At 42.2% G+C, this 576,716-nt stretch overlaps 3 protein-coding genes across 3 annotated transcripts in view; 2 read left to right on the forward strand and 1 right to left on the reverse strand.

The window, feature by feature from the left end:
• The first annotated feature begins 34,059 nt into the window (after window positions 1-34,059).
• Window positions 34,060-387,442, forward strand: COL6A6 (collagen type VI alpha 6 chain). The gene is made up of 40 exons (XM_082258062.1): window positions 34,060-34,114; window positions 174,295-174,399; window positions 189,274-189,355; window positions 189,446-190,036; window positions 198,734-198,820; window positions 201,089-201,706; window positions 204,523-205,083; window positions 219,364-219,921; window positions 226,071-226,640; window positions 236,496-237,071; window positions 247,313-247,656; window positions 247,742-247,820; window positions 256,068-256,213; window positions 263,162-263,254; window positions 265,005-265,058; window positions 267,231-267,302; window positions 275,057-275,083; window positions 280,194-280,238; window positions 280,494-280,547; window positions 283,517-283,579; window positions 284,924-284,989; window positions 286,374-286,427; window positions 290,387-290,422; window positions 290,944-291,006; window positions 333,270-333,332; window positions 334,997-335,059; window positions 342,818-342,880; window positions 345,214-345,264; window positions 348,075-348,110; window positions 352,420-352,482; window positions 354,801-354,860; window positions 356,172-356,207; window positions 360,860-360,896; window positions 365,180-365,191; window positions 366,615-367,105; window positions 369,888-369,984; window positions 375,880-376,524; window positions 377,469-377,547; window positions 382,704-382,861; window positions 387,117-387,442. The coding sequence occupies exons 3-40, from the start codon at window positions 189,289-189,291 to the stop codon at window positions 387,134-387,136; spliced, it is 6,798 nt and encodes a 2,265-aa protein (XP_082114188.1). The 5' UTR covers window positions 34,060-34,114; window positions 174,295-174,399; window positions 189,274-189,288; the 3' UTR covers window positions 387,137-387,442.
• Window positions 387,443-423,525: 36,083 nt separating this feature from the next.
• Window positions 423,526-531,302, reverse strand: PIK3R4 (phosphoinositide-3-kinase regulatory subunit 4). Its single transcript, XM_082258059.1, has 20 exons — window positions 531,168-531,302; window positions 524,624-525,385; window positions 522,427-522,560; window positions 517,002-517,584; window positions 503,080-503,214; window positions 496,151-496,372; window positions 492,887-493,060; window positions 476,646-476,791; window positions 473,771-473,974; window positions 469,676-469,877; window positions 463,898-464,085; window positions 461,285-461,495; window positions 459,114-459,279; window positions 457,240-457,404; window positions 455,149-455,360; window positions 449,822-449,968; window positions 439,201-439,301; window positions 434,376-434,464; window positions 425,859-425,970; window positions 423,526-423,979 (listed from the first exon to the last, which is right to left on the reverse strand). Exons 2-20 carry the CDS (start codon window positions 525,336-525,338, stop codon window positions 423,809-423,811), a joined length of 4,077 nt encoding a protein of 1,358 aa, XP_082114185.1. The 5' UTR covers window positions 525,339-525,385; window positions 531,168-531,302; the 3' UTR covers window positions 423,526-423,808.
• Window positions 531,303-543,424: 12,122 nt separating this feature from the next.
• ATP2C1 (ATPase secretory pathway Ca2+ transporting 1) overlaps window positions 543,425-576,716 on the forward strand; it is a 235,461-nt gene continuing 202,169 nt past the window's right edge. The window contains exon 1 of the mRNA XM_082258061.1: window positions 543,425-543,629. Coding sequence (XP_082114187.1) covers window positions 543,543-543,629 — 87 coding nt within the window. The 5' untranslated portion in view covers window positions 543,425-543,542. The remainder of the gene's footprint in view (window positions 543,630-576,716) is intronic.

Raw genomic sequence — 576,716 nt, forward strand, 5'->3', positions numbered from 1 at the left:
CGGAATACAACAACAGTATCCAATGGGTGTATCTCTCAGTAACATATGCAGACTAGGCTACAATTTATTTTTTTTCCCCTAAATGGGTTTTTATTGAAAAGCGGAATACAAAAACAGTATCCAATTGGTGTATCTCACAGTAACATATGCAGACTAGGCCGCAATTTAATTTTTTCCCCCTAAATGGGTTTTTATTGAAAAGCGGAATACAACAACTGTATCCAATGGGTGTATCTCACAGTAACATATGCAGACTAGGCTGCAATTTAATGTTTTTCCCCTAAATGGGTTTTTTTTTTTGAAAAGCGGAATACAACAACAGTATCCAATGGGTGTATCTCTCAGTAACATATGCAGACTAGGCTGCAATTTAATTTCTCCCCCTAAATGGGTTTTTATTGAAAAGCGGAATACAACAACAGTATCCAATTGGTGTATCTCACAGTAACATATGCAGACTAGGCTGCAATTTTATTTTTTTCCCCTAAAAGGGTTTTTATTGAAAAGCAGAATACAACAACAGTATCCAATAGGTGTATCTCACAGTAACATATGCAGACTAGGCCGCAATTTTATTTTTTTCCCCTAAATGGGTTTTTATTGAAAAGCGGAATACAACAACAGTATCCAATGGGTGTATCTCACAGTAACATATGCTGACTAGTGAAAAATAGATTATAACATATATATAATAAGTTATAAAAGTGCGCTTCTAGAAAAAATGAACAAATGTATCATGTTGGTAAATGGTGACAATTAGGAGAGAACACAATATAGAAAACACAATATAAATAACTGTGCAAAAAATGTTCTTGAGAAAAGTCTCTTCCAACTGAAAGTGAGTGAATAACCAATATCGCCCAAATTAACGTGAAAATATTTCAACCGCTGGAATTGCACTGGCATGAGTAAAAGGTGCTCTGGTGGCCTCTTACCAAATAAAAACTCCATTAAGTGTGATGATAAATAAACCAATAGTGCAATAGTGATGGTGACACCCAGTGATAAAGATGGACTCTTACCACAAATTAGGGAGAAAAGAGCCAAAGCTGTGGTGTCAGAGAATCCAGTTTCTGATCAGCCAGGGCTGGTGTGACCCCCAATGGGATGGATAGAACAATCAACTCCTGATCTGCATGGGTCCGGAAAACCTCTGGGAATGGGAATTCAGAGAGAATGTCCACCATGGAAGGAAGGAGGAAACTAATAGTGCATTACCCAAGTAAATTTATAAGAGAATGAAAGGTAAACACTTACAAACATCCGTGGTATGTACAGCAATGCTCAAATAAAAGATCATGTCCGCCTGCAGTACGGTCCGTGACGAGTAGCAGCGCAACTGGCTCCCCCCGACGCGTTTCCACTGAATAGTCGGCTTCTGGGACTGGAGCTGAAGCCGTGCTGCCCTTCTCCCTGCTTAACCACTTGCCGACCGCCGCAAGTAGATTTACTGCGGCGGTCAGCCCCTCACAGGCAAAGTGACGTAAATATACGTCACTAGCCTGTGAGGCTCTGGGAAGCGAGCGCGGCGCGCTCCCGCGCGGTCACGGACCCCCCCGCGCGTGTGACCGGCGGACCCGATGTCCGCTGCTTACTCTGCGATCGGCGGGGGAGAGGGAGAAAGTCAGGCAGCTTGTGTAAACAAGCTGCCTGTCATTCTCCCCTGTGTAGAGACACCGATCATACGGTTCTACTATGTAGGACCGTTGATCAGTGTAACTACAGCTCAACAGACAGCCAATCACAGTTAGAATCACGCCCCTAGGGACACACACAGCCCCTCCCTCTCAAATAAAGTTAACCCCCGTCACTGCCAGTGTATTTTTACAGTAACAATGCATATATATAGCACTGATTACTGTAGAAATGTCACTGGTAACCCCAAAAGTGTCAAAAATGTCAGTCAAGGGTCCGATCTGTCCGCCGCAATGTCGCAGTACCGCAAAAAAAATTGCAGATCGCTGCCATTACGCATTAAAAAAACAACGAAAATGACAAAAATCTTTCCCTTTGTTAGTAAACGCAATAACTTTTGCGCAAACCAATCAAAATACGCTTTTTGCGATTTGTTTTTACCAAACATAGGTAGCATAAAACAAATTGGCCGAAAATGTTAAAACATTTTGATTTTTACTTTTTTTTCGGGGGAATTTCATATAAAAAAATGTGAAAAATATTGTTATTTTTGCAAAATTGACGCTCTTTTTTTGTTTATAGCGCGTGATCAAAAAATCGCACAGGTGATCAAATACCACCAAAAGAAAGCTCTGTTTGTGGGAAAAAAAGGACATCAAATTTGTTTAGGTACAGCGTCGCACGACCGCGCAATTGTCCGTTAAAGTCACGCAGTGCCGAATCGCAAAATACCCCCTGGTCAGGAAGGGGGTAAAATCTTCCCGGGCTTAAGTGGTTAAATAGTTGTGGAATGGAGACTTCCCGGACAGCCGTAGCGGGGACCCGGAAGTGTGATGACGACACTTCCGGTGTTGCAACCAACTAATAGCTCCGGTCATTCCTAGGAAGGGGCATCTGAGCCTAAAAAAATGGTAAACCCATTCAAGTTGCATTACAATCGTGCTGTTTTTGCCCAAAAACGCAATGCAAACTCCCAAACATCAAAAATTTGCATTACAAACACACCCGTTCACATCACACAATGTTGAATCCAGCCTAAATGCTATTATCTTGGCAAATAGTTTAATGTCTACATTAAGTAGAGATATGGGTCTATAATTGGTGTACAACATAGGATCCTTACCCTCTTTAGGTATTACTGATATATATATATATATATATATATGCAGGTAACACCGTAGGACAAATAAAAGAGGTTTGACTAAGAGAATTAAATGCTTTGATAAAGTGGGGAGATAAGACTGGTAAATATTGTTTATAATGATTATGTATTTTTTATAGTTTGGGCCAATTCCAAATGTGTGAATGGTGTATCCAAGAGGGAGGATGTCATGGATGATAGGGAGGGAAGTCCTGACTAGGGATGGGCTTGATGTTCGACTCGAACATCAGCTGTTCATGTGTTCGCTGAACACACAAACAAATGGGGCACTCGGCGGGAAATTTGTCCGCTGCACCTGAAAAATAGAAAAAAAAATGCTCCCGTCTCTTCACACGCCTCCCGCCTAATGAGCTGTTTGAGCTGTGACAGCTCTTTTATAGGAAAGGGGCGGAGACACCCCGTCCCCTTCTGACGTCACTAGTGCCCCATAATGCACTGCACTGGTGCAGTAAATTACTTACTGACGCAAGGGGCGGTGCCACAGGGTGATGTAACTGGGTGTCCCTGCCCCTTTCCCTATAAAAAAGCTGTTACAGCTCAAACAGCTCATTACGCAAAGGCATGTAAAGAGGCGGGAGCGTCTTTGTTTTTTCTTCTGTTTTTCAGGTGCTCGGCGACGTGATGGACAATGGATTTACATCAGGGGACACTATTTTTTTTTTAAAAAGGACTTGTCAAAAACTGTCTTTTTTTTTCTGCACACTTTTTTGGTGAATGGGTAGGGGTACGATGTACCCGATATCCATTCACATGGGTGCCCTCACCCCCCAGGCATGATATTTAAAATAATTTTTCATTTTTATTGTTTCACTTTAAGCATTATTAAAATCACTGCTCCTGAAAAAACAAACATTTTAAATTTTTTTTTTTGCATTGATGCATGTCTCCCAGGGCAGTACCCAGGTCCCCATACACTTTTTATGGCAATACCTTGCATATAAGCCTTTAAAATCAGGACTTTTGATTTTCCATGTTCATCTCCCATAGACTTTAATAGAGTTTGCATGTTCGCTAGAACTTTTTCCCTGTTCGAGATGTTCTGGTGCGAACCGAACATGGGGGTGTTCAGCCCATCACTAGTCCTGACCGAGAAAGATAGTTTTTTTTTTTTTTTTCCAAACAGTGAGTTTATTAAAATCTTAGTGCAGTACAATTGAAGGTAACATAGAAAACAAGCAAACTGAGTAAATGCAGTATTTCAGGCATCAGATATGCAGGGAGAAGAGAGAAAAATAACAACATGGTACATGTATACAAGTTACATCCAGCAAGCACAAAGTGCAGCAATGTGCTATTGGTACAGGGAGTAGGAACAACTGCAATATGTCTATACACTCGTATCCGGGCACTGCACCCAACTGTCCTATATCTTATCAAACTTGGTGGGATACCCTCTGTGTTTGTAAAGCAATTTATAGAAGGGAATAGTGGGATTCACCTCCCGTATCCACATGGCAAAGGTCGGGGGGCTACTCCACATCCAGGTTCTTGCTATTAATTTCCTGGCCGCAAACAGCGTCTCCTGTAAGAATGCAGTCATGAATTTGTTCATGTCTCCATCCTGGTATATACCAAGGAGACACTGCTTAGAGTCCAGTTGCAACGGGGATCCCATTTTGTCATGTAGGAAAGCTACCACCTGTTGCCAGTAACCCCGGAGCTGGGGAAAGCTCCAGAGCAAGTGGAAAAAGGTGCCTCCAGTCGCGTGGCACATCGGACAGCCAGGGTCACGATCAGCGTGATATCTGGCCACCCTGAGAGGCGTGAGGTAAGCCTGATGTGCTATGAACGTCTGGGTAAGTCTGTCGGACAATTTAGATGACACCTTCTGACAAGTTTCGAGCGCCTCCTCCCATTCCCCATCCTCAATAGGTCCCACATCCCAGATCAAGTGGTTCTTAAGCGCATAGACAATCTCAGTGGAGGAGGGCGTGCAGAGTTCAGCATAGAACAGGGAGATTAAGTGTGAGGGTTCCGGACATTTGATGAGTTCTAAAATTAGGACGGGCTCAGGGGTTGGCGGGGCCTCCGAAAACTGAGTGCGGAATGCATGGGCAAATTGAAGGTACCTGTAATACATATGATTTGGGAGAGAGAATTGCTCTTACAGCACCGCATAAGGTTTAAGGGTACCCCCCGTCAGGATATGTTGCAGCAGGAATACTCCTCGTCTGCGAAGTCAGGAAGTGAGCAGAACTCCTGAAGAGACTTGTTATGCCACAAAGGGGTAAGGTCAAGGAGGGGAGGGCCACTCAGTCTATGCATCACCACCTCCCAAACTCAACTGTAGTGATAGAGTAGGGATTTAGGGTCCAGTCTTTCTATCGTCCCCCGTACACCCCGAAGTATAACCGTGAATGGATCTTGGCAATGACAAGCCCACTTGGGGCATAGGAGAGTCAGGAAGCATTCCCTGTCGGTTTTGTCTATATGATACAGTTAGGAAAGCTGTGATGCTAGGTAGTAGAGGTTAAAATCTGGGAGCACTAGGCCACCCAAAGTCGTAGGGTTCTTGAGTTTCCGCCAAGAGATCTTATGTCTACTCGATCCCCAGACAAAGGCTTTAAGAAGGGACTCCAGCTGCTTGAAATGCTTTAGGGCTAGATATAATGGGGAATGCCATACAATATACAGAACTTTGGGAAGGAGAACCATTTTAATCAGATTGACCCTACCCATCACCCCCAAAGGCAATTTGGACCACACCTGAATTTTAGATTTTACCGACGGGAATAGAGGTTGGACATTGTCCGAGGCGTAGTCCACGGACGTCAGGGTGTGCTCTAATGGCAATAGCCAAGGGTTCTGCTGCCAGGGCATAAAGTAGAGGGGACCCCTTTTGGGTGCCTCTAGAGAGGGGGAACTCCGCTGAGGTCCAGCCGTTGGCCAGGACCCACGCTACCGGGGCGTTATAAAGCAACTGTACCCATTGTATAAAGTTGGGTCCAAATCCATATCTCCCGAGACATGCCCACAAGAAGGACCACTCAACCGAGTCAAAGGCTTTGGCCGTGTCCAGAGTAACCACCACCCTCCTACCCAGGTTGTCATGTTCAGCCCGCAGATTCATGAATAATCTACGTAAGTTAAATGAGGCGTTTCTGCCCGGCATGAAACCTGCCTGGTCAGGGTGGATAAGTGATAATATAACTTTATTTAGACGGATGGACAAAATCTTAGCGAGAATTTTAACATCCTCCTGCAGGAGAGAGATGGGGGGGTATGACTCCGGGAGGTGAGGGTCCTTGCCGGGTTTAGGAATTAACACTATCAACATCTCTCTCACAGAGGGAGGCAGAGCTTGATCCTTAAACAGTTGATTAAAGAGGGTGAGCAATTTGGGTAGTAGAAACTCAGAGTATTGGGCATAGAATTCCACCGAAAGTCTGTCAAGACCCAGGGATTTTAATCTGGGAAACCTGAACACAGCCTCTGCGATTTCATCCTCAGCGAGCGGCGCCTCCAACTGCGCGACCTGCTCAGAAGACAATGTAAGGAATTCCATAGTGCGAAAAAAATCATGCATGTCCAAACAGTCAGCCAAAGCCCTAGAGGTATGGAGGTCACTAAAAAAGGAAGGGAACCTGCCTGCGACCACTTGGGGATCAGTCAAAGGGGCACCCAAATCAGTCGTCAGGGAGATCACCACCGGGGGCCGGTTCTCACAATGAACTAGGTAGGCTAGCTCCCAGCTCGTTCCCTGTGTGTGAAAAGCCGCTGCTTTTGAAAAAACAGTTTACTCTTAGCTCGTTCGTAGTCCAATTGGGTCAACACCTTGGAGGTCAGCTTAAACTGGGATTCAGTAGCTTGAGTGGGGTCAGCCGAAAAGGCACGTTCTGCCGTGGCCAGGTTGGTCATTACCTGAGAGTAGGCCTCAGCAGTGTCCGCCCTAATTGCCTTAACGCGGGACTGCAGGGTAGCTCTAGCATGTAATTTAAATGCCTCCCACACAGCCCCCGGAGAGGCGGTGTGTTCGTTATCAGCAAAAAATTGACTCCAGTTGTCATCCAGAGAGTTCCCCTCCACCATCAAGGCCAACCACGCCGGATTGAGCCTCCAAGCCGGAGGCGGCCTACTGTGGGGCAAAGACACAATAACCCAATATCGGCAATGGTCCGACAATGACCCGGGGGAAAATCCCGCGTTGAGCAGTCTAGGAAGCAAGGCCCTGGACAACAGTATTAGGTCTATTCGGGACATAGAGTGATGGGATGCAGAAAAACAGGAGTACGATCTCTGAGAGGGGTATAGAGTTCGCCACGTATCCTGCAGCCCAAAGCTCTCCAACAAGCGGGCAAATCTAGTGCTTGCGGCCCGGAACCGACACCTGGGGAGAAGCACCTAGTCTGTCAAGGGTAGGGTCTAAAACATTATTAAAGTCTCCGATCCAAACAGCCGGTAGGGACGGGTGCTGAGTCATGAAGGCAAACCCCTCTAAAATAACAGAGCTAGAGAAGGGGGGCGGTACATAAAAGGCCAATATGAGCATAGGTTCACCAAATATAGAAACCCGTAAAAACACATATCTACATTGGGGGTCGACGTGAGATCCCAGAAGCTGGAAATGAACGGATTTGGTGACAAGGACGGCTACACCTCTTGAATGGGAAGTGTAAGACGAATGGTATACCCACCCCACCCACAGGCGCTTTAGGGACAGCTGCATACGGCCATCCAGATGAGTCTCTACCAAGACCAAGATGTCCGCACGCAGCTGTTTAAGGACATTGAAGACAACTGTCCGCTTAATTCTGTCCCGCATGCCCCTGACGTTCCACGTCAAAATCTTCAGGGCGGCCATAACCACAATACCAAACATAATGGGGCAGGAGCATCAAGGATCTCAGTCATACCCCCTACACAATGGCTTATGAGGCAGCTGAAAAGGAGCAATATAAGGCACTCAGTAATGTATAGAGATAGTACCTCAATCCCCACAACACAAAAAGTTATTATATACATGCACTTGCACAGAAAAAAACAACTGTGCTGGAGAAAAAACGTCATCCCCCCACCCCGCCCTGCACCACCCCCAACTCGTGCGGGCTTGGATCCCCAAAAAACCAACAAAAGAAAAAGTCCCGGAGACATTCAAAAGGGTGCAAAGAAAAAAGAAGAAAAGGAGGAAAAATGCCAGGGCCAGGCCGCACTCAGGACACAGCACAAAACAATGCCTGGTGTAGGAGTGCGTGGCTGGCCCAGAAGGAGCACATGGAAAAGGGTAGAGCAATTATTCAGGGCACATACACCTGACGCAGCAGGTGCAAGGGGTGAGAAAAAATTAGCTGGGCAGCATAGCTTGTGAGAAGGCTCAAAACCACATGTAGCAAAAACAAAAAAAAGAACAAAAATGGAAAAGAACATAGAAAAAAACAAACAAACGTGGAGTAGCGGTGCTCCGCCGGAACATGCGATTGGAATAAGTCCCACCAGCCATAGTTCAGGAATAGTAGGGATTCACAGTAAGCCTTGGAAAGGAAGCCAGGGGCCTGGGTGCACTGTCTAAAGGGTAGACACAATCCTCAGGAAACAAATGGCATCATGAAAGACAGAGGGTCCCATGAAAACAGAGGGGGAAATGGGGCAGGATAATCCATGTTGGGGTGTCCAACTGAGGGAAGAAGATGGGAAAATGACTAGAAAGTAGTTCCTGGGGGGCAACATAGAAAGGGGTCACCATCCACATCATCCACGCGTCTCAAGATGTTCCAGCCAGGCAATGGTCGACTCCGGCTTGTCGAAAAAGTAGACCGTATCCTCGCCCTCCACCCTGAGGCGGGCCGGGAACAGCATAGCATATTTCATAGGTTTAATCCGTAGTCTGCGCTTGGCTTCCATAAAACTTTTGCGGCGCCTCTGGACCTCCGCAGAAAGGTCTGGGAAGACTGCAATCCTGCCATTTCCGAGCGGGATATTCCCCTTCTCCCTTGCCAACCGCAGAATAGCGTCTCTGTCCTTGTAGTTGAGGAACTTTGCTATAAATGTGCATGGGGTGCACCCTGGGGCGGTGGACGTCTCAACAGGCGATGAGCCCGCTCCACCGCAAAGGTGGGTGAGAAGGAGTCCCTTCCATAGGTTTTAACAAGCAACTCTTCCAGATATGTGGTAGGATCAGCACCTTCCATCCCCTCAGGCAGGCCTATAAAACGCAGGTTGCAGCGTCGCGATCTGTTCTCCATATCATCCTGTTTCTGTAGGATTTGCTGCACCTGTTGTTGTAGCCTGTCTGTGGAGTTCTGTATGGGAGGGAGTCCTCAAACTCACTGATCCGGTGTTCAGTGTCAGTGACACGCTCTCTAATTTTTTGCATGTCCTGCCTTATCAGTGAGATGTCCCCTTTCACCTCCTCTATTTTAGCAGTAAGTGTCGTCTGGCATATGGAAATAATATCCAGCACCCTGGCCGTATCGGGGCCCGCAGCCGTCCCCGCCTCCTGTCCCTGGGCAGCGCCATCTTGAGAGGAGGCCTCCTTCTCCTGGCGGCAGTATTTATCTAATTTCGCCGCCGTTTCAGCAGCTTTCTTGGGCGGTGACATGTTGTCGCAGGTGACCGGAGTGTGTGGGAGAGAGATCAGGGTGTATTGCGGCTGTGGGGCTTCAGGATGATAGGGAAAGGATTACGGTCCGGCGGAGCACACCTTACCCACGTCTCACTGCATGCCGCACCAGGCCACGCCCCCGAAATATAGTTTTTAATACGGTCTTCATCATTCCATGATTGTTGGTTAGGATCTCAAGTTTTTATATTGTAGAGGGAAGAGTAATACTCCCTTAGCAGTTTCTGCTATGTCTATAGAATATATTTTCCTAGAACCATCCAGAGAAGAAATCAGAGGTACAAATTTTTTGACTCTCTGTTTGCGAAAAAGCATTGGACAATGGCCTGCTACATTGATTTTCATTGTCATAAAAATGACGCCTGCATTTAGCAAGAGTGACTTTTACCTTACCCAAAAAGAGGGGTTTGAGATCAGTGCGTAAGCAATAAGTTCTTCCAATTTATCAGGAGTTTGGAGTCTTTTATGAAAATGTCAAATTCACTAGAGTTTGGATATTAGTTCATGAAATGTTTCATTCCTCTTTTTCTTAAGGGCAACCCCTAGCCTAATAAGGAGTCCTTGAATATAGGCCCTATGTGTCTCCCATAACATCTGAGAAGAAATGTCATAAGTATTATTAGAGGTGACATAATTATTTAGATCGGAAGATATATAGTTAATTATGGTTTGGTCTTGAATGAGTGATTCATTTAATCACCAAGACCATGGAGGTGGAGATGGCGTGTTTATGGTCAGAGCAAGATCGATCGGCACGTGGTCTGATAATGTAATATTCCTTATGGTTGATTGTGTGGCAAAAGAAAGTTGATGATGTTTGAACAGGTTACTAACTGGTTGGCACATATACTTTTAATGAAGAGACATCATCCCTCACTATCCTTATAGTCTTTGCGAAACGTCCATTGGGATGTATGAAGAAAAGGAATGAAGAGAATGCTAACTCCTCTTGATTTTTTTTATCTGGTCAGCCTAAATGATAAATATCAGCAAATATTTATCATTTAATCTAGGTAATTTAGAACCTAAGAAATGTGTTTCTAGAAGAAGTGCAACATGGGTTTTTTTCTTGCGCTGTTTGTTAAGAATCATGTGTCTTTTTTTTAGGATGTTTAAGCCTCAAGTATTTAGTGAGGTTATATTTAATTTAGACATTATATCTATATAGAATAAATTATACTAAATAAAAATCGCAGTGTCTACTACCGTATGGAGAAGGGGAAAATATTTTGATTTTCAACCAAAATCTAATATTAAAAAACAGCACTAAAGTGAGCAAAAACAGATATTTTCACTTATATTATTTTGTGACTGAACAAATAAATTAACACACTGACACTGTGTGAAGGATTAATTTCGCCTTTGTTAAAGCAATGCAATTAAAAATATAATTATTGTCAGCTGCTCGAACACAGACAAACTTGCTTTTAGTTTTGCTCCAAAAATTTTTTTTTTCTCTTTGTCACGCAATGCATGGCCTGTGACCATAGAAACTCTTGAACTTGTAAAGATCATTAAAAAATGGATATCTGTCAACTTGAAAGGGGCCAAACATCTTTTTGAATTTTTTTGGACTTCAAAATGTGAGAGCCATAATTTCCAAATAGAAAACACCTGGGACAGTATTGACCAACCTGCCAAAATTTCTGCAAAAGCAAAAAGGATAAATAAGAACTGCAAACTTCTCTTTTCTCTTTGGATATATACTGGACTATGTAGAGTAGTGAGGGAAACAACGATGCACAAAATAGAATGTTAAAGCTCCTGTCTTTTTTGCCAAGAAGCACCTTGATCATCCCCATGTCTTTTGGAAGATTTGCATAACATGGATTCACCTTCTGTCTGGATCAAAGCCTATATAGCATTTTACAGTAAGAACTTCATATCAACAAACATGGTGGTTTTTGATAAGGTATGAATGTCTTCTGGTCTAGGGATTATTTAATTCTGCTTTGTTGAGTTATGGAGCAAGACAATATACCAATTTCAAAATTAAGTCAAGATAAAATGGTAAAATCAATATTTTGGATTCTTGTAGCCAACATCCATAAATAAACCCATTAAGTGCCGGGTCACACTTGTGCGATGCGGGAAGGCTGCGAATTCGCAGCCTGTTCCCGCATCGCACCCGCACATCTGGCAGTTCACACTGCCATATGCGATACGCAGGGGGTGTCAATGAAATGTTAACGACACCCCCAGTTTGATCGCATATCGCAGTGCGATCTGACAGTTCGCACAGGATCGGATCGCACAAGTGTGAACCACTGTGCGATCCGATCCTGATGCGGCTGAAGAAATGCATCATGTGCGACTTTTGTGCAGGTACAGTGCGAATTTAGCCATACAAAGTGTATGGCTGAATTCGCACTGCACATCGCATGTAATGAAGGAGCAGTGCGCTCCGATATTACATGCGATAGCCGCACACGTGGAAGTGTGATCCCGCACTAAAGAAGCTCTAGCAAAAACTGAAATCGAAATATCATGTTAAAAAATCTACCAGGGTTGTTGAATTAAAGCAGTGATTCAAAACTAATAAGGTAAAATTTCTCTACAAAACTTATATGGTAATATTTCTCCACAGCAGCTTGAAGGTTTAGTATTTAGGCAAAGAAACAATTGGCTGGACACTTGTAGCTAAAGAATTAGGTAAAGGCACAAATAAAAGTATTTTTAAACGCTTGCTGCTGCAGCTTTACAGCCACTTGATCACTTTTACAGCACTCAATGAGCTCTAGACCACAGTAAGCAGTAAGGTTGGCTGCCTACAGAGGAAATGGAGGAACAACCTTTCCACAATCTCCTCTGTAACAAATTAAACCAGAAGCGACATATTTTCCCTTCCGGTTTCAGTGCTGTTGTTCTCTGGCTGGTACAGTCAGGAAAGCATCTGATTAAACACAATCTTTACTAGGTGGTCTTCGTGATCTCTGAAGCCATCATTTTGGCTGTTGGAGCCAGCTGTGACTCCTTGCTGTTTCACAGCTGGCTTCCCACTGCGCATCTTTCACTAGTCCAGCAGCCTCCAAGGATGTGTGACACATCCCAGGAAGCTGCGGGCAGAGGAATAGGGTGGGCCAGGGTTATATAATTCTTGCCTAGATGAGAATTGCAAAATTGGGAGTGAGCATCTGTTGCCCCCATTCCTTGCCCTAAGTTACTTTATTGATATTACCTGGTGATCCTGTCATTTACCTGATGCAGATGTTAGTTCTGGGCTCAGGCCAACAACATTATTTAACCATAGTTTAGATGATGATCCCCGATGAATTGTCAGGCTATGGAAACTGCTTCCTCCAATGCACATGTGCTAAGCTTCTACAATGTGCAGTCCACCACTGGCATTACAGCATATAGACCTTTATCCCTCCTCCATCACTCACTAGGCCAGGAAAAACAACTAGGTGGAAACATTGGATAGGGGGGTCACATGACCAAAAATAAAAAATATAAATATATGTTCATTTAAAAACTTATATTCTTTAATACAATGGTTAAAAATGAACTTTTCTTAAAAAAAGGTATATAGATATACACAGTATATACTGTATATGTGTGTGTGTGTGCGCGCGTGTGTGTGTGTTGTTTAGGGACTAGCAGAATCTGGCTTTTTGGAACAATTTAGTTCTTTATTTAACTTATTTGAAGGCTTTTCAAAAGAAAAACAAATGCTCACATACAATAAGTAAGTTCAAAGTAGCAAGCAAAGAAATGTGCCTACTTCAATCAGCACAAAGTCAGTTTAAAAGAGTCCAAACTAGAGATGTAACATTTCCAGATTTTTTGAAGCCATGGGATAAAACTTTTTTTTTTTCAGAAAAAAATAAAACTTTCTGAAAAATTAAAAAAAAAGAAATCATTGTGGAGTAGGTTTACAAATTGAAAGTCATTTTTTTTACACTGAGAAGGTGAAATGCAGTGTACTGTATATAAAAGTATTATGCTTGGAATAAAAGTACAACTTATTCAGTGAATAAACTAAACTTGTCTTTTTAAATGTTATGTTTTATTACAAATTGAATAAGAAAGACCGTATTTTAACTATACATGAAAACAGGCAACCAACCCCCTTTCCATCATAATAATTGAAAAGCTTCCTGCCAATAATCATTTTCAGTTATTGACAAAGCTAAGCCAGAAACATATATTATTCTTGCAAGAGCTTGATGAATATTCTACTGATTTTCAGGTATCATTTTCTCTACAAATTAATGAATTGTGTATTTTGGGGAAGCAGTGACTTGTAACACTTCCTTGCTTGAGGACGCTGATGGTGAAGAAACACTTTGTGATGATCCAGACGCAGCAGAAAGAGTTTTTCTGGAATGAGAACTCTAGAGGGAAGAGCTACATGCACTTTTATTCCTCATTATTTATTTCCATAAAGTATGTTTAATGTCTTTAGGGCACCTCTGGCTTGCCAGGATGCATAGGCATGCGTGAGAGGTGTGCTGGATGCGCCTGGGAACACCCTAATCCAGGGGCAGCTCCAGGGGGGTGCTTGGGTTCACCCCATCTCTACGACCATCTTTGTCCTCACCCTATACTGCTCACTGACTGTCCTCATCCCATACTGCTCACCGACTGTCCTCACCCCACACTGCTCACTGACTGTCCTCACCCTATACTGCTCACTGACTGTCCTCACTGCACACTGCACACTGACTGGCTCCCATCACAGCATACTGCTCCCTGACTGTCCTCACCCCACACTGATCACTGACTGTCCTCACCCTATACTGCTCAATTACTGTCCTCACCCACACTGCTCACTGACTGTCCTCACCCACACTGCTCACTGACTGTCCTCACCCTATACTGCTCACTGACTGTCCTCACCCACACTGCTCACTGACTTTCCTCACCCTATACTGCTCACTGACTGTCCTCACTGCACACTGACTGGCTCCCCTCACTGCATACTGCTCCCTGACTGTCCTCACCCCACACTGATCACTGACTTTCCTCACCCTACACTGATCACTGACTGTCCTCACCCCACACTGATCACTGACTGTCCTCACCCTATACTGCTCACTGACTGTCCTCACCCCACACTGCTCACTGACTAGCTGCCCTCACCACATACTGGTTACTGACTGGCTGCCCTCACCACATACTGCTCACTGACTGTACTCACCCCACACTGCTCACTGACTTTCCTCACCCTATACTGCTCACTGACTGCCCTCACTGCACACTGCACACTGACTGGCTCCCCTCACTGCACACTGCTCACTGACTGTCCTCACCCCACACTGCTCACTAACTGTCCCCACCCTATACTGCTCACTGACTGTCCTCACCCCACACTGCTCATTGACTGTCCTCACCCTATACTGCTCACTGACTGTCCTCACCCCATACTGCTCACTGACTGTCCTCACCCCATACTGCTCACTGATGTCCTCCCCCCACACTGCTCACTGACTTTCCTCACCCTATACTGCTCACTGACTGCCCTCACTGTACACTGCATACTGACTGGCTCCCCTCACTGCATACTGCTCCCTGACTGTCCTCACCCCCCACTGATCACTGACTTTCCACACCCCACACTGATCACTGACTGTCCTCACCCCACACTGATCACTGTCTGTCCTCACCCTATACTGCTCAATTACTGTCCTCACCCACACTGCTCACTGAGTGTCCTCACCCACACTGCTCACTGACTGTCCTCACCCTATACTGCTCACTGACTGTCCTCACCCACACTGCTCACTGACTTTCCTCACCCTATACTGCTCACTGACTGTCCTCACTGCACACTGACTGGCTCCCCTCACTGCATACTGCTCCCTGACTGTCCTCACCCCACACTGATCACTGACTTTCCTCACCCTACACTGATCACTGACTGTCCTCACCCCACACTGATCACTGACTGTCCTCACCCTATACTGCTCACTGACTGTCCTCACCCCACACTGCTCCCTGACTAGCTGCCCTCACCACATACTGGTTACTGACTGGCTGCCCTCACCCCATACTGCTCACTGATGTCCTCCCCCCACACTGCTCACTGACTTTCCTCACCCTATACTGCTCACTGACTGCCCTCACTGCACACTGCATACTGACTGGCTCCCCTCACTGCATACTGCTCCCTGACTGTCCTCACCCCCCACTGATCACTGACTTTCCACACCCCACACTGATCACTGACTGTCCTCACCCCACACTGATCACTGTCTGTCCTCACCCTATACTGCTCACTGACTGTCCTAACCCCACACTGCTCACTGACTAGCTGCCCTAACCACATACTGGTTACTGACTGGCTGACCTCATCACATACTGCTCACTGACTGTCCTCACCCCCCACTGCTCACTGACTGTCCTCACCCACACTGCTCACTGACTGTCTTCACCCTATACTGCTCACTGACTGTCCTCACCCCACACTGATCACTAACTGTCCTCACCCCACACTGCACACTGACTGGTTCCCCTGACCACATACTGCTCCCTGACTGGCTGCCTTAACCACATACTGGTCACTGACTGCCTGCCCTCACCACATACTGGTCACTGACTGTCCTCACGGAACGCTGCTCAGTGACTGTCCTCACCCCACACTTCTCACTGACTGTCCTCACTGCACACTGCACACTGACTGGTTCCCCTGACCACATACTGCTCCCTGACTGGCTGCCCTCACCACATACTGCTCACTGACTGTCCTCACTCCACACTGCTCACTGACTGTCCTCACCCCACACTGCTCACTGACTGTCCTCACCCTATACTGCTCACTGGCTGTCCTCACCCCACACTGCTCACTGACTGTCCTCACCCCATACTGCTCACTGACTGTCCTCACCCCACACTGCTCACTGACTGTCCTCACCCTATACTGCTCACTGACTGTCCTCACCCCACACTGCTCACTGACTTGCTTCCCTCACCACATACTGGTTACTGACTGGCTGCCCTCACCACATACTGGTTACTGACTGGCTGCCCTCACCACATACTGCTCACTGACTGTACTCACCGCACACTGCACACTGGCTGTCCTCACCCCACACTGCTCACTGACTGTCCTCACCCTATACTGCTCACTGACTGTCCTCACCCCACACTGCTCACTGACTGTTCTCACCCTATACTGCTCACTGACTGTTCTCACCCCACAATGCTCACTGACTGTCCTCACCCCATACTGCTCACTGACTGTCCTCACTCCACACTGCTCACTGACTGTCCTCACCCCACACTGCTCACTGACTGTCCTCACCCTATACTGCTCACTGGCTGTCCTCACCCCACACTGCTCACTGACTGTCCTCACCCCATACTGCTCACTGACTGTCCTCGCCCCACACTGCTCACTGACTGTCCTCACCCTATACTGCTCACTGACTGTCCTCACCCCACACTGCTCACTGACTAGCTTCCCTTACCACATACTGGTTACTGACTGGCTGCCCTCACCACATACTGCTCACTGACTGTACTCACCGCACACTGCACACTGGCTGTCCTCACCCCACACTGCTCACTGACTGTTCTCACCCTATACTGCTCACTGACTGTCCTCACCCCACAATGCTCACTGACTGTCCTCACCCCATACTGCTCACTGACTGTCCTCACCCCATACTGCTCACTGACTGTCCTCACCCCACACTGCTCACTGACTGTCCTCACCCACACTGCTCACTGACTGTCCTCACCCTATACTGCTCACTGACCGTCCTCACCCCACACTTCACACTGACTGGTTCCCCTGACCACATGCTGCTCCCTGACTGGCTGCCCTCACCACATACTGCTCATTGACTGGCTGCCCTCACCACATACTGGTCACTGACTGCCTGCCCTCACCACATACTACTCATTGACTGTCCTCACTGCACACTGCTCACTGACTGCCCCCCCAACACTGCTCACTGACTGTTCTCACCCCACACTGCCCACTGACTGGCTGCCCTAACCACATACTGGTCACTGACTGCCTGCCCTCACCACATACTGCTCACTGACTGTCCTCACTGAATGCTGCTCACTGACTGTCCTCACCCCACACTTCTCACTGACTGCCTGCCCTCACCACATACTGCTCAATGGGTGTCCTCACTGCACACTGCTCACTGACTGGCTGCCCTCACCACATACTGCTCAATGACTGTCCTCACTTCACACTGCTCACTGACTGCCTGCCCTCACCACATACTGCTCACTGACTGTCCTCACTGAACGCTGCTCACTGACTGTCCTCACCCCACACTGCTCACTGACTGGCTGTCCTCACCACATACTGCTCACTGACTGTCCTCACCACACACTGCTCACTGACTGTCCTCACCCCACATTTTTTACTGACTGGCTGCCCTCACCACATATTGCTCACTGACTGTCCTCACTCCACACTGCTCACTGACTGGCTGCCCTCACCACATACTGCTCACTGACTGGTTCCCCTCACCACACACTGCTCCCTGACTGTCCTTACCACATTTTTGATAAGTTAAAAAAATGAAAGTGTTTGTTTACATTGATAAGGGTCTATTAAAACAATGTTTTAACCCCCTTCTTGACTAGGCTATTTTTTGCGCAGTCGTGCGATGCTGTACCTAAATAAAATTTATGTACTTTTTCTTCCCACAAATAGAGCTTTCTTTTAGTGGTATTTGATCACCTGTACGTTTTTATGTTTTTTAATTTTAATAACTTTTTGCTATAAAATATATCCAATAAAAAAATAGCAAAAATGAAATTTCTTCTTAAATGTAGGTCGATATGAATTCTACTACATATTTTTGGTAAAAAAAATCCCAACAAGTGTATATTGATTGGTTTGTGCAAAAGTTATAGCATCTACAAACTATGGGATATATTTATGGCATTTTTATTTATTTACTTTTTTTGGTGGCTATCAGTGACTTATGACTGTGATATTGCTGTTGAAAAATCACACACTAAATGACACTTTTGAAACTTTTTGGGAACCAGTGACACTAAGGTCTCATGCACACTGGTTTCTTGTAAATGTTGTTTACCCTGACAGGCGAAAATCAGCGTAATAAACTCACCTAAGCTGCATTTTTTCAAAAGAATTTGGAGTTTGGGAGTTTATTTATTTCATTGGGTAGACATTTTGGTAGATAAATGCTGAAGTGCTAAATGTGCCTAGAGTTTATGTGCATTCATGAGCATGTATGGGTGTTTAAGAGCGTTTAGCATTTTTCAGTGTTCAGCGTGCATGGACACATAGGATAACATAGAGGGAAGTTTCAGGGCTTTTAAAAAACACCAAACTCACAAAAACGGGAGTTTAACAGCAGCAGTGTGCATGAGGCCTAATACAGTGATCAGTGCTAAAAAAATATGCACTGTCACTGGCTGGGAAGGGATTAACATCAGGGGGCGATCAAAGTGTTAACTGTGATGGACATTATACATAATGCTATGTGGTGATGTGAGCACCGTTTGCTTGGCCTCCTACTTGTTACTGTTTTTCTTTATTCTGTAACCAGAAAAATGTTATGTACACATTTTTGTTATATGTACAATAAAAATTGACCCTTTAAAAGAAAAAAAGAGGTAACTGTGTGCCTAGCCTATGTTTGTGTACTGTGTAGGAGGTGCTTTTACTAGAGGAAGGCATGGATCCATGGAACACAGGATCCATGCCTTCCCTACTGATAGAACAGCGATCTGACTTTTTTACATAGGCAGGTCGCCATTCTGGCTCTCTGCCAAACGATTGACGGGTGCCAGCGGACATTGAGTCCATGGTACCCACATATAAGCTCCCGCTGTGTATAATCAGCATGCGCACCCCAGACCTGAAAGTGCAGGATCACATACTAGGTACGTGATCCTGTTTAGCAGACCCACCTTTATATGTAAGTAATGTGGTCGGCAAATGGTTAATACATTTTAAAAAGTTTGTTTATGTATATTTACAAATGTGTGTGTGTGCGTGTATATATATATATATTGTATAAACCCCAAACAGGACTTTTCCCGGCTCTCTCTGGGACACTCTGCTACATATCCCCCCACTTGTTTCAACCCGAGGGTTGGAACACCTGTGGCCCAACAGGAGTGGACACGGGACAGGGCATCTACATTCCCCATCTCAACACCTGGCCTGTGTTTTACAGTGGAGGCGTAATCTTGTAGAGCCAAAAACCACCGGTTCACCTGTCTATTAGTCTCCTTCTTTTGGGCCATCCATTTCAGAGGAGCATGGTCAGTTATCAAATCAAACTGGCGCCCTAACAGATAGTACCTTAGCGCGTCCAAGGCCCACTTTATGGCTAAACATTCCTTTTCAATGACTGCATACTTTCTCTCATGTTCATTAAGCTTTCTGCTTAGGTACACCACAGGGTGTTCTTCCCCATTGTGTACCTGTTAGGAACCTGTCAGGAAGGCTCTGGCAGTGGATGAGTTAAGTCTCACAGGCTATATCAGCTCCACCCCTCTCATCTAGAAAGAGCTCTATTTAAGCTGGATCAGCACACAGGTTCAGTGCTGTCTTGTCTTCAGCTCCTGCCGTTGTTCCTGAACCTGTGACCTGTTTGCTGCTGATTTCCTGTTGACCTTTTGGCTTGTTCCTGACTCTGCTCGTCTGCTGCCCGTCCTGCCCCCGGCTTGTTTGACCATTCTCTCGGATCTCCCTTGTCTGTTTACCCGCCTTCGGACCTTGATCGGTTCACCCCTGGTGGGGCGACCCTGAGGACCGCGACCTGGTATCCACACGCAGCGAACTCCATCCTCACCACTAGAGGCTCTGGCGAAAACCGGTGGATACTTAGACTCCGCACCTCAGGCTAGCCTGTGTCACTTACCTTGGGGGTTCCGTCCAAGCTCCGCCCTCTAGCGGACATCGGGGCCTATCTCTGTCGCCAGGTTACCACCAGCACCCTAACAGTACCTGTGACAATACTGCTCCAATACCTACATCAGACGCATCCGTCTGAACCAAGAAATCCTTTGAGAAATCAGGGGAGTACAAGCACTGACTGTGCACAAAGAGTCTTCTTTAAGACTTGGAAAGACTCCTCTGCTATTGGGGACCATTTCACCATTACTGACTCTTTCCCTTTCGTAAGGTCAGTCCGTGGGGCAGCTAGAGTTGCAAAATTCGGGATAAACCTCCTATAGTACCCTGCAATCCCAAGAAAGGCTCTGACCTGCTTCTTGTTTGCAGGACGTGGCCATTCTTGGATGGCTTCTACTTTGTTTAACTGAGGTTTAATGACTCCACGACCAATAGTGTAGCCCAAATACCTGGCTTCCTCTAAACCAATGGCACATTTTTTTGGGTTCGCTGTAAAACCTTCCTTGAAGAGGGAATCCAGAACAGCCTGTACACGGGGCAAGTGAGACTCCCAGTCAGTGCTATGTACCACTATATCGTCCAGATAGGCAGCTGCATACTGTCAGTGAGGTCTTAGGATCCTGTCCATGGCCCTCTGAAATGTTGCAGGGGTATTTTGCAACCCAAAAGGCATTTTTTGTACTGAAACAAACTCTCTGGGGTAACAAACGCAGTCTTTTATTTGGCGCTACCAGTCAGGGGTATTTGCAATATCCTTTGGTCAAGTCTAAAGTAGTTAGATAGCGGGCTTTGCCAAGTCTGTCTATAAGTTCGTCCACCCTGGGCATTGGGAACGTGTCAAACGTTGTTACTGCATTGAGTTTTCTGAAGTCGTTACAGAACCTCCAAGTACTATCCGGTTTTGGAACTAAAATGATGGGGCTAGACCAGTCACTATTGGATTCCTCAATGACATCTAGCTCCAGCATCCTTTTTACTTCATCACTAATGTCCTTTCTCCTCGCCTCGGGAATTCGGTACGGTTTGAGCTTGACACGGACCCCAGGTTCAATAACAATATCATGCTGAACTGCTGAAGTCGTACCAGGTAACTCTGAAAATTTCTCTCTATTCCTTATCAGGAGCTCTCTAGCTTCTTGTTTTTGGGAATAAGACAGGGTTTCTGGAATCATGACCTCAGGGGCCAGAGGGGACTCACTACCCCCAGGTGTTACAGGGACGGACCTTGCAGTCAAGGCCAGCCTATCCTTCCAGGGCTTTAACAGATTTATATGGTATATCTGCTCTGGCTTCCTTTTACCTGGTTGATGCACTTTATAATTGACCTCCCCAACTCTTTCCAATACTTCGAAGGGTCCCTGCCACTTAGCCAGGAACTTGCTCTCAACAGTGGGAACTAACACCAGGACCCTGTCACCAGGTGAAAAGACATGGAGTCGGGCTCCCCTGTTGTATATTCTCTGTTGGGCTGCCTGGGCCTGCAGTAAGTGTTCCTTTACCATAGGCATGATCGCTGCAATCCTGTCCTGCATTTGAGCGATGTGCTCAATGACACTTTTGTGGGGTGTCTGCTCCCCCTCCTGTGCACATTAAGATCAGCAAACTCCAATGTAGCCTCAGGGTCAGCAGAAGGTTGTCCACCTTGACTGGCTGTGGGAACTTACTCAGGCTCCTCCAGTTCTCCTGCCATAACAGAGAAAGGAAAATCCGGGAGAACCTTGAGAGGAATCCCTTGAACCCATATGGTCAATGCTAGCCAGGAGTTCTGGCTTCGCCAGTGAGTCAGTTACTGCGACCAAGTCGGGACGGTTCCACAGTTCCCAACACTTAGGGAAGTCTCTACCAATGATGGCTTTGTGCACTAAGTGGGGCACAAGTCCGACCGGATGGATCGCCGTACCTAAATCAGTTTCAAAGCTAACAGTAGTAATAGGATACTCCCGAGTATCACCATGTTAACAGATCCCAGCAACTTTTTTTGCATTTAAATTCACATTTTCAACCATTTCTGCTTTAACCAAAGTCACCAGACTTCCCGAGTCCAGCAAGGCTGCAATAGGTTTATTATTAACAGTCATTTGGCACATGTGTTTTCCTAGACTTGGCGCTGCAGCGCATGAAACAGCATCAAACATAGACTGCCTTCTAAGAGACATGTCACACTGCATGGGTTAATCTGTCAATGGACAGTTTGCTGCAACATGTCCCAGTTCCTGGCAACGGAAACACCTGATGTTGCCCCAGTTTGGTTTGCTGACAGGCAATGGCTTCCCTTGTTTGGGACACCAAACTTCAGCTCTGGCACCTAAAATCCTCCCCCCTGTCTCCTTGCCATGCTGACCACCCATTTCCCCTGGAACAGTCTTACCGGTTGCCTGGGGAGACCGTGGCTTTGGGTGGAAAGTCCGTGCAGCTGTAGGGGTGGTGACCAGGTTCTCTGCAGCATAGTACCTCTCAACGAGTTCCACCAGGTTGTCTGCCGACTTGGGGTCTCCTTGACTCACCCACTTCTGCAGAGGAGTTAGTAATGACCTCAGAAACCGGTCCATGACTACACGCTCCACTATTTGTGGCCCAGACAAGGACTCCGGCAGTAGCTATTTTCGTGCCAGGTGGTTTAGGTCAAACATCTGTGATCTTGGGGGCCTCTCATCTCGGAAGGACCAGCTGTTGACCCACTGGGCTTGAACGGCAAAGTTGACACCGAGACGCGCCAGGATTCCCTGCTTGACCTTTTCATACTCTCCTGCATCCACGGACTCCAAATCGTAATAGGCCTTCTGCAATTCCCCAGTAAGTAAGGGAGCGATCAATCCTGCCCACTGGGTTTTGGGCCAGCCTTCCCTCTCAGAGGTTCTCTCAAACGTAACCAGAAAGGCCTCTGGGTCATCATCAGCAGTCATTTTGGACAGGAAGTGACCCACATGGATGGCTGAGGAGCAGTCTCTAACCCCTTCAGTTTTAGCAGCAGACTCCTGTGCAAGTGTCTGCACCACCTCAGCCAACACCTTTCTGTCTGCTTCTGCAGCACTTGCCAGTTTCTCAAGCATCAACTGGGTTTGTTCTTGTACAGCCCCAATCTGTTGTTAAAGCAAAGATTTTGCTTGCTGTTGTGCAGCATCTCTTTGCTGCTGCACAGCGTTTGCTTGCTGCTGTGCAACGTTTGCTTGCTGCTGTGCAGTGTTGGAGAACACCAACTGCTTGAGAATTTCCTCCATGTTCAGTCACCCCAGGTACTGGCCCTTTAAGTAGTAACGTACTACCACTGCCCGCATTCCTCCACCATATGTGAGCTGGGGAACAGGTAGCAAAGCTCCCTGGGATGAGCAGTCTTTCAGGCACAGATACCAAATCCAGTGAGGTAGTGACAAACAGTGCAGTGTTTTTTGGTGCTATATACAAGTCTTTATACAGGTGCTGTACAGTGCTTTAAGGAAAACAAGCAGGAGAAATAATAGCAAAACAAAACAAAAACCTAGCCGTGTCCCGGCGCTTACTACACACAAAGCAGTCCCTCACTAACAGGCTGAACAAGCCTAAAGCTTGTCAGCTTCCAAAGACACAATCTGATAGTTTTACTGACCTTCTGCTCTCATAGACAAGCGCTCTCTGATTTCCCAGGCGGAGAGAGCACTGGCTGTCTGTCTCAGGTGAGTTTAAATTGGCCTGGGGAAGAGGACCAAGATCCGAACTAGATCATGGATCAGAGATCCCTAAAGGTGTATGGGAGGTGCCTGGGGGATGTATAAACACACAAACAGGACTTTTCCTGGCTCTCTCTGGGACGCTATACTACATTATATATGTATATATACATATATATATATATATATATATATATATATATATATATATATATATATATATATATATATATATATGTATGTATATGTATATATATATATATATATATATATATATATATATATATATATATATATATATATATATATACAGTATCTCACAAAAGCGTACACCCCTCTCATTTTTGTAAATATTTTATTATATCCTTTCATGTGTCAACACTGAAGAAATGACACTTTGCTACAATGTAAAGTAGTGAATGTACAGCTTGTATAACAGGGTAAATTTTCTGTCCCCTCAAAATAACTCAAAATGCCAACATGTACTATAACATACTGAAGCAGAGCATGATCCTCTCCCTTCGGAGACTGGGCCACAGGGCAGTATTCCAACATGATAAGGACCCCAAACACACCTCCAAGATGACCACTGCCTTGTTAAAGAAGCTGAGGGTAAAGGTGATGGACTGGCCAAGCATGTCTCCAGACCTAAACAATTTTGATCATCTGTGGGGCATCCTCAAACGGAAGGTGGAAGAGCGCAAGGTCTCTAAGATCCACCAGCTCCGTGATGTCATCATGGAGGAGTAGAAGAGGACTCCACTGGCAACCTGTGAAGCTCTGGTGATCTCCATGACCAAGAGGGTTAAGGCAGTGCTGGAAAATAATGGTGGCCACACAAAATATTGACACTTTGGGCCCAATTTGGACATTTTCATTTAGGGGTGTACTCACTTTTGTTGCCAGCGGTTTAGACATTAATGGCTGTATTTTGAGGGGACAGCAAATTTACACTGTTATACAAGCTGTACACTCACTACTTTACATTGTAGCAAAGTATCATTTCTTCAGTGTTGTCACATGATAAGGTATAATAAAATATTTACAAAAATGTGAGGGGTGTACTCACTTTTGTGAGATTCTGTGTATATATATATATATATATATATATATATATATATATAAATCAAAAAATTATTTTCTGCGCTAAATGAAGAAAATATAATAAAAATATATAGAAGCTGCAAAACACAGACCTGAAGAACACAGACCAAATACAATATATAGACAAATAGTGTTGCGCTAGCAAGTGAAAAAACTATATGGATCATATAATATCATCAATAGTGAAAAACGGGGGTTAATTGAAACCAAAACTGTGAAGGAATAATACAAAATATATATATCGATAAGTAGACTTAAAAGTCTTAATGCAAAAGTCTTTAAATAAAAGGAAGAAAAGGAGAGGTGAATTCCAGATGAAAGGAACCACAAGTCCCATCAGTGATGGTGAGTCTTTACAATGCTTCCGATGAACATCACCTGTGACAAAAGGGGACGAAAAATAGGCTGCTTACAAGATATATATGGTCATCTACTCTCATAGATAGACCACATAAGCATGTAATCTGTGGGGACCAGTTCCAATGGAATCGCAGGATAAACCCTGAATAGCGGATCCACAAAAAGGCTGGAGCAGGTAGAGATGGTATTCCTCACATGTGGAGGTCAAGACCCATGGAGAATAAACCGATAAGAAGAAAGGTGCACATAGCGTGATTCCGTTATATAAAAACAATTTATTTTAAAAGGTTGCACTTACTCCATAAATGTACAAATGCAGGCAAGAAACAATGCTCCGGTACACTTGAATGTAAATAGCAGCGTTCCCCCGGAACCGCCCGACTAGTTTTGTCATAGAATGACGTCTTCCGGGGCGAAACTAGTCGGGCGGTTCCGGATACGTCGCAACCATGCTCCCAACGCCGGCTGGAGAATTTGTAATGATACACGCAGGATGCCGCTATTAACATTCAAGTGTACCGGAGCATTGTTTCTTGCCTGCATTTGTACATTTATGGAGTAAGTGCAACCTTTTTAAATAAATTGTTTTTATATAACGGTATCACGCTATGTGCACCTTTCTTCTTATCAGTTTATTCTCCATGAGTCTTGCCCTCCACATGTGAGGAATACCATCTCTACCTGCTCCAGCCATTTTGTGGATCAGTCTCGGGTGTCTTTTGAAGAATTTTGAAGATCTTGAATAAATGCACTGTTCCTCAAAAATAATGCTAAAGAAAAAAGAGACAGCCAGGTATTCTGAGACCCTATGTGAGCCATCACAGTCCTTTGAGAGCAACCTCTTGCTTCTCTTCCTTGGTGAGCAGTTCTGTACCTGGAGTTTCAGGCAAAAGGCACCCACCTATCCAGCCGAGCTTCCACAGGCAGGTTTTCTTCAGCAAGTTTATTTAACCACTAAAGCCCCGGAAGATTTTACCCCCTTCCTGACCAGGGCCTATTTTGCGATTCGGCACTGCGTGACTTTAACGGACAATTGAGCGGTCGTGCGACGCTGTACCTAAACTAATTTGGCGTCCTTTTTTTCCCACAAACAGAGCTTTCTTTTGGTGGTATTTGATCACCTGTGCATTTTTTTAATCATGCGCTATAAACAAAAAAAAGCGTAAATTTTGCAAATTTAACAATATTTTTCACATTTTTTTTATATGAAATTCCCCCAAAGAAAATGTAAAAATCAAAATTTTTTAACATTTTAGGCCAATTTTTTTTTTTTACCATATGTTTGGTAAAAAAAATTGCAAAAAGCGTATTTTGATTGGTTTGCGCAAAAGTTATTGCGTTTACTAACAAAGGGAAAGATTTTTGTCATTTTTGTTGTTTTTTTTAACGCGTAATGGCGGCGATCTGCGATTTTTTTTGCGGGACTGCGACTTTGGGGCGGACCCTTGATTGACATTTTTGACACTTTTGGGGTTACCAGTGACATTACTACAGTAATCAGTGCTATACATATGCACTGTTACTGTAAAAATGACACTGGCAGTGAAGGGGTTAACTTTTTTTGAGAGGGAGGGGTTAAGTGTGTCCCTAGGGGCGTGTTTCTAACTGTGATTGGCTGTGGCTTGATGTGTAAGAACAGTGATCAACGGTCCTACATAGTAGAACCGTTTGATCACCATTCTAACACAGGGGAGACTGACAGGCGGCTTTGTTTACACTAGCCACCTGCCTTTCTCCCGCTGTCACGGACGATCGCGAGTGCATCGGGTCCGCCGACCGAGCGGGAGCGAGCCTACGGCGGCGCGCGCTTGCTCCCAAAACCCTTACAGGCTAGCGACGTAGACATACGTCGCTTTGCCTGTGAGGGGCTGACTGCCGACGTAAATAGTCGTGCGGCAGCCGGCAAGTGGTTAAGTCCAGCTTCCTTCAGGCCCTTAGCCATTACACTAAAAAAAAACATTAAAGTAGTGCATGCATTAGGATAATGCATTAAGATAAAAACCTTCTGCCTTTACCACTCCTTTAAAGACCATAGGAATTGGACCCTGTTTTGGAATTTTTACACTTGGTGAAACCAGACCATGTTTCAAACTTCCGATATGCCCTGAGGCCATTCACCTGTCTGTTGCTGCTCCATATACAATTACTTCTAATTTCATATGCAGCAATACTTTCATATGCAATTACCTCCAATGATACTGTTGCATAATTTTCCATCTTTTCTTGGAGAGTTCATATCACTCAAAACTCTGTGCATCTTCTGTATGTGTATAAATACTTCTGGGGTAAGGTGAGGTAGGTGGCGCTGCCTATAGGTGATAAATAAATATATATGGAAAGGAATGTGTCTTCGCACTGAACTATGTATAATTTAAAATACTAAAGTGCTGGTGTGCGTATCCAAATGTCAAATAACAGTACAAAAAATTATATATGCAATGGAAACCAATATAGGTGATATAGAAGTAAAAAAAAAAGAATAAATATAAAGTGCAGAAGTGAAAGTGATTCTCTGGTTTATGGGAAAAAAACAGGATTTAATAAAGCTAGGTAAGCCAAAATAAATAATAAAAATCAATAAATAAATAAAAATAAACGTAAATATTATAAATATCAATAAACAGTGTTCCAGTAAGTCCCCGTTCACACTGGGGCGACCTGTGAGGCGACCTGGTCGCCTCACAGGTCACCGTAGGTCGCCTTCCATAGGGAAGCTGCGGACCCGTTCTAATAGGAGCGACACAAGTCGCTCTGACTTAGAAAAAGGGTCCGGAGCTTCTTTGGAGTGACCCGGAGCGGCCGTCATAGACTTCAATGTTATGACGTCCGTGCCGGCCGCTCCGAGGTCGTGGCGCGCTGCTCGCACCGCGACCTCGGAGGTCGCCCCGGGAAGTCGGGGCCTGAATGTATACACATAAAAGGTGCCAAAGTGTGGTGATTTAAAGTGATCACTGAATAATAACAAATATGAGAATCAAATGTAAAAAATATTAGTAGTTAACTATAGGTGATACAGTGAACCTGATATGAAATAAATAGTGATGCAATAAATATATGGTAAAAAGTCCAAAAAGTGCTGGAAAATTGGGAACAGAGCTTCAATAATTCTGATGGGTGATATTCGGGGTGATCCGAGTGCTAGGTGCCAGGTGAAGGAACGGTGCACCCCTCCAATGTATCCCGCACTCACCAGAATTAGGGACCCCTACAGGGGTAATAAGTCTTAGGGTATTGATAAGTATCCTCTATCAGGCGGTTTCTGTGCACTGGACTCGTGGAGAAAGGGATCCCTGGATCATCTCATTCACATAGGCAATATGTATTCAATATGGTTGGTAAAGCCTCATATTCCCATTCATCATATGGTAAGTATATGTCCGAGGTGATATGTAAGAAGAAGGCCTCATATAGTGACGTACCGTTTGAAATACTCTTTATTATTAAAATAAATCAACTTATCCGCTGACTGCTTTGGCGATATTGCCATAATACTTTACAGCTGGATATTTATAGGACATGTTGCAAAAGATAGCATGTGCATTGGAATTCCTATTTTATGTATATATCAAAACAATGATGTACAGTGGATTTGACAATACATTTTACCGCACATTCTTTGACTCTGAGGCTTCAGCTATTAACAAAATTGTAAAGTTACCTAGTTCTGAAACAAGACAACACCTGAAGCTGTAATTATTAGCAAAGTAGTGGTCCTTAAGGGATTCATTTTGGAAAACAGTTTATAATATATTAGTTGTGTGGGACTAGCTTTATTGGATTGATTTAATGGTTTCTGGTGAATAAAATCTACAACAGAATGTGCTTTAACACATCAAGTGATAAATAACTCAAACAGGCTTTCCTCCTCTTTCTTGAACATATTTGAAGCACATATGTGCTTTACTAACCAAAAGGACAGCAATTTCCAAGATTGAAAAATAGTTTTTGGAACTGACTCTAAATATACGGTATATCAATATGTAGTTAATGTCATATGTATACTGTATATTTTAAGAGATAAATATTATAAATTCTGTGGCTTAAATACTTGAAATACTGTATATACACATCTTTATTGTTTGCTATTTGGTACAGTTTGCTGTTTATTGGTAGGGTCTTTCTGATTTTATGATGTTTTTATAGTGTTTTTTTTAGATATCTGAATAAAATAGGTTGTTTTAGTACTCTAATCTGGTGAAAGTTTTTAAGTACCTTTCTGATATATTCCTTGTACAGGTTAGTAGTTTCTATTTAAATAAAATAAGTTATTTTAGTACCACCCAAGCTGCGTAAGAGCCATTTCAAAGGGCCAATTCCTAAGAACAAACGGGAATTGTAAGAAAAAGGAGGATTATCGAATCCAAACAGACATGCTAATACGGAGATTCCTGGAAAAGGGATATAACAAACAACAGTTAGAAAACACTAGGGTACAAGTAGGACAACCTGGATAGAGACTCTTTATTGGTACCAAAAATTAGGCAATCATCAGGGGATCAATTCAACCTAGAGTTCATAACATGTTTTAACCTCCAATGTAGGGAGGTAGAAAAAACAATTTAAAAAATGTGGCCAATGGTATTAAAGATCACACTTTGAGAAAAAGCCTTCCAACCGAACCCATGTTTATCTACAGGAGGACCGCAGGGTTACGCACCATTTTTGCTACAAATGTAACCAAACCCCCCCCAAAAGACGCCCCACCTTTCTGGATCGCACAGGTTTTTACAGATTCAAGAGGTACAAGGCCTGCAAAACAGTTAGAGATAAAGGTAGAAAAACATTTTTCTTCTGTTATCAGGGAGAAGAAATATGAAAAAAGGCAACTTATAACCTGTGACAGCAGATATGTCACCTACCTGTTAATGTGCCCTTGCAACTACCAATACATAGGCTGCACCACTAGAACACTGGCCAAGAGGGTGGGAGAACATATAGACAACATCAAAAAAGGTTACAGACACTATAGTCTTTCTAACCATTTCAGACAGGTGCACAGCCAGGACCTGTCCTTGCTTAGTTTTTAGGGCATAGATAAGGTTTGTCCATATTGGAGAAGTAAAGACATAACCAAGAAGGTCTCCCATATGGAGACCCAATGGATATACAGGCTACAATCATTATATTCCCAGGGTCTAAATATTAACATAGGCTTAAAATGTTTTATTACTGATTTTTGACATTTTCCCTGTTCAAGTTTCTTAGGTAAACTTCAATGGTATATCTTTATATATTTTTTTTTATTTACATATTTTTGTAATGGGCTTACCAAAATATGGGGAGTCCCCCCTTTTTTTGTGGAGATTATTTAGCCCCCTTTTTTTAAACATTTCATCTATCAGATCTAGAATTGTTTATACAATTAATTACTACTCGTGTTATATCATATATAATTTTGGTACCCGAATTGCACCCCCACATATCCACGTATGCTTTAGGAGGATCCCATTCTAGCATCATTTTCAGGGGAGTTATGGCCCTAACAATCTGTATAGGGGTATATTGCCATATATTCCCTGAGAGGTGCAATTTCATAGATCCCCAGTAGAGGGAGTCAATTCATAGGACTCCCCATTTATGGTATGCTCAATCCATTTAACCACTTAGATACAGGGCACTTTACACCGTTCCTGCCCAGGCCAATTTTTAGCTTTCAGCTCTGTCACACTTTGAATGACAATTGTGTGGTCATTCAATTTTTCCACACAAATAGAGCTTTTTTTTTTTTGGTGGTATTAAATCACTGCTGTTTTTTTATTTTTTACAAAATTTCTGTCAGTAAATTTTGTAAATAAGTAATTTTTCTCCTTCACTGATGTGCGCTGATGAGGCGGCACTGATGGGCACTGATAGGCTGCACTAATGGGCACTGAGGAGGTGGCACTTATGGGAATGGATGAGGTGGCACTTATGGGCACTGATAAGGAGGCACTAATATGCTGCACTGATGGGCACTGATAGGTGGCACTGATGGGCACTGATAGGCGCACTGATGGGCACTGATAGACAGCACTGGTGGGCAGTACTGATGGACACTGATGGGCGGCTCTAATGGGCACTGACAGGAAGCACTGATGGGCATGGATGGGCGGTACTGATGGGCAAAGATGAGCAGCACTGATGGGCAGCACAGATGAGCAGGCACTGATGGGCACTGACTGGCATCACTAATGGGCACTGATTAAGGTCACTTATTGGTGTCACTGATAGGCATTGATTGGTGTCAGTGAGGGACATTGGTTGGTGTCACTGATGGGTACAGTTTTTTTACTGTACTGTAGTTTACTGTAATCGGGCACTGATCATCTGTGCCCTGATTACCTGTCCTGGACTTCCCTTTGAGGAGGAGCTGCTGATCGGTTCTCCTTGCCACACACTCTGACAGTGTGAGGTGAGGAGCGCCAATAAACAGCACTTCCTCATTTACATTACCGGCTGTGATTGGACACAGCTGATTACATGGGTAAAGAGCCACATCATTGGCTCTTTACCAAAATCGGGGTCACGCCATGTCCTAGGAACACGGCGCAGCCACGATTGCCCTGCTGCGTGCCCCTACGGGTGCGGAGAGTGGCTGTTTTGGGGTGCTGTCATATGACGTCCTCCCAGAATGCGACCTGCACCACTCTACCATCATTTGAAGGTGGGTGGGCGGCAAATGGTTAAGGATATTTCCAAATTTGTATACCAGACTTGGTTATGAAATAACCTAGCCCCTTTTTTTTTAATGTGTATTGTAATTTTAAGCATATACTGTAACTTTTAACATTTTGGATTTTCAATGCAAAGGAACATGATTGTATACATCTGGGTCTATCCAGCATGTGCGGATGGACATGTTGTGGTTGAGGCAAAGTTCTCACCCAAAGTTTGTCCCCGTCCTCTATTTTGGAGGATTCCAACCAATAGAATCTGTTCTCTCATTATAAATGGAAACCAGAAATGGCACTTTGTCACTTCCTGAAGACGCCAAGTACGGTGAAACGTATGTCAGAGCGGGGATTCGTCACTTCCAGATTCCCATGTGACCCCTATCAAGACCCAGTATTGAGAACGAGGTGTGAAGCCAGCGCTAAACTGAAAGGCCACATCCGCACATGCTGTAGACTCCTAATGCCAGGCTCAGGCACTGATACATGTGAGTGTAATATTTTTTTATGCTTGCTTTTAAACATCAAATAAAACTTACTACACTATAAAGTCCTTCTTTGTGTTTCTGGTGGTGTATTTCCCTACTTCCTAGCTATAACCTGAGCGATCATTGGAGTGGAATGGTGTAAGCTCAAGAACCATTCTGGTTTTCTAAAAGTGCATTTTAGCCTTCTGAAAAAAGGGCTCAAACACCTCTGGTGAGTTGCCATCTACCCTCTGAGCACCCGTCAGTGCCAGGACAAGGTCATCCAGTGCCCAGGGCAAAGATGCCCAAATGCGCCCCCCCCTTTCCCTTAGAGTTAGGGCCAGTGCACCCCCATCCCTGCAATAAACCATTGCTCCCAGGGCAGCCATCAAACTGATGTCATTGACACAAGCCCAAAACCTGTTGACACAGGCCCTAAGTGTAATATTCAGCTTTTAACTATAGTTTTTTTTTTTTGCCAATGTAGAAGCATTACAATCTTCTCATAGAGACTTTTGAATGCTAGTTTACTGTGTGAATACACAGTAAAATGAATGTTGAATAACAGTGAAGAGTATGGAGAATGCCTAAATATGTGCCATACTTTTACAAGTGTAAAACGTGTACCATAGGTAGTATACTCCCTCACTATAGATGACACTGCAGGGCTTGTGAAATCTGGACAAAATTGTCTTATGGGAGAATATACTCATACTATATTCAGCTACCATGGGTATAACCCCTTCGAGCCACCTTGTTTGGGTTTCAGTGTTCATTTTTTTAGAAAAAAACATTCAAACAGGAATCTGGTAGTGTAAGTGAGTGGAATATATGTTCATCTTTGACAATGTTGGTGGAACTTAGGCTGTCCATAGATGGATAGAGTTTTGAAATTGTTAGGAAAAATTTTAGGAAAATTTGTAGGTAAATTCTGAGAACATTCAAATTTAATTTACCATTTGATTTTAGAATGAATGGACTTTACTGAACAAACACCACATACACTGTTAGAAGTTTGTTAGTTTGAGAAAAAACGTATCACTGCGTTCAAAAACGAATGTCTGTTTGACTCACCAACCATTAAAAAAATGAACAAACTTTCTTAGAACCTTATTTTCCTAAGAATTTTCATTCAAGTTCTACCCATCTTTGGCCAGCTTTAGGCTCCTTTCTCATGGAACGGAGCCCGCTCCAATCAGCAGCGGATCTACGAGCAGATCCCCTGCTAATCAGAGCAGAACAGGACAGATGTCCTGTTCAGTGTCTGCCTTTGGAACCTGGTCTGCTTTATTGGTTTCCAGATATAAATAGGTTTCACTGTCCATTTACATCAGGCTACCTCTGCTCCGGTCCACAAAACAGAAAAGGAAGCAGGAGTAAATAAGAGTTCATTGTTAACATTTACATACCCTTTAAATATTACAAATATGATGATGGTGGTACATATATTAGTTTAAGTAATTAGTTCTAACATATATGAATAGGGTATATAACATATTTTACCATACAGAACACCACATATGCACATAACATACTGAAATTCTACTTTGAAATTCCAGAGAATGACATCTTTCAAAATTCATGTCTAGTGGGAGTTTCACTGCAAATGCACTGTACGAAGGGAGGGATCGACTTCCACTTATATAAAACACTTCATCATGTGCTGTAACACTTGCAGGGAACAGTCAGAAACTTCTGAATTTGATTGAATGAGAATATCTTCCTGTACAAAGTAAGTGAATGACTTATGTAACTTGGTTTGGTTTAGTTTTGTTTTGTTGTACATACTTGTTTCAAGATGGGCACAGCAATATGTTTATAGGTGTTAACAGGAAAATGTATTGCATCTTAGACCACAAAATTACAAATTTTTCTTCAGATAGTCACATTTCTGCACAAGAATGAGTGATTATGTGCTCTTGTTAAAATGCTGCCAGTACTTTGATGTAACAGTGATTCCACAAAGTTTCTATATTTTGTTTTTCAAATGCTTGTCCTGGATGCTTATCTTAAAAATATATATATATATATATTGAACGCTAAATGTGAATATTTTTCATTGTACAGAATAATACAAGCACGTCCTATGTTATCATTACTATCATAGAATAGCATATGGTTGTCTTTTATTCTTTTTAAAGTGTAAAATAAAAAATTATTTTTTAATAAAAAAATATTATAGTAATATTTAAAGAAAACAAGATACTATGAGTAATCCTAGATGTATGTTGTTTATACAGTTTTAGAAATAAAAATGTTTTTTTGCACTGTATTTTTTATTTTAATGCTTTTTTTAAAAAAATGTATTAACCAATATTCCTATTCAGCTTTCATGCACAAATGGCTAAATGGAACTTATGTTTTGGTTAATTTTTTGCTTGCTTATATATAGTGTGAGAGTCAGTTTCAAACATAGAGCTTGCAGAAAGCAGTCCAGACATAAGTGCATTTAAAGGCTTCTTGCCTGCTCTCCACAGAAAAAAGAAGCATCAAATGTCAACCCTCACAAGAGCTATCAGAACTCAAAAGAGTGACATAAAGTTTTGCCTCCCATCTGTTCACTGCAGGATTTGGTCAGTTCCCACTCTCATACAGTTTCCAGCACAGACTGAAACCCTGAAGTTAATTTGCTAAAGGCACATTGGTTGTTCACTTTGCAAGGCCATTTCCCCCAGAGTTTAGTGAAAGAGATAAGCTCTACTGACTTCCATCATGCAATTATGTGCATCAAAATTGCAGGTTTCATTTTTTGCTTGCATGATTGAGTTGTATTGGATTGAAATTTCATTACATTAGCCAAGCTCTTGCAAAATTCATTTTCAAATTGCAACTTCCCTTGAAAAATGAACAGTCTATTTACCTTTACTAAATCAACCCCATTCTCTCTAGTCTCTCATCATCAGATGTTCTCAATCAGGTTTCTCAATACACCATAGCCAGACTGTAGAGAACCAATCCCCCATCGGAAAAAACTTAAGATTCTGGATGGCACATAAACTCCATCATAGACCATTCCCCTTTACCAGTTGGGGTTATCTGACCCAATATATAAAAGTAAACTACATCCTCCAAAAACACTCCAATGCTAAATCCACGTTTTTGTTTTTATTTTCTTTCATAATGCTTGAATTCCTGTTTGGGGTGCAGCCCTCCTTAAACTGGGAAATCTTCTATAAACTGCAAAAAAACACACAGGAGGGCGCACAATTCTCGTGCATTACCATAGAAAAGTTTATTAAATCCACCAAGGCATATGGATACTCACAAGCAGATAAAAACTTCTGATGTGCTTCAGCCGAACATGGTGTAACCCATCCAAGATCCAAAATAATTGAATGGCTGATGCTTTTTGCTTCCTCGGAGCTAAACTTTTTTTTTAGTTTAGCTCTGAGGAAGGGGGCTTGTCCCCCGATATGCGTCTGCCATTCAATCATTTTGGTCCTAGGATGGGTTATACCACGTTCAGGCTCAAGTTTTATTCGCTTGTGAGTATCCATTTGTTTTGGTGGATTTAATAAACTTGTCTATGGTAATGTTTGCGCCCTCCTATATTTAAACTGAATAAAAATTATGATTTTGCTTATTTCTATAATGATAACATTAAAGGTAACATACACACCACTTTAAAAAGTTAAATAAAAATATGCGTAACCTCCAAAAGCATTGGGACAGCTAAAAGCCGCTTCGTGTTTCTAGTCAAAGTGTTTTCTTAATTAGTCAATAATTCTGGTAAAAAAGTTGATATAATTTATTTTGAGATAACTAATTTGAAATACATAGAAGACTGACAGCAGAAAAAGACCAAGTGGTCCATAGAATCTTCCACCTTTTGAGTATAGACCAATGTTTATCCCTAGTATGATTAAATTTGCTTACTGTTGATTGATTCACTACCTCTGCTGGAAATATGTTCTAAGCATCTATTCTTTGTTCAGTAAAATATTACATTCCAATGTTACTTTTGAACCTCCCCCCTGCTAGTTTGAAGTCACACCCTCATCCTATAGAGCTTGGCTTCATATTGAACTTACTGTCCTCCTGAGCCCTATTCCCACGCTTGAGGGGTATTTCTAATTAACGTTTTGAAAAAAAAAAAAAAGATAAAAACTCTTCTTAATATAGTTGGGTTTGTAAGAATAAATCAAAAGTATTTGCATCCAAAATGCAAGTTTTTTAGGTCAAATTGTTTTTGTGTCCACTTTCTATTAGGTCTTTACCTAAACCTCAATTTGTCACACAAGCATTTGAAGTGATGTGTATATATAAGCCCTTTAAAAAGAAAAATCTTGCGTTTCTTTAAAGCATATCTGTTCTTTTTGTACTTAATGATGTAAGGCACAGGGTACAACAGCAGTTCCCTTGATTGCAGTTAAAGTATAACTCTGGTTTTTAAGAAAATTTCAAATCAAATCAAATAATACCATATACTGTAGGTAATCTATATGCATTGTAAGAATTTTAGCTAACTTATTTTTAGAGATTTACCACTCTATTCTGAGAAAATGTATGTTTGAATCAGTCCTTTTCATACTGATTTCTGAATTGGAAGGTCAGCCTATAAGAAAACAAAGTTTTGGCAACCCTCTGAAAGCAGATGAACTTTAGGGCTTGTTTACACTTGTAGTTGTGAGAAGTGGGCACATGCAGTTGGTCCACATTTTTGCCGCCCCCCCTTAAGCAGTAATGGAAGCAGACAGGATTGTACACATGTCCCATCTGAAGCAAAGCAGCAAAATGTTTCACCCCTGTCGCTTTCAGCGGGCAGTATGGCTAACTGAACATGACCAATTCAACTAAATGGAGCTGTTCCACAACCACTCCACAACCGTGTGCATTGAATTGGCGCAGTGGTATGCTAATTACAGGGTTAAACAGGCGGTGAGGAGAAGACATATCGCCTCTTTACCACTTATGAAATGCTGCCATAACGCAATCTGCCCGTTGATCACTTTTCAGCGGCGCCAGGGTCTTTGCCATTTGTGTAAACACAGCCTTAAAAAAATAAAATACATTTTCTTTTTTATGTATTTTATGTTAAAGTGGTTATCAGGGCCATCTTTAATATTGATTGGACCCTGGGCAAACATTTTCTTGGGCCCCACCCCCATGCAATTTTGTTCTGCTCTGAGACATACAATAATTTGCAACTAGACTCAAAATCCATGCAGCAGATCAGGCAGCGATTGCAATTAGTTGTCAAAGATTATAGCATATCATCACCGCTCACTGGATGCTAGAGGATACAGCACATCGTTACCGCTCATTGGTTGCTAGAGGATACAGCACATCATTACCGCTCATTTATTGGTTTCTAGAGGTTACTGCACAACATTGCTGCTAACTTATTGGTCGCTAGAGGTTACTTCACATTATTATTGTGCACTGATTGGTATCTAGAGATTACAGCAGATCGCTATTGTTCACTGACTGGTTGCTAGAGGTTACTGCACATTATTACTGCTCACTGATTGGTTGTTATAGGTTACTGGGCATTATTACCACTTACTTATTGGTTGTACTGAACCTAGTACCTCAGTACTGCACCCACGTCCTCCATACTGCACCTACTACCTCTATACTGCACCCACCTCCTCCATACTGCACCTAGTTCCACTATACTGCACCTTGTACCTATAGATTGCACCTAATACTTCAGCACTCAACTGCCACAGAAATAATTTACCTCCCAACGTCTCAGAATCTGCAGCCTCACATGTGCACCGGCAGCACCAAAGTCAGCCACACCTCCTCCCTAAATCTCGACAATGAAAGTGCCTGAACAGAAGCTCCTGGGGGAGGAGGTAGAGGGAGGGATCTGTCCCCGGCAATCAATTTTTTGTTTCTTGTAGGAAGCTCCTGTCATGTCTGCCCTGATGTAACATAGCCAGATCTGTGTACAGGCACTCGTAGCACTGTCCGTCGTTGGTCTGGACAAGGTTGGATCGGGGCAGATTTTTTTAAATCTGTGACAGCGCGGCTTTAAGGGGTAGCTTCTTTGGGCCCAACAGCAATCACTGGGCCCTGGGCAGCTGCCCCATTAGCCCCATGTTAAAAACAGCTCTGATGGTTATAAATCTCTGACATAAAACATTTACCAATTATATCCTTCTATGGCATGTACTTGCCTCAATTCAAAGCACTGAGTGTCATGTCTCTCTCTGCAGTTGGGTTCATATGCTATCTATAGGAGTCATTTCTGACAGCTCAAAGGGATCAAGATTTCCAGCAAATCACTTATGATTGACAGCCTCAGCTGTGCATGTTTCCCAAGCAGACTGCATAAAGGGGATGTGTCCCTTCCTTCCACTCAGCTTTCCTCTCCGAACTGTGCAATGAGTGACATCACATCCCCCCCGCATCTGGAAGCTCATAAAATCTGTGTATATTCTGGACTTAAAACAAATGAGGATAGAAGGTGCAGATAAACAGATACAACTTATGTAGGAGGATTTGTTTTCTCCCTGTATTACCTGACCCTAGTCACTTCACTTGGTGTATGTAAGGGTTTACAATCATTTTAAAGAAAATAGAATGGAAGGTATGGGAACACCCCAGAGTGAGTTGGAACACTCAAATATCCAAAATGGGTAGGAATAGAAGCAGGAACTATGGCACGCTATGGCAAGGACATAAGGGGTCTTTAACATATTTTTTTCATATCATCTCAATTAGCCAACAGTGGAGAGAAGCATGTCATATATATGACATCTATTTCTGTTCTGATCTGACTCAGGCCAGGACTCCCAGCTGACACACAATGAAGAACATCCATGTGAAGGGGGCTTAAAATCACCTAGAGAGTTAAGGAATTACTTATTTAACAGCTCTTTTACTGCTTGTTAAGAATATGTAAATAATTTTATACTAATGAGAAACGTAGATGAAAATTACCTCTGTTCTTGCATTAAAATGAAAATGTGTTTAATAACAAGTATAAGATGGAATATAAAATAAAAATGTAAAAAAAAAGGTATAGTTATGCACTTGCAAGAAAGTTATTTGTGTCTCAGTTCATGTATGTATGTATTTGTCTGTGCAGAAATGTGTGTGTTTGCATGTGTGAAGTTGATGCACATTCCCTCCACCAGAAGCTGCTGAGGTCACATAAGGAGATTGTTTTAGGATGGAAAATGGGGGGCAATAAATATGTCATATTTCATTTCCTGATGAACACAGTAAGTCATTGGTATTGGTAGTTCCTGTGCCCAAACTGTGTTTACTATGCTTCCGTTTGTAAATAAACAGAAAGCCTCAGAGCGCTTCCTATTCATTCATCTCTAGTGCAGCTGAAGCTGCAGAAAAAGGGACTGATGAATCTGTGTCCTCAGTCCTTTTTTCGGTCTCAAATGTGGGACATTAGGTGTCTGTTTAGATCCCTGATATTTCATAAAAGCCCCCAAACAGGACAGTTAACCACCCGCCACATATTTACTGCTGCAGGCTGGCTCGGCTGTGCGAAACAACGTAGCCCCTACATTGGTCTCGCACGTGGTGCTGGGGGGGGGGGGGGCGAGCATGCGCCAGTGGCGATGGCGTGCTCCCACCCACACTAGGCAGCGGGGATGCTGATCCATGGGACCGGCGCCCGCGGTTGCCGCCGGGCACCCGCCATTGCTCCCCACTGAGAGAGGACGGTCAGCTGTTGTTAACACAGCTGGCCGTTATTCTCTCTGAAATGATCACAGAGCGCCTGTGATCCTTCTATATAGGATCACAGGTCTCTCCCCCTTACAGTTAAAAAACACTCCACTAGGGCTCACACTTAACCCTTTGATCACCATTGTGGTAGCCCCTTCCCTGCCAATGTCATTATTACAGTAACAGGGCATATTTTTAGCACCAGTTACTGTGGTAATGTCACTGGCCCCCCCCAAAAGTGTCAAAAATGTCAGTTAGGGGTCCGATCTGTCCGCCGCAATGTCGCAGTCCCGCTAAAAATCGCAGATCGCCGCCATTACTGGTAAAAAAACATAAATAAATAAAAATGACATAAATCTTTCCCCTAGTTTGTAGACGCGATAACTTTTGGGCAAACCAATCAAAATACGCTTATTGCAATTTTTTTTTTATCAAAAATATGTAGCAGAATATAAATTGGCCTAAAAGGATGAAATGTTTTGATTTTGAATTTTTTTCTTTTGGGGAATGTTATATAGCAGATTGTGAAATATATTGCTTTTGCTTTAGAATTGTCGCTCTTTTTTTGTTTATAGTGCAAAAAATAAAAATCGCAGAGGTGATCAAATACCACCAAAAGAAAGCTGTATATGTGTGAAAAAAAAGGACATTCATTTTTTTTTTATCGGTACAGTGTCACATGACCACGCAATTTTACGTTAATGTAACGCAGTGCCGAATTGCAAAACATGGAATGGTCATTAAGGGGACAAATCCTTCAGTTTCAGAACTGGTTAAATCATTGTAAAGAAACGAAAACAAATTAATAATATAATTCTACAAAAAAAAAAAAAAAAAATGTAAAATCCTAAAAAAATAAATAAATAAATAAATAAAAAAGAATAAGGACTTGTTCACATGTGATTAGTTCTCCACAGAAAAATCAGCATTTGGATTGCTTTTCAGAGAGAATTTGACAGGCATTCAGATATATCTGAATACTTAAGTACTGTATGTGTAATATTTCAGTATTTTCTTTATATTAAATGCATAGACATTTCAAAAGTTCTGCTTTAACTTTGTCAGTATGGGGTACTGAGTGTAGATTAATGAGAAAATAATGAATTTAAACAACTGTCTTGTCAGACTGCAACATAACAAAATTGAAAAAAGTTAAAGCTGAGTTCCACCCGTTTTTGTGTTTATAAGGGGTCTGGACATTTTATGACTACACTGTATATGAGCGCTTACATTGTCAGCCCCCTTGTGATAGCAGTAAAATAAAAACATGTGAAAAAGGTTTAAAAATGTAGGTTTACTAAAAAATATAAAAAAACACAACTTCAATACTGGGCACATTCACACCCTTCCCGCCAATTTTCAGCTTTCAGCGCTGTCACACTTTGAATGACAATTGCACGGTCATGCAACACTTTACACAAATAGAGCTTTCTCTTAGTGGTATTTAATCACTGCTGGGATATTTATTTTTTTGCTAAAAAAAATGAAAAAAGCCAGCAAATTTTGAAAAAAAAAAGTTTTTCTTTGTTTCTGTCAGTAAGTTTTGTAAATAAGTCATTTTTCTCCTTCACTGATGTGCGATGATGAGGCGGCACTGATGGGCACTGATAGGCTGCACTGATGGGTACTTATGAGGTGGCACTAAAGGGCACTGCTTAGGTGGCACTGATGAGGAGGCACTAATATGCCACACTGATAGGCGCTGTTGGTGGCACTGATAGGTGGCACTGGTATGCAGCACTGATGAGCACTGATAAGTGGCACTGGTGGGCAATGATAGGCGGCATGGATAGGCGGCAATGATTGGCACTGATGGGCAGAACTTATGAGCAGACACTGAAGGTCACTTAAAGACAGCACTGAGTGGCATTACTAATGGGCACTAAATGGTGTCACTGATAGGCACTAATTGGTGTCACTGATGGGCACTGATTTGTGTCACTGGTGGACACTGCTGGGGCTGTGCTGTAATCAGGGCACTGATGATCAGTGCCCTGATTACCTGTACAGGTCTCCCCTGTGAGCAGATGCCGCTGATTGGCTCTCCTCACCACACACTGTCAGTGTGAGTTGAGGAGAGTCAATAAACAGCACTTCCGCATTTACATGTGATTGGCTGTGATTGGACACATGAGTAAAGAACCATGTCATTGGCTCTTTACTGAGATCGAGGTTGCGCCATGTTCTAGGAACATGGCGCAACGGCGATCCTCATATGACATCATCCCAAAACAAGAGTTCCGCTCCACCGCCATCATTTTACTACACAGCGGGCAGGAAGTGGTTAACCACTTAAATACAGGGCACTTTTACCCCCCTCCTGCCCAGGCCAATTTCCAGCTTTTAGTGTTGTTGCACTTTAAATGACAATTGCGCGTTCATGCAACACTGCTGATGGTATCTAAGCACCACTGGGATTTTTTTTTTTTTGCTACATAAATGAAAAAAGACCGAAAATTTTGAAAAAAAAAAACAAGTTTTTCTTTGTTTCTGTTATAAAATTTTGCAAACGAATAATCTTTCTTTATGAATTTTGGCCAAAATGTATTCTGCGACATTTCTTTAGTAAAAATAACCCAAATCAGTGTATATTATTTAGTCTGTAGGAGAGTATACTGATGGCCTATCTAATTATTTTGTGTGTGTTTTTTAATGAATATACTTGTTTCAGTAGTCTAAATACAACAACAACAAAAAAAACATAAGCACTCAAGTACTATTGAATTCCTAACGTAATAGCATTTAGTTTGCTTAAGCATTGAATATTATAAATAACTGTAATTTTTTGTTTGTTTTGTGTTTTTTTGTTTTCTTACTATACACAAATCTGACTTCATTGTATTTATTGTGATCTTTGAGAATTATGTACTCCACAATATATGCAGCTGCAAAGGTCAGTGGCATTATACTATACATGAAGGAAATCCACACCCACAAAGAAGGAACTCCATTGGAGGACTACTAATCCCAACATCTGAGATGTTTTGCCAAGCGCACATGACTTCTGTTATGGAAGTCTATGGCAGCTGGTGAGTGGGCACCAAGGAGGGGAGCACGGACTGCACCAATGTTTTTTTACAGCATTTGGCACCTCAGCACTTCAAATATGATGCAACTGCAATAATTCTAACAAATATGATGTACTTTTATTGATTTTGATTAGCACTTCTTTTGATTTTCTAACTTTGATATTGTGTGTGTGTGTGTGTATATATATATATATATATATATATATATATATATATATATATATATATATGTATGAGTTTATGCTACCATTTACACATATTAGGTTTTCATAGTGGGATCACCTTTTTTACACATATTATTATTATTATTATATAGGATTTATATAGCGCCGACAGTTTACGCAGCGCTTTACAACTTGAGGGTAGACAGTACAAATACAATACTCTTTAATACAGTAGGAATCAGAGGGCCCTGCTCGTTAGAGCTTACAATCTAAGACATATATTATTTAAAGCGGAATTCCACCCAAATTTATTTTTTTTAACCTAAAAATAGCCCCTGAACAGTCAGGGCTGGTGCAATTAAACAACAATAGCCTCTGAACTGTCCCCTGTTCAGTGTACCTGTAAGAAGAATTACTTGCCTTGTAAAGTTCTTGTCCAGCGCTGCCATCTGTGGTGTGGGCAGCTGAAGCCGCAGTGTCCCTCTTAGTGTCCCTCTTCCTGGATTTCGGAGTCCCAGAATGCTATGCCTCGTCACTTCCGGTGCAAGCGTGTCATCCCACAGCCGGATTCCTTGTCATTACGCATGCCCAGAAGCTGTTCTCGTGCCTGCACTGGAAGTGACAAGGGACACTGGTGCAGGCGCATTGACTCCTGAGATTGATGACACTCATCTCCCAGGAGTCAATGCAAAGCAGGAAATTACATTGGCGGCCGCGGCCGCATAAGGAGGAAGTGGCAGGAAGGTAAGTTAATTTTCATTAAAAATAAGGTAAGTTAAACAAAAATAAATAAATAATTATCCAATTTGTTTTTAGAATGTTTTAATGTTATTGATGGTGTAAAGTTCAAAATTAGGGTGGAACTAAGTCACTACACCTTTTAAAGGAGCTGCAACCTCACCTATAACATTCACTATTTCATGTAGTTTATTTATTATTTCTTACCACATCCAGCGCGGGTATATATATACATGTATGTATATTTATTTACAGTGGATCAAAAACCACCTATCGCTCGATTCTCACAGCTCCCCGAGCAGAGATCTGGTGACTGTCAGTCAGCAGTTTTCCGCTCTGCCCCCTCCTCGTTCACTGGAGCGCTGAGCTGTGGAGGGGGTGGAAGCAGCCGGCTCAGGCTCTCAGCGGCTCACTGAGGTGTCAGTCTATGCACCTGGCAGATCCTGACTTCCATTGTCATGATGACGCAGTGCCTGAACTGACTTCTGTGACTTCAGTAGAGACTGGACATCAGCCTGCTCTCTGCTGAAAACGAGTCACAGGAGTGCAGAATGAATTTCACTCCTGTGATCCAAAGGAGATGTACAACAAAACACGCTTTGGCTGTACATCTCCATTAACCTATCCTTTAAAGCTTATTTAATGCTTCTTTATAATATGTATAAACTTAAGGCTCCATGTACACGGGACGCTGGAAATGGCCGTTTAGGAGCAGTTGGGCGTTTTTTTCAGAAGCCCCTGAACCCATCTACATTTTATCTTATCTGTCCATGTACACCAGGTCGTTTACAGTCATTTGCAGGCAGTTGCGTTCAGGGACTTTTTTTAGAACGCAATTATTTGCGTTCGAACGTGTGTTTCCCGGCGTTTCAAACGCACAAATGCGTCCGAACGTGTCTGAACGCATCCGAACGCGATGACCCGCGTTTAGGGTTCGCGTTTTTCCATTTTAAAGGGGAATAATTTTTTTGACCTCTAGGAACGGTTCTAAATGCAAACTGTGAAAGGAGTAATCAACTTAAATCGATTACCTATAGCGCTTGCTGTGATAAATAGTGAAAAATTTGCATAAAAATTTATAAATCAATAATCCGCGAAAAAATCTATAAACATATAATGAATAAGTTAACAATCAAGTCCATATGTGAAATAAATATGTGCAAAGATGTCAAATAGTCCAATAAATAATGTAAATTCCAAAACAATTAATAGATGGATAAAACGCAAACGCCCCTAAACGCCCCTAAACGCCCGCTAAACGCGGGTACAAACGCGACTGAACGGACGTTTCAAACGTCCTAAAAATTCCAGCATTCAAAGGGACTTTTAACAACGTCCCGTGTACATGGAGCCTTATTGTTCATAGCCTGGTCACAGGTTCAATTTAACTTTTGGGTTTTAAGAGTCATATATATATATATATATATATATATATATATATATATATATATATATATATATATAATTGACATTCCTACCTTGTCAGTGCAGATTCTACATCATACACCTGCTGCTGACATATGTTGATGCAAGAGGACTCACCATAATGTTGTCCAGATGAGAGTCCTGCTGGTGGAATAGACCCCTGCAGTGGCAGATGTGCATTAAGTGTCATGTGGCACTTCATTTATACTTTTGTGGCTACTAGAGCATTGTTTAGACAAAGGATTTAAACCTTTCTGCATGAGAGCTGACATGTTTTTAAATTACTGACTAGATTAGCAACTATAATGTTTTCACTGACTTTTATATGGAAACTTTTTTTTATTTGGTCACTGTTGCCAATCTTTGGTCATTCTTGGAAATTGGTTGGTATATGCCAAACTTCATCTGGAATGATTATGAGTTAACTTGTATTAAATAAAATAGCTAAGGAACATGCAGTCCTTCACGGTAAAATGAAAAAGCTCAACCTAATCCCTATAAACCATGTACTTACCAAATAATGATACCAACAAAGCTCTCTGACTTCAAGGACATAAACTTTTATGTGATAAAACAGAGTGGTACAGCCAAAAGTCAAAGATCATTTTTTCAAATTTGAAGAATTTTGCATAAAAACATTAATGATGCATGGAGGGAAATAAAAACATTTGTGTACATTTCATTTTTATAATAATTGTAATATTAGGGTCTGTAATCATTATTTGGCACTTTCTGATTTCTTTTTTAACTATCTTTTTCATATTGAATGCTTTGTAATAAACAAAGGTCACCTCAGTTAACAGAAAATATTTTTTGTAACTTTTATACTTTACTGAGCACCGATAATCCCAAAGCTCAGCTCAGTTAAATGGATATCTATAATTAGATATTTAAACACAACCAGCTTTAACCACTTAAGGACCGCCCGCTGCAGTTATACTGCAGCAGGCAGCCCCTCCTGCGCAAACCGACGTAGGTATACATCGGTTGCGCGCCTGCAGCTAGGGGGTGAGCACGCGCCGCCGGTAGCGCGCTCCCGCCCCCAGTCGGCAGAGGACTCCGATGCACAAGGGCTGGCAGTTCTGATTGCCACCTGACACCCGCTATCGCTCCCCGCTGAGAGAGAAGAACGGTCAGCTGTTGTAAACACATCTGACCGTTCTTCTTTCTGGAATGATCACAGAGTGCCTGTGATCCTTCTATATCGGATCACAGGTCTCTGTGATCATTTCACAACCCCCGACCACATACAGTTAGAATCACTCCCCTAGGCTCATATTTAACCCCTTGACCACCCACAGGGTTAACCCCTTCCCTGCAAGCATAATTATTACAGTAATAGTGCATATTTTTAGCACTGATTACTGTGTCACTGGTCCCCCCAAAAGTGTCAAAAATGTCAGTTAGGGGTCCAATCTGTCCACCGCAATGTCCCAGTCCCTAAAAAATCGCAGGTCGCCGCCATTACTAGTAAAAAAAAAAACAATAAAAATGAGATAAATCCCTTCCGTAGTTAGTAGACACGCTAACTTTTGTGCAAACCAATCAAAATACGCTTATTGCGATTTTTTTTTTACCAAAAATATGTAGCAAAAAACAAATTGACCTGAAATGTTAAAAAATTTAGATTTTTACATTTTTTGGGGGGGGGAATGTTATATAGTAGAAAGTGAAAATATTGTTTTTTTTTTCAGAATTTTCGCTCTTTTTTTGTTTATAGCGCCAAAAATAAAAATAGCAGAGGTGATTAAATAACACCAAAAGAAAGCTCTATTTGTGAGAAAAAAAGGACATCATCTTTATTTGGGTACAGTGTTGCACGACCGCGCAATTTTCCGTTAAAATAACGCAGTGCCGAATCGCAAAAAAATGGCCTTGTCATTAAGGGGGCAAATCCTTCCGGTCCAGAAGTGGTTAAATACAGTCAATTCTAGTCTATATAAGCCTCATTTATTTTGACTCTTCCCATCATGTACACAGTCATCACAAAGAAAGCAACAAGTGCATGATGCCATGGTCAAATTACATTTTTTCAACACATAAAAATAAATGTTGATATTTGTATAGTCTGCAATGGGCTACAAAGCCATTTCCAAGGTTTTTGTGGCTCCACGGAATCACAATGAGAGCCAACATCTTGAGCTGGAAAACATTTGATCTTTCCCAGGGATGGCCAACATGCCAAATTTCTCCTAAGGCGCAGCATTAAATTCTCCAGAAATCACAAATAATCCAAAAAAAGCATCCAAAAAAACTGCAGACTTCTCTTGTTTAAATTAAGTGCAGTGTTTTTAAATCTCTATTCAAAGAAGGCATTAGAAAAAAATGTGTTTCACTTAAGTGCAGTACTATGGTAACCAAGAATATAAGGCACAACTCCAACCAAGCTCTACTTTATTATGGATAAAGTAGGAAAGAGTTTGAGCCTCTGTTATATTTGTATTGCCATCTGTATCCCTGTTGTGAAGTTTTTTCTCTGCTTCCTGTCAGGGGAGGAAGTTAAGGGAAGTCACTCCAACAGGGACATAGATAAAAAAAAAAATAAAGGGGTAAACTGAGCAAGGGTGACCATTTCTGGCAACGGTTTTATTGCCATCTGTGCTTTTCTGTTCTTCTGACAACCTCATCCCCACCATTTTTGTATGAGCGTCACAGGGACAGGAAATTACGGTAACTCTCTGCAATGGGATTACACAGACAAAAATGAAAATGTGGGAGAAATTGTAACTTTTTCACTAAAGTGCCAATCTTAAAGAATATCTAAAGGGAAACGTATTTTATGATGTTTGATAGAAAACAGTTTAACCCTTTCATTGCCAGTCATTTTTCCACACTGGTTTAAAGAGTATGTTACCCCAAATTTCATATTACTGATATGTATCTGTTGTACCATGCAATTGTGTTAAAACACATTCTGTTTTCTTTGCATTTTACACTGAATGGGTTGTTTAGAAAGGTAAGGGGTCACCTGTCCTTTAAATCAGGGGAGTAACTATACGGTTTGCAGGGGTCACAATTGTGAGTGGCTCCCCTGTCACACTCGGCTCTACACCTGGATAGGAGGGCTGGCTGTATATGCCAGCCCTCCTATCCAGGTTACTTGTCTCCTCACTGCCCCTGGGCCCCTGTGTGCTCTCCTGGTCCCCCCCCCCTCAGCTCTTCTGGCTTCCCCCCTCCCTTCTCCCACCAACTTCGGTGGGGGATGTGTCAGGATGGAGAGTGGGTAAGGGGCCGGTAAATATGTAATTTACTGGCTCTCCCTTTTCTGAATGGACACAGTGAGTGATCGGTACTGATCACTACTGTGTCCATTCATAATAGAAGCATAGTAAACTATGCTTTCATTTGTGAATTAACGAGAGGCTCCGTACAGAGCTGTTCCTGTCCATTCATTCTGCTGAGGTTGCAGAGATGGAGATTGAGAGCTGTGTCCTCAATCTCCTTTCTTTATCTCAAAGGTAAAACATTAGAGGTCTGTTTAGACCCCTGATATTTCACCAAAGCCCCCCAATGGGCTACTAAACAAATTGAAAAAAATATAAAAAATACAATTGTAAAGAAAAAAAAAAGAAAGTTCTTTGTGTCTCACTTCATGTATGTATGTCTTTGTCTGTGCAGAAATGTGTGTGTGCCAAATTGATGTAAATTGCCTTCCCTCCCACCAGAAGTTGCACATGTGCATGACCGACTAATACGTTGAAAGTTGCGGGACTAAATATCTAAGGAATATTGTTAAGCAAATTATTTTATAATGTGTTGGACAACAACATTACAAAAACAAAAAAAATAAGCAAAGCAAAATGGTTGATAAAATATTACTTTTACCAGTCGTAGGAATTGGGCTTTTAAAATGTGACTAAAAAATTTTTTTTAGTACACAAGACGTGTTTAGTATGTCCTATCCTTCTTATTGGCTGCCTACCCCCCCCCCCTCACTTTTTTTAAGCAGTACCTGGCTGTCAAAATTACGGCCTGGAATTGCTGTGTAAATACAGAAGACTGCTGTCAAAATAAACACTTTTATTCGGACACAGGATAAAGAGAAATAAATAACATGGTAATAAGTTGCTTCTGCCAAACAGTGCCTCCTGCCCTCCAGAACCTTACAGCAGACCGAGAGCTAATACCAGCCCTTTTACCCTAAGCATCATACACAGACAAGATGTTGAGGCAAAATCCAAAGGAAAGACTGTTTATTGAACAGAAATACAGGAATTTTTTTTTCACTTTAAAAGTAGGTCAGTCACCACATGAACAATATAACCAAATATTACCCAGAACATCACACAATGGTTTAGATAACGAGGTAGGGTTGACGTAAGGCTAATCCCATCACCTCCAAGAGTTAGCCAACAGACAGGAACAATAGGTGACTCAATCAACTCAATTAACAATGGAAATTCACACTTAGGAGGTACACAAACACATAACAAACACTGATCCCACCCCACCTCAGACTGTCTGGCATCAGTCTACAACAGTCTAGGAGACAAACGTTCAATACAATAAAATATTCCAGTAGTCTGAAAAAAGTGGAATTAATTTACCTAGATTTCTTGAGAGGTATTGCTAATAAATATTTATGTCCCATGTGAAGGAGCCTCTCCAACCCAGTCTGCAGGAGGGACACCATATTTTCTCTGACCATTAACCTGTACAAGATTAATATTACACCTTTCCATCCACTCCAGAAGGGAAGGTTTATTGTCCTTATTCAGAGAAGTAATCTAAGCTTTCCTCTCAGCGTTCATCATGTTGTTGTCCATCATTACAGGATGATCTGCTCTCTTCATAGGCCAATATCAGTGGGTAGGAAGCATGCCCCTAGTCCTTTTTAAAAGCCGTGTGCTGGTTTGGGTCTGTCAAAATGCTCAATTTATAACAAAATGTAAACGTTAAAAAACTAAATTAAATCATAATTATTTCCATTTGAAAAATCCCTAACTGTTCACCTGTGCCCCATGCCCAGCAAGTATGGCCCCTAGAAGTCTATTCAAATCACAATCAGCTATAATAGAACCAAATAGGCTTCTGTTTTTCCCAAAATACACATAATTTCATAATGCAAAACTGCACACTTTATAAAGCAAACCTGTGCTTTCCCAATGCACAGCAATAAAAGGTGTAGTGTAAATAAAACAAAGACAGTTTTTGACAAATCCTTCATAAGCAAAAAAGTCCCATGACATACAGTGCATCTATAATGCCTCCACAATGCTACCTTAGCAACCATAGACAGCTGTAAGCGGTCAGATTTATCCACACCGAACGCCCTAAAAATTCCTCTTTCGGACAAACACCTGAACAGTCAGCGTTTGGTCCAAACTCATGTTCAGATCAAACACTAAGCTTATTCCTAATGAGGAACAAATGTAAAAGCACCAGAGTACAATGCACCAGAAACATTGTAGTATATTTAAAATAGTTACTATGCTTTCAAATTAGGTACTGTTAAAATATTTATATTGGAGGGACAATGAAAAAATCCAGACATGTAAAATGTTATTGAACAGAAATGTGCTAACTGAGGCAAAGAAACTAGTCAACCAGTCAGATTTCTTCCTTTTTCTTTTTTTACTTCTTTTTTCTTGTCTAACATAGTAACATAGCAGTCTTGTGCAAAAATAACATTCATAGAAGTAGATTATTATCATTAGAGAATCTGATATGAGGAATTCATCAATTAATAAATTGATAACTAACAACTCCTTGCTGTCCTTGCTGTCATTTTGACACTTATCCCTCTGGGAGCCACTATTGTCTGTGTACTGACTTTACTGGTCTCTGTAATAATATCTGTCATTTTCAAAGGATAAATAATAGTCAGATCAAAGACAAGTATCTGTGGAGCTGTCAGCAATATATTTCTCAAAACAGCACATCTGCCTACTGCACTGCAGGTTGAAAGGCAGATATCTCTGACATATGCACAATTATAATAATTCATGTATATCCACTTAAAGACCAGACCTATTCTGGCACTTTTTGTTTACAAGTTTAAATCTGTATTTTTTCTGCTAGAAAATTACTTATAACCCCTAAACATTATACATTTTTCCATTTAAATTTTTTATGTCACACGGTATTTGCGCAGCGGTTTTGCAAACGCAACTTTTTGGAACGATCTGTCCACCGCAATATTGAAGTCTCGCCAAAAATTGCTGATTGCCACCATTACTAGTAAAAAATAAAATTACATAAATCTATCCCCTAGTTTGTAGATGTGATACCTTTTGTGCAAACCAATCAATATACACTTATTGAATTTTTTTTTTACCAAAAATATGTAGCAGAATACACATTGGCCTAAATTGTTAGAAACAAATTTTTTATTGGGAATGTTTTATAGCAGAAAGTAAAAAATACAGGTTTTTGTTTTTTTTCAGAATTGCCGCACTTTTTTGTTTATATCGCAAAAAATAAAAACCGCAGAGGTGATCAAATACCACCAAATGAAAGCTCTATTTGTGGGGAAAAAAGGACATCAATCATCTTTGGGTACAGCATCGCATGACCACGCAATTTTCAGTCAAAGTAGGGCAGTGGCGTATCGCAAAAAAATGGCCTGGTCATTAAGGGGGTAAAACCTTTCAGTCCTTAAGTGGTTAAAGACCAGACTTTTTCTGGCACTTTTTTTTTTACAAGCTTAAATCTGTATTTTTTGCTAGAAAATTACTTATAACCCCTAAACATTATACATTTTTTCGTTAAAATTTTTTATGTCACACGGTATTTGTGCAATGGTTTTGCAAATGCAATTATTTTGGAAAAATAAACTTTAATGAATTAAAAATAAAACCCAAAATATACTCTATTTTTTTGTAAAATGTGAAAGATAATGTTATGCTGAGTAAATAGATAGCTAACATGTCACTCTTTAAAATTGGGCATGCTCATGGAATTGCGACAAACTATGGTACTTAAAAATCTCCATAGGCGATGCTTTAAAAATGTTTACAGGTTACCTGTTCAGAGTTACAGAGGAGGTTTAGCACTAGAAATATTGCTTTGCTCTAATATTTGTGGCAATAACTCACATGTGTGATTCGAATACAGTTTACATATGTGTACACGACTTACGTATGTGTTCGAGGGATGAGGGCGCTTTAAACTGTTTTTTTTTTTTTTGTTTATTGAAATTTGTATTTATTTATTTTTTTACACTGTCCCTTTAATTTCTTTTTTTTTTTTTTTAATCACTTTCATTCCTATTAAAAGGAATGTAAACATCCCTTGTAATAGAAAAAAGGATGGCAGGTCCTCTTTATGCAGAGATCTGGGGTCAAAAAGACCCCAAATCTCTCCTTTACCTTTAACCTCCTCCCACCCGGGTAATGCATATAAACAGCAGGATGAGAGCTTCCTCCTTCTGTGTGGATGTTCTTAAACGCGACTACGCGATCTCTGTGTGCCTGTGTCCCCAGGACACAGCGCAACACTGCTCGGCAGGAGGGCTCTGTGATTGGCCCTCCTGATCACATGATAGCTGTGTCCAATCACAGATGTCATGTGATGTCAATACAACTGTTGTCACGGCAATGGGCTCTGCTTCTCCTCACACAGCTGCCAGCTGGGGATCAGTAAGTATTGAGCAGTTTTACTGCTTTTTAGTCACTGATCACCCAGCTAGTGTCCCCAACACACAGTGTCCCCAACACATTGAAAACACCTGTCACACATCTGTCCCAGTAAAAGATATCTGTCTGTGATAATCTGCCACATCTGTCCTTGATAATATGCCACATCTGTTCGTGATAATCTTCCACATCTGTCCGTGATAATCTGCCACACATCATCTGCTACATCTGCCAGTGATCATCTGCCACACCTGTCTGTAATAATCTGCCACACCTGTCTGTAATCATCTGCCACACCTGTCCATGGTAATTTGCCACATCTGTCTGTGATCATCTGCCACATCTGTTCGTGATCATCTGGCACACATCATCTGCCACATCTGCCAGTGATCATCTGCCACAACTGTCTGTAATCATCTGCCACATCTGTCCATGATCATATGTCACATCTGTTTGTGATCATCTGCCACATCTGTCTGTTAACTGCCACATCTGTCCATGATCATCTGGCACACATCATCTGCCACATCTGTCCATGATCATCTGCCACATCTGTCTATGATCATCTGCCACATCTGTCCATGATCTGCCACATCTGTCCGTAATCTGCCACATCTGTCCGTGATCTTCCACATTTGTCCCAGTGAACATCTGCCACATCCCAGGGATCAACATCTGTCACAGGGGCTTCAAAAATGTGATAGGTATTCAGGAAATTAAATGTGTAATTTATGTTCCTAGAACGCCTGACGGTGAAACTTACATGTTGGGCCTCTGTATGTGGTCAGACTGGAGAAAAGACTCACACATGTGGTATTGTCATACTCAGGAGGAGTAGCAGAAGGTATTTTGGGGTGTAATTTCTGCTATGTACATGCTATGTGTTAGAAATATCTTATAAATTGACAACTTTGTGTAAATAAAAAAAATATGGGGTAACTGGGTGAAGGCGTCTAGTTTTTTGAATGGGTGAACACTGTAAAAGACCTGCTGCCCCTTTAAATGTGTGTGTAACTCAAATGAAAAAATGAACAGTACAAAAGTAAATGCTGGTACTAGTGTTCCAATAATTTAATAATGTTGTGATACCGAAACAGTGCACATGCTAGATAAAGTGCTATAACAATTCCTGAATAAGATGCACTTATAATGAAACTAGTGTTTAAAAATAAAATACAAATAACAGTGCTCTACTGATTCCTTAATAGGGGATAAATTATACAAAAGATATATATGCGAGTTTATAATGAATACTGCTGAAATAAATATAAATAAGTGAAAAATGGTGATTCCAAGTGAAAAGTCCGTGTGATAACTCCAACACCGTGTGTTCAAATGAGAATAGTCCACCTCGTGAGCTGTACAGATATTATGCTCACCAGAGATAGGCAGGTCTCAAAAACCTAAAATGCTCACTCGACAGACAGAATGGGGGGTCCCCCTAGGGTGTGGGACTTTAGTGGCAAACACGCTTCCACAAGTAAGTAAAAATGAAATCATTTTATTAACAAAATTATTAAAATAGATCTGACATAGATCTAAAGTGTCACATTGGATGTCTTATACAGAGAATATGTATAGGTGTAATTTCAAGGAGATAGAAAAATTAGTGATGCATATACTCAATGGCATATGTTGACTTCTTGAAGGAAATCCTCCCACCCGACGCGTTTCAGGCATGCAGGCCTTTCATCAGAGGTCTGAAAGTGGGGAGATTTGTGATTTCCTACATAACATAGTAAACAGTATTTATGTTAGTTGCATAAAAGATATATATATTACATTGCAGGTAAATTTCAAACAAAAGTTAGATATTGCATATGTAGATAGAGTTTGGATATTCAGAGATGCATGCCTGTGGGCTACTAGAGGTGTGACAAGAGAGTCACAGCTGATAAAGGAAAAGGAGAAAGGATTCCGCTGTGCTGAATGCCAGTATGGGCGCCACTGGGTCCCTGAGGGTGTGGGTCCTCCCGGATCTGGCTCCAACGAGGATGCCTGAGGGAAGGCCGCACTGACGTCTGTGTAAGCGTATATGCAAGAAAATAGATATGTACAGTGTATTGTACTGAAAGAAATAAATGATCTAGTGTCGAATTGGATAAGAGAGTAAGGAAGGAAATACCTTGTAAAAGGTGTCTCAACACGTATGATTGGGGGGGGGGTGTTTGTTACACTGAAGTTCCAATAAAGGATGGTGTGAATTGGCTGATTCCTCTGAAAAATATATATTCAGGTTGGGTATTGTGGATGGCTATCCCTTTCGCCATGGGGTCCCTGAAATAACATATTCAGGGTTAGATCAGACCAGAATTAATGTTTGTATAGCTGAATGGGAAGGGTCCAGGTGGTCCAGATGGTTACCTTAGAGTAATTCCTTTGTCGAATACAAATACCAACAGATTAAGGTATGAGCAAACACAGACGCCTTGCTAACATTTTGACATATTTTTGATATATAATAGATGCAACCAAAATACCCAACCTGAATATATATTTTTCAGAGGAATCAGCCAATTCACACCACCCTTTATTGGAACACTTCAGTGTAACAGACACCCCCCCAATCATACGTGTTGAGACACCTTTTACAAGGTATTTCCTTCCTTACTCTCTTATCCAATTCAACACTAGATCATTTATTTATACAATACGCTGTACATATCTATTTTCTTGCATATACACTTACACAGACGTCAGTGCGGCCTTCCCTCAGGCATCCTCGTTGGAGCCACATCCGGGAGGACCCACACCCTCAAGGACCCAGTGGCGCCCATACCGGCATTCAGCACAGTGGAATCCTTTCTCCTTTTCCTTTATCAGCTGTGACTCTCTTGTCACACCTCTAGTAGCCCACAGGCATGCATCTCTGAGTATCCAAACTCTATCTACATATGCAATATCTAACTTTTGTTTGAAATTTACCGGCAATGTAATCTATATATCTTTTATGCAACTAACATAAATACTGTTTACTATGTTATGTAGGAAATCACAAATCTCCCCACTTTCAGACCCCTGAAGAAAGGCCTGTGTGCCTGAAAAGCGTCGGGTGGGAGGATTTCCTTCAAGAAGTCAACATATGCCATTGAATATATGCATCACTAATTTTTCTATCTCCTTGAAATTACACCTATACATATTCTCTGTACAAGACATCCAATGTGACACTTTAGATCTATGTCAGATCTATTTTAATAATTTTTATAATAAAATGATTTAATTTTTACTTACTTGTGGAAGCGTGTTTGCCGCTAAAGTCCCACACCCTAGGGGGAACCCCCATTCTGTCTGTTCAGTTTACAGGGATGTTGGCAAACGACTTCCAAGCTTTCATATAGCTAGGGTATACAATTTCTATTTAAAATGCTCACTCAACAATCCAGGCCCCTGTGGATAAACGCTCTCCTCCTCCTCTCTCCTCCAGAAAGGGTCCCCTGGACCATTCACTCAGTATCAAAATATGAATGGGAAACAAGAAGCCAACATAAAGTAATACTGTTTATTTAATAAAAGTGGAGCAAATAAAAGAGGGTGCTTACATAAAACGTGCCCTCCTGGCACAGGAAAGGATCAGAAAAGTTGAGATGTTGTAGCCTCAAGCAGCGAGATATATTCCTCACTTCTCTCTTCTATTAGCCTAGTAGTGTGGCAGCGGTCAGCGTGCGTTCCACCGCTAAAGAGGAAGTGATGTCAGTGGTTTCAGGGTACCCAGGTTAGACCACAATGCATTTTGCGCATTGCTTCATCACTTCCTGATGACGCAATCTGCAAAATGCATTGTGGTCTACTCTTTGATCCCCTGTGGGAGCAGCCGGCCACACCGTTGGATTGTTTCTTGGGCGAGCTGGCAAAAAGTGTAAGCTCGAGAGACACGGCGAGTGGCGGGAGGGGGAGACATCCCCTCCTGCCACTTCTGAAAGCATGATACAAGAGAAATGGCCGCACACCAAGCGATCTTGTATCCTGTTTGCAGTGGCGATCCGAGGTCTTGCACCCATGGCTGGCTGTGAAGTTCCAACTGCCTGAGCGGTGTGCATCTTTTTATCTGCTTCTGAAAGCTCATGACCCGCTTGGTATGCTTTCATGAGAAAGCCAGTCACCGGTTGTAAAAAAAACTATACTGGAGTTATGGCTAATATGCTCAGCCACAACCCCGATAAACCACCTAAAAGCCACAATGTACTGTACATATATGTATTGTGATCTTGATGTGGATATATAAAGTTATTTTTTATTTTAGTTTTGGGTAAAATGTAGAAGGCTTAACTGTTGTCTCTGTCTATACTTAATTGTTGTTCCTGTCCCGGGGGAAATATACGCTCACTATTGCACCTAAGGATCTGACTGTAGTATAGAAATTGGAAGAAAATCCAGCATTTGTGAATTGTCACAGCCATGGGAGGTGAGGGTAAGTCTTTTAAAGAAAGAACCTGTTCTAGTGATACCTGTCTAAGAGGAGATAAATCCCACATTCTGGAGACATCACCACTTACTCCATGCTTCGTCACTGGGACAGCAAGTGAAGGGAAAACCCCTAAAGGGGGTTGCAGGCAGAGAAGGAAAAAACTGTCAGGGGCCTTAGGCCCCTTTCACACGATCTGACGGATCAGGTTCACCTGTCCATTTTATAGGCAGACCTGATCGGGCCACCCATTCTCCTCTATGGAGAGGTGGATGTCAGCGGAGATGTGTCCCCTGACACCAATCTGTCATCCGATCCGACAAGATCCGCTTAAAGCAGACAGATGGCGATACGTTTGCCATCCGTCCAAAGGGTCGGATCGGATTGGTGAGCTTTCATCCGCTTGTAATACTTACCAGCTCTGTGAAGTAGTTTGGCACAGAGCAGCCCAGATCCTCGTCTTCACGGGTCCCTCTTCGGGAAGCTTGCTAAGGGGGCACCCGATTGAACCGCAGCTCTCTTTGTCCATTCAAACACGGAGCTGCGGCCCGGCACCGCCCCCTCTCTCTCCGCATTGGCTCACTGACTTTGATTGATAGCTACAGGAGCCAATAGCACCACGCTGCCATCTCAACCAATGAGGAAGGAGAGTCTCGGGCAGCCGAGACGCTCCTGCAACATTGCTGTATCGAGATGGGCTCAGATAAGTATCAGGGGGCTGAGGGGTGCTGCTGCTGCACACAGAAGGCTTTTTATCTTAATGCATAGAATGTGCTAGGATGAAAAAAACCTTCACAACCACTTTAACTATTCCCTACTTTATGAACCTGCTTGGTTCTTTATATTTTGTTTACAATGGCACCTATGGCTAGCAGGTCTCAGTACAGTAGAAACTACTTTCCACATTAGAGCCAAAGATGAAAAGGTTCTGTATTAGATTTTAACAAAAGCAAAGTGTTGAAACTGTGTTAAATGATGTGAGTGGGTTGTTTACATTGCCAAAAAATCCATTGTGTGTTGTAAGGCCCACTGTCAATGGGTCTGCTCTCGCACACAGCATCTTCACTGAGCCAGGAGCACTGGTGATGTCATAGATTTGGAAGGGGAAGCAGTTATTGGCTATCAGCTAGAGAAATTCTACGACACCGACAAAAGTGTTGGAGGTGAAACAAAATAGCAAAGCAGGATACAGGAAAATGAAATAATAACTTGGCTGGACAACGGGATAATCTGTAAGAAGTTAGTGTCTATTGTATAGAATATTCTGAGTCTTCTATGTGTGCTGTAGTGACTGGTTCAATTAAGCAGACCTCAAAATATTAATTAATACCCTATAGTTATGTAAGGTGTAGTTTGTCAGGATTTAATATAAAAATAGCTAAATGAGCAAGAAATATGTTAAACCAAAAGTATAGAACTGATTACGTTAAAAAGAAACATGTACATTTTTAATAGTTTAATCATTGTAATGTTTATGTGTATTTATGAGCTACTGCAAGTTTATTAGTTATGAGTACACATAAAAAAATGCTAAACAATGATATGATAAAATAACAATTACAGGCAACAAGAAAGAAATATTATTAAATGTCTATTGTTATCACTTAAATTATGCAGCTGCAAAGTCAGGAAGCTCACTCATTAACTTAAAGTGGTTGCAAACCTCAGACATGAAAATGAACAAACCTCATCCCTCTTTAGTGTATACTAGCCTGAAAGCAAACCAGCGAGCTTAGTTTTTCTCTGATCTCTACTGTCTCTGCTATCTTCATGAGTCACTGAAAGAACTCTAAACAGACATAACAGCCTGAAGGGCGACGGCCTGCCCCCCTCCAGCACACATTAGGGGACTCATATCCTCAGCTCTGTAGATTTTTTTCTATGAGCCTGTGTACAGGGAGAGTGGTCCCTTCCCTCCACCCAGCTCTCAAATTACACTACAGCTCTATGCTCTATCTGTGCAGTGTGTGAAACCTCAGATTCCCAATCCGTCCCCCCTGCCCTCCTCAACTTTCTGCTGATGAAAAAAATCCTTTGATCTGTGTGCTGTAGAAGACTCTACAGGGAAAATGGCTGCAAATAACTAGGTACAACTTATGTAGGAGGATTTTATTTCATCTCTATGTATCACCTTCACTGGCTTTATATAAGGGTTTACCAACACTTTAGGTAGTCTACTGTAGCCAGATTTCACAGCGTTCCTCAAAATGGGGGTGAGTGGGTTGGCCTTGTGAATATATTTTGTGCAAGTTTTTGCTCTCCTGAATTTAAAACAAATAGGCTTTCTGGATCATCAGGGTTTCAAGTGTGCTGGACAGATGGACTTTAGCTCTGCCAAGTTGAAAAACTATATCTTTGAGCAGTTATGCTGTGAACTCTGTATTTCAGGGCTTCATTTTCAATGTTATCTGGTGTGTACATTTAACTTTTAAGCCTGATGCACAGAATTTGGTATTTTTTTGAATATCTGTATATATACTTCCCAACCATATGGGCTGTTACATACAGTTTTGGGTTATGAAAATATTTGAACTTATTTTTTTTTCTGTTAAGTCTGCTCAAACAAGGCAGATGTTTTTCAAGACGAATGGTCTTTTCCTGTGCTCTGTATGATGAGATCCTAGCTCTGTGGCTTCATTACAGATCATGCTGTAATGGGCTGGCAGGATCATCACACTTTCAGTGAGGTGAAGGGAATCTAACTCACTCTTTTATTCCCTTTCCTGGATATAACTCAAACAAATAACTTGTAAAAGTTGGAAAGAAGAAACTTCCCTGGAGTCAACAGCCTTCTTCAATTCACTAGAGTAAAAGAGTAAGCGTTGGCATAGATATAAACTTTGCTTCTTAAGCTAAATGCATTGTAGAACTCTAAAGACTTTTAACATATATTACATTTGTAGAGTTTAATAGAAACTGCAAACGAAAACATAGTAACTACATGTTCTGTTTGTAAATTTGTTAATCACTTCCCTTATTATATCATGTACAGTGCTGCATAACATGTTATCATGTTATACTATATATAAATTACTGTAATAAAAAAGAGTTATGTTTGCAGTAACCAGATTTATTAAAAACTACATCAACAACCTGACAGAGATTCTAACCCTACCACGCAATAAAAAATGAAGAAAAAAATGTTTTTGATTAAAATACACTCTAAAGGGTAAGTTCAAAGATCCAAAGGACCCTGTTGCACATAGCAGCTACAGTACCCTGTGCAGTTTGTGTAGCAGTCTGTACACTGCAATACACAGCTCCAGACTGAGTATCCATCATAATGCTTGCAATGGCAAGCACTCATTGGTCAGTACAGCCACAAAACACAATGAGAAGAGCATCTGAGGCTTCTTCTCCTGCTAAGGTGACTGAGAGGGAAGAAGTGCTTATTATTCATCATTTTAATCAAGTGGTTGTGCTAACCGATAAGAGCTTGCCATTGGGAGCACTATGATGGATACCCACTTGGGGGGTTGTTTATTACAGTGTACAATGTGGGGAATGCTAAACGGCCTGCATGGGGCATCATGGGGCTATGTGCAGCAGGGTCCTGAGGGCAGGGGGGCAGGGGTGCAGGAAATTTGTAGCTAGTTCACTGCACCCTTTAGGCTGGGTTCAAACTCGTGCAAATTGGATGCAGGTTTGCCCGTATCCAATTTGCATGTCAGAGACTGTGATCGGCTCTCAATGGAGTCGGTTCACACATCTCCGGGATGACTGCGGAGCAGTTTGCAGAAGGGTCCTGTGCATCTTCTGGTCTGTTTCAGGTCCAAATTCAGCCATAAATTCGGACCGAATTCGGACCTAAACGGTGAACAGAGGCCCACCGGACCCCCTGCTGCCAGCCGCTCCGCACACAGTGTGAACCCAGCCTTAAAGTGTCTATTAATCAATGTTTTCATCCAAGATTCCCTCAACTTCACACCAAGTTTTGCACATTTGTATTTGAATCCTGTTTTTTAGAAAAGTAAATATGTTAATTAAATTTAGGAAATATGGTAGATGGAATTTTGTTGCACATAATTGGATGATTGAAGTGGAAATACCACCTCCTTAGTAGTAGTAGTAGTAGTAGTAGTAGTAGTAGGTAAACAATCATATTGCAAAGTGAATTTAGTACTACCCCTGCAGGAGCTGATGATGAATGGTTCCCCTATCCTGGTACAGCTAAGCAAGTCCATTAGCTTGTTTTTGTTGTTTTATTGAGGAAAACAACTTGGATAGGGTATAGGATTTATGGGATACCCAACTTGACTTAAAGAACAACAGATGAGGACAACTTCCTTCTTATGTACAGAGACAAGATCCTAGATTGATCTGCTTGTTAGAAAAACAGAGTATCTTGGATCAGTTGCAACACCACTGAGCCCCAAAGGAGCTCCCAGCCCCTTTGGAAAGTAGCACAAAATATTGAAAAGCTGCATGCAGGAATATCTCCTCCCTTCTTGTAGAACTTCTCCCAGCTCCACCGCTTGCAGGCACTACCAGCTGCTGCTCTGAAGATCTCACAGGACAAGGGATAAAGGGTTAAGCACAGTGCTGTTCTTTAAAGGCTTGCTACATGTGGCAGTCTCTCCCCTTGTAAATCCTTGGGTGTGCTGATGTACTCACTATGTCCTTCTTGCTTCAACTGCTCTCAGGGAAGAATCCTGTTCAAACTGTGACACTGAATAGATATTTCTAAGCCAGCCCGAGCCCAGCCTGGAGGCAAAGGCCCCCCTAGACCTAGGGAACCCCTCCCAGGCCACTGCCAACCTTTTCAGCAATCCATCTTCCACCCAACTCCCCTGCTGGCATGGCTCCACCATATTTAAGGGCTGACTCAGCCACCCTGCTTGGGGATTGGCCAAGTTCTCCGAAGTATGCAAATCATCCCTCCTGACCTCCATCCACTAACTTCTAATAGTTTCTCCAAACTTCCAGATCCGTGGGGAGGTACCAGAGACCCACCTCTGTGAGTTATTCAGCCTGACCTGCAGTAAACACTGACCCAATTTCAGACACACAAGCTAACTATGAGTCAAACATAAATTTGCCTGCACTACACTAGAGGGTGCTACATGAACATTTCCTACTTCTTTAATAAATTACCAGAACTATTTAAAAAAAAAAAAAAATCACCACACCCTACTGACCACTCGCACTTTTATGCACACTCACAAATTAACACCCCCCATTTGTATCCACGCCATAAAAATCACACCTTCATTGTTAACACACCCTCAAACAATTGATTACAGACTTTGGAATAAGAGACAGACATTCAAGGTATAACAACAAAATAAATGGATTTCTGATAGGAGTTGCCCAACATTTAGTTAGGAGGGACACCTTGAAGGTATCAAAAATTAATACAGAACACCTGGAGATGTGACAAATAAAGTGTAGCTGGCAGCAAGACAGGTTGTAGTTACTTTAATAAAAATGTCAAGTGCTGCTGCCCACACTACAGCAGCTACTATAAATATAAGAGCCAATATAAATAGACTAGACTCATTAAAATAATAAACAGTGTTTGCTGCCCCACTATAACAGCTGTGACAAGTAAAAATTATTCACCAATCCACAAGATTTAATAAAATCACTTACAGATTCTTGACAGCTTAATCACATTGTATTGACCTTGCTCCTGATAGTCTTAGTGTCCTCCCTTCTTCTTCACTTCTCTAAAGTTCAGCCACTCTCCAACCACAGTTTCACACTGCAAGCCTCAATCTCCAAACTGTAAATTCTGTGCCAGGGCACTTTTGCTCCTTCAGTCTCAGTCACAATCACACCTTGGAACACTCATGCACTCCCATTTCTACACATCAGGCCTCAGTGTTGGCCACCAGCTGGGGGTCGTTAGGTTGGTTACCTGCTTATGATCAATGGGTGGATTGCAATCAACAGGTTGCTGACCCCCACTCTAAATGTTGATACTACCTGCCCCCTCGGTACAAGACTATTGTCAGAAACATCTTTGAGGACATTTTTTTGTCTGGAACCCCTTAAAACCCCTTAATTCAGGGACTCCCCAGCAAATAGGGATAAATGGCAATCAGAATATATAATTTATCTGCACAAGGGAGTTGCTGGTGTCTGATTAAAAGGTAGGGAGCAAAACCGCATATTCCAAATTCAATATTACTTGCAAAAAGTGTAGTGTAGTCATTCATGAAGAGAATTAAAAAAACAAGCATAAAATGCATGAGCCAAAAGGTGTCCAACCCATGCATTGGAAAAAAGGTTTCTGTAAAAATCTCCTTTGTTCAAGGGGCTAGGGGAGGAAACTGTAGAGCAATCACCAGTCTCAGAAACGTACCCTATGAATATGTACAACTACTAACTTTCATAAAACAGACTTTATTTTAGATCAATGTACAGTACATCTACTACTACCATCTACTTATCATCCAAGTACAGGTAAATGCCTAGGTACATTTACCTTGTAAAATGCATATACTGTAAAAACTGTTATGGTTCTAGAAAGACACAAATTATTAATAATTATTAATAAAGCAGTATTAAGCCAAAAAACAAAATTGTAACATATTTGCAGCTTACCAATTGGTAGATGTGGTGGCTGCTTTCAATCTCTTTTTAAAATTTCTTTCCTTATTAACACTTGGTGACCTGGCCAGTAAAATACATCCTTTCCTAGGGCGTCAACTTTGGGACAACTTTGGACAGCAGCATTGTTTATCTAGGGGTTGGGGGGGGACGTTATTAGCTGCACTAGCAGATTTAGATAGACTTGACTAATGCTTTTTGAATAAATAAAGGCCTCAGTGGCTGGATCACCAGGTGAACATAAAGAAAAAAAAAAGCCTTAATAAAAAAAAAACGAATGCAGCCATCACATCTAAGGATTGATAGACTGAAATATAATACATTTTGACTTTAGGTTTAATACTGCTTTAACGTTCTCAAATCCCAAGGTTTTTCAAGCAATTTACACTCTTTTCAATAATCGCTGTGCATCCATCCATATAAAGGTAAACTATACCTGTACCAAAAATAAAATATTTTAATTGTTTTAACCTATGAGATGCTTGATCATTACAGTGGCAAAAATAGCATTGTGTAATATATCCGCCTCTTCCAAGTTTGGTGGGTTGATTCTAGTTTGTTTTCCTATGACCAATAATATGGCATTTTTGTTTTCTGTTTATTAGTTATTTCAACTTTTATTAATATTGTGGTAAATAGCTAAGGTGAATAAGTTCCAAAAAAGGACATATGCAGAAATGCCAAACAAATCTCTGTATGCCATTTCTTTATAAATCAGCACTATAGTGTTCAGCTGTGTTCCTACAATTTCTACAAACTACCTGAAAACAGTGTTGACATGTTTTTTAGTCCTTACAGATATACGGTAAATTAATTCCTTTGAAAAAAAGAAGACTAATATGTAACTAAAACTAATACTTTTTCTTTATTCGGTGAGATATTAGATTCTCTGTCATTGCTGTCTGTGTCCCTGTTGGGGAGGTGGATTATCTTTGATTGTCCTAATGATGTCACCAGAAATTAAAGGGAGGGTATATTAAAAAAAAGAAAAAACTTGAGTTGCCACCAGAATAAAAATAAAGGAACACTTTCCATAGGGGATATTTTCCCATGCCTAAGGTGATAGCCCTCACATTGGAAAGATATTAAGTCTACAGTACAGAAAGTGAAAGGCAATCTCCCTAGTAAGACAAAGAGGTGGATTTACTAACGTCAAGTAGACTGTGTGCTGTGCAAGTGCCGTTGCTCCAGAGCTTAGTAAATGAGGTGATGCTTCACTTTGCATAGAATACCCAGCCACATGCATGGAACATAACAAAAAACAGTATTTTTGCTTGCACATGATTGGATGATAGAAGTCAGCAAAGCTTCCGTTAATTTACTAAGCTCTGGAGTAACTGCACTTGCAAAGTTCACAGTGTATTTGCCTTTAGTAAATCCACCCCAAATATAGCAAAAAAGAACCTGACAGCAGTACTACCCTCCTCCACTCTATCCAAAATGAAAAAATGTAAGGCTTTAGATATTATCACAAATAAAATAAATGTAACTATTTTAAAAGGCAAAGATTGAATTTTTTTAAAGTAAAGGTTTTTATTTTATTCTAAGTAAAGTTGGTATTTGGACATTTAGCTATATTATTGTACATTTATTTTCACATATTCCATCATGTCTGCTCTATAATATTGCACTGGTCTGTTGATATAATCCATGAAGGGGGAAAAAAGTCTGGCAAGTCTTTGCTACATTTACTTTAGTCACACAAGATCATAGCTTGGCTCAGCCAGCCATTAACAAAAGTTCCGCCATGTGTGTAGGTACATCCTATTTGGCAATCTCCAGGTCCCTCTTCCATGATTTTGTTTCCAGTAGTATGCCCAGATTTCCATTAGTTGTGCCAGCATATTTCATATACATGTCTATATTGTGCTTGCTAGCCCTTATTTTAAACACATTTTAGGCCTGCTAATTCAATTAGTAGATGTCAGTACATTTGGGATTATTCACATGGCTATGGAAAGAAGTTGATTTTTATACAGCAAGATTAAGTCAAGAATAAAGGCTTAGTTCTTTGAAGTCAGAAACCTGTCAATCATCTTTTTTTCTTTTTTTTTTTGGAAAGGCATATTATAAGAAAGAGCCAAAATGTAACAAAGGTGTCCAATGAAATCATTGCACTGTTGATGTTAAAATTTAGCCCCAACATGGGCCCTAATGGTGTGCAGGGATGTCTAAAAACATTTGGTTTTTATTTAGTTTTGCTGTGTAATAAGATTATAATGTTAACAATATTAAATATATAACTTGTTAAATATATAATGAGAATATAAAGAAATACAGAAAAAAATAACAAAGAATAAGGGTGAATTCATAATGCACATTCTAGGTTTGGATGAAGTTTACAATTTGGCTGCATGTTTTATTACAGCTGTAACTTCAGTTTTGTAATGCCTGACTTATTTAAACCCAGCTTTGTTCCTTGCTACTTTCCAGGGCTATTGATCCTTGGAGAAACTCATTTAGGAGCCAAAAGTACTATAAACTGGCATGTGTGCAAATATGAACTTCTCTACAATGTATAATTCACATGTCATTTATCATATATCATTTACTCTTGGAGGAGCCCTAAGAACCAGTACTATTGCAGATATGAGCTCTAATATTGTTAATGACATATAGTACTTTTTGGAAATGTTCCTATAGTAAAAGATTTATCATAATCAGCACTAACATCACTGCTGTGCTAGAATGTTTGGTAGTTTTTGCATGGGTTTGTGCTAAAATTTAATAATCTTTAGAACACAGATTTATATAATTTTTTGTAAACCTTTATATTACATCCAGTGACATAATTGTCCCCCAGGACCGGTTATTTTTTATGTCCCTCCTCCCTTAAGTGAAGAAATTCCCTTACAATGGTAATAAGTGTAGCGCCTCTTCATATTAGTAGACAGGGAAAACTGTAGTGTACCCTCGCATTGGTAGTTAGTGGAGAATTGCCCCTTTACTTTAATGCCCTGTGCAATTTCCCCCTACATTTACAGTCTGTGAAGAAGCATCCCCTTTTCTTGGAGTTCAAAGGCAAAATACCCCAAATAATGTTGTGCCTATACATTTATGATCAGTGAAGAAGCATCCTTTTACTTGGTGGTCAGTGTAGTGTTTCCTTACTTTAGTAGTCAGTGAAAGAGTCCCTATTACAGACACATAAAAAGATAAAGAGAAAATAAACCACAGAATAGGGTCAGGTTTTTACATTCTGTGTATGTCAACTTTATAAAAATGTGTGCCTACTTTTATGGTCAATGTAGAAATGTCCCCTTATATTTATGTACCATTAAGTAATATCTTACATTGGTGACTAGTGAACATTGACTGTGCCCTGAGACTAGGGGGACCAGTGAGGAAGTACCCTCTTACACAGGTGTTTAATGGAAAAGTGCCTGCTTACATTGGTGGTCAAAGCCCTCTTATTGGCCCTTTTAAGCCTGCTGGCCATAGTTAAACGTTTCAAAAGGATTCAAACCTGCAGGTTTCAACCCAAACCTATGGTAGCAGTCCATAATTGAAATTGAAAATTGAAATTGAAATTGAAATTGAAATTGAAATTGAAATCTCATCCCAATTGAAATAAGGGCCTACCAGATGGTCTTCTGTTACATTTGATGTATAGACTGATACTATATACAGTTATTAGGTAAATATGAAAATTTAAATAAATATATACATTACTGTATATTACACTTAATTCTACCAACATACATTTTGCATGATGCTAGTTTTTAAACTGAAACCTATATACAATGGCTGAAATGTAAAAATATACAAATATGCTAAAGAAAAGGCAAGCACATTAAATTCAGCTGGCTCTGCTCCATTCAAAACAATGAAAATGCTTACAAAGGCAACAGATGTAAAAATATTTAAGAGACATAAAATGTAATTTAACATTTCTGTTTCTGAACCAGAAAATATATATACCCAAGCACCGAAAAAATGTCAACAGAATGGATTATCTCTAGCTCACACATTGAAAAGATTAAAGAGTTATGAAATATACAATGGTGTGGTGATAAATGAATATTACATTTTCTATCAGGCTGAATCACAATACCTTTTCATTTTCCAAGAATACTGATAGGAAAGGGTGACAAAGCAAAAAGAAAGGTGAACCTCAGTAGTATTTGATTTAGGGTATAGGGTTCAGTCTATTTGTAGAGAAAGGATTCATGTGTCTAGCATCAAGCCTTCTTTTAGCTATCAGGTTGCCCTCTTTCCTACACATCAGACCTCCCAACAATAATCTTACAAAGCAGAGAGCATCAATGCAATTCTCTTTTCAGCTTTCTTAGGTCATATAACAGCTTTTTATAAAAACAGATTAAAGGTAACTACACTGACTGAGCGTTAAAATAATGTAATGGTTTTTTTAAAGGTATATATAGGGGAACTAAAGGATGCATATATATTAACCTGCTGCATGTAACACATATTAGTGGCAGCAAAAGAATGGGCTTCAACACATTTTGCACATATGCATCACTGGGCAGCCAATGTTTCTGTTCACTGCGCATTACCAGCAAACAGACCGAGCTGTCAAAAACAGCTCTTAGTCCCCACTAATGATCAGTGGCTGTCAGGACTGGCTGCCAAACATGTGACAACTATGACAGCAAACCTTTCCTGCCCCCCAAGCATGCAGAACTTTTTAAAGGGACCCCAGGGGAGGCGGGAAAGCAGTTTTTCTATAAAGCCTATCATTGGGAACCTTGGACAGTGAAAAAAATAAGTAGGTTGACACTGGTGACCTTTGCTTCTCACAGTGCTAGTTACCTCGCAATCACGCTGATCTAGTGGCTTCAATACTTTCATTTATTGTGCCTAGGCAATGTATATTGTCAACATAATGGCTTGTTCATCTTTCCACTTGCAGAAGGATAAGGTATTGAAGACTAGCCTTAATGAGACCCCCAATTAATCCTTTACTTTCTCTGTTTTAATAATCTCTGCGTTATGAAATCAGTGATTTCATAACTCAGAGAAATGAAACCAGTATGCAAATTACTAAAATCAGAGAGAACTAATCATCTAGCAGAAGAATGTCAGCACTTCACAAGAAAGGGTAGACTTGCACACATCCCCAGGGCAAGCCCTCGTGCAGCGAATCACCATAGTCAGCACTCTTGGAAAGTACAAAAATCAGTCAGATCCACCACAGAATCAGTGCATTTAGGGATGAGGTTCAGGTTTGGCACTACCATGGGATTGAGGTGAATCTGGGAGCTTCGAGATTCATGGTCCACGTGAATATATATGCAGATTTGCCTCAGAAGAAATGAATGCACTGCTCAATATGCTTTCCATCCTATAAGTAAACACATACACTCTTTTTCTTTCTCTTTTGATATACTTTTAAATCAACAAAGATTGATTTTTCGTCTCTCGCATTTGCTATTGGATGCGTGGACATGCACACCCCAGTTTCTAGTTCTTTTAGTACAATTACTTGCCAGTTTTAGAGAGTTTATACATTATAGTAGGGAATTTGTTTAGTAGTAAAACACCTGTCTACACTCATTGGAGTTGGTTTGCTAAAATTGCAGAGTCCAAAATCAGGTGCAGCTGTGCATAGTAGCCAATCAGTTTCTAACTTCAGTTTGTTTAATTAGGCTTTGACAAAAAAAAAGCTGATTTCTATGCAGAGCTGCACAAAATTTTGCACTCTCCAGTTTTAGAAAATCATCCCCTTTGTCTCCCGTACAATTAGCTTATTATCCCTGGTTAAAAGTGTCCTGATACTAACCAATTTTCCACTGTTGTATTCTCTGCATTATTGTAATTCTTGTAGTAAGGCACTAGTCTGTATTCTTTAGGGAATCGCTCTCTCTAGGAAATTTGAACATAGTCATGCTATTTAACCTTGTTCTGTTGCTGGCAATTTTACACTACTGTGTCATCTACAATGTTTTAATTTGTGTAGAAAAACACTTATTTTCTCTACTTTATTTACTCTTACACATTTCAAACAAATCCTCCTTTTTAAAACTTTCCCTGATGCTACCTTTACACTTCCCAATGAGGGCTCACTAGAAATGTGCATGTGGCAGAACAGTTTTGCATCAGCAAGAAGGGAAACACTGCCCAATTCTATCTGCCAAACAAAGTGCGGCCTATTACCGTTTGTTGAAAAAACATGTGTTGTGGTTAAAGTTGCCTGAAAAAAGCCTTTTTTGGAAACTGAAATTAATCACATGTTACTGCTGTATGAAAGCCAGTTGTAAAGGAAAAAAATGATTCTACAAGTATACCAGTGTACGCTGTTGCAAAAACTGTCCAAAAAAAATCATAGTGTTGAGTAACACAACATACAGATTTAAAGCATTTCCCAAGCATGTTATTTAAAAGATTAGTGTATTTTTAGCTTTGTCATCAAAGTTTTTTGAAAAAACCCTCTCTCTTAATATGGTATTTAAGAAAGAATGACAAGAAAAAGGGGCATTTTATATGCCCCTTTTTCTACATGGGAAAATGGCAGGAAAGGACAGGTAATTCTAGTCAGGTTTTGGAGGGAAAATAGTGGTAACAATTTACCTCAGGAATAAAGCGGGACTCTGCTTGGAGATAACTCCAGGAGGTGGGGTTAGGAGCATCCAGGCAGGTGATAGGCTAAGGATAGGGAAACTTCTGGAATATCCAGGAAGCCTATTTAAGGAGGGTGCAGTACCTCAGGGGCTCATTCTCCTGAAGAAAACCACCAGTGTTTGTCTCCCTGTACTGGCTCGCTTAGGATTCCTTTCAGTATGAGCTTACTTCGGCAGCTCATTGAGCGGGCTGGGGAGGCAGGAGGGGATGATTGGGTGAGGCATTGCCTGAGCTTACCCCGTGTCAGCATGTCCGGAGTGGAAGGAGTCGCCGGAGTCTCGGAGGGCCGGTCTGGAGAAGCGGAGCGGAGCGAGCCGCCATTGCTGGATGTCGGAGGACTGCCTGTGCCGGTGACGGAGGTTCCGGGTCACAGTGACATCACTTCCGAAGGTCGGGGAAAACGGAAGAGAACCCCGAGGCGACGTCAGTCCCCATCGCCGGTGCGGTCATGTCCGGTTAAAGGCGCCGGACGTACACCCGTACGCCGGCGTGAAGAACGATCGGCTGCAGCGGTGACCGAAGGAAGAAGTAGCGGTGACCGGCGCGCGGCGAGGCAACAGGACCCCCTTTCCACAGCGGAGGCTCGGCAGACAAGGGGACAGTCGCCCAGCAGCGCAGCAGCGGGTGGCACAGAAGACCGGATGGGAGGTCGCTCCATCCCGGTTCTGGGAGCACCAGGAGGAATCGAGGAGCAGTCCGTGGGACAGGGTGAGTTGAATCTACCTGTCCTGTCCAATATCTTGGAGCTATTAGCTAAACTTAGCAAAGATGTGCAGGAGCTGCAGTCTGATAGACAGCAAGCACAGAGGAGCGTTAGTGATGTGTGGTTGCCATCTTGTGGCAACATTGCAAACTGCAGTTTAGACCAAAGTTCCCCATTCTCTTCTTTTGAAGTTGCTAGGTCACAGAACATCCCCGAAGTGTGTATGAAGGAGGCGTTAGCCTGTGACATTTCCCCTCTAGGTTTCCACCTGCCATTGGCTTTAAAAGAAAAAATCTGGAGGGGGGAGTTTATTGATATCCTTTCTTTGTTACCTTCAGCGAAAGAATTTTTGCTAAAAGGTGACAAGAAAGAGGATAAAGAGGATGATAGGAGAAGGCCTGTGGTAAAAAGTTTTAATAACTGGTTGCAGGCTTTCTGCATATATGCTGCAGTGCTTTGTGAGAAGTCCCCCGAGAAGAGTGCTGGTCTATTCCAGCACGTCGATATCATCCTTGAGGCTTACAAAAATTTTAGCAGCTCTGCTTGGTTCACATATGACGAGGCCTTTCGGCAGAAGTTGTCCATACACAAGCAGCTCAAATGGGGGGTTAAGGACGTCGGTCTGTGGCTGAACTTGTTCCTCCCACAGAAGCCATCCTTTAGTAAGCAGCCTACTGCCTTGACTCAGCAAAACACTACTTCCTTTCGCAAAGGAGTATGTTTTAATTTTAATGAAGGACAATGCAAGTGGGCTGCAGCGTGCAGGTACAAGCACGAATGTGCTTTCTGCGCCGGTACGCACTCCGTGGTCAAGTGCTTTAAAAAGATGGCCAGTGCCAACACACAGCAACCACTGGTTCCAAAAGGCTCAGTCTCCAGTGAGGTTAACAAGCATGCTCCCGTTCCTCCAGTCTTTCCCAGACAGGGAGATAGCTCACATGTTAACTAAGGGTTTTCAGGAAGGTTTCAAGTTGCCGGTTTTCACTGGTCCAGGTTGTACGATTTTTGACAACCTGAAATCTGTGGACCGTTACTTAGGTGTGGTTTTGGAGAAACTTGCGAAGGAGATTAATGAAGGGAGAATTGCAGGTCCTTTTTCAGCCCCCCCTTTTACTAACTTTAGAGTTTCTCCTCTTGGTATTGTCCCTAAGAAAGAACCGGGTACGTTCCGTTTAATCCACCACCTGTCCTTTCCAAAAGGAATGTCTTTAAATGACCAGATATCGGAAGAATTTTGTTCAGTTACATATGCATCCTTTGAAGATGCTTTAACAATCATTAGACGTTTAGGCCCTGGCGCTCTGTTGTCCAAAGCAGACATTCAATCCGCTTTTAGGTTGCTGCCCATTCACCCTGCTAGTTTTAATTCGTTAGGTTTTTGTGTCCAACACCAGTTTTATTTTGATCGCTGTCTACCAATGGGCTGCTCAATTTCGTGCAGGTACTTTGAATCCTTTGCAACTTTCTTACAGTGGGTAGTGGGTCAGGTCACAGGTTGCAATGATCTGATCCACTACCTTGATGACTTTCTGTTCATGGGAAGGAGTGACGGTCCTGGATGTAGGTATCTTTTGGATACTTTTGTACAGATCTGTCAAGATTTTGGGGTCCCACTAGCTAGGGAAAAAACTGTTTGCCCTACCACTTCCCTGGAATTCCTAGGTATCACAATTGATACCGTCGCTATGGAATTCAGATTACCGGCTTTGAAAGTGGAGAGGTTGAGGACGCTGCTGTCAGTCATGCTGCGACGGAAGAAGGTATGCCTGAGGGACATGCAAGCTCTATTGGGTCAATTGGCATTTGCAACACGGGTCATGCCCATAGGTAAGATTTTCTCCCGTAGATTATATGGAGCCATTTCAGGTTTAAAGTCCCCTTCGGCTCATTTGCGAATAACTTCTGAGTTGAAGGCGGACTTATTAGTTTGGTCTCAATTTTTACTCCATTTCAACGGAAGAACTTTGTTCCAAGAAGAATTTATTTTGGACAAGGACTTCTTGTTGTTCACGGACGCAGCAGGCTCGGATGGTTTCGGTGCAATTTGGCGCACGCATTGGTGCATGGGATCCTGGCCGCTTCGCTGGAAGGTTCAAGGTTTTACTAAAAATATTGTACTATTGGAACTTTTTCCAATTTTAGTGGCAGTGGAGATTTGGGGGGCGGAATTTAAGAACAAACGGCTTCTAGTAAGAACAGACAATAAAGGAGTTATGTATGCGCTAAATTGTTTATCTGCTAAGTCTCCGCCCGTCATTGCCCTATTGAGACATTTGATTTTTAAATGCCTGAGTTTAAACATCTGGATTAAAGCTAAGCATATAGCAGGCAAGGACAATGACGTGGCGGATGCTCTTTCTCGTTCGCAGATGGAGAGGTTTTTTGGTCTACTTCCGGAGGCAGATCCAGTTGGCATTCCTTGCCCTGCGACTTTATGGAATCTCATTTGAGCTGTGTCCCTACCTTCATTAAAAATTCAGTTGCCCCCTCCACGTGGGCTGGGTACCGATCGGCCTGGATGTCGTGGTTGGCTTTTCTGAATGAGATCGGAGAAGAGCGGTCTGCTTTTTCCGAGGGTCTTATTTTGCGTTTTTTAGAAAAATTGATGATTGAACGATATTCGGCTGCTCATATTCAAAAAGTGCTGGCGGGTGTTTCTTTCTTTTTCAAGTTAAATGATTTACCGCCTTGTATGTCGTATTTTTCTGTCAGACAAGCAGTAAAGGGGTATAGAAGAAAGAATGTTACAAAAGATACCCGTATGCCGATTACACCTGATATTTTAGGTAGCTTATGTTCGGTGACTAATGAGGTCTGTTTTTCGAAATTTGAGGCGTGCCTTTTTCGGGCAGCATTTTCAATTGCATTTTTTGCTGCGCTGAGGATTTCGGAAGTTGTTAGTATTCGGCGGGAGGGTGTTGTGTATAATCAAAGGGAAGTGAGGATCCTTTTGGATAGTTCGAAAACGGATCAGCTAAGGAGGGGTGCTTGGATCACTTTGAGGGCTCTGAGAAACTCTCCAATTTGTCCGGTCAGTTTGTTGGGCAGTTATATTAGTCATAGACCCATAGGTAGTTTTACCCCCCTTTTTATTCATGAGTCGGGAGCTGGGTTGTCAAAATATCAATTTGACAGAGTCTTTAAACTGTGTATGGAAAAATTGGGTTTGGGTGATAAAAAATTTACATCCCATTCATTTAGGATAGGAGCGGCGACAGAAGCCGCTAGGGCGGGATTGGAGCCAGCAGTCATAAAACAAGTGGGTAGGTGGAAGTCAGACTGCTTCAAATTGTATGTTCGGCCTAACTGTTAATATTTTCTTTTCCAGGTGTGCACAGAGTGGTCTGGATTATTGGCCACTCTTTTGTATATTGGGCGCACCAGAGGGCGAAGCAGAGAGTATATACCCAGAATCTAGGATTGGACGCACAAGAATTTAAAGTTTTTTGGTGCGGTAGAAGAGGTATGGTTTGGGAGGATTTCTGGTCTGAGGTGGGTAGGATGTCACAGGTCTTTCCTGCGCCGGATATTCTGATAGTGCACCTTGGGGGTAACGACATAGGCCAGGTAAAAACTTTGGACCTCATCTTTAGGATTAGGGATGATCTTTTTAATTTTAGGTTAGCATTTCCCAAGTCAATAGTTGTCTTCTCGGAAGTGGTGCAGAGGCTGAGGTGGTTGGTATCACCGTCTCTGCACCCTTTTGAGAAGATGAGGAAAAGGGTTAATAGAGCGGTAGCTAAATTGCTTAAGAAGGTTGGAATTATGTCTTTTAGACACACGGAACTGGAGAATGGATCAGATGGCCTTTATAGATTCGATGGCGTCCACCTTTCTGATATAGGACTGGACATTTTTAATTCTGATCTAGGCTCATGTGTTGAATTGGCCGCGGTGGTGGGGTAGGGACAGAAGAGGTTGGTCCTTTTTTCTCCCTCCCTTTCTTCTGTCGTATGGGGAATTCTTTTAATGGATAGTAAAATAAGTTATTTATTATGCAGCCTGAGCTTCTTATGGCTAGGCTGTCTATGGATGTTTTTAATATTTATTTAAGTCTTTATTATTTATTTATTTATTGCTGTTTGGAAAACCAATAATAAACGGCCGCGGCCAAATTTTTTAAGCCAACACTGAGTCTGTTGTAATTTTTTATAGTTTAAGAGATAAGAGAATCCTAGCCTATTATTCCCATGACAAGAAAAAGGGGCATTTTATATGCCCCTTTTTCTACATGGGAAAATGGCAGGAAAGGACAGGTAATTCTAGTCAGGTTTTGGAGGGAAAATAGTGGTAACAATTTACCTCAGGAATAAAGCGGGACTCTGCTTGGAGATAACTCCAGGAGGTGGGGTTAGGAGCATCCAGGCAGGTGATAGGCTAAGGATAGGGAAACTTCTGGAATATCCAGGAAGCCTATTTAAGGAGGGTGCAGTACCTCAGGGGCTCATTCTCCTGAAGAAAACCACCAGTGTTTGTCTCCCCACCCCCCCCCCCTTATGTCGCGGCTGTTTTTTATGTGGTGTGTCACCCTTGCGAATATGTAAGAGGTGGACTATTGATTGAAAAGAAAGATGTTTTAATAATAAAGACTAATTGGAGTTGGTTAACAGACCGGGCTGTTTATGGCTAGTCTGTTTATTTGCTATGTTTTAAGTTTTCAAGGTGATGATGCAGCCTGTGCTGTTTATGGCTAGGCTGGGGAATTCTTTTAATGGATAGTAAAATAAGTTATTTATTATGCAGCCTGAGCTTCTTATGGCTAGGCTGTCTATGGATGTTTTTAATATTTATTTAAGTCTTTATTATTTATTTATTTATTGCTGTTTGGAAAACCAATAATAAACGGCCGCGGCCAAATTTTTTAAGCCAACACTGAGTCTGTTGTAATTTTTTATAGTTTAAGAGATAAGAGAATCCTAGCCTATTATTCCCATGTATTTTTGCTTTGGTACATGCCTTTCCATGGCAGTGTCCAGCTTCCCATGCCTTTTTTTAACAGAAGTTTGCCTTTTAACCCTAAAATTAGCCAGAATTTACCAACAAGATTTGCCTGCCCCTAGACATTGTGGGATTGGCCACTATCTTCGGCTTCCCTGAAATTTAAATAAGATTGACCAAAACGAGATTCATCCATCACTAAGCAAAAGGGATTTGCATTAGCTTCAAAAATTCCAGAATTGCTTCTGACCCAAAACAAAGAGACTTTTTAATGGAATGATACTTGTCTACACTACAATTTTGCCTTTGGCCAATAATGCTGCCAATGCAAAAGAAAAGATGTTTTTTTGAAACGAATACAAGTTTCACATGTTGATTCTACTGCTAATCTGGTGAGCGATGGTGGTCCCTATATTTGGAGCCCACATATAAAAAGCTACACTGATGTACCAACAGAAGTAACTTATTTCAATATTCTGTGATCAGATTAATGAACTATATTAAAGTACAGGTTACAGAATGCTGCATCTTTGCAAATTTTCTTTGCTCAGTGCAATGCCTTAATAAATTCAAATTTTGTAAATCCAATATTACTGTTGTTATTTCATCATAACCCAAGTCAAATTATCTATTATGTTCCTAGTTATGTTTGATAGCAATTGTAACCATTAGCTTAAAGCGTTTCCATGATTTTGCTTTCATCTATTTTCACAAATGTAATCCCCCAGACCAAACAATATGGAGACTTTTGCCTCGTACACACGTACCGATCGTCGGCCGACCGATCGGCCGTCTTTTGTCCAGGGCTGTCCTGTCTGCTGAAAAGTGCAAAAGACTGCACACGAATTTTGTCCGCCAACTGCAGAAGTGATGTCATGTGATGGTTAACTTTCCCTGTGTTTTTTCTTCTCTGAGCATGCCCAGTCTTGCAAATCTGCTGATTGTCGGCCGAATTCTGTACTGACTGGCGAACAATTGGCCGTTCTGGTGTTTGCCAACAAAAATTTTAATGCTTGCACGACAGATTCTGTTCGGCCGAAAATGCGCTGTCGGCTGTCGGAAGCATCATACTAACAAGCCTACAATCGGCCAATCGGTCGTCGGCCGAATATTTACGGCCGACAATCGGTATGTGGGAGATTGATCACTTGTCATGCAACAATGCAGAGAAACACAAGATGCTTGAGACAGATTATGATTAAGGTTGCAGCTTGTTTCATAAACTCTACTAGGAGTCATCCACTAACAATCCCTGTACTCCCTTGTTTGAAAAGCTCACAACTTTCCAATAAACACATCTAAAGTTTTTTACTCCACGAAGGGGAATGGTGTGAATAAAAAGGGAAAATTGCGAGAATCTAAACCTTGTTAATAGTAGCTGCCGCAATTAACCCAATGTGCTGAAGCAAACAGAAACATAAATGCTAGCAGAAAACAATATGAATGAAAACTCATGCTGCTATCTACATAAATAAAATGTTAAGAAACCACATACATCCGAAGCATAGGTGTATGCTGTGACTTTAAACAATAAAAACAAATAATTCAATAAAGATTGCCAGTGCTCTTAATAAAAAGTGCTTTTGCTCTGATGGACAAAAATAGGTGCTCCATTTCAAGTGCTTCTAGGGTCCCCAATGGACTGACACTTATCATAAGGTAAAAGTACTTATTTAAAGTGTAACTCCCCCCCCCCCTCTGGGTGATCTCTGTACATTACAAGGATTTTAACAAATGTTGTTGCAGATTCCTACCTTTTGTTATTCTGAAGAAATCCTTGTTTGTTCCCCTGTGCCTCTGTGCTGAATGGGTCAAATGGGAGTGGTTTCATCATTATCTGTCAGCTGTGACAGCTGCAGGGCTATAATGAGGTAAGCTGTTGGGCCTACGTCCCTTTAGACGTGTTTCTATTGGGAGTATCTCACCAAAAATTACATTTTTGTTGCAAGGGATGCCAGAAATCTGACTTGTATCTTAGTGCAGACTTCTGGGAAAATTGGAGAACCAATCACACAAGCAGGAAATTATGTTTCTGGGGTGTGGTCAGTACACATTCTGTGTACAGAACAGCTCCAGGTAGCCATATTGCATTGCATTTTCAGAAAATTACAACGGCTGCAGATTGAAAAAGAAAGTTAATTTTTAATAACATTCAATTACAATATGACTTGTGTCACAATTGTATACACTATATTGTTTTTTCTTTATTTGCTATTTTTTCCCCCACGAAAGTGGAGTTACCCTTTAAGTTGCGCTAAAATGATAAACATAAAAGTCCAGAAATATAATGTGATATTCCAATTGAGTGTCATTAACATAAAAAGTCCAACAACACCTTGCAGAAGTGCAGAAAACGTGTCTATGAATGGGGTGATCAGTGTGCAAGATGCTGGCAAGAACCATCAGTGAACGTCGAGCCATGTCCTACATTCCTCACATATTTGACTCTAGCGGCCAGAGATGTGATCTCCCGAAAGACATTTCACACGCATTTAAGGAATTCTACTCCTCACTCTACAATATCCCCTCTGCACTGGACCCCGCAGCCTCGATAGACTCCTACCTGTCTTCTACACAACTTAAACGCCTGTCTCCGTTGGATAGACAAAGTCTTGAAGCCCCATTCTCCACAGAGGAATTACAGTCAGCAATTAACTCTACTAAGGGGGAAAGGCTCCTGGTCCTGATGGTTTCACCATCCAATATTACAAAATTTTCCAACATCTACTGTGCCCTTCTATGTTGAAGGTGTTTAACAATCTGGGACAGTCTGCCCACTTTCATTCAGAAACCTTGCTAGTCCATATCTCTCTTATCCCAAAGCAAGGAAAAGACCCCTCATTATGCAATAATTATAGACCGATCTCTTTACTTAACCCAGATTTGAAACTATTTACCAAACTGATAGCAGCTAGATTACAATCCTTCCTCCCCAATTTGGTCCACTTAGACCAGCTGGGCTTTGTCCCTTCCAGAGAAGTGAGGGACAACACCATCAAGGTCCTTAACTTAGTCCATCTGGCCAGATATAGACGCTCTCCCTGTGTTTTTTTAAGCACTGACGCAGGAAAGCCCTTTGACAGGGTCAACAGGGAATTTATATTCGCGGTTTTGAGGGTCATGGGTTTTGGGGACAGGATGCTCGGGTGGATACGGAGTGTGTACTCCTCCCCAAGGGCAGCTGTAAACGCGAATGGGATTTTCTCTGAACCGTTCGGCATATCAAATGGAACCCGTCAGGGGTGCCTCCTTTCCCCGTTATTGCTTGGGTTATCCCCTGAACCCTTCTTGGTCACCATCAGGGTGAACCCGGACATCTCTGGCATTCAAGTGGGAGATCATAGTTACAAGATCTCTGCTTATGCAGACGACCTCCTTTTCTCCCTACCTAACCCTCATATTTCCCTGTCAAACCTATTGAAGGAATTTGAGCGTTACGGTGAGGTCTGTAACCTTAAAAGAATTTTTTCTAAATCAGAGGTTATGGGGGTTGCCATCCCCTCTCCCATGCGTCCAATGCTTCAACGTAACTTTGCGTTTAAGTTGACGTCGTCTGCATTGAAATATTTGGGCACTTTAATGCCACCTGATCCTGCCATGGTCTTTAAATTAAATTTCCCAAACCCTGGTTAGCAAGGTATGCACCCTTTTGAACAGATGGACCATGGGTTTACATTCTTGGTTCAGACGTTGCAACTTTCTCAAAATGAGCATCTTATCAACGTTTCTAAATCTTTTTCAGACGCTTCCGATTTATATCCCACAACCCTTTTTCAAACAGGTTAATGCCTTATTTACCAATTTCATATGGGCTGGTAAGCGCCCAAGACTCAATAGGCAGCTCTTGACCCTGCCCAAATCTCACGGTGGAGTGGCTGTCCTGGACTCCCTCAGGTACTACCAGGCAGCCCACCTGAACTGGCTGCTAGACTGGTGAAGACACAGTCCCCTGAAATTATGGACGTCTTTAGAACAGTATAATAGCCCCCTGCCGCTACACAGAGGGCCATGGTGCTAGAAAGTCCTTTCGCCCTGTCTCAGGTCACACCCCTTTCTGGGACCCACGCTCCGCATTAGCTATCAGAAGTGTCTAAATCCTGAACTCTCTCCCCCCGTTCCCCTCTTTTCCCTATTCTCGGGAACCCTGCTTTCCCTCTGGGCTGTGAATCAGGGATATTTCGCATTCTCATAACACAGGGCTGTTTTCAAGCCTCTCACTTTTTGGATTCACAATCTTGGACCTCGTGTAACAGCCTGACTGACCACCTGGGGAGATATAAATTGAAACCATGGCAGGCAATTCAACTTCGGCACTTCCTCAACTCCTTGGGTCCTGCATCTTCATTCAGCCGTTCCAAGACAATGTTCGAGGAGTACTGCTCTGGTTCTGACCCCTTCTGCGCAGTCTTTCCAAGTTATACTCCCTCTGCTAGTGGTCCCCTTTGGATGTGACTCAGTAGCGGGCATTCTTAAATGGGAGAGAGCTCTCAACAGACCGTTTACGCCTGCCCAATATCAAAACATTACCCATCTTGCCTTAATATCCTCCATTTGCACGCCAATGCAGGAAACCAACTATAAAGTATTAAATCATTGGTATTATACCCCAACTGTCTTATGCAAATTCTTTCCGAAGGCTTCAGACCTTTGCTGGAGATGCCGGGGACCATACTCCATATTTTCTGGAGCTGCCCCAAGCTTCGCCTTTTTTGGAACGAGGTGAGACGCATATCTCAAAGGTTCACCGAATATTCAATCCCAGAGGATCCTGCCTTCTTTTTGCTTCACTGCACGCAACTCCCTCTCAAGCAATACAAAACCTCAGTCTTACGTCACTTACTAAATGCTGCCAAGACCTGCACTGGCCTGACTTAGAAGAACAGGGAACCCTCCCTCTATCGCTTTGTGGTTTAAAAAAATTTGAAATATTAACGCCCTGGAGGATTTGGTCCTATCCTCGCATGATAAAAGTGACCAATATAGTAAAGCATGGACTGCCTGGGATATCTTTATCTACTTAGATGAGGGTAAAACTCTACAAGGAGACATTCCAGGGCACTAACTTCCATGCCAGGGTAGCTGCTTCTCCCCCCCCCCCTTTTTTTTCTCTCTCTCTTTCCCCCTCCTCTCACTTTTCTTCTTTACTTTCTCTCTAGTTTTATCACACTCCACCTTCAAACACACTTTCTGGAATATATCTTGAAAATTAGATGATGCGTAATCGTGACAATAACTGACAGTTATTAGTTACTTAAATTTTGGCTGGGTAAGGTCTTTGTTCAAAGATCACTTATTGTACCTGCCTACGCTACGTATGGTTTCTTTGTTTATACTCTGTACTTCTTCTGTTTTGGTACACACGATTTAACTGTTTTATACTCCTGTTTAAATAAATGATTTGAAAAAATCTGGATAAGTGTTGCTAACATCCACCACCTTGAAGAGTTATCCCGCGTGTGAACACCGCCACCAATGATTGAAAAACTCCCTTACCAAATTATATGAACCTCATTATAAAACGTCACAAACGCTTGTGGCTCCCTACTCAGCAAGGGCTTTTTGAAACATCAACCAGGGTCTTCCAGCTCTACTCACCACACTCCTCAGCACAGTGTCATGGATGTTTACCCAAAATACAGAAAGCTCCACATAGTGTAAACTTGTAAAATGTTATTGTTCAGATGAAAGTAAATTGCACTTTCAATATGCATGTATAAAAAACTCCTAAAATTGTGTGCGTAGGCTGGCACACACACAACAACCCCTCCTTCCGGGACTCAAGGATATCAGTGAAATCAGCGCATATGGGTAGAGCAACATGCTGACGTCACTGATACCCTCGAGTCACCGAAGGACAGTTTGTTGTGTGTGTGCCGGCCTATGCATACAATTTTAGGCGTTTTTTATACATCCATATTGTAAGTGCAATTTATTTTTATCGCAACTTAAATAAGTATTTTTGTATTGGAACTGTGTTGATATCTCACAGATTAGTTGCTGCTCGCACTTTTGGTTTGTTGTTATTCATTATATGTACCGCTTTTTGATATACTTACCATAAGGTGTTGACCCCCTATTGCTAGACAGGTCACGCTTCACTTTTATTTGAGGTAAAACCCTCATGTATCTTTGTCACCGTTCACACTTCCCCTGATAATCCTCCACATGGAATGTGTCGCCACTCATAAAAGAAGATACCAGTTGAGAAGTCTCATAGTGTAAAACTCTTAGTGTAAAATACTCCACTCACTTGTTAAAGTGCCTATGTGAATGGGCACTAGGTGTATACAGCTTGTGTAAAGAGAGGGAAAATTGCGTACTGTACCTGACATAGAGGCTTGAAAACCACACTTCAACACGTTTCATCCTGAATAGACATCTTCAGGCAGACACAGTGAACAGCCTCCTGACATCATTTTCACATACTTAAACACACTCTGATGCACGAGCACCAAAAAATAATGAATAGATCTATCACATGAGCCTTTTGTGTCCATCATTAATAAATGTCTGACAGTAAAGTATTTATTACAGTACCTGGTGCTGGAACAATGGGAACATTTCAGCACCCAACACCCTGCTGAAGGGTACAGCTTTTTCATGCGGTAGAACCCTTCTTACTGAAACTGTGCCCTAGGCATGTTTCCTCCTGCCTGCAGCAGACTGATGACACCATGCCATCCTTGGCAAAGTCACTTGACAGAAGTTCAGGGACAGTTCTTTATGTATTAAAAGGTACTTTTTTTACAATCTTACCCTTTCTGAATATTTGAACATGCCAAGAATGTATTTACACAAACTTGTAAAGTTAATAAAAAGTAAATGCGTATGTGCGTAAAAAGTAGTTGTGTATGTTTATTGAAAAACAATCTGTTTTGTGCATAATGATAAATGTCATGTAGGTCTTTGCAAAACTGTTCCAGTTCACTGCCCAAAGTTGCAGGGACAAGGGTTGCAAACACAGAAAAAACTGTTGCAAATCCTTTGCTTATATAATATAAATATTTAATATAATTTAAGCTGCTTATATAATGCCTATATAATGCAGTTTAAAATGGTTCTACACTCTTTCTATGCATTAAGGTAAAAACCCTTCTGTGTCAGAGAATTCCATCGCCCTTTGTACTTACCTAAGCCTAATCTCGATCCAGTGTTTTGCCCAAGAACAGTGGCATTGGCTCCCACTGCTGTCAATCAAATTCTGTAAAGGAGGGAGTAAGGGACAGGGCTGAGCCATGCTGTCTGTGTCTTTAGACACAGGTGGCATAGCTATGGACATACAAGGACATACAATATGATTAGAGGAGAAGCTTTTTAACCTCAGGCAACGTGGGGGGTTCTTCACTGTTAGGGCTACAAGACTGTGGAATTCTCTACCACAAGAGGTCGTTTCTGCAGGAAGAGTCAAAAGACTCTTGGACGTACATCTCAAGGATCAGAACATTGAGGGGTATGAGAGATGATTACGGCCACACACACCTACACAGGTTGAACTGGATGGACTGTTGTCTTTATTCAACCGCAACTACTATGTAACTATGTAACTATGGATCGAGCACACACTAGTGTCCCCATAGAAAGCCTCCTTCTATGGAGGCACTTGCTGAAGAGGAGTTAGGAGAACCAGTGAGGGACCCCAGAAAGAGAGGACCCAGGTGCTCAATTACCATTGCACAGAGAAAGTAAGTATGACATGCTTTTAGTTTTAACTGAAAAAAACAGCTTTACAGTCACTTTATTTTGCTTGATAAATCATCCTCAGAATATTTCTACTCCATCTATGTTTAGCAAGTGTTACAAGAATTACAAGTGTGTCTTTTTTTTTTTAAATCTTTGTATAGGTCAAGTGAAGGTGAAAAAAGTAATAGTTGAAAATGATAAATTATTTTGGCTTAAGAAGGAAAAGGGGAAATTCCACTGACAGTTACTGATAAAGTTTCATCATGGAAAAATAAGTCTATTAGAAATCACAAAGGGATTCCATAACCATTTTAATTTAGGATTACAGGGAAGAGGTCAATAAACCTGTACTTTACTTTGATTTACCCCTTGGAGCTATTATTCTTTGTTTTAAACATATTTTAAAGTGTTTTTTCCATTCAGCAGTTAGATCAAAAGGCCATCCTGATGATGATTTCCAAATGCCTGTACCTTCTCTAAGTTCTGGAAAGTGAAAATCAATCAGTGCAGTCACTAATAATACAAACAAAATACCATAAACTATCTGTGACATATAAACCTAATGTACATAAAACACAAGCAAATCAACATGCTCATAAATCTGTGAATTCTTAGTTGCTGCCCAGCACAGTAAGGTGTTTTCACTCCACCCCTGTAAGATATGATGTAAATAATGATGCACCACAACTGAAACAGTGTCTCTTAAATAAATGAGTCCCAAATAATGAAACAAAAAAACTCCTTAATTATGTATGTGTGGCCAACCACTAGTAAATTCCAGATATCCCAGACTTCTCTTCAATAGATCACCCACGTGTCATGTGCAGAACACCCCATGAACCATATGCATTTACCTCCTGGGCTGGACCTAAATCGATAGCCAAGGTCAAATTCACTTTTGCCCCTCAAGGGCTATACTCCAAATGCCTCCTGGCTTCCAGTAGCAATCACAGGCACCGAAACATGGACTGAAGCTTCTATTTGACCTCCTCCTCTCCATGTGACTTGTGCTCATGCAAAAGGAATAAAACCAATAGTGCTCTACATATGTTTTAAAACGATTTATTAAAATTTAAAACGGGACACTCACAAACAAATGCTTTCTCAGTGCTATGTTCTGCACATTAAAAGTAAACTGCCTTCTCACCGCAGGGTCTTTACACCACCCAGTGGTGGCATCAAATGTGCTGATTTGACTCCGTTCCTATACGTGTTACACCTCTAAAGGCTTTTTCAGAAGGAGGTCATCCTCGACTATCTTGCCCCCTGTGTCCCCAAATGGGAAAAATATAGAGAGCCTTCTGGCAGGGCCACCCCAAACCAAGCGGGAAAACTGCCAACATAACAGGCAACCACTTCAATCAACTCCCCAGCGACATCAGATACACAAAAATGCAACTTCCATTTATGTAAAACTCTCCACGTCCCAGGACAGACATGAAATGACATCACAGACCTGATCAACCCAGAAGTGACATGGCCAGTGGCCATCTTGCCCCCTGTGCCCCCATTGGGAACAAACAGGGAATTTCCTTGTAGGGGAGACTTCCACCAGATGGTGAAAATACTAAAAATCGATCAGCTCACCTGCATACACAAACTGTTTACATATAAACACACACATTAATCACAATCAATATACATAGGCAAGACTACTATCTAATAAAATAAAAAAATAAAAATTTAAATTTAATGAATTCATACATATCTATTACGGGCTTATTCGTAATAATATCTTCATAATATATCAGTCATACAGCAAAGAAAATGGCCTCTGCCCCCACCTATTACTGGCCTTCATAGCAAAGAACACATGGAAGGGCAACGCACATGAAACAAACAAAGATAAAATTCCCAGTTCAATTTGCCAACCAGTCTGCTTACCAACCAAATTGGCCTGTCTAACAGTTTGCGTCAATACAGGGGTTTAGTTAGCACACATTTGCAAACGCATGTGAAAGCTGCAGGGCCACGTCAAGGCTCCCTGTTACCTGCAGTCCTAACTCTAATGAATTTTAAAGAGTCTCCACAGTGGGAGCACATGCAAGCTAATGGATAGATAAGGGGCAGGTGAGCCTGGAGGTGGCCCATCCCTCCTGAAAGGTAATTGGGGGCATAATGGAAGCCCAGCTGATAGTATTACAGCAAAGGCACCCAGTATGTCCACTCACCAGTACACATATACAACAAAGAAAATGGCCTCTGCCCCCACCTATTACTGGCCTTCATAGCAAAGAACACATGGAAGGGCAACGCACATGAAACAAACAAAGATAAAATTCCCAGTTCAATTTGCCAACCAGTCTGCTTACCAACCAAATTGGCCTGTCTAACAGTTTGCGTCAATACAGGGGTTTAGTTAGCACACATTTGTAAACGCATGTGAAAGCTGCAGGGCCATGTCAAGGCTCCCTGTTACCTGCAGTCCTAACTCTAATGAATTTTAAAGAGTCTCCACAGTGGGAGCACATGCAAGCTAATGGATAGATAGGGGGCAGGTGAGCCTGCAGGTGGCCCATCCCTCCTGAAAGGTAATTGGGGGCATAATGGAAGCCCAGCTGATAGTATTACAGCAAAGGCACCCAGTATGTCCACTCACCAGTACACATATACAACAAAGAAAATGGGCTCTGCCCCCACCTATTACTGGCCTTCATAGCAAAGAACACATGGAAGGGCAACGCACATGAAACAAACAAAGATAAAATTCCCAGTTCAATTTGCCAACCAGTCTGCTTACCAACCAAATTGGCCTGTCTAACAGTTTGCGTCAATACAGGGGTTTAGTTAGCACACATTTGCAAACGCATGTGAAAGCTGCAGGGCCACGTCAAGGCTCCCTGTTACCTGCAGTCCTAACTCTAATGAATTTTAAAGAGTCTCCACAGTGGGAGCACATGCAAGCTAATGGATAGATAGGGGGCAGGTGAGCCTGGAGGTGCCCCATCCCTCCTGAAAGGTAATTGGGGGCATAATGGAAGCCCAGCTGAAAGATGTAAAACTCACCCCCTGTAAAATTCTTACTATCATTAAGGCATTACTTATAAAACAATTCAGATCAAAGTCTATATTTAATCCATATGGAGATAAGATCTTGGCCTCATATATCCAGTAGGACTTTCTTCTACTCATCTGTCTGATATAGTGCCCGCCCTCCAATGTTTTTCCACCTTCTTAATAGCCCAACATTTTAATCCTGTATAGTGTCTATTGTGGCATTCCCTAAAGTGTTTGGAAACAATATGCTTCTTTTCTTCTCTCCTGATATTGTTGAAATGTTCTCTAATCCTTACTTGAAGGGGTCTAGACGTGCGGCCAACATATTGGTAGCTGCACAAGCATTCTATCATGTGGATGATCCCCTTAATGTCCCATGTCATAAACTCTTTCACAGTGTATTTCTTCCCTGTGGCATTTGATGTAAATTCCTTTGTCTTTTTATTATTCACTTTAGAGCAGTAGTTCTCAACTCCAGTCCTCAGGACCCACTAACAGGCCAGATTTTAAGTATTACCTGGGGGAGATGCAGACTAGAGTACTGCAATCACTGAGCAGCAAATTATATCACCTGTGATGTATTTCAGTTATCTTGCAAACCTGGCCTATTAGTGTGCCCTTAGGACCGGAGTTGAGAACCACTGCTTTAGAGGATCTGCACCCCTTACACTTGCCACAAGCAAAGAAGCCAGTGAGGAATGGCAACAATCTTTTGTTTCTCACATGACACGGGGGTCAATCAGCCCCAGTGCCAATTTATTACGAAGGAGTGGGCCTTCTTATACACAAATTGTGGACATGGAGGGAGAACAGGTCTTAGGACTGTATCTTCCAAAATGGTCCCCCGTTATTTTTTAATAATTCTTTCATTGTCCTTATATTGCGCAATATAATCCAATATTATCCTAAATACATTATTCTCTTTATTCCTACTCACTGTGGCATCCTTATCCTGGATCAATTTTTTCCTCTGCATCCTCCTTACTTTTTCTATCTCTGCCCTAATCATATCCTCCTGATATCCCTTCTGGATAAACTATTTAGCCAACACATTCAACTGTTGGAGGAAATCACTAACTTTGCTGTAATCTCATGAACTGGCCCCCGGGGATATTAAAAGCCAGTTCTTATTATGGCAACTATCTATAGCCATATATCCATTACGGACAGTTTGTTTGAAATACTTTTTTGTAATAAACCTTCCGCATCCCTGATGATGTCCAAATCCAAAAAAGAAATGTGTGTTCCATCCATCTGCCATGACAATATGATATATCTATTATTGTTAATCAACCTCTCCTTAAAGGCATTTAGACTGGATTAATCCCCCTCCCAGACCAGAAACAGGTCATCTATATATCTCCTGTAACATTTTAATTGGTCCATTTATTTTTTTAATACAATGTCTGCCTCCCATTGCGCCATAAAAATACTGGCCACGCTGGGAGCAAACTGTGCTCCTATTGCTACCTAAGTGACTTGCAGATAATACTGCTAGTCATACCAGAAGTAATTATACTTTAGACTGAACTCCAGGCATTCAATTAGAAATATCTTACAGTGGTGATCGAAAGTTTGGGCACCCCAGGTAAAAATTTGTATTAATGTGCATAAAGAAGCCAAGGAAAGATGGAAAAATCTCCAAAAGGCATCAAATTACAGATTAGACATTCTTATAATATGTCAACAAAAGTTAGATTTTATTTCCATCATTGACACTTTCAAAATTACAGAAAACAAAAAAAAAAATGGCGTCTGCAAACGTTTGGGCACCCTGCAGAATTTATAGCATGCACTGCCCCCTTTGCAAGGCTGAGACCTGCCAGTGTCATGGATTGTTCTCAATCATCGTCTGGGAAGACCAGGTGATGTCAATCTCAAAGGTTTTAAATGCCCAGAATCATCTGACCTTGCCCCAGCAATCAGCACCATGGGATCTTCTAAGCAGTTGTCTAGAAAACTGAAACTGAAAATAGTTGACGCTCAGAAAGCTGGAGAAGGCTATAAGAAGATAGCAAAGCGTTTTCAGATGTCAATATCCTCTGTTCGGAATGTAAATAAGAAATGGCAGTCATCAGGAACAGTGTGAGTTAAAGCAAGATCTGGAAGACCAAGATAAATATCAGACAGAACAGCTCGCAGGATTGTGAGAAAAACAATTCAAAACCCACGTTTGACTGCACGATCCCTACAGAAAGATCTGGCAGACACTGGAGTTGTGGTACACTATTCCACTATAAAGAGATACTTGTACAAATATGGTCTTCATGGAAGAGTCATCAGAAGAAAACCTCTTCTACGTCCTCACCACAAAAATCAGCGTTTGAACTTTGCAAATGAACATATAGACAAGCCTGATGCATTTTGGAAACAAGTTCTGTGAACCGATGAGGTTAAAATTGAACTTTTTGGCTGGAATGAGCAAAGGTACGTTTGGAGAAGAAGGGGCACAGAATTTAATGAAAAGAACCTCTGTCCAACTGTTAAGCATGGGGGTGGATCAATCATGCTTTGTGGTTGTGTTGCAGCCAGTGGCACAGGGAACATCTCACGAGTAGAAGGAAAAATTGATTCAATAACATTTCAGCAAATTTTGGATGGTAACCTGACGCTATCTGTGAAAAAGCTGAAGTTAAAGAGAGGATGGCTTCTACAAATGGATAATGATCCTAAACACACCTCGAAATCCACAGGGGATTACATCAAGAGGCGTAAACTGAAGGTTTTGCCATGGCCTTCACAATCTCCTGACCTCATCATTGAAAATCTATGGATAGGCCTTAAAAGAGCAGTGCGTGACAGACAGCCCAGAAATCTCAAAGAACTGGAAGACTTTTGTAAGGAAGAATGGGCAAAGATACCTCAAACAAGAATTGAAAGACTCTTGGCTGGCTACAAAAAGCGTTTACAAGCTGTGATACTTGCCAAAGGGGGCAGTGCAAGATATTAACTCTGCAGGGTGCCCAAACTTTTGCAGACACCATTTTTTTGTTTTCTGTTATTTTGAAAGTGTCAATGATGAAAATAAAATCAAACTTTTGTTGACATATTATAAGAAGAACTAATCTGTAATTTGATGCCTTTTGGAGATTTTTCCATCTTTCCTTGGCTTCTTTATGCACATTAATACAAATTTTTACCTGGGGTGCCCAAACTTTCGATCCCAACTGTATGCTTCCTGGTGAGGTCCAGCACCTGTAAAGTTCATTTAACAGAGGAAATGGCATCCTCATGGGCAATAACTGTATGTAAAGGACTGATACTCACCACTATACCACCTCCTATTATCCGCAAGTTACCGGGGTACCTATGAGAGCACAGTTTGCTCCTAGTGTGGCCAATATTTTTATGGTCCACTCAGAGGCAGAAATTGTATTAAAAAAACAACCAGACAAGTTAACATGTTACAGGAGATATATACACCGATCAGTCATAACATTATGACCACCCACCTAATATTGAATATGGCCCCTTTTTGCTAAAACAGCCCTGACCCATTGAGGCATGGACACCAAAGTAACATCCACATAAATGGCAGGACCCAAGATTTCCAAGAAGAACATTGCCCAAAGCATCACACTGCTTCTGCCGACTTGCCTTCCTTTACTGCATCCTGGTGCTATCTCTTCCTCAGGTAAATAACTTATACGCACCCAATCATCCACATGATGTAAAAGTTTGGTGCCAGCCATGGGTTTTATGCATGTGACACATTGGTGATCCGTTGAAGAGAAGTCTGGGATATCTGGAATTCACTGGTGGTTGACCACACATACATATTTAAGGACTTTTTTTTTGTTTCAACATTTGGGACTCATTTATTCAAGAGACACTGATTGAGTTGCACTACATCATTATTTGCATCATTCTCTAGTCCAGTGATGGCAAACCTTGGCACCCCAGATGTTTTGGAACTACATTTCCCATGATGCTCCACTACACTGCAGAGTGCATAAGCATCATGGGAAATGTAGTTCCAAATCATCTGGGGTGCCAAGGTTTGTCACCACTGCTCTAGTCCTATTAGCAGAGAAAATATGGCTAGAGATAGGAGCAGCATGCAGATAAATATTGGCCTGTAATTAACCACTTGCCGACCAGTCACTGGGACTGTACTACGGCAAAGTGGCTTGATTCCGTCCAGCGACGTAGACCTATGTCGTTGGACTCCTCCCCTTCTGGGCGGCGCTCGCACGCCGCCGGAGGCTCGCTCCCGCTGTGTTCAGTCACAGCATTAGTCGGGCCAGGGGAGGAGCAGCGGCGATCGCCGCCGCTCTTCCCCGATCGTCGGGGAATCGAGTCTGGAGATCCGCCCGCTTGTGTAAACAAAGCAGGCGGATCTCCTAAGTGACAAACAGTGACAGATTGCAGGGTTCGGCATAGCTGAACATGTGATCTGTCCCTGTGTCACTCAGTCACCTCCCCCCACACACGTTAGTAAGCACCAGGCATACATTGACCCCTCCCTCTCCAATAAAATTAACCCCTTCCCTGCCAGTGTCATTGCATATGTATAGCACTGATTACTATAGAAATGTCACTGGTACCCCCAAAAGTGTCAAAAATGTCAGTCAATGGTCCGATCTGTCTGCCGCAATGTCGCAGTCCCGCAAAAAAAATTGCAGATCACCGCCATTACTCGTTAAAAAAAAACACCAAAAATGACAGAAATCTTTCCCTTAGTTAGTAAACGCAATAACTTTTGCGCAAACCAATCAAAATACGCTTATTGTGATTTTTTTTTACCAAAGATAGGTAGCAGAAAACAAATTGGCCAAAATTTTTGATTTTTACATTTTTTTGGGGGGGAATGTCATATAAAAAAATGTGAAAAATATTGTTATTTTCTCAAAATTTACGCTCTTTTTTTGTTTATAGCGCAAAAAGTAAAAATCGCACAGGTGATCAAATACCACCAAAAGAAAGCTCTGTTTGTGGGGAAAAAAGGACGTAAATTTCGTTTGGGTGTAGCGTCACACGACCGCGCAATTGTCAGTTAAAGTCGCACAGTGCCGAATCGCAAAAAGTGGCCTGGGCGTAAGACAGCAAAATCCTCCGGTGGTAAAGTGGTTAAGGAATATAGAATGAAAATAGCAAAATGTAATATATTGCAGGTTACCAGTTTCAAAAATGAGGAGGGGGGCTTCATTTGTTTATTTTTCAGGCTAAGTACATTTCTTGTCATTACAGAAAAATACCTGTTGATCCTGCCAGTGTCCTTGTAAGTTCTATTAAACTGATTTTAAATCTCAAACACTTTCATCTTCCTTCCCAGCTATCTTCTGTAAACTTCCAACCATGTAATGAAAATGAAGAGGGGAGGTTGTGTTTGCAATCCAAATCAAGACAGCAGCTTAAGGTGACAATGTTCTCTGCTATAGATAAAGTGAAGTCAGGGATTGTAGCCTCCCAAGAACAGGAAGTGGGGTGCTGGTAGGATTACTAGGTGAAAAAAGGGTAAAGACCTGAAAAAATTATAACTAATGCAGACACTACCTCTAGGGACTGGCAAGATGAAATATTTTAATTTTTTTTTTTTGATTTGGGGTTTAGATTCTCTTTAAATCAACTTGAACAATTGGACATAAAGCAATTCTCTACTGACGCTGCAAAACGCCCATGTGTGGTGTTTGGATCCTTTTTCTAAGGTTCATAGCAGTCAAGAGAATTAGGCCCGCTTCCAGAGAGCTTTCTTCACAGGCTGCACAATATCTCTGAGCAATAGCAAGCACATCTGTTCTCCATGTCTGCTCATTACCATCTTGCAGCATTTAAAATATTGATTACTGCAAGTGATGCTGCAAATTGGAAGCATTGGTCGAATTTATGAAGCTATTTATATGCAATCCAAGATTACTTACTTTCTGAAAATACTGTTGATGTTGTTGTGGAAAATAATAGTATTAATATCCATCACAAAAGGCTGCTTATCACTATAGCAGCATTTTTTTTAGGGTCAAGGAAAAACTGGTTGCTAGGGGTACTGAAATACAACCCATGCTGATCTTTTTTAGACTAGTGAAGAGGCTTTGTTACTAAAACTGTAAACACTTTTAATGTAAAGAAGCAATTGTTTTTAGATTATTTGCCCTGATGTAGCTTAGCTTCATTCATTTTATACATTTGATTGTCACAGCACAGCTTAGGTGTAAGAGTTATATCTCAAGTTTATACAGTTTTCATGACATCACTTTTAGGGGCTTGAAAACAGTCCCTACAGATTTGTTGGTTACACATTCATGCTATAAAACTAGCTTTTCTTTTTTTGTAAATGTTCTTTAGTCAGTTGAGTCCTGGAGAAAATTCAGGCCATTGATTCACTCCACCCTCATGGTCATGTTTTTAAATTGGTGCTTTATGATATGGTCCATTATCCTAAAGGATATAACATTTGAAAAAGACTGTGGCCACAAAAGGGTGCCCATTTGTGATGGGCCGAACACCCTCCCTGTTTGGTTTGCACCAGAACACCTTGAACAGGGAAAAAGTTCTAGCGAACATGCAAACTCTATTAAAGTCTATAGGATACGAACATGAAAAATCAAAAGTCCTAATTTTAAAGGCTTAAATGCAAGTTATTCCCATAAAAAGTGTATGGGGACCCGGTACTGCCCTAGGGGACATGTATCAATGCAAAAAAAAACTTTTTTTAAAACAACAGTTTTTACAGTAGCAGTGATTTTAATAATGGCTAAAGTGAAACAATAAAAATCAAAAATCCTTTGAATATCGTGTCTGGAGGGTCCCCTTAATGTCTGTACGATTTATGGAGCCTGCTGCAGCAATACTGACATTTCTAAAGGTAAAAATGTAATTTAACCACCTCAATACTGGGCACTTTTACACCCTTCCTTCCCAGACCAATTTTCAACTTTCAGTGCTCTTGCACTTTTAATGACAATTACTCAGTCATGCTACACTGTACCCAAGTAAATTTTTTATCATTTTGTTCACACAAATAGAGCTTTCTTTTGGTGGTGTCTATTCACCACTGGGTTTTTTTATTTTTTACAATATAAGCACCAAGAAATCAAATTTGAAAAAAAAAACAATATTTTCTACTTTCTATTTCAAAAGAAATCCAATAAAATCAAAGTTCATCATAAATTTAGGCCAGAATGTATTCTTCTACATGTCTTTGGTAAAAAAAAAAAATCCTGATAAGTGTATGATAATAGATTTGTGTGAAAGTTATAGGGTCTACAAGCTAGGCTGCGTATCACTGAAAATTGATCAATCCTGATGTACTGACTACATCATTTCTTGAGGCCTTAAAATGTCAGCACAGTACAAATACCCCCCAAATTACCCCTTAGTTTGGGTAATAAAGATTTTTTTTCCACAAAATTGTCATATTACCAAGTTATTTATTACACATGGCATAGAAAACCTTGCAATTACACCCCAAAATATATTCTGCTACTCCTCCTGAGTATGATGATACCACATGTGTGAGACTTTTTCACAGCCTGGCCACATACAGAGGCCCAACATCAATGTAGCACCGTTCTAAAGTACCTTTAACATTTTTGAAAGCCCTGGAGCACCAGGACAATAGAAATGCCCACAAAACTACCCCATTTTGGAAAAAAACACCCCAATGTATATTCTATGAGGCATAATGAGCCTTTTGAACATGTCGTTTTTTTCCACAGCTTTTTGGAAAATGTGGAAAGAAAATGAAAATAAGTTGTCAATTTAAAAGATATTTCTAACACATAGCATGCACATAGCAAAAATTACACCCCAAAATACATTCTGCTACTCCTCCTGAGTAAAGCAATACCACATGTGTGAGACTTTTCCACAGCCTGGTTACATACAGAGGCGTTCTAAAGGCATAAATTACACATTTTATTACCTGAATAACTATCTTATCTATATCATTTTTTAGGGCCCTGTGACAGATGTTGATCACTAAGATGTGGCAGATGTTGACTGGGACAGATGTGGCAGATCACGGACAGATGTGGCACATGATCTTAGACAGATGTGACAGATGATTATGGACAGATGTGGCAGATGATAATAGATAGATGTGGCAGATTATAATGGACAGATGTGGCATATGATGTGCGCCAGATGATCACGGATAGATGTGGCAGATGATGACAGACAGGTGTGGCAGATGATTACAGAAAGGCATGGCAGATGATCACGGACAGATGTAGCAGATCACGGACAGATGTGGCAGATTATCACAAGCACATGGGGCAGATGATCACAGACAGATGCGGCGGATGATCACGGACAGATGCGGCAGATGATCACAGACAGATGTGACAGACGATCACTGTAACAGATTATTTTACTGGGACAGATGTGTGACAGGAGTTTTTACTGTGTTAGGGACACTGTGTTGGGGACGCTAGCTGGTTGATCAGTAAGTAAAAAGTAGTAAAACAGCTTAATACTCACGAAGTACCCGATATCCATTCACATAGGGGGGGGATCTGGGGGCCCCTTTGTTAATGGGGGCTTCCAGATTGCGATAAGCCCCCCACCCACAGACTCCCAGAACCACAGCCCAGGGTTGTCGGGAAGAGGCCCTTGTCCCCATCAACATGGGGACATGGTGCTTTAGGGGGTACTCCTAAGCACCCTCTCCATGTTGAGGGCAAGTGGCCTGGTATGGTTCAGGAGGGGGGCCGCTCGCTCGCCCCCCCCTATCCTGGCCTGCCCGGCTGCATGTTCAGATAAGGGTCTGGTATAGATTTTGGGGGGACCCCACGCCATTTTTTTTTTTTGCCATGGAATTCCCCTTAAAATCTGTACCAGACCCAAAGGGCCTTATATGGATTTTTTTTTTGGGGGAGACCCCACGCCATTTTTTATTTTTTTTTATTTCTGTCATATAGTTGTAAGATTCTGGTACCTTCGGTACCCTTATAGGTCATTTCCTTCTTCATATTGCGTCTCACCTTTTCAGCTAGGTGGAACGCATATACCTTTAAGCCGCATGACGTCATCACTAAGCGCCGCTCTGAGCGGCTATTTCAATCGCCGGCTTCTCTCTCACAAATTGTTCGTTCAAACCGCATGGTATACAGCCTTGTCTTACGCTGCCGGAGCTTCCAGCTATTGCCATACCTGGATACACCGGAACCTCACTATTGATCCCGTATCTCGCTACCCGATCATTCACTCATTACCGGACCCTTCAGCTTACTAATCTAACTAGTGATAAGTACCCCACAGGGGATTCCTTCCTATCAAACTTACACTATCTACTTCTGCATACTAAGGACTGTTACTATCTATGCATTACTATTTCTATCATCTGCACTGTTACATAGATTGCTAGCTCTTGAGTCTACTACCATCTATATCCTTGCACTAAGTTAGCCTCTCTTGTACACTCCATCTGCTGACCCCTACCACCTGTTATTGCACATGATTGCTAACCTATCTACCATCATCTACTACTCTCCTGAACATTACTATTGAGTACTCATCATTGCTATCACAACTCACGCCTGTCCTTTCAGCACATCACCTCTATACTATCATATACAACCTATCACTCCAGGAACATCTTATTGAGTGTTTGTATATTGTATGCTGAAGCAGGCTGGACACAATGATGAGTGTGGAGAGTTGGACATGGTGATTCAACACATCTCTGCACAACTACTGAGTGGAGATTCTGCAGCTGCAAATCCAACTCTCTAAACAAACGCTAGAGCGTTCCAGATTGAACGAACCTTTAAAAAATGGATTCAGCAGAATTAGCCACTCAAGTGATACAATTAACACAAAAGGTAGATGCATTAATCCTTGCTCTTTCTGAAGTAAAAAATGAAAATCAGACTTTAAGACAGCAGATAGCCCGTGTTTCACAACTCACTGCTGCTCAACCTCGTGAGCCTAAAATAAACCCTCCTCTAGTGTTTACAGGTGATCGGAAAAAATTTTGTGAATTTAAAAACGCATGTCAATTGCTTTTTAATTTAAAACCTCGTACTTATACTACAGACCGAATTAAAGTCTGTACTACTATTTCATATTTATCGGGTGATCCACGGGCTTGGGCAGACTCTCTCTTTGAGAAAGAGGACCCTCTTCTCAACTCCTATCCTTTGTTCATAGCGGAACTCGCTAGCTTATATGAAGACCCCAATAGGCAGAGTACTGCTGATAGCCAATTGAGGGCTTTAAAACAAGGAAGGAGACCTGTTGAAGACTTCATAGCAGAGTTCAAAAGATGGACCCTTGATTCTGGGTGGAATGATGCATCTCTGTGAACTCAGTTCAGACTCGGGTTATCAGAAGCCGTTAAAGACGAGCTCGCCCAAGCGGATTTACCTGGCACTTTGGATGCCTTAATACAGCTCAGCATCAATATTGACAGGCGACTGCGAGAAAGAAAGGCTGAGAAGATGGGAATGCCATTGTCCAGTCCTTCTCAGGTTTCGCCCGTTGACCCTACTCCCACCTTTATCGACTACTGAACGAGCCAGGAGAAGATCCGAAAAACCTCTGCATGTACTGCGCCTCCTCGGATCATTTGATAAGCGTCTGTCCCCTTGTCCGCAAAAAAGACGGTGAGTGTTCACATGTCTTGCTGGGGGGTTTAACGACTTCCTTTTCTAATCCCTATCTCTTTATTCATTTGACACTACAGTGGGACCAAATTAGGATCACCACCAAGGCTATGATCGACGCAGGATCTTGTGGGAACTACATCAATACTCGTTTTGTTACCTTAAATAAAATACCTATTATTTCAAAACCTAAACCTGTCTCTGTTAGTTTCATTAACGGTATCCCGTTATCTTCTGGTCCAATCACCAATCAGACACAAGCACTCCTTGTTACTGCTAACGAGTCTCATGCGGAGACAACCACTTTTGATGTATTACCTTCACCACATTTTCCCATTATTTTGGGACTTCCCTGGTTACACATACATCAACCAACCATTGATTGGAAGACACGGACTCTAACCTTCCCTTCTCACTATTGCGAGATCACGTGTAACCTCCAATCATATAAAAAAATCCTGTCTATGGTGTCAGATGAAATTACACCATCACCATGCTACCAGGATCTGTCAGAAGTCTTCCTTGAGAAAAACGCTCAAGTGTTGCCTCCCCATAGGGACTATGATTGTTCTATTGATCTACTCCCTAATAGCAAATTACCTTTCGGTCATGTTTATCCTCTTTCTCAGGATGAACTTTCTCATCTCAAGGAATACTTGGATGAGAATTTAGCGAAAGGGTTCATCAGACCCTCTACTTCTTCCACAGCTGCAGGACTTTTCTTTGTCCGCAATAAGGATTCAAGTCTTAGGCCTATTATTGACTATAGGCAATTAAATACCATTACGATAAAGGATCGCTATCCTTTACCTCTCATTCCTGAACTCATTGAACAAGTGCGCAGAGCTACCTACTTCTCTAAATTGGACCTAAAAGGGGCATACAACCTAATCCGAATCCGTGACGGGGATGAGTGGAAAACAGCATTCAGAACCAGATACGGATTATTCGAATATCTTGTGATGCCTTTAGGGTTGTGTAATGCTCCCGCAGCTTTTTAGCGATTCATAAATTACATCTTCAGAGACTTACTTGATGTTTGTGTTGTGGTATATCTGGATGATATACTCATTTATTCTCAATCTTTGTCTGAACATATAAAACATGTAAGACTTGTGTTGTCCAGATTACTCGCACACAATTTATACGTAAAATTAAAAAAATGCCTATTTCATAAAGAAGAAGTACTATTCCTAGGATACATCATATCTAAGAAAGGAATCAAAATGGATATGAGCAAGATATCGTGTATTCTGGATTGGCCTGTACCAACAACTCGTAAAGCATTACAACGATTCCTTGGATTCTCAAACTTCTATAGGAAGTTCATCAAGAACTTCTCTGCTATTGTGAGACCTCTCACACAACTTACAAGTGTAAAGAAACCATTTAAATGGTCTGAAGAAGCCAATGGAGCTTTCCGCTTGTTAAAATCAAGCTTCACTTCCGCTCCCATACTACGCCATCCAGACCCATCCCTCCAATATATACTGGAGGTAGATGCGTCTAATATGGCAGTAGGAGCAGTTCTCTCCCAACGACCAACAAATACTTCACCACTTCACCCAGTTGCTTTCTTCTCTAAATCATTAAGCAACCCAGAGGTGAATTACCCAGTGGGTGAAAAAGAGTTGCTTGCCATAAAACTGGCACTAGAGAATTGGCGACATCTACTTGAAGGTACTCGATTGCCAATACTCATATATACAGATCATAAAAATCTCCAATACCTTCAGACTAACAAGACCCTTTCCCACCGGCAGGTACGTTGGTCACTATTCTTCCTAAGATTCAACTTCCTAGTGACCTACACGCCTGCAGACAAAAACAAAAAAGCGGATGCGCTATCACGATTAACCGAAGATAACTGCGCCGAAATCCCTTCATTTCCTATAATACCCTATGATCGTATTGTTGGTGTTGTTCGCTCCCTGAAGGAAGAGATTCTGCACAGTATAGGACTGGATTCACCTCTACATACCTCCTAGTATGCGTACCAAGATCTTGGAATTATCACATGACGTACCTATGGCAGGACATATGGGTATGACTAAGACATTTAATTTGCTCACCAGGCAGTTTTGGTGGCCTGATATGAAAACGTCTGTACAAAAGTTTGTTTCCTCATGTGACATCTGTGCAAGGTCCAAAATTGACACTACAAAACCATCTGGTCTACTTTGCAGTCTACCAATACCCCAGGTTCCATGGGAAGTTGTATCCTTGGACTTTATAGTAGAATTACCACCTTCCAGGGGATTTAATACCATTCTAGTGTCAGTGGACCATCTGACAAAGATGGCACATTTAATTTCTATTCGCAGACTACCTTCATCTAAACAAACAGCGGAATTACTAGTGAAACATGTGTTCAAGCTACATGGAATTCCAAAGACTCTTCTATCTGACCGAGGTTCACAGTTCATCTCCAAGTTCTGGCAAGCTCTATGTCATATACTACGTATTGAGCGAAAACTCACTTCTCCTTACCATCCTCAGACCAACGGACAAACTGAAAGAGTCAACCAGTGCATTGAACAATACCTACGTTGCTACACCTCATACCTACAGGATGATTGGGTGGACCTCCTCCCTCTGGCAGAATTTGCTTATAACAATGCAACCCAAAGTACTACTAAGCAGAGTCCGTTCTACTTAAACTATGGGTTTCATCCAACACTTCTTCCACCACGCATCCTTCCATCAAGTAACCCAGTAGCCTCAGATTATCTTACCCAAATAAAAGACTCTCTGGGTTTACTTAACACCACCATCTCGCATGCTCATAGCCAACAAAAAAGGTATTACGACCTTCGTAGAAAACCTTCTCCTCAATACGCTATTGGGGATCTCGTTTGGCTATCTACAAAAAATTTGAGGTTAAAGATACCCAGTAAAAAGCTTGGACCTCTATTTCTCGGACCTTTTCCAATTAAAAAGCTCATTGGAAGAGCTGCAGTGCAACTCACTTTACCGGCAGATCTTAGAATACATCCCATCTTTCACGTGTCGTTACTGAAACCACATGTTCCCAACCAAGGAATAAGGCCTACCATCTCGCCTCCACCTCCAGTACAAGTTGAAGGCGGAGAGGAATTTGAGATTAGGGAGATTTTGGATTCTCGTATCCACAGAGGAAAACTCCAATATCTCATAAGATGGAAGAACTATGGACCCCAAGACGACACCTGGTTGGATACTTCTGACGTTCACGCACCCAGGCTTATACGAAGGTTTCACTCCAAATACCCGGAGAGACCAGTGCTATAGACCTTCCAGAGCCGGCCTTAAGGGGGGGGTACTGTAAGATTCTGGTACCTTCGGTACCCTTATAGGTCATTTCCTTCTTCATATTGCGTCCCACCTTTTCAGCTAGGTGGAACGCATATACCTTTAAGCCACATGACGTCATCACTAAGCGCCGCTCTGAGCGGCTATTTCAATCGCCGGCTTCTCTCTCACAAATTGTTCGTTGAAACCGCATGGTATACAGCCTTGTCTTACGCTGCCGGAGCTTCCAGCTATTGCCATACCTGGATACACCGGAACCTCGCTATTGATCCCGTATCTCACTACCCGATCATTCACTCATTACCGGACCCTTCAGCTTACTAATCTAACTAGTGATAAGTACCCCACAGGGGATTCCTTCCTATCAAACTTACACTATCTACTTCTGCATACTAAGGACTGTTACTATCTATGCATTACTATTTCTATCATCTGCACTGTTACATAGATTGCTAGCTCTTGAGTCTACTACCATCTATATCCTTGCACTAAGTTAGCCTCTCTTGTACACTCCATCTGCTGTCCCCTACCACCTGTTATTGCACATGATTGCTAACCTATCTACCATCATCTACTACTCTCCTGAACATTACTATTGAGTACTCATCATTGCTATCACAACTCACGCCTGTCCTTTCAGCACATCACCTCTATACTATCATATACAACCTATCACTCCAGGAACATCTTATTGAGTGTTTGTATATTGTATGCTGAAGCAGGCTGGCCACAATGATGAGTCTGGAGAGTTGGACATGGTGATTCAACACATCTCTGCACGACTACTGAGTGGAGATTCTGCAGCTGCAAATCCAACTCTCTAAACAAACGCTAGAGCGTTACAATAGTTCCCCTTAACCACTTAAATACAGGGCACTTGCACCCCCTTCCTGCCTAGATCAATTTTCAGCTTTCAGTGCTCCTTGACATCTATGGGAAATATTGGTCAGCTTGGCATTGCACTGCTCCCTGTCTTTAACATGGATGTCTATGGGAAATCTTGGTCAGCTTGGTATTGCACTGCTGACGACCTATAAGTGACAGGGACACAAAACTTGGGGAGCCCCGAGAGGGGACCCAGGACTACAACATATCTTACATTTTAAAAGTGGGGTATGCCTGTACACTACACTGACTGCACTAAAGTGACTCCACACTATCCACTAACTACCTCCCTAATCTTTATTGTCACACACTATACACGGCTGCCGTATAGTGTAGGTTGTGGACTTAGCCCCTGAGCCATGATTGGCCAAAGGCACAGGACATTGTGCTGTGATTGGCCAAAGCATACAGGTCAGGTGCATGCTTTTTGCCAATCACAAGCACTTAATGCACTGCAATCACACAGTACATTATGGGGCGCTCATCGGCGGGCAAACTGCCCGCTGAGCGAGCTGGGTGTTTGTGTGTTCGACACAAACATCAAGCGCATCGCTAGTGCACTTGGTCAAAAACCATACTCAGGTATGTTGTGGCATAAAGATTATGCTCTTTTGGTAGTAAATTCTAATTTATAAAAGAAGCCATTTCGTTTTTTTAAATCTCTTTTTATTACATTTTTTTAACCAACAAGTCATACAAACGTAAAAAAAAAAAAGAATAATCGCAATATCAAAATCTATACTCTATAATAATATAAAAAAGAAAGAAAAAAAAAAGGGGGGAAAAGGTATAATTTCTCAACATCTTAATATAATAACATAGGCTGGTCCGATTGATTAATTTTTGCTATTGCTATTGGAAATGGGTGTTCCCATATGTATCCTAAAGTGTTGATCCGTCAACACTGCATGCATCCATATAATGCCTTAATATAGGCAGAGAATAAGTCAGTGAATCAATTTAAAAAGGAGGATGATTACATTATTCAGGCCTACGAATCCCTTATCTTTAATTTTCCCAAAGTTTGTTCTATTTCTGCCTTTAAATACCAGTCCGTATGTCTGAAAGGTTTCATAAGGTATTGAATATCCTCGTCCGCAAATTCTTGCTCTATAAAGGATTGCCATTTGTCAAAGAACGTTTTTGTGGAGATATAATGTTGTAGAACTGTATCCATACGTTCCTTATGCAATAATGACCGAAGCTCCCTTTTAAGAGCAGATAGAGTAGGTGAATTAGGCTGGATCCATGATTTTAGGATGGTCCTTTTAGCCGCCAAAAAACATAGATGTGTCCACGGAGGGACGGTGGATGATAGGTTTGCCTGAGGGGTATTATTTGGCAAATTGATTCCGAATAGCATGAGATGCGGAGATTTACGTAGGTCGGTATTCATTACTGCGTTGGCATAGTGAACTACTCTATCCCAGAATGGAATCACTCTAGGACAGTGCCAAAATCTGTGGGCCAATGTGGGTCTCATTAACTTACAGAGAGGACATATAGCTTTAGTTCTCTTATCTTTGGTAAAGAGGGCTGGAATATAGGCTTCATGGATACATTTAAATTGAGTCTCTCTCCATATTTCATTCACCGTAAGTGTCCTGGTAAGCCTATAACCCTGAAGTATCAGATGTTAAAACTCTAATCCAGGAAAGTCTATATGCCACTTCTCAAACATTCTATCTGTAGAAGGAGGGAGCAACTCATCTTGTAGTAATTTAAATATTGTAGATATTGAATAGGACCTCTGTTGTATCAGAGTGTCAATCATTGTATGTTGGAAGCCCTTTTGACTGGCTTGGAGCACATGAAGATATATACGAAGTTGCTTGATGGTAGGCCAGGAAGTGAGATTTAGGAAGATCATATTCTGCAGCAAGGTCCTGAAAAGATTTAGATTTGAGTCTGGAGGTCCGGCTTTCCATTTTTATCAGAGAGTATGCTTTCACCAAGCCCTTAGATTTCCAATATTCAAAGGCTAGATGGTCCCTTGCCTGAGGAAACATTGGGTTTCCCATCAATGGTAGATACTTTGAAATGCCTAGTGAAACATGTAGTTTCTTGCGGGTTTCCCTCCAGGCTATAAAATTGTCTCTTAGCAAAACGTGTTGTTGTATAGTTTTTGGTAAAGATGAAAATTTACTATGCAAAATGCCCACCAGACTCAGAGGATGAGCTATTTGCTCCTCCAAAGCATTATTAGCATAACAATTTCCCTTCATAAGCCAATCCAGCCCATACCTCAGCAGACATGCAAGGTTATACAATCCAACATTCGGAAGACCAGCTCTCCCTATGTTCTTCGGGAGATGCAACTTTTCCAGCGAAATTCGCGGGCGTTTGCCTTGCCAAATAAATTTTGAGAAAGCTCTATTCAACATTTAAACATTATTATGCTTCAATAGAAGCGGTATGGTTTGTAGCTGATACAATAGGCATGGGAAGCTGATCATCTTGATCAGGTGGCATCTTCCAAAGAATGACAGGGGTAATTTATGCCACATACACAATTCTTTCTTTATCTTTTCAAACAATGGAGTAAAATTTAACATATACAGTGAAGACAGATCTCTACCAATTTTAATTCCTAAGTATGTAATATATGAGTGAACAAGAGGAAAAGGACAAGATATATCCCAGTGGGATATAGTAGGTGAAGTTAGTGGAAGAACCTCACTCTTGTTATAATTTACTTTAAAACCTGTAAGTTTTTCAAAGTTGTTTAGAATACATTGTATAGGTCTTAAATCGGCCTCGGGGTTAGATGTGAAAATCAACATATCATCTGCAAATAATGCCGTTCTTATTTCTTTGCTCCCTAATTGAATACCCTGTATTGGAGCCAGATCTAGAAAATATCTAGATAAGGGCTCCAGGGCGAGGTTGAAAAGGATCGGGGAGAGCGGGCATCCCTGTCTCGTACCTTTATGTAAGGATATAGAGGCAGACATCCCCGCTGAGGATACAATTCTAGCTGTTGGTTTAGCATACATAGCTCGCAAAAAATCCCAGGCGTATCCCGAGAAACCCAGTCTCTTCAAACTCAGAAACAGCCACTCCAAATTGATGTTATCAAAGGCTTTTTCTGCATCGAGAGAGACTATGGCCATTGATTTCATCGGATTTGCATTTGCATGTTCCATGGCTACTATAACCTTGCAAATGTTTAGTGTGGCTGATCAGCCTTTAACAAAGCCTGATTGTGTCTCATGTATGAGAGATGGTAAAATCTCGGCTATTCTAGTGGCTATCAGCCTAGCCAATATCTTTGCATCTATGTTTAATAACTAATTTGGTCGGTACGATCCAGGCTGTAGAATATCTTTGCCCTTTTTGGGGATCAGTTTAATATATGATTTGTATCCTGTTGGAAGGTAAGTACCTTTCGTCCATTGTTCATTAAACATAGATGTAAGATGAGGTAGCAATACGTCCGACATTTTTTTATAAAATTCATTCGTATAGCCGTCAGGCCCCGTGGCTTTTTCGTTCGCTAATGTTTTAATAATGTTATTTATATCACTTTGAGTTATCGGTGCATTAATCAGTCCTATTTGGTCATCAGAAAGGGAGGGAAGATTTATGGTATTTAATAATTTCACTGCTGCCTCTGAATCTATAGTGCCTTCAGCATATAATTCTGTATAGTATTTCTCCAATATAGCCGTAATGGCTACGGGAGAGTGAGTGACTTGTCCTTGCAGATCATAAAGCGAGGTTATTTGCGTAGTGGAATGGGGCCCCTTTATTAATCTAGACATTAACTTACTGGGTTTGTTCCCAAACCGATGAAGCTTGGCCTCTAAATATGAATGCTTTATTTGTTCTACCCTTTCTGCCCATAGGTCAAAGTTTTGTTTAGCGTTATGCCACTGATTTATATTTCTAGGGTGTTGAGCTGTGTCATGTTCTGTTGGGCTGTTGTTCACTAAGTTGTGTATAGGTCGACATTAAGGTCTTTTTATATCTTGTAGTATAAGATATAATATTGCCCCGCAGAACCGTTTTACTCGCCTCCCATAATAGTATGGGGACAGTACATTCTTTCTCATTAAATAGTAGGAATTCAGCTCAGGAAGTTTGTAGAAAAGAGACAAACTCTTCTCTGCCTGCCAGATAATTTGGAAATCTCCACATTCTAGGCAGATTCTGATTATATGATAATGTTAGAGACATCGATATAGGGGCATGATCAGAGATTACTATATCATATATGCTTGATGATTTTATATGTGGAACCAGATTTTGTGTGCAGAACAAGTAATCCAGCCGAGCCATGGAGTTATGAGGATATGAAAAGAAGGTGCATTCCCTATCAATAGGGTGGCTAAGTCGCCAAAAATCGATTAACTTCAAAGAGTCCATCATATCTCGAAGAAACGTAGTGCGTTCCTCGTAAGGGGTCTGAGCTAAAGGGACGGGAAGTGGGGACCCTGTTTTACAATCCTCTCGCGAGCACATAACTGAATTGAAATCTCCCCCTACTATATAGTATGTAGCTTGGTCCTGGCAGAGCCATGCTGCTGTCTCCTCAAAAAATACCTTGGTGGGATAATAAGGTGCATATATATTTGAGATTTGGATGGAGTGTTCGGGTAATTTGATCACAGCTGATACCTTCCTACCCACTAAGTCTGTATGTACTGAATGTATATTACATGACAGCGTCTTATTTATGAGAATTAAGACGCCTGCCTTTCGATGTATCGCAGATGAACCTATAACTTCCCCTACCCATAACTTTTCATGTAATGGAATGTGTCTGCCCCTAGATGTGTTTCTTGCAAAAGGGCTATATCAGCCTTTAATCGTTTCAAATGTCTAAGAATGCACATTCGTTTATTTGGGGAACGTAACCCCTTCACGTTCCATGATATAATATTTAGGGGGGCCATCTTGACTGACAGTAAGATTCAGTATCCCGGTTCAAATATAAAGTGTAATATAGATACCTCAATCGGGCGTCTGCCATCTCTCTCAAATATTGTCTATATGGTGTGAGAAATATTATGTAAAGTATAACATAAGCAAAACAAAAAAAAAAAAAGAAACAAGAGGTCCCTTGGTAGGGAGAAAAAAAAAAGAAAAAAGAAACAAGAGGTCCCTTGGTAGGGACATTCCTGTATAGTAAAACAATTTTTGACTTCACCTTTTTCTACATGTGGAGGAGTGCGAACCCTAGCGGCTCCTAACCCGTGATATCAAACCATGAGGGTGTCATTTACCTTAAGGCAAAATTATAGCACACAGTCATTACCCATTGTATGGCCGCTTTAGGTCTTTCAAAAGAGACGAAAACTGGCCGTACTTGAAAAGATAAAGAAAAGATGAAAGAAGAGAGAAAAAATCATTAAGCCTTCCCCCTCTCCTTTCCTCTCCCTAAGCCCATTCTCCACTTTGCTTATTCAACACCAGTGTTCCTATTATCTATGTCCAGTGCCGGGGGGGGGGTGAGTTATTGTCTCCTCCGTGTCTATCCGCTTATGCTTTTTACACCTGTTTTGATCTTCTCTTGATATCTCTAGAAAGGTCGGTCCGTGCTTTCCTAGATGGAGCTTCTTTTCTGATTGAAGACGAGCTCTCCTCCACGAGTATATTAATAGAGATAAGATACTTCTCCGCCTCTGCGGGGTTTTTAAACGACATACGTTCACCCTTTGCCGAATTGAGATGCAAAATTGCTGGGTAGGCCAGTGTGAATTTTATCTTGTGATGATATAAAGTTGTACATATTGTGGAGAATGCTTTACCTTTCCTTGATACCTCTGCTGAATGTCTGCAAAGATTAATATTGAGTGACTTTCAATCTGTAGTTTGTGTTGTTTTTTAGACTTCTGAAAAATAAGATTTTTATCTGCATAATTCAGGTATCTTGCTATGACTGGCCTAGAGTTGTTCTTGCCTTCTTTAAGACTGCTGATCCTATGAGCTCGTTCCACTACACAGGTAGTTGTTATTCCTAATGCGTTTGGTATTGTAACAGAGCAGAGATGGATAAGCGACTCAGATTGAAAGGTTTCTGGGGCCCCAATAATTCTGAGGTTGTTCCGTCTAGAACGGTTTTCTAGGTCCTCTATTTTTTCTTGTAGTAGTTGCAGGGCATTGTCGTGTGCAGATATATCTCTACTATTGTCTATAATCTCATCTTCCAAAGAGGAAATTCTCGTCTCTGCTTCCTGTATTTGCTGTTTATGCATTTGCAACTCTTTTTGTATCTGTGTAAGCCCTTGCATTATAGCAGTTTCAACTGTTTGTTTAATTGTGGGTGCCTGCAATGCCTCTGCTATCCGACCACAGGATGATTCCTCTGGGAGGGTTTCAGGAATGTTGGTCTGCGCTTGGGTATCCATTACCACATGTTCTCTCACCTGTCCTCTCACCTCCTCCTGTGTCTTAATGGTAGTTTGAAGCTCAGCTGCTGTATTTGAGTCCTCCTCCAAAGGATAAAATGTAGATGCAGAGATGACCATTTTGGGGACCCCCATCAAACGGGTAGCAGAAGCAGAGGATGCGGTAGATATGGGTACACCAGAAGAATCGTGTACAGCAGGTGAGAGAGATGTAGTGGATAAGGAGGACATGGTAGACATAGTGGTCGTAGTAGGTATAGCTAAGGAGGTAGTCACATTAGAAGACCCATCAAATATCCTGCCTGTATGGGGTGCAGTATGAGGTACCTCTGAGGCGTTGTTACTGCCCTGGAGACTCTGAAGGCTCTGGGTGTGTCAACGCTCCACAAATCGATCCATCTGCTACTGTCTGCTGTAACAGACGTTGTCAGCCTGTGGCAGCCGGTATTATCCCTATAATCCCCGTAATATAAACACAAGCACTGGCGCACAGGTATAATAGAGTGCAGTTTGATGAAGGCAAAGTTTAAGCAGGATTAAGCAAAATTACAAGACTACAGGTAGCTCAGTTTCTCCCCAAGCTCCAGTTATCACTATGATAGCAATAATAGCAGTAATAGTACAGGTGAAGTGGTGCAGTGAAACAGTTCAGTGCGTTATAGAGCAATGTAGGAAGTTAGTTTGTAAGCAAATTGTTGCTGCGGCGGCGGTTGCACCTGCTCTCTCCGCTGCTCCGGCTGCTGGTCTATTTGCAGAGATACAGCACAGTGTTGTCCTGCACGGTGGTGTCCTTCATAGACAGAGCACAGTAGCTCGGTCGGTGCGGTCAGAGGTATGCGGTCGGTATCGGCAGTGCTAGCGGCAGTGTCAGCTGTACAGCTGTTAGGAGGCTGTTAGAGGCTCAGCTATCTCCCGGCACTCACACCGTTACGGGTAGGCTCTGGTGGCTCTGATGGCTCAGATGGCTGAAATCTGTCGGTCCTTCTCCGGTACCTTGGGGCACGGCTTACATCGCTCAGGGTGGCTTTACATACGGCTTCAAAAACACGAGCGGCGCAGGAGCCTAGAACGCTCACTCCTCCCCCATGAGCGCCGGAACTGGAAGTCTAAGAAGAAGCCATTTCCAACACCATTGCATCATCATCAGTCTGAACTGTTCCCACAGGATAGGATGCAATCATGAGTCATATTCAGGAGTTCTGAGTAATCTTGCAGAGAAGGAACTTGATGACAGGCACATTATAGAGATGTGAGCTCAGTGCACCAGGACAGCAGTTACTGGATTAGGGAGACAGACAAGAGAATACTTTATTGCCAGCTGATGTTAAATGGCTGTCACCATGGAACAGGGACTATATTCTTTGTACAACACATATTCTTGGTCATGTAAATATCAGATTTTTGAGATTTTATTCTGATCAGTCATAATAAAACATAGAAAACTGCATGATGACTATAAAAAAATCAAACCTTATACTATTTTTGACCTTTCCTGCTTATTGCAGTTTATAAAACTGTGTTTGTATGTAACAATTCTGAGTAATTAAGTTTGAAACAATGTATAGGGAATTTCGAAAGTTTATGTAATCTTTGACTCAAGCTCCAAGCCAATTCAAATAAAGATGTTAAAAAACGATAGCTTTTTGCATTGTAAGCTGTCAAAAATTGGATCTTAGACAAAAAATATCTTGGGATTTAAGATGCAAGTCTACACAAAGTCTGTAATGAGAACAAAAACGTTTTTGTGAAAATGATTCGGTATCTTCTCTCCCAAGATCATTATGTCTAGGAACACATCCAAACACCTGCTCTATGCGTTTAGAGGATAATTCACAGTTCATAACTTAACCTGAACTCATGTAGTAAAAGAAGGCCGCATTGTCTTTCTAAGTGGCAGATCAGTGGGCACAAATTCAGTTTAAAGTGTAACAATTCATTAGAACAACTAAAAGTAAATATCATATATCTCTGCTGTCTAGACTTGCTGAAACTTGGGAATGTATCAAGATTCTTGACTATATAATGATCTGCACAATTATTTTGCATGTGACTTTTTGCATGTGACATTTTCAAGAATGAGGTAGTATTAAAAAAAAACAAACCAAGCAGCTTGCAGTCAGGACAGTGAAGGTGAAGAATGATTTCTGAATATTTCTGTTTGCTTACCAGATTTTGACTTTTGCACTTCACTTTAAAAATAAGCCTTTTATACTTTTAATGGGAATAATAAATATAAAATGATGATTCATAAATGTGTGACATGGTGTGACATTTTGGGTAGTGCCCAGTAGAAAAATGAATGACACTTCAGGATTATTAGTCCAAATTTTTTTGACATAACAGTATCAAGAAAAACCAATACATTTTAGGAAAACTGCCTTCCCCTTCTTGAGGACTAGTATACAGGAAAACAATACATGATATAAATAATATACACAAAAGCAACCACACAAAAAATTTGTAGAAAACACAAAAATGAAAAATAGACATCATAGTAAATTCATTAGTCAATACTTCAAAAATATATAGACTATTTTAATGTAAAAATCGTTTTGAATTACCCAGGAAAAAATCATATTGAATCTAATGCATATATAAAAAAAACAGCCATAAGACAGTCCCATAAACCAACAATATCTACGGTATATTATATGAGGATAATACCATTTTTAGATTGTTGTGTCTGTTTTTATATGTTTTATGTCTGCCTTTATATATGCACTAGTTCAATAATATTTTTACATTCAAATGATCTAAAGATATTTTAGATTCTTTTTATGCATGTTCTACAAATATTATGGTTGCTTTCATGTAAGCTATTTATATTGTGTTTCGTTTTCCTGTGCACTAGTCATGAACAAGGGGGAGGCCGATCCTGCAAAATGCTTTGGCTTTTTCTTGATATTCTTTATCAATAAAAATCTGGACTAAAACTCTTGAAGCGCCATTAACTTTTCTAACGGACGCGCCCTAACATTCATCCCAAAATTTCACACCAACTGCATGTCCACTTTTAAGGCTAGTGGAAAGGCAGCAGCACAAGACTGGAACAAGGTTTAATTTACACTGCTATTTCAATATTCGTCAGCCCCTTTGAAGGAGGACTCGTTATGGATTAAATCCAAACCTACCATTATCCTGCTTTTATCAGTCCAGCACTATTACACACACAAACCAGCTAAATAATTCCACATGGTAAACCGTAAATACCAAATATATAAAACACAACACCAGCCAACTATTTTCTTTTCTTAATTTATTAAGTAGGATATTGTTATAGGTTTTGCCTAGTTTTGTCTGGAGCTCCACTACAAGTCTACTGACATACAAAAAATAAACTTAGACATACAGAAAAAGCACGTACAAAGAATTGTTGTAACTATTGAGTCATACTTTTAATTACCTAGGGTTATAAGTGTTGCACATGAAAGAGAAAAGGAGGCGCAAAAACCTAGTGCATTACCCTTGGACACCTTTAAAAACTTTATTAAAGTTCCAAAACCATACTCACAGACATGAAGAGCAAAAATCGCATAGAATGAGTCCACCACATGTGGAAATTAACATGTTCCTATAATGGACCACTGACGCGTTTCGGGAGGCACACTCCCTTCCTCAGAGCTCTTAAAGCTTAAAGAAGGGATCTAAGGCATCTCAAAAGCTTATATATTTTAGAACTTAAGGTGTAAGTATGGTCAAAATTTAAAATCATATATTCATTTCCATGTTGTTTTTCACCTAATTCTAGCCTACTCATAATAATCTGAATGATCTTGCTTCCTTGAATTCTGTGACACGTATTCAATATGCCCTGTGAGTAGGCACTTCTGTGTCACACATTTCACAGAGTCTGTCCTCTGAACTACAAAGGTTGCTGAGAGGAGAAGTTTCAGGAGGCAGGGTTTTTACTGGAATCACTGCTTGTATGCAGAAAGGTGCCAAGGCCTCCTCAAGATGTTTCATCCTCTGCTCCCTCTGCGAAGGCAGGATGAGCTCTGCAACTTTACCCTTGTAACGTGGATCAAGAAGGGTTGCCAACCAGTAATTATCCCTCTCCTTGATAGCACAAATCCTCGGGTCCTTTCGCAGGCTTTGCAGAACCAGGGAGTCCATGCAACGTAAGTTGGAGGAGGCATGAGATTCTGAGTCCTCTGGGTCACTAAGGATGACATTGTCAGCAGGAGCAACCTCTCCCCAACCACGTACAACTCCTGGGGTTTCTGGGGAATCAAAACCATCCCGTGAACACTGCTGTATGCTATCCTCTTCCTCTACATCCATGCAGCCGAAATCCTCATCCTCCTCCTCTTCTGAGATCCCTATAGAAAGATCCACAACTGAGCAATGGTTACTATGGCTGATAACTGCAGTGATCTCTATTCCTACAGGTCTGTAATCCATATAGAAAGATCCACAACTGAGCAAAGGTTACTGTGGCTGATATCTGCAGTGATCTCTATTCCTACAGGTATGAGATCCCTATAAAAAGATCCACAACTGAGCAAAGGTTACTGTAGCTGATATCTGCAGTGATCTCTATTCCTAAAGGTCTGAGATCCCTATAGAAAGATCCACAACTGAGCAAAGGTTACTGTGGCTGATATCTGCAGTGATCTCTATTCCTACAGGTCTGAGACCCCTATAGAAAGATCCACAACTGAGCAAAGGTTACTGTGGCTGATATCTGCAGTGATCTCTATTCCTACAGGTCTGAGATCCCTATAGAAAGATCCACAACTGAGCAAAGGTTACTGTGGCTGATATCTGCAGTGATCTCTATTCCTACAGGTCTGAGATCCCTATAAAAAGATCCACAACTGAGCATGTCTGACTCCAAAAAAAACTACTCTCTCCCTGCCTGAATTGCGTGCCTGTCCCTGTCTCATTGCCCGCACAATGACACTACACGCTGCGGCTGCACGGGCAGCCTTTATGTATTGTGGGGCGTGTACTTGGCCCCTAAGCCATGATTGGCTAAAGGCAGCCTGCCTTTAGTCCAATCATGGCAGAAATCATTTTATTGGCCAAAGCATGAGGTCAGGGTGCATGCTTTGGGCAATCACATAGCGGTACGCATGCAGTGCATTATAGGAAACTTGAATTTCCCACGAAGAAGCACATTTGTTCGTCATTCGACGAACGATCTAATTAGCGATGTTCGAGTCAAACTTACCTTTGACTCAAACTCGAAGCTCATCCCTACGTATGACCATGGGAAGCACCCCTGCCCTGGGCTGGCTTATTTAGTATATATCTATGCTTTAGACATCTGAGCTGTAGTAGTTCAGACTTTCCCAAAACCTAGTAGTTGATTGATTATTTCTGCTGCTGTAAAATGGAAAAGAAGGTGTAGCTGGGGAGAAGATAAATTATTGGGAGGACCTGATCAGTTTATTCTCTTCTCCTTTGGCTTCACCCCCCACCTTGGGAGGGGTCATGTATGTGCACAAGAGAAGTTACAACTATAAGACCTCAGCATGTGATATAGGCTATGGGCTGAGGGCCTAAAAAAGACTTGCCTGTGGAAGTTTGGCTGGAGAAGTGGGTGCCTTTCGTCTGAAGGTCCAAGTGAGGAAGTATTTCTTGAGGGTGAGATGCCAGAAGTTGCTGCTGACTATGACTGCTCTCATAGAGCATGAAACATGTCCTGTGGTCTGATGAGACCAAGATAAACTTATTTGGTTCAGATGGTGTCAAGCATGTGTGGCGGCAACCAGGTCAGGAGTACAAAGACAAGTGTATTACCTACAGTCAAGCATGGCGGTGGGAGTGTCATGGTCTGGGGCTGCATGAGTGCTGCTGGCACTGGGGAGCTACAGTTCATTGAGGGTACTTCTTGAGGGTGAGACGCCAGAAGTTGCTGCTGACTATGACTGCTCTTATAGAGTCTCAGATATAGTGGCTGTCCCTTCTTTCTTCAGCATTTTTACATGTCTGTAAATGTATTCCTTCTCAGGTCATCCCTGCTGTGAAGTAAAGAACACTCTTATCTGGCAATTGATTCTTACAGCAATAAAGCTGCAAGGATTCTGACTGCAGTGTAATTTATTTATATGAAACTTTATAATGAAAATCAGAAAAATATTTTAATTATTTTGCATTAGTTTTATTTCCCTCTATCCTGGCATCACATTGAAGTTAATATTCCTACAGTAGATGCTCCCAAGGCTTCTACTTCCGCATATGGTGGTGCTTCTTTAAGACTTCTGAGACACTGTTAAAGACATTTATAACTATATGTGCTACAAAAGCTTAACCACTTGCCTACTGTGCACTTAAACACCCTTCCCATCCAGGCCAATTTTCAGCTTTCAGCGCTGTCACACTTTGACTGACAATTGCGCGGTCATGCTACACTGTACCCATATGAAATCTTTATCATTTTTTTCACACAAATAGAGCTTTCTTTTGGTGGTATGTAATCATCTCTGGCTTTTTTTATTTTTTACAAAAAAAAAGAATAAAGACAGAAAATTTTGAAAAAAAAAAAAAGTTTTTCTTATTTTCTGCGAATAAATTTTGAAAATACATTTTTCTCCTTCACTGATGTGTGCTGATGAGGCGGCACTGATGGGCACTGATAGGCTGCACTGATGGGCACTGATGAGGTGGCACTTATGGGCACTGATGAGGTGGCACTTATGGGCACTGATGAGGAGGTACTAATATGATAGGCAGCATTGATAGGCGGCACTGATAGGCGGCACTGATGAGCACTGATAGGCGGCACTGCTGGGCACTGAGAGGTGGCACTGCTGGGCACTGAGAGGTGGCACTGACGGGCAGCGCTGATGGGCACTGAGAGGCGGCACTGATGGGCACTGGCGGATGGCACTGATGGACACTGACGGGTGGCACTGATGAGCACTGATGGGCGGCACTGATGAGCACTGATGGGCAGCACCATCAGTGCCCACACTCAGTGCCCATAGTGCTGCCAGTCAGTGCTCATCAGTGCCTAGATGAGCAGGCACTGATGGGCACTGACTGGCAGCACTTGAGGCACTGCTTGTGGGCATTGATGGGGGACACTGATGGCGGGCACTGTGGGCACTGTTGGGGGCAATTTGTGTATGTTTTTTTACCTTTTAGTAATCAGGGCACTGATTACATGTCTCTGTGTCCCCGGCGGCTGACAGCTCCCCCTCCTTCCTCACACTGCAGGCTCCGTGTGAGGAAGGAGCGCCGGCGATGAGAGATGATCTCATATGTTTACATATGAGATCATCTCTCATTGGATGATCCGATCACGTGGTGAATGGCCGCTGTGATTGGCCATTCACCACGATCTGTGATCAGCTGTGTCCAAGGGACACGGCCGACACAGATTCTCCCCGATGCACGCTCGCGGGAGCGCGCGGGGAGCCTGCTTCTGGGAGGCCGTTTAAAAACGGCCTCCCGAAAATTCAAGTCCGCGCTGCAGCCGTATATAGGCTGTAGCGCGGATGGGAGGTAGTTAATTACCAGGCATTGGGCTCTCACTGCTTTTACCAGCAATTCCGAGCTCTCAAAAGACAAGCCAGGACTAGCTAAGTAATACAGAAACTAATGAAGGGGCCAGTGGCAAAAACTGAGCTTTTGAACAGTGTTTGTAAATACCAATTAGAAGCATGTTTCAGAAATACAAAGTACATTTATTGTTTCTGTTTCATTCATATGAAGATCTAAGGGGTGAACTTTGATATGCATATAATGTCAGTTAAACCAAACTTGCAAGTTGTTGTTTCTTTTTTATATACAGTTTTTATATACAGTATCTCACAAAAGTGAGTACACTCCTCACATTTTTGTAAATGTTTTTCTTATTATATCTTTTCATGTGGCAGCACTGAAGAAATGACACTATGCTACAATGTAAAGTAGTGAGTGTACAGCTTGTATAACAGTGTAAATCTGCTGTCCCCCCAAAATAACTCAACACACAGCTATTAATATCTAAACCACTGGCAACAAAAGTGAGTACACCCCTAAGTGAAAATGTCCAAATAGGGCCAAATAGCCATTTTCCTTCCCCGTTGTCATGTGACTCGTTAGTCTTACAAGGTCTCAGGTGTGAATGTGGAGCAGGTGTGTTAAATTTGGTGTTATCGCTCTCACTCTCTCATACTGGTCACTGGAAGTTCAAAATCGTCTCTGAGGATCTGAACAAAAAGAATTGCTGCTCCATATAAAGATGACCTACACTATAATAGGATTGCCAAGACCCTGAAACTGAGCAGCAGCACAGTGGCTAAGACCATACAGCAGTTTAACAGGACAGGTTCCACTCAGAACAGGACTCACCATGGTTGATCAAAGAAGTCGAGGGCATGTGCTCAGCGTCATATCCAGAGGTTGTCTTTGGGAAATAGATGCATGAGTGCTGCCAGCATTGCTGCAGAGGTTGAAGGGGTGGGGGTTCAGCCTGTCAGGGCTCAGACCATACACCACACACTGCATCAAATTGGTCAGCATGGCTGTCGTTCCAGAAGGAAGCCTCTTCTAAAGATGATGCACAAGAAATCCCCCAAACAGTTTGCTGAAGACATGCAGACTAAGGACATGGATTACTTGAACCATGTCCTGTGGTCTGCTGAGAAAGTGTGACCGCACTCTGGTTGGTAGTTCTTTCAAATCAAAAAGTGTTTCCTTTATTCTTTAAGTAAAATCAAATGAAGACAGACAGTGTACAAGCAGATATATAGATTGGTTGACGCGTTTCACAACATTCCCAGTCGCTTACTTATAAGCATGGTTATGAGTAAGGGACTGGGAATGTCGTGAAATGCATCAACCAATCTATATATCTGCTTGTACACTGTCTGTCTTCATTTGATTTTACTTGAAGAATAAAGGAAACACTTTTTGATTTGAAAGAACTACCAACCAGAGTGCGGTCACACTTTCTTATACTTTGCATGCTTCTGGATTACGGATCCGACCTGCACCAGGTTCCTGGACACACACCTGAGCGGCTACACCCCTCTGTTTTCTCTGTGGTCTGATGAGACCAAGATAAACTTATTTGGTTCAGATGGTGTAAAGCGTGTGTGGCAGCAACCAGGTGAGGAGTACAAAGACAAGTGTGTCTTGCCTACAGTCAAGCATGGCGGTGGGAGTGTCGTAGTCTGGGGCTGCATGAGTGCTGCTGGCACTGGGGAGCTATAGTTCATTGAGGGAACCATGAATGCCAACATATACTGTGACATTCTGAAGCAGAGCACGATCCCCTCCCTTCGGAGACTGGGCTGCAGGCAGTATTCAATCATGATAGTGACCCCAAACACACCTCCAAGACAACCACTGCCATGCTAAAGAAGCTGAAGGTAAAGGTGATGGACTGGCCAAGCATGTCTCCAGACCTAAACCCTATTGAGCATCTGTGGGGCATCAACAAATGGAAGGTGGAGGTCTCTAACATCCAACAGCTCTGTGATGTCATAATGGAGGAGTGGAAGAGGACTCCAGTGGCAACCTGTGAAGCTCTGGTGAACTCCATGCCCAAGAGGGTTAAGGCAGTGCTGGAAAATAATAGTGGCCACACATAATATTGACACTTTGGGCCCAATTTGGACATTTTGACTTGGGGGTGTACTCACTTTTGTTGCCAGCAGTTTAGACAATAATGGCTGTCTGTTGGGTTATTTTGAGGGGACAGCAAATTTACACTGTTATACAAGTTGTACACTCACTACTTACATTGTAGCAAAGTCTCATTTCTTCAGTGTTAATGAAAAAGGCCAATGCGCTACCAATGGAGTGGATGTGGTGTAGAGGGTAGTCATTAATAGTAATTTAAAAGAATGAAATAAAGATGGAAAAAAGCTGCCAATTTTAAAGTGTCACCACCATAAAAGAAAGCAAAGTAAAGATAAATCAGCGCTAATTTCCAGTGAATCAATATTCACATAAAACCAAAGTGATGTGACAACTAAGCCGCAGGTCGCACACTACACACACCAGTGTGTGATGCAAATCCCAAAAAGGGGGTAAATAAATCAAATGTGAACAACACTGGTGAAATGGAACATCATGATTCACATAATACACAATAAATTAATGTGCAAAATAATGTAGAGATGTAGTAGATGTGCACTTAACTGTAGCAAGTTAATAATAAATAAACATATATTAAATTTCATAAGTGGTAATGCTAGTGCAATAAATAAATATATGATACATGTGCAGATTGCCAATATATATGTTAAATAAAATGTGACAATAATAAATATAAATAGCAATTCATAGATAGTAATGCAAACGCAACAGGGTGCTTAATAGGTGAAAAAGCAATTGCATTAAATGGTGGGTGAAAACTAAAATTTCACAAATAGTTCATGTGCACAAAAAGGGAAAATAGATGTGCTTCAACAAGTGAAATGGGACTCTTGTGACTCTTCACAAATATATAGTGATTCTCCAATGTTGTCAGTAGAGACAGCGTGTCACCAGTTGTGAGCTAATCCTTAAATGGGTGTAATTGCCGCTCACCTCCATATACACTCATGAGAGCGTTTTTGTGATCAATATCACCAAGTTAGGGTAAGATCCATCTACCCTAACAATTTGTTTTTTTTTGTAACAGAATATCAGGCCTCTCACATGGTCGGTTCCTTTGTTTCATCAGTTCAGTCACGTTTTTTTTAAAGAAAAATAGATTCAGTTTACATCAATTTTCATCAGTTTTTCATCAGTTTTACATAAGTAGTTCATCACAGTTCTTGTATCAGTTTTTTTTTTTTTACATCCACTACCAATGCAAAAACAGATGCAAAAACTGACCGTTTGTCCATTTACATACGTTTTTCCTTAGTTCCTTTTTTTTTATCGGAAGAAAAATAGGGCTTTCTTCTGTTTCAAAAAACGGATGTTAACGGGGGGCGGATGCCAGCAGATGATCATCCGCTCACACCTGCTTGCCCATTGAAATACATTGGTATTTGTTTTTCAGTCGTTAATGGATGAAAAATGGACAAATGGAACGCCCGTGTGAAAGGGGCCTTAGATATTGTTATGTTTGTTTGTCGCTGTAATACAATTACATCCACTTTCAATGAGCTTTTAATTAAAAAAAAAGAAAACCTGCCACCAACAGTTTCAGTTGGTTCACGATTTTGATAGAAAGTGTTGATGGTAGGTTGCTTTGATTCATTTGGTCATTGAAATTACCTGGACATCCTCATTTTTATCACCTACTTTAAAATAAATGTGCTTTGGAGATGCAGGACAAATCAATAGGTTCACTTAACTTTTCTGCCTTCCTGCAAGTGTTCAGTTTCAGATATTTAAAGAAGTTAAAGATTTACATAACAAACAATATGCTTTCTTGGCCTGCCAAATAGACTGCTTTGTTCTTCATGTACATATAAATCATTAAAAACATAAAAGTATCTATGTATAGAATTCAGCTGCATAGCTTGTTAACTTTCAACAATGCAAAGTGTAATTGAAAGCTGTGTGTATTAGTCTGCCAGATGTATTGTAATGTAATGTATTCATAACCTGAGACAAATATAAATATAAATGTTGGACAATGATCAGGTATTCCCATTGAGTGGAATATAAAAAATAAAACCTAATAAGTCAAAGAACTCTTTTTGGAACACAATAAGCTACTTTGCCCAGTATTTGTTAATTTAAAAGACAGGGAATCATGCAATATACATTTAAATTTTTGCAATATTTGACCATAGACTCCTGACAAAGAAAAATTAAGAACAGACTGAGAATTTGTTGATTCTTAAAATCTGCTTTATTGGTAATAGATCCTTCCTTAACCATCTGAAGGTTTTACCCCCTTAACCACTTAAGCCCCGGAGGATTTGGCTGCTAAAGGACCAGACCCCTTTTTTCAACTTGGCACTTCGTGACTTTAACTGCTCGGTCATGCAATGCTGTACCTAAACGAAATTTACGTCCTTTTTTTCCCACAAACAGAGCTTTCTTTTGGTGGCATTTGATCACCTCTGCGCTTTTTATTTTTTGCGATATTAATAAAAAAAGAGCGAAAATTTTGCAAAAAAATGACATTTTCAACTTTGTCTTTTAAAAAATATCCAATATACTCAATTTATGTCATTTTTTTTGGCCAAAATATATTTAGCTACATGTCTTTGACAAAAAAAAAATCAATGAGCGTATTTTTATTGGTTTGCGCAAAAGTTATAGCGTCTACAAACTATGGTGTAAATACTGAAATTTACGAAGCTTTAATTTCTGACTGCCTATCTCATTTCATGAAGTGCTAAAATGGCGGGGCAGTACAAAACCCCCCCAAACTACCACTTTTTGGAAAGTAGACATCCTAAGGAATGTTCTGAGAGGCATGTTGAGCTCATTGAATATTTTATTTTTTTGTCACAGGTGTTTGAAAAATGACTAAAAAATTTTTTTTTTTTTTTTTACACAAAGTTGTCATTGAAATGATATATTGCTCACACATGCCATGGGTATATGTGTAATTACACCCCAAAATATATTCTGCTGCTTCTCCTGAGTACAGGGATACCACATATGTGAGACTTTTTGGGAGCGTAGCTGTGTACGGGAGCCGGAAAACAAATCACCACCATCAGAATTTCAAAGGGCGTACATTTTTCATTGCATTTTCTCACTACCTATAACGGTTTAGGAGGCCCTGAAATGTCAAGATACCACAAAACCCCCCCAAATGACCCCATTTTGGAAAGTAGACACCCCAAGCTGTTTGCTGAGAGGCATGGTGAGTCCATGGAATATTTTATATTTTGCCACAAGTTTCGGGAAAATTACAATTTTTTTTTAATTTTTTTTTTTTTACACAACGTTGTCACTAAAAGATAAATTTCTCACACATGACATGGGTATATGTGGAATGACACCCCAAAATACATTCTGCCGCTTCTCCTGAGTATGGGGATGCCCCATGTGTGAGACTTTTTGGGAGCCTAGCTGTGTACAGGACCGCGAAAACCAATCAACACTCTCAGGTTTTCTAATGGCGTAAATTGTTCATGTCACCTCTGCACTACCTGTCGCAGTTTCGGAGGCCCTAAAATTCCAAGATAGCACAAAACCCCCCCAAATGACCCCATTTTGGAAAGTAGACACCCCAAGCTATTTGCTGAGAGGCATGGTGAGTCCATGGAATATTTTATATTTTGCCACAAGTTCCGGGAAATATATATATATATATATATATTTTTTTTTTTTTTACACAAAGCTGTCAGTAAATGATATATTGCTCACACATGCCATGGGTATATGTGAAATGACACCCCAAAATACATTCTGCTGCTTCTCCTGAGTACAGGGATACCCCATGTGTGAGACTTTTTTGCAGTCTAGCCGAGTACAGGCCCCCGAAAACCAACCTCCACTTTCAGGCTTTCCAAAGGCGTAAATTGTTGATTTCACTCCTGACTACCTATCACAGTTTCGGAGGCCCTAAAATTCCAAGATAGCACAAAACCCCCCCCAAATGACCCCATTTTGGAAAGTAGACACCCCAAGCTGTTTGCTGAGAGGCATGGTGAGTCCATGGAATATTTTATATTTTGCCACAAGTTCCGGGAAATATATATATATATATATATTTTGTTTTTTTTTACACAAAGCTGTCAGTAAATGATATATTGCTCACACATGCCATGGGTATATGTGAAATGACACCCCAAAATACATTCTGCTGCTTCTCCTGAGTACAGGGATACCCCATGTGTGAGACTTTTTTGCAGTCTAGCCGAGTACAGGACCCCGAAAACCAACCTCCACTTTCAGGCTTTCCAAGGGCGTAAATTGTTGATTTCACTCCTGACTACCTATCACAGTTTCGGAGGCCCTAAAATTCCAAGATAGCACAAAACCCCCCCCCAAATGACCCCATTTTGGAAAGTAGACACCCCAAGCTGTTTGCTGAGAGGCATGGTGAGTCCATGGAATATTTTATATTTTGCCACAAGTTCCGGGAAATATATATATATATATATTTTTTTTTTTTTTTTACACAAAGCTGTCAGTAAATGATATATTTCTCACACATGCCATGGGCATATGTGAAATGACACCCCAAAATACATTCTGCTGCTTCTCCTGAGTACAGGGATACCCCATGTGTGAGACTTTTTTGCAGTCTAGCCGAGTACAGGACCCCGAAAACCAACCTCCACTTTCAGGCTTTCCAAGGGCGTAAATTGTTGATTTCACTCCTGACTACCTATCACAGTTTCGGAGGCCCTAAAATTCCAAGATAGCACAAAACCCCCCCAAATGACCCCATTTTGGAAAGTAGACACCCTGAGCTATTTGCAGAGAGGCATGTTGAGTGTTTTGCAGATCTCACTTTTTGTCACAAAGTTTTGGAAATTGAAAAAAGAGGAAAAAAAAATGCATTTTCCTGTTTTTTCTTCATTTTCCAAAAAAAATGAGAGCTGCAAAATACTCACCATGCCTCTCAGCAAATAGATTGGAGTGTCTACTTTGCAAAATTGGGTCATTTGGGGGGGTTTTGTGCCATCTTGGCCTTTTATGGACTTCAAAAGTGTGATAGGTAGTAAGGAGTGAGATCAACAATTTACGCCCTTAGAAAGCCAGAAGGTGCAGATTGGTTTTCCGGGTCCTGTACGCGGCTAGACTGGCAAAAAGTCTCACACATGGGGTATCCCTGTACTCAGGAGAAGCAGCAGAATGTATTTTGGGGTGTCATTTCACATATACCCATGGCATGCGTGAGCATTATATCATTTACTGACAACTTTGTGTTAAAAAAAAAAAAAAATGATTTTCCCGAAACTTGTGGCAAAATATAAACTATTCCATGGACTCACCATGCTTCTCAGCCAATAGCTTGGAGTGTCTACTTTGCAAAATGGGGTAATTTGGGGGGGTTTTGTGCTATCTTGAAATTTCAGGGCCTCTGAAACTGTGACGGGTAGTCAGGGGTAAAATCAGCAATTTACGCCATTAGAAAACCTGAAGATGTGGATTGGTTTTCGGGGGCGCGTACACAGCTACGCTGCCAAAAAGTCTCACACATGGGGTATCCCTGTACTCAGGAGAAGCAGCAGAATGTATTTTGGGGTGTCATTTCACATATACACATGGCATGTGTGAGCAATATATCATTTAGTGACAACTTTCTGTAAAAAAACAACAAAAAAAAAAGAAATAATAATTTTCCCGACACTTGTAGCAAAATATAAAATATTCCATGGACTCACCATGCCTCTCAGCAAATAGCTTTGGGTGTCTACTTTTCAAAAAGGGGTCATTTGGGGGGTGTTTGAACTGTCCCGGCATTTTATGCTCAATCTTATCCACACATCACCCACTCTTCTAACCACTTGAAAACCAAGCCTTTTCTGTGCCTTTTTGTTTACATGAAAAAATATTTTTTTTTTACTAGAAAATTACTTTGAACCCCCAAACATTATATATTTCTTTAAAGCAGAGGCCCTATAGAATAAAATGGGGGATGTTGCAAATTTTCTTGTCACACGGTATTTGCGCACAGATTTTCCAAACGCAATTTTTGCGAAAAAAATACATTTTTTTTAAATTTATTGCACAAATACACTATATAATTCCAATTTTTTTGGTAAAATTTAAAAGATGATCTTATGACGAGTTCATAGACACCTGACATGACATGCTTTAAAAATTGCGCACGCCTGCGCAGCGGCAACAACGTACGTACATTTTTAAAAACTTTAAAAGTCTCTACAGGTTACCACTTTAGACTTACAGAGGAGGTCTACTGCAAAAATTACTGCACTCGATCTGGCGATCGCGGCGATACCTCACATGCATGCTGAAATTGCGGTTTACATATGACACTAGACCAACGCTTGCGTGTGCCATTGCGCGCAAGCGCGGGGGGAAAGGGGGGGGCTCAATTTTTTTTTTTTTTGCTTTTTTATGTTATTTTGACACCTTTCCTTTAATTTTTTTTTTTTTTTAAATCATTTTTATTGTTATCACAGTGAATTTAGATATCCCCTATGATAGCAATCGGTAGTGACAGGTACTCTTTTTTAAAAAAATTGGGGTCTTTTATACTCTAGATCTCTCCTCTGACCTTAATGTATCTGACCACGCCAAAATTGGTGTGATAAAATACTTTCCCAATTTCCCAATGGCCCTGTTTATTTCTGGCGAAAAAGAAGTCATGAAATGCTCGTAGCCTCCGGCATCTTAGGCCATAGAGATGATTGGAGCCATTCTAATCTTCAATTAGCTCTATGGTTAGATAACTGAACCACCGGCTGCACTCTCGGGTTAACCGGTGGGACAGGAGAGCCCGAGAAAAACCACGGAAGGCTGCGGAAGGCGGCGGTGGGGGGGGGGAGACCCCTCCCACTGCATGTAAAAGCAGTCTAGCGGCCAATTACCTGCTAGGATTGCTTTTACATGTAAGCCGACCGCTGGCTGTAAAAAACGATACCAAGATGATGCCTAAATCTGCAGGCATCATCCTGGTACAACCACTCAAAGTCCAGCAACGTACCAGTACATTGCTGGTCCTTGTTTGGCATATAGGTTTTTTTTTTCATGCAGCCTGTGGGCTGAACGGAAAAAAAGAGAACCTATCAGAAATCAGCACAGGAATAATGCGTAGTATTACTCATCATTAACCGCCCAAACAACCACCCACTGAATTTAATGATGGGTATACACGACACTATCCACGTATACCAAAATAGGATTTTAACTGCAGTGCTGAAATCAGAAAATCACCACAGCTGCTATCAGCAAAGGTATCCATATATGCTGAGCGCAAACGCTGTTTGTGTCAGAATATATAAAATCAATGCGTGGTAGCCGACAATTACCTGCAAGAGAAACAGGTCACAAAAGAATGAAAAAACAAACAAAGTACATTAAAAAAAAAGTACATTAGGAAGAGTAGGACATATAAAATGACTGACACAACAAAAGTTTTTGGATTCTCATCATTAACCGCCCAAACAACCACCCACTGAATTTAATGATGGGTATACACGGCACTATCCACGTATACCAAAATAAGATTTAAACTGCAGTGCTGAAATCAGAAAATCACCACAGCTGCTATCAGCAAAGGTATCCATATATGCTGAGCGCAAACGCTGTTTGTGTCAGAATATATAAAATCAATGCGTGGTAGCCGACAATTACCTGCAAGAGAAACAGGTCACAAAAGAATGAAAAAACAAACAAAGGACATTGAAAAAAGTATAGTAGGAAGGAGTAGAAGGACATATAAAATTACTGACACCACAACAGTTTTTGGATCCTTTTATTTTACTTTCTAACTGTTCCTTTATTTCTTGATTTGGGAGGGAGTGCGATCTTCTGCGATCTTCTCTTCCAGCTTGGGTCTCTCAAAATGTCGATGGACATCCAACATCCTTCGAGACCCTGTGTTTGTGTGCCCTACACTGTGTCGTGCTGTACCCTACACTAATACTCCACCAGTGTATGGTAGCGCTCAAAACATTCCCCGATGCAGAGACCAGGTTGGTCAGGACATTTGGGACAATAATAACGGGTGTCACGCCTAAATCCGCGCCTGCTACAGACACGACATCGTCTTTGGGGTCGTATTTGGGTAGGGGTACTCGGGAGGGCCTAAGGAAAATGCCTCTCATGCAGCCGGCTCACTGCATCTGGAAGGGGAAGTTGGGCAGGCATGCCTCCTGGGTACAGGTAGGCAAGGATGACCGCTTTCTGGAATTCCCGGAAGGGTCCAGTTCGTCCTGACGCCCTGTATAGGACAAAGGCGTTCAGCATAGCCAATTGGAAAAGGTAAACAGACACTTTTTTGTACCAGCGTCTGGCTTTACGGGCAACTAAATACGGCGCCAAAAGCTGGTCGTTAAGGTCCACCCCTCCCATGTTAAGGTTATATTCGTGGACACAGAGGGGTTTCTCCATAACGCCAGTTGCCGTAGGGATTTGGACTGTCGTGTCTGCGTGAAGGGAGGACAGAACATAAACATCCCGTGTATCCTTCCACTTCACCGCAAGCAATTTGTCCGTTTTCAAGCAGGCTCTCGCCCCCCGACTAAGACGAGAATTTACAAGCCGTTGGGGGAAGCCCCGGCGATTAGGTCGCACGGTGCCACATGCGCCAATTTGTAAATCAAGCAGGTGACTAAATAGTGGCACGCTTGTGTAAAAATTGTCCACGTACAAATGGTACCCCTTTCCGGATAAGGGTGACACCAAGTCCCAAACAATCTTACCGCTGCTCCCTATGTAGTCTGGGCAGTTCGGGGGCTCCACAGTGCTATCTTTTCCCTCATAGACACGGAAATTAACTGTATAGCCTGTGGCCCTGTCACAGAGCTTATACAACTTGACCCCGTATCTGGCACGCTTGCTGGGGAGGTACTGTTTGATAGCAAGACGGCCAGTAAATTTAATCAGGGACTCGTCAATGCAGACAACTTGTTCGGGGGTAAACAAGGCTGCAAACCGCTGATTGAAGTGGTCTATGAGGGGCCGAATTTTGTGGAGCCGATCGTATGCAGGGTCTCCCCGAGGACGACAGATTTCATTGTCGCTGAAATGCATGAATCGCAGAATTTGCTCGTATCTCCCCCTGGACATGGAGGCAGAGTACATGCGCATATGGTGAGCTGGGCTAGTGGACCAATATAGCCGCAATTCACTTTGTTTAGTTATGCCCATGTGGAGGGAAAGGCCCAGAAAGATCTTAAATTCGGAAACCGTTATAGGATTCCAGCCGAATCGTCTGGCAAGGTGCGAATTTGGGTTGGCGGCGATAAATTGTTGAGCATATAAATTTGATTGATCCACAATAGATCTGAAAAGATCTTCCGTGAAGAACAGCTCAAAAAAGTTCAGGGGCGTAAAACCAGCTGTCTCCACGTGGATTCCAGGTTGGGCGGTGAATGGGGGAAGTACTGGCGCTGTAGAATCAGTGGGTTGCCAATTGGGATATGCCAGCGCATCAGGGAGGGCACTATGGGCTCTACGGGCCTGTCTTCGAATACGCGGTGGCTGCGGGCCACTACTTGTGCTAGCCACCGCACCAGCTTCAACTGCACTTAGGGGACTCGCCACGTCACCAGGTCTTACTGCAGTGCTGGTTGTACTAGGTCCAGGTTGTACTAGGCCGCTGGCGCTTGCCAGGTCGCCAGAAAAATGAGCGGCACTAGTAACCACACTCTGCTCCATACGAGCACCCTGCGATTCCTGCATTTCAACAACTCCAGAATGGGGTCGGGTACGCCTGGGTCTAACAGGGACCCATCTGTCGTCGGAGCTATCTGTCAGGGAGCCGCTGCTGTCATCTGGTTCGTATGCTGACCCTGATTCTGCCGGTGAGGCTTCCCCATCGCTCTTACCTGACATGGTCATTATACTGTAAATAGCTTTATCACTGTACGAACGTTTAGACATTTTGGTAACTAAATTTACCCGTACAGTGATGCGACTCACAGGTAATAAAAGCACCTGGTTGTCGAAGACTATTTCAAGCGCTACCAAAAAAACTGCTAATGCTAGCAGGGATCAGGCCTGACTCTGCTAACACAGCGGTTTTGTGTCTTGTGTTTTTTGTAAGTGACAGTAATCTATTGATTACTACACTTACCTGGGTGAAAGGGTTAAACGCAGGTGGTGGCCGGAATCAGTGCTGATTGTGCAAACACCGCGTTTTGGGAACCCTAAACTATGGGGGCGCTAGTATAGCTCTGATCAGATCAGATATTGATCTGTTCAAACACTATACTAGAAATGGAAGTGTATGTGCGTGTGTGCGTGTGTGGCAATCAAGGGGTTACTTCTAAACTATGCGCTGGGGATCTGGGGGGGGGGTGGCGGGGACCCTAAACCTCCTTTGGGAAAGAAACTAGCTAGCTAGCGCAACCTCAAGTCACAATGACACTAATACAAAATACAGTAAAAACAGTATATTATGTGTGTATTAGTGCTAATGTGACAGAGGGTGTAGGGGTTAACGGGATGTGATCAGGGGGGGATCAGGGGTTTAAATCTTTATTGGAAGGGACTGGCGGGTATCCTACGGATAAAAGAAACGGTGGCAAGCGCTAAACCTGGTCACAAGTCACACTTATACGGGTATATAGAAAATGCTATATACTGTATACAGTGTGCGTTGTGGCAGGGGGTGTAGGGGTGATCAGGGGGGGATCAGGGGATTAAATCTTTATTGGGCGGGTGGCGGGGACCCTAAACCTCCTTGGGACACAAACTTAGTCGCCTGCGCTAATTCTGATCACAATCACACTAATACAAAAATACAAAAACACAGTATATTACGTTTGTATTAGTGCTGATGTGACAGAGGGTGTAGGGGTTAACTAGCGGTGATCAGGGGGGGGTCAGGGGAGATCAGGGGCTCAAATCTTTATTAGGGGGGGGTGGCGGGTAATTCAAGTGGAAAAAAGGGGGTCGCAAGCGCTAGACCTGACCACAAATCACACTTATACGGGTAAATAGCAAAATGCTATATACTGTATATGGTGTGTGTTATGGCAGGGGGTGTAGGGGTGATCAGGGGGTGATCAGGGGGGGGTCAGGGGCTTAAATCTTTATTGGGCGGGTGGCGGGGACCCTAAACCTTCTTGGGACAGAAACTTAGTCGCCTGCGCTAATTCTGATCACAATGACACTAATACAAAAATACAATAACACCGTATATTGCGTTTGTATTAGTGCTGATGTGACAGAGGGTGTAGGGGTTAACGGCGGTGATCAGGGGGGGGTCAGGGGAGATCAGTGGGTTAAATCTTTATTAGGGGGGTGTGGGGGGTAATTTGAGTGGAAAAGGGGGGGTCGCAAGTGCTACACCTGTTCACAAATCACACTTATACAGGTATATAGGTATATGCTATATGCTGTATATAGTGTGTGTTGTGTCAGGTGCTGTAGGGGTTAATTGGGGGGGCGATCGGGGGTGAAATGTGCCTATCTAAGTGTGTATGTACGTGCTTGGTGCTGTACTTACAATTAGATGTGCTCTCCTCTCACGCTGGATCCAAAAAGACCGTTGGGAGGGGAGGGCACATCTCCTCTAAGCCTGTGTTTACATTTCACAGGCTTAGAGGGAGATCTGATTGGGCAGGACCGATCAACAGGTCCAGACCAAAAATGATTGGCCTGGACCTGATGACTGATCGGTTCTGACCCCAATCGAGTCATCGGCGGGACCGCGGGTGCGCGTGCGCGCGCACCAGAGCGGCGAAGGCTAGTGACGTACCGCTATTTCACTCTGCCTGGCCGGGGCTGACCGCCGCAGTATATAGTCGTGCGGCGGTCGGCAACCGGTTAATGACCAGGCCATTTTTTGCGATACGGCACTGCGTTACTTTAACTGACAATTGCGGGGTCCTGCACTCAAATAAAATTGATGTCCTTTTTTCCCACAAATAGAGCTTTCTTTTGGTGGTATTTGATTTTTATTTTTTTGGGTTATACAAAAAAAAAGAGCGACAATTCTGAAAAAAAAAATATTTTTTTTTACTTTCTGTTATAAAACATTCCCATAAAAAAAATCAAAAATCAAATGTTTTCATTATTTTAGGCCAATATGTATTTTGCTTTATACTTTTGGTAAAACAAAAACTTAATAAGTGTATATTGATGGGTTTGCACAAAAGTTATCGCGTCTACAAACTTGGGCAAAGATTTATGTCATTTTTATTTATTTATTTATTTATTTTACATGTAATGGCGGCGTTAAGCGATTTTTATCGGGACTGCGACATTGCGGCAGACAGATTGGACACCTAACTGACATTTTTTGGGGGGACCAGTGACATTACTACAGTAATCAGTGCTAAAAATATGCACTGTTACTGTACTAATGACACTGGCAGTGAAGGGGTTAACACCAGGGGAGATCAAAGGGTTAAATGTGTCCCTAGGTGCTGCTTTCTAACTGTGTGGGGATGGACTTGCTGGATGAACACAGAGACCTATGTTCCTAAATAGGAGGAACACAGGATCCCTGTGTTCATCACTGAAAGAACAGCGGTCTGCCGTGTTTACATCAGCAGACCGCCATTCTGTCTCCACAGGAGGGATTGCGGGTGCCCGGCAGACAGCGCGGGTGCCCAGCGGACATCGCGTCCACCGGACCAGCTGATTGTGTCCCCGTGTGGTCAATCGGCACATGCATCCCGATAGCTGTCCAGCGAAACAACGTGCAGGTACGTCGTTTCACGGCACAGAGCTGACCTGCCGCCGTATAAGTGCGGCGGCTGGTCGGCAAGTGGTTAAAGTAGTTGTAAAGCCAGAAGGTTTTTTTTATCTTAATGCATTCTATGCATTTGGATACAAAACCTTCTGTGTGCAGCAGCCCCCTCAGCCCCCCTAATACTTACCTGAGGTCCATCTAGATTAAGCGATGTTGCAGGAGTGTCTTGGCTGCCCAGTACTCCTCTCCTCGTCGGCTGAGATAGCAGTGAGGTGCCATTAGCTCCCGCTGCTGTCAATCAAAGTCAGTCAGCCAATAAGGAGAGAAAGGGAGCTGGGCTGGGTTGCGGCTCTGTGTCTGAATTGACACACAGATCAGGGGCTCAGCCCGGGTGCTCCCATAGCAAGCTGCTTGCTGTGGGGGCACTTAACAGGAGGGAGGGGCCTGGAGCACCGAAGAGGGACCCGGGAAGAGGAGGATCTGGGCTGCTCTGTGTAATACCACTTCAAAGAGCAGGTAAGTATGACATGTTTGTTATTTTTAACGAAAAAAAATGAGACTTTACTATCATTATACTTATGTTACATTGCTGACTTACATCTTATAGTTGTCTTTATTCTAACACTGAATGGAGTTATTTACCACTTCATGTTGTATTACAGTATAATTTTTCTGTGTACCCTATTGTGGGGAGTTAGTGAATTGGAATCCTAAATAAAAAGATTTCAATATAAAAGAAAGGGGATAACATAGGAACTTGGCTTCTGAAACAAAAATAACATATGTTAAAAATGCAGATTGTATGCCTGTACATTACTATACATCTCAAATATTTGGTAGCTGATTTTATTTATTTATTTTTTTGGCTGGACTTCTGATTTAACAGAAGTGGTGAGACATGTGAGGATATAATGAAACAAGGGGTAGTTTGTAATCCACCTAAAATTGGAAAGACCAAGGCCCATTTGGTTGCTTTTGGGCTATCCATACAGCTAAGGTTTAATATGCCATGATTTGAAATAATAAACAACAAATGTAATAATGGTGCTTATGAAATCAGAGACATCATTACCATTGTTTTAAAATTTGTGAAACAATAAAAGATACATTTATATTATCATATATTTTTGTTTTGTCTCATTTCATATTTTTGGAGCAAATTAGATCATGCCCTATAACTGGGTTTTGTCTGCCTCTAGGTTAGCTGTAGGGTTTGAATTCCAAAAAAAGCTAATTTTTTTTTTAACAATATGGATAAAACTTTTTTACGTAACTAGGTTACTGTTTTTTTTTTTAAAGGTTAATTATTAGACAGCAAAGGTAACATTCAGTATCATAACAGTACATAAAAAGATCCATAAGAATTCATTGATACCAAGTATACATTACCTGGAACACAATTTGTACAGGATATACAAGTCATAAGAACCAATTGTACTCACCCGATATTTACTACAGACCAACAATGCACCTCAGATCTCGGTAAGTACCATTTTTTCATTTTTATCCCTACCTCCTAAAAAGGCTACAACAAGCCTTAAAGAGGTTGTAAAGTCAGAAGGTTTTTTATCTTAATGCATTCTATGCATTAGGATAAAAAGCCTTCTGTGTGCAGCAGCCCCCCTAATACTTACCTGAGCCTGATCTTCCTCCAGCGATGTCCACGAGTCCGTCAGCCACCCGGGGCTCTCCCTGATTGGCTGAGACACAGCAGCAGCGCTAATGGCTCCCGCTGGTAATCAAAGTCAGTTAGCCAATCAGGAGAGCGAGGGGGAGGGGCTAAACTGCAGCTCTCTGTCTGAATAGGCACACAGAGCTGCAGCTCGGCTCAGGGGCCCCCATAGCAAGCTGTTTGCTGAGGGGGCACTAGACAGGAGGGAGGGGCCAGGAGCACCAAAGAGGGACCTGAGAAGAGGGGATCCGGGCTGCCCTGTGCAAATCCACTGTACAGAGGAGACAAGTATAACACGTTATTAAAAAAAAAAAAATAGACTTTACAATCACTTTAACATCTACTGTAGGTATATAACAAAAACCTAAAACACAATTGGACAGAAGTAAACAAAATCAACCCCCCCTCCAGGTCTGTCAAGTGTGTAATAATGCACCACAACCAGTACATCACAGGAAGTAGAATCTCATCTCGTCCCTTCTCATAAACTTTCAAATATCCCTCTCCCCCTCTAACGTGTAAGAGAACCCCAGGTTTCATATGTCATTCAGTAGAGAGGAATATCCACGTTAACTAATTTCAACCACATGCCCAAAGTCAAGTTTTCCACATATATCTACCTCCTCGCTATGAGCTTGCGGATATAAAAGAAAAGAAGTCTAAGAACCAATTTTGTATCTGCATCCATCTCCTCATCTTCAATAACTCCCAATAGACATAGTAAGAGGGTGCATATATTGGGGAGACCAAACTTGCCAGCGTTGAACTCATTATGGCCCTTGCAGTCATTATAGACCGCAAGGGCCTTACTTTGGAGCATTCCCACACCATGTGAAGGAAAGTACCTTCACTTAACTGATATTTATGACATAGTGCAGAATCCCCCTTATGCATACAATATAAGCATACAGGGGTATAGTATATCTGATGTAAAAACCGTAATTAGATCATCCATATCCATAGAGGCAATAACAATGGTGAGGTACGTATCAAGCACCTCATTCCACAGCTCATCCGATAACTCAGATGCAATAACGACCTGGTTCATTCTATTAATTTTAAATCCCCGAAACCCAAAGTCATATAATATCTGGACTGGAGATCTGCTTGGCAGGATGAAGTAGAACAGCTTCCAATTTAGTATTTCTGAGTTGGAAAGCCCCACTCCCAAACTGTGCTAATGTAGCATGACGAAGCTGTGTGCATTTAAAAATGCCACATCCTGGGTAACCCAAAATTGATTGTCAAGGGGGGTCAATCTCTAATAAGTAAGTGGACAGGGCAGCCGGACTTGGAGAGGCACGGGACACATACAGATCTTTCTAAAAATGGACAAAGGCAAGAGAGTAACTCACTTCTCCTCCTTGTGGTGAACAAATGGTAGTTGTATGCACAGATACATAGTAGTCTGGGCAGATAGGACAGGACAGAATGGTATTCACGAGTCTCCTGCTGCCACTCCCCTAACTTACTCAGCAAGGGAGGCAGTTGTCTCCTTCTCCGTGGAAGCCAGCTAACATTTAAAGCTGCGCATCTCTGCAATAAAAACCCTCCTCAAAGTAGCCTTAAAGGCTTCCCATTGAAGCAATCGTGACCCACTGGCCCTGTTCTCCACCCAGTAATGATGTATAGCTTATGTGCATGTGATTTTAAAGTACTCTTCCTGTAACAAATTGACCTCCATTCCCCAGTGACGGATACCTCGCTGGACCCCCAAATTAAGATGAAGAGACATAGGTGAGTGATGAGAAAGCACTCTGGACAGATAATGGACCAAATCATCCAGACCCAACCCCTCACCCTGAGCAAGTATGGTGTCTATTCTGGATAACATCTTGTGCGTCTAAGAGTAACAAGAATATTCCCTAAAATCAGGATGTTTATATTTTCAAACGTCCTAAAATCCACAGCGCAAAGGGGACCGGAGAGTCGGGAGATCTCATCCTTCTGTCCACTTACACACTTACACACTTTGATGATCAAAAATAACATAACAACAATATGGGTCCATTTTAACAGCATGTAAAGATATAGGCTGCGCCTTCGTCACCAATGTAGACACCACCCTAGCATAGGAGGAAAAAGTGGCATGATAAGCCCCAATTATATGAGCTCTTTTTAAAGAGAGAGTCCTGGAGCCCTGAAAATGAGTCTCCAGCAAGAGAATTATGTGTGGTTTATACTTTTTGAGATAGTCAACAAGTATTTGAATTTTCAATTTAGTCCCCAGACATTCCAGGACACCAAGCACAGAGTTAACGCCACCTCCTGCAATAGAGGAGAATGCAATAGAGAATCGTTAAAGAACCACAATAAGCACTCTCAGCTTGACAAAGCTCCAGGATCCCACACAATGCATAGGCCCACATCAACATCAGATAGTACATAGCAATGAGTAGAAAGGACATTAAGTGAAGGCAAAACAAAGTCCTAAATCCCCCCCCCCCTCCCTGTACCCAGCTTCAACTTTCCAATTGCTTCATGTCCATAACCAAAAACCTTAAATGGGGAACAGCGTTAAGACCCTGGAGGGAATCCCACAGGCCCTTACAGGCCTACGTCACCAGTTCTGGAAAGTTCAAAACTCCACTAGGGAGCACATAGCGAATTAGTAAAAAGCAAAAAGAAAAGATTTAAGCATGTAAACAGTATCGTACAGAAGTAGAATATACTGAGCAGAAGTCTTAGAGTCTCAAAACCTTTCCAAGTAATCAGGAGCAGAGCACAAAAGAAACAGGTCCTATTAAAATCAACAACCTTTGTCTAGTAGTGACACAAACATTAAACATGGAAGAAAACACCCCCTTTCCATGCCTTCATACAGCAAGAAAGCTAACATCTTCAGAGAGGCCATAGGGAACTACCTCCTCACAGGCTGCCTTGAGCATCTAGCCATCTAGAAGCCTCAGTGGGTGTTGTGAAAAAGGGAGCTATCCCCATCTACCACCCACAGTTTAGCCGGATACAACATGCTGTAGACCATATTGAGATCTCTGAGACACTTCTTCACTTACTGAAAACTGGCCCGCTGCTTCTGCGTAGCAACAGAAAAATCAGAGTAAATTTAGATACAACAGTCATTAAATTCCATCTCAGGACAATTTCTTGCAGCCCCCAGAATGTTTTCTCGGTCCCAATAATGCAGGATCCTAGCAATCAAGGGACGATGGATCGCCGCGGAGGGCGAAGCCCTAGCTGAAATTCGATTGGCCCACTCGATGGCAAACAGGCAGGTAAAGGTAGCAGGTTCCATGTTTGCCTTACCCAACTCTCCAGGAACTCTTCAGGGTGCCGACCTTCGGAACCTTCTGGGAAGCACACTAGTCTTATATTATTTCTGCGCATACAATCTTCCATATCTGCCATTTTCAGAGAATGCTCAGAAAGCCTTTTTAGCAATCTGTACTGCAGTGTCCAGGAGTCTGACCGAATTTTCTAGGGCAAGGATATGAAAACTCTGGCCTTCCAGATTTTGCAGAACTACAAGTCCCATGAGGCATAGCAAGACTCTGACAGCCACAAGCATGAAACCCAGAGGCAGAGGCATGATGGGACTTGTAGTTTTGCAACAGCTGTAGGGCCACAGTTTGCATATAACTATTCTAGTATTGATACGCTGTTCTGCAGCAGCCATTTGCTCTATCACTTTCTGCACATCCTGCTTCAGAAAGGAGAATTCCAGCTTCAGGCATTCTATATGATCTGTCAGTGTAGACTGACAGGGGTGTGCAGCCATTATTTGCTTAAGTTAGGGTTCAGGTTCTGCTTCCCCTTCCTTGCCACTATCAGGGGCTGCATGCTGTGTGGCTGTGTGGCTCCTCATCCGTGGCCTTAAGGCTGCTGGCACCATCTTGGGATCCCCAAGTGAACCTGGCAAGCCAGTCTCCCGGCGGTTCAACAGCCACCTGCCCATATTTTAACATCGCCGCAGTCTCCCTGGCTGTGTCCCTGGTTGTTCACCGAGATGAAGGGAGCAAATATCAGGTGCCCTGCTCACAGGATCTCCCCAGGATCTGAGACTAGCAGATGGAGCTCTCTATCCATGCTGCCCCCCCCCCCCCAACCAAGTAACTGTTTAATTGTACATTTGAGCAACCCTTTCTAAATCTGGCTCCAAGGAACGCCAAGGCTTTTTCAGAGTTTGCTATGGATAGAGTGACATAGAGGTGGATTGGGGTGTTTACTTTGTAAACCTTTCCCGCTGGTTGATACTCTTGGAAGATACTCTGATGTGGTATTATTCCTATGCCCAGAGAGTGGAGAGATTGGACCATAAGGACAAAGTGCATAGCTTGAAGTGCATTCTGACTCTTCTTAGAGTATTTGTCAGCATCTTTATTCGTTTTCACAAGCCCATTTTGCACTTTATTATTGAAATGGATCTATTCAAATAGTAATCAATAAATGTATAATATTTTTTATATTTATTTATTTAATGAGATCACTGTTGTACCTTTTACATTTCACAGTGACTGGCCACCAGTGTAAGGTTGGCCTTGTCCACTGACCATTCATATAAGGGACTGCCTCTATATTGACCAAACATGGAAAGGGTCATTTCTACAATGTTCTTTTCTTCATTGATTACCAATGCAAAGAGGCAATTCTCCACTGACCACCATTGTAAGATGGCACATCTACACTAACCACTGCTGTAAGAGGGAACATTCTCCTCTGACCTGACCACTAAAGTATGGAGAGATTACACTAAGCACCAGTGTAAAAGTTCACTTCACTCCACTGATCACCAGTGTAAAGTGGAATTTCCCCACTGACCACTTGTTTACAGGGACACTACAATGTGCAATGTATATGTTTACCTTCTACCCTTTGTCATAATGTTCCCATTAATGATTATTATTATTAAAAATATATTTGCATCAAAGTGTCAAACAATATTCTTTATTTTGTGCTTACTGATCATGTAATGTACCATGAACTATAGAAATTTCGATTTTTAGCAGGGGTTCTCAATTTTTTTTTACCCTATAGGAATCTTTTAAATATTTTTCTGGTCACAGGGAACCCCTGCTAAGAAAAAGTCATCATATTGTGTATAGCCCTACTCCAAGTTCATTTGTTTATTTCACTCTAACAGAATTCAGGCAACAGAAAAGATGGGACATGATGGAAACATGGGTGTGCTTCATAAAATAAGAATGAAAATGCAGAGTGAGTCATAATACTCGCTCTGCATATATGGGGCCATGGCAGGACAATAATACTGTCCTTCTTGATTGGCCGGTTAAGCATTACATGTTGATTGGTCAGTTAGGAGAAATACAATTAATTGGACAGTTAGAAATACACTTTCCTGTAATTGGTTTAAAAGATAAGATTCTGCCACCTTGAAACAGAGAGGTCCCCTATAAAAATAGGCAAATTCCGTTAGAAGGATCCAGTCAGCGGGAGCAGAGCAAGAAATTTTGCCAAATCTTGCATTGTTATTTGCTTGGGGGAATGTTGGTTTTAAAGTTAAATAATTTGGGTAACTCTGGCTTTAGGGCTGAGTTACATATTGTATATTATTAGTTAATTCAAGCTGAACTAGGTTATATATTTATCAGGGGCGGACTGACAACTCATGGGGCCCCCGGGCAATAGGAGATCATGGGGCCCCCTGTGTCCCCATCCACACTCAAGCCACACCCACACCCCAGCCTGTCCGTACACATCCCCAGCCTGTCAACATACCACCCCAGCCAGTCCGTATACATCCCCAGCCTGTCCGTATACATCCCCAGCCTGTCCGTATACCACCCCAGCCTGTCCGTATACATCCCCAGCCTGTCTGCATACCACCCCAGCCTGTCCGCATACCACCCCAGCCTGTCCGTATACTGTACATCCCCAGCCTGCCCGCATACCACCATAGCCTGTCCGCATACCACCCCAGCCTGTCCGTATACATTCCTAGCCTGTCCGTATACCACCCCACAGCCTGTCCGTATACCACCCCAGCCTGTCCGTATACATCCCCAGCCTGTCCGCATACCTCCCCAGCCTGTCTGTATACATCCCCAGCCTGTTCGTATACCACCCCAGCCTGTCCGTATACATCCCCAGCCTGTCCGTATACATCCCCAGCCTGTCCGTATACCACCCCAGCCTGTCTGCATACCACCCCAGCCTGTCTGTATACATCCCCAGCCTGTCTGTATACATCCCCAGCCTGTCCGTATACATCCCCAGCCTGTCCGTATACCTCCCTAGCTTGTCTGTATACCTGCAGACCACAGCTGGCGTGAGGAAGCCAGCCGGAGTTGCCATTATTTGTCTTCAGTCTGGGCCCAGAAGAGCAGGTGCAGGCCTAGGGACCACGGCTGAAGAAATAGGTAGAGAGGCGCCACAAAAAATCTTCACCCCTGCCACCGTATACATGGGCAGGGAAAAGGGGGTGAAGTCAGGGGCAGAGCCAATGGGGGGCGGCAAAATGTGGTTTCGCCTAGGGTGTCAAGAATCCTTGCACCAGCCCTGGCTGTGTCCTCAATCTTCTTTCTTTCTTATTTTTGCTCCAAGGTGAAAGATTAGAGGTCTGTTTAGAACCCTGGTATATCACCAAAGCCTCCCAACTGGGCTCCTAAAAAAAGTTGTATAAAGTAATAAAAAATAAAATTGTAAAACAAAATAATAAAATAAATTGGTAAAAAAAACGAACAAAAATAAAAGACTACTGACCCCTTCCATTGCCCTACTGGCACCTTCCACTGCCCTACTGACACTGTCCACTGCTCCGACACCGTCCACTGCTCTTCTGACACCGAGTCATAATACTCGCTCTGCATATATGGGGCCATGGCAGGACAATAATACTGTCCTTCTTGATTGGCCGGTTAAGCATTACATGTTGATTGGTCAGTTAGGAGAAATACAATTAATTGGACAGTTAGAAATACACTTTCCTGTAATTGGTTTAAAAGATAAGATTCTGCCACCTTGAAACAGAGAGGTCCCCTATAAAAATAGGCAAATTCCGTTAGAAGGATCCAGTCAGCGGGAGCAGAGCAAGAAATTTTGCCAAATCTTGCATTGTTATTTGCTTGGGGGAATGTTGGTTTTAAAGTTAAATAATTTGGGTAACTCTGGCTTTAGGGCTGAGTTACATATTGTATATTATTAGTTAATTCAAGCTGAACTAGGTTATATATTTATCAGGGGCGGACTGACAACTCATGGGGCCCCCGGGCAATAGGAGATCATGGGGCCCCCTGTGTCCCCATCCACACTCAAGCCACACCCACACCCCAGCCTGTCCGTACACATCCCCAGCCTGTCAACATACCACCCCAGCCAGTCCGTATACATCCCCAGCCTGTCCGTATACATCCCCAGCCTGTCCGTATACCACCCCAGCCTGTCCGTATACATCCCCAGCCTGTCTGCATACCACCCCAGCCTGTCCGCATACCACCCCAGCCTGTCCGTATACTGTACATCCCCAGCCTGCCCGCATACCACCATAGCCTGTCCGCATACCACCCCAGCCTGTCCGTATACATTCCTAGCCTGTCCGTATACCACCCCACAGCCTGTCCGTATACCACCCCAGCCTGTCCGTATACATCCCCAGCCTGTCCGCATACCTCCCCAGCCTGTCTGTATACATCCCCAGCCTGTTCGTATACCACCCCAGCCTGTCCGTATACATCCCCAGCCTGTCCGTATACATCCCCAGCCTGTCCGTATACCACCCCAGCCTGTCTGCATACCACCCCAGCCTGTCTGTATACATCCCCAGCCTGTCTGTATACATCCCCAGCCTGTCCGTATACATCCCCAGCCTGTCCGTATACCTCCCTAGCTTGTCTGTATACCTGCAGACCACAGCTGGCGTGAGGAAGCCAGCCGGAGTTGCCATTATTTGTCTTCAGTCTGGGCCCAGAAGAGCAGGTGCAGGCCTAGGGACCACGGCTGAAGAAATAGGTAGAGAGGCGCCACAAAAAATCTTCACCCCTGCCACCGTATACATGGGCAGGGAAAAGGGGGTGGAGTCAGGGGCAGAGCCAATGGGGGGCGGCAAAATGTGGTTTCGCCTAGGGTGTCAAGAATCCTTGCACCAGCCCTGGCTGTGTCCTCAATCTTCTTTCTTTCTTATTTTTGCTCCAAGGTGAAAGATTAGAGGTCTGTTTAGAACCCTGGTATATCACCAAAGCCTCCCAACTGGGCTCCTAAAAAAAGTTGTATAAAGTAATAAAAAATAAAATTGTAAAACAAAATAATAAAATAAATTGGTAAAAAAAACGAACAAAAATAAAAGACTACTGACCCCTTCCATTGCCCTACTGGCACCTTCCACTGCCCTACTGACACTGTCCACTGCTCCGACACCGTCCACTGCTCTTCTGACACCGTCCAGTGCTCTACTGACACCATCCACTGCCCTACTGACACCATCCACTGCCCTACTGACACCATCCACTGCCCTACTGACAACGTCCACTGCTCTTCTGACACCCTCCACTGCCCTACTGACACCATCCAGTGCTCTACTGACACCGTCAACTGCCCTACTGACACCATCCACTGCCCTACTGACACCATCCACTGCCCTACTGACACCATCCACTGCTCTACTGACATCTTCCACTGCTTTACTAACACCGTCCACTGCCCTACTAACACCGTCCACTGCCCTACTGACTCCATCCACTGCCCTACTGACTCCATCCACTGCTCTTCTGACACCCTCCACTGCCCTACTGACACCATCCAGTGCTCTACTGACACCGTCCACTGCCCTACTGACACCATCCACTGCCCTACTGACACCATCCACTGCCCTACTGACACCTTCCACTGCCCTACTGACACCATCCACTGCTCTACTGACACCTTCCACTGCTTTACTAGCACCGTCCACTGCCCTACTGACTCCATCCACTGCCCTACTGACACCATCCACTGCCCTACTGACACTGTCCCCTGCCCTACTGACACCGTCCACTGCCCTACTGACACTATCCACTGCTCTACTGACACTATCCACTGCCCTACTGACACCGTCCACTGCTCTACTGACACCGTCCACTGCTCTACTGACACTATCCACTGCTCTACTGACACTGTCCACTGCTCTACTGACACCTTCCACTGCCCTACTGACACCGTCCACTGCCCTACTGACACAATCCACTGCTCTACTGACCCTGTCCGTACACTGCTCTACTGATACTATCCACTGTTCTACTGACACTGTCCACTGTTCTACTAACACCATCCACTGCTCAACTGACACCGTCCACTGCTCAACTGACACCATCCACTGCTCTACTGACACCATCCACTGCCCTACTGTCACCGTCCGTACACTGCTTTACTGATACCATCCACTTCTCTACTGACACCATCCACTGTCCTACTGACACCATCCACTGCTCGGTTGACATCGTCCCCTGCCTTACTGACACCATCCACTGCTCTGCTGGCACAGTCCACTGCTCTACTGACACCATCCACTGCTCTGCTGACACCGTCCTCTGCTCTACTGACACCGTCCATCCACTGCTCTACTGATATCATCCACTGCTCTACTAACTCTGTCGTCTGCTCTACTGACACTGTCCACTGCTCTACTGACACTGTCCACTGCTCTACTGACACCTTCCACTGCCCTACTGACACCTTCAACTGCCCTACTGACACCATCCTCTGCCCTACTGACACTGTCCACGGCCTTACTGACACGATCCATTGCCCTACTGACTGACACTACCAGGGTTGCAAAGGTTGCATATGCGACCAGGCTCTGGTGTGTTTTGCTACTGTAGGGGGACCAAAACAGCAGGAAGGAGATCAGCTACAGAACATGTGAAAAGGTCCTGCTGTTGGATTGTAATAAAGAAACCTGAAATGGGAGCAAATGGCCTCAGGGATCAGTGGAAAGGGCCCAGCCTGGGGGTTAGGGGGGCCCCATGGGTTCTTGCACTGGGGCCCTGAAAGTTCTAGTTACGCCTCTGTCAGCAAGCATATGGCAAGTCAGCTTTTTATGCTCAGTGTAAGAAAATCAATGAGCAGAGGCAAGAATTTCACTTTACATATGCTTTAATGCAAAAACAGAGGATAGCAGCAGTGCAGCATTTCCTTGCAGCAGATAAGCAATGGTTAACACTCAGGGCTCTTCCACGGACGTCAGCAAGTCAGAGCAGTCATACAGAGAGCAGAAAGCTTTACCGACTTTCAATTCTACTTCCAGCTTGCTGGTCCATCAAATCTGAAATACTGTCTCTGCACTCCCACATCAGATGTTGTTTTTACTCTCCCATAGCTCAAAGTGTAACACAACCTCGGAGCACAGAGCTGCTGTGTGTTCCTCTGCCCTGTGCCTGCTCCAGCTCACACCAAATAGTCTATCCGTGTTATACTCGGCTTCACTACCATGCTGACAGCTTCCCTGAGTATAGAAAGATGGCGAGCATCATGGGGCCCCCTACTGGCCCCGGGCCCCCGGGCAGTGCCCTATATGCCCGTATGGTCAGTCCGCCCCTGATATTTATTATATATGTAGTGTGTTAAATTTTGAAGTAATAAATGGCCTCGGCCAGTTATACCAATGCAAGCCTGTGAGTCATTAGTGTAAATTATTTATTTATGGAGTTTAAAAATGTATAATTTTATTGGGGTTCCGCCTATGGCACCATATGATTGGGTAATAAAGGGTTGCTTAGTGTTTCATTGCTTTTTTTCATATATTACAGTTTATCAGTTCCTAGATATAGTGGCTGTATAATTGTTTTAGGCTCTTTTTCTTTATTTCCACCTGGTGATCCAACCACTAAGACACTTCCTGTCCTTGGATGACAATATTCACTCACACTGTATCAGGGATATGTTGAGACTGTTGGAATATAACAATAGGCCTATGTTTTAACCACTAAACGACCGCCCGCCGCAGATTTACTGCAGCAGGCAGACGCTCCTGGGCGAAACAATGTAGGTATGCGTCGCTCTCTCTCAGGAGGCTAGGGGGCAAGCGTGCACCGTCAGCGGGGAAGCCAGTGCAGGTGTCAGACAGCTCCCATTGCCGTCTGACACCGGCGATCTCCCCCCGCTGACAGAGAAGGAAGGACGGCTGATGTAAACGCAGCCGTCCGTCCTTCTCCCTGAGATGATCACAGAGACCATGTGATCCTGCTATATAGGATCGCATGTCTCTATGGTCATGTAACAAGCCCAACCCCCCCCCCCCCCCCCACAGTTAGAATCACTCCCCTAGGCTTACATTTAACCCCTTGATCACCAACAATATTAACCCCTTCCCTGCCAATGGCATTATTACAGTAACAGTGCATATTTATAGCACTGATTACTGTAGTAATGTCACTGGTACCCCCAAAAGTGTCAAAAATGTCAGTTAGGGGTCCAATCTGTCCGCCGCAATGTCACAGTCCCGCAAAAAATCGCAGATCGCTGCCATTACTAGTAAAAAAAAAAACAAAACAATAAAAATGACATAAATCTTTCCCGTAGTTAGTGGACGCAATAACTTTTGCGCAAACCAATCAAAATACTCTTATTGCGATTTTTTTTACCAAATTGGCCTAAAATGTTAAAGATTTTGATTTTTACTTTTTTTGGGGGGGGGGGGGGGAATGTTATATAGCAGAATATGAAAAATATTGTTTTTTTTTTTTTTTCAAAATTGTCACTCTTTTTTTGTTTATAGCGCAAAAAATAAAAACTGCACAGGTGATCAAATACCACTCAAAGAAAGCTCTATTTGTGGGGAAAAAAGGACATCAATTTTATTTGGGTACAGCGTTGCTGTCCGTTAAATTAACGCAGTGCCGAATCGCAAAATAGGGCCTGGTTATTAAGCAGGAAAATATTAAAGTGGTTGATGATACTAATGATTCTTTCACATAGTATCACACAAGCTTCCCAGCAGGAGGGGTAAACTCTGCAACACAGACTACAAAACATATCCACCTCTACCTTCTCCATAACATAAAAGGAGGTGTTCTATAGTCCATGGAGAGAACAGGGAGCAATCATAACTGATAACAGTCAAAGGCAGATAACACAGAAAGCAATGGCTCATTCAGTTTCTATTTAGATCAACAGGTATTGTTTGCACTTACTGACCACATATAAATTATATAAAATTATATAAAATTTTAAATAGTTTATTTTTACTAGGAAGCAAATAAAAGGCGTTCATTGTAAGGGTTTAAATAGCCTTCAATTATATATTTACCAATCCAAATGTTAGCAAATAAAAGGGGTCCTTTGTTTAATTCTCTTGAGAACCAATGTAACAGATGCCAGTACCACACATTGCCATATGAGCAAAAACTAAAAGCAAAGGATTCTAAAAGCAAATACCTATGCTAGTGAACTTCGATTCACAAGAAAATAGAATGTGGTAAAATGAGTTCCAATTTCCAGAGATCTAATTTCTTAGGAAGTCATAGTTATCAATGGTTCATACAAGATGTGGCTTTAGCTCTTTACTTGTCACTGGGCACATGTCCATATTTGATTACACTGAAAGTTCGCAGAGCACAACACAAACTTGGCAAAACATTGAATCTGGCTTGCCTTTTCAGTTGTACTAATTGAAAAATTCTTGACTTAAAAGCCCAACCCCAGACAAAACTTTTTATTTTGTTTTGAATAGAATAGGGAAAGGCCGGAGCCTCTGGCAAATGTATATTGCTGTCCGTGTTGGGAAAATTTCCTCTTGTCTCCTCTTAGGACAGAAAAAAATTAAGAGAAACCTGTTTTTTGCTTAACTTTTTTAATATTTCAATAGACAGAAGTATTGCAGTTGTATTGTTCACGTCATGTGTATATATTTTAGCGCATAATGAAACAGAATATCCACCTAAGGACTGACCATTTTCTGACACTTCTGGGTTTTTTGCTAGAAAATTACTTAAAACCTCAAAACATTACATATTTTTTAGCAGAGATCCTAGAGAATAAAATGGCGGTCATTGCAAATTTTTATGTCACACGGTTTTAGTGCAGCGTTTTTTTAAACGCTAATTTTTGGTACTAATAAATCAAAAAACTCAAAAGAAAATACAGTATATACCCCAATTTTTGTATAATATGAAAGATGGCATTATACCGAGTAAATAGATACCTAACATGTCATGCTTTAAAATTTTGCTCGCTCGTAGAATGTGGGCGAACAAAGGTACTTAAAAATCTCTATAGGCAACGCTTTAAACAATGTTTATAGGTTCCTGAGGAGGTCTAATGCTAAAATTGTTGCTCTCGCTCAGCCGTTCACAGCGATACCTCACATGTGTGGTGGGAACACCGTTTACATATGAGGGCGTGACCAGCGTATGCGTTCACTACTGCACCTGAGCACGCGGGAATAGGAGCGCTTTAAAAATGTTTTGTTTTTTATTTTTTTTTTTCAAATATTTTATTTATTGAGAAAGGCAGTACAGTGGGAAAAACAAACAGAAATACAACCGTGATCGAAAAATACCCCAGTCAAATAGGGGAAGCATATTCCATACAAAATAAACAGTCAAGAATGGTAGTACATTAATGCAAGAGAGAACTGGAAAAACAAGTCTCCACATCCAAAAGAGGGGGCGAAACACCCCCCCCTCGGGACTCGTCCGAACTACAGTAGCTCAAGACACCCGGAGAGGGATACAAGATATCAGCAGGGTATCAACAACTCTTCCCAAACTGTCACTACCCAACCTTTTATAGAACGTTGAAAATACAAGATAAGGAAGTGCAGAGCAGGAGTTCCAAGGGAGGGGAAAGAGTGAAGGAAACAGAGGGCCGAAGGCGGAGAAAAAAAAAAAAAAAAAAAAAAAAAAAGGGGGGGGGGGAGAGGGGAGGTGGGGGATAGGTGGGGCGCCCGACACCGACTGCGTCACCCGCCAATCAAGCGCCAGCTCAATCCTCAGCTCTAAGTGCCCAGTAGGGACTTCCCCTTGTCAGTGAAGATGAAAGCGTTCCAGAATCCCCACGTCTTCTCATATCGTTCCCTTCTATTTTGTGCCGTGAGTGTGAGATCCTCCATCCGGTTGATCTCCACTAATTTACGCGTGCAATCCTGTATAGTGGGGGTTTTAGTCGACTTCCAAAGCATCGGAATGCAGGCTTTAGCAGCACAGAGCACGTGTGGGATAATTGACTGTTTACTCTTGGAGATCGGCATGGTGGACAAGTGTAAAAGATAAAACTCCGGGGTGTCGGGGAGGGTTCGCTCTGTGAGTTCTCCCAGAAGCGCCCGCACCTCCTTCCAGAAGGGTGCAATCCGAGGACATGACCAGAAGATATGCAGCATGGTCCCTACACTTTCCCCACAGCGCCAGCAAAGCTCCGACGTGTCCGGGAAGAATTTGTGTAGGAGAGAGGGGACTCTGTACCAACGGGTAAGGATTTTATAATTCAATTCCTGTAATTTCGTACAGGTCGGGGTTTTCAAAGCCAGGGTACAGATCTTTAGTCGTTGAGCCGAGGACAACTGCAGCTGGAGGTCCCGTTCCCACTTCCCCAGACTGGGTATCGCATAGTCATCTGCCGGGGTAATCAACAAACTGTAGGATTTAGAAAGAGGGCTAGGCAGCCCACCCTCCCCTACGCACAGGACTTCGAACGGCGTAAGGTCCCTCGCAAAAAGCGAAGGGTCCGACAAAGAGTGCAAAAAATGATGGAGTTGGACTGCCCGCCAGAACCCCAGGCGAAAGGGGCCCTCCTGTGCCATCAAGTCTTCCATCGAAGGCCAGCAGTCCCCCCGTAGAAAGTGAGAAGCCCGGGTTACACCCCGCGCCTCCAATCCGCGAAGAACCGGATCAAGGATTCCGGGCTCAAATGCCGGATTCCCGATGATGGGATAAAGCGGGGAAGATGGCGTAGAGATCATAGGGTTGGACATAAGCGGGCGTATAGTGGCCAACGTCACCCCCACTGTGGGGTGGGAGCGTATATAGCGGGGGAGGTCCCCCGTAAGCCATGGTGCCCCACCAAGGGGGGCAGCCAGCTGCTGCCACTCTATCTGCACCCACAGCTTGCCCGTAAAGTGCCGTCGCCAATCCAAGACGCGACTAAGATGTACTGCCTGGTGGTATTTCTCCACGTCCGGGAGGGCCAGACCTCCAAATTGTTTAGGCAAAGTCATATGACTACGAGATAGGCGGGGCCGCCCATTAGCCCATATAAACCGGATGAAGATCGTGCGGACCTGTGCAAAGAAAGAGGACGGGATCTTGATAGGAAGAGCCTGTAGGAGATAGAGAATCTTGGGAAGAATCGTCATTTTAAGTAGGTTGCAGCGTCCGAACCAGGAATGTAAGCCCGTGGCCCAGGAGGCCAAGAGCTTACGGATTTGAATCAGCAGAGGAGGAAAGTTCAGTTCATAAATCTGCGACAAATCCGGGGAGATCTGGGTGCCCAGATATGTAATCGCCGAGGTGGTCCAGCGGAATGGCAATGTCGAGGACAGATGGGACAACAGAGACGCCGGTACTTCCACCCCCAGAGCTTCGGACTTGTGAAAATTGATCTTCAAATTAGAGCAGTAACCATACTGCTCTATTTCCCGCAAAAGGTTTGGCGCTGAAACGATAGGATTGGTGAGCGAGAAGAGCAAATCGTCCGCATATGCCGACACTTTGCAGTCCAGGTCCCCTGTCCTAACTCCAGTAATATCCGGATTGGACCGAACCCTACACAGGAGGGGCTCCAGAGAGAGTGCAAAAAGCAGCGGGGAGAGCGGGCACCCCTGCCGAGTACCGTTGGATATCCGGAATGAATCAGATAGTATGCCATTGCACTTTACCTGTGCCGAGGGGCGTGAGTAGACGTGACTAATCCATGACATTAGGGTATCACCCAAACCCATGGAGCGTAAGGTGGACATCATGAAGCGCCAGTTGACCCGATCAAACGCCTTTTCTGCATCTGTATTAAGAAGTACGCACGGCGTCCGAGAGGTCTTGGCTATGTGGATCAGGTTCAATACTTTCGAGGTATTGTCTCTCGCTTCTCTGGAGGGTATGAACCCCACTTGGTCTAGATGGACCAAATGTGGCATATGGGGACTCAAGCGGTTTGCAATAATTTTCGTGAAGATCTTGAGATCCAGGTTAAGGAGCGAGATGGGTCGATAACTACCGCACTGCGAGGGGTCTTTACCCTCCTTCGGAAGCACCGAGATATGAGCCCTAAGTGTATCCACCGGAAAGGAAGATTCCCCCCTACCCAGTTGGTTAAACCATGAAAGTAGGTGTGGGCTCAATTCCGCGAAATAGGTACGGTAGTACGGCAAGGTAAAGCCGTCCGGCCCCGGAGCCTTGCCCACCTTGAATGCACCCAGGGCACCCTGAAGTTCCAATAGGGTAATGGGCGCCTCCAACTCTTCCCTCGCCTCCGACGACAAGGACGGTAACGTAACTGAGGCCAAATAGTCGTCTATTCGGGATTGAGACGCGTCCAAGTCCGGGAGATTGTACAGCGATTCATAGAAGCCCCTGAAGGCATTTGCGATTTGTTTAGGCAAAGTCACAGTAGTACCCGAAGAGGATGCAATATGAGGGACATAGGTTGCCTGTCGTTGCGCCCGCACAGAGGCCGCCAGTAACTTCCCACACTTGTTCCCCTCAACGTAGAATGTGTGTCGGGCTCTCTGTAAGTCCGCTTTCGCCTTGGCAAAGAGTAGGTCCTGTACCTGTCTGCGCAAGGAACCAAGCTCCCGTTCTGCCGTCTTGTCTAGAGTTCTCTTGTGGGAGGACTCCAAGACATGTATGTCCCCCAGCAACTTCGCAAGTTGTTGCGATCGCAGCTTCTTTAGCCTAGCGCCATGCTTAATATAGACCCCCCTAATGACAGCCTTGTGGGCTTCCCACACGATCCCTGGATCACAGTCATCAGTCAAATTTTCCCGAAAATAGTCAGCGAGCGCCCGGGTGACATCCGCCCTGACTTCGGCATTGTGTAAGAGGGAGTCACTCAACCGCCAAAATCGCGACCCCACCCCCACCCCCTCCGTGAGTTGGTATGTAAGCGAGATCGGAGCATGATCCGAATATGTGATTGAGTCGATGGAGGTTGCAAGCACTGCATGGAGTTGGTGGTGAGGAACCAAAAAAAAATCAATTCTGGAGTAGGTTTTGTGAGGCGACGAAAAAAAGGTGTAGTCCCGCTCCCCCCCGTGTTGCAATCTCCATACATCAACAAGTTGGGCTTCATGGAGGACCTGCAAAATCCGCCGTCGAGACCCGTGAGGAAACGAGGAACAGCCCGACGACGTGTCTACAATTGGAGAAAGTGGAACATTAAAGTCCCCACCGAGAATCAGTTGGCCCTCCTGAAAGGCTGCAAGCTTCTTAAGGGCTCGGGCTATGAAAACCTCCTGTCCATCGTTTGGGGCATACACACTAGCTAATGTCACCAAAAAGGTCCCAAGCATGCCTTTAATAAACACAAAGCGACCACCCGGGTCCACCAGGGAGTCCCGGAGCACCCAGGGGACACGAGCCGAAAGGAGGACCGACACACCCTTTGATTTGGCAGCAGCATTAGTGGAATGATAAGACGTGGGGTAGAAACGATTCTTCAAGAGCTGCAGGCGTCCCTGCCTGAAATGGGTCTCCTGGAGAAATGCTACATCGGCTTTTCGGCGACGTAAGTCGTTGAGAAGGACCTTGCGCTTCTCTGGAACGTTAAGTCCCTTAACATTCAAGGATAGGACAGTGAGCACGTCCATGCCGAGGACACCCACCAAGGGAGTGGGAGGGGAGGGGGAGGAGAGGAAGAAAAAAAAAAAAAAAAAAAAAAAAAAGGGGGGGGTAGTAATAAAGGGAGGGGGAGAGGGGGAGAGGGGGAGGAAAAGGGTGAAGATAGATAAGAGAGAAAGAGAACAGACAGGGGAGGCTAAGATCACCCCCTGTACACTAAGGAGCAGCTACGCTGCGGGGCACTAGGGGACCGAGACGTCCACCTAAGCGCAGGCCTATGTGGGGACGCAGGCAGAGTAGGCACGACCAAAACCACCAGCCCCAGCCGCCCCCCCAGCCCAACTACAGTGAAAAGTCAGAAAAGTAGATATATAAGGGAGCAGAAGTTGACAGCGAGGAAAACAAGGGCACAAGAGGAAGGCAAAAGAGTCAGGTAGGCACATCAGCAGCAACCAGGGAGGCCCAACCCCTAGACATCCCAGTAGTAAACATCATATTGACATGGAACAGCATAAACAAACAGTAACATAACCGAGGAGGGACCCGGATCGCCCAGTTAACCCCCCCCCTCGCAAGGATGAGAAAACGGGAGGAAGGAGCCCCGGAAGGGGCAGGTGGGTACTCCACCCCACGCGGAGGCGCGATGAGGGCGACCCCCAGTAGAGGGCGGAGGCCCGGATATCATCACACGGGAACCGAGGAACACCAGGTAAGGCACCAGTACTCCCGGGGATTGGACAACTCGGCAGCTCCCCACCCCACATCACCTCTCGCTACCCACAGGTGGGCGTCCCCGAGATAGGCGATCCAGATCCCCCTCTGCGTACAAACAAGATAACATCTCCTCCCTCCTTAAAGCATCCATGCACACAGCCCTAGGAACACCAGGGAGCCACCGCCCCTCTCTCCACCCTCAGTCACAGCAATCTAAGCCCCGCGCATGTCCCCCCCCCTCGCGGCACATTGCATGTGGAGATACATCCAAGTCAGAAGAATCCGCCACATCCCTGCATATTATACACCTCTCCCAGCCCACCCCCCTCCCCTCAACCATCCCTGAAGGGCCAGGGCCTCCAACCTCCGCCCGCCCGGCACTTGGGCTACACACAGGGCGCGGGAATGCAGGGGTAAACCCTGCGGCAGGGGGCAGCCAAAAGGAGCTCACGTCACCTCCCAACCACAGGGCAGGGGGACCGAGGCACAGTCGCCCACCGCCCGCCACGGCGCCACCGTGCACAGCCACGAACCGGGGCGAGCCACAGGTGCCCCATACCTACCCACCACCACCGGACCCCCAAGCATCTCTCAATGAGTCGTATAAGGGTACACCAGCCTCCCACTACCCCGGGACCCCAGAAGAACAGTCCATCCGTGTCCGAGCAGCACAACAAGCGTAGGATCCGGGAGAGTTCCTCCACCACACCCCTCCCCAGAATGTCAGCCATAGTTCACTCCACGGGTCAGTCAGGGGGGGGGGGCAGCAGGGGCAAACAATGTCAGGGCATGGAGGCAGGGCCCCCCACGTCCATTCGGGGGAGGGAATCCAGCAGTGATGACACCGGGGCAGAAGTGGGCAACAGTACCCGGAAACTCCCGGGAAAACCCATATGGCTGCAAAAGGGGGGCAGAAGCCTGAGGATAATTTATCAACCATATCAGCAGTCAAAGGGGGGCATGGGAGGGCACGAGGAAGCCGTGATCCAAAGACACATTGCATCTTTCTGCGAGACAGCTACAGTACATATGGGAGAGGACGGGGCAAACCGGAGAGGATAGTCAGAGAAGGCAGCAGCTCACCTCAACACCCCCAGGATCGGGCTGTGTACTGATCAGTCCTCTCGTTGAGCTTCCGACACCCCGGATCTGGACCGGCGGCGGGTGCGCTGCGGCCGTGGGGAGGAGGAAGCACCCCCACTCCGGGGTGGTCCATTCCGACGTTCAGCAGGCCGGGGAAGTAGCGTCAGCCAATTCGGCACCTGCACCGGCTGAGTCCCCAGAAACTCGAAGAGGGACAGCAACTCCGCCGGCGACCGGAGGGTGAAGGAAGAGTTGGCCTTCCGGATGGTAACCGTCAGCGGATAGCCCCAGCGGTATGTAGCACCTTCCCTCCGTGCCAGATCCAGGACCGGTCGCAAGAGGGCCCTACGGTACAACGTAGCTCTGGAGAGATCAGGCAGGATCTTAACCTGGGCCCCGTCAAAGTCCACCGGTCCGGTCTCCCAGGCTTTCCTGATCACCAGCTCGCGATGAGTGTACCTGTGGAAGCGGCAAATCACGTCTCGTGGCCGGGCAGGATCTGTGGAGCGGGGGCCAAGGGCCCTGTGGACCCGATCGAATTCCACATTGGCAGGAAGAAGTTCCCCCAGCAGGATGCCCACAATGGCGCTGACGGTGGCGGAGAGGTCTTCTTGACCCGTAGCCTCTGGCAATCCTTTTAGGCGGACATTGTTCCGCCGGCTTCGATCCTCCAGGTCCTCCATGTGAAGCTGCATGGCAACCGTGGCTTCCCGCTGCGCAGCATGTTCCCGTTCCAGAGCCGCTAGTCGCAAGTCCATGGCAGCAAGGTTAGTCTCTCCTGCTGTGACACGATCAGCCACCTTTTCCACCTCTCCCCTCACTTTCTGTACTTCCCGCTGATGTGCCGCTTCCAGTCGGCCCACTATTGCCTCAATGTCTTTAGTACTAGGCAGGGAGCGAATTATCGCTCGAAGTTCCTCATCTACCCCTGTAAAGGTCGTCCCGGGTAAGGAGCTAGGGGTCGGTGGATGAAACGCCGCTGGGGTGCCCAGGAGAGTTCCGGTAGAGGAGGCAGGAGAGGTCGATGGATCGTTCCCGCCAGAAGGCCCTGGACTTTGCATGGCCGCCATGTTGCCAGCCGGGGAGGATGTCTGTGATGCTGGAAAGAACCGGTGTATTTCACCGCTGGATCGCGTCCCGGCAGGGAATCCCACTCCTCCAGATGTACCCTTGGTCTTCCGTTTCTTGCACGACCTCATATCCACGTCCACAGCTAAGGTAAGTCGGGCCGGGTGAGGCAAAGCACGGAGCTCAGCAGGAATGCGACCCTAGCCGACCATGTCCAGACCACGCCCCTTTGTTTTTTATTTTTAACTTTTTTTTTTACATTTTTTTAAAATCTTTACACTGATTTTTTAAAAAAGGATTTTTATCACTTTTATTACTATTGCAAGGAATGCAAACCTCCTTTGCGATAACAATACAGCATGACAGGTCCTCTTTATGGAGAGATCTGGGGTCTAAAACACCCCAAATCCCTCCTCTATCCTTAAACGTCAAAAAAATATATTTTTTGATCTTTTGCTTTAAAAAAAAAAAAGGCCTTGTTTACAAGTGGCCGTAACTGGAAGTGACATCATGACATCACTCCGGTTCTTCTAGGGCATAGAGATGATCCATCTTTCCTTCACTCATCTCTATGCCTAGCCACCGCCAGCACCGGATCAGGTTTCAGACTTCCTGATCCATCAGGTAAGCCCAAAAAACACTGTAAGGAAGCGGCAGAAGGGGGGTGATCCCTCCCGCCACTTCTAAAAGTGACCCAGGGGCGAATCTTCCGGTCAGAGCACTTTTTTTAGAAATACCGGCGCCTGAGGTTAAAAATTATACTTGAGTTATGGAATCTAGCTGCAGCCAAAACCCTGGTATTTAATGTAAAAATAACAATGTATTTTCCTAGTTAGGCAGTCGGCAAGTTGATATTCAAGAAATATTTAATCCCCACTTATGCCTAGTACACATGATCAGAAAACTGGACAAAAAAATACTGCTTTTGGAGCGATAATACGATACGATAATCTGATCATTAGTACACAGTTTACGCGAGAGCCGATCACAGTTCATGCAAAATTATCCGAAGGGACAAACACAAATTTTTTTCTTATTTGATACCAGAACATACAATTTTCATTTAATCAGTACAGTATTTGTCCCCCAAAAAATCGGAAAACCAAGACTACGCATGCTTGGAAACTAAAGAATTCAATAAAATACATTACAACACATTACTTCTTAAGTTATATTCTGTCGTACAAGAACTTTCGTAACTTTAGTAACCTCTTTATTTTCGATGAGACTAGCATGCAAAAAAAAAAAAAAAAAAATGGACAATGATTTGTTCCATATTTTCATCATGTGCTTTACCTTTCTAGCTTCATGAAATATCAGTGATTTATTCTCAAAGATTACAATTCTAACAACCGAATAGTCTAATTCTAACAGCTTTGAAACATCTAGCAGCTCCCATGATCTGCTCTCTTCAGCTTCAATATTTCTTCCATAGTTTCCACCGCAATTCTATGACTGCTGTAAGCAGAAGCCCAGGTGTCTATCCTGCCTCTTCTACTACTACCATAATTATCTCCTCATTTGGATCATAGCTGCTTTGCACCTCTAGTCTATCAGCTTTAGCCATTATGTATATCTTCATGACAGGACTTACGGTCTTACAGTCTGTTGATATGAGAATGACAACATGCTACTGCTGAATGAGAAGAATGTCTAATATCAGTATGCATTCATTATGATACTAGAGAAATTTATTGTGTCATTTTTTGCTCAACAGTATTAAATATTTAATTAGAAGTTGTGTCTTTAGAGGAGCTGATGCTTTGGGGATAATGTAGTTGGTTACGTTGCTGGTTTACCGACCTCCCCACTTCTGAGTGCTTTTAGCAGTCTTCTTATGGCAAGTTAGAGGTTGAGAACCCCGACTTCATCTGTGAATAACTGGAGAATTTGTGCAACTGCAATCTGGACATTGGTTTTTGACAATGTTATCCATGTTAATGGGTCAAAGGTGAAATTGTTTAATATTCATATTTTTGAGTATCTGGATATATTGCATCAATAAAAGGTTTTTCTGTAACAAAATATATTTATTTATTATTATTATTATTATTATTATTATTAGTTATTATTACACTGTGTGGTTTTTAATAGTAACCTTCTCTTTTCACTAGGTTTCTCTTAACCTCTGAGGTTTTTTTCTAATGTAAAATAGTAAGGCTGTACCATATCCATACATATGTATACATATAGACATACATATATACATTACATGTACAAACACATATAAACAAATCCACTATATTGTTAAAAGAAGTGGGACACCTGCCTTTACATGCACAGGAACTTTAATGGCATCCCAGTCTTCGTCCATAGGGTTCAATAGTGAGTTGACCCACTGTTTGCAGTTATAACAGCTTCAACTCTTCTGGGAAGGCTGTCCACAAGGTTCAGGAGTGTGTCTATGGGAATGTTTGACCATTCTTCCAGAAGTGCATTTGTGAGGGCAGACAATGATGTTGGACAAGAAAGCCTGGCTCGCAGTCTCCACTTTAATTTATCCCAAAGGTGTTCTATCGGGTTGAGGTCAGGACTCTCTGCAGGCCAGTCAAGTTCTTCCACCCTAAACTCGCTCATCCATGTCTTTATGGACCCTGCTTTGTGCTCTGGTCCAAATCATTTGGTGGAGGGGGGATTATAGTGTGGGGTTGTTTTTCAGGGGTTGGGTTTGGCCCCTTAGCTCCAGTGAAGGAAACTCTTAAGGCGTCAACAGACCAAGACATTTTGAACAATGTCATGCTCCCAACTTTGTGGGAACAGTTTGGGGATGGCACTGTTCCAAAATGACTGAGCACCAGTGCACAAAGCAAGGTCCATAAAGACATAGATGAGCAAGTTTGGGGTGGAGGAATTTTACTGGCCTGCACAGTGTTCTGACCTCAACCTGATAGAACACCTTTGGCATGAATTAGAGCAGAGACAGCGAGCCAGGCCTTCTCGTCCAACATCAGTGGCTGACCTCACAACGGGTGAGCCAACTCAATATTGAATCCTACGGACGAAGACTGGGATGTCATTAAATTTCATCTGCGTGTAAAGGCAGGTGCCCAATACCTTTGGTAATATAGTATATATAATACTTTAAGGTGGATAGATCAAGGGCAGGTATTCCTGGAGAGAGCCCACCAATCCTTAAAAGTATAGGGACACACTGGACAATCAGCAATAGCACAATGGCAACAAAGGTATCCAGTGCAGTTACCAACAGTACAAGACAGCTCCAAGGGCATTGTGAGTACAGTTCTGAGTCCTGGATCCTAGTGACTGTTTTCTGCTATCTTTCATCACTGGTGTCAGTGCCTCTTTGTATCAGGATATCTCCACCCCAGATGTTTTGGAACTACATTTCCCATGATGCTCAGCTACACTGCAGAGTGAATGAGGATCAAGGGAAATGTAGTTCCAAAACATCTGGGGTGCCAAGGTTCACCATCACTGTCCTATAGAGTCTTAGTGCTGTTCAGTCCTCTGGCTGCTACTTGAAAGACTGTGCATGGAAGCTTTAATATATTAAGGAGTGTCTTCTTTTTATTATACTGTGCTGCTGGAGTATCCCACAGCCTCCCTCCATCCCCACCCAAGTTTTATCAGCAATAAATCTACAATGAAAAAAACCCTAGGCTGTTCAATGAGCTAAAAGACTGACTGTTGATGTGTGCCTGGCTGCTGCTACTCTAACTTGGGAGAGGAACCTGAGACAAATTAGCAGGCCCTTTCAGGCAAAAGTTTCTAGAACTGACTATCTCAGTAACAGATGGAAAATATACATTGTTGTTTAATATATATGAATAGGTAACTTAGCCCGGGGCATACTGTTTTTAGAGGCTCTGCCCACTTCCTGTTTATTGCCGGCCTGTGCAACCAGAATCTGTGTTGTTTCCTGTCTGACACCCTGTTTGTGAGCATGTGCAGAGAAGCAGCTGCAGGTTAGTGCAACCAGCAGAGGAAGCTAAACAGTATTTACTGGAAGGTACATTTTTGCAAGGTAATTAGCTCTTTATTTCAGAGGAAGGGTTAATGACAGATTGTGCAGGAGGTGAAATGGCTGAACAGTGTTATCTGAGGGGGGGGGGGGAATCTTAGTCTCTAAAAAAGAAACATGCAGGGCAACAGAACTTTCAAAGTGGTAACACAACATCTGTCACAGCTTGCACCAAATTCTGTGCAGTTGTTTATCCCCTAATCTGCACCCCAGCAAAACTTTAACATTTAAAGTGAGCCTTATTATTAACTACAAGAACCTTACCTGACCAGAAAACATATCCTTTACCCTTAAAGTGATTGTAAAGTCTTGTTTTTTTTTTTTTTTTTTTAAATAAGAAACATGTTATATTTACCTCCTCTGTGCAGTGATTTTGCACAGAGTGGCCTGAATTCTCCTCTTCTTGGGTCTCTCTTCGCTGCTCCGAGCCCCTCCCTTCTGTCAAGTGCCCCCACAGCAAGCAGCTTGCAATGGGGGCACCCGATCTGAGCTGCAGCTCCATGTGTCCATTCAGACACAGAGCTGCTGTTGGGCCCTGCCTCCTCTGTCTCCTGATTGGCTAATTGACTTTGATTGACAGCAGCAGGAGCCAATGGTGCCTCTGCTGTGTCTCAGCCAATCAGGAGGGAGAGTCCCAGAGGCTGAGGGACTCGTGCACATCGCTGGATAGAGATGGAGCTCAGGTAAGTATTAGGGGGCGCTGGGGTGGCTACTACACACAGAAGACTTTTTATCTTAATGCATAAAATACATTAAAGCAGAGTTCCACCCTGGGAAAGTTTTTTTTTATAAAAATACCCCCGGGACAGTCAGGGCTAGTGCATTCCACAATGGCTAGCCTCTGATCTGTCCCAGGTTGCACTTACCTTTTAGAAGAAATACTGTTCTGTATCAGCATCGATTGTACCTGTGACCTTCTTGTAGACCCAGTCTGAAAGTGTGTGCAGCAGGTTGAATGATGGCTTTAACAGATAGTTTACTCAATGAATAAAGACTCCAGAGGTGTTCTCCAATGCTTCTTTATGCTTCAAGTTAGCAAAGGCATAAACATAGAGGCTTTTCCATAGGTAAATTTCCAATGAAGTTACACAGCTTCCACACTCTGCAGTCTCCTCATAACAACTAAACAAAATGGCAGTTACAGCAGGAAGATCGAGGATGGGAGAAACCATCTAGCCAGAAACAGCAGGGGTGCAAGGAAGATACCAATAACATAGCATAACATAACATGTAATAACAACTGCTAGACAGTTAAAGCTGCGTGGCAGCACACTCCCCGCCTGGTATCGTGAGATACCACTACACAATTATTTTCCATAAACATACAATTAACATTGCATACAGTAGAATGCTATGTAGCCCTATCCTCTAAGCTAACTATGCTAGAGGTCTAAGTGACTCCTTCACATAACACTGCATCAAATTTTTTTGGAAGCAGGCATAATTAGGACTGTCTCAGTGACTGGTCTCAGGAAGGTTTTTGGGCTCCCGTCCTTTACAATCCTGACTTCCACACTTCGGACCTTTCCATCATCACTAGCAATGGCCTTTGTAATAACTCCAACTGGCCACTGGATCTGATTGGTTTGCTTGTCTTTTAGAAGAACCAGGTCCCCTTCCTTTAAGTTAGGCTTCTGGGTTTGCCACTTTTTACGTCCTTGAAGAATTGTGAGGTATTCCCTCCTCCATCTGTCCCAGAAACAATCTGCAAGGTATTGAGCATATCTCCATTGACGTTTATATATGTCCTTTTCATCAAAGATGCTCTTTGGCCCTGGGATCTGTCCAATTTTACGGCACAATAATGCAGCTGGAGTTAAAACAGTTGGACATTCTGGGTCTGTGGATACAGCTGTCAGCGGTCTTGAGTTGATTATTGCTGCAGCCTCAGCAAGGAATGTAGTAAGTACTTCATTGGTAAGACGTGAAGAACTCACATCAAGCAACATAGAATCCAGTATGCGCCTTGCCATCCCAATCATACGTTCCCATGCTCCGCCCATGTGTGAAGCGTATGGTGGGTTGAATTTCCACTGGTTTGCAGTGGCGGAGAAGGTGGTCCTTGGAGGCGGCTCTCTCTGAGAAGCTCGCTCCCGCAGGGGTTCGTTAATGCTCTGGGACACTCTCTCGCTATAATTGAACTGGTTGGTCAGTTTTCTCTCCTTCTTGTTCCCGGATGGTATTTCCTCACCTTCTGTCCATTCTTCACTAGCCTGAGCGTCAGACTTCCCATTTGTATCTTTGTCTCCCGGCTCTGTGGAGTCGTTGGTCTGAGTCTCTTCAATGACTCCCAACTTCGCCATCTGTCGCCGCGCTTCATCAGAGTCTTCGCGTAACAGGTTTCCATCCAGGGAGAAGCGTACGGCCAGCTGGTCCACGATGCTAATGGGTTTGTAGGCCCGTTCCTTAAAACTGTACCTCACAATGTTCTGGGGGGCATGAGGGTTGTTTGCAGTCAGGATACGAGTGAATTCCTCCTTAAGTTGGCCTGCATCCATTCATCAGCTCCATCCCCCATATCTGTGGAGTCATCTTCATCCTCCAAATTTCTTCTTGAGCAGATGTTGGAACTCAATGCTACAACTTCAGGCTGGATTTTCGGATCAGTATCTGGATCCTCCAGGTGGAAATCGATATCTTCTTCTGAGTTTGTAGAAGACTGGTCCATTAAAAACTTGGGTCTCTTGGAATTGTCCTTGAAGAACTCTTCATCCATAATCTTGATGAACTCCTTGTCTTTGACTGAAGGGGCAATCTTGTTGTCATCACGAGTAGTTTGGTACACTGAATCACCAAAGTCCTTTTGAGAAGTGAGCTTGCAGTTAATACCTTGGAGTGCTTGATATGGAACTTCTTTTTTAAATCAAGTCTTTCCTTCACATAATAGTGCGATGGACATTTCCTCAATTGACAGGTAACATTAGTTTTGTAGGAAGCTACATCCAAGAGCTTGTGAGATTGGTCTAAACAGACTTCTCCTATTATCACCCATCCAAGATCAAGTTTCTGGGCCTGAGGAGCATCATCTGGACCGTTACATAACTCTCTTATTTTATGAACTCTAGGAATGTCTCTCCCTAGTAGAATCAAAATCTTAACATCCTTGTTAAGTGGTGGAATGTAGTTAGCAATGTGACTCAAATGAGGGTGATGACGTGCAACCTCTGGTGTGGGGATTTCTTCTCTGTTGTTCGGTAGCTGATCACATTCGATTAGCGTTGGAAGAGGAAACTCTGTGTCCTCATATTCTGATGCAACTACGAAGCCATGGGCTCTTCTTCCAGAAGTATTGACCTTTCCTGCACATGTCTGCAAGGTATAGGACCAGGTCTCACTTTGAATGTTGAATAGGTCAAAGAATTCTGTACTGGCCAATGAGCGATTGCTCTGATCATCGAGTATGGCATACATTTTTATGGATTTTTGTGGACATCCTTCAGGAAAAACTCTTACAAGACATATCTTGCTACAAGACTTGCTATGAAGCCCTTCTTCACATACCTCTGTACACCTTGTGGTTACGAGGTCGGCATATTGCTCAGTTCTCTCCCCGCCATCATCTGATGTAGTCTTGGGGTTGCTGCCGGGTGAAGGTTTCCTTTTGAACAGGTCTGAATGAAGAGCGTCCACATGTTTGGCACTGTTGCAGAGAGAACATCTGATGGCGATCTTACAGTCTCTAGCTAAATGATCGGAGGATGCACAACACTTAAAACAGATATTATGCTCTTTGAGAAATGACTTGCGTTCTTCAATAGGCTTGTCCTTAAATGCACGACATTTGGAGAGAGAGTGTGGCGCATTATGAATAGGACACTGTTGATTAAGATTGCTTGCTTTGATGTCTGTAGCCAAGACGTTGGATGCTATTGCAGTCTTCCTCACGGCAATAGGATGCCTTAAATCCTTGAATTTACTGTTGGTGGCAATACCCCTTGAAGTACTTAAAGGAATGGTGGTTGTATCTGGATAGAAGAAGCTTGGGTCATTCTTGGATCTTGCAACCTTCCGCACGAACTCTGAAAAATAAGAAAAGGGAGGGAAGGAAACACGATGCTCATACTTATACTTTGATCCTACACTAGTCCACTTTCCCTGAAGATGACTAGGCAACTTTGCTACAATAGGATTTACGCCCTGAGCAGTGTCTAAATAGCTAAGACCTGGTAAACTAGGATCTAGCTTAGCAATTTCAAGTTCATGAAGGAGGTCACCTAACTCTCTAAGCTTATGATTGTCCTTAACAGAGATTTTAGGAAAGTCGTTTAGTCTCTGGAATAAGGCAGATTCAATGACTTCGGGGCTCCCATAGTCTTGTTCTAGACGTTCCCAGGCAGCATCAAGGCCTGCTTTAAAGTTATAAATGTAGACAGATTTAAGTCTCTTTACTTGTTCTGAAGATTGATGCCCCAACCACTTTATTAGTAAGTCAAGTTCTGCTTGAGGATCAATGTCCAAGTTCTTGGTTACCGCCTTAAATGTAGATCTCCAACTCCTGTCGTTTTCTGGGCGGTCATCAAATCCAGACAGTCCAGTTGTAATCAACTCTCGTTGAATCATATACTTGCTGAACTCTGCAATGTCAGTGCTTTCAGTTTTTATAGCCACAGGGTCTACTGATGGTGCGCTGTCTTGGACCATGGTTGGTATCTGATGTTGGCTGGTAGGTAGAGGTCTTGACAAGCAGGCAAGCTGGTACAAGCTGCTCCTTCTTCTTCCAATAGGGCTTGTTCCAAGACAGATAACTCTGCTAACGCTACTTCCTTTTCTCTATTCTTCTGAAGAATTTCTAGCTGAGCCTCTGTTTCTGCTTGTATTCTTGCTTCCTTGCATTTAGCTTCTGCCTTGAAGGCTGCTTCTTTTTCAGAGCAGGCGGCTTGAACCTGGGCTACTGCAACCTTTTGGCGAGCTTTGAGTATTTGGTCGCTCAGTATTGACCTTATAGAGCAGGACCGTAATGACTTAGAAGAAGATTTATGATATGAGCGGGCAGACCTAGAAGATTTTCCTGAGTTTCTGGAAGAAGCAGAGTTACAGGATGTAGTTTAATGTAGCTGTGCCAATCTCCCTTCTATCTGTGCCTTTGCTTCAAGATATGTGCTATGCCTCTGCTGGTCATTAGAAGTAAAGTCCTTTAATTCCAATGCAGCTTCCTCTATGTTGGAATGTGACAATAGGGAATAGTACTTCTCAGAAAGTCTTTTATAATTCTCAAATGCCTTCTTAACCCTTGAGAGAGCAGTGTTCAATTGCTCAGAATTGTTGCTAGTTTCATTAGTGGCTGTTATACAACTTAAAGTCTTTTCCCACAATGCAGTCAGGTTACTAGATGTTTCTTCCTTACTTGCTTCATAAACCTCCCTTGCCTTCAAGGATGGATGAGGGGCTCTGACAGGATGAGCAGAATGAAGTAAGGAGTCTGCTTTATCTTGACTAAATGCAGGTAATTCTGTGAGATCTCTGTCAGACATAATAAGTACTGTATTTCTGGTGTCTTGTTAGAAATCTGCCAGAGCTCAGCTCTGTAAGTAGTGACTTCTGTTATTAAGCAGGCTGGGCTGATGTATTTTTTGTTACAATAGTGGCTAGTGCTGGAACTAGTTCAAACTGGATCACCTCAGAAGGCTGTAACAGTAATGAAGCATTCAGTAGGTGGCTGGTTTCATATACAGAGTAATGCTTCTGGTGACACACAGGTGTGGTACTTACGTTTCTGAAGCTGGAAATTTACTATTCTGAAGCTGCAGAGATACCTGTGTGATGAAACAACTGGAAATTTACTTCAAGTACTTCTTGGAAATGTACTCTCTGAAGCTGTGTATTCTTGGAAATTTACTGTTCTGTATCAGCATCGATTGTACCTGTGACCTTCTTGTAGACCCAGTCTGAAAGTGTGTGCAGCAGGTTGAATGATGGCTTTAACAGATAGTTTACTCAATGAATAAAGACTCCAGAGGTGTTCTCCAATGCTTCTTTATGCTTCAAGTTAGCAAAGGCATAAACATAGAGGCTTTTCCATAGGTAAATTTCCAATGAAGTTACACAGCTTCCACACTCTGCAGTCTCCTCATAACAACTAAACAAAATGGCAGTTACAGCAGGAAGATCGAGGATGGGAGAAACCATCTAGCCAGAAACAGCAGGGGTGCAAGGAAGATACCAATAACATAGCATAACATAACATGTAATAACAACTGCTAGACAGTTAAAGCTGCGTGGCAGCACAAATACTTACCTTGAAAATGTATTGTCCAGCGCTGCCATCTCAGGTGTGGGCAGCTTGAAGCCAGCGCGATCCTCTTCTGTGTCCTCTTCCGTCATCTTCGGTCCCACGATGCACTGCACCGACCCCGCTGTCACTTCCGGGGCTGCAGCGTCATCCCTGCACAGCTTCTGGGCTTGCCCAGAAGCTGTTTAGCAAGGTATGACGGCACCTGCACTGGAACTGACGTCGGGGCCGGTGCAGGCACATTGATTCCTGGGAGCGATGACGTTCAGCTCCCAGGAATCATTGCAAGCCAGGAAGTGACGAATCGCCGTGGCTGCCGAGGGGAGGAAGAGTAAGTAAGGTAAGTATATTTTCTTCTAAACAAGGTAAGTAAAAAGAAAAAAAAAATGTGATTATCCATTTATTAAGCAAGAAGATGGAGGTAAGTATAATTTTAGGGTGGAACTCCGCTTTAAGATAAAAAAACCTTCTGCTTTTACAACTCCTTTAAATTGATAATATTATTTTTCCTCTCGTGTTGCTTCCCAGTTTCTTAGCTTACTCTTCAGCTAGTTCTTACTTCCTCTTCAAGATAGTGATAGTGTGAAAATGGAAAATAAACAGTATTGTACATATAAATGTGAATTTGACAACTGCAATGTTCTTCACTAGAATTGATTTTCCAAATGACGACACATCACTTCATCATAATGTAATCTGAAACAACAATTCCAAGCTTCCATACCATTTGGCTTACAACGGCGCAGTGTTTATGATGATGTGGCATTCCAAAGAAAAATGAAAATCCAGTTGTTTAAGAAGGAAAAATGACAATGGTTGAAGATACTTTAAACATAAACGAAACTTAAAGCAATGTAACTGGAAAAACGAATCCAATGTAATGTCCATCTGTGCTAAATATTTGTAAGCGTTGCATATTTGAAATCCCTAGTTGTTTCATCTTGTGAAAAATAAATGGTGATTAACCCCAGGTTATATAAAAAAAAGGGTAATAAAGAAATATAAAGGAAGCTTGGAGATCTAAAAAAAAGAAATCTAAAGATATTACATCCATTATTTTGAACAACAGTATCAGGAGATGGTGTTACATAAATCAATCAAAATAGGTTCAAATGTAAGTTATATTCAGGAGATGCAGCGATTAGCTACTGGTGGAGATCCAAGTCTGAACATTCACAGGTAAAGCTCCATTAATGATTACATGTGAGTGGTCACAATTACCTGTGGTAGCTGTCAGTTTCCCATAACTTTCAATGACACTTCCACCTTTCTCAATTTGCTGGGAACCCCCATGGGTCCCCCCCATGTAATCGCTAGCAGCCCCATTCTTAAAATGTCATTAAAGGCAACTGTATTTTAGAATTGGATTGAGTTGAGAGGAAATTTAACTTTTGTCAGGTTTTACTGCTGTCTGTGTCTCCATTACAAAGATTCACCCACTTTATTTGTCCTGTTTATCTTTTTAATCGAAATTAAAGTAAAAGTAACTTCCAGATTTTGGTTGACATCAGAACAAGAATAGAGGACGGTAGTTCTGGTGACCCTGGTGTCACCCCAGGATTTCCTCCCTTTTGTGGAATTTCCTTTCCCTTCCTGTTTTGGCAATGGGACAGGAAGTGATGGGGAATCTCAGCAATAGGACACAGCCTGACAGGAGTTATAACTCTCCCTTCCTCTATCCAAAATGAAACAAAAAAAATTTGCCTTTAGTAATACTTTAATTCTTGTCTCTAGTACGTTTAGGCCTATTATCCTTGAATAAAATGGTCCTGCTACTGGCCAGTTTTCCATTGCTGTTTCCTCTGAAGTACATAATCTTTGTAGCAATGCACCAACCTCTGCTCCTTGTCTCTAGTAATTTTTGGCCAAGTCTTGCTTTTTAAAATTGTCCCACTGCTGGTCAATCTTAGACTGCTGTAACCTGCAGTTTCCTAATTGTTCGCCATTCGCCAGCGGGAAAGCCGATCCACAGCAGACCGTTGTTCTCTCTGCTATCAATGCAGAGCTCCTGTGTTCCTCCTATTTAGGAACACAGGTCTCTGTATTGAATACATTAACCCACCCCCCCCCACAGTTAGAAAACACCCCCTAGGCTCACACTTAACTCTTTGATCGCCCCTGGGTTAACCGCTTGCCTGCCAATGTCATTATTACAGTAACAGTGCATATTTTTAGCACTGATTACTGTAGTCACTGGTCCCCCCAAAAGTGTTGAAAATGCCAGTTAGGGGCCCGATCTGTCCGCCGCATTGTTGCAGTCCCGCTAAAAATCGCTGATCGCCACCATCACTGGTAAAAAATAAATAAATAAATAAAATTACATAAATATTTCCACTAGTTTGTAGACATGATAACTTTTGCGCAAACCAATCAAAATACGCTTATTGGGATTTTTTTTACCAAAAATATATAGCAGAATACAAATTGGCCTAAAATGAAGTAAAATATAGATTTTTACATATTTTTTTTTTGGAGACTGTTATATAGCAGAAAGTTAAAAATATATATATTTTTTTCAGAATTGTTGCTCTTTTTTAGTTTATAGTGCAAAAAATAAAAATCGCACAGGTGATCAAATACCATCAACAGAAAGCTCTATTTGTGGGAAAAAAGGACATCAATTTTATTTGGGTACAGCATCATACGACCGCGCAATTTTCTGTTAAAGTAACGCAGTGCCGAATCGCAAAAAATGGCCCGGTTTTTAAGGAGGAAAATCTTCCGGTCCAGAAGTGGTTAATGAGAGCTTGATAAAAAGTGTCAGTTTTGTATAAGCAAGAACAGGGACAGCCACAGCTGACTACTGGCCAATTTCTATCTAGAAGTCAAAGCAAGCCTATTACTAATGGATGAAAAACATGTGCCACTACTAAAGCTACTCAACAAAATCATTTTTTTTTTTCAAATTGAAATAAGTTATATTGAGGTGCTGCTGCTTATTGAATGTGTGCTGTAAGAAAAAAATATTTTCATGTTTAAATATGCGCTAGCAGTGTATGTTGTCATTAATATTCTCTTGGAAAATCATACTGTTCTGTAACACCACATATAGTTTTAAGTCATCCCCAAAGCATGTTATTTGAAACACTTGTGTGCATGTTTATGTTGATCTCAAATCTGCATGAAAATACCCCATCCCCACTGAAAGACATTAAAACAATCAAAAAAGAAAAAATAATAATAATAATGCAGTACTTGTCCTCTATGAAGCTTTAAGTCGTTCCAAAAGCATGTAATTTAAAAGACTTGTGTGCATGTCAGTGTTGATCTCAAACACTGCATTAAAAGAACCTCTCCTCACTGTAGGATATTTAAAAATAATAATAATAATTTAGTACATGTTCCCCATGGTAGAGACCAGCTTCCTATGCCATGTTTGACAGTAGTTTGCCTATTATCCCAAAATGTGGCCAGAATTTAACAAGATTAACACCCACAGATTTCAATGAGATTTACTTTATGATTTGCAGATCTCTTAGCAAACTGAACCTGGGCAGATTTGCCCATCAAATTCTTGGTATACATTATTTAGCAGAAATAGTGCACGTAAATAAATAAAAAAAAAAAAAATTAATAAAAAAAATATTTATTAAATCATATTTTAATTCACAAAAAAAAAAAAAAAAATCACGCCTATATTTAAAGTGAAATCTGCTTAGTTTTTATTGTTGTCTATGCCTCAAGTGCAGAGGTTTCCCCTCACATGCTGTCACAGAAACACCACAGGAGATGAAGTATAAAATATGTGCAAGTGGGGTTGTGAACGGCGCTACCGTATTACAAGAATATAGCAATAATGTGCTTTACTAGCGTGAGTAGTGGTGTGGAATGATACCACTTATATGTGCCGTGAATAAATAAATAAATACATTTTGTAAGGTGCAATTTTTTAAAAGGTGCCTTATAAAGGATAAACAGAGATCAGTTGAGATAAAATGTATATATGCCTTGTATCTTTCAATATTACAGTAATAAAGTGCATAAGTGCTAGTGCAAAGAAAGAGACACAAGGCTGAAATAAAATGGTGATATTTTATTTAAAACAAACAAGTGAAGCATGTAGCCATCCTCACTATAAAGCAGAGGTGATGGTGCTCAGTGAAGAGAAAAGAATTAAATAATAAGTGCTGCTATGAGCAAACGATAATAAGCATATAAACTGAAATTAATTAGTGTAAGATAAATTAGATAGATGAATGAATGTGATGATTTCGGGTTGCAATAACCTGCGTGACCGCTAGGTGTCGCACCCTGCTATACGACCTGATATGTCTTATTTGCAGGAGGGTACCCTGTATGGGTTCCGCTGTCCCTTCTGGCTTCCTTGTGGGTCTGTGTGTTCCTCAGAAAGAAAGAAAGAGACCCCTAGGTACCATATCCAAACAACATAACAGGAAAAAAGTGTGTAGTGACTCACAGGAAAGTTCTAGGCTGTCCGCGATCAGTGTTGTGTGGCCGGGAAGCTTCCGCGTTCCACGGCTCTGGCTCCGGGTGCCGGAAATGACGTAAGACGTCGCAGACTCCGCCCAATGTATGTCCAATGTTAGGGGAAATACAATCTTTGGGAGTTTTATTCAGTATGTGCCTACAGTGAGATTTTTTATCACCTCCTTTTCTGGTGATGTCTGTAAAATGTTCCCATTTTGTAATTATCTTCAGGATACACAGAGAGTGAATCCACCCAAGGAAAACACAAGTATTAAATAAAAGCTTGACAAAGGTTATTACCCTTATCTGCTCTATTCCATTATATCCAAACATGTAAAATGTTTTGCTTTGAGGTCCATTTTAAGGCATATTGATTATGCATTGTAGTCAATCCTATTACTACTTGAACAGCACTGTCAATTTGTGCGCCACTTTAGATATATATTGTACATTCACATTAGTCCCTGCCCTCCAGGAGCTTAAATCTGGCTGGTCAAACATTATACAATTTTCTTGTACAATTTTCCTTTAGAACAATGTATATATTAATATATTATGAGGTCAAACCTAAACACTTTCAATTTGTATGCAATCAGGCAGACCCTTGCACTACATGATTGAAGGTCAATCTAAACAAACCTAAATAATGTATGGCCAGCTTACATTCATACATATACGTACTAGGACCAATTAGACTGAAGTTAACCTACCAGCATGTATTTGGAGTGTGGGAGGATACCCACATAGGCAAAGGGAAAACATGTAAGATAAGTAGTGCCCTGGTTGGGATTTGAACCAAGGACTCAAGTGCTACTAGGTGGAAGGGCTAACCGCTTAGTCACCATTCTGCCTGTTGGCTTTCTTCTCTGAATTGTGTTGCTCTCCAAGGTTCTGAAACACTTATTTGACCAAATTATAAACAATGGACATTTGCAAACTTGCAGCTCAAACTCACAAATGTATTTGGTAACTGATCACAGTGATTGAAAGAACTGTCGGCTGAAATCATTCAATTTTAAGTATGTCTGTTGACTTTCACATAAAATATACCTTTTATATGCAGCCTAAGACACAGTATGCCTTTTTATTGAAATAGCTTTTAAAAGATTAACTGAATCTATTGTTTTTTTAATATTGTATGTATAGCTAACATAAGACTTTTTAACATATCATGTTGTTACAAATTCTGCCAATGTTAAAACAGTAATCAGACATTTAGGTGTCCACTTAGGCTGGCCATACAAATTTTCGAAATTTCGAAAGAATTTTCTTTCGAACATCTTATCTAAGAATTTTCATTTGAATTTCGCACTAATACTGCAGCCGCAGCAATGGACTATTTTCGTGTGGTCATCGAACATGAGTGATTGGGCATGTTGAAGATTTTTGAAAAACAAATGATTTTCTAATCAATAATGGGAGAATTGTGTGAGAAATATAATCAAAAAAGAAATGCGCATGAGTGCAAGAAAAGAAAATTCCCGGAAAGAAAAGATGGTTCCCAGCCATGAAAATTCTTTTCTGTAACAATATGAGGTGAAATTGAAGGCTTAGTTGGTCGAATTTCGAAATCAATGGTGGCACCATCAAATCACAAAATGCACAAAATTTCTGGTTTTTGAAAGAAAATTCTTTCGAAATTCGACCCGTGTATGGCAAGCCTTATAATGCATTTTGAACTCCAAGCAAGGTCTGCCAATTAAGCCTCCATTTACACCTGAACTTTGTTGCACAATTCCCCAAGCATGACAAAAATTAAGAATGTAATCATTTTCAGACTTGGTCACACCTAAGCATTGTGTCGCCTGTTTCCACTCATTTTTTAGGCACTCACATTTAGAAGTCTATGGTGTCAAAAATACGTAATTCTGCTCCTGTCAATCAAAAAAATTCATATACAAACATGAAAAAAAGCCTCTAAACTGTTTATGGTCATGTTCAAATGTGAAAAGGGACTTAGTAAGGTTCCTCTTCCACTTGCTGTAAAGAACCTTATGGGAGAAACCTTAGTTAATGAACTAATTTTTTTCCCCAGCTTCTGAACTTTAGGGGGTGACGTCACATCCTTCTGAGATCCTAGGGAATTCTGAGTAGCTCGCATCTCAAGACATGATATCCCAGCACAGTGCATGATTATCTTCTTGCTAGATTTAGATTACTAAGCACTCTATGGGATATTAGAGGAAGCATGTGATGCCACCCTTCTTAGGCACCACGAGTGGAAGCAGGGGAGAGATGTGTGATATTAACAAGCTTCTTTTCCCCATGTTTTTTTTTTATCATTTTAGTATTGTGTTTAAGGCAAGAGGTCCTTTCTATAGAAGCCGAACTTACTATTTTAGTGCAAGGTTCACTTTAAAGAATGAAAAATAAATATTAAGCCCCAGGAAGATTTTACCCCCTTCCTGACCAGGGCCTAGTTTGCGATTCGGCACTGCGTGATTTTAATGGACAATTGCGCTGTCATGCGACGCTGTACCCAAATGAAATTGACGTCCTTTTTTTCCCCACAAACAGAGCTTTCTTTTGGTGGTATTTGATCACCTTTTTTGATCATGCGCTATAAACAAAAAAAGAGCGACAATTTTGCAAAAATAACAATATTTTTCACATTTTTTACATGAAATTCCCCCAAAAAAATGTAAAAATCAAAATTTTTTAACATTTTAGGCCAATTTGTTTACTGCTACATATGTTTGGTAAAAAAAATTGCAACAAGCGTATTTTGATTGGTTTGCGCAAAAGTTATTGCGTTTACTAACTAAGGGAAAGATTTTTGTCATTTTTATTTTTTTTTTTTAACGAGTAATGGCGGCGATCTGCAATTTTTTTTGCAGGACTGCGACATTGCGGCGGACAGATCGGACCCTTGACTGACATTTTTGACACTTTTGGGAGTACCAGTGACATTACTAATCAGTGCTAAAAATATGCACTGTTACTGTAAAAATGACACTGGCAGGGAAGGGGTTAACTTTATTGGAAAAGGAGGGGTTAAGTGTGTCCCTAGGGGTGTGCTTCTAACTGTGAAGGGATGTGGCTGTTTGTGTAACAACAGAGAAATACGATCCTACATAGCAGGACCGTATGATCTCTCTTCTTACACAGGGGAGAATGACAGGCGGCTTTGTTTACATTAGCCGCCTGCCTTTCTCTCTCTCCACCCGACGATCGCGATCGGGGTCCGCAAACAAGCGGGGGCGGGAGCGCGCCTCCGGCGGCGCGCGCTCGCCCCCTAGAGCCTCACAGGCTAGTGACGCACCCCTACGTCACTTTGCCTGTGAGGGGACGACTGCCGCCGTATATAGTCGTGCGGCAGTCGGCAAGTGGTTAAAGCTCACAAATGTACTTAAACATTTCAAACTACACTTACTTGTTGCTGCAGCAATTACTGCAAGCTAAATTTTACATTTTAATGAACTCTTCTTAGCCGAGCTTATGATTGTGGTATTTTTTTTTAATTCCGTAAGCCAAGTGCTTTGAGGAAATACATAGATTAGATGTTCTTCATGTGCACCAAAAGAGATAAATTTATCTGGAGCGGAGGTTAATGGTTGGAGGCTATGTGCTGCAATCCCACTTTTCACATCCAGAAACCTAAAATCCCCCCTTCCGTTGTTTCTCTAGATGTTGGAGGATTTCCTATTTGAGTTTTAAGTTTAAGCCAAAAGTTTACTCTAATATGCAGCAGCCATGTGAATGACAAGGAGAGGAAATTACAGGAAATTCACAAAGCAGTATCTATTCATACCAGTTGCACAGAACTATAAAAAAAAAAAATTGCGCAGCTAAAAAATAATATTTTTTGCCGCCATCAATTTCTAGGCATATGGCAGAACAGCTTGCAACTGGCCAACAAAGTATGCATTACATTGGCTGCATCCCATTCTGCTATAAGCTCATGGTTCAGAATATGGTGCCTTAGGCTGTACTGCTTAATAAATGGCTGAAATCAGCGACTGACTTCCCAAGTGATTTATAGGGAATATCATTTTATCTACAACATACATTTGTATAGAAAATACCGATTTGATAAATATTTGCACAACTATCATGGGGCCTACATAAAAGTTTCACAATCTTTTTACTCTTTTGGCTCTGTGCTTTTGGAGTATGAATGGTTTGGGGAGCATTTTACAAATTGAGAAAGCTGTAAGTGAAAAATGATTTTTAAAAAGTGAAAAATTTTAAAATTGGTTTGGCTTCCTGAGGTGAAAATGGAGAGAAGGGCCTGGTAGTGAAATGGTTCAAGGGAAGCTCTTAAAACAAAAATCACTTTTTTTTTAATCCAAAGTTTATTAAATAACAATCATAAAAGCAAACAGTGAAATTACAAAGCATGGGAGACATGTCATTACACCATCCATTAATATCTGTCATAACTTTACAGAATACAACTAAGCAGTGGAGTAAACATAGTGCAATAGAACCCCCTACGCAACAGTTTTATATTACACACCAGCAGATAACTGCACATGTCAACAGGGTTCCAACAGCCGACCACTAGGTCCTACTTGAGACCGGCACGAGCCGTGCCTCATTCTTCATGTACCCATGTAAACAAATGACCTCCCTCAGAAGAAGTGAGGTATCCTTGAGCAGAGGGGAAAGAGAAGAAGGGAAATAGAGGAAGATGGAAAAAATAAAGGAGAAAGATAAAAGAGAGAAACAGAGAGAGCAATAAAGAAAACGGGGAAGATAGAGGGAAGGGTGAAAAGAAAACAGATGAGAGTCCACTATAGGCAGACAGTAGTAATATACTAAACTAGGCCTGCATGAGTCTACCCATTAGCAGTTGCGGCGGGGCTAAGCCCGGGCAGTCTAACCAATCCTGCCATACCGCATAGAACTTGTGAGTCACATTTCTGGGGCGGTAAGTTAGTTGTTCTCTCAGTAAAATAAAATTTATGCGGGTTATCCACTGTGCAACTGAGGGAGCCGTAGGGCTCATCCAGTATCTAGCAATCATTTTCCTAGCCAAATACAGTAATTGTTGAATCATAGTATAGGTGCCTGGTAAGTAGGTTCTGGGTCCAGTATACCCAATAGGCATACTAAAGTCACTTTAAAGTGGAATTCCAGTCTGAGGGAAAAATAATTAATAATAATAATACTGTAGCTGCTAAATTTTAATATAAGGACTGTCGGCACCCCAAGCCGATTTTTCCTTCAGGTTTGAGTGCAGGCCTTCAGGCTTCACAGCCAGTTTTCTGCTGTGCATGCACACACAGGTTCCAAAATGCAGCGGGGGGGGGGGGGGGGGGAGGGGCCCGATATGACGTAGATTGCCGTGCAGTGATCTTACCGGTCAAAACCAGGTTACCCGCTTCCCCCAGAAAGATGCCAAATGTGGCAGCGGAGGGGGGGAGGAAGCAAACAAGCAGAGCTTTCCCTTTTGGGTGGAGCTCCGTTTTAAATGTTCAAAATAAATATTATGCTGTCCAATATGTTACTTTTTTTTATTATAAACAGTAATATTGTTTTATGTTAAATTACCAAGGAGATTGTTTGCATAATAAATAGAACATAACTTGTATTAAGGCATAAAGGGTAACATAAAAAAAATGCACAATTCCTTTAAATAATTATACTTGGGGGATGTCTCAATCCTGCGCTTTTCCAGCTGCTTCATTGTAACAAAGCAGCAGGGATTCTCTTCAACATCTATACCAGACCCTTAGCCTAGATCAGGGCTCAAAATTTCAAGTCCTGAGATACTAGCCAAGCCTTAACAGTTACTTGCCATCAGTTGCCCCACCCAGGCCCCTACTGTGCTCTGCCCCTAATTCCTACCCTAAACGTGCCCTCGTAAATTATCTCATGAAATTACACTGTTAAATGTTTTATGCAGAATTAAGTTACAAAAATAAACTTTAACAATATTAACATAAAAAGCCTGTCAGTGCCCATTAGTGCAGCCTATCAGTGCCCATTAGTGCAGCCTCATCAATGCCCATCAGTGCAGCCTCATCAGTGCCCATCAGTGCAGCCTATCAATGCCCATCAGTGCAGCCCCATCAATGCAGCATATCAGTGCCCATCAGTGCAGCAGGTCAGTGCTGCCTTATCAGTGCAGCATCATCAATGGCCATCAGTGCAGCTTATCAGTGCCCATCATTGCCGCATCATCACTGGCCATCAGTGCAGCCCCAGCAGTGCCCTTCAGTGCAGCCCCAGCAGTGCCATCAGTGAAGTCTCTGCAATCCCGATCAGTGCAGCCTATTAGTGCCCATCAGTACTGCATATCAGTGCCCATCAGTGCAGCCTTATCAGTGCCCAATATTGCAACCTACCACTGCATGAGGATCACAGGAAGGAATAAGATGGAGAGCCGGCCAGATCACATAGAGGGAAATGCTGGCCGCTGTCAAAAAAAGTTCCGCCTCCTGGATGGGCTCCTATGATAGGTGGCATACTGATACAATTTCCTGGTATTGTACCAGTGTGCTGTCTACCAGAGGGGCTGGTCCAGGAGATGGGACTTTGTTTGACAGCGGCCAGCGTTACAGATCCAAGCTGTATCACAGCAGGATATCCTCTCTCTGTGTGATCCAGCCTCTCCTCCTGACAGTTTCCTGGCTGAAGTGGTGCAGCATTTTTTACAGGGAATCAGAGCGACCCCCCTGGCCCAGTCCGCCCCTGCTCCACACTCACCCTCAGCCTTTTTCCACTTGCCTAATGAGAGCAGCCGAGTGGATATTTTAAAGCTGGTCTAGATGACAGTCTGGTATTTATTGTAAGGGGGAAGCCACAAAGAAAGGGGTGTGGGGTTTCCCCTATCAATCAATAGCAGACTTTTATCCTTTATTAGAATCTAGTATGGATTTTGGGAGGAACCCCATACAAAACCAATGGATTATAGTTTCCTCTAAAATCCATACCAAACCCAAAGGATCTGACAATTGCAGAAAGCATCTCCATGTAATCCCAGTGGCCCCATGTTCATTTTAATGTTTGGGAAACACTATCAAAACGTTTTACTATATTTATGTATACAATTCAGTGTTCAACAATCTTTATTAGTTACTCCCTTTAAAGACAACTGTAAGTGGAAAAGAAGAATTTTTTGGTAGAAGAAACTTTGTTTGCCTTTTTATTCCTAAAAAAATATTTCCCTTTGCCCAACTATCCTCTCTCGAGCTTGTTGGCCTAATTGCAACTTTAAAATGGAAGACACAACACTTCTGCAGGACACGTTGGATGCTTATTTTGGCTTGGTTGTTTTCCTGAGGCATTCTGTGAGCTGCATTTGGATGTAAAGTACTATCTATTTCCAGCTAACAGAGAGCATGTTTACACTTGTCGGTCTTTTATTATTTATTGAATGTTCACTGAAAATATTTTTGGGCTGTTAGTTTGCTTACATAGCGTTATAGTTTCTACCTGGGAAAATGGAGACCTATTCTGAAAATGTAATCTTTCCACTTATATTCTTACTTTTTTGTGTTGTAGGATACAAAGACCTCATAAAGAAGTAAAAGTACAATGTTTCAGTAGACCAGTAAACAAGCTTGCTGGTGCTTATCTGCTTTTATGTAAGTATATTATTTTTTATATGTGCCTTCATTACAAAATTGTGCTGAAAGTACATTACTATTAGCATTATTGTCCTCATTATTTTATTAATAAATTCTGAAATCTCGAAATGTTGCATCTGTGTATGCAGTGGGGAAAATAATTATTTGATCCCCTGCAGATTTTTTTTTTCCAGAAATTGTGTAATAGCAAGAAAGAGCAGAAAGTCACGACACAAAACCAAATGTAGTACAGCATTATAAACAACATAAAAAACAAAATGCTGTATATTTAGGGAAAAGTAAGCCTGTGTTATTTCAGTAGTTACAGTATGTATATATGTGCTCAGGGTCGTTAATTTGTTTTTTTCTTGGAGAGGGAATGTTCAGCTCTCTCAAGTTAGAATTTACTTATCTAGCTTTCTAAGGTTTGAAGATACATACCAACTATATACTTCCTGAACATTTTTTTTTACTTGCAACCATACTGATTTTTTTTCTTTAACACTATAAGGATTGAAAAAAATGCAGGTTTTATTTTCCCTAAATATACAGTATGTTGTTTTTTATGCTATTTATAATGCTGTCCTACATTTTATTTTGAGTCCTGATTTTCTTGCTATTACACATCTTGTGAACTTTTCTGGGTAGCTATGAGCTCTTTTGTTTGTAATACTAATGGTCCAGCTCGCAGCTCTGTCTTAGAATTGCCCACTTTGTCATCTTCTTTAGAAAAAGGAAAGTTATTTTCTTTGTGCACTGGAGTTCTGGCTTGGTGCACTGACTTGGCATAAACTTTGAAGGAATGATATCTATTATTTTCTTGGTAAAATAGAACCCAAATTTGGATCTTTTCCTTGGCGTGAAACACAGTTAAAACTGTTGGAAAAACATAAAGTTTTATTTGTATAGGGACCCTGCCCTAAGCTGGAGTGCCCCTAGCCTAATTCCGTGTTTGCTTTTCCAAATAGGCTGTAGCCAGCCTAAGTGTTTAACCACTTCTATACCGGGCACTTTCACCCCCTTCCTGCCCAGGCCAATTTTCAGCTTTTAGCGCTGTCAAATTTTGAATGATAATTGCGCGGCCATGCAACGCTGTACCCAAACAAGGTTTTTATTATTTTTTCCCTACAATTAGAGCTTTCTTTTGGTGGTATCACCTCTGGGTTTTTTCTTTTTTGCTAAACAAACAAAAAAAAAGACAGAAAATTTTGAAAAAAAAAAGTTTTTCTTTATGTTAAAAATTTTGTAAATAAGTATGTTTTCTCCTGCACTGACGAGCACTGATGAGGCGGCACTAATAGTCACTGATGAGGTGGCACTGATGGGCACTGATGATGAGGCACTAATATGTAACACTGATGGGCACTGATATGCAGCACAGATGGGCACTGATAAGTGGCACTGATAGGTGGCACCGATATGCAAAATTTATGGACACTGATAGGTGGCACTGATGGGCACTCATAGGCAGCACTAATGGGCACTGTTGGTGGTACTGATAGGCACTGATTGGTGGCACTGATGGGCACTTATAGGTGGCACTGATGGGCACTAACAGCCGGCACTGATGGTCACTGATAGGTGGCACTGATGGGTGGCACTGATGGGCAATGATGGGAACTGATGGGTGACACTGATAGGCACTGATAGATGGCACTAATAGGCAGCACTGATGAGGCACTGACAGGTATTCCTAATAGGCACTGATTGGAATCCCTAATAGGCACTGATTGGCATCCCTGGTGACCACCGGTTGGTGGGCTCTAGTGGGCATCCCTGGTGGGCTCTAGTGGGCATCCCTGATGGGTCTGCACAGATAATCAATGCGCTGATTATGAGTGCAGACCCCCCCCCCCCTGTCAGGAGACCCCGATTGGCTCTCCTCTACTTGCGCCTTGTCAGCGCGAATGCAGGAAAGCTGATAAACTGCACTTCCTGGTTACGATGTGACAAGCAGTGATTGGTCATAGCTGATCACATGGTAAAGAGCCTACGTCATAGGCTCTTTACCGGGATTAGAGATGCAGTGTGTCAGAGTGACACACCGCACCACCGATCGCCGCTCTGCACGCCCCCGGCGAGTGCGTGCGAATGGCTTATCCTGCTGGATGTCGTATGATGCCTAGTCAGGATAACGTAACCACTTTGCGGCCATCATTATGCTATATGGCGGGCGTGAAGTGGTTAATTTACTTTTTCTGTGCTCTGTAGGTTTTTCCTAAGTTCAGTGTATGGATTGCTTCTGCCTGCTACTGTTGAGGTGTTTACAGTAGCCACAATGGGAAGAAATATTATCTGAATATTTATCTACCTTAGTCAATCACTAAGAGGTTTGTTCAGTTGTGTGAGCTAAGGGAAGGTGATAAAGGTTTACAGCAACCTTTTGGAGTGTTATGTTCACTAGGGATGATCGAACGGTTCGGGTCGACCATCGGTTCGACCCGAACATTGGATGTTCGATATTCGGCCGAATACCGAACTTTTTGCGGCAAAAGTTCGGTATTCGGCCACCAGAACCGCCCAAAATGCACTGGGACAGGAACTGGGCTTTAAAAGCCCGTGATTGGCCCAGAAACGTCTGCAAAAGCCAATGAGGGGGCAGGAGTCTCCTAGGAACGTGATTGGAGTGACTACGGGGACCAGAGGCCAATCAGGAGTGAATACGCCCCACACTATATAAGATGGCCCCGCCTAACCCCTAGCACAGTTATCCAGAGCCTGTTGAAGAGAGTTGAAGCAGTTCTGTCTGACTCCTGCTTGCTACACTACATTTCCTACATATCGAGTGGTTCTAAAGCTCCATATAGCAGAATTGTATTTAGCTTACAGCCAGTGTAGTTAGATACAGCGATTGTGCTGGTTCTTAGAGTTAAAAAAAAAAAAAAAAAACTTAAGGGACAGTGTCAGTCTTCTGCTGTATGGAGCTTTCTATTTAGTGGAAAGGGATATCTAGTGTAGTTAGGGAACTTTGTACTACATTAGTTAGATTTGAAAATTTAGTTTCTGTAGGGAAAGTGTGAGGGTTCTGTTTAGTGAGCACGTGGCACAGTGCTGCTGTATCACAGCAGGTATACGTGCTTGCTAGGCAGCAAAATACAGTGACAACTTAACGCCTGTTGTTCAAAGCGTTAGGTGCACTGTACAAAAGCCTTTGCAACTGTGCGTGACACGCAACTGCTGTGCTGTATCCAGCGACAACTGTGGGTCGCATAGCAGTGTGCGTTTTTCACCGCACACAGTTGCCAACGCATCAGTGACAACCTAACGCCTGTTGTTCAAAGCGTTAGGTCCACTGTGCAAAAGGCTTTGCTACTGTGCGTGAACCGCAACTGCTGTGCTGTATCCAGCGACAACTGTGGGTCGCATAGCAGTGTGCGTTTTTCACTGCACACAGTTGCCAACGCATCAGTGACAACTTAACGCCTGTTGTTCAAAGCGTTAGGTGCACTGTACAAAAGCCTTTGCAACTGTGCGTGACACGCAACTGCTGTGCTGTATCCAGCGACAACTGTGGGTCGCATAGCAGTGTGCGTTTTTCACCGCACACAGTTGCCAACGCATCAGTGACAACCTAACGCCTGTTGTTCAAAGCGTTAGGTCCACTGTGCAAAAGGCTTTGCTACTGTGCGTGAACCGCAACTGCTGTGCTGTATCCAGCGACAACTGTGGGTCGCATAGCAGTGTGCGTTTTTCACCGCACACAGTTGCCAACGCATCAGTGACAAATTAACGCCTGTTGTTCAAAGCGTTAGGTGCACTGTACAAAAGCCTTTGCAACTGTGCGTGACACGCAACTGCTGTGCTGTATCCAGCGACAACTGTGGGTCGCATAGCAGTGTGCGTTTTTCACTGCACACAGTTGCCAACGCATCAGTGACAACCTAACGCCTGTTGTTCAAAGCGTTAGGTCCACTGTGCAAAAGGCTTTGCTACTGTGCGTGAACCGCAACTGCTGTGCTGTATCCAGCGACAACTGTGGGTCGCATAGCAGTGTGCGTTTTTCACCGCATACAGTTGCCAACGCATCATTGAGAAATATGCCTGGTAGACCAAGAAAAGGCATACGTGGCCCTGCTGCGGAAAGGGGCACAGCTTCTAGGGTGTCTAGAGGCAGGGGTGGACGTGGTGGTCAGTCCTCAGCCAGGCCACCATTTGGATTGTTCTCCGGCAGTGGCCAAGCTATACGTCCACAGTATGTACAGGAGGTGGTGGACTATATGAACAAACCCTCATCATCGGCATCATCTGCAACTACAGTGACCCAGGCAGAGAAAAGTGGTCAGTCTTCTGCAGTTGTCAGAACAAATACAGATGAGTCCATGTCCACCTCATGTCCTCCCTTAGACCCAATTTCAGACATGGCAGAGGAGTCAGCTGAGCTGTTTGACCACAGTGTCGGCCATCTACTCCAGCCTGATGCTCAGTCCTTTATGGAGTCTGATGTTGGGTCTGAGTTTGAGGAGGAGGCAGAGCAAACAAGAGGGGAGAGCAGACGGCCCGCTCCATCTAAGGCCGCACCTGTTGTCTCCCAGGCCAGGCCTGATGCTCAGTCTTTGATAGAATCAGATGTTGGGTCTGAGGTTGAGGAGGAGGCAGAGCAAACAAGAGGGGAGAGCAGACGGCCCGCTCCATCTAAGGCCGCACCTGTTGTCTCCCAGGCCAGGCCTGATGCTCAGTCTTTGATGGAGTCAGATGTTGGGTCTGAGGTTGAGGAGGAGGCAGAGCAAGCAAGAGGGGAGAGCAGACGGCCTACTCCATCTAAGGCCGCACCTGTTGTCTCCCGGGCCACTATACACACCTCATCTTGCTGGGCCTTTTTTGAGACATCCCATGCAGATAAAACAGTTGCGATCTGCAAGATTTGTAAGAAGGGTATAAAACGTGGCAAAAATGTCAACCACCTGGGTACAAGCTGCCTAAACAGGCATTTGACAACCCACCACTCGGCCCGTTGGCAGGAGCATTTAAAGAACCCACAAAAGGGCCAAAGATTGGTCAGTCGGCCTCCTAGTTCTCCTCACGCTCCTCCTCATGCTCCATCTGCTCCACCTGCACATCAGTCTGTTCCTGGCCCTGCTATAGTCACTCGTCACCTGTTGGCAGCCTCCACTGGCAGGGATGATGATATAGCAGGCAGTGTCGCATCTACCTCCAGCACACCACCAGCTGTATCATCTAGACGCCAAATTTCGATTCCACACATGCTGGAACGAAAAAAAATGTATACTCCCCGCCATCCACATGCCCAGCGTCTAAACAGTAGTTTGGCTAAACTACTGGCTCTGCAACTATTACCATTTAACCTGGTAGAGTCTGCTCCCTTCCGTGACTTCGCAAAATGTGCAGTTCCACAGTGGCAGGTGCCAAGTCGGCATTACTTTTCCCGTAAGGCCCTGCCATCCCTATACCAACATGTGGAAGGCAATGTAGTGTCATCCCTGGCCAAGTCAGTCAGCCGTAAGATACACTTGACGGCTGACACTTGGTCAAGCAAACATGGGCAGGGACGGTACATTTCTGTCACTGCTCACTGGGTGACACTGCTTGCCAGTGGAAGGGATTGTAGCCAGGGCTCGGTGCTGCAGCCAGTGTTGCCCCCACGTCTGCAAACAGCTGGTGGTGTCGCTGATCCGGGTAGATCGATCACTTCTACCCCCTCCTGCTCCTCCTCCTCTACCTCCTCCATGCCCTCCTCTGCAGAATGGTCCTTTGAATATGATGAGATACCACGTAAACGTTCAAAGGGCTATTCTATGTCTCAGGCCAAAAGGTGTCACGCAGTGCTGCAGCTTGTGTGTCTAGGGGACAGGCAGCACACTGCCCCTCAGATTCTTGGGGCTCTGCAGGCACAGGCCCAGAGGTGGTTGACACCACGCCAGCTGCAGCCAGGGATGGTGGTTACTGATAATGGGTCAAACCTCCTGGCCGCCCTTCGTCAGGGAAAGTTAACCCATGTGCCATGCCTGGCGCATGTCCTGAATCTCGTGGTACAGCGGTTTTTGAACTCGTACCCGGGAATGCAGGATGTGCTAAGGATGGCAAGAAGGGTGTGCAGTCACTTCAGGCGGTCGTACAGTGCCACTGCACGTTTGGCCGAAGTGCAGCGCGAGTTTCACCTGCCGGTACACCGCCTCATCTGTGACATGCCCACCCGCTGGAACTCCACCTTGGCTATGCTGCAGTGCCTGTACACGCAGCAGAGGGCCCTCAATGAATACCTATGCGAGTACGGCACCAGCACTGGCTCTGCGCGCCTGGGCTTCTTTTCACCACGGCAGTGGCTTTTGATTAAGGATGCATGCGCTGTCCTCTCGCCATTTGAGGAGGCCACAAGGATGGTCAGCCGGGACAGCGCATGCATCAGTGACACCCTACCGGTACTGTTTTTGTTGGAGCACACTCTGCGTGGCATTATGGACAGGGCACTGGAGGCAGAGCAGCAGGAGGAAGAGGAGGACTTCCTTGCCTCTCAAGGCCCCCTTTATCCTGAGAATCCTGACCCCATTATGCCTAGCTCCCAGAGGCCCGAGCAGGATCCAGGGGTGGAAGAGGAGGAGGAGGACGATTCTGCGGGAACTTTTGCAGGGTTTGAGGAGGAGGAGGAGGAAGACATGCGGCAATCTGCAAGGCCTAGTTTGACTCCCTCGGGACACTTTGGAGTAGTACGTGGCTGGGAGGAGGAGGAGCCCATTGAAGATAATGTCGTTATGAGTGACCCCGAGGAGTCAGCTTCTCAGGCCTTCGCTAATTTGCGACGCATGGGAAACATCATGCTCCAGAGCCTGCGAAAGGACCCCAGAATCAAGGCCATTAAAGAGACTAACCACTATTGGTTGGCCACCCTACTTGACCCCCGGTACAAGTGTAAAGTCTCGGAGCTTTTCCCATCCACCCATAGAGTCCACAGGATCAAATCCCTTGAGGACAGTCTCAAGAGGAATCTGGTGAACATGTTCCCCGACTCCCGTAGGGTGCAGGGGCGGGGACAACCTACCATGGATTCTACTGGTGGTCACGAGAGGAGCGTTGGAGAAGGTGTGCGGTTGACGGATGCCTTTCGGTCTTTTTTTAGTCCTCACCGCCCAGGCCTCTCAGCTGCCACATCGCATCGACACCGTCTGCATCACATGGTGGACGATTACGTGAGGGCACAAAGTGACACAGAGGGCTTTTCATGTGACGAATCCGATCCACTGGCATACTGGGTCTTAAGATTAGACCACTGGCCAGAACTGGCCCAGTATGCCATGGAGTTGTTGGCCTGCCCTGCTTCCAGTGTCCTATCGGAACGGGCATTCAGCGCAGCAGGAGGATTCGTCACAGACCATCGAACTAGACTCTCCACCGACTCAGTCGACCGTTTGACATTCATTAAGATGAATCAGTCGTGGATATCAAGCTTTGATGCACCTGATGCAGACCTTGTAGACTAGGCTATCGTTGTGATGTGGCAGTTGAGCCTCAGTTTAAGCCTGGACCATGGTGCCACCCTCAAACCCTCCTCTCATTCTCTTTACGTTCACAGAACCTCATTTTGGTTATGACAAAAACGACAATGTTTGCGCACCTGTTCCACAGGTGCACACCTTTACAATTTTTGGGCCTCCTTCAACACCAGCTCTTTGGGGTTAAGGTGGGGAGGCTATGCTAAAACAAAAACGACAATGTTTGCGCACCTGTTCCACAGGTGCACACCTTTACAATTTTTGGGCCTCCTTCAACACCAGCTCTTTGGGGTTAAGGTGGGGAGGCTATGCTAAAACAAAAACGACAATGTTTGCGCACCTGTTCCACAGGTGCACACCTTTACAATTTTTGGGCCTCCTTCAACACCAGCTCTTTGGGGTTAAGGTGGGGAGGCTATACTAAAACAAAAACGACAATGTTTGCGCACCTGTTCCACAGGTGCACACCTTTACAATTTTTGGGCCTCCTTCAACACCAGCTCTTTGGGGTTAAGGTGGGGAGGCTATGCTAAAACAAAAACGACAATGTTTGCGCACCTGTTCCACAGGTGCACACCTTTACAATTTTTGGGCCTCCTTCAACACCAGCTCTTTGGGGTTAAGGTGGGGAGGCTATGCTAAAACAAAAACTACAATGTTTGCGCACCTGTTCCACAGGTGCACACCTTTACAATTTTTGGGCCTCCTTCAACACCAGCTCTTTGGGGTTAAGGTGGGGAGGCTATGCTAAACAAAAACTACCATGTTTGCGAACCTGTTCCACAGGTGCACACCTTTACAATTTTTGGGCCTCCTTCAAAGCCAGCTCTTTGGGGTTATGGTGGGGAGGCTCCGCCAACACCAAAACTACCATGTTTGCGCACCTGTTCCACAGGTGCACACCTTCATAATTTTTACGCCTTCTTCAACACCAGCTCTTTGGGCTTACAGTGGTATGGCTCCGCCAACACCCAAACAACAATTTTTGCGCACCTGTCACACAGATGCATATCATTGTAATTTTTTTCCTTACAAAGGCAATTATTGCTTTCATTACCAGCACTTTCATAGGGATATGGTGTCAAGGCATCGTCCGCACCACCAAATGCCCAATTTTTAAGCATCCTTTACTTCTATTCAAAGTCAAGAGACAACAGTATTCATCCAAAACATCTCTAATCTTGTTCACTCTGCACTACATTGTGGCCCCTACCCCTAACCCTCAATGTATCCGTGCATATATGTCTGTTTCTTGTGAGATTTCAAGTTAAAGTGCACCAAACACCATTTTACATGAAATAAAGTGCAATTACATACATCTTTGGACTTCTTGAAACATTTGGTAATAAAAGCCCCATTGTGGAAATACACCCGTTAATTATATGCACATTTAAAGAGACAGCACCTTTTTCCAAAAAAACCTCTAATCTTGTTCCCAGTGCACTGCATTATGTCCCCATCATACACATTGGCTGAGCCGTTGATTAGGAGCAAAAGAAAGGTGCGGTTAAGCAAAAAAGTCATTTTTGAAGGTTTGGTATGCTGTAATTCTGGTTCTGGACATGCTACAGAGCTGAAACTTCACAGGTACACCTTTTAGACCCCCCAGACACTAAATCCAAAGAAATCTCTTTTTTTTTTTTTTTTTTAATTTTTTCAATAATTGGCTATCTATCAAAAACGACAATTTTTAAGAACTTTTTTTTGTGTGATTAATAGTCCCTGGGGCATGACCCAGAACCCTAGGCACTTTTTAGGGGCATTTATTGGGTTTTAGGGCTTAAAAATGGTGTTTTTTGATTACAGAAGTTCGGGTCCCATTGATTTCAATGGGGTTCTGAAATCCGAACCGAACTTTCGTGAAGTTCGGGTGTTCTGGTCGAACCGAACTTTTCAAAAGTTCGATCATCCCTAATGTTCACCTCTGGGCTTCATCCAGTCTGAGACAGTAGGGTCGATTTACTAAAACAGGAGAGTGCAAAGTCTGGTAAAGCCATGTATGGTAGCCAATCAGCTTCTAACTTCTACTTCTTCAATTAAACTTTTACGAAAAAATAAACTAGAAGTTAATTGGTTTCTATGTAGAGCTGCACCAGATTTTGCACTCTCCAGTTTTAGTAAATTAACCCCACTGTGCAATGTTTTGCAGAATTCCAGTTGCCCTGCTAAAAGGGCTATCCGGAAGTAACTGAGCAGTAAGATGGCAGCCAGGATAGAACATCTGTAAAGGAATCTTATGGGTTGAAGTGTGTCTAGGGAAAGCTGAGTATAAGCTACTGCTGCTTGCTATTGCTAGAAGGAATATATATATATATATATATATATATATATATATATATATATATATATATATACTGGTATATAAATGTCTTGTGCACAAAAAACGCATAACATATATTTTTCATATTATAGCCTGGTAGTATTCTGTTTCCCTGGACAACCAATATCCCCATGTCACAGCACCACGTGATATCTGCCACCAGCACTATTATGTACTCACGTCACCCTTAGACCTATATAAATTAGGTCACAGCATTCCTTCCCCCACCAGGGGTTTACTGGATTCACCATCTCCTCTCCTTCAGTTTTATGGATTTTCAAACACTCCCACCTCAAACAAACATAGGCCATCATTGTGCTTTAACCATTATAAAAATCTTAAATTTTTATTAAAATCCCCAAATTTACACTCACAAGTACACTGTATAAACTGTGCAGTTGGATATATGACTTGTACAGTACACTGCCCCCTTAACCTCTTCAGGGGCGCACTATGGCCAAATGACAGCTACAGAGCGGGCGCACATTGCAGTGTGCATTGGCAGTGATTTGTGATTGCTGTGTCCTTAGGTTATCGCCAATACTCTACTCGCACGCTGTCAGCTGGCCCAGAGCTGATAAGCGGCAGTCCACACAGAAAACATATTCACTGATAATCAGAGCGCTGATCATCAGTGTCCTGATGATCAGTGCAGACCTAACAGTGTCCATCAGTGCTGCCAATCAGTGCCCACCAGTGCTGCCTGTCAGTACCCATCAGTAATGCCTATCAGTGCTGCCTATCATTGATGCCTATCAATGCCTTTCAGTGCTGTCTATCAGTATCCATCAGTGCTGCCTATCAGTACCTATTGCTGCCGCCTATCAGTGCCCATCTGTGCCACCTATCAGTGCCAATCAGTGATGAATATAAGTGCAGCCTCATCAGTGCCCATCAGTGCCATGTCATCAATGCCCATCAGTGCAGCATATCAGTGTCCATCAGTGCAGCACATCAGTGATCACCAATACAGCCTCATCAGCGTACATCAGTGAATTTTTCAAAAAATGTTTTCATTTGTTTAGCAAAAAATAAAAAAACCCAGTGACAATTAAATACCACCAAAAGGAAGCTCTATCTATTTTTAAAAAAATGACAAAAATGTAATCTGGGTGCAGTGTTGCATGACCACGCAATTGTCATTCAAAGTGCGACAGCACTGAAAGCTAAAAAATGGCTTGGGCAGGAAGGGGGTTAAAGTGTCCAGTTGGCAAGTGGTTAAGGAGCATCAGGAAATCGGCATCACCTTCTAACCATCATGGTTGGTTAGAAGGCGATGTCGATTTTCTGAAGCTCCTTAAGGGGCCAATGCACTTATACAATCCATGTGCACAGTTTAAAGTGCACTTGTTCATGTGAGTGTACATTTCGGGATTTTAATAAAAATTGAGGATTTTATATACCATATTTTCCAGCGTATAAGACGACTGGGCGTATAAGATGACCCCCCTACTTTTGAAGTTAAAATATTGCTTTTAAGATATACTCGCCATATAAGACTACCCCCCTTCCAAAGCAAGGCAACACCATTGAAAAACATTTTCTCAGATCTCTCGTATGTCTCCAAGGTACTGTAAGAAAGTGAGATAACCATTCAAACAGCACACTAGGTGCTGCATGGCTCTGTCACAGTTTGCCACGTAGCTTTTGGGTACCGATTTTGTTATTTATAAGCTGTGTTATAGTCTATCATTCAGTACAGCTATAAATTAACAAAGTTAGCACCCAAAAGCCATGTAGCACACTGTGACAGAGTAATGCAACAGCTAGTGCGCCGTGTGACTGAAAATCCTAATGCTAATCATAGTAAGGCACTTTAAGGATTCTACAGTGCGGTACTTAAGACATTAGAATATGCATATAGTCCCTACTCACTGTGTGCTGCCAGTGCCATGCTACCCGCCGCCATCGGGATTCGTTTTAAATCTCCCGCTCCCTGCGAGTCACCTCACATACCGTAGTCCCGTCGCCTGAGCAATAGAGTGCATGACAGTCAGATCACTCTGCCGCCAGAGAGCAGCTACGGTATCAAGAACTTCCTGAACATGCGACGCGGCACCGATAATGTACATGTGCCCGAAACTGAAGAAAAAGTCCCTGCATCGCTCCAATCTCCTGGGCATCTCTCTTGAAGGTACCTTGAAAATATTATACTCGGCGTATAAGACGACCCCCAACTTTTGAGAAGATTTTCCTGGGGTAAAAAGTCATCTTATACGCCGGAAAACCAAGCTATTTGACTAATACAGACAATATATGTATATGTGTTCTATGCACAGGACAATCATATACAGTACCTATCTATAAATATATAATTTGAGAGGTTTCCACCACTATTCACAAGTGTGCGTTGTTACTCATGATATATTTTAACCCCTTCACACCTTAGGGTAAAACACATCTTAATACCTGAGCACAATTTTGCAACTTTGCCGTGTGTTGGTAAAACTGTACATATAGTCACAACTACTTAGTGTATCCAAGTGGGTTATGCCTTGTTTTTTGTGGTAAATGGTAATTGATATCTCCTGATTTGTTTTTATTATCAAAGGAAAACTGGCCCAAAATAGTAAAAAATAAAAAAAAAAAATGTTAAATTCAGTGTCAGGACTCTGTGCAGGCCAGTCAATTCCTCCACCCCAAACTTGCTCATCTATGTCTTTATGGACCTTGCTTTGTGCACTGGTGTGCAGTCATGTTGGAGCAGGAAGCGGCCATCCCTAACTGTTCCCACAAAGTTGGGAGCATGAAATTATCCAAAATGTCTTGGTATGCTGACGCCTTTAGAGTTCCTTTCACTGGAACTAAGGGGCCAAGCCCAACCCCTGAAAAACAGCCCCACACCATAATCCCCCCTACACCAACTGATTAGGATCAGTGCACAAAGCAAGGTCCATAAAGACATGGATGAGTAAGTTTGGGGTGGAGGAATTTGACTGGCCTGCACAGAGTCCTGACCTCAACCCAATAGAACACCTTTGGGATGAATTCTAGCGCAGATTGCGAGACGGGCCTTCTCGTCCAACAACAGTGCCTGACCTCACAAATGTGCTTCTGGAAGAATGGTCAAACATTCCCATAGACACACTCCTGAGCCTTGCAGACAGCCTTTCCAGAAGAGTTGAAGTTGTTATAGCTGCAAAGATTGGGCAAACTCAGTATTAAAACCTATGGCCTAAGACTGGAATGCTATTAATATTGTGCATGTAAAGGCAGGTATCCCAATATTTTTGACAATATAGTGTATATATAACACATCAGGTGCTAAAAGATTGTGACCCCATGCTAACACTGACAATTCTGAATTAACCACATTGCTATACACCCTTAGAAATTTCTCGCAAACTTCTGCAAAAAAACAGGGATTTGGTTCACATATATTGTAATTCACGTTCAAGCTGACCAATTATGTCAAAGTAATGCCTCTCTGACTAGTTCATACTCTACTGCACAAAATGGCAAACATTTAACTTTGTTGTTGCATACTCTAATAGACATATAGGGGGAGATTTACTAAGACTAGTGCACACAAAATTTTGTGCAGCTGTGCAAAGTAACCAATCAGCTTCTAACGTTAGCCTGTTCAGTTAAGCTTTGACAATAAAACCTAGAAGCTGAATTGTTAGTATGCACAACTGCACCAGATTCTGTGTGCACCCGTTTTAGTAAATTTCCTCCTATATGTCTACCCATAGGGTTTCACCATATAAGATATTGTCTGTCCAGATAGCCTCACCATATACAGTATGTTACAGTATCTGTCTAACCATAAGGACTCACCACTTATAATATTATCTGTCCACCCATAATGACTTACTATATAAGATATTATCTGTCCATCTAGATTGCCTCACCATTTAAGACATTATCTTTGCACCCATAAGGCCTCGCCATGTGCCTATGGTTTCCCAACAAAATCACAGATATGCTGATATAGCACCCTCCTAGTGGGTGCTAGGTAAAGTATATGGGTGACCCTGCCTGCTTATCAGGAGGGCGTTAATTGTTAGTTAAACTGTCATGTGCTGTTAGGTGTGGCTGTTGAGATTGGGGAGTCTCCCCACTGTACTCAATGAGTGATCTCATTGGGCAGTGGAGGAAACCTGACCAATAGCACACCAGGGCTTGTATCTATCCCAGAGAGGGTAGAATATGCCACAATGCATCCTGGGAGGGGGTATAAGTCTGAGGGGAGCGCATGACAGGGGGTCTTTGGCGGGAAGCAGAGTTCCAGGAGGAGGGTGATGGCTGTCTCTCCTCATGTCAGAGTGAGGAAGGTGTCCTGGGCAGTCGGCTTAGAGGACAGAGGGTTGAGCTGAGCTGCAGAGAGGGATCCAGTGTGCTGAGGACCATGTGGAGCTGTTTGGGCCGGAGTTTCCAGTAAAGCAGAGTCGTGAGTACTGTAAACTGCCCTGGGGTCTGCCTAGGATAGGGGACCACTCCGGAAGGTCAGAGGGATCCAGGAGCCAGCTAACTAGGAGGAAGCTTAGAAAAGGGTGTGCCTGAGTCTAAGCCCTGAAGAGAGGTGTAGATGTAAAGAGGGTGCCGGTGCGGAACCTGAAGCGTTAAGAGTTGCAGCAGTGTTACAAGTTGCTACCTCAGCCAGTAAGGCTAAAGGGAGCTGTTATAAGGACTTTGTGTCACCGGTGAGTGTCAAAGTCAGTCCAGAGTTCACAAGTCAGCAAGTCAGCGTTAACAATCGCCAACCGGCGTTGACCGGCATTCAGCCGGCGTCAAATCAGCATCAGAAGGCATTTTTTTCTCAATTTGTCCCTTACAGTGTATAGTCGAGCCAGAGGAGTATCCCACTCATTCTCTTCTTCCATCCAAGTTCCAAAAATAAGTACAAAACCCAAAGATGCTGGACTGTTTCTTGTCTCAGTGCTCACACTTGGAGAACATGCTTAAATGTGCTGTTTTTACTAGCGGTAACCCTGGCAGACCCACATCAGGCCCAATGCCTGCAAATCCTGCTACACTAACACAGGAATTTGTGGTTTCACCCTTTTTACAAAGTTTTTCTTTATTCTTCCTATAATACATAGTAAATGTACAATTACCAATGCTATTGATGGACCTATTTATTTTGAGTCAAGTTAATCCATGTTTTTTTTTTTTTTCAAATTTCAGCTTTCAATATTGACAAAAGTCTTGGGCTTTGAAAATGAAACTTGTCTTTGGACTGCTTGTGATACTTAGCTGGCTGCAGCCATCATCTGCTCAGGACACAGGTAAGGTAAAAATCTGATAATCACTCAATCACTGTTGATTAATTTACTTGACTTCTCACACTGTGTTTTTTTTTTTATTTATGATTGCAGAAATTCCAAAATATGGAGATCTTATATTTCTAGTGGATAGTTCAGACAATATGGGATCAAAAATGTTCAACCAGCTCAAATCCTATGTATCAAAAATAATTAGTCAAATGCAAATAGGTGTTGATTTCTATCGCATTGGTCTGATACAGTATAACGAGGACATCAACACTGGTTTCTCTCTGTCAGAATTCAAGACAAGAAACCCAATGATAACGTATATAAAAAATAGGTTTTTGTTTCAAGGTGGGTCATTAATGACTGGTAATGCCCTCATGAAGGTCCGTGAAGTCCTTTTGTCAGACAAAACTAGAAGAGACAAATCAAAGTACCCACAACTTCTTCTTTTGATCACATCTGGGTCTTCCAATGATGATGTAAATCCATCAATTTCTGCTCTGAAACAGGACGGCATTCATATTATTGCAGTTGGAGTAAAAGAGGCTTCTTTGGGTGAACTGGAAGCGATGGCAACATCTCCTCAACTTGCCTTCAAGATAGCCAATTTTAGAGACTTAAACACAATTTCAAAGGATATGGTCACAACCATTCAAGAGGTAGTTGAGAAGACATATTATGTGGAAGGAACACAAGGTGAGACAATAACAGATCTCATTCTCTTATACATTGCAGAGCTCAGTTCTGTGTGACTGTAGCTCATGTTTTACTGTACACGTCACTCTCTGCCAAGGGGACTTAAGTGCCATGATAAATTTTACATAATTGGTATGGCAATTTAACATTGTGCATTCATCTTCTCAGCATTTACTTTTTCGCTTCACAGATATGTTGACTTTTACCTGCTATCTCCTTGCCTATCTGTCTGTCTGTCTGAAACTGTCATCCTGCAATCCTCTGTTTTTTGTTGCATTGATTTTAACCACTACCTTGCTGCTTGTCTGACTAAAACTGTCATCTTGCAGTCCTCTGTATTGCGGTAGATTGATTTTAATCACTTTAGTGCTGCCTGTCTGTCTGAAACTATCATCTTGCAATCCTCTGTATTATGGTTCATTGATTTAACCTACAATTGTTCAATTTATATCTATATTATTGGGATAGATTTACTATACTGTTGTCTTGTTTGATACGACAGAGAGCTTAAAGCGGTACTGAACCCAAAAGCAAACTTTTTTTAACCAATAAATAGATGTGATGTCTGTGTTAGATTTCTTTTTTTTAGGATAACTTTGTTTTATTTTCTTGTACAAAAGTTTTTATTTTGAAAAGAGGCATTAACATACAGCAATTAACATCCGCTTTGGCTTTGGCCCCTCTTTTCTGTCCTGGCTTTCTGCCCTCTAAAATTTTTGTTGGCCAACACCAGAACGGCCGATTGTTCGCCAGTCAGTACAGATTTCGGCCGACAGACAGCAGATTTGCAAGACTGGGCATGCTCAGAAAAGAAAAAAAGACAAGGAAAGTTAACCATCACATGACATCACTTCTGCAGTCGGCTGTTGTTGGCCGACAAAATTTGTGTGCAGTCTTTTGCAGTTTTCAACAGACACGACAGCCCTGGACAAAAGACGGCCGATCGTTCGGCCGACGATCAGTACGTGTGTACGGGGCTTAAGTGATTTTTCAAAAGAACAATCTCTCTTGCAGACTGTAGCAGTCTATACCACTGGCAGGGGTACTTACAATGATGGGCTTTTATTTATTCATGTAAAACCTTTATCCCAAAAAGGAAAAAGTGTTTGTTGTAGCTGCTTATAAAATATTTGCTGGTGTTTGACTTCAATTTGTTAGTGTATTTAAATTTGCCAGTCTATCTAACACTCCCAACCCCAGGCAGACAATGCTGCTGTCCAGATATGCATCCTGTTTCTCATTCATTAGTTCATAATTGATTAATTGGCAAGCACTTTCCCAGTCAATATCCCAATAAATTAGGAACAACTATTGGGATTAGGGCATCTGTCATAATAATTTCTACCGAAGTGATAATTTCTACTTAAGTGGTATGGACGTTTAAAAGGGCTGTTCAACTAAGACAGAAACAAGAAAGTATCACTCACAACAGTGCTGAACTCTGGCACTCTGGACAGACTACAAGTAAGCATTTCTTTAAGGCTCCGTTCACGCATGCTACGGATGTGGCTCGCAGCAGGGGGTCCAGTGCGTCCCTGTTCACCAGTCCAGGTGCGAATCAGGTCAGAAATTCTGCCTGAATTTGCACCTGAATGGAAACCAAAGACGCACAGGACCCCTTTTTAATGGGGACCGTGACCGTGCTGGAGCTGTGTGAAACTTGCTCTATTGAGAGCCGGTCCCACTCTCCTGTCATGCCAATTGGATGCAAGGAATCCCAAATCCAATTCACATATGTGTGTGAATGAAGCCTTAAAATGTGATTCCTACTATCTCCACCCTTTAACCTTCCTAGCGGTATTCCCGAGTGTGACTCAGGGTAAGATTTTTGAGCCAAAAGCGGTAACCCCGAGTCACACTCGGGATAGAGCTAGGAAGCTCGCTGGATCCTGGTGGAGGTTTCACTTACCTTTTCTCCAGGATCCAGCGATGTATGAGAGCGGTGTCCGGCGGCGGATGTTCCTCTCGATCGTCTGTAAGCCCCGGCTTCCGTCTCCGGCGACGTGACGTCCGCCGGGGGGTGGAACCGGCGGCAAATTCAAAAAGTATAAACACCAAACACACTGACACACTGTAATCCTATTGGATTACATTCCCAAAATATAATAAAGTGACCTTTTTATGCCCCCCAGTGCTTTCTCCATTGCACTTCCTGCATTATTTCCATACTTTGTATCTGGATTATTGCAGAGCGACCATGGCCTCAAGCAAGCGTGCCGCAACATCAAAAGTGATGTATGACCTGCTGGGCGATAGTGACAGCGATCCCGAATCGCACGGAGAGTGGAGTGACAGCGATGCATGGGAAAGCTCATCATCCGACGAAAGTGAGTTTAGTGATGATGATGTGCCGAGCGATGTGCGTACTTGGTGCGTGATCGACTGCGGTACGGAGCACGTAGCGCCCCCAAGGTTCCCGTATACCGGAACGCCTGGTCTCAAAGTTGATGTTGAGGAGGATAACCCCTTGGCGTATCTGCAGCTTTTTTTGACTGATGAGGTCATCGAAAAAATTGTTGTGGAGACCAACCGGTACCAGCAACAACAAGCCGCAGCACATCGGCGGTTTTCCAGGAGCAGGATGTGGGAACCCGTTACCAGTGCGGATATCTGGAGATTCCTGGGCCTTATTATTCTGCAGGGAGTGGAGGGGAAACCCCTGCAGAAGTGGTATTGGACCACAAACAAATTATTGGCCACTCCTTTTTTTGGGACCATAATGTCGGAGTACAAATTTTCCCTTATAATGCGATATTTGCACTTTGCCAACAATGAGGATTTTGATGAAACATCTCATCCGGCTCCGAAGCTGAAAAAGATCTGGGACATTTATCAATTAATTTTGAAAAACTTCCAGCGGTCCTATGTCCCAGAAAGAGACATTTGCATTGACGAAAGTCTTATGGCGTATAAAGGGAGACTTAGCTGGATCCAATATATTGCGTCCAAGCGAGCACGCTTTGGAATAAAATCCTTTATGCTGTGTGAATCCAGCTCTGGCTATATTTGGAACTAAGTTCAACCCAAGGTTCAGCAGCTATGGGATGGCAACCGCTTCAGTTCTGACGCTGATTGAGCCTCTGCTGGATCAGAGGTATTGTGTCACTACAGACAATTTTTATACCTCCCCAGAACTGTTTGAGTTCCTCCTACAGCATAAGACGGATGCTTATGGGACCGTCAGAGCAAACCGGCGTGACATGCCCCCCCAGCTTTGCCAACAAAAAACTCAAGCCTGGAGAGTTAGTTGCCTGGCAGAAAGGCAAAATGTTGGCACTTAGATGGCGCGACAAAAAAGATGTCTGCCTGATGAGCATCATCCATAACACGGCCACTGTCATGGTCCATACAAAAGGGGGAAAAGATGTGCTGAAACCGCAACTGGCCCTGGATTACAATAACACCATGGGAGGTGTGGACAGAGCTGACCAGGCCATGACCTTCTATCCAGCAATGCGGAAACAGCAGAAGAAATACTATAAAAAAAAATTTCAGACACCTCCTGGAGCAGTGTTTATGGAATGCCTTCATTCTGCTGAAAAAGAAAAGTGACCGGCCTATGATCCATGCGGACTTTGTGTGGAAAATTGCGGAGCTGATTTTTCTCAGGCACCAGACACCAACTGTAAGTCGATCCGGACGCCGTGCGGCTGGTGTCGTGAACCCCGAACGACTGACCGGTCGTCATTTTATGGACCTCATTCCGCCGACGGAGAAGAAGACTGCACCCACAAGAATGTGTGTGGTGTGCTGTTCCAAGCACGACGACACCGGGCGGAAAATAAGAAAAGAAACACGGTACTACTGTCCAGACTGTGATGTTGGACTTTGCGCTGTACCCTGTTTCAAAATTTTCCACACCCGGGACGTTTATTGAAGCAGTATGAAGAGTAATATTGCATCCTTTTTGGGAAAAAAAAAAATATATTGCATCCTTGTTTGACAAAAAAAAATGTCAGTGTTTTTGATTACATGATTTACTATCATTTATTGAATAAAAAGTGTTATTTTTTGGAAAAAAAAAAGTGTTATAATTATATTATTATTTTATAGTTATTTATTATATTATAATTTAGGATTTTGTGTTTCAAACTTTATCATACTCGGGATGTTATAAAGAAGAACACACGGTAAAAAGAAATCATTAGTAAATAGCTGGTTTGGGCTGCTCATTCTCCAGAATTGCAAGCAAAATAATGGTACCGCTTTCAGCACCTAAAATCCGAAAGAATCATACCGCCAGGGAGGTTAATATACTCTCTAACTTTTCTTCTTGCAATAGTTTCCATTCTTAAAGTGGTGTTCCAGCTGGGGAAAAAAAAAAAGTCAGCAGCTACTAATACTGTAGCTGCTGACTTTAAATATATAGACACTTACCTGTCCAGGGAGCCCACGATGTCGGCACCCCAGCCGAATTTCAAATTAACTGCCGGGTGCTGCCTCCATTCGTTGTAAGGGAAGCGTGCTGCGCTTTCTAATTGGCCCGACGATGGGGGAAGGAGAAGGGAGCCCAACTTACGTGTGACAGCGCTGCAGCCCTTTCTCCCGGAAGTGGGGAAGGGTACCTATCAAAAAAAGGTACCCTTTCCCCCCCCTCCCCGAAAGGTGCCAAATGTGGCACCGGAGGAGGGGGGGGGAGGAAGAATATCAGGGGAAGTCCACTTGTGGGTGGAACTCCACTTTAATACATTCTTATTCCTTTACCCCTCTTCTCTGTACCACATCTTATCACCCTCACTCCTGCCCTATCCCATTTACCACACTCTTTATCTTCTAAACCCATATGCTAACATATAGGTGTGATAGCAGAGAAGCCATATGGGTGTTAATTATTTCATTAGTGCAAGCATAGTGTTCTGCTACTTTCACACCTATATGTGTGTATGTGTATAAATACATATAAGTGTGTTTGTATATATACCCCTATACAGAAGTTCAGATGTTTTGCCTGCCTCCAAAGACCCACAAAAAAATGCCCAAAAAAAACGCCTGCAATAACACACCTGAGCGTTTTTTTTTTTTGGCGCAAGCATTTTTTTTGGGCATTTTTTGGGGGTCTTTGGAGGCAGGCAAAACATCTGAACTTCTGTATAGGGGTATATATACACACACACTTATATGTATTTATACACATACACACATATAGGTGTGAAAATAGCAGAACACTATGCTTGCGCTAATGAAATAATTAACAGGCATATGTCTCCGCTCCTATAACACCTATATATGTGTATGTGTATAAATACGTATAAGTGTGTGTGTATATATACCCCTATACAGAAGTTATACAGTATATATACACACACACTTATATGTATTTATACACATACACACATATAGGTGTGAAAATAGCAGAACACTATGCTTGCGCTAATGAAATAATTAACAGGCATATGTCTCCGCTCCTATAACACCTATATATGTGTATGTGTATAAATATGTATACGTGTGTGTGTATATATACCCCTATACAGAAGTTCAGAGGTTTTGCCTGCCTCCAAAGACCCCCAAAAAAATGCCCAAAAAAACCGCCTGCAATAACACACCTGGGCGTTTTTTTTGGCGCAGGCGTTTTTTTGGGCATTTTTATGGGGTCTTTGGAGGCAGGCAAAACATCTGAACTTCTGTATAAGGGTATATATACACACACACTTATATGTATTTATACACATACACACATATAGGTGTGATAGGAGCGGAGACATATGCCTGTTAATTATTTCATTAGCGCAAGCATAGTGTTATGCTACTTTCACACCTATATATGTGTAGGTGTATATATACAGACATGTGTGTGTGTATATATACCCATACACAGAAGTTCAGATGTCATGCCTGACTCCAAACATGTCCTCAAAAAAGCCCTATAAACGCCTGCAGCAAAAAGCAGGCTGACAGGCGGGAAGCCATATCGCTGTTCTATAAGTGACCTAAGAGAAACAATCTTTTCTCTATAGCGGTCACCCTGACATAGAAGGTCACCCTGCCATAGCAGTCAGAGTCAGTTAACTCTAAACTACACTACGGTCACCCTGGCACTTAACACGTTCCCTACAGAAACTAGATTATTAAAGCTAACTAAAGTGGAAAATAGCACCCTAACTACACTAGATATCCCTTTCCTCACACTAATAATTGCTAAATTACACTTTGAAGCAGAAGTAACAGAACTGCTTTCCCTCTCTTCCACGTCCCTGTATTACAATGCTAGGAATTTGGCGGGGCTATCTTATATACTGGGGGCGTATTCACTAATGATTGGCCTCTGGACCCCCTAGTCACTCCAATCACATACCTAGCATTCTCCTGCCCCCTCAATTGGCTTTTACTGATGGTTCTGGTCCAATCACGGGCTTTTAAAGCCCAGCTCCTGTCCCATTGCATTTTGGTCGGTTCTGGTTGCCGAATTCCGAACTTTTTCAGCAAAAAGTTCGGAATTCGGCCGAATTTTGAACAGCCAATGTTCGGGTCGAAACGATGGTCGACCCGAACCGTTCGATCATCCCTACTACAGAGGAGATTTCTAAACTTCTCTTGTCCCTCCTATTTATAGTGTAAGCTCTCATGAGCAGGGTTTACCTAACTGTATTGTCTCTCTATATCTTGTAAAGCTCTGTACAATCTATCAATGTTCTATAAATCCTGAATAATAATGTTAATAATAATAATAATAATAAATGTACAAATATATTTTTATTTACAAATATTCCGTGAGGTATAATGAGCAGCCGCAGATGTCCTATTTCTTTGGACCTCTGCAGGTCAGTTGCTTGGAACACATTTGGAACCAGTTGTCTTCCTGCATCTGAGATGAAAGCTGGCACAACAATTGCTTTAGATGGCCAATGATCTTACTGCAATTTCTAACAACAAATCAGCAGGGTTCTTTTAGAATGAACTCCTGACACCTTTAAATATAATAAAGGCATAGATATCTTCCATGATATAATATGTAAGGCTAACTTTTGATCAGTCTTGAGTATAATGTAGACCATTCACAAGTAGATCATTCAGTAAAGTAGGGCACAAATAAAGGCAAAACCATATCCTGCAATTACCAACAAAAAAGAACATGTAATTTATGTGAAAACATCTATATAAAAAAAAAAGGATTGGTACATATGTTCTTATGGACATGTTGAGGGACACAATATAATCATGCAATAATTGAGCACTCAGATTTTAGCTTATTCAACCTAACAAAGACAAAATGTAAGGAAATTGTAAACAGATAAATATTAGTATGGGCATAGAGGTGGTGTTTTGCAAAATCTACCACTCTGTGTGTTTTCTGTAAAATTCAAAAGATTTCTACATGTATGTAATTTAGATAACAAAACAACAAGTGCAAGTATAAAGCTATAAAATTAATGATACTGATCACAGCCATTCAAGAGTAGCTTAATATGCAGAGGAGATTTAACTACCCAAAAGGTTACTGGTTTGTTGGCCAGGCATCACATATACTGTAAGTGTTTGAATACATTCGGTACAAGATGTATCATTGTTACTGCAAGACCTAGAAACATAGGGAATGGGCAGCTTTATGGCAGATGATGTTTATTATTGAAAAATGTAAAGTTATGGAATTAAATGCTAAAAATATGAATGCAATATTATCTTTAGGAAGGGCTGCTCTGGGTGAATCTGTGATGGAAACGGATTTGGGGTCCTCGTGGATCACAAACTTAGCAACAACATGCAATGCCAATCTGCAGCTAAGAGAGCTATCAAAATACTCTCTTGTATTAAAAAGTCCATATACAGTATTCAAGAGATGAGTCGATAATTCTGCCGCATTGTAAAACACTGGTTCAACCTCATCTTGAATATGCAGTATAGTTTTGGTTGCCAAGCCAAGAAAGGATGTTCTTAAACTAGAAAGAGTTCAGAGAAAGACAAGAAAGTTAAAAGTGTCTGGAGAACCTCAGTTATGAAGAACAATTACAAAGATCACATTTATTCACGCTAGAGAAAAGACGTAATATGAGAAAAATGTATAAATATAAAAAAGGTGATTGTATAAAAGATAATCTTATTTTACTCTAAGGTCCCTGAAGAAAACACATGGCTACAATTTAAGATTTAATGAAAAGAGGTTTAACCTTCAATTGAGAAAGGGGCCCTTTACACTCTTCCCCAGCAAAAGTGGTATTTGCTAAGAGTGCTGGTGAATCAAAAAAACTTTTTGATTTCCTCCTCAGTCAGAATAATACCGGGCTATGGAAAATCCTAAACTTGATAGGAGGATAAGACGGATTATTCCAAAGACTTATCCAACTGCCTGTATGGGATCTAGAAGACTTTTTTACATGCTTACAACAAATTAGCCTATGCGTGTACAATTTTTGCCTTCCTCTGGATCAAACACATAAAACATACACACTTTGAACTTGATGGACCTGTGTCTTTATTTCAATCTTAGCCATTACGTAACCATGTACGGCTTTTAAAGTACTCCAATCTTCCTCCTTCCCCAAGGGATGTAAACTGTTTCTGGTGAATTTTTTCTTATGTAACTTTTTTATTTGCGTGTGTGTGCATGTGTATTAAAGACTCAAAGCATTATAATTACCCATTTAATTTAAAAAGGTGTTTCTTAACTTTACTTTGTGCTTGATATTGTAAAGAATTTTTACCCCCTAAATGTCTTACTTGCATTTATCTATTTGTGTTTTTTCTTTTTTTTTTTTTTAGAAAACTTTATAATTACTAACCCAGTAACACCAACAACAATCTCAACAAACTTTGGTGTCCCTAATGCCTCAGAGAGTGCAACAGCAGGTAAAATGACTTTTTAAAAATAATTACTGTAATTGCAGTAGCTTCTACACCTTGGTACATTTTTTTTTCATTCAGCTATTATTAGTGATCTACAGTTACTTTGTGTTACTCTTTAAATCTATTTATTTTCTATAGGTATTACAGAATTCATATTTGTACTGGACAGAATTTATTGTGTAATTTAGACTGTACATACAGTACATAAGAAGATCTATACTGCAAATGTGTGCCCGCCCCTTACCTGAAACTCACTTTTTGTAACTGTAGTAAACCTCCCCATGGCCCTTCACGCAGTATGTGTTGCTATGTCCCCTCATCCCATTGCTTTTGTGTCGATGTCTGCCATGAGGGTAAGAGGTTCCCCTGAGGAGTATTCACAACTAACTTGTTGCTGCAGAGCAGAAGGGGTGGAGCCATCTGGAGTCTCACAACTAAAGGCTGCTGGATAACCCAGTCTTGTCTATATTCTCCTGTTCCTGGAAACAAGGCTCTTCAATAGTGGGTGTTGTAACGACTACCAGCTGGTTACTGGAAACATCACAAATAAATGCACATATTCTCCAGTACAGCAAGAATCCTCAAATATTGTCTGAAGGCTTTTATTGCAGAAAGATCACATCACAAAAACAAGTGCAATGTTTCGAAGCCACGCAGGACCCCTTCGTCAGGCATGTGATCATCACATGCCTGACAAAGGTGTCCTGTGCAGCTCTGAAACATTGCACTTGTTCTTGTGAAGTGATCTTTCTGCAATAAAAATGCCTTTGGACAATATTTAAGGATCCTTGGTGTGCTGGCGAATATGTGCATTTATTGCTGGATATCCCAGTGAAGGCTCATGCATAGATTTGGGCCACAATCTTGGCCAAATGCTGGAGTTGAAATGTGCTTGTCTGTAGGAGAGTATGTGCTTATGACGAACTAAGGAACCACCTACAAGGATGGGACTGTACACACACAAAGCAGGCCATTGTGCATCTGAATGCATTGCAGGTGATGCTACAAAATCTTCTCAACAGTAAGGAAAGTGTCACACTTTATGCCATAGCCGCAGCAACCATTTAAAGTATTACAGCAGTCCTGTGACACACTGCTCCTGACCTTAGGAACTGAGGATCACTGAGTGTAGGAAGGGTTATATGGGCTGTCCGTTAGCCTTGTTTGCCAGTTTCCTCACCTGAAGTTGGCAACATATAACCCTTGGTCTTAATTTATGTAATCTTGTATTTGTACCATACAATTAAGGAATGTACATTTCTAGATTTCAGTAAGAGGATAATCTGAAATATAGAAAAAACGAAAGTTACTTTAATTATTTTTTTATTATTCTTTGGCCCTGCTGAAAGCATTTCATGGGCTTTAAAAAGTGATACATTGGGTGAAACACAGAGACTGATACTAAATCCACATTCTAGCTTTTGGTTACAGTTTTAACCATTTTAGCAAGGTGAAATAATTACTGGCCAGATAAAGGTCTTAAGCCAACCATACATTATAAAATTTAATTGTGGAATCTCCTTTGGTTCTACCAGCAACTATGTAATATAAATGCCTGTTACATGGCAGTAAAAAGAAACTTGACCAAGAATCTGCCTAGCAGCCACCCTGTCCAGCACCACCCCCCACTTTTACTGTGCCTGCAGCCCTCAAAGACGGTACTAATTTTCTTTAGATATTTAGGTACCCCCATGTTTTGGATTTGCAATAAGTCACTGGGGCACTGCTTTGTACAAAAATCAGGGTGTTTTTTTGGGTCTTATCTCAGTGCATTAAGACAACAGTCAGGAACTAAGGATGGGGCTCTGGAATCTAATGTACCTGTTAAATAATTGCAAGGTCTCATTAAATGCTTTGAAGTGGATTTCACAATTCAAAAGTTATTGTAAGAGACTGTCAGTTGTACTAATATTGTAGTTTTTTATTGATTATTTATGATTATTACAGGGGACTAGTTTTTCAAAAGAAAATAATCCTCACTACACACACAAGAGCTGACATAATTACTAGAGCTGACATAGTTATAATAGTAGCTCTACTGGTAAATGAGCTGCACCCAAGATGGGTTGTTTAGCTCTCAAAAACAGCGCAAAAAAATTGTTGTATGACTGTTGAGCTCTGGAAACTTGCCATTTCAGTGGTATAGTTCAGTTCCATTTTAAGGAAAATGTATTTAACTATTTTTTAATTGTCAAAACAAAAGTAAACATTTGTCATGTAACTTAGTTTCCCTAGTTGACAATGAAACTTACATTTACTTTTTTTTCACAGCTTGTCTCCAAAGTTTGGCAACAGATATAGTATTAATGGTGGATATATCCCAACACAGCCAATCAGAAAGCAGCAATCTGAACAATTTCTTGAAGAAAGTTGTATCTGGTCTAGAGATCAGCGACAAATGTGTTCACTTAGGAATAATTGTGTTTGACAGCAGTGCAAGAATAATAGCAACCTTGGATACAGGAGACAACAAAACTCTTGTGGAACAGTTACTTGGAGAATTAAAAACTTCAAAAGAAAAGATTTCAAATATTGGACATGCTATTAATTTTACAAGAACTGATGTGTTTGGTGGAAAGCAATCCAGGAGAAAGAGCCAGGGAACACCAAAGATAGCCATCCTGGTAACTCACAGGTCCTCTGCAGACAATGTTTCAGAGGCAGCTAAGCTACTTCACAAACAAAATGTCAAAATGTTCACTGTTGGGATTGCCCAAGCCAATGAGACACAAATGACCCAAGTCGCATCCTACCCAATTGATCGCTATTATCTCAAGGTCAAGACATTTGCTGACCTTTCATCACAGGCTGATATTTTAGTGAAGAAGATTTTAAATGTTATTGATATAAATTATGCAGCGCCTGAAAGAACATACCAGACAAGAAAAGGTAAGAATACCACGAAAAGCAAGAGCCCTGCTGTCACAGTGAATGCTTGCGCTGTCCATAACTAGTTAGATTATTCCTTTCTGTTGTGTACCATGTATTGGATGTCTGCAATATTAATGGTTGCTATGGAAAACTTCAGACACTTACAATATAAAGTTTCACTGCTACAAAGTAAAAAGGGTATCAAAAATTGGGAATCCTTACAATACCTACCACAAAAGGAAAAAAAATGTATATACTGTATCTATAGTTTAGACCACTGAGCACTGAGCAGCGAGGGCTTTGCCTGATTTATTCATTATGTGTTGCAGCTGATTTTGGCTGAAGAAGCAAACATTTTACCTGTACAATCCTGTTTAAAGCAATCATAACCTGATCACATGCAGAGACCAATGTGATCTTTTTATGCAATATCTGGTCATCACCTATTAGATGCAAGTTGTTTTGATCCCTGATAGTATGATTCCCAGATAGCAAGCAATTGTGCTGCAAGTTTGAAAATGACTTGCCAAGCTATTGCTAGACTTGCCAGGTTTCAGAGGTTTGTTGCACAATTGCATGACTCCAGATTAACTTTTTTTGCAAACATTCCGCAAGTCTGCTGCAAGTTCTGGTTCAGGTATGTTATGTAATAGTCATCCCACCACAGGGGACACTGTGGCTGAATTTTCATGCTGTAGACTTGCAGAGCTCTTGCTTTAGACTCCCCACTGCAACTTTGCTTTTGCTAGAGACTTGCCATGCAAATTTGCTACAATTCAGAAAAGTGTCAACTAGAACGTGTGCTTCAACTTGTGCTTTTAATGGCTATTTAGCCTTCCTCATTTTCTGTCAATAGTCTTTAAAAATTTGGATGTGGATGGAGTGGATTGACTTTGGAACTGGCTGAATTTGTTTTATTTGTTTACAACTTATGCTTCAAGTGCTCTGCAAGTGTAGAACTTTCCAGTGAAAATCTGCAGCAAGTTTACAGACTTACAATTCAACAAGGCCACACATTTGTGACACGTTATCCTTGCTATTTGGGTTATTATGCAGTTTATAAATAGCAAGAAACCAGTTGTCGAGTTTCTAATTTTTACTAGAAGAAAACATATTAACAATTGCAATAATTGCCAGAACATTTTTCTTATTTACTTAATTATTTTTTTATAAATACCTTAGACTTACTATCAAATTCAGCTTATGTTGGCAGCATGCACATCTTAACTTGGGTACACAGAACAATAACACACTTATTCACAGTAATGTTACATTTGTTTTTTATTTCTAACATTCTCTTATTGCGGTTTACTAGATGATAGACATGTGCATGAAAAAAAAATTTGTTTCATTTCATTTCGATTCGTTAATCTAGGTATTTTGTTTCATTAAATTCAGTTGATTTGTTCAAATTAATAAAAATATATAATATAAATTCAGAGCAATCTGTGTATATCCAAAAATTGCTATACATGTGACGTGTGAATCAGTAATAATAATAGGTGACAAAATCAAATACAAATACTCATACTAAGCCCCCGTTCACACTGGGGCGACCTGGTCGCCTGACAGGTCACCGTAGGTCGCCTTCCATAGAGAAGCTGTGGACCCGTTCTAATAGGAGCGACACAAGTCGCTCCAACTTAGAAAAAGGGTCCAGAGCTTCTTTGGGGCGACCCGGAGCGACCTGCATAGACTTCAATGAAATGAAGTCCGTGCCGGCCGCTCCTGTGAGGTCGCCCGGGAAGTAGCGTCGCCGCAGTGTGAACGGGGCCTTAAAAGCACACAATGTAACTATTGTACACAAGAAAACAAAACCAAACAGAAAGGGATCGAAAAATCCTTCAGTGATATCCAATCAGTCCAAAAGTGAACGAATGAATCCTGCCACCTCTGTGAAATGATTATCTCGGGAACAGGTGTTCAAAATCAATCCACCACCAGTGACTCCTAGCAGTTCACCTCCAGCTTTAAATCCTGTTTCACCAGAGAGTCAAAGCATGCTGTTCCCCACTAGGGATAATCAGACTCCGGATGGATGGATAGTTGTCTCTGGATATATCAAACTTCCAATGTATCCTCATACATGACATTCGACCATAGGGACATTCTAATTGTATTCAGGATTCGTGTTCGGAATTCATATTCGAAATTTGTTTTATGTCTCTTTAAAATTTTCTTCAAATTTACCAATTTTTTCATTTCGAAGCGTTCAAATCGATAAATTTTAAGTCGGTTGAACCGAAAACTTTAGATTTTTTTTCAAATTCAAATGTGACAAAGTGAACAAACAAAACAAAAATCTTCATCAAATGATTACAACAAATCTTTAAATCATCTTTGGCTTAACAAAAACAGCATTATTTCTAAATGGTACTCTAATAACACACACAGTCTTTGGTTTCAGAAATATGTTTACAGTTCGAATTAGACTGAAATTCCTTAGTATGTTGCAGCGCCACTCATTGTCAATGTTAACCCAACACACCTTCAACACACATGCTTTGCAGCATAGCAAAATGCACTTTAAAGCACTACCATGCATTGTAGTGCTCTGTGTTGGAAAACAAATGTTGCATGTCTGATTTTTTGCCTGTTCTGGTGCATTGGCAGCCTATTCATTTGACCTGGCTGCATTAATGCAAATCACATTAATTCACAACATAACGCATGCTAATGCAATGCACTGAAAGAGACATGTGTTAATGGGCTCAAAGACAAAAGAAAAATTGCATTTATAAATGCTTTTAACAATTACATTAATATGATCTATTTGTATTATATCATTTGTTTGTTGTTCAATATTTTAATAGTAATTTGAAATTCCTCCTCAGGATGTTTAAACACAGAATTAGCTGACATCTACCTACTCATTGATGGCTCAGGAAGTATTGAACAAGAAGATTTTCAAGACATTAAAACATTTTTGAAATCTCTGGTGGACATGTTTGACATAGGTCCTCAGAAGGTCCGTGTTGCGGCAGTACAATATAGTCAGTGGAGACGACTGGAATTTGGCATTGATAATGCATACAGTAAGAACAGCTTAAAACAAGCCCTGCAAAATATCAGACAGTTAGGAGGAGGAACAGACACTGGAGCAGCTATAAATTTCACTCGTCAAATCATAGTGGACCCAAAAAATGCCAGGGCTGGGAATGTGCCCATTCATCTGATAGTCCTGACAGATGGTGAATCACAGGACAGCGTGAAGGAAGCTGCTGATGTCGTCAGAGGAGACAAAGTCAATGTATATGCTATTGGCGTTAAAAAAGCTAACCGGACTCAGCTAGAGGAAATCGCTGGAGATCCTAAAAGGGTCCGTTTTGTAGAAAACTTTGACTCTTTGAAAGACTTAAAAAATGAACTAGCCGAACAAATATGCTCTGCTGAAGGTACTGTGTGTTTCTTATACAAATATATCAATGATTTTAAAGAGAGATAGATATCAGTAATGCCATCCATTTAATTTATTTAAGTTCCTTAGAGAAATATACACAATATGACGCTTGTCCTACAAAACTGGACAGACGTTATAGTGAATAGGGATGATCGAACTTTTGAAAAGTTCGGTTCGACCAGAACACCCGAACTTCACGAAAGTTCGGTTCGGATTTCAGAACCCCATTGAAATCAATGGGACCCGAACTTCTGTAATCAAAAAACACAATTTTTAAGCCCTAAAACCCAATAAATGCCCCTAAAAAGTGCCTAGGGTTCTGGGTCATGCCCCAGGGACTATTAATCACACAAAAAAAAGTTCTTAAAAATTGTCGTTTTTGATAGATAGCCAATTATTGAAAAAATTAAAAAAAAAAAAAAAAAAGAGATTTCTTTGGATTTAGTGTCTGGGGGTTCTAAAAGGTGTACCTGTGAAGTTTCAGCTCTGTAGCATGTCCAGAACCAGAATTACAGCATACCAAACCTTCAAAAATGACTTTTTTGCTTAACCGCACCTTTCTTTTGCTCCTAATCAACGGCTTAGCCAATGTGTATGATGGGGACATAATGCAGTGCACTGGGAACAAGATTAGAGGTTTTTTTGGAAAAAGGTGCTGTCTCTTTAAATGTGCATATAATTAACGGGTGTATTTCCACAATGGGGCTTTTATTACCAAATGTTTCAAGAAGTCCAAAGATGTATGTAATTGCACTTTATTTCATGTAAAATGGTGTTTGGTGCACTTTAACTTGAAATCTCACAAGAAACAGACATATATGCACGGATACATTGAGGGTTAGGGGTAGGGGCCACAATGTAGTGCATAGTGAACAAGATTAGAGATGTTTTGGATGAATACTGTTGTCTCTTGACTTTGAATAGAAGGATGCTTAAAAATTGGGCATTTGGTGGTGCGGACGATGCCTTGACACCATATCCCTATGAAAGTGCTGGTAATGAAAGCAATAATTGCCTTTGTAAGGAAAAAAATTACAATGATATGCATCTGTGTGACAGGTGCGCAAAAATTGTTGTTTGGGTGTTGGCGGAGCCATACCACTGTAAGCCCAAAGAGCTGGTGTTGAAGAAGGCGTAAAAATTATGAAGGTGTGCACATGTGGAACAGGTGCGCAAACATGGTAGTTTTGGTGTTGGCGGAGCCTCCCCACCATAACCCCAAAGAGCTGGCTTTGAAGGAGGCCCAAAAATTGTAAAGGTGTGCACCTGTGGAACAGGTTCGCAAACATGGTAGTTTTTGTTTAGCATAGCCTCCCCACCTTAACCCCAAAGAGCTGGTGTTGAAGGAGGCCCAAAAATTGTAAAGGTGTGCACCTGTGGAACAGGTGCGCAAACATTGTAGTTTTTGTTTTAGCATAGCCTCCCCACCTTAACCCCAAAGAGCTGGCGTTGAAGGAGGCCCAAAAATTGTAAAGGTGTGCACCTGTGGAACAGGTGCGCAAACATTGTAGTTTTTGTTTTAGCATAGCCTCCCCACCTTAACCCCAAAGAGCTGGTGTTGAAGGAGGCCCAAAAATTGTAAAGGTGTGCACCTGTGGAACAGGTGCGCAAACATTGTCGTTTTTGTTTTAGCATAGCCTCCCCACCTTAACCCCAAAGAGCTGGTGTTGAAGGAGGCCCAAAAATTGTAAAGGTGTGCACCTGTGGAACAGGTGCGCAAACATTGTAGTTTTTGTTTTAGCCTAGCCTCCCCACCTTAACCCCAAAGAGCTGGCGTTGAAGGAGGCCCAAAAATTGTAAAGGTGTGCACCTGTGGAACAGGTGCGCAAACATTGTAGTTTTTGTTTTAGCATAGCCTCCCCACCTTAACCCCAAAGAGCTGGTGTTGAAGGAGGCCCAAAAATTGTAAAGGTGTGCACCTGTGGAACAGGTGCGCAAACATTGTCGTTTTTGTTTTAGCATAGCCTCCCCACCTTAACCCCAAAGAGCTGGTGTTGAAGGAGCCCCAAAAATTGTAAAGGTGTGCACCTGTGGAACAGGTGCGCAAACATTGTAGTTTTTGTTTTAGCATAGCCTCCCCACCTTAACCCCAAAGAGCTGGCGTTGAAGGAGGCCCAAAAATTGTAAAGGTGTGCACCTGTGGAACAGGTGCGCAAACATTGTAGTTTTTGTTTTAGCATAGCCTCCCCACCTTAACCCCAAAGAGCTGGTGTTGAAGGAGGCCCAAAAATTGTAAAGGTGTGCACCTGTGGAACAGGTGCGCAAACATTGTAGTTTTTGTTTTAGCATAGCCTCCCCACCTTAACCCCAAAGAGCTGGCGTTGAAGGAGGCCCAAAAATTGTAAAGGTGTGCACCTGTGGAACAGGTGCGCAAACATTGTAGTTTTTGTTTTAGCATAGCCTCCCCACCTTAACCCCAAAGAGCTGGTGTTGAAGGAGGCCCAAAAATTGTAAAGGTGTGCACCTGTGGAACAGGTGCGCAAACATTGTAGTTTTTGTTTTAGCATAGCCTCCCCACCTTAACCCCAAAGAGCTGGCGTTGAAGGAGGCCCAAAAATTGTAAAGGTGTGCACCTGTGGAACAGGTGCGCAAACATTGTAGTTTTTGTTTTAGCATAGCCTCCCCACCTTAACCCCAAAGAGCTGGTGTTGAAGGAGGCCCAAAAATTGTAAAGGTGTGCCCCTGTGGAACAGGTGCGCAAACATTGTAGTTTTTGTTTTAGCATAGCCTCCCCACCTTAACCCCAAAGAGCTGGTGTTGAAGGAGGCCCAAAAATTGTAAAGGTGTGCACCTGTGGAACAGGTGCGCAAACATTGTAGTTTTTGTTTTAGCATAGCCTCCCCACCTTAACCCCAAAGAGCTGGTGTTGAAGGAGGCCCAAAAATTGTAAAGGTGTGCACCTGTGGAACAGGTGCGCAAACATTGTCGTTTTTGTCATAACCAAAATGAGGTTCTGTGAACGTAAAGAGAATGAGAGGAGGGTTTGAGGGTGGCACCATGGTCCAGGCTTAAACTGAGGCTCAACTGCCACATCACAACGATAGCCTAGTCTACAAGGTCTGCATCAGGTGCATCAAAGCTTGATATCCACGACTGATTCATCTTAATGAATGTCAAACGGTCGACTGAGTCGGTGGAGAGTCTAGTTCGATGGTCTGTGACGAATCCTCCTGCTGCGCTGAATGCCCGTTCCGATAGGACACTGGAAGCAGGGCAGGCCAACAACTCCATGGCATACTGGGCCAGTTCTGGCCAGTGGTCTAATCTTAAGACCCAGTATGCCAGTGGATCGGATTCGTCACATGAAAAGCCCTCTGTGTCACTTTGTGCCCTCACGTAATCGTCCACCATGTGATGCAGACGGTGTCGATGCGATGTGGCAGCTGAGAGGCCTGGGCGGTGAGGACTAAAAAAAGACCGAAAGGCATCCGTCAACCGCACGCCTTCTCCAACGCTCCTCTCGTGACCACCAGTAGAATCCATGGTAGGTTGTCCCCGCCCCTGCACCCTACGGGAGTCGGGGAACATGTTCACCAGATTCCTCTTGAGACTGTCCTCAAGGGATTTGATCCTGTGGACTCTCTGGGTGGATGGGAAAAGCTCCGAGACTTTACACTTGTACCGGGGGTCAAGTAGGGTGGCCAACCAATAGTGGTTAGTCTCTTTAATGGCCTTGATTCTGGGGTCCTTTCGCAGGCTCTGGAGCATGATGTTTCCCATGCGTCGCAAATTAGCGAAGGCCTGAGAAGCTGACTCCTCGGGGTCACTCATAACGACATTATCTTCAACGGGCTCCTCCTCCTCCCAGCCACGTACTACTCCAAAGTGTCCCGAGGGAGTCAAACTAGGCCTTGCAGATTGCCGCATGTCTTCCTCCTCCTCCTCCTCAAACCCTGCAAAAGTTCCCGCAGAATCGTCCTCCTCCTCCTCTTCCACCCCTGGATCCTGCTCGGGCCTCTGGGAGCTAGGCATAATGGGGTCAGGATTCTCAGGATAAAGGGGGCCTTGAGAGGCAAGGAAGTCCTCCTCTTCCTCCTGCTGCTCTGCCTCCAGTGCCCTGTCCATAATGCCACGCAGAGTGTGCTCCAATAAAAACAGTACCGGTAGGGTGTCACTGATGCATGCGCTGTCCCGGCTGACCATCCTTGTGGCCTCCTCAAATGGCGAGAGGACAGCGCATGCATCCTTAATCAAAAGCCACTGCCGTGGTGAAAAGAAGCCCAGGCGCGCAGAGCCAGTGCTGGTGCCGTACTCGCATAGGTATTCATTGAGGGCCCTCTGCTGCGTGTACAGGCGCTGCAGCATAGCCAAGGTGGAGTTCCAGCGGGTGGGCATGTCACAGATGAGGCGGTGTACCGGCAGGTGAAACTCGCGCTGCACTTCGGCCAAACGTGCAGTGGCACTGTACGACCGCCTGAAGTGACTGCACACCCTTCTTGCCATCCTTAGCACATCCTGCATTCCCGGGTACGAGTTCAAAAACCGCTGTACCACGAGATTCAGGACATGCGCCAGGCATGGCACATGGGTTAACTTTCCCTGACGAAGGGCGGCCAGGAGGTTTGACCCATTATCAGTAACCACCATCCCTGGCTGCAGCTGGCGTGGTGTCAACCACCTCTGGGCCTGTGCCTGCAGAGCCCCAAGAATCTGAGGGGCAGTGTGCTGCCTGTCCCCTAGACACACAAGCTGCAGCACTGCGTGACACCTTTTGGCCTGAGACATAGAATAGCCCTTTGAACGTTTACGTGGTACCTCATCATATTCAAAGGACCATTCTGCAGAGGAGGGCATGGAGGAGGTAGAGGAGGAGGAGCAGGAGGGGGTAGAAGTGATCGATCTACCCGGATCAGCGACACCACCAGCTGTTTGCAGACGTGGGGGCAACACTGGCTGCAGCACCGAGCCCTGGCTACAATCCCTTCCACTGGCAAGCAGTGTCACCCAGTGAGCAGTGACAGAAATGTACCGTCCCTGCCCATGTTTGCTTGACCAAGTGTCAGCCGTCAAGTGTATCTTACGGCTGACTGACTTGGCCAGGGACGACACTACATTGCCTTCCACATGTTGGTATAGGGATGGCAGGGCCTTACGGGAAAAGTAATGCCGACTTGGCACCTGCCACTGTGGAACTGCACATTTTGCGAAGTCACGGAAGGGAGCAGACTCTACCAGGTTAAATGGTAATAGTTGCAGAGCCAGTAGTTTAGCCAAACTACTGTTTAGACGCTGAGCATGTGGGTGGCGGGAAGTATACATTTTTTTTCGTTCCAGCATGTGTGGAATCGAAATTTGGGGTCTAGATGTTACAGCTGGTGGTGTGCTGGAGGTAGATGCGACACTGCCTGCTATATCATCATCCCTGCCAGTGGAGGCTGCCAACAGGTGACGAGTGACTATAGCAGGGCCAGGAACAGACTGATGTGCAGGTGGAGCAGGTGGAGCAGATGGAGCATGAGGAGGAGCGCGAGGAGAACTAGGAGGCCGACTGACCGATCTTTGGCCCTTTTGTGGGTTCTTTAAATGCTCCTGCCAACGGGCCGAGTGGTGGGTTGTCAAATGCCTGTTTAGGCAGCTTGTACCCAGGTGGTTGACATTTTTGCCACGTTTTATACCCTTCTTACAAATCTTGCAGATCGCAACTGTTTTATCTGCATGGGATGTCTCAAAAAAGGCCCAGCAAGATGAGGTGTGTATAGTGGCCCGGGAGACAACAGGTGCGGCCTTAGATGGAGTAGGCCGTCTGCTCTCCCCTCTTGCTTGCTCTGCCTCCTCCTCAACCTCAGACCCAACAGCTGACTCCATCAAAGACTGAGCATCAGGCCTGGCCTGGGAGACAACAGGTGCGGCCTTAGATGGAGCGGGCCGTCTGCTCTCCCCTCTTGTTTGCTCTGCCTCCTCCTCAACCTCAGACCCAACATCTGATTCTATCAAAGACTGAGCATCAGGCCTGGCCTGGGAGACAACAGGTGCGGCCTTAGATGGAGCGGGCCGTCTGCTCTCCCCTCTTGTTTGCTCTGCCTCCTCCTCAAACTCAGACCCAACATCAGACTCCATAAAGGACTGAGCATCAGGCTGGAGTAGATGGCCGACACTGTGGTCAAACAGCTCAGCTGACTCCTCTGCCATGTCTGAAATTGGGTCTAAGGGAGGACATGAGGTGGACATGGACTCATCTGTATTTGTTCTGACAACTGCAGAAGACTGACCACTTTTCTCTGCCTGGGTCACTGTAGTTGCAGATGATGCCGATGATGAGGGTTTGTTCATATAGTCCACCACCTCCTGTACATACTGTGGACGTATAGCTTGGCCACTGCCGGAGAACAATCCAAATGGTGGCCTGGCTGAGGACTGACCACCACGTCCACCCCTGCCTCTAGACACCCTAGAAGCTGTGCCCCTTTCCGCAGCAGGGCCACGTATGCCTTTTCTTGGTCTACCAGGCATATTTCTCACTGATGCGTTGGCAACTGTGTGCGGTGAAAAACGCACACCGCTATGCGACCCACAGTTGTCGCTGGATACAGCACAGCAGTTGCGGTTCACGCACAGTAGCAAAGCCTTTTGCACAGTGGACCTAACGCTTTGAACAACAGGCGTTAGGTTGTCACTGATGCGTTGGCAACTGTGTGCGGTGAAAAACGCACACTGCTATGCGACCCACAGTTGTCGCTGGATACAGCACAGCAGTTGCGTGTCACGCACAGTTGCAAAGGCTTTTGTACAGTGCACCTAACGCTTTGAACAACAGGCGTTAAGTTGTCACTGATGCGTTGGCAACTGTGTGCGGTGAAAAACGCACACTGCTATGCGACCCACAGTTGTCGCTGGATACAGCACAGCAGTTGCGGTTCACGCACAGTAGCAAAGCCTTTTGCACAGTGGACCTAACGCTTTGAACAACAGGCGTTAGGTTGTCACTGATGCGTTGGCAACTGTGTGCGGTGAAAAACGCACACTGCTATGCGACCCACAGTTGTCGCTGGATACAGCACAGCAGTTGCGTGTCACGCACAGTTGCAAAGGCTTTTGTACAGTGCACCTAACGCTTTGAACAACAGGCGTTAAGTTGTCACTGTATTTTGCTGCCTAGCAAGCACGTATACCTGCTGTGATACAGCAGCACTGTGCCACATGCTCACTAAACAGAACCCTCACACTTTCCCTACAGAAACTAAATTTTCAAATCTAACTAATGTAGTACAAAGTTCCCTAACTACACTAGATATCCCTTTCCACTAAATAGAAAGCTCCATACAGCAGAAGACTGACACTGTCCCTTAAGTTTTTTTTTTTTTTTTTTTTTTTTTTAACTCTAAGAACCAGCACAATCGCTGTATCTAACTACACTGGCTGTAAGCTAAATACAATTCTGCTATATGGAGCTTTAGAACCACTCGATATGTAGGAAATGTAGTGTAGCAAGCAGGAGTCAGACAGAACTGCTTCAACTCTCTTCAACAGGCTCTGGATAACTGTACTAGGGGTTAGGCAGGGCCATCTTATATAGTGTGGGGCGTATTCACTCCTGATTGGCCTCTGGTCCCCGTAGTCACTCCAATCACGTTCCTAGGAGACTCCTGCCCCCTCATTGGCTTTTGCAGACGTTTCTGGGCCAATCACGGGCTTTTAAAGCCCAGTTCCTGTCCCAGTGCATTTTGGGCGGTTCTGGTGGCCGAATACCGAACTTTTGCCGCAAAAAGTTCGGTATTCGGCCGAATATCGAACATCCAATGTTCGGGTCGAACCGATGGTCGACCCGAACCGTTCGATCATCCCTAATAGTGAACTGCTGGGCAGAGGTTTCAGTAAAACATTCTCCTCGAGGATTTTAAAGCTGAGCTCCAGGTTACCATCTAATTGCACAGTTTAAATACATAATGTAGATAATAGGAGTAAGTATAAAAACACCCACTCAACCCAGCGCTATTATAAATAGGAAATCTGAATACAAAGCAGCCGCTATAAAGATCAAAAAGTGGCAATAGGTATATAATGAGAATCAAAAGGAGGCTCACATACACTAGCAGCGCTAATTAAAATGACTTGTGTAAAGAAACAATGCATCAAATATTATACTCTACAGAATAGTGTCCATTCAAAGTGAGTATTATCCACAAATGCTGAATAATATAGTCCATATATTGAATAAGATCCTGGAGTGCAAGCCTGTAAACCCCGTGGCACTTCCTGTTTAGGTGGACCACCGTCACCACACCACAGAAAAAACGTGCCCCCCTAGGTAGTAAAAACTCACCACAGGATGGGAAAAAAACACCTTGAATGGAATATAATTCCGGAATGTGGTAAACGAATTCCAGGTAAACGCTCTCCGGATTGCCCAAACTCTGATATATGATCAGGACTTCAATTCAGCATAAACAGCACCAGACACCTCAGATCATGTATGGGAAAAGAAAGGGGGAGGACCCATAGTGTAATTCCGTAAACACTACTTTATTAGAAATTCCCAATCCCCCATACAAGATACACTCACAGTGTTAAAATCAAATAGTAGCATGTAGAATAAAGAGAAGAGTCCGTCGTGTGCCGGTAACTCACCGCTACCTATTAGGGAAACCGGAGCTCCAGCGCACCGACTCTGCGTGACAGCTGATGGATGCGTGCTCACGCCCTTACATGTTTCGTCACACGGACTTCTACGGAGGGCGCGATAATGGCTGTTTTACCTGCCAAGTGATTTAAAGCGTAACTCCACTTTACTCTAAAGGGAGTGGTTTCATAATTATCAATCAGCTGTGCAGCTCCAGAGCTCTAATGAGGAAATCTGCTGGGCCTGCATCCCTTTAGCAAGTTCATATTGGGAGTATCTCACCAAAAATGACATTTTTGTTGCAGGGGATGCCTGGAATCTGACTTAGGCAGACTTCTGGAAAAATTAGTGAGCCAATCACACAAGCAGAAAATGATGTTTCTGGGGTGTGGTCAGTACACATTCTGAGTACAGAACAACTCCAGGTAGCCATATTGTATTGCATTTTCAGAAAATTACAGAGCTGCAGATTGAAAAGGAAAGGTAATTTTTAATAACATCCAATTACAATGTGACTTGTGTCGCAATTGTATATGCTATATTGTTTTTTTTCTTTGTTTGCTTCTTTTTCCCCCCACAAAAGTGGAGTTATTCTTGAAATCCCTGTTTATTAAGTCCTGAGATTTAGACAGCCACATCCCATAGGACAGGTGGGAAGATTACACCACTTTCTCTCTTACAGGTAAGGATTACAGTGATGTCACCTTGAGCATGCTGACTGGCAGTGAAACAGCAGTAGCAGACCAAAGAGGTCATACAGATAGAAAGAGGGTGCCATGCAATATATCTATATATTATTATGCAAAAATATTATCAGTAACCTATATGTGATATATCCAACTTATATCATACTGTAAAACACCCCTTGTGCAAAATATCCATAAGCATAAAGTCTACAATTTATGATAAACTTTGTGAATCCACTATGACACTTATAGTGTCAGCTGCAATACATATACACATTTGAGGCGGTTGCACGGGGGAAATACTTGCGCTGGAGTTTTTTGCTCTGTTTATCGTAGACCAAAGAGGTCAATCCTTTGCTCCCCTTTTATGTCGATACCCACCTGATTTGCTGCTGTATAAATGATTGCAAGAGGGTGATACCAAGGTACAGTAAATTGAGGAACCTACACCTAAATTGAAATGTTTGTTAATAAATGTGTTACTGTATTCCTTTCTGTCTTTTATTGTTGACTGGAGTTAAGCTTTAACTGCAGGAAATGTAGATTTTTTTGTACATGATTTTGTAGTGACAGTACCTTTGTACTTATGTTAGGGTATTGAGAACTGTCTGTTTTAAAAGATCAACTCATATTCATCAGTGAATAAAAGTCTGTGCCCGAAAACCCCCCAACACAATTCATCCCAACAGGCTTAGCCATAGTCATCTTCTGACATTGACAGCCTGGCATCAAGAATGAGCTCCAGCTTCTGGTAAATAATGAGTCTGACCCCATCTCAAGCTCTTTACAGTACACAGAATGGGGGTAATAAATGGCCAAATTTGGCAGGTTTGCCTGTCCATACCTAAATGAAGCTTCTGGCCACCTGCTTGCTTGTTTCAAATTGTAAAGAAGCTAATGAACTGCCTGGATGACATCATTGGCAAGAAGTGGTCATGACCAAATCAGTGATGTAAGCTAGAAGTGGATATCAGGGGACCCTTTATTCTAAAGGGGGCTTCCAGATTTCGGTAAGTCCCCACCCCATAGACATCCACTTGGTCGGGGATGTCAGGATTGGGCCCTTATTCCCTTTAATAAGCAGGCAAGGTGCCTTGCCAGAGGGAGGGTCCCTGTTAAGGGCATTTGGCCTGGTATAGTTTAGGAAGAGAGATGGAGGCTCATTGCCCCTTCCGTTCCTGGCCAGCCCGGCTGCATGTCTAGATAAGAGCTTGGTATGGATTTTAGGATAGACCTAATGCAAAAAAAAAAGAAAAGGCATGGCTCCCCTAAAATCTATGCAAGATCCTTAATGTATATAGAGGTCTTGTATTGATTTTTAAAAGAGACCTCATGCAAAAAAAAAAAAATAATGTTGTGGGTACAACCCAATATCCTGAAAAACCAGACCTCTATCCAGCCAGGGGAACCTCATCTCCACATCCCTGTCCCAGTTGATATAGGGGTTTGCACAGACAGGGATTATTAGAATATGGAAGCCTCCTTTAAAAAAGACCCCCCCCCCCCCCACGATAGATATTGTACCCATTGTGCAGCCGGTGCCAAGGGAACCTACATGTGAAATAGTACACCTGTACTCCAGCAAAACTGACATAGAAAAAAAAAATGTTCCCAATAAACGAAATTTCAATATTTCTGATCCCTGGCCTGCTGCTGAATGTCAACGAAGCAGCCGGTTATGTTGGCTGATGTTATTGACCAAATTTTGGTCTTGATTATATTTGGTCAGTGACGTCTCCCGGATTGTCCCAGCTACTTTGTTTAAAAACAGAAACAGGCCAGGGATCTGAAATATTGAAATAAAATTTACTGGCAACCGTATTTTTTCTATGTCAGTTTTGCTGGAGTACATCCTACAGGTGTGCTATTTCACATGTAGGTTTCCTTGGCACCGGCTGCACCCAAATATGTGGCCTCTCGGTGGCCGGGTCTTGGCTTTGAGCTGCTTTGTATTTGCATGCATTAGTGTAAACAGTGCTGTGCCAAGAGCGCGTGCCCTGCATGTTCCTGGCACAGTTACCGACGCCTGGCAGAAAACTCCTGATCGTTGCATGCCATCGGGAGCTGTGACCGCCGTGACAGCCATTTACGGCAGTCACATGACCTTGATCTCTGCCTCCCAGCATTTAAAATCCCTTAAGCAGCCAGCACCGGCTGGCTTCAAGGGGTTAAAGGAATTGTGTGTTTGTAATGTTGTCCTTTAAGCCTCATCAAAAGACCTGCTCCCCATTGAATATATATTTTTTTTAAATTGCATTGGTATATATCCCCTATGACAGTGTCAAGCTACATGTGTCCTTTTTTACCAAAAGCTTAAAAATTAGATTTGAAAAAAGACAGTAAAAAAAAAAGGACAATATTTATCTCTCATAGACTTCATTGGGGTTTAGGTGCTATGCAAACTTTTTCAAGTTTTTGGCAAATGTCCGGGAAACCAAACTTTGCTCGGCATCTTTAAGAGCAGGTTCACACTAATCCGACTCAAAGTCGCCCCGACTTTGGGCGACTTTGAAGTCGCCCGTGCAGCGCGACTTCATCGCGGCTTGCAAACGACTTCTCATAATAGAAGTCAAGTCGCTCCGACTTCACATCTTGAGTCGCTCTGATTAGAACGGTTCCATTGCACAGCATTATTTCGCCTGACAAATCGGAGTAGTGTGAACCGGCTCTAAGACAATATTCACCCACCTGTGATTTGATCTGTGCCGATCTAATCGCCAGTTTGGTTTTGGAAGCAAGCACATGACAGTAAACAGTGTACCCTCATTCACATAGTTGCGGCTTTTAAATTGCGCTACTTCAGCGTGATTTCAAAGCTGCACATCTGTGCGATTTGCACTGCTGATTTTTTGCGACTTGCAACTTCAAACAACAGAGGTCTATGCAAGTCACATTGAAATTAGGCAAAAAGTAGGGCATGAGTTGTAGATATTTGCACGGCTCCATTGCAAACAATGGGGTGCACTCTGTTATGCGATTTGGAATTGTCAAATCACATGACAAATCGCATCGGTGTGAAGGGGGGGCTAACAGTCCCACAGTTATAATGCTCACCAGACACAGTTTAATCTGATTGTAGAATCTCCTATATCAGTGATGGCGAACCTTGGCACTCCAGATGTTTTGGAACTACATTTCTCATGATGCTCAACTGCACTGCAGAGTGCATGAGCATCATGGGAAATGTAGTTCCAAAACATTTGGGGTGCCAAGGTTCGCCATCACTGTCCTATATCCACCAACAGCTATAAAGTGCAAGGGCCTGCTAGTTGGATACAAATTGATGGAATTGAGTGGCATGACCAGTCTCTCACATTACATACAAACTTACTCACAAATACAGCATTTTATTACTATAAATCAGAACTTGACAGCAGAGGGAGTCTTAGACACACTTAGTGACATTAGAGTCTCACTGTTTACAGACAATTCTGCAAAGTGTGTCTCTGATATAAAGATGCTCTTAGCTGTAAAAAAATAATAATAAATAATTAAATAAACTTCTTCTGATTGTATGTTGTGGAGATACAAAAAAGCAGCTCAGTGAGGCTAAATGAAAAGCAAATTACAAGGAATGCAATGCATGTTCTTGAACCACCAAATGAATTATAGTGTGACTCTCAAACATGCTGCAAGTTAGTAATAATGTCAGCAGGTGCAACAAGGTTTATTTATTAAAGGCAAACAGGCTGCACACTTTGCAGCGGAAGTTGCACTTTTCAGGAGAAATATCCCCAGAGCTTAGTGAATGCGTGAAATTTTACTTTGCAAGACCTTTTAGTGAGTTAGGCTCCCAGTCTTATCCCAGAAGATGTGTGCTGTGAAGGAATCTTGGATCCTGTGACTCGAGAGGTTTATCTGTGTTTCACACTGCATTTCCATGGATCAGGATGGATACTTTGAGGTTTTCACTGGATCATTCCCCATTTCTGTATATTCATCCTGGTGTTGACTTCTCTATAACTTGAGAGTCAACACTAGCTAGTAAGCAGATTACCTGTATTCACCTGGTGTTTGGTGACACGATTTCATCCATACTGTCACTCACTGGTGTGTGGAGGATTTTCTCATCTATTCTTCATATGGACTTTTTATGAACTTGCACTGTTGTATAGTCAGTTTATTGGCGCTGCCCTTTTGTTTACAATATTTTGGTGTGCTATCAACCTTTTGTACTGGCTGCCAGGGGCAGACTGGAAACTTTAGGCCCCGGGGGCAAGTACAAACCAGAGGCCCATGGTGCAGCGACTCGGCCCCCCTCCTACTCTCCCTCTTTTCTTCCTCCTCCTGACCCCCATTCCAGGCTGAAGCCCTGCTCCAGGTACTCTCTACACACCGGCTGAATCAGGGTTCCTGACCTGGCCAGCAGGGGGCAGTGGGGGGAGCTGGACAGCTTGGCTGGGACTGGCCTGAGAGGAGAGTCTCTAGTGGCGCATGTAACTGGCCTCTGCTCAGACATAGTTTACACCATCCATGCTCGTGCCAGGGGAAGGCCTGCGCTCCGTCCTTATCTTCATCCTGCACTTAGTAGGCCAGCAGTAGGGACTTTTTATTTCTCTTCACCAGGAAGCATTTAGGCATGTCTTTGACAGAAGTGGTGCAGCCTTTTTACAGGGCATCAGAATGGCCCAGGGGGAAATTGCCTCCCTGCCCCCTGGCCCAGTCCTCCCCTGCTGGCTGCCTATTTTGCCCTTTTTTACAAGCACAGATATCTTTGAAACTCTTTGTTCTTTGCAAAGACTACCTAATCATGTGCAAAGAAAATAGAAAAACACATGGTTGGAAAATGGAAATCGAAGGATCATCACCTCATTTACTAAGCTTTGCGGCAAATTCCCTTTCCATGTGCAGTTGACCTTTCACAGTGAACCATCTATTTACCTTTAATAATTTAACACCAATGCCACCACCTCCCATTTAAGTATTCTAGAAATAGTTAGTAACCACACACTGATTAGTGACCACACCAATGTACTGCTATGTTATAAAATAACCATCATTCATTACGGTGACATGTTTCTCTGTCTTTTAGTTTGTCGTGATGTAGCAGCAGATGTAATGTTTCTTGTGGACAGCTCCGGAAGTATAGGAACAGAAAATTTTAACAAAATGAAGACATTTATGAAAGCTCTTGTGAACAAGACCGACATTGGACCCGATAAAGTACAGTTCGGAATAGTCCAGTTCAGTGATACCAACAAGGAAGAACTGCGTCTAAACAAGAATGGAACCAAAGATATTATTTGGGATGCTATAGATAACATGAATTACATGAATGAAATGACATATACTGGTGCAGCCTTGAAGTTTGTCGCTGATTACTTCACAGAGGGAAAAGGCGCTAGACCAAGAGTGAAAAAACTCCTAATACTAATAACAGATGGAAAGGCAAATGATGAGGTGAAAACACCTGCAGAATCTCTGAGGAAAAGTAGTGTGACCATCTTCTCTGTAGGTATTTTCAATGCAAATAAAACTCAGCTAAAAGAAATAAGTGGAAGGGAGAACTTGGTTAATTATTTGGAGTCGTTTGACATTTTGGAGACAATAGAAGATAAACTTGTATTTGGAATCTGCAGCCCTGTAGAAGGTCAGTATAAAAAAAATAATTATACGTTTTTCAATAACTAGAGAAGTCACAGAAAAGTTCAGCTGGATGAAACAGAACTACAGTACATTGCTAACTGGTCTTGTTTGTATGATGGCTACAGAATTGTTTTTTTTTTTTTTTTTACTTTAAGCGTTTGTTGTTACCCCTACATGTCAGATTCCCGGTATGTGCCTGCTGTACCATGTACTTGTATGAGAAAGTATCTTATTTTATTTGTATTGCTTCCTTTATGTGAAGTCCCTGGGATTCCTGCCAGTCCCTCGGCTTTCCTAATAAAAACTGATCATACTAAGCAGGATAGCACAACATGGTCAGTCCTCTAGTTATGCTGGGAGCTCAGCCTGCTCTCCTCCAATGATCAGACTTGTCCTGACATGCCCTCGCTGCACTAGGAAGCTAAGTGTACAGCTGCTTCTCCTCCCTCCAGCTCTTATGCAGCTGAGAACAGAGGCAATGAGATCACTTATAAAAAAGGGGGGAAAAAGGTATTTATATTGTTTTTTATATCTATACAATATTGTTTTCCTTTCATTACTATTTTAAACTAAATAGGTTGTTTTACAAGGTGATCATTTACAATCACTTTAACACTTAGTTGTTGGAACCTGTTTTAGACATGCTATTACTGCAGGAACAATATCGCAGCTATCTGAGAAGTGAAATCAGGACTTCTGGGAGATTGTTCAGCAGAGTTTAAATATTCCTAAACTTGTCCATTAGGGCTATCATCACACTTACTTTTACAACTTCAAAATGAATAGGCTGCCTTAAAGCAACACACGTAATTGGTCAAAACACAAGGTAAAACATGGTGATGCACCACAATACACTTCATATACAGGTGCATCTCATAAAATTAGAATATTATCAAAAAGGTATTTTATTTCAGCAATTTAATTCAAAAAGTGAAACTCACATATTTTGTATAGATGCGTTACACACAGAGTGATATATTTCAAGTATTTCTTTCCTTTAATTCTGATGATTATGGCTTACATCTAGTGAAAACCCAAAAGTCAGTATCTCAGAAAACTAGAATATTACGTAACACCAATGAAAAAAAAGATTTTTAATACAGAAATGTTTTTTGGCAGTGTGGGCAGGTGCCAAGTCCTGCAGGTAAATTAAATCAGCATCTCCATAAAGCTGGTCAGCAGAGGGACATATGAAGTGCTCTAGAATTTCCTGGTAGAGGGTTGCGCTAACTTTGGACTGGATAAAACATAGTGGACCAACACCAGCAGATGGCATAGCTCCCCAAATCATCACTGGCTGTGGAAACTTCACACTGGACCTCATGCAACTTGGATTCTGTGCCTCTCCACTCTTCCTCCAGACTCTGGGACCTTGATTTCCAAATAAAATGCAAGATTTTCCACAGTCCGTGATGATATGGGGAGCCATGTCATCTGCTGTTGTTGTTCCACTATGTTTTATCAAGTCCAAACTTAGTGCAGACTTCTACCAGGAAATTCTAGAGCACTTCATGCTTCCCTCAGCTGAACAGCTTTATGGAGATGCTGATTTCATTTTCCAGCAGGATTTGGCACCTGCGCACACTGCCAAAAGTACCAATACCTGGTTTAATGATCATGGGATCACTGTGCTTGATTGGCCAGCAAACTCGCCTGACCTAAACCCCATAGAGAATCTGCGGGATATTGTCAAGAGTAAGATGAGAGGCACCAGACCCAACAATGCAGATGAACTAACAGGCTGCTATGAAAGCAACCTGGGATTCCATAATACCTCAGCAGTGCCACAGGCTGATCGCCTCCATGCCCTGCCGCATTAATGCAATAATTTATGCAAAAGGAGCCCCGACCATGTATTGAGTGAATACTATACTGTACATGGACAAACTTTTCAGTAAGCGAACATTTCTGAATTAAAAATCTTTTTTGATTGGTCTTATGTAATAATTTAATTTTCTGAGATACTGAATTTTCGGTTTTCACTAGCTGTAAGCTCCTCAAATTTAAAAGAAAGAAATGCTTGAAATATATCACTCTGTGTGTAACACATCTATATAAAATATATGACTTTCACTTTTTAAATTGAATTACTGAAATAAATTAACTTTTTGATGATATTCTAATTTCCTGAGATGCACCTGTATGTGAAGGGAGCCTAAGGACTCTTTCACACGGGCGATCCGATCAGATCCGCCTGTCAGTTTTTTAGGCGGATCTGATCGGATCCTCCATGCAGCTCTATGGGACAGCGGATGTCAGCGGAGACACCCCCGCTGACACCCGCTACCATCCGCATCCGATCCTGTGCATGAAATCTGGACGGATGGAAACCCTATTTTTCCATCCGTTCAGTAATCGGATCGGATCTGATGAGAGCGGACAAGCGGTCCGCTCTCATCCGATCCCCCATAGAGGGCAGCGGGGGCTGAGACACCTCCCTCTCCACTCTGCAAGCGGAGACGGAGCTGTCATCCGCCGGCTCAGCGGGGATCGCGGATTGATCCCCGCTGAGCAACACGGATCCGCCTACGGAGGCGGACCGTGTGAAAGAGCCCTAAGGCCCAGTTTTCACTTTTTCGGTCCAATGTGTTACATGTTAAATGTTAACCTGGCTATACATTATACAATTGTCTTATTTAATTTCCTTTAGATTTGCTTTCAACTAGTGCAAGAGCCTGCCTGATTGCATACAAACTGAAAATGTTTAGGTTTGATCCCATGTTATATGGTTTTGGTAAATCAAAATGAAAATTTTACAAGAAAATTGTACAATGTATGGCCGGCCCTATGCTGTACATTAACATGCATTGTGTTAAGTCAGACTATTCATTGGATGGGCTGCCAATGAAACATATCATTCCAGAAAACAAACTAGCACATTCTTTTCTGACAGCACACAGTAGCACGGTTTACTGCAAGTGTGTTGGGGTGCCAGTCAAAATGGGAACTGAACACATGGATTTGAGGAAGGTTGAAACATAGTGCCGAACCAATAGGGTTATCTCGCTGGTATTGTTATCTTAAAGGAGAAGTAGGGCCAAAGCTGTTTTGATCTTACTTCTCCCGTGGGTCACAGAAATGCACTTAATTTTGTACTCCTGTTACTCAGATTCAGCTGACAACAGGATAAAGTCAGCTGTCAGCTGGTGTTACTAGGTCCAGTTACTCGGTCCAGTCGCTGGAGGGATCCCAACTTTAATGTTGGGATCCACCCAGATGTCTGACAAGCAGCTGGCTTAGCCTCTCAGGCTGAGAGCCTGAGCCAGCTGCTCCTGCCCCCTCCACAACCTGGTACTCCAGTGAGCACTGACTAACTGCTCACTGAAAACTGAGAACAGAGTAATCAGCAGTCTTTGATCACTCTGTTTTCAGGCTTAGAGGCAGTGGGGGACAGGTGTACCATCAGACTAATGCTGCAAGCACCTAGGTGAGTATGTATGTTTGGAGCAAAAATGGGAAAAACACCAACGTGGGGGTCCCCCCAGGTTCAAAACCAGGCCCTTTGGGTCTGGTATGGATTTTGGGGGGGACCTCTTCACGTTTTTTTTTGGCGTGGGACTCCCTTCAAAATCTCAAAGGGCCTGGTTTGGAACCTGGGGGGACCTCCATGCATTTTTTTTTTTCAATTTTGGCGTTGATTTTTTGCCCTCAAGATCCCTAGAGCGCAAGTCACACCATAAGTCGGATCACCCTGATCCAACTTGGATGCGTCTTCTATTGAAATCAAGGGGCTGAAAGCCATATCAAAGACGGCTCATAGGCATCCATTGATTTCGAAAAAGGATGCTAAAAGCTAACATGGCCAAACGTGCAATAACACCATTGGAAAAAGCTACTAAAGGCACGTTTTTACAGCTGCTTTTTCCTGGCGTTAGCAGTGGCTCTGCAGCTTGTTTTTTTCTAACGCCCTGTGTGCATGAGGCCTAAAACCTAAAAAGAAAGTTTAGCCTTTAGTTTTACTATAAATGTGTGAAAATATTACCAAACAAAAACCAAAAAAACTTTACATACTGATGGTTAATAAAACAGAAAAACAAATCAGGAGGAAAATAATACTTAAATGGAGAAGGAGAATAAGGAGTTAACTAGGGCTATTTTAGAATAATGTAATGCTTTAATAAAGGGTTAAACAGAGAAACATTTTATTTGAAAATAGATTTTTTTTTTTTTACTTTTTTAAGGTTGCTTTAACTGATATTATTTGCAGATCAAAGTTTATCCCTTTGATCTGCCGATGAAAGTGATTGTAAACGCCTTCTAATGTTCGTACCTGTAGGTAAGCCTATAATAAGGTACTGTAAATATCTCATAAACTTGCACTGTTTAGGAGATATTTACTGTATACTGCGCCGATGATGTCATCTGCGCATGCGCTCTGAAGGAAAGGCCCACAGGCTTCATTTGGAGGTAAGTGTCACATAACATGCTAGTATGCGATGCAAACTAACACATTATGCCTTTCATTTCCAGGTAAGAAGAAAAAAACAACAGACCGTACCTCCTTTTGAATGATCAGAATATTATAAAAGTAATATCATGTTACTTTGCATCTTTCTATATTCACATCTGGAGCAGTATTATTTATAAACACTGATTCAGACTGCTTTTTTTGACAGCTGCAGCTTCCCACACCTTCTCTGAATACACAGCAATCCCTGCTACTATTAATTAAGGACAAAACATTGTTGTATACTGTGAGAGGGTGGTCCCAGCAGCAGGGCAGAGGCACTGGGCGTGCAACACATGCCCTGTGTGGAATGATGACTTTTTTTTGGGCGTGTGTAGCATGCCCAAAGTCTGTTGAAAGTCAGGGGTACAATTCAAAAAGCAGCCAATGCATTTTGGGGGTCCAAAAGTGCCCTCTTCATCAAGGCTAGAAAAAAACATAAGAAGATCTCTAAATTAATCTGGTATCAATACAATATCCCCTCCACAGGGTCAAAATTAAAACCAAATAAGAAATAGCATTGTAAAAAATAAATATACAAAAACTTCTTAAGTACTTAATGGCCCTCTAATCTATTTTTCAGTACTGTATTTTCTGGCGTATAAGACTACTTTTGAACCTCAAAAAAATCCCCCAAAAATGGGAGGTCGTCTTATATGCCGAGTATAATATCTCCAAGGTAACCTAAGTATAAGTATTACCGGTAGATCATGTAATGGGGGGGTCGTCTTATACGCCCAGTCGTCTTATACGCCGGAAAATACGGTAAATCCTTTTAAACTTTGTGTAATGACTTCTTTGAGCTCTTGAACCTTTCACTTTCCTTCCCACTTCTATTTGTTAGGAATGAGCAGTGCACATTAGTTGTGGTCGTGTACACTGCTCTGTGCACACTACCCATCCCATAGTCTATAGTCCTTAGTCCCTAGTCCACCTCAGGAGGAAGCAAGAGAAGGTGGCTACGTTCCCTTATACAATGGGACCATGGAGAATGAACATAGACACCCTATAACAAGAAGCCAGGTCACTATTGCAAAATGAAAGGAATCTGTAGACTTAGAAGAAGGCGAAAGCAATGAAGGTACTTTTCAGCTTGAGAATACTTACTTGACAAGACATTTTTTATTGGTAAACCACAGTATAGCATTAGATTAACAAATCCCTATTTTGTTGTCATATTTCATCATCTGAACTAAATTAAAGTGGCATAGATGTCCTTCTATCCTAGAATACAACTTAATTTTCTGATGTCACATTGGAAGACATTGCAGTGATGCATGCAAAGGAAAAACTGTATTATGAGTGTTTTATGCTTTTTATTTTTTAGTTTGCATTCACACTTTTGCTACGATGCTTGGTAAAGTGTGTATTTAGCATGTGTTACCCCAAGCACACTAACGTGTGGGTATATGTGTCTTAAGGTACATTGCTATTCATTCTAAATGGCACCATAACGCACATATACAGAAACAAAAAAAAAAAGGACCTGCGCCATAGCATACCACCACACATGGAAGTGAAAATTGCATTCACTGCTTTGCCAAAAATTGTTGAGGTTTTTTTTTTTTTTTTTTATGTGTTGAGAGCCCCTCAAAATGAATGGGCTGCCTTAATTGCATTATTGTTTGCAAAGCTGTGGATGGGTCCTAGAGTTTCATCTGTCATTAACTGTCTGATTCTCATACCAGCTTTTTTTCTTTTTACAGAATGCCCAAGAGTACAGTTAGCAGACATTGTATTTGTGATTGATTCCTCTTCCAGCATAAATGATATTCAGTTTCAAACAATGAAAAACTTTATCATTAGTCTGGTCAATAAATCAGAAGTTGGTCCAAAACATGTTCAATTTGGAGCGCTCAAGTACTCAGATGATCCACACAATATATTCCACCTAAATGAACACAGCAACAAACAGAGTGTTATAAAAGCTATAAACGATGCACCCAGAGTTGGAGTCAACACCTATACTGCCAAAGCCCTAGAATACGCTAAGAGTTTTTTTACAGAGAAACATGGCAGTCGCCGTGGTTCAGGGGTTGATCAGATTTTGATAATTATAACAGATGGGGAATCTCATGATAACGCTAAACTCAGTGAAGCATCTAAAGCTCTTCAAGATGCTGGCATCATTTTATATGCTATTGGAGTTGACAAGGCAAAAACCGATGAACTGAAGACAATGGCAGGATCAAAAGGAAAATGGTTCTTTGTTGAAAATTTTGATGGACTAAATACCATTCTCACAAACATTTCTGGTGATGTCTGCAACAAAACAGGTTGGTGTTCAATTGCATGTTTTGTTTTCATACGTTTTTTATTAGGAAATTTAGGAACACGAAACATAGTTCCCTACATTATAGAGGTTGTATTAATTACACAAAAGGTAGAGCAAGTAGCAGAGCTAGTTTCAAACAATATAGCCAAGAAGCAATGTTTGTCTCAACAAGGTGTGAAAGGGATTAGAGATCTTGAGGTGAATGGGTATAGAAGAATTGTGCAGAAAAAGATGTCAATGCAAAAATAATGGATTGATAACTTATGCATTCAATATAGTATGTATAGATGTAAAATAGTGTGCCATCAATAAGACAAAATGATTAAGGGGGTCTGAATAATCACTTGTGCAATTCCTAGACCTCAATTAAAATGGAGTTGTTAACTAAAAGATAGTAGTAGCAACAGATGGGGGGTATAATAATAAGATCTTCATACAATAGATAAAGATTGACAGGAGGAAGAGGGTGGGATTAGTAACACAAGGAATAGATAATAAGCTGGGGAGAACTAGAGGGGGTAGGGAGATTTTTCAGGGTCTATCCACCTTGTCTGGTCAACCATCACTCTTAGTCATTAAATTCAGCTGAGATGTAATACATTATCAAGGGAGCCCAGACTTGTTTGAATGAATGCATCAAAAGATTTAAAGTGTTTGTTACCCCAACACTTCATATTCTTGAAATTTGGCTGCTGTACCATGTTCTTTATGAGAAAGTATCCTGTTCTCTTTGTATCGCTTCCTTTATGTGAAATTCCTTGTGTTCTGCCAGTCCCCCAGCTTTCCTATTAAAAACTTACCACACTAAGCAGGAGAGCACATCGTGGTCAGTTCTCTTGCTATGCTGGGAACTTAGTGTACTCTCTTCCAATGATCAGACTTGTCCTGAAACGCCCTCTATCCAACTCTCATGCAGCTGAGAACAGATAAAATGTGATCACTTATAAAAAAGGGGGAAAAAAAGGTATTAATAACGTTTTATTATATCTATACAAAAATGTTTTGCCTTTCATTTCTATTTTAAACTGAACGGGTTATTTTACAAGGTGATCATTTACAATCACCTTAAGGTCACTGCTAATTTTGCATGTACTGCATGCCAGGGGATTATCTGGGTAACTTGGGCAATATTGGGTGTTGCCATCCAGCATGCTTTAGCCAGTATTTTTTTCTTTATTTCATCTTCCCTATAATGCATAAGTCACCTGGCACTGTATATATGGGTCTGGAACTCTTTTATTTTGGGGCATTCCTTCCAGATATGCAATAGGATGCTGACAAAATGGCATCCTCTAAAACATGCATTGGGAGCACTAGGGACAGAATGTTTATTTCTTTTTAACTCATAAATAATTAATTATGGTATTAACACTTTGTGCAAAACTTGGCATACATATTTGAATTCCCACCAATTACTCTCCATGAAGAACATTACAATATGGCTCTCCAATTAAAGTCCAAGTGCCAGGTTTAGAATGAGGCTAGAGAAAGTGTTAGGACCTTTTGGGTAGTGGAAAGAAATTGGAGCACAAGTAGGAAATCCATGAAAACATGGAGTATACCATATTTATCGGCATATAACACACACAGGCGTATAACACGCACCTTAATTTTAGGAAGGAGGTTTCAAGAAAAAAAACATTTTTAAATATATTAAATAAATTATTAAAAAATAACAGTACACAGCCCCTTTCATAATATAGCCTCCTTGTACATGGCACAGTCCCTTTTACATTACACAGCCCCCTCCCCCTGCACAGTGACACAATGTGGGAAGAATCTATTGGCTGTCTTGTAACGGTTGGCTGTCTTGTAATGACAACCAATGCGACTGATAAGCCGCTCGGCTGTCATTACAAGGAGCGGGAGAGGACGTCCCCCCCTCCTGCCGCATTCCGCGGCTTTCATGGGTCTCCAGTCCCACCGGGAGACCTGGGCAACCAGCCTGCATGGCCGCCGAAGGCCCGATCAAAGCCGCATTCGGCTCTGATTGGGTCTCTATGCAAAAACCCGGAAGTGATTTCATGACATCACTTCCGGGTACTGGGGCCAGATCCAAAAAAATGACAGCATTCAAAACAGCCAAACTTGGCGTTTTGAATGCTTTTATGTGCATAGGAGGGGTTTGGGGTCTTTTAGACCCCCAGATCCCTCCACAAGAGAACCTGTCAAGTAAAAAAAAATGTAAAAAACATTTTTTTTTAAATGTACGAAAATATTGGCCCATATCGGCCGATATTTATACGTTACATAGTTACATAGTTAGTGAAGTTGAAAAAAGACATCAGTCCATCCAGTTCAACCTATGATGTGTGTGTGTTTGCTTTTAACCGTACATTGTGTACCCCTGTATGTTGTGGTTTCCAAGGTGCCCATCTAATAGTTTTTTGAAACTATCAAGGCTCCCAGCTGATACGACTGCTTGTGGAAGAGAATTCCACATCCTTACCGCTCTTACAGTGAAGAACCCCTTACGCATTTTAAGGTTAAACCGCCTTTCCTCTAGTTTTAGTGTCTTATTGTATCTCCTCTCTCTGAATAGTTTGTTCCTTATGCTCGGGTCACCAGTACAGTATTTGTACATTGATATCATATCCCCCCTCAATCGTCTCTTCTCCAGAGAGAATAAGTTCAGTGCTTGTAGTCTTTCCTCATAGCTGATGTCCTCCATTCCCCTAATTATTTTTGTTGCCCTTCTCTGGACTCTTTCCAATTCCAGCACATCCTTCCTGAGGACCGGTGCCCAGAACTGGACAGCATACTCCAAATGTGGCCGGACCAGAGTCTTGTAGAGCGGGAGAATAATCTCTTTATTTCTGGAGGGAATCCCCTTTTTTATACATCCCAGTATTCTGTTGGCTTTGCTTTGCTTCTGGTTTCTGGCACCCAAGTGCATTACTTTACATTTTTCAACATTAAACCTCATCTGCCATGTAGTTGCCCACCCCGTTATTTTGTTCAGGTCCGCTTGTAAGGTTTCCACATCCTGCATAGAAGATATTGGCATGCTTAGTTTAGTATCATCCGCAAATACTGAGATTGTACTCGATATCCCCTCCTCTAGATCATTTATGAATAAATTAAACAGGATTGGTCCCAGGACAGAACCCTGGGGGACCCCACTTTCCACACCCGCCCAATCCGAGTACTCCCCATTAATCACCACCCTCTGAACTCTCCCCTGGAGCCAGTTCTCTATCCAGGTACTCACCTTATGGTCCATACCTACCTTCCTTAGTTTGTACAGTAAGCGTTTGTGGGGAACGGTGTCAAAGGCCTTTGCAAAGTCCAGATACACCACATCCACAGGCTTCCCTTTATCTAGGTGGCAGCTCCCTTCATCGTAGAAGGTTAATAGATTGGTTTGGCAAGAACGATTTTTCATGAATCCATGCTGATTACTACTAATAATACAGTTTTCATTACTAAAGTCTTGTATGTGGTCCCTTAACATCCCCTCCAAAATCTTGCAGACTACAGATGTTAGGCTGACCGGCCTATAGTTATCTCGCCCCCTTTTTAAATATTGGTACCACGTTGGCTTTTTTCCAATCAGCTGGCACCATACCCGTCTGTAAACTATCCTTAAAGATCAAGTATAATGGTCTGGCAATCACCTGGCTGAGCTCTTTCAGAACCCTCGGGTGCAAGCCATCCGGTCCTGGTGATTTATTTATGTAAAGTTTCTCTAGTTTAGTTTTAAGTCTATCTTCTGTTAGCCATGGCGGTATTTCCTGAGTTGTGTTGTTTAGTTCGGCCTTACAAGCTAGGTTCGTGTAGCCCCCCGATTCTTTTATGAAGACTGAAGAGAAGAAATTATTTAACACTTCCGCCTTTTCTCTGTCCTCAGTGGCCAAATTTCCTTTGTCATCTTTTATGGGGCCAATGTGTTCTGGCCTCGCTTTCTTACTGTTTATATACTTAAAGAACTTCTTGGGGTTCTTTTTACTCTCCTCCGCTATAAGTCTCTCGTGTTCTATTTTAGCCGCCCTGATTTCATCTTTACATTTCTTATTACACTCTTTGTAATGCTTAAATACTGCCAAAGACCCCTCAGTCTTGTATTTTTTGAAGGCCTTTTGTTTAGCACTAATATGCATTTTTATGTTGGAGTTTAGCCACCCAGGGTTTAGCTTTGCTCTTTTAAATTTATTTCCCTTTGGAATGCACTGGCCAATCCCCTTGTTAAGTATGCTCTTGAAGCACTCCCATTTTTCCTCCGTGTTCTTTGTTCCCAGGGTTCTATCCCAATTGATAATTTCTAGCAGCGAGCGCAGTTTTGCGAAATTGACGTGGTGACCAAAAAATCGGTATCGGCAATGAAAAAATGATATCGGTCGATCACTACTGCAGACCTCTACTAACATCAGCCAGGATCCAGGATTGTGGGGAAGAGGCCCTTGTCCCCATTAACATGGGGAAAAGGTGCTTTGGGGGGCAGAGCCCCCCCCCCCCACCTCAAAGCACCCCCCATGTAAAGGCATGTGGCATGATATGATTCAGGTGGGCCAGTCTCTCATCCCCCCCACTTTCCTGACCTGCTGCGCTGCATGCTCGGATAAGGGTCTGGTATAGATTTTGTAGGGGACCCCACACCAGTTTTTTTCTTATTTTTTCAATGCTGGCAATTCTTTTCTTTACATTCAGCTGTTAGAAGGGAACTGTGCTGATGGCTGATGACTCACCAGTTGTTAAGGACACGACGGTTGCCCACTCCTTGACAACCATGTTGTTTACTGGGTGTTAAAGATGCCAGCTGCTGTCGAAATTCTTAACTATCGTATGCCGCGACCACTACCTATTTACCGCGTGCATTTATTTATTTATTTCCTTTTGTGAATTGATATTAACTCCTGTTAAATGCAGTATTTATCGAGCATCTTTGCTTTATGCAGCAAATGCCGCATAAAGAAATAGTGAATTTACATTTTCAGGATTGCATGCGATATTTGGGAAAACACCTAAACATTGCATGTGATCTGCGTTTGTGAATGGAGCCCCCTGTTTTTTATTTCCCTTGCGTGATTGGGTGTTTTTTTTTTTTTTTTCAAAATAAATTTTTGCCATATTCACTAAGCTGGGGGAAAATTCAGTTGCAAAGTGACCAGCTTTTTTTCCTTTAGCAAATCAACCCCATAGCCTGAATAGGCAATAAACATGTGTGTTAAGACAAAACCCTGATGGATTGTGTGCTTTTGTATAGGCTTTGTTTTTATACATCTGACTCATGTGAAGAGCGTTTAATCACAAGTCTACTGGTTTTCATTTGCTTTAATTCTGTAGCATAGATGACCAGTTAGGCCCCATTTCATATGCTTTATGTCCCTAAAGTCCTATCAAGAATCACTGGGAGATGCAGGTCAAACACAACCCTGTTGCGTTTTCGTTTAAGGCTGAGTTCACACTGATTCTGTATACCACATCGCATATCATTTGTACAGGAATCGCACTGGATTCTGTATGGCTTAATTCGTACTGGATCCGCACCAAAAAGGTAGCAATGCATTCAAGAACAAAACACAATATTCATAAATAAAAAACATCTATACAATTCCCAAATCTTTTTACAGCACCAACAAACAGCCAAACAATGTTAACAGTATAGTGACATATGTCCAATTACTATCTCTATTTGTTCAATTTGAAAAACAAGACGCATGAGTTACAAAATACATTTAACCACTTTAAGAATGGAAGAATTTGCCCCCTTCCTGACCAGGCCCTATTTTGCGATTCAGCACTGCGTTACTTTAATGGACAATTGAGCGGCCGTGCGACGCTGTACCCAAATAAAATTTATGTCCTTTTTTCCCCACAAACAGAGCTTTCTTTTGGTGGTATTTGATCACCTGTGCAATTTTTATTTTTTGCGCTATAAACAAAAAAATAGCGACAATTTTGAAAAAAAAAATATTTTTCACATTCTGCTATATGAGATTCTCAAAAAAGAAATTTAAAATCAAAATTTTTTAACATTTCAGACCAATTTGTTTTCTGCTACATATTTTTGGTAAAAAAATTAGCAATAAGCGTATTTTGATTGGTTTGCGCAAAAGTTTTCACGTTTACTAACTACGGGAAAGATTTATGTCATTTTTATTGTTTTTTTTTTTCTAGTAATGGCAGCAGTCTGCGATTTTTTGTGGGACTGCGACATTGGGGTGTACAGTTTTGACCCCTGACTCACATTTTGACACTTTTGGGGGGACCAGTGACATTACTACAGTAATCAGTGCTAAAAATATGCATTGTTACTGTAATAATGACATTGGCAGGGAAGGGGTTAACATTACGGGTGATCAAGGGGTTAAATGTGAGCCTAGGGGAGTGATTCTAACTGTGGGGGTGTGTGGCTTCTGAAATGACCATAGTGACCTGTGATCCTATATAGAAGGATCACATGGGCTCTATTATCATTCCAGGGAGAAGAACAGTCAGCTGTGTTTACCGTCCTTCTCTCTCAGCGGGGAAATCGGAGCCGCCTGCCCGCTGCATTGGCTTCCCCGCTGACGAGCGGGGGCGGGAGCGCCCTAGCCTCCTGAGACCAAGCGATGTACTTGTATGGCAATTCGCCTGGGAGCAGCTGCCTGCCACAGTACATCTGCAGTGGGCAGTCGTAAAGAGGTCTTAAGAGACCCTGGCACCAACCTAAAAAATTGCAGATAAAAGCACCGACAAAATGCAGTACTTTAAATGCTTACTTGCAGAATTTACCTTTTCATAATCATTTTTTTGACTTGCAATGTGTCTCTGAACTAGCTATCAAATATAAAGCAAATTTAAAGAACTCAACATTTCATATTCCTGATATGTGCCTGCTATACCATGTACTTATATTACCACCTTTCCGTCCAGCCTATAGCAGAAAGGCAGCCGGGCGGTGGCTTTACCGCTCTGACTGGACGTCATGTGACTTCCTGTAGAATGAGCCACTTGCAGAGCGGCGATCGGCGGTGAGCTGTGTCCCTGGGACATAGTGCATCATTGATCAGTGTAAAGAGCCTATGACGTAGGCTCTTTACCATGTGATCGGCTGTGTCCAGTCATGTAAACAAATGCTGGTTATCGGCATTTCCTTTCCTCAGCGCTGTTTGAGGAAAGGAAACCCAATAACCGGCTTTCCTGTTACAAGGGTTATTTACACTGATAATCAGGGCATTGATCATCAGTGCCCTGATTATCAGTTCCGCCCAATCAGTGCAGCATATCAGTGTCCATCAGTGTAACATTTCAATGTCCATCAGTGCAACCTATCAGTGCCCATCAGTGCAGCACATCAGTGCCCGTCAGTGCAGCATATCAGTGCCCATCAGTGTAGCATACCAGTGCAGTCTAACAGTGCCCATCAATGCCGCCTTATCATTGTGTGTCAGTGCAGCTTATCAGTGCCATCCGTGCTGCCTCATAAATGCCTATCAGTGCCCATCAGTGCCGCCTCATCAGTGCCCATCAGTGCAGCCTAATCAGTGTCCATCAGTGCAACCTAATCAGTGCCCATCAGTTCAGCTTAATCAGTGCCCATCAGTGCAGCCTATCAGTGCCCATCAGTGCAGCCTCATCAGCACACATCAGTGAAGGAGAAAAATTACTTATTTCCAAAATGTATAACAGAAACTAAGAAAAACTTTTGTTTTCAAAGTTTTTTTTCATTTGCTTAGCAAAAAATAAAAAACCCAGTGATGATTAAATACCACCAAAAGAAAGCTCTATCTGTCCCAAAAAAAATGATAAAAATGTAATTTGGGTACAATGTTGCATGGCCATGCAATTGTCATTCACAGCACTGAAAGCTGAAAATTGGCCTGGGCAGGAAGAGGGTGAAAGTGCATGGTGTTAAAGTGGTTAAAAAAGTATCCTGTTCTCTTTGTATTTCTTCCTTTGTGTGAAATCCCTGATGTTCCTGCCAGTAATTAAAAATTGACCACACTAAGAAGGAGAACACATCATGGTCAGTTCTCTAGCTATGCTGGGAACTCAGCCTGCTATCCTCCAATAATCAGACCTGTCCTCCCCTCACAGCCATTTACTCAGAAGATCAGTGTTATGCTGTTTCTCCTCCCCTCAGCTCTTATGCAGCTGAGAAAAAAGTATATGTGATAACTTATAAAAAGGGGAAAACAGGTATTTATAATGTTTTTGTATAGCTATACAAAAAAGTTTTGCCTTTCATTTCTATTTTAATCACTTCCTTACTGCTTGACGTCAAATGACATCCTGGGCTTTAAGTGGGGATATCTGAATGATGCCTGGAGCTGCAGGCATCATTCAGATATAATTTTTTTCAGCCGGTGATTCCCTTCACCGTAAAAACAATCATAGCGGCTGCTCAGCCGCTTGATCGTTCTTACAGGTGGCGGGAGGGGAGATTCCCACCTTCCGCCACCCTGCGGTACTTCTACCGGCTTGCCTGTGCGATCAGCGAGCTGGAGAAGAAATCGGCCGCCGGCGGAAGTACACCATAGAGACTGCGAGGACCAGATGGTCCTCGGCAGTCTCTATGACTCTTTTAGGCCCGGGCGCAACGTGATGACATCATGCCCAGCCTGGCAGTTTTCAATACTGCACTGATCTCGGTGGAATAGCCGAGATCATTTTTTTTATTTTTTATTTCAGGCTTTCTAGCCTGTAGGAGAGATCTGAGGTCTTAATGAGGTCTTGCAGGAGGTCTTCTGAGGTCTTGTCATTCACTATTACTATTACAAGGGATGTTTACATTCCTTGTAATAGGAATAAAAGTGATCAAAAAAAAAAATTAAAGGGAAAGTGAAAAATAAAAAATAAACAATAATAAAAAAATTGAAAGTGCCCTCATCCTCGCGTGCTTGCACGCTGAAGCCAACGCATGCATTTGTCGCGGCCACATATGTAAACGGCATTCAATTAATGCATGTGAGGTATTGCCGCGAACATTAGAGCGAGAGCAACAATTGTAGCCCAAGACCTCCACTGTAACTCTAAACTGGTAACCTGTAAAAAGTGTCGCCTATAGAGATTTTTAGGTACCGAAGTTTGGCGTCGTCATTCCATGAGTGTGCGCAATTTTAAAGCGCAACTTGTTAGGTATCTATTTACTCAGCGTAACATCATCTTTCACATTATACAAAAAACAATGGGCTAACTTTTTCTAAAACGCGTTTGAAAAATTTCTGCACAAATACCGTGTGACATAAAAAGTTGCAATTACTGCCATTTTATTCCCTAGGGTCTTTGCTAAAAAAAATATATATATATATATATATAATGTTTGGGGGTTCCAAGTAATTTTCTAGCAAAAAAATTATGATTTTTACATGTAGGAGCGGAGTGCCAGAAATCGCCCAGTATGGAAGTGGTTAAACTGAATGGGTTGTTTTCCAAGGTGAAGGTTTACAGTAATTTTAACAATTTCGGAATCAATATCCTAGCATAGCCTTTCTCTCCTTGCACATCATAGACCTCTCATCTTTTGGTAGTGACTAATTACTATCTGTGCTGGCTCCACTCCTTCCCTTCTCTCCGCACCTCGATAAACTTTTATGTAGTAGCCGCGGGAGGAACGCTACAGAGTTTCCCTTAAGTGACAGCTTCGAGTCTGCTGATTATCACATCCAAGGTGTGGCACCTGTAGCAGCAGTCTCAGGACTTTTGGATGTCAACACAAGAGGGGCATTAACAGGTAATTAACATGCATAAAATATGTTAAATGCACATACAGTATGTAAAGTGTTTCGCATTTCAGCAAAATGAGCCATCCACCCCAAAAAAGTTTTTATTATTTTATTTTTTTCTTAGTTGTGGTTATTAGAGATAAACGATATAAGGAATTGCCCATAATTTTAATTGTGTATATTTTTTAATCTATTATTTCCTCTTTTAGTATGTGAAGTAGAAGAGGCGGATTTAATATTCTTGATTGATGGATCTTGGAGCATTGGGGAAGAAAATTTCAAAATAATGAAAAATTTCATGATCTCCATTGTTGAGGATTTTGACATTGGCCCTGGCAAAGTTCACGTGGGAGTTGCACAGTACAGTCATTCGTTCAGAGTGGAGTTTGAGCTTCAGACTTATAGAGTTAAAAGGTCTTTAATAGATAATATTGGAAGCATCTCTCAAATAAATGGCAATACTCTTATTGGAAATGCCCTCAATCAGACAGGTGAAACACTTTTAAGTCCATCTGCCACTAAAAGTCGTATAAAGCAGGGCATCCGTCAGATTCTTCTGGTGATAACTGATGGAGTTTCACAGGATGAGGTAGCAATTCCAGCGAAAACCCTGAGAGGAAAAGGTGTTGATATATATGCTATAGGAGTGGGAGAAGTGGATACGTCTCAGCTTATTCAGATTGCTGGCTCATCAGAGAAAACGTTCTCCGTTGCCAATTTTGATGGCCTGCAACAAATCAAACAGAGAATTGTTAAAGATACCTGCAAACCACCATTAACTAGCAGTAAGTATACTTTTTTTCATGTAAGTTTATAAGTTTATTTAAGCCCAATTTTCTGTTCCTAAAATGTTATTTAAGAAAACAAGTAATATTCCTTTGACGCTACTGTTCTAAAATTGTCCACAGGAGCTTGGTTTGTTTTAGGGCTCTTTCACACGGCCGCTCCGTGTGAGAGCTCCGCTGTGTCATCCGCTCCGTATGCCCGCATATCATCCCATCCGTTTGCGGATGATATGCGGACATAATGTAAGTCTATGGGGGTTTGCAGATGTCAGCGGATGACACCGCTGACATCCGATTTTCCTTCCTTTCCGTTTTTTGAACAGAACAAAAATAGGGTTTTGTTCAGTTCAAAAAAACGGAACAGAACTGACAGGAAGAAAATCGGATGTCAGCGGATGGTATTCCGCTGACATCCGCAATGCCATTGACTTACATTATGTCCGCAAATCATCCGCAAAAAAATAGGATGATTTGCGGACATACGGAGCGCCCGTGTGAAAGGGCCCTTAGAGTTTAACCTAGTCATGTTGTGTCTCTATTGCAACAAACAAGTAGTCAAATTGACCTATTTTAATAACACGGGATGTTAAGATAAGTGCAGACGTCTTTTAGTGCGAAGTCTGCCATTAAGTGCGAAATTACTGATTCTGTTGTTAGGACACCTCTCCACCCTCAAACACTGATTCTTAACCTTTGACAAACTCCCACACATATCTGTTCATCCAGTGGAGTCCTAGGACATATGCCGTGTTTCCAGGTATGGAAAAATAGGTGCTCCTGTAGGTCAACAGTAGGAAAAGTATTGGGTAGTTAACCTATCAACCGATCAAATATAAAATAATAGAACAATATGGTGCTCGGATCACTAGTAGAGCTGTGAAAAACGTATAAACAAATAGAACAGTATGTGAAGAAATACATATAAAATAATGTCCACTGTACTCAAAGTGAAATAAAAAATGTTTTTTAACAAAGCATAAGAGTCCAGTGCATTCAGTCCCAAGAAACTTTGAAGTAATTTTATAAACACAAGGTCAACTCCTGTGTCTTCTTTCCACTTTAAACCTACTGTATATCACCAATGGTGTCTTCAGTGACTACCACTAATCACCCTAATCCAGTGTAACTCACCATATCATATTGTCTCTCACATTTCAGATAGGCAAAAGCGCTTTAGAACAGCATCCAGACCAGTTTTGCCACTCCTCAACAAAAAACTCTCCTTCTGAACTCCGTTTTCAGTGATTATAGACTCATGACATGTAATGGAAAAAAAAGAAAAAGCTTCCATTAATGTTATAAAATACCAAACTCTATATTTTATTCCATATAAAATTAAGTTCACCAGAGAAGTTAGGTCATATCACATATGACATAATTCACATGACCGCTGTATGTGCAATGAATCAGTAAACTCATTCCCTGTTTACGCTCATCCACATCCCAACATGTTTCGTCTTTCCTGACTTCTTCCAAGAAATGGTTTGGGTGGCAATAATGGAAACCATGGCAGATTAACCACAAAATGGCCAAATTTAAACCTAACCAACATGGTGAATTAACCCCACGTGTGCCGAATAATATTAGAGCAAACATGATCCAGCACTGGTCATATTTAAATATAACTAACATGGGGGAATAACCCCACAAATGCCAAATAATATTATAGCAAACATGGCCGATTAACCCAGGAATTACCAGATTTAAAATAATATTATTAACATGGAAGATAAACTCCACATTTGCAGTAGCTTAGCAAATCAAGAGACAAACACTGCCAATTAACCCCACATATGCCAGATGATAATAATAACAATAAAAATAATAGACATTATGCAGAATAACCCATGAGTACCAGATCATTTCTATATAGACTCAGGGATCAAATATTCAAAGCCACAAATAAAATAAAAATATTCCCAATTAGAAAATATAAATAAACTAACACTGCACACATGCAAACACCTTGCAGGTAGGGTCCTGGTTAGGATCCAAACCTATGACCCAAGAGCTTCAAAGCAGAAATGCTAACCACTAAGCCACTGTTCTACCCACCATAATCCCCCAGCTATTGTTTTTAAATAAGTATACACTTGATAGCTTAGTCCATATACTAAAAATAGTTCAAAAATAAAAACAACATTAAAAACAAATACACATTTTTCATCCAATTATACATTAAAAAGACAGAGAGAGTTAGTTATTCATACTCAATAATCTCTGATGAAACAATTAATATCTAGCTCAATATTGAACCCTCCTGGATGCAGGGTACCAAGCTTATTATATCCATTTGGTTTTCCTCCTGGAGAAGTCCCTGACCATATTGGATCAGCTCCAGGAGGGATGCACACTATCAATGCCCCAAAATGAAAGCCTAGAGGGGTCTCTGTTATGATACTGTCAGAAATATGCCAAAACACTATAATACTCATAACCAAAAATGCTCTGAATATGCTCAGAACAATGGTTTGAAAAACAGGTCATTGTTTACCCCCCCCCCCCATTTGGGTAATATCCACTATGATGAGGTGTTTAAGAATTAGATTCTCAAAGATTTGGACCAAATACAAAACTTAATGTAAACCCTAGGTATATTAGCGATGGCATAGAGAATCGTAGAGGAGGAATAATGTTATAGAATTCTGATCTGACAAGGGTGGTTGGTGTGGTCTTGTTGGATTGGTAGAAGTATTTGACAGAGATGTATAGAGCATTATCTGATACACAAAATTACTCTAAACTTAAAAGTGACCCTACTAAATGTTTAAGAAAAATGTGGTGCATGAAGAAAGTGGGATGGAAGTTTTTACTAAGAAAGAGACATGGTTATTTTCCCCAAAGAAATGTAGCAAATTACATTTTGCCTAAATTTATGAAGAAAGTTTATTTATTTGCAAAATTGGAACTGCATATGGGTGTGTGTACTACAAAGTTAATCATTGGAGTTTGTCACAGGCCACCAAATGTTAATGAGGAGGTGGGGACTTGACTCCTTGCACGGATAGAAAGGGCTGGGACAGTGAAAATAATGGGGGATTTTAACTACCCGGAGATTGACTGGAGTAATGGCACTGCAGAAACATTTAAAGGGAAAAAATGTATAGACCTATATCAAGACAATTTTATGGTACAGTTCATAGAGGCCTGACTAGGAATGATGCTCTGCTGGACCTGGTAATCTTAAACTATGCAGAGCTTATTACTAATGTTCATATAAAAGAACATCTGGGTAGCAGTGACCATAACATGTTAACTGTAAACAGCTAGCGCATACTGGAAATATAAAAACACTTAACTTTAAGAGAGCAAGTTTTCCAAGGATGAGGACTGCTCTTCAAGACTTAGACTGGGGGGAAAAATTGGCATCGATGAACACAATACAGAAAAGGGAATTCTTCAAAACTACTGTATGCAAACTCACTGCAAAATATATTCCCATAGGCACCAAGATTTAAAAGGCTAAAAATGGCTAAAAATAAAATGTGTTTCATGGCCAAAGTTAAAAAATCTATAAATAATAAGAAATGAGCTTTTAAAAAATATAAAAATGAAGTAACACTATTATAATTTAAATGTTACAAGGAATATAACAGAATATATCAAAGGAAAATCAAGGCCACAAAAATTCAAAACAACTGACAGATTGCAAACGAGAGTAAGACAAACCCAAATAAATTATTTAAATATATTAAAAGTAGAAAGATCAGATCTGAGCATGTAGGCCCTTTAAAATTATTCTAGAGTGGGTGATTGGGGACAAAGAGAATGCAAATGTATTATGTTAGACATGTATGGTTCCTTTTTTTGAAATGTTTCATTATTTGGAAATGTGTATTATACATTTGTAAATGTATCTGAAATTTCCAAATTACAATAGTAACAAATTTAAATGAATCCGAAATAACGAAACAAAAATGTGGCCAAAATTCTAATTTGATTTGAATTCAAAGATGAATTTAAAAACAAGAATAGAATAAAACAGAATAGATATTAAAGGAATGGAATAAAAAAAATAGAATAGAGCAAAACAGACTAGAATAGAAAATAAAAGAATAGAACCAAATAAAATAGAATATAAAGAAACAGAATATAAAAGAATATAATAAAAAATAGAAAATAATAGAAAATAATATGATAGAATAGAAAATAAAATAAAATAGATTAGAGAATAAAAGAAAAGAATAGAATAGAATAGAATAGAATAGAAAAGAACTGAGTACAACAGCGCAGAATATAATTAAAACTGAATAGAAAAGAAAAAAACTATAAACAATAGTATAGAAAAGAAAAGAATAGGAAAGAATATAATTGAAAAAATAGAGTAAAACAGAACAAAAAAATAGAATAAAAGAATAGAATAGCAAAGAATAAAATATTTTAGAATAGAATAGAAAATAAAATAATGGAATAGAATAGATTAGATTAGAAAAAAACAATAGAATAAAATAAAAAGAATATAACTGTCTTCCAAAATTCACATTTTGAATAAAATTTATTTGAATTTAAATATAATAATTTAGAACAGAATCATTTAAAATAGAAAAGAATAGAAAATAAGAGATTAGAATAGAATAGAAAAAAAGTGTTTAGAATAGAATAGCATCAAAATAAAATAGAAAGAATATTATAACTGTCTTCTGAAATTCGAACTTTGAATAGAATAAATTCGAATTTGAATAGAATGGAACAGAAAATAAAACAATAGAATAGAAAAGTATAGAAAAGACAATATAATGGAATAGAGTAAAAAACAAGGACTATAACCGTCTTCTGAAATTCAAATTTCAAATAGAATAAATTTGATTTTGAGTAGAATGTTTTGAATAGAATAGAAAAAATAAAATAGCAAATAAAAGAATAGAACAGAATAGAATAAAATAGAATAGAATAGAAAAAACAATATATTAGAGTAAAGAATAAAGTAAAGTAAATAGTAAAGTGAAATAGAGAGAATATAACAGTCTTCCAAAATTTGAATTTTGAATAGAATAAATCCTAATTTGAATAGAATAGAAAAGATCAGAATAGAAAATAAAATAACAGAATCCAAAAGAAAAGAATCAAGTAAAATAGAATATAAACATCTTCTGAAATTAAAATTTTTAGTAGAATAGAAAAAAAATTTAAAAGAATGGAATAAAATAGAAAGAATATAACCTTCTTAAATTTGAATTTCGAAAATAATAAATTTGAATTTAAATACAATAGAGAACAATAGAACAAATTTGAATAGAATGGAAAAAATTAGAATAGAAAAGAATTGAACAGAAAAAAATATAGAATAGAATAAAATAGAAAGAATATAATCGCCTCCTGAAATTCAAATTTCGAATAGAATAAAAATGAATAGACTAGATTAGATAAATTCAGAAAAGCGTTTCAAGTTAAAGTCAGCGCTTACTCAAACTTGATGCCTGTATTCTTAGATGTGCCTGTTTTAATTATCAATCATGTGGGTTGCTAAATGTTGTACCTTCATTAAATGTAACCATATTGCTACACTTAGAGGCGCCTCTCTTCTCTTTTAAACTCAGTTGTGACATGACGCTACTTGTATATCAAGACATTTCTTGTTTATCAAGTCAAAATTTATAAAAAAAAAAAAACCTTGCTTATCTTGCAAAACGCTTTTAGACCAAGTTGCTCTCAACCTAAGGTTTTATTGCATACATTGTATACATATAAACTCCACATATGAATAACCCAATATGAGTATGCACAAACAGTAGTGAATTCAGTGAGTTCATACAGGTATAGGAAGTACTTTTCAACTCTTCAAGCATGATATATATACCAGCCACCTTTTTCTAGATAGAAAAAGTCCTTGCGTTCATAGTTAATCAATGCAGTGCACTTCCATCTCTGTGCAAACACTCCATGCTCTCAAAACTCTCAAAATATTTGTAACGCATACAAGCCTTTTGGTTAAGCTTGCTGGACATTCAGGACACTCCAAAAATCTCCACTTCATGCAGATTGATATGCAGGGGGATATGGTACTAGTCCTTTTAAGACGCCAATAAATCCATCCAGCAACATGTTGGGATAAAGCATAAAGTGCCTCCTAAAGTGTGAAATTGTAAATGACAATACTTTATTCCATTAAAAAGACTCTTACATTCAGTAAATAGAAACAGTGCATAAAAACATTGGTATACTCAGCATGAGACAATGTCACATATCACTTCTGGTCAGGGGGGCCCCTACGCGTTGTGTCATGTCAGGTGACTTTATCAACCCCCCCCCACCAGCTGCGTAAATAGTGAGTCATAAAAACTAGCTGTTGACTATTTAAATAGCAAAATCCATCATTGTTTCTCAGCTTTGAGTGTTTGTGGGTTTCATTTAGCTGTACACAACAACAAACTCCCATGTTTCCAGTCCTGAGATAAGTAAATGTTCATATGACCCTTGTGGTATTGGGTTTATCTGAAGCTCGGGTATTTTTTTTATTAACCACTTTCGTACTGCTGGACGTCATATGACATCCTGGGCTTTAAGTGGGGATATCTGAATGATGCCTGGAGCTGCAGGCATCATTCAGATATCATTTTTTTCAGCCGGTGATTCCCTTCACCATAATAACAATCATAGTGGCTGTTCAGCAGCTTGATCATTCTTACAGGCGGCGGGAGGGGACATCCCTCCTGTGCTTCTACCGGCTCGCCCGTGCGATCAGCGAGCCAGAGAAGGAACGGGCTGCCGGCGGAAGTACGCTATAGAGACTACGAGAACCAGATGGTCTACGGCAGTCCCTATGACTCTCAGAGGCCCGGGCGCAACGTGATGATGTCACGCCCCGGCCTGGCAGTTTTCAATACTGCACTGATCTCGGCTGAATAGCTGAGATCGCTTTTTTTATTTTTTTATTTCAGGCTTTCTAGCCTGTAGGAGATATCTGAGGTCTTATTGACCCCAGATCTCCCCATAAAGAGGACCTGTCATTCACTATTCCTATTACAAGGGATGTTTACATTACTTGTAATAGGAATAAAAGTGATAAAAAAAAAATGAAAGGAAAGTATAAAAAAAATAAAATAAAAAAATAAACAATAAAAATAAAAATGTAAAGTGCCCCCATCCCCGCATGCTCGCACGCAGAAGCGAACGAATGTTTTTGTCGCGGCCACATATGTAAACGGTATTCAATCCATACATGTGAGGTATCACTGCGAACGTTAGCACAAGAGAAACAATTTTAGCCCAAGACCTCCACTGTAACTCTAAACTGGTAACCTGTAAAAATGTTTAAAGCGTCGGCTATAGAGATTTTTAAGTACCGAAGTTTGGCTTCATTCTACGAGTGTGCGCAAATTTAAAGCATGACATGTTAGGTATCTATTTACTCGGCGTAACATAATCTTTTACATTATACAAAAAAATTTGGCTAACTTTTGTGTTTTTTTTTAATTCATAAAATATTTTTTTTCCCCAAAAAACGCCTTTTGAAAAATTTCTGCGCAAATACCGTGTGACATAAAAAGTTGCAATGACCGCCATTTTGTTCCCTAGGGTCTCTGCTAACAAAATATATATATATATATATATATATATATATATATATATATATATATATATATATAATGTTTGGTTGTTCTGAGTAATTTTCTAGCAAAAAAATTATGATTTTTACATGTAGGAGCAGAGTGCCAGAAATCGCCCGGTATGAAAGTGGTTAAGAAATCATATTATTGATAATTTAATGTCAGAAAAACCCTAACACAGAAACATTCACAGCAGAAAGCTTAAATTTCTAGGGTGGTGCCTAATACGGACCTAGTGTGCTTCTTTATTAGCATTGCACCAAGTCAGAAAGTGTACCACTTCAGGTACTCCTATCACATTGCAGGATTTTTCCCCTATAATCATATAAATGGCAATATTACGATACATGATGCCACAGAATCACTATACATAAATTGACTAATTGTTACAATCATATAGCTTGATCAACAAGCAGTTAAAATTAAAGAATACAGAATGTTATAGAGCATAACACATCCTATACTGAAGCATATTAGACCAAAGCTTATAAAGCACAATGATGCAAGTAAAAAAATACAGACAATGCTAAATTGTAGAGGTCCCATACCTTTACTTCTCAGCTCGGCCTGCATTTTTGCATCATCATACTTTTACATGCACTAATTTAAAATATCTTAGTACAGGGTTGATTGTACTCTGTGGATTGATTGTCTTCACTTATTACTCAACTGTAACTGCATATTGCTCAAGCGCTATGATCGTAACAATTGCTTCATTGATGAATACTGATACTTTGGCATCTAGTATTGTACATTTTATACTACCTGCAAATATAATGCTTGATAAATACATTTGTAGGAATGCATTATCACTGTTGACATGTCTATAGCTATAAATAGGCTTTGGGGAGACAACCTTGAATTAGATCTAAATATAGATAGTTTTTCTGTTGTTTTCATTTCAATATGATGTTCGATAAACATATATTTATTGTATTCCTACCTAGTTTTAAAAGTAAGACTCCTATTAGATGCTGAAAGGTGACTGGAGGTTATTCAGGGGCTGGGGAGACCACACTTTATAGTTACATAGTTACATAGTTAGTCAGGTTGAAAGAAGACACAAGTCCATCTGGCTCAACCAATAAAAAACAAAAAACAGTAAATAAAACCCAACCATACAATCCCATACACACAATCCTATACCCGCAGTTTATCCAGAGGAAGGCAAAAAAAAACCCCAGCAAAGCATGATCCAATTTGCTACAGCAGGGGAAAAATAATTCCTTCCTGATCCCCCGAGAGGGGGATCCAATCGGATATTGCTTGGATCAATTTTACCTATAAATATTAGTACCCATTTATATTATGTACACCTAGGAAAGAATCCAGGCCTTTTTTAAAGCAATCTAGTGAGCTGGCCAGAACCACCCCTGGAGGGAGTCTATTCCATATTTTCACAGCTTTTACGGTGAAGAAACCTTTGCGTATTTGGAGACGAAATCTGCTTTTCTCTAGACATAAAGAGTGCCCCCTTGTCCTCTGTGTTGACCTTAAATTGAATAACTCAACACAAAGTTCACTATATGGACCCCTTATGTATTTATACATGTTGATCATATTCCCCCCCCCCCCTTAATCTCCTCTTCTAAAGAGAGAATAAATTCCATTCCTCTAATCTTTCCTCACAGCTGAGCTCCTCCATAACTCTTATCAACTTCCTGTTTGTGGATCCAGGTTGGCTAGTTTACTAAAGGCAAATAGACTGTGCACTTTGCAAATAAAGTTGAACTCTACAAGAGAATTTGCTTTAGAGCTTAGTAAATGAGGGGAAGCTCTGCTGACTTCCACCATCCAATCATGTGCAAGCAAGAATCCTTTTCTTTTTTAATTTTCCTTACATGTGACTAGGTATTATTTGTAACGAGAAGCTTCACCTCATTTACTAAGCTTTGAAGTAAATTCTCTTGCAGAGTGCAACTGCACTTGCAAAGTGCACCATCTATTTGCCTATAGCAAAAAAAAAACTGTGCTTCTTGTGCTTTGTAACACTTTACCAGTTCCCTAGTAAGTTACCTAGCTTGAAGCAAACCAACTAGAATCACTGTGTGTTCTGGATAACAAAAATCAACTCATTTATCTCTGTTTGTTGGGATTTTTAAATAGAGTAACTAAAAGTCAAACAATGTAAATCAGTATCATACCCCGGGCCGTCTTTAATATTGATTGGACCCTGGGCAAATATTTTCTTGGGCCCTCCCGAATCCACTTATCAACTATTTGCAGGCAGTGCGGGCTCAAGGGGCAGCTGCTTTGGGCCCCACAACAATTTCTGGACCCAGGGCAGCTGCCCCTTTTGCCCTATGTTAAATATGGCCCTGACCATACCATATATATTTATGTGTATAAGCCATATATGATCTCCAGGGTGGCACACCGAAAGTCCCTTTTTTCTGAAACTCTACATTTACTGGGATGGTGCCCTAGGACATCTTATTTGGAGTAATTCTTAAAATCCACCTTTCTCTTTGGAGCATTTTATTGTAAATTATTACATTTTATTAAGGTCATTGTAGACCATAGCAATTAAATAAAGGAGCATACAATAGGTTTAAATAGCAGATAAAATAAACATTTCTCTTCTTTGGGTTTCTTGCATTTTAGCAAAACACTTACCAACAAAGATTAAGATACAAAAAAAGAACATCTTAGCATTTTAAAATACTTTTTAATATTTCTTTCTTTTCTTCACAGATTGTTCAGTTGATGTTGTGGTGACTTTTGACATTTCAGTCTATCAAAATGGTGCAAAATTATTCCATGGTCAAAGTCATTTGGAAGCCCAACTTAATAAAATCCTTAAAAACATAATGGATGTGAAAGCTGCCACATGCGGCCAAGGTGCAAAGCCTCAAATCAGTGTAGCTTTTTATGTGCCAAATGCAGAAAAAAACATTTCACCTCTCTTTCAAATCTACAGCCCAAATATTGCTCGGAACTTGAGGAAAATCAATGTTACCGGTCCTTCATATCTCAAGTCACCTGTTATAGAGTCAATGTGGAATATTTTTAAAAATAAAGATGCAGGGAAAGCCAAAGTATGTATGATTCAGTTATTATTGCGCAATTGAAATACCCAGATGCTTAATCTAAATATTTCAGTTTTCTCTTTATATCATGTAGATGTTGCTTGTCTTTACTGATGGCTTAGATGAAAATGTGGAAGTTCTTGAAGAAACAGTAGAAACCTTCAAAAAGAAAGGTAAAATTCCACACACTAGAAAAACAGAAATACTTGACTATTAGTGTTCTGCATCCAATCAAATATGCAATGACATACCTCATTAGACCCAGTCTGTGCAGAAAGTATGGCCATTTGCTGTAAAGCGAAATCCACAGGCAGCTGAACTCTTCAATAAGACACGTATACTGAATTCAACACACCTTTATTTCAGATAAGTGCAATACAGAATAAGTTTTCCAGTATTTTGAAGTGTTTTTTTCTAAGCCCTGTGTGGGTGAAGAACTAAATCTATCTAAAGAAACAAGGAGGGTCTAACAAGGACTGTACAAATGATCTCTAGACAGGACGGAGGGCAATATACCAATGAAACAAACAGACAAGCTGCTGTACACTTGGCTACACTTGGCCATTCGATGTCAGTTAATAGCACATCAATAACACAATGCAACACATGGCAAGAACAGTAAAGCACATGATCAGAGAAACATAAAAATTAAACAGTAAGTTATGTGATTTGATTTTAGACAGAAATATATAAATGACACACAGCCGATTTAATTTATTTACAAACCAAAGAGAAATGACATTGATATGGTATAAATCTACCTATCTTGTTTTCTTGATTACTTCATGTAAAGTAAAGTAAATAGCACAGCAGAGAAGCTTTATAGTCCTAAAGTGTATGTACTGTATAGCCAAAATCTCTCTTTAAATTTGGATAGAGATAGGGAAGGGTTACAACTTCTGTCAGTTTATATGTTGCTGTCTGTGTCCTGTTGGAAAGATTTCCTTTCACTTTTTGTCACAGAAACACAACAGGAATTGAGAAAAAAAAGTTTACAAAGAAGAGGACTTCCCTTTTAGACATTTGTTAGCAGAAATGTTTTCCCTAATGAAAAATATTTCCCCTCACCCATTGCCTATACAAAGTTGTCCAATGCCCAGGGCAAAGATGCCAAATACCCCCCCCCCCTCTTAATGCAGCAGGGGGCAGGGCTAAAATATGTAATAGTTGAGACATGTGCCGAAGCACTTGCATTGGTTGCGGCACACCAGAAAACTGAACATTTTGATAGCAGTGCACTGCACATACTGCCCTACAGTAAAATATTGAACAGTGGAGAATGAACAAATGCCCCTGCATTGTTTGCGAGCAAAAAAAATTGCTCGGGTATTGGTAGTGTAACTAGAAGGAAAAAAATGCCCCTGTGCCCATGTTATTACTGGAAGTAAAAATGCCCTGCACTAAAATTTCAGTTGAAGGAAAAATACCTCTCTGTTGGTGATGTCACTGGAGGAAGAAAGTGCTCCTTCATTGGAGGTGTCACTGGAATTAAAAAAAAAAAAGGCAATTGTCTAAATAGTGCAGCGCTAATACTTAGTTTAGTAATAAATAATTCTATCTTTTTATTATTACACTGTGCATCAAAATACAGCAATTCTTAATATGTTTTTATGTTTTTTATGTTTTAAGAATTGTTGTATTTTGATGCACAGTGTGATAAAAAAGATAGAATCGCTTATCACTAAACTAAGGATTAGTGCTGCGCTATTTAGACAATTGGTATTAACCCCTTGGCACCGACTGCCCCTACCCTTTAAGGGGTTTGTTATGCTGGGAGGCGGGGCCCATGGCTACATGACTGCTGTGATTGGCTGTCACATGATCAGAAAAGTCCCAGTCACAACTTTCCACAAGCCACCAGGAGTGCGCAAAGCTTGCGCTCTCGGCAAAGCACTGTTGGCGCTATTACATGCAAATATGCAGCCGCTTAGCACCAACTCCTGGCTGCCGACAGGCCGCAAATTTGTGTGCACTCTGTGCCAAGTGGTTAATAAACACATTATAAAGGAGAAAAAACACCACTGTATCCAAATCTGAACTCTGGCAAACATATATTTAAGCCCCTTGATTGGCTTTTAAATGAGCATCCACACTGATAATCATCTTACTTTCTGCTATTTTCTGCAAGCCCCCAGTGTTTACAGCATTGTGCAATATAGTAGGGCCTGACTGGCTCACATTTATTATCCTTCTTCTCCCAGTGATTTTTTTGTTGAAGACATATAATAATTAAATTGTGTATTTTACATCTATTTTACCCCCTACACCAAGGGTCTTGAAACTATGGCCCTCCAGCTGTTCAGGAACTTCAATTCCCATCATGCTTAGTCGCATCTGTGAATGTCAGAGTTGTACAATGCCTTATGGGATGTGTAGTTCTGCAACAGCTGGAGGGCCGTAGTTTGAGGATCCCTGCTCTACACAGTAGTTTTCTCATCAGATATTCTCTCCACTTTTACATCTTACCTAGTTCAGCTCAGTTCATATTTTGACCTTAACTCAGCGCCCTCCTGTATATGAATGCAGCTTTTTCTTCTTCCCTCCTCTTGTCATGGTATATCTCACATGACAAGGGTAGACAGGAAGAAGGGCAGTCTATCTCTATGAACCAGTAGGTGCCCGTACTCAGAAGGAGGTCTGTTCTCAGCTGGAACCCTCTCTCCTTGCTCATTTACACCCTATTACACTGCTATTGGAGGAAGGGGGGAGCAGAATTCTCCCTTCAGCAGCTATCGCGGCTGTCTCATCACAACTATTGTACACTTCTGACAACAGCTCTCTTTACATTATCGAGTAACATTATCAATGAAATATACCCCCTGTTATACACCGATGATCAGTGGAAAGGTCCTTCTTATGTTTTTGTAGACAATGGAATTACAGTCATGTTATACATTAGTAGCTAGTGCAAACAATCACTTGCCATTCATTGGTGGTCAGTGCAAACATAGCAAAAATATACTTTGGAAACCACTGAAGCAGTGGTTACACAAAAAAATGCCCCAGTATTGCTAAACAGCAGCAATAAAAATAATTGCCATGATGTCAGTAGTAAGCAGTGGGGAAAAGTGCCATGGTAATAATGGTCAGTAGGAGGAGCTTTGGTGTTGTTGGAGAGCAGAAAGAAGAATGCACCATTGTTGGCAGTTGGTGGGGGTGAGAACGACCTGGTGTTTGGTGGTCAGGAGAAGAAAGAATGCTCTGGCATGAGTGGTCAGTAGGAGAGAAAAAATGCCCTGACGTTGGTATCAATGGGTGGAAATGTAGGGGGCTTTGAAGTGCACTAAAGGTTGGGACTGGAGGGATTTGCGGTGGACTGGAAGACATTGGATAGGGCTGAAATGGTCTGGTTGGGGCTGGGTGTCATTGTGGGGGGATTAGGGTTCTGGAGGGGGATAGGGGACTTTGTAACAAACTGGGTGGTTCTGTGGGGATGAGAGTTTTGGAGAGGGCTGTGGGAACTGTGGAAAATGGGTTGGGGGGCATTGCAGGCCACTATGGAAGGTTGGAGGGCATGATGGGAGCTTGGGGGCAACTGTGGCAAGTTTGAGGTCACTATGGGCGCTAAAAGGTACTTTTGAAGGTATGGGGCACTATGGAAAGTTTGTAAAAAGTAAGGGGAGCTGTGGGTAACTATGGGGGGTTAGTGGCACTATGGGAGCTCAGGACCCTGTGGGCACTGTGTGAAGTTTGGGGGCCATATGGTAGCTAGGGGGCAATGAGGAAGGATTTTGGGACACTATGCGAGCTGGAAGGCACCGTGGGAGGTTTGGGAAATTATGGAAAGGGGCGCTGGCGGAGGTTCCAGGCACTATGGAGCAAATATTCCACCTCCCATTACCCATTTCAGACCTGCTATAAGTATGGGTGCCCACTAGGAGTTGAGACTTCTCCTTATCCTTGGTAATGTAATGGATTAAATTATCAGGGAAGAGGAATAATGGGAGATTGATGGCAGGTCTAATGCTGCTCAGGTATTTTTCTACTGCAGCAGGGTGCCGCTCAATGCCAAGCCCCCCCCCCCTCCCCAAAGGACACTTTGGGAGAGAGACACAGCTGTAGGCTGGAGTGTATGCATGTCAGCTGTCTCTCTCCTCTCAACTCCCAGCTGCACTGATGGCTGTGTCAATAGTGAGTTGTAAATTGTGGTGATTTCAAAGAAGTGTTTTAGTTGCTCCTTAGAATGTAAAGTGTTGGAGCTAGTAACGACAACAGATCTGCCATCAAGGTCTGTGCCTCACCTCTGAGGGACCAGAACCATTAGAGATACATTTAGAGGATATGTTGCTGTTCTGTTCCCCCACATCAGGAAGAGGGGACAGACCTGCATTCGAGCATGCTGGAGCTGCCTTCATAGACTGAGTTGAGAGAGAGTTTCTGCATCTTGAGGATCCAGGCTAAGGGACTGCAGCCTGTGTAAAGATCCAGGGCCAGATTACTGGGAACTGTTGATCCTCAAGCTATCTGCCGGGAAGTGGTGAGCTGAACTACATTTCCTAAACGAAAAAGACATAAAAGACTGAGTGGCCGAGGAGGTGTTCTCAAGCCAGACTAAATTGGTCGGCGAGAATCAAATTGAACACGTACCACACGGTCAAGTAGGACCGGGAACCCTGCGCAACCTGAAAGACATAGACAAAAATGGGTTGGAGGTGGAGGGACGGGGAGATCCCCCCGGAAAATGGTTGCAATAAGGGGCTCACTGGGATTACGGTGCAAACAAAATAACTTTATTGGTGAAGATGTACACACATGGACAAAACAATTTTGCAATCAATAAAACAAGTGTGGAAACTCATCAGGTGAACTGATTAACCCTGTAGACCCCTTGGGTGTCAAGATCATACAGACAGCAAATAGAACACGTGGAGGTCCCCACCCATCCAGTCCCAAGATAGCACTGTTTAGGACGGGCTTGGTGTGATTAGTCGAGAAGGACCAACCTGAAAATCACTCTGAAAGCCCGAGCAACTGTGCTTGTGGCCAGGAAGAAGACTCATAAGGAGCCCTGTGGAGGAGGCGCCTGGGTATGCCCATGGAGAGTGTAAGGGATGCTGGGAAAATCACTCAATATGTGACAGAATGTCATCAAGTATTAACAGTACATCACAGAAGAAGGGCAAAATATGGCAACATGATCTCGTGGAGTGTAAAACAGCAAGGGCAAACTTCCTATAATGTGAGTCTCATTACCTAGCTAGAAACCTCCAGAGAAACCTGGCCCCATGGGGCAGTGCATGGCTTCCTGTGCCGGAGGGATCGTGGCTTAACCAGCCAAATTGCTTAAACAGCAAATAGCAGTGTATGGTAAAATGTGTTGGAGGGATCCTGGCTTAAACAGCCATATAGCTTAAACAGCAGCGGGAGGAAGAAATGTCTCCAAAGTAAGATCCCCCGTATTAGACAAAAAGGGAACTATAAACTAGCCCCAAGTGGTGGCTGATCGCCAAAGATCTGTTCTTACTGACTGACTATCCAGGGTATGGCAGAACTGGAGCAATAAAGGGATATGTAAGAGTCAATCTGCATAGGGAGAGTCCCGATCAGACCATTGGCTGGAGTTGCTAGGGGTTCCGGGGATGTGGTGTAACGACCATACTTAGTAGAAGATCCAATAATGGATATGTGTAAAAGAATGTATAGGTCTTACCAGGAATCACCCGTACTCATCCGTGGATTCAGGGATGTTAGTGCCGAACTCCGCACTTAGGTCATAGTCAGGGATAGCAGACGCCGGTGATGGGTTGTCCAGTAGTCCGCAGACGCCGGTGATGGGTTGTCCTTCCTCAGGACGCGTGCGCAAGCACGCGAAACGCGTCGACATCACACGTTGACGCCCCGCCCATCCTTCGTCCCTGCAGGAGATCGATACTGACTGGTTGAATATCTTCACCGCGATCCGGAAGCAGTACCGGGACTTCACCCGGACACGGAATCGAGTCTGCCCCTACAGCCCCTTTGACGGTGAAGGCTCCAACGCCACTGGCAGCAACAAGTCCAACGGACTATTGGACAACCCGTCACCGGCGTCTGCTATCCCTGACTATGACCTAAGTGCGGAGTTCGGCACTAACATCCCTGAATCCACGGATGAGTACGGGTGATTCCTGGTAAGACCTATACATTCTTTTACACATATCCATTATTGGATCTTCTACTAAGTATGGTCGTTACACCACATCCCCGGAACCCCTAGCAACTCCAGCCAATGGTCTGATCGGGACTCTCCCTATGCAGATTGACTCTTACATATCCCTTTATTGCTCCAGTTCTGCCATACCCTGGATAGTCAGTCAGTAAGAACAGATCTTAGGCGATCAGCCACCACTTGGGGCTAGTTTATAGTTCCCTTTTTGTCTAATACGGGGGATCTTACTTTGGAGACATTTCTTCCTCCCGCTGCTGTTTAAGCTATATGGCTGTTTAAGCCAGGATCCCTCCAACACATTTTACCATACACTGCTATTTGCTGTTTAAGCAATTTGGCTGGTTAAGCCACGATCCCTCCAGCACAGGAAGCCATGCACTGCCCCATGGGGCCATGTTTCTCTGGAGGTTTCTAGCTAGGTAATGAGACTCACATTATAGGAAGTTTGCCCTTGCTGTTTTACACTCCACGAGATCATGTTGCAATATTTTGCCCTTCTTCTGTGATTTACTGTTAATACTTGATGACATTCTGTCACATATTGAGTGATTTTCCCAGCATCCCTTACACTCTCCATGGGCATACCCAGGCGCCTCCTCCACAGGGCTCCTTATGAGTCTTCTTCCTGGCCACAAGCACAGTTGCTCGGGCTTTCAGAGTGATTTTCAGGTCGGTCCTTCTCGACTAATCACACCAAGCCCGTCCTAAACAGTGCTATCTTGGGACTGGATGGGTGGGGACCTCCACGTGTTCTATTTGCTGTCTGTATGATCTTGACACCCAAGGGGTCTACAGAGTCAATCAGTTCACCTGATGAGTTTCCACACTTGTTTTATTGATTGCAAAATGGTTTTGTCCATGTGTGTACATCGTCACCAATAAAGTAATTTTATTTGCACCGTAATCCCAGTGAGCCCCTCATTGCAACCATTCTCCGGGGGGATCTCCCCGTCCCTCCACCTCCAACCCATTTTTGTCTACATTTCCTAAACGCCCTCCAAATAGAGCCTGCTCCCACTTAGTAGCATAGCCTCTGTTATCTACCAACACACGTAAAAGGACAGTGCATCTAAAGAAAGGCCCCACCGAAAGCCAGCCAACATTAATTACTAGGCGCCAGGTACTTTCTACCTCTTTAAGAGGTACCCCCCACACTGGGAACACGTATGCCCACTTTCTACTAAGGTTGTATGTGCAAGGTGTACACCAGGACCCTTCTCTATTCCTCTGAAATGGTCGATGTTGCTTAGAGATTCTATTTACCCATTTATAATTCAAATTGGCCTTGCTATAATTCTCTTCAAGTGTGAGTTAGTGGTTTGTTGCCCATGTCTCTATCATAGTGCTCTAGTGTCTGTGCATTTATCTGTTTGTTGATTTACACCGTATTACATTGAATTTCCTTAATACATTCAATTGGTTTAATGCTAAGCTGTTTGTGGCCTTTTCCCTGTGTATCCTAAAAGAGTGGTAGACTGCTAACCCTTAAATCCACAGTTGTAAGCAGCTTTTAGTTTATAAGCATTGTGTCAGTGGGGACTGAGCAGTTTAGAGAGTCGTGGCAGAACAGAGAACCCATGATCGCTAGCAGCTCCTTGGGGGGTAGAGCTATATTTCAATGCCTCCTTGTGATGCCTAATGGAACAGTGCCAGATGCTTAAACACTCAGCATTCTAGCACAGGGAGCCCAATGCCATTCTGCAGCCCTGTTAGTAGGGAAGGGATACTAAAACTCCACACAAAGCTGATCTGCACACCTCCCCAGGCCCAATATAAGCCACATGGGCTGCAATTAAGGTAGTTACCCCACTGCATACATTTTAGGTGTGCAGAAGTGTTCAACAGACCCACTAGCAGCTGAGCCTCAAACAGTTGTCTCAGACTTGTTTTAATAACACAAGTATAATACTTCTTAGAGCATTCAGACACTGTTTTACACAAAAGAAAATAAATGTGTTTTTGTTTCCAATTAAATGCAAGTAATTATGCTTGAATATAACATAAAAAGCATTTGAAACCAGCCAAGGAGAAGTCATTCTAGATCATTTGCTTTAAGTAAAACAACCATTTATTTTGAAGAGTGCAGATTTATTTTGCAAGACAAAGATAATAATTTCAGTTTTATATCTTATTCCTAAATGGTCAATACTTAGGGATTAGAGTAAGCCTTATTTAGGTTATAATGTTAATTTTTAGGCCCACTTAATTATAATAAGATGTACATCTTTGATAAATTATGTATAGTTGTATACATGTATCTGTATCTTTTCAGGATTAAGTGCATTGGTTACTGTTGCACTTGAAGGAGCAAAGCATTATGATGACATCAAATACATAGAATTTGGCAGAGGCTTTGAATACAACTATCAAATGTATATTGGAATGCCAGATATTAGTGAAAGACTTTATACGCACGTGGTAAGCCAGGACCCATCCAAAGTTTAAAATTACATGTTGCATTTATCCTTTAGTGCCATTTGAAATGTCTGGGTTTTTAGCTAGAATTAAGTGAACCAATGCACATAAGTCAAAGTTCAGCAGAGAAATTGAATAGGTGACATAATTTGTGAACTATGTCTACACCACTGGCCTTGAATGCAAAGCAGGAACAAGGTCAGTCCACTCCCTGTAATTCATGCAATGAAATATATAATCCTTACAATACACAAAGTGCATTTGCCAAACCTACTAACAGAGGAGACTCTTCTTTTATTTATGAGAACATTACACTTAGAAATGTACATGGTATAATACCCAAAAGGTAGTAATAGCAGTACATATTATCTTTCAGGATTGGTCAACAAAGATTAAAACTGGCATTAACTATGAGACGTTAAGGCTGGCCATTCATGGTTTAAATCCTGGCCGGTTAACCAGGAACCAGCCGAGATTCGAATCATTACTGGGCAGGCTGAATGTGCCAAGTTAATTGATCGATCAACTTGTGTACAACCAACCTGACAAATTATCTTGCGAATATTGCTAGCGGCTGCTATAGCTGCTAGCAATAAACACTGACTTCTCCCTCGCGTCCCCCTGCTGGGAGGAGACAATTGCTCCACAGGAGGGATTCCTCTGTCAGTACTGTCTGTGTTGATGGGGAAATCATGCGAACTTCTTTCCTGCAAAGAAGGGATTTTGCACCACGTATGGTTAGCCTAATTGACATTAGATTGTACAGCAAATAAAACAAGTAGGTTGAGAATTCCAGAAGTGTATATAGCTCTAGCCTAAGCATCACTCCCATTTTTTTTTTATCCATTTAGCAAGTGTGAAGGGCGTTGCAGATTTCCAGTGTAGTAGAATCAGCTTGTGGGCCTGGAATAAGGTCTTTTCTTTTTTACTTTGCATCACTGTGACACTTAAGAAACACAAAGATATACACAAGCACACTCAGGGTCTTCGAACCTGGTTAATAACTACTAAATGGTATTTGATAATAGATATTCTCTCTGTATTCTCCATGTAGCGCACCCCCAAAAGAGCCGCTGGTGAATACAGTCCCATTTACTCCCTTAGAGCACTCACAGCCAGGTACATAGCTTTTTCGACACTCTTCCACTGGCTCCAAATTGCATTCAAAGGGTTTCTTTTTTGGGTTTTTATTGGGAATGATGAAATTGGATAGGGAGAGGGAGCATAGGATACCCCAAAATAGGCAACCCTGAACAATTTGAGGACTCCTTAACTTCTCGCTGCGCTGGCGAAGAAAAAACAAAGAATGTCCCATGGAATCTCTACACTGACAGTGACTAGTACCTGGAGGTTAAAAGCTACACTCAGTCACTATTCTGCAGCATTGGGGTCACGTACTCATAGCCCCAGGATCATCAGTTTCCTCCTGCCAATAACCACCAAACTCTTCCTAGTGAGGGAGAAGTTGACTCACTCCACAATTAGACAGCTGGACTCTTTCCCACTAACTTCCTCTTGGCTCTCTGCAGTGAGTTTCTCCAGACCTGACTTAATCCCCAGACTCCAGATTTCAAATAGGCCCCCAGCTAAGTCTAGCTGGCCCTTTGGTGTCTTCCGGATGGTCTCCTCATGAAACCTGCACCAGGGACAGGACCCCTGCACAGGGGTCTCCTCCAGTAGGACTGGACCCAGGAACTTAGCACCCTGCTGCTCAGGCCTCTGACTATTTAAGGGCTCTCTCACTTCTGTCACTGCCTACTGAGCACACCTCCCTAGGGATTGGCTAGAGTACCATAAATATTCAGGCTGCATGCCCTGTTCTTCTGCCCACGATTATTTTAGAATCATCTAGAAGACAGGGGCAAGTAACAAAGCAGTAGCCTGTGAAATACTGAGCAGTTGTAAGCTATCAACCCCTGCTCCTCTGATTACAGGGGAGCCAAACTAGATCTATCTAGCAGCCTACTCTAGATTAGGGGGCTGCTACATCTATCTGAAAACCAATATGACAGATAGAAACAGCATTTACTTTTTCAATGCAGTCTCAAGTCAAGTTCAAAAAGGACACAATCACTCTATGAAACTGCTACATGACTGGTAATAAAAAAAAAAAAAAAACCTACATACTCCAGTAGTGACCCATTGTCACACAAATCACAGCTTAACCGACTGTGATTTTTACCGCCCCCTACCCCCCAACCACTAATCTAAACAAGCAAGAAAGAAATAAATAAGAAATTATTTCATGAAAAATAGATGACAGGGCAATTAAAGTATATATGAACCCTTACCTTGTAAAACAATCCATTTAGTTTAAAACAGAAATGAAAGGCAATAGATTTGTGTATAGAAATATGAAGAAAACATTATAAACACATTTTTTCACCTTTTTTCATAAGTAATCACATACCCTCTGTTCTCAGCTGTATAAGGAGCTCATAGAGCTGGGAGAGGAGAAACAGGGGGGGGGGGCTGTCAGCAGAAGTCTAATCATTGGAGGACAGCAGGCTGAATTGTCAGCGCAGCTCAAGAACTGACCACACTGTGCACTCATGCCTAGTGTTGTCAGTTTAATAGGAAAGCAAAAAGAATAGTAGGAACACCAGGGATTTCACAAAGAGAATGCAATACAAAGAGAACAGGATACTTTTTATACAAGTACATGGCACAGCAGGCACATATCAGGAATATGAAATGTTGGGTTTACATATTCTTTAAGTAGTGAATGTATATAGATTATTTTTAGAGAAGGGGGATATATTTTAGTGTTACTTTAACTACCTCTAATCCTCAAAAGCTATACAGATTGCTTCTATATTTATATTTGCAGTGTTTAGACATTAGACGATTCACACATCCAGAAATAATACAAAAGTGTTCTGTAATCCTAATTTTTAATTCTGTTTTTATGGGGACATTGACTGATATGTCATGCCCTTGGTAATAAAATCTATAATTTTATAACTCTTAACTTTTAAAACACAACAGATGTTTCAGTCTGTTGTGACTGAAACATTTAAATCCTTTCCCAATTTTTGAGTGCATCCACACATCATTGTTAGAATTATCACACCCAGATAGATGTCCCAGTTGACGAGATGTCATGTCATTCTACAACAGAGTCTCAAACTAGCAACCACAGTGGAAACTGATATCCTGACATCTTTGAACTTGCCAGTAAAGCTGACAATTTGTAATTTGTTGAGTTTTTTAATTCTAAGTAAAAGAGTATGTGGCATTCTGTACTACTATGCTACACTGCTAATAAAATTGCCAGATTGTTAACAGAAGACTCCAGCAGGCTGCTCTTAAAACACAAATACTAAGACACGTTGCCAGTATGCTTGCCAAACTGCAAACAAAGTCTCCGCTGCCCAATGTTTTTGTACTTGACAGCAAAGCTATTGCTTGTTACACTGAGCTCATCCCCAAAATGTGAGCCTTACTTGGGTTATATATACTGTACATAATAGTAAGAGAAAAGAACCATTTTGCAAAGCATAAAAGGCGAGTGTCATCATTGGGGCTGATTTACTAAAGACGTTGAGAAACTTTACTCACAAAATTTTGTGAATGTTTATTTTAATTATCCAGTCCTGTAAAAAGCATTTGCACATTATTGGATATTTAAAGTTAACAGGATTTTCTTGTCACATAATTGGATAATTGAAAAGAGTTCACTCAAAATTTTGAGTGGAGATTCTCAAAGTCTCTGTTAAAGTAGTAAATCAGCCTCATAGTACCATAACTTAATAAGACATGTTCAGTGTGAATCACCAGTCCTCGAAATTACCAAAGTTAGAAAAAAAGGTAGTCGAAAACTTGAGCCTTGTTTCTCCTACTTGCCTTATGCAAGAATATAATAGAACAGAACAATTAGGCAAGTCAAAAAATGCAAGTACCAGACAATGAGGCTGATTTACTAAAGAAGTTGCGAACCTTCATTTGCAAAATTTAGTGAACATTCATTTCAGTCATCTAATCATGTAAAAGGCATTTACACAGTATTAAAAGTGAAAAGGAATTTGCTTTTTACATAACTGGATCATTTAAGTTGTAGGAGAGGTTGTCCATACACACCCGATTTTGTCAAATTTCTCTGGATGTCCTCTGTTGTTATTTTATAGTGGTAGATTATCATTTATCAATTGTATTCATTCAACTACAGTAAGAGAATTGGACCTCTTCCACAGAGGCGGCTCTAGGCTTTGTGGAGTCTTAGGCAAAACTTAGACATGAGGCTCCACTCGCTCCCATAATAGGAAAAATAATTAAAAGGATTAAAATTAACTGTATAGATTGCATATATTAAGAGCCTTAAATTGTTACTAAACCGACAACAGTAAAATTAGTCTGTATATGCAGTATAGCATGCTTGTCATACTCACTGTGGAACCTAACCTCCACATTGTATAAAAAGGCTGTTTGATTCTGTCTTCTCTGATCCTTCCCTTCTTTAACTGTCCCCAAGCCATCCGCTGATAGTACAGTGCCTTGGAGGCACTCTGCACATGCTCAGTTTGGTGTGTATTGCTAGAGAGATTTTTTTTCTTGGGAGAATGCATGTGATCGGCACAGGGCCAATCAGCACTGTCCAGACAGAGGGTCAGGGGTCCTGCAGCCCAATAGGACAGTCAGAGTAGAATGAAAACTCCTCCTACAAGCTTTAACCAGACACTGATAGAAGTCACAAGACTGCTATATGCTGCTGATGAGGAAAGGTATTTAGCAGTTTATATTTACTAAAATGATTGAATTTCCATGTTCTGTGTACTGTGGGAGTCACAGGTTTCCTGCCAAGAACTAATATAGGGCAAACATTTCAGGAAACTTTTGCTTCTATCTTAAGCTAGGTAAACACGGGTCGAAAATCTGCAGAGAATGGTCAGTTTGGCAGAAATCGTCAACTTTCAGCCCGTGTGGACAGCTCCTCTGAGAGAAACTGGTCTCACAACTGTCTTCTGTCAAACGAACATGCTGGAAAACCAACATCTGATCAGCATCTGATCAGCTATTGGCTGTGAGCGCTAATATGTTCTGGTGGGGGGGGGGAGGGGTGGCAGTCCCCCAGTCAGAACACAATAGCTCAGGTGGGAGATCTCCCCACTAACATCAGATGTGTTAGTATGGCAATCTGTAAGCCCGCTTGGTTAAACAAAAAAAACTTCTTGTGTGCACACAGCATAAAACCTCAAGCATTTTTCCTTTGCATTGCTAGATATCCCCTTGAGATGAAGATCACTTAAAGAGACCCAATAACCAGCTCACACTCACAATTTACATTTTTTTGTATAATACAGCAAAATAGTATAAATTTGTGTCCTACTTTTTTTCTTTGGTGCTTCCTAGTTTTATTTGAAGCTAGTAGAAATCAAACACTTCTGTTAGCTTCACCTGCCACTTTGTGCCACCTAACAATGATACTGACAGCATTGGCCGACAGGGATAGCTGGTTGCAGATTGCAAGTGGTAATGAAAGTTTTTACATAATGTGGCCTTAATTATTATTATTATTATTATTATTATTATTATTATTATTATTATTATTACTATTACTATTACTATTACTATTATTATTATTATTATTATTATATTCCAGGATTTAGATAGTGCCAACAGTACAATTACAATACAATTTAATACAGTAGGAATCAGAGGGCCCTGGTCATTATAGCTTACAATCTAGGAGGGAGGGTCCAGAGATACAAAAGGTAATAACTGTGGTGGATAGGCTGATGGGGAAATTAAAAGTACAGTTGTTGGGTGCAGGCAGGGTAGGTCTCTCCGAAGAGAAGGGTTTTCAAGGATCGTCTAAAAGTGGACAGAGAAGGAGATAGTCGGACAGATTGGGTTGCGTAGTTCTAGAGGACGGGGGAGGTTCTGAGAAGTCCTAGAGGTAAGCATGGGAGGAGGTGACAAAGGAGCTAGAGAGCAGGAGGTCTTGGGAGGAACGAAGAGAATGATTAGGTTGGTATTTGGAGACAGGATTAGTAATGTAGCTGGGGACAGAGTTGTGGATGGCTTTGTAAGTTAGTATTTTGAATTTATTTTGTTGGGTGAGCGGAAGCCAGTAGAGGTATGGCAGAGAGGGGCAGCAGACATTGAGCGGATGGTAAGGTGGATGAGTCTGGCGGCAGCATTCATGGTGAACTGAAGGGAATAGCCAATGTAAAGGTAAGCCAATAAGGAGTGAGTTGCAGTAGCTGAAGCAAGAGATGACCAAGTTGTAAATTAGTGAAGTGTGGTGTCATTGGTTAGGAAGGGGCGTATTTTGGAGATGTTGCAGGGGTTTAGGCACCAAGCTTTGGACAGTGATTGGATGTGGGGCTGAAAGAATAGTTCAGAGTACAGAATTACACCTAGCACTTTGGCATGCGAGGTCAGGTTGATAGTTGAGCTGTTGATCTTCACAGAGAAGTCAGGGGAAGGGACACGTGGGGGAAGAAATATTATGAGCTCGGCTTTGGATAGAGTTTGAGAAAGTGGTGTGACATCCAGTCTGATATGTGTGTAGTAATATAGTGATTCGTGAGGAGACTAATGGAGTAAACTGAGGGGTAGAGAGATAGATTTGGGTATCATCAGTGTGGAAAAGGTATTGAAAGCCATGGGACGCTATTAAATGACCCAGGGAGGAGGTGTAGATCGAGAATAGGAGAGGTTCAAGAACAGAACCTTGGGGGACCCCGATAGAGAAAGGAAGAGGAGAAGAGGAAGTAGATTTGTAAGTTAGGTGTGGTGGGATAGGTAGGATGAGAACCAGCGAAGAGTACAGTCGCAAAGACCAAAGTATTGGAGTTTTTTGAAAAGAGAGTAGAGTTTTTGAGGAGGACGGAGCTCCAGAGAGAGTCTACGGTAGAACCAATATTAAACATAATATAGTTTGTAATCTCTATTGATTTAAAACAAGTTATGAAAACAGCATAATTATATTGTACTTTTGTTTTGCAGTCCAATGTTGCTGAGAAGACATGTTGCTGTTTGTTTTGTAAGTGCACTGGAGAAAGGGGCAGTCCTGGACTATTTGGTCCTCGTGGAAAACCGGTACTGAATTTTGTTTTAATGTTTTTAAATTATGATTTATATTATTTGAACCTTATGAATCTACTGAAAATGGAGAAGATCATATATGTACAGTATTTATTAAGATGGTTTACTAACATTGTTACAGTACATAATAACATAGTTAGTCAGGTTGAAAATAGACACAAGTCCATCTAGTTCAACCAAAAAAAGATAAATCATACAATCCCATATACACAATCCTATACCCACAGTTGATCTAGATAAAGTTGAAAAACCCCAGCAAAGCATGATCCAATTTGCTACAGCAGGGGAAACATTCAGATTTTACCTGAATCAACTTTACCTGTAAATGTTATTATCCAGTTATATTATGCACATTTAGAAAATAATCAGGGCCTTTTTTAAAGCAATCTACTGAGCTGGCCAGAACCAGATCTTGAGGGAGTCTATTCCACATTTTCACAACTCTTACTGTGAAGAAACCTTTCTGTATTTGGAAATAAATGTTTTTTTCCTCTAGACATAAAGAGTGCCCCTTGTCCTCTGTGATGACCTTAAAGTAAATAACTCTCCACCAAGTTCACTATATGAACCCCTTATGTATTTCTACATGTTTATCATATCCCCCCTTAATCTCCTCTTCTCAAGAGAGAATACATTCAGTTAATTGAATCTTTCCTCATAACTGCCTCTTATCAGTTTGGTTGCCCTTCTCTGCACTTTCTCCAGTTCCCCAATATCCTTTTTGAGAACTGGTGCACAAAACTGAAACTAACAAAGTAGGTAACTCACATATTAATATGAATGAATTATAAATAAAGAAAAGCCGTGTTCACTTTGACTACCCAACCATGTGCAAGGGACATAACAAAAGCAGAATATTTGCTTGTCCATGATTAGATAATTGAAATGAACACAGCTTCATTTTATTCACTACCTTAAGCAAACATTCACTTCGTAATTTGAAAATCCACTGTAACATAAAAACTCTTTATCTCTTAAACCCTTTTGCCGCCACTAACATAAGACTTAAGCATGCAGCAGCAGCATCTGCACACACTTCAGGATGCTATGGCAGCCATGAGTGTGTGCATATTTCTTTAGCTGACTGTCAGCTTTCTAGTGGAAGTAATTCAGGACACTGTAGATCCACCTTATCACTTCCACGGTTGCAGCATCATGCTCCCCCCCCCCCCAGCCATATATCCTGGGCTTCGCTATGGGACGCCCATATCTGGTGTCAGAGTGGGGAGTGGAGGACAATTAGCATGAATCTGTTCACTGATTGTCCCTGCACTAAATGAAGCTGGAAGCAACAAGCATTTTTTAACCTCAGGTTTCAGGGGTGTCATTACCTGGCTGCTGTGGCCACATCACCATTGTCAACTAATCACAAAGTAGGTTGGGATTTTAAATTTTACAGCTGTCATGAAAGCAAAAAGTGAGGGTGCTCTAAGAAGCTATTTTTCTTCATGCTGGGGAGATTTCCTTTCACTTGTTGTTGCATCTCTAAGACAGGAAGGTAAAGGAAATCTACCCAGCAGGACAAAAACAGGTGATATCAGGTTAAAAATTACCTAAAATGGAGTTCAATCCTTCCCTACGCTCTCTGAAAAGAAATGTTTTGGCTCTGCGTACATTTTTAGTGTACAAAAAACTTCACAAACACATTCTTTTTATTTCAATCATTTTTTTTTTTAATTAAATGTAAATGTATTTTAAAGATATACATTTATCATCTAAATTCTAACTTGTCATTTATTTCCAGGGGCTACCTGGGCGAAAAGGAGTGCCAGGACATTCTGGGGAAGAGGGTGATGATGTGAGTATCTCTTCTAAGTCTTTTTATTTAGTGAAATGCAGTGCTGTAGTAAAATTACATTTAGAATTGATATTGTACTTCGGTTTCTGGTCAGCACAAATGGTACCATGTTAGAAAAACAAAACTTGCCTAACACTAATTTTCCCTTAATCCCTTGTTTACTTACTTATCTCTTCTTCACTGGGATCCTCTGTACCAGAGACCACCTCTTTCTGCACCAAAGAATACCAGGTCCAGATAGATTCTGTATAGAAAAACATATAACCAGGGGGTGTGCCAAGTGTGCCTGGGCACACCCTGATCACTATGTGCAGTGACGATTCCCCCTTCTAGTCAGGCTTCCCCCCCATGTTGCGCCTCTCCCCACAGTGCTGCTGGTTTCCCTCCTTTTCTCTTCAGCCGGCTGCTGGGGGGTGTTTCAGAATGGAGAACGGGGGAAGGAACTAGAAAATATGTAAATTACCGGCCCCTACCTTTTCTAAATGAACACAGTGAACACACTCACTGTGTTCATTCACAACTGAAGCATAGTAAACTGTGTGCTCCCCCCCCCCCTTTTCCCCGCAGCACTGCTGGCTTCCTGCTGGCTGCTGCGGCAGATGTTTTAGGATGGATAGTGGGAAAGGAGCCAGGAAACATACCATTTACCGGCCTCTTCCTTTTCTGAATGTTGCAAAGATTTGCCCTTGGGAGGTGTGACACGCCCAAAGATACAGTGTAAAAAGCAAGTTTATTGGAACATACAATGACATACAATGTCGGCAGGTAAACACAGACGACAGGTACCATATTATGAAACAGATTGCTGATGTTATGCATAGTATATTAATATTCATAGTCAGTATTCCATAGCACAATCCATGGTAGGTATAAAAATGCATCCTGAAAACCCAACGCATTTCATGAACAACCATTAACTTCCTAAGGGGTCACCAAGGGGCCCATACTTACAAATCTGTTAAAATAAATTGCATGCTCATGATCCATTGGCTGTCGCTGGGAATGTCTATCCCGAGAGCTGTGGGTCTGGGATCCACGAGGGCCCAGCAGGACAAACAGGGCCAAACACAAGCACAGACCAACATATCTATGTATCAGACTCATATCTAAAGTGTATATGAATAGTAATATCAGCAATCAGTACAAGGGGTATAATACTGTGCAGTAAGTAGGGGTATCAACTGGTAACACTGAGAGTGAGCCTGAGTTCAAAAAGTATGTTTCTGATGCTCAGATTAAATGCTAAAAGTGAGCAATAATGCAAAAGAGTATCAATGACGTGTGATTAAAGTTGAATGAAATGACAAAACAAGAAGTAAACCAAATAGCCCCAGAGGCCTCAAAAAGGAAAGGATAGTGAATTGAAGTGACCTACCTAAGTGGGATTATGTAGCAACAATGTATTATATTGTGCAATCAAAGTGAAATAAACACGGCTCCCTAAGTGCATAGGATATGACATATAATGTAAGGGTGAAAGAGAGTTGGAGAGAGAGTGAGGAGGAAAATGAAATCCTAGTGCATGTGATAAGGAAGAAAGAAAAAGGAGGATATGCAGCCATCAAATCTCCAGTCTAAAAGGCAAAAAAAGTGGTTGAATGTGAACTACCATATTGAAGCAATACTCTGGCAAAAGGTTGTATGTGTCATCACCGAAAATTGTGGAGCCACTGAAGGCAAGTGCAGGGCTGGGCTCTCTTATCTGTCTTCCTTTTCTGAATGAACACAGTGAGTGATCAGTTCTGATCACTCACTGTGTTCTTTCATTACTGAAGCATAGTAAACACTGTGTTTACTATGCTTCGGTTTGTAAATGAACAAGAAGCTGCCCAACACAGAGCACTTCCCATTCATTCACTGTCCAGTGCAGTTGAGGCTGCAGAGAAAGGCATGTGTGTTTGAGCTTTGGGGTGCACACCCCAAATGCAATGCAATAGGCTACGCACACCTATGCATACAACAATGCGGGAAATTGATTAGGCAAACTAGGCGAGCTAGCAGTAGACCCACTTAATTACTTGCACAAAGCAAATTTTAAAGCAAAGAAATGAATACTGTGTGGGTCTGATACTCTCAAATACATGCATCAGTCTTAATAATGCAGTATAATAGTATAATAATGTAGTGTGTGTAAAGGGTAGTAACTTCATTCACGGTGTTTGTTTTTATTAGGGTGAAAGAGGAATAACTGGTCCTAGAGGAGAACCTGGTTATAAAGGATGTGCGGGAATCAAAGGTCCTAAGGTATGTCTTAAGTCTTACCCCTTCACATTACGTTTGCTTTTTTTTTTTTAACAATCTACTCAACGGCCCTCTAAAAGACTTGCCATATAGGACAGGACTAAAAAAAAAAAATCTGACTCATCAAGCTGCAGTATAATTTACTCTGTGCCACATTAAGCGGAATCACATGAAAGCATTTGAACTGTTTTGTTGAGTCATTCAAAATAAACACCTTAAAGTTTTACCACCTGACTCACAAAACTTTGTTACTGATAGCCTGTGGATTAGAGTGGCAATTGCTCACAAAGTATAAAAGTCGGAGAAAGCAAGGCAGCTAGCATTTTTAAAAAGTGCGCAATGGCAATCCCTATTTTTTTCAGTAAATGTTTCCTTTACACAGTTGATTATGTCATACAAAAGGTAAACGGGTTATGATAAAGGATAAATTGACTTGCATTCAGTGTTGCCAACCATCAGTATTTTTACTGGCAGCCAATAAAAAATGGGCATTTTTCTCCTGCCAGTTAATGCCAGTGACAGGAAAAGGTTGGCAGTAAAAAATATGGCTGTGATGCTCGGCTTGGAACCGGAGCCAGATGAGACCATTCGGGTGTCCTGTCCCTAAGCTAATTTTATTTATTTATATATATATACATATATACATATACACACACACACTATATATATATATATATATATTGAAAATAAAATACATTTTTTTTTTTTTGCTTTAATACCTACTTTAAATCCCATCACTATTGTATATTGTACTTGTTTGTAGCCTAAATACTGAAACTTGCACTTAAAACTGTAATTTTGTAACTTTTGGAAATGCCAGTGAAAACTTGGCTGCGCCAGTAAATTTTTGGTGTTGTGTCAGTAAAATATAATCTGGAAGGTTGGCAACACTGCTTGCATTTTACATAACCGCCTAACTAATTTTGAAAATACGTGGCGACCTTGGTACATTATTCATCTATGAAGTTGTAGCACCTTCCTAGGTAGGTGCTAGGAAAACGCATTTGGTGGCTCTTTTATGCTTATCAGGATAGTCAGATCTGTTAGTTTGGCCTGTCACATGTTTCCAGGTGTGATTTATTGGGTCTAAGAGAATCTCCCCACTGTATCCAATAGGGGAGCTTGTTGGACAGTGGAGGAAACCTAACCAGTAGCACACCAGGGTTTATGGCTGTCCCAGTGGGTGGGCATTGCTGCAATGCATCCTGGGATTGGCAATAAATCCTGAGGGAGCATGTGAAAGGGTGTTTTTTGGCGGGAGCAAAGTCCCAGGAGGAGGTGGACGGCTGTCACTCCTAATGCAAGTGTGAGGAAAGTGGTTCAGGCAGTCGGCCTAGTGAGCCAGGTGTGGAGCTGAGCTGCAGAATCCAGAGTGCTGACAAGTGGAGCCGCTGGCAGAATCATCTTGGGAAAAACAGTATCGTGAGTACCAGGAGATCTGCCTAAGGGTCTGCCTAGGAGAGGGGACCACTCCAGAGAAGTCAGGGGATCAAGGAGCTCGCCCACACAAGGAGTGTATCAGTAAAGGGGGTGCCGTGTAGTTGACCCTGAAGATTAGGAACAAAAGGGGGTGCCAGGAAGGACCCTGAATTTGTTCTGCAGTACAGTTTACCTCAGAAAGGATACAGTTTACCTCAGAAAGCTCATTTAAATATACTTCACAGCTGAAGTGAAACAGCGGCCTAGCCCTGACTAGCGTTACTCAGCATTACTCAGCATTTTCAAGTCATCCCAGCCTATTGTGCATAGTGTATAAAGTTGGAGTATCCCACTCATTCCCTTCTCCTATCCAAGTTCCAAGTAAAAACACAAAAACCAAAGCTACCAGACTGTTTCCGGACTGAGCTAAAATACTTGGGAAAAATGTCAAACTGTCATGTTGTTGCTATTGGTAACCCAGGGAAACCCATAACCAGCAGCTCCCAAGTGAGTAGTGCTACAAATATTAGAGATTTGTGAAAGAAAAACCTTGATTGTCCTTGTCTTGCCCACATTTATCTTGTTTATCTTTCCTTTATTTCTTTTTTTTATATATATATGATTTGATTTATTTTGAACAACATAAAAACACTATTCAGTTGATTAGCGATCAATAACAATGATACTTATACTAAGCAAATACTACTTACTATAATACTAGTACTATATACTGATCCTATTAATATCTTGTTAAAACAAGATATTAGTCTAATTGTTTGCTTTTATTAATAAATCTGCTATATCCCTACTTTCATTTTTTATTAGAGATACATTTCAACATCAGTTATATTTCTGTGTTCTTCTTTTACTTGTTTATAACCTTAGGTATATTATACCTTGTATTATTACCAATGTGTTAATTGTACTGTGTCAAGAAAAAAAACAATAAAAATCTTAAACGCAAAAAAAAAAATAATAAAATAAAATAAAACACAGCATATACTTTTGAAGTACAATAACTGTCGAAAAATATGCAAGACTAAAATGAGTAACAATTGTTATCCAGTATAATGATTAAGATTAAAGTGACCATGTCAGTTGCCAAAATCAAAATGCCATTTCTCTACAATGGAAGATTTTAGAGACCTCCTCTCCGGTGGCCTGTGTCTCCTACCACTGTTCCATTCCAGCCTTTGTCAGACTCTTCAGCATGCCCGTGTCCCTCACCACACACTGTGGTCCAGTGACCCCGTTGTCACTAAAGAACACAGCAAGCACATAGGGCTCAGAGGATGGAACCACAGTAGGCAGCAGGGTACACAAGTGTCAAATGCTAAAGACTTTGCCAGATGTTGTAGCATTGGAATAGAAGAAAGGAAGGTAGGAGAGATGGGCATGTGAGAGGGAAATGTAATAGCACTTCCTCTAAAGAACTGCTATTTTGATTTTTTTATTTCTTTTTTAGGAAAATTTAAAGGGTTGCTTCAACTAAAAAATTCAATATTTAATTGGATCCAACTGGGCTCCTCTCTAGTTCTCATTTCTGAAGACATTAGAGCTAAATGTTGGATACCAGTTTTTTGTATATCTACATTTAGTTACACACGCATAACTACTCAGTCTTTATTGTTCAAAATAAACATTTTTACACATATTCCAAAACTCCCAGCATGAATTGGAACAGCAAAATAAATACAGTCAGAACCACCCTAAATTGGGTTCAATAAGAACGTAAATATACAATCCCTTTCAGAAGAGGACCTTTTGTCTCATCATACGGATGAACGTAAAGTGAAAAACTTACATGTGTCCAGCTAGAAGAATAACAATATATAGGTCACCAGTTACCATAGAAGTTAGAGAATGTGACCCCACTTATACATCATTGACTTGTTCCCTTCTCTGGAGAGCAATGTTTAGGTTAAGTACAGGGATAAGGATTTGGGTTTTGCTGTTCCAGTGAACTGATGCAGTAACAATAATGCCCTGCAGGGGCTTTTTAACTTTAAGTGATTGTAAACGATCACCTTGTATAACAACCCATTCAGTTTAAAACTGAAACGCAAGGCAAAACATGTATGTATTGATATAAAAACTATGTGCACTTAAACACCCTTCCCATCCAGGCCAATTTTCAGCTTTCAGCGCTCGCACACTTTGAATGACAATTGCGCGGTCATGCTACACTGTACCCATTTGAAATTTTTATCATTTTTTTCACACAAATAGAGCTTTCTTTTGGTGGTATTTAATCATCTCTGGGTTTTTTATTTTTTACAAAAAAAAAAGAATAAAGACAAAAAATTTTGAAAAAAAAAAAAAGTTTTTCTTATTTTCTGCGAGTAAATTTTGATAATAAATTTTTCTCCTTCACAGATGTGCGCTGATGAGGCGGCACTGATGGGCACTGATAGGCTGCACTGATGGGCACTGATGAGGTGGCACTTATGGGCACTGATGAGGTGGCACTTATGGGCACTGATGAGGAGGTACTAATATGCCGCACTGATGAGCACTGATAGGCGGCACTGATAGGCGGCACTGAGAGTCGGCACTGATGAGCACTGATAGGCGGCACTGCTGGGCACTGATAGGCGGCACTGCTGGGCACTGATAGGCGGCACTGCTGGGCACTGAGAGGTGGCACTGCTGGGCACTGACAGGTGGCACTGCTGGGCACTGAGAGGTGGCACTGCTGGGCACTGACAGGTGGCACTGCTGGGCACTGAGAGGCAGGACAGATGGGCGGCACTGATGGGCACTGATAGGCGGCACTGATGGGCACTGGCGGATGGCACTGGACACTGACGGGTGGCACTGATGAGCGGCACTGATGGGCAGCACCATCAGTGCCCACACTCAGTGCCCATAGTGCTGCCAGTCAGTGCTCATCAGTGCCTAGATGAGCAGGCACTGATGGGCACTGACTAGCAGCACTATGGGCACTGATTGTGGGCATTGATGGGGGGCACTGATGGCGGGCACTGTGGGCACTGATGGGGGGGCACTGTGTGTGTGTTTTTACCTCTTGTAATCAGGGCACTGGTGATCGGTGCCCTGATTACATTCTCCTGTGTCCCCGGCGCTGTGAGGCGCCCCCTCCTTCCTCACACTGCAGGCTCCGTGTGAGGAAGGAGCGCCGGCGATGAGAGATGATCTCATATGTTTACATATGAGATCATCGCTCATTGGACGGCCAGATCACGTGGTGAATGGCCGCTGTGATTGGCCATTCACCATGATCTGTGATCGGCCGTGTCCAAGGGACACGGCCGACACAGATTTTCCCCGCAGCACGCTCGCGGGAGTGCGCTGGGGGCGTGTCACTGGGAGGCCGTTTAAAAACGGCCTCCCGAAAATTCGAGTCCGCGCTGCAGCCGTATATAGGCTGTAGCGCGGATGGGTAGTGGTTAAAGGTGATTACATAATCTCTGTTCTCAGCTGTATAAGAGCTGGTGGGAGGAGAAGCAACAGCATACTGAACTCTCCAGTGAATGGCTGTGGGGGGGGTCAGAAAAAGTCTAATCATATGAGGAGAGCAGGCTAAGTTCCCAGCATAACCTAAGAACTGACCATGTTGTGCTCTCCTGCTTAGTGTGATCAGTTTCTAATAGCAAAAGCAGAAGGACTAGCAGGAACAGAAGGGATTTCACATAAAGGAAGCAATATAGATAGAACAGGATACTTTCCATATAAGTACATGGTACAGCAGGCACATATCAGGAATATGATATGCTGGGGTAACACATGCTTTAAGTTAGCTAGCTGAGGGTTTTGTTATGTGCCAATTTTCCCACTATAAAAGAGGAAAAGAACAGTCATAGGGGTTGATTTACTAAAGGTAAATAGTCTGTGCACTGCAAGTGCACCCACATGCTTGCACATGATTGGATGATAGAAATCAGCAGAGCTTACCCTCAGATCTAGAACAACTGCACAGTATATTTGCCTTTAGTAAATCAACCTCATAGTGTCGATGTATTGGAAGCTATTGTAGGGAAAGGATAGCGAAAGCTGACAAGCCGCAGTTTTTTTTTAAGTTTGGAAAATTTTTGTATAGGTGACAACATTATCATTTGAATTTTATTGGTGGAAGGTGGTTGACATTTTTTAATTCAAAACTGTGCTATTCAATATTTTCTCAATAAAGTAACCCAATTATAGGAAAGACTGCAGTACTGTCCTCTTATGAAACCACTTTAACTTAGGGGCCCCTCTGATCCCCTGCTTTGTTGTTTATGTTTGGAAAATGTCTTCAATTTTGATTGCTAGCTCTTTTGATTTTTAACACTTTTACTGTCTTTTCTGTTGGTATTGTGGGCTTATTTGTTTTTCATTTCATTTCATTTCAAGGTCAGCAGTCACTTTTATCTGCTGTCATGTTCATAGCAAACTTTTTGCTGCAAGACTTCCCTTTATTAATTGAGCAACAAGGCTTCCCTTGTTTCAGGGAGTATTATTTGGGTGTTTTTATTTTATTTCTTTTGGTGATATATAAAGGTTTTTAGCCTAAACTAAAGTAGGCCCTTTTTTCAAGGGTGGTATTTTAGAGTTCTATTTTCTTTTAGGGGTTTCAAAATGTTCATATTTTTTCTTGATAAGATTTTTTTTTTAATTTGGGATTCCAAAATGCAGCGTATGGAGATGACTTTTGTTTTCAGCATATTTGAAAGAAAAGAAAAACTAAGTGAATGAACAATGTACAGCTTAACCACTTTACATTATTTCACTCATATTCAATGTACCCCCTATCCTCATAGATAAAATAAAAGGTTTGCATACACCACTTATGCCTATTATCCCTGAGTAAAACTGTCCTGCTTGACAATTTTACACTGCTCTAGGCTCTGCAATATCTAAATTTGTGTAGTAAAATGCCTACCTGTGCTCTTAGTCTCTAGTAATTTCGTATCTAAAATTGCTATTTAAATTTGTCCTGCTGCTGGCCAGTTTTTACACTGCTGTGTCATCTGTAGTCTCTTAACTTTTCGTAGTAAAAAAACATTTGCCTGTACTCTTTGTCTTTAGTACACTTTTAGCCAATTTTGCCTCAATATAAATGTCTTGCTGCTGGTGAGTTTTTCACAGCTGTATCATCTGTGGTCTCCTAATTCTTGTTGAGAGTTTGAAAGAAACTTCATGGACCCCTCTAGTGATTTACACAAAGAGTATAAATAAATATATAAACTTTAATTCAAGTGAAATTACACAATTCTTAAAAAAAGGATAAAATGGCATGAAATTCATCTTACAATTCCACACAGACCTGGTTGGCCAGGAAAGGGAGGGCAGCAAGTATATGCCCCCTTCCGATAGTAGACCAGGCCACATGCCTTTCAACACTGGAGGGGTTTACCTTGTAGGGGTGGCATCAAAGCTCCCCTTTTACAAAGTATCCTTGTCTTAATGTTAAGGGAATATGGCCTCTTCCCCAACTCTACCAGAATATATAGGGGGAGTTTATTGTAAATCTGGAAGCTATTTTTATAGTAAGGGGGTGGCGACCAAAAAACCAACAACTTCCAGGTGAATGAGTACAGGTTACTTAAATACCCCTTACTTGTTACCATAAAGAAAATAAAAGTGAAGAAACATGCACCCTTTGAAAAAAGTATTTTCTTTTAAATAAAACAGAGACACATAAAAATATAGTTTGGCCTTTCCACCCAGATTACATGTTTTGATAAGTGTCTAGGAGGAATTTTAAGTGGAAACCCACACCATTTTTTCCCTTTTTTTAATTACAACATTCAAACTGCAATGAATCAGATTGGGTTGGTTTTGTACTGTATGTAAGCTAAGGTAAAAGTAAAAAACAATAAGCATCCACCAACCATCTTATTTAAATGATCTGTTTTCAAAGCTGCATGAAAAGCCCTTCTTCCTATAATACGATATTTAAAAAAAAAAAAGAATTTTGCAATGGTACATGACCCTTATGCCCTTATTCTAACAATGCCTTGCCTATTAGCTTTGGTTAAAAAAAATATGGGGGTTTAATGCCACTTTTGGGATTTGCTGACTTTAAGCAGGATATAACAAAACCGACTTGAAGTGAACCCAGATATATTCGATCATCACTAGGGAAGTTGCCAATGGCAATCAGCATTAACCTTTTTTGTGACTCTGACTATAGAAAACTAAAAGTTGATTGGTTGCTGTAGATTTACCCCTCCTAGGTTTTTCCCTATTATACCACCTTGCAGAATAAGGTGGTGCAGAATAAGCTAAAAAGACTTTCATTGTACCCTAAATAATACATTTGTCCTTTTCTAAAAGCAACAATTTATTATTATAAATATGTTTTTGTGAATAACCTTTTGTTTTTTTATTTACAGGGTAACAGAGGGCTGGAAGGAGAAACAGTATGTATTTCTTTTTACATTTTACATTTTCAAACCTTTAATTTGCCATCAATGCTTTTTTTCAGTGTCTTTGTATTTAAAAACAAAAAATCTAAATGTGTATTCACTTGTTATAAAGTTAACAGCTTTCATTTTTGCTATTTTATAAACTTGTTTAAACTCTTTTATATTTTTCTTATAATTTGTGACGCCTGCCTTTACACACACATAAACTTTAATGACATCCAGTCTTTAACCATCTTTTTTATTAAAGTAATATAAGGAACAGCCCTTGAAAAACAACTACACACCATAATCCCCCCTCGACCAAATGATTTGGACCAGTGCAAAAAGCAAGGTCCATAAAGACATAGATGAGCAAATTTGGGGTGGAGGGACTTGACTGGCCTGCACAGTCAACCCGATAAAACACCTTTGGGATGAATTGGAGCAGAGACTGCGATCCAGACCTTTATCAGTGCCTGACCTGACAAATGCGCTTCTGGAAGAATGGTCAAACATTCCCATAGACACACTCCTAAACCTTGTGGACAGCCTTCCCAGAAGAGTTGAAGCTGTTATAGCTGCAAAGGGTGGGTCAACTCAATATTTTACCCTACGGTCTAAGACTGGGATGCCATTAAAGCTTATGTGCGTGTAAAGGCAGGCGTTCCAATACTTTTGACAACATAGTGTACTGTATATACAGTATGTATAAATATATATAACACATTTTCTAAAATGTATCATAGGCAGGTTTCACTGCTTGCCTGTAACTGCTCAGTGCAGCAATCATAACTAGGCAAGTTTTTCTTTTTCTGTCAATTGCAAAGGGATGCGAGTTTAATTGAAATAAACATGTAGTGTAAGGCACTAGATATAAAAATGTGCAGTGCTTGTACAGTATTCTGTGGTAAATGTATTCAATTAAATAACAATCATTTGCAGAGAAATTAAAAAGAAAGACATTTCCCTTGCATATGATTGGATGAATGTAGTGAATATTTAGCTACTTCTATAAATCATCCCTATTATGTGCAATCAGTAACTGCTTGAAGAATGGTTAAATATCAAATCTATCTTTTTGAAGTAAGGAAAACTTGTCTGTATATAGACAGTTTTAGTTAGCAAATTATGATCCAATTTATTGCACAGCCCAGTTATTCATTTTGAAATAAGAGGCTTCTGGCAATAAACAGAAGATGTTTTATTTGTATTGCCAATACATTAGGGATTTTGACACTCGATAGAAATAAAATTTGCTGGGCTGTGTTTCAGTAAACTGCTCTTAGGGTTTTGTTCCCTAAATTGCTTTAAGTTGCTTTTTCATTCACTTTGTGATGTCTTTAGAAGCAAGGCAGTTCAGATGCAAATAATAGCCCACAAACACGAACCCTTAGTACCATTCTAAAAAGATTAAATGTAATATCCTCATGAGAAAAATCGTATAGGACTTTTTAGATATCATGAATAATAATTACTCCAAAAGTTTCATTTGTATTCACAAATAATTCAAATCAGTTTTATAAAAATGGGACATTTTAACAGATCTCTTGTTTTTGACTAGCATGTTCCATATATTACTTTATAAAATTATAGTTAAAGAAATACATATTTATAGTTATTTATTCATACTTTAAATCAATAAAAACAATTCAAGGTCTATTTATTTTTAAAAAATTGCAAAAACCCCATGCAAAAGTCAAGTACCCCAAAAATCCTTACCAGACTCTTAATCTGAACATACAGCCTGGCTGGCCTGGAAAGTAGGGGGTGAGCATGCACCAAAGCATTTACCAAACCAGGTCCCTGAACATAGGGAGGGGCAACTTGCCAGGGGAACCCGCCTGATAAACCTCCTTGTCCACGTGTTAAAGAGGAAAAGGACCTCAACCTTTAACCACAACCCTGGCCTGGTGTTCGTGGGGGTTTACAGTTGGGTAGTTATCGGAATTTGTAATCCCCTTTAATAATAAGGAGGTGCCCTGATGCCTGCCTCCCCCCTATGTTAATTGGCATGGGGTACGTAGTCCTCCCTGTAAAGGTACCCCCCCCCAGGTTGAGTAATATGGCCTTGTATAGTTCAGGAGGGGGGTGGCACCACACTCAGTGTTTCCTAAAACATTTTTTTTATAAGTGGACCCCTAAAGTCAGCATATTTCACAAAGAAGCACCTAAACAAGGTCTGTTATCTGTATTCATTACGTAAAACAAAATTAGCCATGAATGTAAAAACATGTCATTATCCTGTTCATCTAAAAAGCCTGTGTCATATATGTTTACATGTATATGTGAGTATATGTGAAATAAGCTATGTATATGAACAGGATGCTCTAGCAACCCCTCGTATTACTCACATTACCAACATACAGTGCCTTGCGAAAGTATTCGGCCCCCTTGAACTTTTTGACCTTTTGCCACATTTTAGGCTTCAAACATAAAGATATAAAACTTTAATTTTTTGTGAAGAATCAACCACATGTGGGACACAATCATGAAGTGGAACAACATTTTTTGGATATTTCAAACTTTTTTAACAAATAAAAAACTCAAAAATTGGGCGTGCAAAATTATTCAGCCCCCTTAAGTTAATTCTTTGTAGCACCACCTTTTGCTGCGATTGCAGCTGTAAGTCGCTTGGGGTATGTCTCTATCAGTTTTGCACATCAAGAGACTGAAATTTTTGCTCAGCGAGCTCAGTGAGGTTGGATGGAGAGCGTTTGTGAACAGCAGTTTTCAGTTCTTTCCACAGATTCTCGATTGGATTCAGGTCTGGACTTTGACTTGGCCATTCTAACACCTGAATATGTTTATTTGTGAACCATTACATTGTAAATTTTGCTTTATGTTTTGGATCATTGTCTTGTTGGAAGACAAATCTCCGTAACAGTCTCAGGTCTTTTGCAGACTCCATCAGGTTTTCTTCCAGAATGGTCCTGTATTTGGCTCCATCCATCTTCCCATCAATTTTAACCATCTTCCCTGTCCCTGCTGAAGAAAAGCAGGCCCAAACCATGATGCTGCCACCACCATGTTTGACAGTGGGGATGGTGTGTTCAGGGTGATGAGCTGTGTTGCTTTTACGCCAAACATAACGTTTTGCATTGTTGCCAAAAAGTTTGATTTTGGTTTCATCTGACCAGAGCACCTTCTTCCACATGTTTGGTGTGTCTCCCACGTGGCTTGTGGCAAACTTTAAATGACACTTTTTATGGATATCTTTAAGAAATGGCTTTCTTCTTGCCACTCTTCCATAAAGGCCAGATTTGTGCAGCATACGACTGATTGTTGTCCTATAGACAAAGTCTCCCACCTCAGCTGTAGATCTCTGCAGTTCATCCAGAGTGATCATGGGCCTCTTGGCTGCATCTCTGATCAGTCTTCTCCTTGTATGAGCTGAAAGTTTAGAGGGACGGCCAGGTCTTCGTAGATTTGCAGTGGTCTGATACTCCTTCCATTTCAATATTATCGCTTGCACAGTGCTCCTTGGGATGTTTAAAGCTTGGGAAATGTTTTTGTATCCAAATCCGGCTTTAAACTTCTCCACAACAGTATCTCAGACCTGCCTGGTGTGTTCTTCATGATGCTCTCTGCGCTTTAAACGGATCTCTGAGATTATAACAGTGCAGGTGCATTTATATGGAGACTTGATTACACACAGGTGGATTCTATTTATCATCATTAGTCATTTAGGTCAACATTGGATCATTCAGAGATCCTCACTGAACTTCTGGAGAGAGTTTACTGCACTGAAAGTAAAGGGGCTGAATAATTTTGCACGCCCAATTTTTCAGTTTTTTATTTGTTAAAAAAGTTTGAAATATCCAATAAATTTCGTTCCACTTCATGATTGTGTCCCACTTGTTGTTGATTCTTCACCAAAAATTACAGTTTTATATCTTTATGTTTAAAGCCTGAAATGTGGCAAAAGGTCGAAAAGTCCAAGGGGGCCGAATACTTTTGCAAGGCACTGTATTATAGTATGTAGATAGCTTTATACTGCCTCTGGGTGCCATAGCCTTATGTTAACTATACAGAAATACAAACCAGCACATAGGCTTAATTTCACTCTCAGATTTTCTACTATTGCAAATTTAGTTTCCATATGGCTAATTTGCTGCATCAAAGATTATCATAGACAAAATTACCACAAAGAACAATAGAGAGTATTTCCAGTGTTGGAAAGTTAGTAAATTAAAAAATGAATACTTTATTTGCATTTTGTGTATAGTGCATTTTACGTAGTGCTATACTAGAATGTTAAAATTATATAATAAGGTGTAAAATATGTTTAAAAATAGGTAACTTTGTTGTTTGGTTAGATAGTACTTAAAACCAGGGAAACATTACCAGGTGCACATTTGTGAATTACTGGGACCCTGTTCACACTACAAGTTTCATATCACTTTGCTGCATTTTAAATACTGGTAAAATGTATTGCTTTAAATGCAGTGTCTTGAGCATTTTCAGAGCAAATTCAAAGCATTCTGCAAAAGAAAAAAAAATCCTGAAATTTCTGTAGCATTTACTACTTCTATTTAACAGCAAAGCTCTCAAAAAGCTTAGAAACAAGTCATGTCCTACCCCTTTAAAAAAAATGGTTGGAGAACAAAGCTTGGCCCTCCAGCAGCACCTGCTTATCTATCTTTCTCTTCCCCACTACACAAAAGTGAATGCCAGCTGAAGAGAAAGGAAAGCCCTGCTTAAGCTATGATTTGCAAGACTCGTAGCTTATACAGGGCTATGGATCCCTCTTATGATTGCACTGATCGGCCCAACACTGTTACCTGAAGAAAATTGCTTATTTCTCTATTCCCTGAAGTACCAGGTATTTCCTTGGGCTGCAGTCACTGAAAGGAGCAGAAAATGGAAAAGGAAAGGTGAGTATATGCTGGGAAAGGAAAATTAAAGTAAACCTGTTGCTTTCCCCTGATTGGAAAACTTGTTTGCTTTACCCTCTTTAAATTTAGATGCAAACACAGGTTAAAGTACAAGCATTAACACTCCATGATGGCAGGCCCTGAAGCCACTGCAATAAAACATACTGTATTTGTGGTAATCATTTCAAATCCTCCTAAAGAATACACAACTTAGAAATGACGATTGTGTTTCTTTTTTTGTGATTTTCTAGAATGAAGATGGGGAGAGTGGTCTTGATGGAGTTCCTGGAGAACAGGTAAAATTATATAGGGGATGAGGACATATCTGACTGTCAGAGATATATAGATAGCCTGGTATGCCAACGTGACCTCATTGTCACCTTTTCTATGACTCATTAGCTAAATAAGAGGTATGTATGCTGTCAGTTCTGACAGTACAGACAAGTGATCAAAAATGAACAGATGTCTCACAACCTACTCCCAGTGAGGCATCTTTCTATCCATGGCTAATTTTACTAAAATTCTTCATTTTATTATTTTCTTTTCTTTAGGGAACTTCTGGAAAAACAGGAAGCAAAGGAGAGAAGGGTGAAAGAGGAGAAGCAGTAAGATGTTTTTAGTATGCTATCCATTGTTTGATCTTTCTGATGAACATCAGATATATATTGGAACATTATACTTATTATGATGATAAAATGACAGAAGTGTCATATAATCACTCATCTGTGCACTGCTATATTATATGTAACTTTTATTCTATTACTTCTTATGCTCAAATTTAGTTGTAGTCCACAAAGATGCATTTTTTTGGCATTACCAGGAGCACACTGATGTAGCACCCTCACTGTTGCTAGAGTAGGTAAACTTAATTTGGCTCCCTTCTAGGCAGAGGAGCAAGGGTTAGTTTTGTTAGGAGGCTGTGCAGTGCTTCAAAGGCTGTGGCTGTTACCTCCACCTGTCTTTTGAAACTTTCTGGACAGTTACAGAATCTAGTGGGTGGAAGGACAGAGGCTGTAGCCTAAATAATTATGAAGTTTTTACCAATCCCTGGGGAGGCATGGCCTGGAAGAGGTGGAAACATCCCATACATACTCAGAAACCTGGCATCCTGGGGGCAGAGCCTGAGGTCCAGTCATCTGGAGGAGACCCCTGTGCTGGGGGCTCTGCCCCTGGGGCAGAAGAAAGAGCAAGGATGAGAGAGAAGTGGGAAGCTTCAAGTCTTCACTCTAGCTTAGCTTCAGACATCAAGCCAAGCCAGGAACAGCCTGCCCAGCAGAGAGGCCAGAGCAACAGCTTTCTGGATTTGAGGAACTACTTATAGGGGACTGAGTGAGTACAAACCAGCATCAAACCCATAGTGAGGAGTTGGACAGTGAAGTGCAACACCTCATATGTCTGGGACCAGGGGAAGCTTAAGTGCAGAGCAAGTTATCCAGGAGCACCCCATCATATCTCTACTTTGACCCTATGCCAGCAAGATCCCGTGCAATACAGCCAGGTGCCATCTCTTCAATGTAAATTTGTTGCTTTGTTTTTGCCACAATACCATTCCCACTCAGTGGTGGCTGGTGCTCCATTGGTCGGGGGGGCAGCAGACAGACCTGACCTCAGACCCCCCTTTTGCTCCAACCTGCACCATGCACCATACCCACGCCCCCCACCCTGGTCACCGGCTCACTCACCCTATGCTGCTCCCGGACTGACATGTGGAGGCAGCTTCCCCCCTCAGTCTCCTCCGTGGCCCCCTCCATCGGTCAGGCTTCCCCGGCATCTCCTCGGCATCCCTCCTCCTCCCCCTTCGCCAATAGGATGGCTTCTCCTTTCGGCCAATCGCTATTGTCACACAACTGGGTGGGCTCAGGGCGCAGTGCTCTGCGCCCCCAGCCTACCCTTTTTTGAAGCCTAATAAAGCCTCTGGCTCTAATCAGGTGCTTAAAAAAAAACCCTCATTGGAATCCATGCATCCAGCACTCTACATGTAGATTAGAGTGCCGGACGCAAGGATGGAGGGGCGGCGCCCATCTGCCTCTCATGGATGGGCCACCATTGCTCCCACTGTTGCACTATCCTCATTTTAAAATATACCACCTAAACCAAAACCCCTAGACTGTTTTCTGGGGCCATTTGGAGTGTGTGGAAAATTCCTGTTGCCTACCTGTGGGTGTTGTGTGGGGGAAAAGGCCTGAAATCTAGCAGGTCATTCAGGGATAGTGCTACATTGAGACTAGAACACACCCCAAGTGATCTTTGAACTGTGACCCCATACAAAGAAGTTAAAGGTGCCAATCCAGGCTCTAGTAGGTCATTATATTCTGACAACTGCTGGGGGTGCAGGCAGGGAAAGAGCCTGTCTCAGCTCCTTTGTAGGTAATAAGGAAGGAAAAGAAGTCCCACAAGCTGGACATCACACATAACCCTTATGTAAAGAGTATAAGCAGCCTCAGCCTAGACCTCTTCCAGGCCACACCCCTGACATGTTTCGCCAAGCCCATGGGACCCAGGTCTAGGCCCCAAGGGCTGGGCAAAACATGTTAGGAGCGTGGCCTCGACGGGAGTCTTGGCTAAGGCTGCTTACACTCTTTATATGAGGGTTTTGTGTGATGTGATGCTCCTGGGACTTCTTTTCGTTTATCTTTAAACTCTACCACAGGTAGTGAGACAATGTATAGCAAAGCTTTTTACTGTATATGCATTCATGTAATATAGCCAGATATTTGTGCCTTTTGAATGGGAGGTTGGGGTTAGAGTATCTAGTCTAAAAATCCAAGTTCACCTGCACTTATATCAAAACATTTTAAGACTTTTCTAAATGAATGAAGTAAACACATATAGATTAAGTAATATTTACAAAAAGTGATATTTAAACAAGTAAAATATATTTCATCCTTTATTAATTCTGTGGGTTAACACAGTAGAATCTGGACATAGAAATACCCATTTCATAAAGTCACCCTATCATGTTTAAAGTAAATTCAGATTAAAGGTCTCTGCAACAGAAGTTTGTTTTTACTCAGCTCTCCAACAGTTAGTGTCCCATACCTTTTCTCCATGCCAGCACTGCAACCTCCATAAGCCTCTTTGGTAATTGACACTTCTCGGAGTGTGGGATTCCTGTGTCCCCCCACCACACATTCTGGTTCTGTCCTCTAAGTCCTCTGTCACAGCAGGACTCAGCAAAGATGTAGGGGTTGAAGAATAAACCACTGCATGGGGGGGTACAGACACCCCCAAAAAACAAGTGTTGAACATCAAAGAGCATTATGGAAGCTGCAGCACTAAAACAGAGCAAAGTTAGGAGACACGGCCTGCCATAGAAGAGAGTGGAAATGCACTTCTATTTTAGGGAACGTTGATTCAGACTTATTTTAAACCCCACAGGATCACTTTAATGTACAATACCTTATGCCACAATATTCTTTAATCCAATCAGTATGGCCATCTGATTCTGCTTATACTGGGAGTACTGGAGCTAGAACTCTGTTCTGCTCAGGCATTCAGATTAAAGGCACTTGTATTTATTTGGGTTTTCAGTCTACTATCCAGATGCGATAACTTTGACTTGCTTTCTTAACAGGGAAGTCCTGGGACAAAAGGACCTCTAGGAGATAAAGGAGGCAATGGTTTCAGAGGAGACTCAGTAAGAATATAAATTTCCTAATGAATTCATGCTTTTGTAATTTTGGTCGTTTTAAATACATGTAGCGTTGGATACATTGGGTTTTAATAGATATTTACCATGTTGTTTTCATGTTAACTGTAACCTAATATACGGGTAAAGCAATTATTTTGTAACATTAATATGCAGTAAATAAATTATTGGTATTTTTATACATACACACAGGGATTTTTTTCAGCAGGAATGCGGGGGAACACCGTTCCGGCACCTCCAGCACAGTATGTAATGGAAAGGGGTACTAGAGTGTGCTGGAGGGTTTATAGATGCTGGCTGCTGGGGGATCTTTGGTCTCTGGTAGTTCTATTGTTGTTGGGGTTCTAATGTTGGGGAGGTTTTTTTTTCTGGTGGAGGATCTATTGTTACTGGGGGGAAGCCAAATGTTGCAGCAAAGGATCTATTATTGAGGGAGGTGTCCATTGGTACCGGCTCCTGTGAGATATATTGTTGCTGGGTGGATCTATTGTTGCTGGGAGTGTCTATTGTTGATGGGGGGTCTATTTTTGCTAGTGGGGTCTATTGTTACTGAGGAGAGGGTATTTTTGTTTGTGGTGGCTGTACTGTTCCTGGGGGCATCTATTTTTTTCTGGGGAGATCTATTGTTGCTGGGGTGTCTGTTTTTGATGGGGTGTTTTTTTTTTATTGTGGTGGCTCTATTGTTTCTGGGGGTATCTATTGTTTCTGGGGCGATGTATTGTTGCTGGGGTGTTTATTGTTGACGGTGGTGTCTATTGTTGCTAGTGGGGGTCTTTTGTTGCTGGGGTGGGGGTATTTTATTGTGGCTGCTCTATTCTTGCTAGGGGCATCAATTGTTTTTGGGTAGATCTATTGTTGCCGGGGGTTGTCTATTGTTGTTGGGGGGTCTATTGTTGCTAGTAGGGGTCTATTGTTGCTGGGGTCTGGGTTTTTATTTGTGGCGGCTCAATTGTTGCTGGGGGCATTTATTGTTGCTGGGCGAATCTATTGTTGTCAGGGACGGGGGTTTATTGTTTATGTGTGGATCTATTGTTGCTACGGGGTCTATTATTGTTGGCTGCAGGGGATCAATTGTATTTATTTTCTTGTTATCAGTATCAAATTCCATACAAATGACTTCCATAATAATTACTAAATTCTGTATTCTCTAAAGGGGTGGTACTGGAAGGTGGGTAGGGGGTAGAATCAAGGGATGCTGCTTGGAGGTGGGTAGGGGTGGAGACAAGGGGTGACTTGGAAGGGGGAAATACCTGCACCTATTCTCTGAGGAAAAAAGCATACACAATGCATACTTTCACTTACATATTTTTATTTGACATTGGTTACTTACAGGGAGAGCCTGGGACTCCTTCCACTATTCCTGGGCCTAAAGGATATAAAGGAGATCCTGGAATTGAGGTGATCTTTTTAGCATTTAAATCATTACTATTACTTTTATTTCATTTCATGTGATTGATTGGCTTTATTTCATATGGTTTTCATTGATCTGCGACTGAGCTACGGAACATAGCATATGATTTAACCTTAGGTTAGGTAACATAAATACCAAATTAGTTACAGTGCAGCTGAACACAGGCACAGACTCACTAAGAAGCACAGATGGTTATGAAAATGAAGCCTTTTAAATAAAAGAATAAGAAATGTGGCATAGCTATAGAATTTGGCACCCAAAGCGGGGCACTTTTCAACACCCCTGCTCTGTGCCATAGTATAAATCCTAATATAAAACTAACAATAATAGCCAAAATAAAACATAGTCCTTCAAAATTGTAGTGCCCCTTTTCACTGTTGGTCAGTGGACAAGTGCTTCTTACATTGGTGATGAGTAGGAAAAGCCCCTCTACTTTAGCAGTCAGTGTGGAGGCATTCCTTTACATTGGATCTCAGTGAAACATTGCCCTCTTATATCAGTGGTCACTGTACAAAGGAGCACATACTCCAGTCTCCTAACTGTGCTGGGTTGCCACCCTGTCACACAGACTTTCAATGGAGACTACAAGTGGTCATTTCTGGACATTTTATGCATGTATGGCATACTGTTGTTACCTTCAGGAAACCTGCCCACAGAAATACCATGCAGCCGTCTATGAAGTGCATGTGGATAGGAAGTGGCCACAGAAGAACCTCAGTGCTGAGATGAATCCAATGATAAAAAAATATGAAAACAAGTAGTATATGTTCTTACATGGCCCAGTCCTTCCCAGCTCGTCGTAACTGAATGTTAGGTTGTGTATTGCCATCCTAAGTCATACATTCTTTTTTTAGGTAGTCATATATGACAGTATAATGTCTCACCAAGAACAATGGGTAGTGAGACATCTGCTCTACTCAAACCCACCTAGATTTTTCTTTGTCTGACACTTGATAGCAGCACTTTCTTCCTGTTATAAAAAGAGGGTGCCCAGTACCTATCACATACTGAATTTCCAATAATCTGTGATCTGTGCTGGGATCACACTGTGGATGGCCACACAGACTGTCCATCAGATATATCTAGACAATGCCGATGATGCTGCTATGTCTAAAAGCACATAATGAACCAGGGAAAAAATATTTTTCAAATGCTAAGAAGAATTTTTTTTATTCAACCTCTTCGTATAGTCAGATCTTTAGTGGGAATGTACAATTTTGTGTAAACCTCTGTCAAAACCTAGTAGATTGCACAATGCATGGTGTGTATTGTGACTGTGTGGAGTAAGGTGTGGCCACCTTGACCCCTGACCTAAAGATCTGTAGATGATTAAATTATACTTATCTTATTCTTTATTTTCTAATTTTCTAGGGTGAATCTGGACTACCAGGAATACCTGGACTGCCTGGAGTTAGAGGAGCTGGAGTAAGATATAACCATATTCATTTTGTAAAAATAGGTCTACAACCCACAAAGAAAATAATATTTGCTCTGCACTTTTATGCTGTTTAGAAATGTCTATGCTTGTTTGTAAGGAATGTTTCTCTATTCAAAATACTTAAACTGAAATTCCTTTAGCACAGTCCAATGTGGCATCATTTTTCCATTGTGTCTATGACTTTTTCTCTGTAACAGAAATTCTAGTATCTGTCAGAGAAGTGCAAAAAAAAAAAATGAACTTAAATTTTTTCCAGCACTTGTATAGAATCACAATTCTGAGCGACAGATCCACACATTTATATAAAAATCTGTACTCAAAAAATAAGTAGACAGAAATCTCCTTTTGAAAATGCTAGATGTTATATTGGTGTGTGTATGCTGATGTTATATTGATTCAGAACCTTAAAGTGTATCTTGTGCTGGTTTTGGTTAGTTAGTGGGAAAGGGTTAGAACCCTTGCAATTTTTTTTTTGTCTGTATCCATTGGGAACATTTCCCTTCACTTCAAGTCTTGATGGTGCAACAGAAAGTAAATCTTTGATTTGTGATAGGAAATCTCTTTTTAAAGAAGAAATATGGCCAAAGCTAACTGCACTCCTGTGATCCGTTTTTAGCTAACAGCAGGGTAAGGCTCTGAAGCTGGCCCAGGCTCTAAAAAGATACTGACCATATGGTCGGGTTCTGCCCAAAAGCCTAGACTGACAGCTGGCTCAGCCTCTCAGCGAGCCTAAGCCAGCCACTCTTGCCCTCTCCACAGCCCCATGCTCCAGTGAGCACTGGAGGGGCAGAGCAGAGAGCTGGTGACTGACAGTCACCAGCTCTCTTCAGGCTGAAGAAAGAGAGCTGAATGATCAGCTGTGTTTGTCTTAGGGGTGGCAGGGGACAGCTGCAGCTGGGATCGCTGCTGCAGCCATCTACATTGAGTATGATTTTCTTTTAAGAAATTCAAAGTATATTCCAGGTCTCACTAGGGAAGGAGAGGGTAAGGGAAAAGGAGGGGGAAGGGGAAGGACAAGGAGACACTGAAAATTGAGGATTTGAGTATGCCCAGAAGAAAAAAGCTAAAAAAGCTAAAAACCATGAGTTTTATTAGATGACAAAAAGGATTATAATAACAAACATACGTTATACATAAAAATTATTACATGTTTTGCATGTAATCATACAATACAAGTATTTGAATATTGGTTGATCCCAAAAGGGGGGTTACTGATCAACGCGTTTCACCCTCAATACAAGCTTGTTCAGGAGCCATTTTCCAATATGTATGAGCCTTATAATAAGCAAGCAGTATACAGTGAGTATCAATTTCCAATATATACAGATTAAATAAACAAACATTACATATAAAGGATATACAAATATTAGATTACAACTGGATATACCAAAGATGAGGGAAAGGAAAAGAAAAGGGGAAAAAAAGGGGAGGGGAGGAAGGGAAAGGGAAGGGAGTAAAGAGGGAAGGGGAGGCAAGGAAGGGAAGGAAAGAGAGGGAAAGAATGTGAGGGGCAATTCTGGGTCAGCATATTGAGGGAACAATAGGCAAAGGGGGAAAATAGGAATAACCATGGGTGTTACCAAAAGCTTACCTTCAAAAACCATCCACAAAGAATATGTACAAAGGAATATACTATCAGCATCTATCTTGGAAGGATAAGGTGACCTTTGATATAGAATCAGATATGATATTGGATCTGGGTGTTGAAAATATGAGAGAACCAAAAATAAACAGGTGTATAATGATCAAGGATCAAAGTAGCCAATCACTATAATCAAGTTAGACTTACCAATAATAACCACATGTATATCACAGATAAGGGGTAAAATGAAATCTAGCAGATAATCCCCAAGCAATCCCATCCAGGATCAGATATAAAAGAGTGAAATATCTATGTCCAAAATGATATACCCCTGGATACAAGGTAAAAATTGACCTATAAATTGACATTTCTAGTCAAGAGAGAATAACTGTATACGTATATGAGGATGATTCAACTTACTGATCATATCCAGAGGGTGCAAAAACTTTCCCCTGTACTGAGTCCAGTAGGTGCATCAATCCTACCACCACCAAAACAAGGGTACAAACAAAGGCCCCCCACACAGTGCGAGAGCCGAAGTGCTCCCCATAATCAGTCAGAAAACAAAAAAGAACAATCCCTGTTCAAACTGTGTCCGTGATAAAAACTGCAAAGAAGGACAATAGGCAAACCCAGCAGGTCCCATACATAGGAAGGGGTAGGGGGGTTTTTGCAATTCCCATACTTCTCTTTTAAGCTGACCATATACTGGTAGCTTTTTGCCATACATCTTGCAGGCTAAAAAAAAAAAAAAACTAACAGATTCCTCCATGCACACTATTATTGCACGGATGAACAGAGCTCCTGCCAGCTGTCAAAATACCCAAACAGCAGGTGCACTGAGTGAATTTTAACCAGTTTCTCAGGAATAACATTTAGATAGATTTACATGAGCTTCTATATATACAAAAAAAATATGCATTAAAGAGCACCCCAAAAGGTAAAAACTTCTTGATTCAAAAATTCAATATTCTGGAAGTTCTGTTTTAGCATGAAATAAATCCTTTATTTTGGACTTTTATATAGCCCAAAACAATAAAAAAAAGGGTCTAAAAACCACAAGAACTAATTGTATTGTTTATATATTGACACATTTCACACTGGTACTTATGATTCATTTTACCAAAGGGTTGGAAATGATCTGCTATGTAATGCAAATAAAATCAGATGCTGGCTGCTTATTGATACATTGTAAATGCAACCCTTTTGTAATTTATAATCCCAGACTGAAAAAAAGTGAAAATTAAACAACAATCTGACATAGGTTCCAAAAATAAATGGGCTATAGGTACAATTTTACCATGCGTGTTGCTAGTTTCCTCTTACTTCAATAGCTGCAGGCTGGTTCCATGTCAGATAAAGTACTAAAACCCGAGGCAGCTAGGCATTTTTCTCTCTTACTTCCTTTAAAACTGAACTCTGGGACAAGCAAACATTATCTAAATACACAAGTATTCCTACTTGACTCTTTGTGTGCTTTGCGCATTTTTCCAGATCTTAGCAGTAATCCAGCATGAAACTTTGACCCCATGCAGACACTTTCTGTAATAAAGACCAGTCGCTGCTGTTCTCACTGCTTGTGCAGGGTGACTGGTCATGTATCTGCCCCCTACTGTAGTTTTCTGCAGGCAGCCTGTAGTGGGTGGAGCCTGCTGAGTCCCTCCCATTGCTCGGCTGTCTGAACAGGCTATGTACAGCACAGTGATGATGTAACTCCTACTTTCGTCTGGGTTTGCAAAGATATTTGGTGCAAACAAAATGGATTTATAGCCTTTGTGGAAATTAAGGGGATATATTTAACTGAATTTTTTTGTACCAGGAGTTTGCTTGAACTAAATTGTTTATTTACTATAGTACCTTGAGAAAGAATGGTTTCAGGCACTGTGCCCAAACACCCTGACTTCATCCTTTTTCATATTGCAAAAATACAATTTGACTGAATGCTATGGTACATCTCAATGGGGTGGATTAACCAAAGGGGCAGAATGTGCTCACTTTGCAAAGTCAGTTTTTTCTTAGCACAGTGAACGAAAAAAAAGCTATCTAATCTCAATCATTCCATCATATATGAACAAAATTCCTGTGTTTTCCTATTTTTCTTTACACTGATTAGGCATTCTTTGCGAAGTGAATTTTCACTTAGCTTCTTTTTATTCACTAAGTTAAGTGAAAATTCACTTTGCAAAGTCGATATGCTCTACTCCTTTAGTAAAGCAATCACAGAAAGTCTAGGAACATTATTATACTGGAGGCTTTTGCATTTAAAAAAAATGTTTTTATCCTTCTGAGTATTGATTTGTCAAATTAACCACTATTATCAATTAAAATTTTTACTTACATACTTGCATTTATCATTTTTTTCAGAATCTCCCTGGTAGACGAGGAGTCACAGGACCACCGGTATTTCAATTTTATGTTAACAAAACAACCATGCAGCAAAAAAAAAAAACCTTTCTGATTATTGTATGTTTCTAGGTTGGTACAGTCTGTGTAGCATCAAAAAGCAGATTTATGCACAAAAAATAGGACCCAATAATACATAGAATAGGTTTTATTAATTTACAAATTGTAATGTTATGATGTTAAGAATTTGTATTATTATTGATCATGTCTTTCAAAGGTTGCCTTCCATGCAGTTTCATAAGTGAGCGAATGTTGTGAAGCATTAGAAGCAATATTCAACTTTAAAATTCTTTTAATGGGTTTTTAATTCAAATATGTCCTGGTCCTTTAGAACTCTAATAAAAAATAAATCCCTGTGCATTTTAAACTTTGCTTTAATTGTAAGATATAAAAATCCTACGAAAGTTTCCAGAAGAAAGGTCTAGAGTCAGACTAAAAGAATAGGGTAACAATAGGCAATTATAGCATAAATATAAATAAAGGAATGATGTGTAAACAATATATGTATTTTGCTGTAGGGAAGAAAAGGTGATCCTGGTCTGCCAGGCGTTTTGGGTGATCAAGGTGCAACAGGACAACAGGTAAGTTATTATCTTCATGATATGTTGTTTTCTTTGTATTTCTCCGAGCTCCAAAATGGAAATTGTTCTTTGATGTCTGAGACTGGCACTTTTACCAGAGGACTGGCAGCCCTATTCTGGATTTAAAAGGTATATGTGCATCAGACATTTTTCATTACAAGGTCAATTTAATAAGGTGAGAGAGGGGTGGGTGGCAGTTCCTAAAGGGACATAATTCACAGTAATTCTTCACTTGTGTAAGATTGGAAGAATTAATCATTTTGGACACCTTTTTTATGTTTTTTTTTTTTTCCATTTGATAAAATAGCACTTCTATATAGACGCTTTAAAAATGTTTTTTTTTTTTTTTTATATAAGGCTGTTAACATTTGGATACATGGCGCCATTAACTGTATTTTCACATGGAAACTTTGTATGTTTCCACTTAGCACTTTTTTTTTTACACATTTAGACTTTTATAATAGATAATTAAGTTTATTGACTTATGGTTTCAGCACAGTATATTTTAGCCAATTTCTTAGTGTTTATCTCATATGAGATTTTCACTTTATGCTTGCAGCTCACATTTAGGAGTTTGCGCAAGACTTTCTTTATTAACGATTGATATGTAGAGGACGCCAATTGTGAACATACCATAATGATCCAGCAATGTAAGCAGGTCATTTTATCTGCACATCTCAATTTGTCCTAACAATTTAAGCCTTGGCCTTGCTCCTTCTTTCTCCCTATGGATCAATGAGGCCATATGGAAGGGCAAATGGGTAACCTTAGGAGGAAGAATAGCAATGGCCAAGCACAATTTTTTTAGAATAAAAATAAATTTGGTTTTAAATTCAGCTGCTTTGGATATGAATTTTTCCACATGTGCTCAGTTTGCATTTTTCAGGTTTTTAACAGGTTTACTTTACATTTTTACCATGTGGGTTAAGTAACAGTTTCAGTTGATAGATCACCTCATCAGATGCAGATACTTATCAACCACATGCTCTACCTGTTGTCTGATGTTCTACTACCCACAGTAGCTGTGTGAAGAGTCCAAATCAGTCTGGGTTGGGTGACTAAGGATCGACCCAGCTAAGTGCCTGCTAAAAGGCTGCTTGGTTGCCAAGCACTGTAATCACAGGTGAAAAAGTTCTGTGTCCCTATCATGTCCAGAAATGCTGGCCCGTGGTGACATGGGGAAAGTATGTACAGCAAAGGGGACAGGCTGTCAAGTGACCATGTTACTTCTTCTGATTGGGCAAAGTACAGGTTTGCTTAAAGTTTTATAATTCCAGAAATGCCTTCAGGTAGGGCTAAAGAAAAGGTAGTAAACTGTTGCTACTGCTTAGACGCTCACATAGGTTTGTTTGGCGGGGGGGGGGGGTGAGAAAAAACCTGTTGTGTTGGTGCCTACCCACCTTTCCCCAAGTCTTTCATATGTGCATGACAGTTACCATCATAAAAATACATTGTAGATAATTATTTTTTCAAATAAAGGTCTGTTATTTCATTGAAACTGTGATATGAATCTGTTACATGGCCAGATTTTCTGCAAAATTATGCATGCAAGAATTATTATTTTTATGACTACTGGTTAACTCTTCCCCTAAACAGTTTTTTTTAGTTTTGAGTAGACTCCAGCATGGTTTAAAATCCTAAGTGGTCATTAAAAAAAAAAAAAAACGATACTGTTTAAATAAATAAGTGGTCAATTCTGACCTCTTTCTTGGAATGTGAGTTACCTGGCTGTTTCTGACTTCAGTGAAGTCGGAGTCACATACATGAAAACATGTAAATAGATCTGAAAATCAAAATTAAGCAGAACTTGAGATTACATATTCCTGGTGAGTAACATGAAAAGGCCTTGAAGCAATTGGGCAATCATATTAGCCACAAACAAAAGCTTCCAGTACAAAAATTAATCAAGGTTCAGATTCTATTATTTCTCAGTACAGGTTGCTTGAGTCAGTTTTGGATACATTCTTCTTTCTTGTCCGAATGTTTTATTTTGTTTTTGATGGAAGGGGAAAAAGTTCAGTGAATCTGTCTGTTTTTTACTGCTGTCTATGTACCTATTGTGGATATTTGCCCTTCAAATACGAAAGAGTTTTAACTCCTGACATTTATTTATTTTATTTTTTTTGTCCATGCCTCCACAATGGGTTCGCAGATAGAAATAAATACCTAACAAATACTCTCTTCCCCAGTTAAAAACTAAAACAAATGAGGTAATTGGGTTTTAAAGTATATCTAAAGCCAAAACATATTGTATTGACAAGGAATGACCGTACGATTTATGGGTGTGGGTAACCTGGGCTCTGTGTAGGCAAACATGTATTTAAATGCTGATGTCAGTGGCTTTGTAGTTACACAAAGTACCAAAAAAGCCTTGAGGCAGCTAAGCATGTATATATTCCTTATAATGTTTAAAAAAAAACAGAATATATTCTCAGCTTCAACAAAGTGAAAAGTCGGGTAAACTATACCCTAGCAAATGAGAAATTGGAGGAGATTCTAACTGACAAACATGATAAACGTATGCGTATTTGGCAGCCTTGGTTAGATTGCTTCCCATAAACACAACCGCCCACGCGCTTCCTGGAACTGTAATCTAGTACAACGTGATAGTATTTTCAATCGTGAGCCTCCAGGACAGGGATGGCCTGCCCCCTCCCCCCCTTTTTTTCTCTCTCTTCCTCTTATTTTCTCACCCCCTTTTCTTTTTTTTTTCTCTCTTTCTTATTCTCTCTGCTTCAGAACTAGCATTTTTGCTCACAAGCTAGAGTGGTCCCATAGAAGACTAAATGGGTTTTTGGCGTTATGGTCCCCAGCTAAATGGCCCCCTTTTTGAACATGAAATGCATTGCAATTTCAGGCATGGCTTAGCTATTTGATTACCCCCTAATTTAACGCTGCTGGTCTTGGTTATTTTTCCCTTTTTGATTTTTGCTTCATTGATTATTGTTTAATAATTGCAGAGAGAAACTCCTATTGAACCTGTTTCTATTGTTGCATAATCCTTTTGCCCTGTGTAAGTGTATTTTTTTCCTTATTCTTCTCAATAAAATTCAAGAAAAAGAAAAAAAACAAAATAAATTGTTTACACCAAAGATGCAAGATGCTTTCAGAAAACGCGCCAAGAACATGTGACCTACTAGAAAGTCTATGGAACAGTGGCTAAAACCAAAAGTAAAATACATAAAAACCACGAATGCAACTGCTCTGTGGCCAAACTGCAGCACAGCAGTGCGAGCCTTAAGGCCCGTACACACGATAAGAAAATTGGAAGTAAAATTTCGTCTGACGAACGATCTGCCGATTTTCGGATTGTTAGTATAGTGCTTTTGACAGCCGATTACAGATTTTCGTACGACAAAAAACTGGATGTGCAGGCTATAAAATTTTCATCATCCAATTTTCATTTAATTAGTACAGTTTTCCTCAGGAAAAAATCATAAGAGCAATACTAGACATGTTCGTAAACTATAGAATACATACAAAACAATTCAACACATGACATCACTTTAGAAGTTGAATTCTGTCGTACGAGAATTTTCGTATGAAAGTAACCTCTTCACTTTCCATATGAGACTAGCATGCAAAAAAAAACTAAAGAAAATTTGTCCGATAATCTGATCGTGTGTACGAGGCTTTAGAGAATCTTGGTACTGTGCATTTGAATCAGCAACTTAAAAGTTTTTTTTATCTATGGAGTATATTAGAGGGGATGTGGTGAGAGAATAAGGGACCAGTGATTGTTTTTTTATTAAATTTGCAAGAACTATAACCACTTTACCGACCGCTCGCCGCAGTGTTACTGCAGCAAGCTGGCTCGGCTGCGCAAAACAATGTAGGACTACGTCGGTCGCGCAAGTGGTGCTAGCGGGCGAGCGGGGATGCCAATCCACGGGACCAGGTGCCGCGATTGCCGCTGGGCACCGGCGATCGCTCCCCGCTGAGAGAGAAGGACGGCCAGCTGTTGTAAACACAGCTGATTGTTCTTCTCTCTGAAATTATCACAGAGCACCTGTGATCCTTCTATATAGGATCTCAGGTCTCTGTGGTCATTTCACAAGCCCATCCCCCTTACAGTTAGAAAACAACCCTAGGCTCACACTTAACCATTTGATCACCACTGTGTTAACCCCTTCTCTGACAATGTCAATATTACAGTAACAGTGCATATTTTTAGCAATGATTACTGTAGTAATGTCACTGGTCCCCCAAAAAGTGCAAAAATATCAGTTAGGGGTCTGATCTGTCTGCCGCAATGTTGCAGTCCCACTAAAAATCACAGATCGCCGCCATTACTAGTAAAAAAACATAAATAATTAAAAATGAAATAAGTCTTTCCCCTAGTTTGTAGACGCGATAACTTTTGTGCAAACCAATCAAAATACGCTTATTATGATTTGTTTTACCAAAAATATGTAGCAGAATACAAATTGGCCTATAAGGATGAAAAATTTTGAATTCTATTTTTTTGGGAATGTTATATAGCAGAATGTCAAAAATATTGTTTTTTTTTTTTTTTTTTCAGAATTGTCGCTTTTTTTGTTTATAGCGCAAAAAATAAAAATTGCAGAGGTGATCAAATACCACCAAAAGAAAGCTCTATTTATGGGGAAAAAAGGACATCAATTTTATTTTGGTACAGCGTCGTACAATTTTCTGTTAACCACTTGCCGACTGCCGTCAGTATATTTACTGCGGCAGTCAGCAACTCCTGGGCAAAACGACGTAGTACTACGTCGCTCACCCAGGAGCCTGTAGGGGGCAAGCGCACGCCGCCGGAGGCGCGCTCCCGCCCCCGCTCGTTCACGGCATCCCCACGCGTGTGACCGGCGGCCCCGATGTCCGCCAGACACTCGCGATCCCGCTCAGGAGAGGGAGAAAGGCAGATGGCTGATGTAAACAAAGCCGTCTGTCATTCTCCCTTAGATCATGACAGAGGCTATGCGATCCTGCTATGTAGGATCATATGTCTCTGTTATGATCTAACAAGCCACGCCCCTTGACAGTTAGAATCACGCCCCTAGGGATACATTTAACCCACTGATCACCAATAAAGTTAACCTCTTCCCTGCCCGTGTCATTTTTACAGTAATAGTGCATATTTATAGTACTGATTACTGTAGTAATGTCACTGGTACCCCCAAAAGTGTCAAAAATGTCAGTCAAGGGTCCGATCTGTCCGCCACAATGTCGCAGTAGCGCAAAAAAAATCGCAGATCGCCGCCATTACTAGTTTAAAAAAAACAATAAAAATCACATAAATCTTTCCTGTAGTTAGTAAACCAAATAACTTTTGCGTAAACCAATCAAAATACGCTTATTGCGATTTTTTTACCAAAAATATGTAACAGAAAACAAATTGGCCTAAAATGTTAAAACATTTTAATTTTTACATTTTTTTTGGGGGGGAATTTCTTATGAAAAAAATGTGAAAAATATTGTTATTTTTTCAAAATTGTTGCTCTTTTTTTGTTTATAGCCCAAAAAATAAAACTCGCACAGGTGATCAAATACCACCAAAAGAAAGATCTATTTATGGGAAAAAAAGGACGTCAATTTAATTTTGGTACAGTGTTGCACGACTGCGCAATTGTGCGTTAAAGTCACGCAGTGCCGAATCGCAAAATAGGGCCTGGTCTTTGAGCAACCAAATCCTCCGGGGCTTAAGTGGTTAAAATAATACAAAAAATGGCCTGGTCATTAAGGGGGCAAATCCTTCTGGTCCAGAACTGTTTAAAGTATAACTATAGGCAAAACTTTTTTTTGTACAAAGTAGAGGTGAATAGAACACCTGTCAGGTTTCTACTGCTACTTGTGTACCCATCAGGGAGATTCACGTTCTCTATTTGTCCTGTTTACCATTATCATGGAAAAGGGAAAATGAAAGAAAATCCCAAATTTTGGGTTGTCCCCAGAACACTTTCTTTCTTTCAATGGGTAACCCTGTTGACAAACAAGGATTTCCTCTATTTCGGTTGATTGGCTCGCTTCCTGTTTTGTCTATGGCACAAGAAGTAACGGGACACATACAGAACAAAAACTTGGCAGGGGTTAAAAACCTTCTTTACTCTATCTAAAATGAAAAACATATCTTTAATTCCACTTTAAGTGCGCAAAAAGACAATCTACATCCTTTTTTCTAAAATATTTAAATTTAAAAAACATTCCCCAGCAAGGTATTTGTCTCATCCTCTTTTTCAGATCGTATGGGCTTTCTACATTTATTTACAGTTTTCACAGAAGTAAATCTATTCCACATGTTAAGTATATAAACAACTTGGCCAGAAAACATCCTCAATCAACTTAGCACTTGGCAGTAATGTTTATTACAACTTCTTGGTTATAGCTAAGTACTGCATCATGATTGGACTGCGGTTGACTGTATCCCACTATTTGCTCAGCTCTGATTCTTTTCTCTTCAGGCATAATATTTAGTTACTTTTCAGCACTAAGATTTCTGCTAATAGCTTTTAGCATTCACATTTTGTTTAGACTGGTATAACTCCTAGTACTGTATGAATTTACTGAGATGGAAGCATTACTTTAACTTCATCTCATGATAATATTCTCCCAAAAATGTTTAATTCACCAACAGAGATATCACATAGGTGAAAAATGTTTTTTTTTTTTTTGTCACAAGAAATGATGAATTACGTGCCAGAAGCCCTTTATTTGCACCTTCTTTTTAATTACACAAACCATTTTATTTTTACTGTCTTATATGGGACCTTTTTTTTTTCCACCTCAGTAGACACCCTATTGACACGAACCTCAAAGCTAGCAGTATGTATGTATTTTCCTGTACAAGCTGTTGGTTGCTTCTGCTTGTGTGGTGGCTTCCAGCAACCTTCCGATTTTCTTTCTGTTGCCTGCCTCCTATCTTGAGTGTCTGCTTTCTAGGCATCCTTCTGGTCCAGCAGTAGCTGTTGGGTTATCCTTTTTGGTGCTACTTGCAACCTTCTAGTCACGTGCCTTTTTGTTTGTCCTAAGTATCATTGATCAATCTGTTTGTCTGTCTCATTTGAGTCACTGGCAAGGCCCCCAGCCTGAGAGTGTCAGAGTGTAATTCTCTGTTGTCTCTATCTCTATGTACTATAGTTATCTAGTCTCAGATAGTTTACAAAGTCCTGAACCCTACTTTTGTCCATCTGCTTCCTCTGACATTTGAATCTCAATAACACTTTATTTATATTATTGGTTATGCTTTCACTGAATCTAGCACCAGTATATTCCAAGCCCTCAAAGACCAATCAGCAGTCTATTGCTGGACCTATCAATATATAATATGTAGATACATATGCCCAACCATTCTTCTAATAAACAAACACTAGCAGAATGCCCCACCATGTCCCTTCTAGGCATACAGAGGTAACCGAAACAAGGTCTAGTTTGGAGGATTCTGACCTTTTTCATGATTAGAAAATGTAAGCAGATCCAAAGGCAAAGCTTTTTTTATTTCAATCATTTTTATTAGAAAGATTTTGCAATAAAATACAACAATATAAGTAAGAAAAAGGGGAACACAAAAAAAAAGGGCAAGGGAAAGAGCCCAAATACAGGGAACAGTGATATAAACTGACAGTGTCAAAAAAAGTCCACAGTGATATGAACTATCCGCCATGCAAAGCACAATAATGCAATGGGGGATAGGGGTAAGCAAAATGAATGCAACATCAGAAAATACTTTCCCCCCCACCCCAATCAACCCCAGCCTGACATGGTCCCAGAAAATCAAGGGGACCCATAAACTAAGGCAGGGCGGCCGCAGATGACCACCGTCCCAAGGAAAGTACAGGAAAGGTAAAACAATAAGGGGGAAAGGAGGAGAGGAAAAAAAAAGAGGGGAAGGTGAGATAAAGGAAAAAGAGAGAAGAGGGAGAGAGGGAGGGGAGACATATAAACTTTGCATAAAGCCTTGACTGGTACAGTTACGGGGCAACCCCCAAGGGGAGCAGGTGCAAAAACCTACTCTACCCCCAGAGAAGCCCGAAAAGCCCAAGAGGTACCATTCAACAAGGCAAAGCTTTTTAATTGTTTTAAGGGTCATAACCCCTACCCATTTTTTGTCCCATTGAGGAAATTTTCCTTCACTTTCTGTCCCATAGCCAAAACAAGAAGTGAGAGGTAAATCTTCCAAAAAGGGATATAATCCCTGTTTTTCAGACAATTAAACTAATGTCCCTATTGGAAGAGTTCCCCCTCTGTTCCTGTTCTGGTTGCACCCCAAAATTGGAGATTTTCAATCACTTTCACTCAATGATAACAGTAAACGCTACAAAGAGAGAGAGTGGATCTCCCTTACAGGGGCACAGACATCAATAAAAACCTGGCAGGTGTTCTAATCCTCTAAGTTCTATCCAGAGCTAAAAAAAAAAAAAAAAGTTGTTTTATTCATAATTTAATTATATTTCGGAAAATGACACAATGTCCCGAAGATGTATGTTACTACATAAATATTAGGAAATAATAAATAATTGCTTTGTGTGCATTAGAAGCATACTTAGACTGGTAGTTTTTACAGTGAGAGAACCAAACCTACAGAATCAACATCAGGTCCAAGTTCCTTCACCATTTCAAGCATTAAGCTGGCCATAGATCGATTCCAATTTGACTGGTTCAGCAGGGATCCATGTGTAGCTGTTTCTGTTCAAAAGAAATCGATCATTCCATCAATTTATGTCAAACAGGAATGTTGGAAAACTTTTATTAATTAGCTGGGTGCAGCAGGTGAAAGTAGAGAGTCCCACTGTCAAAATACAATGTCTCATCTAGGAAAATTCCACCGTCCACCTTGATTGTGTGATTAGAGGAACCTGCTGTTTTTTTTTTTGTTTTGTTTTTTTTTGTTTAGCCCACTGGCCAAATAGAAAAAAAGAAAAAAACGATCAACAATGGACAGCTTTACTAGCCAGACACATAACTCATAAGAGCTGGTATCTCCATTACCATAAGCAAATCCTTCATGTTCTAAAGAGATACATAGGGCAATTTAAACTTGGAAGAAAAGTATTCACAATAAAGATACCTCTAGCGCTTGCTGTTCCCTAGTGGAAATACATATACTCAAATATGTGCTAAAAATTCATAGTGGAAAAATAAATATTCAATATAAATAAATCACTTCAATTAATAAAAAATTATTATATAAAAAAAGTCCATCCAATGTATAGTGATAAATCAATCAACCTTTAAAATAGTATATAAAGTCCAATTTTGATATATGTGCTAAAGTGCTGGTGCTTCTTCTAATAACTTGGTGCTTCCTTTCCCGTGATAAATAAATAAATTGCCCACTCACCAGATGCTGTGGGTCCTATATGTCTTATGACATTAGAACCAATCGTGCTTCTATAGGAAAAACCTTTCCAGGTTCGGATTCCCTCTCTCTGGATATGGACAGGCGCTGCGGTTAATCTTCCACCATGGAATGAGTCTCCTCCAACCACGGGCCAAAATGTGAGATGTATCCCTGTAAATCACCTGATCCCCTGTGAAGCCAATCTTCGAAGGTCCATACAAAGTGAGACTTCACATGAAAACTTCCATATGACACCTTGTTCACAAGACTTGAACAATTTGGCCTTTCACATTACAAAATTTTCAGCAATATCCTGGAGGTAATCAAGGTAAGTATAGGCAGATAAGATGGGTCCTTCCGGTGTCCGTATGACTCTATGTCAAAAACAAACATTGACTTTTAACTTACCAGTGAGCCCAGCACAGTCACACCAGTTTCAAAACTGACAGCTGCTGCAAGAGTGGAGCATTTTGGGGGTGGGAGGGGCAAATTTGCACCATGTTAGATGTTACATGTTACACCCTAAATATGGCTATAACATGGTGCAACAGGTGGACTTAGTTTTTATTAATCAATAATGTTTGAATATTGCAGTACCACGCATATCTCTTGAATTGTCAGAGGCTGTGCTTAATTAAACCAGAAATAATGTTTATTATAAAATAAGAATTACCACATAATAACATTGTTTTGGCAAAACATCACACTGGAAGAGATACTGCCAATGAGTGCTGCACATAAGTACAAGGCAGATATCCAAGCATGCTAATGAGATGATAAATGACTGTGAAATAACCACTTTGTAAAACATAGATCTGTAATACAGAGTTCTCTCGCAGTTATCTGGACAGACACCAGTACTATCACTGGATAAAATGTATTTAATAAAACTCAGCTGTTAAGTTTTTTATCATAATGATCATTTTGTTTGTTATTATATGTCATTTTCTTTTACGCTGTGTTCATGAGTGTATCCATGTACGAACAATCATGCAGAGTAATGCAATATATTATTCTGTTTACATACACTTTTACTAGCAAATGCGTACCGTTATCACAAATAGAATATCGCCCTCTATTTCTGTTTTAGTGACTGACAACTCAAAGTTTAGTTAGGATTGTCAGATTTTCAGCCACTTTTAGTTCCACGTGATCAGAAGAACAAATAAAGAAGGTGCATCTCCCCAGCAGGAGGAGGCAGGTTGTAATCTCTTATCACCCTATCCAAAATGTTAAAGATTTTGGCCTTAGATATAATTAAGTGGATAGAGAAAATGTTTTGGTATACATAGCAATCCTGATAGAAGAGAAATAAAGCAGAAGAAATGCCTTTATAGTAACAGTACAAAGGTATCTCTGAAATGATCACTTTTGCTGGAGGTAAATTGGTATTCATCATACTGATAAGGAGACTTTGCTGTAATTAATATGGCTGACATATATCTACTGTAAATTGGTGAAAAATTCTAATATGATCCCTTAATGGTTAGATGTTTATAAACCAGAGTGTCAGTGCTGGTGCATGCATTTTAATAAACAGTAGTAACTATTGAAGTGAACACAAAAAACAATATATTGGCAAAGATTAAATCACCTAAAACAGAACTCCAGAAAAACATTTTTTCTAAAAATGTGTTGTGTCACAAACAGTTACCACCAGGGCCGACCCTACCATGGGCCCTGCTGGGTCCATTGGACCCAGGTAGCACTTGGAAAGGGGCAGCAAATTGACTCCCAAGAATGTTTTTCCAGCAGTTTTGTGGGTCATCAGTTTGCAGCTGGCATTTTCCCATCTCATACTGCCGCCCATAGTACAAACTGATAAGTATGAGAAAGCAGAGTGTCTCCTCCGGGGAATGTCCCTCACGTGATCGTGATGTGCGCAATGACGTCAGACATCAGCGCACTCCATCTCACGCAGGGCAGGCTGGATCTTCTAGAGCGATGGGCCCGACAGATACAGGAGTGACAGGAGGACTGAGGACAGACAGAGAGTATTTGGTGGACTGGTCCCATGGTGAGGTATGGAAGAAGATAACCATATATATAATATTTTTTACATTTTATATTTATATCAAATAATGGATGTGTGGGCCTTTTGTTGGGCGCATTTTTTTTTCTTTTTTGGGGGGGGGGGGGGGGGGAGGTAAGCTTTTTATTCTTGGACCCAGGCAGCACAATGTGTGGCTACCACTTATGAGATTTACCTGTTAAACTCTATGCTGGGTACAAAAAAATCAATCAAAATTCTGTTATCAAATATACAACCTAATTATCAAACAGGAATGCTCGCTCAAAAAATCCAAATATGGGATAACGAAGCGATGATACTAAAAAGTGTTGTGCTACCCCTTTAAATATCAAAGCAGAAATCACACAATTTGCATTATAGTGAGAAACTGCATAAACACCAGTGAGATATATACTGTAATGACATTAAATTAATAATGCTATAAAATGATATATAAACATGAAAAGTCCGCATCCAATATATATTCTGTGTATAAAGAAACTGTGTGATAATACTTTGTGTGCTAACTTCAATGATCATCCACTGATAGAATTAGTTCTTACCAAAATCATATGATCCCTTTATAGTGAGGTCATAAACACATATGGATCTTATGGTTTTTTCCATGGATAATTGGTAAAGCACTTCCACAGTAATCCACCAAGGACCAAAAGCCACCTCAGTACACTATATTACCAAACGTATTGGGACACCTGCCTTTCCACGCACTTGAACTTTAATGGCATCTCAGTCTTAGTCCGTAGGGTTCAATATTGAGTTGGCCCACCCTTGCAGCTATAAAAGCTTTAACTCTTCTAGGAAGGCTGTCCACAAGGTTTAAGAGTGTAACTATGGGAATGTTTGATTATTCTTCCAGAAATTAAATTAATTTGTGAGGTCAGGCACTCATGTTGGACGAGAAGGCATGGCTCACAGTCTCCGCTCTAATTCATCACAAAGATGTTCTATCGGGTTGAAGCCAGTCAAGTTCCACCATGCCAAACTTGCTCATCCATGTCTTTATGGACCTTTCTTTGTACACTGGTCTAAATGATTTGGTGGAGGGGGTATCATGATGTGGAGTTGTTTTTCATGGGTTGGGCTTGGCCCCTTGGTTCCAGTGAAGGGAACTCTTAAGGTGTCAGCCTATCAAGACATTTTGGACAATTTCATGCTCCCAACTTTGTGGGAACAGTTTGGGGATGGCCCCTTTCTGTTCCAACATGACTGTGCATCGGTGCACAAAACAAGGTCCATAAAGACATAGATGAGCGAGTTTGAGGTGGAGGAACTCGACTGGCCTGCACAGAGTCCTAACCTCAACCCGCTAGAACACCATTGGGATGAATGAGAGAGGAGACTGCGAGCCAGGCGTTCTCTTCCAACATCAGTGCCTAAACTCACTAATGCGCTTCTGGAAGAATGATCAAACATTCCCAAAGACACACTCCTAAACCTTGTGGACAGCCTTCCCAGAAGAGTTGAGACTGTTACAGCTGCAAAAGGTGGGCAAACTCAATATTGAACCCTACAGACTAAGACCGGGATGCCATTAAAGTTTATGTGCATGTAAAGGCAGGCGCCCCAATACTTTTGGTAATAGTGCATATGTGGCATGGACCATAGGGTGGAAAAAGACACACCACATAGAGTAATCCAGTAAATAAATGCATTTCATAAAAAATGCTCCTAATGACATCACCTGTGATGAAAATTTTGGTAAGATCCCCCCTTGGGATGGAAAGACAATCAAGCCTATATTAAACCGCTAGCAACAGGCAAGGAATAATTTGATTTTTTTTGTTATACTTACTTACCTGTAAAATCCATTTTTTGGAGTACATCACGGGACACAGAACAGGCTATAAGCATTACTATCTGGGTTATGCGCCACATATAGGTAAACTGACACTGGCAGACCAAAAGCAGACAGAAAGTCCTCCCCTATATAACCCCTCCCATACAGGAAGTCCCTCAGTTTTGTAGCAAGCAATGAACTCCCAGAAAGAGGGGAGGAACCTTTGTATCTCGTGATATATTCCAAGAAATTGATTTTGCAGGAAAAAATTCAATTTTCTTTATCATACATCACGGAACATAGATCGGGCTATAGTTATTACTATCTAGGATGTTCAAAAGCAATGTACTTGAAGGGAGGGAGACACAGACAAAGAAAACGCTTATTAATCCTACTCTGCCATACGAAACATGCTATGGCCAAAGCAGTATCCTCCGTGGTTCCCACATCCTGTTGGGAAAATTTTGTAGACTTATGCACAGAAAACGGCCTTGCAGACCTAAGCTACTAATACACAATAGCGGGTTGCCCAAGAGGCTCCCACATACCTAGTGGAGAGCGCCTTTATCTAAAAAAACGCAGAGGCTTACCCTTCAAGCCTTAAGCTTGAGTAATAAATTGACAGGTCCAGCAAGAAAATATCGCTTTAGATGCTGCCACCTGTCCACTTCTTGGATCCTCTGGCAGGCAAACAAGGAGTCTAACTTCCTGATTGCTGCCGATGACCTTAAAAAGGGCTTGACAGTGCGAACACCATCCAAAGTATATAGAGCTATTTCTCCTGGTGACTATCGACTGGGAAAAAGGAAAGGCATGGTAATATCCTAAATCAAATGAAAACTTGAAACCACTTTTGTCAAAAAAGAAGGGTAAGTGTGTAACACCACTTGTAATGGTAAAGGACCAAAGATGGCTTCCTATAAAAAGAGCCACCATTTCTGATACCCTTCTTGCAGAAGTCATCACAACCACCGATTCGAGTCAATAGGACTCATGGAATCTCGCAAAATCAGTTCAAAAGGTGGTTTCTTTAACCGCCTTAGCGGTATCCCCGAGCGTGACTCGGGGTAGGAATTTTCTGCTATTAGCGGTATCCCCGAGTCACGCTCGGGGTCAATGGGCAGAGCGTACAGACAGCGCAGCGGAGCTTCTCTTACCTTATCCTGGCGATCCAGCGATGAGCTCTCATTGCTGTGACCGCCAGCCGAGATCTCCGCCGCTCGTCTGTCGGTAGGAGGACTTCCTAGTTCCGTTCCCTGTAGCAGCAATGCTGCATGGGAGCGGAACTAGGGAGGGAAATTCAAAAAAAAAAAACGTTGCACAAAACACATAACACATTTTATATTATATATATGCATATATATATATATATATATATATATATATATATATGCATATATATATATATATATATATATATATATATACACACATATATATATATATATATATATATATATATATATATATATATATATATATATATATATATATATATAACGCATGAATTATAATCTAATCAATATAATTTTATTATATATATTATATATTAAATAATAAAATAATATTATTGATTCGATTATAATTCACTTGTTTGTGTTTCAAATTTATCACATCTGGGATGTCTACTAGAGTCTTATTTTGGTCAGGTTTAAGTCAGTAATTACTAAGAATTGTAGGCCTATAATACATAACGCCAAATTTCCATGAAAAGAATTGTACCGCTTTTGGAACAGAATTCCTGACAGAATCATACCGCCAGGGAGGTTAAAGCAGACAGACCCAGATTTAAAACCCAAAAAATACAGGGGAACCTAACAGGCGGAACCAACTGGGTCACCCCCTGACTAAAGGTATGGATCAACGAGTGAGAAACAATTGGTCTACTGGAAAGAAAAATTGACAGAACAGCCATCTGACCTCTAATGAAACCTAAAGTAGAACTATAGGCAAAACTTTTTATGTTATTTTGGGTAGACCAAGGGAGGGTTAAAACTCCTGTCAGATTTTTTTTTTTTTTGCTATCTGTGTCCCATTGCAGAGATTTCCCTTTACTTTCTGTCCCATAGCCAAACAGGAAGTGAGTGGAATTCTCTGCAAATTAAGGGAATTTCTTGGGGACCCCTGGGTTACCAGAACTAGTGTCCCTTTTGAAAGATTTTTCCTCTATTACTTTTCTTGGAACAACCCAAAATGTGAGATTTTTTTTTTACTTTCAATGATATCAGTATACGGGTCAAAAAGAGAGGGTAAGTCTCAACAGGGGCACAGACAACAAAAAAAAAAACTGACATCCACCCTATCCTTCCCCACCCTATCCAAAACTACAAAAAAAATTTGACCGGTTATACTTTAAAACCAATATAGTTTGCACCCCTGGCCAAAGGAAAGACAAAAATGTGACCAAACGTACTTTCAGGGATGCCAATTTCTGGTTTTACACCAGCACACATAAGACTCCCATGTCTTGTAATAAAACTTTCTGGATGCAGGTTACCTGGCCTTCAGTGAGGAAGAGATAACCAACCTCCATGAACCTTCAGCAGCTGGGCCTACTAGCCAAGCCGTCAACCCCCAGTGACTGGGAAGTACAATATTGGCCCCTATGACAGAAGGCCTAGCTGGGCCAGGAGTGCCCAAGGGGCATCAACCACTAAGTTCACAATGTCGGTGAACAATATCCTCCTGGACTAGGCCAGTGCACCAAAATAACCGGCACTATCTCCTTCCGGATCCTATTGTTGAACCCAGGCGCCAGAAGATTTATGTCCGGAGTGATCCAATGCTGACAGATTGCTGTGAACACCTCGGGAAGAAGTGACCCTTCCCTCGGAACCAACAGTTTATGATTGTGGAGGACCGCCTGCCAGTTGGGATTTTCCCTTCAGAAAAAGCCGGAACATGATGTTCTGTCAGAATATGACTCACCACCTTTTGGGCAGCCCTATACCTAGTGCCACCCTACTGTTCAATATATCTCACCATCGTGGCATTGTTGTACTGAAAATTTTCTGGAAGACCCTGCAACCGGTTTGTCCATTGATCCAGTGCAAACCAGACAGCTCGAATCTCTATCTCGAATAGTTGTGGGCAAAACACCTTTCCTGGGGAGACCAAAATCCTTGTACTGAGGCAGATCCCAAAATAGCTCCCCAACCCAACAGGCTGCCATTAATAAACATTATCCAATAGACTACTGGAAGAAAATACTTCCAGCTCTCCAGGCTCTTAGGAACCACCTACTGTTCTAATGACCAAAACTCACTGGGAGCTAGGGTCAAATGGCAATTCAGACGCTGATTCTTCCTGTTCATATGCACAGGATATTCCTTTGTAATGACCTGAAGTGAGTGTATGAAACAGCCTTAACCTCCCTGGCGGTATGATTCTTTCGGATTTTAGGTGCTGAAAGCGGTACCATTATTTTGCTTGCAATTCTGGAGAATGAGCAGCCCAAACCAACTATTTACTAATGATTTCTTTTTACCGTGTGTTCTTCTTTATAACATCCCAAGTATGATAAAGTTTGAAACACAAAATCCTAAATTATAATATAATAAATAACTATAAAATAATAATATAATAATAACACTTTTTTTTTCCAAAAAAATAACACTTTTTATTCAATAAATGATAGTAAATCATGTAATTAAAAACACTGACATTTTTTTTTGTCAAACAAGGATGCAATATATTTTTTTTTTCCCAAAAAGGATGCAATATTACTCTTCATACTGCTTCAATAAACGTCCCGGGTGTGGAAAATTTTGAAACAGGGTACAGCGCAAAGTCCAACATCACAGTCTGGACAGTAGTACCGCGTTTCCTTTCTTATTTTCTGCCCGGTGTGTCCGTGCTTGGAACAGCACACCACACACATCCTTGTGGGTGCAGTCTTCTTCTCCGTCGGCGGAATGAGGTCCATAAAATGACGACCGGTCAGTCGTTCGGGGTTCACGACACCAGCCGCACGGCGTCCGGATCGACTTACAGTTGGTGTCTGGTGCCTGAGAAAAATCAGCTCCGCAATTTTCCACACAAAGTCCGCATGGATCACAGGCCGGTCACTTTTCTTTTTTAGCAGAATGAAGGCATTCCATAAACACTGCTCCAGGAGGTGTCTGAAAGTTTTTTTATAGTATTTTTTCTGCTGTTTCCGCATTGCTGGATAGAAAGTCATGGCCTGGTCAGCTCTGTCCACACCTCCCATGGTGTTGTTATAGTCTAGGACCAGTTGCGGTTTCAGCACATCTTTTCCCCCTTTTGTATGGACCATGACCGTGGCGGTGTTATGGATGGTGCTCATCAGGCAGACATTTTTTTTGTCGCGCCATCTAAGTGCCAACATTTTGCCTTTCTGCCAGGCAACTAACTCTCCAGGCTTGAGTTTTTTGTTGGCAAAGCTGGGGGGCATGTCACGCCGGTTTGCTCTGACGGTCCCATAAGCATCCATCTTATGCTGTAGGAGGAACTCAAACAGTTCTGGGGAGGTATAAAAATTGTCTGTAGTGACACAATACCCCTGATCCAGCAGAGGCTCAATAAGCGTCAGAACAGAAGCAGTTGCCATCCCATAGCTGCTGAACCTTGGGTTAAACTTGGTTCCTCTTCCGGTATATAGGACCGAGTTCCAAATATAGCCAGAGCTGGATTCACACAGCATAAAAGATTTGATTCCAAAGCGTGCTCGCTTGGACGCAATATATTGGATCCAGCTAAGTCTCCCTTTATATGCCATAAGACTTTCGTCAATGCAAATGTCTCTTTCTGGGACATAGGACCGCTGGAAGTTTTTCAAAATTAATTGATAAATGTCCCAGATCTTTTTCAGCTTCGGAGCCGGATGAGATGTTTCATCAAAATCCTCATTGTTGGCAAAGTGCAAATATCGCATAATAAGGGAAAATCTGTACTCCGACATAATGGTTCCAAAAAAAGGTGTGGCCAATAATTTGTGTGTGGTCCAATACCACTTCTGCAGGGGTTTCCCCACCACTCCCTGCAGAATAATAAGGCCCAGGAATCTCCAGATATCCGCACTGGTAACGGGTTCCCACATCCTGCTCCAGGAAAACCGCCGATGTGCTGCGGCTTGTTGTTCCTGGTACCGGTTGGTCTCCACAACAATTTTTTCGATGACCTCATCAGTCAAAAAAAGTTGAAGATACGCCAAGGGGTTATCCTCCTCAACATCAACTTTGAGACCAGGCGTTCCGGTATACGGGAACCTTGGGGGCGATACGTGCTCCGTACCACAGTCGATCACGCACCAAGTACGCACATCGCTCGGCACATCATCATCATCACTAAACTCACTTTCAGCGTCGGATGATGAGCTTCCCCATGAATCGCTGTCACTCCACTCTCCGTGCGATTCGGGATCGCTGTCGCTATCGCCCAGCAGGTCATACACCGCTTTTGATGTTGCGGCGCGCTTATTTGAGGCCATGGTCGCTCTGCAATGATCCAGATACAAAGTATGGGAATAATGCAGGAAGTGCAATGGAGAAAGCACTGGGGGGCAAATAAAGGTCACTTTATTATATTTTGGGAATGTAATCCAATAGGATTACAGTGTATCAGTGTGTTTGGTGTTTATACTTTTTGAATTTGCCGCCGGTTCCACCCACCGGCGGACGTCACGTCGCCGGAGACGGAAGCCGGGGCTGACAGACGATCGAGAGGAACATCCGCCGCCAGACACCGCTCTCATACATCGCTGGATCCCGGAGAAAAGGTAAGTGAAACCTCCACCAGGATCCAGCGAGCTTCCTAGCGCTACCCCGAGTGTGACTCGGGGTTACCGCTTTTGGCTCAAAAATCTTACCCCGAGTCACACTCGGGAATACCGCTAGGAAGGTTAAACACCATAATTTCTAGCAAGCTCGTGGAAAAGATGTATTAAAGGGAACCTTCACCTATTTTAGCTTACAGGACCTCATTTCTCAGAGACAGGCCTTTTTCTGGAGCTGTGGTCAGCTCTCTTGCTCTGTGTTTCCCTCTGGATCCAGATGCCTGTCGACACCCAAAAGATTGCCTGGATGATGAGGTACCAGATGGCAAAACAATTATTCCTCTGTAAACCAGACGCCTGCCCAGTTTTTATAGGCAGCAAAAAGGGAACTCTTTCCCCAGAGATGTCTTAGATGTATTTGTCTAATCCTCACCAACAGGCGTTCCCATCATAAAGAAAAGCCCACTAACACTTTTAACAGGGCAGCTCAGCAGAGTAGCTTTTTAACCACAGAACCCTGTGTCTGCGATATAACCACAGAGCCCAATGCAATATCTGCTGGCTAGAGCAATGAACCACACAGACTTAGGTGATTCTGTAAATTTTGCCACATGCATCGGTTTCTTCCTTTTTTTCAGGCCTTGACAAATGCCAATAGCTGTCACGGAGGGTTGCATAGCAAAGCCAACAAAGGAAAAAGAAGCTTTCAGAATTATATTCCAGCCTCTGTCATCTGGGTTCTAAAAATCTAGAGTTAGATACTGACTAAGACAGGAGATCTCTGCATCCACTATGGGCATAGCCCTCCTTTAATTAGTTGCCTACCTTTGGCCTACCTTTGGCATGTACGTCCAGGATACCGCCTGCAGTTTTTCCTCTCCCCTACTCACTCCAGAAGTTGCAAGCCCTCTTGGCTTCATGACCGGCTGGCTGAATTTGGGTTTTTCCCTCCCCCTCCCTCCTTCCACACCATGGGGTGTCCCCAGCTGTTCATGGGACTGTACGTCCCCTCGATCCAGGGGGCGGGAGGGCTTGGCATCACATTTGCCTACTTGACATGCGTAATTGACCCATCAGTGGGTACCCCACCCTCCCTATCCATCTCTGGTTGGTTAGTGTCTCCTGTGTTCCATCCTGGTGGCCCTTGCTGTGTGCGGCATTCCACGCCTGCGCGTTTCATCTGGGAACCTCAAAACTGGTGGGGCTGCAGCCTGATTCTTTTCCTGATTCTTAATCTATTGTCATGACTAGAACTTATGCACACTTCATTTTTTTCTTTGGACATTTATTTTTATATCTTCATTGTGCACTTTTTTCCCCCTTTTTTTCTTCCCTTCTTTTTTCTTAATTTTTGATTGCTTTAGGTTGATTAGGTTTTGTTTCAGTTCCAGGATCTCACATAGAAAGCCCATTGGTCTGTGGGGTTGCCTACTGCTTTTGGCTGGATTTCTTTCTCTCCTCAACTCCCAGGGAGAAAATTTGTGAACCAGGGGGTTTCCTCATCCAGGGTGACACTGTGAGCCATTTGGACCAGTGTATTAGGCTTTCCATTATCCATTGATTATAAGTGAAGGTTCGGACAACTATATTAATTGTAAGTCCAGGTAATAGGGCGATGATTGGTTTCCTTTTTCTTTTTTTTTTCTAAGTATTCGGTTTGTGTTTTCAGATTCTTATCTGTGCTTCTCCTGAGGAAGCGAGTTCTGTACCTCGCAAAACGCATTGAGACACAAACAGCACAGACTGTCTAAAATTGTTGGAATTATATTTCCTACTGTTGGATCTTTTTGGTAACCATTTATCATCATATGGTTTTAAATGTATGTCATGTCATATGTTACTTCAAATAATAAATCTATGTATTTTTAATTTGTGGGTTGTGTCTCTTTAAAAGTCCCTTAGGCTATGGTTTTTGTTGTTGTCTGTACTATTTGGGACTGAGACATACCTCGATCCCATATATATCAGCTCCCCTTTTGTGTAGAAAGAGGAGCTCACGATCCTTCAGTTGGCATCCAATCTAAAGTCTTGATAATTGAATGATCACTGTGACAGCCAATCACAGGGACCATTCAGTGTAACATTTGTAAACAATAGCAAAAGTACCAGAGTAGCTGTCTTGTCTCCTGGGTTCACTGACAGACAGCATCTGTGAGTTAGAGAGTTGCAGCTAACACAGAAAAATGTTTACTGTGTGCACTGGGAATAAAGCCAGCGGGGCTGAACGAATAAACCTGACAGTTTAGGAGGAGCGGCTGTACAAACTATCCAATGTTAGTGCAGCGATCTCCCTTGCTGTTCTATTGTGTTCTGACAGGGGGAGGACCCCCCGCCAGAACAATCCAGACAACTGATCGGGAGCTGATCAGCAGACCTTTTTCGGTCATGCCCCTTTGACAAGCAAGTGGATCGCAGCCGCAATCCGCCCCATGTGAAAACAGCCTAACAGAGACATGTAGCTTTAAATAGAAGCAAAAAAAAGCCTAATGTCAGCTAACACTTTTTAAGCAGATAATGCTTCTCGTTTTTGGTAAAGAACTGTTTAAACTCTATAAATATAAGCTGAGGGTTGTAACCACCCCGTCAGTGTTGTATGGTTTCTTCCAAAAGCAGTAACTAAAATATTTGCTGGACAGCTTGACATGTTAAAGAAAGTGAAAAAAAAATTATTGACAGGATCAACAGATAATAAAACTATTTTAAAAAAGGGGGCAATAATGTCTGTGTTAATGCAGTTGACAGACTGAATAATGCAGTAAATGTTATTTTTATTTGGCCAACTTTAACTTTAATTGCCTAACTGTTTTCTTCTTATCTTAAAAGACTAAAAATATCTGTTTAATTTAATTAAAATTTAATTTAAAAGGAATTATGATGTTGAGATTCTTGTAGATATGTTCAGCATTTCATTCCACTCAACACATCTTAGCCAACCTCCAAAAACTAGGGGTTATAGCCAATATGCTGGCAATGTGTGCTTGGCAATAGAGATGCTAGAAATTGCTATGTAATTGCATCTTATAACAAAGTGATGCATATTTGGAATCACTATGATTTTTAATACTCAATAAAAAAGTAAAAATAAATTCCTAAGATCTAGCCAGTCTGGATCAGTCAGAAGATCTCCAAAGATTGCGGTATGAACACTAGACTTTTTGATATCTAATATTTCCAGGTTTGGTCACTGTGCAAATGTCACTTTACAGGACACAGCATGTTTCTTCTCTTTTTAAGCGTATGCCAAGTTTCTTATATCACTATGCAACCATAAAGCAGACCTGTCCCTTGGATCACAGTTACTAACCACCAGTATTAAAGCAGGTGCCTAGAAGTGTCTGCATGTACTTTAACATATCTTCATGAGAACCCCAGGGGCTCTGAAATAGAGGCTGCTCAGCTATACAAATAGCAAATATACTTCCTACAGCTAAGCATTCTGCCCTCCCAGTTTCCATGCTTTACTACTGGTCCTTTGTTTTATTATTTTTAGGCATAGCTCTCGTCAATACCACTACACTTTGTTAGTAATCTTAGGACCCCATTTGCTTGCCTGTTCGTAAAGCAAGAGAGTTGTTCCCAAGCACACTCACTGTTGGCCCTTGTGCCAACAAAAAAAGCCTGATATATCAAAGTGGTAGTACTAAGAATTTTCTAACAGGTACAGGTCAGATCTAAACCTGTCTTGGAAACTAAAAGCTCAATTAAAGTATCAGATATTTTTCCCTGAAATTAATCTCTGCTTATGCATTTCATCCTATGGATGGTTGAACTGCCTAGATTTGATTTAAAGCCCGTATAATAAAACTATCCAACCCCCATATTTTATTTTGGACAAAAGTACAAAGAATTAGAGTCTTTAAAGATATCAGAGCAACCTGTGTCAATTTAGAGCCAGTTCACACCATAGAAATGTAGTCCAGATGCGTTCCAGATGTTTTTCTGCATGCACATTTTTTGAGCCTTTTTGATGCGTTCCAGTGCATTTTTGATGTGTTTTTAACAACTTGCAGAGCACGCGGCGCCTATTTATTGCGACAGTGTGGCTCTTCCAGGCAAACCGAAGTAGGTCTACATCAATCACAATCAGGGAGCTGGGGGCGAGCACACGCTGCTGGCGGCACGCCCCCACCCCCAGTCGGCAGTGGGGAAGCCGATGCACGGGTCAGGCGGCTCCGATTGCGGCCTGACACCCGCGATTGTGTCGTAAACACAGCTGACCGTTCTTCTCCCTGGAATGATCTTAGAGCCCATGTGATCCTTCTATATAGGATCACAGTTCTCTATGGTTATTTCAGAAGCCACGCCCCCCCACAGTTAGAATCACTCCCCCTAGGCTCACATTTAACCCCTTGATCACCCACAGGGTTAACCCCTTCCCTGCCAGTGTCATTCTTATAGTAACAGTGCATATTTTTAGCACTGATTACTGTAGTAATGTCACTAATACCCCCCAAAAGTGACAAAAATGTCAGTCAGGGGTCCGATCTGTCCCCTGCAATGTCGCAGTCCCGAAAAAAATCGCAGATCGCCGTCATTACTAGTAAAAAAAAAAAACAATAAAAATGACATAAATCTTTTCCGTAGTTAGTAGACGCGATAACTTTTGCGCAAACCAATCAGAATACACTTATTGCAAATTTTTTTTAACAAAAATATGTAGCAGAAAACAAATTGGCCTAAAATGTTAAAACATTTTGATTTTAATTTTTTTTTTTTTTTTGAGAATGTCATAAAGCAGAATGTGAGAAATATTGTTTTTTTTTGTTTTTTTTTTTTTTTTTTTTTTCAGAATTGTCCCTCTTTTTTTGTTAATAGCCCAAAAAATAAAAATACCACCAAAAGAAAGCTTTATTTGTGGGGAAAAAAGGACATCAATTTTATTTAAGTACAGCATTGCACGCAGTGCCGAATCTCAAAATATGGCCTGGTCAAGTGAGAAAAAATTACCTCAACAGGGTCACAAACAAAAATAAAAATAGTACAAAAATGTTATCACTTATCTTCTCTCCCTCTATCTAAAACAAACAAATGGCTGAAGTAAGTGCAAATGTTATTTATGGATATTTTTCTTAAAAGATAAGTTCACCTTTTAGAAAAATATAATAAATGCACATTTTTTTTGCAGATAAAAATATGTGCATTTATTATTTTTTTCTTTTGGAGCCTAGAAAGCATTGCACCAGCGATCAGCAGATCTGCTTCAGATCTGTCAGTATATCTGTGTACCCATACATCCCATACGGGCAGGCAGATGCACTGACAGGAAGAAATCAGTGAACTCTCCACAAACCAGTGGTATTTCATTGAGAACTACAAGTCGATAACTGCAACCACAAAGATGTCGGGGCTTGTAGTTCATTCACACAAAATGAGGCGGCCGTGCGGGCAGATTATAAAAAGTGACAGCTAGTACGGGAAACTTCTTCCTATACTGCTGCCACTGAGAGAGGGGGTAGTGGGCAGCAGCTGCAGCATTGGGAACATGTTACATGTCTACGTTCCACCCTAAAACAATCGGTAGTGAAGTTATCCTTTGATTTATACTGTGTCCACACTATGGGAGGGATGTAAAAAAGAAGTCACTTTAATCCATAGTGAAGTCAACCATGGTTCAGTTCACCAATAAAAAATGAAAACATAGAAACATCCTTTCCATGACTAGATGTTTCCAGCAAACACAATTCCACTTCACAAAGAACCTGATTTACTGGGATGTGAGATGAACTAAAGTAAAGTTTACTTGTATTAATTTTAGATATCTAATCATGTGAAGAAAAAGCTCCCCGCTCCCTATATAAGATATTTGAACCCTCAACAAGTGTGGTTCACTTCAATTTGCCTTGTCCAACTTTAATAAATCAGGACCTAGAAGTAAGTATTACTCATTTTAGTATTCAACCCCCCTTCCCAGATGTGGTATGGCTGAATTTACAGGTAGATATAGATTTCTTCCATACAGCATGTGATGAACAAAAATAATCAAATAGATTCAGGATATGAGGCCCTTGCTGTGCTATTTCATTCTGACAGTGTAGCAGTGTTGGCTGAATAGTGATAGAAGCCCATGAGGAGGGCGTAAAATGTATAGGTGGAGGGAGTTCCCTGACGTTGTTACTTGCCATCTGTGTCAGCGTGGGGAGCTGATTATATTCTTGTTTTTTAAAAAAATCCATGTGAGTGTTTTTAACACCTTGTTCATTTTTAATAAATATTTGGAAGCAGAGAGCACTATGGTTTCTATATTTGTATTCTATGACATGTCTTATTGATGATCGGGAACCAAGAAGTGAAGTAGCGTGATTCAGGGATGATAGTAGAAGGAGAGTTCCAGTACCATCTAGTATGGAATTCACTAAGGCTATGGTGACTCTGTAGTGGGGTCAGATACTGGAGGTGAGCAGGCACTTTACATGAAGGTGGTGGGCACTGAACAAATCTGAAGAAAAAATATATGAACTGTCACTTTATGTTCACACTGCGGTGGAGTTCTTATACACGGGACTTTTCATGTTGTATTTTGTTTGAGTTGATATTTTTTTATTTTTCAAGTAATCTTTTTGACTGTATGACTGTGCTGCGTACATATTTTGCACTTTATGTTTATTAGGAGAGTTTGCTGGACACACTCAAGTAGGTAGTTTGATGATAGTTTGCACATATATTTCAATTGTTGATTGCGCTGATTATATATTTTACCACATAGTTGTTGGCTGAATAGTGCCTACATGTGACTGGATACAGGCGCTGTTCAGCTGACAATTTTCCAACAGGCAACTTTGACAAAAGTTATTTGAATAATCAACTATTATTCAAACAGAGCACTGCCGGTAAGGCCATGCATTGCTGGAATTTCACCTAAGCCAGCAGCAATCAGACGAAATGTACACCAGCTTAAAGCCCCTTTCACACTGGCCAGATCTGGGTTTTCTGAGCAAGGGATCTGTGCGCTGATCCCCAGTGGAGCAGGCACACATAGCCCTCTATGGGCAGTCAAATGTAAACGGGCCGGCTGTCCATTTATATCCAGCTGCCCTCTGATCCAGCGAGACAGAAGGGAACGGATCCCCTTCCATTTGTTTTTGCCAGATTGGATTGGAGGTAGCTGGGAGTAAACAAACATAAGTCCTTTTACATCCGACGTCCCGTAGAGGAGAATAGATCGGGTCAAAACGGTCATGCGGACCCTTTTGGACCGCTGATGTTGTGTGAAAGGGGCCTAAGAGTGTTCATTAATGGGACATGCTCTCTTCACCTGCAGGCAGGTTTTGAGTCCCATGCACAAATTATTGATACAGGCCTGGAGATCATTTTTAAAACTTCCTTTATAAGTAACTACTATAAAAGACAAAATACGAGCAGGGAAAGATTTGATAATGTTCATATGTTAAATGCAATTTGCTGTGTTACTTCAAGGATGTTGCTTCAAGGATGTTGCTTCAATGATATCTCAGAAGGAGAACTGACATCATCTACTGATATAAATGGTGTATTAGTTGCTCTTCGGAAGATAACACATGACAAGCCTGAAGATAAGGCATAGAGTTCCAAAGTACGCAATGCAGTTCATAAAACCCAATTAGCAAGATTTTAGTTTATCTTGGAAAGAGTAATGAAAGACCACAAATATTTATCTTCCTGGTTGCTAAGGAAATTAGATATTCTAACAACTCGTATAGAATTTCTGTATAAATACACTCTGTTACGGTGAGCCAAACACAATTACACCAGCCAATCTACAGCATATGACTGGAATTTGGCTTTGTCAATTTTTCTTTTAAATAGGATGAATCCCAGGATGAAATTCAGATGCAACTACATGTTTTTGGAATTATCATTCTGAAGACCTATCTTAATAGTTGTTTCTATTTAATGATTGATAGGAAAAACATATTCTAAGCTAGTATGATCATTGCCTGCTATGTTAATTAGGTTGATTGAACTTTGTAGACAGTAATCCTGCAATTAATGTCTTTCATTTGTACTGTAAGCACAGTTTTCCCAAAAAAGGCACAGAGGTATGGCGGAACTCCTCCACTATTGCTTAAGCAGGGAAAAAGACTCTACTTGCACCTAAAACGCTTTTTTAGCAAGCAGTGCTACAATGCACAATAATGCATTACTGTGTGTAAGCTTTCCCAAAAACGGTTTAGGTCTTGTTTTGGGTTTAGAAAGGTGCATTAGAAGCCCATTGAATGAGTAGTCTGCCTTAACCAGTTCTGGACCACCTTATGTAGATATATAGACATACCTGTACTGCACTGGGTCTGGGGCGTACGTGCAAAATCGCCGGCGACCTGCTCCCACTGTGATTGTACACAGCGGGAGCCAATCAGCGGGTCCGGCTGACCCAATGTTCTCCGGCGCGTGGCGAACATTCGTGGGAGAGGTAGAGTGGCATTCTACCTATGCATACAAGGCAGACCGATGTTCTGTGAGAGGAGAAGATGGAGATCTTGTGTTCCTGCTAAGCAAAAACACGGATCTCTGTCTTCCCCCAGTCAAAGCATCCCCCACACAGTTAGGAACACACTTAAAGATTTAATCCCCCTGATGTTATCCCCTTCACTGCCTGTCATTAGTACAGTGGCACTGCATTTTTTAGCACTGAGAACTGTATTAGTTTCACTGGTCCCAAAAAGTGTCACTTAGTGTCAAATTTATCCACCGCAATGTCGCAGTCCTGCTAAATATTGCTGATCACCGCCATTACTAGTAAAAAAAAATATAATAAAAATTCCATAAATCAATCTATAGTTTGTAGATGCAATAACTTGTGCGCAAACCATTTAATATACGCTAATTGGGATTTTTTTTTTTTTTTTTAACAAAAGCATGTAGGAGAATACATTTTGGCCTAAACTGATGAGGAAATCTGATTTATTTTAATGGATATGCTTTATAGCAAAAAGTAAATTATTGTTTTTTTTTAAAAAAAACTGTCTGTATTTGTTTATAGCTCAAATATTAAAAAACACAGAGGTGATTAAATACCACCAAAAGAAAGCTCTATTTATGGTAAAAAAAAAAAAGGACATCAATTTTATTCAGATACAGAGTTGCACGACCGCACAATTGTCAGTTAAAATAACACAGTGCCATATCGCAAACAATGGCCTGGTAATTAAGGTAAACCTTTCGGTCTACGTTTTGGGGATTAAGTGGTTAAAGTGACTGTAAACCCCAGTCAAGGAATTTGAGCAAAGCACATATATCTGCAATGTTTACTTGTCTCTCTCCAAAGCTCTAAGTGTTGTTTCTCCCTGGTGCTTCGTTCCTCTGTTATCAGCATGGGTCACTTCTGAGAAGTTTTCTTGGCATATGAGATAAATTTGTGTCGGGGGAGAGGGGGGAAGAGCTCAGAATGGAGCTTGTCTGTTCAGAAAACAGTTCTTCTGATGTGTGGAGGGGGGTGTGTTCCTTTCCTCCAATCAGCTCTCACAGAGTGTAACTGCAGTCTCTCCGCCCCATCTCTGTGCTGCTGACAGATGAAGAAAGATTTTTTTTGCACTTTTGCACGATTTGCACTTTTGAATGGGTGTAGAGAGCAGAAGACTGCAGATAAACAAGTAAAAATGTAGATAAAATAAATGTAGAAAGTGACACAAAGAGGAAGGTCACGTGACCGTGCCCAGGTGAATTAAATATACTTAATAAATGTGTTTCTGAGCTGCTAGTCTAAAAACAACATGTGTTGGTGTAAAATGCAAAACAGCGCTCAGATTAGTGCTAAAAATTACAAAAATTACCTAAAAATGGTGTATACACAAATAGTCTTTGACATAAATATAAAGTGACAGTGCACAGTGCAAAATATCGCAAAAGTGACAGTGAAAAAAGACTCTATAAAAGTCTCTAAATTATATACCAGTAACAGTCTTTACATGCAAATGAAAATGTAATGCCACCAACAAAAAAACAAAACAAAAATAATAATCCGGTGACTTGAGTGCTCTGCAATCAAAAAGGGTGACTTCCTTTTGTTCACAACTTATGCATATGATGAAAGCAATCCTTGTGTGCAAAAATCCAAATGCAGTGCAAACAAACAAATAGTAGTCCAGTGACTTTTAAAGTGCTCAGTGCTGTGAAAAAAGTGCTTCTTAGGCGAGGTAGGGGGAGGGAAAGAAAGTCCACCACCAGATGTTCTACATACTTACCAGATGACCCCTTGGGGTCTAGCTTTGGTAAGTGGTATACTGTATACAGGGTTCCAATAGGATGGAATGCCGCCCCAGGTCTGTCCACCTAGAGGGACTGGTAGATTCTTCCTCCAATGCCTGTCACTCAAACACCACACAGACCAGATGCAGAGTGCCAGGCTCAAACAGCCACTTCACATAGTGCAAGTCAGAGAATGGTGTAAGAGGATTTGTTTCATCTCTGTGTATCATATGAAGCTGTTCACTTCACTGGATATATGTGAGGGTTTACAACCACTTTAACCTAAAGTGGTTGTAAACCCTTACATATACCTAGTGAAGTGGCTGGCCTCAGATGATACACAGAGAATAAATAAATCCTCCTACATATATTGTACCTGTTTATCTGCAGTCCTCTCTTCTCTACAGCCATTCAAAGTGAAGAATTTGCAGATCTTAGTGAGAAGACTTTTGAGAGCTTATTAAAGGGAAGAGACCCCCCCTTTCAAACAGCAATAGAGCTGAGGCTGTCAATTAAAGCCCGGGTGTTGGAGCTCCTTCCCCGTCACCTTTTTATCTCTCTCTAGTTAAACTTCAAGTTAATGTACATGTAAAAACATACATTATATTACACATTAACTTGTGTTAAGACAGCCCTACGGCTTGTTTACACTTGTCTACAGGCAGGGTGTTTGACAGGCAGATCAGAAATGATATGTTGCCTCCTGCACACCTATTTTAACCAGTAAAAGCTTGCAGCATTGTGTCGCAAGCATGTTCATTACATTGCAAGGGTGGTCCTATTCACTCGTGTTGCAAAGCAAATCCTCATGGCCACAGCAATTTGTACTACCCCTCTGGCCACCATTGCACAGTTTAGGTGTGTAGTCTGGGTGGAGGGGAGATTTAAACCCCAGTTTAACCAAGGCCAGCACCTCCTGTTCCTGCCACCAGCTTCCAAACCAGGTAAAACCCTAGCCGGTGGGATGATCAGGAAGCCTACCCTCATACTTCCTGCCTAGGCTTCAGAGCACCAAACCCAGGAAATCATATTCCTGTCAACATCATCTACTTCTGGAGCCTACAAAAACTGTCACAGCCTTGGGGGCAAATGAATCCCATCCAGGACAACCCCTGGGCCATCTGAGTATGTTTTTCATAATAAATATACTGTACATGTTTTCTTTTCACTGATAAATTGTACAGTAAAGAGTTTATGGCCTGTGAACTTTTCACCTAACTTTTTCTCCACTTCAGTTAGCATTTCCTTGGCTTGGCAGGAACTCAAATGTGTTTCCATAAGATCCTGCACTATCTTACATGCTGCAGATTTACTGTTACATGTTCAAACCAAGTTCCTGTAAACCCCTATGATTCTTCACAAGTCTTTATCTGCATACTCTATTCTACAGCCAGTATAGCGGGAAAGGATGCCAAACCTGGTCACAACATCTGCTATTCATGATCCCTTAGGCAAAATAAAACATATGTTTGGTTAATTTGTTATATTCTGTCAGATCTTGTTGCTTTTAAAGACATAATTTTTAAACACTATGCCTATGTAGATTTTATTCAACTAAAGGCAATAATCCTTTAACCGCTTGCCGACTGCTCACAGTATATTTACTGCGGCAGTCGGCCCCTCACAGGCAGAGTGACGTAGGTCTACGTCGCTCGCCTGTGAGGCTCTGGGGAGCGATCGCGCGCCCGCGGAGGCGCGCTCCCGATCCCGCGCGGTCACGGACCCCCCCGCGCGTGTGACCAGCGGACCCGATGTCCGCCGGTGACTCGGCGATCGGCGGGGGAGAAGGAGAATGTCAGGCAGCTTGTGTAAACAAGCCACCTGTCATTCTCCTCGCTGTAAAAACACTGATCACTCGGATCTAGTATGTAGATCCGTTGATCAGTGTCCTTACAGCTCAAGCCACAGCCAATCACAGTAGAAAGCACACCCCTAGGGACACACACAGCCCCTCCCTCCCAAATAAAGTTAACCCCTTCACTACCAGTGTATTTTTACAGTAACAGTGCATATATATAGCACTGATTACTGTAGAAATGTCACTGGTAACCCCAAAAGTGTCAAAAATGTCAGTCAAGGGTCCGATCTGTCCGCCCCAATGTCGCAGTACCGCAAAAAAAATCGCAAATAGCCGCCATTACACGTTAAAAAAAAAACACCAAAAATTACAGAAATCTTTCCCTTTGTTAGTAAACGCGATAACTTTTGCGCAAACCAATTAAAATACGCTTTTTGCGATTTTTTTTACCAAACATAGGTAGCATAAAACAAATTGGCCGAAAATTTTAAAAAATTTTGATTTTTACATTTTTTTTGGGGGAATTTCATATAAAAAAATGTGAAAAATATTGTTATTTTTGCAAAATGTACGCTCTTTTTTTGTTTATAGCGCAAAAAGTAAAAATCGCACGGGTGATCAAATACCACCAAAAGAAAGCTCTGTTTGTGGGAAAAAAAGGACGCCAAATTTGTTTAGATACAGCGTCGCACGACCGCGCAATTGTCTGTTAAAGTCATGCAGTGCCGAATCGCAAAATACCCCCTGGTCGTTTAGCAGGAAAATCCTCCGGGGCTTAAGTGGTTAAAGAGAACAAGTCATTAATGCGCATTTGTCCTAATCTGAGTCTCCACTATTAAATTGTTATAATAGTGCAGCCTCACATCTTAGAGATCACATGATTTTTTGTTATATTTTCCCACTATCCAAGTAAAAGTGTCATGTTGTAAGGCAGTGGTCCTCAACTCCGGTCCTCAGGGCACACTAACAGGCAAGGTTTGCAAGATAACTAAATTACATCACAGGTGATCTCATTTGCTGCTCAGTGATTGCGATGTTCTAGTCTGCATCTCCCCAAGGTAATACTTAAAATATGGCCTGTTAGTGGGCCCCGAGGACCAGAGTTGAGGACCACTGCTGTAAGGCCATTAGATCTGCTGCCTAAGCTCAGTGCTGATCACAGACACTCATAAACAGGACAAACTCAGTTAGGATAATATAGATTTCAACTAAAAGTTTTCATGGTTGACAGAATAAAGCCGGTCATACATGGATTGAAATGTGGCTGGTTCAGCAGGGACTGGCCGAATTTGATTTGATTGACAGTGGGGAAAATAATAGTTTGGTCTCCTGCAGATTTTGTAAGTTTGCCCATTTATAAAGAAATGAAGGGTCTCTATTTTTTTTATCATAGGTGTATTGTAAATGATAGAGACATAATATTAACTAAAAATCCAGAAAACACATGATACAAATGTTAAAAATTGAGTTGCAGTTCAGTGAGTAAAATAAGTATTTGATCCCCACGCAAAACATGATGTAGCACACCCCCTTAAGGGCTGCAGATGAACTGGAATCCCCCCATCCTGAACAGCCAGGCACACCACATTTTCACAGGCACTCCAGAGACAGAGAACAGTCCATGACTTGGTTTTTTGTGGTTTATTGAGGGTGAATAACTTGGTTGGGAGGTTATGGGATGCCCACTTGACCTTAGCAACAAAACCTTGCCAGCATCTTCAGGGACATCTTCCTATGCACAGTCTATACACAGTCTATATACAGCCTTGACACTCCTCCTGCACTTTACTTGCTTGCAGACTCCAGCTGAATCACTGAAATAGATCTGACAGGCACAGTCAGATTTAGCAATCGCCCTTTGCAGGCAGGAACTCGAAGCCCCTTGTTGTGTAGCAGAACACAGTGGTCAGCTTGCAATCTCCCTCCTCTGGCTACTGGTCCCAGCTCCACCTCTTCAGGCACTGCCAACCCACCTGACTGCAGCTGTCCCTTTCACTAGCCCTCTAAGCCAACTTTCCTCTACAGTCCTCCAGACTAACTCCCACCAGCCCAACCGGCTGACCCTGCAGGAGATCTGCCAGGGAAGGGACGAAGACTTGGCACAACGTTGTCTTCAGGGAGAACTTGTTAAATGTGGCAGTCTCCCCCTCTGTAAGTCCCTAGTAGTGGTGCTCTACTCACACTGTCCTCTCACTTGCTTCTGTGCCTCCAGGAAGAACCTCCAGCGTGTGTTGTGGCAGGATCCTTCCAGCACCCGATCCCCGGCCAAAGGTCACTGCCTCAGACTAGGGGGCACCACACCATTCTGTGTACCACAAGAGCACATACTGTAGCCAGTCTGTGGGAGCCAGAATTATTGTTGGTTGTTAGAGGATCAAATACTTATTTTACTCACTGATCTACAACTCAATTTATAACATTGTTTTGTGTTTTTTTCTGGATTTTTGGGTGATATTCTGTGTCTATTGTTTAAAATATACCTATGATGAAAATTATAGACCCTTCATTTCTTTGTTAGTGGGCAAATTTAGAAAATCTGCAGGGGATTAAATAATTATTTTCGCCACTGTATTCAGTGGAATACATGATCAGTGTATTGTGACAGCAAGGAGTCTCCCCACTGTCAGAATGCAATAATTCAGCAGGAAGGATTCCCCCATCCACAAGCCAATTAGTTGTGTTTCAGTGCTTATGTGATAACATTGAGCATGCTAATAGGAAGAGCAGAGTAAAGCTGTCCATAGATGGGTAAATTTCAAATGCAAATTCTTAGAAAAAGAATGTTCCAAAGAAGTTTGTTCCTTTTTTCTAATCAGTAGACAGCCCACATGTTCATCATTTTTGTTCCTTCAACCAACAAAAAAAAATCAAAAAACAAAAAAATGATCCATTCGATGTGGATGGGGTAATCCTCCTGCTGTGCTTTTGTGTGATGACAGCGGGGAGACTTCCCCGCCATCAGAATACAATGATCGGTACCACTGATGGATCAGGAAAAACAGCGGGGAGACTTCCCCGCCATCAGAATACAATGATCGGTGCCACTGATGGATCAGGAAAACAGCGGGGAGACTTCCCCGCCATCAGAATGCAATGATCGGTTCCTACTGATGAATCAGGAAAAACAGCGGGGAGACTTCCCCGCCATCAGAATACAATGATCAGTGCCGCTGATGGTTCAGGAAAAAAACTGACAGACTGGTTGTACAGAAGTCAATAAGTAGGTGGCCGGCATTAGTTGGGTCAAATTAACGTTCGATTTTGACCACAGTGACGAGGAATTTCAAAGTCAAAGGGATTTCTAACATGCATGTGGTGTTATTTGGTAAACTTCATTCATTCCAAAATCAAATGTTAAAAGGCAACACAACCTTTCGAACAACATTTCAATGTTCTGAGAATGCTCTGAGAAAGTTTGTCCAAATTTTCCTGACTTTTTATAGGAATTTTCTTTTTTGAAATACTATCCATCTATGGCCAGCACAGATATGAGTTCATCAATCTGCTGCTTCCATTTTAGAAGCTATTTTGTTCTCCTAAAGGGGGGGCATGGTAATCACACGGTGATTATTGCTAGTGGCTATAGCTGCTGGCAATAATCGGATCCCAAAAATGTAACATTCTGGTTGTACCCATGTCAATTGATAGAACGACTTGGGTACAATAAGCCTGCCCATGCATGACTCGAATTGCCCGTCTATGGCCGGCTTTAATTTTTACAGTCCAGACAATTTTTAAATATAGTATTACCCTTTACTCTTTATTTTAGTTACAATGGCACCAGGACCAATAAGGAGAGGGGCTGAATATCCCTAGTAGGGACACAAACTACAATAAAAATTTGGCAGATGGATCACAGGTGTCAAACTGGCGGCCCTCCAGCTGTTGCAGAACTACAAATCCCATGAGGCTTTGCAGTTACAAGTATGACTCGCATAGGCAGAGGCATGATGGAGATTTGTAGTTCTGCAACAGCTGGAGGGCCTCCAGTTTGACACCCTTCCCTACTCTATTCAAAAACTAAAAAAAACACATTTTATTCTTTACATACATTAAATTACTCAACCCGATAGGCATCATGGACAGTGCAATAAGTTGTACACGTTCCAGCTGTACAATATTCACTATACACTGTATAAACACTTTACAGTATATACATTATGCACATTAAAGATAGATTTGAGAACTTCTGTGAGTACAGAAAAATTATTCGGCCTATTAACTGCATAGAGCTCAGCCTGTATAAGTAAATGACTATTACATTTTTCAGTTTGTTGTCTGAAAATCACATAAATAAATGATTGTGTGTGTGTATATATGACAGTGACAAGTTATCATCTGTAGAACTCAGATTAAAGGTTCCCTGTAACTAGGGAGGGAATGTTTCATTATTTTAGCTAGAGTTTACCATCATCAGATAGTAAAACTGGAAAATCTGGGCTGTGAACCTTTTCATATAACAGTCAAAAATTTAAGTTAAAAAAAAAAAAATTTTCCTTTTTAAAATGTCTCCTTTGGGGACTATTGAAATTGAGAGGAAACATTTCGAAGCATTATCTGAGAGATATTACTGTCTGCCAAAACTTAGGGTCGATTATTTATTTCCTAATTTAAAACCAGTCTGGTTGCACTGTCCTATTGCATGACTTCATTTCTAGAGAAACCAGCTCTCTTTAACCACTTAAGGACTAGAAGGTTTTACCCCCTTAATGAGCAGGCCATTTTTTGCAATAAGGCACTGCGTTACTTTAACTATTGCGTGGTCGTGCGACGCTGTACCCAAATAAAATTGATGTCCTTTTTTTCCCACAAATAGAGCTTTCTTCTAGTGGTATTTGATCACCCCAGCGATTTTTATTTTTTGCGCTATAAATAAAAAAATACCAACAATTCTGAAAAAAAAAAAACAATATTTTTTACTTTCTGCTATAAAACATTCCCAATAAAAAAAAATGTAAAAATCTAATTTTTTCATCATTTTAGGACAATATGTATTCTGCTACATATTTTTGGTAAAAAAAAATCCCAATAAGTTTATATTGATTGGTTTGCGCAAAAGTTGTTGCATCTACAAACTAGGGGAAAGATTTATGTCCTTTTTATTTTTTTTATTTATTTTTACTAGTAATGGCGGCGATCAGTGATTTTTAGTGGGACTGCGACATTGTGGCAGATAGATCAGAAACTTAACTGACACTTTTGACACTTTGGGGGGGGGGACCAGTGACATTACTACAGCTAAAAATATGCACTGTTACCGTAATAATGACACTGGCAGAAAAGGGGTTAACACCAGGGCGATCAAAAGGTTAAGTGTATGCTTTCTAACTGTGTGGGGGATGGACTTGCTGGGTGAAAATCTAAATAGGAATATGAATAGGAATATCCAAATATCTAAATAGGAGGAGGAACACAGGATCCCTGTGTACATCACTGACAGAACAGCGGTCCACCACGTTTACATCGGCAGACCGCCTTTCTGTTTCCATTGGGAGTGTCCACCTTGACCTGCTGATTGGCTCCCCCTGTGACCAATCGCCGTGTGTGTCCCCAATGACTGTCTCACGAAGCGACATATAGGTACATCGTTTCGCAGGACAGAGCCGACCTGCTGCAGAAAAAGTACGGCGTCTGGTCATCAAGTGGTTAAAGCTGGCCATACATGGATTAAATTATGACCAGTTCAGCAGGAATCAGCTGAATTTCTGCTCATCTATGGCTCTTCCTGTTCATGAGAAGTCGAAATATCGATTGCCTTTGCATAACGGTCCTCCCGGAAAGTTTTCATTCGATCAGCCCTTGCAGCTAATTGGCTGCAGCGCTGATCTGTGTATTCTGGGGAGTCCCGCTTTCAGAATACAACGGCAAAGCAGGGAGGATTCCCACATCCACATCAAATGTGCGGATGGGGGAATAGGGTTGGTTTTTTTGTTCAACCCTTCTTCCATTCACTGATCCCCTCAGTGTAGAGACCCAGAAATGCTTTCTAAAAAGCACTTCCAGTTCACAGCAATACAAATTCTGGCAAAGCTGGCCGGGTAAGGAGAAGATCTGTAATTTTTTCTGTTCCTAATCTGCACTGGCTGGAGGAAGAGAAGGCATCAGGGACCTAGTGGATCCCTGATGTCTCTATAAGGAGTACCTGTCACTATTAGTCCCCTTGTGTTTGTAGAAAAGTGAGAAAGTTTAAATATTTTTAAAAAGTGTAAAAATGTACATAAAAATATAATAAATGAATAAAAAAAAAAGTCCCCAGTCTGCTCACATAATTTGTAATAAAAACATATTTGCCATTCTGAAGCTTACCTCCAACCACTTTGCATATTATTTTTCACAAACTGTGATTCTGTACTTGCCAAATATGCTGCAGAAATCTCCCTCTACTAAGTCTGGCTGAAGCCATTTCAACTGTGGGCAGCTGAAGCTGCTGCCTGTTCACTTCCTGGATTTACACACACACACACACACACACACACACACACACACACACACACACACACACACACACACATATATATATATATATATATATATATATATATATATATATATATATATATATATACACAGTATATCACATAAGTGAGTACACCCCTCACATTTTTGTAAATATTTTAATATATCCTTTTATGTGACAACACTGAAGAAATGAGTGTACAGCTTGTATAACAGCGCAAATTTGCTGCCCCCTCAAAATAACTCAACACACAGCCATTAATGTCTAAACTGCTTGCAACAAAAGTGAGTACACCCCTAAAAAGGAAATGTCCAAATTGGGCCCAAAGTGTCAATATTTTGTGTGGCCACCATTATTTTTACAACTGCCTTAACCCTCTTGGGCATGGAGTTCACCAGAGCTTCACAGGTTGCCACTGGAGTCCTCTTCCACTCCTCCATAACGACATCACAAAGCTGGTGGAGGTTAGAGACCTTGCGCTCCTCCACCTTCCGTTTGAGGGTGCCCCACAGATGCTCAAAAGGGTTTAGGTCTGGAGACATGCTTGTCCATCACCTTTACCCTCAGCTTCTTTAGCAAGCAAGTGATTGTCCTGGAGGTGTGTATGGGGTCGTTATCATGTTGGAATACTGCTCTGCGGCTCAATCTCCGAAGGGGGGGGGGGGGAATCATACTCTGCTCTAGTATGTCACAGTACATTTTGGCATTCATGGTTCCCTCAAAGAACCGTAGCTCCCCAGTGCCGGCAGCACTCATACAGCCCCAGACCATGACACTCCCACCACCATGCTTGACTGTAGGCAAGACACACTCTTCTTTGTACTCCTTGCCTGGTTGCCGCCACACATGCTTGACACCATCTGAACCAAATAAGTTTATCTTGGTCTCATCTGACCACAGGACATGGTTCCAGTAATCCATGTCCTTAGTCTGCTTGTCTTCAGCAAACTGTTTGTGGGCTTTCTTGTGCATCATCTTAAGAAGAGGCTTCCTTCTGGGACGACAGCCATGCAGACCAATTTGATGCAGTGTGGAGCATATGGTCTGAGCACTGACAGACTGTCCCCTCCACCCCTTCAACCACTGCAGCAATGCTGGCATCACTCATACGTCTATTTCCCAAAGACAATCTCTGGATATGATGCTGAGCATATGCACTCAACTTCTTTGATTGACCATGGCAAGGCCTGCTCTTAGTGGAACTTGTCCTGTTTAACTGATGTATGGTCTTGGCCACCATGCTACAGCTCAGTTTCAGGGTCTTGGTAATCTTCTTATAGCCTAGGCCATCTTTCTGTAGAGCAACAATTCTTTTTTTCAGATCCACACAGAGTTCTTTGCCATGAGGGGCCATGTTGAACTTCCAGTGACCAGTATGAGAGAGTGAGAGTGATAACACCAAATTTAACACACCTGCTCCCTATTTACACCTGAGACCTTGTAACACTAACGGGACACATGACACCGGGGAGGGAAAATGGCTAATTGGACCCTTATTTACTTAGGGGTGAACTCAATTTTGTTGACAGCGGTTTAGACATGAATGGCTGTGTGTTGAGTTTTTTTTAAGGGGACATCAAATTTACCCTTTTATACAAGCTGTACACTCCCTACTTTAAATTGTAAAAGTATAATTTCTTCAGTGTTGTCATATGATAAGATATAATAAAATATTTACAAAAATGTGAGGATTGCACTCACTTTTGTGAGATACTGTGTGTATACATATACATACACAGACACACACATATAAATATTCAGACAGACAGATAGACACACTCACATCACTGTTTGCCTGCACATTTCTCCTCTCTTGATGAATACTCATGGATCTCTGCAGTCTCCTGTTATCTCTGCCCTCATCCAGCCCCCTCCAGCTCTGCAGCTTTCCTATGACTAATCCCTCCCTTCCCTGCTGACAAACTGTCACAATATTGAGAGAGAGAGCTGTGCATGATGTCATTGGCCTAGGCTAATGACCAGACAAAAAAGAGGAAGTGGGCTGTATAAGGTATTTACTGGCAGAAAAAAAAAAAAAAAAAAAAAAAGTTACTATCCAAAGTTAAAACAACAAAGGCAGAGGATTTAATAGATGTAAAGATGAAAAAATTACTCAAGAGCCGCTTTAATTTGTGTCTCATATGCACCCCTTTTCAGACCTTGTAGCTCACAGTGGGAGGGTTTCAACAACAGAGGCAGTGCTGTCAATTCAGAAAGCAGTGGGCAGAACCGAGTGTGGCCAGGTGTTGATTGGCAAGCTACAGCCTTGTGAATCAGTAGTGACATTGGACAAGTATAAATAACAACATATTTTTATGCCACTGTAGTAAAGCAGCCACATCTTACGTGAGAGTGGCAACTCTGCTCTGATTTCAGGAGCACTGCAGCAGTGTTGCCAAACTATCATAGAAGGCTGCATTAGGTGGACTTCATTGGCAGGCTGAACATTTTTTTTTTGGAACTTAATAGTGGGCTTAAGAGAAAATTTTGAGTGCAAATAAAGCAAATCCCAAGCTAAAACTTGTTTTTGCCACCTGTATCTCGTTATGGAGATTTCCTTCACCTACCTTTTCTCTCCTGTAAACTTGTCAGGAAATGAGAGGATATGTTTCTGGTATGAGGTATATCCACTCTTAGACCGTTGTCATGTGAACACGTTTCCCCACTGAAAAGTTTCCCTTCTATTCCCGTTCTGGCGACAACTTAAAACTTTGAATTTACCCTCACTTTTATTTCAAGTAATATTGATGATCAGGAGAATTATAGAAATTGAATCTCCCCTACAGGGACACAGCAATAAAAACCTGAGGGTCTAACCCCTCACCACTCCATTAAATTCTAGAAAATATTAACTGATTCAGCACATTTTTTTAATGGGAGGCTATTAATTCTACTGTGTATTCTAATGTGTTGTCTATATACATTTATTGGGAATCTCCCTTTTTTGCAGTTTTCGCAAATGCATGTAAGTTTGGGCTTAGAAATAATTGTTTTTAATAGGTATACATAGTTTCTTTTTTATATTTAACCTAGTGATCGACCGATACCCTTTTTTTATTGCCGATACCGATACTGATATTTTGGTCATCGGATATCGGTATCGGCCGATATTGGCCGATATTTTCAGATATTTAAAAACAATTTTTCTTTTTTCTCTTGTGGAAGGATCTGGGGGTCTAAAAGCCCCCAAACCCCTCCTCTGCACTTAAAAGCATTCAAAACGCCAAGTTTGGCTGTTTTGAATGCCCGCATTTTTTTAATTTGGCGCCGAGTATCCGGAAGTGATGTCCGGGTTTTTTACATGGAGGCCCGATCAGAGCCAAATGTGGCTTTGATCGGGTCTTCTCTTCGGCGGCCATGCAGGTAGGATGCCGTCCTGGTGGGAAGGGAGACCCGGGCAACCCGCTCCTTGTAATGACAGCCGAGCAGCTTCCCAGCCGCATCGGTTGTCATTACAAGACAGCTGACCGTCGGCTATGGATGCCGGTACCGGGGTGATGCCTCTAGCTGCAGGCATCACTCTGGTACAATACACTTTCCCTGAAATATCAGCAATATCGGTAACCTCAAGGGCCAATTCCGATATATTGGGGAAAGTGCATATCGCCCCCCGATATATCGGTGTTGCCGATAATCGGTCGATCCCTAATTTAGCCCACTCAAGATGGCCCTACTATACTTCTATTGCTTTTCTCCCATGCAGCTATTAGAAAATTAAAATATACGTGTAGCGCATACCCCCCCTGTTTTCTGTTTTGCCATGACTCTTAAAGCTGCTCGATCCCCTCTGAAGGTTAGAGACCATTCACACGTATGTGACTTAAGCATCAGTGAGCTACCACTCTATATTAATGCACAGAAATTAGGCCAAGCAACTGGTTGTAAGTTAGATGGATGGATTAAAGCAATGCAAGAAACTAATGCATAAAGATTCCATAAATTATACAACAGGCAGATAAACAGACTTAAACACTGTACTTGGTAGGTGATCACTGACCCATAAACTGGCAATTAATAGAACTGTAGCAATGTTAAATTAAACTATAACTACTGCAACTAGAGTTTAGATAATGCCATAAATAACTTGAGGAAAAAAAAGGTCCTTGTGTGCACAAGTGTAGGGGTACCCCTGACTGTGTCTGAAAGTATCTGGCACCTAATTGCCGCCATTGGAACAATTGGGGCCCTTCTGTAGGTCGTGCACTCTGTGTACAAGCTCAGCAAAGATAACATGTCAGTGCAGCTCAGCTTCCTCCCAACAAAGACCCCTCAGTCTCAATCAGAAGATTTTTCCAGGAAAACAGTCCTGTCTCCGTCATCTGTGTGCGGGGGTTTTGGCTCCTGTAAATCTTACAAGCTATTCACTTCCATTATACAGTGCCCCTTTAAGACTACAACTCCCAGGAAGCTTTGCTGTACAGCAAGTCTCCTTCTCTGATGATCCCATTGGCTCTAACTTCCCTGTCCTCTTTACTGCTACCCAGAGGGAGGGGGGACAGAAGACCAAGCAGCACAGCCCACGTCTGTCTCTCAGTTGCAGCAGCAGTGGTCGGCGAGCGGGGGATCAAGCTCACACACACACAAGTTTTCAGCTCAGTCCAGGCATAGATCCTATTGGGGGAGAAGAAACAGCCCACAGCCAGCAAAATGGCAGAGAGGAGAGCCGACATAAACACCCGCAGCCTGCTCTCTCTCTCTCTCTCCATCTCTCACTACCGCCAGCACAGTGGCGGTGGTGGTGGGGGGGGGTTTAAGTGGCTGGACACCTGGATGCACATGTACTTATTTACTGACCATGCAACACTGTAATAAAACCTACACATATTTTAGTCCCCTGTACTAAGAATAGGTAGAAAATGTAATGTAGTATTATTAGATATATATTATGCATTAAGCACAATAAAACTTCACTTTTTCACATTTGTGTCCATTTCTCTGCATTTTACCATCAAATGCTTTTTCTGTAAGTTGTTTTGAATTCAGTTTATATCATATTTATTCACCCACAGGGAGCTGCAGGAGGTAAAGGTTCTAAAGGTGAAAACGGGCGACAAGGACTAACCGGACTTCCAGTAAGATATTTCAATAGATGAAAATGTAATTTTTTTCATATTTGCCCCCAAATACTGAAGTCAGCTAGCTGGAAATAGGTATTGTAAATAACGTTTGCATAATGCTTCCATTCATATTAGGAGATCTATCTATCTATCTATCTATCTATCTATCTATCTATCTATCTATCTATCTATCTATCTATCTATCTATCTATCTATCTATCTATCTATCTATCTATCTATCTATCTATCTATCTATCTATCTATCTATCTATCTATCTATCTATCTATCTATCTATCTATCTATCTATCTATCTATCTATCTATCTATCTATTATACACACTCACCCACCACTTCATTGGGTACACCAATGAAGAAATAGGGAAGAAAGGGGGTTTAAGTAATTTTCAATGTGGCATGGTTGTTTGTGCCAGACTGGCTGGTCTGAGTATTTCAAAAACTGCTGATCTACTGGGATTTTCACACACAACAATCGCTAGGGTTTTCATAGAATAGTCAGAAAGAGAGAAAATATCCTGAAGCGGCAGTTCTGTGGACAAAAATGCCTTGTTGATGTCAGAGGTCAGAGGAGAATGGGCAGACTGGTTCAAGATGATAGAAAGGCAAAAAACTCAAATAAGCACTCGTTACAACCAAGGTATGCAGAATACTATCTCTGAACACACAACACATCGAACTTTGAAGCAGATAGGGTACAGCAGGAGAATACCACACCGGGTGCCCTTTCTGTCAGTTAAGAACAGAAAACTGAAGCTATAATTTGCACAGGCTCACCAAAATTGGACAATAGAAGCTTGGAAAAACGTTGCCTGGTCTGATGAGTCTCGATTTCAGCTGCGTCATTCAGATGGAAGGGTTTGCCTTGTATCAGCTGTTCAGGCTGGTGGTGGTGTAATGGTGTGAAGGATATCTTCTTGGCACACTTTGGGCCCCTTAGTACCAATTGAGCATCGTTTAAACGCCACAGCCTACCTGAATATTGTTGCTGACCATGTCCATCCCTTCATGACTACAGTGTACCCATCTTCTGATGGCTACTTCCAGAAGAATTATGCACCATGTCACAAAGCTCAAATCATCTCAAATTGGTTTCTTGAACATGACAATGAGTTCACTGTACTCCACAGTCACCAGATCTCAATCCAATAGAACACCTTTGGGATGTGGTGGAACGGGAGATTCGCATCATGCGCATGCAGCCGACAAATCTGCAGCAACTTCGTGATGCTATCATGTCAATATGGACCAAAATCTCTGAGGAATGTTTCCAACACCTTGCCACAAAGACTTAATGCAGTTCTTAAGGAAAAAGGGAGTCCAACCCGGTATTAGCAAGGTGTACCTAATAAAGTGGCCGGTGAGTGTATATATAAATATAGATATATTTATATATATATATATATATATATATATATATATATATATATATATATACAGTGTATATATCTTCTTGGAGGCATTATATAAACATTGTTGCCGCTTTCCCCCATCGCTATGCTTTGTAATCAAGACACATCTTAAACTTATAGATTTTATTTTCATTTTCCATCTTTGCTTTCCATGTTACATATTACTGTTGGTGTGTGGTAAATCAAAATGATAATCTTTGTTTTATTAATAAAATGTATTTATTTAATTTTTTATTTTCATTTATTTTTAGGGTGCTTTTGGTACTAAAGGTAGCACAGGAGATCCTGGGAAGGCTGGAAACAAAGGGAAAAAGGTTATTTATTTCAAACTAACCTATTTTTTTATATACTGATTAAAACTGCGATAAAAACTTGACCTTATATCCCCATTTTTTTTCCTATATTATATTATATTTTATTAATTTTTTTGCTTATCACAAATTGTTCTGCTTATATGTACCATCGAGTTTGGAAGAAACTTTGTGTTGCAGGGGCAACAGCCAACAAAAGGCAAGGCAGATATTAGAGCAGTGTAAGTCATGATGAGCAAACAGACACAATGGGGAGATCAGCTCCTAACTTCAGCTTGTTCAATAAGGCTTTGACAACAAAACCTAGAAGTTGATTGGTTACTGTGCACAGCTGCACCAGATTCTGTGTGCACCAGTTTTAGTAAATCTCCCTCACCTATTGGTAATGTGCAGACTTAGGGCTCTTTCACACGGGCGATCCGATCAGATCCGCCTGTCAGTTTTTTAGGCGGATCTGATCGGATCCTCCATGCAGCTCTATGGGGCAGCGGATGTCAGCGGAGACACCTCCGCTGACACCCACTGCCATCCGTATCCGATCCTGTCCGTGAAATCTGGAAGGATGGAAACCCTATTTTTCCATCCGTTCAGGGATCGGATCGGATTGGATGAGAGCGGACAAGCGGTCCGCTCTCATCCGATCCCCCATAGAGAGCAGCGGGAGCTGTGACACCTCCCTCTCCGCACTGCAAGCGGAGACGGAACTGTCATCCTCCGGCTCAGCGGGGATCGGCGGATCGATCTATATATATATATGTGTATACATATATTATATATATATATATATATATATATATATATATATATATATAGATATGCGTGTGTGTGTATATATATATATATATATATATATATATATATATATATACATATACACAGTGCCTTGCGAAAGTATTTGGCCCCCTTGAACTTGGCGACCTTTTGCCACATTTCAGGCTTCAAACATAAAGATATAAAACTGTAATTTTTTGTGAAGAATCAACAACAAATGCGACACAATCATGAAGTGGAACGAAATTTATTGGATATTTCAAACTTTTTTAACAAATAAAAAACTGAAAAATTGGGCGTGCAAAATTATTAAGCCCCTTAAGTTAATACTTTTTAGCGCCACCTTTTGCTGCGATTACAGCTGTAAGTCACTTGGGGTATGTTTCTATCAGTTTTGCACATCGAGAGACTGAAATTTATGTCCATTCCTTCTTGCAAAACAGCTCGAGCTCACTGAGGTTGGATGGAGAGCGTTTGTGAACAGCAGTTTTCAGTTCTTTCCACAGATTCTCGATTGGATTCAGGTCTGCACTTTGACTTGGCCATTCTAACACCTGGATATGTTTATTTGTGAACCATTCCATTGTAGATTTTGCTTTATGTTTTGGATCATTGTCTTGTCGGAAGACAAATCTCCGTCCCAGTCTCAGGTCTTTTGCAGACTCCATCAGGTTTTCTTCCAGAATGGTCCTGTATTTGGCTCCATCCATGTTCCCATCAATTTTAACCATCTTCCCTGTCCCTGCTGAAGAAAAGCAGGCCCAAACCATGATGCTGCCACCACCATGTTTGACAGTGGGGAGGGTGTGTTTAGTGCCGGTTCACACTAGGGCGACCTGTGAGGCGACCTGGTCGCCTCACAGGTCGCCGCAGGTCACCTCCCATAGGGAAGCTGCGGACCCGTTCTAATAGGAGCGACACAAGTCGCTCCGACCTAGAAAAAGGGTCCGGAGCTTCTTTGGGGCGACCCGGAGGCGACCGCCATAGACTTCAAAGTAGCGTCCCTGCAGTGTGAACCAGCGCTCAGGGTGATGAGCTGTGTTGCTTTTACGCCAAACATAACGTTTTGCATTGTTGCCAAAAAGTTAGATTTTGGTTTCATCTGACCAGAGCACCTTCTTCCACATGTTTGGTGTGTCTCCCACGTGGCTTGTGGCAAACTTTAAATGACACTTTTTATGGATATTTTTAAGAAATGGCTTTCTTCTTGCCACACTTCCATAAAGGCCAGATTTGTGCAGTATACGACTGATTGTTGTCCTATGGTCAGAGTCTCCCACCTCAGCTGTAGATCTCTGCAGTTCATCCAGAGTTATCATGGGCTTCTTGGCTGCGTCTCTGATCAGTCTTCTCCTTGTATGAGCTGAAAGTTTAGAGGGACGGCCAGGTCTTCGTAGATTTGCAGTGGTCTGATACTCCTTCCATTTCAATATTATCGCTTGCACAGTGCTGCTTGGGATGTTTAAAGCTTGGGAAATCTTTTTGTATCCAAATCCGGCTTTAAACTTCTCCACAACAGTATCTCGGACCTGCCTGGTGTGTTCCTTGTTCTTCATGATGCTCTCTGCGCTTTAAACGGACCTCTGAGACTATCACAGTGCAGGTGCATTTATATGGAGACTTGATTACACACAGGTGGGTTCTATTTATCATCATTAGTCATTTAGGTCAACATTGGATCATTCAGAGATCCTCACTGAACTTCTGGAGAGAGTTTGCTGCACTGAAAGTAAAGGGGCTGAATAATTTTGAACGCCCAATTTTTCAGTTTTTTATTTGTTAACAAAGTTTGAAATATCCAATACATTTCGTTCCACTTCATAATTGTGTCCCACTTGTTGTTGATTCTTCACAAAAAATTACAGTTTTATATCTTTATGTTTAAAGCCTGAAATGTGGCAAAAGATCGCAAAGTTCAAGAGGGCCGAATACTTTTGCATGGCACTGTATATACGTATATATATATATATATATATATATATATATATATATATATATATATATACACATAAAAAGTACAGTAAAACTGCAGGAAAGGGCACTGGGGGGCAAACTAATGTGAATTTATTTTATTTTGTAATGTATCAGTGTGTTTGGTGTGTTTTACTATTTGAATTTGCCGCCGGTTCCACCCCCCTGCACGTCACGTCGCAGGAGATGGAAGCCGGGGCACAGAGCATCGGGAGGAAGATCCGGGGACAAGATGAATACCCTCTCTACCAGGATCCAACGATCTGCCTAACGGTACCCTGAGTGTGGCTCGGGGTTACCGCTTTTGGCACTGAAATGTAACCCCGAGCCACACTCGGGAATACCGCTAGGAAGGTTAAAGCACCGCTGTTTGTAGTCCGCTAATGAGATCAGGTGTTCACTAAAGATAAAGAGACTAAGGCCCCTTTCACACAGGCTTTCCGATCAGGTCCGCCTGTCAGTTTTTTCAGGTTGACCTGATTGGATGCTCCATGCATCCCTATGGGGCAGCGGATGTCAGCGGTGACATCTCCACTGACAACCGCTGCTATCCAATCCGATGTGGTCCGTAAAATCCAGATGGATGGAAGCCCTATTTTCCATCTGTCTGGAGGATCGGATCGGATAGGATCGGATGAAAACGGACATGTGGTCTGTTTTCATCTGATCTCCCATAGAGGAGAGCGGGGATCTGACAGGTCTGTCTCTGCATAGTAAGCGGAGACGGACCTGTCATCCGCCTGCTCAGCCTGCTTCTGCTGAGTGCCCCCACAGCAAGCAATTCGCTATCTGGGCACCTGAGGCGAGCCGTGGCTCTGTGTGTTCATTCAGACACTGAGCCATGGCTCTGCCCTGCCCCCTTTCTCTTCCCATTGGCTCACTGACCATTATTGACAGCAGCAGGAGCCAATAGTGCCCTCTGTGTGTGTCAGCCAATCAGGAGGGAGAGTCCCGGACAGCTGAGTCTCTCATGCAACATCGCTGGATCAAGATGGGGCTCAGGTAAGTATTAGGGGGGCTGAAGGGGGGCTGCTGCACACAGAAGGTTTTTTTTTTATCTTAATGCATATAATGCATTAGGATAAATAAACCTTCTACCTGTAGAACCACTTGATCCTAGGTCTTCTCATCCACATCATTGCTTGACCTCACAAATCCACTTTTGGAAGAATGGTCAAACATTCCCATAGACACACTCTTAAACCTTGTAGACAGCCTTACCAGAAGAGTTGAAGCTGTTATAGCTGCAAAGGATGGGCCAACTCAATATTTAACCCTACGGACTAAGACTGAGATGCTATTAAAGCTCATGTATGTGAAAAGGCAGGCGTCCCAATACTTCTGGTAATATAGTGTATATTTACTCTTTGGGGTACATGTTTTACTACCCAGCCTCCACTAAATGACTAACTCTTTTTCAGATTCCTTTTTTCAACATTGAATTATTGGCTGTAGTCATCATGTATTCTTCTTTTTTATTTGCCAGTGGCCATGTCATCTACTTATATCAGAAATAAAGTATATCTACAAATACAAATAAACTAAAAAAAAGGAATTTATTGAATTCATATAATTTTACTTCACTTATCCTGTGCCTTGTTTTTATCTGTCCCTTTTATTGGGTACCTATTCATATTTATGCATATGGAAACAAAATGGAAAAAAATGTTCCTTCTTATCTTTTTTATTTATTTATTTAAATTCTTCATTTTATTATTTTTACTATTATTATTATTTACAGTTTTAAGAAAGATATCAATATTGCCTATTCTTTTTTATTTGTCCTTCTAAATTTTTTTAAAAAAATGAGGCACTTAAAGCCTTCTTTGGGGTTGATTTACTAAAGGCAAAAAAAATGATCACTGTGTATGGGAATTTTTCCTTAGTTTCATGAATGAGGGGAAGCTCTGTTGACTTCTCTCATCTATTTATGTGCAAAAAAAAAATACTGCTTATTTTTACATTTTCTTTAAACATGTTTGAGTATTTTTTCCAAAGTGAATTTTCACCACGTTCTTAGTCTAAGTGAGTAAACAGCCTATTTGCCTTTAGTAAATCAACTCCATTGATTCTACTATGGTTCTTAGAATCCAGGGAAAATATCTATTTTTGCTTTAGTAAACAGCAGTTTTGTATCCAAATTACTTTTTTTGAGCCATATTTTAAAATTTGTAGCCTCCAAAATTGTAAGCACTCTGCTTTACCCCCATGTTTCTCGCATACATGATGTGGAAATGGCTTATTTGTTAAATTGACATAATTTACATGTTTCAAAATCCTTCTTCGTAGCTGTTCAATAGTCTTTCCAACATAATGGTTGTAGTTGTGCTACAGTTTTAAATTATTCAGTATGTATCTTAGACCCATCTTTAGGGTTTGTAAAATCGTATAATCCTTTTATTGGCATATGCTTTAATGCTTTGCAATGACAACAGCATATGATTCCCTGTGAGGTTTTACTAGCCAACCGTTGTTGCTCTTTGTATTTTTGCTACTATTTTCAAAATAACTATGCACTAATATGGCACATTTTACGTTGATTCTTTAATTGGTAAAGTTGATTAATCATTATTACTTATTTCTTTTTGAATAGAGTATGACCCCTGTCACTTTTTTTGCCATCTGTGTCCCATTAGGGAAATTTCCCTTCACTTCCAGCCACATAGCCAAAACAGAAAGTAAGAGGAAATTCCTTCTAATTTAGAGAATTCCTAATTGTCAGCAAGGTCACCAGAACCAGCGTTCCAATAGGAAGATTTCCCCACTATTCCTATTCTGAGGACAACCCAAAATGTGGGATTTTTTTACTTCACTTTTGATGGTAACAGAAAACAGGACAAATAGAGAGGGTGAATCTCCCTAATGGGGACACAGACAGGAGTAAAAAACCAATTGAATCAAGGTGAAAAAGATACTCTAATCCTTGTCCACCCTATCCAAAACTAAAAAAAACAATACCTTCTCATCTTGTAATAGAATTGGAAAGTACTTAGACAGTATGCTAAAAATGTGATATACTGCCTATTATTTGACTGTGCCAAGAAATTTTCAGTCATTCCGATTATTTTTTCTTTTAATCCCTCTCCCTCTTAGTTTTGGCATTATACAAAGCTGTTTTTAATGTTAACTGAAGTAGTGCCACAGTACATTCCTTTTTAAATTCTTTATTGGTCTTTATTGGTTCCTTTATGTGCTAATAAACTGTTCCCTTGGGATTCCATTTTTAAGATGAATGAATTGTGACTATACCAAAAAATACATTAGTTGATGTTTTGGAATGATTTATTATAGATAGTATTATTATTATTTGAAAAATCTGTCTGGTAGTGAATAACGTTTTACTGTCTGGTTTGCATGCATGCTGTGATGTAGCAGCTGTTAAAAATGCAACAGAGTATGGTGAAAAAAATGGATATTTACCTTTGATTCTAAGAGCTCTAATACACTCAGTGAAGACCTTCCATTTGTGTAAAAATGATAAATGGTACATAAAAAGAAAAAACATTAATTATATCTTCCTCAACTGTAAATAATAATAATACAAATGGCAAAAAGGAAAATTATCAATATCGAAGTAATGAGAAGCATTTTGCCATTTTGTGTAATATAAATATATATACTGTATATATGTAATTATGAATTGGCAAGCAAAAGGAGGGATGGACAACAACAATGCATATGAAAAGTAAAGTGAAAACATATGAAACAAATAATTACTTTCTTTCTTTTTTTTATTTTTTTTATTTTTTGTTGTTTATTGGTTTTTATAGATAGTTTTCCTGATTTATAAGAATTGATTATTTAGCCATTGGATTTTTAACAAATGAGGAATACAGGATTACTACAGCCAATAATGCAATGATAAAAATAACTAGCCACCTAGGGGAGACCTAGTGGAAGAACATTTGCCCCGAGTAAATACGTCCATGTGCTCCACTTGCAAACATATACTAGGAGCAGATGCATGGAATAATATCATTAGACACTGAAGCATGCAAAGTGCATGATGTCCTCATTGCCTGGTGCCAGTGGATACAGTATGTACAGCATATATAAGTTTGGTGTTACAAGTGGCCAAATTCATTGTATACTCTGTGTAACAACACCAAACATTGAGCATTTGTTTCTTGACAGAACTGCAAAAGTAGTAAAACATGCAGGTTCTTTATAGTGGGGACAGAAATTTTGTTTGGTTAGGAAATTACCTGAAATAAGAAAGAAAAGTAAGGCTTCTTTCACACGGCCGCTCCGTGTGAAAGGTCCGCTGCGGGACTTTTTTTTTTCCACGGAGCGGATGACATTTCTGTCATCCGCTCCGTGTGCCCGCATATCATCCCATCCGTTTGCGGATGATATGCGGACATAATGTAAGTATATGGCACTGCGGATGTCAGCGGATGATACCGCTGACATCCGATTTTCCTTCCTTTCCGTTTTTTGCACGGATGAAAAAATAGAGTTCTGTTCCATTCGAAAAAATGGAACAGAACTGAAAGGAGGAAAATCGGATGTCAGCGGATGGTATTCCGCTGACATCCGCAGTGCCATTCACTTACATTATGTCCGCAAATCATCCGCAAACGGATGGGATGATTTGCGGACACACGGAGCGGCCGTGTGAAAGGACCCTTTAAAAGAGACTGTAAAGTTATTATATAAGAAAAGCTCATCAAGAAAAGTAGTGGGGAAAGAACAAGGAAATTACGATAATGATAAAATAGTGATAAACAGAGATGGAAGATTATAAAGTTCCTGTGAGATATTAGCAACAAAAGGAAATTGCGAGTTTCATGAGAATTTTTTGGGGAGATCAAAAGTATAATAGGTAATGGTTTCTTCCTAAACAGAGGATAATTGCACAAGAAAAACAGAAAAATAAATGGTTGGGAAAATAGTTTACTGAATAAGACTATAAGCTAGAATTGAATAAACTCTTTAGGGGTAACCATGGAAAACGGTAATGTATGTCAAAAACTATAATGCCTTATATTAAATAATATAAAACTTTTTTTTTGGCAGGGAGAACCTGGAGATCCTGGTGAAAAAGGAGGCCCTGGAACAAGCGGAAAAAGAGGACTTGCGGTTAGAGACAATATTAAATATGTGTTTATTCAAATAAATGTATTTGCAAACAGAGGTTCTAACCAATTTCTACTAAAAATACTTTTAATGCTGCTTGTGTTGATGTTGGAAGGAAATTTCTTTGTTGGGTGCGCAGACATCAACAAAACTTTACAGACGTTTTAAACACTCTCCACTGTGTCCAAAACCACAAACAAATGATAGTGTTCAACATTTGACACTTCTTAGATTCCATTGTCCCCAACTTTCCCATGTGGTTTCCACCACTAGTCTATATGTCACCAAAGGACATGGAAGTGACTTATGGACCTGCAGATGGAAGCACAGGGTGAACTGGGGCTACTTATACGAAACAAGTGTGATACATGCTGAAAGTTTTCTAAAAAGCTTAGCTCCTTGATGCAGAAGATTTTGTTGAGAAAAAATGTGGCTGATTTACAATAAATTGTGTGGATACCTACTTCAGTTAACCAATCTTGAAAGAAAATGCATGTTTACTTTTTTCACCTGTACGTTATTGGGTATTCAAATTGAACAGGAATTTGTTTTTAACATTACTGGACAAATGAAGTGAATATATATATATATATATATATATTTTTTTTTTTTTGTGAAGAATATCAATTCCTTTAGTAAGTCAGCCCACATATATCATACACAGACTAGGTGCATGACTTTAAAAAAAGTCAGCTTACTTGTAGATTTGCATTGTGAAAAGGAGCAGTAAAGCACGACCATTTTGTAACCCTGCAAAACAAGAAAGATAGCCTGTTTCTGTAATGGGCATGTTGTGGAATCTTTTCCTCTCACGTACAGATACCTGACACCTATTAGTCAGTGATATCAAATCAGATATGTAGCTACATAGAGATCAACAAGACTTAGTAAGTTTGAATCAGAGTGATCTGAATTTTATTACGCTTTTGAGATTAAATATGCAATATGACATATATAAAATAGGTTGTATCAAAAATATCGTTTGACCAATCAAAGGCTAGTAGAACCCTCAGCAAGCTCAGAGTTAAAAGTTAATAGTCCGGTGTTTGAAATATAAAATAGGATGGCGCTCTAGTGTGCATAAATGTTATTACAATAAAGATTATTGTCAAATAAATAATTTAGCAATCTATCACAATTCCATAGATAAGATATACCTTGTATATAAAAAATACATATAAATACACTAATATTAAAATTAAAATTAAATATACTAATATTAAATATTGGAAAAAGGAATAATCTTCTAAAACTTACTCGACATATCTAAAACCAACTTGTTGGCCTGATGTATAAAATATAAAACCATAAAAATAAAACCATCAATCCATCAAATTACTCTCAGGCTTAGAAACCGAATCAGGATAAAATTTAAGTAAAATTTAAGTAAAACTTGGAATCAGAAAATTAAAAATCAGACAAGACAATTAACCTCCTCACAATCGATGATTACCGCTTCAACCCGAGAGTGTCACCTCCCCTTCCAGTGGGTGTTAAGGTACTAGGTTCCCATGACCCACATCAGGGATCCCTATATCATAGCCAGGAGACACAGAGGCTTCAAGGTCTGGTATGAATACATGCCTATTGTTTTATATTACCATGGACATACGCAATAAACTTTCATAGACTGCATATATGAGCTTCAGTTGGAGTAATTTGGTTACATTTATGCACACTAGAGCGCCATCCTATTTTATATTTCTATCTTTCCATGCACCATCCCGTGTCTAGGATTGGGCAACCAGTGGGGCATCAGATAAAATTTTATCATAATTGTATACTCTCTGTAAAAGGACACTACAGGAACATTGTGTTTTGGATCAGCGCCTGAACTTTTTCTTGTGTTAATAGTCCGGTGTTTGCAACTTTTTGGAGGGGATCTCCCATCAAAGATATAAATGTCTTGTGGTCATGATTTCTAGACATGACATCTGTTCACATCTTAGATGAGTTCCTTATTTTCCAAGTTCAAATATTCCAGAAGTCATCAGATTTATTTATTGCTTTTTGCAAGTTTGCATAAAACATAAAGAGATAGAAAAGGGGGGATTAATTCTTCTTATTAGCAAAGCCATTTTGTTCTAAGCCATCATCTTGCCACCTCAGGCATATATTGCCTATTTATATATGTACATTTAAGTGTACATAGAAAAATGTTTTGAAATATTATTTGACAATAATTACTTTAATCTGTTTTTTTTCTTTACATGTACAGTATATCTTAAAAAGAAAACCAAAAAATACTATACATTTCTATTAACCAACAGGAATGGTCTAGATATATAAACATCTGTAATCCTCACAATTTTTAATGAAATTACATGTTTCAAAAGGGAGAAGATGGAAAGCCTGGCATTGGAAAAACTGGCAAAAAAGGAGCAAAGGTAAATACCATATAATAAAAACGGATTTAACTTAAATCTTGTGCAATTTATTATGCAGTAAAAACAAACAGGGCAAATATACTGTATGGAGAGGTGATAAGTGCAAGCCACAATGTCTACTGGAGTCAATTCATGTGCTTGATAATGATCTCTTTGAGCTGTGGGCATCTATGGTGGCCATTGTGTTAGTGGGCTAGTGGTGTCCTCTGGATAGCAGATCCCTATTATTCCCTCTATTTAAAAACTCTCCCCAGAAAAAGGATTTTCCTCCTCCCTCCTATATTCATAAGCTTCCCTCTACCTCCTCCTCTGTAGGCTTAGGTATTCAGGTACTTTCTTCAGGAAGCGAATCTGGAGTCCAGAAGGCTGGCTGCTCAGGATAGTGATTTTACAATGTAATCAAGTCTTTCCAGGTTTTGCTGCCTCTGGCTTCTCTCTTCTACTTGGCAACGGATCCCCTCCTTGCAGTGGCGTAGCGTGGGGGGTGCAGGGGGGGCCGGCCGCACCGGGCGCAACATCTGGGGGGGGCGCGCTCGCACTCGCAGCTCTGCCCTGCCTGGCTCACTCATTCTCTCACTGCAGCGCTGGCTGTGGCGGCGGCGCTGTGCGAATCCGATTCGAGCCGCCGGGTCGCCGCCCACTGTGGAGGGGGGGGGGGGGTGCCAGGCGTGCGGAGAGCGAGAGACCATCTGGGGGAGGGACAATACACTGCAGCGGCCGCCCAGCGCAGCGCTGAGCGCGGGAGCCACACCAGACCAGGCCAGCCCAGGCACGCAGCAGCAAGAAGAAGCTGGCAGCGGCGGCAGGTGACACAGGCCAGAGAGGAGAGAGCCAGTGGGGACAGACGCAGGAGGAAAACCTAGGAGCCGGAGGACCTGGAGGAGAAGACATAGCCTGCTGTGATCGGGTGCACCTGCAAAAAAAAGGTAGGAGTCACGAGTGACACAGGACAGGAGTCAGGACTGACTGGACTGTGACTGGAGTTGTACTGGGCTCAGTGGGCTGGCTGTGTACAGTGCTAGTAGTAGTGACTAGACTGAGTCTGACTGACTGAGTGTCTGTGTCTGTGAGAACTGAAGAAGAACACTGAATAACTCTATGCATATGGGGGGGGTCAGTGTAGAGGAGGGTGTGTCAGTGTAGGGGGGTCAGCATAGGTGTCAGTGTAGGTGTCAGTGTATGGGGGGGGATCAGTGTAGGGGGGTCAGTGTATGTGGAAATGTAGGGGGGTCAGTATAGGTGTCAGTGTAGGTGTCAGTGTATGGGGGGGGGTCAGTGTAGAGGAGGGTGTGTCAGTGTAGGGGGGTCAGCATAGGTGTCAGTGTAGGTGTCAGTGTATGGGGGGGATCAGTGTAGGGGGGGTCAGTGTATGTGGAAATGTAGGGGTGTCAGTGTATGTGGCGGTCAGTGTAGGGGGGTCAGTATAGGTGTCAGTGTATGGGGGAGGTCAGTATAGGTGTCAGTGTATGGGGGAGGTCAGTATAGGTGTCAGTGTATGGGGGGTCAGTATAGCTATTAGCGTAGGGGTCAGTGTAGTGGGGGTCAGTGTATGTGGAAATGTAGGGGGGAGTCAGTGTAGGGGTCAGTGTATGGGGGGGGTCAGTGTATGTGGGAATGTAAGGGGGCCAGTATAGGTGTCAGTGTAGCTGTCAGTGTACGGGGGGGGGTCAGTGTAGGTGTCAGTGTATGGGGGGGGTCAGTGTAGAGGAGGGTGTGTCAGTGTAGGGGGGTCAGCGTAGGTGTCAGTGTATGGGGGGGATCAGTGTAGGGGGGGTCAGTGTATGTAGAAATGTAGGGGGGTCAGTATAGGTGTCAGTGTATGTGGCGGTCAGTGTAGGGGGGTCAGTATAGGTGTCAGTGTATGGGGGAGGTCAGTGTAGGGGGGGTCAGTATAGCTATTAGTGTAGGGGTCAGTGTAGGGGGTCAGTGTATGTGGAAATGTAGGGGGGAGTCGGTGTAGGGGTCAGTGTATTGGGGGTCAGTGTATGTGGGAATGTAAGGGGGTCAGTATAGGTGTCAGTGTAGCTGTCAGTGTATGGGGGGGGGGGGTCAGTGTAGGGGGTGTCAGTATAGGTGTTAGTGTAGGGGTCAGTTTATGGGGGGGTCAGTGTAGGGGGGTCTGTATAGGTGTCAGTGTAGGGGGTGTTAGTGTATGGGGGGGTCAGTGTATAGAAATGTAAGGGGGAGTCAGTGTAGGGGTCAGTGTATGGGGGGTCAGTGTATGTGTCAGTGTAGTGGGGGTAAGTGAAGAGGGGGTCAGTGTAGGTGTCAGTGTATGGGGGGGTAGGTCTGTGTAGTGGTCTAGTAGGGGGCGCAAATTACTTGCCTTGCCCCGGGTGCTGACAACCCACGCTACGCCACTGCCTCCTTGGGCAAAGCAAAGTACATGGGAGCAGCTGCCCTGTTCCCCAGGGGATGTTGATGAATCCTTGCATGCTGGAGGTGTTGAAGGTTAGATAAAGGGGACAGTCCTGTACCAGGTAGTGGGAGAACTGTTTCCTGATCAGCCAGACTGAACCATAATGCTTAGTAGCTTCTACTGGAAAGAAGCTTAAATTAGAGGACTAATGCCAGAAGATGCAAGTACAAACTTCTGGCACATTCCAGTACAAAAAAAAGACCTGGGTGCAGCCATGTATTCAATCATTACTACTAGTCATGATGTTGGCTCATTTATAATTGGAACATTTTTCTTTTTATCTTAAAATCTGTCTATATTTTACCGTTATCAGTTTGCATACCTAAATTAAGTACTATACCTGGTAAATGTCCAACTAAGATAAAGAATCTTGATTCATTTTTACTCCTAGGGTGATCGTGGATTTCCAGGAAACAGCGGAGTAAAGGTATTTTTTTATTTATTTATGGTATTTATGTTCATTTTCAGTTTAATAAATAACAAAGGGAAGGAAAAAAAAGGAAGAGGAGGGGGGACAAGAGATGCAGGGAATATTCAGAAACATAAGAGAATTTTGTATTTATAATATTCAAATTTCAATTTATGTATTAACGAACAGCTATAGAGTAAGAAAGACTTATCGGGTAAACTACAACTGCAGGTGTGCATATAGGGGTAGAATGTTATAAATTTATTCTACAGAGTCTAACCAGATGTTCTCAGGGGAGCACATTACAGCAGGGATAGGGCCCATCTGTATGCTCTCCAACGTGTCCATAAGGTTCGAGACATTTCAGCATCGTTGCTGCCCTCTGCTACCAAGGTCTTTAATGACCTAATATGATTGACTATCTGGAACCCAACAAAATAAGTAGAAGTGAGGTTGACTTCAAGTGACAGAATATGGCCACATGTGTCACCAAAAGGCAATGTCTTAATATGCCTTTTTTGATTCTGGAAATGGAACCAGAAATCACTGATAGGAGAGCTTTTTCCCTGGAAAATGAAGGCAAAGATAATTTATGATATTTTGAATAAAACATTTTATCCATTCTTCAACTGAAAAAAATTTATTCAAGTTTTGTTCCAATTTAGAGAGAAAGGGGGGTCTCTCTGGATGTCCCCTTTCTCAGTAGACAGTATAATTGGGACACTGAATGATTGGGGATAGAAAACCATGTTAGAAAGTTATCAATTTATCTTAATTTTGTGTATCTTTATGCAACCTGTCTAGCAGTTTGTTCATGTTAAATGTTACTGCACGTCAAATTAACTGTTTGCAGATGTTGTTCCATGTACACCATACTCTTGCAGCATACGTTTTTTTACAACACAGGTTTTTACAGAGACAAAGAGCTTCAGCCTAGAGTAAAACTAAACTCCAAACAAACATATAAATACACAGATGAAATAGACATGTGAGCAGTTTTATCTGCCATGCAGACTAGATAATTAATAAACACAGCTGAAATCCCACCTGTATAATCTTCTGTAAAATTTCTAACCCCCACCACCCAGCATAACTCCATAACTCCACATAACTCCATGAATAAACAGAGCCTGATTTCTTCTGCATGAAGAATTTTGGAAAGTTAAAGCAAAATTTCTATCAGTTACACTAGAAGCACTTTATATTTTTTTGTACTTTATTTTTTTACTGAATGCATAATTGGAGTAACTGGCATTTGTTGTGCTTGGCAGTATTTTTCCTAAAATTGAAAGGGCATTCAAGGACCCAAATACAGATAAAAGATAAAAAAAAAAAAAAAGAAATATCTTAACTGAGATGCTGACTATAAAAGTTATAATAAAAATGGAAAAGAAATGGAGAATCATAAACAGTGTTTAACAATACAGACTGGTAGAAAAACTAACTAAAGAAATACACAGTGCTAAGGGCTTAAAGGATAAGTTCACTTTTAGTAATGTAACAATCTGCCCTTGACTTTACTTTAAAAAGTGGAACTGTAATGTTCATAATTTGCTTGAAGATCACTAAAATACTGCCATAAAGTGTTTTGTATGATTGTTTGGAGTTCTGATTTAATCAGCACTGATATACTGAACAAAGTGTACATACTGTGGTCACTCAAATCCCATAAACTTACCATGGTTCAACATACGGCAGTAAATCTAATACATATTTGGACCACTCCAACTGAAGGTAATGTGGAACTAAACTCAGGTGTCGGTGCCCATTGCTTTTGCTGTAATGTATAAAGCACAGCATATTTGTACGTTATGGCAAACTTACCTGCCAAAGCACCCCCTCTAGTAATGCGACTCTTGAGATCTCTGTCATCACTCACTTGCCTGAACTTTTTCCTGATTTGGTGTCTTTGACCATCTTTATTGGCCAGGCATGCAAATGGGAATTAATTCATACTAGCACCAAAGACTTTCCAAGTATGTACATTGAGCTGCACATTGGCAGGTAGGAGAGCAGCTTTTATTAAAGAAGAGGCAAACCTATCTTTGGCAATACAACTTTACCTGTTAGCAGTTTTTTAAGACTTTAGAAAAGGTATGTCAACACAAAAAATATATTTTCTACACTTTAGTGGTGCTCTTCAAAGATGGCAGTGGCATATCACATCACATAGACATACTGACAGGTGTCTTCGGCATTCATCACCATACACAAAAGTGGACAAGATATAGCAGTCATTTGTGAAAGCTGCACATTACCCATCACTGATAAGCAATCTTCTGTTAGCATCTCTTCTTTTCTCTCCTTGTGTAGTGTTAACCCTCAAAGGAGCTGCTTGGTAATCTTGGTTCTCTGTGCCTCGACTCCAAGAACAACCTCAGCCCCACTGATACACTTGGTTAAATGAAAGTTAGTGAAAGCACCTATAGGAACACAAATGTGGATACCTTTAGCTTGACTATGAACTAGCATCAGAAAATAGACATAAAAACTGTTTAGGGTTAAAGGAACTCAGAGTATTAGTACAGGTTCAACTAAATGGTGGTTTGGGCATAAATGAACATAGAGAAGGTAGGTTCAGACAGTCTGCAAGACATTATAATCACTATGCCAAATTCTGTTCTGTACCACTAGACTGGAATTGCCATATAAATCAGCAAAGTCAGAAAAAATAAGCCTTAACTGCTACGCAAATAATAGTACTATGACTAGTTTAGAATCAACTCTAGGAGAATGGCTAAGATATAGTGCAATATCCCCTGAAAGGAATGTCTTTGCATATGCAATAGGTAAAGGTCTCTGTGTAGCAGCTATTGAGGACCAGTCTCTAGTCCTAACTTCTCAGCCAGCTAGCGTTGGAGCCCAGTTGTACCGTTGGTGCACATGAGTACAATCTAAGTCACACCTGCAGGCCGCAAATACGGCTACTAGATGGCTATATAGTCTTTTCCTACAGGGCTCAGTCTTTCTCTCAAGCAGCAGATAGTAAATTCCGACGGCAGCGGCTCACCAGTCCCAATGATACTGCAGCTCCCCATACGGTAACACAGAGTGATTCGTCCACTCTTTGCTCTGCACCCAGGTGACTCTGGCTGTCAGAATACCCAGACCTGGATCCCACCCTGGCCGCCAATATTCAGCAATGGTATTGCACAGTGGACAGCGATTTCCACTCTCTGGTCTCCCTCACAGCAAGAGAGAGTTAGTCCTGTAGAGCCTGTGAAAATATTGTTTCCCTTCCTCCTCGCAATTTCTTCCTGGGGAATGTAGTTCAAAAGCTCTGTAGAGTCTCTCTCTGGACTACAGTTCCCACAATGCAGTGCTGTTTGACTCAGTCTTTTGAACTCTTGCTGCTCATAAGCTCTCTCCTCTCACTGATGCAGCTGTTACCTAGTTTAGCACCACAGGGCAGCAGCTACAAAGAGCAGCTGCAGCCAGTGTTTCTCTCACTCTCATTCTTAGCCAAGCACCTAACTACACTTTCGGATCACCACAATGTTGGGACTCATCTCCCTGTAAAAATCTGTTGCATTCTGATTTGTCAGCTGAGATTAACAGTGTGTCTTCTGAAGTATACCAGTCTCTTTTCTATGTCCCACTCCATAGCTCGGTATGCTCCCAGTTGTCACTATCAGTCCCAGAGTCATTAGTACTCACTCAGAGGGCTCTGACTTGTCCATTAGGCTTTATGCATCCAGCTTATACCTCCTTTTATGTTGTTCCAGAGACAGGACAGCTGCACCACATGATTCTGTACACTTTACCTGGGACCTTACACGGTATTAGTACTCATGACAGAGAACTCTTAGCCTGGCCTAAAAGGCCTTTTGCATACCATTCCAAGTCCACCAGAGCATGTTGCCAGTCAAATTAGACCATATTTCGAGTCAGGATGATTACAGCTGTCTCTTCTGAGTGTTAAACTATCTTACCCTGGGACTTCTGTCCTTTGCAGGAGCTGACTACATCTGCACGGCTGTGGGGTATTTGGCTCCCATCTAGTGATACACTAGCTATCTGCACCTGCTTACATGTAGGTGCTATTTTTACAGTTGTTTAATGTAACATCAAGACCTCTAAATTTCCAAACAACCAAATACATCATAACTGTCCTCATTCTCCACTCATCATTCAGTTTTAAGGGATATTAAACATCAATACAGAAAACTGGATATGATTGCCTAGTTTTTTATGCAAGCAATATAAAAAAATATTAAATATTCTGCAGATACTTGTTGATTGTGACTGCTGAATCCTAACTACCTTACCCGAGATAAATTATTACATTTATATTTGCTGGCCATAATTGTATTTCAATGACTCACAGGGAGCACAAGGAGATCCTGGAGTATCTGGGGAGCGTGGGCCAAAGGGAGCCCCGGGAAGAACAGTAAGTATATCTTGTCAGTTATTTATATGTTTAAGGAGAAGAAATGTCTAGGTATCTAAAGGTAACAATTCGCCCTTTCATTTTGTAATCTAGAACAGTTATAGTTGATTGATCCTTTAGAAAATCAAGAGAATGAGTTTTAACCGCTTCTGGAACCCCCACCACATATATACCGCGGCAGTGCGGCCCGGCTGCGCAAAATTACTTACATGAAGAAGGCAATCAACAGGTCCCGTGGCCGCTACGGCCGCTGGGACCCGTCGATCGCTCGGAGGAAAGGCAGAATGACGGTCTGCCTATGTAAACAAGACAGACCGCTGTTCTGTCAGTTTTTCAGCTAAGCTGAAACACAGATCTCTCTTTTCGTCCAGTGCATCCACTCCCCCCCACAGTTAGAAAGCACTATCTGGGAGCACACTCGACCCCTTAATTGCCACCGGTGTTAACCCTTCCCTGCCAGTGTCATTTATACAGTGACAGTGCATTTTCTTTTAGCACTGATCACTGTATTGGTGTCACTGGTCCCCAAAAAATGTTAATTAGTGTCAAATTCGTGCGCTGCAATGTCGCAGTCCCGCTAAAAATCGATGACCGCCGCCATTACTAGTAAAAATAATAAAAAAATAAATAGTCCATAAATCTATCCTATAGTTTGTAGACACTATAACTTTTGCTCAAACCAATCAATATACACTTATTGGGATTTTTTTTACCAAAAATTTGTAGCAAAAAACATATTGGCCTAAATTCATGACGAAATTAGAATTTTTTTTCAATTGGGTATGTTTTATAGCAGAAAGTTAAAAAATATTGTTTGTTTTTTTTTTGTTTTGTTTTTTATTGTGGGTCTTTTTTGTTTATAGCGAAAAAAAATAAAAACCGCAGAGGTGATCAATTACCACCAACAGAAAGCTCTATTTGTTGGGAAAAAAAGACATCAAATTTTTTTAGGATACAGCATCGCAGAACTGCACAATTGTCAGTTAAAGCAACGCAGTACCATATCGCAAACGATTGCCTGATCAGGAAGGGAGTAAAACCTTTTGGAGCTGAAGTGGTTAATGGCCTTCCCAGTATTATACACTGCTCAAACTTCTATTGCAACAATTATGGAAGTATACAAGCCTTATACTGGTAGCACAGGGCTTGCTTCTTTGAATGCGTGCTCCCTTTTTGCTCCTATATTAAAAGTTCCAGTTCTGTGCTGCTGTTCTATATTCATTAGGACCTTAGGCCAAATTTTCAATAGAATTAATTTTTGTAGGATTATGCTTATTTTATTAGTTCAGTTTATTCTGTTAAAGTAGAGATCAGGCCAATAACAAATACTTTTCAACTTACTGAATTCGAATCACTGATTCTGGGGTTAAAAAATTAGATCATTCACAATTTTAAAACCTAACTTCAAAAGCAATTTTACCATAGAACTACTGTTTTTATATGTAATACCAGACTAATATGTTGATCTAATATCTTGTTTTGAGTTACTAACCAGTAACCAAGCCTGTATCTCAATATTTCTGACTTCATCGGCTGCATACTTGTTTCAGGTCAGTAACTTAGAAAGTACTGAAATCACAGGGACAGCAGGACAGTCAGGAAACCAGCATTTTCAGATTAACCTCAGCAATGGTTTTCTCCATATTACAGAGCAGAAACACTTTAAGAGACTCCACCATTTAAAAAAAAAACTGTTGCAAATGAAATGCACATACCCGCAGTAGCTTAAATCCTTGCTTTAAAGCTAATATCCAGACCATTTATTCAGGCAAAGCTTCAGTACTTCCTGATACTGCTGAAGCTTCCTATTGGTCAGTGATGCTGCCAATAATAGAGATGGCCCAATAGGATTGGGCACAAAGGGGTGGCAAGTTGTGACACCAACTTGAAGTGTACGAGCTTTGCCTGTTAGAAAACCTCAGCATTTGGCTGTAACAGTTATTTTTTTAGGGTTGCTTCAGATATGTACAGGCAGATCTATATGTACAGGCAGATCTAGATGCCTGTACTTTATACTCAAAGCAGTTTTGTTTTCCTTTTTTTTTTTTTTTTGTAATGACAGCTGCTCTTTATTAAGTCCCTGCATTAACAGCTGAATCTACAGCAATTCTTGTAGGTTCTAATGTTTTAAAAAGGATCATCATCAAATTGTTAAAAAAAAAGATAAAAATTAAGCCATCTATTATTTATGTACAGTTTCTTTACATTCCAATAAAAGTTCAATTGCATTTAATTTTGCAAAGCTTTTTGGGTGCTAGATTTAATTTCTGTATAACAATGTTTTTGTTTTATTATAATATTAATATTTATAACTACAGGTAACCGCAGGTAGAGGAAAACCTGGAGATCCAGGACAACCAGGACCTAGGGGACGAAGGGTAACTTCTCGTCATGATTAACTCTTTCAATGCAGATTATAAAGGAGTGTTATAATTTTAGGTTGTGCCTTAGAGGAAGGAACACTGAAAATATAGTGATATCATCTAATTAACATGGTACATTTTTCATTACATACCTTATTATAGACCCACTGACATCATCACTGGCTCTATATGCAATGCAAGGTTGGCGGGGGGATGCTCCCTGAGCTCTCAGCCTTGATACAAGCAGTGTACTGTCATTTAGAAGAAATTATGCATATATTAAAATATCATGGATCAGTGTTATGGCCTGAATACACGATTAGAATATCGCCCCAACCATTTGACCACCGACTTTTGAAAAAGTATTTATTGTAAGAAAACGTTGCCAACATACACGGTCCGAATATCGCCCGACCGTTGCCCGCCGACCATCGAGACAGTGTTCGTCGGCCGAAAACTTTGCCAACATTAACGATCCAAAAAATATTTCCGGGCATGCGTGATGAGGTTATACAGATTTAAACTGAATGACCTTAACACCAACGTATAGAATATCGTTCATTCGCAAACGAGACGACAGAAATTTTCGTGTTTTTCAAACGGTATCTTTCGTTCACAATATCGATATCGCTCATTGATGGCTGGGCATTAACGAGTAGAATATCGGCCGATCGCTCGCTGAACACAAATTTCCGGCCGATTTTCTTATCATGTATTCCAGCCATTAGTCTGGAGGAATGGGCCTTCCTAGGCAGGCTGCATATGCATGTAGACTGCCCTAGGTAGATGCCTACATTTAATACTGAGCCACCATAATTGAAAGAACTAAAATCCAATGTCTAAAAAATATGGGCCAGGGTCAGAAAGGTTGGGGAAGAAAGAGTCAGATGATTCTGGAGGTCCTCGAGCCAAGAAATGAGGAGATTCAAACGAACTTGCTTCAGAATCTAATGAGAAGCATCTGAGAAGCTAGCTATGTTTATTGAAATCAGAGTAAGCAATTTCAGCAGAGGAGAAAAACATGTACAACTGTACAAAACTGAAGGTGAAGCTAAAGTCCAGCTTTAAGCATGGTACATTGCTTTTACCAATTTGTAAGGATAAGGATGACCACACAGGTGAATCATTTGTCATATGAATTGTTAATATTATTATTGTTGAAATTATTATTATTATTTTTATTATTAAAGCATATGGATGGTTCTGGGGCAGGTATAATAAAATACCGTCTTTTTCCAGGGTTATTATTATTTATATGAATTTTTGTTCCTAATATTAAATTCCATTTAAAATAAATGCTTTCTTTTTATTTGTTTTTGCTTTCAGGGAAGAAAAGGGGATAAAGGTCAAACTGAACAATCCGTATGTACTGCTTATAAATACTTAGTTGTTTTAAAAAAATGCTTTATACTTGTATATTACATTGCAATACACTGTAGATCAGAGGTAGGCAACCTTCCAGAGGTTGAGATCTACCTGTACAACATGGAGGAAAGCAAAACCCCAGTGGGGAAAAAGGGGGGGGATGGGGTTTACTAGGCAGCACAGTAGTGTCCTCTGCTCCTCTTCACATCACCCTCCCCTCCACAGTAGTGTCCTCTGCCCCCCTTCACATCACCCTCCCCTCCACAGTAGTGTCCTCTGCCCCCCTTCACATCACCCTCCACAGTAGTGTCCTCTGCCCCCCTTCACATCACCCTCCATAGTAGTGTCCTCTGCCCCCCTTCACATCACCCTCCATAGTAGTGTCCTCTACCCCCTTCACAATATCCTCCACGGTAGTGTCCTCTGCCCCCTTCACATCACCCCCACAGTAGTGTCCTCTACCCCCTTCATATCACCCCCACAGTAGTGTCCTCTGCCCCCCTTCACAATACCCCCCACGGTAGTGTCCTCTGCCCCCCTTCACATCGCCCATTAAAAGCGGTGTCCTATGCCCCCCTTAACATCACTATCCACAGTAGTGTCCTCTGCCTCCATTCACATTACCCCCACAGTAGTGTCCTCGGTCCCCTTCACATCACCCTCCCACTGTAGTGTTCTCTGCCCCCTCTCCCCACAGTAGTGTCCTCTGCCCCCTTCACATCACCCCCCCTCCCACTGTAGTGTCCCCACAAAGTGTTCTCTGCCCCCTCTGCCCCCTGAAAGCAGTGTTCTTTGCCCCCTTCCCCCAAATTAGTGTCCTCTGTCCTTTTCTCATTACAACCCCCCCCCCCCCCCCGTAGTGTTCTCTTTCTCTCCTCCAACAGTGTCTCCTCTGTTTCCTTCACATCATCCCCTTCCTACTTGCTAGCATGTGTGCAGCAGAGCAGAGATCAGAAGAAGGCATAGTGCTGGGGGGAAGGAGGAAGCGGGAGCTGTCACAGTTAACATTTTATCGCCTAGCAAACAATCACTGAGGCAGCTCCCACCCCCCTCTCTCCATCCAGCACTAGGATGCCTCCCGCTCTACAGAGAACATGAGAACTGCAGAGGCTGGGGGGAGGCAGAGCCATTGTCATGATCCACCTGTCGGCTCTCCATGGTCGAACGGTTGATCGCGATAGATGGCTTGCCAACCCATGCATTTCGATTATTAATTTTCTGTGTTTGGATCCTGGGGCTGATATCTTTAAGCACAGGACATTTATTTGTCAGTGCAGAGGATCATGGTTGCAGGAGAGGTAGGTAAGCAAACAGTAGGAGTTAGGGTTAAGGTTACTTTTATGGTTAGCAGGAAGGTTGGTGTAAAGAAGGCCTTTGGAACATTTCTTCTTCAGCCATGACCTATGTGACTAACACTAATAGGACAAATATTACAGTGCTGAAAGCTAACTTAATCCTTAAAATTAAAAAGCCACATATGTTGACACATTAAAAAAAATTTACTATATTGGGGCAACAAGACACTGCATATCTATTGACTGCTAGACAGAAGTGAGCCATGTCCACATCTACGTGACAGTGGGAGAGATCTCAGCACCTATCTGACCCATAGCGACAATAAATAGACTCCTAGGTAACAAGGGGCTTTGTGCAGCTGCACCATCCATCCCTGATCTTAAAAGAAACCTTTGCTTTGATCAATACAAAAGAACAGACCTAAAAAACTAAAAGTTACAGTACTTTTTTTTACCGTCCCCATGGGACCCCCTGGATATCATGGAAATGGGCAGCCATCTGTTCTGCCTTTATTATAATCTGCAATCATAATCTGCAACTGGTTAGCATAAGCTATTATTTTTTATGAGAAGAATAATACAAAATATTTAACCTCGTTTTTATAATATGTGTTCTATATATGGTATGAATACGTGGGTGTAAAAAAAATTGCTATACCTGCATGCTTTTTCCTGGTATAATACGTGCATAGACATCACAGTATAGAGCAGTGTAGACACTAACTGCTGTGAGCATACAATAATGTCATACCCTTTAGTACTTTAATTGTTAACATTTGCTTTCGGAAACCAGAAAGTGACCTAATGTGTCAAGCCTCTAGTTTAATGATTGGCATCATTCAGGATTTTGAGGTTCTTTGCAATGTATTTTATTAAGACAGGTTAAGTCTGTAAATGTTCAGAATATGGCAACCAACCAAGAAACATAAATGCAGGGGCCCCTTATAAAACAGAAACCTGTTTCTCAGCTTCAGATTTCAATAGTTACTACAAGATGTTCTAATGTTTCTTTTAATTTAGGTATTGGAATTCATAAAAACCCACATGAGCCCTCCTAATCTGCAATAGGAAGCCTGTATGACATGGAACTACTAGCATTTATTTTTACAGTGGCCAAACAAGTCCAGCCAAAGCATGGAATTCCATGTAGCCATCTATAGCACAGGTCAAAAACAAAATGGTCTGGTATCTAAAAAAATTAAATGATGGCAGCTACACTAAGAGATTTAATGAAAATCATTAGGAAAAACTGGATACCACATATTGCTTACCCATTGCTTACCGAATGAATTAATCATTCTTAATAACTCTATAACCTTTGTCCATTTTGGCATCCATTGGAATATCTTAGGTAGAAGAGTTGTTTCATACCAAGGTCTTCCTCTAACCCCCCCTCTGTTTTCTATTTAAAAGCCTTTCCATTTTCTCATGGATTAACTCTTATTTTCTCTTTCTTTGAAAATTATATTGGCTTACTTGCCCACACACTCTTGTGGAGTGTATATGTAGGTAAACATGCTGCTATGGATGTCCAGCCAGTTGTTGTGCACATGGGATTTTTTTTTTTTTCAGACATGCCTTTTGGTCTTCATTACACATTACTGAATTGTCCATACTCTTTTAAAAGCACAATGAATTATCATTATAACTTGACTCTGAAATTGTGCTATTTGTCTGTGATGTTACACCCTTTACAAACACTTAGTCGGCATTGTTACAATATGTGGCCATACTGTGATTTAAAAATATTTAATAAACATTATTGAAACTAAAAAAGAAAAAGTCTTGCCTGCAAAATAAAGAGTGAGCATTTATTTTGTTTTCACTGCTCATACCATAGATCTTCAATCCCTTGAAAAGATAAGTTTGCTAAAGAATATCAGCACTTTTGCTGCATTCTGTGATTTCTTCCACTGGGTAACCTCCCTTGGCGTTGTTCCTGCTGTCGGCCCCTATGTCACTAGTAATGTAGAGCAAGAGAGAAATAACCAAAGAGGGCAGAGGGAGGCCAGCATCCGACACTCCTGAAACTGTCTGATGCTGAAGGACCGTCAGCAAGCAAAGATTGATGGTGCCGATGGCAGGGAGGGCTTTTTAATTTTTTTTTTTTTTTTATCTAGTGACAGAGAAGCTTTAGGGCCAGATAATCATCCATGTGTAATGTTAGTTAACATGTGGTATATCTGTGTTGATCTGAATATCATCCTAAGCATAGTTACCGAGAAACAAGCACATCCTTGCTACAGCACACTACAACTAACACATGTAAATACTTTATGCATTGTGATATACTATGTTGCCCCAAAGTAGTGTAGGTGCATTAATGTGTGGTGGCTCGTTAAGGGACAGTTTATTATGACTTAGTATCTGAAACACAACCCATGTCAACGAATAATTTATTGCATGCATTGGTGTGACTAAAGGAAAATAGTGTATTTTTAATAAGTATGGTGGAAAGTCTAACACTTCTGACACTTTGTGGGAACAAGTGACACTAATACAGTGATCAGTGCTAAAAATATTCACAGTCACTGTACTAATGATACTGGCTGGGAAAGAGTTAAACAGCAAGGGCAATCAAATGGTTAAATGTGTGCCTAGTCAGTGTTTGTGTACACTAAGTGTGTTGCTTCTACTAAGGGAAGTAATGAATTGTGATTCCCTGCTTTGCAGGGAATCACAATCCATCACTTCCCCACTGACAGGACAGAGCTCTGGCTTGTTTACATAGGCAGAGCTCTGTCTGTCTCTCTCCTCGCTGATCAGCGGGTGCCAATAAACATCCATTGGATTAGGCAAAGCACAGCCTGTTGCGTATGTGCGCCCTCTACCCGGGAGTGCCAGATCACATACTAGGCCAAAGAGGTCAGAAAGGCCTGTCCTTACCATTTGTTCCAGAGAGGCATTAGACTGATCCCAGAAATTAACTTGAGGGCATAGCCCACTAAAGCAACGTCAATTGATGGCAAAGTCAAAGTCACAAATAAAGCTGTGACAAAATATCACAGAGCTGGTGGGTTTTCGAGTCTTCTGGAAGCTGAATCTCCTTAGATCAGTGGAACATACCTCAGGGTAACCCTTTCCAGGGTTCAGGCTCACCTACTCACCTCACGTCATTGTAAACAATACTGATGGAGCCACTTAACTTACCTTCATTGGTTCAACACCCACTGTAATGCTATGCTTCTATCAGTCAAGGCTTCCTTTCCCTAAAGGAGTTCAAGGGTTCTTGATTGTGGCTATGCAGCATCTACATCACATTTCTGAGACACTATTGGTGGGAGTTGAGGACAGGATTGCGCAATACTGCCCTAGCTGTGGTATTAACTACATTTTTTTCTGTTTACTGCACAGACATGTGAACTGATTGACTTTATACGTCAGACATGCCGTAAGTATTTATCTACTGTATATCTGATTTCCATTATGCTGAGTTATTCACATGTATCTCCATGCAATTTTATGTCTTACCAGTTTGCTATTTAATAACATGATATACTGTAATTAAATGTCATGAGGTCGATTCACTAATGGCTACTTGACTATATCGGCATTCTGATTGTGCATGGGCAAACAAATTGTATCCTCACAAAATGTACTATGCATCCATGATATTCATGGACATGCATGCGCAGTTTACAGCATATACATATATGTGGAATGTGTTGCCTGGTAGTTCACACTTCTGCCTTGCAGCATTTAAGTGCCCAGTTTAAATCCCAATCAGAACACTATATGCATGGAGTTTGCTCGTTCTTGCGTGGGTTTCCTCTGGGTACCCTGGTTTCCTGCCACACTTCAAAGGCATGCGCTTAAGTTAATTAGCCTTTGTCTAATAAATTGGCCCCAGTGTGTGCATATGTATGCATGTGAAATAGGGAAATTACGCTGTAAGCTTATTGAGGGAAGGGGCTGATGAGAACAAGTGCAGTATGTAAAGCTCTGTGTAAATTTTCGATATTCTATCAATACCTATAATAATATAAATACAGTAACTGTCAAGTGTGGTATGGAATATAGGTGCCAGCATCTGAACATACACCATAAAAATGTGATTTGGGTTCATAAAGCTGCTGTTATCAATAAATCCACATACCATGTAGGAATGTAAACACAAGTGCAGAGGGTGATCATTAAAAAAAACTGTATAAAAACTGAAAAAATCCTTAGTGAATAGTAACATAAATGTGCATTGTACTGCACATAAGTATATCTTGGTGTGCATGCAGAAAAGTTCATGCACCATATTGCATATAATTATACACTATACTATCAAAAGTATTGGGATGTCTGCCTTTAAATGCATATGAATGGCATCCCAGTCTTTTGGCCAAGCCCAACCCCTGAAAAACAATCCCACACCATAATCTCCCCTCCACTAAATGATTTGGACCAGTGCACAAAGCAAGGTCCATAAAGACATGGCTTGCACAGAGTCCCGAGCTCAACCTAATAGAACACCTTTGGGATGAATTAGAGCGCAGACTGCAAGCCAGGCCTTCTCATCCACTTCAGTGCCTGACCTCACAAATGCGCTTTCTGGAAGAATGGTCAAACATTCCCATAGACACACTCCTAAACCTTGTGGACAGCCTTCCTAGAAGAGTTGAAGCTGTTATAGCTGCAAAGGGAGGGACAAATTAATATTGAACTCTACAGACTAAGACTGGGATGCCACTAAAGTTTATGTTCGTGTAAAGGCAAGCATCCCAATACTTTTGGTAATATAGTGTATATGCTGGGACTTGGAAAAGAGATTCCAGTGAGAAATCCGTGAACATATGCTACTTTTTCTCCTATGACAACATAGTGCACAGGGTTTTTTTAACATACCACTTAGCATGGCACATTCATATTTCATTGCTTAGAGAGGAGGTCACATTACTGTTTTCCTTGTAAAAAAATTAAATATAATAATTACATTGCAGTGATCAGTAGTGATCAATTTGAATTGTCTGCATGGGGTATAAATGACATGTTAAAAGAGACCCAAGGATAAACTTAATAATTCTACCAACGGGGTCTCCTCTGCAGTTGGCGGAAGGTGCCTGGGCCGTAGGTTACATACTCAACAAACAGAGAAAATGGTGAGGGGTAAGACATTACCCTTTTGCCCCTCAAAGAAAACTTTATTAACAAATAATGTATTGATATACAACTAACACTAATATAACACTTTTATTCCAAAAATATTATAAGCTAGACAAAGTCGTCCTTAAAACCTAACCCTGGGAAATGTTAAAATTACTACTAAAACTACCTTCGCAGTAGATGTAATGTTACAAGCACCTCCACTCCTTTGTGTACATCAGCTGCAGGGTGGGGAATCCAGTGTCCACAGCTTATTGACCCAAGAATGACAACTGGCTTCTGGGTTAAGACACAAACCTGGTTCGGAATAAACTTCAGCTTATCACTACTCAAGACCATTGAGTTTGCTAATTAAAGCAGAATTTTAGGAAACACCTATTTTCTAAGCTGAACTACTTATAAATGATTTATCCTAATCATACAGTACAGCACACAGGCTGGATATTTATAGACCTTGAGTTATAGGCTGGTTCTTTCAGGTGATTGGACGCTGGCAAAGCTTTGCTAGAAACGCCACCTGGCATACCTCTATAACCCTACCCAATTCTGAGGGACCTCAGTTTTCTGTTAGTGTCCTTGGATGGACTTCTTCTTCCTGACAGAGAAATAATTGGCTTCAATATAAAGAAAAGTGAAATAATCATCAGTGAGGCACTAAAAATAATAAACCATAGTAGTGCAAACAAATCTTTCAAAATGTGAACATAAAAAAATGAAGAAAACAGTCCTTAATGTAAAAGTCCATGTAAGTGTCACACACAAGTGTTGATTCTTGGTGAAAAAGATGCACCTTGAATCCACCACCAAAGTGACGAGAATGCTTCCCTCTCCCTTAAGAGTAACACTCACCAAACCCAATTATCATGCATTCTCATGAGTGGCAATAATGCTTTGACAGTTGTTCAAATCCATTCCAAAAATTCTAAATTGACTCTCCAAATGCCCTATTTTATTAGTTCTCATCTCACCAAGCATATTCAGAAGAAAGAGAACAAAATAACCTCCACTAGTCTATTAGTTTCAACCACAAGCTTTTATATTTGAAAAATAATTGACCCACATTAAGCATAAAAGGCAGTTAGGTAATGATCTGCAGTGATCTCACTATCACCACACTGGTTGTGATAGCTGTTGGGGTCTCGCCACTTGTCCCCCTGATGTTCTAACGTCACTTCCAGTTTCCGCGAAACCACACACTGATGCATTTCATTATATCAGACTTCGTCACAGGTTTAGTAGTTTAATATTTTACTCTTCTGCAATTCTTCAATCAACTTCTCACTGAATACAACTATAGAAGCAGTGCATCTGGGTCAGTGTAACTTCTGTAAAATTTTGGGAGCCATTTCCTGATCCCATGCTGTGGGGATGGTGTGTAATGTTGCTTTGGGCACTGGATACTGCTTGGGCGCTCACCTCTGCATATAGTGCAACGAATGTAGATAACTGCAGGATGCTATACAAGGTCCAACCCCAAGGTCCATCCCTTTTTGTTAATGCAAATGATTTGTAATTCAGTTCAGCTACTTTATCCCTTTGACTTACATACCATGGTCAAACTGCATAGTCAGGAAAATGACTTTCCAGAGGTGTATGAATCATGAGCCTGACTGAAGAAAATGACCATTCTTTAGCAGGCAACCCATTTTACATATATGTATCTCAATTGATTTTTATAGGTGTACTTGGGTTTTCACATTATTCTAGCTGAGTCTAGATAGATACAAAAGGCATATTTTAAAACATGACACACACAACTAATAATATCTGGAAAAAAACTATGTTAAAACATCTTTGAAAACTTAAAGTTTATGTATAAGCAAAACTTTCCTTTTTTTTTTTTGGAAAGAATAAATGTGGGTAAAACTTTTTGCTGCCTATGTACTATTGGAGATACTTCCCTATTCTTCTTGTACAAGAAAAGCAACAGGATTCTCCTCTTAGTTGTAACTGAAACAGGTGCCCCATGGGAAGGTTTAACCTCACCTTTTTGTTCTAGTGAACTCTAAGGGCGTCCGTTCACAGGTTCCATCCACATTTCCCACACTGCATTGCAGGATGCATGCAGGTGCCATTCATTTTTAATGACACCCCAAAAGCATCTCACAAATTCAGTGCGTTTGCGGCCACCAATCCTCAAATTACCACAGTACCATGTGCTTTGGTGTTTAGTGATTTACATAAATAGTGCTTGCATTACTTTTTGCATGTCTCAGTGTGTTTGGCAGCTCATTCAAATGTATGGGCTGTCAAAACTGGAACGGGAGGGACATGTAGGCCCTAAATCTTTGGTATTCCCCTCACTTTCTGTCTCGGTGACAGTGGTCAACAGTACAAATAGAGGGGTGAATCTCCCAGTAGAAACACAGACTAAACCTTCCCTACACTATCCAAAACAAAAACAATTGCCTTTACATACATATACTGTAATGTAAATGGTGAAACAAATAAAAAAAAAAAGAGGAAGAAACATTTTTGTGTCGCAAATGAGGAAGAAAGCAAATGATCCCATTACCAAATAAAAATGAATTCATTTTTATTTTTAATGTATTCTAATATAATCTACTTCTATTTCTCTTGCAGCTTGCTGTCAAGGTAAGAAGAGATCAGCTTTTATACTTTGTAATGCCTAAGTAAATATAAATATGTCAGTAAGCTAAAAGGGATGTAAATTATGTTTCTTAGAGTGACCTTTCCAGGCTATGTATGTAGTCTGCATGAAATGTACTAAAATACTATTCAGTCAAACGAAATATAGTATAACTGCTCTAACTGTGCAAAATAAGAAGGTCTATGTCATATGAATTAGGAGCCAGAGTTGTAAAATGTATGCAGGTTAGTTAAAGGTTAATTCCGCTTTCATGGAAAAAATGGCAAATGAGAAATCTTAATCTTTATTTCATTCTTTTCCATCTGTAGTGCTGTAATTTTCTGTAAAATTAAATGCAATATGGCAACCTGGAGGCCTTTCCTACACCACTGGTATAAGGAACACCCCCAGAAATGTAATTTCCTACTTGTGGGTTGGCTCACTGTTTTTCCCACAAGTCTGCACTAAGGTACAAATTAGATTTTAGGCATCCTCTGCAACAAAAATGTAATTTTTGGTGAGATGCTCCCAAAGGATTAATCACTTCTAAAGGGGTGCAGACTCTGTATTTACCTCATTAGAGCCCCACAAGTGCACCAGTTGATTGATAATAAAAAAAAGTCACTCCCTTTTAGATTCACAGATAGGACTCTGCATCAAAGTTTCCTAAATTCCCTGAAATGTACATTGATCACACAGAGGGGATTGTTTTTTTTTTTTTTTCTCTCAACAAAAGTGGAGTTTCTCTTTAAATTGAGGAGATGCCCATGACGTTCTTCCAAAAAAAACTCTAATGCTGTGATAGGTACTGCATAGGGCAATTTGCTCTAACAGCAAAAACCTTTCCTCAATTTCAAAGACAGTCAGACAACTCCTTGGATCAACATTTTGCCATGCTATTCAATATAAGTATTACTAGCCATTAATAATTTGTGCAATTAAAAACACAGTTACTGAGGGAGATTATTTTCCATTTTCAATGCTCTTACAGTAAAGAACGCATTCAATTTGCAGAGGTTACACATTTCTTTCTACAGTCTCTGAGTACCCCCTGGTGGGGACCTCAAAGCTCAATTGAACTTTCTTTTAAAACCAGCTTGATAAATTCATGGTGCACAAAAACAAAAACTTGTAGAAAGTTTTACTTTTTTATTTTTTGTAAGAAAGCAGCCAGAGTCAAAGTAAAACATCATGCATGCCGCAGAGGACCGCTGAGCAGCATTTGCTCTGCAGAGGGAACTAAACTGCTGGACAGCTTGAGTTTTAAATGTTCCACAGTGCTTCCAGCTTAAGAGATCAGTTGGGCCTTGTGTGCTTCTTGTTAATAATAGGAAAATACTCCCTGACCAGAAACTCACATTACCAAAAAGTGTAATGTTTTGCCACAGGATGAACAATTGATGCTAACTGCTTATTTACTTTGTTTAGAAAAAGCTATGTGTCCTGCCTACCCAACAGAACTGGTCTTAGCTTTGGATATGGCCAATGGTATGACACCAGAAATCTTCACAAGGATGATAGAAATGGTCACATCACTTCTGAGCAACATTGCAATCAGGGGAAGCAACTGCCCTGTCGGGGCAAGAGTATCAGTGGTGTCCTACAACACACATACCAAACATCTGATACGTTTTGCTGATTTCCACAGCCAAGAACAGCTGTTATCAGCTGTGAAGAAAATATCTCTGGAAAGCTCTGGCCGTCGTGACATCGGAAACTGCATGAAGTTTGTAGGCAGGAACATCTTCAAGAGATCTGTTCAAGGAGCCACTGTAAGAAAGATTGCAGTGTTTTTCACCAATGGTCCTTCCGAAGATGTTGTTTCCATAAATACAGCAGTGATGGAATACAGCGCTCTTGGGATTATTCCAGCAGTCATTGCATTCACCCCTGCACCTGCTATCAAACGGGCCTTTTCGGTATGAATCCACAGTGTGCCTATTGGTTATTATTATTTCTTGAAAAATAATCTTTTTTTTATTCATTTATTTTTTAAGGAGACTATTATTTTTTAGGGAGAAGCAGTCAAACTTTAGACTAAGAAAGTTTTAAAGGTTCTCCATACTAACTATTTACCTAGCTAAGCCTAAGCAACCAGCTTCTTAAAAGGGATTTTGTGGCAAAGTTATACAATACTGTAGATTGGAAATTATAAACATGGCTACCAACGTGTATTTTTCTTTCACTGTTTCTACATCTGTCCACTTAAATTACATTAGTTTTGCTCACAAGTGTTAATCTAAAGTATACCTAAATCCAAGAAGAAAAATGTAAATCATTGCAGCTTAACAGTTGTTAGATGTGGAGCTGCAATAGTTTTCTGCTAGTTAGAAAAATACACATTGATCCTGATAGAGATCTAGTTAACTTACGTTAACGTAATTTCCAGTTAACATAATTTCTTCTATACCAAACTAAAATCTTGAACAATGTTATCAGCTTTCCAAGCTATTTTGGGTGGACTACAAAACCTTTGCCATCTATATAATAGAGATAGGAAGAGAGTTGGAAGTGTTTGTAGCCCAAATCAGGCAAGCAGCTCCTCCATACCTAAAACTGCCATCTTTGTAATAGAGATAGGAAGAGATTTTGAATTGTTTGTAGCCCAAATCAGGGGACCAGCTCCTCCATACATACAACTGCCATCTTTGTAATAGAGATAGGAAGAGAGTTGGAATTGTTTGTAGCCCAAGTCAGGCAAGCAGCTCCGCCATACATACAACAGAGTGACTAAGCATTGTCACTAAGAGGCATGTTAATGGCTTGTAATTTTTTTTTTTTAATTTTGGAGTTAGATACACTTTTGTCTCTCCAATAGCAGTCATAAGGAAAGGAGAAGAGGCTATAGCAGACATGGTGCAGCTCTGCATAGAAACCAATCAGCTTCCAGGTTTTTTTGTCAAAGCTTAAGGTATAAATTCACCTTTTGGAGCATGTTACATGTTCCACCCGTAACATGTTCCAGCAGCTGCAGCCTCTCTCCTCAATACCCCCCAAGGAGAGTGGGCAGGAATCTTCTCCGGTCACTGTTTAAAAATAAAGTAGCCTTGTGGTGCTCTGCCCGGCTACATCATTTATTCAGTCCTCTGTGGATAGGTACCTACAAGTTCTGACAGTCTTTGCAGCTGTCGGCAGTGCCGGGACAAGGTCATCCAGTGCCCAGGGCAAGGATGTCAAACTGCGCCCCCCCCCTTCCCTTAGGGTTAGGGTTAAGGCTTCCACCCAGCCATGCAATAAACCATTGCGCCCAGGGCAACAGCCCCCTCCTGCCCACCCCTTGTCCCGGCCCTGTTGAGTGCAATGGTAGTTAATTGTCTTTTCCTGTCATTGTGTCCCTGCCTTCCCGTACAAGCAGACAGATACACTGAGAAGACTGCAGGAGTCCTGCATGCCCCCCCCCCCCCCCCGTGATCTGCTGATCACGGATGCAATGCTTTACGGGCTCCAAGTAAAAAATATAATAAATGCACATTATTTTTACCTGCAAAAAGATGTACATTTATTATTATTTTTGAAAAGATTACCTTATCCTTTAATTAAATAAGCTGAAGTTAGAAGCTTATTGTCTACCATGCACAGCTGGACCAGAGTTTGCACCCTCCAGTTTTACTAGGGGAAGGCATAGAACCGTGTTCCTGCTTTGCAGGAACACAGGATCCATGCCTTCCCTACTGACAGGACAGCGATCTTGTTTACATAGGCAGATCGCTGTTCGGGCTCTCTGCCCAAAGATCGGCAGGTGATGGCAGACAATAAGTTTGCGGTACCCGCAGATCAGCTCCCGTTGTGTATAATCACAGCAGGAGCGGCTCGCCGGAGGCACGCATGTGCACTCCAGAACCAGAAGGGCAGAATCACGTGCTAGGTATGTGATCCTGCGCAGCAGAGCCACCTGCCACCATATATGTAAGATATACGGTTGGCAAGCGTATGATATTGACAGATCAAGTTTTTTTTTTTTTCTGGGTCTTAAGCGTATATAAATAGTACAAAACAGACTGTTTATTATAAGGCTTCTTAATTTACGACCGCAGGTCATGGCTTACAAAGTTCTGTATAATAACAGTTTTCAGGGGATGCTCTATTCATACTAGAAGGTACTAAAGCAAACCTGTGATTTGGCCATGGTGGGCTTGCTTTAATACCCACCTCTCGACCAGCACTTACTCACAGAATCTTCATTCCCCTACATCTCCTTGGAGCATATAACTCTGTCTGCGTCCTAACATGTGACCACACTGGTCCAATGCTGTTATGGGGGGCAGAGGCACAGTCTGTGACTAGAGCGACTCAAGCTTTTATAATTTTTGTTTCCTTAACTACTAAGTAGGTAGCATGTGCTCCCTGTATGGATTTTCAATTTTTCAAGGGTATATTCAGACTATTTTATTAAATGATACACATGGGGGTTTATTTACTAAAGGCAAATCCTCTCTGCACTAAAAGTGCACTGCAAGTGTACTTGGAAGTGCAGTTGCTGTAGATCTGATGGGAAGATCTGACATGAGGGGAAGTTCTGCTGATTTCTATCATCCAATCATGTGCAAGCAAAAATGCGTTTTTTTTTATTTCCTTGCATGTCCCCCTCAGATCTACAGCAACTGCACTTGCAGTGCACTTGTTGTGCAGGGTGGATTTGCCTTTAATAAATAAACCCCATGGTATGGAACCTAATATAATATTTCAACTTTATTTTAATAGGTAGATGATACAGGAACTTTTAAATTGATTGAAATTCCTCTAAGTGCTGATTATAAACCTCTATTAAGAACACTACAGGCCTGCACTCTTTGTTTTGGTAAGTAATCATTTTTTATCTATTAAACCAGATTTGTATACATTATTGCTTCTTTTTAGAGTGTAAGTGTACGCATAGCCAAAATGTTTTAATTCGATTAGAGAGTTTAACCCCCTTAGCGGTATCCCCGAGCGTGACTCTGGGTGGATTTTCTATGCTAGGATCGGTATCCCCGAGTCACGCTCGGGGTAGATATGCAGAGCGTGCAGCGGTGTCTCTTACCTTCTCCTGGCGATCCAGCGATGATCTCTCATTGCTGTGACCGCCAGCCGAGATCCCCGCCGCTCGTCCGTCGGTGTGATGACTTCCTGGTTCTGTTCCCTGCAGCAGCAATGCTGCATGGGAGCGGAACTGGGAGGGAAATTTAAACATTGCACAAAACACAAACATATAACATTTATATTATATATAATATATATATATATATAAATGTATGTATATATATATATATATATATATATATATATTTATATATATATATATATATACACACACACACATATATATATATTATATTATATATTATATAATAAAATTATATTACTGATTAGATTATAATTAATGCGTTTGTGTTTCAAATTTATCACATCTGGGATGTCTACTAGAGTCTTGTTTTGGTCAGGTTTAAGTCAGTAATTACTAAGAATTGTAGGCCTATAATACATAACGCCAAATTTCCATGCAAAAAATTGTACCGCTTTTGGTACATAATTCCTGACATAATCATACCGCCAGGGAGGTTAAACTTCTGCCATGTTATTTTTTGCTGCTGGCTTACCATTGGAGCAATTTCCCTTTACTACCTGTCCCAGAGATGCAACAGGAAGTTAAAGGAAATTTGCCAGTTAGGGGAATTCCCCTATCAGATAGTTGACCCCAGAACAGGTATTCCCATTGAAAGACTTTCCTCTATCTCTTGTTTTGGGGACAACACAAACATTTTGGATTTTCTATCACTTTCTTTCTCAGTGACTTATATTTTAATTTTATATAAATAACAGTTTGACATTCAGATATTTAATAGGATTCTTTGTTTTATCGCTTCTTTGCACTGCATGGTTGTATCTAGTGTACAGGTTTAAAGAAAAAATTTACTTAACCTGTTATTTGTGAAAATGTCTGTTGGGTTTTCCTTCTGTATGATAAAAATCTGTTTGAGTGAATGTAAACCTTTTTGTCATAGTTTGAGTCTACAGTAGAAAACTAAAGTTAGTACCTCAGGTTTTCTTGCCTGGAGCAATGTTCTCCTGAAAGAGGAGTGGGGGGGGGGGCAAAGCTGGAAGAGGCACTATGGGGCCACCGTCAGGATTAGAAGATCCTAGCTGTGCTTCCTCTGTGTTTACCTCCCCTGAAGGGCCAGAGGTGTCTAGCCCCCCCAGCTCTTTGTTTGTTTGTTATGTATTCGGTCCTGACCAGACTTCTGGGGTTGAGCACCCCACCCTCCCACACCTGTACTCTATCAGTGTCCACTAGCAAGCAGATATAGGAGGAGTCCCTTATAGTGCAGTCGCACATCTCTCCCAGTAAGGAGTAAGTATCTGCAATGGTGAGAGGTTGGATTCATCCTTCTTTTTATGGATAGTGTAGGACCCACTGACAATGGGGTACTTTGACGTAGTGGTGGGCTTGAGCACGATATGGCCATATGGTGGGACCAAATCCCCATTTTTTGCCTTTATATTTGATAGTCATTTTTTTTGCATGTGTGCGCTATTCTCTGTAAATTTGCATGTCGATTGGTTCATAGCTGCACCAGCTTTAGAAATGCATGTTCAGGGTGTGCCCCCCCCCCAGCTCTTTGTTTGTTTGTCTAGCCAATCTGAGCCATTACGGTTGTCAGGCATAGCAGCCACATCCACTGCTTCTGTCTCAGCCTATGTCACTAAGGACGATTTGGCATCAGCGTTAGCCGACCTTGAGGGTAAAATTGCTGGCATGATTGCTTGCTACAAAAATTGAGGTACTTCCTGTATAGGAGGGGTTATATAGAGGGGGACTTCCTGTCTTAATTGGTTGCCAGTGTACATTCACCTATAGGTGGCGTATAACCCAGATAGTAATGAATATGGCTGCTCTGTGTAAGTTGTATGAAAAATCCATATTTTCCATGGTAAGACACCCATAGAGCCAGTTTGGAAGAAAGCCAGTTTGTTTATTAGTATAATTTTGGGATGAAACTGCAAAATCTGAAGGAAAATCATGCAAACGTTGGAAGCAAATATAAGGGGAATTTATAAAATCTGGACCAGCCAGAATCCAGAGCAGCTGTGGATGGCAACCAATCAGCTTCTATTTTTCATTTTCAAAGTTTAATTGAACAAGCTGAAGAAACTGGTTGCCACACACAAATGCTCCAGTTTGATTAAATGTCCCCATAGTGCAGATAATATTCCTAATCGTAATTCATCCAATTACTTCAAAATAAGTGTTATTAATTAGCCTAAACATTGACACTTCCTTACTTTCAAAGTACTGATATGTCTATAAAAACAAACATAAGAATTGTGCAGGTCAATTTTTGTCTGTCAAATTTGAACGTTGAACAATGAAGACATAGTAGGAAAAGTATCAGTGCCTTTGAAATTTGGTTTTGGCAAGGAATTCTAAGTATATAATGGTCAGCAAGGGAACCATACAAATGGATCCTTTAACAAATGAAGCCCAACCTTTCACTAGAAGCTCATATGACTAGGCAGAAGCTGTCTTCCCCTAGACATATTATGAGTAGAGAAGTCCCAAACTATTCGCCGGCGAACATCGCTTGTTCGTGTTCTCCTAGGCGGGCGAACATATGCGATGTTCGGTCCGCCCCCTATACATCATCATTGAGCAAACTTTGACCCTGTACCTCACAGTCAGCAGACACATTCCAGCCAATCAGCATACCCTCCCTCCCAGACCCTCCCACCTCCTATAAAAAAGCAAGGACAGCATCCATCTGAGATTCATTCTGAAGCTGCAGAGTTAGTTAGAGCAGGGAGAGTGCTGCTGCTGAATTAATAGGGAAATCATTAGCTAGGCCAGTGTTCTGTGTCCACTCCTGCTGTAAGGACAGCATCCTGACAGCACCCCAAAAAAGCCATTTTTAGGGCTGGTATATCAGTCTGCTTTTATTTATCTTTTTTCTACCGTATATATATATATATACAGACTGTACTGTGTGCAAACCACTCATATCGGGTGGCACAGTACCTTGCAGATAAAAAAGTCATTTAATTTTTACCCTTTAATATATTTGCAGTTGCCTGCCAGTGTGTGTCAGGCCCACTGACTGAACTGTGCCCACTGCCAGTGCCCACCACTCATATAGGGTGGCACAGCCCCTTGCAGATAAAAAAATCATTAAATTTTTCCTCTGTAATATAATTGCAGTTGCCTGCCAATGGGTGTCAGGTCCACAGACTGTACTGTGCCCACTGCCCACCACTCATTTAGGGTCGCACAGCACCTTGCAGATAAAAAAGTAATTTAAATTTTTCTCTGTAATATAATTGCAGTTGCCTGCCAATGAGTGTCAGGTCCACAGACTGTACTGTGCCCACTGCCCACCACTCATATAGGGTGGCACAGAACCTTGCAGATAAAACATTCATTTAATTTTTCCTCTGTAATATAATTGCAGTTGCCTGCCAGTGAATGTCAGGTCCACAGACTGTACTGTGCCCACTGCCCACCGCTCATATAGGGTGGCACAGCACCTTGCAGATAAAAAATGTATTTAATTTTTCCTATAATAAAAAATAAAATTCATCCAGAAAAAACAGGAACTGGCTTTTTCATTCGAATTTCAGTAGCATAGGGATGGTGATAACCTCTTACCAAATAAATAGGATGATAACATATACCAAAATATATGAATCAGATGTGATAAATATAAGCATAAAATCACATCAATAGGAGTCCATAAAGTCTATAGGTATAAAGTGCATAAAGCAATGAAAGTGCAAACATGAAGGATCACAGGTGCGACTTATGGGGAACAACCACCACACAGTGCCGGGAGAAGTATCTGAAATTCAGACTCACTATAAATTTACCAGGAAATCTTCCAGAGGAGTCTTTGCAGCACAAATCAGAGATCTGGGGGAAATCTGATTTTACTATATGCTGTTGTTGCCTAGTCCATGAGAGTGGTTAGGCATAGGCGTCTGGTGAGTCTGAATTTCAGATACTTCTCCCAGCACTGTGTGGTGGTGGCAAGCAAGGGTGGTCCCCATAAGTTGCACCTGTGATCCTTCATGTTTGCACTTTCATTGCTCTATGCACTTTATACCTATGGACTTTATGGACTCCTATTGATGTGATTTCATGCTTTTATGTATTTATGATTTTATGCTTATATTTATCACATCTGATTCATATATTTTGGTATATGTTATCATCCTATTTATTTGGTAAGAGGTTATCACCATCCCTGCGCTACTGAAATTCGAATGAAAAAGCCAGTTCCTGTTTTTTCTGGATGAATTTTATTTTTTATTATATTTACTCATTTAAGTATCAGCAATTTGTGTTATTTTGTCAGGTTTGTGTTACCTGTGTTTCCTAAAGCGCAGTGGATTACAACATCGTCTATTAATTTAGTACAAGTTGTGATATTTATATATTTAATTTTTCCTCTGTAATATAATTGCAGTTGCCTGCCAGTGAGTGTCAGGCCCACAGAGTGTACTGTGCCCACTGCCCACCACTCATATAGGATGGCACAGCACCTTGCAGATAAAAAAGTCATTTAATTTTTTCTCTGTAATATAATTGCAGTTGCCTGCCAGTGAATGTCAGGCCCACAGACTGCACTGTGCCCACTGCCCACCACTCATATAGGGTGGCACAGCACCTTGCAGATAAAAAATTAATTTAAATTTACCTCTGTAATATAATTGCAGTTGCCTGCCAGTGAGTGTCAGGTCCACAGACCGTACTGTGCCCACTGCCCACCACTCATATAGGGTGGCACAGCACCTTGCAGATAAAAAAGTAATTACATTTTTCCTCTGTAATATAATTGCAGTTGCCTGCCAGTGAGTGTCAGGCCCACAGACTGTACTGTGCCCACTGCAAATGGACTGTTTGCGGTTGTTTGCGGTGCGTTAAACGGGGAGTTTGGTCTGTCAGAGTTTGGTCTGTCACTGTGAAGCGGGCGTAACCCTTACACTACCTGATCGATACAACATCATACCTGATCGTATTCGCACACTGGATGATTTAAAGCACGTTATTCCAAACAATTTAGGAATGTTAGGTGATTTATGCCCTTTATGGATTAAAACCCGACTCTGCGTCAACTATGTAAGTTTCCATGGGAGTTTTGCCATGGATCCCCCTCTGGCATGCCACAGTCCAGATGTTAGTCCCCTTGAAACAACTTTTCCATCACTATTGTGGCCATAAAGAGTCCCTGTGGGTTTTAAAATTCACCTGCCTATTGAAGTCTATGGCGGTTCGCCCGGTTCGCCCGTTCGCGAACATTTGTGGAAGTTCGCGTTCGCCGTTCGCGAACATAAAATTTTATGTACGTGACATCTCTAATTATGAGTAGGACCAGCTCACCAGAATAGATAATATTGCCTGAAAAAAACAGGCAGCAATAAGATGGCTAGATACATTTGCATAAATTATAAATAAACTGTTGCACCCATATAGAAGACATCATTTAGAAGAAACCCTATCCATGTCGTCACCAGAAGTTGATATCAAATTTATTAATAACAATAGTAATACCCATGCTATCAACCCCTTCTTGTTAGAAATATTTTTTTCAAATAGATACTTAGTATAATAGCATCTTTGCAGTTTTGTTGACATAAAAAAGGTCTTGCCTTTTCTATATAAATAATGGCTCTGTTGTTTATAACCAATTGTCTTCCTTGCTTATACTGTCATTTTCAATTTCAGATAAATGTAAGCCAGATCCACAATGCGTTAACAGAGCTTCACTCCAGAGGCCTCCTATGGATATGGCATTTCTGCTGGATAGCTCATACAACATGAGGCAAGATAACTTTGAAGCAGCAAAAGGGTTTATTAGTACAATGGTCGACAGACTTAATGTCTCAAGCACTGGTGACCGGGTGACTCTAGTAAGCAACACACCCCCTAACTTTAGGCCAACTAATAAAGCAAGCCCTCATGTTGAGTTTGATTTATCAACCTATGATAGCAATATACTCATGAAGAGGCACCTACTGAATGTCAAGCACCTGCAAGGACCACCTGCTCTTGGCTTTACCTTACAATGGACAATTGAGAACATTATGTCCAAAGCATCAAATGCAAGGAAGCACAAGGCTATCATCATAATTGTATCTGGAGAGACAAGTGAATGGGACAAACAAACACTTGCTCAAGCTTCCCTGAATGCCAAGTGTCAAGGGTATCCAATATTTGTGCTTTTCACGGGTAAAACATATAATGATACTGAATTAATGGATCTTCCCAGCATTCCTGTGGATCATCACCTTCTCCAGCTCGGTAGAATTCACAAACCAGAGTTTGGATATGCTCTTGGATTTACCCATTGTTTTTTGAACTCCATAAGGCGTAAGTACTTTTGCAAAAAAACAGCCACTAAAACAAACAAAATTAACAAAGACACTATTTTACAATGAACACAATTTATTTAAATATAAAATGTCTCCTCAGTTACATATACAGTAATTTAATATTTCGCAGCCTACATAAAAAGTATATCTAAAGCCAAAACTTTAGATTGTTCGTTTTTTTTGCTATCTGTGTCCCATTGGAGAGATTTAACTTCATGTTGTGCCTCAGCCAGGATATCACTTCAAAATGGGGGGAACAGCCTCCTATATAATTGTCACCAGAACAAGTGTCCCCATTGGAAGATTCCTCTTCTATTACTGTTCTGGTGAAAACTCTTTTGGAGGGAGGAAGAATCACTGTAGTGGGGACACAGATCTAAATTCCTCATCACTTTATCCAGAATGCTAAAAGATTTTGTTTTAAGATAAAATTTTAAACAAAATACTACTTTTAGGAAAGCAGTTATGTATTTTTACACATATGTTGTCTAGTAAGCTTTCTTTCATAGCTTTAAACACAATTTTCAGCAAAGACAGACCAACACCAATCATGTTTGTAATTAGCAAAATCTGTGTTCAAATGTTCTAATTATTAAAACAGATCCAACTATAATAAAACACAAAGTATTTAATTGGCACTAAGGCATTAATATATGAACATCTGCATGTGATTCGACTGCCTGGGCCCATGATGTAAGAAAGGCCAAAGCTATCCACTATTCTACTTTTAGTACCAAATATGTGCTAATATAACAGAATGTACAGAATAATGTAAACATATCCTTTCATGTCCCTTTCAACATGCTCAATCATTTACATAACCCCAGAGCTAAACAGGAATGCCCAAGGTTTAGGCATGAGATTAGAATCTTGATGTTTTTCCTCAACTCTCTGATAATTACAATGATTTCCCAATGTTAAATACTGCTTTTTTTTGTATAGGATCAATAAATAAATATCCACCACCAGAACTGAAACCAAAATGTTCTGCTATTGGCAGTGCCCGAGGAAAAAGGCTGTCGTAAGTATATAATTATATAACTTTAAATTTAGCTATGTTTAAGGTTTTATATTTTCACAGGGCATTAATGGGTTATTTTTTACTAAGATCAAAAGGAATTCTAATTTTAATAAAGTAATATATACAATCAGTATATTTATTAATCAAATTAAAACATCTATTTGTGAAATCTATGAAATGGTAAACAATACGGTTGATTTACTAAGGGCAAATACACTGTTTACTTTGCAATAGAAGCTGCACTTTGCAAGGGAATTTGCCCCAGAGCTTAGTGAATAGGGTGAAGCTTTGCTGACTTCCACTGTTCAATTATGTGCAAGCAAAAATTCAGTTTTTTTGTTGTCCTTGTACATGATTAGGTGCATAGTGAAACTTCACCACATTCACTAAGCTCTGGGGCAACTTCCCTTGTGAACAGCTCATTTGCCTTTAGTAAATCATCCACAATGAGCGGTGAAAATGATGGGTTTAGTATTATATAAATCATAGAAGGCTATTTTGCAGGCATTTGGTGTCAGGAGCAGGTATGACCAGAAATGTGTGGACTGCCACAGAGAATACCAGGCACAAAAACAGTGTAAAATAATATATTTTTTTTCAAAATAAGTGAACAACATAAATGTAAACACACCTCCAATATACCAAACTGTGTAAAACAAACCAGATAAGCAACAAACAATGACACACAATGAACAACCGCACAAACCAATTATATACAGAAATCAGAGATTGCAAAGCGTAGTCGTAACAGAGCCAGGGTCATACACGGGAGATCAAGCAGATGGAGCTGGGAGCAAGACAGGACAGGCAGAGGGTAACAGGAGATGGAGAGAGCAGGTGGGAAGGGATAAGGCTGCAGGGTCAGGGTCCAGGAACAGGAAGCAGAAACACAGGAACGCAGGTCAGGGGCACATGAAAACAGAACACCAAGGCAACAGGAGAAGGACAGACAGGACTTAAATATACTTCCTGCAACGAGCATCAGGTGATGACTGATGATATGAGCTTCTGGCTGCTGAGAGACACCTACTGTTAGACACCGGAACTGCATCCTATGGATCTGGGCTCCACAGTGCCACCAGTAGGTGAGCCCTTTCCGGACATTTTGTGACTACACAGCTCATTACTGTCCCTGTAAAAAAAGATTTGGGTACATTTTTTTATTAGTTTATATGTTTCTGAACTAAAATTTTGTATCTGTTTTCAAGGACTTTGCTAAGCTCAGGCTCTTAGGGCATATGTCCTGAGACTACCGGCCTGTTGTATGGATTCTGAGCCAGTTACACATCTATGTACAATAATGGTGCAGTTCTCTGTCATAAAATTCTGTTATATGTAAGAGCTGATAATGAGCACTGGATGATTTCCTCTTTCGGTGTGTATGATGCAACTCTTATTCTAAGGTGTAGCAATGGCAGGGGCAGGAGGATTGGCAGTTTTAGGTGTAGCAGAAATTCTTAGCCATTAAATGCTCCAAATGTAACTGCAGCTTACAGCTCTGCTTCTTCAACATGAGTCAATCCAGTGAGTGTGCAGGTGGGACCTAAGTTGGGTACTATGTATTGGGAGGAAATACTCACACACAGTGTATAGGGCACTAAGGTCTTTTAAATAACTCTTGCACAGTTGGTTTGCAGCAACAGATAAACTGAAATTTAGCACTATCAACAGTCCAGAGCATATGCTGTACAGACTATCAGCAGTTACAGTTTAGTTTACCAAAGGACAGCTTCTGTTATCAAAGATAGTGCCCCTTCTGGGCCTAGGCAAATAATGTTTTTGCAGTCTGCACTGGCTCCACATCTCCACACTGCTTACTGGAGTGTGCATAGTGAAGAAGGAGCCTTCGCTGAGCCATCTCTCTTTGCCAGGAACCTGACCCTGAGCTATTCAATGTTCCTCAAAAGCTGATTCCTCTCCCTGCCATTCACTTGCCAGAAGCACATCAAAATGATGTGGAGCCCCTTGTTTAAAAGGTTACCTCACCCAAGATGGCTGCAGAAGGTCACCAAAGGATGCAGCATTCTATCAGAGAGCTGCTCTCTTGGAGACACCACTGGAGTCCATGAGGGGCCAATTTCTCCTAACAAACTCTATTCCATCTTCTGTATATGATGGCACATCACCACCTACTGGATGGAAGAAAACCTGCACCTGCCTACAAGTAAATACTAGCAGACAGAAGAGTACATTGGGTATACAGTATATTGGATTAACTCACTAGCTAAATCTGATTTCAAGAAATACCAGGGGGGCTTTTAGATCCATGCTGATTTCCAGATCCATGCTGATCTTGCACCTAAATAACAAGGTTCCCCTATTTAATGATGGTTCCCCCCTTGCTGAAATTCTTCAAAAAAAGTAAGTGGAAAAGAAATTAGATAATATACTTACCTTTCCCTCGGCTTGCTCCCGTGAGGGTGACATCATTTGGGGGGAATCGTGGGAAATATTAGGTAGCCCAGACCTCTTAAGAAGGCAATCCTGCCTTATATTATCAAACTTTTCTCCCACAAGTGTTTTTTGTTTTTTTTTAAATGGAATTTAGCAAGCGGAAGTGGCTACACTAAATAGGCATACCTTGCCTGCTATGCAAGCTCCACTTTAATGGGTTCTTCAGGCGCTGTAATGTAGCAGCAAACAGTTAAGTTGCCTACTTTTCAGCTCAGCTGTGTAGCACAGACTTTCTAGGGAGCTGCTGAGATGCTGGGTTTCTCTGCTGCACCTAGTGGTGACCCACCTTGAACCTAAACTCACGACACACCAGAAGTGTGAAGTGGGATTTAAAGTGATTGTAAAGTCTCGTTTTTTTTTTTTAGTTAAAAATAACAAAAACTTTATACTTACCTGCCCTGTGTAATTGTTTTGCACAGAGTGACTGAATCCTCCTCTTCCTGGGTCACTCTTCAGTGCTTCAGGCCCCTCCCTCCTGTTGAGAGCCCCCACAGCATGCAGCTTGCTATGGGGGCACCCGAGCCAAGCTGCAGCTTCCTGTATCCATTCAGACACAGAGCCGTGGCCCAGCCCTGCCCTCTCTCTCCTGATTGGCTCACTGAATTTGATTGACAGCAGGGGGAGTCAATGGCGCCACGCTGCTGTCTCAGCCAATCAGGAGGGAAAATCTCGGGCAGCCGAGACACTCCAGCAACATTGCTGGATAGAGATGGGCTCAGGTAAGTATTAGGGGGCTGATTTACACAGAAGGTTTTTTTATTTTAATGCATAGAATGCATTAAGATAAAAAAAAAAAAAACCTTCTGACTTTATAACCAACCAATTTAACTTAAAAAAAAACAAGCCCTATGGAAAATTTTTGTTACGGCAGTATGGCAATACCAAACAATTTAATAACAATCTCAAGAAACAGACACAGTAATAATTAGGTATAAATGTCAACTGTGAGCTAACTGTAATTTTAAATACCATTGGCCATTATGGTCTAAGCACAGTTTGCTGAAATTGGGGCTCAAACTCCTGTTGAAGCGCTCTAAGGAGGGGATGGTGCTCCAAAAGTCGTAAGCTGTCTCCTTGTGTGTCAGCAAAGTCTTTAAATAACAGGCAGAAAAGTAAAAAAAGTAAAAAAAACACAGGTGGCCAAAAGACCTCTCAGCAGTGCAGTCTCCCTGTTCCCTCGAGGACAGGCGAGAGGTTACCCTACACCTGGAGCTCCCCTCTCAAGCCAGTGCAAGCTGGTTTCATAGGTTTCTCCTACTCTGGAGCTCTCAGTTCCCCCTGCAGCACAGCACAACAGATTTGTAGAATATCCAAAACCAATAATGTGATGTAAGACACGCAGGGGTGACAATCAGGAATGCTGTTCTAAAATAAATATATCTATGCTTGGAAATATATGGTAAAATTATTTTCTGTAGTAGGCAGCAGAATAACTTTTTATGTTTTGTTTTTAAAAACAAAATTCAATACATAACTTTTCTTAGCCCGCGTTCACACTACCGCGGCACGACTCTGTACTACTTCGGGGGCGACTTGTGAAGTCCCGTGCACTGCCACTTCGTCGCGACTTGCACGGACTTCATATAATGAATGTCTATGCAAGTCACTCCGAGGTCGCCCCGAAGTAGTACAGGACCCTTTTTCTAAGTCGGAGCGACTTGTGTCGCTCCTATTAGAACGGGTCCTGTAGCACTGCATGGACCGCGAGGGACTGCGACTTGTCAGGCTGACAAGTTGCCTGACAAGTCGCTCTAGTGTGAATGGGGGCTTAAAGTAAAGAACTTAATCATTAGGAAGTAAGAGGTTTAGGAAATTAAATGCCACAAGCCTTGAAGAAATGATTTGAGTAGGTAGGTTATAATAGCCATGCAAAGAGTAATATCTATGCTACAAATGATCAGAGCTTTTACTTCAGTTACTGGATCATGTTCTGATTACCTCCTAAGCAATATGGAGTGCTTGTGTTTCCTTATCTCCATTGTTTATTACACATTATAATATTTACCAGGAAAAATATTGCAGATGTTCTTAGTGTAGCTGTGACTCAAATTGGAATATGAAGGTCTCTTTTCTCCCATCATAGTTATTAAAAAGTGGTGAAAATCCTGATACATCTGGAGAGACACATGTGCTTAGTGCATGAGTGTGCAATCCCAGACCAAAGCATATAAGAAGCTGGTTGAGTATAGCTTAGTACAAGTAAAAAAAACATTGGGTATAGTCTGTAGTTCCAAGTGATCTTTAAGGGGTTGTGTACAGCAGTGGAGGAGAAGAAAGGCCCTGGAGACTGCCTTCTATACAGTTGAAAGGTTAAGCTGGCCATAGATGGATAGAATTTCAAATCAAAATTCTTAGAAAAAGTCTTAGAATTCTAAGAACATTTGAATGTCATTTGAAAGATTTTGTTTGCTTTTAACATTTGATTTTGGAATATAGACTTTCCCAAATGAAAACCATATTCACTGTTAGAAATGTGTTTTGTTTAAGAAACATTTTCATCCTGCTCCTTTGAATTTAACGTCAATTTAACCCTCTAATGATTAGAAAAGAAACAAACATTATTTTCCTAAGGATTCACAATTCTACCCATCTATGGCCAGCTTTAGTTAGGATTAGTTAGGAAGTTCTCTTCAGAGAAACATCAGAAGAATCAAATTGTATGATGTGAGATATCATATTATTAACATAATGTTTCTTTACAGATCATATGAAGAATTGGGAAGTCAACTGCACCATCATGCATCAATAAACTGGATGGCCAAAGATAAAAGCGGTGACCTTAACAGCATGGAGCCTCTTTTTTCATTTAAAGCCGATTCAGTAAGCTCTCATAGACCAAGTGAACTAACCAACTTTTCTGGTAAGTAAACAGAATGGAAATTGAAATTGGATTGTACAGAAGCCTATGTCCAAAGACTTATTGTGCATTAGGAATAATAGTACATTTTAAGTAAAACTTGAGCAGGACCCTCATAAGTTTAATATGCATTCATATATCTTTACTTATGTAGCACCCTACGGGTAGGTGCTAGGTAAATGTATAGTGGGCCTTGTCTACCTAACAGCAGGGCTGTGATTTATTTAGTCAGGGTGTCATGGTTTCCAGGTGTGTTTGCTGAGAGGGAAGTCTCCCCACTGGCTCCTGTGAGAGGCTTCTCATAGGGCAGTGGAGGAAGCCCAATCAGGGGGCACATCCAAGCTTGTATCTACCCCAGAAGGCAAATTATGCTGCAAAGGATTCTGGGAGTGGGTATAAGTTTGGGGGAAGTGTGTGGCACGGTGTCTTTGGTGGGAGCAGAGTCCCAGGAGGGAGAGGACGGCTGTCTCTCCTCCTGTCTGAGGAAAGCAGATATCTCGGGGTGTCGCTTGAGTATCCAGAGAGTGCTGAGGGAGCTGAGGGGGATCCGGTGTGCCGAGAGCCTGTGGAGAGCGAGAGGGTTCCAGTCCCAGGAAAGCCTACATAGGTCGTGAGTACTGAGGATTGCCCCTGGGGGTCTGCATAGAGTCAGAAGGGGACCACTCCGGAAGAGGTTCTGGGATCAAGAGTCAGCTAGTTATAAAGGGGGCACCTAGGTTGAGGACCCTGAAGTTACTGAGGGGGTACATAGTCAGTGGACCCTGAAGAGTTATAGTCAAGGGGGCACCTGCAGCTGGGCCCTGAATTGTATAGAATGTGTCAGTTGCAAGTACAGCTATACAGAGTTCTACTTCATACTACCTCAAGCTGGCCAAAGTGGCGGACAGTATTCAGTGACTTATACAGCACAACAGTGTCAGGAGTTCTACAGTTCTCAGTCCTGAATCTTCTGGACTAAAAGTCGAGAATTCAGCACTTCTGTGTTCTACAAAGTATTCTCAGCGTTAGTGAGCTCCGGCTGGTGTCAAGGAAGCGGTAACGGACATTTTCAGGAGTAAAGTCCCATGTGTAATTAGTTCAAGCCTCAAGGAGTGTCCCACTCATTCCCTCTCCCACCCCCTTTAAATCAAATAAAAACCACAAACAAAGATGCCAGAGTTGTCGCTGCTTCAGTTATCACACCCAGGGTCACAGCTCACATGGGCTGGAGAGACTACCGGTACCAATGGCAGACCCACATCAGGCCACGGGCCTGGAAACCTTACTACACTTATAATTTTATTTTTTTTTTAAATGTTCTTAATGGGATTAATCATCATTAGAATTAATAAACATACAATTAAAGATATAATATACTGACAAAATATGTGGAGCTTATCTTAACTAAGCTCTACAGTTCAGGCACCTATTGCTGCATTGTGGAAAAACAGGAGGGTTGTCACATGCTCTCCTATACCAGAAGTACCCAGTATTCCTCAGGGCTCTGGTGGCACATATGGGTAATATGGGAGTGCAGAAAAGGTAAAAAAAATTGTCTCTTAGAAATTACTTTTCCAATTTTTATGTACTGTATGTTTCTGCTGGCCTACCCTAAAATGATTAAAAAAATCTTACTAGGATAGATAAAGAGCAATAATAGGCTCAGTGGGATTGGGAATTACCACATATATATCAAAATTCATACTTTGGCTTATTGCATAAAATCAACAAATATATCAAATCAAGTAAAACTGCAGGGCTGATCAGGCGTACAAAAAAGTGGCAACCACCCCAATCTATAACCGGCCTTTGCAGCAAGGTGCACATGGAAGGGCAATGCACATCACAAACAAACTAAGGATTTCCCAGCAAACTTACCGACCAGCCTGCAAAACAACAGAATTGGCCCCGCCTAACATTTTACATTAAAAACAGAGGGTTTTTTTGCACACATTTGCAAAAATCTAGCCACTTAATAGACAGGATAAAGTGTTTAATGTTTCACTTTAACCACTTCTCCCCGGGTGGACGTCATATGACGTCCGTAAACTTTGCGGTAGTGTACCGGGATGATGCCTCTAGCTAGAGGCATCATCCCGGTACCGTGGTTTAGAGCCGACAGTCGGCTTTCCGTCGGTAATGACCGATGCGGCTCGGGAGCCGCTTGATCGTTACCCGGGGGGCGGGAGGGGACGTCCCCCCCTCCCACCGCCTTCCGCGGCTTTTACCGGAGCTCCCGTCCCACCGGGAGCCCCGAGCATCCAGCCGGCACGTCCGCCGGCTGGATGGAGTCCCGATCAATGCCGGAAACGGCTTTGATCGGGTCTCCGATGACGTAACGCGGAGGCGGCGTCCATGACGTCACTTCCGGGTTACTGTGCTGCAAAAGGCGGCAAATTTGAAAAACGGCTGTATGAAAAAACGCAGTTTTTGGCGTTTTGCATACAGGGAAGTGTAGCGGAGGGGTCTAGGGTCTTTTAGACCCTCGATCCCTCCATAAAGTGTACCTGTCACTGCATATTGCTGTCACAAGGGATGTTTACATTGCTTGTGACAGCAATAAAAGTGATCAGATTTTTTATTTTTTTTAAAAACTGTAATAAAGTTAAAAAAATAAATAAAATGAATGGGAAAAAAAAAAAAATGTAGCCGCCCCCGTCACCGTTAGCTCGCGCACAAAAAAAAAACGTATACGGAAGTCGAGCCGCAAATGAAATCGCTGTTCAAACCACACATGTGAGGTATCGCCGCGATCGCCAGAGCGTGGGCAATAATTAAAAAAAAAGAGCTACACTCTATCTCTAAACTGGTAACCGTTAAATAAATTTAAAGCGTCGCCTATTGAGATCTCTATTGACCGTAGTTTGTCGCCATCCCACGGGGGGGCACAATTTTAAACCGTAACATGTTGGGTATCTATTTACTCGGCGTGACATCATCTTTCACAATATACAAAAAAAATGGGCTAGCTTTACTGTTTAGTATTTTTTAAATGCAGTGAAATGTGATTTTTCAAAATGTTTCCAAAAAAATGGCGTTTTAAAGACCGCTGCGCAAATACCGCATGACAAAAAATATTGCAATGACCGACATTTTATTCTCCAGAGTCTTTACTAAAAATATATATATAATGTTTGGGGGTTCTAAGTAGTTTTCTAAGAAAAAATACTGATTTTATCTTGTGAACAAAAAGTGTCCGAAATAGGGCTGGGGCTGAAGTGGTTAAAGGATAAGGCCCCTTTTACAGGGGTGCCTCCGCTAAGCAGAATCTACTCTCTCCGCTGATCCCCGCTGAGCAGGTGGATGACAGGTCCACGTCTGCTCTGCTATGCAGAGCGGACACAAACAAAGTCCCGCTCTCCTCTATGGGGCAATCAGATGAAACGGACCACCTGTCCATTGCCATCCTATCCGCCAAAGGAAAGAGGAATAGGACCACTATCCATCTGTTTTGGGGGGTAGGATCGGAACAGAATAAGATGGCGGCGCGTATCAGCAGGCATGTGTCCACTAACATCTGTTGCTCCATAGAAGAGACTGAAGGGTCCGATCAGGTCGGCCTGAAAAACTGACAGGTGGACCTGATCAGACAGCCCATGTGAAAAGGGCCTTGGTTCACCTTTGGTAACATGCTACACCCGTGTGACATGCAACATATTACCAAAAAGTATGAGAAAAAAGGGGAGAGGTTGGAAATGGCGCTACCTGGTATTATAGATGTGCCAAGATGCTACAAAGTGATCTTATCATAAACCATATAACATATAGATGCTATACATCTATAGATGATATACATCTATATGTTATATGGTTTATGATAAGATCACTTTGTAGCATCTTGGCACATCTATAATACCCGGTAGCGCTGTTTCCAACCTCCCCCCTTTTTTCTCATACATTGTTGGCTCCTAATTTTTTAGGGGCTGGTTGGTGGCAGCTTCTACACCTATACACATTTGTCTCCATCACTCCTTTATTGTAAATAATATAGTTAACACCATGCATTCACCCCCCTTCCCGACAAGACATACTTATCTTTCCTTCTCTCTCCCCTGGGGGCTAATAAAAAACAGAACTTCCAGATATGGAGGCAAGCGTACATAACTCCGCCTGACAGTGCTGGACCAATTATCCAAAAACAGTTTACCATGTTGAGAAAATGTGAATTTAATGGTATATATCTGTATTATTAGTTATCTATTAATCCATTTATCATATAAAGTTACGGTATTTTGATACAACTCATTAAAATAACTTGGATAAATTAATTTGTTTTCAGGTAATGGAGAAGAAAGGTGAATATCTAATGGGATTAGTATATAGAATTAAGAAGAATACAGATTATGAAGAAACATGAAACGGGTTAAGTCTCAGGACATCATGGAGCAGGAATCAATGTCACCAAAATCTTTTTTTAAATCTTTTTTACAGCAGGGCTGGACAGAGAACAGTACCAAGATATCAAATGTTCCAATTACCTTTTTGAGCCTTTTGCCTTCTAACTCCTAAACTAGACTGACCCTACCATGCCTTCTGCATTTATTTGTCTACCCCAGCTTCAAAAAATATAATTTAAAGAGTGTAGTGTGTTGTATAAATGCCTTTTTTCAAACCTATTTTGATTTTCATATTGTTGTGCTTTAAGCGTAATTCCGCTTTTTTTTTAAGAAAGAAACATTCCCCTCTGGGTGATCTGTGTACATTGCAAGGAATTTAACAAACTTTCTTGCAGATTACTACCTTTTGTTATTCTGAAAAAAATCACTGTTTGTTCCTCTGTGCCCCTGTGTTAAATGAGTCTAATGGGAATGGTTTCATAATTATCAACCAGCTGCTGCATCACTTCAGATGTTATTTCCTATTGGGAGTATATGACCAAAAAAGACATTTTTGTTGCAGGGGTTGCCAAAAATCTGACTTGTATCTTAGTGTAGACTTCTGGGAAATTCAGTGAGCCAATCACACAAGCAGGAAATTATGTTTCTGGGGGGCATTCTGTACACATTCTGCATACAGAACATCCAACGGCAGCCATATTGCATTGCACTTTACAGAAAATTATAGAGCCGCAGATTGAAAAAGGAAAGTTAATTTCAATTGTATGCCCTATATTATTTTTTCTTTTTTTGCTATCCCCCCCCCCCCCCCCCCGTGAAAGTGTAGTTACCCTTTATATGTTTCAGAAGTGAAGGTAAAACATGTTGTGAGAAGTTTTGTTCCCGACACTGCTGTCAGTGGAAACAACACGCAGTGATCCAGTATACAATACTACAATATATTAACTTTTAAGAATGGATCTTAACATGTAATGTGAATTTCCTGTTCTACAGAAAGAGTATAAATGGCTTCATGTGCCATCAGTGTGAAGAGACCCTGAAAGAAGAAAATGGTCGCACACCACCACAGAATCCAATGAAGAGAAGTCCTTTATTCACATAAGTGGTACAAGGTACAGCAGTCTAGGACAGTAGACGCATTTCACACGACTGCTGCGTGCTTCATTGGATTCCGTGGTGGTGTGCAACCATATTCTTCTTTCATGCTTCTCCTGGTTGCGAGCCGAGGTTCAGCACCCACCTTGAATCGTGGAGTTTGACTAGCCTGAGTGGTGTTATCTCTCTTCATTGAAGAGACCCTGATACAAAAGTCTATTAAATAGGCTTCAAGTTTACCTGCTTCTGAAAAAGTGTATATTGGTGAATAGCTGTGACAATCATTGACATATAGATAACTGTGACAAAATACTAATTTTCCATGTTATACTAAGTTGTTGACAATATGGCTTCAGTACAGATGATATGGCTGAGATTTAAAAAAAAAAAAAAAAAGGTGCTATGTCTGCTTTCATATCATTCTGAGGACAGTACACAATTCCTTGGAAAAAATAAAACTTCTACTACTTCAATATCAGGTACAGAAATAAAAGCAAGTGCTGACTTCCATACATAACACTTAATATAATTGCAAATATTAGTACTGTAAACCATTATTGGCTTATACATACAATGGGATAATTTGCACTAGACTGATTAAATATTTCAGATGGAGCTGGAATGTGCTATTGTATGCTTGCTATTTGCTTTTTATAGCAACTCTCTTTAACGCATTCCTGTCTACTGAGTCAGTATGGGTGTGGGATCCTCCCCCGAGCACCCATACTGAGGCACACTTGGGAGGCCCCCAGATTTGCCTAACCAGAATCACCAATAGCCAGTTCCCTACCTTCCTCAGGCCTTATGACAAAAGACCCTAATAGCAGACTCATCCAACACCAGTTTCATTTCCATAAGACTTTGCTATCTGAAGGTTAGGAGAAGAAAGGTTTCAAACAACAACAGTCTTTCAACACAGTACTGAACCAGTTGATTTACATATATACATACTTTCAGTCATCCCAATGGTGAGGGCACATGCTTTAGTTGCAAACAGATAGAGAACAGCATAGATGGGAGCAGAGTGGAGGAGCAGCCCATATTTTTAGGGTATGCCATGGTTCTACATCCTAAGCCAAAGGAAAGTAAGCAGTCCCATGAGTCCTGAACCTCTCCTTATTTGCTTGCTTCCCACCTAAGGGTAAGCTATAAGAAGCTAAAGCCTCAAATATTACACCATTGCATGCTTTGGTGCTTGCACTGCTTCCTATAACCAACTCCCCTGGCAGACTTCCATCAGACTATATACATAGAGCCCTTTTACCCAATATGCCCCACACTAGTAAGGGCAGGGCTGGCAAAATCATAACTATCCACTGTAAACCCCATTCACTACCTTGAGGACCTCTAACAGCTTCTTAGGCACTTGCACTGCCTACTCTTTACTACAGGGTTCCCAACCCTAACAATGACATCATGTCTTGGCTAATTTGGGGAACTACACTCAATACCTCTGTGCCCCTACCCTGCAAGTATAACTTTAATGCAAACAGTTTACTGAATATGTTATCCTACCATCTCTTTCTAAGATCTACCATCATGCACCCAGGCTAGTATAAATATTTCTTTGGCTGGGCAGGACTTAGTTAGATGTGTGCAGGGTTGAATTATCTAGCAGTTTATAATCTATTTTTATAGTTCATATTTGAGTGCAGCACAGAAGTCATGATTTATGACTTCTAGAAATAAAGCCATTAATGCAAACAAGAAGTTGTTGTAGATTTCTTCCAAGCTGTTCCCATGATCACTTGTTACCAAAACTTATTTTGTCATCTACTGATCTAACTGAACCCAAACCTGAAGGTTTAGATGTTATAATGAGCATCAGATTTTAGGTATCCAAAAAGCATACATGTATACTCATAGACACAGAGGTGTACCTGGCAGATAGCTATACATTTATGAAGGACATTCATAAAACTAACAAGGGCCTAAAACTATTTTTTGTCTAAATAAATATATACATTTTTGCTAATTCGTTACTTAGCAAAAAAGCAAAAAGAACACCAATATACTGAATGTGCATACATTATTATCCACTTTGCAGACATTTTTAGCGTGTAACAATAGAAAACATTTATAAAAATAAGTATAAAATATTATAATATGCAGCTTACCAGTCCTTAGAATTAGTACCTGCATTCGTTTTCTTTTCTTTCAGGCTTTTTTCCTTGTATTTTCGCCAAGTGATCCTGAAAGTAACACACTTCCTGTTTTAGGGTGACAACGCTCAGTCACTGTACTGTGAAGGAGCAGCATTGTCCACCTAGGAACCTCCCCAACTCATCTCATAACATGTAGGGGAGGGGTTGTATAGTCCTCAGAGATAATTGAGCACAATGCACCTGATAAGACTGCAGAACAGTCAGGAAGCACACAGTTATCATCTGATGTGATTTCTGGATCAACAGGTATTTTTGTGCAATTACCCAACAGATATCACAAAATGTTTTCAGTATTATATTTACCAGACCAAAAAAGAGAAGTTCATTGTTAAGGTTTATGTATTATTTATTAAATGTTTTCCAATGAAGGAAACATTTGGAAGCCCAAACTAATTCAACCAACAGTTCACTAGGAAACAGTGATATCGCTTTAGTATAGCTTGTGCCACTTTAACTGCGTACTTCCACTTTTTTCTCCTCTTCCTCTCTCCATATGTAACCTACACCTTTATCCTGAGCTCTTTTACAAAATTTTTCTTACCTAATACAGTAACTACACAACGGCCGTTACATATTCAGTGCCATGATACACTCTCAGAATCGTCTAACTTCCTTATACTTTAATAAATGAGTTTTTTGATTTCTAACTTTGACTGCAAATGTTTGATTTGCAAATTTATAATATGTACAGTATTATTTCTAATATGTATCAAGTTTTACAAACTGCTGCAGACACTCAATATTACTTGTTATACTTTTAGGAAACAAATGGTTGGATCTAAAAAAAACGTGTAACTAGAAACTGCAGGCCCTTTACTCCTGTCGCGGGGCTTTATTATGGTCCCACAGCAGGACCCTTTCGCATATTCTGCAGCAGGCCCCCTTCATCTAGGCTTTTTTTCTCAGAGAATAGGTGCAGGAACTCACCCTACCCCTTCCTGGTCAACTACCCAACTCCGTCAAAAAAAAGAAAAATGTGTGTAGTGCCCGAACAATTGGGACTGTACTTACATTTAATGCAAAGAGTCCCTTGTGCTGCTGACTGCTGTTCTAGTTGAAATTTAAAGTCCTCTGCCCCCGTGACAGGTCTCTATGGCCCTATTAACCCTGAAGATTACAGCTCTGTGGTTATATGCACACAGTATATAGACAGCAAACAGAGAGCTTGCTGTCCCCAAGCAAATTTCAATTGTCCTCCACAAGGGAAAAATACCCCTTCATTCAAGTGCCCCCCTCCAAACAAACCGCCTATTCCACCTCTGTACACCTTTTTGTCTACCTTTGCATTCCCCCATCCACAACTCACCTATGTAACCCTCATCCACAGTTCACATCTTCTTCACAACTCACCCTCCCCATCCACAGTTCACCTTAGCACCCCCCTCCATCCACAACTCATCTTCATACCCCCTGTCAACATCTCATCTCTGCACTCCTCTGTCCATAGCCTACAGCTTATCCCAATGGCTCTTCCCTCTGCACAAATCACATCCCCTTCCCAGATCTTATCTTTGCACAATTCCTCCCCCCTCCCAGCTCTCACCTCTGTACAAATCACGCATACACACTCCTTTCCCAGCTCTCTTCCTCTGCATCACACCAGGCCCTCAACTTTCCCAGAGTTGTCTCTCTGCAGAACCCCCTTCCCACCTTTCCTTCCACAGCTCTCACACCTCTTGACAACCCCCCCCCCCCCAGGGCTCTGACAGTCCCTCTCAGCTCTCACCTCTTCATCAAATCCTCAACCTTCCCACAGCTGTTTCTCTACACTATTGCTACACCCCCCCCCCCCCAACCACCTTCCCTCCATAGCTCTCTCAGCTAAGCTCTGCAGAAACCCCCTCTTCACCCATTTCTTCCTTAGTCTTTTCTCTTCTTCAGACGTACAGCCAGCACCACTCATGTGTGGGCTTTTTTTTTTTTCAAGCACACAACAGTCTCATTAGGGCAGCTCTGCCTTTCAGGACTGTAGCACAGAGCCTAGGGGGAGTTTCAGAGTGTTGCTCTGTGCTACAGAGGTTTGACAGGCAGCAAGCGGAAACAGAAGCCAGCAGGCATCGAGTCCCAGCGCATCAGCTAGCACACAGAAGCCGGTAGAGGAAGTATTGTGGAAAACTTCCTCTACCGCCGCCTGTGCCAACTGACAGACTGAAGAGGACAGGGTTGTCAAAGGTGGTGGAAGATAGTTCTGCCACGTTCCTTGCCCCCCCCCCCCCACAGTGGGGGAATGCTAGAGCCCAGTCGCAGGTGTGACCTTTGCCACCCTGGTAGTTTCGCCACTGATCTGAAATATTATTCAGTGCAACAAATTGCATGTTACATTGTATGTATATACATTTAAGAGCTACATTTTTATGTGTGTAGCCAGATTGAAGGATTTCAGATGGTCACCCAAGTTTGTTCAATAAAATATACTAAAACATGGCCAACATTTTAATTATGGCTTATTTGTTATTTTCAAAGATACAGGCCCGTCGTGCTGGAACACAAAAAAAATGTATTGTATATTTTTTATAACTATTACAAAGAAATGTTATTATGGAACATTATGTTTGACTCTAATCGCATGTCCACCTATGATCTCTAAATCATGAAAAAAACAAATTTTTCTTTTCATAGATGAGTTGATCTCATTAGAACAGATGTTACGCTTACACATTTACATTTTACACAAAAAATTGGCAAATGTTCTGTTTTAAAATTGTATATGTCAAGATCTTTGTTGTGAAAATGCATAATGTGACATTTGAAATAAAGCAAGAAAAGAATGCTGTTTCTATTTGTTTTTAAACTTTGATCGGTTATGAGAGATGGCTGCAAAATGAACAAGATTTAGCACCATCCATTCAGGAAATACCCTTATGCAAGCCATTGTTTTTGCCCAGCATGTGGTTTAAATAAACTCTCATGCAACAATCACGACAAATGATTTTAGGATACAACAGAATCAGTTAGTCAAATCTTATTGCAATAAGTCAGTTACTCTAGTAGACTTCTACACTTATCCCCTGGTCTGTCTACTTACTACAGTCATGACAACATTTTGTGCTTGACATTATGTATATCTCAGGATGATGAGAAGTGATCTGAGGCAGGACCAGAAATTTTCAAGGGGAGATCTGACTTATGAAGTCTTAATGGAACATGGGAAGCTTCAGACCACCAATGTTCATTTAAAGCAGAACTCCAGCAAAAAAATGGCAAGATAAAAAAAATTAAATTTAAAGTAACAAAACCAGCTTTTGTTGCATCATTAAACTCCTTTTCCTGGAGCCTAGGTCATCCTTAACTTGCTTTAGTTTATAAATGGACAGTGAAAGCAGAAGCACATCATTTTTTTTTCACCCTGCACAGAAAGCCCCTTTGAACACATATACATTGAATATAGCAGCCTAACAGCAGGTTCTGTGCTATATTTGTTTCATATATCTGTATCTAGTGCTAGAGGAAGCCCCCAACAAGAAGAAAACATGGCAGACAATATTCCTCTCAAACACAGAATACAGCAACCTACCTAGAATTGAGAAAGATTTTGTGCCCTTTCTGAGGTTGTATGAGCGATGGGGTCACTGTCTTTATGGGTTGCCTCCTATTACTGATAAGAAATTTTTTTTTAACTTACCTGTAAATTTCTTATCATGGAGTAAAATACATGACTTATAATTTAGACCATGGGTTATATGCTGCAACCTTCAGGTAATTTAACACCAGCAAAGAAAATTGGATTTTTGGCTTACTGTAAAATCCATTTCTCTGATGTTCATTGACGGAAACAGCTCCTGATTCTTCTCAACCATTGGGTTATACTGCCCCCTTACAGGAGTAGGACACTAGGCAGGAAAAAGCTTGACTACGCCTATGGGCAGTCCCAGGGGGTATACACCCATTCTCAGCTATAGGCACTCAGTTTTGTTACAAGCAGTGTCAGAAGAAAGCCAACTCCACGGAGGGGTGGGTGCTGTGTCCATCAATGAACATCAGAGAAATGGATTTTACGGTAAGTCAAAAATATAATTTTCTGTTTCGTTCATTGACGGAAACAGCTCCTGATTCTTCTTAACCATTGGGATGTCCCAAAGTAGTGTTAAACATGAGGGGTGGGGAAAAAAAAGCAGAAAAAAGTTCCCAAGGCTAACCATAGCCAACTAGGTAACATGGAGCTCAACCATAAACAACTGGAGCTCACCTGAAAAAAACAATACACCCTCAAAGAGGACCAGGTACACTAAACAACAGCCAGCAAAACCTTGCGGCCAAAAGAAGCATCCACAGATTTTGTAAAAGGGTGTACCAACGACCAGGTGGCCCCCTTGCAAACCCGCGTCACTGACGCTTGATGACGGAAAGCCCAGCAGACACTAAGCGCCCTAGTATAGTTCTCCTTGACAGGTAAAGGAGGAACCTGACCCCTGATGCAATAGGCCTGAACCACCGTCTGTCTGATCCATCTGGAAATGGTCACAGAAGATGCAGACAACCCTTTGTAAGGTCCGTCCATGAGCACAAATAGAGACTCTCGCTTCCTAAAAGACTCCATAGCTGCCAGGTACACCCTAATTGCCACATTGGACCACATCCAAGGTACGCAAGGTAATTTCCTTCGGATGTTTAGCCTGGGGCACAAGGAAGGCAACACAACGTCTTCATTAAAATGACATTCAGAGACCACCTTAGGAAGGAATGACAGACAGGGGCGAAGCACCACCTTATCCTTGTGAATCACCATATAAGGTGAACAACAGGATAACACCGCCAGTTTCGACACTCTGCGCGCAGAGGTGATAGCCACCAAAAAAAGGCCATCTTCAGGGGCAGCGCAAGCAGGGAAACCACCCGAATATTTTCAAAGCGAGGGTTCTGTGGAGCTTGAAAGCACCACATTAAGATTCCAGGGCAGCAACGGAGCCCGCACTGAAGGAACCAAATGTTGGACACCCTGAAGAAAGGTATGCACCAGGGAGTGTGAGGCCAAAGGTCATTGGAAAAAGACCTGATGCAATAGGCCTGAACCACCGTCTGTCTGATCCATCTGGTCTTGCACTATGCCAAAGAAACCCGTAAGTGGAGGCCCTGACTTTTGATCCCTTGCCTTAAGACCCTGAAGAGGAAAAAAACCTTTTCTGGGCCGAGGAGAATGGACCACGTCTAGGACGGGGCTCCTTGCCCTTGGTAGCCTGCGGAAGAAGAGTACTTTTTCATCCCTTCACGACCCTTAACGATATCATCCAAGGAAGCTCCAAACAGGTATTCCCCTACAAGGGGGGGGGGGGAGGTGGTTGATCAGAAAAGGCCTTCTTAGAAGTCTGGTCTGCAGACCAGTATTTCAGCCAGATAATACACCGAAGGACTACTGCTGATACAGACAGCCTAGAAATCAAAGGACTCGCATCCAAGAGGCATCACAGATAAACTGTAGCCCCTGGACCAACTGATCCGCCAGCTCCGCAAAGTCAGGGGGAAGCTGTTTCCCCTCCAGGTCCCGGTGTAAGTTTAGCCCACTCGGTCAGAGATTGCGATCCCAGGGCAATAGTAAATACCGGCCTGAGTGCCGAACCAGCCACAGTGAACTTATGGAGGGCCAGAGCCTCTGACCTCCTAGCAGCTGGATATTTAAAGGCCGGGGACTCCTCACCTTGAATGAAGGTAACGTGTTTCCCCAAAAGTAAGCCCTACCCCAAAAATAAGCCCTAGTTGAAATCCTTGTAAAATCATGTAATCTGTGCTGTAAAAGTATTATATAATGTCCAGTCCTCCTCCTCCCGGCTGTATGTAACATGATAATACCTTATTTACAGTGCCACTGGGCGCTCGGGTGACCCGCCGGAGCTCTCCTCCTCCTCCTGGCTGACGTCAATGGCCCCTCCCCCTGCATTGCTTAGAGCAGGGCTGACGTCAGCGGGGATCCCGGCATCTCCCTCAGCAGTGCTCGGAGCAGGAAAGAAGAGCTCCGGCGGGTCATGCAAGCCCCAGCAACTTTGTAAAAAAGGTATTTTCTATAACATTATTTAAAGACACACACTGGACAATATATAATCCATTTACAGAGCGGATTAAATGATTTTACAAGAACTTTACCTAGAGTTTATTTTGGAGATTACAGGGATGTTGACTCCTTTGCTGATAGGGAGGGAGAGGGGGAGAGAAGACAGGGGACAAATAAAACATCCCCCGAAAATAAGCCCTGGTCTTGTATTCATTTTAGGTACGAAAAATGCATTAGGGCTAATTTAACCATGGAACCTACGAGTCCACTACAGGTGGTACCGTCCACCTTTAACGCAGTTAATCTTCATAAGGACACCGCAAACAAAAAGCGATTAGGAACCATTGCATTTTGGACAGCCTCACTGTTTCGTGACAATGTTGTCAAGGTAAGCGGAAAAGAGAACACCCTCGCCGCTTTGAAGGGCCTGTGGGTGCCAAAAGGGACCAGCGCCTTTTTAAAAGTGTCACACACTGACACACACAGTGCATCCACAAGTGCCTATTCATGCGCAGCTAGAGGAGCGGAGGAAACATCCTCACTATCTGAGCACTCAGGTAGGGTCGCTATATACTAAGCTCACTCGAAAAACATAACAATCAGGGGGAGGTCGCCAAATGAGATCCCACAAAGGGGACGCCGACCAGGGGCCCACAAATGGAACACCTACTGGACCCCGCAAAAAAACAAGGGGGTCACCTGCCACGCCCTCCATAGAGGGCATAATAGGAAAAGGCCCCTTTAAAAGGGGGTCACCCGCTGTGACGCGGATGCGCAGGCAGGGTACCCTGATGGTCCCCCAGCGCTAAAAGGGGTATGTGCCCCACATAATAATGGCGGCAAGGCTGTCATTAAAAAATTAAGCGCCCCCACAGCATCACCCCACTTCCAAGGGAGGCGCCAAGTTAACCACATGGCCTAGCAGGCCACAAGCCGAGGCCTGAATTTTCATGGAGACCCAGATGCAAGTGCACAGATCCCAGCTCAGAAGATGCCCAAAGGAAGAATGGGGGCTTCAGTCAAATGCACTGCCCCCCCCCCCACAGAGGCCTAATAGGCCGCAGGTTGCGGCCTAAATTTCTGCAAACACCCAGGGGCAGCGAAGTGGAGGGCAAATGCCCAAACGGGAGGCAGTGGCTTTATCCATTCTCGCAAGGGCTGCTTTAGATAGTTTCCGACTAATAGGCCACAAAGCCCGCGGATGCTAAATTATCCGCTCCCCCCGACCGCCGCAGGTAGCCCAGAGGACATCCCTGCCCTAGTCACCAACCAGAAAATGACAAGAGAAGGGCGCACCGACCTTGTGCATTACCAAAAGTTTATTAAAATCAAAGAAGGTAGCGTACAACATACTCACAAACATAGGATATGTACGAGCATGTAGGAAATAGGGACTGCTCGCTCCCAGGACCCTTCTCTACTGCTGGATAGCGTGATGGCGTCCTCACAACCTTGTATGGCGCTTCGAGGGAGGACCCTCTTCCTCAGAGCCAAAGTTGCCCTAGTCACCAACCCCTAAGGGTGGCAGGGAACCCTGCTCAACCACCCCGTTGCGTACCAGGAAAACCCGGTCAGCAGCCCGGTCCCACCGTCCTAGGGAGGGGTCCACATCCACCCACAAACCCTCCAGGAGTAGAGGGGTGCAGCTACTTATCATACCAGAAACAGGGTGGGCACCACTCTGGACAGACCACCGCTCCATTGTAATGTGGTTGCTTTCGGCCAGGGGGAAACGCTGCGACTCAGGCCAAAGCCAGTTCGTATGCGCCCTCGTGAGATGTTTAACTTGCAGGCCAGCCCCCATCCAGGGGGGCTATGTCACGGCCAACCTAGCACAGAGCTGCGGTCTGCATGCGCTCGCTGGTCGGACCCTAAGGTTCTAGATTATCCAGTACATTGCCCAGTCTGACACTTGATTGTAGTTCCCACAGGAACAAAATAATAAAAAGAGGAAAAAACTCAATTTAAAAAGAAAAAATTGCAAAGACCAGAGATCCCAGCAAGGAACTTGGTCCTTATAGCTGAGAGTGGGTGTATACCCTCCAGGACCGTCCATAGACGTAGCCAAGCTTTTTCCTGTCTAGTGTCCTATTCCAGTAGGGGGCAGTGTAACCCAATGGTTAAGAAGAATTGGGAGCTGTATCCATCAATGAACAAAAGAGAAATTGTTAGGGGTTGACTCTAGAGTGTTCCCATATAACCCTGACAACTACAGTTTTTAGCAAGTATTAGGGAGTGACCCAGGAGAGACTGACCTTTTCTGCACTGTACAGATAAATTCCCATTATCGTAATCATACAGTACAGGACACAAGAATGGTTTTTATAGATCATGGGACATACCCAAGCAATAAAACTGAAGGGTGGGCAACAACATAGCAACCGATTGCTGCCAACACCCCCACAAGTAAAAACAGGGCTTTAAGAAATCTGAACAGCACAGCTTGAAGCACCTTGTTGCCTATGATTGCATCAGTTGGGGCCTGATTGTCCACCTGGTAGAATGTGGAAAACCTGTGAACAGGACATGGTGGTGGCTTTACAAATCTAGGGTACAGAAGCTTGACGTTGAAAAGCCCAGGAGACACCAACAGTTTTTGTGGAATTAGCTCTAATGGGAAAGGAAGGAACCTTTTCCTTAAGAGCATAAGCCCTGGAAATTAGTTTTCTGATCCATCTGACAATGCTGGAGTGGGAGGGAGGGTGAACTTTACAAGGGCCAACGAGAAAGATAAAGAGGGACTTACTCTTTCCAATAGACGCTGTAGCCTTCAGGTAGACCCTGACAACATCCAGGCAATGTAGAGCAATTTCCTTGTCATGTTTTGGGTCAGGACAGAGGGGTGAAAGGAGATCACCTTATGCAAAATGGAAGGTTTTTGCCTCATAACCACCTTGTACTTATGAAAAACAGGAAAAATGACGTTGATCACAAAGGTAGCCTTAACGGTGAGGCCTTCTAAGGGAAGGGGTTTTTGTAAGAGGATGAATCAGGCCGAAACCTGTGTTTTGAGGATACTCAGGGCCAGACCCTGGTCATAACCAGACTGAAAAGCCAGAATACAAGTGATAGAATATTTCTTGGGTTTAAGCATTCAGTAATTGCCCCATTCAAAGAAGCCCTTCCGTGTGCGATGGTAAATCTTGCGGAAGTTGGTTTTCTTTAATCTAAGCAAAGTAGGAAAGATTAAGTCAGAGAAACCCCTATCCTTTCGGACATGGGTTTCAACAGCTATGCCATTAAAGCCACTGATTGAAAAGCAGGATGGAACAGGGTGGAACAGGGGGCATTAGGCCAGTAAGTCTAGTCTGCTTGGAAGAGGCTAAATCTGAGTATGTCTGTTTACCACATTTTTCTGGGCTGATTTGGTGCAGTGAGAATCACTGGGACCCTTTGCTGCTCTATCTGGCGTAGCAGTCAAGGGAGATTCTTCTTCAGAGGGGAGGCATAAGCTAGTTAAAATTGAATCCAAAGACTCACCAAAGCACCCACTGTGATGGCTAGGGGATCCCTGGCCTTGGCTACAATGTGTTTTGCTTGTTGTTGAACCAGGAGGCCAGCATATTCACATCTGGTTTTCCTCATTCATGACAGAGGTTTTTAACACCTTCCCACCCAGCCTACAGCAGATTGATGGGCGGGCAGGCCTTTCCTCCTTTGGAGTGGATGTCATATGACGTCCTCTCAGAAGGTGCCGCTCTCAGAAGCCGCGATGTCAAGACACAGCCGATAACTGATCAGTGTATCCCCTCGCTACTGCCGGTACCATGTGGCCGCTGTGACCAATCACAGCAGATCACATGACAGTTGTAAACAATGGATGGCTTCCTTTCATGCCATCCATTGTGTACAATTGTGTTGCTAGCTGTGATTGAACAATGTGATTACATGGTACAGACAGGGCCAATCAAAGCCCATCTGTACCATGTGATTAGCTCTGGCCAATCACAGCTGATCACAACAAAACAAACTGAATGAATCAATTTCATTCAGTAAAATGCTTGCTTATAGCAATGAAATTCACTGCTATAAGCAATCATAATGTGTAAAAAAAAATATGATTTTTTCTACAGCTTACCTGTAAAATCCTTTTCTTGGAGTACATCATGGGACACAGAGCAGCCATAATCATTACTATCTGGGTTATACACCACCTATAGGTGAATGGACACTGGCAACCAAAAATACAGGAAATCACCCTCAAGGAATATGATGAATGGGCTCAAAAGGCTGTTTCTGTAGAAACGGCAAGACCAAATTTAAATCCCAAGGACAGAACGGTGGCCTAACTGGTGGAAGCATACAAAGCACCCCTTGTATAAAGGCTCGGACTAAGGAATGCAAAGCAATCGGCCTTTGAAAAAAGACTGACAATGCTGAAATTTGACCTTAACAAGTTCTGGACCGGAAGGCTTTGCCCCCTTAATGACCAGGCCATTTTTTGCGACTCCGCACTGCGTTATTTTACAATATCTGACAATTGCACGGTCGTGCAACGCTGTACTGAAATAAAATTGATGTCCTTTTTTCCACAAATATAGCTTTCTTTTGGTGGTATTTGATTACCTGTGCAATTTTTATTTTTTGCGCTATAAACAAAAAACAGCAACAATTCTGAAAAAAATATATATATATTTTTCACATACTGCTATATAACATTCCCAAAAAAAAAAAAAAATGTAATTTAAAAAATCCTTTTAGGCTAATTTATATTCTGCAACATATTTTTGGTAAAAAAAAAATCGCAATGTGTATTTTGATTGGTTTGCGCAAAAGTTATCGTGTCTAAAAAATAGGGAAAAGATTTATGTAATTTTTATTTATTTTATTTTTTTACTAGTAATGGCGGCGATCTGAGATTTTTAGCGGGACTGCGACATTGTGGCGGACAGATCGGACCCCTAACATTTTTGACACTTTTGGGGGTACCAGTGACATTACTACAGTACTCAGTGCTATAAATATGCACTGTTACTGTAATAATGACACTGGCAGGGAAGGGGTTAACTTTATTGGTGATCAAGGGGTTAAATGTATGCCTCATGCTTACTGACGTGTGTGGGGGGAGGGGATTGTGTGACACAATCCTGTAATCTGTCCCTGCCTGTCACATAAGAGATCCGCCCGCTTTGTTTACACAAGCGGGCGGATTTCCTCACTAGATCCCCGATGATCAGGGAAGAGCGGCGGTGATCACCGCCGCTCCTCCCCTGGCCCAACTTCCGCTGGTCTGAAAACAGCGGGAGCAAGCCGCCGAGAAGGGGAGGAGTCCAGCGACATAGTTCTACGTCGCTGGACGATAACGAGCCACTTTGCCACAGTACCAGCTCGGTGATCGGTCAGCAAGTGGTTAAAATAAAAAAGAACTGTTGCTGCTGTTCATCACACAGTGAAATCAAACAAACCTGATACCACAGAGCAAAAACAGTGTATAGAAATAAATTTGCAACATATGTGTGCCCAGACTCTATATCAGTGCTGCATATACCTTCATTACCATACAATAAAGTGCATATACCAATATCAGTGCCAGGTATATCTCTATTTAAATCTATTAATATCAAACCCCTTTAAAAAAAAAAACACCATCAGCATTGATAAGCAATCAATGCAAATAACTCATATGCAATCTCAAAGTAACAAAAAATATGTTAAAATAAAATCAATTGCCCATATATTGAACAATTAAGTATCCAGTGAAAGTCCATGATGATGAATCAAATTAAATTGCTTCTGTGCCTGAATAATTAACAACTTTAGCCCCGGAGGATTTTGCTGCTCAATGACCAGGCCCTATTTTGCGATTCAGCACTGCGTTAATTTAACTGACAATTGCGCGGTCGTGCGATGCTGTACCCAAATAAAACTGACGTTCTTTTTCCCCCACAAATAGAGCTTTCTTTTGGTGGTATTTGATTACCTGTGCGATTTTTATTTTTTGTGCTATAAACAAAAAAATAGCGTAAATTTTGAAAAAAAAAACAATATTTTTCACATTCTGCTACATAACATTCCCAAAAGAAAAAATGTAAAAATCAAAATGAACATTTTAGGCCAATTTGTTTTCTGCTACATATTTTTGGTAACAAAAAAATTGCAATAAGCGTATTTTGATTGGTTTGCGCAAAAGTTATTGCATCTACTAACTACAGGAAAGATTTTGTTTTTTTTTTACTAGTAATGGCGGTCATCTGCCATTTTTTGTGGGACTGCGACATTACGGTGGACAGATCGGACCCCTAACTGACATTTTTGACACTTTTGGGGGTACCAGTGACATTACTACAGTAATCAGTGCTAAAAATATGCACTGTTACTGTAATAATGCCATTGGCAGGGAAGGGGATAATACTATTAGTGATCAAGGGGTTAAATGTAAGCCTAGGGGAGTGATTCTAATTGTCAGGGGGTTGGGCTTGTGAGATCATCACAGAGACATGCGATCCTATATAGCAGGATCACATAGCCTCTGTGATCACTTCAGGGAGAACGACAGACGGCTGTATTTACATCAGACGTCCGTCCTTCTCTGTCGGTGGGGGGGGGGGATCGCCGGTGTCAGACGGCAATCTGAGCCGCCTGACACCCGCACTGGTTTCCCCGCTGACGGCGCGCACTCCCCCCCTAGTGGCCTTTCAAGCAAATTACTTTTATTAACATGGTTTTGCCTGGGAGAGCCACACTGCTGACGTAAAAAGGCAGAGCAGCAACAGGAAGTGGTTAAAAGCGGAGTTTACTTCAATTAATAGAAGGGTGGGTACAGGCAGACATCAGGTAACAACAATTTGACAAGAGTGTGTTGCTTTCAGCTAATCAAGCACCTTTTGCTTTTCCTGACAGAGAACCTGTAGTGATAAAATGTGGTAACCCAAAGGCAGGTTATCATTTAGGAATAACTGTACTCACCTGTCTTCCTGCAGATCTTAGGTATGTGGCCCACTGAGAGGCACCACAAAGTCTTCCATGGGGGTAGTATCTTCTTCTGTGCAGAAAAATCTCTGTTCACTTCTATGGAGTTGGACCACTTAACAGAAGGTCTCTATATAGGAAAAAATGTAGATTCCTCCTGTATTGACAGAGGAAGATGTCTAGCCAGGCGGATGCAGTGGGGGGTGATGACTGATGAGTATGACACTTCAGGGGCTGTTGTCAAGGGAGGTTAGTAAAAGGGTAACTGCACTAAACATATATATATCCTTTAAGTTAACATTTTTCCATAGCTTTAGATTTGTCAGAAAAAGAATATATATAGATTTATATATACAGAGCCTTGCAAAAGTATTCACACTCACCCCCCCCCCCCCCCCTTGGCATTTTTGGTGTTTTATTGCCTCACAACCTGGAATTAAGATGGATTGTTTGAGGATTTGCATCATTTAATTTACAGAACCTGCCCACAACTTCCATTTTTTTTTTTTTTTATTGTGAAGCAAACAACAAATAGGAAGAAATAACAGAAAAAGTCAATGTGCATAACTATTCACCCCCCTAAATTCAATACTTTGTAGAGCCACCTTTTGCAGCAATCACAGCTCCAAGTCGCTTTGAAAAAGTCTCTATGAGCTTGCCACATCTTACCACTGGGATTTTTGCCCATTCCTCCTTGCAAAACTGCTCCAGCTCCTTCAAGTTGGATGATTTGCGCTTGTGAACAGCAATCTTTAAGTCTGACCACAGATTTTCTATTGGATTGAGGCCTGGGCTTTGACTAGGCCATTCCAACACATTTACATGTTTCCCCTTAAACCACTCAAGTGTTGCTTTAGCAGTGTGTTTTGGGTCATTGTCCTGCTGGAAGGTGAACCTCCATTCTAGCCTCAAATCACGCACAGAGTGGTACAGGTTTTACTCAAGAATATCCCTGTATTTAGAACCATCCATCTTTCCCTCAACTCTGACCAGTTTCCCAGTCCCGGCTGCTGAAAAACCTCCCCACAGCATGATGCTGCCATTATGTTTCATCGTGGGGATGGTGTTCTTTGGGTGATGTGATGTGTTGGGTTTGCAACAGACATGGCGTTTTCTTTGATGGCTGAAAAGTTCAATTTTAGTCTCATCAGACCAGAGCACCTTCCTCAATACATTTTGGGAGTCTCCCACATGCCTTTTCGCAAACTCATAACGTGTCATTTTGTTTTTTGCTGAAAGTAATGGCTTTCTTCTGGCCACTCTGCCATAAAGCCCAACTCTATGGAGTGTACAGCTTATTTTCATCCTAAGAACAGATACTCCAGTCTCTGCTGTGGAACTCTGCAGCTCCTCAAGGGTTACCTTAGGTCTCTGTGCTGCATCTCTGATTAATGCTCTCCTTGCCCGGTCCATGAGTTTTGGTGGGCGGCTGTCTCTTGGCAGGTTTGCTGTTGTGCCATGTTATTTCCATTTGGATTATGATAGATTTGATGGTGCTCCTGAGGATCATCAAAGATTGGATATTTTTTTATAACCGAACCCTGACTTGTACTTCTCAACAACATTGTCCCTTACTTGTTTGGAGAGTTCCTTGGTCTTCATGGCAGTGTTTGGTTAGAGGTGCCTCTTGCTTTGGTGTTGCAGCCTCTGGGGGCCTTTCAAAAAAGGTGTGTATATGTAACGACGGATCATGTGACACTTAGATTGCACACAGGTGGACATTATTTTACTAATTATGTTACTTCTGAAGGTAATTGGTTGCACTAGAGCTTTTTATGGGCTCCATAACAAAGGGGGTGAGAATACATACTCACGTGCCAATTTTCTATTTCTAAAAAATAGTTTTATGTATATATTTTTCTCATTTCACTTCACCAACTTAGACTATTGTGTTCTGATCCATCACATACAATTCAGATTAACAAATCATTGAACTTAAGGCTGTAATGTAACAAAATAGGAAAAAAGTCAAGGAGGATGAATACTTTTTCAAGGCGCTGTATATATAATATAGATATGAAATTGGTTACCAGGTTAATTTTATTACAGGTCATGGAACTTTGAGTTAATTTCCAAGGAATGTTAGATAACACCTGTTTATGGACAGTGAAATGTGTTAGATGGGATTTGCAAAATCTGTAAAGTGAGTTCATACAACTAAAGCTCTTTATAGCTGTCATAGAATAAACGCACAAAAAACAAATAGGAAGCTTAAAAACAATTATAGTAAAATAATTTGCTCTCCAGTTTTTTTATTCTGAATATATTTACTGTGGAAAAAAAAACTAAATTTGATCTCTAAACATAGAAAAATGACAGAAGAAAAAAATCCATCAAGTCTGCCCCTTTTTATTTTTGAGTGTTTTTGTATTGGTTTTTTTTTTTTTCTAAAGATCTATGTTTGTCCCAAGCATGGCAAACAGCTGAAATACATACATAGGATGTGTAATCCTGTTCAGATAGTCTCAGGTCCTGGACAATGAAGAACAAGTAGCACACTGAAGATTTTTTTCAAATACATTTTTGGTAATTTCTTTCTTTATTAACATAAACAATGGATTAGAAGGGCTGCTGCATCATATCGCAACTCTGGCGCTGTAATTCTCCAGGTCCCTCATTGTTTTCTAGCTTACAGTAGAGTCACGGTGAAGCAGCACAAATGCCAAGCATACCAGAAAAATGCAATTAAATAACTCTTGACAATTTGCATTTACTGGCTTCTACATTCTTGCCTAAATAATTGGAAGGCAGTTATGACGTTTGAGTTTTAGTTTAATGGCATGGGCGGCAGGGTCTATTGAAAACCTTCTAACGTATACTAGTTCATAACTCTTCTATAACATCTTCTCTACATCCCCTTGTTTACAGTATACAGTTTCCTTTAGGTAGCACATTAATATGAGTAGTCATTAGGCTTGGTTTGCAACGCTAACACACCAGGAAAAGGATACTTTTTTTTTAAAGTGACTGTTATTTTCAAATTATTTGAAAATTTCAATCAAATGACTAAATTTAAAATTAATTTTCTTGGGTTAAAGCTTTGTTAACCTAATATCATTCATTAAAAATACCAAAAAGCAGTGCTAAATCCAAAAAACAGTACTATGAAACAATACCACACATTGTTATTTGTACTGTCTATTGTATTTGTACGGTCTACCCTCAAGTTGTAAAGTGCTGCGTAAACTGTCAGTGCTATATAAATCCTATATAATAATAATTAAAAATGAAATAAAGTGTGATCATGAAAGTCATGCTCAATTAACATACAGTAAATATAAACTGCAAATAATAATAAAAAATGGTTACTTATTTTCCAAATAGTGCTTGACTAATAGCTTATATAATTCCAATACACAATCTGTGATAAATGACAACTTATATTTGCAACTAATAAGTTCAAAATCATGGATTTTTCAAACCGTCCTTGGATGTAATGACGGTTGGTAACCCTGGTATGTGTTGTGTTGGGAGGCTGTGGATGGGGGGCTCTGGAGGGGCACAGCCCACTTATACAGCCTATGGCATCCCCTGCGTCCCTCCATATGTAAAAACAGTATCTCTCCTGCGCTCAACTTGTACGCGGGAAAGTGAGTGTTCTGAATGGTCTTTTTAGTACAGAAAAGGTGGTCTTGCTGCCCCCTCAGGACCAAGGGTATCCAAAAACACTGAAAGACAACAAGAGAAGGGCGCACCGACCTTGTGCATTACCACTAAAAAAGTTGAAAAAAATCCGAATTGGTAGCATACATTATACTCACAAACGTAAGATGTATACATGCATGTAGGAAATAGGAACCAATCGCCTCCAGAACACTTCTCTACTGCTGAATGGCGTGATGGCGTCCACAATGACCTGGCTTACGCGTTTCAAAGGAGAACCCTCTTTCTTAGAGCCAAAATTGCCACTTTTTGGCTCTGAGAAAGAGGGGTATCCCTCTTCCTCAGAAGTCTGCCAAGCAAAATAGGTGAGTTGGAAGCTCTGGTGCACGAGGAGAACTATGACTTAATTGGTATTGCTGAATCTTGGCTTCATTCTTCACTTGATTGGGCTATTAATATTTCTGGCTATGCACTCTTTCGGAAAGACAGGGTGAAAACGGAGGGGTGGTGGTGTTTGTCTCTATGTGAGAAGTGATCTCAAAGTGAGTGTGAAAGATGACCTAATTGATGGAGAGTGTGCTGAATCTGAAGCAGTATGGGTTGAAATGTACATGGGTGTGTGTAAAACAAAGATTATCATTGAAGTTTGTTATAGACCTCCCAGTATTAATGAGGAGGTAGAGACTCAGCTCCTGGCACAGATAGAAAGGGCTGCAAGGGCTAGGACAGTGTTAATAATGGGGGATTTTAACTACCCAGACATTGACTGGAGTAATGGCACTGCTGGAACAGTTAAAGGGCAAAAATGTATAAACCTATTACAAGACAATTTTTTGGTGCAGTTTATTAAGGCCCCACTAGAAATTATGCTCTGTTGGACCTGGTAATCTCAAACCATGCAGAGCTTATTAACAATGTACATATAAAAGAACATCTGGGTAGCAGTGACCATAACATGATTTCATTTAATGTTGACTGTAAGCAAAAAACGCATACAGGAAATACAAAAACACAACTTTAAGAGAGCAAATTTTCCAAGGTTGAGGGTTGCTCTCCAGGATTTAGACTGGGAGGGAATATTGGCATTGATGAGCACAGAACAGAAATGGGAATTTTTCAAAAAGACTTTATACAAACTCTCTGCAAAGTATATTCCCATGGGTAATAAGTTTAAAAGGCTAAAAATAAAACCTATGTGGCTCAAGGCAAAAGTTAAAAAAGCTACAGATAAAAAGAAAAGAGCTTTTAAAAAATATAAAAATGAGGGAACACTATCATTGTTTAATTGTCACAAATAATTTAACAGAATATGTAAAAAGGAAATCAGGGACGCAAAAATTCAAAATGAACGACAGATTGCAAAAGATAGTAGGACAAACCCCAAAAAATTCTTTAAATATATTAACAGTAAAAAGGTTAGGTCTGAGCATGTAGGCCCTTTACAAAATAATCAGGAGTGGGTGACTGGGGACAAAGAGAAGGCAAATTTATTAAATACTTTCTTCAGCTCTGTATATACAAAGGAGCATGGGGGAGCTCATGACCATAATGAGGACGGTATTGATACAGCCCCAAATGATCCACAATGGCTCAAAAGTGATATGGTCCAGAAATATTTAGACAGAATAAGGGTAGATAAAGCGCCTGGACCAGATGGCATCCACCCATGCATCCTAAAAGAATTGAGCGCTGTAATTTCTAAGCCTTTGTTTCTAATTTTTAGGAACTCATTAAGGACTGGAATAGTACCACTGGATTGGCGTAGGGCCAATGTGGTGCCTATATTTAAAAAGGGATCAAAGTCTTTGCCAAGTAACTATAGACCTGTTAGTTTAACTTCTATAGTCAGAAAGATATTGGAGAGTATAATAAAAGACCACATAGATAAGTTCTTGCTGGAAAAAATATTTTAAGCAACAGACAGCATGGATTCATGAAAGGCAGAAGTTGTCAAACAAACCTGATTTCTTTTTATGAGGAGGTTAGTAAAACCTTGGACAGAGGGGTAGCTGTGGACGTAGTATACTTGGATTTTGCAAAAGCGTTTGACACAGTTCCCCACACACGGCTAATGTGTACGGTGAAGTCTACTGGCTTGGAAAGATCGGTTTGTAATTGGATAGAAAATTGGCTAAAATATAGAATTCAGAGAGTAGTGGTTAATGATTCTTACTCTGAATGGTCTAAAGTTATTGGTGGTGTACCCCAAGGTTCAGTGTTGGGACCCTTACTTTTTAATATCTTTATAAATGATATAGGGTCTGGGATTAAAAGTAGCATTTCAGTCTTTGCAGATGACTCCAAGCTTTGCAGTGGAATAAATGGATTTTTGTAAGAACTTACCGTAAAATCCTTTTCTCTTAAGCTCATTGACAGACGTAGTCTTCTTGATTCTCAAGAGCTGGGTTATGTTGTCTCCGCAGGAGTAGGACTAGGCAGAATGACAAAACGTTCTGGCTCCACCCTAGGGGCAGTCCCTGAGGGTATATCCTCCCTCTCTCTGCTACAGGGAATCAGTTCTGTTTAAAGCAGTACAGAGAATTTAACCCAACCCAACTCAATGATAGAGGGGCGGGTACTACGTCTGTCAATGAGCTTAAGAGAAAAGGATTTTACGGTAAGTTCTTACAAAAATCCATTTTTCTCTATCGCTCATTGACAGACGTAGTCTTCTTGATTCTCAAGAGCTGGGACATCCAGAAGCAGTGCCACAAATGAGGGGTGGGATTGACAAAATCAAATCCAATCTAGAAGGCCCAACCGGTGCCAAACTAGAAGTTTTAAAGGCTCATTATAAACAAAGAATGAGACTAAAGAAAAAATTTTCCAACGGAAAAAATCCTCGAGGTAGACCACTGGTCTCCTCAAATTGCGGCCTGCAAAACCTTGCGGCCAAATGAGGCATCAGACGATGCCATTACATCAACTTTATAATGTTTAGAAAAGGTATGCACCGACGACCAGGTAGCCGCCTTGCACACCTGGACCACTGACGCCTGATGGCGAAAGGCCCATGACGCACTAAGTGCCCGAGTGGAGTGCGCCTTAACAGGGAACGGGGGCTCCCGACCCTTAATAGAATAAGCCTGCGCTACCGTCTGTCTGATCCATCTGGAAATGGTCGCGGCAGATGCAGGCAACCCCTTTTTGGGTCCATCTGGGATCACAAAAAGTGAATCCGTCTTGCGAAACGAGTCTGTCGTTTTCAAGTATACCCTGATCGCCCGGACCACATCCAAGGAGTGCAAAGCAAATTCCCGAGGATGACTGGGCTTAGGACACAGGGAAGGTAATACAATTTCTTCATTCAGATGAAATTCTGAAACCACTTTTGGTAGGAAGGATGGATTCGGACGAAGAACCACCTTATCTCTATGAACCACCAGATATGGTGAACGACAAGATAATGCGGCCAGTTCTGACACCCTGCGTGCAGAAGTAATAGCCACCAAGAAGGCCACCTTCTGGGACAACGTGGGTAGAGGAATCTCCCTAATATCTTCAAAGGGAGGTTTCTGAAGAACCGACAACACTAAATTAAGATCCCAGGGGGGTAACGGCGCATGCACTGGCGGAGCAAGATGTCGCACCCCCTGGATGAAATTCCGCACCAAGGAATGAGTAGCCAAAGGCTTCTGAAAGAAGATGGCTAATGCTGAGACCTGACCCTTGATAGTACTCAAGGCCAGTTTCTGCTCAACCCCTTGTTGCAGAAAAGCCAATATTCGACTAATCGAATAAGACCGAGGACGGAACCCCAAAGGTTCACACCATGCAATGTAAGACTTCCATGTGCGATGATAAATCTTTCTGGAAGTTGCTTTCTTTGCTTCAACTAGAGTAGGAATAACTGAAGCTGACAAACCTTTGTCCTTCAGCACCTGGGTCTCAATAGCCAGGCCGTTAAAGCCAGCGATCGTAAAGCAGGATGGAAGATCGGTCCCTGAGACAGTAGATCCTCCCTGAGAGGAAGTCTCCACGGGACGTCCGCCACCAGTCTGACCATGTCGGCGTACCAAGCTCGACGAGGCCAGTCTGGAGCTACCAGGATTACTGGGATTCCTTCCTCCTCTACCCTGCGAAGAAGTCTTGGCAGTAACGCGAGAGGAGGGAAGGCATATATTAGCTGGTATTGCCCCCACGGGGCGATCAGTGCGTCTGCAGTTTCTGCTAGAGGATCGCGGGAGCGAGCCACGAATCTCTGAACTTTCCTGTTGAATCGTGATGCCAACAGATCCACATCCGGGGTGCCCCACCGTAGGCACAACTGGTGGAAAACGTCTGGATGGAGGGACCATTCCCCCTGATCCAGGGTCTGACGGCTGAGATAATCTGCCTGCCAATTCTCCACCCCCGGAATGAACACCGCAGAGATTGCTGGAACAAATCGTTCCGCCCAGCGAAGAATGCAAGCCACTTCTTTGGCCGCTCGGACACTCTTGGTGCCCCCCGGCCGTGGCATTGTCCGACTGGATCCGAACCGGGCTGCCCTGGAGCTGCTCGGTCCAGTGAATCAGACAAAGTCTGATCGCTCTCAGTTCCAATACATTTATCGGTAACCTGGATTCTTCCGGGGACCAAAGTCCCTGGACAGATAACTGACCAAGAATTCCTCCCCATCCGGATAGACTGGCATCCGTGGTCACTATCGTCCAATATATTGGCAGAAATGACTTTCCCTGGCTGAGCATTGGAGACCGAAGCCACCAAACCAGAGACTCTCTGGTCTGTTTGCTCAATCGTATCTGATTGTCCAGGGATTCCGGATTCCGATTCCATCTGAGAAGAATCTCTTGCTGAAGAATTCGGGTATGGGACTGGGCAAATGGGACTGCTTCGAATGAAGCCACCATCAACCCCAGAACCCTCATGCACGTCCGAAGGGAAGACCAGCTGTTGGACAGTAACAACTGGACTGCTGATTGAATCTTTCGAAGTTTCCCTACCGGAAGGAAAACTCTCGTCCTGACTGTGTCTAGAATTAGACCCAGATATTCGAGCCTCTGGGTGGGAACCAGAAATGACTTTTGCTGGTTCACCAGCCACCCGAATTCCTGTAAAGAAATCATAGTAATTTCTATGTGTGAGGGATTAGCTCGGTGGCGGGTGTGGATGACCCCTTGGGGGGTGCGTTTTCCCAGAGAGGTAGCCGACAAGTGCTTGCAAACAAACAGTGTGGTTTATTAAATGGTGTTTTCTTCACCAGGCTGTATGCAGCAAAACATCCAAAATAAAATAAAACAGAAAATAAATCCTTGCCTCTGTGGGCGGCTACCTTCTCACAACTGGAACCTGCCTAAGTGTCTGTCTCCAACCTACCGTCGGGCAGACTTCCTTGTCCTCCAGCGGACACTCAATAGTCCTTTTATAATAGCTTCACAGGGCAACACAGTCCTTTGTTTCTTTCACAACAACAGTTCGTCTTCTCACCTTTGAGACGTATTCACCCTTGGTTACCGTCCCGGGCACACATCACTCCGGGGGGTCTTCTCCCAGGCCCACACATCCTGTCGGGAGGCACACGCTGACTGTCCTCCTGCTCCCAGCCCACATGGCTTCAGGATGCAGCTTCTGGAGGCAGCAAACAATAGGAATTTCTCTGAACAAATTATAGAGCCTTAACTCCCTCATTCTGAACAGGTGAAGGCCTTTCAACTTCCTGCTGGCTAGCTCTGTAGCCAACACCCTAAATTAATTAATGGACTTTCTAAATCAGGTAGAAATGTATCTCCTTCCTGTGACTACATTCCCAGATTTAGCTGACTTCCTGTTACATACCCCCCCCTCTTGTTTCAACCCTAGGGTTGGGACACAGATTTCCAGGCACGCATGTGTCAAGCACTGCTGACTCACTGATAAGCCTCCTATTATCCTCAAGCTTCCGGATGAAACTGTTTTGTCATCTTCATTGACGGATTTCTCATAAATGCCACACAGTTTGTCTCTCATCTCATATACACATTCTTCAACTGCATTTTTGGCATCATTTTGCTCCTTCTCGTTTCTGTCATCTTCATTGACAGCTTTCTCATAAATGTCAGACAGCTTGTCCCTCATAACCGTCTGTCCAATCCACCATGGAGGACCGTGATCCATAGGCAACTCAATTGGGCTAGTCTTAAGGTCTTCAACATTCTTAAGACGCCTCTCTCTGCAATCCATAAATGTTTTCCACAAAACTTTGAGAACCTTTGCTTCACTAAGCTTTGTTCCAAGTAGGGACTCTTGACATCCCTCTGTGACTTGAGTTGCCTCTCCATACAGCTGTACACAATCATTGACTTTTTGTTGTAAAAGGGAATGATCTTCCTTCTTGAGCTTTGCTTGCTCTAAGATGCTGTGCAGAGGATTTTCCAATTGAGACAACAGGCTGTCACACATTTCTTCAAAGTGACCCCTGTTCCTTTTCCCAGAGATATCAATATCATTCAAACATTTCATATTCATAGGCAGATCTGAAGCATTTGCACTCATCAACTTCTTAAACTTTTCGCCCTCCTGAGCGAGTCGCAGTAAAGGCCTACTATTTGATTTGATATTCAGTTTATATTTCTTGCCAAACTCTTCACAGAAGTAGCCAACCAGAACATCATCAACTTTCCTTCCACCAACATAGGGGTTAAAGGCAACAACACAGTTGAACCCAGCGATCTGGGTGGTATCCATTATAGACCTCCTCTCTGCATCAGTGAAGAAGCATGGAACTGCAACACATTCTTTTACAGGTTTCTTCAATGCACTTTCTGCTGAACTATTTGACCGCTCAAGGTCACCTAGTTCTTTTTCTCTATCTGAATTCCACATGGAATGCATCTCAAGATCACGATCAAACTTCTGCCACCCGTCTTTCACCAGTTCCATTTTGGAAACACTCCCTGAAAGGCACTTATTCATTTGCTTCACGTTTTCACCAACAGCCTTAGTTTTCTCCACTAGGTTTTCAGCCTGAACTGAGAAATCACCACATTTCTTACTCAGCTCCTTTGTTTGCTGAAGCTCTAATGATACATTTTCCAATGCTTGAAGTTTTTGAAGGAACGGTTTATTCCAAAGGGGTGATTCAAGCCACATGTCGTCACATTTCTGAGGCTCACTCAGGACAGACCCCAAAACACTGATCCTTTTAAAAACTGCATCAGGCACACTATCCCCTCTTTGGGACAGATCCTCTGTTGCCTGGAATTCCTCTTCCAGTTCCTGCAACGGAATCTTCATCTCTTCTACTTGCTGTTCTAAGGCTCGCTTAGACTTTTCTAGCTCCTGAACGCTTTTCACAACATCATCCTTGGAGCTGACCAATTCTTCCATTTCTGTACGCAGCTGTTTAACACTTTCTAGTTCAGCCTTACACTCTAGAGCTTCCTCCAAAGAGCGAGCCAAGAACAGGGCTTTGCTCTCGTTATCACGCACCTCCGTTTCTGCACGTGCGCGTTCTTCTGCATATTTTGCAGACACAGTCTTCTCTTCACCAAGCATCTGATCAAACTTCTTTTTCACATCTTCAACACACTGTAATGAACCAACGCTTTCTTCCATGCGTTTTTTCATATCCGCTATCTGAGCTTGCAATGTTGCGACTTGCTCTGATAGGTTTTTCTTTGCTTCCGCCTCCTCTTTTAATTGTTCCAGGAAGCCATTTTTCTCATCTTCCATTTGTTTGAGCTTTGTGCTAAAACTCAGCCTTTGACACCTCTCTTCCTGTAAGAGTTCCTGCGTGTCTTGCAGCTGCGATTCCAAGATAGAAAAATCTTCCGCAATTTCTCTAGATTTGCTGTCTGCTTGAGAAAGCTGATTTGTAACATTGTCCAACTCAACCTGCAGTCGGTTTGCCTTCTCTGACAGCTTAGCACACAATCGGTCACCTTCTGACACCTTGACTTGCGATTCCAGAAGCTGTGCCTCTACTTTTTCCCTCTTATGTTCACAATCTCCTTTTCCCTGCATAAGAGCCTTCACCTCATTGGCTAGTTTCTGGGAATGAGATTGTAATTCTGCCACACAGGCTTCTTTCTCCTTTAACTGCTGCTGGAAACGTTGGGCTTCACCTTTCCAACTTTCACAGTCTGCACGTAATTCATCTACCACATTGCTCAAAGTGGTGAGCTCATACACAGTACTCAGTAATTTAGCCTCTCTTTCACTTTTCTCGTTGTCGCTGAGAGACAATGTCGTTTTCAGAGCGACATTCTGTTCCTGCGACTCCTGCAGGTCTATTTTTGTAACTTCCAAAGACTGAAGACTTTTTTCCAGCTGATTACGCAACTCCAACATATCAGCCATACTTTGCTTCTGCAAAGTCTGAATTTCACTTTCCTTTTCCATGAGGATGGTATCTTTCTCCATTATAGTCTCTCTGCGTTTTTGCAACTCGACCAAAAGAAGAGCAGTGGATTCTTCCCACTGTAACACATGAGACTTGAGTAGTTCATTCATTTCCTGCAAGTTTCTATGCTCCATTTTAAGCAATTCCAAGGCTTGTTCCTTTTCTTCCATTTTCCGTTGCAAGGCATCCAACTCAGCCCTGCACACATACTCGGTTTCCTCCAAACCGATGGCCTCCATTGGCTGCTGGCGTCTCTGTTTCCAGCCTGCCATGCTCTCTTGATGAGCCTTTTGTTGAGCTGCAAAGCTCTGCTGAAAATCCGCATTTGCCTGCTGTTGAGCTGCATTTGCTTGCTGTTGAGCTGCATTTGATATAATCAGATGTTTCAACATCTCCTCCATTTTGAGTTTACTTTTCATCTGAGCACACTGCGTCTCCATAGCGGTTTCATCAGTGTTGCTAGGGACAACAACCTTCCTCTTTAGTAGACTCTCTTTAGGCATGGATGGGGCTGGTTCAGACGGCAACATCCCCTCCATCCATAGAATCCGGTCTCTCATTTCATCTATCTTTGCATTCTTCAGGCGTTTTGAACGCCCCATCTTCAATAACTCCACAAACAAATTTTTCACAGTCCAGCAAAAATTTTTCAGACCACTGTCTCTTTAACACATGTAGTTTTTCTCTCTCTCTTGCAAGATCTCTTTTCCTGCACACACAGTTTGTGCAGTCACTTGCACCAGACACAACAAAGTTCATCAAATAATTTTGAGACCGCTGTCTCTTTAAAACACTTTTTTTTTTTTTTGTCAGGATCTTCTCTCCTGCACACATAGATTGTGCAATCTCATGCACCAGATAAAGTTCATCAAACATTTGCACTTCCTTGCAGGGATCTCTGCTTATGCCCACTGCATACCTCCACCATATGTGAGGGATTAGCTCGGTGGCGGGTGTGGATGACCCCTTGGGGGGTGCGTTTTCCCAGAGAGGTAGCCGACAAGTGCTTGCAAACAAACAGTGTGGTTTATTAAATGGTGTTTTCTTCACCAGGCTGTATGCAGCAAAACATCCAAAATAAAATAAAACAGAAAATAAATCCTTGCCTCTGTGGGCGGCTACCTTCTCACAACTGGAACCTGCCTAAGTGTCTGTCTCCAACCTACCGTCGGGCAGACTTCCTTGTCCTCCAGCGGACACTCAATAGTCCTTTTATAATAGCTTCACAGGGCAACACAGTCCTTTGTTTCTTTCACAACAACAGTTCGTCTTCTCACCTTTGAGACGTATTCACCCTTGGTTACCGTCCCGGGCACACATCACTCCGGGGGGTCTTCTCCCAGGCCCACACATCCTGTCGGGAGGCACACGCTGACTGTCCTCCTGCTCCCAGCCCACATGGCTTCAGGATGCAGCTTCTGGAGGCAGCAAACAATAGGAATTTCTCTGAACAAATTATAGAGCCTTAACTCCCTCATTCTGAACAGGTGAAGGCCTTTCAACTTCCTGCTGGCTAGCTCTGTAGCCAACACCCTAAATTAATTAATGGACTTTCTAAATCAGGTAGAAATGTATCTCCTTCCTGTGACTACATTCCCAGATTTAGCTGACTTCCTGTTACAATGTTTTGTAGCAAGGTCTGAGGAGACTCTGCATGAAGCAGAAGATCGTCTAGGTAACCTAGAATCGATATACCTCTTTGGCGCAGAAGTGCCAACATTGGGGCCAACACCTTTGTGAAGACCCGCGGAGCCGTGGCGAGACCGAAAGGTAACGCCACAAACTGATAGTGGTTCTCCTCTACGGAAAAGCGTAGAAAATGCTGATGTCCTGCGAAAATGGGAATGTGAAGATAGGCGTCCTTGATGTCTATGGACGCTAGGACATCCCCTGGATGCAGGAAGGCTGCTACCGTGCGAATGGACTCCATTCTGAATCTTCTTATGTTGACGAAAGAATTGAGTGCTCTTAAGTCCAGAATTGGACGCACTTTGCCCTCTTTCCTGGGTATTGTAAACAGGTTTGAATAAAACCCTTGAAACCGTTCTGTCCAAGGAACGTGGACTACCACTCCTTGTTGTAGTAAATCTGTGACTGCTCTCCGCAGATCTTCTAAACGATCTGCGGATAGACGGATATTGGAAGGGAAGAATCGCGCCGGTGGGAGAGATCGAAACTCGATCTTGTACCCTGACCTTATGACTTCGCAAACCCATTTGTCCGGGATTCTGGAAAGCCATGGATCCGGGAACCGGCGAAGACGTCCCCCCACCCCAGTTATGGGTGGGGGCGCACCTTCAGGCTTTGGATGGTTTATCTTCAGGTCTGGAGGGGGTGGGCTTTTGCTTGCCCGACCAACGACCCCTGACGCCTCCTGCAGGAGCTTTGGAGGACTTCGTTTTTTCACCCGCTGGACGAAAAAACCTCTTGTGAGCAGAAAAAGAAGGCCCTCGTCTTTGACGAGTTCCTCTACCTTTAAAATTTTGCGGTAAAAAGGTGCTTTTTCCACCGGTGAGATCCTTAATGATCTCATCTAAGTTGGCTCCAAATAGACGCTCTCCTGAAAAGGGGATATTAGCCAATGCTTTTTTGGAACCTTGGTCGGCTAACCAACCTTTTAGCCACAGTGTACGCCTGAGAACCACTGCTGAGACTGATGCTCGCGCCATTAATGGAGTGGCGTCTAACGCCGCATCACATACAAACTGTAACCCCTGTATCATTTGTTCCAACAAATCTGATACCGCCTGAGGGACTTCTTCTAAGTCCCGGCGTAACCACTTGGTCCATTCAGTTACAGCCTGCGAAACCAGACCAATAGCAATTATTGGTCTGAAAGCTGATCCAATCAAGGAAAACATGGTGCGAGACATAGCTTCTATCTTGCGATCCACTGGATCTTTAAAAGACGGAGCGTCTTCTAAAGGAATAACCGTGGCTTTATTCAATCTAGCAATAGGTGAATCCACCACAGGTGGTTCTGTCCATTTCTTAATAAGGGTTTCCTCAAACGGATAACGCCTGTCAATGCGTTTAGAAATATTAAAAGTGCGTTTTGGCAGACGCCATTCTTCTTCGATTGGATTGCCAAAACATTTGGGCAATGGAAAAACCTTTGCCACTTTGATGCGCTTTTTAGTCCCAAAAGGGATCTCAGTTTCAGCTATTTCTGATGGAATACCCTGTAACCTTAAAGTCTCTTGAACAGATACAATGAGTGCGTTTACCAACGCTTCCTCTCGGGCTATGGCGGATGCCGAAACATCCTCCTCACTGTCTGAAGAGACAGGACCCGAGACACCAATACCAGATGAAGTACCTGCAACTGCAGAAATAGGCTCAGAGTCTGAATCCGAAGTTTCAGATAATAAGGGGTTAGGCGGGGGTCGCTTTCTTGCGCCCTGTCCCTGACAAGCCACTTCCACCCGGGACACAAAGTTTCCATAATAGCTGACAAAGATTCAATTGTCAATGGGGTGCTGGAGGATCCCGCAGACCCCTCGAGGGGATCCGGAGGAGATACATGAGTGGCAGGGTCCATGTTAATACAGGACACCTTTGCCAGCAAAACAAAAAAAAACTTTTTCTTTTTTTTTTTTTTTTTTTGTGTGTCTCCCCCTAGCGCAATAGCGCCCCTCAGAGTACCTGCTTCTCGATCCCAGAGAGAGAGAGAGGGACCCCCAAGGCTCACCAACCGATGCAGTGCAGTTTCCAACAAACTGCAGTCAGCGTCTGTCTTACACAGACTGGAAGGAGCTGTTTGCTTTTTCCCGGGCAGAAGGCGTGGCTCCGCCCCCTGTGTACGCCTTCCGGCGTTCCCAGCCCTCCACGAGGTAGCTGGGCTCACAAAACATGGCCGCCCCCATAGAAGAAACATAAGACTCCAAAAACATGGCGGCCGGCGTGACCTGAGGACATACATGCATTCGGTCTACGGCAAAATGGCGGCGGACCGCCGATATCGTCTTCCCAGCACATCCACCTGCACTCTGCTAAGAGGTGACATATGGATCTACAGAGATACACTGCACATAAGGTAGGATTATACCTCTTATGTCTGCTGTAATGTTACAGTCTGCTGGGTAGAGTGTTAGCTCTTGAACCAAGTCCACTTCCCACAAACACATGCTGTATTACAAGGGGGACTTGTAAGTATCAGATATATACTGACCATATATGGAGGGGCCCATAATATATACTGCCTCATAATGAGGAAAAAAGGGAACGTTTACTCACCATACCGAACCGACAGGCACCCTCTCTTCACAATACCCTCTCCACCGGGGTGGGGGTTTGTGGACGCCTCGACTCTCTGGTACCTGGCGTCCAAGCGAGCTTTTAACTCGCAAAGTCAGTCCCTTTACTGGGACTCCGTCGCGGCCGACTCAGCGCACTGGTCTGCACGCGCTCTTAGGCAGAAACCGGGGTGACCACTGGATCTGAACATCCAGCCCGTCGCCCGGCCCCGCATACTTACTTGAATATGTCGCGGCCGACCAAGCGCAATGCCATGGTCTGCGCGCGCTCGTAGGCCGGCTGGGGTGACCACAAGTGTCGCCCAGTCCGGCATTTTTGCTTGAAGATCTCACAGGAAAAAAACACTGGAGAAAACTACCTAAAAAATGTCTTTTTCTTAAAGAAAAAAAGTCTTGCCAGGACCAAAAGATCCCAGCAAGGAACTTAGGTCCTTACTCCTGACTAGACAGAAAAAAACTGATTCCCTGTAGCAGAGAGAGGGAGGATATACCCTCAGGGACTGCCCCTAGGGTGGAGCCAGAACGTTTTGTCATTCTGCCTAGTCCTACTCCTGCGGAGACAACATAACCCAGCTCTTGAGAATCAAGAAGACTACGTCTGTCAATGAGCGATAGAGAAAACTTCTTTACAGGATGTCTCCAACTTACAAGCTGACCTCAATGCACTGTTTCATTGGGCAACTATGTGGCAAATGAGGTTTAATGTTGATAAATGTAAAGTTTTGCACTTGAGGGCTAAGAATATGCATGCATCATACATACTAGGAGGAGTAGAACTAAGGGAATCCATAGCGGAGAAGGATCTGGGTGTTCTGGTAGATCATAAGCTTAATAATAGCATGCAATGCCAAGCTGCTGTTTCCAAAGCAAGCAAAGTCCTTTCTTGCATTAACAGAGACATGGACTCCAGAGAGAGAGATATCATTTTACCCCTGTACAGATCATTAGAAAGACCTCATCTGGAATATGCAGTTCAGTTTTGGACACTAGTTCTTAAAAAGGATATCGGGGAACTGGAGAAAGTGCAGAGAAGGGCAACCAAACTGATAAGAGGCATGGAGGACCTCAGCTATGAGAAAAGATTAGAGGAACTGAATGTATTCTCTCTTGAGAAGAGGAGATTAAGGGGGGGATATGATAAACATGTATAAATACATAAGGGGTCCATATAGTGAACTTGAGTTCTTCACTTTAAGGTCAACACAGAGGACAAGGGGGCACTCTTTACATCTAGAGGAAAACAGATTTAGTCTCCAAATACGGAAAGGTTTCTTCACCGTAAGATCTGTGAAAATGTGGAATAGACTACCTCCAGAGGTGGTTCTGGCTAGCTCACTAGATTGCTTTAAAAAAGGCCTGGATTCTTTCCTAGATGTACATAATATAAATGGGTACTAAACATTTTTTTTTTTAGGTAAAGTTGATCCAGGGAATATCCGATTGCCTCTCGGGGATCAGGGAGGAGTTTTTTCCCCTGCTGTAGCAAATTGCATCATGCTTTGCTGGGTTTTTTTTCGCCTTCCTCTGGATCAACTGCGGGTATAGGATTGTGTATATGGGATTGTATGGTTGGGTTTTCAGAACTGTTTTTTTTTTTTTTTTGGTTGAACCAGATGGACCTGACTAACTATGTAACTATGTATGTTTATTGAGCACTAATTGTTTGGTCGCACTTTATTTAATTTTAATTTATGTGTGGTAGTTATTGTTTCACAGTACTATCTTTTGGATTTATCACTGCTTTTTGGTATTTTTTGTTATTTAGCTATTGGTATCACAACTGCTGCCTTATCCAGATATAGGCAAATACCTCAGCGCAAATTTTTATTTTAATATCAATAATTGTTTTGAATTTTTCTCCTCAAAAAGACAGAAACATAGAATAATGTCAGAAAAAAAAAAAAAAAAGAAGACCAAGTGATCTATCCAGTCTTCCCAATTTCTTATATATATATATATATATATATATATATATATATATACATATATATATATATATATATATATATATATACATATATACACACACACACAGTATCTCCCAGAAGTAAGTACACCCCTCACATTTTTGTAAATATTTTTATCTTTTCATGTGACAACACTGAAGAAATGACACTTTGCTACAATGTAAAGTAGTGAGTGCACAGCTTGTATAACAGTGTAAATTTGCTGTCCCCTCAAAATAACTCAACACACAGCCATTAATGTCTAAACCACTAGCAACAAAAGTGAGTACACCCCTAAGTTAAAATGTCCAAACTGGGCCCAAAGTGTCAATATTTTGTGTGGCCACCATTATTTTCCAGCACTGTCTTAACCGTCTTGGGCATGGAGTTCACCAGAGCTTCACAGGTTTCCACTGGAGTCCTCTTCCACTCCTCCATGACGACATTACTGAGCTGGAAGATGTTAGAGACCTTGCGCTCCTCCACCTACCGTTTGAGGATGCCCCACAGATGCTCAATAGAGTTTAGGTCTTGAGACATGCTTGGTCAGTCCATCACCTTTACCCTCAGCTTCTTTAGCAAGGCAGTGGTCATCTTGGAGGTGTGTTTGGGGTCATTATCATGTTGGAATACTGCCCTGCGGCTCAGTCTCCGAAGGGAGGAGATCATGCTCTGCTTCAGTATGTCTCAGTACATGTTGTTCCCTCAATGAACTGTAGCTCCCCAATGCCGACAGCACTGATGCAGCCTCAGACCATGACAATCCCACCACCATTCTTGACCGTAGGCAAGACACACTTGTCTTTGTACTCCTCACCTGGTTGCTGCCACACACGCTTGACACGATCTGAACCCAATAAGTTTATCTTGGTCTCATCAGACCACAGGACATATTTCCAGTAATCCATATCCTTAGTCTTCTTGTCTTCAGCAAACTGTTTGTGGGCTTTCTTGTGCATCATCTTTAGAAGAGACTTCCTTCTGGGATGACAGCAATGCAGACCAATTTGATGCAGTGTGCGGTGTATGGTCTGAGCACTGACAGGCTGACCTCCCAACCCCCCAACCTCTGCAGGAATGCCGGCAGCACTCATACGTCTATTTCCCAAAGACAACCTCTGGATATGACGTTTAGTACATGCACTCAACTTCTTTGGTCGACCATGGCGAGGCCTGTTCAGAGTGGAACCTGTCCTGTTAAACTGCTGTATGGTCTTGGCCACCGTGCTGCAACTCAGTTTCAGGTCTTGGCAATCTTCTTATAGCCTAGGCCATCTTTATGTAGAGCAACAATTCTTTGTTTCAGAATCTCAGAGAGCTCTTTGCCATGAGGTGCCATGTTGAACTTCCAGTGATCAGTATGAGAGAGTGAGAGCGATAACACCAAATTTAACACACCTGCTCCCCATTCACACCTGAGACCTTGTAACACCATCGAGTCACATGACACTGGGGAGGGAAAATGGCTAATTGGGCCCAATTTGGACATTTTCACTTAGGGGTGTACTTACTTTTGTTGCCAGCGGTTTAGACATTAATGGCTGTGTGTTGAGTTATTTTGAGGGGCAGCAAATTTACACTGTTATACAAGCTGTACACTCACTACTTTACATTGTAGCAAAGTTTCATTTCTTCAGTGTTGTCACATGAAAAGATATAATAAAATATTTACAAAAATGTGAAGGGTGTACTTACTTTTGTGAGATACTGTATATATATATATATATATATATATATACTGTTGGGTGACTCACTACCTTAGCTAGATGTTTATTCTAAGCATCAACTACTCTCTCGGTAAAATGGTTTGAGGTCATGTCCCTGTGTTCTTGATCTTAGCCGCTTTCACCCCCTTGATGTATTTAAAATGTTTCAATCATGTCTCCCCTTTCCTTCCCTCTGTACACATTCTCTGAAATGATGCTGCACAAATTTAGTATACAGGTATTTTTTTTATATCAATATGAGAACATTAGTGCAAAATGCATACTTTCATTCAAACTTGTGTAAACAAGCATTCAAAGTATAAACTAACAAACAATTTAAATATCATGTATCCACCGTTTACAGCATGTATACACACAGGAATGAGAAAGCTGTTAATATATGCAGGGGTCATAAAGGTGAAGAGAACATTTTCCAAAATCTGTAATAAGCTCTTAGACTTTCTGAATAATACTATAAACAGTTTGTATGGAGAAGGCTCATTGCAGAGCCATTTTATGTCACTGGCTGACATATTCTAGACTGGCAGCCCTGCTCAAGAGGCCTACAACTCAAGCCATGCATAGCAGGACTCAGCAGTTGTCACTGGTAACTAATAGTGCTTTAACAGGGTCCAGCTTTATTAAACTTTACTTCCACACTTTCACAATGCCATCCCTGGAGGCTGTTACTATAAAGCCTTGTGTGGTTTGGAAGGTAGCCATGTCCGTAATAATGTCATGATGTCCTGCTGGCAGTGACTCAGGTCCTCTTCGAGGGGCATCTTCACTGGGCCCCACTGTATGCTTACTCTGAATTTCCTACAAGTCAAAGTGAGAAAAAAATTTAGACATAGAGGGTAATTTACACTATATTACCAACAGTATTGGAATGCCTGCCTTTACATGCACATGAACTTTAATGGCACCCAAGTCTTAGTCCGCAAGGTTCAATATTGAGTTGGAAAAAAAGCAAGTGCAGCACTCAAAACAGTGCAACCACAGTGCAGGTTGAAAGGGAAATCCACCAGTGGGTGCTATGGCTCTGATGTCCTCTCCAACATCAAACGATAAGCAGTAATTCAAAAGATAGAGCCGGCTACTCCAATAATCCTTATGATAGCTTTATTGATACAAGAGTAAGTAAAAAATTCAAGGGCTTGCGCGTTTCGGCAGAAAAGCCTTGACCACGGCACCTATCAGTGGAGCTCTATCTTCTGAATTATTTCAATATTGAGTTGGCCCTACCTTTGTAGCTTCAAATCTTCTGGGAAGACTGTCCACAAGGTTTAGGAGTGGGCCTATAGGAATATTTGACCATTCTTCCAGAAGCGCATTTGTGAGGTTAGGCACTGATGTTGGACAGAAGGCCTGGCTCGCAGTCTGTACTCTAATTCATCCCAAAGATGTTCTATGGGGTAGAGGTCAGGACTCTGCAGGCTAGTCAAGTTCCTCCACCCCAAACGCACTCATCCATGTCTTTATGGACCTTGCTTTGTGCACCAGTGAGCAGTCATTTTGGAACAGGAGGGGCAACCCCAAACTGTTCCCACAAAGTTGGGTGCATGAAATTGTCCAAAATGTCTTAGTATGCTGACACCTTAAGAGTACAAATCATTAGAACTAAGGGGTCAAGCCCAACCCCTGAAAAACAACTCCACGCTATAATCCCCCCTCCACCAAATTATTTAGACCAGTGTTCAAAGCAAGGTCCATAAAGAAATGTATGAGCGAGTCTGGGGTGGAGGAACTTGACTGGCCTGCACAGAGTTCTGACCTCAACCTGATAGAACACCTTTGGCATGAATTCGAGAGGAAACTACAAACCAGGCCCTCTCATCCAACATCAGTTCCTGACCTTACAAATGTGCTTCTGGAAGAATGGTCAAACATTCCCATAGACACACTCCTAAACCTTGTGGACAGCCTTCCCAGAAGAGTTGAAGCTGTTATAGCTGCAAAGGGTGAAGCAACTCAATATTGAACCCTACGGACTAAGACTGGGCAGATGTCCCAATACTTTTGGTAATATAGTGTATGTGAACATTTTGCAAATCTGTAAATTTAGAAAAAATTATAAGTAAAAGTTATCAAGTAAAATGAACAAAAGAATTTTAATTTAACATGTGCAGATTAGGAAGTATATATTTTAGACTGCTGACAAGAATGGATTGGCAAGAAGAGATACAACCTATTGTTTGAAGGTAAAATAACCATATTGACATAAAGACTGAGCTCTGCTGCACCCCTGTGGAAACATTTTTAATACCAGTAACTGAACAGGTTTTGTATACTGAGAGGGAAGCAGACAGAATCTAGAGCTGATTTGAATGGCATCAGCTTCTATCTTTCATTTTCAAAGCTTAACTGAACAAGCTTAAGCAGACTGGTCACAATGCACATCTGCTCAAGATTCTGTCTGTTCCAGTTTTTGTAAATTCCACTTTTAGTATTTTGAATACGGTGTGTGTACTTTTTTTCTAATGTATGGATAATACATTATTCACAATTATGCAATTTTTCTATTTTGCAAAAGGCCTCAGCCCTTGCTGAAAAAAGAACACACATTAGATACACTATATGGCCAAAATTATATGGACCAATGCTTTCGAATGGGATGTCGAACAAGCTCAGAGGTTAATGAAGAAAACCCCACTATTTATATTAAGATTTAAGCTTGGTATTTTAAGAAAACTATTACCTGAACAACTTCTGTGCCCTCAATTATCTTGCTGAAATAAGATACAGATGGCGGATTATTGGCGCTTCCTGCAATTATGTATGATCTCTTTGGACAGGCTAGATTCCAAAATCTGAGGATCAAAGTCAAAAAAAGAAATCAGTTACAACAATAATAGAATAATTTCCCAGAATGCTTGCAGCATTAGCACATCATCTTACAAACCAAGGGAACTTAGAGGGAACATTTTAGTTACAGAGATAGAACTACAGAAACATGGAAGATGCCAGGGTTATAGCGACTCCTAGATGTGGACACAACCCCACCTATTCCACATTCCATATCTGTGCAGTGGTGTATTTTGGTTTTGTGCTGCCTTAGGCAAAACTAAAATCAGGCCCCTCCCCATCTAAATTTGTCCCACACCAGCCGCGGTATACCGTTCTTGTCTCAGGGTCTGGCGAGGAAGCTGCAGCCATCCACAGTGAACAGCTGCGGCTCCCTCATCAGACCCTGAGACATGATTCGTCCAAGCGTCACATATGTGGTCAATGGGGCAGAGAATGGGGTCAGCAGGGCAGAAGATGAAGTGGCACTGATGGACACTGATAGGCAGCACTGAAGGGCAATGATAGGTGGCACTGTTGGGGCTGCACTGATAATCAGGACACTGACGATCAGTGCTCTGATTATCAGTGTAGATGCCCTCTTTCACACTGGCTGTTACCTGCTCTCTCCTCTCCTGCCTGTGAGTACCGCACTGGGGATCCCCCCACTAAGCAATGGCAGATCACAGGCACAGGGGATTTGGGACAAAAAGGCCAAATAGCATACATTCTGCAAATGGCCTAAAAGAAACTAACCACTACTCAGGGTGATAGCTGCTGTCTGGTCCTGGAGCAACGTCCTAATATGACACTGATCCCATTATCAGACACTGGCTCCCTTTTAGGAAAATAACATGTGACCTGTCTGAGAAAAGCAGATTTCCCTGCTACTATGTCTGAATTCTTTGGAAAACTCTCAACACTTCTAGAACTTTCAGTTTCCAGAGGCAAAAACGCTACATGTCCTCTATTCCCCCTGTTCAGGATTCAGTAATAGGATTTTTTTCATTGAGGTTATTAAGAAGCAAAGCATTGAGGACTCTGATTTTGTAGCTAAGGCTATAGAAGATTGCTTCATTCCAAATACCCCCTACTGTGGACACAATAATTGATGCATTATGGACTACTCGGTGCTTAGCAGCACCTGACTCTCCCCAGCCTAAACAAGTCCCTAAGAGACTGGCTAAGTCAGAAAATACTTTTTTCCATGCACACGTAGATTGATTATGCACTTTATCCTGTGGAAAAGGATTTTAAGAAGAATTAAGCTATTCCGGTAGTGAATCCTGACATTTTTGTTCTCAATAAACACCGTACAGTTCCTGTTGAGGATATTCCTAAGGAATTTTTTTTTCATCATCAAGCACAGAGAGCGCATTGAGGACTGCTCCCCAGCACAACAGACTGGCATCCACTGTGAGAACCTTCCAGACCATTCCAGTTCTAGCACTGGATTAGTTATCCACCAAGTCAAGGCAGGCCTGGTTTTGGAGGTCAGGTGGATGTAATGGTACAGAGAAATAGCCTGTCTGTTCCATGCTGCCATAATGTTGAGCTGCAAGGGCATGCAGTAATATTGGGCATAAGGAACAGCCTTGACTGAGGTCACCATAAAGTCTAGCACTCCCATGCAAAAAAGTAGGGGTGGTTGGCTCCAGGACAGAGCCAGGAACAGGCCCAAACCTATGGACCATGTAGATCCATCGGACAAAGCTGACAGAGCTTGAGCCAATTGTTCTGTCAGAAAGGTCTCCGGATATCCCACAATGGGGATGCCCTGAGATTAAAGCAGAGAAAGAATTAGGTCAAGTGCCTTATTGAAGACCCAGGGTGCAGTGGGCAGGTCAAAAACAAGGGCTACAAATTGGTAATGTTGTGTGCTCACAGAGAAAAGCAGGTAGTGCGTGGAGAAGATGGGAATGTGAAGTTCACATTCTAGATGTCAGCAAAGGTCAGAATATCTCCTGGGCACAGGGAATCAATGTCTGACCAGATTGATTCCATACAAAAACTTTGAACTCTTTGAAATGTAATTCTTTCCCTCTGAGGATGGTGAAACGATTGGAATAAAAACCCTGGAACCTCTGTCCTTCTAGGACCATGGTTCTGACCCTTTAGGGAGAGGAGCTGCTCCAGAGCAGCGTGGTGGTTCACCATTATTTGAAGAGACGTTGGCAAGTTTGGAAACATGAAGCGCGGGTAAAGGCAGAAACCTACATTCTAGCTTGTAACCCTCACACAGGGCTGCAAACCAAGATGTCTGAAATGTCCTGGGACAAGATGGCCACAAAGAGCAAAAAACATCCCCCACTTTTACAAGCGGGGCACCCCACACTGTGAGGAAGACTCGCCTAAGGACTTGGTGGATGTGAGGTTCATGGTTTATGATGAAACTGGGCATTGAAATCCTAAATAAAAATAAAATGAGCATTTCTTTTTTTTGTTCAGGAGCAGGGACCAGAGACTTTGTCCTTTTTTTCAGGAGCAAAAAGGTACTCTAGCTTTTTATCTCATGAAGTGCCCATTAACTGTCTCAATACCTGTGACATTAAACATTTGCAATCTGCCAGAAACCAGACATAAATTCTCGAATGTTTTTGAATAGTTTTTTTATTTTTGTTTTTTTAATTCTCTTTATAGTGGGTCAACATGATTTGCAATATTTGAAGGTGGATCAAGACCTGACAAGAGTTGGTGACATTTGATATAGGATACGAGTGTGTATGCATATGATGGTGTTGGAAGGGGCAGATCTTTTGGCATACAGAGCACTTCACAAAGCAGATCATTTGGCAGAAAGAACTCAAGTTTATCTGAAATTTAGAAGCATAGCCAACAGGTTGTTGTTGTTTTTTTTTTTTAAATAACAAACATGTTTTACTTACCACTTCTATATAATGGTTTTGCACAGAGCAGCCCTGATCCTCCTTGGGTCCCCTGTTGACACACCTGGCACCTCCCCCCGCTGAGTGTCTCTATAGCAAGCTGCTTGCTATGGGGGCACTCGTGTGTGCTTGCTCCCGAGCCCTGCTCCTGCTCCCTTGTCACTGGCTGCAATTACTGGCAACAGGAGCCAATAGCTCCTGCTGCTATATCTGAGCCAATGAGAAAGGAGGGAGCCAAAGCAGAGAGAGCCTTAGGTTTTGGTGCACATGGCTGTATCGAGATTGGGCTCAGATATGTATTTAGGGGGCTGCAGGGCTTCATGCAGAAGGTTTTAATTTGTCATGTGATTTGACAGTTCAAAATCACATGACAAGTCGCACCCTATTTTCTGCAATGGGACCATTCAAATTAATTTATTGTGAACAATCTCAGCTCCTTTAGCCTCACTATGTCTATTTATGTGCCTGCACAAATGGTTTGTTTATTTAACTAATTTCATCTTCATGGTAAGCTTCTAAAGCTTTTCCATATGCATTTTAATTGAAATAATGGGATTTTTGACTTACCGTAAAATCCATTTCTCTGATGTTCATTGACTGACACAGCTCCTGTTTCTTTATAACCATTGGAGTAGGACACTAGGCAGAAAAAGAATCTGGCTACGCCTATGGGCAGTCCCAGGGGGTATACTCCCTCTCCCTGCTATAGGTACTCACTTTAGTTACAAGCAATGTCAGAAGAATTATAATCCCACAGAGGGGTGGGTGCTGTGTCTGTCAATGAACATCAGAGAAATGGATTTTATGGTAAGTCAAAAATCCAGTTTTCTCTTTCCTTCATTGATGGACACAGCGTCTGATCTTCATAACCATTGGGACGTCCCAAAGCAGTGTTAAACACGAGGGGCTGGAACAGCAAAAAAATTCCCAAGGCTAAACAGTAGCCAGGCAACAGGAGCTCAACCAAAACAACTAGAGCCCATCTGAAAAAAAACAATACACCCTTGAAGAGGATCAGGTCCTCTAAACCGCAGTCTGCAAAACCTTGAAGCCAAAAGAAGCATCCGCAGATGCCAACACATCCACTTTATAAAACTTTGTGAAAGTGTGCACCGACGACCAGGTGGCCGCCTTGCAAACCTGCGTCACTGACATCTGATGACGGAAGGCCCGGGAGGCACTAAGCACCCAAACAGAGTGCGCCTTAACAGCGACAGGAGGAGCCTGACCCTTGATGGTATATTCCCAGAATCACCATCTGTCTGATCCATCTGGAAATGGTCACAGAGGAAGCGGACAACCCTTTCCGAGGCCAAATCCGTGAGCACAAATAGTGAGTCTGATTTCCTGAAAGACTCCATAGCTGCCAGGTACACCCTAAACGCCCCGACCACATTTAGGGCATGCAAGGCAATTTCCTTCGGATGTTTAGGGACACAGGGAAGGCAACACAATGTCTTTATTCAAATGAAAATCAGAGACAACCTTTGGGAGGAACGACAGACAGGGTGAAGAACCACCTTATCTCTGTGAATCACCAGGTAAGGTGAATGACAGGATAACGCCGCCAGTTCCGACACACTGCCCGCAGGAGGTAATAGCAACCAACAAAGCCACCTTCTGAAACAGTGTAAGCAAGGGAATCTCCCAAAGTTTCTCAAAGGGTGGCTTCTGGAGGACCGAAAGCACCAAATTGAGGTCCCAAGGCAGCAACCGAGACCGCACTGGAGGAACCAAATGTTGGACACCCTAAAGAAAGGTACGCACCAGAGAGTGTGTGGCCAAGGGCCGTTGGAAGAAGACTGCCAAAGCTGACACGTGGCCCTTAATGGTACTCAAGGCCAATTTCTGTTCAACCCTCTGTTGAAGGAAGGTCAAGATTCGAGCCACGAGAAGGAGCGAGGATGAACCTCAAGAGACTCACACCACGCAATGTACGTCTTCCACGTTTGATGGTAGATCTTTCTAGAAGTCGATTTCACAGCTTTTAACAGCGTAGGATTCACCGACCCAGATAAACCCCTATCCTTCAGCAAATTGCGTTCAACAGCCAAGCTGCCACCCTGTGCCTGTGTCACAGCTGCGTCCTCCATCTTCAAGGTCTCACGCACAGATATAATCAGTGCTTCCACCAGCGCCTTTTTGTGCGTGGGTGGAGGAATCATCCTCACTTTTAGAGGATTCCGGGCGTGTGGTTGCAGACCCAGCAGGGTGACCCACATCCGCGATGGGCCAAATCAGATTCAGGATCTGATGAGACAGATAAGGCAGGGGAAGGCGGGGGGCGCTTTTTGCTAGCCCATCGCCCGAAAGCTACCTCCAGCAGGGACACAAAGCTCTGAGCTCCCTGCCCCCACCCCAGACCACCCAAACAGCATCAGCATAAGTGGAGGGGGGTAGAATGGGGCCAGATGAAAGAGGGGTGCCTGGCGGGAAGGAGGGGAACCGGAGGGTCCGACCATCCCAAGTTGGGGCCCACGCCACCCCAAAACCCTCCAGGGAGAGAGGGGGAAAAGCTACTCACCATACCAGGAACCAGGTGGGACCTCTCAAGAAAGAACCCCTCTCCATCGAAATGGGGGGCTGTCGATCAGGAGGCACGCTGTGACTCGGGCAGGGACCCAGTCGTATGCAACCTCAAGAGGCGTTTAACTCGCAGGCCAACCCCCATCCAGTGGGGCTATGTTGCGGCTGACCTAGCGCAGAGCTGAGGTCTGCTCACGCTCACTGGCCAGACTGAGGTGACCACTGGATCTAGATTATCCAGCCAATCGCCAAGTCCGACAGTTGATAGTAGATCTCACAGGACAAATCCAGGAGAAAAAAATTCTATCTAAAAAGAATACATTTGCCAGGACCAGAGATCCCAGCAAGGAACTAGGTCCTTACTCCTGACTAGGCTGAAAAAAAAGTACCTATAGCAGAAGTATTCCCCCTGGGACTGCCCATAGGCATAGCCAGATTATTTTTCTGCCTAATGTCCTACTCCTGTATAACCCAATGTTTATGAAAATCAGGAGCTGTGTCTGTCAATGAACGAAAGAGAAATAAAGTCCAATTTTATATTGGGTAGGGAGCCAGTATAGCATGCTGGTTTCCTGCCTATAAAAAATCATCAGTTTAATTACACACTTCAGATTCAGACCAACAGCCTATGATCAGACATATCTCTAGAGCTCAGATGTTTTTGCACACAGCCATAATTCTCTCCTGAGCAAATACATGGAGATGGATTTGGGCACAATTATTGTTCGCTATGACCATGACAAGAATGTGGGTGGCAACAGCCTTCTGCAGAATTGTACTGGCCCTGGTTGTTTATCATTATACTGACAATTGAATTAACAGTCCTAATAAAAGTACAGTAACACCTTTCAGTGCCCACATATATGGTTGTTGCTTAATCTGGCTAAATATGGTTGCATTATATCTCTGTAGGCACTCTCAACATGTGCAGACACTTTCTTGTTGACCGATCTTTTGGAAAGGACAGAGCATTCAGATCTTCCCAACCAATTTACACGGTTCTTTCAATATTACACCAACACCAGTGTTTCTTTTAAGCGAGTACCCTTGTCTGATACAGGAAGGCACGTACCCTTGTCTGATATAGTTTATACACTGCACAATAGCTGAGAATAAAAGACCTGATTCTGCTCAACCCCCCCCCCCCCCCCCCCTCTTGCATAGGTGTCAAAAAAAGATAATGCTCGAACTCACTGGGCTAACTAGAGACAAGGTTATGATATCAAACATATATCCGAGTACAAAAAAATGGTACCACACAATCTCACTCATACTGTAAAAACACACAGATATCCACCTCACTCATAACAACCAGTGACCATAAATATATAAATGTATTATTCCACTGATAAATGTAATATTAACAGGTGGGGACAAAGTGACCTAGTGATCCATACATAGGTTGCTCCAGTATAATCTTTATGTAGATGTTGTAAAGGCACGATAGAGACCACAGTTTCGTTGGATGTAAAAGAAAAATGACAAAAATCCAAGGTATGGTATTGATGGATACAGCTCACAGAAGTATTCAGCAGTAATGTGTTGGTTATATCTACTGTATAGCATAAGGAGATGCGGTCTAGGGGAGGCGGATTTATCAATGCTATGTATAGAAGTCAAACTCTGCCTACTGGGTTAGCAAAAGTTCATACCTGCATAACCATGCTAGGAATTGTCAATAAGCACTTTGAAAACCTCCCTCACACTGTGGATGGTGTATCAAAACAACATTAAATGAGCTTATCCAAATCACGTTTATGGAGACTCTACTGGCGAGTGACCCCAACAGTGTAACATAGGAAGTGTAACATAGGCACAGGCAGTATAACATAGGAAGTGTAACACGTTTAAACAAATCACGTTCATGGAGACTCTACTGGCGAGTGACCCCCAACAGTGTAACATAGGAAGTGTAACATAGGCACAGGCAGTATAACATAGGAAGTGTAACATAGGCATAGACAGTGTAACATAGGAAGTGTAACATAGGCACAGGCAGTGTAACATAGGAAGTGCAACATAGGCATAGGCAGTGTAACATAGGAAGCCCATATAATTCCTGTGATCACATCATAGTCTATATCAGCCTTTTTCAACCAGGGTGCCTTCTGGTGTCTTCAAGGGTGCCTTGGAAAAATGCCTAGAAACTGCCTAAAATTGGATACAAGCCAGCAGGTGGTTGAAGCCTATTAGTTACATAAAGTCACAGGTTTTCATTGTGCACCATTACAACCTTCTAGCCACCAGTGTCCTAACAACCAATGACATCATCGGTTGATCAGAAAAACGTTGGGCTCCTGCAATAGCACCCTTGTTTGCTCTTCCCCTGCCCCTCTCTATCAGCACTGGAGTCACATTAGCTAATTGAGGGACAGAAACTGAGGGAGAAGTGAAACATAGGCATACTAGTCAGTACCAGTGTGCAAAGTTGTTTGCTTTGGAACAATAAATCACCTCTAAAGTTGGGTGTCCTACACATATGGGTGTGGCTGCGTTAGGTAAGGCTATTAATTCGTTTTTTTTAATTTTAGAATGGGGTGTCTCGAGATTGTGCAGAATTGTAAAGGGTGCCTTGACTGAAAAAAGGTTGAAAAACACTGGTTTATATTTCAACATCCATAAAAGACATATTGTGCAGTGATACTTATCAGACCCTGTTGTATGTGATGGTCTTTATTTGATGCCAGTAGAGGTAAAGTCAATTTTAGAGCAATCCAATCCCATGTAGGTCACTGGTTGATCACGGTGAGGGGGTGGAATACTGGCATAAACCTGATTGGTTTTGCCACATTTATACATTGATTACACTGTCATTGTATCAAACCAACAACTTATTCATCCAATGTATCACATTAAGGGGAAACTAAATTAGCTCTTCTGCACAAACTAAATTGACATTCCACTTAACTTGCCTTTCATGTTCCCATTTTATCTTATATTGTATTTTCTTTTTATTTTACATGTACTTGATGTCAAAAATTCAAATATTTTAAATAAATGGTCCTTAAACTAATGCTTACCTAATTTTCATGTCAGATCCTGCAGTCAATAATATGGGGTTTCCATCTGCTGGACTGCAGTAAATCCCATGAACACTGTGAGGTGAGGGCTGTTAATAAAGAAAACAATTATCACTAAAACACTTCACTGCTTAACAACATCACAAAAATGATGGTTGATGGTCATGTATTCATTCTTGATGGTATATTGTTGTATGATGGAACCCGATAAACAGTATTCCTGAGATGTGTCTCCCTTTATGTCAGAACCTAGGCAACATCATATGTTGTATGTTATTTTTATAGTTGCAGTATAAAAAACACACCGATGAGTGTAATCATCCAAAAAAAGTTACGTTTTAGGACAAATTGCTACACACTACCGAAAAAAAATAAAAAAATGGATTTTTGTCTTACTGTAAAATCCTTTTCTCTGATGTTCAATGATGGACACAGCTCCATATCTTCTTTGACCCTTGGGTTATGCTGCTCTACATAGGAGTAGGACTAGGTGGAAACAAATTTGACTACGCCCATAGGACAGCCCCAGGGGGAATACCTCCCACGTCCAGCTATAGGACTTCAGTTTGTAACAAGCAGTGTCAGAAGAATACATAACCCAACCCAACAGAGGGGTGGGGTGCTGTGTCTGCCAATGAATATCAGAGAAAAAGATTTTATGGTAAGACAAAGATCCAGTTTTCTCTTTCGATCATTGTGGACACAGCTCCATATCTTATTTGACCCTTGGGATGTCCCAAAGCAGTGTCAACATGAGGGGCGGGAAAAACACAGCAATGCACATGATCCCCAAAAAGGGCTAAACTTAGCCAACCAGGTAAACCAGGAGCTTAACCAGGAACAACTGAAGCTCACCAACCAGAAAGAATACACCCTCAAGAGGCAGGAACCTCTGCAACAGCAGCCTGCAAAACTTTGCGGCTGAAAGCAGCGTCCGCAGATGCGAGTACATCCACCTTGTAAAACTTGGTGAATGTATGCACAGAAGACCACATGGCCGCCTTGAACACCTGAACCACTGACACCGGAACAGAAAAAAAGAAAAGAAAAGTTAATTTAAAAAGGAAAAAATACCAGGACTAGAGATCCCAGCAAGGAACTAGGTCCTTACTTCTGACTAGGCAGAAGTCTTATAGCAGGAAGTGGGAGGTATACACCCTGGAGCTGTCCTAGGGGCGTAGTCAAATTTGTTTCCGCCTAGTCCTACTCCTATGGAGAGCAGCATAACCTAAGGGTCAAAGAAGATATGGAGCTGTGTCCATCAATGAACTAAAGAGAAAACTGGCTTCACTGTGTCAAAGCTGTGTTTGAGTTAAGATACACAAAATAGACAATGTCAAAAACAACAAAGTACCAGATAGCTTATAATAAAACAGCCAGTCTTGATACAATAGAAAAACCAACTAACAGTATTTAGGAACATCCATCAGAGCTGAACTGTGGTTTATAGCAAAACTGTGTTTTGATTGTGCATGACAAAAAAACGGCATCGCTTTAATGCCTTCTTGTTCAGCAACACATAATCACTTTATTCATACAGCAAAAAAATAATTTTGCATGGGGAAGCATGTGACTTACTCCCATCTCTCTCAGGTGACAGCTTAGGTGCTTGGGGATAGGCCCAAAACACGTAGGCGGGAAGAAAATCCTCTGTTTTGTGTAAGCTACAGCTACTGAGCCTAGGAGCATGCATTAGGTTTTCTGAAGGGCTGAACTAAAATGCAAGGGAGTGAAGAAAAGGTTAGTATGTGCTGAGAGGAGGAGGTTATCAAGAAAATGAAAATGAGCAAAGCACAGATTTGCCTTAAGTAAAGTATTTTAATTAACAAGGTTTATATGCAATGTCTTTTAAGAAAGGAACTGACCTTCCTGTCTTGTGTATAACTAAATTATAGTAATGCTGTAGCAGGTTATTATAATACAACACAGGCCACGATTAATTACATTAAACAAAGGAATTTGCTATGCTTTCTGGTCCAGCTCAGCATTAACAGCAGCTAATAGCAGACTGTGTTTTCTTAATTGTTATAAAGAACAGGTTGTGCTCAAATGTATAATACTTTTTGGAAATTTTAATTGGTGATTAGTAAAAAATTCCTATACAGTGCTAAGGAAAAACCAACAAGAAAAACCAAAAACAAAAAACTTTTCAATTTTAAAGCTCATATACCTTAACTCTTACTGCCAAGGTGCTGTTTTAGAACAGACTTAAGAAACTCTAAGTAAGTTACGCCTTGGGTTAAGTTTTACACTTAGATGTACTTTGGGGTACTATATAATGGAACAACATATTGGGGTTGATTTACTAAAACTGGAGAGTGCAAAATCTGGCGCAGCTGTGCATGGTAGCCAATCAGCTTCTAACGTCAGCTTGTTCAATTAAAGCGGTAGTATCATGTTTTTTTACACTTTTACCTACAGGTAAGCCTATAATAAGGCTTACCTGTAGGTATAATTAATATCTCCTAAACCGGCACGGTTTAGGAGATATTTGCAGTGCATGCAGCCGTTCACGCGAGTGGCTCATGCGCTCTGAAGGTCCGGGGGGACCTTCAGTTTTGCTTGCCGGGAGCTTGCCGGAAAGTCACTCCCGCACGCATGCGCGGGAGTGACATCATCGCGGCTCCGGCCAATCACAGCGCCGGAGCCGCCGAACCCGGAAGAGACGGCGAGGGATCATGGCGGCACCCGCAGCGATGTCCGGGGGTCCGTGTCGGGGCTTCGTTCTAAGGTAAGTAATACATAGTGAGCTACTAGCTCATTATGCCTTTGTCTTGCAGGTTTTTTTTTTTTTTTTTACTTTTTGGGTTTACAACCGCTTTAAGCTTTGACAAAAAAAAAAAAACCTAAAAGTTGATTGGTTTCTATGCAGAGCTGCACCAGATTTTGCACGCTGTGTATACAGTAAAAAATAGCTCAGATAGCCCTGTGGTTGAACTAAGTGGGGATACACCTACAAATAACTTAAGCATTTTGTGATTTGTTCATTAATGATGGTATTACTATATGTAAATGTGGTGATGACATTTCTGTGCATCTCCATTTTGTGCTAAATCATGACAATGTAATATATATATATATATATACATATATATATATATATACACACAGTATCTAACAAAAGTGAGTACACCCCTCACATTTTTGTAAATATTTTATTATAACTTTTCATGTGACAACACTGAAGAAATGTCACTTTGCTACAATGTAAAGTAATGAGTGTACAGCTTGTATAATAGTGTGAATTTGCTGGCCCTCAAAATAACTCAACACAGCCATTAATGTCTAAACCGCTGGCAACAAAAGTGAGTACACTCCTAAGTGACAATGTCCAAACTGGACCATTTTCCCTCCCCGGTGTCATGTGAATTGTTAATGTTACAAGGTCTCAGGTGTGCATGTGGAGCAGATGTGTTAAATATGATGTTATCGCTCTCACTCTGGTCACTGGAAGTTCAACATGGCACCTCATGGCAAAGAACTCTCTGAGGATTTGAAAAAAAGAATTGTTGCTCTACATAAAGATGGCCTAGGCTATAAGAAGATTGCCAAGACCCTGAAACTGAGCTGCAGCACGGTGATCAAGACCATACAGTGGTTTAACAGGACAGGTTCCACTCAGAACAGGCTTTGCCATGGTTGACCAAAGACGTTGAGTGCACGTGCTCAGCGTCATATCCAGAGGTTGACTTTGGGAAATAGATGTATGAGTGCTGCCAGCATTGCTGCAGAGGTTGAAGGCGTGGTGGTCAGCCTGTCAGTGCTCAGACCATACGCCGCACACTGCATCAAATTGGTCTGCATGGCTGTCGCCCCAGAAGGAAGCCTCTTCTGAACATGATGCACAAGAAAGCCCGCAAACAGTTTGCTGAAGACAAGCAGACTAAGGACATGGATTACTGGAGCCATGTCCTGTGGTCTGATAAGACCAAGATAAAGGTATTTGGCTCAGATGGTATCAAGCATGTGTGGCAGCAACCAGGTAAGGAGAACAAAGACAAGTGTGTCTTGCCTACAGTCAAGCATGGTGGTGGGAGTATCATGGTCTGGGGCTTCATGAGTGCTGCCGGCACTGGGGAGCTACAGTTCATTGAGGGAACCATGAATGCCAACATGTACTGAGACATACTGAAGCAGAGCATGATCCCCTCCCTTTGGAGACTGGGCCACAGAGCAGTATTCCAACATGCTAATGACCCCAAACACACCTCCAAGATGACCACTGCCTTGCTAAAGAAGATGAGGGTAAAGGTGATGGACTGGCCAAGCATGTCTCCAGACCTAAACCCTATTGAGCATCTGTGGGGCATCCTCAAATGGAAGGTGGAGGAGCACAAGGTCTCTAACATCCACCAGCTCCGTGATGTCATCATGGGGGAGTGGAAGAGGACTCCAGTGGCAACCTGTGAAGCTCTGGAGAACTCCAGGCCCAAGAGGGTTAAGGCAGTGCTGGAAATAATGGTGGCCACACAAAATATTGACATTTTGGGCCCAATTTGGACAATTTCACTTAGGAGTGTACTCACTTTTGTTGCCAGCGGTTTAGACATTAATGGGTGAGTGTTGAGTTATTTTGAGGGGACAGTAAATTTACACTGTTATACAAGCTGTACACTCACTACTTTAAATTGTAGCAAAGTGTAATTTCTTCAGTGTGGTCACATGAAAAAATATAATAATGTGAGGGGTGTACTCACTTTTGGGAGATACTGTATATATATATATATATATATATATATATATATATACAGTATATATATTAAAATGTAGGTCACAACACATGTATAATTATGTAATTATCAAGCATACAGGACACAATACATACCTGCATTTCTGAGAGTGGGGGAGCATTGCTAGCCCACAGAGTGAACCGTCTGTCTCCAGTTTCCATGTCCCACATAGAGACTTCATTATTGCCTTGAACAGCTAGATTAAGGCATCAAAAAAATTAAATTACTAGACTGTTTTTCCCAAGAAGAATCATCACTGTACTAAAGTCTACATTCATATCACAAACATTTTCCTCAATTATTTCCAAAATTATTATGCATAAGGAAATGTTCTTTTTATTACTCATGCTGATACTGTAAATGTGTAATCAATACACCAATGTTATTCTTTAAAATGGCAGAAAACATGCCAACATGCCAATTCAATTATTGGCCGTCAAGTTATGCCGGCCATAGACAAATTGCACAGTTCCTCCATTAACACAGTTATTTATAGAGGAATCCCTTCCGCGGAGCTAATTGGAGGAAAAATCCTGGGCTCTCAAGTCCCACCAGGGAGCCCGAGACTGAAACCAGCAGTTAGGGTGGCACACCATAAAGATGGAGGAACTTCTGTTCTCCAATCATTTCCATGGTGTATGAAACCAGAAGTGATGAGGATTATGCCATTCCTTGGTTCTCTTACCGGCTTGTAAAGCATCTGATCAAACCCATCTTGGTTTGATCAGATGCTTTAAAGGGTCGAGGAGAGATCTGAGGTCTAACAGACCCCGGATCTCTTAGTAAAGAGTACCTGTCACTGGCCATGGTATCACATGGGATGTTGTTCATTCCTTGTGAAAGCAATAAAGTTGATCAAAAAAAATGTAAAGAGACAGTGTCAAAAAAATAAAAGCACCCATCTCCCCGTGCTCATGTGCACATCAATCCAGCAAGCACATGTAATCGGCTGAAGTACCACAAGCGTGAGGTATTGCTAAGAATGTCACATTGAGAACAATAATTCTAGCACCAGGCCATCTGTGTAACTCTAAACTGGTAACCTGCAAAGACTTTTAAAGCGCTGCCAATGGAGATTTTTAACAAATGTAGTTTGTCAACACTCCTATAACGTGTGCAATTTTAAAGCATGACATGTTAGGTATCTATTTATTCTGTATCATCTTTTATATGTTACTAAACAATTGGGTATTATATTGTGTTTGTGTGCACTAAAGTTCATTAAAGTGTATTTTTTCTACAAAAATTGCATTTGAAAAACTGCTGCACAAATATCTGCAACAACAACCAACATTTTTTTTACAACGCCTTTGCTTTCAGAAAATATAGAATGTTTGGGGGTTCTAAATAATTATCTAGTAAAAAATGCAGATTTTAACATGTGTGTTAGAAGTGTCTAAATTAGCTTGGGCAACAAGTAGTAAGAGTAGGACGATATTATAAAAGGAGTTTACAATTATGCAGTATGAGCCGCTGCTGATTCCACTCTCTTTAGTGACAGAACTTCTCAGATATATCACTGCTTCTCAATGGTAGCCGGCTTCAAAAGCAGCTAGCACTGTAGGTGAAACTATTAGTCAGCAAGTTAAACTGGTGCTTTTTTTTTTTTTTAGCAGTCATGTGGCCTTCTTGCTCCTTTCAGTAATTTTAGGAATTTAAACTGAATAAAGCGTTAGTGTTTACTGTAAATAAGAGCCGGTTCACACTAGCGCGACTTGTCAGGCGACTTGTCAGCCTGACAAGTCGTGCTCCCTCGCGGTCCATTGACCGCTAAAGGACCCGCTCTAATAGTAGCGACACAAGTCACTCCGACTTAGAAAAAGGGTCCTGTACTACTTCGGGGCGACCTCGGAGCGACTTGCATAGACTTCCATTATGTGAAGTCCATGCAAGTCGCTCCGAAGTCGTGGTGAATGGTAATGCACAAGTCGCCCCCGAAGTAGTAAGGAGTCGTGTCGCCTCAGTGTGAACCGGCTCTTAAAATGACCATCCATACTTACAAAAACTAAAAAAAATAAAATAAAATTTTGTAGACCCTAATTTAAAGTTTTTAAAAATATTAGCTAGAGAGAATGAATTATGTGATAAACACTGAAATGCCATAGTCTTACTGTTTTACTACTGTATGTTGCTAAAGGTCTCTCTCTCCATTCACAGTACAAGCCATTCTCCCATGACATTCAGCTGCGGAGAGTACCGCTGCTTTCTGAGTAGAAGCAGCAGGCTCTCTGAAACGGTCCGATATGTCCTCTGCTAAGTCAGCAAGAGCCCAGAACGCAGCAGAGGGCATGAGCCTCACTGATTACTGGGCTGTGACTCTAGATGTGACTAGATGTGACTCTAGATGCAAAATAATAAAGTAAAAGTTACGACACATAAATAATAGCAATGTCTGCAATGGATAAAAAACAAAATTGTCTTGACTTCCACCTTAAACTTTAGTGAACTTGTCAATGTCAGTAATGGAACTGTGCTATTATACAGTACAGTAAATGCGATTAGACATTTAATTCCCAGCAGAGTGCAAGAGGACAACATATGTTCCCTTAACTCCAGCGCAATGTTATGCTTGACCTTCTGATTGTATAAATGCCAAATTACATTCAGGAAATTAAAATCAAAAAGCATGAATGCCAGAGCATTTATTTGAAATTCACAGGAACTATTTAGACAGTTGATTTTCAAACATGACCTTGAAAAATCCACAGAGGTTTACTGATTTTCTTAAAACTAAAGACAAGCAATTATTTAATCCTTAACGCCTTCATGGCTAGACTTTTTTCTTCATAATCTTGTGTTGGAAACCTTTCCAGGCAAATTGCTTTATTTTCCTGTTAACTGGCTTCTTCACAATAACCAGGGCTGGATTCAATTTAAGTAAGCCATAGACCGGTTTTATTGTGTTGCCTCCATGACAACATATCTTTGACTGGTGTCCATTTTTGATTATCTTCTATAATAAAATCTTAGCATTTTAAATACAATGAAAGCTGAACCCCACATAGATTTTAAAAAAATAAAACAACACATCTAAATGTAGTTGAGCATTCTATTAAAATTAAATGCATTTTCACATAGTTACTTAAAGCAGAACTTCATTCTCTCAATCAACATTGACTATTTTTTATCCTTATGCTACCAGTACAAGTAAATGCATAGGAAAGTTATGGGAAAAGAAAGGAAAGTATATCATCTATGCTCGTTTTAAATTTCAGTTCCTTCCTGGTTTTTATGCCTAGGCAAATGATGTCATACATCCCAGGAGTCTTCAATAGGGGAGGAGGGGCTTTCGCAGCTAAGCACACCCTCTCCTGCTTGCAAGGTCAGAGCTAAGGGCACGTGGATTCCAGGAAGTAAATACTACATGAATCATCTGCCCTTACTCAAGATGGCCATAGCCTGAAACGCTAGAGGGTGTTTTTCAATGTGATTTCTCAACAAAATAAAGCATGGAAACCTGGATGGATGGGTGAGTTTGCTTTAAATATTATAAATGAATTAAATAGCAATATTGGTTTGTGGAGCTAAGATCAAGTGCAGTTGTACTTTAAATCTGTCTCTATATCAGCCTCCTGGCATTTGAGGGAACAAAGAAAAGAACGCTGCACTCCTAGAAAGGAGCCTGGGTATCAAAAAGTAAAAGGGGCCTCAGCCTGGCGCCAACCAGGCCACGTACTCTGACATATTTTGCCTTGCCCACAGGGCTTAGTCATAAAGGTAGAGCGGCATCTAAAGTCTTTCCAGTTGTTCATCATCTGCAGAGCAGCAATTTAGATTGGAAAAGAGAGGTGCAGTATTCAGAGATATTTAAACCCTACCGGAATAGAGTAAATTCAATTTTAATAACATCCATGACCTATTCCCTTTAACAAGATTGTACCTGGTCCCTGAATAGACAGGGCCCTAAACCTGTACATTTTGGTACATTGTTCAGCCCAGTCCAGCCGCAGCCTGCCATAGACTTTGACAAGCACCTTCCAGTGGAGGCTGGACACTGCACCTATCATTCATGAGCGCACTAATGTTCTGGGAGGGACGCAGTGCTGCTAAACAGCCCTGTGCACAAAGGGCCTAACAGTGAAAACTTGTGCCATAAATCTGGCTATGCTGTCTGCCAAAGGGGAACGAATGACAAAAAAAGGCTGGATAGAATTACTGATGCATCATTTTACAAAGAATTACAGATACGTCAGTTCACATAAGTGTAATTCAAATGAGAATTTAATTGTTTGATTGGAGTCCAAATTTAAAGCCTAAGTGCTGATGTCTCTTCTGAAATCCTCACCTACCAATGCCTAATCACACCCCCACCTGTGTAATCTTCTGGTGCGGCTGGGGTTAATCGAACTGAGGGAGCAGAGACAGACAACTATTAAGAGTGCCTGACTATGTCTGCCTTTTCTGCCTAGCTCCACTATTCCTAGAAGCCGTAACTGCAGCTTCTATTAATGAAATGTGATCTATGAATGAAAGATGGGCAGATAATTGAAATGCCTCCCCCCCCCCCCCCAATCATAGATCCCGTTTTATTCATAGAAGCTGTAGCATGGCTCCTATGAAAGACAGAGCTGGGTGGAAAGGGTGGGCATAATCAAACATCTTCATGAGTGCCTGTCACAGCTCTCTCAGTTCAGACTCATGCACAGAGGACGTTTAAAAATGCCAGTGCTGCTGTAAGGAAAAAGCAGCGTTAAAAACACGCTTTTAGCAGCATTCTTGAATAGCGTTTGTGAGCGTTTTTTACAATAAAAACACTCCCTAAAATGTCGTTAAAAGCTTGTTACGGCATTTAGCTGTGTTTTGTGTTTTTACAGCCAAGCAGCCTCTGCTCCAGGACGCACAGTCCGTCGTCTTTTTCTTTTTTTTACTGCCCCAAAACGCTAATTCCTCCAAACTCTTTTGAAAGTTAATGTGTGCATGGACACATAGGCTAACATGGAGGAGAGTTCAAAGGCAGGAAAAATAAAACACCAGACACCCCTAAAAGCAGCTACAAAAATGTCCTGTGTGCATGAGACCTTCTATTAACCCTCACTGCACCAGAAAATGATGGCAGGGGGCAATTATTGGAGGAGTATTTCAAATTTCACAGAAGAGACATCAGCACTACTGACTGTTAAAGTGGTTGTAAACTCTTACATATATCTAGTGAAGTGACTGGCCTCAGGTGATACACAGAGATTAAACACATCCTCCTACATAAGTTGTACCTGTTTATCTGCAGCCTCTCTTCTCTACAGCTGTTCGAAGTGCTGAATTCTAAAGTTTATCTGAGAGTTCAGAAAAAAGGGGGTGGAGAGATGAAGTTACACTCTGCAGAGCTCAGTGAGAATAGGTCTGACAGCTGATTGGATGGAGGGAAGAGACATGGCCCCCCTTCACCCAGCACACAGGAACAAAGCTGAGGCTGTTGATCAGCTGAATATCCCTCCCCTGTTACCCTTTTTCTGTTGGTGTCAGGAAAACTTGTCAGAATTGATTCATGCTAATAGCAGAGGAAAGAAGCAGCAAAAAAGAAATGCCGCTTATTGCTCTGGATTTAGACAAGTACACACTATGGAGGGATATGCTTTGTTCATAATTCATGTCTGAGGCTTACAACCCCTTTAAGTATTGTCACTTTTTTTTTGATGGCATTTAGGCCCTAATATCTCAATATTAACCACCCATGATAATTAAAAAAAAAAAAAAAAGACTTCTAAGGAGAAATGAGAGAAAAACTTTCATCACACAGATGTTTTTAGATCATTGAGTTCTAAGCTCTTCAGTCCTTACAAGCTTGTTACAAATGAAACCAGTCTCACATTTTTAGAATTAAAAACAAAACAAACGCAATGACTTTACAAATAACCTCTACATCCGTTTTGCATTTTATATCTGAACTGCAGGACAGAACATTTTGCATCAATTCTAAATCAAACATGAAAAAACATTAGTTTGTTAGATGGTTTTTGCCCAGTGACATCATCACTGGCTCGAACTTTTGGCATTGTGTTCTTTATTCTGTTGCCTAATCATCGTGACCACAGAAAGACTCACTATTCAAAAGTATCCGCAATAAGCTTCTCAATAGCACTCATCATTTTAAATAAAAGATCTATTTGTCTATGTACAGTATTACGTTGGAGCTTTTGTTTAAAAAAATGCTGCCACTATCCAAGAAATGGCTATTGTTCACATTATCATACTGCCTGTGGGTTGAAAAATAAAAAGATCCACACTTTTTGCATTTATGCGCCACAACAGAATCTTTGACCCACAACAATTTTTTAGTTACTTCCTGGTTTCCAGGCCTAAGCAAACAACGTCATATATCCTAGAAGTCTTCAGGAGGGGCTTTCTCAGCTCAGCACACCCTCCTGCCTACATGCATGCATGGGCTAAGGGGAGATGGATTCCAGGAAGTAAATGCTACATGAATCATCTGCCCTTACTCGACATGGTCACAGCCATAAATGCTAGGGGAGTGTTTTTCAAAGTGATTTCTCAGCAATTTAAAGCATGGAGACATGGATGAATAGGAAAGTTTGCTTTGAATATAAAAAATTAATTAAACAGCATTTTGTACTCAGATTCAGTGTAGTTTCACTTTAATAAAGGGAGTCAGGAGATCATTTCTGGCAAGGTCATCAATTATTTTTTCTGTAAGTGTCCTCCCACACGGGCTTTCCCCCCCGACGGACTCCGTTTCGCTCAGCATGGATCCGCAGGCAGATGACAGGTCCGTCTCCGCTTACTTTGCAGAGACAGACCTGTCAGATCCCCGCTCTCCTCTATGGGAGATCGGATGAAAACGGACCACATGTCCATTTTCATCCAATCCTATCCGATCCTCCAGGTGGATGGAAAATAGGGTTTCCATCCGTCTGGATTTCAAAGGCAGGATCGGATCGGATAGCAACGGGTGTCAGCGGACAGGTCCCCGCTGACATCCGCTGCTCCATAGAGGTTGCATGGTGTGTCCGATCAGGTCCACCTATCAGGCGGACCAGATCGGAAAGCCCCTGTGAAAGGGGCCTATGTGCAAAGAAAACTGTGTGTGAATTAGAGTTGCACGATTAATCGTTAAAAAAAATCGTGATCTCGATTCAACTCTCCTCACGATCTTAATGCGGCATTTCCACGATTCAGTGCAGAGCCATTCTCTGCTCACATCTATCAAAAAAAAAAAAAAAAAAGGGCAGCCAGCAAAGCTTATCACAACATTGCTCAGCTGAGAGATAAAATTAAACATTGTATCATTTGGTTCTTTGAGATCAAAAGGATGAACTTCAGTCTGTAAATGAGGGCAGTTTAACCACTTAAGGACTAAGCCTTTTTCTGACATTTGTTGCTTACAAGTTAAAATCAGTATTTTTGCTAGAAAATTACTTAGAACCCACAAACATTATATATTTATTTATTTATTTTTTAGCAGAGATCCTAGAGCAACCTTTCTCCACCTTTTCAACACAGCGGAACCCTTGAAATGTTTTCAGGTCTCAGGGAAACCCTACTAAAAAGGACTATATTTACAACTCATGATACATTAGTGTGATGGTCAGTGGGATAAATGCTCCTTACACTTGTGGCCATTGGAAAGAATTACCCCCTTACAGATAGCTAAAAAGATGAATGGTGTCAGAACTATATGAGAGGCAGAAATTGCTCATTGCTCAAGGAACCCCTAGCAACCTCTGGAACCCTGGTTGAGAACCACTGCCCTAGAGAATAAAATGGCTGTCGTTGCAATAGTTTATGTCACACTGTATTTGTGCAGCGGTCTTTCAAAAGCAAGTTTTTGAGAGAAAATACACTTTAATAAATACTAAAAAATTCAACAGTAAAGTTAGCCTAATTTTTTGTATAATGTGAAAGATGATGTTACGCCGAGAATCCTGAGAAAATAGTGATCTTTAGTCTAAGCAAAAAAATTGTGATTATCCAGAATCGTGCAGCTCTATTGAACATGCGCTGCAGAGATGTACTTTTTTATTTTGCCCAGAGATACACTTTAAGAGAACCCCAAGGGTAGCACTCGGAAAACTTTTTGTTCTGAATGCAGATGTGAGTGACTTGTCAGTTAAGGTCTGACAAAATACTGTTAAGGCCCCTATTACACTTGTGCGACTTAAAAGTCGCGTGATTTTACTACGATTTTGTTGCCGCGATTTTGACTCGAATTGTAGCAATGCCTATGTCTTTAGACCTCAAAACGCATTAAAATCGGCTAAAAAAGTAGTGCAGGGACTACTTTGAAGTCGTACAGATATGAACGGTACTCATTGGAAATCATGGAGAACGACTTGTCAAGCGACTTTGCAGTCCCAAATCGCAGGACAAGTCGCAAAAATGTGAAAGGGGCCTAAGTCTGCTTTCAGCACACTGAAGCTGAACGTAATTTGCTTTTCTGAGAGCAATGTCACCTCCCTGGAGCCATCCTGACCAATAGACAGTTCAACCACCACTAAAAGTCCCTTACATGTTTGTTTAACATGTGGCTTTTTAAAGTTCCATTCCAAGCAGATGGAGATGGACAAAGAGGAAAGATTTTTTTTGGCCAAATACACATCATATTGGGAAATGTGAGGAAAACCAGAGATTTATTAAGCAAACCAAACTGAAAAATGAGCTCATGGTGGTAATAGAATATATTGCACAATTTGAAGTATTATTTATTCTGCCCAAATACAGTATAAAGGACTGTTTTTAGAAATAAATGAAGGGAGCTATCTACACTTGCAACCATATAACTTAAAGAGGAAGTAAACTCTGCCCATCAAAATCTTCTTCTTAATAAAGACAGTACAGTAAGGCTTTAGAAACTATTCTGCATTAATGTTAAACCCCTTCATATGTCTCTTACTTGTTTTTTAGTGTTTTGTGAGAAGCCAGCGCCATGACAGCAAATGTCTCCTGACTCTACTTCCGCCCTTTCTTCTTGTCTCGGCTGTAATCTCGCACATGCTCAGTAATCACTTATTCAAGCCTCGTTTTTGTGGCAGTTACTATGGCAACTGTGTCGGCTCTCAGCTCCTGTTTGCTGTACTGTGCGGCTGACATTTACACCCCCTGTGACGTTGCGAGTCACATGGGGTGTTTCAGGAACTTGTGAAAGGGAAATATCGCGGTATCTCAGTCCAGTGCCGTATAGGGGAAATGTCAGAGCCACGGCATATAATGAAAGGACTGACGACACGATGAGTGTGCCGTAAATAGAGGAATATCTGCGCATGCGCCGGTGAGGTCAGGAAAAGAAAAAGGACAGATTACGAGAGAAAGGAGAAGGTTAGAATGATTTTACACAATGTGATTAGTAAAGTGCTTATCAGAGATTTATATGATGGAAAGTCATCATGGAGAGTTTACAACCTCTTTAATGTAATGAAATCCTGCAAATGTAGTAACTTTTCAGTGCGCATTGTTTGTATAGGGCAGGGGTCCCTAACCCCCGGGCAGCAGACCACTACCGGCCCATGGCCTGTTAGTAACTGGGCCACACACACATGGAAACAGAGAGCTGCCAGAGCACTTTACCGCTGTTCCCGGCCTCAGTAGTCAGCAGTGTGGAGCGCGATTCAGCGCATCACACCGTTCTCTATTTTATTTTTACAAACTTTATTTAAAGTGTACAAAATGTACACTTCATTTATAGCAATGTACAGCAGCGAGGTGCGCTGCGATGCTGTACATTGCCATGCAATTCATCAAGGTGCGCTGCAATAAAATGCAGAATGGGACACAAAGGTAACAATTGTTTCTTGTGTGTCCTTGCCGGGAAAAATGTTTTACAATGCAGTGAAAGCCTGTCACAGCACACTGTGTGAGTGAGGCTGAGCTCACACTGACTTGCGATAAAATGCAGTAAAAATGGTTGTATATTTCCATCTATTTTTTGCACATTGACTTGCCTTGATCTGCATTTTAGAACACTGCAGGTCAACGCACAGACAATTAAAGTGGTTGTAAACCTCAGACATGAAATTTGAACAAAGCATATCCCTCTATGGTGTGTACTTGTTTCAGTTAAGAGCACGAAGTGTCATTTCTGTCTGCTGCTTTGTTCCCCTGCTATTGGCATTAATAACTTCTGACAAGTTCGCCTGACACCAAGAGAAAAGCTGTGACAGGGGAGGAACCTCCTGCAGATTGACGGCCTCAGCCCTGTTTCTGTGTGGTTTGAAAGGGGGGGGGGGGGGTGTCCTTTCCCTAAAATCAGATATCCGAGCTCTCCTCACTGAGCTCTGCAGAGTGTAAAACTTCAGCTCTCCACTTTTTTTTCTGAACTCTCAGACAAGCTTATAAAATCAGCATTTTGAATAGATGTAGAGAAGAGGAGACTGCAGATAGACAGGTACAACTTATGTAGGAGGATTTGTTTCATCTCAGTGTATCTCCTGAGGTCAGTCACTTTAATAGGTATATGTAAATGTTTACAACCACTTTAAAAAAACGATTGGTTTTTATGTGTGCTTTTCACACTACAACGCTGCCTAAACCTGCGTTATGTTAAAATGCATGCCTGTTACATTTTAACACAACGCAGGTCAATGCAGTCTGAGGAAAATTTTTCTTCAAACAAACTGGTCCCTGGTGCCAAAAAGGTTGGGACTGCTGGTATAGAGAGCAATGTAACCATGCAGAGTAAAAATACTGCTTGGCTGCATTTTGAAACATAAACTCAGAAAATGATTACTGGTAAATATATATACAAATCTAATGGCAAACATCACATACCTGCTATCACCCAAGACTGATACATTGTGTGCATGCTCAAAGGATGCATCAGTAGCCGTCGAATCCTTGCCCGTGCTGGATGAGTATGGCTGGAGATTGGTAACTGGAACCTCATATCCCAGCATGCCATGGTTCCACTGCTAGTGCCTTACATGAGAAAACAACCTTTAGTAGCCATGAAATTAGAAACATTTACTACAGACACAAACATCCATAATGTACCTCACAAAAATACAGATTTTGATTTTTAAAAATCCACACTTACATATAATGTAAAAAAAAAAAACTAGGCAGGCACAGCTAAACAAAGATGAAAAAGATGCTAGAACCATACAGCAAACTCTGCACTATTTGTATGTGTATTAACCGGTGACTGAAATCCATGAAGTAAGCACAAATTGAAGCCGGTCTAACCAGAAAAAAATGGATTTTTGTAAAATCTTACCGTAAAATCCTTTTCTCTTAGCTCATTGACAGACGATTTGCCAATGATCGCGGCAGATGCAGGCAAACCCTTTCTGGGGCCATCCGTGATCACAAAAAGTGAATCCGTCTTACGGAATGATTCCGTAGCTTTCAGGTATACCCTGATTGCCCGAACCACATCCAAGGAATGCAACGCATGTTCCCGATGATGATTGGGCTGAGGACACAAGGAAGGTAGTACAATATCTTCATTCAGATGAAAATCTGAAACCACCTTAGGAAGAAAAGATGGCTTAGGATGAAGTACTACCTTATCCCTATGAATCACTAGGTATGGGGACTGGCATGATAATGCAGCCAGTTCTGACACCCTGCGAGCAGAAGTAATAGCCACCAAGAAGGCCACCTTCTGGGATAAAGTAAGCAAGGGAATCTCCCTGATGTTTTCAAAGGGAGGTTTCTGTAGAACCGACAAAACCAAATTAAGATCCCAGGGCGGTAAGGGCGCGCGGACTGGAGGAGCCAGGTGCCGCACCCCCTGGATGAAATTCCACACCAAGGACTTGGTAGCTAAAGGTTTCTGAAAGAAGATTGCTAATGCTGAAACTTGACCCTTGATGGTGCTCAAGGCTAGCTTCTGCTCAACCCCTTTTTGCAAAAAGGCCAATATTCGAGTCACCAAATAGGTACGTGGAGGGAATCCTAAAGATTCGCACCACGCAATATAAGTCTTCCATGTGTGATAATAGACCTTGCTGGAAGTCGCTTTCCTTGCTTTAATAAGGGTAGGAATGACTGAAGTAGACAAACCTCTGTCCTTCAGTACTTGGGTCTCAATGGCCAGGCCATTAAACCCAGCGACTGTAAAGCATGATGGTAAATTGGTCCTTGAGACCACAGACACTCCCTGAGACGAAGTTCCCACGGAATGTCTGCGACTAGCATGTCCAAGTCGGCCAGGCCGGCTTGAGGAGGCCAGCCTAGAATTTCTAGGACCACTGGCGCTGATAGAATCTGAACCAGGCGTCCCTAGAGGTATCTGGCCCCGACCATCCGAGAAAGTCTGGTCGTTTTCTGTTCCCACACATTTATCAGATACCTGATTGTTATCAGGAAGGGTGATCTTTTCTGGTTGAACCTCAGGGACCGAAGTCACCCGACTAGAGGCTACTTGGCCTATCTGGTCAACCAGATCCGATTCCTGTGAGGTATAGGGACTAATCTTAGGAAAAGGTAAAGGAAAAGATCTATTCAGGGAACGGTAACTACCGCTTCTTGTAGTACTTAAATGTTGGAAGGGAAGAATCGCACCGGTAGTAGTGGTTGAAGCTCGATCTAATGTCCTGAATACCGGTGAAAACGTCCCCCCACCCTGAAACCGGGTGGGGGCGCACCTTCAGGCTGTGTACTCCTTTGCTTCGGGTTTGGCTGGGTTGGTCCTCTGCTTGTCCGACCAGCCCTTCTTGAACCCTCCTGGAGGAGTCTTGCCTTTCCCGCTAGTACCAGCCGGGCGCCCTTTATGGGCGGTAAAGAAAGGTCCTCGCTTGTTGCGAGGTCCCTTAGCTTTAGCAGCCTGTGGCAAAAAAGTGCTCTTGCCCCCAGTGGCATCCTTAATGATTTCATCTAGGTTGGCCCCAAATAGACGATTCCCCTGAAAAGGGAGATTTGTCAAGGTCTTTTTGGAACCTAGGTCAGCTGACCAGCATTTTAACCACAGCACACGTCTGAGGATCACCGCTGACATAGATGCATGCCCTAATAAGGGAGTAGTGTCCAAGGCTGCGTCACAGATAAACTGTAGCCCTTGTATAATCTGTTCCATCAAATCAGATGTCTCCTGGGGAATATCTTTTCCCCTAAGGTCTTGGCGTACCATTTTTGCCCATTCCGTAAGTGTCTGGGAAACTAGACCAATAACAATTACTGGTCTAAATGCTGACCCTATCAGAGAGAAGATGGTGCGGGACTCTGCTTCCATCTTTCGATCCACCGGATCCTTAAAGGACGAAGTGTCCTCCACTGGGATAACCGTGGCTTTATTCAGCCTGGAAATAGGTGGATCCACCACTGGTGGTACCATCCATTTCTTAATGATGGATTCCGCAAACGGATAGCATCTAGCAATACGCTTGGAAATAGTAAAGGTACGTTTAGAATGCTCCCATTCTCCTTTAATCGGATTACCGAAACATTTGGGTACAGGAAAAACCTACACCGTTTTGATGGGCTTATTAGTACCAAAAGGAATCTCTGTTTCAGTTGCCTCTGCCGGTAAAGCCTCAAGTTTTAAGGTTTCCCGCACTGCCACAACTAGTGCGTCCACCAATGCTTCTTCCTGAATTATAGCAGGAGAAGAAGCGTCCTCCTCACTGTCTGAGGGGGCTTTACCTGGGATAACAGCCCTTGCAGAGGAACCTGCAACTGCAGTGACCATCTCTGAATCTGAGTCAGAGGTGTCAGATAGTATAGGGGTAGGCGGGGGTCGTTTCCTTGACCCCCGTCCCTGACAGGCCGCCTCCACCCGAGCCACCATAGACTCCAAAATTGCTGTAAATGACTCTACACTCTGTGCACCGGCGGGTCCCGTGGCCCCCTCGAGGGAAACAGGTGGGGGAATATGTGTGGCAGGGTCCATGATAATTCCAGTCACTTCCTGGATAATATAATTCAAAAATAAAAACTTTTTTTTTTTTTTTTTCCAGACCCCCAGCGCCACAAAAAACCCCTTAGTGTTACCTGCTAGGGATCCCTATCGATCGAGAGAGAGAGAGAGATAGACCCCCAGGCTCACCACTTGATGCTCAGAGTTTAACTGCAACAGGTTACAGCGCTGTCTTGACAAACAGGAAGTCTTTTGGCTGGCTGCCCAGGAAGAAAGGAGGCGGCTCCGCCCCTCTGCACGCCTTCCGGCGCCTCCCCTAGCTCCACGAGGTGTTTGGATCACCTCAAACATGGCCGCCCCCATGCTGGAGACACGAGGCTACGCCAAAATGGCGGCTCGTGCGATCCAGCAAAAAAAATGGCGGCGGCCTGTACTGAATAGCGGTGTGCTGCAAGGCACACAACACTCTCTCTGCATGGGGATTTGGCGTGGTTGGCGGTACCGGCCCTGGCGGACCGCATGGCCCTTCGGGAGGCCTGCTAATAGCTGGAGATCTGATTAGGAAGACAGTCTACATGTCCGTGGCTTCTGACTGGTAGGTAACTTATACTTATCACCGTAGGATTCCCAGAATGCCACTGATTACAATCTTTTTAACATGTATACAATTAGATTGTTAGCTCCCAAACCAAGCCTCCTGGCTTTTTGCACATAAAATCACACTCAAAGTAGGAGGATCTGTGTCATTTATAGGATAGAGAGGGACTCTATCTTACCATACAAAGAGGGGCCCGCGTTCACCACAAGACCCGTCAGGGGAAAAGGGGGAACATACTACTCACCATACCGGAACCAGGCGGGCACCAACTCCTGACAGTACCCCTCTCCACCGTGGCGGGAGGGCTGTCGACCGATATGGACGCCGTGACTCATGGTCTTTGGCGTTTCAGCGAGACGTTTAACTCGCGGGGTCAGTCCTTTAATGGGACTTTGTCGCGGCCGACCCAGCGCGGAGCTATGGCCTGCACGCGCTCGTAGGCTGAACTGGGGTGACCACCGGATCTCAACATCCAGCCCGTCGCCCAGTTCAGCTTTCTTGCTTGAAGATCTCACAGGAACACTGGAGAAAAAAGCTGTCTAAAAAATCTTTTAAGAAAAAAATCTTGCCAGGACCTAAGATCCCAGCAAGGTATCTAGGTCCTTACTCCTAACTAGACAGAAAATAACTGATTTGCTGAGGCAGAGAGAGAGAGGATATACCCTCTGGGACTGCCCCTAGGGTGTGGCCAGAGCTTTTTAATTTCCTGTCTAGTCCTGCTCCTGTGGAGGCAACATAACCCGAAGGTGGTGTATCACCGAGGACTACGTCTGTCAATGAGCGCTAGAGAAATGTCTTTTACAGTATGCACAAACTATTTATGTTATGAAAAACTAACAAGACTTTCTTCTTTTTGAAACCCCAAATGTGCCTGTGTAAAGCCCCCCACTCCTTATCCTTTGAGTGTGACAAAGACTTAAGGACTTTATCCAGTATTGTGGGTACTCCACGTAAAGAGGAGCTCCAGTCTCCTCCAAAAAATAAAAAATCAGCAGCTACAAATACTGTAGCTGCTGACTTTTAATTTAAGGACACTTACCTGTCCAGGGATCCAGCAATGTTGGCACCTGATCCGATTCTTCAATTGGGTGCAGGCACTGGCATCTTTACCAAGGGAAACCGGCAGTGAAATCTTCAGGCTTTAAAGCCGGTTTCCTACTGCGCATGCGCGAGTCGCGCTGCGCTTTCTGAATTGGTCCCCCCATCTTCTGGGACCTGTGTGTGTCACAAAAGGCAGAGGGGGGGAAAGAGGAGGGGCTGGATGTACTTGAAGATCGCAGAGGGGATCTTACCTGGAAGTGGAAGCAGGTACCTGTCAAAACCAGATACCTGCTCCCCCCTTCCCCCCAAAAAGTGCCAAGTGTGGCAGTAGAGTAGGGAGGGTGCGAGCAACTGGAGTTTCCCCATTTGGGTTGAGCTCTGCTTTAAGCAAAGTGTAGTATGTATCTAATTTTGTATGAGTAAGACTTGTGTTCACTCCTTCTCCATTCATCTTCTTGTCTCAATGACAGCTGCTCATCCCATTTCATGTCCTGGTTTCACAAGGACAGAAAATAAGGGAATATCGTTTTTTTATAGGGTCACAGACTGAAGGAAATACCTAAAGAAATTGTAACTCTTCTCTCAGCTATCCAAAACATACATTGATTGGATTTAGGCTTTAAACCTTTTTGAAAAAGAAACAAAGAAAAGTAGTTTTACCAATACACAGCCAGCACTGGTGGATATCTACAGCAAAAGAAGTTATGAGTCCTAAGCGCAGGTCATGTTTTAAAGTCCAGGCATTCGTGTTGGATCTGAGATCCCAGCCTACCAATGACCCATTAACTGTGGCATAGGCAAGCACAGACTGTGAGCCTGAATTGAACTGATGCATATCCACCACACAACCATCTTCTTGTAGATCCAATGACCTAGACAATGAAAGAAAATATGAATTAAAAAAAAAAAAAAAAAACACAACAATGGGCCACAGGAAGGAATGGTAAAATAAGATAAACTGTACCCTAGAGAAGAAACCCTGTTGTGGAAATATAAAAGCTGGAATGTCACTATCATGGGTAATGTAACAACTTTAAAGTGGTGTTCCAGCCTTTTCTTTGTTTATTAAAAGTCAGCAGCTACAAAAATTGTAGCTGCTGACTTCTAATAAACACACACTCACCTGTACCACGATCCAGCGATGCGGCCGCCAAAAGCCTTGATCCTCTTCCTCTGCTCCCAGCGGTGCTGGCATCACTAGGTTGGGCACCTGGCTGTGACCGCTTGCGGTTTCACAGCCGGATGCACGTCGTACTGTGCGTCTTGATTGGCTGGCAATGTTCTAAGACCTCTGACGTGTCCCAAAAGATAGCAGGAAGGGAGGGGGAGAGGAGAGCTTCCGCTCGGGGCGCCTGTCAAAACTAGGTACCTGCTCCCCCCCCCCCCCCCCAAAAAATGATATGCCAAACGTGACATGTCAGGGGGGTTAGGTGTACTTAAAACGGAAGTTCCACTTTTTATCCATAGGAACGGGATGAAGGGAAATCTTCTAATTTTAACCACTTAAGCCCCAGAAGATTTTACCCCCTTCCTGACCAGGGTTATTTTTTGCGATTCGGCACTGCGTGACTTTAACGGACAATTGCGCGGTCGTGTGATGCTGTACCTAAACAAATTTGACGTCCTTTTTTTCCCACAAACAGAGCTTTCTTTTGGTGGTATTTGATCACCTGTGCGATTTTTACTTTTTTTTATAAACAAAAAAAGAGCGTAAATTTTGCAAAAATAACAATATTTTTCACATTTTTGTATATGAAATTCCCCAAAAAAAATGTAAAAATCAAAATTTTTTAACATTTTAGGCCAATTTGTTTTATGCTACATATGTTTGGTAAAAAAAAATTGCAAAAAGCGTATTTTGATTGGTTTGCGCAAACGTTATCGCGTTTACTAACAAAGGGAAAGATTTTTGTAATTTTTGGTGTTTTTTTTTTTTAACGCGTAATGGCGGCGAGCTGCGATTTTCTTTGCGGTACTGCGACATTGCGGTGGACAGATCGGACCCTTGACTGACATTTTTGACACTTTTGGGGGTACCAGTGACATTACTACAGTAATCAGTGCTATATATATATGCACTGTTACTGCAAAATGACACTGGCAGGGAAGGGGTTAACTTTATTGGGGAAGGAGGGGTTAAGTGTGTCCCTAGGGGCGTGCTTCTAACTGTGATTGGACATGGCTACTGGTGTAGGAACAGTGATCAACGGTCCTACATAGTAGAACCGTATGATCACTATTCCTACACAGGGGAGAATGACAGGCGGCTTGTTTACATTAGCCGCCTGCCTTTCTCCCTCTCCACCGACGATCGCCGAGTGACCGGCGGACATCGGGTCCGCCGGTCACATGCACGGACTGCCTAGGGAACGAGCCGGGGCTATTGGCTCACAAACTAGTGACAGGCAAGTGACATACCGGTACGTCAATTTGCCTGGCCGGGGCTGACCGCCGCAGTATATGTATTTGCGGCGGTCGGCAACCGGCTAACATGGATGGCAAGAAGAAAAAAAAAAAAACAGTGATGGTTTTAACCATTTTATAATCCATCCAATCCAAAACTAAACGAAAAATTCAGATATACTTTAACAGTATAGTATACCATAGCATTCATTAAGTGTCAAAGTTGGAGGATTTGCTAAGCAGGGTATTTCTTAGTATACTGCATTTACCCAATTTCCTTCTTTATAAGTGTAAATCATTTGTAACACATAGGAGGATGACCTATAATCAATTCTAAAACATTCATACCGGCTTTGCAGTGGATGAATTTTTGGAGACTTGGGTGGTTTCGAGGTTTCAATCCCAAGAAGTTGAATATTGCCATTATCAGATGCCACAGCTAAGTAATGCGATCCCTGGCAAAATGTCAGTGTCTTGACATGCCCACCGATGCGAGAATAAGTCAATATTGACCTAAGTCAGAAAATAGGAAATTCAAACTTCATAACAGCCAGGTCAGCAGTCATGAGCAACACAAAAGAACACAATTCCTGGATGCAAAAATAATACCACTATAAAGCATGCAAGATTGCTATTTGCTTTGTTTAAACCATTTCACCGCAGCATTTACTAATATATACAGGGGCATCTCATAAAATTAGAATATCATCAAAAAGTTAATTTATTTCTGTAGTTCAAATCAAAAAGTGAAACTCATATTTTATATAATGTGTTACACACAGAGTGATCTATTTCAAGCATTTCTTTCTTTTAATTTTGATGATTATAGCTTACAGCTAGTGAAAACCCCAAATTCAGTGTCTCAGAAAATAAGAATATTACATAAGACAAATAAAAAAAAGGATTATTAATACAGAAATGTTGGCGTACTGAAAAGTATGTCCATGTACAGTATAGTATGCCCTCAATACTTGGTCGAGGCTCCTTTTGCATGAATTACTACATCAATGTGGCGTGGCATGGAAGCGATCAGCCTGTGCACTGCTGAAGTGTTATGGAAGCCCAGGTTGCTTTGATAGTGGTCTTCAGCTCATCTGCATTGTTGGGTCTGGTGTCTCTCATCTTCCTCTTGACAATACCCCACATATTCTCTATTGGTGTTTAGGTCAGGTGTGTTTGCAGACATTTGGAAATTAAGGTCCCAGAGTCTGGAGGAGGAGTGGAGAGGCACAGAATCCAAGTGGCATGAGGTCCAATGAGAAGTTTCCACAGTCCGTGATGATTTGGGAAGCCATGTCATCTGCTGGTTTTGGTACACTGTGTTGTATCAAGTTCAAAGTCAGCGCAGCCCTCCAGCAGGAGATTCTAGGGCACTTCATGCTTCCCCCTGCTGACCAGCTTTATGGAGATGCTGATTTCATTTTCCAGCAGGATTTGGCACCTGCCCACACTGCCAAAAGTACCAATAATTGGTTTAATGATCATGGTATTACTGTGCTTGATTGGCCAGCAAACTCACCTGACCTAAACCCCATAGAGAATCTGTGGTGTATTGTCAAGAGGAAGATGAGACACCAGACCCAACAACGCAGATTAACGACAATGGAAATTAAATTATTTTCTATGATGCCCATTTACATCAATGCAGTGCTTTTTCTGAAAAGGTGCAGATGCTTCATTTGGGGCAGTGCGGCACATTTTTTGCCCCATAGACTTCAATAGAAAAGCACCAAAATGCATGCAAAACTCATGGATACACACTTTTAGTCTTTGGCAGAGTTTTGTGTGTAAATCCATTCTACTTCGCCAAAAAAACACATCAAAGCTACACAAGGTTGCACAAAAAAAACACAATGAAAAATTCATCATGCAGCAGCACTAGTGTGAACCTAGGCTTAAAGTGGTTGTAAACCCTGACATATACCGAGTGAAGTGACTAGCCTCAGATGATACACAGAGATGAAACAAATCCTCCTACATAAATTGTACCTGTTTATCTGCTGCAATCTGTCCTGTACATTCATGCAAAGTGCAGAATTTACACAGAAGAGGAATTATTTATAGAGTAGAGGGGATTACAGAAATATAGATCATAAGAGGAGTACTGATTGATCTGGCCAGTTTCAGCAGTTCAGATAAAGCATTCACACTTTGTTCATACACGCTGTAAGAAGTAAACATGCTATATTCCTTAAATAGAGGAGTCAGCTGATTAATTATACCTTGTGGTTGTGGTTTTTCCCTCCATCTTCTGACTGTTCCAGATTTTTACTGTTCCATCATTTGAGCAAGTGGCAAAAATGGAATGTTCATCAGAGACCCGAATTCTGTTTACTGGCCCCTTGTGTTCATGTAAGTGTGCCACCAACAAGCCTTTAGGATGCCACCCTGAGAAGAAAACAAACACATAATACTATTTTTCTCAGTACCCAAACACTAGTGAACATTCCTGTTAAAGCGGTTGTAAACCACGGCTGGTTAAAAAAAAAAAATCAAACAAAAAAAAACACTTGTAACGCAATTGCATAAATGCATTATTATGCATCGCATACTAGCACATTTTAAAATACTTACCTTAGATGGAAGCCCTCCAGTGGCATGCTGTCACCGCTGAGAGGGCTGACATTTTCCCCTCTGGTCTTTCCTCTAGGTTCGCACGCTCCGGCTGATGATTGGCCAGAGCCGCAGTGACGTCATTTCTGCACATGCACACTGGAGCCCCTCGGTTTCCGCATGAAGCTCAGAAGTTCCGGCAAGGTATGCCAGACCTTCAGAGCACATGCGGCGGTGACGTCACCGGCTGCTTTCAGGGTTAATATCTACTAAACGTTGCACGTTTAGGAGATATTCATTTTTACCTACAGGTAAGTCTTTAGGCTTACCTGTAGGTAAAAATCACAAAGCGGGCTTAACTATAGCTTTAATAATTTATGAATTAATAATTAGTAATAATTAGTAATTAATTAATGTATTAATAATTTGTGGGCCTGATGAAGGGTTCTTGCATAGCTTTAAACATTAAGCTATCATATGATATTTAAAGCGGAGTTCCGGGCACAAAATCGGTATTTTTTTTTGTGCCCCTCCGCTAGCTACACATAACCTGAAAAGGAATTGGATAGTTATTTTTTTTTTTTTTGTACACTCACCTTGTAATCGAAGATCGTAAATACTCACCTCAGGGTACTTCCTCCTCCAGCGCCGCGGCTCACCCCGTCACTTCCTGCCTCGCGATGATTCCTGGGAGCTGAACGTCATCGCTCCCAGGAATCAATGCGACGGCACCGGCCCCGCACGTCACTTCCGGGCGACGCCGCATTCCCCTGCTAAACAGCTTCTGGGCATGCCCAGAAGCTGTTTAGGAATGCGGCGCCGCACCGGAAGTGACGAGAGGGGCCGGTGCGGCGCATTCTGGGAGAAGAAGATGCGGAAGAAGACACCGAAGAGGACCGCGCCGGCTTCAGCTGCCCACAAGAGAGATGGAAACGCTGTGGAAGAAATTTTCAAAGTAAGTATTTCTTCTTGCAGGTAAGTGCGAACCGGGACAGATCAGAGGCTAGCCATTGTGGAATGTGCTAGCCCTGACTGTCCCGGGGGTATGTTCAGCAAAAAATGAGATCTGTGCCCGGAACTCCGCTTTAAAGTAGTTTGCACTAATTCCAAGGTATATGATGCCAGCCAATAGTTATTACAGCAGCCTGTTTATTAAAGCGTTACTAAACCCAGGAGCCTGCATTTACTATATCTGATCTCCCATAGTACACAGAACATGGAAATGCAATTATTTTAATATAAACTGCTAAATACCTTTTCCCATCAGCAGTATATAGCAGTCTTGTGACTTCTATCAGTGTCTGGTTAAAGCTTGTATGAGGAGTTTTCATTCTACTCTGACTGTCCTATGAGGCTGCAGGACCCCTGACCCTCTGTCTGGACAGTGCCGATTGGCCCTTTGCCGATCACATGCGTCCTCCCAAGAAAAGAAAAAAACTCTCTAGCAAAACACACCAAACTGAGCATGTGCAGAGTGACTCCAAAGGCTATGTCTTATCAGGAGACAGATTGGGGACAGTGGAAGAAGGGGAGGATCAGAAGAGACAGGATCAAATAGCCTTTTTACACAATGCAGAGGATTAACCCCTTAGGTTCCACAGTGAGTAGAACAAGCATGCTTTACTGCATATACAGACTGATTTTACTGTTGTGGGTTTAGTAATACTTTTAAGTCTTGTGAGTTCTGGACATATTTTGGTTAACAAAAAGAACCTGACAGGTTTAACCCCTAAATCTTTATCCAAAACTGAAAAAAAAATATTTTGGCTTAGATAGATTAGCATAGATCCAGCATCTACCTTCCCACTGTATACCTGGTGTGTTCTCAGTCTCTACATACCTGTTGGTGGTGGTTTACTCTCCCACTCAGCACTTTCCATCATGTACTTGGCTAATCTCTCAGCATTGCACTGCTCCCGCTTCTGCTGGATCAGCTGTTGAAGTTCAATTTTACAAGTGGTCATTCGGATCTGGAAAGCTGACGGTTGAGATGTGCTTGTGTAGATCTGCAAGGTGGGACGCCTTGACTGGATTCCTGTTCCTTCTGACGACTGATGAAGAATGTACAAATTGTGACATATTTGGTAGGTTTCTAGAAATCCATTATTTTGAACATTTCTAATGTGGAATGCCAGCTAATTAAGGCGTACTATTAAAAAAGGAAGGAAACTCTATAATTCTTGATGAAGCACCATTTTTGACTTCAACACTGCAACAGCGCTACTATCTATCTTGATTAATGCAGGAAAAACAATCCTTTAACAGCTTGCCGACCGCCGCACGACTATTTACTGCGGCGGTCAGCCCCTCACAGGCAAAGCGACGTAGTACTACGTCGCTAGCCTGTGAGGGTCTCAGGAGCGAGCGCGCGCCTCCGGAGGCGCGCTCCCGCGCGGTCACAGACTCCCTCCCCGCGCGTGTGACTGGCGGACCCGATCGTCCACCGGTCACTCGCGATCGTCGGTGGAGAGGGAGAAAGGCCGGTGGCTAATGTAAACAAGCCGCCTGTCATTCTCCCCTGTGTAGGAATAGTGATCATACGGTTCTACTATGTAGGACCATTGATCACTGTTCCTACACCTCAAGCCACAGCCAATCACAGTTAGAATCACGCCCCTAGGGACACACATAGCCCCTCCCTCTCAATAAAGTTAACCCCTTCCCTGCCAGTGTCATTTTTACAGTAACAGTGCATATGTATAGCACTGATTACTGTAGTAATGTCACTGGTAACCCCAAAAGTGTCAAAAATGTCAGTCAAGGGTCCGATCTGTCCGCCGCAATGTCGCAGTACCGCAAAAAAAAAATCGCAGATTGCCGCCATTACGCATTAAAAAAAAACAACAAAAATCTTTCCCTTTGTTAGTAAACGCGATAACTTTTGCGCAAACCTATCAAAATAAGATTTTTGCGATTTTTTTTACCAAACATATGTAGCATAAAACAAATTGGCCGAAAATGTTAAAAATTTTTAATTTTTACATTTTTTTGGGGGGGAATTTCATATAAAAAAATGTGAAAAATATTGTCATTTTTTTGTTTATAGCGCATGATCAAAAATTGCACAGGTGATCAAATACCACCAAAAGAAAGCTCTGTTTGTGGGAAAAAAAGGACGTCAAATTCGTTTAGGTACAGCGTTGCATGTTCGCGCAATTGTCTGTTAAAGTCACGCAGTGCCGAATCGCAAAATATGGCCTGGTCAGGAAGGGGGTAAAATCTTCCAGGGCTTAAGTGGTTAAAGAATAAGTTCACCTTTTATAACATGTTACACCCATATTCAGGGTGTAACATGCAATGAATACACTGGCCTCCCCTGTGATAGCGCCGTGGTAGTTCATTCATTCATTCTTCCTGTCAGCATGTATGGGCTTTCTTATACAAGGTACCAGCAAGTCGATACGTTGACAGATCTACTGATCGCTGGTGCGATGCTTTACAGGCTCCTGCATCAATAAATAATAAATGCACATTTTTTTACCTGCACATGTACATTTATTATTTTTTGTGAAAAGGTGAACTTATCCTTTAACTCTAATTAAAGTATAACATTAAAAAAAATCTATGCAGTCTCTTGTGTAAAATTGGCCGTTATAGAAGGCCACGGAATGCAAAAAAAGTGAGATCAAACAACTTTTTTTCTGTGGGAGTGCTGGACAAGAAGTTATGCAGTTAAAAACATCTCCACTATACCAGACTCACTGTAAAGGGTAAGTGTGGTTCCATATAAAATCCTGCATCCCAAAATCCTTGCCTTTCTCATAAAAACAGTAAATGTGTATACAGACCTCAGACACAGAGCAATAGAGTTTTCGGAGTTGGTGGACTGTAAATGGTTGCTTCAGGGCATCTCCAGAGATGGATATTATTTTTTGAAGGCCCAATGCATGTACAGTATTCCCAAGCAAAGCTGTAACACATTAGCACAGCCTAACCAGAGGGATAATCACTCTGTTACATCTAAGGTTTGCAATTGCATTTGATTTTTTATTGTGGAAGGTAAGGGGTGTTGCGATGAGGCCCTTGCGAACTGTATGCACAATGTGTATATTAAACACATATATGTGTTTATTAGATGTCAGCAGCTACAAAAAGTGTAGCTGCTGACTTTTAATAAACAGTCACTCACCCATCCCAGGTTCCAGCGTTGTGCTCACCTGAGCTATTTGTTCCATCTGTCTTCTGTCCCCAGCATCTCAACTGTGGTCACCCGGCTGTGACAGCTTGCGGCTTCACAGTCAGGTGCCCACTTTTGAATGGTCCCGCAGTCTTCTGGGACCTGGGAGGAGAATTTCTACTCAGATCGTACCTGTCAAAAACAGGTACCTGCTAACATACTAATATGTGAATGTTATTAAAAAAGGTTTCCATAAACTAGTCTGTTAATTATATTTGATGGCCTATTTGGTACAGATTTTTATATTCTGGTAACAAAAGATCTTATATTCACTACCTGCGGAGAGGAAGACAATGGAGCATTAATTGCTGCAGAAGATTCTGAGCGAAGAGGTCTTTGGGTTTCCTGCTCAGCTGGAGGCAGAGTTCGTGTTATAGCCTGACCCATGTTTGCTGGCTCCATGGCACCAAACATACTCTTCCATTCTTCATTCACATTGGAATCTTGCTTCACATGCTTTCGAGCTACAGACAGAACACAATAAGTAACATCGCAGTAAGTATCACAATGCACTAGTTAAATGAAAAGTAAGAATTTGGTTGCTTTTTTAGTGGCCTCAACAAATAATAATTTCCTGAGAAACATTACCAAATAAGCAAGGCTACGTTCACATGTGGGCACAGGGGATCACGGGCAGAATCACCACGATTCTGCCGGCGATCCGGAAATCATTGCAAATCGCAGGATGCCTGTGTGATGCCCGTCATTTGCAATGGCACCCCAAACGCTGTGCGATGTTGCCGCAATTTCCCACTGCCGAATCGCAGTAACGTCGCGCAAACAGAATCGCGGGACGCATGATGCACAAAAGAAGCTCTTGTACCTTTTTTGGGCGTCATGCGTCCCGCGATTCTGTTTGCACAATGTTACCGCGATTCGGCAGGCGGAAATCGCAGCAACATCGCACAGCTTTTGGGTTGCCATTGCAAATCACGGGCATCTCACAGGCATCCCGCGATTTGCAATGATTTCCGGATCGCGGGCAGAATCGCGGTGATGCTGCCCGTGATCCGCTGCGCCCACATGTGAACGTAGCCTAAATGTCATTTTAAAGCAGAATGGCACCAATTATGTACACTCACATTTGAAACCCAAACTGGACTACCTGCTTAAAAGAGTAATTCAATTCAGGGATCTCTGACAACATGGTCACTTCTTTGACTTCACTTTTCTGCACTGCAGTTAAAGAAATACAGCTTGGTCAAAGATCGTCCAAAATAATATGCAGAAGAGAGCCTGATAGTCTTACAGGGCTGCTGTCCCTTCTCCAGTTGGAGTTCTGCTGTGGCAAATAACATGATGCTAATTTAAACAGATAAACTAAGGTATTATTTAACGCTAAACTCTGGAATAAGGAAATATTTCCCAATACAATAGGTATGTGTATTATTACCTGAATCTTGTCATGCTTAATATTATCCTTCCAGTAATCCAGTGTAAAACTGGGCCTCTGTGTATAGGCTTCCTGTAATAAATACTGATGACTTCTGCTTTCTCTCCTTGTGCAGGGTGACTGGTCTTGCATCCGCCCTCCCCTACTGTATCTACAAGCATGTGGTAGGTGGACCTCCTGGGTCCTTCATTTAGCACTGTTCTCTGCACCAACTATATACAGTACAGGTATGAAATCACTGCTATTTTTACAGAATAAGTGGATTAGCAATGGTATTTGGTGAACACAAATTGGCTTTATATCCTTGGTGGCAACTGAATATACTGTATTTAAATCAGGGTTTTTGAGCTCAGAGATAATATTTGAGCATATATTTAAAGTTATGGTAAAGGAATTTTTTTTTTTTAACCATTTCTGGACCGGAAGATTTTCCCCCTCAATGACCAGGCCATATTTTGCGATTCGGGACTGCTTTACTTTAACAGACAATTGCGCGGTCGTGCGACGCTATACCCAAATAAAATTGATGTCCTTTTTTCCCACAAATAGAACTTTCTTTTAGTGGTATTTGATCACCTGTGCAATTTTTTATTTTTTGGGCTATAAACAAAAAAAGAGTGACAATTCTGGAAAAAGAATATTTTTCACTTTCTGCTATAAAACATTCTCAAAAAAAATAATTTAAAAATCTAATTTTTTTAACATTTTAGGTCAATTTTTTTCTGCTACATATTTTTGGTAAAAAAAAAATTGCAATAAGCATATTTTAATTGGTTTGCGCACAAGTTATTGCGTCTACTAACTACGGGAAAGATTTATGTCATATTTTTATTTTTTTTTTACAAGTAATGGCGGCGATCTGCGATTTTTTGCGGGACTGCGACATTGCGGCGGACAGATCGGACCACTGACTGACATTTTTGACACTTTTGGGGGGACCAGTGACATTACTACAGTAATCAGTGCTAAAAATATGCAGTTACTGTAATAATGACACTGGCAGGGAAGGGGTTAACATTGTGGGTGATCAAGGGGTTAAATGTGAGCCTAGGGGAGTGATTCTAACTGTGGGGGCGTGGCTTGTGAAATGATCATAAAGACCTGTGATCCTATATAGAAGGATCACAGGGGCTCTGTGATCATTCCAGGGAGAAGAACAGTCAGCTGTGTTTACAACAGCTGACCGTTCTTCTCTCGCAGCGGAGAGCGATCGCGGGTGTCAGGCGGCAATAGGAGCCACCTGCCCTGTGCATCGGCTTCCCCGCTGCGCTCACCCCCTAGCTGCAGGCGCGCGACCAACGTTGGTCTACGTGCAGACAAAAAATGGAAATGGGTGACTGACAGAGTTACACCTAAGGCCAACCAAAACCACCACATCCCTGGTATGAACATGTAAAAGCAGAATCCGGTGTTCAGTGGACTGGAGAACCAGCCATGAAACCACCAAATATCATCATCTCAAAATATGTCAAACCCTACCCTGAGGTGGTCTACCGTAAGGCGGGCTCCCTCAGGGATAGATTAGTGCATAGTCACTATTCAGTTCCAGTGGAGGGGGGTTTTGGAACCTTCCGCTGTGGTAACTGTGATGAGTGCCCCTGGGTCAGAGAGGGTTACCTTTTGCCTCTACCCCGGGGGGGTACACTCAAGCCTAGGTTCTATGCCACGTGCTCTACGGAGGGGGTTGTATATCTGGCTACCTGTATATGTGGGGCCTTTTACGTCGGCAAGACGAAAAGGCCCTTTGCCCGGCGTATACACGACCACCTGTATTACATCGATACGGGCCTGATGTACACCCCCATCTGTAAGCACGTCGGCATACACCACAAGTTTGATCCTCACACTATACTTTTCTCCGTATTGGAAGTAATCAAACATAACCCATGGGGTGGTAATTTTGATAACAATATACTTAAAAATGAAGTTAAGTGGATTTATAGGCTTCAGGCCACTAAATCCCCCGGTTTAAATACCGCCATATCCTACAAACCCTTTCTGGAATAGGACGGTTGCATTGGGCCCCGTTATAGGTCCCCTCTTTGACCCTCCAGCTTTTCCTTTTTTCCTTTACCTTTTCCATTTCTTTTTTGTTTCCTTTCTTTTCCTTTCATTTTCTGCTACTTTCTCAATTTATTCTCAGTCGCTGTCCTTTTGCGATTATTGCATTGGATGTTTTTGATATAACTATATGTGCATTGTTGGCACCCTGACACAGCCCCCCCTTCTCAGGGATATGTCTAGGGTGCTGAAAATTGGAAGTCATTTATTGCTTAGTGAATTGTTATATTCCTTCCTTTTCTGATGTAAAACTGCCTACTGCATTTTGACTGTAACGTGCCTATTTGGTTTGCCGGTACCTGTTGTGTGCCCTTTGGCCCTCGGCCAGTGCTCGGGCGCCAAGCCGGGGGCTAGGGGGGTGTATCAGCGGAGTCATCCGCTCCTCCCCCTGAGGCTCCCGCATCCGCCCTTCCGAGGGACGGATGTTTTGGCCGGACATCGGCGCTCCCCGCGCATGCGCGGTGTGCGCTTGTCCGACCACTAGTTGGCGCCCGCACCGGAAATGACCTATAAAGGTCGGTTATGGCCGTGTCACTTCCTGTGGGACCGGACTATATAAGGACCTACGGCGGCGCAGTATGATCAGGTCATCACTACCTGACGCTGCGGTGCGCGGGACGGGTGCAATTTTGATCTGGCTTCCGGGTAAGTTCTGCCTGCTGGCGGGAGTACTCTTTGTATCCACCACCCCTTCTCATTCATCCCCACTACACAGTCCCATTCACGGGCCCTTCCTCCTCGGTACCTAGGTCTCACTGTGTTTTACTTTGCATGCTTGATCACCTGGCAATCTCCCTCAGGCTATCAATCACTGTCACTCAGGTGTTCATTGGAGATATATATCCCTCATACGCTGCTACCATCATTTATTTGCACTCTCCATTTCACTACCTTCCTTCACTTGTTGTTCCTCTCTTATGGCGTCCCCACTATTAATTGGGGACTACCCACACACCCCCTGTTTTCTTCCCTCTTTCATTTTTCAGCCCATCACGTTTTCTCCTGTCTTTTCCTAGCATGCACTTGTTGCTGCACAAGGTCCTCTTTCTGGTTCTTATACCTATTTTGGGACTTCTGGTTCTCTGCCTTGTGGTTTTCCTCTGTGGGCCCCCAAATTCCCTCTTTCTTCGTGGAATATTCATTACCCTCTGCCTATGTGGCTTAAGGTATAATATGCTTGACCCAATATAACTTCTAACTAGTTTGCAACCTATCCCTTTCCCCTTTCAGAGGCTGGAATCTTTTATCCTGCTCTGCTGCAATTGATAAATTAGCCGATTGTTGTGTCCCAGCCCGGTCCAGCATTGGTTGGCCTATCAAGGCACTCACTACCCCGCGTCCATTCTAGGACCTGGGGGAGGGTCCGGCACCAGTCTATACGCACGTCCAGCTATGCAGTCCACAGTTGCTTTGCTTTCGTTTATTACGTGTTGGTAAGTTTTGAATGCTTATCTGTATGTATATGCCTTAAATAACAATGTATTGATTTGTAATCTATGCGTTTATATGCGCACAATGAATACTACTAATATTTCTATTTATCAGTGTTTAGAGCCTTTGCGAGAGGTCACAAGTCACTTGGTCCCTGACGAAGCCATTGAAATGGCGAAACATGTAGGACCCCGGTGACCCCCTGCATCTCCTCGGTTTACACGAACGTAGTATTCACATGTATATCTACTGTAACTTCTGTTTTATGAATTTTGACCATGAACTTTTGGATACAATTTTTGTATCTTTTTAATTCACATATAAAATAAAATTCAATATTTTTAATTCAATTTTGTTTGCTCTGTCTGTGCCACAACCATACACCTATAAAGTCCCATTATTTTGGTGGTTTCATGGCTGGTTCTCCAGTCCACTGAACACCGGATTCTGCTTTTACAACGTTGGTCTACGTCGGTTTGCGCAGGAGGGCCGCACTGCCGCAGTAAAAAGGCGGCGGGCGGTCGGGAAGTGGTTAACAAAAAATAAAAATAAACATGTCATGTCATACTTGCTCTGTGCAGCAGTTTTGTACAGAGCAGCCCCAATCCTCCTCTTTTCAGATCCCCCATGAGCGCTCTGGGCCCCTCCCCCTTGCCGAATGCTTGCTGTGGGAGCACTCATGCATTCTTACTCCGGAGCCGTCTCTCTGCATCCATAAGACACAGAGAGTGCATGCAGGTCAGCCCCGCCCCCTGCTCTAGCCTCACTGGTTGTGAGTTACAGCAGCGGAAGCCAATGTGCCGTTCAAGCCACTCACCCGCATGCCTGTCAAACAGGATGAGTGGTTGTAAGACGACACTTCTGGGTACAGGTTTTACTGCCCATGTGAATGAGGCCTAAGTGTATCCAGCTTCCGCAGCTGCCTAGAAAATAACCCATGTAATGGATTTAAATTACTCTTTCTTCTTCTTAATAACTAAAATTCCATTAACATATGGCTACCCTCCTGTCTTGTTGCTGTGTAAAAAATGTGAGTATATTTATCAAAGTAAACTCTTCTGCTCTTACTTCTAACTAACTAGTAATCTTCCCAAGAGGATCTCAACTTCATTGGAAACCCTATTTTATCTTTCACTGACTGCTTATGTGATGTAAGCTGATTTACTTACTGCGTTTATCTTCAGTGTCTATCTTTGTTTTTCCAAGATCAGCATGTCTTCCACTGATGCCCAGTTCTTGTAAATCAATCACCCCTTTTACGACACTCTCATGCAAGTGACTCTGATCAGCTACATTCGCCTTGGCTTTGTTAGACTTTAACATAAAATCTTTCAAGGCTAAAAGCTTATCTTCCTCTTCTTCTGTCATCCCCTGGAATTAAGAAAATAAGGTGCATAAGAAAAATCCCAAAGTATGACTTTGGTTATGGTAAAATGTCTACCATTGCAGGGATACATAAGAGATACACAAGAGACAATTTCTACATTTTATTGCAGCTTACTGTGCCAAATTGCACAGCAATGTACATGAACGTAGCACATTGCACTGTTGCACAGTGCCAAGAAATAAAAATTGAATTTTTGACTTACCATAAAATCCATTTATCTGATGTTCATTGACAGACACAGCTCCTGATCTTCTAGACCATTGGGTTATACTGCCCCCTGCAGGAGTAGGACACGAGGCAGAAAAAGAACTTTACTACGCCTATGGGCAGTCCCAGGAGGTATACTCCCCCCCCTCTCTGCAATAGGTACTCAGTTTTGTTACAAGCAGTGTCAGTCAAAAATCCCATTTTCTCTTTCGTTCATTGATGGACACAGCTCCTGATCTTCTAATCTAGACCATTGGGACTTGCCAAAGCAGTGTCAAACATGAGGGGTGGGAACAGCAAGAAAAAATTCCCAAGGCTAAACCGTAGCCAACCAGATAACAGGAGCTCAACCCAAACAACTGGAGCCCACCTAAAAAAAACAGTAAACCCCCAAAGAGGAAACAAGCCCCCTAAACAGCAGCCTGCAAAACCTTGCAGCCAAAAGAAGCATCCGCAGTTGCCAATACATCCACTTTATAAAATTTTGTGAAAGTGTGCACCGACGACCAAGTAGCCGCCTTGCACACCTCTGTTACTGACGCCTGATGACGACAAACCCAGGAAGCACTAAGCGCCCGAGTAAAGTGCGCCGTTACAGAGAACGGAGGAACCTGACCCTTGATCAAATAGGTCTGAGTGACTGTCTATCTGATCTGTCTTGACATGGTCGCAGAAGATGCAGACAGTCCTGTTCTTGGCCCATCCGGGAACACAAATAGTGATTCTGACTTTCGAAAAGACTCGTAGATGCCAGGTTCACCCGAATCGCCCGAACCACATACAGGGCATGCAACGCAATTTCCTTAGGATGTTTAGGCCTGGGACACAAGGAAGGCAACATAATGTCTTCAGTCAAATGGAAATTAGAGACTACTTTAGGAAAGAACGATGGACAGGGGCAAGAACCACCTTATCTTTGTGGACCACCAAGTAAGGGATGCAACAAAATAACGCCAACAAATCAGACACCCTGCAAGCAGAGGTGATAGCCACCAAAAAAGGCCACCTTCTGGGACAGCGGGGAATCTCCCGAATATATGTAAAGGGAGGCTTCTGGAGGACTGAAAGTTCAGATCCAAGGCGGTATAGGAGACCGCATCGGTGGAGTCAAATGTCGAACCCCTTGAAGAAAGGTACGCACCAGGGAGTGCATGGCCAGGGGCCGTAGAAAGAATACCACCAAGGTCCACACCTGGCCCTTGATAGTACTCAAGGCCAATTTCTGCTCAACCTACCGTTGAAGGAAGGTGAAAACCCGAGCCACTGAGAAAAAGGAGGATGAACACCAAGTGACTCATACCACGAAATGTACGCTTTTCACGCACGATGGTAGCTCTTCCTAGAGGTAGACTACCTAGCCTTCGGCAGCGTCAGAAACACTGACCTAGGCAAAACCTCTATCCCTCAGCACCTGACTTTCAACAGCCACGCCGTCAAAGCCAGCAAAGCAGGATGAAAGAATCCTCCCTTGGGACAACAGATCCTCCCCGAAAAGCAGTGTCCAAAGAACACCAGCGACCCATCACACCAGGTTGGTGGATCAAGACCAGAGAGGCCAGTTCAGGGCTAGAATTCCTTCGGCCTTGATCCTGTGTAAAAGCCACGGTAGAAGCTTGAGAGGAGGAAAAGTGTAGAACAGACGATACTGGCCCCACTGGGCCACCAGAGCCTATGTGGCATCCCCCAGAGGATCCTGTGACCTTGCCATAAACCTCAGTATATTTCTGTTGAGCCAGGACGCCAACAGTTCCACCAAAGACATATTTTATGAAGCACGTCTAGGTAAAGAGACCACTCCTTTTGGTCCAATGCCTGCCGACTAAGATAGTCCACCTGCCAGCTTTTTCACCCCTGGCATATGTATGGTGGAGAGGGCCAGAACAAAGCATTCTGCCCACCAAAGGATGTTGACTACTGCCAGTGCTGCCAATACACCCTTTGTTCCACCCTGGTAATTGACATAGGCCACCACCGTGGCTTTGCTCGACTGGAAACATATCAGCCTGTCTCGGTCCAGTGATCCAGGCACAGCTTGATCACCAGAACTTCCAAGACATTGATCAGTAATCTGGACTCTTCCAGCATCCAACAACCCTGAGCAGAGCTCAGTTCAAGGACACCTCCCCACCCAGACAGACTGGCATCTGTGGTGACCGTTGTCCAAGAAGAAAGGATTTGCCCTGTGGAAGAGCTGAGGAACGAATCCCCCAACCAGGGACCCCCTGGTTGCCCGGCGCAGCCAGATCTGAATATCCAAGGACTGCGGACACTTGTCCCATTTTACCAAGAACTCAGTTAGAAGGGACCACATATGGAACTGTGCAAACTAAACCACCTTGAAGGTAGATACCATCAGACCCAGCACCCGGATGCAAGTCTGGAGGTAGAACAACCTGCTGGACAGCAGTAGAGGAATCACAGCATGCAGCTTCTGGAGATTGTTCAAAGGAAGGAACACTCTGGTTAAAGCTGAATCCAGGAGTCAGACCCCAATAATCCAATTCTTTGGATGGATTTAGAGCAGACATCCAGTAATTCAGAGACCAACTGAACCCTTCAGGGTCAGTATAGTGATCCCTGTGCCGCCCATCAGGGTCGCAGAGGACTCCGTTCGTAAGAAGAGGTCGTCCAGAGAGCCCATTCTAGCAAACTCCCGCTGACCTAGCAATGCCAGAACCAGGGCCAACACACTGTAAAACCCCGAGGAGCAGAGGCGCGACCTTGATGCCGACAGGGGTAAAAGTCCCCGATGAAGGGGTGCCACCACCGTACGAATAGACTCCGTTCTGAACTTCTTTGTATCTGCACAAGCAGATCAGAGCCCTAAGGTCCCGAATTGGACGAACCCTCCATCTTTGGGACCAGGAACAGGCTTGAAATAAAAAACCCTGAACCATTCTGATGAAGCAACAGGTGATGCACCGCCCCAAAAAGAGCTTGCAAACGATCCGGGACACAAATTGGAAAGGGGAACATTTCTGGAGGGCAAGAACGAAATTGAAACTTATTAACCAAATTGAAACCATATGTCAGAGGAAACATGACATGCAAACACATCTTTAGCTGCCTTTAAGATATCCCCCTCTATGTCAAGCCAAAATAATGGCACAAAGACAACCAAACAACAGCCAACATATCTGCTATCAGTGAATGCTGAATTTCCAAGGAGAGACCCCCGGCAAAGGCCAATAAAAAAGAGAAAAGTTAAAGTAATATTAAAAGGCAAGTTTTTTTTTTTTTTTAAATAACAAACATTTCATACTTACCCCCTCTGTGCAATGGTTTTGAACAGAGAATCCCCGATCCTTCTGTTCTTGGGTCCCCCGCTGGCGCTCCTGGCCCCTTTCTTCCGCAAACCGCTTGCAATGGGGGCACCCTAGCAGGCTCGCTCCTGAACAGCTGCTTTGTGTGTTCATTCACACACAGAGCCTTAGCTTGGCCCTGCCCCCTCTCTCTCCTCAGAGGAGGGGAGTTCGTGGAGAGCCAAGGCTCTCATGCACAATGCTGGATTGTGATGCAGCTCAGGTAAGTACTGGGGGGGGGGGGGCTGCTGCACAAAGAAAGTTTTCTACCTTCATGAATAGAACCTTGAGCCTTTAGAATCACTTTAGGAGAAGTTAATCTGTAGAAAAACACAAACTACAAAAATTAGCATTAAACATAGTCATACCTGTGACAAAAGCTTCTTCAAGAGCTGAGCAATAGCTGGATCTTCAGGAGGAGGGCACTCGAGAAGAGTACCGTTCCTCTTTTTCTGACGCATGTGGAGATGTCTAAAGAGGCTTGCAATGTCTTTTGATCGCAGGGCATAGTCAAAAATTGAACGGCTTACAGGCTCTTTAAGTACACTCAGTAGAACAATTTCTTTGTCTATCTGTTAGGAATAAGGAGGGTGATTACAAAGGATATAAACAAGTTTTAAAAAATAAAAAGGAAAAGACTTAGGCTCCTTTCACACGGCCGCTCCGTGTGTCCGCAAATCATCCAATCCGTTTGCGGATGATTTGCGGACATAATGTAAGTGAATGGCACTGCGGGTGTCAGCGGAATACCACCCGCTGACACCCGATTTTCCTCCATTCAGTTCTGTTCCGTTTTTACAAATGGAACAGAACCCATTTTTCCTTTCCTTGTAAAACACGGAAAGGAAGGAAAATCGGATGTCAGCGGTGTTATCCGCTGACATCCGCAGTGCCATAGACATACATTATGTCCGCATATCATCCGCAAACGGATGGGATGATATGCGGGCACACGGAGCGGATGACAGAAATGTCATCCGCTCCGTGGAAGAAAAAAAGAAAAAGTCCCGCAGCGGACCTTTCACACGGAGCGGCCGTGTGAAAGGAGCCTTATGTTGGGTACATTTTTTTATTATACATTGTAGGGCAGTAGGTTTATACTTTCCTAAAGTGTACCTAATGCCAAAAACATTTTAGTAGAGAATGGTTTTAAACACCTGTGTCAGCTTGGGGAAAGGACCCTGTGCAGCCCCAAAACATTGATGATTTTACAAATAAATAATTGTTAATCTTCATTCTTCAACTGTGTGCTGGTGTCTCCCCTTGAGATGAAACCTCTGACAATTTTTTTTTTGTGCTCTACCATGTAAACAAGTCGTTACCGGCTTGAACAGGCATCTATTTAAACTGATCTTGGTTTGATCAGATGCTTTGGAGGCCAGAGGAGCTATATGGAGTCTAATAGACCCCATGCTATTCTTCAAGAGATATTCATTCCTTCTGAAAGCAATAAAAGAGCTAAAAAAATAAAAGATACAGTGTACAAAAAACAATTAAATAAAAATAATAAAAGAAAAAATTCAAAGCGCCCCTGTTCCCCTGTACAAATGTGAACGCGCATGAAGGTCCCGCATGCATAAGTAAACGGCGTTTGCACCACATATGTGAGATGTTGCCACAAATGTCAGAGCGAGAGATAATTTTAGCGCCAGACCCCCTATCTAACTCTAAATTGGTATCCTGTACATACATTAAAGCGTTCCTATGGAGATTTTTAGGTGCTGTAGTTTGAAGTTGTTCCAAGGGCAGATGCAATTTTTAAGTGCGAGATGCTTGGTATCTAGTTACTCAACATCATCTTTCATATTTTACCAAGCTTTCGGGTATTACATTGTGTTTTGTGTATTAAAATTCATTAAAGTGTGTTTGAAAAACCACTGCACAGATATCACGTTACATAAAAATATGCAACACCCACCACTTTATTCCCTAGGAGCTCTGCTTTACAAAAATATATAAAATGTTTGGGGGTTCGAAGTAGTTTTGGTGTGTTCCAGGATCTCCAGACTACTGACGTAACGGGAGTGAGACGCCAATGCAATACAACAAAGCCTAAATAAAAACCTAAACTACAAAATAGGTAGGTTATGCTCTCTGTATGCATTTCAGGCTCGGTTCACATTAGTGCAATGACAGACATCGCATGCAATTCGCACCGCACTGCTATGCAAATCACATGCGATGTCTGTGCAATGCGAATTCAGCCATACAGATTGTATGGCTGAATTTGTATGGCTGAATTTGCATCGCATTCGAACCAAAGTCATGCAGGACCCTTTTTTGGTCGGCACCAGAATCGGATCGCATGGGTGTGCTAGTATCATTTTTCTTTTAATGCCGATACCAATATTTTGGTCATGGGATATCGGCCGATATTTTCGGACATTTAAAAAAAATAATTTTGGCTGTTTTGAATGCTGTCATTTTTTTTAATTTGGCGCCGAGTACCCGGAAGTGATGTCATGACATCACTTCTGGGTTTTTTACATGGAGACCTGATCAGAGCCGAATGCGGCTTTGATCGGGTCTTCTCTTCGGCAGCCATGCAGGTAGGATGCCCGGGTCTCCCGGTGGGACGGGAGACACGCGGAAGGTGGCGGGAGGGGGGGGGCGTCCCCTCCCGCTCCTTGTAATGACAGCCGAGCGGCTTCTCAGCCGCATCGGTTGTCATTACAAGACAGCCCACTGTCGGCTATGGACGCCGGTACTGGGGTAATGCCTCTAGCTGCAGGCATCACTCCGGTACAGCACTTTCCTGAAATATCGGCAATATCGGTAACCTCAGGGGGTGATCCCGATATATCGGGCAAAGTGCATATCGGCCCCCGATATATCGGTGTTGCCGATAATCGGTCAATCCCTAGTGTGAACACCCATTTGATCCGATTCCTGTCTGAATTGACAGTTCACACTGCGATATGCGAACTGATCTGGGGGTTTAATTAACCTAGTATTGACACTCCCAGCGGTTTGCTTATGGCAATGTGAACTTCCTGCGAGTTGGGTGCAATACGGAAACCCGCAGTGGATTTGCAGGGTTCCCTCATCGCACCAATGTGAACTGAGTCTCAAGGTTTAATTTTTATATTTGACTGGAGTGCACTTTTTAGTAAGTGACAACACAATGCCTTGGTCTATCTGTAAACAGAAAAGATGTAAATGACTCAACAGAAAATAGGCAAACGACTGAAAGTAAAGAAAAAAGTACATACACAATGTGGTATTGTGCTGCAGGAGACATACCTGAATTATAGGCTGAGTAATGAAAGGATGAAGGTATGGCATCAATTTACAGTAAACATCAGCAATATTTAACTGCTGAGCTACTGTAGTAATAAACCCCACAGCTCCATATCGTATCCAGAGGTTTGGATGGCACAAAAAAGGAGCTGTAAAAAAGAAAGTTAAAATAAATATCCTAAGAGAACCACACAATGTTTATTTCAATACTTTTATGCAAATAGAAAACACCTAAATTGTGTCTGAGGGCATTTGTGTATAGTCTCTAAATAGAAGATCTCATTTCTAAAATCTTAGTTTTTGAAGGATTAGTTACATAGTTACATAGTAGGTGAGGTTGAATAAAGAAAATAGTCCATCCAGTTCAACCTGTGTAGGTGTGTGTGGCCGTAATCATCTCACATACCCCTGAATGTTCTGATCCTTGAGATGTACGTCTAAGAGTCTTTTGAAAGCCACCATACTTCCCGTAGAAACCACCTCTTGTGGTAGAGAATTCCACAATCTTGTAGCCCTAACAGTAAAGAACCCCCCATGTTGCCTGAGGTTAAAACGTTTCTCCTCTAATCGCATTGTATGCCCTCGAGTCCTCGTGCAATCCCTTCGACTGAATAGCTGTTTTTCTATGCCCAGATCACCATTGAGATATTTATAAATTGCTATCATGTCCCCTCTCAGGCGTCTCTTCTCCAGGGAGAATAAATCAAGCGATTGCAGACGCTCTTCATAATTAAGGTCCTCCAATCTCCTAATTAGTTAAGTTGCCCTTCTCTGGACTCTCTCCAGCTCCAACACATCCCTCCTGAGGACTGGCGACCAGAACTGGACAGAATACTCAAGATGTGGTCGGACCAGAGTTTTATAAAGTGGAGGGATTATAGTCTTATCTCTGGAATACATCCCTTTCTTTATGCATGGTAATATTCTGCTGGCTTTGGCAGCTGCCGCTTGACATTGCATGCTATTGCCTAGTCTATCATCTACCAAGACTCCCAGATCTTTCTCCATTTTTGATTCCCCCAAGGGATCCCCCCCTATAGTGTATTGTGCTTTTATGTTTTTAGTCCCCAAGTGCAAAACCTTAAACTTCTCCACATTAAACCTCATTTGCCATGTCGTTGCCCACTGTTATTTTGTCCAGGTCATTCTGTAGGATATCTGCTTCATGCTGTGCAGTTATTGCCCTGCCCAATTTTGTGTCATCTGCAAAAACTGATATCAAACTACTGATCCCATCCTCAATGCTGTTTATGAATAAATTGAACAAGGTAGGTCCCAGGACTGAGCCTTGGGGGACCCCGCTTACCACCTCAGACCAGTCTGAGTATGCGCTGTTTATTACCACCCTTTGGACACACCCTTTTAGCCAGTTCCATATCCAAGAGCAAACCCTGCGGTTGATACCTGCAGACCTTATTTTATAAATTAAGCGCTTAAAGAAATCCAGGTACACCACATCCACTGGTCTCCCCCTATCTAGCTCACAGCTCCCCTCCTCGTAGAATGTTAAGAGATTGGTTTGACAAGAACGCCCATTTGTAAACCCGTGCTGATTACTGCTGATGATGTTGTTGTCTTTAGCAAACTCTACGATATAGTCCCTTATCATCCCCTCCAGAAGTTTACATACTATCGATGTCAGACTGACAGGCCTATAATTTCCCGGGATATGCCTCTGCCCCTTTTTGAATATCGGTATCACGTTAGCTTTCCTCTAATCCCCTGGTACATTTGTCCTAATACATCTGTCATAATACTGTCAGCAAAAGATCAGGAACAGTGGTCTAGATATAATCTTACTGAGTTCTTTGAGTACTCTCGGATGTACGCATCACCAGGGCCTGGTGATTTGTTTGTGTTAATTTTATCCAGCCTTTTCCTGATTTCACCCTCTGTTAGCTATAGCGGCAAGACCTGTGTATTACTACTAATCATACAGTCGTGGTCAGTGTACCCCTCCTTTTCCTATGTAAAGACTGACGAGAAAAAAAAGAGTTCAGCATGATTGCTTTTTCAGTGTCCTCTGTAACCATCCTCCCATCATCGTTAATTATGTGTGGAATATGCTCTGCCCTAGCTTTTTTGCAGTTGATATATTTAAAGAATTTCTTTGGGTTCTTTTTACTATCCTACGCTATCTCTCAAAGTTGATTTTAGCCATTTTGATTTCGTATTTACTTTTCTTATTTGCCTCCTTGTATTGCTCGAAAGCCGATACTGTGCCCTCTGATTTATATTTCTTAAAGGCCATTTTTTTCCCCCTAATAAGATTTTTAACGTTACGGTTTAGACAGCCAGGTTTGGCTTTGTCTCTTCTAAATTTATTTCCCATAGGAATGCACTGCAAGATGCATTTGTTTAATATGTTCCTAAAGCATTCCCATTTTTCCTCCGTGGTCAGTGATCCCAGGGTTTGGTCCCAGTTTACCCTTTCCATCAATGAGCACAATTTTGGAAAGTTTGCCCTTCTGAAGTTTAGGGTTCTTATGTTCCCCACTTGCCTTGTTATATTGTTATTTACGCCAAATGCGATCATCCTGTTAATTGAATCTCACACTGGAATCTTTTATTTTAGAGTGAATCCATCCATCATTCCATCAGTTAGGAATGTTTGATCCCCCTGTAATGGTTGCAGCATTGCAGCAACCGAAAATGAAATGGCCAGTCAACACAAAAGTGATATTTTAGTTACAGGTAGATTCTAGTGGGCTAAGTCAACTGCTAGCATCCCTATCCCTAGGTCCATATCTGCACACTGTTTTTACTTTAAAGAGGCAGCCAGCCATACATGGATCGATTCTCGAGATTTGATCCACTTATAGGCAGGCGGGATGTACTGCATGCAGTAGATCCATCGATCAATTTCAGTACAACCCGTCTGTTGGTTTCTTGGCATGCGATTACTGCCTGCGGCTATAGCCGTTAGCAGTAATCATTCTGTTCTGCAAGCTGGGAACGCTCTCTGCGCCCCCCCCCCCTTTCCCCAGAACACAATAGCACTGCGGGAGGTATTCCCTTATCAACAATGATTGTGTTGATGGGGGAGTAAAAGGATTTTCCTTTCTGCAACCCGTGAGGAAAAGAAAATTTAATCATCTATGGCTTGCTTAAGCAATAATACCACATGCAATACTACTAGAATTCCAGACAAAACACTACTTTACAACTGAGTGTCAATAAAATACTCTTTACTCTTAGAAACTTTGACATCAAGCTCTCACTGGGATCAAAGTTCACAACTCACCAAGCGTTCAGTTTCAAAATCGAATAAATAAGGTACTCCTAGCTCAATAATCAGGAAAACAGCATTAGTCTGGCCATAGATGGTTCAAATCTTGGCCAGTTCAGCAGGAACTGTCCGAGATTCTAACGGTGTATGGGCAGGCTGAATGTACCCAAGTTGATCGATCAATAGACCAGCCCACCGTATTTTAATTGTAATTACAGCTAGCGGCTGCCATAGCCACTAGCAATAATCACTGTCTTCTCTCAGCGGGAACATCTTCTCCCAGTGGGGAAATCCCCCCCCCCCCATGGTTGCAGGAAAAAATTTGCACTGTCAGCTATGGTCAGGGACACTGTACTAATGATCCGATATTAGTGCAGCAATCTCCCCTGCTGAGCTGTTGAGTTCTGAAAGGGGGACACCCCCCTGTCAGAACACTTCGATTAGCATCCTCTGCCATTGTCCATGAACGGCAGGTGGCTTCTTTTGGAAAGACTGACATACATGTCGGCTGTTTTTTTTTTTTTAACTCTTTTTATTGACAAGATGCAAAAAAAAAAGAAGAAAAACATTTTGGTATAATAACCAATACGCTCAACAGGAGCATGAAGAATACAAAATTCAGTACATGAATACAGAACATGTCCACAATTGCATATATAAAGAGAGCCAGTCCTGATAGAGAATAGTAGTGACAAATTACTCAGTAGCCAAGTAGAGAGAGATTGGGTACAGAGTAATTCTATACAAAGCACACAGGTATAAACACATTTTAACCCATAGATAAAGTATATATTGTGAATACCTCATATAGTAGCAGTAGTGAGAGTAGACGAACACCAAGGTTCCCACAACTTATTATATTTGTTAGGGCAACCTCTGTGTCCAAAAATACGTTTTTCATAAGGAAGTATCTGGTTCACCATCTGAATCCATTGACGGGTAGATGTTGGAGCAGATTGATTCCATTTAATCGCAATTGCCTTACAGGCCGGAAAACAGTGTTTCCCTCAGCAATACTCTAGCATATTTTTACCATTGTTCTTCATCTAATATACCACGCAAACATATCTGTGGAGTACATGGCACTGGAATATAAATAATTAGAGATAATATGGCAGTTACTCTCTTCCAATAGCCTACTATACCAGGGCATAGCCATATGACATGTATAAAGTAAGCACTTTGATAGGTGCATCTAGTACACCCGGACGTTGGAATATGATGCATAGCATGCAGTCTTACTGGGGTTAAATATGACTGATGCAACATGTATAATATAATAAGTTTGTTATTAATACCCAGTGAGACAGTTAAATGAGAGGAGCACGCCTCCTCCCAATCTTCATCCCACAGCTTAGGTATGAGTGTTTGCCACTTCGTACCAATTGCCAAAGGAGTTTTGGCTGTTTTTTTGTGTTTTTAACCGGCTGATGTCTCCCGACATTCGGCCCGTGTGTACCCGGCTTAAGACAGCTAATCCAAAACACAGGATTAAATTATTTGATCTACTTCCACTACTGGCTGTTGCTGTTTACAGTAAAATGCTAAGCCACCATGAGAACTGAATGATTTCCTATCAGAACTGCTCTCCAATGAAATGGATTACTTGTACATTCAGAACGTGGTAATTGCCCAAAAGGGCAAAGAACTGGTAAAAGCACAAAACACAAAAGATATTTTTTTACCAAAAAATTGGAAACAAAAACTTGATGGGTGGGCATGCTAGACTAAACTAAACTAAAGGACAAGGGTTCTTCTTTAAAAAAAAAATGTCAATGAAGTTAATCGATGCTCACTGACATTTTATACACTTATGTAAACTATGTCAGCTGAAACATAATAAATTAAATAAATAGTGTTGCGCAAATAATATAAAACAAATGATAACTATCAAGCAGTGAACCAAATATGGAAAAAACTTCACAAAAATAAATAGATGACTAACCTAAATGGATCAGTAATAAATGAAGCAGTAAACCAAATTCCACAAAATAAATAATCAACATAGATGAATAAGTGATATATAGACATGCAATAAAAAACAAATAAATATGAAATATAAAAGTGCAAAATTATATATTGTGCAAAATGCAAAAGGTCCAATATAATAAAGTTCCCGTGAGTAGGGTTGAGCGGACACCTAGATGTCCGTGTTCGACGGGTTCGGCCGAACTTTAAAAAAAAGTCCGGGTCCGTGTCCCGGACTTTTACCGAACTTTTCCCGGACACCGAACCCCATTGAAGTCAATGGGGACCCGAACTTTAAGGCACTAAAATGGCTCTAAAACACCAAAGGAAAGGGCTAGAGTGCTGCAAATGGCAGCAAAACGTAATTAAGAGCATGGCAAGTGCTCTGCAAACAAATGTGGATAGGGAAATAACTTAAAACAACAAAAAAAAACAGAAAAATAAAACAATGTTCTTCTTCATCTCTGAAGGACGAGGCCCATATGGAGTAGGAGGGAGGTTGAGGTGGTGGTGGATGTGGCGGTGACATAGGCGTGCGCACAGGGTGTGCTGGGTGTGCCTGGGCACACCCTAATCACCTAGGGCACATAGCATTGCCAGTGAGGAGATGGGAAAGATCTCCCTGGGACCTGCTCTGCTCTATTTCTCCTTGCCTACAGGTACATGGCCCCGATACATTACTCTCCCTGCTGGCAAACACATGCATGTGTATTTCAACTTTGGGGTGCACACCTTAATGCAATAGGCTGCGCACACCTATGGGCGGTGTAGGTGGAAGCGGCGGTGGAGGAGGACCAGGGCCGGATTAACAGCATCATGGGCTTGGTGCTGAGGATTTTGAAGGGCCTTAAGGGCCGTGCCTTGCCATGCACCCAGAGGAGGAAGGGTGCAGCCATGCATGCCTAATTCAACATGGGATGCTGTCTCTGAAGCCCATAAACACATCCATGCATCGCCAACTGTCCCTCCTTGTCCGGCCTTCACGCTGTGTGGGGAGGTTCTGAGGGTGCTGCCTGGGGAAGCGAGCATAGAAGCCAGACTTCTGTGTTTACAAGTGACAGAAGAGCGGTAACAGTGAATATGGCCAACCCGGGGCCTATATAAAAGGTAGGGGCCTGGAGCTGCAGCTCCAATAGCCCCTACATTAATCTGGCCCTGAGGAGGAGGACGAGGTAGCCAACACTGCTTCTTTTCACAAATTTTAAATGAGGGTACACCCCAAAAGAGTGAGAAAGAGCAAAAATGGAACAATGGGTGGGTAAGGTCGGTATCCATTGCTATTCTGCATAAGGTACGGAAAAGTCCCGTGGGATCCATGCCTGGTTCATTTTAATGAACGTGAGCTTGTCCACATTGTCTCTGGACAGGCGGCTGCGCTTGTCTGTTATAACGCCCCCAGCCGTGCTAAATACCCGTTCAGATAATACACTGGCTGCAGGGCACGCCAGCACCTCCAAGGCGTAAAGGGCAAGCTCAGGCCATGTGCCCAATTTGGAGACCCAGAAGTTGAAGGGGGCAGACCCGTCATTCACTACATGTAGGCGTGTGCACACATACTGCTCCACCATGTTGGTAAAATGCTGCCTCCTGCTAAGACGTTCCATCTGAGCTGCTGGTGCTGCTGTTTGTTGTGGCGTGCTGACAAAGCTTTTCCACATTTCGGCCATGCTAACCCTGCCTTCTGAGGTGCTGGCGGTGCCCTGGTTGCGTTGGCGACCTCCTCCTCCTCCTCCTCTGCCTTGTGCTTCCACTGTGGCCCCGCTGTCAGATGGGAATGCCAGCAGCATGGCGTCTACCAGCGTGCGCTTGTACTCGCGCATCTTGCGATCGCGCTCCAGTGAGTGAATTAAGGACGGTACGTTGTCCTTGTAACGGGGATCCAGCAGCGTGGCCACCCAGTAATCAGCACAAGTTAGAATGTGGGCAACTCGGCGGTCGTTGTGGAGACACTGCAGCATGTAATCGCTCATGTGTGCCAGGCTGCCCAGAGGCAACGAAAGGCTGTCCTCTGTGGGAGGTGTATGGTCCGTGTCCTCTGTATCCCCCCAGCCACGCACCAGTGATGGCCATGAGCTGGCCTGGGTGCCACCCTGCTGTGAACATGGTTCCATCTCCTCCTCCAGCTCCTCCTCCTCCTCATCCTCCTCATCCTCCAGAACTGTGCCCCTGCTGGACAATTGCGTCCCTGGCGTTTGCGTGTGCAGGAACCCACCCTCGGAGCCCCTTGCGAATGACTGCCCTGAAAGCCTTGGAAATGTTACCTCTTCATCCTCCTCCTCCTCCTCATCCTGTGCCACATCCTCTTCCATCATCGCCCGAATTGTTTTTTCAAGGAGGCATAGAAGTGGGATAGTTAAGCTGAGAACGGCGTCATTGCCACTGGCCATGTTGGTGGAGTACTCAAAACAGCGCAACAAGGCACACAGGTCTCGCATGGAGGCCCAGTTATTGGTGGTGAAGTGGTGCTGTTCCGCAGAGCGACTCACGCGTGCGTGCTGCAGCTGAAACTCCACTATGGCCTGCTGCTGCTCGCACAGTCTTTCCAGCATGTGCAAGGTGGAGTTCCACCTTGTGGGCACGTCACATATGAGGCGGTGAGCGGGAAGGCCGAAGTTACGCTGCAGCGCTGCCAGGCGAGCAGCAGCAGGGTGAGAACGCCGAAAGTGCGCACAAACGGCCCGCACTTTCTGCAGCAGCTCTGACATATCGGGGTAGTTTTTAAGGAACCTCTGCACCACCAAATTCAGCACATGCGCCAGGCAAGGGATGTGCGTCAAACCGGCTAGGCCCAGAGCTGCTATGAGATTTCGCCCGTTATCGCACACCACCAGGCCGGGCTTGAGGCTCGCTGGCAGCAACCACTCATTTGTCTGCTGTTCCATGCTCCTCCACAACTCCTGCGCGGTGTGTGGTTTGTCCCCCAAACAGGCAAGTTGTAAAACTGCCTGCTGTCGTTTACCCCTGGCCGTGCTGAAGTTGGTGGTGAAGGTGTTACGCTGTCCGGATGAGGAGGCGGTAGAGGATGAGGAAGCGGAGTAGGAGGAGTTAGGAACAGGAGGCAAACTGAAGCGCCCTGCAATCCTCGGTGGTGGAAGGACATGCGCCAAATTGCTATCCGCCTCAGGCCCATCCGCCACTGCATTTACCCAGTGTGCCGTTAGGGAGATATAACGCCCCTGACCGTGCTTACTGGTCCACGTATCCGTAGTTAGGTGGACCTTGGCACAGATGGCGTTGCGCAGTGCACACCTGATTTTTTCCCCCACTTGGTTGTGCAGGGAAGGGATGGCTTGCCTGGAAAAGTAGTGGCGGCTGGGCACGACGTACTGTGGGACAGCCACCGACATAAGGTTTTTAAAACTGTGCGTCTCCACCAGACGGAATGACAGCATTTCAAAGGCCAATAATTTTGAAATGCTGGCATTCAGGGCCAGGGATCGCGGGTGGGTAGGGGGGTACTTCCTCTTCCTCTCAAGTGTTTGGGAGATGGAAAGCTGAACGCTTCCACGGGACATTGTGGAGATGGTTGTTGGTGACCCAGGTGGTGGTGTTGCTGACAGATCGTCTGTTTGCGGGGTGGCAGGTGCCGGTATCACTACAGATGTGGCTGGAGCGGCCGAGACTGCAGCAGAAGAGGAAGCAGGATGAGCCAGAGACGTTTCTTGGTTTTGAAGGTGTGTACTCCACTGCAGCTCGTGCTTTGCACTTAGATGCCTGATCATGCAGGTTGTGCTCAGGTTGAGAAGGTTCATGCCTCGCTTCAAGCTCTGATTGCACAGGGTGCAAACCACTCGTGTCCTGTCATCAGCACATTTTCTAAAGAACTTCCACGCTAGAGAACTCCTTTGAGCTGACTTTGGTGCGCTCGTTCCCTTGCTGCGTTGGGCAGTAGCGGGCGTAGTGTCTAGGGCACGGCCGCTCCGCTTCTGCACCCTGCTCCCTCTTCTGCTGTGCTGGTGGCTCTGTGCGACCACCGCCTCTTCCTCCAAACTACTCAGTTCACCTGCATGACGTTCATTCCATGTGGGGTCGAGGACCTCATCGTCCTCCACATCATCTTCCACCCAGTCTTCACCCCTGCCCTCCTTGTCGGTCTCCACAATGCTGAACGCCGCAGCAGTTGGCACCTGCGTTTCGTCATCATCGGAGACGTGCTGCGATGATCCTTGCATGTACTCATCTTGAGAAATAAGTGGTTGGGCATCGCTGCACTCAATCTCTTCCACTTCTGGGGCAGGGCTAGGTGGATGGCCCTGGGAAACCCTGCTGACAGAGTCCTCAAAAAGAATAAGAGACTGCTGTATGGCTTGGGGCTCAGACTGCTGGCCTGATTTGCAAGGGGGTGAGGTGAAAGACGGTTGGACATTGGCTGCAGGTGCCAACTCTGACCTTTCTGCAGTAGACTGGGTGGGAGACAATGTGAAGGAACTGGAGGCACTGTCAGCAGCAAACCAATCTACTATCGCCTCAACTTGTTCTGGCCTCATCACTTCTAGGGGCGTTTGATGCCCTACCAAATACTGATGCAGGTTCTGTCGCCTACTCACACTTGAGGAAGGTGTTTCACTTGTGCGTGTAGCTGGCACAGATCGACCATGTCCTCTCCTTGCAACAGGAGCTCTACCAGCAGCACCACGACCCAGGCCACGGCCCTTATTTGACGGTCTCCTCATATTTCTGTAATTTAAGATCTTGCCCTAGAAAGGTTTTTATTGAATAGCGGAATAGAAAATATGATCCAAAAAAAGTGTATGTATATCACACGTACACAACCACACTAGGCCCCAATTACTATTGTTTGTACCCCTAAAAGGCTAGATGAGGAGTAGGGGGAGTATGGAACAGGCAGCACCCTCAAACCTTCAGAAGTATGAGATGAACCCCAACAACTTGGAAAGGTGGATCTCTCTCACACGTACCGACACAGACTATCCCGCAATTCAATTGATCCTCAAAGGTTTTTATTGAATAGCGGAATAGGAAATATGATCAAAAAAAGTGTATGTATCTCGCACGTACACAACCACACTAGGCCCCAATTACTATTGTTTGTACCCCTAAAAGGCTAGATGAGGAGTAGGGGGGGTATGGAACAGGCAGCACCCTCAAACCTTCAGAAGTATGAGATGAACCCCAACAACTTGGAAAGGTGGATCTCTCTCACACGTACCGACACAGACTATCCCGCAATTCAATTGATCCTCAAAGGTTTTTATTGAATAGCGGAATAGGAAATATGATCAAAAAAAGTGTATGTATCTCGCACGTACACAACCACACTAGGCCCCAATTACTATTGTTTGTACCCCTAAAAGGCTAGATGAGGAGTAGGGGGGGTATGGAACAGGCAGCACCCTCAAACCTTCAGAAGTATGAGATGAACCCCAACAACTTGGAAAGGTGGATCTCTCTCACACGTACCGACACAGACTATCCCGCAATTCAATTGATCCTCAAAGGTTTTTATTGAATAGCGGTATAGGAAATATGATCAAAAAAAGTGTATGTATCTCGCACGTACACAACCACACTAGGCCCCAATTACTATTGTTTGTACCCCTAAAAGGCTAGATGAGGAGTAGGGGGGGTATGGAACAGGCAGCACCCTCAAACCTTCAGAAGTATGAGATGAACCCCAACAACTTGGAAAGGTGGATCTCTCTCACACGTACCGACACAGACTATCCCGCAATTCAATTGATCCTCAAAGGTTTTTATTGAATAGCGGAATAGGAAATATGATCAAAAAAAGTGTATGTATCTCGCACGTACACAACCACACTAGGCCCCAATTACTATTGTTTGTACCCCTAAAAGGCTAGATGAGGAGTAGGGGGGGTATGGAACAGGCAGCACCCTCAAACCTTCAGAAGTATGAGATGAACCCCAACAACTTGGAAAGGTGGATCTCTCTCACACGTACCGACACAGACTATCCCGCAATTCAATTGATCCTCAAAGGTTTTTATTGAATAGCGGAATAGGAAATATGATCAAAAAAAGTGTATGTATCTCGCACGTACACAACCACACTAGGCCCCAATTACTATTGTTTGTACCCCTAAAAGGCTAGATGAGGAGTAGGGGGGGTATGGAACAGGCAGCACCCTCAAACCTTCAGAAGTATGAGATGAACCCCAACAACTTGGAAAGGTGGATCTCTCTCACACGTACCGACACAGACTATCCCGCAATTCAATTGATCCTCAAAGGTTTTTATTGAATAGCGGAATAGGAAATATGATCAAAAAAAGTGTATGTATCTCGCACGTACACAACCACACTAGGCCCCAATTACTATTGTTTGTACCCCTAAAAGGCTAGATGAGGAGTAGGGGGGGTATGGAACAGGCAGCACCCTCAAACCTTCAGAAGTATGAGATGAACCCCAACAACTTGGAAAGGTGGATCTCTCTCACACGTACCGACACAGACTATCCCGCAATTCAATTGATCCTCAAAGGTTTTTATTGAATAGCGGAATAGGAAATATGATCAAAAAAAGTGTATGTATCTCGCACGTACACAACCACACTAGGCCCCAATTACTATTGTTTGTACCCCTAAAAGGCTAGATGAGGAGTAGGGGGGGTATGGAACAGGCAGCACCCTCAAACCTTCAGAAGTATGAGATGAACCCCAACAACTTGGAAAGGTGGATCTCTCTCACACGTACCAACACAGACTATCCCCCAATTTAACTGATCCCCAAAGGTTTTTGATTAAATAGCGGAATAGAAAATATGATCCCAAAAAAGTGTATGTATATCACACGTACACAACCACACTAGGCCCCAATTACTATTGTTTGTACCCCTAAAAGGCTAGGAGTAGGGGGAGTATGGAACAGGCAGCACCCTCAAACCTTCAGAAGTATGAGATGAACCCCAACAACTTGGAAAGGTGGATCTCTCTCACACGTACCAACACAGACTATCCCCCAATTTAACTGATCCCCAAAGGTTTTTGATTAAATAGCGGAATAGAAAATATGATCCCAAAAAAGTGTATGTATATCACACGTACACAACCACACTAGGCCCCAATTACTATTGTTTGTACCCCTAAAAGGCTAGGAGTAGGGGGAGTATGGAACAGGCAGCACCCTCAAACCTTCAGAAGTATGAGATGAACCCCAACAACTTGGAAAGGTGGATCTCTCTCACACGTACCAACACAGACTATCCCCCAATTTAACTGATCCCCAAAGGTTTTTGATTAAATAGCGGAATAGAAAATATGATCCCAAAAAAGTGTATGTATATCACACGTACACAACCACACTAGGCCCCAATTACTATTGTTTGTACCCCTAAAAGGCTAGGAGTAGGGGGAGTATGGAACAGGCAGCACCCTCAAACCTTCAGAAGTATGAGATGAACCCCAACAACTTGGAAAGGTGGATCTCTCTCACACGTACCAACACAGACTATCCCCCAATTTAACTGATCCCCAAAGGTTTTTGATTAAATAGCGGAATAGAAAATATGATCCCAAAAAAGTGTATGTATATCACACGTACACAACCACACTAGGCCCCAATTACTATTGTTTGTACCCCTAAAAGGCTAGGAGTAGGGGGAGTATGGAACAGGCAGCACCCTCAAACCTTCAGAAGTATGAGATGAACCCCAACAACTTGGAAAGGTGGATCTCTCTCACACGTACCAACACAGACTATCCCCCAATTTAACTGATCCCCAAAGGTTTTTGATTAAATAGCGGAATAGAAAATATGATCCCAAAAAAGTGTATGTATATCACACGTACACAACCACACTAGGCCCCAATTACTATTGTTTGTACCCCTAAAAGGCTAGATGAGGAGTAGGGGGAGTATGGAACAGGCAGCACCCTCAAACCTTCAGTATGAGATTGTGTTCACTGTACCCCACAAAGATTGAGTTCACTGCACCCCACAATGATTGTGTTCACTGCACCCCACAAAGATTGTGTTCACTGCACCTCACAAAGATTGTGTTCACTGTACCCCCCAAAGATTGTGTTCACTGCACCCCACAAAGATTCTGTTCACTGTACCCCACAAAGATTGTGTTCACTGCACCCCAAAAAGATTGTGTTCACTGCACCCCAAAAAGGATGTTGTTCACTGCACCCCAAAAAGGATGTTGTTCACTCCACCCCAAAAAGATTGTGTTCACTGCACCCCACAAAGATTGTGTTCACTGCACCCCAAAAAGATTGTGTTCACTGCACCCCAAAAATGATTTTGTTCACTGCACCCCAAAAAGGATTTTGTTCACTGCACCCCAAAAAGGATGTTGTTCACTCCACCCCAAAAAGATTGTGTTCACTGCACCCCAAAAAGATTGTGTTCACTGCACCCCACAAAGGATTTTGTTCACTGCACCCCAAAAAGATTGTGTTCACTGCACCCCAAAAAGGATGTTGTTCACTGCACCCCAAAAAGGATTTTGTTCACTGCACCCCAAAAAGATTGTGTTCACTGCACCCCACAAAGGATTTTGTTCACTGCACCCCACAAAGATTGTGTTCACTGCACACCAAAAAGGATTGTGTTCACTGCACCCCAAAAAGATTTTGTTCACTGCACCCCAAAAAGATTGTGTTCACTGCAGCCCAAAAAGATTGTGTTCACTGCAGCCCAAAAAGATTGTGTTCACTGCAGCCCAAAAAGATTGTGTTCACTGCAGCCCAAAAAGATTGTGTTCACTGCAGCCCAAAAAGATTGTGTTCACTGCAGCTCACACACAGAAAAATGGATGTGGATCACTGACACCTGCCTATCTCCAATCCCACACCACACAGCAATATCGATTGTAGTTTGTAGAACACAGTTTCCCTAAAATTCAGCAGACTCTGTCCCTAACAGGATTGAGAAGAGATCGTAGATCAGGATTGAGTGCAGACCCCACCCCCCACACAGCAATATCGATTGTAGTTTGTAGAAGACACTGACCCTATATAATTCAGCAGACTCTATCCCTAAAATGCCTACAACTCGCCCTGCCTAAACACTCCGACCTGTCCCTCAATTCTATCCGGACACAAATGGTTTTTTCCTGCCTATCTTTCCCTAATCAGCAGCCAGCACGTTGATGTGTGCTCTGTCCCTGAATCTAAGCAGCATAATGACGCCGCTGCGGCTGCCTCGAACTTATAAAGACTTGGTCACATGCTTCAGACGGCCAATCACAGCTACTGACACATTTGCAGGCATGGCTGGGATGGCTTAAGGCACACCAGTTAAACGATTGTTGATTGGCTGTTGAAAGCCCGCCATGAAAAGAGCGCCAAAGCATGCAAAACCCGGAAATAAAACGACCGAACACGGATTTTTACCCGAACATACAGTAAAGTGTCCGTGTCCGTGTTCGGGTACAAAAAATCCAATTATTCGGTACGAACACGAATAATACAGTCCGTGTTCGCTCAACACTACCCGTGAGTAATGGTGATAAAACACAATCCGAGTGATCAGACCACCTGGTAGTGGCTAGTGCTTCCCAGTAGTGAGTGACCAGAGTGTCACAGTTAGACGACAACCGTGCACCCCCCTTTGAGTGGGTGTTCACCTTAAACTATATACGGTAAAGCGTATATGTAGGGGATCTCAATAAATGCCCATCTTGATCTGTATGGCTCCTCCTAATCGAAACCACTTTGGCTGGTATATGTTGTTCCTCAATTCAGCGCCATATGTGGATGTAAGAAAAACTCACAATAGTGCTGAAATCCTTATTAAATATTTATTTCTAAAAGAAAAACGATCTCACTCACATGTAAAGGTGCATGCATGCACCTTCAAAAAGCCACATCAATGGTTAATCCAACCGGGAAAGTCTCGTGGTGGTATAGTGAGAGACGCCGTTCCCGTCTGCCTCCTTCCAAGAAACAGCAGCCGACAGTCTCACCAAGCGGCGAAGCGTTCCGTCCGTCCTTGCCCCTCACCTACGCGTGACGACACAGGGGACCTCGTGACTTTATCAGGGGGATATCCCCTGATGAAGACACGAGATACCAGCAGCCAACAGTCTCACCAAGCGGCGAAGCGTTCCGTCCGTCCTTGCCCCTCTCCTACATGTGACGACACAGGGGACCTCGTGTCTGATGAAGACACGAGGTCCCCTGTGTCGTCACGCGTAGGGGAGGGGCAAGGACGGACGGAACGCTTCGCCGCTTGGTGAGACTGACGGCTACTGGTTCTTGGAAGGAGGCAGACGGGAACGGCGTCTCACTATACCACCACGAGACTTTCCCGGTTGGATTAGCCATTGATGTGGCTTTTTGAAGGTGCATGCAAACACCTTTACATGTGAGTGAGATCGTTTTTCTTTTAGAAATAAATATTTAATAAGGATTTCAGCACTATTGTGAGTTTTTCTTACATCCACATATGGCGCTGAATTGAGGAACAACATATACCAGCTAAAGTGGTTTCGATTAGGAGGAGCCATACAGATCAAGATGGGCATTTATTGAGATCCCCTACATATACGCTTTACCGTATATAGTTTAAGGTGAGCACCCACTCAAAGGGGGGTGCACGGTTGTCGTCTAACTGTGACACTCTGGTCACTCACTACTGGGAAGCACTAGCCACTTCCAGGTGGCCTGATCACTCGGATTGTGTTTTATCACCATTACTCACGGGAACTTTATTATATTGGACTTTTTGCATTTTGCACAATATATCATTTTGCACTTTTATATTTCATATTTATTTGTTTTTTATTGCATGTCTATATATCACTTATTCATCTATGTTGATTATTTATTTTGTGGAGTTTAGTTTACTGCTTCATTTATTACTGATCCATTTAGGTTATAAATCTATTTATTTTTGTGAAGTTTTTTCCATATTTGGTTCACTGCTTGATAGTTATCATTTGTTTTATATTATTTGCGCAACACTATTTATTTAATTTATATTGCCTACACTGATATGAGAAGTAGAGTGTTTGCAGCATCTATATATTGTTTGTAGGGAGGTTGCTCGCGGGATCTTTTTTGTCATGTCAGCTGAAACATTTCCAAGTAAAAAAAAATATTTTCTTAATCCTACCAATGTCGCAAGAAAATTCATAAATGTGAGGTTTCTGAAGAAGGCCCAGTTGGCACATGCAAGTGAGAGCATTGAGAGCCTTAAATATCACAAACTCTTCCACATCACTCAGCCCTTGCTGGAGAAGTGGCTTCAAGATGGAAGAACTCTGCCATCCTACATACGCTGCAACACCTGTAAAAATGAAAGAAACACAAAATTAACAAGCTTGTACAATCCAACTACAGATCATTGTACAAGCCCTTCTCAAAAACATTCCACTGAGCTATAGTTAGACGATTACACAACACCAAATATTGACAGTTCTGAAGCAAAGACCTGAAGGCATGTATAGAAGAGAATGTATGACAATGCCCTTCCATCAGTCACTGACTATGCATGATGAGCGGTGAAATATCTGGCCACCACTATATACGGTAAGCTGTGCAATAGCAAGACCCACCACAATCTTCCTCCAGATCCAGAAATGGCAAGCACAGCGAAAGCTTTTCACCGCCAAAAAGATCTGGTAAATCTCGAGCACCCGTCATGGCCACATTCGGTCCTACTGTCCTTGCCACCACACGTATGCATTATGTGGTCGGCAAGAGGTTAAAATACCACTAAAATTGCAGTGCTTTTTACCAGAATCCTAAAACGTATTAAAAAAAAGAAATAAAGTTTGTTTCTTTTTTTTTTTAATTTTCCGCTTTTTAAATGTAGCATTAAAAAAATTAATAAAGCCAATAAAAACAAAATTAACTTTAAAATATTATAGTGTATGATCACTTTCAGCAAGATTTTCCCTAATTCCCCCTACGCAATTCCATATGTTCATACTACCACTCCTGTTTTAAATGGTGCATATCCTCCCATTATAAATACAGCCGTCTAGGGGCCTCTCCACAAAAGCTGCTGACCCCTCAATCCTGCCATTTACAGGATAGGCTGGAAATTACAATTCTGCATCCCCTAGTGGCCACCACTGGCCATTCAAACTGTGAACATTCACACTACATTGAACTATAAACACAATGCTTTACAATGTATAATTTCGTTCTTTTAGATCAGGGGTGTCAAACTCAATTTCATTGCGGGCCGAATTAGCATTATGGTTCCCCTTTAAAGGGCCGGTTATATCTGTAGGCTTAGATGTCCAGAGCACCCCATGCCCCCTTAGACCTTTACATGAGATGTCAAGAGCCTCCTCACCATCAGAAGTCAAGAGTCACCCACCCTTCCTTACATCACAATGCACACCCTTACCTTGTGCTGCTGCCAGGAAAAAGATGCGGGTGGATCTGGGAAGAAGTGCAGGGTCTGGAGGAGAACCAGTGGAGGGCTGGAGTCAGCTTCCAGAATCTGCTGAATGCTGAGACCAGGGGAGGCAGAGACAAGGTGGTGTTGTGGCTGAACAGAAAGGTGCAGGATATGCAAGAGGAGCTCTGCCCTCCTCTCTGCTGTGGACTGCTGAGAAGGGGGGGGTGGGCAAAGACAAGCCTTTCTGCAGCTGCACAGAGGAGTGCAGGATCTGGAGTTCTGTCCTCTCTTCTGCCCACCACAGAGACAAGGTGGGGGCAGAGACATGGGGGGTGCCGCAGCTGCAGGAGAGGTGCGAGGGCCACATGAAATGGCCTGGGGGGCCGCATTCGGCCCGCGGGTCTTGTGTTTGACACCTGTTTTAGATCAAAGGAATGAACTTCCGTCTGTAAGTGAGAGCAGTTTAATCTCTTAGAGCAGAGTTCTGGCCTCAAAAACAACTTTGGGCCATCCGCTTGCGTTAAATCATCTAAAAAACAATTGGCTACTCCCAATTTTTTTTTTTGCTTTACTTACCTTGTTTTTGAAGAAAATATACTTACCTTCCTTCTACTTCCTCCCTCTGCGGCCGTGGACTGCGCCGTCACTTCCTGCTTGCGTTGACTCCTGGGAGCTGAACGTCATCGCTCCCAGGAGTCAATGTGCCCGCACCGGCCCCCGCTCGTCACTCCCGGTGCAGGCGCGTCATTCCCTGCTAAACAGCTTCTGGGCATGCCCAGAAGCTGTGCAGGGATGACGTGCCTGCACCGGAACTGACGAGCGGGGCCGGTGCAGTGCATTGTGGGACCGAAGAGGACGCCCTGGCTTCAGCTGCCCACACCTGAGATGGCAGCGCTGGACAAGAAATTTTCAAGGTATTTCTTCTAAAAGGTAAGTGCGACCTGGGACAGCTCAGAGGCTATCCATTATGAAATGTACTAGCCCTGACTGTCCCGGGGGTATTTTTATTTCAAAAACGTTTCTGAGGCAGGAACTCTGCTTTAAAGACTAAACCTTTTTCTGACACTTGTTGCTAACAAGTAAAATCAGTATTTTTTGCTAGAAAATTACTTAGAACCCCCAGACATTATATATATGTGTGTTTTTTTAGTAGAGACCCTAAAGAATAAAATGGCGATCGTTGACATATTTTATGTCATGCTGTATTTGCGCAGCAGGCTTTCAAACGCAGTTTTGTGGGAAAAAACACTTTAATTAATTTTAAAAAAACGAAACAGTAAAATTAGCCCAAATTTTTTGTATAATGTGAAAGATGATGTTACGCCGAGAATCGTGATCTTTATTCTAAGCAAAAAAATTGTGATTCTCATTTTATCCAGAATCGTGCAGCTCTATTACACAGCAACTTCTACTTGTCATTTCAAAATCCACCAATTGCCAGAAAATGCAGGGAGAGGGAGCAGCCGCAGGGCAGAAGGACAGGGTGTACTACACATGCCCTGTGTACTTTACTTTTTTGTGGGTGTGTGCAGCAATGTCCACAACAGACAATTGGACACATAAATAAAAGCTAAACATTTTAGGCTCAGTTCACATACGTCCAGGCATAGTTTCAGTGCGACTTTTCAAAGAAGTCTGGTGCGGTTTGGTTAACCAGTCCAGGTGTGAATTTATTAAGTGTATGACACTTGAAATTGCACCATAATCGCACCTAAAATCGTACAAGACTCTTGAAAAATGCACTGCAGTCAGCCTGCAAATATGTGAACCGACTCCATAGAAAGTCAGCCGACTTTGTTTTTTGGTTTGGCTATTATGTCCTGCGAACAAAACGCACCCAATTCGCATGTGAACCGAGCCTACAAAAATGTGAAGTCAACCTACAAAAAATAACAACCAACAGAAATCCAAAATGAGGACAACTTTACTTGAAAAGAGTGACTTATGTGCATTAAAAACAAACAAGTGTTTACGTCAGATTTTTTAAATATGTCTGCTTGCTCGATTTTTCTATCAGCTACATACCTACAATGCTGTCAAAAAATGCTCCTCTAAGGTGCCAGTCATTTTTATCATTGAGAAAAGTGATCATATGGGAGAGAAGAACATCATTGGCTTTTTGTCGGCCAAAAAACACACAAAGCCTGGTGATTCCATTTTCCATTAACGTCTGCTTTACTATGTTCTCTGGGTCACTGAGCAACGTCACCACTTTTTGCTGGACCATCTCATGTAAAGCCTGCAATTCTGAGGGTACAAAAAAGGATGGTAAATGTTAATGCCAACATCTGTGCAGTCAAGTATCTTGTTACAGTTTAAAAATAGATGTTAACATATATATTGCAGTAAGTGATAAAAAAAAAACTAAAAACAGAAACTTCCAAGCAAACATCTTTGTAGTATTCCCCATATGCTTGATAATGACAGTCTAAGAGTTGGTTCACATTGGTGCGATGCGGGAACCCTGTGAATCCCCTGTGGATTCCTGCAATGCACCCAACTCGCAGGCAGTTCACACTGCCATATGCAAACTGCTGGGAGTGTCAATACAAAGGTAACGACACCCCCAGATTAGTTTGCATATCGCAGTGCTAACTGTCAGTTCAGACAGGAATCAGATTGCATAGGCGTGAACACCCATGCGATCCAATTCTGGTGCAGACCAAAAAAAGGGTCCTGCTCGACTTTGGTCCAAATGCGATGCAAATTCAGCAATGCAATCTTTATGGCTGAATTTGCATCGCACAGACATCGCATGTGATTGCGATGTCTCACATCGCATATGTGTGAACCAGCACTTAGGCTGGCTATAGACTCTAGACCAGGAAGGTTTTGACACATAGGAAGGGTATTGGAACCATTAATCGTATATACCAAGTGCAACTTGGGTTAAATCCACTTACTTGTATTCTAGGGTTTAGTGGAAGATCTATATCCTCATCATACATACAGTATCTCACAAAAGTGAGTACACCCCTGACACTTTTGTAAATATTTTATTATATTTTTTCATGCGACAACACTGAAGAAATGACACTTTGCTACAATGTAAAGTAGTGAGTGCACAGCTTATATAACGGTGTAAATTTGCTGTCCTCTCAAAATAACTCAACACACAGCCATTAATGTTTAAATCGCTGGCAACAAAAGTGAGTACACCCCTAAGTCAAAATGTACAAATTGGGCCCAATTAGCCATTTTCCCTCCCCAGGGTCATGTTACTCGTTAGTGTTACAAGGTCTCAGGTGTGAATGGGGAGCAGGTGTGTTAAATTTAGTGTTATCGCTCTCACTCTCTCATACTGGTCACTGTAAGTTCAACATGGCACCTCATGGCTCTCAGAACTATCTGAGGATCTGAAAAAAGAATTGTTGCTCTACATAAAGATGGCCTAGGCTATAAGAAGATTGCCAAGACCCAGAAACTGAGCTGCAGCAAGGTGGCTAAGACCATACAGAGGTTTAACAGGACAGGTTCCACTCAGAACAGGCCTCGCCATGGTTGACGAAAGAAGTTGAGGCACGTGCTCAAATTCATAGCCAGAGGTTGTCTTTGGGAAATAGACATATGAGTGCTGCCAGCATTGCTGCAGAGGTTGAAGGGGTGGGAGATCATCCTGTCAGTGCTCAGACTAAATGCCGCACACTGCATCAGATTGGACTGCATGGCTGTCGTCCCAGAAGGAAGCCCTTTCTAAATGGTGATGCACAAGAAAGCCCGCAAACAGTTTGCTGAAGACAAGCAGACTAAGGACATGGATTACTGGAACCATGTCCTGTGGTCTGATGAGACCAAGATAAACTTAATTGGTTCAGATGGTGTCAAGTGTATGTGGCAGCAACCAGGGGAGGAATACAAAGACAAGTGTGTCTTGCCTACAGTGAAGCATTGTGGTGGGAGTATCATGGTCTGGGGCTGCATGAGCGCTGCCAATACTGGGGAGCTACAGTTCATTGAGGGAACCAGGAATGCCAACATGTACTGTAACATACTGAAGCAGAGCATGATCCCCTCCCTTCAGAGACTGAACGCAGGGCAGTATTCCAACATGATAACGACCCCAAACACACCTCCAAGACGACCACTGCCTTGGTAAAGAAGCTGAGGGTAAAGGTGATGGGCTGGCCAAGCATGTCTCCAGAGCATCTGTAAGGCATCCTCAAACAGAAGGTGGAGGAGCGCAAGGTCTCTTAAATTGGCTGCAGCCGCAGCGTGATGGAAAATTTTACATGTCTCTTCGACAGAAGAGAAGTTGTTTAAATAATTGACTTCTATCGAGTGAGGGAGACCACACACTGATCGAAATTTGGCTGGTCCCCGCTAGACCGGATGATCAGTGATCAGTATTTGGCGAGCTTTAGGCCTTATGCACACTGGATGTTTTTAAAACGCCAGTAGAAAGCTGTAGAAGGAGTTTGTTTGTCAGCATTTTTGCAAGTGTTTTTTAGCACTTTTCAGCTGTAGCGTTTTTTTAGCAAAACTATACTCCCACAAAAGCTTATGGCTCAAAAATGCTGATAAACGCAGAATAGCCGCATTTTTCAGCGTTTTTAAGCTTTTATTGGTTAGAGCGTTTTTACAGGTGAAAAACTCCTCTCAAACCCCACTAGCTCTGGGTTTTTTTCCTGCCAGAATACGCCCCTACCAAAAAATGCCAATACCAGCCTAAGTGTGCATGGACACATAAGATAACATGCTGCAGAAAAAAACGTCTGAAGACAAAAACCGCAGCTGTAAAAACGTCCAATGTGCATGAGGCCTTAGACATGAACATAAATGTGAGTTAAGCCCTTGTTCACATTGACTGCAGCTTTGAAATCAGTGCAGCTTCGGGTGTGACTTCGAAGAAAACTGTGTGGCTTCATGCACAGATGTCTATGCAAATCGCAACCGAAATCAGCAAAAGTGGTACAGAAACTACTTTTCCAAATTGATGCGGCACCACAAAGTTGGTGTCGCACCGTTTTGAACAGTGCGATTGCCAGCAATAGGGTGCGACTTGTCATGTGATTTGACCTGTTAAATTGCATGACAAGTCGATCCAATGTGAACGAGGGCTTAATCATAGTGAGTCAGCATTTACAACTACATGCTACAGATTAGACAACAGCTAATGGAACTGCCGACTTTACATACCAGACAGTTAGCCTTTGGGCAACTTCACAAACGTTGATTTGAAAAGCAAATGATTTAAAGTATTTCCTAGAATATTTATATATACTGTACAAGAACTTTTCCTAATAAAATTCAGATTGCTTCTAGGGCTGCTCCCCTGAAGCGCATATGGTGGAACTCTTCAACCATTAAGGCCCCTTTTACACTAATATGACCTAAAAGTCAAAACGATTTTACCACGACTTTGACGCGACTTGAAGCAATGCCTATGTCTAATGACCTCAAAATGCATTAAAATCGGCCCAAAGTAGTGCAGGGACTACTTTGAAGCGGTTGCGACTTGAAGTCGCACAGATATGAACGGTACTAATTGGAAATCATGGAGTACAACTTGTCATGTGACTTTACAGTCCCAAGTCCGAGGACAAGTCGCACCTAGTGTGAAAGGGGCCTAAATCTTTTTAAAGAAATGTAAACGGTTCCCACAGCATGATTCTTACTTGTCAAATAATTTTAACTCCTTGGTCTACATTGTTCAGTGATGCTTTGGGTGCAATATCAATGTCTAAAAAAAAAGCTGTATGTGATTCAAATAGAAACTGCTAATGGGACCACTGGTAGAACAACAGGGACAACAATAAATACCATGGTGTTTGGTCCAAAATAAAGTTAATAAAAATTGGGATCAATATGATTTACAAAGGTCTGTCAACATTATCAGTGAAAGTAAAGGAAAATCCCACATTTTAAAGTGATTGTAAAGTCTCGTTATACATGTAATACTTATCTCCTCTGTGCAGTAGTTTTGCACAGGGCAGCCCGGATCCTCCTCTTCTCTGGTCCCTGGCTGCAGCCCCTGGCCCCTCCCTCCTGTTGAGTGCCCCCAAAGTAAGCAGCTTTGGGGGCACCTGAGCTGAGCTGCAGTTCCATGTATCCATTCAGACACAGAGCTGCCGCTCTCCTGAATAGCTGAGCTTGACTGAGCCAATGGCGCCGCTGCTGTGTCTTAGCCAATCAGGAGAGAGAGTTCCGGATGGCTGAGGCACTCGTGGACATCGCTGGATAGAGAGGGGGCTCAGGTAAGTATTAGTGGGTGCTGAGGAGGCTGCCGCACACATAAGGCTTTTATCTTAATGCATAGAATGCATTAAGATAAAAAACCTTCTGACTTTACAAACCCTTTTTAAGTTGTCACCAATGGGAACACTAGTCCTGGTGACCTTGGTGTCAATCAGTGATTTCCTTACATTGGGGGGATTTATTTTCACTGCTTGTTTGGGCTATGGGCCAGGAAGTGAAGGGAAATCTCCCCAATGGGAGAGAAAGAATTTGTAAAATTCCCTCCAGGAATAGGGACACCCACCAGAGGCTCTCATGTATCTGTACTTTTTGCAATAGAGAAAAAAACAACAACTTTTTATTGGAGCTGTGCTTTAAGGTCACTGAAAGGCACCTCTTTTGTCTTCATCCTCTACCGCATAATGGGACAGACAACTGCACAGGAAGGAAAGATCCTGTTGGCTCATGTATGCTGATCTTTCCAAACCTTTTTACCCTGGAAGAATAATTTTCAGGTCCATAGCATATTTGACACCCAGGGCAGATCATGTTTATACACCCATCTGCTCTACACAACAGAATTTTCAGTAATAATCTTAAAAATAAATAAATTATAATAACAAAAAAGTAACACAGTCAAAACATTGGTGTCCTCTAACATTAGTGTAGGCACGTCCTCTTGCACTAGTGGTCAGTGTGGGTTAGGAGATCAATTGTCCACTGCTCAAGGAACCCCTTGCAACCTCAGGTTGAGAAGGGCTGATTTAAGCAAAGCTTATACTGTCTCTTTAAGACCCAACCCCTGACCCACTTACACTATATTGTAAAAAGTATTGGGACGCCTGCCTTTATCCGTACATGAACTTTAATGTCGTCCCAGTCTCAGTCCGTAGGGTTCAATATTGAGTTGGCCCACCCTTTGCAGCTATAACAGCTTCAACTCTTCTGGGAAGGCCGTCCACAAGGTTTAGGAGTGTGTCTATGGGAATGTTTGGCCATTCATCCAGAAGCGCATTTGTGAGGTCAGGTACTGATGTTGGAAGAGAAGGCCTGGCTTGTAGTTTCTGCTCTTATTCATCCCAAAGGTGTTCTAACAGGTTGAGCTTTAAGCCAGTCAAGTTCCTCCACCCCAAATGGGCACATCCATGTCTTTATGGACCTTGCTTTGTGCACTGGTGTACAGTGATGTTGGAACAGGAAGGGGCCATCCCCAAACTGATCCCACAAAGTTGGGAGCATGAAATTGTCCAAAATGTCTTGGTATGCTGACGCCTTAAGAGTTCCCATCACTAGAACTAAGGGACCAAGCCCAACCCCTAAAAAACAACCCCGCACACCATAATCCCCCCCTCCACCGAATGATTTGGACCAGTGTACAAAGCAAGGTCTATATAGACACGGATAAGCGAGTTTGGGGTGGAGTCCTGACCTCAACCCGGTAAAACATCTTTGGGATGAATTAGATTGGAGACTGTGAGCCAGGCCTTCTCATTCAACATCAGTGCCTGATCTCACAAATGCACTTTTGGAAGAATGGTCAAACATTCCCATAGACACACTCCTAAACCTTGCAGACAGCCTTCCCAGAAGAGTTGAAGCTGTTACAGCTGCAAAGGGTGAGCCAACTCAATATTGAACCCTACAGACTAATGCCTCGTACACACGCATCGATTATTGGCCGGGAATTTTCGGCCAACGTCCGATCGCCGATTTTCGGCTTGTTAGTATGATGCTTTCGACAACCAACTCCGACTTTTCGGCCAAAAAAATCTGGTGTGCATGCTATAAAATTTTTGTTGGCCGTCAACACAACGGCCGATTTTCCGTCAGTCAGTACAAATTTCAGCAGACAAAAATCTGATGAGCAAGACTGGGCATGCTCAGAGAAGAAAAAACACACGGAAAGTAAACCAGCACATGACATCACTTCTGAAGTTGGTTTTTGTTGGCCGAGAAAATTCGTGTGCAGTCTAGAGCACATTTCAACCAACACAACAACACTGGACAAAAGACGGCCGATCGGTCGGCCGATAATCGTTGCGTGTGTACGAGGCATAAGACTAGGATGACATTAAAGTTCATGTGTGTGTAAAGGCAGGCGTTCCAATAATTTTGATAATATAGTGCAGGGATATGTAAACTGTGGCCCTCCAGATGTTGCAGAACTACAAGTCCCATGAGACATAGCAAGACTCTGAAAGCCACAAGCATGACACCCAGAGGCAGAGGCATGATAGGACTTGTAGTGTTGCAACAGCTGGAGGGCCACATTTTGGGTATCCATGATATAGTGTATATTCAACTTCACAGTGCTCCCGTCCTCAATTGCAACTGCTGTAAAATACCAGCACCTGTGCTTCTAGTCTTGGGGGAGCTTGTGAATTCCTTTCATGAGCCTAAATTTTGGTCTAGGTCCACACAGCCCCATTTGGAGGCAGGATTTTTTCAATTTTTTTAACAAGCTGGACTTTCTGCTAGGCCTGAATACTGTCACATGGTACAAGCAGGTAACACTATCCCCCACAGAGCATTTTAAGTAAACAGCGACTTAGTACACGAGTATTAGCAGGTCAAACGGTGGGCTTTAAAGAGACATTTTGCCCTGTATCAGCAAGGTGTTAGGGACTATTTAATAAACTGCACATGGTTGGTACACCTTTTTCCACTGCCTTTCTCCTTTTTATTGTCATAGCAAAAATCATAATAAAAATAAAAACCAAAGATCATCCCTAGTTTATTCCATTCTGTTGTGTATGAGACAGACAAGGCCGCACACCTACCTGTGTCATAGCTCTCATTGGGGTGTGATGTCTCATCCAGCTCCTCACTGCTGGGATCATTCTCCATGTTCAAATTCTTCAGCTGCACCAACTCCAAGAACCGCAGGGCAGTTTCTGCTAGTAAAGCTATGTTCTCTTTAGTAAAGAAAGAGCAGAGACAGTTATTAAAAAACATATAAACTGTATATAAACATAAATACAAGACAAGAGTTGCGTTAAGGCAGCTCGTTCATTTTGAATAAGTTGTCATTGCACCTTTGTTTGCCCAAAATGGACCTGCATTATTTTTAGCAACCCAGCACACCCCAACCCACTGTGATGGGCTACAAAGCAGCTGCATTTCTACTTGCTGTGTGTGCTGGGGAGTCATTAAGAATGAATGGCATCACACCACACATATACCTGTATGTTAATATGCAGTGTCATAATGCATGGTAAAAAGGTACATAATGCGGCACATTAAGTGGTTGTAGGCCTCCATTGCATGCACCATAAAAGCCTGGAACCTCAATTCGGTGTTACATACAAATCTGCGTAAAGATCCTTGGGAGGCGCTCTTACACAAACCGATAGAAGGCGTTACGAAACAAGAACGTACCCTAACGACACACATATTTTCTGCCGCGAAGCAGACTATTTCAAAAGCGTGGAAGTCTCCGACCCTCAATTTCAATGAAGCAAAAAGCTGGGTGCATGGTATTCTAGTGAACAAGAAACTGACAGCGCTATTAACTGACACATGACACATTTTTATGCATTTGACAGCCCTGGCTAGATTATTTCCCTCTAACACAACCACCTATACGCTTTCTGGAATTATAACTAAAGATTATGGATCAACATACCTAAAGTGAACTTCTTGGACAGAGATGGCCTTCCCCTAAACCCCCTCCCCCCCCCTTTTTTTTTCCTTTTTTATTTTATCTTTCTCCCTTTTTCTCCTTTTCACTCTCCGCTAAAACATCGCCCTTCTCTCTTTTTCTTTTTATGCCCTCAAGCAAGAGTAGTATCTCTCTTCGGCTTTGAGGGAGTCTGCACTGCTCTCTATAGCGTAAGAGCCTTTAGTTGAAAGTCTTTTTCACATAACAAAGCATATTGCATCTCCAGACAAGATTCTGTTAATTGACTATAAACTGATAGGACAATGCTTAGGACTAATGACCCTTTACACCTATGTTACTTTTGAATGTTACAAATTTACGGAGAAAAACTCCTTCTGTATTTGTTCATATTTTTGTACACACTTCTGGATATGAAACAGTCTATTTTTACTTGTTATTTCTATATAATAAAATTCAGGTGAAAGAAAAGCCTGGAACCCCAGCAATGTGGTGAATCTACCCTTAAAGAGACTCTGTCGTGACAGAAGTATGGGTCTGTCATGGCAGAAGTATGGGGCTGTCATGGCACAAGTATGGGTCTGTCATGGCACAAGTATGGGACTGTCATGGCACAAGTATGGGACTGTCATGGCACAAGTATGGGGCTGTCATGGCACAAGTATGGGGCTGTCATGGCACAAGTATGGGGCTGTCATGGCACAAGTATGGGGCTGTCATGGCACAAGTATGGGGCTGTCATGGCACAAGTATGGGGCTGTCGTGGCACAAGTATGGAGCTGTCATGGCACAAGTATGGAGCTGTCATGGCACAAGTATGGGGCTGTCATGGCACAAGTATGGGGCTGTCATGGCACAAGTATGGGGCTGTCATGGCACAAGTATGGGGCTGTCATGGCACAAGTATGGGGCTGTCATGGCACAAGTATGGAGCTGTCATGGCACAAGTATGGGGCTGTCATGGCACAAGTATGGAGCTGTCATGGCACAAGTATGGGGCTGTCATGGCACAAGTATGGGGCTGTCATGGCACAAGTATGGGGCTGTCATGGCACAAGTATGGGGCTGTCATGACACAAGTATGGGGCTGTCATGGCACAAGTATGGGGCTGTCATGGCAGAGGTATGGGGCTGTCATGGCAGAGGTATGGGGCTGTCATGGTAGAAGTATGGGGCTGTCATGGCACAAGTATGGGGCTGTCATGGCACAAGTATGGGGCTGTCATGGCACAAGTATGGGGCTGTCATGGCACAAGTATGGGGCTGTCATGGCAGAGGTATGGGGCTGTCATGGTAGAAGTATGGGGCTGTCATGGCAGAAGTATGGGGCTGTCATGGTAGAGGTATAGGGCTGCCACTGCAGTCCTCCTTCTTATAGTGCTAGATTTTTGGCTGTGTTTGACTTCAGTATGTTTTATAGTCCTAAAATAAGCAAGATGTAAATGAGTGTCAGAGCTACTACTCTCTATACTTGCCCTCATTTAACAAGAAGTCAAAGTATCGAAATGACCAGGGAACTATCATTCTCAATGGGGAGCTCAGTATTGCCAGCCTCCATTAATCTGTCATGACAGTGGCCCTTTAAATTAAACCTGTTATGAAAGAAATACTAAGCTTCCACAGCTGACCTTCTTTTGGAAGTGCCTGGTTGTTATGCGGATTTGTGTGTTCTGAATCACAGACCAAGGAAAGTCAGAGAAAGGTCCACATTCATCTACATCAAGGATTTAAAAACCTTTTGACCTTCCTAGGCCACATTGGAAGAAGAGGAATTGTAATGGGCCATACACAAAAGTCACTAACAATAAGGATAGCTGATAAGAAAAAGATCACAAGTTAGAGGTTGTAAACCAAAAACCAAAAAAAAAGGAATCATGTTCTCTTATAGCAGATTAGACAACACAGTGCTTGTGTTGTCTAATCTGTCCCTTTCTAATCTGTAAAACACCGTATTGATCCTGCCTGTTCCTGTGTCCTCCTCTGTGTGCTGACCACGATAATCATGGCTGCTGATCCCTGATTACCGTGGTTAGTTTACGTGCCTCCGTCATTACACTGCTCTCCTCTCTCGCCGCTCCTGTGTGTGTGAGCCACCCCTTTCCTTTCCTCCTGTCGCTATAAGTAGCTGGCAGTAAAGTCAAATGAAGAAAACTGCCAGCCCCTCTGTTCTATCAGGCCATAACACACTGTGTACATGTTTGTGTAAAAAGGATGCCTGTAATTACCTTATCTCAGATCTCTTCTGGCCGGTCACGTGACCTCTGGCCAACCTCCTCCCCTATCTAAGGGCTACAGCGGGAGAAGCTGAGCGGCTAGCACAGCCGTCACGTGACTTCCCCAGCTGACATCAGAGGGAGATCTCGGTCCCTCCCATTGTAGCCCTTAGATCGGAGATGGAGAGCGGCCGGAGGTCACAGGACCGGCCAGAAGAGATCTGAGATAAGGTATTTACAGGCAACATTTTATACAAACATTTACACAGTGTAGGATGGATTAATAAAACAGAGGGACTGGCAGTGAATTTGTTTTAACTTAACAACCACTTTAACGAGCACTGAAATAGATAATGTACCAATCTGAGTAATAAAACTTAATTTTTTTTTTTTTATTATAAAAGTAAGAGGGCAACATAAAACTAGTGCAATATTTGACACTGTTTATGATAAACTAACACATCAATATCTGGTTTAATGGATGTAGAAGAAAGTCTCAATAAATTCTCAAGGTGCTCATTAGATATTGTGGTTTTTATTTTGCCCTTTGTGTGCTTCATCCTTGAAAATAGTTGCTCACAAATATAGGTGCTGCTGAAAACTGATGACATGAATAAAGCTTGATTATAAAGAATGGGATATTTTTCTGGGAAGATAAAACGTATAAAAGTCCAGTAAAGAGACGCGGTCACATTTTTCTTTGGCTGCATGTGTTTGCTAAGTGTAAATGCATTTTTATAAAAAATGACCAAAAATGAATCATTTTTAGGTAAGCTAATGATTTTGTGATGGGCTGTCTTGGGCCGTGGGCCAGAGGTTGGACAGGCCTGATCTACAGGCTTTCTCTGGGTCAGTGAATTTTAGTATTGATGCAAGGGGGTCAGCATTATGCAAGAGGGTCTGCATTACAGCCAGGCATAGAGCATTTGAAGGATTTGTTTCTCTCATGACAGGTTTACTTTCACCAGATTAATTTAGAAGAAGAAATGTGTTTACCCCCATTAAATTTGAACCCAAATGGGCTTGCTGGACACATTTTCGATCTACAACTAAATACAACCATCTATATCAGTGGTCCTCAACCCTGGCCTACAGGGCCCACTAACAGGCCAGATTTTCAAGATAACTGAAATACATCCCAGGTGATATAATTTGCTGCTCAGTGATTGCAGTATTCTAGTCTGCATCTCCCCAAGGTAATACATAAAATCTGGCCTGTTAGTGGGCCCTGTAGGCCAGGGTTGAGGACCAATGATATAACCCACATAGCCCTTCATAAAAACGTTCACATTATACACAATATCCACTTACAAATAGAAACATAGAATGTGTCGGCAGATAAGAACCATTTGGCCCATCTAGTCTGCCCAATATATCTGAATCCTATGAATAGTCCCTGGCCCTATCTTATATGAAGGATAGCCTTATGCCTATCCCATGCATGCTTAAACTCCTTCACTGTATTTGCAGCTACCACTTCTGCAGGAAGGTTATTCCATGCATCCACTACTCTCTCAGTAAAGTAATACTTCCTCATATTACTTTTAAACCTTTGCCCCTCTAATTTAAAACTGTGTCCTCTTGTGGTAGTTTTTCTTCTTTTAAATATGCTCTCCTCCTTTACCGAGTTGATTCCCTTTATGTATTTAAAAGTTTCTATCATATCCCCTCTGTCTCTTCTTTCTTGCAAGCTATACATGTTAAGGTCCTTTAACCTTTCCTGGTAAGTTTTTTCCTGCAATCCATGTACTAGTTTAGTAGCTCTTCTCTGAACTCTCTCTAGAGTATCTATATCCTTCTGGAGATATGGCCTCCAGTACTGCGCACAATACTCCAAGTGAGGTCTCACTAGTGTTCTGTACAGCGGCATAAGCACTTCTCTCTTTCTACTGCTTATACCTCTCCCTATACATCCAAGCATTCTGCTGGCATTTCGTGCTGCTCTATTACATTGTCTTCCCGCCTTTAAGTCTTCTGAAATAATTACTCCTAAATCCCTTTCCTCAGATACTGAGGTCAGGACTGTGTCAAATATTCTATATTCTGCCCTTGGGTTTTTACGTCCCAGGTGCATTATCTTGCACTTATCCACATTAAATTTCAGTTGCGGATAAGTGCAAGATAATGCACCTGGGACGTGCAAATCTCAATCCTTCTGGTCCTAATAATAAGGGAGCTGTCCCTCTCCAGATGTCACGAAAAAAAACCCTATACTTGGACTGACCTGATAACCTGCAGATGGGGAAAGTAAGCGGTAGCCATCCCCCTTTCTCCTCCCTTACCTCCCCCCCCCCTTTTTTTTTTCTTCTCCCTTCTTCTAGTCTCCCCTTTCCTCGTCATATTTTCTTCACCTCCTCTCCCCTCTATTCCACTGCACTATCAACTCTTTTTTCATTCCCTTCAATTCATACACCCCAACTTATAACGAAAACAGGTTGAACATCAACCTTATGACCGGGCCAATATATACCCTTTAAAAACGATACACCAGGCCTACGCCTTTGCAACCTTCAGAAGCTCTAAGTTCCACAGAGACTGGTCAATTTGGGCAAATAGCAGATATTTCCTCCCATCCTGTTGACACTTTTACAGTCACATAGTTTAGTTCAGTATGTCAAAGTTTACTCTGTAATAGTTTAAGGCCTCGTTCACACTGGGGCGATCCGACTTGCCGGGGCGACCTCAGAGGTCGCAGCGCGCTGCTCGCACCGCGACCTCGGAGCGGCCGGCACGGACTTCATAACATTGAAGTCTATGCAGGTCGCTCCGGGTCGCCCCAAAGAAGCTCCGGACCCTTTTTCTAAGTCGGAGCGACTTGTGTCGCTCCTATTAGAACGGGTCCACAACTTCTCTATGGCAGGCGACCTACGGCGACCTGTCAGGCGACCAGGTCGCCTGACAGGTCGCCCCAGGGTGAACGGGGTCTTACTCTCCCTGCTGATAGTTCAGTTAGCAGATGGCCCACGTTGTGCTTAATCCATGTTCCCATGTTATTGAGATGGGTCAAGGATCCATCCTCCATTATGGTCATGTATTCCTTATCTCCTGTTTACTCACATTATCTTGATATGTTTTATTTTGTTGTATGTGTATTTTAAATACCTCAATAAAAATTATTGAACATAAAAACGGTACACCAATGATGCACCAAAGGTAATCCCAGGACATACTATGGTAAACTCATTAATATATACTCACCCTTTGGAAACCATAGAATATCTAGAACATAGATATCAGTTCATGTCTAAGATACAACTACACTCATAGGCTACGCTATACCACCAGATGCCTGGTCAAACTAACCACGATGAGACTGGCTCATGTCATGAATGACAAAAACAATATTACCTGTTAATAATAGGGATGTAACGATATTGCCGCTGTCGCTGTATCGCGATGGTTACCGTGTCCCAATATCGTCGTGGTTGGGTTGCACGGTTTTGCAGGCGGCAGATGATCAGGGGCGGCCGCTAGAAGAAAAAAAAAAATAGCCGCGGCTGGGACTCATCTTGGAGTATTATTCAAATTCACTGGTCTGGCCGCCGTCTCTGTCTCGGCTCCTGTCTGTCACGGTCACTCACCTGTCACCTCCCTATGCTGCAGTACTTAGTGCTTACTGGCCGAGCCGAGGCGAGCGGCTGCCAGTTGGTTTGGAGCAGTGTGGGTGGGTGGGCTTGTGGGGCAGAGGCGGAGCCAGCGCACGAGAGCGGCGGACTCAGCGGAGCAGCTTCCAGGCAGGCACCAGGAAACAGCACCACTAAGGCAAGAGCAAGACACCGGACCGCCGGTGAGTGTAATGTCACGTGTAAAGATAAATTAAATGAAAAAAAAAAAACACTGACGCCAGTGCCACTATCATACTGATGGAATTCAAATAGTGTATCTGTGGTCATTCATTAAACACTAAACAGGAGGATTTGCAACATTAGGTCATAGAGTTGGTTTTAGGGGGAAAGCAAGCATATCATATTTTTACTTAGTGAGTAAATATTCAAAGTGATTTTTTATGTGGCTTTCACATATTTGCAAACTTATTTCTTCAATAGTATTAAAGACAGAGATTTGTTCTAATACTGCGGCCTGCAGGCCTCATTGATGATCCCTCAGGCTGGATGTTCTCTCACTCTGGGCTGTCTGGGCGACTCCAGTCTGCAAAGTAACTACTACTTTAAGGGGGGGCATTCTTCTCACTGACCATCAATGTTAGGGGCATTTTTTTATGAGCTATTTAACAATACCGTGAGCTTTCCCACAATATCGCAATAAATATCGTACCGTGAGGTCAATATCGAAATTGTATCGTACCGTGAGATTTTGATATCGTTACATCCCTAGTTAATAACCTCATGCTGAACATGATAATACTAAACACATTCTGTAAACAAACAATCAACTGCTCGGTATGCTGTTATTTTTCTTTAAAATGACCAATAAAGAAACAATTTCTTCCTTTTATCCTTCTACCTGGAAAAGGAAGAAGTGGACTGTGTTGCCCCCCAACTCCAGACACAGTTTGTTCCCAAAAGGGGTGTCCAGATGGGGTGACCAACACCGTTAAAACAAGCTTAACATCTATTGTTTGAAATTTATATGTACTGTATGTGTACGGTATTCATCTTACTTGCTTGTACTGTGTTATCTCCTGAAAAATCAATAAAGAAATTTTGGAAAAAAAAAAAGAAGAAATTTGTTGATTGCATAATAAAATAGCATGCGATTCTTCCTTCTGATCAGACGCAGAGTCATTTTCATACAGGAAAGCTTTGTTGTTTTCTAGTTTCCTTATTTGCTCACAAAAGGTGAATATTTCCTCTGTATTTAGCTGACTTTGGAGAGGATTTTGTTTGTTTGCACTGAGATAACAGATCATGGTTATACATACCATGTTCCTGGTGTCTAATGAGGACATATTAGAATAGTGTTTATAAGCCTGTCCTCACATCCCAGCAACACTGCATGTTATGCAGGTCATCTCACACATGGAAAGATGGTATAATTGGCAATGTCATTTAGCTACCCGTGTGGATATCCAAAACACATGAATTGATGGTAGAATGTGAGAACAAGCTGTCTTAAAAGGGATATGTTATAATCAGAATATCACTGCTTTAATGTAGCTCCAACCTATTCACTAACAGTACTGTCAGGGAATAACCACCTCTGTTACAAAAAATTGAATACCACATTGATAATTACTTTATCTTTAAAGTGTTACTAAACGCACAGCAGTAAAACCATTTTATTAATGCAGTAAAGCATGCTTGTTATACTCACTATGGAACCTAAGGCGTTAAGTATGTGCATTGAGTAAAAAGGCTGTTTGATCCTGTCTTCTCTAAACCCTTCCCTTCTTCCACTGACTCCAATCCACCTCCTGACAGTACAAAGCCTTAAGGGTACTCTGCACATGCTCAGTTTGGTGTGTTATTTTGTTTTTCGAGGAGGGTGCATGTGACCAGCACAGGGCCAATCAGCATTGTCCAGACTGAGGGTCACGGGTCATGCAGCCTCACAGGAAAGTGACAGGAGAATGAAAACTCCTCCTACAAGCTTTAACCAGTGCTCGGCCGGACATTGAAAGAAGTCACGAGACTGCTATATACTGCTGATGAGAAAAGGTATTTAGCAGTTTATATTTACTAAAATAATTGCATTTCCATGTTCTGTTTACTGTGGGAGACCAGATATAGCGAATGCTGGGTTCTGATATTTTAAAATTAAAATGTTAATATACCACCATTAGCTGCTATAAACAAGTTAAACGTTGTGTGCAAGCACAATATCACACTTATCCGATTGTGGAGGTTACCAAGAACCAACTGATTGTTTAATAGGCAGTCTACGGCATGGGCTTTTTTTTTTTTCCCCTAAAATGTGCAGAGAAGGATAATACAGTAAAACCTTGGATTGCGAGCATAATTTGTTCCATACACATGCTTGTATTTCAAAGCACTCTTATATGAAAGTGAATTTCCCCATAGGAAATCATAGAAACTCAGATGATTTGTTCCACAACCATTTATTCATAAGTCCTTCAGTTTATAGTCCATATAAAAATTATAGCAATGTGATAGGTTGTGTAACCATAAAATGTCCATCCACAAATGGCACCTCCACAAGGGGATTAGCAGCAAATTTCAGCAGGAGCTACAGAGTATAAAAGAGAAGAGGGGCGCCGCTAAGTGTAGCAATATGGTTACATTTAATGAAGGTTCAACATTTATCAACTTACATGGTTGATGATTAAAAGAGGCACATCTAAGTATGCAGGCATCCGGGGTAAAGCTGTCCACATAGACCATCCTCCTCACCGCCGGCTCTCACCGCTGTCAGTCTGCAGTTGTGACCGGGAAGACTACCCTGCAGTAGAGCGATCTGAAAGCGAGACCTGAAGCTCTCGTGAAGCGCAGCGTGGAATGGATGACGTTGATGGCGGTGCAAAGGATGGTCTATGATGTGGACAGCTTTACCCCGGATGCCTGCATACTTAGATGTGCCTGTTTTAATCATTAACCATGTAAGTTGCTAAATATTGTACCTTCATTAAATGTAACCATATTGCTACACTGAGAGGCACCTCTCTTCTCTTTTATACTCAGTTGTGACATGAAGCTACTTGTATATCAAAACATCGCTTGTTTATCAAGTCAAAATTTATATTAAAAAAAGTGTCTGTCTTGGAAAACGCTCTCAAACCAGGTTACTCTCAACCCAAGGTTTTACTGTAGTTGGAAATATAGTCCATTTTCATTTATTATTGCAAAAGTTACTTAAACATAACGTTTGACGAGACACATTTTACGAACTTGCTGATCACGACTCTCCTGCACATGTGCGTTGGGTCAGTGAATCAAAGTATTGAAACAAGAGAATCAGCATTGCAGCCAAGCAATTAGCATTAGAATGAGAGGTTAACTACTAGATGAATTTAAAAGTTGGAACTTGTTGATTGCATAATAAAAAAATACTTCCTTCTGATCAGATCCATAGTAATTTTCATATAGAAAAACTTTGTTGTTTTCTAGTTTCCTTATTTGCTGACAAAAGGTGATCATTTCCTGTGTAATTAGTTGACTAGTTGATTTTTTTTGTTTGCACTGACATAACAGACTGGTTATACATGCCATGTTCCTGGTGTCTAATGAAGTCATCTTAGAGCCGTATTTATAAGCCTGTCCTCTCACATATGAAATGACGGAGTAATTAGAGTCTAGGTAATGTCATTTAGTAACCTGTTTGGATTTCCACAATACAAAAATCGATAGTAGAACTTGAGGACAAGCTGTCTTACGACCCAGACATACGTTAAACTCTATCCACTAGACAGTTTCATTGCAGAATTAAACGTTTTAGTCCATTAGGCCGCTAAGGAACAAGTTATAAAGAAACATTTCTAACCAACTTCTGGCAATTCATACGTACAGTACATGCTATGGGTTGCCACCACCCTATGAGGAAGAAAAATGTGCCAAAGAGCCAATTCCACAGGCTTCGGTCAAATTGCACTGCCCAACTATGTTACCCAGAGGCAAATCATGAGGAAAAAGCTTTTAGATAAAGGATATTCCACCAGTGTAGTGAGTGGTCAATGGAAGTTCAACATGGCACCTCATGCCAAAGGACTCTCTGAGGATCTAAAAAAAGAATTGTAGCTTTACATAAAGATGATCATCCCCGCTGAAGAAGTCCACGCCCATTTGACGTAACGCGTACGGGGACTGGTCAATTGATTCTACGGCTGCAATAACAACCAGGAAGGAACTCGGCACCGTTCAGCACGCTGCACGCTCTGCAATTGATTATGCTTTTACACTCCGGATACAATGTAAGTGCAATACCTGTATATGCTGATTAAAGTTTGGCAATCAAACAGAGAGCACTAGATTTCCTCTTTTTACTATTTATGTTTGGGGACGTATCTGGAAGTGTATTTGAGTCGCATACTTTGCAGTGAGAGATTGCTTTACCATACCTTGATGGCCAAGTGCTGGAGGCTGTGATCCGTTCATATTGGATTATCTGATGCTGTGTTCCGTGGAGACTTACATGCTTTTAGACCCTTTAGGGTCGAGTTCTTGAGGTGAGAGGCAGATAATGTTTGGTGGTGGGAAGTTTTGAGCACAGAAGTCACACCTGCTGTTATTTCACCAGATCACAAGTGGACTTTATCTTTTTCCTCTTTTTTGCTCTCTTTGTTTTGCTCCACATCACCTCAAGCTATGGACTGTCTCCTGTTTCTATTAATTGGTTTTATTATTGATTTTGTATTTTTGGTTTTATACTGATCTTATTAATTTGAACATTTTATTCATTTAATTGGGATTCATCAGACTGCGCTACACTATATTTTAAGATTTATGTTGAAGGAGTCAGATTGCCCTTGAGTGTTAGCTGCTGGTCAAATTATTGTTTACTCATTAAGCGCTGAATCTTTTTATACAATTTTTACATAAAGATGGTCTAGCCTAGAAGAAGATTGCCAAGACTCTAAAACTGAGCTGCAGCGTGGTGGCCAAGACCATACAGCAGGTTAACAGGACAGGTTCCACTCGGAACAGGCCTCGCGATGGTCGAAATAAATGTATACGTGCTGCCAGCATTGCTGCTGAGGTTGAACGGGTGGTGGTGGGGGGGTCAGCCTGTCAGTGATACGCCTCACACTGCATCAAATTGGTCTGCATGGCTGTCGTCCCAGAAGGAAGCCTCTTCTAAAGATAATGCACAAGAAAGCCTGCAAACTGTTTGCTGAAAACAAGCAGACTAAGGACATGGATTACTTAAGCCATGTCCTGTGGTCTGATGAGAACAAGAAAAATGTATTTGGTTCAGATGGTGTCAAGCGTGTGTGGGGACAACCAGGTGAGGAGTACAAAGACAAGTGCGTCTTGCCTACAGTCAAGCATGGTGCTGGGAATGTCATGGTCTGGGGCTGCATGAGTGCTGCCCGCACTGGGGAGCTACAGTTCATTGAGGGACCCATGAATGCCAACATGTACTGTAACATACTGAAGCACAGTATGATCCCTCCCTTCGGAGACTGGGCTGCATGGCAGTATTCCAACATGATAAGGACCCCACCTCCAAAATGGCCACTGCCTTGCTAAATAAGCTGAGGGTAAAGGTGATAGATTGGCCAAGCATCTCTCTCTCTCTCCCCTGGAACTGGCCGATATTACCAATATTCCAAATATTGCTTATGTAAGGCTAAAATGATGTCACATAGCATAAGTCCATTTACAAATGTAATTGAAATGGCACTCACATATGTACAAATTAAAGATATAAGCAATTCCACATTAGCAGATCTGCTGGTAGATCGGTATCTCTCACCCACTTGCCGTAAGTGACACCCAGGTGATACCGCTCCGTCCGGCATACGATGACGATCTCAGAGGTCATGTGGTTAATTAACAAACATTAACATGTTCAGTAACAGATTTGTGTCGAAAATTTACATTTTCAAAAAATCGCCGCATATCGGCTGATACCGATATGCATTGGCCAAAATATCAGTATCGGCAGCGAAAAATCGATATTGGTCGATCACTACTTCTGGGCCTGAATGAACACATTTAAGGACTTGATATTGAAACTGAGGCAGATGCCAAGCATCTGGAAAAAAGGTTAACAGACTTATCAAGGACTATTTAATATACCTGATATACTGCTTTTATGCTTGGACAAAGAGTAGTATCTGGTCAAAATAGGCAGAGAAACCAACAGAAGGTACCTGATATACCTGATATGACTATTTGCAGTGCAAATTATGTTTATCTTACAAGACAAAATGCCAACTTTACCCAGCTAGTCACAAAAGAAGTCCAAAAAAATGTAACTTTTAAAGCACACAATCCTTTCGAATTACAAAAAAAGAAGAACAGCTGGTAAAGCAAACATGCAAACTAAACTGAATACAATTTACAAATTTTGGTTGTGGCCTCCATTTTTTGTTTACATCCATCACGGAAAGTCTCACTGTCCTGGCTACATGGGTGCATTGTAGCCCTATAGATTGTAGGAAAACTTAGTCCAGCCATAGACAGAGCAATTTTTTTTCCTGCAACTACGGGTCAGTCAGGTGACAGGGGAGTCCCTCCTGCTGAACCATTGTGTTCTCTCGGTGCAAACGGCTAGCAAAAATCGCACGTAAAATCTGGTAGGCTGGTTGTACCCAAGCTGATCAATCAACTTGGGTATATTCAGCCTGCCCATACATGATGGTACAAACCCTCTATGGCTGGCTTTACCTTTTAGTTTTGGTCTTTCTTCTCCATATGACTGCTGCTTCCAGATTTGAACCAGGGGTAACAGCAGGATCTGTCTGAGGCAAATATAGCCAATCAATGCTTCTGTCTCACACAGATCCCACCTCCACTTACCATTGGAAGCAGAGATTTGAAAAAAGTGAGCATTTCTGTGATCTCCAAGGCTATTAGTGTGAGTTTAGGGTAGAGAGCAAAGGGACAAGAAGAAAAAAAAAGCCTCCCAAGTTCAAAATTTTGGTTTACCAGATCATGACCCTAAGATCCGGTTCACACTGGGGCGACCTGTCAGGCGACCTGGTCGCCTGACAGGTCGCTCGCCATAGAGAAGCTGTGGACCCGTTCTAATAGGAGCGACACAAGTCGCTCCGACTTAGAAAAAGGGTCCGGAGCTTCTTTGGGGCGACCCGGAGCGACCTGCATTGACTTCAATTATATGAAGTCCGTGCTGGCCGCTCCGAGGTCGCGGTGCGAGCTGTGCGCCGCGACTTCACAGGTCGCCCGGCAAAGTCGGCTCGCCCCAGTGTGAACGGGGTCTTAAGAGGTGGGATGAATGCGTAATGTATAAAACCATAGGAAATGTGCAGCCATAATTAGCTTTTACTCACCTGCATATGCTAGTCTCACAATAGTGGCTTCATCCTGAGCTAGATGGGCTATGCCAGGTAAGATGTACTCCGGGTAAATATTGATATCATTCCTAGGTACCTCCTTTACCAAGGCTAACACTTTGGTCAATGTCCTCACGGCCTCCGCTTTCACTCTGGGCACAGAGTCATTACTAAAGTGAAGTAGATATGGAGTGATGCGATTCAGTAGAATCGCAACACTTAAACGTGGAGCAAGGTGGAGAATAAGTTCTAGGGCAGCCAGTTTAGAGTCACAATACTTTAGTGTCTGCAAACAGGAGGTAATTACTGAGACCAAGATAAGGAGGCCATTTTCTTTGGTCTCACCCTCTGCTTTTTCACTCTGGTCGTCTCCACACACGTTATGGATGATATTATCCAAATCCTTACGGATAACCAGGATGCGTTCATCAGCAGAGTTAAAGGTTTCTTTAGCAAACTGGGCCATGTAGGGCTGCAGAAAGGAGTAGAATATTTCAGGGAATGCATTGCTCTTTTGTTGTTTGAGGTAATCTTCTGCTGCCAATCGCTTTTCAGGCTCACGGCGGATCATCTGTGTGACCTTTCAAAGACAATAAAGAGACAGATTACTCTGTGTACAATCTATTATATACACCCGTTTGTCAGGTGTACACTATTACTACAGACAATACAAACAATAAAGTGAATCAAACAGTCTGTCAGCTATAGCAGAACAATAATTTAAAGAAGGGATCCACGCATATTTAGGTGTGGTCTTGGTCCAACCAAAACATTTGATTTTGCCGCTTTCTGTAGCACTGATTTGTCAGGTATTGTGAATGGAGCTATTCAGAAACAGGTTTGTAAGAAAAGAAACGGCCGCACATCCAGGAATTCCAATTCACTTTAATTTCCAAAGTGATGACACCAAAGACACCAACATAGGGTCACGTAGACGCGTTTCACACATACATCTTGTGCTTAATCATTACATTAATGATTAAGCACAAGATGTATGTGTGAAACGCGTCTACGTGACCCTATGTTGGTGTCTTTGGTGTCATCACTTTGAAAATGAAAGGCAACTGGAATTCCTGGATGTGCGGCCGTTTCTTTTCTTACAAGTTTTCCACGGAGGCGGGCCGGGGCTAGCACTCTATGGGATATTCCACCTCTAAGCTACCATCAGACACCTGGAGCAGCGTTTTCTCCCTTCAGAAACAGGTTGGTTGCTTGCTTGCTAGGTACCTAACTAAAAAACAACCATCTCCTGGACTAGCCCCGATACAATTGATATATAACAGAATTCTAGGAGGTAAAACTTCTTCTTCTTGACTATAGGAGTAGTTTCGAGATTTAAAGTGGAGTTCCATCCATTTTCGTAACTTTAGATGTATGTAATCCCCTTTAAAACGACTTTTACCAATGGAAACTTTTGAGTGAGTTGTACTGCATGTATTGTATTCAGGCCGTTCTCTGCCCCCCCTCCGCCCCGCCTCCTCTCAGTGAGTTGTACTTTATGTATTGTATTCAGGCCGTGCTCTGCCCCGCCTCCGCCCCGCCTCCTCTCAGTGAGCTCAGTGAGGATATAATGCTTTCAGTCCTCGCGGAGGCGGGGCAGAGAACGGCCTGAATACAATACATGCAGTACAACTCACTGAGAGGAGGCGGGGCGGAGGCGGGGCAGGTCACGGCCTTAATACACACAGTACAGCTCAGCTCCTGGGTAATACTGCGAGATTTCTGGCATGGAATACATCCCAGGACACACTGCGAATCGCCGAATGATGTCATCGCCGATCGGACCCGGAAGTGAGGAAAGGAGGAATAAACAAGAAAATAAGGTATTTACTAGCAAAAAAAAGTTTCCATTGGTAAAAGTCGTTTGAAAGAGGATTACATACATCTATGTAATCCAACGTATTAAAAATGGGTGGAACTCCGCTTTAAGTATTTACATGGTAGATAAGTAAAGTCTGGTGCTATTGACTCAAACCCAACAAGATCAGGGAATGTAAAATCCAGGGAAAGCTCTAACATGCAGAGGCAAAAAGTTTTTTGTTCTTATTTCGGTTTATATTTCTTCCATACAAAAAGAGTTTGTTCATGTTCACAAGTACCATGAGGTGAATCTCATCTATTTGGGACAAGAATCCTCTTTACCCTGATTTCTACCCTCATATAGTTTTGTAACATTGAGCTGGGGTAGAGATAAAGGAAAGAGTTGGACAATACGGGTTCCTGGTTATAATTGGAAAGACGTGTTAAGGAAGGTCTTAACGTAAACAATATTGCCCTCTGTATATATTTGATTATATGCTTAACATATACAACTATAATGGAGCCGGATGGAAAATTATATGGGTAAGTCTATGTTTTATTGAAGATATGTTGTATATGCTGGGTTTACCCAACTGTAATTGTCTTACTTTTCTTTGTGCTAATTGTACTTGTTTTACAATTTTTCAATAAAAAAATATCTGATAAAAAAACATTCATCTGCACTTTACAATCTGGTCTACATTATATCCTCACTTTGGGGTGGATATACCAAAGGCAAAATAAACTCTGGATTTTGCAAATTCAGCTGTTAGAGAGCATAGAAAATGAGAGAAACTTCTGCTTACTTCCATTATCCAATCACGCGCATGCAAAAATGTAGGGTTTTTTTTTTTTTTTCCGATTTCCTTGCATATGATTGGATATTCTTTGCAAAGTGAAGCTTAATCTCATTACCTAAGCTCTGGAGCAACTGCACTTGCAAAGCACACAATTTATTTGCCTTTAGAAAACCCACCCCACTGTGTTTTCGATATACATGTTGAGTGAGTAATCAGAAGAGAAGAGAAGATTATATGATGTGATTAATTTAGAAATCAATTTAGGTAAGTGTAATGCCAGGTACACACAAGCCAAAAATCAGCCAAACACGCTCAGTTCAGTAGAAACTGTCCGACTTTTGGCCCGTGTACTCAGCCTCCTGTCCAACCAGCTTTTATTGAATAGGCATGATAGAAAACCATCATTCTGATCAGTGTCCTGATGGGATGCTCTCCCCTGTCAGAATACAATAACACAGCAGGGGAGATTGTTGTACTAACATCGCTTGCGTCAGTGCTGTGATCTGTCAGGTTTATTTCATTTAAACCCACTCCCAAACTCTGCTATGGCCCAATGCTGGATGTTCTTAATAGATACTTAGGTAAATAAAAACTTCTAGATCCCTGCACTTTATGCCTGTGAGCAGCTCTTATTTTATTTTGACCAAATCACTTTAGGGAAACCAGTGCTGTGAAAGGCATGGAGGCTGCTATAACTTACCTTCCCTTCTGAAAATTTTGGGCTGTCACGCCGACTCTAATGTCTCAATATTTACTCCAATCACTAGCCTGGAACAAGCAGACAGACAATAATCTTTAACTATTCTCCAAAATTCCTGGTCTGCATGCTTGTTCCTGGTGAGTGACTCAGCCAGTCAACTTTCATGTTCAGAACAAGGTGATAAATTTCACCTTCCATAATTTTCTCATGACAGATTTGGGTATTTAGGAATAGTACAACAGAGAAATGTTGGAGAAGGTTATGTATAAGGAAACTATTTTAGGGGTTAGAGTGAAGGGTTTAGGAAAACCAAAGTATAAGTGGTGGAGTTACTTAAAGAATAAGTTGACCTTTATATAAAAATAAATGCAAATTTTTTTGCAGGTAAAAAAAATTAGCCTGGATAGCATTGCATCTATGTTCAGCAGATCGCGGGTGCAATGCAGGGCTTATTTAGACTGTCAGTGTAAGCTGCCTGCTCGTACCTCGTACGGGCAGGCAGTTACACAATAGCCGGAAGAGTCAATGAACTAGCTAAAGCGCTCAACAGCGCCATGGTTCTTCATTGAGAATTACAATCCATAAGCCGCAAAGGCTGTCAGTACTTGTAGTTCATTCATTCACAGAACTCTGTGAATGAATGACGTGGCCGTGTGGGTGCAGCAGAGAATGCATTAACCTCCCTGGCGGTATGATTATGTCAGGAATTACATACCAAAAGCGGTACAATTGTTTTCATGGAAATTTGGCGTTATGTATTATAGGCCTACAATTCTTAGTAATTACTGACTTAAACCTGACCAAAACAAGACTCTAGTAGACATCCCAGATGTGATAAATTTGAAACACAAACGCGTGAATTATAATCGAATCAATAATATTATTTTATTATTTAATATATAATCTATATAATAAAATTATATTATTGATTAGATTATAATTCATGCATTATATATTATATATAGATATATGTGTGTGTGTGTGTGTATATATATATATATATATATATATATATATATATAAAATATATAACGCATGAATTATAATTGAATCAATAATATAATTTTATATATATATATGCGCATATATATATATATATATATATATATATATATATATATATATATATATATATATTTATATATAATATAAAATGTGTTTTGTGTTTTGTGCAATGTTTTTTTTTTTGTTTTTTTTTTAATTTCCCTCCCTAGTTCCGCTCCCATGCAGCATTGCTGCTGCAGGGAACGGAACTAGGAAGTGATCAGACCGACGGAGGACGGAGGAGCGGCGGGACTCTCGGCTGGCGATCTCAGCAATGAGAGATCATCGCTGGATCGCCAGGAGAAGGTAAGAGAACACTGCTGCGCTCTCTGCACATCCACCCCGAGCGTGACTCGGGGTTACCGCTCCTGATAGAAAAAATCAACCCCGAGTCACGCTCAGGATTACCGCCAAGGTGGTTAAGGTAAAACCATGTTAAGTTTTGAAAGTATAAGATACTAAAGGTTTACAATTCAAATAGAAATAGTAATATAACCTGATTGTGTTGTGTTTTGTTAAAGCGGTAGTATACTCCGTCATTAAACTTTTACCTACAGGTAAGCCTATAATAAGGCTTACCTGTAGGTAAAATGAATATCTCCTAAACCTGCACGGTTTAGGAGATATTCGCCCTGCATGCAGCCGCTGACACCAGCAGCACATGCGCTCTGAAGGTCCGGCGGACCTTCAGAGCTCTTTGCCGGCTCCTTGCCGGCTCGTAAACTCCCGCGCGCATGCACAGGAGTGACGTCATCGCGGCTCCGGCCACTCACAGCACCGGAGCCGCCGAACCCGGAAGAGATGCTGAGGGAACATGCCAGCTCCCTAAGCGCTATTAAGGCGACCGTGTCGGGGCTTCGTTTTAAGGTAAGTATTTCATAATGAGCTAGTATGCGCTGCATACTAGCTCATTATGCCTTTCTCCTGCAGGGTTTGTTATTTTTTTATGTGAGGATACAACTGCTTTAACAACATTGTGTTAAAGCAGCCTATTCATTTGAACAGTGTGCAAAAAATGCGCACTACTGCAACATATTAATATGAATTGGCACTTACGAATTCTTTGCCTAGGACTTACCAGTTGTCTGATACAGCCATCTTCGATCTTGCTCAACACTTGATCTGGTGAAAACTGTCCTTTTTTGTAAGCTAAAAGCTGTGACAAGTCAAATAAGGGCACTCCCTCTGTGAACAGTTCTGCTATTACACACCCTGCCAAAGAAAAAAACATAATCTGTCAGTATAAAAAAAAAAAAGCACAGTTTTTTCCTATTTCTTTAATTAATAAACTTAAACAACTCAGTCATTATCTAGTTACAATTTGGAATTATGTCACTAACTTTGGGGTTTACATTTCAGTTTATTGTACTGTGTGTTTCAATAAAGTGTGTTTTGATACCTGTCCCTTATAATATTTCCAGTTGTTTGTGTTTCATATGTTGCTTGGTTTGGGCCACAGGTATCCACACACAACATTTATCTAATGCACAGGATCTTTGTGTGGGAAGGTTTTATTGTACCAGCACATACAGTACCTGCAGCAGCCTTCCAGACCCTCCTCTCACAGCCAAATGCCAGCCTGTTCTGACAGGCAAGCAGCAACACATTTAGGGCTCGTTCATACCATATGTGCATGGAAATTGATGGGAAAACCGTGCAGATTTCACTTGCAGAGACATCAGTTTCAAACCATTTTCTATGCGCATTTCAATGAGTTTTAATGCACATCAGTTATGTGTTCAAACCAATGTTAATTTCATGTAAATTTTTTTTTCTGTGCAGAAAACTGCATACACATTGCAGATTCCTGCACAGAAAAAATCTGCATGTTGTGGTGTAAACAGTGCACATAGAGAACCATTGTATTCTTTGAGCTCTTGCAAAACGCGTGCAGAAAAACAAACATCTCCATGGTGTGAAAAAGGCCTTAAAGCGGAGTTCCACCCAAAAGTGGAACTTCCGCTTTAGGTAGTGCTAACCCCCTGACATGCCACATTTGGCATGTCATTTTTGGGGGGGGAGCGGGTACCTAGTTTTGACAGGTACCCGATCCCACTTCCGCTCGGAGCGCCGCGGCGCCCTGATCGCAAGTTCTCCTCTCGCCCTCCCTCCCTACAATCTTCTGGGACAATGCAGAGGTCCCAGAAGATTGCCGGCCAATCACGACGTGTAGCGCAACTCGCGCATGCGCAGTGCGTACCCGGCTGTGAAGCCGCAAACTGTCACAGCCGGGTGCCCACACCAGTGATGCCGGCGCCGGAGAGCAGAGAGGGAGAAGAGCGAGGCTTCGGGCGGCCGCATCGCTGGACCGTTGGACAGGTGAGTGCGTTAGGCTTGTACTCCGCTTTAAGCCTTGTTCCTTTTGGCCCACCACCAAGATGGCCAGCCTCACTTGGCAATAGAAGTGCAGAGGAGGTAGGTAGTACATGGAGGAAAGCTTTTATCAGAATTACAGCCTGACATTTGGACCTGTAAAGGTTTTGGAGACAGCTACAGGCACATATATTAAAAAATAATAGTGCACAGATGTTAAAGAAATTACTATCAAATATGGAGACAATCCATAAATAAAAATGGGGATTTGGTCCCACCATATGGCCATATCGTGCTCAAGCCCACCACTACGTCAAAGTACCCCATTGTCAGTGGGGTACTTTGACGTAGTGGTGGGCTTGAGCACGATATGGCCATATGGTGGGACCAAATCCCCATTTTTATTTATGGATTGTCTCCATATTTGATAGTCATTTATTTAGCATGTGTGCGCTATTCTTTTTTAATATATGTGTCGCTTGGTTAATAGCTGCACCGGCTTTAGATATACATGTTCAGGGTTTGCTCCCCCAATTTTTTGCTTGTTTAGCTACAGGCACATGCCTGCACTTAAAGCGGAACTAAACCCATCAATTTAACATTTAAAAAAAAAAACTGTAACATTCCAAAACGTGCAAGGAATGTAACTGTCCCATTTGCTTGCGTTCTCAACCAAACTGTCAAACCATCAAATGTCTGGTGTCCTAGCTGATCACATGTGCAGCATCATGGCAGTTGAAGATCAAACAGAGGCTAAATGGCAGCTTCCTTGGCCTTAAAATGATAGGAGGGTTTAGTTCCGCTTTAACACCTTCACAGTTTACTTTTATTGACTGTTTCAAAGACTGGACTACAATGAATAAATGTCTTTCTAGTTTCTACCTCTGACTTTACACATATGACCAGCAATATAACCACCATTTATACAATATAACAGTTTGTACATGCTACAATATAAGTACCGGCAGAGAAGATATCCATAGCTCGCTTAAGATCTCCTCGAGTTCGTTGGTTGTTGTTCGTCAGGTCAACCAGAGGTGTAGAAGGATCCTCTGTGGAAAAAGTAGTCCCATCCACAAACCTCTCTGGGGCTATATAACAAGTTCTTCTACGGGAAGTATCGAAGAAGTAATTAAAATCTGCAGGGTTATCTTCTGGAAGATATGTTGGCTTGAAACTTGCAAAGTCTGTGAGAAGGACCCAGTTCCAACTGGTAACCATTACATTTTCTGTCTTGATATCTCCATGACACACACCAGATTTGTGTGCCTGGTCCACAGCGGTTAGGATCTGGAATGCAATCCATCGCTTCTCTATGTTGTTTAGAAAAGGCCGGGTGCTTATACGGTCATACAGGTTGTCTCTGACATATTGTCTAAAAAGTAGAGCAGCTTTTTCATTCAAGGTAAACTTCTGAAAAGGGAGGCAGTTCTGAGATGAACAAAGCCGAATTTTTAACTCCTCAAGTTCCTGCTTATAATTAGTGAGTGGTAGAGATGGGTCTTGGATAGCAAATACTTTGACCACAACCAAACCTTCGCGGTGCTTGGCCCGAGCGACCTTAAAGAACCGCGTACTTCCCAGGCTCTTGTCATACTCAAAATCGTGGATATCTGAAAAATAGCTATCCACAGACAAGATCTGAGATGGGGCAATTCCTGCTAACTGGTTGCCCATGATGCATTCACTTTTTTCATCTGTAGCCTGGTGAAACTACAAGATATCTGAAATACAAAAAGAAAGAAATATATATTCAGTTTTGGAAATCTGTTTAATGGGAGATTTAAAATTTTAAAGAGCATAAACAGTAAAGCAAGAACTAACTAAAGCAAATTTCTGCAACATGCCATTCAAAATATACACAGAATTTCTGTACAGCACATCAGCAAGTTGGCAAGAGAGGCAAGTATTTACATTCTTCTTTATAGATATTACTTGCCTGGCAAACTTCAGTGGAGTGGCAAAATTGCTTAAAGGCAGCATGAAGAACGCCCGCTGCTTCTCACCTATGCTAAAAGCAAGCAGTGTCCAGGTGATCCCTGCCTGGCTCACATCTAGGATTAAAGTGGTTCTAAAGGCAGAAGATTTTGTAGCCTTCTGTGTGCAGCTCCCCCTCCATCCCCCTTTTATACTTACCTGAGCCCAATAACCATCCAATGCTGTACATGAGAGCAACATAGCTGCTCTCTCTCTTCTCACTGGCTCTGAGGCAGCAGCAGGAGCCATTGGCTCCTGCTGCTGTGAATCACAGCCAGTGAGAAGGGAGCAAGGGCGGGGTCGAGACACACAGAGAGCAGCTTGGGAGCGAGCACAGTTGTGTGCCCCATAGCAATCGGCTTGCTATTGGAGAACTCAACTGTGAGGGGGAGCCCAGGAGCACATGCGGGGGACCCAAGAAGAGAGGGATTGGGGATGCTCTGTGCAAACCCATTGCACAGAGCAGGTACATATACCACTTTTGTTATTTTAAAAGAAAAATATCCCTTTACAATCAATTTAAAGATGAACTCCTGAGAAAAAAAAACCTAAAGCAGAGCAACAATGCAGCCGCACCAACTGCACATACTCTCCTTCCTTTTAATCACATCATTGAGTTCACCCACTCGGAGCAAAGAGACAAAACCCTGTGTAAGCTCTAAACTGCGACCTGGAGCTTACCCACTTCACTACTGCCTTATTTTTTTTTTTTTTAACGGAGAAGCGATGGACTGTTATTTACTCAGTGTTTTTCTGTTTGTAAAGGGCATTGGAGAAAGCACCATTGGGCGGTTGTTGCATCCATTAATGACTGTGAACTAAGTCACCATTGGACGGCTCAAATCACAGAGAGTGTACTGAGCCAATCAGAGCAGCTCTCTACCTTGTGATTGCTGTAATGACCAATCACAGCGATCACAAATGTAAACATGCTACTGTTTACATTGTTGTTCATTCCCTTTCCTCTTACAATGGAAAAAGGAGATAATAGTCATTTATAAATAGGGAATTATTTAATAGATCATCTGCAGCAGACAATTCATGGTGAGGGATTTTCACAAAGTGCGGGATCATTTTTTTTTTTTTCACCTCCTCGTACATCCAATCTTTATCTTTCTGTGAAATGACCTTAAGGCGGAGTTCCGGCCTCAGAAACGTTTTTTTTGATAAAAATACTGCCCAAACAGTGATCCTTAGCCCTTAATATATCCGCTAATCCCGTAGTTAATAGTTTTATATGTTTTATCAGAAATTCTTACTTTTAAAATCCTTTGCTAAGCGCGGCTATCTTTGCTGGGGTTATACGAAGCCGCAGTGTATAGATGTCATTCCTTCTTCCTGGTTTAAGCTCATTGTGTATGCAGAATGCGGCGCGAAATCTCGCGCATGCACAGTACTATGCAATCGGTTTCCATATCATAGCATCATTTCCTTTTTGCAAATAACGCGATGAGAGGAGCGGCCGGCCGCCTACGTCACTGCCCATTGCCTTCTGGGAGTGATGAGTAAGAGCTCCCAGGACGCATTGCAGGGCAGGAAGTGGCGGCGCAGGCCGCGGCCGCAGAGGGTGGAAGTGGAAGAAAGGGGAGTATATTTTCTTCTGAATCAAGGTAAGTAAAAAAAAAAAAAAAAAATCGGGACTATCCAATTGTTTTTCAGGTTACACTCAGCAAGCGGATGGCACAAAATCGATTCTGTTGATTTTGAGGCCGGAACTCCGCTTTAATATTAACTTTTCACTTCTCTTATTCTGCAAATCTGAACATTAACCTTGTCCTCTCCATCCTTCCACTGTATGTGACCTGAACATTAACCCATTCACCTCTTCCTCTCGGTGTACATTTATTATACATTATATTGTCAAAAGTATTGGGACACCTTCCTTTACACGCACATGAACTTTCATGGCATCCCAGTCTTAGTCCGTGGGGTTCAATATTAACTTGAGTTGATAGTGTATCTAGTGCACCATTACCAAGCTCTAGTTTAACCACCATAATACCCGCATCATTCTTCATTTGCAAAACACTGTGGCAAAAAATTAGATCACCTTGAGGAGTCTACATTCCTAAGTGCCGGTTCACATTTGTGCGATCACAGAGATTGCATGTAATTCAGAGCGCACTGCTCCTAAAATGACATGTGATGTTTGTGCGGTGCAAATTCAGCCATACAGTTTGTATGGCTGAATTCGCACCGCAATCGCACTGAAACACGCACAGGACCCTTTTTTTGGTCCGCAGCAGAATCGGATCGCATGGTGGTTCACACTAGTGCGAACCCATTCTGTGCGAACTTTCAGATCGCACTGCGATATGCGATCTGATCTGGGGCTGTCGTTAACTTTTAATTGACACCCCCAGCATATTGCATATGGCAGTGTGAACTGCCAGGGGTGCGGATGCGATGCGGGAACACGCTGTATATTCGCAGTATTCCCGCATCGCACAAATGTGAACCGGCACTAAAGGGGTGTGTTTATACAGTCCTGGCATTTTTATTTATTATGTATATATTTAGTAAGCAATTATTGTTTTTGTCAAAATGTTATTTTTTTTCTGTTTTGTATTAAAAATGTAAAGACAGTGGTTAAGCCAGTAGTTAATAAATACCACCAAAAGAAAGCTCTGCCAAAAAAAAAAAAAAATACAGCGGTGCTCCAGCCCCACCCCCCCCCCCCCCATGGAAAATTTTAAAGTCAGCAGCTACACATACATTAGCTGCTGGCTTAATATTAGGACACTTACTTGTGTGGAATCCAGCAATGTCAGAACCCCAGTCGATGTTTCCATCAGCTCTCGGTTGCTGCCGCTGCCATAGCCGGTAAGGCTACGTTCACATGTAGGCGTTTTGGGGCGATTTTCAGCTCTAAGGATCAGTTCAAAAAACGTCCAACAAGATAAATCCTATTCATTTCAATGGCCCCTGTTCACATCTAAGCGTTCCGACACCTTGAGCAAAAAGCCTGATGCTCCAAAAGTACATGAGCTTCATTTTGGGCAGATTACAAGCGTTTTTGTTAGATGTCAATGCCTTCCTCCAAACACCTGCAAAAAACGCCTGTAAAAACACCTGTAAAATGCCTGTAAAACGCTTGTAAAAACGCCTATAAAATAGCAACGCCTACATGTGAACATAGCCTAAGGGAAACCAGCAGTGAATCCTTGCTGCATCACAGCTGATTTACTACTGCGCATGCGCGAAGCGCGCTGCGGTTTCTAAATGGCCCTGCGGCAGGGAAGGAGGAGGCCGGCCGAACTTCTGATGAACCTCGCCGCGTCGAGGTCCAGCAGAAGTGGGGGGACAGGTACCCGTCAAAAACAGGTACCCGCTCCCCCCCCCCCTCCCCCCCCGAAAGGTGCCAAAGGGGGTAGGAGACATAAGCAGAGCTTCCACTTTTGGGTAGAACTCCGCTTTAAAAAACTATATAAAATTAATTTTGGTACGGTGTTGCATGACAGAGTACTTGTCAGCCAAACTAAGGGATACAGGCAATCCACAGGTTACAAACAAGATAGGATCTGTAGGCTTGTTCTTAAGTTAAATTTGTATGTAACTTGGAACAGGTACATTTTTTTAAGTGTCGCTCCAGCCCAAAAAATTTTTTTACGTTTTTTGGATAGCATAGGGAAGGGTTAACACCACTGTAACGCTTGTTTTGCCGTTTATGCCCCTGTTCTGAATATTTCACCTCACTTTTTGTCCTTGCGACAATTGAATTTTGAACATTTTTGGTTGTTGTGGAAACAAGGATTGGTGATAAAGCTTCAGGGGAGACACCTTTTTCCTATGAGAACTCTTACAGGAGTAAATGCCCGTACACACGATACGAAAATCGGAAGTAACATTTCGTCCGACGAACGATCTGCCGATTTTCGGATTGTTAGTATGGTGCTTTCGACAGCTGATTACGAATTTTCGGTTGACAAAATCTGGATGTGCAGGCTATAAAATTTTTATCGTACGTCAATACAACGTCCGATTTTCCTTTAATTAGTACAGTTGTAAGAGCAAGACTAGGCATGCTCAGAAACGAAAGAACACATACAAAACAATTCAACACATGACATCACTTCTGAAGTTGAATTCTGTCGTACGAGAATTTTCGTATGAAAGAAACCTCTTCACTTTCCATATGAGACTAGCATGCAACAAAAATCGGACGCAAGATCGTGCGATAATCTGATCGTGTGTACGGGCCTTAGGATTCCCTTCCTATGGGTAGATTTCCTCTCACTTCCTGTTGTCTCCCTCCGTTTGTAAGTAGTAGACATATGTAAGTCGGATGTTTGTAACCCAGGGACCGCCTGTATATGCAGACTTGTACTCAAATACTTAAACAAGGACTCCCTTACCATGTGACAGGGTTGGGTGCCAATCACAAGCACCAGCGCTTTTACAAAGCAGGAAGTGGAATGAAGCACGTGCTCTTTATACCTGGAAGTACCATGAGGGGCGAATTTACTAAAACTGTAGTAGACAAAATCTGAAGCAGTTGTGCATGGCACCCAGCTGCAGCTATCCACGCCTGTCTGCCCAGCCAGCGATTGCCAGTGGTGATCGCAGCTGAACTCATATAGAGCGTGTCCAGCAGTGATCACCGCTGGAAATCATTGGCCGGGCGGACAGCCCCAGATAGCTGCGACCACCGCCAACCTGTCATTGAAGTGTACAGGGCTCGGCGGTTGGAGGTGGCTGCCACATTGGTGCAGGAATCAGTCGATTCCTGCCACCGCCATGTGCACCTGTGCGAATGCAGCCTAATGCCCCTTTCACACGGAGCAGATTCCGTTCTGATCAGTAGGAGATCAGCTCCCATATCGGAGTAGGAGGGACACATGTCCATTTACACCACCTAACCATTGAGATGACTGGACCGCCCCATCAGATCCACCTGAAAAACTGACAGGCGAACCTGATCAGAAAGCCTGTGTTTTTTAATGCGTTTTGAGACGCAAACTACTGTGTCGCAACATGGCTGCGATGAATAGAAGTGAATGAAATGTCACTTGTGACATTTTAATAAAGTTCTGACAAAAAAATAAAGAAGTAAACAGTGCGATGTGCCAGAACCAACGCATCAGCACTGTTCCTCCAATCAGCGCAGCTGCTGGTGTGAACAAGCCCCAAGTCATTGATCCAGCTCAGATCTGCCTTCCCTCATACTTCATTATCTATTGAATAGATTCTATTCTATGGCAGCAGCTAATACCAAACTGAGCACAAACATAGCCAGGCCATTATCAGTATAAATGGAGACATTCACATAGCAGATCATGCAATAATGCCCCCCAGGGGAAGGGGTGACCACCAGCAATGTACTCCTGTGACATCCTCCAGGAGAGGTGACACCACCACACTCCTTCTACAGAGGGGTACAGCTGCCCCAGCACAGCTATTGATCGGGCTGTCACGTGACCTGTGTTGTGTGTTATGTCAGGCGCTGTCACAGACATTACACACGTCTATAAAGCTGGGGGAGCGCACTGGAGTTTTATTAAAGGGCCAAGTAAACAAGTCCCGTCATACCTTACACGCCGCTCCACATCCGGCTTTTATATCCCGTTATACCGGGTGACGGCCCTCTACTCCGGAAGCTCTTGGAAAATTGAGTGTAAATCGTCAGTACACGCCCCGGCCGTCGTGAGTCTACGCCCATTTCCTGATTCATGGCCAATAGGCGCTGCACGAGGAAAAGACCAATAGCGTCGGGCCTAAGAATCGCAGTACATCAGCTGGTTGGGTTTGAGCTGAGCGAACTTTGATTGGTTGTCGTGTAAGGACCAGGCTGTGATTGGTTGTTGTGTGCTGAGAGTTGTGAGAGGATGTTTAAAGTTCCATTCTCTTTATGTGAATGGTGGAGTGACTATACTTTCACGGAACACCGGCTTCTCAGCTGAGAGAATGTTACTATTAACAGTACGACTCATGCATAGCTCCCAACTGTCCCTGATTTCGGGGACTGTCCCTGAATTGGAACAAAGTCCTTCTTTCCTCCTCATTTGTCCCTCCTTTTGGTCTGTTCTATATAGTTGTATATAAAATCCACATTTTTATTTTTCAAATAGTGTTTCCCAGTGCTAAATCTTTTATTCACTTTCTAAGTTGCTGCATTTGTAAATTTCAAAAACTAGTATAAAGGAATAGTAGAGGAAAAAAAAAGCACTTGTGGGTTTAACTATTTTTTATTTATTTTTTTTTTGTATAATTCTCCTTTAACCACTTAAGCCCGGGAAGATTTTACCCCCTTTCTGACCAGGGGGTATTTTGCGATTCGGCACTGCGTGACTTTAACGGACAATTGCGCGGTCGTGCGACGCTGTACCCAAACGAATTTGGCGTCCTTTTTTTCCCACAAACAGAGCTTTCACTCAGGTGGTATTCGATCACCTGTGTAATTTTTTGATCATGCGCTATAAACAAAAAAAGAGCGTCAATTTTGCAAAAATAATATTTTTCACATTTTTTTATTTGAAATTCCCCCAAAAAAAATGTAAAAATCAAAACTTTTTTAAATTTTTGGCCAATTTGTTTTCTGCTACCTATGTTTGGTAAAAAAAATCACAATAAGCGTATTTTGATTGGTTTGCGCAAAAGTTATTGCGTTTACTAACTAAGGGAAAGATTTTTGTCATTTTTTTTTTAACGCGTAATGGCGGCGATCTGCGATTTCTTTTGCGGTACTGCGACATTGCGCGGGACAGATCGGACCCTTGACTGACATTTTTGACACTTTTGGGGGTACCAGTGACATTACTACAGTAATCAGTGCTATATATATGCACTGTTACTGTAAAAATGACACTGGCAGGGAAGGGGTTAACTTTATTGGAGAGGGAGGGGTTAAGTGTGTCCCTAGGGGCGTGCTTCTAACTGTGATTGGATGTGGCTAGTGCTGTAATAGCACCGATCAACGGTCCTACATAACAGGACCGAGTGATCTGTGTTTTTACACAGGGGAGAATGACAGGCGGCTTTGTTTACACTAGCCGCCTGCCTTTCTCCCTCTCCACCCGACAATCGCGAGTGACCGGTGGACATCGGGTCCGCCGGTCACACGCGCGGGCTTCCTCTGGTACGAGCGGGGGCGGGAGCGCGCCTCCGGCAGCGGCGCTCACCCCCTATTCGCTCCCAGGCTAGTGACGTACCTGTACATCACTTTGCCTGGGAGGGGCTGACCGCCGCCGTATATAGTCGGGCAGCGATTGGCAAGTGGTTGAAGCGAGTTCCACCTAAAAATCAAAAAAATACATAAAAATACCCCCGGAACAGTCAGGGCTAGTGCATTCCACAATGGCTAGCCTCTGATCTGTCCCGGGTTGCACTTACCTGCAAGAAGAAATACTTACCTTGAAAATGTCTTCTCCAGCGCTGCCATCTCAGGTGTGGGCAGCTTGAAGCCAGCGCAATCCTCTTCTCCGTCCTCTTCCGTCCTCTTCGGTCCCACAATGCACTGCACCGGCCCCGCCATCACTTCCGGGTCTGCAGCGTCATCCCTGCACAGCTTCTGGGCATGCCCAGAAGCTGTTTAGCATGGTATGACGGCGCCTGCACCGGAACGGACGCCGGGGCCGGTGCAGGCGCATTGATTCCTGGGAGCGATGACGTTCAGCTCCCAGGAATCATTGCAAGCCAGGAATTGACGAATCGCCGTGGCCGCCGAGGGAGGGAGAGGAAGTAAGTAAGGTAAGTATATTATCTTCTAAACAAGGTAAGTAAAAAAAAAAATTGTGATTATCCATTTGTTTTTCAGGTGACCCGGAGCAAGAAGATGGAACGAACTTTCATTTTTGGGTGGAACTCCGCTTTAACTGCTTTCCACCCGTATACTGTAAATATATACGACAGGAGGCCTCTCTTTCCTTCTCGCTTTCTTTCTTTTTCTCTCCCTCCATCCCTCTTTCATTTTTTCTTTCTTTCTTTCCTTCTCTCTCTTTCTTTCTCATTTTCTTTTCTCTCTCTCTCTCTCTCTCTCTTTCTCATTTTCTTTTCTCTCTCTCTCTCTTTCTCTCTCTCTCTCCTTCTTTGTTTCTCTTTGCCTTCCTCCATCCCTCTTTCTCTCCTTTCTTTCTCTCCCTCCATCCCTCTTTCTTTGCTTTCTTTCTCTCCCTCCATCCCTCTTTCATTTTTTCTTTCTTTCTTTCCTTCTCTCTCTTTCTTTCTCATTTTCTTTTCTCTCTCTCTCTCTCTCTCTCTTTCTCATTTTCTTTTCTCTCTCTCTCTCTCTCTCTCTTTCTCATTTTCTTTTCTCTCTCTCTCTCTCTTTCTCTCTCTCTCTCCTTCTTTGTTTCTCTTTGCCTTCCTCCATCCCTCTTTCTCTCCTTTCTTTCTCTCCCTCCATCCCTCTTTCTTTGCTTTCTTTCTCTCCCTCCATCCCTCTTTCTTTGCTCTCTTTCTCTCTATCCATCCACATTATTTGTTTCTCTCTGCCTCCCTCCATCCCTCTTTCTTTCTCTATCTCCATCCCTCTTTCTTTCTATCTGTCTCCTTCCATCCCTCTTTCTCTCTGTCTTTGTTTCTTTCTTTCTTTCTTTCTTTCTTTCTTTCTTTCTTTCTTTCTTTCTTTCTTTCTTTCTTTCTTTCTTTCTTTCTTTCTTTTTTTTCTTTCTTTCTTTCTTTCTTTCTTTCTTTCTTTCTTCTTCCATCCCCCGTTCTCTCTCTAAAATCACCAAAAGTAGTGCAGGAACTACTTTTTCAAATTGGTGCGGCACCGCAAAGTCAGCGTTGCACCTATTTGAACAGTTCCATTGTGGACCATAAGGTGTGACTTGTCATGCGATTTGGACCAGTCAAATCGCATGACAAGTTGCACCAGTGTGAATGGGGGGCTTAGTGGGTGAGCACATTTGTCTTTCCTAATTACATTATCTAAGCAGGGTATTTAGGCTTTTGCAGGTGCTGCTACCACTGTAGATCTCAGCACAGGTTTTACATTTTATTTTTAACCATTTTTTCTTTTGGCCCAAAACAACCTTCTCGGTTTAAAGTCAGTTTACATACAAGCACCTCAGAATTTCTTTGGCAGACAATCTTTTACTCCCATGAGTGGTACTTGAATAAGAAAATCTTAGCCAATCTAGATTTAAGGACAACCCTATCTAATACGAAATGCCAGAAATGTATATCTACAAAAAGTCCCCATCAGCAAGAACTGGGATGCTCTGAAATGTGCATAGAATTAGAGTCTAGCAATCTAGCTTATGTGTTCTTCCCATCAGTTCCAGTGATTTTTATTCTCGTTGGGATGTGGGGATTGCCCATATGGGAACAGGGAGAGAGTGCTTACTAGTGCCCCCAGGGGCTGTATGGCTTTGAAGGCAGCACTGCATCTTAAAATTGACACTTCTCCACACAGAAATATTTAATAACTCCTTGTAATTCATGGTCCAACTTCTGTAACTCTTTACCTTGCAGAGTTATATAGCAACAAAGTTCTTTACCAACAATTATTGAAGTATAGCAAATGTACAGTCAATTCTTCATATACATCTTTCCTAATATAAAGTGTTTTTTTGTGCCCCTTAGGTGTTTCCTGGTGCCCCTGCCCCAAGAGGTAGTCATTCCTTAAATAGATAAGAAATTCCTTTAGAGTGCATTAGTTCATTAAGCAATGGCATACGTCCATATCCCTGGAACCCCAACTAGGTTCCCACAATTTGCAGCTTCCAAAGAAATAGCATCTATATCCTAGCTCAGTTCCTGTTCCCTGCCCATGCATGGAGATATTGACCACATGCCCTAGAGGCAGTTCCCCTTTAAACTGTTTGCCCCTGCAGAGGGCAGTACTTCCCAAAAAGCTTGGGAAAACCAAGCCAGTAATGATAACCTACTTTGCAGGGCCATATAAAAAAACAGTGCAATTTACTCAGATGGCACTATACCATTTTACAAAGAAGTGCAAACAAAGTAATCAGAACCACAATAGTCACTCATGTTAAAAAAAAAAAAAATACAGTAAGTCCCTTAGAAGCACCTGCTTACAGACATAATCCAGTTATATCAGGGGACAGTTATTGCAATAATCCCCTTTTGGTCATGCAGGCTGTTTTTTTCCTCTTCCTCAGTCACATTGTATCCTCTGTTGTCTCTTCCAGATTTCCTATTTAAAGACCATATGCTTCACCCGTGTCCAGAGAGGTTCCATTTAGCGGCATGAATATTGATAAGAAAAGGTTAAAGAATACTCCACCAATTCAGGGTACTCCAAAATTTGGGAAATGCACCTGTCCCGTGCACCAATATTACGTTTTATTCTGCTTGTCCTGAATGTTAAAAATGTCCTTGACTTTTTTCAACAAGGCTTGAACATGAACCTGGGGGATAATACACTAAAAGTTCATATTTCGGCTTGGTCAACATTTTTGGCTACTCGCTGGGCATCTCATCCAATAGTGATATAGTTTATAAAAGATTGTCTAAAATCAGACCCTCAAGAATTAAATTTATTACCGGTTGAGACCTAAATATTGTTCTTTGTACTCTTCTTTATTTCATCCACTAGATGCTAACACTTGGAACTTAACCCTCAAATAGATCTTTCTAAATGCTGACTCCTTTAGTTAGAGGGTTTTAGGAAAACCAAGCTTTGAACTGCAAAGAGCCTCATATGTGTCTTTTCCAAGTAGTCCTAAAACAATTTTCCATTAACCTCCTAAAGTTATATCTGTACTAGAATCAAGAAATAGTCTTGCGAAGTTTACTAAGCACATTCACAGATCACAATAATTTTTTTAGATGTGGGCTATTCCAACCATTCTAACTCATCTGAATAAGACAGCATTTTTTAAATCTTCAGATAATGTATTTGTACACATACTAGGAGCATGGAAAGGACAATGAACAACTTCAAGGACAATTGGCTCTTAAATGTAGCACCCTACTAGATAAGTTGCTAGGATGTTAGGTAAATGTACTTCTTTTGTTGGCTCCTCTGTAACCATTGGAGCAGATTTTGATTACTTTGGGCTGTTGTGGATCTCACAGGCTGCAGGTTTGATTGTTCCCCCCTGGACTCTACAGGCTTCTAGAACATAGTGGGCAGGAAAGTTAAATGGGCAGCCTGAATATTTTTTTGTGCTCGAGCCAATCCCTGATAAGGTGCACCCAGAAGGTTGATAAAGCAGCTGATAATGGGTCTGAGCTTTAGAACAGCAGGGTCTTCTTGTTGAAGAGATTCCACACATGGATGGGTACTTCCCCATTCCCCCCTCAGCAGTTTTTCTGATTCAAGCTGATGTATATCAAGGTCCTGGCTGTGGCAGAGCCAGGGGGCCTACACCTGAAAGTATCTCTGACACCCCAAGACTTCACCTAAAAGATACAGTCCACACATCCTCACTATAAGGTGTCTGGAGTGGTCACAGCTGCTCCCATGGCCACGTAAATACTGACAAGGCAGCAACTTGGTCTTCCTTTGAAACCTTATAGAGTAAGTAAATGTAATTACGCCCGGAGCTTAGATTTAAATTTTCCTCCCATCTATTCATTGTGGTTTAATTTGCCTGGGTTCAGGGAATGATTCATTTATTTATAGTGGTAGCACCCTCCTAGGTAGGTGCTAGTGAGAAAGTTTAGTTTTTAGTCCTGTCTCCTTACCAGAAGGACTGCAAGTAAATCTATATTGTTTTCTGCCTACCAGAGAGCAGGATCTGTTAGTGAGGTCTGCTCAATGTGCCCAGGTGCAACTCGTTCTGTCTGCAGAGTGTTTCACACTGGTCCAATAGTGAGACATATTGGAAAGTGGGAGGAAACCTGACAAATGAGTGTAGAGGCATTTGATACAGCCCTGGTGATTTGGCAGAGGAAAAATACCTTGGTGCATGCTGGTATACTGTATAAAAGCCAGGAGCACATGTGCTCGGGGTCTTTCGGCTGGATGGCGGAGTCCCAGAGGGAGGGGGCAGCTGCCTCCTCCTCTGTAGAGGGGTAGTGCGATCTCAGGTAATTGACCTGAGGGCCTGGAGGGTGCTAGTGAGAAACTGAACCCAGAGGTCAGATGAAGTTGACTGAAAGGGGAGACACTGGAGGATCTGATTCTGCAGTAAAGTGAGTATAAATCTGTGTCAAGGGGCCTGACCTGAGGGGGGCCAACCGTGCAACTAGAAGAGTCAGTGGGCGGGTGTCAGTAAAGGGGATGATAGTGAGTGTCCCGAAGATAATGTAGTGAGACTGTGTGCTGGTAATCAGAGGAGGCCCGAGAAGTCATTATACAGTAAGCCCTATGGGGACAGTGCTACATAGTGTAACCAGTCCTATTAGTCCAGGGGGTGGAGTTAGCCATCCGTATGTTGCCATGCATATGTGTCAGGAACAGTAAATATCCAATTTTACACTAACCTGTCATTAAACCCAGAAACTTTTGAAATGCTTTTACACACAGCATTTTATAGCATACATAATTCCTTAATGATCCGCGCATTGATTTTATATAGAATAATAAAAACCTGTTTTGATCCTGCCGTACACTGCTGCTTCCCTCCTTTATATGCTCGCTCACTGCCATATGAACTGCTAATGCTCTGTTTTCACTGCACAGGCAAGTTTTTTTTTCTAGATCACATGACCGCTACAGCGTAAATCATCGCAGTGCAGACATGGAAAGCTAGTTCAGACTTCCCTGTGTAGCATATATCATGGGACTCTAGGAAAATTGTGACATGGGCTGCGCAGAAAAGAAAAAAACAAAAATATAACAGCCAGCATACAGTACAGTTATACTCTAAACAACTGTAACTGTGTATCGGGAACCATGAAGAAGACTGAGACAGAAAAGGCAGTAAAATCACACCTCTAATGTAATGGTAAAAAATGGTACAGAACATAGTCAAAACATAAGCCAGGGGTCGGAAGCCAAATCAGGAAGTCAGACGAGCCAGTAATCAGGAAACCAGAAATCAGCGTAGTCAGAGGCAGGGGAACAGGATCAGGAACCAGAAGGGACATCAGCCAGGCAAAGTCTTTCACAGAAACACAGCAGAGAAACTCCAGATATGTTGATAAGGCGAAGGCAGGAAAGGAATAAACAAAGCAGCCTAAATAGCCAGAAGGGGCTGGCTGTAGGTGGGACTGATGAGCAGATAATAGTATCCATGTGAGCCACTGAGGAAACAATGAGTGCTAACAATTATCTGACAGCTGAGCAGCCTAAGCACAGAGAAGAGAGCTGCTGTGAGTCCAGCCCTGACACTGCTAAATAACTGCAGTGCTTTAATAACCTGTGCATAAATTGGTACATGAGTGATAAGCAATCAGTCCAAACAGACATAAACAGGCGATGTGAAAGTCCATTACACCAATAGCATAATCCATTAGCGAATCAAAACATGCTGATCTCTACAAATGCTGTGATAACACCACGTGTCCTCCACCACATATCACTCTGAAGCTTACCAGAGTGCCTGTGACCCCTATAAGAACAGTCAAACACAGCACTTGTTGAGTAGGGTATTCCCCAGCTCAGCTGCCCATGGAATGATCCCTCCCTTCAGAGCGGTTCCTCCTTTTAATACTCTCCAACTCCATTAATCATGTAAAAATGCCAAAAAACTCTCACATAGTGTAAATCCAGTTAAACAATTTATTAAAATCAAGAAAAAACACTTACAAAAAGTTGCATTTAAAATCGTCATTGAAAAACAACATAACCCAGAATTTTCTGCGATGCGCGTTCATTCGTAGGGACGTTGCGGCTTCTGCTTCCATCCAATGCGTTTTGTCAGAAATTACGTCATCTGGGGCATGGAAGCTGCCATCTTAAAAACAGGCAACCAATTAACATTTAAAGGAAACCCCGGATTGGATTTACGTAACAGAAAGCCATTATTGGCCATATTGGAAAAAGGCTTTAGATGAAAATAGCTGCATACAATACCCAAAAGGCCGATCTCTCTCCTGATGCATCTAGAGCAGTGGTCCTCAACTCCGGTCCTCAGGGCCCACTAACAGGCCAGATTTTAAGTATTACCTTGGGGAGATGCAGACTAGAGTACTGCAATCACTGAGCAGCAAATGATATCACCTGGGATGTATTTCAGTTATCTTGCAAACCTGGCCTGTTAGTGGGCCCTGTAGGCCAGGGTTGAGGACCACTGATCTAGAGGACAAAAAAAAATAAAAAGTGGAGTAAAAAGCACAACTTATCAGAGACCAATAACAGCCAATCAAGCTCACGGAACTAATGGAAAAAGGTAAATAACAACTGTCCTCTTAATAACCATGATATACAATTGGAAATTAAAGATGTGGTCATATGCTCTGCTGACAAGGATGTGGTCATATGCTCTGCTGACAAGGGAGGCAGCATCGTAATATAAGATAAATTATCTTGATGAGATGTACAAAATCTTGTCCGATGCAGATACATACATTTCCATGAGAATTAATCCAACAGTTAGATTTAAAAAGGATTTATCTAAGCTGGTATTGGGGGGGGGGGGGTTTAGTGGAGGTATCCTAAATAAAAGGGAGCGTGCTTATCTCATTCCTAGGACCCCTCGAGTTCCAGTTATATATTACTTGCCAAAACTGCACAAGGATCCTGTACACCCACCTGGTCTCCCCAACATTAGCGGCGTAGATTCTATTACTGCCCAAGCAGGAGAATACTTAGATTTTTATCTTTAACTGTTGGATTTTGTTACTTTCCGTTTCGGTTTATTGTAAACAAGCTGTTACCAGCTTTTGAAAGCATCTGATCAAACTAATATCAGTTTGATCAGATACTTTGGAGGCCAGAAAAGGGATATGGGTTTAATAGACCCCAAGTATCTCCAAGAAGAGGACCTGTCACAGGCCATGCTTAGCAGAGAGTGATGATTGGCTAATGTAGTCTGCTCAGTGTGCTCTGGTGCTGCTCATGCTCTCTTGAATTGTTTTAGCAACTATGGAAAGTGATGGATAGTAGGTTGAAACCATACAGATGGGTGCTTGAGTATTCATATAGTCCTGGAAAATTACAAAGGGAGGTGCCCCAGTGCATGCTGGGTGTCTGTATTTATATTCCAGGAGCACATGGGCTCTGGGTCTTTCCTAGCAGAGGATTGCACCAGGCTGGGGGAGAGGTGCTGCCTCCCCTAGAACTTGTTGCCATATGGCCTCAGGTGGACCACCTGAGGGCCTGAAGCCTGTGTGGCTGACCCTGGTCCTACCATAGCTGACAGAGGGAGAGTCTACAGTGCATCTGGTCTGGTATCACGGGGAGAGAAGGCTGCTGCCTGTGGTGCTTTAGGAGCCTTGTTAGTACAGACACCCTATGGAGCCTTAGACAGTTATCCCCTCTTGTGCTCTAAGTCGGGGATTCCCAAACTATGGCCCTCCAGTTGTTCAGGAACTACAATTCCCATCATGCCTAGTCATGTATGTGAATGTCAGAGTTTTACAATGCCTTATGGGATGTATAGTTCTGCAACAACTGCAGGGCCGTATTCTGGGAATTCCTGCTCTAAGTCATCTGAGGGTCCACACAAAGAGAACACTGGTTAGTGTTCTTAGAGCTTTGTCCAGGACTGTCCATTAGTCCTGCTCTAAGTCATCTGAGGGTCCACACAAAGAGAACACTGGTTAGTGTTCTTAGAGCTTTGTCCAGGACTGTCCATTACTTTACTAAAGGACTTTGCTCAGTTCTTCAATCAGTGTGCTACTGCTGTGAAGAAGTCTTTATCTGCCTTCTGCAAAGACTTCAGCCAACTTTCACTAGGAAAGGAAGTTAGAGTCCTCGGTGTGAATAGTTCACTTTGGAAGTATCCCACTATATCCTTTACCCTATCCAATTTCTCCAATAAAACAACAAAAACAAACCCCTAGACTAGTCATTGGAGTAACAAGCTGAAGTGAGTGTGTGCCCCTGGCTGCGTGAAGCTACCTTGAACCTGGCTGTGGAGTTAAAGTAGGAAAGACCTGGGCAACATACCAGTGGCTCCTGCGAGGATAGCGCTACACTGGTAAGCTGTAACCTGGCGCCTATAGATAATTTTATGTACCGTAGTTGGCCTCCATTCCTCGGGTGTACTCAATTTTGAAGCATGACATGTTTGGTATCTATTTAGAATAACATCATCTTTTATGTTATATATAATACACAAAAAAATTGGGTATTATATTGTGTTTGTGTTCACTAAAATTCATTAAAGTGTATTTTTTAAAAAAAGAATTTGTATTTGGAAAACCGTGATATAAAAAAATTGCAACACCCACTATTTTATTCTCTATTTTATTCTCTAGGGCAGTGGTTCTTATCCTGGGTTCGATCGAACCCCAGGGGTTCGGTGAGTCAGTCTCGCGGGTTCGGCGGAGGTCAAGACACACACACCCGACTCATATGATTCATGATGACACACCCCGCTCATCCCCCCGAGAAAATATTGTGAGGCCGATACCTGATACCCAATGGAATGCCCTCCCAACACCTCCCCCCCAGTGTGTGCCCTCCTGATACCCCATGGTATGTCCCCCCAACGTCCCCCCCCCAGTGTGTGCCCTCCTGATATCCCATGGTATGCCCTCCCAACACCTCCTTCCCAGCGTGTGCCCTCCTGACACCCCATGGTATTCCCACCCATCCCCCCCCCCTACCCCAGTGTGTGCCCTCCTGACACCCCATGGTATGCCCTCCCAACCCCCCCCCCCCAAGTGTGTGCCCCCCTGACACCCCATGGTATGCCCTCCCAACCCCACCCCAGTGTGTGCCCTCCTGACACCCCATGGTATCCCCTAGGCCCTCCCCCCCCCCCCCCCCAGTGTGTGCCCTCCTTATACCCCATGGTGTCCTCCTGACTGATTTGCAGTAAATATTCATTATTATGTTTTTGCTTTTGTGTGAAAATCATGTTTTAATGGTTTTGTTCTTTGTTCTTAATGGTTTTGTTCTTTAATGGTTTTATTCATTTTGTGCACCTATGTATAATAAATATATACCTAAATATATACCTATGTTTTGAATTTGAAAAAATCATATTTTATTTTTCCAATTCAGAAGGGTTCGGTGAATGCGCATATGAAACTGGTGGGGTTCAGTACCTCCAACAAGGTTAAGAACCACTGCTCTAGAGTCTCTGCTTAAAAATATATAATATCTGGGGGTTCTAAGTATTTTCTAGCAAAAAAACATTTTTACATGTAAGAGAGAAATGTCAGAACTGGCCCGGTGGGGCAAGTAGTTAAAAAAAGGTATTTAGAAGCCTTTTTTTTTTAACAAAGAGAAGCAGGAGTATGGTTTATAAAAAAATATATATATTTAGCACGTTAAATGGTACTAAATCATTGTGGCTTTTAAAATCCTGCATAGGGGCAGGCATTTCTGGGTTATTCATTAGTACAGAGACACTGCCAATGTAGTAGGGCTTGTAGAACTAGCTTACAAGGACCTGCCCCAAATGATTGTTATCCCCCAATCCATTGTATTCTTTATGTACTGTACCTGGTTAGGTTTTTTTTTCTGTTCCGGTTTTTAAAAAAAAAGACATTTCAATATTTACACTGTACTCTTCTCCCGGGCACGGCGCCCTCCGCTCTTTGTTTTTCTATTGTTCTTTTTTGTGTAATGTGTACTAATGTCTGCCTATGTAGACCTTTTCTGTCTTTATTAAAGAAGTAAAGTTACATCCCAGTTTCTCAGTAGCATTGTCTACTACACCTGCTCTGTAAAAAAAAATCCAATTATTCCAGCATTAACTTTAAACTCAGTAGGCGTGACGAAGGCTTCACTCTGAAATCCTAACCTGATTGTCTGGTTTTAAACTTACTTTAAAAACTACCCAGGCACAGAGACTCTTTAGCATGTGGTCGAGGAGCACAGTATTAAATGAGCTAGCAAAACTGGATTAATATATATAGGTCACGACTGGGAATTTGCTTGATCTTATTACTTAACCAGAGGCTGCAATTACCGGTTCCACTGTCAGGAATTCAATGATGCCAGCTTTCACCTACCTTATACAGTACCCGTTTCGATGGCGCAAGCATTCAGCATTTGGAGGAGAAGCTTCAGAAGAGCAGGTAACATCTTGAATGCATTGAATTTTTTATTTTATTTATTATTATTGGAAGTATTTGTTTAAAAATCAGCCAGTGTGTGCTTTTATCTGTCTCACTGGTGTTGAAATCATACAGGAGAAGATTAACTTAGAAGTTTTGTGTAGTTGTGGATATGTGAGCATTATTATTATTATAATTATTGTTAATATTATTATTATTCAGGCTTTATATAGTGCCAATAGTTTGCACAGCGCTTTACAACATGAGAGCAGCCAGTACAATTATAATACAATTCAATACAGGAGGAATCAGAGGGCTCTGCTCGTTAGAGCTTACAATCTAAATTGTTGTTGATTGTCTTTCAAATGTTTTAATATAGTGGTAGACAAAACTTTATGTTAGCACAGTTCTTAGTTTTGTCTTAAAAACATGAATGGCTAATATTATTTTCTTTAAGCTGATGACTTTCACATATACAGTATATGCATAAAACACTTTTAAAAACAACATTTAATTTGATAAACTGCATGGGGTTTTAACACATAGTTATATAACAAATGTAGCTTCTTCATTACACTATGGGGGCATTCCAACTAGGAGGTTGATTTACTTAGGCTCGGTTCACATATATGCGATGCGGGAAGGCTGCGAATTCGCAGCCTGTTCCCGCATCGCACACGCACCCCCGGCAGTTCACACTGCCATATGCGATACGCCGGGGGTGTCAATGTAATCTTAACGACACCCCCAGTTTGATCGCATATCGCAGTGCGATCTTGCAGTTCGCACAGGATCGGATCACACAAGTGTGAACCGCTGTGCGATCCGATCCTGATGCGGCTGCAAAAATGCCTCCTGTGCGTGTTTGCTGCGGGAGCGATGCGAATTTAGCCATACAGTTTGTATGGCTAAACTCGCACCGCACAGCTGATCGCATGTAATGTCGGAGCAGTGCGCTCCGACATTACATGCGAACCCCGCACACGCACAAGTGTGAACCGGGGCTAAAAGGGATTTAGAATCTTTACACAATAAACTGTGTGAATATTCACTTCGGGTTACACTCAACTCTGATTTAAAAAAATGTGATTCAAGTATGTATTTTATCATTTTAACCACTTCAGCCCCGGAAGGTTTTACCCCCTTCCTGACCAGGGCCTTATTTTGCGATTCGGCACTGCGTGACTTTAACGGACAATTGTGCGGTCGTGCGACACTGTACCTAAACGAATTTGACGTCCTTTTTTTTCCACAAACAGAGCTTTCTTTTGGTGGTATTTGATCACCTGTGCGATTTTTACTTTTTTTGCGCTATAAACAAAAAAAGAGCGTAAATTTTGCAAAAATAACAATATTTTTCACATTTTTTTATATGAAATTCCCCCCAAAAAAATGTAAAAATCAAAATTTTTTAACATTTTCGGACAATTTGTTTTATGCTACATATGTTTGGTAAAAAAAATTGCAAAAAGCATATTTTGATTGGTTTGCGCAAAAGTTATCGCGTTTACTAACAAAGGGAAAGATTTTTGTCATTTTTGTTGTTTTTTTTTTAACACGTAATGGCGGCGATCTGCAATTTTTTTTGCGGGACTGTGACATTGCGGCGGACAGATCGGACCCTTGACTGACATTTTTGACACTTTTGGGGTTACCAGTGACATTTCTACAGTAATCAGTGCTATACATATGCACTGTTACTGTAAAAATACACTGGCAGTGAAGGGGTTAACTTTATTTGAGAGGGAGGGGCTGTGTGTGTCCCTAGGGGCGTGATTCTAACTGTGATTGGCTGTGGCTAGAGCTGTAGGACCAATGATCAACGGTCCTAAATAGTAGAACCGTGTGATCAGTGTTCCTACACAGGGGAGAATGACAGGCAGCTTGTTTACACAAGCCGCCTGCCTCTCTCCCTCTCCCCCGACGATCGCTGAGTGAGCGGCGGACATCGGGTCCGCCGGTCACACGCGCGGGGGGGTCCGTGACCACGCGGGAGCGTGCCTCTGGCGGCGCGCGCTCGCTCCCCAGAGCCTCACAGGCTAGTGACATACCGGTACGTCACTCTGCCTGTGAGGGGCTGACCGCCACAGTATATGTACTTGCGGCGGTCGGCAAGTGGTTAATATAGTGGTAGACAAAACTTTATGTTAGCACAGTTCTTAGTTTTGTCTTAAAAGCAAGTATGGCTAACATTATTTTCTTTGAGCTGATAATTTTCACAGTATATGCATAAAACGCTTTTAAAAACTAGATTTTCTTTTATAAACTGCATGGGGTTTTAACACATAGTTATATAATATATGTAGCTTCTTCATAACACTATGGGGACAGGAGGAGGTATTCCAACTAGGAGGCTGATTTACTAAAAGGGATTTAGAATCTTTACACAATCAACTGTGTGAATATTCACTTCGGGTTACACTCAACTCTGATTTAAAAAAATGTGATTCAAGTATGTATTTTATCATTTTAACCACTTCAGCCCTGGAAGGTTTTACCCCCTTCCTGACCAGGCCTTATTTTGCGATTCGGCACTGCGTTAATTTAACGGACAATTGTGCAGTCGTGCGACGATGTACCCAAACAAAATTTATGTCCTTTTTTTCCCACAAATATAGCTTTCTTTTGGTGGTATTTGATCACCTGTGGCATTTTTATTTTTTGCGCTATAAACAAAAAAACAGCGACAATTGTCAAAAAAAGTATATATTTTTCACATTCTGCTATAGGACATTCCCAAAAAAATGTAAAAATCAAAATGTTTTAACATTTTAGGCCAATTTGTTTTCTGCTACATATTTTTGGTAAAAAAAAAATCGCAATAAGCGTAATTTGATTGGTTTGCTCAAAAGTTATCGTGTCTACTAACTAAGGGAAAGATTTATGTCATTTTTTTTTTTTACTAGTAATGGCGGCCATCTGCGATTTTTAGCGGGACTGCGACATTGTAGTGGACAGATCTGAACCCTAACTGACATTTTTTACACTTTTGGGGGTACCAGTGACATTACTACAGTCATAGGCGGCTCTCTAATTAGGCAAATTAGGCAGTCGCCTAAGGCCTCGCACCTACAGGGGCCTCGCGGTCAGTGGCGGAGCGACGACATTTAGAAGGGCGCAGTCAGGGAAATCTCCCAAGTAAAAGATTGTTTTAAATCCTCGGATATAAAAGTTGCAGCAGTGTGCTGCAGTTCCTTCACTGCGGCTGCCAGGTGTCTGTTGTCCGCTGACACTTACCCCGCCTTCTCTGCCTGGGGATTGGCCGTCTGATCATGTAATCCTAAGATGTGGAGGAATCGGTGGGCGTGTACCTGTATCAGTAGGAAGCGACTGCCCGGTCAGCTCACTCTGCTATCATCGGTTGTTGCTCTGGGAGGAGATCTCTGCCCTGGCCCAGGAACATACAGGTAACCAGGCCGAATTGTCACTCTGCAGGCTGGTCATAGATTTGTGGTGTCTACTACGCAAAGGGGGTGAGTAGCCCCAGGGAAGTTGGACGAGTCCTAAAATGGTTGGTGGAGGAGGAGGAGAAGAAGAAGGCCCTGGGTGACTGGGGGAGGAGACGGTGGTTGGAAGAGAAGGAGAGGGTCCCTGGGTGGCTAGGGGAAAAGGAGAGGGTCCCTGGGTGGCTAGGGGGAAAAGGAGAGGGCCCCTGGGTGGCTAGGGGAAAAGGAGAGGGCCCCTGGGTGGCTAGGGGAAAAGGAGAGGGCCCCTGGGTAGCTGGGGGAGAAGGACAGGGCCCCTGGGTGGCTAGAGGAAAAGGATGGAGCTGGACCCCCTTGCCCTACACAATGACAGCACCCTAGGTGGAAGGTGAGGGGTAGCGGGGCTTTGACATTATATAGAATATGGACTCTGTACATTATTGGTAGTTTTGGTTGGAGTTGTCCTTTAGATGTTCAACTGTTGTTTTTTCCCCCAGCTGTGAGGGACTGAGGAATGAGAGCCCACTATGCTGGGACTTACAGTGCCCTAGAATGTGGAGGACTGAGGAATCCTCAGTCCCTCACAGAGGGCACTACAAGTTCCAGAATAGCAGGCTGCCTTGCCTTAGTCCCCACAAAGGGAACTACAAGTCTTAGCATAGCAGGCAGTAGTTCCTCAGTCCCAAAGAAGGGGGGAATTTCCTTTGATCACATGTACTAAAGTAGGTTCTGCCACCGTCCCTATATGTATATTGTAATGGGGGTTGCTGGTGCCTCAGACCAGATAAAGTGAGACTTTATGGGCAAGTGAGGGGTATATCAAGCAATATACATTGTATCATTCAAAAAATTATGAGTAAGGTAAAATACAATAGTATTTAATCTGTAAATACCGGTAGTGTATGTTATACAACAAGCATTTAAGTGACAGTAGTGCTTGGGACAGAGCCCAAGTGTGAAGAAAAGAAAGATGATTCCGTGGAATCAGTGACAATGGTGTTATCAGGTGACTTAAACAGTGGATTTTTCTGTTTTCCCTTTGATGTTGGAATGGGAAATAAACTCAGAAAAAATCCTAAATTGCTGACGCGTTTCGGCTCTCTTGTGGGCCTTTCTCAAAGCGTTCAGTCACTCAGTCTGTGGTCTATGAGAGTAATATAAAATATAATATGTAAGGATAATTTTAACAAATCCTTAAAATAAAATTTATTTTAAACGGCCCCCCCCTCCCGGCCGTTTAAGAGGTTTCAGATGCCGGGAGGTGGAGGCAGGCATTTCAGTCATGTGACTGCCATGACTGGCTGTCACAGCAGTCACATGATCGGAAATCTCCAGATTGCTACTTTCCAATTTCCTGCCTTGTTGCTAGGTCAAACCATACATTGGACACTTGCTACCAGCATAACAGCATAACACTTTAACTGCTTAACGACTGCCCGCCACAGTTATACTAAAATGCCCCTCTTTGCCTGCTTGCTATCTTCTTTAGCGCTGTAAACTGAACTACGTACGCACAGCTCAGCTTACAGTGCTGGGCCAATCTCTGCGCATATGCAGGAGTGATGTCACCTCCTGCCAGCGAATGAAGAGGCCAGAAGACTGACACTCAGAAGAAGAAGCCGACGCAGGACCGCTGGGCGGGTACGTTTTAAAGTGTCGCTAAACCCACATTATAAAAAAAACTACCAATAAATGCTGTAGTAGTCACTATGAGATTCCGTTTCTGTACTCTGAAAATAAAAACCTGGTTGATACTGCTCTAGCTCCACCTTCTGTTCATGTCCCCAATTCAGCTAGGGATTTTACAGCTGTGGTGGCAACTCTGCACATGCCTATCACATCTGAGTAGCCCATGTGACTATAGAGTCGTATACACAGTGGTAAATGCCAGCCCACTCCCTCCGTCCTCCTCCATGTCCACTAACCAGCTAAACACAAAAGGGGAGAGATATTACATACAGATTATTGGTTTCACCTCCCTGTTAATCTAAGACATAGGCTGGAAGAGCGTGAGATACTCTGTGACTGTCAGAAATCAGCCTGCACCATGTTATTGCCACAAAATAGTGAAGATTTGATTTCAAAGTAGTATGACAATTTAAAACAGTTTATTGATATTAATTATTTTTACTGTATTCCAAAGGCTGTTTTTTTTTTTTTTTAACATGTGACCAGAAGCAGAGGACTAGAAATTTCTCCTGCTTATGTTTCCCTGCAGACAGGCTGGGAAGGATCTGGGTCCTGTGACAGCTGTATATCGATTGGGAAAAAGATACTTAGATTTTTTTTTTAAATTAAAATAATTACAGTGCCATCATCATCCATATACAGGAATAGAACGGACGATGTAAAATAAACAGGGTGTGTTTAGTATCACTTTAAGCCTTTAGTTCAGCTTTAATTTTTTTAACCTGCTGGGGACCTTTGTCTGCATATTTAATTGTATTCCTAACTTAGACTTTAAGTAGGCGGAATCCTGCACAGAGTCAAGAGTTCTGTCGCACTATTTAAATTGTAATTGAACAATGAAGATAATTATTTCAGAAATTGTAATTGTATTCATAAACTCTCAATGAATTAAGTAGTAAGATGAGCAGTCGTATTAAAAAAAAAAAATTGATCTGATAGTATGTGGCTTTTCAAAGTTCCTGTACTGTATTTTTAATTTTTTGGTAGGGGGGTTAAATTAGGAATGGGACCGGTGTGGCTGTGAGCAGTTGGCGCTGCATTCAGGATTGAGACGTTTTTATCACAAGCAGGCACTTGAGTGGAGACGCTTTTGGGACTCCCTCTGTGTAAATATATGACTGTCGGTTGATGCACGGAAGAAGGGGTTTATTTGTACTAGTATATATGAATTAAGTGTTGGTAATTCTTCATATTTGGATCCTGAAGAAGCCCCTGAATAGGGCGAAACACGTTGATCTTGAATTACCCACCTTGTATCTATCTAACTGTCTAGTTGGATACAGTATCTGTATAGAAAATTGTGCTATGGTTACCTGTTTGATGATTTTAATATCTTTGATGCATTAATAAATTTTCCTGGTTTTATATTTTTTGGGGTATACTATTATTTATGCAAGGCACCATGCAATCCCCCCTTTTTTTCTCCTATCTTACTATCCAATTCGGGAAAGGGTGGGGGGTTCTCTCCTTTAAATTAGGGAAAAACTGAGTCATACCACAGCCACAATGTAATTGCAAGCAGAACTTGTTAACCAGTAGTCATTTGTGATTCTCAAGGTAAATATAGAAAATATGCAAAAAATGCCTTGTGATATGTTGACCTTGCTCCTGGCCACTGACGAAAGAATCACCCTCACATTCCAAAAGTTAGCTCAGCTGTATTGTTTCCTGCTACTTCATACTAAAATTGCTTTAAAGTTTTGTGTAATTTGGTAGTCTGCCAGTTCTGTGGAATTGCGTTGAGGTTATCTAGACCTCTAGTAAAGCAACTGCGGATAATTATGTACACTGCACCCCTGCTATAGAGCTCAGCTCAAAACTTACATGACTACATTTGTTTTATGGAGAGATAAAAGTTCTGTGAATGTTTACATGGTGCAAACCAACCAGCAATAACTGCTCACTGCAGTCCTGCTATGGATATTTTCTAAGCAAAATCTGTACATAAGATCACATAAATGAGACCTTTGCTGGTGTATATAATGCGTATTATACTGACCCCTCTATTCGTCCTGGTGATCATTGTCTCCAGCACACAAAGCAGCCTGGAAAGACCTGTTCAGAAAATATTGTTTACATTGAAGCAGCAAAGCTTGATATACTTGGATCAAAATTTGGCTGCCAAATTTCCATCCATGTATGGGCAGGGAGGCTGTACAGAAATTGATCTACCGATCGACTTCTGTACAACTGACCTGTCAGATTTTCCCTAATCGAGCAGTGCCGTAGGCTATAGCCTGTAGTGCGGATCTGTGTATTCTGATGCTGGGGAAGTCTCCCCGTTGTCAAAATACAATAGCACAGCAGGGAAGATTCCCCCATCCACATTAGGTGTGTGGATGGAGGAATCGAGTCAGATTATTTTTTGGTTTAAAAAAAAAAAAAACACATTTATGGGCTGCTTAAGACTAGGTTGAGGGTGGTAAAAACAGGTAAGCAACATTTTTACTGCCCCCAAACTGCCACCCCTTTAGTGTTACTAAACCCCCAACAGTAAAATCAGTCTGTATATGCAATAAAGCATGCTGGTTATAACCACTGTGGAACCTAAAGGGTTAATCCTCTGCATTGTGTGAAAAGGCTGTTTGATCCTGATCCTCCCCTTCCTTTACTGTCCCTAAATCATCTGCTGATAGTACAGAGCCTTGGGGACACTCTGCACATGCTTATTTGGGTGTGTATTTCTAGAGAGTTTTTTTCCCCCCTTTTTGTTTTGGGGGGGGGGGGTGCTTGTGATCAGCACAGGGCCAATTAGCACTGTCCAGGCAAAGGATCAGGGGTCCTGCAGCCTCATAGGACAGTCAGAGGAGAATCAAAACTCCTCCTTCATGCTTTAACCAGTGTTTGGCCAGACACTGATAGAAGTCACAAGACTGCTATAGTATATAAATATGCATTATAAGTGCGAGTGAAGTGCATTGAACCAGAATGGCACCACAATGCGTCTGGTATGTGCAAATATGACCTAAGTCTTAGTCTTCGCTAAATTTTACATTTAATTTATTTATTTTATCTTTTTTTTTTATAAGTAAGTACAGATGAGAAAAAGTTTTTTAGCAGTTTATATTTACTAAAATAATTGCATTTCTATGTTCTGTGTACTGTGTGAGACCAGATATAGTGAGTGCAGGCTCCTGGGTTTAGTAACACTTTAAGGCAGCCGGTTTTGTATACTTGCCACAGCTGCAATGCTTTGCTTTGCTCTTTAACCCCTTGGCACCGACTCCCGCTGGCCCTTTAAGGGGTTTGACATTCCAGGAGGCGAGGTAGGGCAGGGCTTGTGACCATGTGACCACCGTGACAGGCTGTCACAGCGATCACATGATTGAAAAACCCCCAATCATTAGAAGCGATTGGGAGCTTTTTTGAGCGTCTGGGAGCGTGCAGGACGCGTGTTCTCGGCACAGCTCTATTGCAAGCAAATATTTGGCACCAAGGCCCAGCTGCTGAGAGGCGGCATATTTGCTTGCAGTCAGGGCCTAGGGTTCAAAAAGCGATCCACTCTGGATAACCCTTCAGAGGGCAACGCTAATGTAAACAAGACCTTAGTTCGGTTGTAACCTATTTTGATCTGCACAGCAATGCGGTGTGAATCACATGCGATGTCGGTGCTCGCACAAGTGTGAACTCAGCCTTAGACTGGGATGCTGTTAAAGTTCATGTGTGTGTAAAGGCAGGAGTCCCAATACTTTTGGCAATATAGTGTATTAAAGCCAAAAAGAGGAGGTGGTGTTTTTACACCACCAGTCGATTAAAGTGGAATTGTCACCGAGATATTTGATAACAGGCGTGTGTAGACCTCCTGTGGTTCAAGAGGTCCACATACCTCCCAAATTTTTGAGATGAGAATGAGGGACACCTATTAGTAAAAGTATGTAGGCATAGGACACACCCCTGCCACACCCCTTAAAGGTGAATTATAAAAAAGAATGATTAGTTAACCACTTCTGGACCGGAAGATTTTCCCCCTTAACCACTTTACCACCGGAGGATTTTGCTGTCTTACGTCCAGGCCACTTTTTGCGATTCGGCACTGTGCGACTTTAACTGACAATTGCGCGGTCGTGCGACGCCGTACCCAAACGAAATTTACGTCCTTTTTTTCCCACAAACAGAGCTTTCTTTTGGTGGTATTTGATAACCTGTGCGATTTTTACTTTTTGCACTATAAACAAAAAAAGAGCGTAAATTTTGAAAAAATAACAATAGTTTTCACATTTTTTATATGAAATTCCCCCCCAAAAAAATGTAAAAATCAAAATTTTTTAAAATTTTTGGCCAATTTGTTTTCTGCTACCTATGTTTGGTATAAAAAAATCACAATAAGCGTATTTTGATTGGTTTGCGCAAAAGTTATTGCGTTTACTAACTAAGGGAAAGATTTCTGTCATTTTTGGTGTTTTTTTTTTTAACGAGTAATGGTGGCGATCTGCGATTTTTTTTGCGGGACTGCGACATTGCAGGGGACAGATCGGACCCTTGACTGACATTTTTTACACTTTTGGGGGTACCAGTGACATTTCTACAGTAATCAGTGCTATAAATATGCACTGTTACTGTAAAAATGACAGGGAAGGGGTTAATTTTATTGGAGAGGGAGGGGTTAATGTATGCCTGGTGCTTACTAACGTGTGTGGGGGGAGGTGACTGAGTGACACAGGGACAGATCGCATGTTCAGCTATGCTGAACCCTGCAATCTGTCACTGTTTGTCACTTAGGAGATCCGCCCACTCTGTTTACACAAGTGGGCGGATCTCCAAACTCGATTCCCCGACGATTGGGGAAGAGCAGCGGCGATCGCCGCCGCTCCTCTCCTGGCCCGACTCCCGCTCTGACTGAAAACAGCGGGAGCGAGCCTCCCGGCGGCGCGCGAGAGCCGCCCACAAGGGGAGGAGTCCAGCGACGTAGGTCTACGTCGCTGGACGGAATCGAGCCACTTTGCCGCAGTACAGTCCCAGTGACTGGTCGGCAAGTGGTTAAGGACCAGGCCATATTTTGCGATTAGGCACTGCATTACTTTAACGGACAATTGCACGGTTGTGCGACGCTGTACCCAAATAAAATTGATGTCCTCTTTTCCGCACAAATAGAGCTTTCTTTTGGTCGTATGTGATCACCTCTGCATCTTTACTTTTTTGCGCTATAAACAAAAAAAGAGTGAACAATTCTGAAAACATTTAATTTCTGCATAACATTCCCAAAAAAAAATAAAAATCAAAATGTTTTAACATTTTAGGCCAGTTTGTTTTCTGCTACATATTTTTGGAAAAGAAAATAGCAATAAGCATATTTTGATTGGTTTGCGCAAAAGTTATCGTGTCTACTAACTACGGGAAAGATTTATGTAATTTTTATTGTGTTTTTTTTACCAGTAATGGCGGCGATCTGCCATTTTTAGTGTGACTGCGACATTGCGGCGGACAGATCGGACCCCTAACTGACATTTTTGACACTTTTGGGGGGATCAGTCACATTACTACAGCAATCAGTGCTAAAAATATGCACTGTTACTGTAATAATGACACAGGCAGGGAAGGGGTTAACACTGGGTGATCAAAGGGTTAAATGTGTACCTAGGGGTGTGTTTCTGACTGTATGGGGGTGTGGCTTGTGAAATTATCACAAAGACATGTGTTCCTATATAGAAGGATCACAGGCGCTCTGTGGTCATTTCAGAGAGAAGAACTGTGTGTACAACAGCTGCCCGTCCTTCTCTCTCAGCGGGGATTGATCGCGGGTGTCAGGCTACAGTCGGAGCCGCCTGCCCCGCGCATCGGAGTCCCCGCTGCTGAGTGGGGGCGGGAGCACGCCCCCTAGAGGCAGGCACACAACCGACGTATACCTACGTCGGTTTGTGCAGGAGGGCCGCCCTACTGCAGTATAACTGTGGCGGGTGGTCCTTAAGTGGCTAAACCCACAAGTGTTTTTTTTTTTTTTTTTACCACTACTATTCCTTTAACTTGGCTTTTGAAATTTAAAAAGGCAGCAATTTATAAATTGGAGGAAATGTTTAGCACTGGGAAACACTTTTTGAAAGATAAAAAGTGCATTTTATATACAACCATATAGATCAGACCAAAACGAGGGATAAATAGGGAGGAAAGAGGGACAGATCAGGGACAGTCCCTCGAAATCAGGGACAGTTGGTAGCTATGTCCACACTGGAGAGTAAATACATAGCTATTATCGCATACTTCAATAAGCATTAGCTTATATACTGAGCTGCACATGTAAATTGTAAAGCATGTTGAGAGGAGGAAGGTGAGAAGCCTTTATTCATACTTGCCAACTGTCCCGTTTTTCCAGGGACAGTCCCGGCAAATAGTAGCCTGTCCCGGGTAATTTACATTGTCCCGGCAATGTACTTATTTACACTTTGCACTTTATTTCTATTTAATTTTTTTGTATGGTCACACCTGAGCACATTTGACACTTTAGAATAGCAGGGAATTGTGATGAGAATTTTAAACTTTAGGCAGAAGTAGTGCAGCTGAATGGGAGAATTATTCCAACTCTGCTACTTTGACCTCAAGTTTAAAATTCCCTTTTCAATTTCCTGTAATTCTCTCTATATTGAGTAGACCCTATAATCTGATGATAAGTAGGCGGAGATTAATTATGTGGAGTGGGTGGGGCTTCAGGGAAGTGGGTGTGGTAAGTAATTGATAGATGTGCTGCAAAGTGTCCCTGGAAGTTTTTTCAAATGTTGGCAACTATGCTATATTGCAGACATAAAAAGACATGCAGACATAGGCTGTCTCTTCTGCATTAAAAAATCCTTTCTGCTCACGCGTTTTTTTAAATCTAGGATAAGTTCTGATTTAACCCCAGAAACTGGCACTGCAAAGCAAGAGTGATCGCCAACAATTACAAACCATTTTCCACTCTGTCATATGCCATATTAATACATAAATTAAATGATTTTCAAGTGAGTTGTAAATATATTTTTTAGGTTACAGAGTTAAAATGGCTATGAAATAGTATCCACTCTGAAAAAGCAATCATATTAAATAGAATCAGGCTCACATCCTAGTTTCAGGGGCAAACAAGTCCATGCAATAATTGATCACAGTAGCTGGTCGTACTTCTCAAACCTTAGCTCAGGTTGCCATGGTGAAAATAATTCCCAGTAAGTAAACCAACAGCGGAACACAAGCTAGCTAAATAATCAGTGTCAGGACTGACCTCTTACTTTATTTATGGGAAACCAAGTTGCTTTATAAGTCCTGGTACTTAAGGTCTATTTGCTTTAGCTATTTACTGCAGCAGTCAGCCCCGTACAGGCAAACCGACGTAGGGCTACGTCGCTAGACTACGAGCCTCTAGGGGGTGAGCGCGCGCCGCCGGAGGCGCGCTCCCGCCCCGCTCATTCACTAACATCCCCGCGCTCCAATGTCCGCCGGTCACTCGCGATCTCCCGCTGGAGAGAGGGAGAAAAACAGGCGGCTAATGTAAACAAAGCCGCTTGTCATTCTCCCGGGTGTAACTGCAGAGATCATACGATTCTGCTATGTAGGATCGTATGTCTCTATGGTTTCATCACAAGCCACGCCCCCCCACAGTTAGAAACACGCCCCTAGGGATACATTTAACCCACTGATCACTAATAAAGTTAACCCCTTCCCTGCCAGTGTCATTTTTACAGTAACAGTGCATATTTATAGCACTGATTACTGTAGTAATATCACTGGTACCCTTTAAAAGTGTCAAAAATGTCAGTCAAGGGTCCGATCTGTCCGCCGCAATGTCACAGTCCTGCAAAAAAATTTGCAGATCGCCGCCATTACTAGTAAAAAAACAAAACAATAAAAATGACATAAATAATTTCCCGTAGTCAGTAGACGCAATAACTTTTGCGCAAACCAATCTCAATACGTTTATTGCGATTTTTTTTACCAAACATATGTAGCAGAAAACATATTGGCCTAAAATGTTAAAAAAAAATTATTTTTACATTTTTTATGGGAATTTCATATAAAAAAATGTTAAAAATACTGTACTGTTATTTTTTCAAAATTGTTGCTTTTTTTTGTTTATAGCGCAAAAAGTAAAAATCGCACAGGTGATCAAATGCCACCAAAAGAAAGCTCTGTTTGTGGGAAAAATAAGGACATCAATTTCATTTGGGTACAGCGTTGCACGACTGCGCAATTGTCCGTTAAAATCACACAGTGCCGAATCGCAAATGGGCCCTGGTCTTTGAGCAGGAAAATCCTCCGGGGCTTAAGTGGTTAAGTTGAATTAATTTTCAGCCAATTGATTGTGTTTTTTTGAATTCACAATAAAGTGAGACTGTTGAAGTCAGTTCCTTTGTACTTGGGGAGGTTTAGGGGTGCATTTAAAAAGGGAATCGCCCACCTGTTTATTTATTCGGATTTATACTTACACTTTATATATACACCCCACACGTCTCATACCCCATAAGTAGCGCATTTGGCCTTCCTTTTTTCTAAAAAGGGGATGTTTTTGTGTTATGGCCCATAGCTTTAGCTTTATTTTTAATTTTTTTTTTTTTTTTTTTATCTTGCAAAGAGAGATCCCACGAGATTAGCAGAGTTTAATTTGAAGCAGAACTCCATCCAGCACCTTTTGAACCATTTTCAGTCCAGTAGAAAAGGCTTAGATGTCAGTTTTTTCTGTCCTTGTTGGAGAGATTTCTTCATCTGTTTGGTCAGCAGTGGCGGCTAGTGCCCAATTTTTTTGGGGGGTGGCAAACAAACCCCTCGCCCCCCCCCCCCCTCCCCACCACCACCTTTCCGTCCTGCACTTAACCCATCTAGGTCGCTGGCGGCTTTGCCTCCTAGCCAATCCGGTAGCTTCTCCTTCTGGCAAATCCGGTCTTAGGACCCGCTTCCTGTCCTTACTGGCCGGGAGGAGAAGCAGGAAGACAATAGCGAATGTTCATTCGCTCATGTAACAAGTGGGTAGGTTCAGGGTGCAGTGCTCTGCACCCGGAGCCCAACCTTTTTGGAGCCAATTAGAGCCTCCGGCTCTAATCATGTGCGTTAAAAAAAAAAAAAAAAAAAAAAAAACTCCTAGAACTCTGTGGGGTTGATTTACTAAGGGCAAATAGACTTTGCACTTTTCAAAGTACAGTTGCACTTTGCAGGTGCAGTTGCTCCAGGGCTTAGTAAATGAGCAAGAGCTCTGCTGACTTCCATCATCCATTCATGTGCAAGCAAAAATGCTGTTTTTTTTTAAATTTTCCTTGCATGTGATTGGGTATTCTTTACAAGGCGAAGCTTTACCTCATTTACTAAGCTCTGGAGCAACTGCACTTGCAGAGTGCAACTATAATTTGCAAAGTGCACAGTGTAATTGGCTTTAGTGAATTACCCCTATGCATCCGCCATCCTGGATGGAGATTAGGGGCAAACGCCTAGAGATTAGGGGGGGGCGCCACTGCACCCCTTATGGGCTGGCCACCGCTGGTGGTCAGTGAGAAAGACAGTGAAGGGCCAGCTGGCCAGCCAAAAGACACAAGAGGGTTGATATACCAAAGTAAAAGTAAAGTAAATAACCTGCAAATGCGATGGCTCCAGAGCTTAGTAAATTACGTGAAGCTTTACTTTGCAACGAACACCCAATCACATGCAAGTAAAATTTAAAAAAAAAAAAGCATTTTTGCTTGCACATGATTGGATGATAGAAGTCAGCAGAGCTTCTGCTTATTTACTAAACTCTGGAGCAACTGTTTTTGCAGAGTGCAGCTGTACTTTGCAAAGCGCACAGTGTATTTGCCTTTAGTAAATCAACCCTCAAGGCCTTTTTTTTAAATGATCGGGGTTAAGTGGAGGGTTTAGAACCTCTGCCAGCTTTTTAGTGCTGTGTGTATCTCTATCTGGGAGCTTTGACTCACTTCCTGTGAGGTCACTGGGACAGGAAGAGAGGAAGAATATCCCCACTGGGGAAACAGGGAGCAAATAAAAACTCAACCAAGGCTCTAAACCTTTCTTAGACCTGTCTAGAACTAAAAATATTCAGACTGAAGTTCTGCTTAAAGACACCCTATCGCTAACCTAAAAAACCTTAGAGCGGTGTCCCCCCCCCCCCTTTAAAAGTTAACAGGCAGCAGCTACACATACTGTAGCTGCTGACTTTTAATATTACAACACTTACCTGTCCTGGAGTCCTGCGATGTCGGCACCGCAGCCAATGTTTCCATTGGCTGTCGGATGCTGTTGCCGCCATTGCCGGTAAGAGAACCCGGCAGTGAAGCCTTGCAGCTTCACGGCCTGGCGCCTACTGCGCATGCGCGAAGCGTGCTGCGCTCTCTTACTGGCCAAGAAGCAGAGGAAGGAGGAGGGAGGAGGAGGGGGCCGAACTTCTGACATACTTCGCCGCGGCAAGGTCTGACGAAAGTGGGGACAGTATACATATCAAAAACATTTGGCACCTTTTGGGGAGGGGGGGGGAGACAAATAAGCGGAAGTTACTCTTTTGAGTGGAACTCCGCTTTAACAGTGTTTTATTCACTTGCAATGTCCTTTTGAATTTGCTGGAAAATGTGACTACTCCAGGAAGAGTCAGTTCCCTAGCACAGCCCCCTCCATCTGAGTATAACCCCTTCCCTCTTAGCATATCATAGCCCTCTCCTCTTCTGGGAGCATGCAATTATAGGTTGTGCTGGCCCAGCTCCTCTGACCCTTAATCTTTTATATAGCTGCTAGAGGAGGAGCAAAGGTGAATACTATAGAGTAACAAATGAGTGACAGTGCTGGGGCTGCTGATATCACACCCAAGTTTGCAATGCCCAGCAGCAGTCTCAGGGCATTTGGATGTCTACACAAGAGAGACTTTTACAGGTAAATAACATGCATAAAATAAGTTAAACGCACATATACAGTAATTTAATGGGAAAATTGTTGAAATGAATGGCTGAAGACAGATACTCATTAAAGATGAACTCCTGGTATGGTATATTTTTACACATTGACATTGGTCCAGCTTCAACCAATGTAAATATGAATATATTCTACCTGATCAATGCCCCTGGAAGCTGTAAACTGAAGAAGATACCGCTACTCTAGTGATCTCCACTTGCTTCCGGGTCCCATTCTAAGTGGCAGGCCTGATGCCTTAGGAATTCTGGAGGTCGGCCGCTCAGCATGGGTCCCATTCAGAGATGCCCCTATTTATTCTTATGGGTGAGCCATAATCCTGAGAAATGCTGATCACCTGTAGAAATGAATGGGGCAGAGCCTGGCATGAACACTACGGGGAGATGGTGGGGATGCTTTCATAAGTAAGGTGCTGCACAGCGAAGATTGCTGGAACAGAGAAGAAGGTAAGTATTTAAAGCTGACCTTGCACTAAAATAGTAAGATCCCCTTGCACTAAAATGCAAAATAAAGGAAAAACTGTGGGGGAGGAATACCTAAATTTCCTGACTTTGGTACTGCAGGGGTGACATCACCATTCTGCTGATGAGATCCAGAGGAATGCTAAATAGCCCAAATCTCCTGGGAAGACACTGCAGCACAATATGGGATTGCCTTCTCGCCAGATTTGTATGCAGCATACCCCAGTATCTTGCCAGAAGGATAATAATACAGTAATCCACCGCTCCATCGCTGTTCAGTTTTTGCGGTCCCGGTAATTCGCTTTTTTTTTTGTAATGTTATTTTACTATATAAATCATTAAAAATGAAATATTTTTGTGTTTTTCATAGCTCTTGCTATGTCTCTTAGTATCTTTTATGTGTTTAAATGAGTTTCTATTGTTTTAAAAGTGTGTTTAAAGACCTTAAAATGATTTTACACGTACAGTGACAGTAAAAAAATCATGCCTACAATGCATTTTAATAGGGTTTTTCTATATCGCGGAATTTCACTTTTCGCGGCTGGGTCCGGAACGTAACCCCCGCAATGGAGGGGGGTTTACTGTATCTTCCTTCCTAGACACAATTTATCTAACTCCCCCACCATAACAGGTTTTTTATTGCCGGTCAATGGCTGGCAACAGCACCGTCCGAATCGGTGCAATGCCGACTTTGCCGCACCGATTCCCAAAAGTTGTTTCTGAACTATTTTCACATGATTTCAAACCTCAGTGTGTATCTTGGCTTATTGTGAATTCTTAATTGAACAAGCTGATATTAGAAGCTGATTGGCTACCATGCACAGCTGCACCAGATTCTGAGGTCTCCAAGTTTAGTAAATCTCCCCCAAAATGCTTTATACAAATGGTGCCTGCGCTAAGTGAGGATCACACATATTTATAACATGGATTCATGTATCTATGTAAAAATAGCCATACCTGAAATTCAGCTTTATTATAAACATGTATCTAAGAATGGATCTGCCAGTTTGGTATTGATTCAAACATCAAACATAATAATCTGAGCTAGCTAGCTTGTCACTGCACTGCATAAATGTATAAATGACAAGCTCGGCCAAAAAAGTCACATTTATGCAGTTAAAAACAGGTGAATAGCTATCTGCAGGTATGAATCTGGCCATGATCAGTATTCTATCCTGGACATGTTTTGTTATTGTGTATTATCCATATGGAAGAATTGGGGGAGTCATAAAGGTGAACACAGGTGCATGCTATACTTAGATCCACCAATAGGTGGTAGCACAGGACTGTGTTCGCATCTAAAACTGTGCTGCAGGTATGCAATCTTGATTATATATGTACACACAGCTGTGTTATTAGCTTGCTGAATTGTATCCACATGCTTCGTAAACCATAAACCACAATAATATATGAAAGGCTCCGGAATCGGAGATACAGGTATACTTCCTAGAACATGTTGACTTGTAACTAAATTGAGACTTCAGCCCCCCTTCCCCACTTCCCAAAGATATCTATCTATCTATCTATCTATCTATCTATCTATCTATCTATCTATCTATCTATCTATCTATCTATCTATCTATCTATCTATCTATCTATCTATCTATCTATCTATCTATCTATCTATCTATCTATCTATCTATCTATCCATCTATCCATCCATCTATCCATCCATCCATCCATCTATCTATCTATCTATCTATCTATCTATCTATCTATCTATCTATCTATCTATCTATCTATCTATCTATCTATCTATCTATCTATCTATCTATCTATCTATCTATCTATCTATCTATCTATCTATCTATCTATCTATCTATCTATCTATCTATCTATCTGTCTGTCTATCTATCTGTCTGTCTGTCTGTCTGTCTGTCTGTCTGTCTGTCTGTCTGTCTATCTATATATCTATCTCTATATCTATATATCTATATCTATATATATATATATATATATATATATATATATATATATATATATATCTACACATAGATATATATATTATATATATATACATTGAATAGACAAGAGAATACCTAAAATTTCTGTCAGCTTTTATTTTCGCCTGAGGCCACATTGGGGGAGATTTTATCCCCATTTCATATGATGACCATAACTGTGCAAGATATATACTATATATAAAGTGTCTCACAAAAGTGAGTACACCCCTCACATTTTCGTAAATATTTTATTATATCTTTTCACGTGACAACACTGAAGAAATGACACTTTGCTACAATGTAAAGTAGTGAGTGTACAGCTTGTATAACTGTGTAAATTTGCTGTCCCCTCAAAATAACTCAACACACAGCCATTAATGTTTAAACCGCTGGCAACAAAAGTGAGTACACCCCTAAGTGAAAATGTCCAAATTGGGCCCCATTAGTCATTTTCCCTCCCCGGTGTCATGTGACTAATTAGTGTTACAAGGTCCCGGCTGTGAATGGGGAGCGGGTGTGTTAAATTTGGTGTTATCGCTCTCACTCTCTCATACTGGTCACTGGAAGTTCAACATGGCACCTCATGGCAAAGAACTCTCTAAGGTTCTGAAAAAAAAGAATTGTTGTTCTTCATAAAGATGGCCTAGGCTATAAGAAGATTGCCAAGACCCTGAAACTGAGCTGCAGCACGGTGGCCACGACCATACAGTGGTTTAACAGGACAGGTTCCACTCAGAACAGGCCACCCCATGGTCAACCAAAGGAATTAAGTGCATGTGCTTAGCATCATATCCAGAGGTTTCTTTGATAAATAGAAGTATGAGTGCTGCCAGCATTGCTGCAGAGGTTGAAGGGGTGGGGGGTCAGCCTGTCAGTGCTCACTGCTCAGACCATACGCCACACACTGCATCAAATTGGTCTGCATGGCTATCCTCCCAGAAGGAAGCCTCTTCTAAAGATGATGCACAAGAAAGCCATCAAACAGTTTGCTGAAGACAAGCAGACTAAGGACATGGATTACTGGAACTATGTCCTGTGGTCTGATGAGACCAAGATAAACGTATTTGGTTCAGATGGTGTCAAGCGTGTGTGGCGGCAACCAGGTGAGGAGTGCTAAGACAAGTGTTTCTTGCCTACAGTCAAGCATGGTGGAGGGAGTGTCATGGTCTGGGGCTGCATGAGTGCTGTCGGCACTGGGGAGCTACAGTTCATTGAGGGAACCATGAATGCCAACATGTACTGTGACATACTGAAGCAGAGCATGATCCCCTCTATTTGGAGACTGGGCCGCAGGGTAGTATTCCAACATGATAACGACCCCAAACACACCTCCAAGACGACCACTGTCTTGCTAAAGAAGTTGAAGGTAAAGGTGATGGACTGGCCAAGCATGTCTCCAAGTCTAAAACCTATTGAGCATCTGTGGGGCATCCTCAAATGGAAAGTGGAGGAGCGCAAGATCTCTACCATCCACCAGCTCTGTGATGTCGTCATGGAGGAGTGGAAGAGGACTCCAGTGGCAACCTGTGAAGCTCTGGTGAACTCCATGCCGAAGTGGGTTAAGGCAGTGCTGGAAAATAATGGTGGCCACACAAAATATTGACACTTTGGGCCCAATTTGGACATTTTGACTTAGGGGTGTACTCACTTTTGTTGCCAGTGGTTTAGACATTAATGGCTGTGTGTTGAGTTATTTTGAGGGGACAGCAAATTTACACTGTTATACAAGCTGTACACTCACTACTTTACATTGTAGCAAAGTGTCATTTCTTCAGTGTTGTCACATGAAAAGATATAAGAAAATATTTACAAAAATGTGAGGGGTGTACTCACGTTTGTGAGATACTGTATATTTACACTGCCTGGCCAAAAAAAAGTCACCACCTGGAATTAACTAAGCAACTAACTAAACTAAGCATGCAGTAACTGTCCTATTGCATAGTTACTACATGTGCCCAAAGAATGAGGTCAGCTGACCACCTGAACATACAGAATGACCAGGATATTCCATCAATGGATTTTTTCTTCCCTGATGGCACGGGCATATTCCAAGATGACAACGCCAGGATTCATCGGGCTCAAATTGTGAAAGAATGGTTCAGAGAGAATGAGACATAATTTTCACACATGGATTGGCCACCTCAGAGTCCAGAAATTAACCCCATTGAGAATCTTTGGGATGTGCTGGAGAAGGCTTTGGGCAGTGGTCCGACTCTCCCATCATCAATACAAGATCTTGGTGAAAAATTATTACAACACTGGACGGAAATAAATCTTGTGACATTGCAGAAGCTTATCGAAACAATGCCACAGCGAATGCCTGCCATAATCAAAGCCAACACATTATTAAAGTGTGTGACCTTTTTTTTTGGTGGCGACTTTTTTTTTTTGGCCAGGCATTGTATGTATGCATATACTATATATATATATATATATAATGCGACGGAAGTTTTTCTTTTTATAGAAAACTCGCCTCTGCAAAACAAAACAATTTTTATTTAAAAGTTAAAAGATTAGACCAGCACCACTCACTTGTGTCCTGGTCCCAATAAGGAAGGGTTTGACCACCGTTAGATAATTTTCGGTTACTGAAAAGTAAAATTAGATCAAGCATGAAACTTCTCAGTGTGTTTACATAGTGTAATATCAGACTTTAGGCTCCATGGTAATAATCGATCGGGGACAACAAATAATGTTTCAAAGTTAATGGGTTGTGTATCCAGATTGCCCATACTTTTGCAAATTTGGTTGTGCATCCTCTGCCGGTGTACAATGTTTGATATAGAGGTTGATTTACTAAAGGCAAATAGACTGTGCACTTTGCAAAGTGCAATTGCACTCTGCAAGTGCAGTTGCTCCAGAGCTTAGTAAATGAGGTAAAGCTTCACTTTGCAAAGAATACCCAATCACATGCAAGGAAAATAAAAAAACAGCATTTTTGCTTGCACATGATTGGATGATGAAAGTCAGCAGAGCTTCCCCTGATTTACTAAGCTCTGGAGCAACAGCTCTTGCTGAGTGCAACTGCACTTTGCCTAGTGCACAGTCTATTTGTCTTTAGTAAATCAACCCCATGTCAGTGTCAGGTTACTGTTTAATAAGCTTGGAGGAATTTATTGTTTCTATCTCAAGGCTACAGCCTTCCTGGCGTGAGTAAGCAGAAGAGCGTACGTCACTACAGGACGCAATAGTGTTTTAGGATTGGCAGGAGAAACTGAGCTCAGCAAGGGACCAGGATGTCGGCACTACTAGAAGTGTCGGTTTCTGAAGAAAATGTTGGACAATGATTTCCCATGATCAGAGTGGCATTCAGCATTATAGTCAGTAAGAGCGGTAAGTACGCACTTTCTTTTTTTTGTAGGAACATGTTTAATTCACACTGTATTATATATATTAGTTACCATAACCTAAACAAATAAAAAGGTAGTGGAATCTGACCAATATATAATCGCTTCCACACATGTACAATCCATATACTGTACATCAAATCCCAAAAACATTTGCAACTCACAACAGACTTTAAGGGAGAATTATGGCCAAAGCTCTTTTGCCCATATTTCTCCTATGGGTCACAGAAGTGCACTCAGTTCTGCACTCTTGTAACCCAGATTATGCCCACAGCAGGCTAAAGTCAGCTGACATCACAGAGTCTGTCCAGTCTCTGCAGAGATCTTGAAACAATTGCTCCTGAGAGTCTGAGCCAACTGTTCCCACCCCCTCCACAGCATGGCACTCCTGTGAGCGCTGGTGGGGCATAGAAAAGATTGTAAAAGTCATGGCTCCTTGCTCAGGGCAGACCTGAGAACAGGGCGATCAATGATCTTTGATCACTCAGTTCCCTGTGTAGAGTCACAAGGGAACAGCTGCAGGATCAGATCCAGATCCATGCTGAAGCCATCTAGGTGAGTATATACTGTAAATATATCTATCTATCCATCTATCATATATATATATATATATATATATATATATATATATATATCTATATATATAGATATATATATATAATCACACAAAAGTGAGTACACCCTTCACATTTTTGTAAATAGTTTAAAGAAATTACGCTTTGCTACAATGTAAAGTAGTGAGTGTACAGCTTGTAAATTTGCTGTCCCCTCAAAATAACTCAACACACAGCCATTAGTGTCTAAACCGCTGGCAACAAAAGTGAGTACACCCCTAGGTGAAATGTTCAAATTGGACCCAATTAGCAATTTTCCCTCCCGGTTGTCATGTTACAAGTTCTCAGGTGTGAATGGGGAGTATGTGTGTTAAATTTGGTATTATCGCTCTCACTCTCTCATACTGGTCAGAGGAAGTTAAACATGGCATCTCATGGCAAAAAACTCTCTGAGGATCTGAAAAAAAGAATAGTTGCTCTACATAAAGATGGCCCAGGCTATAAGAAGATTGCCAAGACCCTGAAACTGAGCTGCAGCACAGTGGCTAAGACCATACAGTGGTTTAACAGGACAGGTTCCACTCAGAACAGGCCTCGCCATGGTTGACCAAAGAAGTTGAGCGCACGTGCTCAGCGTCATATCCAGAGGTTGTCTTTGGGAAATAGACATATGAGAGCACTCAGCATTGCTGCAGAGGTTGAAGGGGTGTTATTATCGCTTTCACTCTCTCATACTGGTCAGAAGAAGTTCAACATGGCCCCTCATGGCAAAAAAACTCTATGAGGATCTAAAAAAAAAAGAATTGTTGCTCTACATAAAGATGGCCCAGGCTATAAGAAGATTCCAAGACCCTGAAACTGAGCTTTAGCACAGTGGCCAAGACCATACAGTGGTTTAACAGGACAGGTTCCACTCAGAACAGGCCTCGCCATGGTTGACCAAAGAAGTTGAATGCGTGTGCTCAGCAGGTTATCTTTGGGAAATATACATATGAATGCAGCCAGCATTGCTGCAGAGGTTGAAGGGGTGGGGTGCATCAAATTGGTCTCCATGGCTGTCATCCCAGAAGGAAGCCTCTTCTAAAGAAGATGCACAAGAAATCCCGCATACAGTTAGCTGAAGACAAGCAGACTAAGGACATGAATTGCTGGAACCACGTTCTTTGGTCTGATGAGACCAAGATAAACTTATCTCTAGTTGAGATGGTGTCAAGCATGTGTGGTGGCAACTAGATGAGGAGTACAAAGACAAGTTCCTACAGTCAAGCATGGTGGTGGGAGTGTCATGGTCTGGGGCTGCATGAGTGCTGCCGGCACTGAGGAGCTACAGTTCATTGAGGGAGCCATGAATGCCAACATGTACTGTGACATACTGAAGCAGAGCATGATCCCCTCCCTTCGGAGACTGGGCCACAGGGTAGTATTCCAACATGATAACGACCCCAAACACACTTCCAAGATGACCACTGACTTGATAAAGAAGCTGAGGGTAAAGGTGATGGACTGGCCAAACATGTCTTCAGACCTAAACCCTATTGAGCATCTGTGGGGCATTCTCAAATGGAAGGTGGAGGAGCACAAGGTCTCTAATATACACCAGCTCCATGATGTAGTCATGGAGGAGTGGAAGAGGACTCCAGTGGCAACCTGTGAAGCTCTGGCAAACTCCATGCTCAAGAGGGTTAAGGCAGTGATGGAAAATTATGGTGGCCACACAAAATATTGACACTTTGGGCCCAATTTGGATACTTTCACCTAGGGGTGTACTCACTTTTGTTGCCAGCGGTTTACACATTAATGGCTGTGTGTTGAGTTATTTTGAGGGGACAGCAAATTTACACTGTTATACAAGCTGTACGCTCACTACTTTACATTGTAGCAAAGTGTCATTTCTTCAGTGTTGTCACATGAAAAGATATAAGAAAATATTTACAAAAATGTGAGGGGTGTACTCACTTTTTGTGAGATAGTGTGTGTATATATATATATATATAGTATATATATATATATATATATATATATACACACAATACTGTGCATAAGCTTTAGGCAGGTGTGAAGGAATACTGCAAAGAATGTTTCAAAAATATATATTTTAATTGTTTATTTTTTATCAATTTACAAAATGCAAAGTGAGCAAGCAGAAGAAAAATCTAAATCAAATCAATATTTGGTGTGACTTCCCTTTGGCTTCTAACCAGAGTTAATTCTTCTAGGTACACTTGCAGGCAGTTTTTGAAGGAACATGGCAGGTAGGTTGTTCCAAATATTTTGGAGAACTGTTCACAGATCTTTGTGGATGTAGGGTGTTTCAAATCAGATCAGGGCTCTGTGGGGACCAAACCATCACTTACAGGACACCTTGTTCTTCTTTATGTTGAAGATAGTTCCTAAATGACAATGGCTGTATGTTTGGGGTTCTTGTCCTGCTGCAGAATAAATCTGGGGCCAATCACATGCTTCCCCGATGGTATGGCATTGAGGACACCATTGATTGGACAATGTTGTGGACCATAGACACAGGGGTTGGCCAAGAAAACGTAATACAGAAGATGAAAGGTACATCATACTTATTTCCCTTTGAATGTGGAAGATTTCCAGCAGGGCCACAGAACTGGCAGAAACCAGTGATCCAGATACACCCATCTTCATGGAAGAAAAGCCATACCTCCAACGTGGGAACAAGGCTAAATGACCCAACTATGAACAAAAACATAGGAACAAGATGGATATCCAGCCCCCTTACCCTGACATCCTTAGGCTTAGAAGACTAGTCAGTATTGCTGATATTTTCTTTTCTACATGACTCAGTGATCTGAAGTATGTTGTTATATCCCTGCAGTACGTAAGATTTCAATGCTATAGTTATGTTTTCATTTACTGTATGTATACATTGCATTTGAGACTCAGGAGACACAGTCTGCTTTTGGTTGCGGTTGTAACCTTTAGGCCCCTTTCACACTAGTGCGACTTGTCCCGCGATTTTGGACCGCAAAATCGCATGACAAGTTGTTTTCCATTATTTTCAATGAGCCCCATTCATATCAGTGCGTTTTGAAGTCGCACCGACTTCAAAGTAGTTCCTGGACTACTTTGGCACGATTTTAATGCGTTTTGAGGTATATAGCCCTGAGCCATTGCTCAAAATCGCGGCAAAATCGCGGCAAAGTCACGTCAAAATCGTGCCGCGATTCACGGCAAAATCTCGGTAGAATCGAGTCGCATAAGTGTGAAAGGGGCCTTATTGTTTGTTGTTTATGCAATCTTTCGAAAAACATATATTTAAAAAAAAAAAAAAAAGCATAGGAACTCGTTGCAGGGTTTGCTTGGGTTCTTTGGACTGATGAGCCAAAATTAGGCTGTAGCAGCAGGCAGTTTGTTTGCCAAAGGGCTGGAGAGCAGTACAATAATGAGTGTCTGCAGGCAACAGTGAAGCATGGTGGAGGTTCCCTGCAAGTTTTGGACCTGCATTTCTGCAAATGGAGTTGGAGATTTGATGAGGATAAATGGTGTCCTCAATGATGAAAAAAACAGGCAGATACTTATCCATCATGCCATACCATCATGGAGGAGTGTGATTGACATCAAATTTATTCTGCAGCAGTACAACAACCCCAAACATGCAGCCAATGTCATTAGGAACGGTTTTCAGTGTAATGAAGAACAAGGAAGTGATAGTTTGGCCCCCACAGAGCCCTGATCCCAACATCATTGAGTCTGTCTGGAAGAAAAATTATCTTTTTTTTCTGGTTCTGGACATGCTACAGAGCTGAATCTTCACAGGTACACTTTTTAGACCCCCCAGACCCTAAATCCAAAGAAATCACATTTTTTTTTCAATATTTTTTTCAATAATTGGCTCTCTATCAAAAATAGCAATTTTTCAGAACTTTTTTTTGTGTGATTAATAGTCCCTGGAACCCTAGGCACTTTTTAGGGGCATTTATTGGCTTTTAGGGCTTCAAAATTGTGTTTTTTGATTCCAGAAGTTCGGGTCCCATTGATTTCAATGGGGTTCTGGAATCCGAACTGAACTTTCAGGAAGTTCGGGTGTTCTGACCGAACCAAACTTTTCAAAAGTTCGATCATCCCTAGTTATGGCTTTACCATTGTTATATTAGTAATCTTAGCAATGGTCCATGATGTCATGTGAAAAATCCATAATTCTTAGAGACAACCAGAGCAAGGCTGGGTTCACACTTGTGCGATCACAGACATCACATGTGATTCGCACCGCATTGTTGTGCAGATTACATGCAATGTCTGTGCAATGCTAATTCAGTCATACAAACTGTATGGCTGAAATCGCATTCATACCAAAATGGTGCAGGACCCCTTTTTGGTCTGCACTGGAATTGGATCGCATGGGTGTTCACACCTATGCGATCCGATTCCTGCATCATTTGACAGTTCGCACTGTGATCTGCGAATCAATCTGGAGGTGTCATTAACTTTACATTGACAGCCCCAGCGGTTGGCAGATGTCAATGTGAACCAGTGTGCGATTCAGGTGCGATGCGGGAACCGGCACTGAATCACAGGGTTTCCCGCCTCACACCAGTGTGAACCGGGACTAAATGAGAGAAAATCTCTTCTAAATTCCCAAATCTCCCACAGCCTCTATGTTATATAGCTAGCTCTGTATAGAAACAGCATGCTGCCAATAAACTGTATAGTGTATCTTATTATTTATGATGCCATCCTATTTGAGATATGATGGATGTAGGTATGAAACAAATGCCTTTATATCAGCTATGTACAATTGTAGATTTCCTTAAAGGTTACTTACAAATTCTTCAGCCTTCTGCATATTGAGGTACATGAGTATATTTGTTTGCAGTTCTTCTTTTGACTATTACAGTTCTGTAATTATTCCCATTAATGGGGGAATGCACACGTCTTCCAGATTTTGTCACCAGGCAGCCGGCTCTTAAAAACTATAATGAAGCTGTATGTAGGCATGGGCAGAGTTAGTCATATCGGGCACAGTTGCTATAGCAATGAAAGGCATGGCATACTGATGACAGCCTACATTTGTATAGGAGCGTGTGATTGGAGTCAATCGGGAAAAATAAAAGGGATTAGGTATTAAAATTTCTGCTTGCCTGTTGCAAAAAGTCAGAATCCATGGGAGCTATATAAATAAGGACCAAGGGAAGTACAGTAAGTGTGGAGTGGTGATCATACTTACCTCTGTGCTGTCCTTTCCGAGATCCAGCTCTCCTAGAACTTTGCCTGGAGCACAGTGCTACCCTAATGGCGCTTTTCCACTGCATGGAACCGTACCAGTTCGGCACGCTTTTGTGCTTTTCCACTGCGGTACCGCATGGTATAGGGTCGGAACGGTTCGGTACGGTACGGTATAGGTTTGCTTTTCCACTGCATGGAACCGAACGGTACGGTACGGTACGGCCCTGAAAAAACAGTACCTACTCGATTGTGGTTCCAACAGGTACCAAACTGGTACCATATCCCACAATCCTTTGCATGCAGTCACTACTAGCCACTGATTGGTCAGAGAATCACACCCACCCCATTGTTATCCCACCCACTTAACTTTAGTACTACTTTAGTGGAAAAGCAAACCTATACCGTACCGTACCGAACCGTTCCGACACTATACCATGCGGTACCGCAGTGGAAAAGCAAACCGGGCCAAGCAGGGCCGAGTAGAGCCGAGCTGGTACTAGCCGGTACTTGCAGTGGAAAAGTGCCATAACACCAATGTTTCCAGCCAGTGCAATTTCTCCTTCCGGTCCTGTTATTTTCTGGGCTCATTCACATGGCCGTTCATACAACCCAAAGCAGCCTATTTCTGTGGCAGGCACTGAGGATACTTAAAGCGGAGTTCCAGTGGTTTTTAGGTTTATTAAAAGTCAGCAGCTACAAAAAGTGTAGCTGCTGACTCTTAATATAACACACTCACCTGTCCGAGGATCCAGCAATGTGGCCGTCCAAAGCCTCGCTCCTCTCTCTCGTGCAGCTGTGACAGCTTGTGGCTTCACAGCCAGGAGCGCACTGCGCATGTGCAAGATGTGCTGCGCTTCCTTAGTGGCCGGGCAATCTTCTGTGACCTGTAACGTGTCCCAGAAGATTGTAGGGAGGGAGGGGGAGAGGAGAACTTCTGCTCGAGCCGCCTAGGCAGCCCGAGTGGAAGTGGGAGTGGTTACCTGTCAAAACTAGGTACCCACTCCCCCCCAAAAAAATGGCACGCTAAATGTAGCATGTAAGGGGATGAGAAGTGCTTAAAGTGGAAGTTCTGCTTATCTGATTGCTCCCCATCCCCACTTCTGCTTATCTGATTGCTTCCCATCCCCACTCCCGCTTATCTGATTGCTCCCCGTCCCCACTTTCCACTTCCGCTTACCTGATTGCTCCCCGTCCCCACTTCCACTTATCTGATTGCTCCCAGTCCACACTTCCGCTTATCTGATTGCTCCCCATCCCCACTTCCACTTACCTGATTGCTTCCCGTCCCCACTTCCACATATCTGATTGCTCCCAGTCCCAACTTCCGCTTATCTGATTGCTCCCATCCCCACTTCTGCTAAAGTGATTGCTCCCCATCCCTATTTCCACATATCTGATTGCTTCCAGTCCACACTTCCGCTTATCCGATTGCTCCCCATCCCCACTTCCACTTACCTGATTGCTCCCCTACCCCACTTCCACATATCTGATTGCTCCCAGTCCCAACTTCCGCTTATCTGATTGCCCCCCATCCCCACTTCCACTTACCTGATTGCTTCCCGTCCCCACTTCCACATATCTGATTGCTCCCAGTCCCAACTTCCGCTTATCTGATTGCCCCCATCCCCACTTCTGCTAAAGTGATTGCTCCCCATCCCCATTTCCACATATCTGATTGCTCCCAGTCCACACTTCCGCTTATCCGATTGCTCCCCATCCCCACTTCCACTTACCTGATTGCTCCCCGTCCCCACTTCCACATATCTGATTGCTCCCAGTCCCAACTTCCGCTTATCTGATTGCCCCCATCCCCACTTCTGCTAAAGTGATTGCTCCCCGTCCCCATTTCCACATATCTGATTGCTCCCAGTCCACACTTCCGCTTATCTGATTGCTCCCCATCCTCACTTCCACTTACCTGATTGCTCCCCGTCCCCACTTCCACATATCTGATTGCTCCCAGTCCCAACTTCCGCTTATCTGATTGCCCCCATCCCCACTTCTGCTAAAGTGATTGCTCCCCATCCCCACTCCCCACTTTTGCTTATCTGATTGCTCCCCATCCCCACTTTCGCTTATCTGATTGCTTCCCACCCCCACTTATCTGATTGCTCCCCATCCCCACTCCCCAGTTCCGCTTATCTGATTGCTCCCCATCCCCACTTATCTGATTGCTCCCCATCCCCACTCCCCACATCTGATTGCTCCCCGTCCCAACTCCCGCTTATCTGATTGCTCCCCTACCCCACTTTCGCTTATCTGATTGCGCCCTGTCCCCACTTCTGCTTATCTAATTGTGCCCCATCCCCACTCCCCACTTCTGCTTATCTAATTGCTCCCCATCCCCACTTATCTGTTTGCACCCCACTCCCCACGTCTGCTTATCTGATTGCTCCGCATCCCCACTCCTGCTTATCTGATAGCTCCCCGTCCCCAGCCCCACACTCGCTTATCTGATTGCTCCCCTACCCCACTTCCGCTTATCTGATTGCTCCCTGTCCCCACTTCTGCTTATCTGATTGCTCCCAGTCCCCACTTCCGTTAATCTGATTTCTCCCCATCCCCACTCCCGCTTATCTGATAGCTCCCCGTCCCCACTCCCCACTTCCGCTTATCTGATTGCTCCCTGTCCCCACTTCTGCTTATCTGATTACTCCCCACTCCCCACTTCTGTTAATCTGATTTCTCCCCATCCCCACTCCCGCTTATCTGATAGCTCCCCGTCCCCACTCCCCACTTCCACTTATCTGATTGCTCCCAAACCCCACTCCCGCTTATCTGATAGCCCCCCGTTACCACTTCGGCTTATCTGATTGACATGACCGGATGAAGGATTTTGAGCTGTTTGGGCATTCAAAGTTTTTCTTTAATATGCCAAGAAAAAAGCACTAAGCAGTTTTGTTAATGTTGAAAATAAAACAAAACCTTTCCTGACCATTGATTTTTAACTGATTTAAAGGTGAAAATTGGGGTAGATCAGTATTTTGACTTGATTTGTGACTTGACCAAAATAAATGACTTGACTTGCTTGACTTCTAGCAGGGACTCGACTTGACTTGCTTGCTTTTCGCCACAGTAGCTTGGGACTTGCTTGAGACTCGAAGGTTAAGACTTGAGACTTGCTTGTGACTTACTCCCATATCTGCTGATTGCTCCCCATCCCCACTCCCGCTTATATGATTGCTCCCCGTCCCCACTCCCCACGTTCACGTATCTGATTGCAATCAGATAAGCGTCCCCACTTCCGCTTATCTGATTTCTCCATGTCCCCACTCCCCAAGTATCTGATAGCAATCAGATAAGCGTCCCCACTTCCGCTTATCTGATTGCTCCATGTCCCCACTCCCCACTTCTGCTTATCTAATTGCTCCCCCCCCCCCACACTTCTGCTTATCTTAATGCTCCCCATCCTCACTCCCCTTTCCGCTTATCTGATTGCTCCCCACTCCCGCTTATCTGATTGCTCCCAACTTCCGCTTATCTGATTGCTCCCCACTTCTGTTTATTTGATTGCTCCCCGTCCCCACTACCCACTTCCGGCGGACTCGGCCACAGTGAAGTACGTCACAACTCTGGACCCCTTCCTCCTTCGCCTGCTGCCGGACCATTCAGAATGTGCAGCACGCTTCGTGCATGCGCATAGGGAACCGGGCGTGAAGCCACAAGGCTTCACAGCCGGGTTCCCCTACCGGCAATAGCGTTGGCAGCACTCGACAGCCGATGAAAACTGATGTGCCAACATCGCTGGGTTCCAAGACAGGTAAGTGTCCTATTATTAAAGTCAGCAGCTACAGTATGTGTAGCTGTTGACTTTTCATTTTTTCTGGGGGTGGAACTACTCTTTAAAGTGGAACTTTAGAAAATGAAGTCCTGCTAGATCACTTCCGGCTGGCCTCTTTTGCAGGAATAGCTATGTAAAACAATAAAAGAATGTGCCTATACTGTTTCAAATCCATCACCATGCTCTGCACATGCTCAGTTACTCTCGCTTTTTAGGCATTTTTAAGAACTGCTGACTTTGTAGAGGTCAATCTGCTGACAGCCTTAAAGTGGAATTAAACCCTCCTAGCCTTGAGGCCTCGTTCACACCATGGTGCAGAGAGATCAGTTTTTTTGCACACGTTCTGCAAGGGAGCTAAAAAAAAAACCCATTGTTCTCTAGGTGTCCTGTTCACACCACAACTCTGTTATCATGTGCAGATTTTCTTCTGCACAGGAATCTCCAACATGTATGCAGTTTTCTGCATGGGAAAAAAAAAACTGACATGACATCTAGATTGGTGTGAACAGGGTACATAAATGACACGCATCAAAACTGATGTCAACGCGCATAAAAATACACTGAAACGCGCATGAAAACTGATGTAAACTTTCTGGTTCAATGATTTTTATTGCAAGTATATCATTAAAACATACAGTAATAGCTAATGTCCCTAGTCTGCCCATGCAGGAGCTATGACTGGTGACTTAAAGCGAAGCTCCACACAAAAGGGGAAGTTCCACTTTAAGGACTTGTTTCCTGCTCCTCTTAAACAATTAGTACTTTTCAGGAAGGGGGTATCTGATTTAGACGGGTACCTGCTTCCCACTTCCGTTCCGAGCGCCAGGTTGAGGCTGTCTCTGAGATTGTGGAAGGGGCCATGAAAGGATGGGGATGTCTGTGGCACTGTGGGGGGTTTAGGGAAGGGGAGGGGTGAGTCGGTGGCACTGTGGGGGGTTTAGGGAAGGGGTGTGTCTGTAGCACTGTGGGGGGTTTAGGGAAGGGGTGTGTATGTAGGGAAGGGGGAGGGGTGTGTCTGTAGCACTGTGGGGGGTTTAGGGAAGGGGGTGTGTCTGTGGCACTGTGGGGGGTTTAGGGAAGGGGGATGTCTGTGGCACTGTGGGGGTTTAGGGAAGGGGGTGTGTATGTCAGTAAGGGGGAGGGGTGAGTCTGTGGCACTGTGGGGGGTTTAGGGAAGGGGGTGTGTCTGTGGCACTGTGGGGGTTTAGGGAAGGGGGTGTGTCTGTGGCACTGTGGGGGGTTTAGGGAAGGGGGTGTGTCTGTGGCACTGTGGGGGTTTAGGGAAGGGGGTGTGTCTGTGGCACTGTGGGGGGTTAAGGGAAGGGGGTGTGTCTGTGGCACTGTGGGGGTTTAGGGAAGGGGGTGTGTCTGTGGCACTGTGGGGGGTTTAGGTAAGGGGTTGTGTCTGTGGCACTGTGGGGGTTTAGGGAAGGGGGTGTGTCTGTGGCACTGTGGGGGGTTTAGGGAAGGGGGTGTATCTGTGGCACTGTGGGGGGTTTAGGGAAGGGGGTGTGTCTGTGGCACTGGGGGGTTTAGGGAAGGGGGTGTGTCTGTGGCACTGTGGAGGTTTATGGAAGGGGGTGTGTCTGTGGCACTGTGGGGGGTTTAGGGAAGGGGGTGTGTCTGTGGCACTGTGGGGGTTTAGGAAAGGGGGTGTGTCTGCGGCACTGTGGGGGGTTTAGGGAAGGGGGTGTGTCTGTGGCACTGGGGGGTTTAGGGAAGGGGGTGTGTCTGTGGCACTGTGGAGGTTTATGGAAGGGGGTGTGTCTGTGGCACTGTGGGGGGTTTAGGGAAGGGGGTGTGTCTGTGGCACTGTGGGGGTTTAGGAAAGGGGGTGTGTCTGCGGCACTGTGGGGGGTTTAGGGAAGGGGTTGTG

This window comes from Pelophylax lessonae (assembly GCF_965119305.1).
Source record: "Pelophylax lessonae genome assembly, chromosome: 5".
Lineage (NCBI taxonomy): Eukaryota > Metazoa > Chordata > Amphibia > Anura > Ranidae > Pelophylax > Pelophylax lessonae.

What these genes read in the sequence shown, in the direction of transcription:
- PIK3R4 (XM_082258059.1), bottom strand. Translation starts at nt 525,338, where the DNA reads ATGGGCAACCAGTTAGCAGGAATTGCCCCATCTCAGATCTTGTCTGTG. An exon ending in CCAGTGCTGGCTGTGTATTG is followed by an intron (nt 449,969 to 455,148) that starts GTAAAACTACTT and finishes TTCTCATGTAAG; the next exon opens with GCACTAGCAGTGGAACCATG. An exon ending in GGATCTGACATGAAAATTAG is followed by an intron (nt 425,971 to 434,375) that starts GTAAGCATTAGT and finishes TTTGATCCTCAG; the next exon opens with ATTTTGGAATCTAGCCTGTC.
- COL6A6 (XM_082258062.1), top strand. Translation starts at nt 189,289, where the DNA reads ATGAAACTTGTCTTTGGACTGCTTGTGATACTTAGCTGGCTGCAGCCA. An exon ending in AACATACCAGACAAGAAAAG is followed by an intron (nt 201,707 to 204,522) that starts GTAAGAATACCA and finishes ATTCCTCCTCAG; the next exon opens with GATGTTTAAACACAGAATTA. An exon ending in AAAGACTTTATACGCACGTG is followed by an intron (nt 256,214 to 263,161) that starts GTAAGCCAGGAC and finishes TTTGTTTTGCAG; the next exon opens with TCCAATGTTGCTGAGAAGAC.